The sequence below is a fragment of the Schistocerca cancellata genome, chromosome 4 (genome assembly GCF_023864275.1).
Source record: "Schistocerca cancellata isolate TAMUIC-IGC-003103 chromosome 4, iqSchCanc2.1, whole genome shotgun sequence".
Classification (NCBI taxonomy): Eukaryota; Metazoa; Arthropoda; class Insecta; order Orthoptera; family Acrididae; genus Schistocerca; species Schistocerca cancellata.
This window is the reverse complement of record NC_064629.1, coordinates 792,239,668-792,795,387: the sequence shown is the minus strand read 5'-3', so window position 1 is coordinate 792,795,387 and position 555,720 is coordinate 792,239,668. Positions and strand designations below refer to the sequence as shown.

Genomic DNA, 555,720 nt, shown 5'->3' with positions numbered 1-555,720 from the left:
AGCCACTAGGTGGCGCTCCTACAATTTCCGAGCGCTGCTGTTACTGCCTCACCACTATGCGTGGTCCACAGCCCTCATGGCAGCCTATCTGCGCTCACGGCCACACTATAAAGGTAGCAGCACAGGGGCCTGGACATCACGCATGTTCTGATAGCACTCTCGTATTGTGTTCGCCCGCTTAGCTGCGTCATAACGTGATTTTGCCTCCCATGCAGCGAGTCTGGGTTCGATTCCTGGCCAGCTTGGAGATTTTCTCCACTCGTGGACTGGATGTTGTGTTGTCCTCATCATCATTTCATCCTCATCACCGGCACGCAAGCCGCTTAATGTTGCGCCAACTGTAATAAGACTTGCACCTGGCGACCGAACTTCCCCCGATGGGGAATATCATACGCTCATTTCATTTCTCATATTGTTTGTTGTGCTCATCATTGTTTGGTTTTTGATACTCCTACATCTAGGCTCTCGATCTGGTTCCCTCTCCGGACTTATCATTCTACTGTGTTGTCTTTATTGTCTGTCCTTCGCTGTTGTTGTCTCCGTAGTTTTTGGTGACTCAGCGTCAGACGCTCACAGATGGTCAGCCAGTGTCGTCTGATTCTGGTTACTATTCATATCTCTCTCAATATCTTTCCCTTCAAAATTTACAGGTTTTATTTAAATCTTAAATATGGCTTTTAATCATTCAAGTGACTTATTTGTACTGGGGTTAGCTAGTGACGTCATATCAATATTGACCACTGATGCTTGCTAAACTGTTTCACGCACGATCCAGAGAGTTACTTAACATTAAATGAGCCTGCCACAAACATATACAGTATTTAAAGAAACGACTCTAATACATTACTTGACGCATATTTCTCAAAAAAATTTTTGCCTCTGTTGCAATGTCTGAAGTTGTTGGTCCATTTCTGTATCAATCATTACAAATGCCTGACAGCGTGCGAGTTAATTCTGTTTAATAATATTTCTTTTTCTACCCACAGTATTTTTCTCACTTCTAGTTGCAGCAATATTGCAGTCCATTTCATTGTAAAGTATTAAATACGGTTCTGGTACATAGAAGAATCCACTTTATAGATGTAGCAGAGGGCAAGTGGTTTAGCATACTCATGTCATACAATTCGGATGGCTGCTTCATTGCTTCAGTTAATCTTTCGTCATTCAGTATAGAATTCAAGTTTCAACAAAAGAAATAACAAAACGAAACAGTTTACAACACATAACAAAAATAACGGACAACGAAGACTTAGAACAACAACTGATGTCAACCACAATGAAGCGAAATATGGGGATGTGCACGTGGCTGCGTTTCAGGAGGAAATGAGCTTGGGAGTCATGTGATCAACAATGAATGGTGGCAGCAGCTGATCAAATTTTCTTCCTGACCAACAGTGACGGCGCCATGACTCGACTTGATGCGACATGACGGCCAGTGTGGATGTCGCCATTTGAAACGCACTGCGTAATGTTTTGATGGGATTTGATACGATGTGACATGATGGTAAGTGTGGATTGGCCTTGAAGGAAACGTTTCAGCAGAACTACCTGAGAAACTTTCTGGCAGATTAAAACTGTGTGCCGGACCGAGACTCGAACTCGGGACCATTGCCTTTTGCGGTCAAGTGCTCTATCATCTGAGCTACGCAAGCACGACTCACAACCTCTCCTCAAAGCTTTAATTCCGCCAGTACCTCCTCTCCTACGTTCCAAACTCGAAAGTAGCTCTTCCGCGAACCTTGCGGAACCAGCAATCCCGAAAGAATGAATATTGTGGAGACATGGCTCAGCCGCAGCCTAGGGTGAGGACGGGTCGTGAGTCGTACTTGGATAGCTCAGATGGTAGAGCAATTGCCTGCGAAAGGCGAAGGTTCGGAGTTCGAATCTCGGTCTGGTACACAGTTATAATCTGCCAGGAAGTTTCACATCAGCACACACTCCCCTGCAAAGTGAGTTTCATTCAGGACTAACTGTCATTACATCAGTCGTTGGTTTATTCTAATGCCGTGTCTGCCTGCTTAGCTGAGAGGTAACGTGCTTGCCTACCATGCAGCCTGCCAGGGTTCGATTCCCGACTGCGCTGGAGATTTTCTCTGCTTGTGGATTGGGTGTTGCGTTCTCCTCATCATCCTCTCATCATCTCTAACGCGTAAGTCCCCCAAATAAGAATTGCACCTAGCGGCCGAACTTCCCTCGAAGGGACTTCCCGGCCTACAGTGCCACACGATCCATTCATTTCATTTCTAAAGCTGTTAAAGGTGTACTTTGCGAGTCTTGTGTGCTTTACCAACCATTCCTGGTAAGTGTTGCACCTCCACTAAGACTCCTTCTCCACCTTAAAGAAGTGATGTAAGTGAATCATTATGTGGTAATCAACAGTATACCAGTGGACAGATGGGGGAGGGGGGGGGGAAGACATCGTCAATGTACTGTCAATCACAGTTGATAATGCGATCAAGTTTGGCAGTGTTACCAGTTTTTCCGTAATCTCAATGCCAACTAATGGCACTGTATCATGCTTCCCAATTTTTGTAGCTTTGCTAAACCACCCCTCCACTATTGTACGACCCATGTGCACACCAAAGTACATCAGACAGCGTCCTATACCAATCTACATTTTTCTAGCACTTCCATCACTGTGCATAATGTACGATCACGATAGCCTAAGAGGGTGGGAGTCACAGAGCATTCCCGCATTCTTAGCAAAAGTTAGAGGTTGGAAGATCGCCTCACATTGTCTTTGACCGACCCTCCCGGCAACACTGTCACCGATTTTATTTGCAGCTGACCAATAGCAGATCACTACATTTCACGTCCCGTGCAGGAGCAGAGCGAGCCGAGTCCATACCTGCTGTTCAGCAAAGACTATTCCGCGACAATCTTACTCATGGCATCCATCCAAATGCACAAAATACACTACTGGCCATTGAAATTGCTACACCACGAAGATGACGTGCTACAGACGCGAAATTTAACCGACAGGAAGAAGATGCTGTGGTATGCAAATGATTAGCTTTTCAGAGCATTCACACAACGTTAGCGCCGGTGGCGACATTTACAACGTGCTGACATGAGCAAAGTTTTCAACCGATTTCTCATACACAAAAAGCAGTTGACCGGCGTTGCCTGGTGAAACGTTGTTGTGATGCCTCGTGTAAGGAGAAGAAATGCGTACCATCACGTTTCCCTCTTTGATAAAGGTCGGATTGTAGCCCATCGCGATTGCGGTTTATCGTATCGTGCCATTGCTGCTCGCGTTGATCGAGATCCAATGATTGTTAGCAGCATATGGAATCGGTGGGTTCAGAAAGGTAATACGGAACGCATGCTGGATCCCAAGGGCCTCGTATCACCAGCAGTCGAGATGACAGGCATCTTATCCGCATGGCTGTAACGGATCGTGCAGCCACGTCTCGATCCCTGAGTCAACAGATGGGGATGTTTGCAAGACAACAACCATCTGCACGAACAGTTCGACGACGTTTGCAGCAGCATGGACTACCAGCTCGGATACCATGGCTGCGGTTACCCTTGACGCTGCATCAGAGACAGTAGCGCCTGCGATGGTGTACTCAACGACGAACCTGGGTGCACGAATGACAAAACGTCATTTTTTCGGATGAATCCAGGTTCTGTTTACAGCATCATGATGGTCGCATCCGTGTTTGGCGACATCGCGGTGAACGCACATTGGAAGCTTGTATTCGTCATCGCCATACTGGCGTATCACCCGGCGTGATGGTATGGGGTGCCATTGGTTACACGTCTCGGTTACCTCTTGTTCGCATTGACGGCACTTCGAACAGTGGACGTTACATTTCAGATGTTTTACGACCCGTGGCTCTACCCTTCATTCGATCCCTGCGAAACACTACATTTCAGCAGGATAATGCACGACCGCACGTCGCAGGTCCTATACGGGCCTTTCTGGATACAGAAAACGTTCGACTGCTGTCCAGGCCAGCACTTTCTCCAGACCTCTCACCAATTGAAAACGTCTGGTCAATGGTGGCCGAGCAACTGGCTCGTCACAATACGCCAGTCACTACTCTTCATGAACTGTGGTATCGTGTTGAAGCTGCATGGGCAGCTGTACCTGTACACGCCATCCAAGCTCTGTTTGACTCAATGCCCAGGCGTATCAAGGTCGTTATTACAGCCAGAGGTGGTTGTTCTGGGTACTGATTTCTCGGGATCTATGCACCCAAATTGCGGGAAAATGTAATCACATGTCAGTTCTAGTATAATATATTTGTCCAATGAATACCTGTTTATCATCTGCACTTCTTCTTGGTGTAGCAATTTTAATGACCAGTAGTGTATCTCCACATGCGCGCGTGTCGAAGAGGTTAGCACCTCTTATCGGTGTATAGTAGGCAAGAAAGTGTGTTGTGATGATATAACAGACTGTTAAGAAGAAAGGTGTGTTTTTATGCATGATGGAGCTCCAGACGGACAGAGTTTGAAGCATTTTACGTAAATCAACTACGATATCAATTCTAAAGTATTGTTCTAGTGTAAGGGATCAGTATGAAGATGGTACTGGTAAGAGAGAAATGACCGTAGAACATAAATATATGGACTTAATGCAGGACATAAATGTCCAACATATGACATACATTCACCCTGCAACTCTTCTATCCCACTCACTATGGTGACAAACATTAAGAAGATAAAACTACTTCCTTCTACACCACAGAAAAAAAACGTAAGAGTCTTTGTGATACATGCTCAGTATAGCTTTCCAGAGAGAGTGTCTCTTGCAAGGAAACAGGCAAACTCATAGCAGCAGTGTTTGACATGTGAAATTACACCTCATGCTGCCACTAACTCAATAACAGGGCAGCTGTCAAGCAGAGGTATACATGGGGATTGCCATACCTGGAACACTTGCCATTAACTTAGAATCACCGTAGTTATGAAACTGAACATTCGCTTTTTATGCCCCATGATGTGGCAGGGAAGTGGAGTACGTCGCATAAATCTTTGTTCATCTCGATGAGGGCGCTGAAACAGGTTTTCCATCGATAGACATATTTCATCATCACACATGAATTGGAAGTCCTTTGATGACTGTAGTATGGGGAGGTTTGCTGTTAACGATCACACGTAGATAGCGCTCTAAGCCACACACAGAACACATAATTATATATGAGTCGAACATAGGTTACACCACACAACTGATACACCCCAAGAGAATAGCAGAAAAAAATGGTTTATGTGCGCGATAAATGGCCTGCAGCAACATCTCCCTCTCTCTAGTATATCATCAGTCTACCATTAAATCATGCCTCGCTACAATCCCATCTTATCCAATCACTCCATCCACTTTCTGTCATCCTTTAACGCAGATGCAAGTCAATTTAGAGTTTTAGAGGCAGATGGTTCTCGTTTTACTTCGAAAGCATTGAAGGCAGCAGTCAACTTGCATGTATCACTATTACCTCAATACACATACAGTAGAATGTTGTTAAAAAACAATACAGCAACTGTTTGTAATGTATTTGTTAGCCGACACTGTAAGGTTATGATTGGTGGAGAGTACCGAGAACCGCATTGTACATACTGTTTGTTAGGGTTTGTTCAAATGTTCAAATGTGTGTGAAATCTTATGGGACTTAACTGCTAAGGTCATCAGTCCCTAAGCTTACACACTAATTAACCTAAATTATCCTAAGGACAAACACACACACCCATGCCCGAGGGAGGACTCGAACCTCTGCTGGCACCAGCCTGTTAGGGTTTAAAACATCTAAACAGTCCTACATGGGGTCAAACACACAATGCATTCTTTAGTTGTATATTGCAGTCCCTCAAGTGGTAATCCAATGCTCTTTAGCCAAGGACAATTTATAAAAATCTATAATGTGGTTGCCTGTAACTTTGTGGGCTCACACCTGGGCATGTGATCCAACGTATACATAAATTTATTGCTCTACATTTGGCGATCATCTATGTTAAACATTCCATTCCAACCGTCTTATCATTGCCATTGAAAAATGACCTTTTTCACTGTTCGTGGTGCTTCCATCTCAACTTCCTCTCGTATTCTTCTTGCTACCACACACTCGTTCCCATGTACAGGAACAGTCCTGCGCCAAGCAGAAGACACGCAAGTACTCACTCAATTTCCCTGCATTTCGGCGTTATATATTCCTCAGTTAGTACCTATTTTCTGGAAATTTTCGTAATTTTTATCGATTTTGTGTCCCTGTTGCCCATGTCATCTTGACATCACTTCTCACCATATAATCTAAAACTGATTGTAAATGTAGTACAGTTGTCAACACCTAGCACTAATGCACTATTTTTCGTGGTCGGATGGTATAGTACAGCACTGTACTCAAACGCATCCAAACACATATTCTACAGATGCAGTGTATTTGCTCTGTTTTCTGCATGTCTATGTGTCTGTGCATGTGTCATAGATGGCTCAGGGAGGAAGGCAGTGTGGTATCAGGTCTGCTGCCGCCTTCACATTGTGTGATCAGTGTGCCACAAAGAAGGAAGAATTAGGTATATCCTGTACGACAAGGGCCGGATTAGCTGAAGCCCAAGTGCACCACTTTGGCCCTGGCCTGTGCTGTGAAGCCTGGCAGCCGATGTGCGTTGGCGGCCAGCAAACGGCAGGACGCTATCTATCCTTAGCTAAGGAGCGTTGTATTACCAGTTCACGTGGACCTGCAATACAAAACTCCAGAACAGATTGCGTGTTTGACCCTATGCAGCACTGTTTAAGTGTTTTAAACCCTAACAAGCATTATTTACGATGTGCTTCTCTGTAATCTCCACCAATTACAACCTTGCAGTGTCAGCTGACAAATGCATTACAAAAAATTGCTGTATTGTTTTTTTAACAACATTCTATTGTATGACTATTGAGGTAGTAGTGATACATGCCAGTGGACTGCCATCTTTGATGCTTTCCTGGAAGAAAGAGAATCATCTTGTAAGGTGTCAGGCAAATCCAACACCTTCCATGAAAACCCTGACATGATAGCAAATTCAGCAGTATGTCACATAGCTCCGAATAAATCCTGACATTAAATTAACCAAAGTAATACGATCAATGAGTGAGCAAATGGAATACCACAGACTAACACAAGAACGCCTAAATGCATGTCATACCTTCCCACCGTGAAACAGACGCAGTTCCGAGGGGAGAAACGAGAACAGAAGCCGAGAGCAGAGTCGTGTATGCAGAAGGCCCTACGATAAGGAACGGACACCCACATTGCCAAGAGCAGCCCCCAGCCCATGTTAAAAGATAGAACCCTCCAGAAGAACAGTATATATCTTACAACAACACTAAAAGGGCCACACCAGCTGCAAGCTTTAGCGTGAGAATATACGCGTCTCTGTTACGTTGCAAACATTAAAAACATTGCCCCACCACGAAAAGTATAACGTTTCTCATTGGATAGACAGAATTTTTGTAGGCGGAGCTTAAGGTTAACATTGAGACCCTGATTGGTCAGTTGAAAACACAGCCAGATACCTTTTTCTTAAGACAACTTCAGTAAACTGTAGTAAAGAGAAGTTAGTAAGAGTTGCTACCGAGACAGCTAGGTGTGTGGAGCTGGCGCCGCCCGCCGCCCCCTGAGGCTGCCTAACCGCCGACAAGATAATGAAAGCACGCGATGCCGCATAAGAGCGCATAAGGCTTCACTCAGAACTGCAGAAGTATCATCTGTTACACCCTCTTTTTTCGTGATACTAGTGTCGATCGTCAATTAAAGCTCATGGTATTCACATTTGCTACTTGAAGTTAAAATCTGAAACGCGATGATTATTCTGTTATATAATCATTGAGAAGCCACATCAGCCACTGTAATTTACGACAAGTTAAATAAGTAATTAAAGATAATTGAGGGTCACTGTAGACCATATTTGATAGTTTTCTCTTTTATGGAACTTAATTTAAACCTAGATTATAGATGTGATATGGCATAGGTCATCCTTCAATCCATTATAGAACTCGGAAACCCATTCAGGGAATATTCGTTCACATTTTTGTTGAACGTAGTTGGTTTTTATCATCCTGTATTAAAACATTTCCTTTTATCAATAGTGCAATTTATAAACAATGTTTTGTGAGTAGAATAAAAATTCCAGTGGTAAACTAACTGCTTTTTCGACGTTATTTTACCAGATAACTAAAAATAGGAAAGCCTTGAAGCCCTTCCACTAAATTTGGTTAGTATTAAGATTCTTTTACATGGGATGCAGTGGAGTTGACGCTGAAATCATTAAGTATTTGATTGTATCATCGCTAGTCTCACTGAACTCTTCTGAACTCTACATGTCATGTGTGGTCTGGCGTGTCCTTACCAGCAACGGGTCCCAGGTTCAAATTTGTCAATTCCCTAAAAAAGAAGCTCAGACCGTCGTTGTGCGAAAGTAGTAGGGAGACACGACTTAGAACAAACAGACACCACGCAGAATGTTAGAATCTGCCTCTAAATTGACTTGCATCTGCGATAAAACATGACAGAAAGTGGATGGAATGATCGGTTGAAATGGGGCAGTAACGAGGTGTGATCTAATGGTAGATTGATGATGTATTCTAGAGAGAGGGAGACGTTGTTGCAGGCTATTTATCATGCATATAAATCATTTTTTCCGTTGTTCTCTTGGGGTGTATCAAGCGGTGTAGTGTAACCGATGTTCGACTCATACGTAATTATGTTTCTGTGTGTGACTTAGTGCACTATCTACTTGCGAGAGTTAACAGCAAACCTCACAATACCACAGACACTGGAGGACGCCCAAGTCACGTGTGATGATGACATACGTTCAGTGATGGAAAACCTGTTTTGGCGCCCTCCTCTAGATGAACGAAGATTTATGCAAAGTACTCCATTCCCCAGCCGCGTCTTGGGACATAAAATCGAGTCTTCAGTTTCATAACTACGGTGATTCTAAGTTAGTGACAGATGTTTATGGGGTACTCAATCCCCGTGTATACATCTGCTTGACAGCTGTCCTGTTTACGGAGTTAGTGGCAACATGAGGTATAATTTCACGTCGAACACTGTTGCTATGCGTTTGTCTGTTTCCTTCTAAGAGGCATTCTCCATTGATGACGATCATTTTATAGGACTGATACTAGCATAGTATAATTTATCAACCAGGATTGGATGTGAACAGTGGGCGCTATACACCTCTGGAAAGCTATATTGTGCATGTGTTACAAACACTATGTTTTTTTGTTTCTTTGGTGGAGAAGGAAGTAGTTTTATCTTCTTAAAGTCTGTCACCGTAGTGAGTGGGTTAGAAAATGTGCAGCGTGAATGTATGTCAGATGTAGGACATTTATGTCCTGCATTAAAGTGCAACTGTTTATGTTCTACGATCACTTCACTCTTACCAGTACCTTCTTGGTACTGACCTCAGACACTAGAACAATACGTTAGAATTGATATTGTAGTTGATTTACGTAAAATGCTTCAAACTTCGATCATCTGGAGCTCCATCATCCATAAAACCACATATTTCTTCTTAACTGTCTGTTATGTCATCACAACACATTTTCATATCTATTATACACCGATAAGAGGTGCTAACCTCCTCGGCATGTGTGGATCTGGAGAAATTTTGTGCATTTGGATGGATGCCATTAGTAGGATTGTTGCAGAACAATCTTCGCTGAACAGCAGTTATGGAAACGGCTCGCTCTGCTCCTTCACAAGACGTAGAATGTAGTTATCTTCTTCTGGTCAGCTGCAAATTAAGTCGGTGACTGTTGCCGGGAGGGATGATTGAAGAGAATGTGAGGTGATCTTCCACTCTCTAACTTTATCCTAGGAATGTGAAATGCTCTGTGACTGCCGTCTGTATAGGGAAGTATGGGCAATCGTAATCGTAAATTACGCACTATGATCGAAGTAGTAGAAATATGTAGATCGGTATAGGACTCTGTCTGGTACAATTTGTTGTATATATATATATATATATATATATATATATATATATATATATATATATATATACACTCCTGGAAATGGAAAAAAGAACACATTGACACCGGTGTGTCAGACCCACCATACTTGCTCCGGACACTGCGAGAGGGCTGTACAAGCAATGATCACACGCACGGCACAGCGGACACACCAGGAACCGCGGTGTTGGCCGTCGAATGGCGCTAGCTGCGCAGCATTTGTGCACCGCCGCCGTCAGTGTCAGCCAGTTTGCCGTGGCATACGGAGCTCCATCGCAGTCTTTAACACTGGTAGCATGCCGCGACAGCGTGGACGTGAACCGTATGTGCAGTTGACGGACTTTGAGCGAGGGCGTATAGTGGGCATGCGGGAGGCCGGGTGGACGTACCGCCGAATTGCTCAACACGTGGGGCGTGAGGTCTCCACAGTACATCGATGTTGTCGCCAGTGGTCGGCGGAAGGTGCACCTGCCCGTCGACCTGGGACCGGACCGCAGCGACGCACGGATGCACGCCAAGACCGTAGGATCCTACGCAGTGCCGTAGGGGACCGCACCGCCACTTCCCAGCAAATTAGGGACACTGTTGCTCCTGGGGTATCGGCGAGGACCATTCGCAACCGTCTCCATGAAGCTGGGCTACGGTCCCGCACACCGTTAGGCCGTCTTCCGCTCACGCCCCAACATCGTGCAGCCCGCCTCCAGTGGTGTCGCGACAGGCGTGAATGGAGGGACGAATGGAGACGTGTCGTCTTCAGCGATGAGAGTCGCTTCTGCCTTGGTGCCAATGATGGTCGTATGCGTGTTTGGCGCCGTGCAGGTGAGCGCCACAATCAGGACTGCATACGACCGAGGCACACAGGGCCAACACCCGGCATCATGGTGTGGGGAGCGATCTTCTACACTGGCCGTACACCACTGGTGATCGTCGAGGGGACACTGAATAGTGCACGGTACATCCAAACCGTCATCGAACCCATCGTTCTACCATTCCTAGACGGGCAAGGGAACTTGCTGTTCCAACAGGACAATGCACGTCCGCATGTATCCCGTGCCACCCAACGTACTCTAGAAGGTGTAAGTCAACTACCCTGGCCAGCAAGATCTCCGGATCTGTCCCCCATTGAGCATGTTTGGGACTGGATGAAGCGTCGTCTCACGCGGTCTGCACGTCCAGCACGAACGCTGGTCCAACTGAGGCGCCAGGTGGAAATGGCATGGCAAGCCGTTCCACAGGACTACATCCAGCATCTCTACGATCGTCTCCATGGGAGAATAGCAGCCTGCATTGCTGCGAAAGGTGGATATACACTGTACTAGTGCCGACATTGTGCATGCTCTGTTGCCTGTGTCTATGTGCCTGTGGTTCTGTCAGTGTGATCATGTGATGTATCTGACCCCAGGAATGTGTCAATAAAGTTTCCCCTTCCTGGGACAATGAATTCACGGTGTTCTTATTTCAATTTCCAGGAGTGTATATATATATATATATATATATATATATATATATATATATATATATATATATATATTGACCGGGCCAAATATCTCGAAATGAGCATCGAACGAAAAAACTACAAAGAACGAAGCTCGTCTAGCTTGAAGGGGGAAACCAGATGGCGTTATGGTTGGCCCGCTAGATGGCGCTGCCATAGGTCAAACGGATATCAACTGCGTTTTTTTAAATGGGAACCATCATTTTTTATTACATATTCGTGTAGTATGTAAAGAAATATGAATTTTTTAGTTGGCACACTTTTTTCGCTTTGTAATAGATGGCGCTGTAATAGTCACAAACGTATAAGTACGTGGAATCACGTAACATTCCGCCAGTGCGGATGGTCTCTGCCTCGTGATACATTACCCGTGTTAAAATGGACCGTTTACCAATTGCGGAAAAGATCGATATCGTGTTGATGTATGGCCATTGTGATCAAAATGCCCAACGGGAGTGTGCTATGTATGCTTCTCGGTATCCTCGAAGACATCATCCAAGTCTCCGGACCGTTCGCCGGATAGTTACGGTATTTAAGGAAACAGGAAGTGTTCAGCCACATGTGAAACGTCAACCACGGCCTGCAACAAATGATGATGCCCAAGTAGGTGTTTTGGCTGCTGTCACGGCTAATCCGCACATCGGTAACAGACAAATTGCGCTAGAATCGGGAATCTCAAAAACGACGGTGTTGAGAATGCTACATCAACATCGATTGCACCCGTACCATATTTGTATGCACAAGGAATTGCTTGGCGACGACTTTGAACGTCTTATTCAGTTCTGCCACTGGGCACAAGATAAATTACGGGACGACGACAGACTTTTGCACGCGTTCTATCTAGCGACGAAGCGTCATTCACCAACTGCGGTAACGTAAACCGGCATAATATGCACTATTGGGCGACGGAAAATCCACGATGGCTACGACAAGTACAACATCAGCGACCTTGGCGGGTTAATGTATGGTGCAGCATTATGGGAGGAAGGATAATTGGCCCCCATTCTGTCGATGGCAATCTGAATGGTGCAATGTGTGCTGATTTCCTACGTAATGTTCTACCGATGTTACTACAAGATGTTTCACTGCATGACAGAATAGCGATGTACTTCCAACTTAGCTCGCGTGCAGTTGAAGAGGTACTGAATGGCATATTTCATGACAGGTGGATTGGTCGCTGAAGCACCATACCATGGCCCGCACGTTCAACGGATCTGACGTCCCCGGATTTCTTTCTGTGGGGAAAGTTGAAGGATATTTGCTATCGTGATCCACCAACAACGCCTGACAACAGGCGTCAGCGCATTGTCAATGCAAGTGCGAACATTACGGAAGGGGAAATACTCGCTGTTGAGAGGAATGTCGTTATACGTATTGCCACATGCATTGAGGTTGACGGACATTATTTTGAGCATTTATTGAATTAATGTGGTATTTACAGGTAACCACGCTGTAACAGCACGCATTCTCAGAAATGATAAGTTCACAAAGGTTCATGTATCACATTGGAACAACCGAAATAAAATGTTCCAACGCACCTACGTTCTGTATTTTAATTTAAAAAATCTACCTGTTACCAACTGTTCGTCTAAAATTGTGAGCCATGTGTTTGGGACTATTACAGCGCCATCTATTACAAAGAGAAAAAAGTGTTTCAACTAAAACATTCATATTTCTTTACGTACTACACGAATATGTAATAAAAATGGGGGTTCCTATTTAAAAAAGCAGTTGATATCCGTTTGACCTATGGCTGCGCCATCTAGCGGGCCAACCATAGCGCTATCTGGTTTCCCCTTCAAGCTAGACAAGTTTCTTTCTTTGTAGTTTTTTTCGTTTGATGCTTATTTCGTGAGATATTTGGGCCGGTCAAAATCAATGGACCACCACTATTATGTGTGTGTGTGTGTTCAAAAATTACAATGAATGGGCGCACTGCACAGTCATCAATCTCTATTCGCAACCTAGATCTAGTATACGATACTCGCAAAGTTGTGGAGTGGTGGTTTAGCGATGATACAGGAATTGGGAAGCATGCTGCTGTGTCTTTGGTCATGTAGAAATTGCGGAGAAGACTGGTAACATTGGTAAAATTGATCGCACTATCAACTGTGATACTTATTACAATATGCTGATGGGGTCCCCTCCCCCCCCACCCCCCCCCCACCCCATCTGTCCACTGATACAATCTTGATTACCACATCACTGATTGACATTACTTGTTTGAGATCTAGAAAGAGTCTTGGTGGAGGGGCAACACCTTCCAGGGATAGTACTAGAACAGTGATGACGCACATGACTGTAATATGAGGAATCAATCAAAACGGACCACTGAGCCATCTGCTACCCTGTCACTGTGCAACATGAGTTTAAATGTGAAGGTCATCAATCTCCTTCGGACAGCTGTTTGGAAACGCACCACAATGCGACAAAACTGTTTCAGTTTCCTTATGTTGTGATGTATTGAGCATAATTTTTTTTTTATTTGTCGATAAGAAACACCACCTCTGTCTTTTACTTCAATCATCTTCTGCGTGTTGTGGGAGGGTCAACAGCATAATTTACACCACGCAATGTCCAGTTTTCTGTGAGAACGAATGGACCGAAATGTGTTAATGTTAGTATGGAACCTGACACAGACATTGAAGTTATGGTGGAAAAAAACCAATGCTGTGACAAAGCTGTGTCATATGCTGCTTGAACGTGTTACAGCAGAAAGAAAATATGTCAAACAACAACACAGAGACCCTCTCTTGCGACTGATAGTCTGTGAGATATGGTCCTCCTACAGTACAGGCAATGGAACTTTGCACTGGTCTGTGGAAGCGACTTCGATCATGGTTCACCTGCTCCAGTGGACCATTTCATGTATATTCAAAGGGACTGCCACATATGTTTGATGCCAGCGCACAGAAGGTACTTGTATCCCGATATATCGGAAGAGAGAGATGCAGTAAAAATCGTATCGAGTCCTCTATCAGATGACATTAGCGAAGATTTTATAGTTTGTAGTGTTTCTCTGTTGGGTGGTACAAAATAACGATGATATGGCTCAAATGGCTCTGAGCACTATGCGACTTAACTTCTGAGGTCATCAGTCGCCTAGAACTTAGAACTAATTAAACCTAAATAAGCTAAGGACATCACACACATCCATGCCCGAGGCAGGATTAGAACCTGCGACCGTAGCGGTCGCTCGGTTCCAGACTGTAGCGCCTAGAACAGCACGGCCACTCCGGCCGGCTAACGATGATAGAGAGAATGTCTGGATGACAGACATGAATGCACCCTGAGGCACGCAGATCTCTTTCACACACTGCCCACACAGTTGGTGGAGCTATTACAACATTTTCCCATTTCCACCATGTGGTCAGAACACAGGCCTGTCGCATTAACTCAGCTCAACCCGTTTCTCCACAGATTGCAGAAGTCGGTAGATATAGCTCTCTCTGACCTCTACTCAGTTCTGACTTCAGTTACGACGATCACATGTACAAAGCTGTAGGGATTGTGGGGGGGGGGGGGGGGGGGGTAGAGACTGAGGAACAGTTACAAGATGCAGAGGGACTGGTCTAAAACCACGTAGGAGTTTTGCTATATGGAGTCCTTAGCAGGTACGTTCGAAAAAGGTGACTCGCTTCGAGATATGAGAGAGCACAAATGCGATTCAACAGTGGCTGTAAACATTAAAAAGACATTTCTATAAGATCCAACGCAAGTATGTGACTTAATGGAGAGACCTGATTCCAAATCACAGACAGCATATCTACCAGAAAGCGTAACACTATAGATCTGAAAATACAGTGTATTGGTATAGGATTTTGCACATTTCTTACAACTCAATCTAGCGTTGCATTTTTTAAGTGATTCGTCAAACAGTACACCGTCTACTGTATGTCATAATTTACAATCAGCCAGCATCCTGCCTCGCCTGTGACCCAGTGGTTATATCGCAGAATCTCTGCCGAGGCATCGAGATAGAAAACGTTACAAATACTGAAACTTCCTGGCAGAATAAAACTGTGTGCCGGACCGAGACTCGAACACGGGACCTATGCCTTCCGCGGGCAAGTGCTCTACCAACTGAGCTACCCAAGCACGACTGACGCCCCGTCCTCACAGCTCTAGTTCTGCCAGTACCTCGTCTCCTACTTTCCAAACTTTACAGAAGCTCTCCTGCGAACCTTGCAGAACTAGCACTCCTGAAAGAAAGGATATTGCGGAGACATGGCTTAGCCACAGCCTGGGGGGTGTTTCCAGAATGAGATTTTCACTCTGCAGCGGAGTGTGCGCTGAAATGAAACTTTCTGGCAGATTAAAACTGTGTGCCGGACCGAGACCCGAACTCGGGACCTACTCCGCAATATCCTTTCTACTTTCCAGACTTTACAGAAGCTCTCCTGCGAACCTTGCAGAACTAGCACTCCTGAAAGAAAGGATATTGCGGAGACATGGCTTAGCCACAGCCTGGGGGATGTTCAAAAAATGGTTCAAATGGCTCTGAGCACTATGGGACTTAACAGCTATGGTCATCAGTCCCCTAGAACTAAGAACTACTTAAACCTAACTAACCTAAGGACAGCACACAACACCCAGTCATCACGAGGTAGAGAAAACCCCTGACCCCGCCGGGAATCGAACCCGGGAACCCGGGCGTGGCTGGGGAGTGTTTCCAGAATGAGATTTTCACTCTGCAGCGGAGTGTGCGCTGAAATGAAACTTCCTGGCAGATTAAAACTGTGTGCCGGACCGAGACCTGAACTCGGTACCTACTCCGCAATATCCTTTCTTTCAGGAGTGCTAGTTCTGCAAGGTTCGCAGGAGAGCTTCTGTAAAGTTTGGAAAGTAGGAGACGAGATACTGGCAGAAGTAGAGCTGTGAGGACGGGGCGTGAGTCGTGCTTGGGTAGCTCAGTTGGTGGAACACTTGCCCGCGAAAGGCAAAGTTCTCGAGTTCGAGTCTCGGTCCGGCACACAGTTTTAATCCGTCAGGAAGTTTCATTTCAGCGCACACTCCGCTGCAGAGTGAAAATCTCATTCTGATTACAAATAATGTTTGTTAGCGTGAGAAATATCTAGTAGCGGTATGAGGGAGTTGCAAATATCGGCTTAATACCACGTTCCTTAGCCAAATCACTTTCTAAGCTCCGTTATTTTAGTACCAGTTTACATCTGTGTCGACGTGCATCCTCCCTTTCGATGTGTTAATAAGTACCCCAGCGATCACTGTCTATACTCAATGTCGCGGTATTTGTGCGGAATACCACTTCATTCAGAAACAATACCATATCTCAATTTATAAAGCTTGTAAGGTATTTAATAAGGATATCGCTAGCGAAACTTGCGTACACCTGCAGAACCAAGACCGCTTTTTATGCAGCAGTTGTGATCGTGTTTTTAATAGCTGGTCGCTTAAGACGTTTACGTCTATCTTCCTAAGACGCGCTGATACCACTCACAAGAAAAACAAATGAGACATGTCCATCGATCGCGGATTTTCGCTCAGTATTGTTTGGTGTCACCAGCCTTCAGTTTTTGGTGAAGTATTGTACTTAGTAGGGGACGTGTGATAGGTTCGCTGTGATCATCAGGCTTATAAAGTGTGTGCTGGGGTGTGAAGTTCCTGTGGTCAGTGTTCCGACATGTGCAAAGAAAATCACTATGTCATGTCGTGAGGATTTGACACGGAAAATTGCGATAGCCGTAAAGGAGATTAAAGATTTTTTTAAAGTGGAGAATTTTGCCCAGGCATAAGGAGGATATAGATTTTGATATTTCCAGAACCACAGCTTTCAGGAGGGGTATATCCAATACTTCGCTCATTGTCGAATGTCATCAGATTGAGGCTAAAATCACAATATTTAATTGTAATTACAGCGATAAGTATGTGGCTGGTTCTGCAGGACGATTCTAGCTGGCGTGTGGGAAGCGCGCGGTGTAGGTAGCCTGTGGCCGGAACGTTTTCGGGCTTACGGCGGGAGCCGTCGTATTGAGCCGCCCAAATTGGACAGGCGTGCCGCTGACCTACCCGTTTCGCCCTCTAGGCAGCTGAATAGCGAACCAATACACATTGTCAGTATGTATTGGGCAGCCTTCGTGATCGCATGTGTTTGGAGTATTCTGCACGGAATTTGAGAAGATTCAATATGGGCATGTTTGCACTGGACAATTATTCCCTCCCATTTAAATTGACTGGTTGACTGCTTTTACTGCCATTCCACACATTTCCCGCCTTTATTTGGTTGAGAGAACATTGATTGTGATGTGTGCTGTGTGCACCTAGATGGTGAAAAACGGATGCAGGCGACATATGCTGCTTCTATAGACATGAGAAACGTCTTAGTTGACTTTGTAAAGCACAAGGATGATTTGGAATCTGATATATCGTTGACATCGGTATTCGTTAAAAAATACGAACGGAATCACCAGTTTCCTCTATTTTCGGGTTTTCACGTAAAGATTTTCACAGACAAGATAAGTTTCTAGTTACTCCCTGGTTTGCAGCACTTCTTACATTATGACGTCGATCAAGTTTAGGGTTTCTAGAGATATGATTTCCACTCTTTATCTTTGGAATTATAGTGTGCAAGCTATCGGTGTCATACTCTTATGTGGCTGATATCGAGAACGATCGCGTAAATAGTATGATATTGCGGCAATACTGGTACAATATTAAATAATGCAGTTCAAGGCATAAATTCATAGCTTGTAGAAAATACATTGACGCTAAGTCACCGTTAGCCTGAGTTTTTAATGCTTATAACACACAGTTTACAAAAATCTGACATCTTGATCACACAGAATGGGTGACTGAGCAGCTCAAATTCCTATGCGTTCAGACAGATAGAAAGCTGTCGTGGAAAGCCCATGTTTAGGACCTTGTTTAAAAATTAAATGCTGGTTTATTTACCACTAGAACAGCATCTGATATAAGTAATAGTTTAACATGAAAAGTAGACTTCTTTGCTTATTTTCATTCGCTTATGACGTATGGTATTAACTTTTTGGGTAATTCTTCTGATTCAGAAAGGGAATTTTGACTGAGAAACGGGCGATTCGAGCAATATGTGGTGTAAGTTCGCGAACTTCTTGTCGACCCCTGTTCAGCAGTTTAGGAATTCTGACATTGACCTCTCAATACATATTTTCTTTACTGTCGGTTGTTGGTAACAATATCAGCTTATTCCCAAGAGTTAGCGTCTTTCACTACTCGGTTAATGCTAGACACAAGTCCAATCTGCATTTGGAATGCACTTCCTTGACTTGTGTGCAGAAAGACATGCAGTATTCTCCAGAATCCATTCTCAATAAGCTGCCACAGGCATTCAAAAATCTCATCACTAATCCACGCACTTTCAATTTCAATCTGAAGGGTTTCCCCATGGTCCACTCCATCTACTCTGTCGAGGAACTACTGGAAAAACTAAAAAATTAAGGTAATTCCTGTGTAACATTGTTGATAATGATTATTTAAACTTATGGCTTGTCGTGCGCATAGAATTCATATGTGTTTCATTTTATTTATCATTACTCTTATGTTATAATTTCATGTACTGACTCATTCCATGACAATTGAGACTTGATTCTCAGTTTGGTCCTATGTAACATGACATACAAAGTAAATAAAAATTATTATTATTATGTTTATATTTCGCTATACCTAGGATTCTGTTATTATTACTGCTACAGACAAGCACATTCAGACGTTCTTGCCTGAACCATAGCAGCAGCAGTTAACTAACACAGGCACAACAGCAACCATCACTGCCCACAGGACGTCTTCACGACCTTTTGGACCTATGTCATTTGACAATGTCATAGAACAGCCATAGCAGCTACCGGAACGTAAGTGTCAGCTAAATGCTTGCAGAATACTGTTATTCACCAATACATACAATCTGAGAGCAAGTGGATCTAAGCGTATAAATGTTGGCCTAGCACCTCACACTGACTGGTGAATGAGACAGAGAACGCTCAACGTCTTCATACTGGATTGCAGTTTTCACAGTGAAAAGTGGAGTATATGTATAGTATGACAGGACTGATATAAGTACTAAATGAGGGATTACTATCCTTTCAACTATCTAGTTTCAGCTACTTTTCAAGGTCACCTCAGTGCCCACATCCGATACATATAGATTATCGTAAACAGGAGAACGTTTAAGGGTTTTCTCAGGGTAGAGAATATGAAAACAAATGTTCTTGAACAAAATCTTTATTTAATTCTACATACATAGTAAACACAGAAAACAACTCCATCTTTAGTTTTGCTTGCTATAGCTTTAATAAGGCCCACCTTTATTTTGAACTTATGCGCGACTTATTACGTGGAAACAACAATGCCGAATCGCTATGTGGTATTTCACAAACAGGCAGCCACACGACCAGCACATTTGTGCAGGCATCTCGTGCCGCCTCACACTCCTAGCCTCAGTTAAGTACCTCCAAAACTTTACTTGCATCTCATATGTATTGGGAGAGAATACCACAGAATTCAGAATCAAAATAAAGAGTATCTTACAAATCACTCTCCACTAGTAATAAAACAACTTGTGGACACAGTGCATGCAAGACAGTTTTGTTTTCCCGTTATATTCCTGTGTACAGAAGTAAGAGTTTAGCAAGTGAATGGATGTCTACCATTTTATACAACAATAGAATCTTATAGCTGATAACAGAATGGATTGTGCATTTTGTTCCTGTACATAACTTTTTAAGTGTATTAGACACTGACAAACAGTATTTACCATGTGCTCCACTGTGCTCTGCTCTAATAACTCCCATGTAGTATCATTTAACGAATAACGTACAGAACAGCTGGCTGCTGTGCAGTGGTAACTAGCCACAATGCTTCCCTCTTGCTTCCTTAGAATATAAAAGGAAGCATGACAGCTACACCGATCAGTCTGCTGTGGTAGCGGAAAATGTCAACATGGATTCCTCCAAGGTTCTCAGCATCCATCAGCTATTACAGGGGAGGATGAGACCAACTGAAGAGTGCTTTGTGGTTATTACTGGAGAACATGGACAACCTTGTTGCCAACATTGACTCATAGATGACACCGAAAATGATATGCTCCTTGGTAAGAAGAACTTAAATCTGTTTACATACATTACAGAACTGCTTTGCGATAACATTACACAAGGTAAACTCTGTGATCAAGTGAACTGTGAGGAGCGATTAGAAAACGGAAAGTCAGTAATGTTAAAGAAGGAGATGTGTGGGTCATTTAACTATTATTTACATAGTAAATTCTCCAAGCCCATCACCCAGCCAGAGGAAGGATGATTTGTCAACAGTCTTATACAGAAGACAGCCCGGATGGGGAGGGGGGGGGGGGCAAACCGGCGTTTCTGCCAGGCGGGGGAAGGGGGGGGAGGGAATTTCAGGGGGAGCCAAATTCATATTCTTGATGAAAACAACCTTGTTTCACAAAGCGTCTAGCATCCAGCGCACGTCGGTCTATCGATTAGTCATATGATTTTCAAACACATCCCAGTTGGCTTTTTAATATTTTTGAACAATTCCAAGTTGATTTCTGAACGAATTATGAGTTGATTTTTTAATATGTACATAGCGTACTTGATGTCTGTGCCAGGGGAATTTCTGTCGCATCTACACATAAAGTACTTACCCGCAGACAAAAGGGGTCTGGGCTATAGCAGCTGAGGCGAATAAACGCGAATGGGTGAATGCCAGTCGCCGTTTGTTTATGTAGTATATTGGATGTACTAACGATCAGCGTTGTTATAATTATTGGCGAAATCCATGGAGACACACTACCAGAGTGGAAATAACGACTAACAGGAATAACAGGTAAGAAACATTCTACATCTACATGGATACTCTGCAAATCACATTCAGGTGTCTGGCAGAGGGTTTAGCGAACCACCTTCACAATTCTCTATTATTCCAATCCCGTATAGCGCGCGCAAAGAACGAACACCTATATCTTTCCGTGCGAACTCTGATTTCCCTTATTTTATCATGGTGATCGTTTCTCCCTACGTAGGTCGGCGTCAACAAAATATTTTCCCTTTCGGAGGAGAAAGTTGGTAACTGAAATTTCATGAGAAGTTTCCTATGCAACAAAAAACGCCTTTGTTTTAATGATATCCGTCCGTAATCCTGTATCATTTCAGTGACACTCTTTCCCCTATTTCGCGATAGTACAAAACTTGCTACCCTTCTCTGAACTTTATCGATGTACTCCGTCAATCCTATCTTGTAAGGATCCCACACTGCGTAACATTATTCTAAAAGAGGACGGACAAGCGTAGTGTAGGCTGTCGCCTTAGTAGATCTGTTACATTTCCTAAGTGTCCTGACAATAAAACACAGTCTTTGGTTAGCCTACCCCACAACATATTCTTTGTTTTCCTTCCAATAAGTTGTTCGTAATTGTAATTTCTAGGTAGTTAGTTGAACGAATGCCCTTTAGAGTTGACTGATTTATAATGTAACCGAAGTTAAACGGATTCCTTTTAGCACCCATGTGGCTGACCACACACTTCCGTTATTTAGGGTCAATTGCCAATTTTCGCACCATACAGTTATCTTTTCTAAATCGTTTTGCAATTTGTTTTGATCTTCTGATGACTTTATTAGTAGATAAACCATAGCGTCATCTGCAAACCACCTAAGACAGCTGCTCAGATTGTCTCCCAAATCGTTTGTATAGATGAGAAACAGCAAAGGGCCTTTAACACTACCTTGGGTAACGCCAGAAATCACTTCTGTGTTACTCGAAGGCTTTCCGTCTATTACTACGAACTGTGACCCCTCCGACAGGAAACCACGATTCCAGTCACATAACTGAGACGATATTTCATAAGCACGCAATTTAACTACAAGCCGCTTGTGTGGTCCAGTGTCAAAAGCCTTCCAGAAATCCAGAAATAGGAATCAATCTGAAATCCTTTATCGACAGCACTCAACACTTCATGCGAGTAAAGAGCTAGTTGTGTTTCACAAGAACGATGTTTTCTAAATCCGTGTTAACTGCTTGTCAATAGACCGTTTTCTTCGAGGTAATTCATAATGTTGGAACACAACATAATATGTTCCAGAATCCAGTTGTACATCGACGTTAATGATATGGGCCTGTAATTTAGTGGATTACTCCTACTACCTTTCTTGAATATTGGTGTGACCCCGTGGCGTCGCAAGTTCTTCCGAGCGAACGTTTGTTTTCAGATAGCTTGCTGTATGTAACTTCGGGGACTGACATCTAGCGGCCTACCCGGGAGTCACGTGCATCTGTCACTGCCTGCCGTGGGAAAGTTGTTCAATGTCTCTTACTGAACGCGTACATTCATCACCTATAATAATCTAAATAAAGGATAGTAGTTATTTGTGTAATCGCTTTCAAAATTTGTATACAGCACTTTGTTATTAATAGAAAGGTGGTGTGACAATTTCAGCTTTCTAGTGGGCATATTTTCGGAGACAAAAGAATTTACTTTAAAGTTAGAAAAACTACACTTAAGAAAGGAAATTCACCTGGAAACATTTATGACTTGTTTTTAGTTGTCAATTGAAATGCCTACCTGATGTATCAGGGTATAGAATTATTTATTTGAAATTTAATTTAAAAATTTCAAATACCTTACAATTTTTGTAGTATGAAATCTAGAATAACTTCAGAAAGAACTATTAAAATCAATATTTATTTTATTATGTGTTACGCGAACCTGTGAGTAAATGAAAGTGTGTATGTGGGACATTCATCAAATTTCAATATTGCATTATATACCGTCTTACGTAACGCGCAAGAGTTACATAAACCTGTCGTGGGAAAATGATCCTAGGGGATTTACCCACTTTGCTGATGACGTATGTCTAAGTGTGATTGCTACTGTAACAGAGCAGCTAGAAAGTCAGCTGGTGTAAAATCAGTATCTAAAAAATATTTCCAGAATTACTATCTTTTCATTTTCGTTTATTAAACATTACTATAATATTTGTATGTCAGAATGACGCAAATGCGACTGTATATAAGGATTGATGCAGACCAGTTTTGGCGCGCATATGATCACGAGCGAATATTCTGACTGGCAGTCAGTATGGTCAGCCAATCAGAATTGAGACGGTTCCCGGTCTTTACGTGTAGAGATGGGTCGAACTCGTTCATTCCCGTGAACTACTTCATTCATTTCACTCTTTGCCGTGAAGCGTTCAAATGAAGTAGTTCATTCATGAAGTACGGAAGCCTGGCGAAGTTGCCCAGTTAGCCGCTCAGCCGCGGCTCGTACAATGAAGCTTCGTAATACTTCATAATTTTACCAACAGATGGCCGAACTATGCAGTAACGTGCACACAACGTTTTACGCTCTTACAGCGTCTGAGTTAAATAGAGCATGGTCGAAGGGGACAAAGGAAAGATAAACAGAGAAGCCTGTCACATATAAGGAAGGTATTACATTTAATCTTGCTCGACATTTTCTCATGAAGCGCCCAAAAAAGTCTTTATCTGCCAAATGAAACATTATTTGTTGTATTCATGGACTGAAAACAAGGGCTACCAGCGAAATGCAGTCCAATTTTATGTTCCTTTTAAAATTTAATCCAAAATAGAATGAGTATGTTTACCACTGCCACAAAGTCTATATACCTACGTGAAGTAATTATTCAGAAGTTTTCCTGTAGATTTTATTTTTGTTGAGAATAATAACCCTCCTTCAAAACGTAAACTGTCGCCTGTAGTCATTGGTACAATTTCAGGTAAAATCCCTCTTTCAATGTTATTAACAAACCTTATATTTTCATGTTGGCTGTGCGTGCTCACACAGCCAGCCTCTTCTTTTGTATCTTTAATAATCATTTGTCTGCAAGCGCTGCCAACGGTAGGCTACCCGTAGACGCGAAATTTAACTGCACAAATAATCACGGGTAATGATGTCAGCACTGCAGGAAGCAACTGACGCTGCCTTCCGCTCGCCCCTCACATCACCAACCCTCGTAAACCTATCGTTCCCCACAAACACCGCGCGATTCATCAACAGGCAGTAGAAGGAGGATTGAAGTGAAGGGAGGATGAGTGACGTAGCGCCGATGTAGTGGGAGAGGGAGAGGGGAAGAGAGTGAGTGAACTAGAAAAAAGTGAGGAGTGTGCTATATGTGAAGAGTTTGAAGTACCAGTTCATTGAAATTGAGTGGTTAGTTCACACTTCACTGGAGTGAAGCGTTCATTTGAACGACTCATTCACGAGCTCCCCATCACTATTTGCGTGATGGATATACTGGGAGTGACGCTGGAAGAAGGAAGTCGCTCGCTAGCTTTGAACGCGGATTGTGATGTTACTAATACCAGTAAAAATAATGTGTAAGATGAAGAATTACTTAGTGTTTGACTTATTGGTGACCTAAGTCGATAATTGTTGTTGAGGACTGCTTGGCGAAATTTCAGAGTGTTTGACTAAATCTCTTGGACAGATAATCGCGTGTGAAGTTTTGCCCTCCATAGTATCCACATGGCATGTTTCAGTATTCAACTAATGAGCATTTTTGGCGAGCAGTTTCTTTTTTAGAAATCCACAAGAAGGACCGACCCGTCGCAAGTCGTATTAGCTTTTTTTTTCAGTACTAGACAACGACATTTTGATTTTTCGTGTATCAAAACGTTTGACAGAACACTAGTCTCGGCGTCATGGAGGCACATTATGACAATTGCAGAAAATATTGTTCCACTCTATCATCCATTGGAAATGATCCATATGTAAACAGTGCAGCAATTTAACAAGAACTTACAACCTTTTAGATACTTCCTCAGATGCGCAATATAGATATGTTTCTTAATTATTAGTATTATCCTCATAAGATTGTCCATATTTATCATGAAAGAAAAGTTCTTTGCTATAAGATCATTGGTACTTGCATTCAGCTAACAGAAACCCTTAGTTATTGAATATAAATAATCGTAATATGTGTAGGGGATGACTGGCAACCAGTGTTTTTGAATTTCTCTTCAACTGTCACACAAACTCTCAACGTCAGAAGTAAACTATAGTAAGTGCAAAAATCACACTTTTGAGTATTTTATCGCATATGACTTGTTCAAGTTGCATCGTCTTAGTGGTAAACTGTCGTGTGTATGTGGCTCACAGCAAAGAAATTCAGCAACGTGACTGTATTTTAAGTACGAGCAGAACCCAGTGGTAAGAGCTGATAATAAAGACAAGTTCACATAAAGGCTAGTGGGAAAGGATATAAAAGATATAGCTGTTCATAATTGTGTATTTGTCTTACTTTACAGGTATCAAAGTTTGAGCCACAGCAGCTTCTTTGTGCTTTCTTGTAAAGTTAGTGGAATTTCACTTAGCGATAGTTTACCTCTGACATTCAGAACTGTCACATGTAATTCTTTTCTTTCTGTCAGAAGTAACTTTGTTTCACCATTTAAGGGGGGGTAGGACGGCAAACGTGCCGACTTGGAGCAGGAGAGGCACCACAGGACATTTTATTTTCTACTGTCTACACTTTTACAAATAAATTCATAAGACTTTGTCAGCATGACCAGGAAGGATTCAGGATTCACACTCATAGCAGCGGAAGTGCAAAAACATAACAAAATAATTTTTTTTTAGATATGAAATTTCATCATTTTTTTCACTTACCGTTGGCTGCATTTGTTCCTATAGCTACATTTTTCTTCACAAGTATGAGAGATTCTTTGATCAATTTTGCACAGCATACAAACCATACTTACAGGTGTATGAAACTCTAGAATTTTCCAAATCTATTAAAAACTGTGGTAAAAATTGAGATAATTAACTACAAAATTTGATTTTTTCTAAATATAAAGTTTAAAATGTAACAGCTCATTCATTTTTTCATAAATTAAATAGATTCTAGAGTTTGAGACACCTGTAAGTATGGTTTGTATGCTGTGCAAAATTCATCGAACAGTCTCTCTTACTGATGAAGAAAAGTGTACCTATAACAACAAATGCAGCCAACAGTAAGTGAAAAAATGATGAAATTTCACATGTAAAAAAATTTATTTTGTTATGTTTTTGCACTTCCACTGCTGTGAGTGTGAATCCTGAATCCTTCCTGGTCATGCTGACAAAGTTTTATGAATTTACTTGTAAAAGTATAGACAGGGGAAATTAAAACGTCCTGTGGTGCCTCTTGTAACGGAACATATTAAAGGCTTTACTGTACCGAAGTATGCGATACCCTCCAATTTCAACCAGTTTAATGAGTATTTATGATTCTAGCAAAGGTATTGTGTATGTTAACAATGATTGCATAACATGTCTCCATAAACAGTCAACCCATTAAATTATACTGAATAACTGACCCACACAGAAGTTTATATCACTTGATCACTGATACAGCAAATGTCATCATGTAAAAACACTAAGTTCATCTTAAATAATTAATATGAAGTACGAAAAATAGTGGCCAACTTTGGTATTTTGGATCTCCTTAAATAAAAATCACCCTGTGAAACCTATTTGTTCACTAGGAGCGTTTTCACTCAGTATTCACGTAAGCAATCCTATTTTAGATGAAAACCAATGTAATTCTTAATAATTCATGTTATTTACTTATTTATGCAAATTAGAGAAGTCAATTGACAAACTTCTAAAAAACGGCCTTTTTGTAACAAAGAATTATTCTGTCAAGTCAACAAATCAGTCTGTCATTTTAATAACATGTTAAATTATGTCACTCGATGCAAATTAATAACTTTTCTGCACAAATTATGATAACAGATGTACATGTGACTTGTAAACTATATCTCTTTTTAGTAGTTCTTTGACAATGTTATAAATACAAGCAGCAAGAACGGTCGGAGGGCAGTCGGAATGTCACTTTGGTAAATTGTGTTTGTGTGTTATTGTTTGAGGTGGATAAACAATGCAAAGAACATGTAACGGAAATACTACTTTGTGTTGTGTCATGGTCTTTGGTGGACAGTGGAATTAAGATGGCCACCAGAGTAATAAATATTTGAAGTTTACATATTTGTTGGTTTCGCCCGTTCTTTATCATCAAAAGCACATAAAAAACACGGGACCTCATGTTTTTAACCCTAGACAACCAGATTTAGAGCCAGCATCAACATCGAGACACAGCAGCGATCCAGCAAGCAGCAGTGATTACTACAATGCATTTTAATGGCGCCAACCTAACATCAAGTGCTAACAAGCTCCGTAAATGGGAGTGAAATAGTGCGATTATAGCAATTAGCAATATCTACGACCAGGCGACCATTACACTCTCCTGCTCCAAGTTGGACCGTTTGACGTCCTACCCCCCTTAATCAGCTTCTGTTAACGCTAAAACATTTTGCTTTTGCTTAAAAGTCTGACAGACAACCAGCCAGCAGTAAAAAACAAATTAAAAGAATTTCTGAGTGACAACGTCTTCTATTCAGTAGATGAAATTTTAGATATGAAGTAGTACCGCTCATTAATTTCAATACACCCTTGTACTGCAGATTTACAACACAAATCAAACGTTATTTCTCACAAAATATAGTTATATTAACTTCCACATATATAATACAGTCACAGTCATCATATTTTACTTTTATGAAAGTATCCTCCTTTGGATTTAATGACTGTCTCACAAACTCGAGGCATGCGGTCAATCAGTTTTTGTAGGTATCGTGAATCTACATGATTCCACACATCATTAACAATATTCCAGAGATGTTCCTTGCTGGATGTATGAACTTCCCTGATACGCTTGTCCACTTCATCCCAAACCATTTCAATGGGACTACAATCAGGGCTTTGGGACAGCCATACCACATCATTCAGTACTTTCTGTCTTTTCTGTGATGCAATTTAGATCGTACAGTATGCCGCCTGATGTTTTGAGTCATTATCCTGTTGCGAGGGGAACCCTTCCCCTATTATTGGACTGCGTAACAAATTGAACTCTGAAATCATTGGGACTTTATAAGGGCGCTGATGACCGCGCAGTTGAGCGCCCCACAAACCAAACAGCATCAACGGTTTCCCTATTAAGTGCAATCCACTTCATATTGCATGTTACTGAAGTTGAAACGTCCCCTTAGAAAAATTTATGAATGATTGTGCTGGTAAACCCCTTACATTATTTGCTTTTCAAACAGCTGAGCAAAACTGAACGTACTCAGACATTACTCTCTTTACTTATTCTAACCAACACTAAACTGACACAATATTTTTAGCTCAACGCAATCTGACTTTCAATAATCCCTACAAAAGAATGGCCCTGACTGACAGTAACCTATACCTTTCTTGAATCACTTACCTCACAAAAATCTTCATTACTCGAAATACTGCAATACAGCGAGCGCCAATACTGCCAGCTAAATATGAGATTCTAACTACTGATATGCATAATTAGCAAATGAAAGATTTTTATAAAGAACAAACAATGTACTTACCTTAATAGTGTTCAAAAGTCATAAAACACACACACACACACACACACACACACACACACACACACACACACACACACACACATATATATATATATATATATATATATATATATATATATATATATATATATATATATATATAGGATGTTACAAAAAGGTACGGCCAAACTTTCAGGAAAAATTTCTCACACACAAAGAAAGAAAATATATTATGTGGACATGTGTCCGGAAACGCTTACTTTCCATGTTAGAGCTCATTTTATTACTTCTCTTCAAATCACATTAATCATGGAATGGAAACACACAGCAACAGAACGTACCAGCGTGACTTCAAACACTTTGTTACAGGAGATGTTCAAAATGTCCTCCGTTAGCGGGGATACATGCATCCACCCTCCGTCGCATGGAATCCCTGATGCGCTGATGCAGCCCTGGAGAATAGCGTATTGTATCACAGCCGTCCACAATACGAGCACGAAGAGTCTCTACATTTGGTACCGGGCTTGCGTAGACAAGAGCTTTCAAATGCCCCCATAAATGAAAGTCAAGAGGGTTGAGGTCAGGAGAGAGTGGAGGCCATGGAATTTGTCCGCCTCTACCAATCCATTGGTCTCCGAATCTGTTGTTGAGAAGCGTGCGAACACTTCGATTGAAATGTGCAGGAGCTCCATCGTGCATGAACCACATGTTGTGTCGTACTTGTAAAGGCACAAGTTCTAGCAGCACAGGTAGAGTATCCCGTATGAAATCATGATAACGTGCTCCATTGAGCGTAGTTGGAAGAACATGGGGCCCAATCAAGACATCACCAACAATGCCTGCCCAAACGTTCACAGAAAATCTGTGTTGATGACGTGATTGCACAATTGCGTGCGGATTCTCGTCAGCCCACACATGTTGATTGTGAAAATTTACAATTTGATCACGTTGGAATGAAGCCTCATCCGTAAAGAGATCATTTGCACTGAAATGAGGATTGACATGTTTGATGAACCATTCGCAGAAGTGTACCCGTGGAGGCCAATCAGCTGCTGATAGTGCCTGTACACGCTGTACATGGTACGGAAACAACTGGTTCTCCCGTAGCACTCTCCATACAGTGACGTGGTCAACGTTACCTTGTACAGCAGCAACTTCTCTGATGCTGACATTAGAGTTACCGTCAACGGCACGAAGAATTGCCTCGGCCATTGAAGGTGTCCTCGTCGTTCTAGGTCTTCTCTAGTCGCGAGTCATAGGCTGGAATGTTCCGTGCTCCCTAAGACGCCGATCAATTGCTTCGAACGTCTTCCTGTCGGGACACCTTCGTTCTGGAAATCCATCTCGATACTAACGTACCGCGCCACGGCTATTGCCCCGTGCTAATCCATACATCAAATGGGCATCTGCCAACTCCGCATTTGTAAACATTGGACTGACTGCAAAACCACGTTCTTGATGAACACTAACCTGTTGATGCTACGTACTGATATGCTTGATGCTAGTACTATAGAGCAATGAGTCGCATGTCAACACAAGCACCGAAGTCAACATTACCTTCCTTCAATTGGCCCAACTGGCGGTGAATCGAGGAAGGACAGTACATACTGACGAAACTAAAATGAGCTCTAACATGGAAATTAAGCGTTTCCGGACACATGTCCACATAACATCTTTTCTTTATTTGTGTGTGAGGAATGTTTCCTGAACGTTTGGCCGTACCTTTTTGTAACACCCTATATATCAGTTCATGACATCCAGTCTTACAAATTTACTCTCTCTAATGGACACACGTCCAGATCATCTGCTCTCAAAAACTCCGCTATCTCTCTCCCCACATCCACCACTGCTGGAGGCTCACCTCCAACTGCGCAACGTTATGCGCTGTTAACATCCAACTACCCATCACTACAATAGTGAATATTGCAACAATGCTAACCAACCACAGACTGCACACAGCACAGCCAGTGATTTTCATACAGAGCCCTACGTGGCGTTACCAATATAAAAACCTAAACAGCCTACTTACATAGCCCACATGCTCACCACAAAAAATTTTACAAATTGTTTAGGGCAGTGGCCAATAATGATTTGAAAAAAAATTTCATAATTACAATAACAAAGAAATCAAATACACACACTTACTGATATACTGTTGGTCAAAAGCAAAAATTTTCTCACAGTCCATAAAGACAGTCCTGATCATTCATCACAGTATTAATTACAATTTTATGCATAAAGTCTGAGCAGTAAAAGAAAATGCACATGGAAGTAGTGGATTTCCATGCAGTCTCGAAGAAGTAGTGTTGTCCTTCCAATGGAAAGACAGTGCTGACTCTTGACATGCAGACAGGTAATGGGCCACAACAGAGCAAACCCACTGCAGAGTCAGTCGAAGTTTTGAAGAATATTGGTAGGTAGGTCATCACAGAGTAGACCCACTGTAGTCCTGGTTGAGAGTATGGTATTGGTGGGCCACCAGAGGTGCAGACCCACTGCAGTCCTTGTAGAGACGGCCAGCAGCCATCTGTTGCGACTGTGCAGGTGCACAATCACCATCGAAGAATCTTGTGGACAATATAGCAAGTCCATGAACCACCACTTGTGCACTGACAAAAATTTTTTTTTGAAATGTCCTTAGAACCAGCAATGCTGTTAACCAGTCCCTTGCTCAATTATTAACACATGTGCAAACACTAATGGTCCCAATTTCTCACATATTGTGCATATATTATGACCAACAGAAACGTGTGCACTGAAATGAAACTTAATTTGAAGAATTGGTGTCTAAACAATTATAAATTTACAACATAAGAATATAATTACAATGGTACAAAATACATCATTAAAGACCATAACAGTACAGATAACATTTGTAGTAACAGAGGCTTTACAAAAGAATAGAAATAAACATATACATCAGTGTTACAGGAATGATGACATAAGTAAATACATAAAAGATTAGAATAGCTTTCGAAAGTAATGTCTAAAAATCTTTACAAAATAAATAACATATTATTATTGCAAATTATATTTGAGGATAAAAGTATTCCTCATCATAGTGAATGTAGCTGAGTATTAGAAAAATTCTACAATGTAAGTCTTACCAGATAAACACATAAAGACAGGAAGAACACAAATACACAAGGTACACAGACACATAGTGGAATGACATTAAAGGACAGGTCAGGGTTTGTTTTCAGTGTGACACTTGGTACTGCAGTCCAACCCAAAACTTCATTACATACATGTTTCCTCTTATTTCACGTTTTTTATACATTGTCAATGCATTTCTCCCAATTCATCACAATTCATTCTCTTATATAGCCTACCCCCTCTTAAGCTAACTTAAATCTACTGAGCTCAGATGCTAAACTAAGGGACGAGGCAATGCAGCAGCACAAAACAATTAACACAAACAGCATGGCGAAAAATGCAAATTGGCAAAGCAAGCAGCAGTATATCTAAATTAGCAAAGCAATTGCAACACTACAACTAATATGAGCCAATGTGCAGCAACAAGAAAAATAAATCAGTAGTAAAACTGGATTAACAGAGTAATACAAAGTGAAATTCAGTAGCACTATGCCTGGCAAACAGCAGCAGCAAATGCAATAACTTATACCTAAACATGACAAAGCTCAAGGAGAAAAATTATTACAGTAAAAATGGCCATGTCTAATACCTATGTCACATGTTAACACTAGAGTGATGCATCACCTTGACTTACTCTACCAAACACGTTACCCAGTCATTGACAAAAATTATGTATGCAATTCCTGTGAAGGGAAATGTCTTTGTGCTCCCTCGTATTTCTGGAAGTGGATCATAAAATTATTATTTACTGAGTCTGTAGGCATGAAATATCTATATTAGTACATCTATTAAACTTTATTATAACCAATGCTGCAGTGCAGCTAGAAACTAGATGTTAAACAAAATGAGCAAATAAATACATAAAGCAAGTGGTGAAACGTCATTCACTAGCCATATGGCATTTCATAAGGCAGTAAAAAAATCTCTCAACTAGAATTACAGTAGTCATAATCAGGTGTAAAAACATAAAATATTTCTCGTCATTTCATTAGGCATTTTAGTAAATATCATAAATTAAGAGCTCCACAGTGTAATCATATGTTTTCAAGTTTGAGCATGTCATATTTGCCATGCTTTCTACAAGGAAATGTCAATAGCGAGGATAATGGCCTCTTTTTTTCTCTCCACCTAATGGCTCTTTCTCCATGCAGGTGGCACAGCTGGACGCCCACGACGCATTACGTGAAGGTAACTTAACTTTCTTACCGAAATATTTACGACAGCAGTGACAGTCTCAAAAAAAAATTTCACAGGTCGAGAATTTGCGTTACAAATGTGAAGAAACAAAATCCTATAAATATAACAGTGTCCAACAAATTTCAGTTGCATTGTGATACATTCACGCATGTACACACATTTCATAACTCTTAAAGTACGATTCTTGGTTTCCAGCATCCTTTTTCACATATCATAGACCCTAACCACTACTCATTATTCATATACATATAAACACGTAATCACATTCCTCATATACGGTAGCATCATCTTATTGATCATAAACATACCTCAACAGCATAATACACATCGTCATCGTAATAATAACATCATAGCAGATAATCACATCTCAAAATCGTCGCAGCTTCTTTCAAAAATTTCAAGACATTCAATAAAGTCATCTACCTCAAGCGTACTTCAAAAATCATGCTCCCTTACCAAATACGACATTCAAAGCTCTCATAGTATCACAATGGTTCCGAAAAAATATGAACAGTTCACACAGTGCAGACACAATACAATTTCATAAGTGTGAAATTATCCAACTGTGTAATTGCGTAAACATGTGTCACTGACATAGTAAAAAAAAAGGTTTGTTTCTCTGTTAAATAATCAGATAGCTGTTTAATTCTGTGTTAGAGAAATATGGTACCGATGTGTAAAGTTGTATAAGTAAATACCATATTAGCTAGGTCTCCTTGTGCTTACCAAACACATGGTACACAAAGTAAACGTGTACCCCCCTGAGGAGTAATGTAATTATACCCTCAGGTGTTACAGATTACAGCAATGGAATGAAATATATCACGGAAAACCTTTGTATCTTTGTAATTCAAAAATCTTTAAAAATAAATGTTTTAAGAGCACAATTAATCACTCAAATACGTGTACTGTAGCGCTAAACTGTACGTCTTCTAAGATAATTCTGTTGAAGTGTCGCAGTTATCATCCTCTGTAAGCAAAGTTCTGCAGAAGTCAATGTACTTACCTCGTAATAAACAAAAGTGAAATGCTATGCATATAGATGTCATAGTTATTACATACATTACCGTGATCAAGAAAGTGCTATACTATAAAGTATTTTTGTGCCACAGAAAAAGCTGTCTCATTGTAGCTATACCACAAAAGTTACTACTAAAACATCTTTTCCTTTCCAGAAGAATTCAGAAAAATTGTGCAGATATAAAACAGATACACCGCAAAAGCAACAATGTAAATTGTGTCACACATTAGTAGCGTCGTGATATAGTTGTGTAGCTGTCAAATAAACTAACTACCGTGTCATCTGGTATCTCTCAGAAAGCACTTTAAATCCATAATGTATTTTCAAGTAAACCAAAATGTTGCAGTAAAATCTCATTAGCAGTACTGGTATATGTTCTAAGTATGTAAATCTTATAGTCATTATGTAATCGTGCAACTAACAATCAAGAATGTACACACACAATAACACTGTGTCGTCTGTTCACTATAACAATGCATTCGTAATTACTGTCTAAATATATTCCCTAGGTTCTAGACTGGATACTTAATTTTAAAACATAGATGCATGTTAACAGTTTCTAAGTGTGACAAAGAGTACTAGTAATGTGAAGTGAAAAATTTTATAGCAAAGACTAAGTTAAAAAACAGATTATCTCTCAATAAACGGTTTTACATTTGCAATGTGGTGCAATCTTTTATCCTTTCTGGTGCGCGGAGTTTCAACTTCAAAGCAATTATCATGTTGTATACGTTGGCAAGGACTGCTAAAATTTTTCTCAAGGTTAGCGTCTATGTTATTTTCCTCTGAGCCAGCCGGCGCACGTGGCTGCCTGTGGTGCGTGTCATTGTCTGTCTCTTTCTTGGCGCGCATCGTTATTAGTTTTAGGAGACCTAACTTCTACAAATTCTCCTTGTCGAGAGAGCCCTGCCCTGTTTGAATCCCGCCAGTTCTGATGAAATTCAGGTCTGTCGTTACGTTTATATCGTCTGTCGTCATGTCGGTAATTTCCGTAATTTCTTTCTTGTCGGTCATGTGGTGGAGAACTTCTCCCTGAGTCGTAACTGCGCAGTGGAGCGTTGTGTCTGAAGTTATTCTGTCTCCCTTGATAACAATTATTTTTGTTCCCATATTGTCTGTTTCTCTGATTGTCTCTGTGATAGTCATTACCGCGGAGAGGTGACCTTTTCCTGTAATTCTTACTACTGTGCCAACGGTTGTCATACGGTTGGTGTCTGTTTTGGTCACGATTTACGTTGTAAGAATTGCCTTGTCATCGCAGAATTGTGACGGATGTGACCTGTAATAGTTGCGCTCCTGTTTTCGCGTTCCACGATTGTCAGTGTCAATTTCCAATTCTTGTAACAGTCCCTGAAAGGCTTCAATGTCGTCTTTGCAACGTCCTGCCAAAATAATGTGTCGTAAATGTTCAGGCAATTTGATTAAGCAAATGCGGATGAGTTCTGAGGGGCTGTATGGATTTGAAAGATACTGATTCTTATGTAACATGCCTTCGAAATATTTGACAAGACCGGAAAATTCAGATTGTTCGAAATGTTTCATCATTATGATGCTATGTTTTACTCCGTATTGAGTAGCTTGAGACCAATATGCTGAGAGGAAGGCATGATAAAATTCTCCTTCACTGTGACAATCGTGAATGACCGGTCGCATTCTTACAGCTGGTTCATTCTCTAACAAGGGAACCTCCCCTTCGCACCCCCCTCAGATTTAGTTATAAGTTAGCACAGTGGATAGGCCCTGAAAAACTGAACACAGATCAATCGAGAAAACAGGAAGAAGTTGTGTGGAACTATGAAAAAAATAAGCAAAATATACAAACGGAGTAGTCCGTGTGTAAGATAGGCAACATCAAGAAGAACATGACTTGCGGGGCAACATCTCTCGTGGTTAGCGTGAGCAGCTGTGGAACGCGAGGACCTTGGTTCAAGTCTTCCCTCAAGTGAAAATTTTAATTTTTTTCTTTTCGCAAAGTTATAATCTGTCCGTTCGTTCATTGGCGTCTCTGTTCACTGTAATAAGTTTAGTGTCTGTTTTTTGCGACCGCACCGCAAAACCGCGCGATTAGTAGACGAAAGGACGTGCCTCTCCAATGGGAACCGAAAACATTTGATCGCAAGGTCATAGGTCAACCGATTCCTCCACAGGAAAATCCGTCTGGTATATTCTATACGACACTGGTGACGGCATGTGCGTCACATGACAGTAATATGTTGTCGACCCACCTAACTTGTACACTTGGCGAATGAGAAAAAAGATTCTTCTGCCTTGCCTGATTTAGGTTTTCTTGTGGATGTGATAATCACTCCCAAAACAGTGATGAAAACATAAGAGTTTGTCACATGAACTGCAACAAATGAATGCAACAGTTTCACGGTCGCACAGTTTTCCCTGTGCTCTGTCAAAACATATGTTTTTAACGTTTTCATATTTTTCCGTGTGTAGACGGTCAAATCCTGTATATGTCCAAGCAAATCTGAACATGTCCTGGAATTTTGGAGAGCGAAGTTAATTATGTGTGATTGCCTGATCTTTGATAATTGTCGGAAAATAAAAAATCACACTTCTTGCTCGAGGGAAGACTTGAACCAAGGACCTCTCGTTCCGCAAATGCTCACGCTAACCACGGGACCACGGCGGTCCTGAGCTCACACTCTCCCTGATGTTGCCTATTTTACGCATAGACTACTCAGTTTGTATATTTTGCTTATTTTTTTCATAGTTCCACACAACTTCTTCCTGTTTTCTCGATTGATCTGTGTTCAGTGTTTCAGGGCCTATCCACTGTGCGAACTTACAACTAATTCTGGGGGGGGGGGGGGGGGGGTGCGATGGGGAGGTTCCCTTGTAAGTAGCCACACATAAATTCTAACCTGTGCTCCAATGACCAGCAGGGAGGAAAACAATGAGAGAATTGATGGAGCCATGCTTGTGGATGAACGTCGTTGCCAGAATTCATAAATGTTTTGAATTACGTGTAGTAATGAACAGCTCATAATGAAAATCATCATGTCGGCGATTCGCACATCGGTCATTGTTACTTCTTTTCGGCGGTTCCATTTCAAAATTCGATGTACCTTGCCAATTTCTTTCATAATTTCCTTAGTGCCCTGTGTTATTATTTTGTGGCTGTTCCGTATTTCTATGTCCCTCTTCCCGTATTGGAGCGCGAGTGTCCTCTGAAATATGTAATTCATGTATTACCTGTGTCAACTGATCTTGTACTTCCCGGATTTCTCTTTTGTACTGTGTATTGATTTGATTTTGTCTGAAGTTTTTAATTTGTTCATACTCTTCTATGTCAGTGAAGGCTATGGGTCTTGTGTCATTCAGATCATCATCTACCTTTGTAGATAAGTTAGTGAACTGATCCGAAAGTTCGGCTACTTTCTCCGATAGTGAACTGATTTCCTCAGTGTGTTTTTCTGAACCACTTGTGTTGAAATCGTATCTACTGTGTCCTTTAAGTTTTCCTGAGTTTTTGCAAGTTGCGTAACCGAATCGGTAGATGCAACTGAGTCAATTTTAGCTTGTAGGGTGTCGTGATTTTCATGAACAATAGTTTGCAGTTTTTTTATGGCTGCTTCATGATTCTGTAATGCATTTTCATGACGCGAAAAAGTAGGTTGAAAATGCTCACAAATTTGTGTTTTTACGTCATTACAGGTTTTTCGACACTTATATTCGATTTTAAGTAACTCTGCAGTTAAATCTTCACGTGTTTGTTCAAGCATTTGTTCCATTGAGTCAAGCTTTTGAAGCTGTTGCTGTGTTTGTCTCTGGTATTGTTCCATTGTATCTAACTTTTTAAGATTTTGTTCCATTGTGTTTAACTTTTGCTGTGTTTGTCTCTGATTTTGTTTCATTTGTTGCATCAATTGCAATAATAATGTATTAGTGTCTAGAATCTGTTTCTCTATGCTTTTTGGCAGTGCATTTTCACCGGCAACATTCGCATTTTGACAAGCAGAAAATGTGTCTTGACTCATTTGAGAAAATGGTGAGGACCCGAAACCTGAATCTGCAGTATTTGCAAGATTGTGTCCTGTCATTTCGGATTCTTGAGGCGAGCTGATGCCGACCGATCGATCGATAATGCTTCCCTGTTCACTAATTGTTTCACTGTCTACACTATTATTTGCCGCCCGCTCCATTTCCCTATGCACAATTACCAAATTACTATGTTGAACATTAGTTAATTCATTATACGGTGGCGCTAACACACTGCTTTCGTCTTCACTGTCATTTCTCAGATTACTTTGGAGCCTAGTATTTCGTTTTTCACACGCCATAATTGTCACAATATTTCACACGATAACACAGAAAAGCACAATTTGAAGAGCAAAAATAAGAAAACACATTAACATAGCACTGAAAATAATATCTAGTTAATCGCAAGCGCAGCTGCGAAATACTTGGTGCAACTCTACATGCATGCCACAACTGTTTTACTACACAACAATGAAAGACTGCAACTACAGAGGAGATTTTCTCTACAATTACGCGCTAACAATAAACAAAAGCTACACTAATCACACAAACTAGAAGAAAAAATCAGAAGATTCCAGTGAGGTATCCTCGGCTAAGGGTCGACATATGAAACGTCCCCTTAGAAAAATTTATGAATGATTGTGCTTGTAAACCCCTTACATTATTTGCTTTTTAAACAGCTGAGCAAAACTGAATGTACTCAGACATTACTCTACTTTTTCTGATCAACACTAAACTGACACACAATATTTTTAGCGCAACGCAATCTGACTTTCAATAATCCCTACAAAAGAATGGGCGTGACTAACAATAACCTATACCTTTCTTGAATCACTTACCTCACAAAAAACTTCATTACTTGAAATACAGGGCTATTACAAATGATTGAAGCGATTTCATAAATTCACTGTAGCTCCATTCATTGACATATGGTCACGACACACGACAGATACGTAGAAAAACTCATAAAGTTTTGTTCGGCTGAAGCCGCACTTCAGGTTTCTGCCGTCAGAGCGCTCGAGAGCGCAGTGAGACAAAATGGCGACAGGAGCCGAGAAAGCGTATGTCGTGCTTGAAATGCACTCACATCAGTCAGTCATAACAGTGCAACGACACTTCAGGACGAAGTTCAACAAAGATCCACCAACTGCTAACTCCATTCGGCGATGGTATGCGCAGTTTAAAGCTTCTGGATGCCTCGGTAAGGGGAAATCAACGGGTCGGCCTGCAGTGAGCGAAGAAACGGTTGAACGCGTGCGGGCAAGTTTCACGCGTAGCCCGCGGAAAATTGGCTCACGCCACAACTGGAGACCGACAGCGCTGACTTCATCTTTCAACAGGATGGTGCTCCACCGCACTTCCATCATGGCATTTCTTAAACAGGAGATTGGAAAACCGATGGATCGGTCGTGGTGGAGATCATGATCAGCAATTCATGTCATGGCCTCCACGCTCTCCCGACTTAACCCCATGCGATTTCTTTCTGTGGGTTTATGTGAAAGATTCAGCGTTTAAACCTCCTCTACCAAGAAACGTGCCAGAACTGCGAGCTCGCATCAATGATGCTTTCGAACTCATTGATGGGGACATGCTGCGCCGAGTGTGGGAGGAACTTGATTATCGGCTTGATGCCTGCCGAATCACTAAGGGTGCACATATCGAACATTTGTGAATGCCTTAAAAAACTTTTTGAGTTTTTGTATGTGTGTGCAAAGTACTGTGAAAATATCTCAAATAATAAAGTTATTGTAGAGCTGTGAAATCGCTTCAATCATTTGTAATAACCCTGTACTTCAATACAGGGAGCGCCAATACTGCCAGCTAAATAAGAGATTCTAACTACTGAAGTCAATAACTTCTGACAGGCATAGTTAGCAAATGAAAGATTTTGATAAAGAACAAACACTGTATTTACCTTAACAGTGGTCAAAAGTGGTAACACACACACACATATATAGTGACTTCAGTGCTCTAGAAGGTGTAAGTCAACTACCCTGGCCAGCAAGATCTCCGGATCTGTCCCCCATTGAGCATGTTTGGGACTGGATGAAGCGTCGTCTCACGCGGTCTGCACGTCCAGCACGAACGCTGGTCCAACTGAGGCGCCAGGTGGAAATGGCATGGCAAGCCGTTCCACAGGACTACATCCAGCATCTCTACGATCGTCTCCATGGGAGAATAGCAGCCTGCATTGCTGCGAAAGGTGGATATACACTGTACTAGTGCCGACATTGTGCATGCTCTGTTGCCTGTGTCTATGTGCCTGTGGTTCTGTCAGTGTGATCATGTGATGTATCTGACCCCAGAAATGTGTCAATAAAGTTTCCCCTTCCTGGGACAATGAATTCACGGTGTTCTTATTTCAATTTCCAGGAGTGTATATATATATATATATATATATATATATATATATATATATATATATATATATGTGTGTGTGTGTGTGTGTGTGTGTGTGTGTGTGTGTGTGTGTGTGTGTGTGTGTATCAGTTCATGACATCCAGTCTTACAAATTTACTGTCTCTGATGGACACACGTCCAGATCATCCGCTCTCAAAAACTCCACCATCTCTCTCCCCACATCCACCACTGCTGGCGGCTCACCTCCAACTGCGCAACGTTATGCGCTGTTAACATCCAACTACCCAACACTACACTAGTGAATATTACAACAATACTAACCAGCCACGGACTGCACACAGCACAGCCAGTGATTTTCATACACAGCGCTACGTGGCGTTACCAATATAAAAACCTAAACAGCCTACTTAAAAAGTATGCCATGGTATTGCTTCTGATCCACACATCCTTCAACGTATGTTGGAACTTAAATAGTGGCAACACTACTGTGGAGACACTATGCAATGGAATCTGCTATTGTCGCTGATAGCACACGTTGTTGACATACCTACCTTACCTCCGAGCAAATTGACTCGCCCGTCCTACGTCTCCGGCATGCGCACAATCGAAGCAAACACAGTCATTTGTAAGCTAGCGGTCTAATGTAACGATATCACTATGAATTCGACACAGGAACAACGGAGTTGGATCAAGACTGAATGTGCCAACTGTCGTACAGCACGACAGTGTCATCAAGGTCTTCAAGAGGAGCGCGGGGAATCGGCATTGCCGTACAGAACAGTGGCACGTTGGGTAAAAGCCTTCAACGAAGGTCGGCAAACTGTGGCAGACATGCATCAAGCAAGTCGTCCTAGCGTCTCTGAAGAAAAAGTGCAGTGATCGACGCCATATGATTCGTGAGCTCGCCCACGAAACCGGATTAGCGCATACGACTGTGCTTCGCATCCTGAAGGAACGCCTGGGCATGCGAAAAACTATATCACAATAGGTTCAACATGACTTGACGGAAATGCAGAAATGGATGCGTTACGACGCACCTCAGACGCACTTGGAACTCTATGAACGCGAAGAGGAGGCTCTCTTACACTGTATCGTAACACTGGATGAGACATGGGCCACATCGTACGAGACAAAACTGAAACGCCAATCCAACGAATGGCGTCACTATGGGTCGCCGCGAAAGTCGAAAGTACATCAGAGCTTCAGTATGGTGAAAGTTATAGTGATTCTCGTGTACGACTTTATCCTAACGCATTACGTTCCTCCACAGCAGACCGTCAGTGCATAGTATTACTGTTCGTTTTCGCAGCACCACCTACAACCAGCTTTGCCAAAGAAGCGGCGACACTTTCTGTGCAACCTACCCATCATTTTGAACGACAGTGCGCAGGCGCATACAGAGCAAGCTGTGGCTGCTCTGTTCGGTGAATGGGCCTGGGAAGTACTGTGCCATCCACCATACTCCCCGGACTTAAGTTCTTGTGGCTTTGATTTGATTCCGAAGATGAAGGAACCACTTCGTGGCATTCGCTTCCGAACTGTTCCAGAGATTCGACAGGCAGTAGACCGCTCCATTCGCACCATCAACAGAACAGGCTCTGCTAACGGTATACTACGCTTTCCACATGGATGGCAACGGATTCTTCACAACGCTGGTAACTACTTTGAAGGACAGGAGCAGGTGCAAACATGTAACTCTTTAGTATCGGTTGTGAATAAATAGTTGCCACTATTTAAGTTCCACCCCTCGTATTTTCACAATGTCGCCAACTCTATCTCCGGCAAAACATCCCCGAGCCATAACAGAACCTCCACCGTGTTTAACTGCTGGCAGAACACACTGCTAGGCTACCCTTTCCCCTACAAATCGGCGAACAAATATTCTCCTTCTGGTTCCAGAAACCTCGAACTTCGATTCATCAGTCAGTAAAACGTTCGTCCACTCTTTCGACGTAGAATTACGATGTTTTCTGCCCCATTCAAGTCTCTTCTGTTTACTTATGGGCCTTACAAGGGGTTTTCTTGCTGTGACTCATCCTTTCAAGCTGGCTTCAGTCAGTCTCCTTTTTATGTTGCAACAGATATTGTTGTCGTGTTCATTTCTATCGATTCTGCATGAATTTGGGGCGCTGTTTTGAATCTATTTCTCTTACTGATAGCTTTGATATATTTGTCATCAATTTTAGTTATTTTACTAGGTGCTCCTGCTCGTGGTATATCTTTATTGCTAATTGTTGTCTTCTGGCAGTGAAGGGTGTATTTCACTCTCCGTACAGAGACACTACACTGTTTCGCAATTTGCCGAATAGATAAACCTACTTGGCTATGTGCTACAACTGCAGCACATTTTTCTATGGATATCTCCACTCGTGAAGCCATACTACATCTACATCTACATTTATACTCCGCAAGCTACCCAACGGTGTGTGGCGGAGGGCACTTTACTTGCCACTGTCATTACCACCTTTTTCTGTTCCAGTCGCGTATGGTTCGCGGGAAGAACGACTGTCTGAAAGCCTCAGTGCGCCCTCGAATCTCTCTAATTTTACATTCGTGATCTCCTCGGGAGGTATAAGTAGGGGGAAGCAATATATTCGATACCTCATCCAGAAACGCACCCTCTCGAAACCTGGCGAGCAACCTACACCGCGATGCAGAGCGCCTCTCTTGCAGAGTCTGCCCCTTGAGTTTGCTAAACATCTCCGTAACGCTATCACGTTTACCAAATAACCCTGTGACGAAACGCGCCGCTCTTCCCTGGATCTTCTCTATCTCCTCCGTCAATCCGATCTGGTACAGATCCCACACTGATGAGCAATACTCAAGTATAGGTCGAACGAGTGTTTTGTAAGCCACCTCCTTTGTTGATGGACTACATTTTCTAAGGACTCTCCCAATGAATCTCAACCTGGTACCCGCCTTACCAACAATTAATTTTATATGATCATTCCACTTCAAATCGTTCCGCACGCATACTCCCAGATATTTTACAGAAGTAACTGCTACCAGTGTTTGTTCCGCTATCATATAATCATACAATAAAGGATCTTTCTTTCTATGTATTCGCAATACATTACATTTATCTATGTTAAGGGTCAGTTGCCACTCCCTGCACCAAGTGCCTATCCGCTGCAGATCTTCCTGCATTTCGCTACAGTTTTCTAATACTGCAACTTCTCTGTATACTACAGCATCATCCGCGAAAAGCCGCATGGAACTTCCGACACTATCTACTAGGTCATTTATATATATTGTGAAAAGCAATGGTCCCATAACACTCCCCTGTGGCACGCCAGAGGTTACTTTAACGTCTGTAGACGTCTCTCCATTGATAACAACATACTGTGTTCTGTTTGCTAAAAACTCTTCAATCCAGCCACACAGCTGGTCTGATATTCCGCAGGCTCTTACTTTGTTTATCAGGTGACAGTGCGGAACTGTATCGAACGCCTTCCGGAAGTCAAGGAAAATGGCATCTACCTGGGAGCCTGTATCTAATATTTTCTGGGTCTCACGAACGCTGTTTCCGGAATCCATGTTGATTCCTACAGAGTAGATTCTGGGTTTCCAAAAACGACATGATACCCGAGCAAAAAACATGTTCTAAAATTCTGCAACAGATCGACGTCAGAGATATAGGTTTATAGTTTTGTGCATCTGCTCGACGACCCTTCTTGAAGACTGGGACTACCTGTGCTCTTTTCCAATCATTTGGAACCTTCCGTTCCTCTAGAGACTTGCGGTACACGGCTGTTAGAAGGGGGGGGGGGCAAGTTCTTTCGCGTACTCTGTGTAGAATCGAATTGGTATTCCGTCAAGTCCAGTGGACTTTCCTCTAGCGATGTGCACACTTCAATGTGCAGGAACCACATGCTATGTGTCGTAGCAATGCTTGCCATTCGCTGCAGACATCACATCAATACAGGCAACAACACAGGTGCACCAAATGCGGCGTCCGTCGGCAAATAGGTAAACATACATATCAGATAGGTACATAACGTTTATGTAAACAACATTAATTGTTGCATACTGTTTTATCTCGATGACCACGAACAAAAATCATGACATGTGTACAACTGTTGTACCGTTCCTTTGCTTCCTCAACCATATTCACGGTATTAGACCAAATCGACAGAGAACTAGATGTCATTTATTGGGTGTATTGAAATTAATGTGCGGTAGTATATATATATACACTCCTGTAAATTGAAATAAGAACACCGTGAATTCATTGTCCCAGGAAGGGGAAACTTTATTGACACATTCCTGGGGTCAGATACATCACATGATCACACTGACAGAACCACAGGCACATAGACACAGGCAACAGAGCATGCACAATGTCGGCACTAGTACAGTGTATATCCACCTTTCGCAGCAATGCAGGCTGCTATTCTCCCATGGAGACGATCGTAGAGATGCTGGATGTAGTCCTGTGGAACGGCTTGCCATGCCATTTCCACCTGGCGCCTCAGCTGGACCAGCGTTCGTGCTGGACGTGCAGACCGCGTGAGACGACGCTTCATCCAGTCCCAAACATGCTCAATGGGGGACAGATCCGGAGATCTTGCTGGCCAGGGTAGTTGACTTACACCTTCTAGAGCACGTTGGGTGGCACGGGATACATGCGGACGTGCATTGTCCTGTTGGAACAGCAAGTTCCCTTGCCGGTCTAGGAATGGTAGAACGATGGGTTCGATGACAGTTTGGATGTACCGTGCACTATTCAGTGTCCCCTCGACGATCACCAGTGGTGTACGGCCAGTGTAGGAGATCGCTCCCCACACCATGATGCCGGGTGTTGGCCCTGTGTGCCTCGGTCGTATGAAGTCCTGATTGTGGCGCTCACCTGCACGGCGCCAAACACGGATACGACCATCATTGGCACCAAGGCAGAAGCGACTCTCATCGCTGAAGACGACACGTCTCCATTCGTCCCTCCATTCACGCCTGTCGCGACACCACTGGAGGCGGGCTGCACGATGTTGGGGCGTGAGCGGAAGACGGCCTAACGGTGTGCGGGACCGTAGCCCAGCTTCATGGAGACGGTTGCGAATGGTCCTCGCCGATACCCCAGGAGCAACAGTGTCCCAAATTTGCTGGGAAGTGGCGGTGCGGTCCCCTACGGCACTGCGTAGGATCCTACGGTCTTGGCGTGCATCCGTGCGTCGCTGCGGTCCGGTCCCAGGTCGACGGGCACGTGCACCTTCCGCCGACCACTGGCGACAACATCGATGTACTGTGGAGACCTCACGCCCCACGTGTTAAGCAATTCGACGGTACGTCCACCCGGCCTCCCGCATGCCCACTATACGCCCTCGCTCAAAGTCCGTCAACTGCACATACGGTTCACGTCCACGCTGTCGCGGCATGCTACCAGTGTTAAAGACTGCGATGGAGCTCCGTATGCCACGGCAAACTGGCTGACACTGACGGCGGCGGTGCACAAATGCTGCGCAGCTAGCGCCATTCGACGGCCAACACCGCGGTTCCTGGTGTGTCCGCTGTGCCGTGCGTGTGATCATTGCTTGTACAGCCCTCTCGCAGTGGCCGGAGCAAGTATGGTGGGTCTGACACACCGGTGTCAATGTGTTCTTTTTTCTATTTCCAGGAGTGTATATATATATATATATATATATATATATATATATAGTTTAAAGAAAACTTACGCTAAACTGACACATTCAACATTATTACGAAATTTTGTATTCACGATTTCTGGAATAATTGTTAATGTAATGTGATTTCTTTCTTTCCATTGGAGACTTCATTGATTTTGACAACTAGACAGCCACAGCAGTAGTAAAAAGATCAGCATTAGTAAAAGGATGTGTATGACAATGTACAACATACACAAGAGAGAGTTTTGTTAATTATTTCAGATCTCTGTTGTAACTAAATGAAAATAAAATAAACAAATGTATATGGTCTAATTTACTTTTTTCTGAAATCTTTTGATTTAATTTCTTTAACAAATCTTATTTTGAACACAATGCCATTTTTTAACTGATACATTTCTTGCTCCATTCTCTGGTTCTCATTGTTCCAGCGTAACATCAAGCGCCGGCACGTTGCAGCAGAGAAGGCTGTGAGACGTCGTCAGTCAATAGAATGTTGACTAGGACGACACCACAACAGGAGCGGCACCTATACGAAGAGAATGTAAGCAACGCTCCAGCTCACTGGGAGAGCCGCACTAGAAGACGAAGGACATTGATTATTCGCATGTCACCAACTGCTTGTGACACCTCTTTGTAAAAAGGCAAAGTTAAGTATTGTCAATTTAATTTACTGTAATAAACTCCATTAATAAGATTTGCTTGAATGTTATCTAGCTATCCGAGAACACAGCTTCCTAGCCACCCTTTATTAGACGAGTGGGTAGAATCCCACACTCACCATGTTACTTTTGAAGCAGCTTCATCTGCCGCTCTGCTAGTTCTTTCATATCTGAGGATAGGTATTTTTATTCTGAAAATAAAATGGACTCTTTTAAGGAGAGGATTGTACAAAAAAGGAAGAACGCAGTGAAAGTGTTATGTCTCCAGTTACTTCCTCCTCCCTCCCACGCTACATAGAGTAGCTAGAGATGATTGCACAAGCCAAAATTATATATGTAATTGTCACTCTTCCTCAAACTATAAGAACAGCACCCAGTTTGGTTATGTCCATAGGTGCACTTCTGCTTCAGCAATATAAAAATAATTCAGATTGTTCATTGAAACTGTTAATAACTTATTCTCTATATGTTGTTGTTGTTGTGGTCTTCAGTCCTGAGACTGGTTTGATGCAGCTCTCCATGCTACTCTATCCTGTTCAACCTTCTTCATCTCCCAGTACCTACTGCAACCTACATCCTTCTGAATCTGCTTAGTGTATTCATCTCTTGGTCTCCCCCTACGATTTTTACCCTCCACGCTGCCCTCCAATACTAAATTGGTGATCCCTTGATGCCTCAACAAATGTCCTACCAACCGATCCCTTCTTCTGGTCAAGTTGTGCCACAAACTTCTCTTCTCCCCAATTCTATTCAATACTTCCTCATTAGTTATGTGAACTACCCATCTAATCTTCAGCATTCTTCTGTAGCACCACATTTAAAAAGCTTCTATTCTCTTCTTGTCCAAACTATTTACCGTCCATATTTCACTTCCATAGATGGCTACACTCCATACAAATACTTTCAGAAATGACTTCCTGACGCTTAAATCTATACTCGATGTTAACAAATTTCTCTTCTTCAGAAACGCTTTCCTTGCCATTGCCAGTCTACATTTTATATCCTCTCTACTTCGACCATCATCAGTTATTTTGCTCCCCAAATAGCAAAACTACTTTACTACTTTAAGTGTCTCATTTCCTAATCTAATACCCTCAACATCACCCGACTTAATTCGACTTCATTCCATTATACTCGTTTTGCTTTTGTTGATGTTCATCTTATATCCTCCCTTCAAGACACCATCCATTCCGTTCAACTGCTCTTCCAAGGCCTTTGCTGTCTCTGACAGAATTAAAATGTCATCGGCGAACCTCAGCGTTTTTATTTCTTCTCCATGGATTTTAATACCTACTCCGAATTTTTCTTTTGTTTCCTTTACTGCTTGCTCAATATACAGATTGAATAACATCGGGGAGAGGCTACAACCCTGTCTTACTCCCTTCCCAACCACTGCTTCCCTTTCATGTCCCTCGACTCTTATAACTGCCATCTGGTTTCTGTACAAATTGTAAATAGCCTTTCGCTCCCTGTATTTTACCCCTGAAACCTTCAGAATTTGAAAGAGAGTATTCCAGTCAACATTGTCAAAAGCTTTCTCTATGCCTACAAATGCTAGAAACGTAGGTTTGCCTTTCCTTAATCTTTCTTCTAAGATAAGTCGTAAGGTCAGTATTGCCTCACGTGTTCCAGTATTTCTACGGAATCCAAACTGATCTTCCCCGAGGTCGGTTTCTACTAGTTTTTCTATTCGTCTGTAAAGAATTCGTGTTAGTATTTTGCAGCTGTGGCTTATTAAACTGATTGTTCGGTAATTTTCACATCTGTCAACACCTGCTTTCTTTGCGATTGGAATTATTATATTCTTCTTGCAGTCTGAGGGAATTTCGCCTGATTCATACATCTTGCTCACCAGATGGTAGAGTTTTGTCAGGACTGGCTCTCCCAAGGCCGTCAGTAGTTCCAATGGAATGTTGTTTACTCCGGGGGCCTTGTTTCGACGCAGGTCTTTCAGTGCTCTGTCAAACTCTTCACGCAGTATCGTATCTCCCATTTCGTCTTCATCTACATCCTCTTCCATTTCCATAATATTGTCCTCAAGTGCATCGCCCTTGTATAGACCCTCTATATACTCCTTCCACCTTTCTGCTTTCCCTTCTTTGCTTAGAACTGGGTTTCCATCTGAGCTCTTGAGGTTCATACAAGTGGTTCTCTTATCTCCAAAGGTCTCTTTAATTTTCCTGTAGGCAGTATCTATCTTACCCCTCGTGAGATAAGCCTCTACATCCTTACATTTGTCCTCTAGCCATCCCTCCTTAGCCATTTTGCACTTCCAGTCGATCTCATTTTTGAGACGTTTGTATTCCTTTTTGCCTGCTTCATTTACTGCATTTTTATATTTTCTCCTTTCATCAATTAAATTCAATATTTCTACTAGCCCTCGTCTTTTTACCTACTTGATCCTCTGCTGCCTTCACTACTTCATCCCTCAAAGCTACCCATTCTTCCTCTACTGTATTTCTTTCCCCCATTCCTGTCAATTGTTCCCTTATGCTCTCCCTGAAACTCTGTACAACCTCTGGTTCTTTCAGTTTATCCAGGTCCCATCTCCTGAAATTCCCACCTTTTTGCAGTTTCTTCAGTTTTAATCTACAGGTCATCACCAATAGATTGTGGTCAGAGTCCACATCTGCCCCTGGAAATGTCTTACAATTTAAAACCTGGTTCCTAAATCTCTGTCTTACCATTGTATAATCTATCTGATACCTTTTAGTATCTCCAGGATTCTTCCATGTATACAACCTTCTATCATGATTCTTAAACCAAGTGTTAGCTATGATTAAGTTGTGCTCTGTGCAAAATTCTACCAGGCGGCTTCCTCTTTCATTTCTTAGCCCCAATCCATATTCACCTACTACGTTTCCTTCTCTCCCTTTTCCTACACTCGAATTCCAGTCACCCATGACTATTAGATTTTCGTCTCCCTTCACTATCTGAATAATTTCTTTTATTTCATCATACATTTCTTCAATTTCTTCGTCATCTGCAGAGCTAGTTGGCATATAAACTTGTACTACTGTAGTAGGTGTGGGCTTCGTATCTATCTTGGCCACAATAATACGTTCACTATGCTGTTTGTAGTAGCTTACCCGCATTCCTATTTTCCTATTCATTATTAAACCTACTCCTGCATTACCCCTATTTGACTTTGTGTTTCTCTATGTATGTCATTAATATAGGCTAATAATTAACAACGTAATAGAGTGGCCGTGAAGTTTGAGGCGCCTTGTCACTGTTTGCACGCCCCGCCCTCCCCCGCGCCAGAGGTTCGAGTCCTCCCTCAGGTATGGGTGTGTGTGTGTTGTTCTTAGCGTAAGTCAGTTTAAGTAGTGTGTTAAGTCTAGGGACCAGTGACCTCAGCAGTTTGGTCCCTTAAGAATTCACACACATTTGAACACTGCTGTAATGGATTAATCATTCTAACCATAATACATAGTGACAACAGCAAACTAGCCAATGAGTAAAAGTCGTAGAACTGTCAGTCAAATCACTCCCTACGATGTCTGTGTTCTCAGTTCTCACAGCTTCATCAAGACTCTGAAAAGGTCACTTTTTAAACAAAGCAAATTGCACTTCAAAGTTTCTAACATATTAGGCACCTACTTACACTTCGCCATCTATCATACAGCTACGTTTGATGGAATATTATCTTACTTGAAAATGTTGCATCTGAATCGATCATAGTGTGGCGCCTTATGTTGATAATTTTATCAAATCGTGTATTTTAGTGTACTCACCTTAGAACTTATGTTCCACATAAGGACCACTGTCAATCTGTATCCTTTTTCTGGGCATAATACTTTCATATTGAAACTTCCTGGCAGATTAAAACTGTGTGCCGGACCGAGACTCGAACTCGCGATCTTTGCCTTTCGCGGGCAAGTTCTCTGCCAACTGAGCTACCCAAGCACGACTCACACCCCGTCCTCACAGCTTTACTTCTGCCAGTACTTGTCTCCAACCTTCCAAACTTTACAGAAGCTCTCCTGCGAACCTTGCAGAACTAGCACTCCTGAAAGAAAGCATATTGCGGAGACATGGCTTAGCCACAGCCTTGAGGGTGTTTCCAGAATGAAATTAAATAAATATTCCTACGGCTGGATCATAAACACGCTCTAACACACATTGTTAGATACACAAGCAAATTATATAAACATATATCAAAGGAATAGAACAAAAGGTAGGCCAGTAGCCTAATGTCTCTGTGCTTTCTAAAAAAACAGTAAATATTTAACCAATTTCTTCATGAATAGTATACAGGGTGAGTCACCTAACGCTACCGCTGGATATATTTCGTAAACCACATCAAATACTGACGAATCGATTCCACAGACCGAACGTGCGGAGAGGGGCTAGTGTAATTGGTTACTACAAACCATAAAAAAATGCACGGAAGTATGTTTTTTAACACAAACCTACGTTTTTTTAAATGGAACCCCGTTAGTTTTGTTAGCACATCTGGACATATAAACAAATACGTAATCATTGCCGTTTGTTGCATTGTAAAATGTTAATTACATCCGGAGACATTGTAACCTAAAGTTGACGCTTGAGTACCACTCCTCCGCTGTTCGATTGCGTAGGGATCCAAATGGAACGGTGATGGACCTTAGGTACAGAAGAGACTGGAACAGCACATTACGTCCACATGCTAACACCTTTTTATTGGTCTTTTTCACTGACGCACATGTACATTACCATGAGGGGTGAGGTAAACGTACACACATGGTTTCCGTTTTCAATTTCTAAGTGGAATAGAGTGTGTCCCACTGAAAACGCGTCGACGTATGTGGTATCAGCATGATGGTGCACCTGCATATTCCGCAATTAACACTACGCTGACACTTGACAGGATGTTCGACGGGCGTTTCATAGGACGTGGAGGACGCATAAATTGGCCAGCCCGTTCGCCTGATCTTACACCCCTGGACTTCTTTCTGTGGGGTACGTTAAAGGAGAATGTGTACCGTGATGTGCCTACAACCCCAGAGGATATGAAACAACGTATTGTGGCAGCCTGCGGAGACATTACACCAGATGTACTGCGGCGTGTACGACATTCACTACGCCAGAGATTGCAATTGTGTGCAGCAAATGATGGCTACCATATTGAACATCTATTGGCCTGACATGTCGGGACACACTCTATTCCACTCCGTAATTGAAAACGGAAACCACGTGTGTACGTGTACCTCACCCCTAATGGTAATGTACATGTGCGTCAGTGAAAAAGACCAATAAAAAGGTGTTAGCATGTGGACGTAATGTGCTGTTCCAGTCTCTTCTGTACCTAAGGTCCATCACCGTTCCCTTTGGATCCCTACGTAATTCGGTGCTCTCCGATACACACGATCGAACAGCGGAGGAGTGGTACTCAAGCGTCAACTTTAGGTTACAATATCTCCGGATGTAATTAACATTTTACAATGCAACAAACGGCACTGATTACGTATTTGTTTATATGTCCAGATGTGCTAACAAAAGTAACGGAGTTCCAATTTAAAAAACTTAGGTTTGTGTTAAGAAATATACTTCCGTGCATTTTTTTATGGTTTGTATTAACCAATTACACCAGCCCCTGTCCTCACGTTCGGTCTGTGGAATCGATTCTTCAGTATTTGATGTGGTTTGCGAAATATATCGAGCGGTAATGTTAGGTGACTCACCCTGTATATCGGATGTAAACAAAGACATAGATGAATATCAGGAGGACGACGGTTCAATCCCGCGTCCGGCCATCCTGATTTAGGTTATCCGTGATTTCCCTAAATCGCTCCAGACAAATGCCGGGATGGTTCCTTTGAAAGGGCACGGCCGACTTCCTTCCTAATCCGGTGAGACCGATGACCTCGCTGTCTGGTCTCCTTCCCCAAAACACCCCAACCCCACCATAGATGAATAAATATATTTATAAGCATGCTGCTACCGCTTTTTCGTGTAACTGTGGAGTACTTATGGCCTGACGCGATCGATAGTAATCAGCCACTTTGACCTCCAATATCTCGTGTATTATTCAAGTTACATGCCTGTAATTCATACCAATTTAGGTTTACACTAATAGCTTTCTAAAGACACAGCGATTGACAAAATCGGAAGAAGCGTTTATATTTTGGAAATTCGCTGCCGGGTGTTACTTGTATAATTTACATTCATATACTAAACTTTCGACTAATAAAGATATTGAAAATCTGATAACACCATCAGAATCGGCGTGCAAATAATTGTAATGTACATGTTTCTTTTTGAGGTATCATGATTCACCTGGCTACTGTTAATTTCTATACGAACTGTGAAATGTCTGCCATTAAGGTTTCACAAAGTCCGCCATCTTTGGCACTCCCGGCATAAACATCTCCTACATCGACACAAAGCACCGTCCTCGTCACAGCGGAATTCCCAGCCACGTGGCTGGACCATGTGCTGGGGCTGCCCCCCTCGTCCGGCTAACGGCTGGCGGCCGCCCGAACTCCGAACATATAATAGTTCCAGGGCGCCACAACTCGCCCGTTACCTCACAAACGCAGATGAAACCGGCGTCACAGTGGTACATCACAAAGTAAGAAAGATTGTTGCTGTGAAAGGGAAGAAGTCTGTGCACAAACTGTCATCTGCAGAGAGGGGTGCACTAGTGACGGTTGTTTGGTGCATATCAGCATCACGTACATTTGTGCCTCCTCTTATGATGTTTCAAAGAAAGCTGATAAAGAACGAACTCCTCGATGGAGCTCCACCTAGGTCAATAGGAGCAGCGAATGAGTCTGGGTGGGTCACAAGTGATCTTTTTGAAAAACGGTTTCTACATTTCATTTCAATTGTAAAACCATCAAAGGAAGATCCTATTGTGTTGATATTGGACGGAGACTATTTACATTCTCGCAATGTGAATGTTATTGACATTGCTCGTGATAATGGTGTTGCCATAGTCTGCTTGCCTCCTCACTCCAATTCAAAACTGCAGCCTCTAGATGTGTCGTTCATGTTTCCTTTTAAAACATTTTATGCGCAGGCAATAGAAAATTGGCTGTCTAACCATCCTGGCAGGATTGTTGGTAACCTGCAGATTGCACAGCTATTCAGTGAAGCCTATGAAAAGGCAGCGGTTGTAAAAACTGCCTTGAATCGTTTTAAGAAAACTGGGACTCTGCCTTAAAACCCGAATGTGTTTGTCCCAGAAGACTTTTCGGCGATTGCTGACGCCTCCTCATCTCCTGAACCACATGCAAAAAATAAACCCTCAACCAACAAACACAGCTATACAGCCGGCCTTTCCAGCCGCTCAACCTTCATGCAGCACATAGATGCCGCAGTTAACAGCAGTTAGCCTAAGAGATATCGCAGGGGTGCCTGTTAGCCATTCATCTTCATCTAAGCGACGAGGCAGTGCTTCTCTTATAACAGACTCACCGTACAAGATGAAACTCCAACAATCTCAAGAGAAAACCAGTTGTAATGTGAGAAAACGGTTAGATCTAATTCCGAAGACACTGCCACAAACGGTAAAGTTACCAATAACTTTCACGCGCTCGCACGGGCGGTGAAGTGACCGCCACTTTGCAATTTCGTGCCATACTTATTCCACAAAGGTAACGAGGCGGCGGGAGGGACATGTATTCTCTGGTTGCAAAAAAATGGTTCAAATGGCTCTGAGCACTATGCGACTTAACTTCTGAGGTCATCAGTCGCCTAGAACTTAGAACTAATTAAACCAAACTAACCTAAGGACATCACACACATCCATGCCCGAGGCAGGATTCGAACCTGCGTCCGTAGCGGTCGCTCGGCTCCAGACTGTAGCGCCTAGAACCGCACGGCCACACCGGCCGGCCTCTAGTTGCACCTTTTTCCGACAGATGCTCCTCAAAGTTCGTCCAAGTCGCACCTCTCTCCCTCTCAGGAAAAGTTCAAATAGATCCGAACACGTTCGGCGGTCAGTTTACCGCCTTGCGAGCGCTTACGAGACTTTGTTCTACTCGTCTACTTCGGAATGTAAGTACTTCTTTTTGTAATTCCCCTATAATTCCTCAATTTTATAGACTCTTCCAATTCTCTAGTGAATGTGCATTACTTTCTATAAATTTTGCCGTTCACAAATTCTGTTTTTCTTTGTAATTTAGCACTTCGTCATTCTAAGAAATTTCTGTTGGCAAAAGTAACAATTATTTTTATTTTTTAAAGGTAACGACGAAACCTTACGTCTGATGACATACATAGAATCTTGGCTGAATTGGAGAGAGAGGAAGCAGAGGGGAAAGGCCATGAGGAATCCCTAGAAGATGACGTTTCCGATGACCCAGATTATGAACAACAAGGGATTGAAGATGATATACATCAAAGTGAGTCGGAAATTGATTTGGAAAACGGGGGAGAAAATGACATAGATCAACAGGAGCTACCAACAAATGACATCAGATTTTATATAGGTAAGGACATGGAAACTATTTGGGCTAGTAGTGCCAACATTACCAGCACAAAATCAAAGTCAAAAACTATAATCAAAACTCTACCAGGTCCTAGAGGACAAGCCAGACAAAGTGAAACTCGACTGGAAAGTTTGCAGTGTATAATAACTCCCGAAATGGTAGTAGGGATCGTAAGGTACACGAATATTTATATTGAAAGGAAAAAATCGGCACGCCAAGCACTGGCAAAAGGAAGCAGTAGCTCTGAAGTACGTGAAAGGGATTATAAGCCGACGACAACGGCTGAAATGCCAGCATTGTTTGGTGCTCTGTTTTTTATTGCGGTCAAAAGACGAAACCGTGAAAATTTCTCTGAATATTTCAATAGAAATGGAACAAGTCTGACAATTTTGCGAGCCAATTTCAGCCTAAATAGATTTAGATTTTTGCTACGAGCTATAAGATTTGATGACTTAAACACGATATTGGAACATCAAGCAATGTTAAACTTGTTCCTATACTAGAAATTTTGTCTTCTTCCATTGGTAACAGCCAAAAATCATTCAGTTTAGGGGAATTTGTCACTGTTGATGAGACGTTGGTTGCGTTTAGAGGACGATGTTCATTCATCCAGTACATGTCTCAAAAACCAGCCAAATACGGGTTAAAATGTACGCATTGTGTGATGCACGCACTTTTTATATATATATAATTTAGAAGTGTACTGCGGAAAACAAGTGTCAGGCCCTAACGTACTCTCCAACAAACCATACGACTTGGTCGCTAGATTGGTTGAAGGCATAGAAGGAACAAATAGAAATGTAACAACTGATAATTATCTTTCAAGTTACCTGTTGGCTGAATACCTCCTTAGCAAAAGCCTCACTTTTTTAGGTACAATGAGAAAAAATAAAAAAGAAATTCGCCCAGAATTTGTGACAGTAAATGGAAATGCAGTGGCAGGAGACTACGCGCTCGGTTGTCAAGATGACAAAACTTTGATTTCTATGATTACAGGAAAAAAGGAAAGCTGTAGTAGTGCTCTCCACAATGCATGATACCGACATCATTGATGAAGATACCAAAAAACCTGTGCAAATCACAGACTACAATTCAACCGAAGGTGGAGTTGATACTGTAAACCTCATGTTCTTCAGAATTTCAACATCAAGAAGAACACAAAGGTGGCCTTCTTGTATATTTTTCCGCTTACTTGACTTGGCAGGAATAAATTCGTTACGCATTTTTCAATTCAACACAGGTAATATGAAAGAAAAAACGAGAAGACAATTCTTACATGCGTTGGAACTGATGAGCGAAAGCCTGAAAGAAAGAGCTAAATTGAAGCATTTGGCAAAAGATTTGTTAGTATTTTTGGAAAATTACTGAGAGAGTGACGTAGTTTATACAGCTGTATCAATCCCTAAAAGGAGAGGAATACGTTACTTGTGTGGCTCTAAAAGGAATATAAAAACAACGCGAGAATGCGGTGAACGTGGAAGAAACATCTGTCTACGAGATTCAACCACGACAGTTACGTGCAATAATTGTTGTCAGCCTCAAGACGAAAATGAAATGGATACAGACTGATCAGCATTTTTCATCTGACAGAAATGTTTGTGACGTTTTCAATGAAAAATTCTTTTTTCAAAGCAAAATTAGCTTTTCTTGTGACGAGTTAGGACATTGAATAATTCTAGGCTTAAGTATTACATTATATATTCCCAAAACATTACAATTAAAAAAATGTTCTTGTATTTCATTTGGGTATTTGGCTTCCTTATTGTATTCCATTGTATATTTTATTGTTAAATAAATAATTTTGATTGCAAATGTGTTTGCAATATTGTGTGAGATATCCTATGTTGATATTTTATGGAAATATGACCTTAAAAACGGAAAACCTCAAGAGATCCATGAAAACTCTCGGGCGGTCGGCCGACCGCCCGCGCGAGCGCTCCCGTGACTATTTCTAGCGCGAGCGCATGAAGCTTAAAAAAGAAAACAAAACTGGAAATATCCAGTGACTTTGATGACGACTGTGATGTCCGATACCAAGATTCAAGTGGCAGCGAGAATAATGAAGATGATGCGGAGTGCCCCATTCACCTAAAACGCTTTTCTCAAGACAATCATGGGGGAAAAATGGGTACGATGCACTCAATGTGCCGTAACCTGTGTCTAATATAAATAAATATTGTAATATGTCATCATTATTTTTACCTTGTTATTAAACTGTTAATACCTCTTTTACAAGACGTGTTAGTAGGGGACGAAAATAGGACCACTTTCTCAAGTTTGGTAAAAGCACATTGTTTTTGAAATTGTTTTCGGTAAAGATAACAAATCGTTTCTGATATATTTTGAGCTAAATTCCATGTGTAAGCTTAGTTGATGGTGTTGTATAAATCTTTGGGAATAATTGATTTAAAGATATGGTATTCAGAGGCCAAAAACAGACTGGGGGACGAAATTTGGCGCCTTTACCTTAACCATTTTCAGATAACGATCGGTTCAGTTGGACTGGAGGAACCAGTCATCCCATTTAAACACAGCCCACACCGTTACGGAGCCACCACCAGCTTGCACAGTGTCTTGTTGACAACTTGAGTTCACGGCGTCTTGTCGCATGCGCCACACTCGAACCCTACCATTAGCTCTTACCGACTGAAATCGGGATTCTATCTGCCCAGACCACGGTATACCAGTCGTCTAGGATCCAATTGATTTTGCCACGAGACGAGGAGAGGTGGTGCAGGCGATGCAATGCTGTTGGTAAAGGCACTCGCGTCGGTCGTCGGCTGCCGTAGCCTATTAAGGGGCTCCGGAACGCCCTATACTTGCAATGTTAAAATAACGCTTATAAATTACATCTTTCCTCACAAAGTATTTGAGGTAGGAAGTTGAACTTTTTACAGATTATTTATTGGAATATGGGCTATAACTTAACACAGGGATTTTACAAAATTTTAGTTCAGTTATTAAAGATGATTTTTTTTTCAATTGTAATGAAAATTCACAACATTTTTTTGCAATTTTTTATTTATATATTCAAAAATATACAGTTTTTTGGAAAACGGCTGTGTTAAATTATGCAGAAGGTACTGTGTAACATTTACTGAAAGTTTGAAACAAATATGTTTGGAAGATCCTTAGATAACATGTAATTAATATGAGAAAATAAAAGTTTTGGGAATCGAGCTACAAAGATTGGATTAACTTTTTAGTGCATTCCAGGTCCATAGGATGAATTATCTTCATCCTCTGCAAACTCCTCCTCCAGCTTCCTCTTGTTCCTCCTCCTGTTTACTCTTGCTTGTATTTCTAGACTCTTTACAGCCCTGTCTGCAGCCCGAAGACGTTCCTTGTCTAAAGCAAGCATCGCTCGTACCATGTTAGAACCTTTCTTCATTCCCATATTTCTAAATACCTTGCACCTTACAATGTTGCCATCATTGAAAGTCGCAACAGCATCATACACACCAAAGTGAAGTGTTTCTATTCCAACAAATACAGTCTTGGGGATTCTCGACCATATAACACTATTTACACTTTCATTGGGGTTTTGAGTTTTTCCGTGAATACACTTTTTCAACAGTTCAGGTGCTGCTAAGTCTCTGAAAATAGGTTTTATCACCTCCATTATAGCATGAGTTCAAAAATGGTTCAAATGGCTCTGAGCACTATGGGACTCAACTGCTGAGGTCATTAGTCCCCTAGAACTTAGAACTAGTTAAACCTAACTAACCTAAGGACATCACAAACATCCATGCCCGAGGCAGGATTCGAACCTGCGACCATAGCGGTCTTGCGGTTCCAGACTACAGCGCCTTTAACCGCACGGCCACTTCGGCCGGCATATAGCATGAGGCAGACTATGCTTATGAGTGTACACTTCACCAGTTAGCAATCCTTTGTTATATTTACACCAACTGTCTTCTTCTTTGGGACACAAGCTATGTTGGGGATTTTCATCGGTTGAAGAAGTATGAAAAAAAAGAGCCCAAACAGCCTTCTTCATTTCGTCGACACTTTGTGTATTTCTAATAACTTTACTTTTACTCATTATTATACTTCAACAAAACAGAGACTCAAGAAACAGAATTAATTACGAATATTTTCGAGATAACGACAGAGTAAATAAACATGAAACAATAGACAATCACATCAGCGATATATATTGAACCATCACAGGTTAGCCACAACACATACTTTATCTCACATCACTAAAATGTACCTGATGAACACGGACGTTAATAATAACACCATTTGACAGCAGTTTAACAGCGCCACAGTGGGTCACGCCCATGTAGAACACATTTCAAACAAAAATTAAAAATAGTTGTAGTCTTCGGAACTGAATAAATTATATATCTATTAAAACGTAATAGTCTGCAGATTCAAAAACGCAAAAAAGTAAAAATTGAACTTTTCATGATTTTGAGCCTTTCCGGAGCCCCTTAACGCCAAATTTCGCCGCACTGTCCTTACGGATACGTTAGTCGTACGTACCAGATTGATTTCTGCGGCTATTTCATGCACTGTTGCTTGTCTGCTAGCACTGATAACTCTACACAAACACCGCTGCTCTTGGTCGTCAAGTGAAGGCCGTCGGCCACTGCGTTGTCCGTGGTGAGAGGTAATAACTGAAATTTGGTATTCTCGGCTCATTCTTGAGACGGTTTGTCTTGGAATATTGAATTCCCTAACGATTTCCGAAATGGAATGTCCCATGCGTCTAGGTTCAACTACCATTTCGCATTCAAAGTCTGTTAATTTCCGTCATGCCACCATAATCACGTCGGAAACCTATTCACATGAATCACCTGTGTACAAATGACAGCTCCGCCAATGCACTGCCCTTTTATACCTTGTGTACACGATACCACCGCCATCTGTATATGTGCATATCGCTATCCCATGACTGTTGTCACGTCAGTGTACATTGCCCCTTGCAGACCAATGAATGCTGCTAAACATAAGAGAGATGTTTGTTCAGTGTCCATATCGTGACACACTTGAGTAAAAAATCTTGATTTATGAGGACGAGTTTGCAGTACTTGACTCAAATCAACACTCAAATGTTGTGAAGCAAGTTCTTATCTGTGAATGATGCAGTGGGTCCACATAACATCAAGAGCTATGCCGCGGATAATTGCTTGTAGACCACTGTAATGTCCCAACATGGCCGGCCGCGGTGGTCTAGCGGTTCTAGGCGCTCAGTCCGGAACCGCGCGACTACTACGGTCGCAGGTTCGAATCCTGCCTCGGGCATGGAAGGGTGTGATGTCCTTAGGTTAGTTAGGTTTAAGTAGTTCTAAGGTCTAGGGGACTGATGACCACAGATGTTAAGTCCCATAGTGCTCAGAGCCATTTGAACCATTTTGTCCCAACATGGATTGTGCACCATCAGCACACACACCAACACAGTGAGTCCAGTTACTATGATTTTTAGTCATAACGTTGTCCACTATTTCGAACAGATCTTTGCCTGTCGTACCTGCATTTGTTTCCTTACAAAAGAGAAGATCTTTCACTATTTCGTTACTTTTTTCATTACAAGATCGCACACAGCAAATTACACTACTGGGCATTAAAATTGCTACACCACAAAGATGACGTGCTACAGACGCGAAATTTAACCGACAAGAAGAAGATACTGTGATTTGCAAATGATTAGCTTTTCAGACCATTCACACAAGGTTGGCGCCGGTGGCGACACCTACAACGTGCTGACATGAGGAAAGTTTCCAACCGATTTCGCATACACAAACAGCAGTTGACCGGCGCTGCCTGGTGAAACGTTGTTGTGATGTTTCGTGTGAGAAGGAGAAATGCGTACCATCATGTTTCCGACTTTGACAAAGGTCGGATTGTAGCCTATCGCGATTGCGGTTTATCGTACCGGGACATTGCTGCTTGCGTTGGTCGAGATCCAATGACTGTTAGCAGCCCGGGTTCCCGGGTTCGATTCCCGGCGGGGTCAGGGATTTTCTCTGCCTCGTGATGGCTGGGTGTTGTGTGCTGTCCTTAGGTTAGTTAGGTTTAAGTAGTTCTAAGTTCTAGGGGACTGATGACCATAGATGTTAAGTCCCATAGTGCTCAGAGCCATTTGAACCATTTGACTGTTAGCAGAATATGGAATCGGTGGGTTCAGGAGGGTAATACGGAACGCCGTGCTGGATCCCAACGGCCTCGTATCACTAGCAGTCGAGATGACAGGCATCTTATCCGCATGGCTGTAACGGATCGTGCAGCCACGTCTCAATCCCTGAGTCAACAGATGGGGGCGTTTGCAAGACAACAACCATCTGCTACAGTCTGGAACCGCGCGACCGCTACGGTCGCAGGTTCGAATCCTGCCTCGCGCATGGATGTGTGTGATGTACTTAGGTTAGTTAGGTTTAAGTAGTTCTAACTTCTAGGGGACTGATGACCTCAGATGTTAAGTCCCATAGTGCTCAGAGCCATCTGAACCATTTTTGAACAACCATCTGCACGAACAGTTCGACGACGTTTGCAGCAGCATGGACTATCAGCTCGGAGACCATGGCAGCGGTTACCCTTGACGCTGCATCACAGGCAGGAGCGCCTGCGATGGTGTACTCAACGACGAACCTGGGTGCACGAATGGCAAAACGTCAGTTTTTGGATGAATCCAAGTTCGGTTTACATCATTATTATGGTCGCATCCGTGTTTGGCAATATCGCGGTGAACGCACATTGGAAGCGTGTATTCGTCATCGCCATACTAGCGTATCACCCGGCGTGATTGTATGGGGTACCATTGGTTACACGTCTCGGTCACCTCTTATTCGCATTGACGGCATTTCGAACAGTGGACGTTACATTTCAGATGTGTTACGACCCGTGGCTCTATCCTTCATTCGATCCATACGAAACCCTACATTTTAGCAGGATAATGCACGACCGCATGTTGCAGGTCCTGTACGGGCCTTTCTGGATACAGAAAATGTTCGACTGCTGCCCTGGCCAGCACATTCTCCAGATCTCTCACCAATTGAAAACGTCTGGTCAATGGTGGCCGAGTAACTGTCTCATCACAATACGCCAGTCACTGCTCTTGTTGAACTGTGGTATCGTGTTGAAGATGCATGGGCAGTTGTATCTGTAGACGCCATCTAAGCTCTGTTTGACTCAATGCCCAGGCGTATCAAGGCCGTTATTACGGCCAGAGGTGGTTGTTCTGGGTACTGATTGGCGTAGTGGGTAGTCTCGTCACAATACACCAGTCACTACTCTTGATGAACTGTGATATCGTGCTGAAGCTGCATGGGCAGCTGTACCTGTAGACTCCATCTAAGCTCTGTTTGACTCAATGCCCAGGCGTAACAAGGCCGTTATTACGGCCAGAGGTGGTTGTTCTGGGTACTGATTGGCGTAGTGGGCAGTGCATTTGCTTAGTGAGCATGTTCAAATCCAAATTTTCAGTCGTATCTTCAATCTGAATATATTAATTATTAACACTGTTTTGTTACATTAACTTTGCCAATGCAACCAATAAACCAAATATTTACTAAATGTCTGAGGGAAACATGATGAGAAAATCACATTTTTTGAACATATTTATTCTTTGATAGTGTGGAACCTTGTAGGGATACTCATAGACAACCTCAAGTATATATAGCTTCTGTTTCTTGTTTCCTTTTTTTTTGTTTTTTTAAATGATATACTCGTATTACGGTGTTACATGAACTTGATGCCTGTCTCAGTCTGACAGTTAACAAAGATTACTTTAGTAACTAGGTGTAGAAGTTGATTTCTTCATTTACAGGCCACTGTGAAGAATCTGTCATACGGAACATGTCACTTAGATTAGACTGTTTAAATATACTTTGATTTTATTAGAAACGAGTAGTTCAGTCCAATTTGTTTTAATTTTTGAGAGCTGATCGATTCCTACTTGAATCTTTATGTATCCTCATTTGTAGGTTCTATTTCACGATTGTAACATTACACATATTTAGGTGATCAGTTCAGCCACATGGAGTCTTTATGGGGGGAAGTGAATTTCCTTGTGCAACTGAGGATTAGTTGTTCGGCCCCATAACTGAGGGCGCATCACAGGTGGTCTGGATAGGCAAGTCAGGTACAAAGATGGACAGCGTGACTGAATGCGGGTAAATCCCAGTACGGGGAAATTTGACTGCTATTGCTCCCACGGCCTTTGTGCAGGAGATGCACAAAAAATGGCAGAGTTCCAGACAAGCTAAAATATGGCTATTAGGGAATCTACAGGTTGGTCCATCTGAAATTTCGGATGAAATTATCTCGAAAACTATACATCGGGTAAAAAGAATGGGTAAGACAAGTTTGTAAGCTCAAAGGAGGACATCAAATGATACTACACATGTCCTCCAGGCCCCATCCCCTTGGGTGGGGCGTGGGGCAACTTTTAAATCTTAAATGTGAACTACCAGTTTTTATTGCAGATTTTGATTATCCATAAAAAAGTAATCAAGTTTTGGCTGAAACATTTTTAAAGCACTGACAGATGGCGCTGAAATCGAGAAAAATCGTAAAATTTGGGGAAGAACTCTGATTTATTTAGAATTATCGGAGAAAGACGCGTCAAATCGATAAAAAGATGTGCACCAATTCTTTCGTTATACCAAATAAAGCTATTTTGTACAAAATGTGTCCTACGTTTAGCGTTACTCAGGAACAACGACATGGACGTAGTTAACGATCGTTTGTGTTGATTGTCAACGGGTCTGTGCCAGCGTGAATAGACTGGGGACCAATAATGACAATCATTACTATTTAATTAGCCATTTTTTTGAATGTGGCTTCATGGTGAACATAACGTATCTAAAAAAATCATTGACACCTCTTATCTTTCCAAGGCCAACTCGCAGAAATGCGCTTAAATTTGCATATCTTTCGGCGTTAAAGCCTGTGGCAGTGTGATATTTATGTGCTTTTTAAATCCTCAAAACAGTTGATTTCGGTATTCCAGTTTGTCTCTGAATTGCATGACTACTAATTTCGGGATCCAGTTGAGCACAGGCGATAAGTAAAGGGTACGAGCGCCATTTCACTGTATTCGCGATGACGAGGTGGACAATGCATGTATCCATTTCGATCTTATTGAGTGCAATTTCGAATAATTTTTTTCTCTTGGATGTCGTCTGTTTGGGAAACGATCCGCATACAGTTTCGCAGCTGCAGCGTAATTGTTATGGCATTCACCTAAAATTAACATCATATCAACATTCTCTGTAGGAGGATAGTGAGCCATGTTTCGTTAAATAATAGTTTACTTCCATCTGTTGATGTTGCTGTTCACAATCTGAAAGTTAGTGACATCTGATCGCATTGCGCCGACCTTTATACTGAGCCATAGTTCGCAGTTTGGCCACGGGAGCGCCACAGTCGGATGAGTAATGCAATTTTGAAAAGTTCCCTAACGAGATTTTAATACCATTTCGCCTCACTCCATCGAAAACTGTGGTGGGTAGGATACATTTTGCAAACAAATAGCTTAATTTGGCATAATGAAGGAACTGGTGCCCATTTTGGATCGATTTGATGCGTCGTTCTCGGATCATTCTAAATAAATCAATGGTTAAAAAAAATGTTTCAGACAAAAATTAATTACTTTTTTATGGAGAATCCGAATCTGCCCAAGGGGGCGGGGGCTGGGGGTCACGTGTAATATCATTTGATGTTCCTTTTTGAGCTTACGAACTTGTCTTACCCATTATTTTTACCCGATGTGTAGTTTTCGAGATAATCTCATCCGAAACTTCAGATGGACCAACCTGTATATACTGACAATCTGTTGTCATTTAATGTAAGTGCAATTGTACAAGAATGCTGGCTTATTTACTTACGACCAAACCTTTATTTGTAATTATTGTGAATAAACTGTGTGTAACAGAATGTTTGTAACATTCCTTTATTTAAATATTTTTGTAATATACAGTATTAGTTTAGAGGGGGAAGTGGTCAGGTTGAGTCAAATCATGTCTTTGGAACTTAAGAATGATGTATATCTTCGTGAGGATGGCCTTCAGCCAATGATAAGTAGACAGTGGCGAGACACCGCTGAAGATAAGTGGAGATTCACAATTTTCTAGTGAACAACTCAAGGGAGCTGTTCTACACATTTAGTGGCTAGTTCTTGAAGGAAGCAGACCTGCCTATGATATCATGTGGTATTTCATCAAGTAGGTGATAAGAGTCTGGGCGGTGAACGACCATATCATACTTCTGAAGGGGTATATATTTCGAGACGTTTGAGTGTACTCCAGTGTAGGACTCTAGCTTTTTCCGCTTGAATTATGGAACTGAGAATAGAAAGAATATGAGTTGCTATTCTTTGTATTATACATTAATTTGTGAATCAGTCTGTTGAAGTCTTAAATATTTTGAACTGGCGATTATTTCGTGCGTTGCTTTCATGAGATGTACACAGTTTTCCCATATCTTTGACGACTATTTAGTTTGGGGATTCTATTACCATTCTTGTGACGCTCTCAACATAACTTCACTGCATTTGATAAGCGTATTTTCTGTCTGTATTTTCAATAGACATTGTAAGCCCACTTTCCGTTTCTTTGAGATGTCCTTTCGCGAATATAAGTTATTCAACATAATTCTCTGTCGTCTGCTTCAATTACACACCTTAGAATAGTACTCGTTTTGTTACATAATTAATTTATCTTTTAGTTTATATTTCTGTGCATTTTATTAATTCGCATTTCTAGCCCATGCACAGACTATTTGACTGCAGGATAATTATTATTTGTAGATATTTAGCTGAGGGGGAAGAAAACAGGAGGGTGTGGTTCAACCCCATGACAGCATCTAGCTATTCTTTTTAAACAGAGCCATGCATAGCTCAACTACCCAGGGTGCGAGCAACTTCAGGTAAATTCACAATTGGTTTGCTCATATGGGAAGCTGCTAAGAAGAGCAACAACTCAGCAGAAAACCGTTAGGTAACGTTGCACAATTCAGTGTACTGACTGTTTTAGTTTTTTATTCACAAGATTTAAACGACTGGACATGGGGCAGGAACCACAAATGATATTTCAGGTTTTGCAAAGCCACACATGGGGTATGACTATTGACAACCATATATATGTTTACAGTTTTGACAGATTTCAGAAATTTAAATACAGAGCTTTGGCTTCTCCAGAGGTATGGGATCATGCATGGACATACATAGCAGTAAGCAAAATACAATCAGAGCAAACTCCAGTCTGTTCTTGTGATAACAACTGAAATTCATCAAGGAACATAAACGTTCTCAATATATAAATGATTTTGGCCATCCACTTTGCATGATGGATCTTTTCCACACGGAAAGATACTCCATGAAATGGTTCTTTAAAAGACTTTGTGGGTAATTCAAAAACTACCAGTATAATCGTCTTATGTATCCTACAGGATATTTTCCAAAATGTTCTCAATCAAAACACATGAACCTCTAAATGCAGTTGTATTTTACACCATTGTGACAGAACCAGGTGATTTAACGGCAAAGGCATTCAGTGTTAATTTCATGGACAACATTTTCCTGCCCTTTCTCCTAGTAAGTTTAACAACCGCAATATGAGTAGAATTATCAGCAGTGAACTAGTAGTAGATTTTTCTTTTATCTTATGTTCAAATACATTTGTGTTTAAAATTTATCTTTTAAGTACATCAATATGCAATTCACTGATTTGTTGATTTTCATATTTGTTTCATTCTGGTCTGTCAATGGCTGCCTGTGCTCCCTCAGAAGTTATCTTTCTCAAGTATGTGATGCTTCATTCCATGCATGTGCCTAGGGGCACTTTCCAGCTAGTGACTGATCAAAACCTGGGTACCATTTTCGATTGTAGAGCACTTCAAAGCAATGACCTGTGCTATGTCATTGAAGTTTTGAAAACAACACACACATCAAAAAATTGTAAAAGTAAGCTATTAATTTTAGTTTGAAAGATTACTGTTTACTACCAGTTATTTCATGATAATAATGCCCACATAAAAAAATATGATTTTCTGTTAATTAACTGGAAACCAAGAGATTGTACTTTTCAATACTACAAGCTTCCCTTGAAAGTGAATCATGAGTGGAGTTCTCCATTCTGGGTTGGAAACAGGTTCCGTAATCCATACTTCAGTTCAGCTTATCGTGACCTCTGTCTGCTGGCTTGTGGTCACTGGCCTGTCGCATCACCCAACTGATATGATACTTTCTGACAACACATTCAGCTAAGGAAATCGAAGTAAACAACCTGTCTACGTCAGGTAATCAATTAATTTATCATGCAGAATTAATACTTGTGCAGAGATGATATTTTTATGAAAGTTTATATAAAATCCTTATAGCACACTATTAAATAAATAAGGAATAGTGAACGAGTAAGGATTGTAATACTGCTTTCGAAAAAAATTATTTTTGTAAAAATTTGTGTAAAGATTTGTGATCAAAGAGTCAATGTTCATATTTGTGTTATCTGTGTAATAAAAGAAGGCACAGCCTTCAAATTTTTTACAGAGCAGCTAGGAGAAGGCTGATTATACCTGTCTTCCTATCTTCATCTGTCACAATATAAGAATCGTGGAATGTAGTTGTAGGAGAATTGTGGGATGTAGTTGTAGTGGTTTCTCAGTACACTAACTTATTTTCAGTTACTTAAGTGCTGATTTACTGTCAGTTAGCCATTTGTATGTTTATTTCATTTATCATTGTATTAAGAGTTTCATTTTTCAGCGTTTCTAGCAGATAAGATGCAACACTTCGATGTGGCATCAACTCGCCATTGGCCTGATTTCATTACTAATTTGCAATGTCCACTCTCACTTACTGTATGTACAGAACCTGAAATCCTTCAGAAAAGAAGTCCGAGTTTTTTCAAATCAGTCATACAGCATATAGCGACTACCAAATCGCTATATGCAAATTACATTTCCTAAAATTCAGTCTGTCCACACCCTCTGTTTCGCCACTCCCAATACCAACCTGGGATCACAATCTTCATTCCACTTTTTAATGTATTTGAGTTGGCAGAGGTGGAAGCTAACTCACACTGGCAACAGTGAGTGGATGATTATTAAATAACTCCTGTTGTATGTGACTGTCATTGTTTGCACTGTGTTAATTGTTTGTCTTTTTCATAGTTGAGTAATCGCTCATAGTACTACTGCTTGAACATAAAGTATACTAAACCTGAATGTGAAACATCTAGAAAGATTTAAAGAGGAAAGGCAAAGGAAATATATGAAAAGTAATCTATAACAATCCAGAACCAGGATGAAGGCCTTGGAGATAAGAGAAAATTAATTATTGCACTTTGCTGCATGAAATAGTGAGTGCTAGGCTGTGATCATATGCTTCTTTATTTAAAGATATCAGCAGTACATTACCCTTGTGGCTTGCTTAGTTACATACTTGTGATACAGCGTAACACAATACAGTAACAGTGACAAACTTAACAGTATGCAGTTGGACGATCTCGTTGCATCTCACGTGTAATAGCAAATTCCATTATTGAGGTAAGTGCAATAACTGTTGTGGTTATTCAGCAGCGGAGTTAATATTTTCATTGTCAATTAATGTCACTTACTCAAAAACACTTTATTGCGATTCATCAGCCTTTTGTTATTATAGTGAAAATTGTAGAAAAATGAAGAATGTCACAAACAAATTTTAGTACCTCATCTTCAGACGGAAAATGTAATGAGGTTGAAATTAACGTAAATACGAAAGCTGCTAACGCTGTCGTAAGTGAAAGCAATTTGCAAGCTTAAGGTAACACCTTTTAACAAGACATGCCACCAACCACTAATAATGAACTAATAGTGAACGAACGCAATGGGTCGAACTTCAGCCAACCTTTTATTCCCGCCAAAACGAGCCTCTAGTGAACACAAACTAGAAATTTTTTTCGAAAGATATTTACAGATGGCATGCCGCTTTTAGATCTGAAATATCCGCTCTTGATACTAAATTGATCACCCTAATGTCCACTCTTAAAACTAATATGACTAGACCTCGGATTTTAGGTAAATACCTATTTTGTTCCTCATTAAATAAAGGCAGTAAAAGTTGTACATACACGAATTACGCCAATTTATGATCGAAAACACTAGTTTTATAGTACCTACAATACCTCATTTCAGGTTAGTACATAATTGTACCTAAATTTTAAAAATCCAATTAAATAAAGTGTTTTGGGACTAACATTCTCTTGTGGTCTTCCTAGCTAAGAATTACGCAAACCGTTTTTAGAAAACTGTAATTTTATAGTACCTAAAATACCTAACTTAATGTTAGAATCTGACTGTACCTCATTTTTAAAAATCCTAAAAGTGCATAATTTCATGAAAGAACCTGACTATTCCTAATTTTTAAAAATCTAGTCAAATTGTGTGACTATAACTACTCTTCTGGTCTTCCTGGCTACTTGGAAAACAGTAATTGCATGACAACTGGTTTGTTTGTATGCGTAAACGCCAATCGTGAGTCAGACGACGACAGCATTTGTCGCTCGTTGTGAACCGTCAAATGGTCGGCAGGGCACAGAGGAGCCTTGTGATCTGCCTCTGGCGCCTTACTGCCCTGTCGGAACATCCTGTTTAAAACACTTGCGTTATCTTCATTCAGTCGATCAGCGTGCCGCTTGAATGTGGTGAAATATTTCACAGCGACAGTGGATTTGTCGAAAGCCAACCATGCCGAAAATAGGTAGCTCCCAGTCATATCTGATGCGTCAGTGGTTACAAGAATTTCCTGTTTTCTCTACAGACGGAAGAGCTATTCACTGCAATGTGTGCAACAAAGACGTAAGTAAAATGTTAACCTTTTATCTGCTACGCCCAGTGGCGAATACTTGCGGGGCCGCCCTAATTGCCTCCCGCGCCGTCCCCGCCAGTCAGCCCGCACGCTGTTATTGGTTCGTATCTTTGTCAGTCGACTAGACTGAATCGAGTTATCAAGTAGTTGCAACTTCCTATGTGGCACGCGCGTCCGTGTCATCGTATTTTATACGTTTCTGTCTGGCAAATAGGTAGCTAACACTTACCTACGAGAAAAGTCACGGCCTCTCTAGCGATCTCCATACGTTATTCTGTCTGGCATTTCTTCGAGAAAAGTCGCGAATATTCTACTGTTTTCTTGTACAGAGAACCTAAAATACACAGCATTTCATTTTAAATACGGACGACATTTTCTTCTATATGTGTATAATCAGTTTAAATAAAACTTTCTTAAACCGTGCACGTGACTTTTATTATTTTTTATTGCGGTAAAAGTAGCTCAAGGTATCTTTAGCACCCCCTCCTTGAGGTTTTTCTGTATCCGCCACTGGCTACGCACACTCAGAGAACATAGATGCCACTGTTTTTCCCCGAGTTAACTTAGACCAGACACAATGCCAAAATATTGTTTCTAAACCATTAATGTAGGTTAATTTTGTCAAGCAGATCTCGTATGTAAATTCTTCAAGTCAGCTTGTTGCAGAGATTAAACACCAGGCAAAATTAAAAAATGAATCAAACTTGAAACAAACGTTTGTAACTAAGCCAAGTGCAACAAACAAAAACGAATTAATCTTGACCTGTGTCGATCTGTTGTTGCAACAAACATAACATTCAATGCAGTTGAAAATAGCCAGTTCAAAAGTTTTCTAGAGAAATACTGTCTCTGCAGCATTCCATCAGAAACCACACTGAGAAAGAACTATTTAGATACTTTATATGAAAATACATTGATCAGGATAGGGGAATATATAGGCGATTCGCGCATGTAGATCACTGTCGATGAGACAACTGACAGACGAGGTCGATATGTGGCTACTTTGATTGTTGGAAAGTTAGATCCTGACACTCGCTCTGTACCTCATCTGATCTGCAGCTAAAAAAGACTAACCAGGAGATAATTGCTCACTTTGTTAATAAAGCCCTCAAATTACTTTTCCCCAACAGTCTAGATGAAAATAAAGTAATCTACACTGATGCAGCTGCATACATGATTGCTGCTGTTAAACTGTTAAAAGTATTTTACCCAACCTTGCTCCATATCACATGTCTTGCCCATACCATGAATCGTGTAGCTGAGACGATACGTCTCGCATTTCCACATGTAAATAGTCTAGGTTCAACCAGCAAAAAGGTTTTTATTAAAGCACCTGCAAGAATCCATTTATTTCGAGAGGAACTTCCCAACGTACCACTTCCACCAGAACCCAAACATACTCGTTGGGAAACGTGGCTAGAGGCAGTGAAGTATTACAGCGAGCATTTGGAAGACGTTAAGAATATTGTTCTTAAATTGTGGGAAGAGGCAGTGAGCATTACTTCAGCTAAAGATCTTCTAAAGGACACAACAATTTCCAATGACACTGCATATATAAAATCTCATTATGCATTTTTGGTCCCCATTATTAAAGCTCAGGAGTGATCAGGGAAACCAGTCTACACGCAACTGCGATTGATTGAAGAGATGACAGAAAAAATCAACTTGGTCCCAAGTTCTATTGGTATGAAAGTTAGAGAGAAACTAAAGACAGTGCTACAAAAAATCAGGTAAATCAACAGAACATGAGTGTGGGCTCCCATTGCGTCTAACACCATCATTTAAATACGCTCCAGTGACATCTGTTGAAGTGGAACGCTTATTTTCGGAATGTAAGATATTAACAGACAAGAGATCCAGTTTCTCAATGGCAAATCTGCAGAAAGTGTTTGTTATTTACTGTGACCGTAATTATGGACATGGTTATCATATAATGTGGATTTTTGTCAATCTGTTTATCTTTCTAGATAATAAAATGTCAGATTTTGGTCACCTATTTTCTAATTTATTTAACTTATTTTCGTAAGTGATAGGACCTATTTTAGGTACCTAATTTACGATTTTTGGCACCTAAAAGTCCGAGGTCTAAATATGACCACTAAAACTGATGTGATCGCTTTCAAAAATGAAATTTCTACTATGGTATCACCTGAAATGACCACAAAATTCGATCAGGCAACACAAAATATCACCATTTAGATTTCAGATCTTTCATCGGGTGTAGCCAATCTACAGACACAGTTTAGTACCATTTCACTAGACATAGGACAAATATCGGAATAAAGTAAAAATTCGAAGTATTAGTAAGACACGTTAGCCAACAACGTAACAAAATTATCAAATGTTTGTCAAAATTTGACTGTGAATGTAGAGTAACACATTTCAGAAAACACTATGCTCAGTGAAATAGCACAAACACTTCATACTAAAGTAGAGCATTTCACCACAGAGCAGACAAATAGCCTAAAGCTACAGTTTGATGATCAGATGAATATCTTTAGTTGTAATTATTTAGAATGGATTGACAACAGAAGCAGATACATCCATAAGTGTATTAGCGAAGAGCTACCACTAACGATGCGACAGTTGGTGAGCAAAGACCTCGCAAACAATGAGGTTGCAAACCCTAAACAGATTGATGAACTGAAACATCTTACGGAAATCTTTGACAAAGATCTGACTGTTTGGCAAAAAAATGTATCTTCGAAGTTGTTCAGTTTAGAAAAGGGGTTAAAACAACTACAGGGTGGTGTGACACAATCCTCACCCACAGTAGCACACACGCCTGAAAACTCTAGTCAGGTGCAGTCAGCACGAAACCGAAGTAATGAAAACCTGTATGGCGTTCTGTTTCGTACTAATGACCTGCTGTATATTCCGGGGGTAGTATCTAACTTGTCGACTTTGTTACTTGACGAGAGTTTATTAAAACATCGTTAGTTTCGGGTATATATACCAGCGATAAATCATTCAAAACAGCTTTTCCCAGAACTTGGACTGATTGAAGAGGGATCAGTTACGCGATAGGGTAATACAGGATGAAGCCGCAATATGGGCAAACAATAAACAGGCAAGTGTATTGACTGCGAACAGTTTTAACGCTCTTTCCTGAACAAATATTAGTCAAATTTGGTACAAAAGTGACTCATGAAACAGGTTTTTGAGCCAGAATTGTTTAATCCGCATCAAGGCAGCTTAAGACGCCACTTTGAAAACTACCTCAATTCGTCGCACTACTGGGACGATCCTGTCTCAAAACGCGATCTATTGCGGATACTAAAAGCAAAATTACCGGTTGAAATCGGCGAAAAACTTATTCAAATTCCTGATACAGACGGAGAATGCTTTGTCTGTGCTCGACGTACCGGATTTAATCCAGGAAGACGCGTTTAGCTCGCGACATAACAATAATAATAGGGTCCACGCGATACAGTCGCGACAGTACAGCCGAAACAACTGGAATGGGAACCGGAATGACAATGGAAACCGTGATTATGATAACCGCCGCAATAATGACAATAGCAATAATAATTATTACAGAAATTGACAATAGCAGTGGTACCCACCGAACTACTGTAATAAGTGTTCCGGAACCTGCCTGCATTTAATAATAATAGTAGCCACCAAAGCTATTCACAAAACAACACTCAAATTCGTGTGGTTCAGTGTGACTGGGGGACACAGTGTCCTCATTTGAATATAACAGAAGTGACAAATGAACCTAAATGGTCAAATGACGGCCCTTCAAAGTGAATTCGATCTCATCTTACTCCCAGGTGATGACTGGGGATGATATCAGTGGCAATTCTTTGTCACACGTCAGTTGTTAGTTCCAAGAACCATAACAGATAAGGTACTAATCAGACAGCTCCTATATGCTTGGTAAGGTACAATGAAGACATGGGTCCACGCGACAAGTTTTGGAAGAAAACACGAAATAACGTGGCCCAAGGAGCAAAGTGATACAGGCCACAACACAACCTATCGTGGTTGTTGTTCCAACCACAATTGTTATAGATAAGGGGGCAGCGAAATATGCTGTATCATATAATTTGTATAAGGGGATGAGCAAACTAGGCCCCTATGCCATTTTTCCTGCCCAGAAATGCCAAATCATGAGCGCAATTGGCGTTAAGTCACATGAGGTAGAATCCAGATTTTTGTGTCTTTGTGACAACTGAGTGGGGTAATGGAGCGATAGAATGCCCGTTTCTAGTAATTGATCATTTAGTTACTGACTGCCAGATAGGCGTAAATTTTCTGAAACAGAAAGACACAATAACTGATTTCTCCTCAGGAAAATGTTTCTTACCATACAATGGCGGAAGTATTGAAGTAATTAAGGACAAACAAAAGTTAAATCGTAGCAGAGCTATCATCGTGCCAGAGCTATCATATACAATTCTTAAGCAATGATGACAGTCATAACATGAGCCTCCCCATAATAAAAGATGAAATATCAGATTCAAAGAAACTTTTAGGTGACAAAGTTATTGAATGTACAGCAATTACAAAGGAACAACAATATAAATTATATAATCTGTTACTGCACTATCTACAGGTATTTACATGATAACCAGGTGTTATTAAAACATATTTTTACCGCGTGGAAGTTCATCCCCATGATGTATTTTGGCACAACACATATATGATCCTCTGGTCAAAGTGAGCAGCAGTGAGAGATGAAACCTGCTAGAATGGAACATAATTGAGCCATCTGTATCACTTTACTGTAGTCCCCTGTTAGTGGTAACCAAACCTAATGGAACTATTAGTCTCATGTTAGATGCATTAGCCGTAAATAAAATAACTGTACTTCTACGTACAAGACCTGAAAATTTTGATGAGTAGTTACAAAAATTCCATTGTGTCAAATACATTACAAGTATTGTTTTAAGGAGTTCATACTGGCAGCTTAAATTAACACCAGAATCTATAAAGTACATCGCCTTTATTTTTGGCAGTAGAAGTTTCCAGTTTTGTGTGCTACGTTTTAGACTTAATGTTAGTTTTGGAGTAATCACCACGACTTCAGACACAATACTGGATCCAAAAGTGTTAGAAAGTGTAACACTGTATGTTGAATACATGCTCATATCAACAGATAATTGGGAAGAACACCTACACTTTCTAGAAAGAACATTAGAAAAGTTTTCACAAGCAGGTGGAATGGCAAATTTGCAAAAATCTAAGTTTGCGAAAGAGGAGATCAAATGTTTAGGACACATAATATCTTCACAAGGAATACCACCAGATCCAAATAAAAATCAGCGTAATCATTCATTTTTCATATCCAAATACTAAGAAGCAGTTAAAAGCTTGGATTACATTAATTTTTCCGATATTTCATTCCACACAAATTATTAAATAGTACAGCATTACTAAGTTTACTTAAGAAGAACACTTTATAGCTTTGGACACAGAACTGCACCATTGATTTTAACACGATAAAAGAAACATCAGTTAGTTCAATATCTCGTGTCACCTTGATATGATCAAAGATTTTGATATCGCCACAGATGCCTCAAACACAGGTTTGGGCCCTCCTGCCAGAGGTTCGAGTCCTTCCTCGGGCCTGGGTGTTCAAAAAAAATGTTCAAATGTGTCTGACATTTTACGGGACTTAACTGCTAAGGTCATCAGTCCCTAAGTTTACACACTACTTAACCTAAATTACCCTAAGGACGAACACACACACCCATGCCCGAGGCAGGACTCGAACCTTCCACCGGGACCAGCCGCACAGTCCATGACTGCAGCGCCTGAGACCGCTTGGCTAATCCCGCGTGCCGGTATGGGTATGTTTGTTGTTCTTAGCAAAAGTTAATTTAGGTGGTGTGTAAGTCTAGGGTCCGATGACCTCAGCAGTTTGGTCCCTTAGGAATTCACACGCATTTGAACATTTTTTGAACAGGTTTGGGCACATGTGTGTTTCAAATTTATCAATAACAGGATAAGTATGAAGTAAGAGCTATCAGCTTTCAAGTACAACACTCAAGGAACGGGAGTGTTCCTATTCAGCGACAGAATTAGAAACACTAGCTATTTTGTGGGCATTCAAAAACTTCAATTACTATAAAGATTCGGTTTTTTTCATGTCACGCAAATTATTACACCATGCCTACTGCATTGGACATTGTCTCTTCATGAATATTCATTTAAAGCAATTCATACAGCATGAAACAAAACTTTGTAGCTAAGGCATTATCTAGACTGCCACAAGGTCTTACCGAAAATACAGAAACACTAGAACAAGTAACAGGTTATTGCATTTTACTCATGAAAGAGAAACACTGCAGACAATACTACACTGACTTGTGCAGAAACATGAAAGGGCTACAAGAAGCAGATCTGTGTTGGCCCAAGGTGAGGACAGTTTAAACAGAGTAAGATAGGCAGTTTGAAATGATATTACGCCATACACAATGACGTATTTTTCTACAGGAGACATCCTAATAAAAACACTTGGTGTATATGAATTCTGTCTGAAAGTGTAGATAAACTTATTTATTATGTACATCATGCCTGGGGACACTATGGAACCTCAAAGCATGGAAGGAAACTTGATCTATTTTGCTACTTTCCCAATAGGCGACGGAAACTACATCAACCACTAAGCACTTGTGTCATCTCCCAGAAAGCAAAATCCATCAACAAAACTAGTAACACTGAACTGCACTCTATTTTGCCTAGGAAATCACTTGAAACTGCAGCTCTGTTTCACAATCGACCACCTGTGGAAGTATGAAATATAGTACTGCAATACATAATATTTTTTCCAAGTATGTAAAGCTATATTCTGCAAAATCTCCAATGGGTGCACTAATAGTTAAAAGAGTCTCAAATGATTATATCCCCTCAGTAGAAAAACCCAACTTGTTGTTCACAGACAATGCATCTTCCTTTGATGGTTAGAAATTGAGACCATTTTTGCAAGACAATGGCATAGAAATAATTTTAATATCATAGTTTAATTCACAAGCAAATCCTTTCAAACATGAGTTTTGTGAATTGAACAGTTTGATACAAACTTATACCTATAACCAGCACACATATTGGGTGTGCTATCTCGATATGTTTGAGCAGATAGTGAACCATCTTCTTATTTATGACACACAATGCACTCCTGCAGACTTCGTGTTGAATGTCAGAGAAAGCTACGAGTGTGTAGATCCTCTTCTGATATTTCTGAGGCAAGCAGAACCCTATGATGCAAAGGTAAGACCAGTGTTTATCACACTCACTTGTCAAGGACTTCTTAGAAAATCACAATATTACAAGAATCTCAGAAACACACATATTTATGAAGCAGGAAATTATGTTTTGCCCAGAATCTCCGCAAATCTTAACAACTCAAACGAAAAGACAGCAAGTGGGAACTTCTTTATGAGGGACCATATGGCATCACACTTATACATAGCTGAATGCTTTATTCACTTAACACATTGAATCTTGTGCCAGGTAATTATGAAGAAAGTAAAAGATGATGATAAAAAACTGTGCAAATAGAAAAGTGACAGAGAATGACGATCTGACAAGAAATGTAACATTTATACAAATACACTGCACTGTGTGCCATGTATCATCTAAACACAACATGATTACACACATGTACATTATATATTAGTCTACAAACAATGTAAACACAAATAGTGCATTTACCCAAAAGACAGCTGTGCAGTATGACTGGTAGTGTATTGCTGATGCAAAACTTGTAATTAGAGGTTTCTTTCTTCTGCTCCTTTTTGATGAGCATTTGTTTGTTTTGTAATTGTATCATTTCTAGTAGTAGCTACTAAGTTATTTTGCACTCATGTACTTTATTTAGTGATGTGTTGTAGTGACTTTTCTCTAACCTAACTTAATTAGATGAAATACTAACTTCATGCTATGTGAATACTGAACCAGATTTTAAACCATATTTCAAAAAGCTGAAAATTTGTTAGAAGAACTTTGTAAAAAGAAGTACTAGTAATCAGAATAATATTAACAAATAAAATGACATGGACAGAAAAAAACTGTAAAGATAAAAAATAGTAAGTAAGAACTTATGTAAGGAGGTAACTAGAGTTATGTTATAATGAAAAACAAACTAGTGGTGTATGTCTGATAAACAGTGACCAGTCGTGTGTTGGAATAGAGAATGAGTGCATTGTGTGTAATCGTAATACCTGGTGGGGTGTTACATGAACATTAGGACAAGTAAGCAGCATTCCTACTGAATGTAAGGTGTACAGTTACCTCAGAAATGAACTGATGACACTTGCTTCAAGAGGGTGTGCTTCCAAAAGGATGTCGCTGGATTCCTATGCACAGAAACTCAAAATTTATTTCCATCACCAACTTCCCTGTGAACACTATATCACGTGAACACGGTGTGCCACGTCCAATAGCCATGTCTGAACTAAGCCACTGCACACCAACGACAAAATGTAATTGTTACTTTATGTCTGTGCACTTCCCATTATTGACCACCGATTTAAAATGTATGAGAAAACAAAACTTACGGACATGCAGTATTTGTGTGAACTCAACAACTTTTAACCTATGTAGATAAGGAACTTAGTATCCAAACAGAGAGCGAATTTTCAGCTTTGTCTGAATTTGCACAAAGTCGAATTATTACTATGCTATAAATGACGTCCAAGTCTTTCCCTTTGACAGAGTACGATAAAAAGATGGATAGTTGTATCCTCTAACCTTATGTTGTTACCTATTGTAAGGAAGTAAATCTAACATTTACCTGTTGTAAATGTATTTCTCTATGCATTTTAATTTTGTAAGCACCATAGATGTGCCACACTTCAAGAGATTTATGCCACTATACAAAATTAACGATTCGTGAATTACAGAGACTTGGCACTGCTACCGGTATTCAAGCAGACACTGGGATGAGAACCAGCAAGACAACACGGTGAACATGCACTGTGAGCATTCCCAGGAAATCAAGCCAGTCGTCGCCATAATGCATTAACCAACGTATTTTGAGTTGCTTAAGCATTGTTTTGCTATCAGTTAACCAGTTCATGTGAGAATTCCGTTTTTCATTGCATTACGAGTTTTATTTTTCTTCATTTCTAGCGGGAAAGACGCAACACTTCGATGTATCACCGATCCGCCATTGGCGTAATTTCATTACTAATCTGCAGTGCCGATTTTCGCTTATTGTATGTGTGGAACCTGCAATCTAGACAATAAGTCTGAGTTTTCTCAAATCAATCATATAGCATAGAGCGACTACCAAATTGCAATATGCACATTACTTTTCCTAAAACTCAATTGGTCCACAGCCTTTTTTGCACAACTCCCAACTCCAACCTACGATCACAGTTTTCATTCTGGTGACATTCTGAAAATATTTGAGTTCATGGAAGAGGGAGCTAAGTCAAAGAATGAATGGTTCCCAAAAACTAACGATCACCAGTGAACTGTTTCCCAAAGATGAACGAGTTTTCCCATGTCTAGTAACAGATACTCAGCAATTCAGTTTTGTGATCACATTTGTTTCGTGAAATTCTGAAAACCTAATCAAATTTTGTACAGAGAATTTTAGAACAAAAGCATATCTATTAAGAACTCAGAAAAAAAGTGTGTGTCTCGAAATTTGGATGCCAACTTCACAATTATTCAGAATTGTGGTCATGATGTTTTTTTCTCGAAATTTTACAAAAATCTTCAAATTTTGTACAGAGAGCTCTGGAACTATAGCATATTTATCAAGAACTTTAAAAAATGTATATTTCTCGAAACTCAGGTGTGTCTCTGTCCATCAAAATTGCAGCTATGTTTTCAATCATCAACAACCCAACGAAGCCAAGACTCTCCCCTGATGGGGGCAAATCACCTTCTTCTGGATGCTGCTCAGCATGGAGGATAACATCACCTGTGAAAATAAAACTAAATGTCTTAGTATAAGTATTACAAAATTGACTACTTACTTTAATTTCGACTTATTTCCTCTACAAGGCTATCTTCAGTGGAGCACGCTGATTGGGATTGTTCACATCGATGTTAGTCTGTGTACCTGTTCTGTAATGATAGGTTAGATGCTGTTTGGACATACTGATAACATGCAGATTAATTCTGCACCAGTTCCTTAAGGTCTGCACCATGATCAGTAGATATCTTACTGCATTAGTATGTCCACTCTAACGTCAGTGGCAAAGAAAGGAACATCAGAAGCTATGAGAAAGAGGTCTCGACTAACACAACCTTTTAGTTGCCTAATTAGTTACATTACTCCACTTCGGGATATTATGTGATGTGGTGCTATGATCCAAGACAGTGGCAAGGATGTGTTGTATGTTTTTAAAATCAGGTGAAGCAAATAATACATCTAGAACGACCTTAATTGTAGTTAGTCCAATGGAAATGTATACTGACCTTTGTAGGAGATTCATTAATTTAAAAATTCATTTAATTGGTTTCTCACTGTGGGTTCAATAACTTTAATATTACTAGCAGTAGCACAATAAGCCTACAGTTTTTGGGTGAGTTTCTGTCTCCTTTTGGTGTACAGACTTGGCTGAGTACAGGTTGATGCAAATTATATAATGTATTGTGACTGAGAGAGGTTGCGCAGTGGTTAGCACACTCGACTCGCATTCGGGACGACGAAGATTCAGCCCCGCGTCTGGCCATCCTGATTTAGGTTTTCTGTGATTTTCCTAAATTGCTTCAGGCAAATGCCGGGATGGTCCCTTTGAAAGGGCGTGGCCGACTTCCTTCCCCATTCTTCCCTGATCCGATGTGATTGATGACCTCACTGTTTGGTTTCCTCCCCCAAATCAACCCAACCCATGTATTGTAAAAGTCTTATAAACTCATCAGAACACCAAAATGTATAAGCTTTCAAGACGAATTAAGCTTCTTGTCAACAAGATAAGGACTCCTAAAAGTAATACATAGAAAGTAAGTGTGGAAATTCTTTTGAAGGTAAGTAATCAGTGTCACACAGGTAGCTTCAAACTGCAGAAATATCTAAAACATTTTCTGGTTGTAACTTGCATATTGTGTTGAAACAGGTTTGTTAGAGGATGCCTAATATTTACAAGAATGGAATTCTTTAAGAAAGGTAGAAAAAATCTGTATTTTAAAACTCGCCTACGAGAGGAAAGGCGATCAAATCTCTGTCCAGCGGTGTATATTTAGGTTTACCTTAAATCACTCTTAACGTGTGCTCTGTATCTAAGTCGTGTTTATACTGAGCTTTAAACATGTTTTGTAGGAATTTTTGCAAAATTTTTTGTGTCTATTTCTGGTCTATCGATGTTTGCACCATATTGCAGATACAAAAACGGTGATCCATGGCTGTGTACGGATCAAAGGAAACCTTGTTTCTGTCCTGCAACCTCTAAAGGCCACTGTATGGTCCTAGTGTTTATTTAAGTTATGACTAAGATATAACATCATGAGTTCTTGTAGCAGAGTGTAATAACTCTGTTGCTCCACAGTTCAAATATCTGTTGTCCTGTAAAAATAACAGACATTGATGTTATCACACTCTATGAGGAAGATGGAGTGCATGTGGAATTTATGAAGTTCAAACCATAAAGATTCCAAGTTAAAGCAGAGCTGCATCCAGAAAATTACTGGACTGTTTAATACCAGCTGCAGTGGAGTAGAAAAGACGCAGATTCCTGCTAACCACTACAGACGAACGACGAACTGTGTAAGTTAATGAGTACGGTGGAACTAAATTTATATAGAAAAGGTGCCTAGTGACCTTCGATATGTCACGAAACGGACTACAATTGCATATTCTGCTGTCCCATCATACATATACTTACTAAAGTCCTTTTGTTAGTATCGATTACGATATAGAGGATTTAGTTGGATGTATTAATTTATTACAGGTATTCAATACACAATAAAACACACATTAATGTTATTTCAACAAATGGGTTGCTTTTGCATGATACTTTAACCAGTGCTTCACAAACTGCAGTAATTACTTGAGCAAGTTCCTGCTTCACAGGAACTGCTTTTCTGAAATTTGAAACTTTCTTTGAAACAAATGCCTCTTTCAAAATCGTTAGAATTTTAAAATTGGGTGGTAACGTCTTTGTGAAATTACGAAAAGTAGTACCTTATTCCAAATCCAGTTCGCATACTACATGTTTCCCGCTACGTCTGCTATAGTATATCTAACACGACGACCAGCCTTTGTCCGCTTTAGTTGTCGAGTATTAATAACGCAGGATCACACATTACTAATTCATTTTCTTCTCTGAACACATTGTAATACACAATGCGAATGCACCACGTGAGATGTTTGCTCCCAGCTCCAGTGTTGCAGATGATTCGAATACACAAATAGAAATGGGAGTCGTTAGTGTGGACGGGGACATGAAAGCAAACATAGTTGCGGACTTTGTCGGAAATAATGTTGCCAACAAAAACATGTTTTCAGGCAAGTGTAAACGGAGCTTGGATAGTGCCAGTATGGGGACTGATGACCTCAGATGGTAAGTCCCATAGTGCTTAGAGCCATTTGAACCATTTGAGTTCCAGTATGTCCTTGCCTTCCTCTGGCCGTTAGTTACATAACGAATGTCTTTCTAGAAGTAGGTAGACCTACATAGTGGGGCATCTGAAATTTCCTCGTATAAAATTTCACTTATGTTTTTTTTCCCGGAACTAAACTGTTTTTAGATCAGGTTGTACTCATGACTAACATAGACATACTGTTGAAACTGTAGTAACTTTCAAGCACGCAGAATATATTGAGATAGGCCTACATGTTATGCGTACGGATAGGTTTGTTATAATAAGCGTGGAAAATTTGTGTTTCTTCCATCATTACCCTAGTCTTACTGTCTTTCGTTTGCACGGTTGCTTGCCAAACTTCACAGGTGGTCTCGTACGGAAAATCAGGCAAATTTCGGAAAAACTGCTGTATAAATTAATATGTGGTAGACCAGTTTATTTGGATGGATGAAGGCACAGTAACTGCAACCAATTAATCCGATCTACCGCAGGAATCAGTGAAACAATGTTTCAGCAAGCTGCACAAATGTCTTTTAATTGCAAACATCGTAATGCCTTACCAGCACTTATGGCACTCCTGCCTGTCATCAATACTTTGTTGCCTATCATCTCTGTCCCACCTGCGATTTCCGGGAAACAGAGACAGAGTCTGCAATAGTTGTATATCGTCTGTGTTGTGATGATAGGATGTTGAATCAAAACATGTAGGAAAAACGTCTGTTTTGTTGTGGTCATTAAATGACACAGTAATTTATTCACATAGATTACTTTTCAAGAAGTGAAGATGCGGTGAACGTTATTTGGTCCGTATATTAAATTTCGTGGAAGGCTATAATCCAGCGTAAAATGTTTGCTGGGGAAGCTGCTGACCTGAGCAACGCCGGTTTATTGAAGCAACTGAAAAAGTTTGGTTTCAATTCTTTTAAGAGTAAGCTGCAACAAGATGCAACGCTAAAGATCCTCGAAAGTAAGTATATTAAAAAAATCTTTAGCTAATTGTGTTTGATCGCTCAAGCGACTGCATTTTGTAATGTTGTTTTCAAATTGCGTCGGAAACAACTTTAGCAACGTTAAACATATTGTCCGAAACAAGAAACTCAGTTCTCGTATTCGTCTAGCCTTGACTCGTAGACAGTATTCGCATAAATTTTATAGGCGAAGGAAAAACAAGAACTGTCAGTTTAAGGTGCCCGAATGGAAAAGATTATTTAATAAGAAAGTTAGGTTATTCAAATACGCAGCAATGGTAGGCACCCTATTTGAGTTCGCTCTTCAGACTAAGTAGTGTTTAAAACTTGCATTAGTCGTGAAAATAAGGTATTTTTATATATTGTTTGTCCCCGTTTTTCTTAGTTGGTACATTACTGAGACGCATTGAATGCACAGCGCTACCTTACAGTTCTTCGTAATGCAGTGCAGGCATACTTACTTTATTCACATTTTATTTTATTTGATCCTATTGTATCAGCATCGTCACCTACTCCGAAGGTGCCTCTTTACACATGGCGTGGTTGCATATTACATACATTTCTGTAGCAAAGCAATGGAAAATAAAACGTAAGAACGAAATTCAGTAGATAATTATGTGCGTGTGTTAGAATCTGAAAAAGATGGCTTTTGTCTTACTATTTCCAACAGAATAAAGTTTCCCGATATGTTTACGACGTGTGTGACATAAGTAATGGAGAAGTCCGTGGTAAATTTTATAATCAATGTTTTAGTTATTTATAGTGCTAAGAGCTGAAATGGACACCCAAATGCAGTGCTGGTGGTGATGAAACAAGCCGACCTAAAATTTCCAATTTTTCTACGTCTACCTTTTCTAGAAACACAAGAATTGCTTCAAGGAATATGAAGGAGCATCCATAGTGTAGTTGGAACACACTTAAACCAGCAGTTCCAACATTTACAGCAGCCTTTTTTTCCCGCCAATGAGTGTGCTTTATTTACAGCAGTGAGATGTTGCTTATACTGATATCTGTACTAGTATTCATAAAATGCCAGCAGCATATAACTATCTATTTATTTTCATTTCCAAAATTGATATAATCTGATTGTTTTCAGATTATATCAATTTTGGAAATGAAAATTAATTAGTTTCTCAGAATCTTTGTATTTAGGTTTTTTGTTGCTAAACAGTGTAATTTACCATTTGTGTGCTTCTGTATTTTTCAGTAGCTTCCTTAATGGGCAAGAAGTACTTACAAGTGTCCCTGTAGATATATTTCTGATAAGAGTCTAAATAATATGCAGTCAGCCTAATATTGATTTTAATTGTTCAAATTGTTTCTTCTGAACATTCAGTATTGATAGTGTGTACTATATCTCAGAGTACAGTGATTTATTGGTAGGGTGTTGGTGGAAAGGAATGGAACTTCAATCGTAACTAGCTGAACATAAGTGAAAGATTTTTTATACTGCAAGAAATTGAGTATGATAGTTTCCAGTAATACAGATGGGGAGGGGTTGAGAAGAAAATAAAAAGGACATTAGTGTCTTCCAGGATAATTCGTAAGACATCTAACAGTTGCACTAGGTGGCTGCATATATTGTCAACTACTTATGTGACTAAAATACTGTTTCCTGTGCCATTTTATTAACTAGAGATCATCCACCATTTATGCTAAAGACATTCTTAGGCCTATTAGTGTTCCTCAGTAATGTAAAAGATATTCCATCTAATATACAACAAGCAGAATTAGGTCTTTTTGAGCATGACACTAGTATTGTAATCAATTCAAGCATGTGTACAGAAACAGAAGAAATGGTAAACAAAGTTCTTAAAAGTAACACTGACTGGTTTTCTGTGAATGGTCTCACCCTCAGTTTTAAAAAGACCCAACATATTCAGTTCTGCACATCTAGAGAACTACACCCATGATAAGTGTAACGCATGATCTGGAAATAATAACTATGGTGGAAACTTCAAAATTCTTAGGTGTTGGTATTCATGAGGATTTAAATTGAAAAAAGCATATTTTGAAACTCCTAATACAGCTTAGTTCAGCCACATTTGCACTTAGAATCATTGCAAATCTTGGATTGAGTCACGTCAGTAAGTTGACATATGTTACATGTTTTCAGTTAGTAATGTAATATGAAATAATGTTCTTGGGTAACTCATGTTTAATAAAGGAAGTCTTCATTGTGCAAAACTTCACCACAAGAATAATATGTGGTGCACACCCACTGTTATCTTGTAGACACATGTTTAAGGAATTAGGCATTCTGACTATTGCTTCATAGTATATTTATTCACTCATGAAGTTTGTTTCGAATTGTCCACTAGATTAGATTAGATTAGATTAATACTAGTTCCATGGATCATGAATACGATATTTCGTAATGATGTGGAACGAGTCGAGTTTTCCAATACATGACATAATTAGGTTAATTTAACAACATACTTAAGTTAATATAACAACTTTATTTTTTGTGTGTTTTTTATTTTTCTTTATTTTTTATTTTTATCTTTTTTTATTTTTTAATAATTTTTTTTTCTTAATTTATATCTAAAAATTCCTCTATGGAGTAGAAGGAGTTGTCATTCAGAAATTCTTTTAATTTCTTCTTAAATACTTGTTGGTTATCTGTCAGACTTTTGATACTATTTGGTAAGTGACCAAAGACTTTAGTGCCACTATAATTCACCCCTTTCTGTGCCAAAGTTAGATTTAATCTTGAATAGTGAAGATCGTCCTTTCTCCTAGTATTGTAGTTATGCACACTGCTATTACTTTTGAATTGGGTTTGGTTGTTAATAACAAATTTCATAAGAGAGTATATATACTGAGAAGCTACTGTGAATATCCCTAGATCCTTAAATAAATGTCTGCAGGATGATCTTGGGTGGACTCCAGCTATTATTCTGATTACACGCTTTTGTGCAATAAATACTTTATTCCTCAGTGATGAATTACCCCAAAATATGATGCCATATGAAAGCAATGAGTGAAAATAGGCGTAGTAAGCTAATTTACTAAGATGTTTATCACCAAAATTTGCAATGACCCTTATTGCATAAGTAGCTGAACTCAAACCTTTCAGCAGATCATCAATGTGTTTCTTCCAATTTAATCTCTCATCAATGGACATACCTAAAAATTTGGAATATTCTACCTTAGCTATATGCTTCTGATTAAGGTCTATATTTATTAATGGCGTCATACCATTCACTGTACAGAACTGTATGTACTGTGTCTTATCAAAATTCAGTGAGAGTCCGTTTACAAGGAACCACTTAGTAATTTTCTGAAAGACAGTATTGACAATTTCATCAGATAATTCTTGTTTCTCAGGTGTGATTACTATACTTGTATCATCAGCAAAGAGAACTAACTTTGCCTCTTCATGAATATAGAATGGCAGTCATTAATATATAATAAGAACAACAAAGGACCCAAGACTGACCCTTGTGGAACCCCATTCTTGATAGTTCCCCAGTTTGAGGAATGTGCTGATCTTTGCATGTTACGAGAACTACTTATTTCAACTTTCTGCACTCTTCCAGTTAGGTACGAATTAAACCATTTGTGCACTGTCCCACTCATGCCACAATACTTGAGCTTGTCTAGCAGAATTTCATGATTTACACAATCAAAAGCCTTTGAGAGATCACAAAAAATCCCAATGGGTGGTTTTCGGTTATTCAGATCATTCAAAATTTGACTGGTGAAAGCATATATGGCATTTTCTGTTGAAAAACCTTTCTGGAAACCAAACTGACATTTTGTTAGTACTTCATTTTTACAGATATGTGAAGCTACTCTTGAATACATTACTTTCTCAAAAATTTTGGATAAAGCTGTTAGAAGGGAGATTGGACGGTAATTGTTGACATCAGATCTATCCCCCTTTTTATGCCAAGGTATAACAATAGCATATTTCAGTCTATCAGGGAAAATGCCCTGTTCCAGAGAGCTATTACACAGGTGGCTGAGAATCTTACTTATCTGTTGAGAACAAGCTTTTAGTATTTTGCTGGAAATGCCATCAATTCCATGTGAGTTTTTGCTTTTAAGCAAGTTTATTATTTTCTTAATTTCAGAGGGAGAAGTGGGTGAGATTTCAATTGTATCAAATTGCATAGGTATGGCCTCTTCCATTAACAGCCTAGCATCTTCTAATGAACACCTGGATCCTACTATATCCACAACATTTAGAAAATGATTATTAAAAATATTTTCAACTTCTGACATTTTGTTCGTAAAGCTTTCATTCAATTTGATGGTAATACTGTCTTCCTCTGGTCTTGGTTGACCTGTTTCTCTTTTAATAATATTCCAAATTGTTTTAATTTTATTATCAGAGTTGCTGATTTCAGACATGATACACATACTCCTGGATTTTTTAATAACTTTTCTTAATATAACACAGTAGTTTTTATAATTTTTGATAGTTTCTGGGTCACTACTCTTTCTTGCTGTCGGATACATTTCCCTTTTCCGGTTACAAGATATTTTTATACCCTTAGTAAGCCATGGTTTGTTACAAGGTTTCTTACGAGTATATTTAACTATTTTCTTGGGGAAGCAGTTTTCAAATGCATTTACAAAAATGTCATGAAATAAATTATATTTTAAATTGGCATCAGGTTCACGGCACACCTCATCCCAGTCTAACTGCTGTAGGCTTTCCCTGAAATTTGCAATTGTTAAATCGTTGACTGAATGTACTACTTTGGAGGACTGTTTAGTATTGCTGAATGGAGCTATGTCATATATTGTAACTAGCTGTGCACCATGATCAGAAAGACCATTCTCAACAGGCTGAGCATTTATCTGGTTAAACTTATCTTGGTCTACAAAGAAGTTATCTATCAGTGAGCTGCTATCCTTTACCACCCGAGTAGGAAAATCAATAACGGGTGTCAAATTGAAAGAACCGAGTAATAGTTCAAGGTCATTTTTCCTATTACCCTCTTTCAGAGAATCTACATTGAAGTCCCCACAAATAATAATTTGCTTCCCCCTGTCTGACAGATAGCACAACATGGAGTCCAAATTTTTCAGAAATAGATGAAAATTTCCTGATGGGGACCTATATACAGTTACAATTATAAATGTGCCTTTATTTAATTTAAGCTCACAGGCACATGCTTCTATATGTTTCTCTACACAAAACTTTTTTGTTTCTATACTTTTTGCACAATGATAACTTTTGACATATATGGCAACTCCTCCTTTCTCCATATTTTCTCTCATTACATGTGCAGAGAGCTTATAACCACTTACATTTACCTTATCCATATCAGTAACAATGTGATGCTCAGACAGGCATAGTATATCTATTTCATTCTCAGCTTCTAAATCTTCTAAACAAACCAGACGCTCATCTACTTTATTCTTTAAACTCCCAATATTTTGATGAAATATACTTACATTATTATTAATTATACTTTTATGAGAACCTTCCCTTATTCTAACATTTGCAGTACTCTCCTGTCTGAGTTTCTCATTGTGCTTAGGCCTAGTTCCTACACCAGTGGTCACATGGTGTTCAGAGAGGCAGATTATGTCAACTGGGTTGGGTGACTTTAATTCATCAATGCAATTATCTAGGACTGAGATACAACTTGGTAGAGATAAAATTTCTGGTGATTGGTGAAAATTTATAATTGGGAGCTGTGATTGGTGATCTAATGTGCTAGAATTGTGCTGTTTAATTTCTTTCCTAAACTGAAGATTTGTTTCAATCAATGAACAGTGATACACATAACTACAATACCAGATATACAAAGACATTTGTTACTCTGCATTAAAGTTGTCTTTAGCACAAGAAGGGCTGCACAATGCTGCAACAAGATTTTTGATCACTTACCCATTGATATAAAATGTCTGTTAGACAGCAGAGTATATTTGAAAATAGACTGACCATGTTTCCCCTTGACAACTCATTCTGTTCTGTAAACGAATTTTTATTACTGTAATGTGTGAAAGGTGGTGGGTAGGATTTACTAAATCACATCTATCTTTTTTCTTTTTGTTATATATATTAAAAACTTGATGTCCAGAACAAAACCAAATGTACAAATTAATTTGCAGTTTGAAGGTAATGTGACTCCTTCCATATCATTGCAATCTATAGTGAAAAATGATTCATGGAATGACTGACTGACACATTGATTGTACTTGCAGACATTATGAATACTGCTATAAACATATGTTACTTTGGAAGAGATTTTGAAATATCAACAGTGAAGATTGCACTACTTTACTTGTAGGCAAATGTTATCACAAGATATTTCAAGTGTTATTAAACAAGGTAACTGTAGTATATTGACAGAATAGTTTACCCAGGCAACACTAAAACTGCCTCATGTTAAACTAGAATGTCATTCGATAGAGCAAACATATAGCCTCACACACAGAAGATTTACAGACACCAGTGAGGCATGAAGTACAAGGAAGGAAGAGTTAGATAACTGAATAATTAACAAACCAGTTTGTAAAAACAAAATTGTCAGTCGTCATTGGCTGTGAGACTCAGAGTGATAGGTTTAGCTTTCTGATGCAAAGATTTTTCTTTGTGCACAGTGGAACCTTTCCTTTAAAATTTTAATGTTGGGTCTGAAGTACAAATCTTTACAGAAGGTAACTGTGATAAGTTCTTATAGAGCTCAGGGTCTTTTTTATTATGAGAGGAATAAAAGCTGCTGACTTATGTCTCATGAAAGATATATTTAAAATGTCTGTCAAGAAAAATGCTGTGATATTGGTGACTAAGAGGCCATGGGGTAGGATTGTTTCTCATGAAGATAAGTGTAAGTACTTAGTAGAAGGCAAAAAGAATATGCTGACAAAAATACTATAGGCCTAATCAATTCAGGCAGGGAGGTTTTTACCTTCTAAGTCTCAGATGCTATTGAATTTAGCATATGTTACAATTCTGGACTAAGCAAGAAGCTGTTATTATTATTATTATTTTGTTTTGTCCAAAAAAAAAAAAAAAAAAAAAATCTTGCCTCGAGATAAAAGCCAGAGTACCATTTTGCTCTTGATCTTGGGAAGAATTTTAAAATGCTGTATCTCAGTAACAGCTCTAAATATTTTATTAGCTTTTCTCTTATTGGAAAGATAATTACTTCATGAGTACAATGATATCCTCAGTTTGGACATACATGTCAAACTTCTTTTGCTGAAGCCATCTGATGGTTGTTTTTTATTTTTTTAAGGAAAAAGTTTTTTAAAAATGTCATTTTTTATTTTACTGTTGGTTAGTACATACAATACTACAGTACCTGAAAAGTAGAACTTCCACTTTTAAGATGAATAATTTTCATAAACAGTGTTCATGTTTTAATGTCTTTGGCTAACTTCTTGTTCATTACTAGAGTTTCTTTGTTGCAGTTGTTTCTTGGCAATTTCTTTGTTGCAGTTGTTCAGTGCCATTTTCTGTACTGAAGTTGTTCATAGCTAATTTCTTTATTTCAGAGCCTTGTACGAAATCTGTGACCATCCAGGGAATACTGTGTCTAAGTTTTGATGAGGATTCTGCTGATTGATAGAGTTGTAGGGTGTTTGATGGAAATAACTGTTTGACTGGGGCCACAGAAGAGTGAATTGTGCTAACTATTTGCATATCCATGAAAGAGTGATACACAAAACTAGTAGAAAAACAGGCTGTCTTCAGGTTGGGAATAGTTGTGCTCATTTCAAGACTCTGTTTCAATGTCAAGATATTTCCAGTGATGACCTTCCATCTTCTAATGGTTTTGGCAGAATATCAGCGATGACAGTAACTGAACAAGGTGATGTCTCTCGTGGTGCAGATGATGCAAATTTTTCATGTATACAGGAAGAATTACATTTTGTGAATCGGTGCAGTACAGAGGTAGTTGTTTGTCGTGCTGAGAAGCCATTGTCAGTGAAGTCATGCTCTATGTATCAAGAAAGCACGGAGAAATTATTGAAGCTGTGAGGCAGTACACCAAACCAAAACTGACCACACTCTAAGTAGAAATTCCATCTTCAGAAGAAAATGAATGAAAGGAAGCTTGCACAACTTGCCACGAATTTCTCATTAATGTCAATTCAGCTGTTGAAATGTCAGCATCCTACAATGAAAATGTGGACATGTTAACTATTACACCAGATTCATTTTCAAAGAAAATGGTTTTCCATCACCATCAAAATACATGGTGAGCAAATCGAGACATGTGAGTTCTTTAAAAGGAGTGTCTGGAAGAAAAGATGGCTTTTATGATCATCCTGTGCAAGAAACACATGTTCAAATAGCACAGTCGTAGGTAAATGGGTTTGTTCTCACCAGAGTGCCAACAAGAAAGACTCTATAACAGTAACAGTTGAAGGATAAAAAGTGGTGAAAGTGAAAAAGTAAACAACTCACAGTATTCAAGAAACTTTTATCAAATACAGGAAGGAAAACACAACATTACACATAGGAAGATCAAAATTTTATGCACAACAATATAAGTGAATGGTTCCACACCCTTGTAGAGATATGTGTGTATTTTGCAACTTTTTAACTTCGTGTGGTAACCTCTAAGAACTTATGTGAACACGTGATGTATGACACACTGGTTGGACATGTGAAGTCGTTAATACTCCTTTATGTAAAGCAAGAGACTTGTTTGTTTCATGAATGTGGTGGCTGCCCTGGAAATGGAGGACTCTCTTTACTGTCACTTAATCTAGAAGACATAGCAGATAACTTGTCATAAGTTACATACGCAACATGGGAGGAAAATAAACTAATCAAGAAAACTGTTGCTATTGACAGTTTTGTTGACAGACTTCAGAAGTGGACAGTGAAAGCAGTAACACAACAACACAGTGCAGAAGTGAAAGGACATGTACAGGCTGAAGAACCATGTTTAGTACTTCACTGTGATTTTGGTGAGAACTGGTCTGTGATTTTCCTACAAGAAGTACAATGGTATGATTGATGACCAAATTTCAATTTTTACAGGAGTGACATCTTTTTGGAATAAGATCACAAGTGTTGCAGTTATGAGTGATGGCACAGGGCATGACACAGCACACGAATTACTGGCAATGCACAAAATTCTTCACTTGCAGTCACAAACAGAAAAGATCATCATTATCTCCAATGGTGTTTCTAGTCACTTCAAAAATCGTTACTAACTGTTTGAACTGACTAAGTTTCTTGTGCCAGTGGAGTGGGTATGCAGTGCTATTGGTCACAGGAAGGGGTCGTTTGATGATGATGATGGAGGGCTGTTGAAGCACTATGCAGCAAAATGTTATCTTTCCAGCCCAAGTACTGCTGCAATTCCGAATGCTGCTGATTTTATGAGATCAATGAAATTGTACATATCTATAGCCCTCATTGTTTGTCAGAATGAGAAATTGAATTCTGCCAGCAGAAAAGAGAAGAATGGTCCAGCCAAACTACCCCTGTAAAAGGAATTCAGGAAACCTATTTGTGGACTCAAAGTGATTGATGAACTTCACATTGCATGCACTTTAAAGAGCAAGAAAGAAGAAATGGCTTCGTCTGGCCTACACCTCAGAAACAGCAGGAGAATATTCAGATTCACAACCAGAGAAGAAGAATGTTTGTGCCATATTTGTACGATTGAGATTGGTGGATTGCGAAGATTATAGACATTAATTATGAGTTAAATGAAGTCGTCGTTAACTTCATGCTATCACATGGACTAGCTGCTGGATATGGGTTTCCAGTTGCAAGGCAGCAACACCACCATGAGTGCACATTTCCAGTTTACAGTGTTTTGAAGATTGTGTGTGCTCCAGTTTGCATTGGTTCAACATGAAGGCATCACTAAATTTCAAGGGAAGATAATGATGCCATGGAACACATTTTTAATTCATTGAATAGCTGATTTTAGTTTGAAGCAGAGTGCAGAGAAGTTGTGTGCTTTGGAGCCTGTAAGTTTTGCAACTTTCACGCGTATTTTATAATCACTTAATATGTTTGAAAAATGTGTCTCTTACCCAGCTATCAGAAGAAATAAAATTCTTTGCAGATAAGACTAGGTTTTGGTTTCATGAGTCCGATATCTGATAATTTGGTAATGGAAACTCTTTTTAACGTGTGGCAAAATTTTCAGTTGTTTATATAACTTGTTCAACTTAGAAGTGGAAATCTGCTTTTCAGGGAATGTAGTACTATATGCTACTAATCAACAGAAAAAAAATATTAGCATTGGCATTCTTGAAATAAAAATGTTATTTCTTGGGGAAAAGAAGGCAGCAGAAGGCTACAGCAAAAGAACTTTGATATGTATGTGCAAATCAAGGATGTCATTGTAATCATAAAGTAATTATTTTTCGAATAAAGAAAAAGCTAACAAAATATCTAGAACTGTTCCAGGGATATGGCAGTTTAAAAATTTTCCCAATAATCACATGTATGAAATGATGATCAAGGCGTCATCTTTATCCGCCTGAATCTGGGGCCAGGAATTTTTTTGAACAATACAAAAAAAATACAGGTTTCATACTTAGTGCTGAAGTGTAACATGTGTTACACTCAGTAACATCAGAGACTATAAAGGTAAGAATTTTTCTTAGCATGCTTGATTGATATGGACTATACCAATACTATAGGAACTAAAGTTGTGTCATAACAGTAATTATTCACCTGAATAAGTGTAACCATCATAAAACTACTCCCAAGCTTAACAGTTGTTACATAGGTTGCATGTAACTCATTTATATAAATATGTTTTTAACATAGGCACTTTATGATGCAGATATGCTTCATACACTTGCTTTGAACATATTGTCAGTTTTAGTATAATAAATTTCTTTGAGACAGAAGAGCTTCTGTGCACAAATCAGCACTGGTTTAGAAAGCATGGCTTGTACAAAACTCTGCTTGGTATCATGCGAACTATAGATGAAGGGCAACAGGTGGATTCCATATTCCTAGATTACCAGAAAGCATTAGACATGGTGTCTCACTGCAGACTGTTAAAAAAGGTACGAGTGTACATAATAGGTTCACAAGTATGCAAATTGCTCAAAGTTTTCTTAAGTAATAGAACCCAGTATGTTTTCCTTAGAACCCTGTGTATTGTCCTTGATGGTGAGTGCTCATCAGAGACAAGGCTAACATGAAGAGTACCCCAGGGAAGTGTGATGGGACCATTCTTAGTCTGCATGTACAAAATGATACGATGGACAGGGTGAGCAGAGATTTGGGGCAGTTTGCTGATAATGCTGTAGTATACGATAAGGTGTCGTCGTTGACTAAGCTGTACAGCTTCATGTTTATTCTCTACTGGTTTCAATCATAATAATCATCTTCACAGGAGAAAAACAGTGTACATCAATGGATAAAACACATATTTCATGATATATAAAGACAGCTAAATGTAGAACTTTTATAGTTGTCATAATGTGTGCCTTAACACATCTAATATAAACGTGATGTGTCTTGGCGCAATTGCAGTATTGCACACTTGGCGATAACTCCACATTTAATAATAATTTTTATCAGGTTTGGAGTTATCACCAAGTATGCACTACTGTAATTGTGCCAAGGCACAGTGTGTTTATGTGGACTGTGTTAAGATGGGCTATTATGACAATTATATATTTTCTACATTTGGTTGGCTCATACATGACAAAAATGATGGACTGTGTTTTTCTCTTGTGAAGATGATTGCAATAATCAAAACCAGTAGAGAATAAACATATAGTCCCATCAATTAAATATGGAAGCATAACATTACAAAGGGATTTGAAGTGAAACAAGCATGTAAGGGCAGTAGTATGGAAGGTGAATGGTTGACTTTGGTTTACCGGAAGAATTTTAAGAAAGTGTGGTTTCTAAAGAACACCCCGTACAGAACACTAGTGCAACCCCCCGCTTCCCCTCCTCCCCCCCGCCTCCCCTTACCCCCACCCCCCCAACCGCGCGCGCGCGCACACACACACACACACACACACACACACACACACACACACACACACACTCACACACACAATCACACACACACCTCTACATGGTATCAACACCATGTAGAGGCATTTGTGTGGTGTATTTCCAAGCATGACTCACGTTACCCTTGTTTTCATATTTTTTACTCTGTCTCGTCAAAGAATAGCTCCAAAAGCTAGCAGATTTTCTTTCTTTTACATGTGTCTTTTGATGACTCAATGGTTCTACTTTTCAATGAGTGATCTCCTTTAATCTAGAAGTATTTACATTCAGCAAGAACTCTTATATTTCATTTGTTGTTGCCATGAAGTATAGTGTAATAAGAACATTTCCCAGTTATGAGTGATTATCACACAAAAATGTCTGCCTGCTTAACATGCTTGCCTCCCACACAGTGGGCCTGAATTTGATTCCCAGCCGGGTTTGAGATTTTCTCCACTTGTGGACTGGGTGTTGTGTTGTCCTCATCATCAGTTCATCCTCATCACCAGCATGTGAATCGCTGAATGTGGCATCGAGTGAAATAATACTTGCACTAAGCGGCCGAACTTCCCCGAATGAGGCCTTCCAACCAACAATGCCACATGCTCATTTCATTTTATCACACAAAAAAAGAGAACAATTAGAGAAATATGTGACATTGGACCCTCAGTGGTCATGGGTTTGTTTGACTCTTGGATAACATCACAGAAACAACGAAAAACCTGAATTGGCGGGCTCTAGAAGTCGGTGTTATGGCCTTCAGTTCAAAATCTTGTCTGATGCAGTTTTCCATGATGGTCTATTCTAATAGTCTTTTTATCTCTTCATAACTACTGTGACATATATAATTTGAACTTGCTAAATGTATTCACCCTCTATCTCCCTCTAGAATTTTTGCCCCCCCCCCCCCCCCCCCACACACACACACTCACTTCCCTCCATTTTCAAATTGCCTGGTCCTAGGTGCTGCTGGGTGTGTCCTATCAACCAGTCCCTTCTTTTAGTCAAGTTGTGCCATAAATTTCTGCTTTCCCTCATTCGGTAAAATACCTCCTCATTTGTTAGTTATTCTGCCTATCTAATTTTCAGAATTCTTCTGTAACACCACATTTCAAAAGCTTCTGTCCTCATTTTGTCTGAACTGCTTATTGTCCATGTTTCACCTCCATACAAGGCTACACTTGAGACAGATACCTTCAGAAAATACCTCCTAATGTGTAAATGTATATTAGATGTAATAAATTAATAATTTTCTTGCTGCTGCCTGTCTGCTTTGCTTTGTCCAATATCAGTTGTTTTGTTGCTCAAATAACAAAACACATCTATAACTTTTAATGTGTCATTTCCTAATCTATTTCTCTCTGCATAGGCTGATTTAATTTGACTAAATTCCATTACCCTTTTCTTTTACTTTTATTTATGTTCATCTTATAATCTCTTTCCAAGACAGTATGCATTCCATTCAACTGCTTTTCCAGGCCTGTTGCCATCTCTGATGTTTGTCAACGATATAATTCTGTCAAAACATCTATTTCTTTTCCCTGAACTGTAATTACCTTCCAGCTATCTCCTTGGTTTCATTTACTGTCTTTCCAGTGTACCAGTTGAGTAATATTGGTGATAGGTATCAATCATATCTCATCTCTTCTCAGCCACTGCTTCCCTTTCATGTCATTTGACACTGGACTCGCATTCGGAAGGACGATGGTTCAATCCCGTGTCCAGCCATCCTGATTTAGGTTTTTCGTGATTCCCCTAAATCACTCCAGGCAAATGCCGGGATGGTTCCTTTGAAAGGACACGGCCGACTTCCTTCTCCATTCTTCCCTAATCCTATGAGACCGATAACCTCGCTGTTTGGTCTCTTCCCCCAAACAACCAACCAACCATGTCATTTGATTCTTATAACTGCAGTCTGGTTTCTGTAGAAGTTGTAAATAACCTTTCAATTCCTGTATTTAATACCAGCTACCTTCAAAATTTCAAAAAGTTTAGCACAGTACATTGCAGCTTTCTCTAAATCTACAAATGCTATAAATGTAGGATGGCCTTTCTTCAACCTAACTTATAAGAAAAGTCATAGGGTGTAAAAAAAGTCATAGTCAATATTGCCTCATGTTTTTACATTTTCCCCAAAGGCCAGCTTCTATCAGTTTTGTCCATTCTCCTGTAGAAAATTTGTCAGTGTTTTGTAACCATGACTTATTAAACTGATGATTCAGTAGTATCCTTACAAGTAAGCACGTGCCTTCTTTGAAACTGGAATGTCTCATATATCCTGCAGGCCAGGTGAAATAGTTTTTTGAGGGCTGGCTTTCCCAAGGAACTCTATAGTTTTGAGGGAATGTCATTCACTCCAGGAACCTTGTTACCAATTAGATTTTTCAGTGCTGTGTCAAATTCTTGCAGTATTATATTTCCGTCTTATATTCATTTACTTTCTTTTCTCTTTCTATAACACTGCCTTCAAGCTCATTTCCCTTGTATAAACCTTCTATATATTCCTTCCACCTCTCAGCTTTCCTTTGTTTGCTTAGCACTGGCTTGCCATCTGAGTTGTTGAGATTGATACAGCTACTTGTCTTTTGTCCAAAGGTGTCTTTAATTTTCCTGTACGTGGCTTCTGTCTTCCTGCTAGTCATGTATGCTTCTAGAGCCTTGCATTTTACCTCTAGCCTTTCCTCCAGAACCAGTCTGCATTCTGTGTTAAACTCATTTTTTGACTTATCTGTATTCCCTTTCATCTGCTTCATTTGATACATTTTATATTGTATAGTGTGATTAATTAAGTTCAATATCTTCTGTGTTATGCAAGTATTTCTCCTAGGCCTTGAATTTTACCTGCTTTGTCGTCTGCTGCCTCCACTATTTCATCTCTCACAACCACCCATTTGTCTTATATTCTCTTCCTTTCCCCCCATTTCAGTCAAACATTGCAAAATGCTTCTCTAAAACTCTCAACAAACTCTGGCTCCTTCAGTTTGCATAGATTCCACAACATTAATTTCCTATCTTTTTACAATTTCTTCAGTTTTAAGCTGCAGTTCATAAACAGTAAATTGTGCTCAGAGCCCACATCTGCTCCTGAAAATGTCTTACAGTTTAAAATGTGGTTTCAAAACCATTGTCGTACCACTATGTAAGCTTTCTAAAACACTGTTGTGTCTCCAGTTCTCTTCCGTGTAAGCAACTTTAATTCATAAACCAAATGTTTGCAATGGTTAAATTATGCTCTTTGCAAAATTCTGCGAGGTGCGTTTCTCATTCATTCTGTTCACACAGTCCACATTCTCCTACCTTTTTCCATCTTTCCTTTTCCTACTATAGGATTCCAGTCCCTCGTTAAATTAAATATTTGTCTCTATTAAGTATCTGAATAATTTCTTTTATCTAATCATCCAGTCTTTGTTCTTCACCTGCAGAGCTAATTGACATAAAAACTTGTACTGGGTGCGCAAAATAAAAGTGATGCAGAAAATATTTATAAGACTGATGTGGAACCGGTCCTTGTTGATGAACAGGAGAACTACCATTCACAGAAAATGCTGGGAACCATGATCTTGATTCAATAAATTGGTTACTGTCTCATGTGCCTGTGCATGTCCTGTATGCTCTGTCCCGAGTGCTTTGCGATGTCATTACATTTGAGTAAATGAGAGGAGCAGATGTGTCTAGTGACCATTTGAATGCAACACAAAGTGGTGGTCATGATGACACAGCTTGTATTCATTGTCAAACATTATTAGAAGCACATTTTATAGAAAACTAGTTCAAAACTTTTTGTGCAAGAGTTTGATGGGAAATGTTTTGGCAAAACCTCTAGTAGTGCAATGCAAAACTTAGTGGAAAAATGGCACAAAAAGGGCTCTGTAGTGAATAAAAACCATGTGTGTCTGAAAAGAGTTCGAATACCAGGAAACATTGCTCAAGCGGACGAAAGCCGGGAAAAAAATTTAACGAAATCCCAATGCCATTTGTCTGTGCAAATGGGAATTGAGAAACTTTTGCATTGAAATATTGTCAAAAAGGACCTGCATGTGTACTTTTGAAAACACTCTGTTGTGTTTTAGTTAAAGCACCCAGACGAACTTTAGTATGTTCGAGTTCTGCAGGTGGTTTCTGAGTGAAGGGGAATCAGGACTTTTGGGTCCTCAGTTTTTCATTTCTTCAGATTAGGCCTGGTTCAGCCTGTCAGGGTATGTGAACTTGCAGGACATGCATCAGAAAGTCTCCATCAGTGCCTTGAAGAGCTGTTGCATAATCTCAAGACTGGTGTTTGGTGTGCGATGTCTGGTGTCCTCATCATAATGCAATTATTTCATCAAACTGTTGCTCTCAGCTAGTACGAGGTGTGGCTAGAAAAAAACCGGACTAGTACTGGTGAAACAATAAAACGAATGCAATAAGGCTGAAAGTCGCGTGGCCTGTCACGTGACTCTCGCTCCGCCTACTGCTAGAGTTTCATCTGCCTCCTGCACTCAGTCTGCCCGTGGCGTCTGTTTTAAGTAGTTGACGTTTTGTCTGTGCGTCGGAAAATGTTGAGTGTACAGAAAGAACAGCGTGTTAACATCAAATTTTGTTTCAAACTAGGAAAATCTGCAAGTGAAACGTTTGTAATGTTACAACAAGTGTACGGCGATGATTGTTTATCGCGAACACAAGTGTTTGAGTGGTTTAAACGATTTAAAGATGGCCGCGAAGACACCAGTGATGACACTCGCACTGGCAGACCATTGTCAGCAAAAACTGATGCAAACATTGAAAAAATCTGTAAACTTGTTCGACAAGATCGCCGTTTAACAATCAGAGCAGTGTCTGAGTTAACAGGAGTTGACAAGGAAAGTGTTAGGCCGATTCTTCATGAAAGTTTCAACATGAACAAAGTGTGTTCAAAAATGGTTCCAAAGTGTCTCACAATTGAACAGAAGGAACGCCGAAGAATGATTTGTTCTGACACCCTTGAAAACATTGTAAGTGATCCCACCTTCTTACAAAATGTTATTACTTTCGATGAATCGTGGTTTTTTACTTACGATCCCGAAACTAAACGCCAATCGATGCATTGGAAAACTCCTGGTTCTCCACGACAAAAAAAAGCACGAATGTCAAAATCGAAAGTCAAGGCAATGATGATTGTTTTTTTTTTTTTTTACATCAAAGGGATTGTGCACATTGATTGGGTAACAGAGGGACAAACAGTGAATCAGCATTACTACATTAGCGTCCTGGCTACCCTACGTGAGCGAGTACGGAGAAAATGGAATGATTTGTGGAGAAAAAAGTCATGGATCCTTCACCAAGACAATGCCCCAGCTCACAGTGCGTTGTCAGTGAAGACGTTTTTGGCAAAACACAACATTCCCATCTTAGATCATCCACCCTACTCACCTGATTTGTCCCCCTGTGACTTTTTTCTTTTCCCTAAAGTCAAGTCAGCTTTGAAAGAAACTAGATTTGAGACTGTTGAAGCAGTAAAAGAAAAAGTGACGGAAGTAATGTATGGACTTACCGAAAATGATCTGCAGCATTGCTATGAACACTGGAAAATTTGTATGGAGCGGTGTAGAGACCGAGGAGGAGAGTACATTGAAGGAGATAACATGAAATTGTAAATAATTGTAAATAAATGTTTTTTCCAGCATCAGTCCGGTTTTTTTCTAGCCCCACCTCGTATGTCCTGAAACTTTTTAATCCATATGTGGATCAACTCACAGAAGAGAAATGACTGTATGGATATTTTCAACAAGATGGAGCGACAGCACACACTGCTTCGACAACCGTTTCATGAGTGCTTGAGGTGTTCGGTGAGGAGAGGATAATCAGCAGAGGCAGTGCAATTTCCTGGCCACCTCGATCATCTTTTGTTTTGGGATTTTTACCTGTGGGTCAAACTGCAGTGTAAGGTGTGATCAAATAATCCTCACATACTGGAAGAGCTACAGCAGAACACTGAAAACACTATTGCTGCTAGCCCTCAGGAAAAGAAGGTGCTGTGCATATGTAATAGTTTGCTAAAATGAGAAGATTGCTGTATCAGTGTCAGGAATGACCATTCCGAGCATCTTCTGTGATGTTCATTAATGAGAGTCAGACCTGTGGCAGCCTTACTGTAAATATTTTCTGGGCCACTTTTAATTCGCCCACACTCTAATAATGTGGTGGGTGTTGGCTTCCAGTTTGTCTTGACTATGATACTGCATTCACTATGCTGTTCATAGCAGCTTACCCTCACTCCTGCTTTGCTACTCATTAATAGGTCTACTCCTGCTTACTCATTTTTTATTTTGTATTTGTAACCTTGTAATCACCTGACCAGAAGTCCTGTTCATCTTGCCAATGCACTTCCGTAATTTCCACTGTATCTAACTTCAACCAATCCATTTCCCTTTTCAAATTCTCTAACCTCCCTATCCAATTAGAGGAACTAACATTCCACACTCCACTCTGTAGAATGATGGTTTTATTTTTCCTGGTTATGGCATCCCCCTGAATAATTCCCCATCCAGAGATCCAAATGGGGTACTATTATTCTCGAATATTTTACACGAGAGGATGCCATCATCATTGAGTCATACAGTGAGCTTCAGGCTCTCGGTAAAGACCATAGCTGTAGTTGCCCTTGCTTTTAGCCATTCACAGTACCAGCACAGCAAGGACATGTTGGCTAATGTTGCAAGGTCGGATCAGTCTGTCATCCAGACTTCTTTCTGTACATCAACTGAAAAGGCTGCTGCCCAACTTCAGGGACCATAGGTTAGTCTGCTCTTGCCACTAATAAAACTCCATTGTGCTTGGACGTACAGTATTGTTGTCTTTATCATTGAGGCATGCAAGCCAAGCCATCCCACCTCAGTAAGGTCTGTTGTTCATCAGTTGGGGGAAGGAGCTCTTGAAGAGAGAGCTAAACTATCTTGGGAAAGCTTACTTACAAAATCATTTTTCCTGCTCTCCATATGTAACTGGAATGCCATGTACTTCTCAGTAATTTGTAAAGTATGTAGATGTAGAGACGTGTGGAAAGTTTACCAAAATGAACAGACCCACAAAATTACAGACCAGTATCCTGAACATCAGTTTGCTGTGAACATATTCTCAGTTTGAATATAATAAATGTCCTTGAAAGGTAACATCTTCTGTCCACAATTTAGCACAGTTTTAGAAACACTGCACATTCAAAACAGCTTGCTCTTCTCTCACACAATATCCTGTGGACTATTGATGAAGGGCAACAGGCAGGTACCATATTCCTAAATTTCCATAAAGCATTCGACACAGTGCCATGATGCTGACTGTTAGCAAAGATACAAGGAGATAGAATAGATTCCATATATGAGTGGGTCAAAGACAGCTTAAGTAACAGAACCCAGTGTGTTGTCCTCGATGGTGAGTGCTCATCGGAGACAGGGTATTATTTGGAGTGCCTCAGGAGAGTGTGATAGTACTGCTGTTGTTTTCTGTATTAGATAAGTGATGTGCCAGGCATGGTAAGCAGTAGTCTGTGACAGTTGGCTGTGATGATGCTGTGGTGTATGGGAAGGTGTCATTGTTGAGTGGCTCTAGGAGAATACAAGATGACTTCGACAAAATTTCTAGATGGTGTGACGAATGGCAGCTATCTCTAAATGTGGAAAAATGTAAGTTACTGCAGATGAATGGGAAAAACAAGAATGTTCGAATGAAGCTTTAGTAGTGTGCTGCTTGACACAGTCACATTGAGTAAATATCTAGGCGTAACATTACAAAGCAATAGGAAATGCAGTGAGCACATAATGATTGTAGTAGGCAAGCTGAAAGGTCAACATCGGATTATTATGAGTATTTTAGGAGAGAGTGGTTCATCTGTAAAGGAGACTGCATAAAGGACACTAGGGAGACCTATGGCTGAGTACTGTTGTAGTGTTAGGGATACGCACCAGGTAAAATAAAAGGAAGACACTGATGCAATTGAGGTGGGCTGCCAGATGTATTACTAGTAGGTTTGAAAAGCACGCAAGTATTACGGAGATGCTTCACAAACACAAATGTGAATCGCTGGAGGAAGGCGAAATTCTTATCCAGGGGCGCTATTGACAAAATTTAGAGAACTGACATTTGAAGCTGACTGCAGAAAAATTTTACTGCCATCAAAATACATTTCACGTAAGGACCGTGAAGCTCAGGTACGTGAAACTATGGTTCATACAGAGGCATATAGATGAGTCACTTTCCCTCGCTCTATTTGTAAGTGGAACAGGGAAAGAAATGACTAGTAGTGGTACAGGATATGCTCCACCACGCACCATATGGTGGCTTACGGAGTATGTATGTATGTGTAGGTGTAGGTATAGCTGTAGGAAACGTGGAACCACCAAGTGAGCTGGCTTCATGAGAGGGAACATCAAATATATCTCTGAAAACTTAGCCAGTCACTTTTTAAAATGTGTGTGTGTGTGTGTGTGTGTGTGTGTGTGTGTGTGTGTGTGCGTGCGTGTGGGTACGCGTACGTGTGTGCGCCCGTGTGCTGGATGATGATGATGATGATGATGATGATGATGATGATGATGATAGGAGAGGAGGAGAGAGTGAAACGTGGTGCCAGCCACATAGCCTATGCCTCACGAATAGCACCGAGGGGGCCGCCAAGCTTAACGTCCCCCATCCGGTGAACGGATCACCATCAACAGTGTCACATGCTCTCACGTCATGAGACACTGCAGAGAGGTTTGGCATTGAAACCGGAACATTGGCACAAAATCTTTTGATAGGAACTTCACACCACCTAATACTGACAGTGAAAATTTTTTCCATCAACGAGATTCGAAATGGCGTACCCCTGGGTCGAGCAGGAGGAGGTCACTGTCACTGTTCGAGATATCTCATTACCTTCGAGCTCAGATTACATTCTAAGGTTATACGTAAATGGTTGTCAAGGATACTATGTGATAGTTCTGTAAATAACTTCTGCTACCCTTCTCGTATGACCTGTGCTTTCTTCCAGTTACTGGGCACGTTTGTTAGTTCAAGGGATCTATTGTAGATTGTGGTTAAGAGGGACAACGCAGCTGCAATTTTGGTATAGAATCCGATGAGGATTTTATCGAGCCCTGGAGCGTTGTTTGATTTTAGGGAACTCCGTTGTTTCCAAAACACGCCCCCCCCCTACACACACACACACACACACACACACACACACACACACACACACACACAATGGATTTTCATTTGTAAAGGAACATTTGAAAATGGTGTTCGGCATTTCTCTCTTTGCTTCACTACTAATTTCAGTTCCTATCTCGCACATGAGTGTCTGGCCACTAACTTTGTTACCACCAACAACCTGTACACCTGACCAGAATTTATTTGGCCTTTGTGAGAAACTTTCCGATAATATTCTGCTGTGGTAGTCACTGAAGGCTTCACACATTGCCCTCTCGACAACTAAACGCTTTTCATTTGGCATCCTTCAAGCTATAGTCGTACGCTTCGTTTTACACGTATTATCCAGTAGTCTCTCTTTCTGTACAAGTTTCTTTACAATTACCGTACACCATACAGGGTCTGTCCCATCATGAATTGTGCTACTAGGTACGTATTTTTCTAGTGCATAGTCAACTATCCTTTTAAACCTGAATAACATCTCCTCTAAATGTTCCTCTACAAAGCTAAATATTTCGTACTTCTTATTAATCTCATCTTTCGTCATTAAGGCCCAACATGATTAAGACTTCGAGGACGGACTGGATACTGTATGTGTTCAGTTGATGTGTTGGTGTAAATGACAAACTATGCATTTACGCGCTAGCACGACATCAGTCCCGCGGGACTGACAGTGGGCTCTTCGTTTATGTGCTGTCAGTCCGCAGTGTACTTTTTGTTTTGGACAAGTCAGTCCGTGGAGACTGATAGTGCACTTATCATTTGGACGGCATAACTACGTGGGAAAGGCAGAATCAACGTTAAAAAAACAAATGTTGTAATTTTAATGAAGCTTATTAAAACAGTAATTACAAAAAAGGGGTTTAGATTTGTACGCATTAGAAAAGGTAATTACCTGTTTAACCACTTTTCTAGCTGCTTTGCTCCAGAATGTTTTTGTGTTGTTCATTGTATTTATTGTCTTTCTCAATAAACTGCTGTACGCACTCTTCTGATCAGAAAGGTCAACAGCAGTTTTCCTGTATTATATTCAGTAATAATTTTTCGTTTTCGATAAACCCCTCCTTTTTGTTGTCACATCTTCCATTTCGCTTGAATATTTGGCGGAAATAATCAAAACGTCTCTTTTGCCTTTACATTTCGGAGTTTGGTTGTAACTATTTCTTTGGGAATTCGTATGTGATTTAGTCGAGGGGTACCCATCAAATGCGTATTCTTTGTTATGAGTTTGCATGCCAGATCTACACTGATACTGCAACTGTCGACACATAACGCACGGCCTTTATTCAATACTTCTTGACACATATTCAACACAACATTTGTTGGTGTTGTATTTTCTTTATCAAATACTTTGCCTGTCGGAATTCGAAGAAAGCTGTAGCAGTATCGATTACCTGAGCAAAATTTAAACATTTTGATGCCATACTTGGGTAAGAGAGGTTGTTTCAAATAGTGTCTGAATATAATTCGCCCTCTGAGTGGTATTATCGTCGGTATATCGTATTTCTGCAGGATCATGATATTTTGTAAAATTTTTGCTCAGATTATCGATAGTGAATTGAGCGGTAGAGAGACGATTTAAAGCACCAACTTTACTATTGTCTGTGAAACGCACCGTTCTCGCAAGTCTTTCGAAACTATGTATACTCATTACCTTTCGTTCGACGCTGTTAACTTTTGTAGATTTTCATTAGTTACTTTGGCGCGATGGACACTCGTAAAATGCACAATTCTTGGATGGTTGCCTCGAGGAACGACTCACGTACGGTATTTCGATCGCTTACTGAATCATCGGACGAATTCTCACTTTCGGGTCATGGCAGTCGCATTTCACAGCGACTTTTCTGTAGTACATATAACGCACTCGTTGAATCACTGACTTCTCCTCTCATCGCTTTCACTACTTTGGACTACAAAACTTTTTGAAAATAATCACTGTGAAACTAGTCCCTATCTACACAACTGTGGCTTTCGGTTCAAATGGCTCTAAGCATTATGGGACTTAACATCTCAGGTCATCAGACTTAGAACTACTTATAACTAATTAACCTAAGGACATAACACACAACCATGCCCGAGGCAGGATTCGAACCTGAGACCGTAACAGAAGCGCAGTTCCGGACTGAACCGCCTAGAACCGCTCGGTCACAGCGGCCGGCTGGCTTTCTGTAACTGGTCGTCCCGTGCAGATTGTTCTTTTACCATACCATGTCTCTTTATACTCCCACTCAACAACCGTCAAGTGCTGTACGTACATTTTGTTTACGTACCCAGCTCGGTGGCTGTTGCCGGGCGAATTTTTTTGACGGTAACGCCTGCCCTCTAGGTGGTAAGTACTGCGCGGCCGTCGGATGGGTTGCTGGCGCGCAGGCGCCCTTCTGTCTCAACACCTGTTAAGTGGTCACCGGCGCGCGGTTTGCCGCCTCAGCAGAAAGCCCAGTGAAATCAGCTCTCCGCGCTCAGCGTGTTGAAATTTGCCGTTAATTTCTGACATGTATTGCATGAAGAAATACAAGTAAAATGGATGTTACGCAGCTATTATACACTACTGGCCATTCAAATTGCTGCACCACGAAGATGACGTCCTACAGACGCGAAATTTAACCGACATGAAGAAGATGCTGTGATATGCAAATGATTAGCTTTTCAGACCATTCACACAAGATTGGCGCCGGTGGCGACACCTACAACGTGCTGATACGGGGAAAGTTTCCAACCGATTTCTCATACACAAACAGCTGTTGACCGGCGTTGCCTGGTGAAACGTTGTTGTGATGCCTCGTGTAAGGAGGAGAAATGCTTACCATCACATTTCCGACTTTGATAATGGTCGGATTGTAGCCTATCGCGGTTGCGGTTTCTCGTATCGCGACATTGTTGCTCGCGTTGGTCGAGATCCAATGACTATTAGCTGAATATGGAATAGGTGGGTTCAGGAGGGTAATACGGAACGCCGTACTGGATCCCAACGACCTCGTATCACTAGCAGTCGAGATGACAGGCATCTTATCCGCATGGCTGTAACGGATCGTGCGGCCGCGTCTCGATCCCTGAGTCAACAGATGGGGACGTTTGCAAGACGACAACCATCTGCTCGAACAGTTCGGCGACGTTTGCAGCAGCATGGACTACCAGCTCGGAGACCATGGCTGCGGTTACCCTTGACGCTGCATCACAGACATGAGGCGCCTGCGATGGTGTACTCAACGACGAACCTGGGTGCACGAATGGCAAAACGTCATTTTTTCAGATGAATCCAGGTTGTGTTTACAGCATGGCCGCATCCGTGTTTGGCGACATCGCGGTAAACGCACATTGGAAGCGTGTATTCGTCATCGCCATACTGGCGTATCACCCGGCGTGATGATATGGGGTGCCATTGGTTACACGTCTCGGTTACCTCTTTTCGCATTGACGGCACTTCGAACAGTGGACGTTACATTTCAGATGTGTTACGACCCGTGGCTCTATCCTTCATTCGATCCCTACGAAACCCTACATTTCAGCAGGATAATGCACGACCGCATGTTGCAGGTCCTGTACGGTCCTTCTGGATACAGAAAATGTTCGACTGATGCCCTGGCCAGCACATTCTCCCGATCTCTCACCAATTGAAAACGTCTGGTCAATGGTGGCCGAGTAACTGTCTCGTCACAATACGCCAGTCACTACTCTTGTTGAACTGTGGTATCGTGTTGAAGCTGCATGGACAGCTGTACTTGTACACGCCATCCAAGCTCTGTTTGACTCAATGCCCAGACGTATCAAGGCCGTTATTACGGTCAGAGGTGGTTGTTCTGGGTACTGATTTCTCAGGATCTATGCACAGAAACTGCGTGAAAATGTAATCAAATATCAGTTTTAGTGTAATATATTTGTCCAATGAATGCACGTGTATCATCTGCGTTTCTTCTTGGTGTAGCAATTTTAATGGTCAGTAGTGTATTTTGTATGTCTGCCATGAAGACACTGTCGTGTAACAGAGAGATTATCCTTATAATTATTCACACATAGTGGACTGAAAATAAATAAATAAGGAAAAAATATTTACTCTTCTTTCTGCATATGCTAGCGTAATGCATGTAGAAAGTGTGTGTCTGAAGAAACGTTTGGAACCATATACGCACGGAAGTAAGTCATATTCCTGTCCACATGTACCAGCGATGTATTACCATGTGAAATGAAGCTGGAAGCCTAAGATATGTACGTGAAAATACTCAAGTTTGAAATTGGCTGATTGCGCAGGTAATAAAAAGTATGCAGCGTACTTGCACCACGTTTTCATTCTGAAAACACATTGAGGCTGTGGACCGTCACAAAAATAAAATTTTAAGAATCTTACTACAATGGTCCTTCTATCTTTCTTGAGGTTTTAGCCACTGAAATTTGTGTAAGTGAAATACACTGAAGAGCCGAAGAAACTGGTACACCGGCCTAATATCGTGTAGGGACCCCGCGAGCACGCAGAAGTGCCGCAACACGACGTGGCATGGACTCGACTAATTTCTGAAGTAGTGCTGAAGGGAACTGACACCATGAAAACGGCAGGGCTGTCCATAAATCCCTAGGCGTACGAGGGGGTGGAGAGCTCTTCCGAACAGCACGTTGCAAGGCATCCCAGATACGCTCAATAATGTTCATGTGTGGTGAGTCTGGTGGCCAGCGGAAGTGTTTAAACTCAGAGGAGTGTTCCTGGACCCACTCTGTAGCAATTCTGGACGTGTGGAGTGTCTTATTGTCCTGCTGGAACTTGACAAGTCCGTCGGAATGCACAATAGACATGAATGGATGCAGGTGATCAGACAGGATGCTTACGTAAGTATCACCTGCCAGAGTCGTATCTGTATCACCTGCCAGAGTCGTATCTAGATGTATCAGGGGTCCCATATCACTCCAACTGCACACGCCCAACACCATTACAGAGCCTCCGCCAGCTTGAACAGTCCCCTGCTGACATGCAGGGTCAATAGATTCGTGAGGTTGTCTCCATACCCGTACACGTCGAAACGCTAGATACTATTTCAAACGAGACTCATCCGGCCAGGCAACATGTTTGCAGTCATCGACAGTCCACTGTCGGTGGTGACGGGCCCAGACTAGGTGTAAAGCTTTGTGTCATGCAGTTATCAAGGGTACAGAGTGGGCCTTCGGCTCCGAAAGCCCATGTCGATGATGTTTTGTTGAATGGTTCGCACGGTGACACTTGTTGATGGCCCAGCATTGAAATCTGCAGCAATTTGCGGAATGATTGCACTTCTGTCACGTTTAACGAATATCTTCAGACATCGTTGGTCCCGTTCTTGCAGGATCTTTTTCCGGCCACAGCGATGTCGGAGATTCCATGTTTTACCGTACTCCTGATATTCGCGGCACCCTCGTGAAAAGGCCGTACGTGAAAACTCCTCTTCATCGCTACCTCGGAGATGCTGTGTCCCATCGCTCGTGCACGAACTATGTAAAACCACGTTCAAATCCACTTAAATCTTGATAACCTGCCATTTTAGCAGCAGTAACCGATCTAACAACTGCGGCAGCCGCTTATTGTCTTATATATGTGCTGCCGACCGCAGCCCCGTATTCTGCCTGTTTATATCTCTCAATATTTGAATACGCATGCGTGTACCAGTTTCTTTGGCACTTCATTGTATTTTGAAGAAACTGTGAGCTTCAGTTCCATGAGTAGATGATTTGAAAAATTCTCTTATTTCAGCACACAGATCCTTGTTAACACATTAAGATGAACGAGTAGTGTGGTATGCTGTAGCAGCTGCACTTTTTTGAAAATCAGTTTAGGTAAACGCATAACATTGTTAGATATTAATTTATACCTGTAGGAGATCACTGCCATGATAATTTTCTTTTTTAATTCTGAAGTTCAACAGTAGATTAAAATGGATAGTGTTGAGTAGGAAGTTGCTCATGGTTGTATTCTTGATTAATATATTACGTATTCACATTATTTCTAATATAATCAATAATGATAACAATGATGATAATACTGTGAGGGGAGGGGGATGATGGAAGCACCAAAAGAAATATTATGTATCAAAAATAAACTCATTGGAAACTTAAAAGGGCTTCTCCAAGGCACTTCGCATATTGACTCTCATATTTCATCACAGAATTTTCTCAACAGTGCATGTGGATGTAAAGGAAAGTTTTTGACATTGACATTGAGACGGGGGCAACTTTCAGAATAATTTTTTGCACACACAAAAGTGTGAAAGAAATTTATCCAAAATGTATAATAAAGGTTTCCCAACAGGTGTGTCCCATTATGATACAGGACATTAACATAGAGGCATTCAGACAGAACCCAGAGCATCAGTTGCTGACGATACCTTTTATAAATTAATAGACGTTTGATGTAATAAGGTTTGGCTGGATAAAAATTAATGCTTAATGAAGTAAGGAAATTGCTAACTAGATTTGGATGTAGTTATGCTAGAGTCCAGTTGAACAGCTCCTTCTATTTTGAATTAAATTCTTAATAAGTAAAGTAGGCGAGACACATTTCCGGAGATCTTATATACTATAGCTTTCTCACAGAAGTGCTGTACTAATACTTTTATTATTAAAATACGGTTCACTGTTACATTAACTTACACCTGAAAGAACATATTTCTTTTTGCACCATGCACTGTAGTATGATGGTGTTCTGGGATGATTGAATGCCAACCTCAGAAGTACTCAGTCTGGAAATAGGGTATCAAGTTGTGAACCATATGTTATGTGTCATTCAGATGTCTGATACTTGTGATGTTAACATCACATTGTGGTACACTCCCTCATTGCTGTAATTTAGAAAAGTATCTGCACAATTAATTCAGTAGCAGAAGACAGTACCAGATCATATTTGGTTAGTACTCAGCAGTATCTCATTTTCAGTGGCGTTACATTAGAAACACAACTGTAAAAAATTCTCAGTTACTAAAAACATTCTTATCATTACGAAAGACTTCATCTACTCTATGGATAAGTGAAGACTAAAGCCCGGCTCACACGGAGTAAGGTTCTCAGCATGTCTGCTAGATGGCGCGCATGGCTCCCGGCAAGCAGGCGGGGGTGACGGGCGTCTCGCACGATGAATCTATGACATTGTGTACGATTGCGCGGAGTTGGCTTGAAACCTTGAACGGCAGGGCGCGCGAGCCGGCCGAACTGCAGTCTTTCTCAAACGACTGTAAAGAAATAATTCGGTAAAAAAATTTGATTCTCGCACATCTTCACCAGCTTTATGATGAACTGCTTATCATTTTGTTACTTGTCATATTCATTGTGATATTGTGGGATTAAGTAAACTGCTGCAAGAATTTCGGAACGTTTACAGTGAAAACTAGAGTTTGCTATGAATTTGCGTTTGGTGCATATTAGCTCATATGTTGCTCCGTATCAATTGTAGCTAACATATTGAATTTTTTCTTAACTTTGAAGGATATTGCTATCTGTTACCAATATCGAGAAAATGGATCGTATATAAAGCGCTTCGTTCCGAACTCGCTCGACAGCGAAAAATCCAGAATGAAATATTTCCAAAATTCATCATGTCTCGTAAACGGCTTCAGATATCGGACAAAAATTTTGCAAATGTTAGTACGCAAAGAGGGGAGTATTACATCATGTGATTAATATGCGAAACTTCCATATTCACCGCGATATTCAAGCGACTAGAGATTATTTCAATGAAATGTAATATTTAAGCGCCGTCAACAGGTGCTGCAACAAGAATTACTGTGGGTTTGGAACAACATACGCGAGGAAGTTTTACTTTATACCGATAATGGGCATTTTCATATACTATTGACATGTCTTCCCACCCTGTCCGCAATGTCAACTGAATCAGAATGTTAGTGACATGAATGTTACAAACTCTGCCGCGTTTTGGCGAAAGAGGCAGATTTGAACGTGGTAACAAGGCAACTTAACGTATTACTCACAACTCGCCACTCATAACGTCCCTCTGAAGAAAATTAAAGGTGACAAGAAATCTTGCGAAAATAAATCGCAACTTCTGTTGAAATTTTAATGGCATTCCGTACCCCAGTGTGTTTTTAATAACGAATGACGTGGATTGACACTGGCGAAAGAATTTCATTTCTATATCTCAATGATCTGAGAGATATGAAGACACTGAAATTTGCAAAATCTAGTCAGCTACCTCTCAAGGTCTAAACAGATTACCAAAATCTTTGTCGGACTGCAAGATTATTGTGGTGAAAAGTACACTCTGTATAGGTATAGGAAAGAAAAATGGCATGCTATGTACTGTTAATTGTTTTCATATTTCTTACATTACTGAGATATAGAAATAAAATCCGTTGCCCAGTTTCAATCCATATCATTAGTTATTAAAAATACACTAGGGTATGGCCGGCCGGTGTGGCCAAGCGTTTCTAGGCGCTTGTCTGGAACCGCGCGCCCGCTACGGTCGCAGGTTCGAATCCTGCCTCGGGCATGGATGTGTGTGGTGTCCTTAGGTTAGTTAGATGTAAGTAGTTCTAAGTTCTAGAGGACTGATGACCGCAGATGTTAAGTCCCATAGTGCTCAGAGCCATTTGAACCATTTGAACACTGGGGTATAGGATTTAGCCGAAATTTCGTCAGAAGTTGCTATTTATTTTCCCTAGACTTATCACCTTTATTTTTCTTCAGAGACACTTTATGAGTGGCAAGTTGCAATACGTTAAGTTCCCTTGCTACCTCGTTCAAATCTGCTTCTTTCTTCAAAACGCAGTAATTGCGACAGAATCATAAAAGAGCAACTAATGGAAAGACATGTCAATAGTTTACGAAAATGCCCATTATCGGTATAAAAATAAAGTGAAACTTTCTTATATACGTTGTTCCAAATCCACAGTAATTCTCGTTTCAACAGCTACCGACGGCGCCAACCTATGGAAGTTTCGTATATTACTCATATGACGAGAAACTCTTTTTGCGTACTAACATTTGCAAAATCTTGTTTCGATATCTGAAACAGTTTACGAGATATGAGGAATTTTGTGAACATTTTATTCTGGTTTTACGCTGACGCGCGAGTTCGGGACGAAGCGATTTATATATGTACGATCCATTTTCTCGAGACTGGCAGTAGATAGCAGTATCCTCAAAAATATAAAGAAAAATTCAATATGTTAGCTACATTTGATACGCAACAACGTACGAGCTGACATGCACCCAACGCAAATTATAATAACCGCTATTTTTGACTGTAAACTTTTCGAAATTCTTGCAGTAATTTAATTAATTCTACAATATCACAATAAACATGACCATTAACAAAATGATAGTTTACCATGAAGCTATAAGATGTGCGAGAGTCAATTGTTTTATGGAACAGTTTCTTTGTAATCGTTTGAGAAAGATCGTAGGTCGGCCGACGGACGCGTGACGTTCTGTTTGGTCTCTAGGGTTAACTGGCGTTGTCTCAGTTGCCGTCCCGTAGGCTGTGACGTCGGTCGCAAAGTAGGACTCTTGATTGGCCAGCGCAGGTAGCATGCAGGGAATCCGACTAGGCCTCACAAGAAAAATAGCACCGGACCTATCACGGGAAACACACACAGCTCCCTGCAGGGCAGCTGGCCAGCAAGCGACACAGCTCTCAAGGGAGTCGTCGCATGAGCCGGCAAGCAAGATGGCAGCGAATTTTACTTCGTGTGAGACGGGCTTAATTTACTCTGTAAGACATATATAACTAACTCCGTGAACAGGGCCTGAAGTGCACATGATGCAGGATGATGTCACACCATATTCTGTCAACAGCATTATGTGGACGTGTTATGGAGTGATGGAGTGGCTGGTGGTCTGCACATTACTGTCGTACAACCGTCGAGGTATTTCCTTCATTGGTCCTCGACATGACGATCAATCTCGCTGACTGTTCAGTTACAGAGATGGGTAAGACGGACACACACACACACACACACACACACACACACACACACACACACACACACACACACACAGTCACTCTCATTCTCACACACAATATCGCCCAGTAGTTTGTTTAACAAGAAAACTATTGCAAGCAGAATAAATTTGAGTGCTTCTCTTAAACTCTTCTGCAAAGTGAGAAGTACAGAACGAAGTGTACAGTTATTTGTTGCGATACTTCAGCAGAACAAGGATAAATGAAATCAAATCTTGTACTGGAACTATAGGATTAAATTGATTTTCCTTGCAAAAACTGATTGTCCTGAGGGACATTAGGTGTGAAGATGGTGTATATTGTGAGGTCTCTTGTGTACTAGCTAAACCCATTCTGAAGCGTAAATATTTTCTATGTATCCAGAGTATTAATTCGATAGAAATTTAGGAGTGTAAAAGTATTAACCGAGTTCTACATGTTAGGAATTTACATAATGGAAACAAGTGCAATTTTGATGTTATAATAAAAGCCACAGATTTCCAAATAATACAACAAGATACGCTGCAGAATGTGTAGAAATATATATATGCAGTAGCATTTTTCAACAAGATAATGTGCCATGTCACAACCCCCAACTCAGCAGATCTGAGCCTGATCGAACACATCTGGGATGTGATTGAACGTGGCGTCAGAGGTCATCGTCCCTATTCCCAGAATTTGCGGGAATTAGATAACTTGTGTGTGTAGATGTGGCGCCAACTCCCTCCAGTGACTTACCAAGGCCTCATTCCTTCCATGCTACGACGCGTCGCTGCTGTTATCCGTGCCAAAGGCGGACATTTAGGCAATTAGGTAGAGGGTCATAATTTTGTGGCTGATAAGTTTTTGTGGCCAGAATTCTCATTAGTGATGTACTATTGACACCAGTTCCCTATGAGAAGTGGCGAGTACTGCACACTGGACTCCTACTGAATGCTGAATGATGGTAGAATAGCAGTTGATATTCCTTCATGCATAGCCATTTTCAGTCGCCCGGCTTTCAATTTGTCTGTGACAGAGCCAGTTTCATAGAATTTTGCGAGAAGTTTCACCGCTGTACTGTGGGTAATGGCTTGTATGTCCGGATGAGGTTTGTTGGAATTCTCTGCGGAAATACGGATGTGTCCGATCCCACCCGTCTGCTTTGACCCATGACGTCACAAATATGGCGGAAACGACCATAAACCACGATTTCAATATGGGGCATATAAAGTCGTTACGTACACATTATGAGGACGAAAGTACATCGAAAAACACACACACATTCCACAAAAAGCCTAATGACACTAATGGGACAAGCGTGGGAAATAGGGGTTTTTTGGTTTGGGACAAACTAAATATAAACAAATTTAGATACCCACCCCCATACAAAACCACACAAACCGGCGAAAAAAAACCGACATCACAAAACTCCCCAAATCCCACTAAACACAATATCATCTGGAATCGGTCACTTCCCTTGACTATATAGTTCAACACCAGCTCCCGATCCCATAAATTATGACCTAACACTTCCCTTGACCTATATAGCTGAAAAACATCCTCCGATACCAACATTCACAACCACAAATTGGGATCGAACACTTCCCTTGACCTGTTATCTTTACATCTCCACATACAGCCGTCCCTGGTCCGAGACGCTGGAACTTTAAGTAAGCCTCATTTCTTCACGACATACTGAACACTTCACGACTTCATCCAAAAATTCGAATAGTTGAAGTTTTATTAGAGACAACGCACTGTCCCCCATCATAGCCGACAACCGAAAACTGTTGACCCTTTCAGTCATATCCATACCTACCAAAGACATAAAAAAAGCAATTTACCAAAATTCACACACAACGCCACACTCGCAAAATAAACCAAACACATCACCTAACACACCACCGGAGAGCACCACCGATCGCATCAAAACGACACCTACAAACATGCCACTCTCACAAACTAAATTCCTCGCCGTCGTGACGTCACACACAACAGCCGTACGTCATGGGTCAAAGCCGACGGGTGGGATCGGACGCTTCGGTCGACCTTTCTCTGCGATAACACAAGTGCTCTTCTCTCCTGATAGGAGGATGTTAATGCATTCAGCTTGTGTTAACACCATCAGCATTCTCAATATCTGTAAGGAAGAAACATTACTGATAACTTCACAATGAAAACAGTTATGCTAAGATTAAAGATACTAATGTAATACTGTATCTGTTTAATATATCATGATCCACTTCCGTTTAAAAATTAAAAGTTGCATCCGGGATGCCAGCTTCCAAAATACCCACCATGTTGATAAGTTTCACAGGTTTTTTCACCTTTCCTATGTCATGCTACTTGGCTTCAAATTTCGGCTTATCTAACAGTCTTTGTTTTAGAGGGGTGGTTCCATATCTAACGCCCTGTAGATCCTCCTCTCAATTGTTGTGCAAGCATTAAATTGCCAAACCCAGCAAGCTGGCACAGTCTTCTTCTCACTGGACTCACGCTTGAGGGAAGTGGGTCTGAAATCTCTGTCCAGATATACTGATAACATGTTTCCCATGATTCCCCTAAATTGGTCAGAGGGAATGGCAGGATGGAACCTTTGAAAAGGACATTTTAGCTACTTCTCTACCACTGATGATATGCTCATCAATGCAACATTAAACCCAAATCTTCCTCCTTTCCTGAACTGGGAGATATAGAGAGAGAGAGAAACATGGAATTCAATGTAATATAAAGTAACTCAAAAGTTGCTAGCCATTTGAATCTAATGGGATACCTGTTTTATTCTATGTAAATTATGTGAAGGAGCTTCTCCCATTGTAACAGCAGTATATTGTTGATTACTGCAGCAACAAAGTGTTACAAGCGATAGGAAACAGATGTAGATTATTCCCTGTTTCATGAAGTACTGTTAAACTAGATCCTAGCTGTAGAACTATATCATTGATGTTAATCTGTTGTAAAAGTTAAAAACACATTTTGTGTGCTAATTATGATCTTTGTATACTTATGATCTTTGTGAGGCTGGCTGAAAATCTGCGTTGGTTTACTGTATCCACAAGACACTGAGGATACGGTAGTAACAATAGTACAAAGGTTGGTGCAGCAGTTTCACCAGAGCACATTTGATACACTTGTGCAATGTCCTGTTGTGAGCAAACTTCCTGTCCACACACTACATTTGTACTGCCCCTGCCCACTATACCCATTACTCGCGGCAGTCAATCTACAGATTCCCGTAAGAGTTGGGGCAATGAGTGTGCATCCACACTGAAGAAGATCATTGGCCGGTAAGCCTTATGTATATGAAGATACCATCTTCATATTCATAAACTGATAGAATGTTGGAGCAGCTTTGTGAATGAAGAGTCTGAAGCAATAAGGAGGAATTGTTGAATGTGAAAGTAACTTCGGACATACACAAAAGGAGTTTTATAGAGCTGTTACCTGCTGAATAGCGTTGGAAGTTTCAAAGAACTGTAAAAACCAGATAATAATAACAATGTTCAGGAAGACCTACAGAGGATCTACTGCAGGCTGTTCCAGATCGTCGGCTCCGTTGTGAGGCCCGGAGCGCTCCCTGCTCCAGGGAGCCGTGTCGCTCGCTGTGACCATTCAAGTGGGCCGTCACGCCGGCACGTGGCACGGCTAGCTGAGGCAGGCGGCAAAGCAAGCGTTTTGACGTGCCAGCTGCGTCTTACAAGATCGACAACCTCATACACTTAGCTGCTAAGACGTGGTGACATGCTTCACCAGGAAATATGATGTTCAGGAAATAAATAAAAAACAACTGTCTTACAAGAAATTGCATACTAAATTTATTGGACCTCTGTAGTTTGACATTTTCTTTTCATTACAAGATCGGAAATATCAGGCGTCAAAGAGTTCGCAGCGTTAATGTGGAGGATGGCCTTCATTGTTGCATCCTGAAGAAACGATCGCTCCTTACTTTTTACTCTTTTCATTGCTGAGAAAAGCTGCTCACAACAATGCGTAGATCCAAACATGCACATGATCTGAGCGGCATTGTTGTGAAGCGTGGGAAATGTTTTTTGCTGTAATGAATGATACCATCGTGACAAATCCAACGTGTTGTAGTACCTCTCTTTCAACAAAGGTGAATTTTGCAAATCAATAATCTCCAATTCAAGTGACGATGACAAGTCATCGGGGGAAACTGAAAAAGGAGTGCTGAACACCTTAAGTTCCATTTCCAAACAAGTGAGGTCTCGGAATCGTGTTTCAAACGACGTGATGAGCTGCTTTAACTTTGCTTGGTAATCGCCGAAAGTAGTACCTTCAGGTAGTTTTAAAGAAGCAAGACGATTGAAGAACGTTAAATGTCCATTACTCATCTGCCTCTCAAATAAACGTAACTTTTCCATGAACGCTTTGATCTGGTCGTGCATGTCAATGATTAGCTGCCCTTTGCCCTGCAATGACAGATTTAAATTATTCAGATGCGTAGTTATGTCAGCTAGGAACGCCAGGTCTGATATCCCTTTCAGACAACGCATTTCTTCCCCTTTCATTTCGAGAAAAAGGGATATTTCCTCACGAATGGCAAGGAAGACATCGAGAACTTTTCCCCGACTCAGCCAACGAACTGTACTGTGGCAAGGTATATCCCCGTACTCCGTTTCCATATCTTTCAGGAATCCTTTGAATTGGCGATGTTTCATACCGTGACGCCGCACAAAATTCACACACTTCACGACATCTTTCATTACGCCACCTAGCTGTACTGTTTCAGCACACAGTGCCTCTTGGTGAATCAAACAATGACGAGTCAAAATGTCTTTCCTGAATTCGTCCCTGGGTTTATTTTTCAAACGAGAAGCAAAACCTTGGCGTCGCCCAATCATTTCTGGTGCACCGTCTGTCGCTACAGAATGGAGCTTATCCCACGGAAAATTCATATTGTCCACTGATTCACAAACAGCTTCAAGAATGTCACGTCCTGTTGCGGTGTAATCGAGTGGTACCACATTCAAGAGTTCTTCAGTTACCTGGGGCTCCATGTCGACATCACGCACAAAGACTGCAAGCTGAGCACAGTCCGATGTGTCGGTGCTTTCGTCAAGCGCTAGCGAAAATGCAACAAAGCTCTCCGCCTTTTTCCTGAGCTGTATCTCTAAATCCCCTGACATGTCCAGGATTCGAAGAGATATTGTTTGCTTCGACAGGCGAACCCCTTCAATTACCTGCACCTCCCTTGGAAACAAACATTCTGCAACTGCTACCATACACGATTTTACGAGCGGTCCCACCGAAAACGGCTTGTCACACGTCGCAATGATGTGAGCGACCCTGTAGCTTGCTCAAATTGCAGATTCAGTAGTGTTTCCTCCGCTCTCATTCACCTGAAAATTATAAACGCATTACAGAACACGAACTATGTTGCATGTTTTGATACCCTCAGCATTACGAAACCGTTTTTAAACTTACGTCTCCTGGTATGTCTCTTAAGCCTGGCTACCAGTTCTCTGCGTGCAACGCCTTTTACCTGATCGTAGTGCGCTGCGTGAAGACGTGTATGATGTCGTTGTATATTGTACCTCTTCGCAGAATTAAATACTTTGATATACAAGACACTGCGAACGAGCATCCCTCTCAATGAACAGAACGGTATTCTCCAATAGAGGTACAGGGCTCCCACGGCTAGTCATACCTGTCATTGAACACGGGCTATTGCGTCAGTTGCTGTGCTGCTGCATGCGGCCAGGGGGCAGGAGTTCGCTTTCCCCCTCCACGCGGGCTCCGAGCTGCCGCAGTGAGCGCTCCGGAGCGCTCCGGCTCCCTAGAGCTCGGTTGGAACAGCCTGATCTACTGGCAATAAAGTCTCAGGATTTAAAAAAATCTATTGCACATAAATGTTACAGCTTCAGTGATCAGCCATTGTAAACAGTCACGACATTAAAGTAGCTACGAATGTGCATCATAAGCAATTTAAGCCGTAATGTCCACGTAAAAGTAGGTTTAGCTAAGGAAGATACCAACAGAAATACGTTGAAGGTATAGTACAAAGCCTTCAGTAAACTGATTCTTGAGTACTTCTGATCAGTCTGCCACCTTTTTCAGATAGAATTAATGGAAAAGATTCAAAGAAGAGCTGGTTGTTTATCACAGGTTCGTGATAAATTCGCTCGAATTGTCTAAAATGTTCTTCAAACCAATTGCGAACAATTGTGGCCCGGGAACATGGCGTATTATCTTCTATAAAAAAATCCATTGTTGTTTGGGAACATTAAGTCCATGAATGGCTGCAGATGGTTCTGGTTCGTCCAGCTGGTCCAGAGGACCCAGTCCATCACATGCAAACACGGCACACATGATTATGGAGCCACTACCAGCCTTCAGTGCCTTGTTGGCAACTTGGGCCAATGCCTTCATGGGGTCTGCGCTACACTCACACCCTACCATCAGCTCTTACCAACTTATTTAAATTGGGACCCAACTGACCAGGTGACGGTTTTACAGTCGTCTAGAGTTCAACCGATGTAGTTACCAGGAGAGAAGCAGCAGGCGATGTCCTGCTGTTAGCAAAGGCACTCACGTCGGTCTACTGTCATAATACAAAATTTCGCCACACTGTCCTGACGGATATGTTCGTCATACGTCCAACGATGATTTCTACAGCCATTTCAATCAATTTTGCTTGTGTGTTAGCATTGACAACTATGCGTAAACACCGCTGCTCTCTGCAGTTAAGTGAAGGCCGTCGGTCACTGCGTTGTCCGTGGTGAGAGCTACTTCCTGAAATTTGGTATTCTTGGCACTCATTTGACACTGTGGACTTCAGAATATTGAATTTCCTAATGATTTCCGAAATGGAGTGCCCCAAGCGTCTTGCTGAATGGAGTGCCCCAAGCGTCTTGCTGCAACAACCATTCCGCGTTCGAAGTCTGTTAATTCCCGTCGTGGGGCCATAATCACGTTTGAAACCTTCTCACATGAACGACCTTACTACAAATGAAAGTTCGCCAGCGTACTGCCCTTTTATACCTTGTGTACGTGGTACTAATGCCCTCTGTCTATGTGCATATCGCTATCACATGACTTTTGTCGCCTCAGTGCACCTACATATATACGTACATCCATTTCTTATAATTTGTATGGATATATAGTGAAACACTTAACACGAATACTAGTAGAACGTGGCAGACCTATATCAAAGTCAGTAACTCATGTATTTCTAAATGCTGTAGAAACAGTTAAATAGCAGTGTTTCCTGCAATTCTTTGTTAAGCCTGGTGTTACCTTTGGATCTGTATGGTCCAGGAAGGAGTTTGTAAGGGAATATGATTTTTATTTTTTAAACAGTAGTGTTTGAAACGTGGTGACTTTGTTTTTCTTTACATTATACATAGCTTAAGGAACAAATAGGTTTTCTTCCTCTTTTTATAGCTTAATATATTATACTTGTGTTCCTTGGGTCTGTATGACCTGGGTGTTTAAAATTCATAGTGTGTACAAATATCAGTAGTATAATTTTATTTATCTGTGTCTGAGATAGATGTGTATTGTTTTTAACATACAAGAAAAATGGCTCTGAGCACTATGGGACTTAACTTCTGAGGTCATCAGTCCCCTAGAACTTAGAACTACTTAAACCTAACTGACATAAGGACATCACACACATCCATGCCCGAGGCTGGATTCGAACCTGCGACCGTAGCAGTCGCGTGGTTCCAGACTGTAGCGCCTAGAACCGCTCGGCCACTCCGGCCGGCAACGTGCAAGAATGCAGGTCTTTGCTTGCATGTTGTTGAAATGTGTGAAGTTAGGCAACACTGCAAGTTGATTACTGTGTTCAAATTATGAAAGCATTATGGTGATTAGTAATGCTACATCAACTGTTTGGTATGAACACAGTTCATATATCTAATGTAGTAATTTACGTGAGGTTATCATCGTTAAACAATTTTTTTCTGATGAGCAGTTAGAGGTGTTGCTAAATGCATCTGAAACTGAAGAGAATACACTGCTGGAATTAAAATTAGTACACCCTTTTAGAGGTTTCCAATTCGCTCAAGATTGATTGTTGTAACAGTTCATGTGGTTCATATGAATTATATGAAATGATTACATTTACAGATCAATAGCACAAGCGGTTCTGAGATACCAGGTATCGACCAATGCTGAAATACCCATATTAGGACGTGGTGTAGGCTCCGTGGGTGGCACTGCATGCGCTGACGCTGACAGTACTGATAGTGAAGGCTGTCATGGGGCACATTAATTCATGCCTGCTCGACTTGTCATGTAGTTCTGTAAGAGTTGTTGGTAACATGCCGCCCGAGCCACTTCTTGATCCATCATATCCCGCACGTACTCGATTGGAGACAAGTCCTTAGATAGTGCTGGCTAGGGAAGTTGCTGCACGTCTTGCAGAGTACGTTGATTTTCATGGTCAGTGTGTGGGCGAGCGTTATCCTCGAGGAAAAACACATCACCTTCCTGTTGCAAGAACGGCAAAAGAACGGGTCTAACAACGTTGTGCACCTGCAGTTTACTAAAATCATATTAATCTTTTCTATCTCTGATCTGCGAGGACCAAGATTCTCTGAGATCGCTATGACTGGTTTGACCGGCAAATTGTGTTTGCTCCCAAGGCATGGGTCCTCTAACCTAAAAAAGCCCATGTGCACGCTACACGCACTCCGCTACCCTAGTAGCCGCTTCCTGCGTGTAGTGCACGCCTGACCTATTAAGGGAACCCTACAATTCTGCTCCCGATAGCATAGGTCGAGAAATTTGCATCCGATACCGTCGCAGAGCCGTCTGAGCCTCTGGTTTAGACCTTCCACTCTGCTCCAAACCAGAGGACCGCGATCCACCATGGGTACGATGCTGTAAATAGACAGCTTAGCTTGCACCCCGTGTGCGTTGCTAGTTGCCTTCACCAAATCAGCCAGCCGCCGAAAGGAGCCGAGGATGGCCTCAGAACCCAAGCGGCAGGCGTCATTCGTGCTGACATGTAACACTACATGCAGCCGGTTGCACCCAGTACGCTCGATAGCCGCTGGCAGGGCCTCCTCCTCATCACGGATGAGACCTCCCGGCAAACATACTGAATGCACACTGGAATTATTTCTCGCCTTGCTTGCTATCTCGCTGAGTGGCTCCATTACCAACATTGGAGCTCCCAATGACTAGCATGCCCACCCTCTGTACTTGTCCAGACTGGGCAGAAAAATCGACCGCTGGCCCAACAGAAGAGGCATCCCGTGCTGCCTCAGAGTTATCAACAACACTGGGAAGCACCTCGTACCTTTTGCTAAGACGTAGGGAGACAGCCGCACGGCCTGCTCCCTCTTTCGCCTTCCACCGAGTGACACGCGAACCCATTACTGTCTGACACCCACTCTGAAGTGAGGACGGACCGGTCAGATGTTGCGTATCGGAAGCCGCAGTGACGTCCGGACCACCAGGGGATTCCAGTGACACCAAAGGTGTCGCAGGTCTTGTCACTGGCGCCCCGACGTCACCGCAACTTCGAGCATTAGCTAGAAGCTTGTCGACGGTAGCCAACGCAGCTTCCAGCTATGTACGACAGCAGCCAACTATCCTTGTGTCCGCTCACAACAAGCACAGTTCCTAGCCATGTCGTACTGTTTATAAAATACACTCCTGGAAATGGAAAAAAGAACACATTGACACCGGTGTGTCAGACCCACCATACTTGCTCCGGACACTGCGAGAGGGCTGTACAAGCAATGATCACACGCACGGCACAGCGGACACACCAGGAACCGCGGTGTTGGCCGTCGAATGGCGCTAGCTGCGCAGCATTTGTGCACCGCCGCCGTCAGTGTCAGCCAGTTTGCCGTGGCATACGGAGCTCCATCGCAGTCTTTAACACTGGTAGCATGCCGCGACAGCGTGGGCGTGAACCGTATGTGCAGTTGACGGACTTTGAGCGAGGGCGTATAGTGGGCATGCGGGAGGCCGGGTGGACGTACCGCCGAATTGCTCAACACGTGGGGCGTGAGGTCTCCACAGTACATCGATGTTGTCGCCAGTGGTCGGCGGAAGGTGCACGTGCCCGTCGACCTGGGACCGGACCGCAGCGACGCACGGATGCACGCCAAGACCGTAGGATCCTACGCAGTGCCGTAGGGGACCGCACCGCCACTTCCCAGCAAATTAGGGACACTGTTGCTCCTGGGGTATCGGCGAGGACCATTCGCAACCGTCTCCATGAAGCTGGGCTACGGTCCCGCACACCGTTAGGCCGTCTTCCGCTCACGCCCCAACATCGTGCAGCCCGCCTCCAGTGGTGTCGCGACAGGCGTGAATGGAGGGACGAATGGAGACGTGTCGTCTTCAGCGATGAGAGTCGCTTCTGCCTTGGTGCCAATGATGGTCGTATGCGTGTTTGGCGCCGTGCAGATGAACGCCACAATCAGGACTGCATACGACCGAGGCACACAGGGCCAACACCCGGCATCATGGTGTGGGGAGCGATCTCCTACACTGGCCGTACACCACTGGTGATCGTCGAGGGGACACTGAATAGTGCACGGTACATCCAAACCGTCATCGAACCCATCGTTCTACCATTCCTAGACCGGCAAGGGAACTTGCTGTTCCAATAGGACAATGCACGTCCGCATGTATCCCGTGCCACCCAACGTGCTCTAGAAGGTGTAAGTCAACTACCCTGGCCAGCAAGATCTCCGGATCTGTCCCCCATTGAGCATGTTTGGGACTGGATGAAGCGTCGTCTCACGCGGTCTGCACGTCCAGCACGAACGCTGGTCCAACTGAGGCGCCAGGTGGAAATGGCATGGCAAGCCGTTCCACAGGACTACATCCAGCATCTCTACGATCGTCTCCATGGGAGAATAGCAGCCTGCATTGCTGCGAAAGGTGGATATACACTGTACTAGTGCCGACATTGTGCATGCTCTGTTGCCTGTGTCTATGTGCCTGTGGTTCTGTCAGTGTGATCATGTGATGTATCTGACCCCAGGAATGTGTCAATAAAGTTTCCCCTTCCTGGGACAATGAATTCACGGTGTTCTTATTTCAATTTACAGGAGTGTAGATATGATGTCTCAAATGGCGCTACTGAGTTTGAAAATATACCAAAAAAGAATAAAGTAAAACTAAATGTTGGTGTGCAGATATCTCACTGAGACCGCAAGCTATTAAACAGAAATAAATTTCTCTACACGAACTATTTACACTAGGAAGCCGTCCTACACAAGGATATTCACAAGACTTCCGCAAAAACAAAAACTGCGATTAATTTTCTAACCACTAGTCTTACACAGTATTGTTCGCTTCTTTGCAGAATTACGTGAACGAAAAACAAATACTAAATTAATTTACAGTTTTATCACACAAGTGCTGCTGCTGCGGCTGCTGCTCCTCTGCTGCGTCCCCTCTCGGCCGGTGGCTGCCGCTACAACGACCGGAAATTAATTTAGCGCGCGGTGACGCTTGTAAAACTAGAGCGTCGCCCGCTTAGCTGCGCCTAAGTCAACTCACCGCCTTATAGGCGCGACCAATAAAGAAGGAAAAAAGCATGTTTCCAACACTAGTGTGTAACACTTGTGTTAACGTACCGCTGCAATGCCTCGTCGCCGTTATTATCGTCGTCGCCTTATGCGGTATGTTGCTGTGTACAGGTCATTGAAAGCAATTTACATTGACCTTAGTGGACAATTTAATAAGCAGCAGCTTATTGGTGGGCCTAGTGTTTTTAGTGGACTTAAAATGCAGTTCACGTGTGATGTATCAGCAGTGTTTGGTGGCAGTACATGGTAGATTCGATCAACACACACATGTTAGAGATGCTTCGTGAACTCAAATGGGAATCCTTGGAGAGAACACGACGACCTTCTCGCAAAACACTATTGAGAAAATTTAGAGAACCAACCTTTGAAGCTGGCTTCAGAACGATTCTACAACCGTCATCGTACATTTCGCACTAGGACGACGAAGATAAATCATTGCTCGTACAGAGGCATGCAGACAGCCGGTTTTCCCTAGCTTTATTTGCGAGGCGAGTGGAACAGGAACGAAAACACACGTAGGGGTACCAGATACCCGTCGCTACACAGCACAGTGTCGTTTTGCTGAGATGTATATAGACGTAGCTCTTCATGAAACATCAGCTGCAACGTATTGCAAACTTACGAACTTTTCTAACAGATTTCTGCAAGCAGACGCAAAATTTTAAATTTAAACTCTTCTCACAGCAAACTATTTTTGTTATATTGATTACATTTCAATCAGATTACTGTTATTATTACACTTTGTATAAGATGCCCCTTAACTTTGCAAAACAAGTGTTAAGTACCAATGGATTTGCAACAAGTGAAATGCAAACTTTGTGTATATATGTGTGTGTGTGCGGTGTCTGTTCCTTCGGATGTATCCGAAAAATACACCATTCATGATTTCGCATTCCCATTTATCGCGAAAGGTCGCTGTACACCATCGACTATCCGACCATACTTCCCGTCCAACACAAATTCATGTACGTCACACACTACAGACGTAGTAATTCCTGTCTGTTATCCTAATGGCTTGTAACCTCGCCCAGTTCCTGCAGGAGGTCGAACGAATAATTTTGTGAAGTTAAAATCACAAATTTAACACTAAAAGTTTAGAAGTTGTCAAAAATCTCCTAGTGACGGAATTTTCATGGTGTCTTGGTTCCAAGCTTTGTCACCAAACAGGGACCATAAGAAGGTTTTTATAATTTCACAGTATCTGGTTATGATTCTTGCTATGTCGAATGCACTGTACTTACTCCAAGATGTGTTCTGTGACTTAGCGATAGTATAGGAGTTTGAACTAGAAAACGTGTATATTCATCAGTTACCAACTGGAAGTAACTTTCATGCTGCAGCTGAGAGAAGAGCTCCTGACAACAATGCAGGCACTTCAGCTCACTATGTGGTAAATTATTAAAGCTATAGATAAAGAAGAATTAAACTGTGGGCCGCTTCCAGAGCCATCTAAAGCCTCTTCTGTGTTCTATCATGATCTGCTGCTCAAGAAATTATACAAATATGGTATTAAAGAAGGTACCTACAGATGGTTTAAATCATATGCTGCCAGGCAAAGATGGTAGAAATATGTCTTTTAATTTCCTTTCTCCCCGCAGGGGGTCCACAACTCTCTTGTGGATACGTGCGTAGCGAGCACGGGACCCCGAGCTAATGTGGCCTTCCTTCCTTTCCGGGCTGCATACCTTCCCTTTCCGCATCCTTCCCCATCCCCCATCTTCGCCCCCCACCCCCCTCACCACCGCATCTTTCCTTCCCTTTCTCCCCATCTGGGAGTATGTTTTGTGCCTACGTCTGGAGACGGATGCTCGAAAATGTAACACATTCTTTGCTTTCTCTGCTTGGAAGTCTTTGTCCTTCTCTTTTCCCTACCTCTTCTCTTTGCCCTTTTCTCCGCTGTGGCGTTTGAGACCCCTCTTCTTTCCCTTCCCTTTGTTTTTTCCCTTTCTCTTTTTCTTCCTCCCTGTGCGTATCTGAAGGCCGACCCATGCATTTCCATTCGTAGCTGGTGACGGGGTAACGCGTAATTCCCCGCCCCGGGTAGACAGGTAGGACACGTACGTACCCCCTGGTAATGGCCAGGCCCAGGGAGGGGTGATTACCTGAGCTGATACCTTCCGAAAGTGCCAATTGGTCCCTCCGTCCGTTTCTCGGGAGGTGTGACCTGAGGTGTGAACAATCACCTAAGGCGGGAGTGCCCTCAGAGAGGGCCCCCACAAGGAAGGAGCGCGCCATTGGAGACGCCGGTAATCATGGGGGATACTTTCGCAATGGTTTCCTCATCTTCTACTATGTCGGCTCACAAGTGTAAGTTCAATGAGTCTCGGCCACAGACAGTCCTTCCATTGTTGCCACAGTTCCTTGTTGTTTCTCGGTTTGACGAAGGTCACGACTTCTCCACGGTCAACCCTTTCATTATTCAGAAAGGTGTCGACGCAATTGCAGGCCCTGTAAAGTCTTGTTCCAGATTACGAAATGGCACCTTGTTGTTAGAAACAGTCAGTGCCCTCCAGGCACAAAAATTGCTGTGTACTTCACTGCTACACACCTTCCCTGTCCGGGTGGAAGCACACCGCACTTTAAATTCATCACGTGGGGCCGTTTATACACGCTCCCTCGACGGATTGTCCGACGAGGAAATTCAACACTACCTGTCTGACCAGGGCGTAACAGCTGTCCATAGAGTCATGAAAAGGGTTGACACGAACATCATTCCAACCCGTACTGTCTTCTTGACATTTGACAAAGATCAACTCCCATCGAAAATCAAAGCGGGCTATGAGATAATTTCCGTTCGCCCTTACATCCCAAACCCTACGCGTTGCTATCGGTGTCAGCGGTTCAATCACACCAGCCAGTCCTGTTCCAATCCGGCCAAATATGTTACGTGTGGCAAGGATGCCAATGAGGGTGCTTGTCCACCTCCATCCCCTCGTTGCATCAACTGTATGGGTGACCACGCTGCTTCCTCTCGAGATTGCTCCCTTTTTAAAGACGAAAAGCTCATTCAGGAAATCAGAGTGAAGGAAAAGGTGTCAACCTTTGCTGCTCGAAAATTCAGTCGAAAGCCGGCTGTGCCTCAGACAGGAAAATACAGCACTGTTCTTGCCTCTCCTCGGCCAACGTAGGAGGCGGCCACGCAGACTTGTGATCTCATCTTTAGTGCCACAGTCGTCAGATCGGCCAGCGCAATGATCGCCCGTTCAACCTCCCCACTTTCGCCTGCTCACTCTATGGCTCACCCTTCATCGGGTTCTGCTAAATCTCGAGCCAAAAAGTCAGACACAAAGACTTCGAAAAAAGAGCACACTCGTGAAGATTTTTTACGTACCCCAACTTCCCAACCATCGGTTCCTCCTTCATCTAAACATCATATTTCCAAGAAGGCTACAAAGAAACCCAGTTCATCTCCTTCTCCGCCAAGGCGGTAAGCGCCCTCGGCCTTCTTCTGTGTCGCCGAGGCGCACTGCTGGCGGCTGGTCAACCGGCCGATCGCTGGTGGCAGGAGCTGCTCCTGAACAACCTATGGATCAGGATCTTCTGCTTTCGGCTGAATGCCATTCCATGCTGTCGGTCGCAAGCTCTGAGCAGTCGTTGAGTTGACAGCAACCTTGGTCACATTCCTCCATTTTCTGTTCACCCTATGTGCATTACCCACTGGACTATCCGCGGCAGTCGAGCCAATCGGGATGAATTGTCGATCCTCTTACGATCCTACTCGCCGGTCATCTTCTGTCTTCAGGAAACAAAGCTGCGTCCCCATGACTGCTTTGTTCTCCCTCATTTTCAGTCCGTCCGATATGATCTCCCCTCTGTTGAAGGCACTCCAGCCCATGGAGGACTCATGATTCTTCTCCATGATACTCTCCATTATCACCCAATCCCCTTAAACACTTCCTTCCAAGCTATTGCTGTCCGTCTTTCCCTTTCTGGATACACCTTCTCTCTTTGTACTGTATACATTCCATCGTCCACACCAATGGCACGAGCTGATCTCCTTCATCTTCTTGGTCAGCTTCCATCCCCCTATTTACTGGTTGGGGACTTCAATGCCCACCACACGCTTTGGGGATCTCAACATCCTTGTCCGCGTGGCTCACTATTGATAGACGTCTTCCACCAAGCGGATCTTGTTTGCCTCAACACTGGGGACCCTACATTTTTGTCTGCCTCCACGACAAATTTCTCTCATTTGGACCTTTCGGTCGGTACTGTTCCGCTAGCTCGGCGCTTCGAATGGTTCGCCCTTGATGATACACACTCGAGTGACCACTTTCCATGTGTCCTTACACTGCAGCCTCAACTGCCATATATGCGCCCGCGACGCTGGAAGTTTGCCCAAGCCGATTGGACACTTTTTTCGTCTCTAGCGACATTCGATGACCGTCACTTTCCTAGCGTCGACGTTGAGGTCACACATATTACCGACGTTATTCTTACAGCTGCGGAACGTTCAATACCACGCACCTCCGAATTGCCCCGGTGCCCCCCAGTTCCTTGGTGGTACGAGGCATGCCCTGACGCAATACGTAAGCGGCGACGTGCTCTTCGCGTTTTCCGCCACTTTGGCCAACTGTATCCGCTATAAGCAGTTCCGTGCGCGATGCCGTCGCGTCATCCGCCATAGCAAGAAGGCAAGCTGGAACTTCTTTACTAGCTCATTTAACACCTTCACTCCCTCCTCGGAAGTTTGGAGTCGGATTCGACGGTTATCTGGCGCGCCTAGTTTATTCCCGGTCTCTGGGCTCACTGTCGCGCATGATACGTTAGTGGACCCCATCGCAGTTTCTAACTCATTGGGTCAGCACTTTGCTGAGATTTCGAGCTCTTCAAATTACCCGCCAGCGTTTCTCCCGAAGAAACGTGCAGCGGAAGTGCAACCTCTTGCCTTCTCCTCTCAAAATCGCGAAAGCTATAATACTGTTTTCTCCATGCGGGCACTCCAACATGCACTCTCTTCTCGCGCCTCCGCCCCAAGACCGGATGGTATCCACATCCAAATGTTGCTGCATTTATCAACCCTTAGTCTGCGTTACGTCCTTCGCCTTTATAATCGAATTTGGACCGACAGTACTTTTCCCAGACGATGGCGGGAAGCTATCGTCGTTCCTGTTCCGAAACCTGGAAAGGACAAACATCTCCCCTCTAGCTATCGCCCCATTTCTCTCACGAGTAGTGTATGTAAGGTTTTGGAGCGTATGGTGAATTGCCGTTTAGCTTGGTGGCTGTAGACCCGCAGTCTTTTAACACCTGCCTAATGCGGATTCCGAAAGCATCGTTCTGCAGTTGACCATCTTGTTGCTCTCTCCACTTATATTATGAACAATTTTTTCCGGAAACGCCAAACAGTAGCAATATTTTTCGATCTGGAGAGAGCATACGATACCTGTTGGAGGACAGGCATCCTCCGCACACTGTTCTCTTGGGGCTTTCGAGGTCGGCTGCCCCTTTTTCTTCGCGAATTTATGGCAGAGCGCACATTTTGGGTGCGGGTGAACACTACTCTCTCCCGTATTTTCTTCGTCTCCAGCCATCCTGATTTAGGTTTTTCCGTGATTTCCCTAAATCGTTTCAGGCAAATGCCGGGATGGTTCCTTTGAAAGGGCACGGCCGATTTCCTTCCCCATCCTTCCCTAACCCGAGCTTGCGCTCCGTCTCTATTGACCTCGCTGTCGACGGGACGTTAAACACTAACCTCCTCCCCCTCCTCCGTACTTTCTCCCAAGAAAATGGGGTACCCCAGGGCTCCGTGCTAAGTGTTGTACTGTTTGCCATTGCCATAAATTCAATTATGGATTGTCTCCTTCCTGATGTCTCGGGGTCCCTCTTTGTGGACGATTTTGCGATCTACTACAGCTCTCAACGGACCAGCCTTCTTGAAGGACGTCTTCAAGGATGTCTCGATCGCCTCCACTCTTGGAGCATCGAAACAGGCTTCCGCTTTTCTCCCAGTAAGACCGTTTGTGTTAATTTTTGGCGTCGTACGGAGTTTCTTTCACCTTCCTTACATCTAGGACCTGTCAACCTTCCGTTTTCGGACGTCGCTAAATTCTTGGGTCTTATGTTTGACAGAAAACTGTGCTGGTCCTCCCACGTTTGCTATTTTTCGGCTCGCTGTCTGCGATCCCTCAACACCCTCCGTGTCCTGAATGGTACCTCCTGGGGAGCGGACCGAGTGGTCCTTCTCCGCCTCTATCGCGCCTTAGTGCGCTCGAAATTGGACTATGGAAGCATAGTCTACTCCTCTGCTCGGCCGTCTATTCTTCGGCGTCTCGACTCTATCCACCACCGTGGATTACGTTTAGTGTGTGGAGCTTTTTACACCAGCCCTGTGGAAAGCCTTTATGCTGAGACTGCTGAACTTCCACTGTCCAATCGGCGAGCAGTCCTTCTGAGTCGTTATGCTAGCCCTCTGTCTTCCATGCCTGCTAATTCGGCCCATGACATTTTTTTTCGACGCCTCCTTTGATGTAGGGTATGCAGGCCGCCCTTCCTCCCTACTACCACCGGGAGTCCGCTTCCGTCAACTGCTCCATTCTCTTTCTTTCCGCTTTCCTAAAACCTTCTTGACAACTTGGGATACAGCACCGCAGGTCCCCGGACCTGCCTGCTCCGTGACCTTTGTCAATTTCCCAAGGATGGTACCCCTTCACTTGTTTATCGTCGGGCATTTGCTGCTCTATGTGCACAAATGAAGGAAGCCACATTTATTTACACTGATGGCTCGAAAACATCGTTAGGTGTAGGAAGTGCCTATGTTGTTGGCGACACCCCAAATCACTTTCGGCTTCCCGACCAGTGTTCGGTTTATACTGCGGAGCTTTACGCTGTTCTCCAGGCTGTCCAATACATCCGTCGCCATCAGCGGATACAGTATGTTATCTGTTCAGATTCTCTCAGCTCTCTCCTCAGTCTTCAAGCTCTGTACCCTGTCCACCCTCTGGTCCACCGGATTCAGGACTGCCTCCACTTGCTCCACTTGGGGGGCGTCTCTGTGGCGTTCCTCTGGCTCCCGGGACACGTTGGTATCTGTGGAAATGAGGCGGCCGATATGGCGGCCGCCGATCTACGGAGTGTTTAATGTCGTCATGTTACTCTTTTATGGCATGCAGATTGGTCGACACTTCCCAATAATAAATTGCGGGACGTGAAAGCTCTTCTCTGTGCTTGGACCTCTTCCTCCCGAACGCGTCGTCGGGAGGAGGTAATTTTAACTAGACTCCGGATAGGGCACTGTCTTTTTAGCCATCGACATCTTTTAAGCGGCGATCCTCCCCTACTCTGTCCCCACTGCTCTGAGCTGTGGACGGTAAGACACCTTTTACTTTAGTGCCCCTATTTTACTCCGCTACGCGTCCGTCTACAGCTGTCGTCTGATATATCTTCAATTTTAGCAGATGACACGCGCTCAGCCGATCGCGTTCTCGAGTTTATTAGTGCCGGTGAGATGACGTCAGTCATTTGAAGCTCTTTTTGGGGACAACAACCCCCTTCTATAGTGGTTTTTAAGCTTTCCTTCTATTTTTAGTTTCTCCAATTTTTTGAGTTTCGTTCCCATTTCTGCCTTTTCCTAAGTCACAGACTGGGCGCTAATGACCGTAGCAGTTTTGCGCTCTAAAACCATAACAAAAAAAAAATTCCTTTCTTAGGATACAGGAAAATTAGTCATGGAGTACCTGAAGACTATGTTAGATTCTACGTTATTCTGCAGTATTATAAACGATTTACCAGTGTTGCTACTACAGTGTGGCCACAGTGCCAGACAGTGCCCGAAGACGACAAGAGCCCCGAGCGCGTGCGTGCGTGTGCTGAAGGGGGTGCAAGCGCCTGGCGGCGGGGGCGGGGGGGGGGGGGATGATGAAGGATTTTGTCCAGAAGCTGAATAATATCAAAGAGTGTGCTTTTAAAAGTATCTGTCTGCCACTCACTGCCTCCTCTATGTGGCGAGCATTAATATATCCTAATTCATATAGAACCATTCTGCGTAATTGACCCCATTGCTTCCCTCAAAAAAGCTACACACATGCAATTTCGTGTCAATTGGTATAAACAACAATTATTAGCAGTTACAATAATTTTAATTTTAGTTTCGATATGATTATCTACGTTACACCTTTGCTGTGATAATACGGTTTCAAAAGCATTTCCACCCTTTTTCCCCTCAGATCTCTTATGACAGTTAATTGTCATTTGTTCTTTGATCAGACTTGTCATCTTGTCTTGATTCACCATACGATTCATACACACCAGCAAGTAATAAAAAACCAATGTAGACTTCAAGTGTAATTTCATCAAATACTTCCCAGCTGCACTTTAATTCTTTTGACCCACAATGTTAGTAATGTCCACTATAATACTCTGAATTGTGGTTCATAAGAGCTCGAACAGACATTTTTATGAGACTGGATATAGAACATCATCTTGCATTATGAGTCAGTTTTATAACGTCTTCAATGCATACTTTTCCAGTTTCTGGCAAACGTCGTAAGTTCTACACGATACTTGTACTTTGACTGAACCACTTGCATCTAGTCATGTGAGGCATCAATGCCTGAACTGTCTTTCCATTCTGACGTACGATGAATGCTGTCGTCAGTGGTGAGCATCCAAGGAAAGGTCCCATAGTTAGTATCGCTTATTGAAGGTTATAATGCCAGATAGTATTAGGAACAGAAAGCTGATTGAAGCCAGACATCAGTTACAATAAAATCCTAAGTTCAGACTGGAATGTTTATCATAAGGATAGGTTAGTCGCCAATGGTGGCGGGGTGTTTATTGCAGTAAAAAATTTGATAAAATCTATCGAGGTTGTCACGAATTCCGAATGTGAATTAATCTGGGTGAAATTCAGTATCAAATAAGTCAAAAATGGTGATCGGATGCTTTTATAGACTACCTGAGTCAGGATCTGTAGTTGTACAGCACTTCAGACAGAGCTTTCAGAATATGATTAGTAATTTTCTTGATCATGCCGTTGTAATAGGAGGTGACTTCAACTTGCCAGGTGTAGATTGGGAGTGCTATGCCATCAAAACTGGTGCCAGAGACAGGGAACCGTGTGGCATTGTTCTGGGTGTTTTGTGAGTAAATTACGTTGAGCAGATAGAGAACCAACTCGTGAGGGTAACGCCTTAGACCTCCTGGCAACAAACAGACCTGAACTTATCGAATAAGTTAACGTAGAGGAAGGTATCGGTCATCATAAGGCTGTGACAGCATCTATGACGACGGGTCCTATAAGGAATGTTAAGAAAAGTAGGAAGATGTATTTGCTCAGCAAGGGTGACAGGATACCAATTTCAGAATATCTCAGCAGTCACCTTCAAATATTCGGTGATGAGGACGAAGATGCGGAGAACAAATGAAAAAATTCAAATGCATCGTTCAATGTGCCCTAGACAAGTACACTCCTGGAAATTGAAATAAGAACACCGTGAATTCATTGTCCCAGGAAGGGGAAACTTTATTGACACATTCCTGGGGTCAGATACATCACATGATCACACTGACAGAACCACAGGCACATAGACACAGGCAACAGAGCATGCACAATGTCGGCACTAGTACAGTGTACATCCACCTTTCGCAGCAATGCAGGCTGCTATTCTCCCATGGAGACGATCGTAGAGATGCTGGATGTAGTCCTGTGGAACGGCTTGCCATGCCATTTCCACCTGGCGCCTCAGTTGGACCAGCGTTCGTGCTGGACGTGTAGACCGCGTGAGACGACGCTTCATCCAGTCCCAAACATGCTCAATGGGGGACAGATCCGGAGATCTTGCTGGCCAGGGTAGTTGAATTACAATTTCTAGAGCACGTTGGGTGGCACGGGATACATGCGGACGTGCATTGTCCTGTTGGAACAGCAAGTTCCCTTGCCGGTCTAGGAATGGTAGAACGATGGGTTCGATGACGGTATGGATGTACCGTGCACTATTCAGTGTCCCCTCGACGATCCCCAGTGGTGTACGGCCAGTGTAGGAGATCGCTCCCCACACCATGATGCCGGGTGTTGGCCCTGTGTGCCTCGGTCGTATGCAGTCCTGATTGTGGCGCTCACCTGCACGGCGCCAAACACGCATACGACCATCATTGGCACCAAGGCAGAAGCGACTCTCATCGCTGAAGACGACACGTCTCCATTCGTCCCTCCATTCACGCCTGTCGCGACACCACTGGAGGCGGGCTGCACGATGTTGGGGCGTGAGCGGAAGACGGCCTAACGGTGTGCGGGACCGTAGCCCAGCTTCATGGAGACGGTTGCGAATGGTCCTCGCCGATACCCCAGGAGCAACAGTGTCCCTAATTTGCTGGGAAGTGGCGGTGCGGTCCCCTACGGCACTGCGTAGGGTCCTACGGTCTTGGCGTGCATCCGTGCGTCGCTGCGGTCCGGTCCCAGGTCGACGGGCACGTGCACCTTCCGCCGACCACTGGCGACAACATCGATGTACTGTGGAGACCTCACGCCCCACGTGTTGAGCAATTCGGCGGTACGTCCACCCGGCCTCCCGCATGCCCACTATACGCCCTCGCTCAAAGTCCGTCAACTGCACATACGGTTCACGCCCACGCTGTCGCGGCATGCTACCAGTGTTAAAGACTGCGATGGAGCTCCGTATGCCACGGCAAACTGGCTGACACTGACGGCGGCGGTGCACAAATGCTGCGCAGCTAGCGCCATTCGACGGCCAACACCGCGGTTCCTGGTGTGTCCGCTGTGCCGTGCGTGTGATCATTGCTTGTACAGCCCTCTCGCAGTGTCCGGAGCAAGTATGGTGGGTCTGACACACCGGTGTCAATGTGTTCTTTTTTCCATTTCCAGGAGTGTATTTTCAGAGTAAGGTTTTAAGGAATTGGAAAGATCCACGATAGTTTTAATAGCCGCGTTGGAAAAGCGCTGCTTGACCAAAGAGCACTTTACTTCACATTCAAGAGAAGTAAAAAGCTAGCTGACAAACAAAAGCTAAACGAAGGGAAAATTAGCGTAAGGAGAGCAATGAGCGAAGCGTTCAATGTTTTCGAAAGTAAGGCGTTGTCAACTGATGTGAGTAAAAACCCTAAGAGATTTATGTCGTATGTAAAATCAGTAAGTGGGTCAAAATCATTTATTCATTATCTCAGCGACCACACCGGCAGCGAAACGGAAGATAACAGAGAGAAGGCCGAAATACTGAATTCGGTCATCCGAATTTTTTTCACCGCCGAAGGTCGTAACACTGCCCATCCTTTCAATCGTCGTGTGAACTTCGAAATGGCAGATATTGAGACAACCGTTCGCGGAATTGAAAAGCAGCTACAATCTCGTAGTAGTGGAAAGGCTTCAGGACCAGATGAGATCCTGTAAGATTCTATAAAGATTATGCGAAAGACCTTGCTCCCCTTCTATCAGTAATTTATCGTAGATCGTTTGAGCAACGAAAGGTACCTAACGACTGGACAAAAGCGCAGGTCATTCCCGTTTTTAAGAAAGGCCGTAAGACAGACCCATAAAATTATAGACCTATATCGTTGACATCAATCTGTTGTAGAATAATGGAACATGTATTACGCTCAAGAATTATGACGTTTTTGGAAAATGAACAGCTTTTTTATAAAAATCAACATGGATTCCGCAAACAGAGATTCTGCGAAACTCAGCTCGCTCTTTGCTTCCATGAGATCCACAGTGCAGTGGACAACGGCGCTCAGGCTGATGCCGTGTTCCTTGATTTCAGTGAGTCATTTGACACCGTCCGTCACTGCCATTTAATGAAAAAAATACGAGCTTACGGAGTATCGGAGCAGACTTGCGATTCGATTCAAGACTTTATTGCAGATAGAACTCAACACGTCGCTCTTAACGGAACTAAATCGACAGATGTAAAGGTAACATCCGGAGAACCACAGGAAAGTGTGATAGGACCGTTGCTGCTCACAATATATATAAATTATCTAGTAGAAAGCGTCGGATGCTCTTTAAGGCTGTTCGCACATGAGGCAGTTGTTTATACCAAAGTAGCAACGCCAGAAGATAGTAAGAATTTGCAGAACGACCTGCAGAGAAGTGATGAATGGTGCAGACTCTGGCAGTTGACCCTGATCGTAAATAAATGTAACATATTGCGCATACATAGAAAAAGAAATCCACTACTGTACAGCTACACTGTTGATGACAAACAGCTGGAGCCAGCGTCTGCCGTAAAATACGTAGGCGTAACTATCCAGAGCGACCTAAGCAGAATGACCATACAAACAGATAGTGGGAAAAGCAGGCACGTGACTCAGATTCATCAGAAGAATCTTCAGGAAATGTAACTCATCCACGAAAGAAGTGACATATGGCGCTTGTTCGCCCTATTCTTGAGTATTGTTCATATATCTGGGATCCCTATCAGGTAGGTCTGATACAGGAGATGGAAAAGATCCAACGCAGAGAGGCGCGTTTCGTCATCGGATCGTTTAGCTGGCGAGAGAGCGTTACGGAGATGCTAAACAAACTCCATTGGCAGACTTTACAAAAAATGGTTCAAATGGCTCTGAGCACTATGGGACTTAACTCCTGAGGTCATCAATCCCCTAGAACTACTTAAACCTAACTAAACTAAGGACATCACACACATCCATGCCCGAGGCAGGATTCGAACCTGCGACCGTAGCGGTCACGCGGTTCCAGACTGAAGCGCCTAGAACCGCACGGCCAGACTTTACAAGAGAGACGTTGTGCATCACGGATAGATTTACTACTGAAATTTCGGGACAGCACTTTTCAGGAGTAATCAGACAACGTATTACTACCCCCCACATACATTTCGCGTATTGACCACGAGGTGGAAATTCGAGAAATTAGAGCCAATACAGAGGCTTACCGTCAATCATTCTTCCCACTCACTATTTGCGAGTGGAACAGGGTTGGAGGGATCAGATAGTGGTACCGAAAGTACCCTCCACCACACACCATTAGGTGGCTTGCAGAGTATGATTTAGATTTAGCGGTAGCAAATCTGGCAGACCGCTTCTTCATTGCTTCGATATCTTTCTTTAATCTATCTGGTTGGGATCCCAAACATGATAGCAGTACTCAAGAATGGGTCGCAGTAGTGTTCTGGACGTAGTCTCCCTCGTAGATAAATAAACCACACGTTTTTAGAATTCTCCCGATAAGCGAAAGTCAATCATTCGCCTTTCCTACTACCGTCCTTAGATGCTCTTCTATTTCATATCGCTTTGCAACGTTAGGCCTAGATATTAAATAGACGTGACTGTCAAGCAGCACACTTCTAATGCTGTATTCGAACATTACACCGCTGTTTCTCCTACTCGTCTGCATGAACTTAAATTTTTCCACATTTGGAGGTAGCTTCCATTCATCACACCAACAAGAAATTTTGTCTAAGAGGAAAACCTATGAGTGCGAGGACGCAAAAGAACAATGATGTTTACAGCATTCGACGCTTCTCATATTGTTTACCATGCAACCACAATATTGGCTGCTAATGGCAACAGGGGGCGGGAGTGGAGTATCCAGTGGCGAGCACGGCGTGAAGCTACCGAGCGCAGTTGAACTACTTAGTCGACAGTGTTACAGTGCTAGTGGTGTTCATACAAAGCAGAGCAATGGCAACAATAAACAAAGCACACATTGCATTACATCTGCAACAAGAGTTGCCGAAGTTGACATTACGGTAGAAAGGAACCCAAGGAATTTCGCAGTGTGAGAAAGAAGTGGCAGATGAAATATTAGCGTTTCTGCGAGATAAGTGGGTCGTATACGCCCGACTGTGCAGGTAATGTGCATGAAGAGTACAATGACAACGATACATGCTTAACAAGAGAAAATGATACTAAAACAGATGTTGAGCCATGTGATTCATCATTCGTGTCGGATAGGAAGCCACAAATCACGTCACCGGTGAAACGTAGTAAAGGACAATAATTACCTACATGGAAGATCACTCACATCATAGCAAAAAAAAAAGGTTAACAGGTTTCGAATAATTCCGCAGCAATATGACCGTTTATTGGATAAGAAAAACTACGGACATTCAGGGGCACTTGTTACAAAAACTGGTGTTTGCACGCTTCAAGGATGCTCGATAAAACTTACAGGATGTGCATGATAGTTACTTAATACGCCGTGCATCAAATGTCGCGCGACCTGGATTACAGTGATTTCAGGGGAAGCAGTGGATGATGTGGACGGTTGCATAACTTCAAACAGTGCTACAGAATCGGAAGTAGAGAGATAACGAAATTTCAGACAAAACATCAACTTGACGACGCACAGCAATTGTCAAATCGACCCGAAAATCTGTAGATGAGATAAACAAACTTATCCCATCGTTCAGTAAGGAATTTATTTTCAACTCCGACCGTTTGGGATTTCAAGAGGAAATACATGTGAAAAGAACCCTGGAAGTTAGAGGTACCAAGAGAGTTGTATCAAGATCAACTACATCAATATCTTAACGCACTCGTCTACAGTTATGCCCAATGTTAATCTGAATGATAAATTGACTGGAAAGTTATTGCGCTGCCAGAAGTTGGAGGTGCTCTGACCCCTACGATTCTTTCTCGTGTATGTGATTTTGCAAGCTCAATAGGGAATTTTTTTGTCACAGCACGCAAGAGTAGGAAAATGGACGTAAGAGAATTACAACTATGGTATGATCAGTGCTTTTGAGCATTGGCTGGTCAAAATAACTTGGTTTTGATCGATTCGTGGTCTGTGTATAAAAAGCATATCCCTTTAGAGAAAACTATCCCTCCCGAAATGTGACATTGTAGTTCACCCGTAACTACTGGCCAAATTCAGCCTCTGGATGGTCGTTTTTTCCGTGCCAATAAAACTATCGCACTATCTGCATCCACGGCTTAAAGGATAGCCAGTTTCACGATAAGCTCCACGACAGTGTTTCGCATTCGGTTGCATGCCATCACATTCCGTCTTCACACGAATATGACTCTATATGCATTCTTTTAGAGTGAATACCTAGCTGAATGTCCTGCACGGTTTGTAACTCCCAAGGAGTCCGCCTTCGATCTTCATGGTGCCAACCTTTGTGATCGCCATGGCGCGCCATTTTTGATTCGGTGTTCATGGTGAAAGTTAATGGATTATTTCGAACATTTCTTGAATGTCGACGATGTCCATTTTGTGAAGTGTAGTACATCCATTTCATAGAAGGTCGATCTCTGCTCTTCCCGGACACCCATTTTCTGTCGCCCACCTGATGCACATGGTGAGTCATTAGCTGCTTACATTTTTCCTGTCATAACTGTTAACTCAACACTTTCAAGTGAGCATTACTAAAGATTGAACTTGCTACCTCGCACACAAGGAGTTCCTTGTAAGATATCTTGCATTCTCCTATAGTCACTAAATGACGGTATCCTCCTGTACAAGACAGCATCATCAGTCAGCAAACAGTCATAGATTGCGGCTAGCTCTGTCCGTCGGATCGTTAATGTACAGGGTGGACTCTCATGAAAATTCGAGTGATCGTAAGCCAATAAAACTTTATGGAAACATTTTTTAGGACCTGCAGAAGAGAAATAACGAATAAACCATTGAAAGACACACATTTTAATTTCCACATGACAGGGTTACATTTGTTAATTGCATACCATGTTTACGTTCCAGGTTACAAACGTTGCTCAGTGTGACGACCATTTGCATCCACGACAGTCGGGATCCGCACTAGAGATTGTTCTAGTGTTACCTGAAACAAAGGCGGACCAAGGAATGTTCAGCTGTCGTGACACAGCTCGTGCACTGCTTGAAGATCGCGCATTGCGTCCAGAAATCTCAGCCATGGCAACAGTAACTTCAGCAATTTGTGGTGCAGTTGGCTGTCGGCCTCTCCCAAGAGCGGTTTCCAAATTGCCAGTTAATCTGAACTTCAGAATCACGTTCAACCCCAAAGCGGAAAGAGGACCTCTCAGTATTCCTTTAATGAGTCGATACTCGCGAAGAGCAGCATCGTATTGACGAGTAAAAGCCTGCTTACCTTGTCTGCAACTATAATGCACACTGATGACCGTGTTTCAACCCAAAGACGCCGTACCAGTACCGGCGCCTAAGGGCAAGTCATGATACTAACACTACTAACAAAAATCCTGCCGCGCACAGTCTATAACATCATTCCCATAAAGTTGGGTACCCATATGGTAAATTGTTTTCTGTGTACACTGGCTCACGTAACGAAAGTTTAATTACAGCTACCCTGTATGTGGGGAATAATAGTGGTCCTGTCACACTTGCGTGGGGCACAGCTGACGATGCCCTTATCACTGATGAACACTCATCATTGAGGACTACATACTGGGTTCTGTTACTTAAGAAGTCTTTATGCCATTCACATGGCACTCTTAGTACTTAGTACATATGTGACCCGTCTCCGTATGTTCGTAAAAATTATCCAGATTTTGTTGTTTAACTACTGTGGACCTATTCCATTCTTCAACCACTCACTCTGCACATACAGGTACTTCTCCAGGGCGCGATTTAGAGTGCGCACAGAATAACATGGCCGGTAGATGCACAGTTGCAGGGCACATGTGGTGGGAGTTGCGGGCAGGCGCTGTAGGGGAAATGCCAGTGCTGGAGCAGAAGTGCCGTTCTACACTGAAGCTTGGGCTGATATTTATTTAAATATTAAGTGAAGCCCTCTACGCCCACACTTGCATAGTGACCATTCAAGAACCATGTCACCTCTGCTTTGGTTGATACCTAAAAAGAATTCCGCTGAAAATGCAACCAAAGCAGCGATTTATTTTCGCCTGGCTTGTTAACCATTTGTAGCTTTCAGAGAAGCACCATCAGTGGCAAATTTTGAGTAAAACCTATTTTTCTCTTGTTGCCATGGTGAAATTTACTTCTCTTACCAAAACACAGCTGAGTGTACAAAATGTCACCCCATTAATATGTTGTGCAGACACAGTTGCTAGAGAATTCTTTAACAGTGGTTTATTAAGTTTATTAGGTGAGAAACCCAGGAAAAGTAAGGTCAATAGCTTATCAAAAAGCACACCCTCAGTACAAAAATAAATGTGTAATGTCTTTGCTTATGTTGTTCCAAAACGCAAAGCATTTCTTGTTTCACCAGCTATCGATTACCCAAAAAAATTATATTCTTTAATCGCAAAAGTCTGTAGGTAGTGGTCTAACATGGTAGATAATGAAATTCTTGGTTAAGAACCATACGGCAGAATACTTCCCTTGTGCATGCTATCATTTGCCAAAATCTTACATATCTGAAACAGTTTATGAAATATGAGGAATGTTGAGAATATTTCATTCTGGATTTATGGCTGGCTGGCGTGCGCGATCGCAAATTAGTGTACTACATCAGATCAGTTTTCTCGAGATTGGAGACAGATAGACCTCCACCCAAGTCTTAAGAAAAATTCAGTATGTTAGCTACATTTCATACACAGCAACATATTATGTAATATACACCAAACGCTAGATCATAGCGACCTCTATTTTTCATTGCAAACTTTTTCGAATTTCGGGCAGTGTCTTACTTGAATGCAAACATCACAATAACTAACACCATTAACGGAACGATTGGCACATCATCATGAACATGAGATATAAAACTGTAAGTAACGCAAACAGTAAATTTTTACCTAGTAGGCTAGTTTTGGTCACTGAACGAGCCGTAACTTTCTATAAATGGGAGGTCGCCAACATCCATCTGCTCCTTAGGGCTGTAGGAGGGCTTCAGAGGACATGGACGATATCATTGCGCTTCTCTCTTCTTGATGTAGGGTAATAGTCGTTGACTTATGTGACATGCGACAGGTGACAAACGATACAATACAGCCCAAAGTAGCGTTTCATTATTTTTTCTGATTGTTCCACTTTCTGCACATTGCGATTTAATTTCTCTGAAACTAGCAATCACTGTGTATTTTTATGCGAGTTAACTTAGGTAACAACAACAAAGGTGGCGAAAATACATGTTTAAAGTCGATGGTAGGCATGAAACGTCATGATCCGAAATCATACTGAATGCCATCTCAGAAAATTATTTTCAGCAACTAGTTCAGGAGCCCATTCGAAGTGTATATGGTTACAAAAACATCCTTGACCTCTCTGCAGCAAATAATCCTGACCAAACAAGGAGCATCATGACGGATACAGGGATTAGTGACCACTAGGTTGTTCTAGCTAGACTGAATACTGTAACAACAAAACCCACCAAAAATAAAAGCAAAATACATCTGTTTAAAACATCAGATAAAAATTCACTTGGCGCCTTCCTAAGAGACAGTCTCCACTTCTGGCAATATGACTATGAAAGCGTTACCAGATGTGGTTTAAATTCAGAGAAACAGTCTCGACAGCAGTTAAGAAATATATACCAAATAATTTAATAAGGGACGGTGCTGGTCCCGCATGGTACACAAAACAGGTCGGAGCACTATTGCAGAACCAACTAAAAAAGCGTGCCAAATTCAAAAGAACGCAAAACCTTCAAGATTGGCAAAGTTTTACAAAAACTCGAAATTTAGCGCTAACTTCAATGTGAGATGCCTTTAGTAGTTTCCAAAACGAAACTCTGTGTCGTAATCTGGCAGAAAACCCAAGTAGATTTAGTCGTATGTAAAGGACACCAGTGCCAAGACGCAATCAATACCTTCACCGCGCGGTAACAATGGTGATCTTATTGATGACATCTCCACTGAAGCAGAGTTACTGAACATGGTTATCCGAAATTCCTTCACAAAAGACGACGAAGTAAATAATCCAGAATTCGAATGAAACGGCTCTGAGCACTATGGGACTTAACATCTGAGGTCATCAGTCCCCTAGAACTTATAACTACTTAAACCTAACTAACCTAAGGACATCACACACATCCATGCCCGAGGCAGGATTTGAACCTGCGACCGTAGCGGTCGCGCGGTTCCAGACTGAAGCGCCTAGAATTCGAATCAAGTTCTGCTTAAAACACTAAATAAAGGCAGGCTTCCGATCCAGATTGTATGCTAGTGAGGTTCCTTTGAGACTATGCTGATAGAATAGCTCCATACTTAGAAATTATATACAACCGCTCGCCGGAGAAAGATATGTACCCAAAGATTGGAAAGATGCACGAGTCGCACCAACACCCAGGAAATGAAATACGAATAATCAGCTGAATTACAGATCCGTATTATTATCGTCGGTTTGTGGTAAGATTTTCAAACATGTACTGTGCTCTAAAATCATGAATCACCTCGAAGAAAACGATTTATTGACATATAGGCAACACGGTTTTAGAAAATGTTCTTGTGAAACACAACTAGCTCTTTATACTCGCGAAGTAATGAAAGATATCGACAGGGGACGTAAAATTGACTCCAAAATTTTAAATTTCCGGAAGTTACTTTGACGATGTTCCCCACAAGCAACTTCTAATTAAATTGCGCGCCTATGTACTATTGTCTGAGTTGCATGGCTGGATTCGTGATTTTGTCAGTGTGTTCACAGGTCCGCAGCTCGTGGTCGTGCGGTAGCGTTCTCGCTTCCCGCGCCCGGGTTCCCGGGTTCGGTTCCCGCCGGGATCAGGGAATTTCTCTGCCTCGTGATGACTGGGTGTTGTGTGATATCCTTAGGTTAGTTAGGTTTAAGTAGTTCTAAGTTCTAGGGGACTGATGGCCATAGATGTTAAGTCCCATAGTGCTCAGAGCCATTTGAACCAAGAGTGTTCACAGTTTGTAATTGCTGATGGAAAGTCATTGAGTAAAACAGAAGTAATATCTGGCGTTCCCCAAGGTCGTGTTATAAGCTCTCTGTTGTTCCTGATCAACATGAACGGTTTAAGAGGCAATCTGAATCTATGGGAGATTATACCTGAATGCATATTCTTATTATCTAATACAGGTAGCAAACAGTCTTTACAAAAATACACCCATTGTAATAAACACAGGTAGGAATCGATCAGGAAAAATAATTATTAATCAAGGTGTTGGACAAGGATGTGGGCTATCACCCGCCGTTTTTAATACACTCCTGGAAATTGAAATAAGAACACCGTGAATTCATTGTCCCAGGAAGGGGAAACTTTATTGACACATTCCTGGGGTCAGATACATCACATGATCACACTGACAGAACCACAGGCACATAGACACAGGCAACAGAGCATGCACAATGTCGGCACTAGTACAGCGTATATCCACCTTTCCCAGCAATGCAGGCTGCTATTCTCCCATGGAGACGGTCGTAGAGATACTGGATGTAGTCCTGTGGAACGGCTTGCCATGCCATTTCCACCTGGCGCCTCAGTTGGACCAGCGTTCGTGCTGGACGTGCAGACCGCGTGAGACGACGCTTCATCCAGTCCCAAACATGCTCAATGGGGGACAGATCCGGAGATCTTGCTGGCCAGGGTAGTTGACTTACACCTTCTAGAGCACGTTGGGTGGCACGGGATACATGCAGACGTGCATTGTCCTGTTGGAACAGCAAGTTCCCTTGCCGGTCTAGGAATGGTAGAACGATGGGTTCGATGACGGTTTGGATGTACCGTGCACTATTCAGTGTCCCCTTGACGATCACCAGTGGTGTACGGCCAGTGTAGGAGATCGCTCCCCACACCATGATGCCGGGTGTTGGCCCTGTGTGCCTCGGTCGTATGCAGTCCTGATTGTGGCGCTCACCTGCACGGCGCCAAACACGCATACGACCATCATTGGCACCAAGGCAGAAGCGACTCTCATCGCTGAAGACGACACGTCTCCATTCGTCCCTCCATTCACGCCTGTCGCGACACCATTGGAGGCGGGCTGCACGATGTTGGGGCGTGAGCGGAAGACGGCCTAACGGTGTGCGGGACCGTAGCCCAGCTTCATGGAGAAGGTTGCGAATGGTCCTCGCCGATACCCCAGGAGCAACAGTGTCCCTAATTTGCTGGGAAGTGGCGGTGCGGTCCCCTTCGGCACTGCGTAGGATCCTACGGTCTTGGCGTGCATCCGTGCGTCGCTGCGGTCCGGTCCCAGGTCGACGGGCACGTGCACCTTCCGCCGACCACTGGCGACAACATCGATGTACTGTGGAGACCTCACGCCCCACGTGTTGAGCAATTCGGCGGTACGTCCACCCGGCCTCCCGCATGCCCACTATACGCCCTCGCTCAAAGTCCGTCAACTGCACATACGGTTCACGTCCACGCTGTCGCGGCATGCTACCAGTGTTAAAGACTGCGATGGAGCTCCGTATGCCACGGCAAACTGGCTGACACTGACGGCGGCGGTGCACAAATGCTGCGCAGCTAGCGCCATTCGACGGCCAACACCGCGGTTCCTGGTGTGTCCGCTGTGCCGTGCGTGTGATCATTGCTTGTACAGCCCTCTCGCAGTGTCCGGAGCAAGTATGGTGGGTCTGACACACCGGTGTCAATGTGTTCTTTTTTCCATTTCCAGGAGTGTATTTATATTGCTTTCATACATCGTAACTGGAAACGTAAAGTAAACAAAGGCATTAAGATGACGAGAGTGCAGAGTATCTGAATATTCTTCTGTTTGCAGATGACATTATTTTTCAAAAGAATGAAGATGACCTGGGAAGATCAGTATACCAGATGAACGAGGTATCAAGAACAACAAATCGAAAATTTCTAGTAATGAAAACGGAAGTAATGGCATTCCGAGTAAAATATCTAGTCACAATAAAAATGTTTTGGCTAATTCAGTTTTAGAACAAGTCATTCGAATCTTTTATTCAGGCTGAGCTGTAAGTTTTCATTTTGACTCTGATACTAAAAACACAACACACAAATTCCAAGATTTCTGGCGTACAATTAGTCAGAACACTGGCCATGAAGTAGAAAATGAAACCATCACGAAATCGTATAAAGTGATCGCGGTTCCGGTGTTAGGCTACAGAAATGAAAGCTGGGTTACCACAAAAGACAAACAAATAAAATTCACACAGTAAAGATGAGGTTCCTAAGGAAGACAAAGGACTGCATAAGAAGAGACATAGTTAGAAATGAAGTTATCATAACAGAATTAAATATCTTCAACATGAATGAAAAAATTCAAAAATGTTAAGACTGGAGACAAGACCTCATGAGAACACCAGGTCACAGAATAAGACTGGTACTTGTAGTGCCAGTGCGAGGATACAAATCAGATTTGCTTTAAATATGCAATTTACCACTCGTGAGTGTTAATAACCTTCGAGATTGGAACGTAATGCATCGATGTTAGTCAGGAATGCCTTTAAGGTAATAAAGATGCAGTTATCGCAAGCTCACTGAGTCTGATAAGGACCTTGTAATAGGGCTACAAGAAGTCGGATATCCTTCTGCGATACTGCAGAAAGACTTTGCAGGAATGTAGCCACTGTACAAGATTGGTGGCAGCGGTGGTCGCCAGAATGTACGGTCACAAAAAGACCGGGCTCAGGAGAGCCACCTGGCATTACCGAGAGGGTAGACTACCGTGTTCAGTATATGGCTCTAGCCCATCGTACTGCACTTGCAGCAGCAATTTGAGCAGGAATTGGTACCACCGTCACAACAAACGGTTACTAATCGATAACATCAAGAACAGGTCCGAGCCAGACGCCCTATAGCATGCAATCCACTGACCCCAAACAACCACCATTCGTGGCTTAAATGGTGTCAAGCAAGAGATCACTGGAGGGCAGGGTGGAGGTCTGTTGTGTTTTCTGATGAAAGATGGTTCTGCCTCGGTGCCAGTGATGGCCGAATGTTGGTTAGGAGAAGGCCAGTTGACGACCTGCACCCAATCTGTCTGCGTGCTTGGCGCAGTGGACCTACACCTGGAGTTATGGTCTGGGGTGCAATTTCGTATAACAGGAGCACACTCATGGTTATCCCATGGACCCTGACCGCAAATTTGTGTGTCAATCTGTTGATTCGACCTGTTATGCTGCCATCCATTAGCAGCATTCCAGGAAATGTTTTCCAACAGGATAAAGCTCACCCACTTACTGCTGTTCTAACCCAAAGTGATGTTTGGTTCGTGGGGCGCTCAACTGCGCGGTCATTAGCGCTCGTACAAATTCCCATTTTTTCAGAGTCCAATCTAGCCACTGACGAATGATGAGGATGATGATGATGATGATGATGAAATGATCAGCACAACAAAAACACCCAGTCCCCGTGCAGAAAAAATCCCCAACCCGCACAGGAATCGAACCCGGGACTCCGTGATCCAGAGGTAGCAACGATAGCCACTAGATCACGAGCTGCGGATGTAACCCAACATGCTCTACAGAGTGTTGGCATGTTGCCTTGACCACCTCGATCACCAGATCTCTCTCCAATAGACCACATACGGGGCATCATCGGACAACTCTAGCGTCATCCATAAACACCATTAAGTTCCCATGTACTGACGGAGTAAGTGCAACAGGAAGGGAACTCCAACCCACAGACTGACATCCACCACCTGCACAACACGCATGCACGTTTGCATGCGTGCATTCAGCATTCTGGTGGTAACACCAGTTATTAATGTAGAATCGTGTCACATTTTCACTTATCTTGCGTTTAGATTAACCTGTGACCTTGCAATGTTGATCACTTAAATACACTGAAGCGCCAAAGAGACCGGTATATGCATGCGTATTCAAATACAGATGTAGGTAGACAGGCAGAATGCGGCGCTGCGGTCGGTAACGCCTAATAAGACAAGTATCTGGGTTGGTCTGTTCAGAACTTTTTTGTAATCTCAGATGCTTATCGTTGCCTGCTAAAGAAAAATATGTTCTGTGAAACAAAAGCGAGTGTGCTGAAACTTGCAAACGGAAATTGCGTCCAGCCAATGGAAACACGTCTTGCAACAATTATCATCAATAACAGTACACGGACCTCCAAATTGGTCGTTTTAACAGAATGCAATCATAACGTTATTCATGGAGGATGATGATGATGATGATCATCATCATCATCTTGACTTTGGATACAGGGCACTCGTCAGCTTGTCATTCTTTGGGGGGGGGGGGGGGGGTGAATGCTGTACCCACATGCGGAGTAGTTTATAATGCATTGAAGTCCGCCTCCCTCCTCAACATTTTAGGGATGAGGTCCGACAGTTCACAAAATTTCAGGAACGGAAGTGGTACACCACAAATTTCACAGATTGGTTGATCTTCCTGCTAGAGGACGAAACTGTGTGTTGTACTGCTATGTTCTATGCACAGTCTGCTGAGCAGCACTTCTTTTCCATTGGTGCGGTTGGAATAAGGACCGCCATTCCTGTGTGGTTGACAGGAGTGGTTGCAGTTAATTTTCCACTGGCCCCAACCATTCAGTTTCCCGCTGACGCACGTTTCGTCTGTCATATAATGACATGACGGCGTGCTGTGGGATGGCACATCGACGTACACCACCATATCAAAATATTTCTTTGGTTGCTTTGTGGGCTTTGTCGTTTGCCTGTATCCTGATGTGTCCAGGTGTACCCAGCGAAAGATCACCTCCTTGCCAAGGTGTTGGAGCTGCTGTAAGAAGTAGTGGATGAGCTGAATCAACCGGTCTACAGGATGTACTCGTATTCAGTGGACCACTTGTAGCACACTGAGCAGATCAGAACAGAAGAGATGGTTCAAATGGCTCTGAGCACTATGGGACTCGACATCTGAAGTTCTCAGTCCCCTAGAACTTAGAACTACTTAAACCTAACTAACCTAAGGACATCACACACATGCGTACCAGAGGCAGGATTCGAACCGCGCGACCGTAGCGGTCGCGCGGTTCCAGACTGAATCGCCTAGAACCGCTCGGCCACACCGGCCGGCAACAGAAGAGAAATCTTGTACTGTGACAATTGTGAATCCGCTTCAGTGTCGTCATAATGCCATACACCTCCACGTTATAATCTGTGAATTGTTCTGGAAGCAGCACTTTGAAAATCGTATCAGGGAAAACAACAATTGAAAGCATTCTCTTGTCGGCATCAATCTGTATAAACAACGTTAAAACTGTGGTATGTAGTTAAAATTGAAGAAAACAGAGTTGTAAAAACGCAGTCTGGAGTACAGTATTTCTTGTACTGTGTCACGCCTAAAATCACTATGGGCTCCTGAAGACGCAAAGATGGCAGTTTGTTCCATCCCTGGTTGTATATTTGGAGATCAGATACATTCACATCCTTGAAACAGTCAGTAGCTTGCATCCCGAATGGCTTGGCCTCATGTGGCCGATTCCTGAACAGCCACTCAGTCGGGGTGGACTGCTTCACTAAATACCAGTGACTGAGGCAACGCTAATACACTCCTGGAAATTGAAATAAGAACACCGTGAATTCATTGTCCCAGGAAGGGGAAACTTTATTGACACATTCCTGGGGTCAGATACATCACATGATCACACTGACAGAACCACAGGCACATAGACACAGGCAACAGAGCATGCACAATGTCGGCACTAGTACAGTGTATATCCACCTTTCGCAGCAATGCAGGCTGCTATTCTCCCATGGAGACGATCGTAGAGATGCTGGATGTAGTCCTGTGGAACGGCTTGCCATGCCATTTCCACCTGGCGCCTCAGTTGGACCAGCGTTCGTGCTGGACGTGCAGACCGCGTGAGACGACGCTTCATCCAGTCCCAAACATGCTCAATGGGGGACAGATCCGGAGATCTTGCTGGCCAGGGTAGTTGACTTACACCTTCTAGAGCACGTTGGGTGGCACGGGATACATGCGGACGTGCATTGTCCTGTTGGAACAGCAAGTTCCCTTGCCGGTCTAGGAATGGTAGAACGATGGGTTCGATGACGGTTTGGATGTACCGTGCACTATTCAGTGTCCCCTCGACGATCACCAGTGGTGTACGGCCAGTGTAGGAGATCGCTCCCCACACCATGATGCCGGGTGTTGGCCCTGTGTGCCTCGGTCGTATGCAGTCCTGATTGTGGCGCTCACCTGCATGGCGCCCAACACGCATACGACCATCATTGGCACCAAGGCAGAAGCGACTCTCATCGCTGAAGACGACACGTCTCCATTCGTCCCTCCATTCACGCCTGTCGCGACACCACTGGAGGCGGGCTGCACGATGTTGGGGCGTGAGCGGAAGACGGCCTAACGGTGTGCGGGACCGTAGCCCAGCTTCATGGAGACGGTTGCGAATGGTCCTCTCCGATACCCCAGGAGCAACAGTGTCCCTAATTTGCTGGGAAGTGGCGGTGCGGTCCCCTACGGCACTGCGTAGGATCCTACGGTCTTGGCGTGCATCCGTGCGTCGCTGCGGTCCGGTCCCAGGTCGACGGGCACGTGCACCTTCCGCCGACCACTGGCGACAACATCGATGTACTGTGGAGACCTCACGCCCCACGTGTTGAGCAATTCGGCGGTACGTCCACCCGGCCTCCCGCATGCCCACTATTCGCCCTCGCTCAAAGTCCGTCAACTGCACATACGGTTCACTTCCACGCTGTCGCGGCATGCTACCAGTGTTAAAGACTGCGATGGAGCTCCGTATGCCACGGCAAACTGGCTGACACTGACGGCGGCGGTGCACAAATGCTGCGCAGCTAGCGCCATTCGACGGCCAACACCGCGGTTCCTGGTGTGTCCGCTGTGCCGTGCGTGTGATCATTGCTTGTACAGCCCTCTCGCAGTGTCCGGAGCAAGTATGGTGGGTCTGACACACCGGTGTCAATGTGTTCTTTTTTCCATTTCCAGGAGTGTATTTTCAAGTCCTGTCGATCCAGACAGAGGTACTGCCCAATCCAGAGTGGTTGTTCACCAGCCTACACACACACACACACACACACACACACACACACACACACACACACACAGAGAGAGAGAGAGAGAGAGAGAGAGAGAGAGAGAGAGAGAGAATCTGGTCTGGTCCGATAGGCTCCAGTCTCCAGTTGATATCCGAATACCACCATGTCTAACACCTTGAGGTAGGAAATATGGGCTGATTCATAAACCAATCTGTCATAATCTAACCATGATCTGACAAATGCCTGTACAGCTGCATGACGCGGGAGTTGTCAGCTCCCTACTCGTTTTCGCTGAAGTATTTCAAAATACTGAACGATTTGGAGTCCTTTGTCCGCAAGTCTTTCAGGTGTGGGAGCCAGGTTAATCTTGAGTCAAGTCATAGGTCAAAAAAATGCACAGTGTCCTTAAAATGTAAAATATTGTCCCTCATTGTAAGCTCTGGTTGGTTAAAATTTCGATGAGTACAGTTAAAATTGACATGTAGTCTTCTCTGATGAAAACCTAAATCCAGTTTTATTGACCCAAGCTTCCAGCCTGTACCATCCTGTCAGGAGGAGATTTGAAATTAGGCTGGTCCATAGGGATCCCACGAGCTGCTACAGAAACAAACGTCGACCCAGACGTAGCCCAGTACGTTTGAGCAAAGTGGTGATGACAGACACCCCAGAGTTTGCCTGCTAGCGATTGTTTTACTTCAATTGCCATTCATCTCATCAGCATGTTGCGCCCCTTGAGGTTGAGTGTTTTTTACAGAGATGTGCAGATTCCTCACAGCCCAGGTGGTGAAGCCAAGGCACCCATTCTCTGAGACACACAACATTCTGTCACCACGCCTAGCGATGGCCTCTGAAGTATGCTCAAAGTTTATGGTAGAAGAGGTCTGGTGGCTCTGGCCATTCCCCAGCTGGGGAAATCCAGTGTTACTGTATCTGTACTCAGCCATTGCTGGTGTTTTTCCCTGGGAAAAACACAGTCTTTCCTTCCTTAAGTTGTGGGACATTCTTCATCAATCCTCTCCACTGAAGCTTGTCTGGGGTGACTGTGCCAGCAGCTATGCTTCCTCCGGCATAGCTCTCAGCGTCACTGGTACACGCAAACTCTACCGCCCAGCACTGAAAGATGTCTACGACAAGGGAGTGCCCTAGGAGAGGTTATTCGTGGTATTTCCTGCGCATGTACCTAGACATCAATATGGGATATGATCACCATGCACACATACTGTCACAGAGTGATGTACTTCTCGCAAGTGAGAGACTGTTTGTTTACTCTTTGGACAATGTATCTTTGACTTGTTGTATTGTATGTTCTGTGACTATGGAATAAAGTGTTGTTGGACTGCTAATCGCTGCTCTATTGTGATTCACGACATATTTTGGTGCCGAAACCCGGGACAGACTTTGCCGGAGACAATTTCCACGATTGCCGTTGTGAAACACGAATTCTGGACGCACGTCACGCGGCAATACTACGACGGGGTTTACTGCAGCGATTTGTTACACCACGCAACAAGCTCTTCGACGACAACCGCCATCATATACAGCTAAGTTCAACTGAATTATCACGCAACATGTTTTGTAGTGCCATTTGCAAAAGGAACTGATTACATTATTGCCGCTGTGTACTGCTATTGTAGCTGTTCGATTAGCGCTTTAACGAATTATCAGATCCTACGCTACGTCTACATATTGTTTATGACTAGTGCTGCCATCTAGCGACCATCAATTGAACTACTTCGACTAGCGATCCAAAGATAACGCCTTACTAGGACCAGCTGATCGCTAGCCGACACTGCTTTAAACTTTGGAGTAATCGGACGGAATGGACGTGCCAGACCATAAACCAGAAGCGCAATTACACTCTCTAAAGAGAAAACGTACGAGAGAAAGAGCAAACATTACGCGACTCGTGGCGGAAGTTGCAAGGTTGCCCGACACATCAGAAATCGCGGATTATAAATATTACAATGACAGATTGGGAAGCGTTCTGGACCGCCTCGTTAAATTAGATGAGGATATTCACGAGTTGTTAGACGATGGCGAATACGAAGAAGATGTTCCTAAATGCGAAGATTATATAGACACCGCGAAACTCACAATTTCCCGATTGTCTCACGAAATAGAGAAACAGCTTGCGAAATCGGTAGCAGACATAAAGATTCCCGACAATCCGCCGGCACAATCTGTAACAATGAGTGTTCCCACAGCTTCAGTAAAACTTCCGCCGATCAAACTTGAGCCTTTTTCAGGCGATATTGAAACATGGGCGCGATTCTGGGAGCAGTTTGAGCAGTCGGTTGACAAAGATCCGACGGTAACTACAATCAATAAACACATTTTTCTTCGCGGCTATCTCTCCGGAGAACCAAAGCATTTAGTGGACGGTATTGCGGTGACGGCCGAGACGTACGCAGAAACGAAGAGGATTCTCCGAGCGCGTTATGGCAACAAGGATCGAATAATTCAAGCCCACTTAGATTATCTCGAAGCCATAAAACCAATTAAGCTGTCCACCCCAGAGGAACTTAATTCAACATTCATTGAATGCCAGCGACGTATTCAAGCTCTCCGGGCACTTGGAGAAGACGTGAACGGATACGGCCGAGTCCTCGCGCCGAAAATTTTACGCGCCTTTCCGGATGACATATGCCGCCGCTGGATAATTCACGCCAAGCGTACAGGAATATCCGAAGGGGACATTTTGCAACTGATGGAGTTTCTGAACGAGGAAGTCGACGGGGCGCTTACCACGCAGAAGGGCGCTTACCACGCAGAAGATACGCGGTGAATTTTCAAGCACTTCTAGTAACCTTCCCACAGCGTCCACACTTCATGTACACGCGAAATCTAAAAGATCGACTCCGAAGGATACCAGCATAAAGGAACCATTCTGCGTCTTTTGTGAATCTGACGGTCATTGGGCACAAGACTGTAAGAAGATCGTACGCGTTAATGATCGAATAGATAAATTGAAACTAGCAAACAGATGCTTTCTTTGTCTTCAACGTGGGCACAAGGTGTCAAATTGCAAAAAGAAGGAAAAGGCTCGGTGTGTTAACTGTAAAAGACTGCATCATAAGTCCATTTGTGAGGAACGAAAGGATATTAGGGGTCCTGCGGGTCAGACAAACGTTACTTCCGTGGGAAAGGTATCTGTCGCTCCTCACGGATATACGTACCTTCAGACAGCTCAAGTATGCGTCTCAGGACCTACAGGATTGAGCAGGACAACGCGATGTCTACTGGACGCAGGTAGTCAGTCCAGCTTCATAGCAAAATCGCTGATTGATGATCTGAAACTGCAAACGGTAGACCGACAAGAACTAACTGTTTGTTCCTTTGAATCAAACCCTACACGCCCACGCCACCGCAGGCTTGTTCAGTTTAATATGAAGGGGCTTTGGCAGGATTCTTCAGTGCCACTTACTGCCTTCGAAAGTACTCACGTTATTTCTCACCAGCCTTCAGTTCCACAACATATAAAGAGTTTACCAGATGCCCGTAAGATTACGCTAGCAGATCCGAAAACCGATTCAACAGAAGATCTTCCCGTGGAGATTCTTATAGGAGGCGATTTTTATTGGAAGATAGTGAAGCACAATTCGCCCATACGCATCTCTGAAACCTTAGTGTTAGTTCCTTCTCTGTTTGGCTGGATACTTAGTGGTAACAAGTCACAAGCCTGTGTGCATGCAACCGTGGTAAATTTTGCTCAGACTGACCGATCTCCTCTGCACTCTGACAATGATTTCAGACGCTTTTGGGACTTGGAAACTATAGGGATTACTGCCGATCAGGATCTACCTGTGAACAACAAGGATACGAGACTTCTTGAAGAGTTTAGAGCATCTTTCTCTATAAAGGATCATCGAGCAGTAGTTACACTTCCAAAAATGCAACATAAAGTGCTTTCGAGTAACAGACCTATCGCGGAAAAACGATTCAAGCACCTCAGGGAAAGATTTCAACGTCAAGAGACATTTAAGCAAATGTATTTCGATCTTATGCTAGACTACATTACGAAGGGGCAAGTAGAGGTCGCTCCCACCCCACTCTCAGGAAAGGAGCTATTTTATCTCCCTCATCATGCAGTGAGGAAGGAGAAATACGGAACCACTAAGTGGAGAATAGTCTTTGACGCCTCATCTCACGAAAACAATGCACCTTCTCTGAATGAGGTATTAGAAGTAGGACCGAACCTATTACCAGAGATTCTGGAAATTTTACTGCGTTTCAGATTATATTCTACGGCTATCGTCGCGGACATCACACAAGCTTTCCTTCAATTAACCTTGAGCGAAAAGGACAAAGACTTGACCAGATTTTTCTGGTTCAAAATTAGCCAGGATCAAACAGGAAATCTTCAAACGACGGACGAACTAACAGAATACCGTTTTAACAGACTCCCATTCGGCCTGACCTGCAGCCCATTTTTACTTTCTGCAACACTAAGAGAACTTGCCGACAAGTGTATGACAGCATTTCCCACCGTAGCGCCACTTATAAACAAGACTGCATATATGGACGATTTTGTGATCTCAGTAGAAGGTGATAATTTGGGGATAACTATATACTATGAACTTGTAACCCTAATGAAATTGATCAGTCTCCCCTTATCAAAATGGGCTACCAACTGTGAACAACTCCACACTATCTGGAGGGCAGAAGGGCGAGAACTCCACACCCAGACTCAAGTTTTAGGTGTAGACTGGAACACCGCAGGTGACTACTTCTGTATCGATCCTAGCGAAATCATCAGAAGGTCGTCAGAAGAGCCAGCCACCAAACGACTCCTTTTACAATGTACGGCTAAATTCTATGACCCACTCGGACTGTTTTCCCCAGTTTCTCTTGTTGGGAAATTGCTATTCCAGGACACATGGTGCCGAGGAATTGGCTGGGATGAACTTATGCCCTGGGACTTAGGGGCACGATGGCGCACTTGGATATCTAGCTTACCTTCATTGTCACATATACGTGTCCCTAGATGGATTGCTACAGCTCATGGAAGAGACTCTCAGCTGCACGTATTCTGTGACGCCTCGGAAAAGGCATATGGAGCAGCTTTGTACATTCGTACTGTCTTAGATGATGACGTCGTAACCCATTTAGTCTGTAGCAAGAACAGACTTGCTCCTATTAAGAAGGTGACATTGCCTCGACTCGAACTTTTAGCGGCAGTAGTTGGGACCAGACTATTGTGTTACTTTTGCCGTGCAACAGACTTTAAAATTGCCCATGCGATATTGTGGACGGATTCTACAATAACACTAAGTTGGATTCGCTGTGATCCTAACAGATGGAAGACCTTTGTTTGTAATCGGGTAACTGAGATACAAACACACACGACTCCCACGCAATGGAAACACTGCCCAGGACCAGACAATCCTGCTGACCACCTCTCACGTGGACTCCTCGGCTACCAAATGAATTCTCTGGATATTTGGTGGCATGGGCCGCCTTGGCTTACACGCCCTCCTGAATGGTGGCCAAATAACGATACTCCAACGATGGTACGACTTCCTCCCGAAGAAAAGAGGAAGAAAACCCAGAGCCAAGTTTTGTCGATATCTACGCCAACCAGCCTTTTGAACTTACTTAAATTCAGCTCCTACTGGAAGCTCATTCGTATCACAGCATGGACTCTCCGTTTCCTACACAACATTCGTCAGAAGAATAAATCTTCAGGAGAACTTACAGCCACCGAATTATCAGCTGCCAAAATGTATTGGATTCGAGTGGGCCAGAGAGATTCCTTCCCCAACGAATTACATGCACTTCAGAATAACTTACCACTGCCAAGAGAGTCAAAAATCGCACGATACAATCCTTTCCTAGAAGATGGACTGATACGTCTAGGAGGTCGACTGCAGTGCACTAGCCTAAATAGGGAACAAAAACATCCTGTACTCCTTGACGGTTCCCACCACTTCACACAATTGGTTATTCGAGAGACACACATCCGCCTTCATCACTTTGGTGTTCGTTCTGTACTATCCGAACTGCGAACCGAATTTTGGATCCTTAGAGCTCGTCAGGCCATCAAAAGAATCCTATACTCATGTCTCGCATGCAAGATCTTGAAGAATCCACGAGGGCAACAGATCGAAGCACCGCTGCCACCTGAACGAGTTTCACCTGCCAAACCATTTGCTGTAACCGGAATAGACTTTGCTGGCCCACTATTCATCAAAGTGGGGAAGGAAACGCACAAGTCATATATCACTCTTTTCACATGTGCTACCACACGAGCTGTCCATCTCGAACTCTGTACAGACTTGTCAACGGACAAGTTTCTTATGGCACTTCAGCGATTCGCCGGAAGACGCGGACTACCCCACACGATATATACAGATAACGCGAAAACATTCCACGCCACGAATATGGAACTAGCCCAACTTTGGAAGGCATTAACCACCACAAAATCTTATCAGTTCCTCGCCCACCACGGTATTTCTTGGAAATTCATTGTCTCCCGTGCGGCTTGGTGGGGAGGATGGTGGGAAAGAATGGTGGGCACTATAAAGCGTTGCCTACGGAAGGTATTGGGACTCGCAAAGCTCACTGAGGAACAACTGAATACCACCTTGATCAGTATTGAAGCCGCGGTGAACTCCAGGCCCATCACACCAGGAGATGATTGTGATGCACTCACACCATCCCATTTTCTGACGGGAGAAAAACTTACGACTATTCCGACGGGACCAGAGCCTTCAGCGAGCACAAATTTAACAAAGGAATTCCGACTGAGACAGCAACTCTGTGACAGTTTTTGGAACCGTTGGGTTAAAGAATACCTATTGGAGCTCCGGAACTACCATGAAGTTAAACGCCCATCGGGACGAGTCATCCCCTTTCGCCCTGGCGACATCATGCTGATCCAAGAGGACCTTCGTCCGCGACATATGTGGAAGAAGGCCAGGATAGAAAAGGTACTACCAGGAAGAGACGGCAGGGTAAGGACGATAATACTCCGGACACCAGAAGGTCACATCATTAGTCGTCCTGTGCAGCTGGCCGTACCTTTGGAGGTCGACCAGGGTGGGGAGGATGTCACAGAGTGATGTACTTCTCGCAAGTGAGAGACTGTTTGTTTACTCTTTGGACAATGTATCTTTGACTTGTTGTATTGTATGTTCTGTGACTATGGAATAAAGTGTTGTTGGACTGCTAATCGCTGCTCTATTGTGATTCACGACACATACACAGGCCGCACAACGGGTTGGCATACTCTGGATCAGGTGGTCGAGCAGCTGCTGGGGTATAGCCTCCCATTCTTGCACCAGTGCCTGTCGCAATTGCTGAAGTGTCGTAGGGGTTTGAAGACTTGCAGCGAAACGTCGACCGAGAGCATCCCAGACGTGCTCGATGGGGTTTAGGTCTGGAGAACAGGCGGGCCAATCCATTCGCCTGATATTTTCTGTTTCAAGGTACACCTCCACGATGGCAGCTCGGTGGGGCGTTCGATATCATCCATCAGGAGGAAGGTGGGAATCACTGCACCCCTGAAAAGGCGGACACACTGGTGCAAAATGACGTCGCGATACACCTGACCTGTTACAGTTCCTCTGTCAAAGACATGCAGGGGTGTACGTGCACCAATCATAATCCCACACCACACCATCAAACTACCACATCCATACAGGTCCGTTTAAAGGACATTAAGGGGTTGGTATCTGGTTCCTGGTTCACGCCAGAAGAAAACCCGGCGAGAATCACTGTTCAGATTATACCTGGAATCCTCCGTGAACGTAACCTGGGACCACTGTCCCAATGACCATGTACTGTGTTCTTGACACCAGGCCTTACGGGCTCTCCTGTGACCAGGGGTCAGTGGAATGCTCCTTGCAGGTCTCTGGGCGAATAAACCATGTCTGTTCAGTCGTATGTAGACTGTGTGTCTGGAGACAACTGTTCCAGTGGCTGCGGTAAGGTCCCGACCAAGGCTACCTGCAGTACTCCGTGGCCGTCTGCGGGCACTGATGGTGAGATGTGTCTTCTTGTGGTGTTGTACACTGTGCACGTCCCATACTGTAGCACCTGGACATGTTTCTTGTCTGCTGGAATTATTGCCATAATCTTGAGATCACACTTTGTGGCACACGGAGGGTCCGTACTAAGACATGCTGTGTTTGACCAGCCTCCAGTCGCTCTAGTATTCTACACCTCATAACGTCATCAATGTGTGTTCTTTGAGCCCTTTTCAACACACAGTCACCATTAGAACGTCTGAAAACGTCTGCACACTTACTCACTGTACCGTACTCTGACATGCACCAACACACTGCTGCGTATGTGGACTGCTGCCAGCGCCACCGTGCGACGATCGCAGGTCAAATGTACTGCATGGTCATACCCCGAGGTGATTTAAACCCGCAAACCGCCCACCAGAGCGTTGTTTCACCATGTATCATCATTATCCTTAATTTATAAGCATAAGTGCACATGCCAGTAACGATCTTAAGCATTGCAGGTGGTCAAGGATAAGTTTGAATAACTAATTCTCACAAGCAGCCACTACTCATATCCAAAGGTATGTGGGTATGACCAGCCAAACCAGTCCAGGATGGGCCGCCCCAGTGCCATCAATGAAGAATTTTTTTCGAACAGTTCATGGAAAAAATGAACACTTAAATCTTTCTGTGTGAGTTCTGAATTCTCATGCTTTAATATGATGATCATTTCTCCCTATGTAGATGGACGCTAGCAAAAATTTTTCGCACTCTAAAGAGAAAGTTGGTGTTTGAAATTTCATGAGAACGTCCTGCCACAGTGAAAAACGCCTTTGTTTTAATGACTGCTACCTCAATTCCTCCTCCGAATTTTTCGATGTCCTCCGTCAAAAGTATCTGATGTGGATCCCACACCACACAGCAACACTCCAGTAGAGAGCAACACTCCAGTAGAGGGCGGACATGCATAATGTGAGCAGTCTCTTTTGTAGATCTGTTACATTTTCCAAGTTTTCTGCCAATAAACCGCAGCCTTTCGTTCGGCTTCCTCACACATTATCCGTGTGATCGTTCCAACTTAAGTTATTCGTAATTGTAATCCCCAAGTATTAATTGAATTTACAGCCTTTAGATTTGTGTGGTTTATCGTGTAACCGAAATTTAGCGGATTCTGTGTTTCTCTGTAATGTTCTCAGTTACAAACACATTATCTGTGTAAGAACGGCCTGATCCAAATTCATTCTGTTCTTCAGTAATAATAGCTTCTGTGATATTCTTAATGAGGTTATTGATTATCTTTGTGTTTAGTTTGTAGCCAGTGTTTAGAAGACCGATACCACGATAGTTTTTACAGTCATTACGTTTCCCTCTCTCGAAAAGAGAGATTATTTCTGCTGTATACCAAGGGTCTGGAATCTTGCAGTTCGCCCAACTTCCTATTTTTAATTCTAAAAGTATATTATCTAGTGATAATCCTCCATATTGAATTAGTTCTGCGTTTATTCCATCTATTCCAGTCGCTTTTCTGTTCTTCATACTTCTCAAAGCCTCGTGTAGCTCCTCCATAATAACTGAATCTATTTCTCCTATGTCACCTCCAGTTTTCTGTGAACACTGTAGGTTTTTATACTGATTTATCCATTGTTCATTGGGTATTATGTTCAGTGAGGCAGTCTCTTTACCTTCCTTGTTTAGGGATTTCATGATTTCGTGTGCACATTGCTGTCTACCATGCACGTCGTGTTCTAAGGCTCTTATTAACGAGACCCGCTACTACTAGTGTACTTGACTACTTTGTTTCGCAGCGTTTCTTTTAGTTTGTTTGTTCCCCAGCTCTGATGGTTTTTGTCTCTAGAAACCTCATATAAGCTACTTGTTTCTTTCTGTGATGGCTTCTATAATCTCTGTTCCAAACTGTGAGTTTTTTCCCGTCTGTTTTCTTCCTTTTACCAAGTGCTTCTGAGGCTGCATCTATGATGCAGGTCTTTATATTGTACCACTTTATATCGATACCTTTATTGGCTGTTAAAGAAAGAAGCTTTTTTTTTTGGACATTTGTCTAGATATCATATTTAAGTGCCTAACATTGTAAGATCATAGGTTTGTGTAAGCGCAAGAAAAGCCATTGCAAATATGAAATGATAATACATTAATAACCGATGTAACCGCCAGAATGCTGACTGCAAGCATGCAAACGATCATTGATTGTGTTGTACAGGCTGTATCAGTTTGTGGGATGGAGTTCCGTACCTGTTGCACTTTGTCTGTCAATACATGGATGGTTAACGCTGTTTGTGGATGACACTGGAATTATTGTCCAATGGCGTCCCCTATGCGGTCGATTGGCGACATGTATTGTGATCTTGCAGGCCAAGGCGACATTTCGTCACACTGTAGAGCATGTTGGGTTGCAATAGTGGTATGTGGGCGAGCGTTATTCTGTTGGAAAACACCCCCAGGTATGCTGTGCATGACCGGTAGCACAAGAAGTCGGATCACCCGATTGACGTGCAAATTTGCTGTCACGGTGCATGGGATAACCAGTAGAATGCTTCTGCTGTCATACGAAGTCGCACCCCAGACTATAACTCCAGTTGTAGGTCCACTGTGTCTAGCACGTACAGAGCCTGCACTTCTTGCGGCCGTACGTTCTCATGGCCACCGCTGCCAGCAGTCATGTACATTGTCTACATTCCTGCCAAGTCTTCTGCAATATCACCCAAGGAAAATCCAGCTTGTCGTAGCCCTATTACACGACCTCGTTCAAACTCAGTGTTGTTGTTGTTGTTGTGGTCTTCAGTCCTGAGACTGGTTTGATGCAGCTCTCCATGCTAATCTATCCTGTGCAAGCTCCTTCATCTCCCAGTACCTACTGCAACCTACATCCTTCTGAATCTGCTTAGTGTATTCATCTCTTGGTCTCCTTCTACGATTTTTACCCTCCACACTGCCCTCCAATGCTGAAATTGTGATCCCTTGATGCCTCAGGACATGTCCTACCAACCGATCCCTTCTTCTAGTCAAGTTGTGCCACAAACTTCTCTTCTCATCAATCCTATTCAATACCTCCTCATTAGTTACGTGATCTACCCACCTAATCTTCAACATTCTTCTGTAGCACAACATTTCAAAAGCTTCTATTCTCTTCTTGTCCAAACTATTTATTGTCCATGTTTCACTTCCATACATGGCTAAACTCTATACAAATACCTTCAGAAACGACTTCCTGACACATCTATACTCGATGTTAACAAATTTCTCTTCTTCAGAAACGCTTTCCTTGCCATTGCCAGTCTAAATTTTATATCCCCTCTACTTCGACAATCATCAGTTATTTTGCTCCCCAAATAGCAAAACTCCTTTACTACTTTAAGTGTCTCATTTCCTAATCTAATTCCCTCAGCATCACCCGACTTAATTCGACTACATTCCATTATCCTCGTTTTGCTTTTGTTAATGTTCATCTTATACCCTCCTTTCAAGACACTGTCCATTCCGTTCAACTGCTCTTCCAAGTCCTTTTCTGTCTCTGATAGAATTACAATGTCATCGGCGAACCTCAAGTTTTTATTTCTTCTATTTCTTCTCCATGGATTTTAATACCTACTCCGAATTTTTCTTTTGTTTCCTTTACTGCTTGCTCAGTATACAGATTGAATAACATCGGGGAGAGGCTACAACCCTGTCTCACTCCCTTCCCAACCACTGCTTCCCTTTCATGCCCCTCGACTCTTATAATTGCCATCTGTTTTCTGTACAAATTGTAAATAGCCTTTCGCTCCCTGTATTTTACCCCTGCCACCTTCAGAATTTGAAAGAGAATATTCCAGTCAACATTGTCAAAAGCTTTCTCTAAGTCTACAAATGCTAGAAACGTAGGTTTACCTTTCCTTAATCTTCCTTATAAGATAAGTCGTAAGGTCAGTATTGCCTCACTAGTTACAACATTTCTACGGAATCCAAACTGATCTTCCCCGAGGCCGGCTTCTACCAGTTTTTCCATTCGTCTGTAAATAATTCGCGTTAGTATTTTGCAGCTGTGACTTATTAAACTAATAGTTTGGTAATATTCACATCTGTCAATACCTGCTTTCTTTGGGATGGGAATTATTATATTCTTCTTGAAGTCTGAGGGTATTTCGCCTGTCTCGTACATCTTGCTCACCAGATGATAGAGTTTTGTCAGGACAGGCTCTCCCAAGGCCGTCAGTAGTTCCAATGGAATGTTGTCTACTCCGGGGGCCTTGTTTCGACTCAGGTCTTTCAGTGCTCTGTCAAACTCTTCACGCAGTATCGTATCTCCCATCTCATCTTTATCTACTTCCTCTTCCATTTCCATAATATTGGCCTCAAGTACATCGCCCGTGTATAGACCCTCTATATACTCCTTCCACCTTTCTGCTTTCCCCTCTTTGCTTAGAACTGGGTTTCCATCTGATCTCTTGATATTCATACAAGTGGCTCTCTTTTCTCCAAATGTCTCTTTAATTTTCCTGTAGGCAGTATCTATCTTACCCCTAGTGAGATAAGCCTCTACATCCTTACATTTGTCCTCTAGCCATCCCTGCTTCGCCATTTTGCACTTCCTGTCGATTTCATTTTTGAGACGTTTGTATTCCTTTTTGCCTGCTTCATTTACTGCATTTTTATATTTTCTCCTTTCATCAATTAAATTTAATATTTCTTCTGTTACCCAAGGATTTCTACTAGCCCTCGTCTTTTTACCTACTTGATCCTCTGCTGCCTTCACTACTTCATCCCTCAGAGCTACCCATTCGTCTTCTACTGTATTTCTTTCCGCCATTCCTGTCAATTGTTCCCTTACGCTTGTAACCTCTCCCTCACTTATCGTCCTTAATGACAGTGAAAAATTAAACCGCGTGTACCTAATGGAAATTTGGGAAAAGCAATTGTCACCGAGGTTAATTTGTCGGTAAAGAGGGAGGAAAGGGTTACATCTAAATGAAAGGAAAAATGCTAATGAAACTGGTAGAAATTAATTTTGAAAAAGGGGTAAAGTTAATAAAGAAAGTATATGTGCGGCCGTTACGTTAACAATCAACTAGCGGTAATTAGATATTTGAGATTTGGGGGAAATTACGGTCGCCAGTCCTAAGGACAATTACTATAGTAACTGAAAAAGAAAGGTTATTACACATATAATTAGCACTAGAAGCGTGGCAACTGAAGGTTGATAAGTGTAGTGTGAAAACTGAAAGTTTGTCAGAAGTAATAAATTTCGCTACACTCTGACTTAATTTAGCAAAAGAATTAATAAAACCGAAAAATCGAAAGTTAATTTAGTGACTGAAGTTAATAGTGAGCTTTCTTTCTGAAGCACATCGAAATTCAGTAAAATACGGTTAGTCTTGGACTACCTCAACAATCATTTCAAAAGCTACTTGAATCTACGCAATTAGAATTAAGAGATTTAACTTTGAACTTGAATTAAATGATTCTGAACAATTAACAATAGTAAAATTTAGTACGTACCAAGCTGAGCTGCAGTCACAGGTAAGCTAAAATATGGTAACAAAACTAGCACTCTTAATTTGTGCTTGTGTAATCTAAGTATTGTAGCCAGCTATGAATACTTTAACTGAACTTTGAAATTAAAGTAGTGAATTTCAACGACACTCGGGTTCATTCCGGAAAAGGAAGGGACCCTGCTTGGTAATGCAATTGGGACAATGAGCAACAAACGTTCATGCTAAGTTGCTGTAATTTTGTGATGCAACAATTTTAAAAGTTTGAAAAGCTGAGGTCTGCCATACAGTTCTAAAACTTTACGTGCTTCCTGTCTTCCTTGTTGGTTGATTGTAGGTTTGAAGCCGTTGATCGAGGAGGTGGCGACAGTCACTCATTGTCGGCCGTCGCTGTTGCAGAAGCTGGATGTTGGCGCGCCTTCTTCTCGACACGGTCACCAGACGAAACGGGCTCTTGATGTGCGCCAGCTAATGCTTCCCGTCCGCGACACCACGTCAGAAACTATCATCGCAAGTCGAGCGCAATTACATGCTGCCAAACCCCGAAAGCGCGGCAACTCGCGGGAGCTTCACACAACACACCTGCTCCACTCGCTACTCCAGCCAGACTCCCTCTGCCCACGCTCCACGCGGCAGAGTTAACACTACCAAAGATCCTAAACACTCTGGTTCTCCACACGACCTATCGACGTATTCGTTCGATAGCAGTTTTCCCTAGGCAAGACCCAGCGTAAAAATACAAATAATATTTACGAAACAAACAAACATAAATGCATAAATATATATATGTATACAAACAGTAAAACAATTACAATATATAAAGAGACAGAAATGTCATATCTTGAGGTAACAAAGCAAGGAAAAAAAATTTTAGTACAATAGATGGAAATAGGAGGATATACATTTCCGGCGTTACACGCTCTCATTGAAACTCTGTACAACCTCTGGAAACTCAGTGAGATGTTGATAATGGCGTCTTTGTCGCCTTAAACGTATTGTTGAGTAACGTCAACTCACAACGTCCAATCTCAAAGGTAACTAATGCTCACGACCACAGCGTGTGTTTAAAGCAAACTTGGCGTGAAATTTGAATAGACTTCATCTTTCAGATGTAGAAACACGCCTACCGATTTTCGTTTATGTCGCACAAGTCCTTCATAGTGTTGCTTTTTTCTGTCGTTATATATTCCGACAGGACATGTACTGTGAACAACTCATGTTGTGGCTTGTTTTGGAGTTTCTTTGTTTTATTCCAGTCTGATCTTACGGCCTAAAAGGAAGTGGTCACTTCCTTCTTCAGCACGTTTATCTTGCATAAGATTCTTCGTTTTATCATTAATAAGTATGTAATCAATCACAGACCTTCATCCTCGTTCACTCTGTGTAGACTTGCAAATATCTTTCTTTTTGTATAGTGATAGTAATGTTAAAATTTTTACAAAGAGCCATACTGGTATAGCTCCTAACCATTATTATTGAGAATCTTTTCTCCAAATAGTCCTACTATTCCTTGTATAGGTAGGTTTCCAACTCTAGCATTAAAATTACCATCCATGACAAAATGGTCTGTCTTATAAATTTTGTTCACTTCTTTCTGAAGATCACCACTAAAAGTGTCATTATCCTACTTCTTTCCCTCCTCTGAGCCGTACACAGACTAAAATTGCTACTTCAGCACTACCTCCTTTTCTTTGTGGGACCCCACTGTAAGCCATCCAGTGGTCAGACAAATCATTTGTTCCTTCTAATTTTTTTCTCAGTTTCTTTTACGATTGCAGTGCTTACTTTCCTCTCTTTGAGTACCTGATTTAACTCGCTCACTTTGTTGGTCAGTCCTCGAACATTCCATGTTGCCAAAGACATATTATCCGTAATGCCAAATCGTTTGTCCTTTTTTCTGGTTGTCACCAGTTGATCCAGTCCAGTATCTGAGGCTGTTTGTGAGTTTGCCAGTAATTTGTAAACCATTTTCTGCGCAGGCTAAGTCGCGTGATGGTGCTGCCACCTCTAGGTACTGCGACCTGCCTGATTTTCTGTCGGGGTTGTCTCCTTTAGGGAAGCTGGCCTCACCGCGGCTCTAGAGCCCTCCCTACTCTGTGTTGTGGGATACACTTTGACTCATCAGTCGTGACCTTTCGAGCTTGGGTTACTCCGCCAGTAGCTACGCTACTGCTGGCGCCGCTTTCGACTTTGTCAAAACACGCAAACCCTCCCGTCCGGTACTGAAGGTGCCTTCGATGAGACTGTGTCCCCCGGGAGGGACGCACAAAATTAACGAGTTTAAACTAATGAGTACACAGGAAATTTAAAATAAGCCATTTCTTATGAGAAACTGTGTCAAACTCTGACGAAAACGATGTACTTTGATGTGCTGCCGCAGTAACGAAAGCTAGCACTCGGCCTGTTGTCTTCCATCCTCCAAATGGAGACATTGCACTTGGCAGAGGAGTCGATTGTACGTGCGTTGGTCGGGTTTAGGGTTGTCGTTTGATCGATGCTACATAAGTCAGAGTTGGCAAACACCATTTTTCATGGCGCATTGGACTGGTTGCGTTGGTTGGTGATAAAGATAGAAACAACTCTCAAAAATGGTTCAAATGGCTCTGAGCACTATGGGACTCAACATCTTAGGTCATAAGTCCCCTAGAACTTAGAACTACTTAAACCTAACTAACCTAAGGACATCACACACACCCATGCCCGAGGCAGGATTCGAACCTGCGACCGTAGCAGTCCCGCGGTTCCGGACTGCAGCGCCAGAACCGCTAGACCACCGCGCCCGGCAAACAACTCTCCTTCACCATTCTGTATTACCTTTTGATGTACAGGGTTCGAAATTCACAGCTGCTATCTCTTGTGTACTCGAGCCGACATTACCGACTGTCATAAACTGCTTTATCTGTTACCCTACTATCTAGCGTTTGAGAGAGAGGAAGTCGTGGTGATCTTTCACGAATGCTGCAGGGAACAAATTCGGGAGTCGGTCGCATCTCTTTCGTCCTATTCTTTCCTCGATGCGTTGGTGCCACTTGATGAATTCTTCCATTGTTGTGACACCCTTTACCAGAGGAGGTTGGTACGTGTCTTGCACGACTACTTTCATCAAATGTGAGGTGTTGTCTGCTTCTTTCATACTCGCATTCACAATGTGGCATAGGGTCAAAACAAATATGTAAAAGACTGCGTCATTTCCCCATGACTGGGTCCAGTTCTTTGATTGTTCTTCCGCTAAGCAGACTTGCTGCTGACTGTCACCAAGTGTGTTCTTCAGTTAGATCCAGAATTTGTCCCAGCCATCGAACTTCATTGTTCTTGGATCGCTGCTGGGTTGTGCGTCCAAGTAAAGGTACACATTTTCCAAATGCAACATGTCATTCCACCTGTTGTCCTTGGTGACTCAGCAGAATCTTTTCAACCATTTCCTCGTGTCCTGACCAGCATCTCCAGAAAACACTGATGGATACTTGATGTACAGGTGACTTACTGCTGTGTTGGAATCCAATGGTTTCCTGAATATACAGAACTTGGAAACGATATAGAGCTTCATAATTAAAATTCTTCCGAGTGTCGTATCGCGTTATTGTACAAAATTCTATAATTATAAACTATAAGCCAATGTTCCGACCGTATTACAACGGTCTTCATCAGGGCAAGACTGATTTTGGTGAAGGAAACATGGGTCTGTTTATTGCAGACGATTGGTGCCAAGACGTCATATTTTTGAAACTTTATTGGCTCTAGAATGTAATAGGTTAGTCATGACGGAAGGGGGAGGGTAGGAAAGAAGCTATTCATTAGGTAGCCTACTTGTCAGTGGTTGGCGACAGTCTGGAAATCAGCGTGTGGTTTCTAGTAGGCACGTTTTCTTTCTGGTGTGCGCGGAAATGCACGTACAGTTCCCTCGCGGCTGTTTGCTTAGGCTGTCGCGCCCGTGCCCGGTGAAGCTTATGCCTCGCGATCGTTCGCGGCCCGTTAGATAGGCATAACTGACAGCCATAAGCCATTGCTCGTGGTTAGTTTCTGTATCAAGTATCTCTTTACCAACATAACTGCAGACGAGATCATTCGCATCCTACAGGAGCAGATACCACTTGATATATGTGATTTGGTGCACTTATGCCTATCATCAACGTACTTCACCTGGCGGGGAAAATATTACGAGCAAGTAAAAAATGAAATGATCGTGTGGCATTCCCCATCTGGGGAAGTTCGGCTGCTAAGTTGCAAGTCTTATTTCAGGCGACTTGCGTGTCGGTAATGATGAAATGTGTATGACGACAACACAAAACCCAGTCCCCGAGCGGAGATCTCCAACCCGACCGGGAATCGAATCCGGACCCACTGCATGGTAGGCAAACACGTTACCGTTCAGCTAAGTTGGCGAACTTCGAGCAAGTAGATTGAGTGGCAATGGGCTCCCCTTCTACCCGGCCCTAGCTTCTGCACCATTACGCCTCCATTGCTGGCTGCAGTATGTAGACGACACATTCGTAATCTGGCCAGACGAGGAGGCGGAGTTGGGAAGCTTCCTTAGCATTTAAACAGCCTGCATAAGAATATACAATTCACCCACGAAGCCGATAACAACTCGTACAAATCGGTACGTGCTTACGGAGAGCCGCCATCACCCAGCGCAGAAGTATTCAGTTCCGCACACGCCGACTGCCCGTACCTACCAGATAAGTGACACTAAAACATCAAAGAAGAATTGAGGGAGCTACACCACACTTTTCACGCCAACCAACCGAAATAAAACATGAGAAGAGGGCAAGGAAGAGAAACTTCCGCTAGTGCGCTTCCCATATGTGAAGGGCGTCAGTGAACGGTTAGGCTTGGTTTCAAACCTACTTTCCGCAACAGCTACAGGATCCACAACATGATAGTTTCCACCAAGGATGCAGTCAACAAACTAAATATTGAAGTAGCATATGAACTACGTTGTGAGTGCAGAGCTGTCTCACAGATTGACCGCGACCTACAACTGTGTGCAATCGCTACCCGACCGGCCACTGCCTAGCGGAATCATTACAGAAGAGGGACAGGCAGACTCTCTGTGCTCCTGCGCCCGCGCCCCCGGTTAATCCCCACCGCTCTCATACCGTACGCGTCGGCAACAATTCATTTAAACTACGCAAGCTTTTAGTCGCACGTCCATTGTTTCAGTTTAGCTTTCTATTTACTTGTACACTTATACACAGTTGAACGTGTTTACGAAGTGTAGTGAGTAACGTGTCAATCGCCATGCCGCCCGAAAAAAATAAACGTCTTTTCGTGGATAGCTGACCGTCCTGGAACATTTACATGTGACGGAATTGTTTTATATTATCGAGTTTGCGAGAAAAACGTTTCGTGCAAAAAAAAAGTTTCAAATAGACCAGCATGTCAAGACAACTCTTCATATCGCAGGAATGCAGAAGAAAGGACAATAACTACTACTTCTGATAATAGCAAGCTGCAGTAGCAGGGATTTGTCCAAAGGTAACCAAAATAGTCGTTTTAGTATGGATCTATGTGAAGCATTCATTGCAAGCAATATCCCTCTTCACAAACTTAGAGACCCTATCCATAAAGGCTTCCTTGCGAATATTGCTTAAATCAAATTATACCAGATGAATCAATATTACATAAAAATTACATATCGACAATTTACATAATGTTCTATAAGAAATACGCAATGAACTCAAGAACAACATTATCTGGATTTCAGTTGAAGAAACTACACTCACTTGTGGCCGGTACATTGCACATTTAATTGTTTGTGCTTTAAAAGATGAGCCGCCTTCTTCCTATTTAGCGGCCTGCAAAGAACTTGAAACAGTAAATGATTCTGAGATCGTAAGAATTGTGAATGAGGGTACTAGAAAAATATTTCCAATATTTTCTGCAGACGTAAGGGTGTCTGTATTTATTTCAGATGCTGCTCCCTATACGATCAAAACAGGAAAAGCCCTCTGAGTATTTTGTCCCAATTTGATTCATGTGACGTGCGTTGCTCATAGAGTACATCGCCTTGCTGAAGGAGTACGCTCCACGTTTGTGAAGGTAAACAAACTGATTTCATCCACAAAGAAAGTATTTCTAAAGGCTCCTGCTCGCATCGAGACCTACAAAGAAAAACTACCAAATGTGCCTTTACGTCCCGAACCAGTGGTAGCTCGTTGGGGTACATGGGTCGAAGCTGTGGTGTTTTACAGTGAACATTTTGAGGCCAGTAAACGACTTCGATAGTGTAGACGCTTTGGCAGTTTGCCAGTGTAAGGAAGCTTTCAATGATTCTGGTATTAAAAAAAAGACGTTGCTGTGATCACTCATTTTTCCCATATACCTGCAAGTACTAAAAAGCTTGAAACTCAATGTTTGGCGTTGAATGAATCTCTTCAGTTAATGAATCAAATTATTCTAGTGAACTCCTCACTACGGGAGGTATTCCCAAGAAAACTTAAAGAAAAGTTTGAAAACATTTTAAACAATAACCCAGGCTTCGAGCCCTTGTGGCAAATTGATAGTTTTATTAATGGGACGGGTGGGCTTTTACCAGAAACAATAAATGCCAACATGGCACCCAAATTCAGATACTGCCCAGTTACTTCAGTTGATGAAGAACAGTCCTTTTCTGCTTATAAAAATGTTTAAAAATGTTTTGAGTGATCGAAGACACAATCTTACTACCGAACATTTGGAACAGTACTTAGTCACTTATGTTTACAATAGTAGAAAAATGTAAAATAAATTGCAAATGATGCTTTGGTCCAATAGTACTAATTAAAAGTTAATGATGTTCAGAAAGTTAATGATTTATGTCGTTTTTAAAATAAAATACTACGGAGTTTTTGAGCGTGCCCCTCTGTGTGCGATATATCTCGAAGTTGGTCCTGTACATTTCGATTGTCTCACTGCGACTCACTCGCATCGCATCCGCTTGTTACCGACAACAATAGCAAAGAAGGAACAATACTTGAAACATGGCATACGTCTCCATTTTGCAAATTTTTAGAAAATAATCCCAGAAAGGCTCCCTTCCTAACCTCTAGCAGGAAGTATTTAGAAAATATTAGCGTTCTAAATGTACTGATTTTTTACGCGGCCGGCGCTCTTCCTCGTTACTGATATGCACAGTTTCTACTTTGAGATATAATGCACGTAGTAACTACCAGCTTTTTTTGATTATTTGATCTTGCATATTTCGACACTTTTCATGCATATTTTAAGGTTTGTATAACCGGTCTCTAGCCTGGGAATTACTAACTTCCGTAGCAAAAGACGGTGCCCCAGCTATGAATGGCGAAATCAGTGGCTTAGTAGGGCGCGTCCAGAGAAAAATGAAGAATCGTGAACTTCTGGTTATCCCTATACATTGCGTTATTGGTCAACATAATTTGTGTTCCAAAAGCGTAAAACTCGTGTAAATAAAGGGAGCCAGTGTTTCTGAAGTGTCGGATGATAGATGAATTCGTGATTTAACATTTTCAACTAATTCGACAGGACGCCTTCGAGACTTGTGCGTGTACTTCAGTGGAAGATATATTCCCATAATCCATTTCTGTGACAAAATTAAGGCATTCGAGGTGAAACTGTCGCTCTGAGAAAGACAGCTGGAGGCTAGAAACCTCTCTTCCTTTCCGAAACTGTCAGCGTTAAGAAACGTTGCCATTGTTTCAGATTTTGGAGAGTATACATATATTTTAAGGAAATTGCGTACTGAATTTGAAACAAGAATCACTAATATTTTGCACTTGCAAACAGATCGAGGAATTTTTGCTACACCGTACTCTGTGGACGTCGATAATGTCGCTCCAAATGGAAATCATAGGTCTTCGGTGCGATTCAGAACAGAAAGACGTCACGTGACTTTTACAAACAATTGTACATACAGTAGTGAGCAGTTTTGTTTCCTAAGGAAACTGTGTAAAACACAGCTCCATATTAGAAATTTGTTTCGAGAATGAGCTGTGCTGAATCCATAGTTCCCAACACTGAAACCCTTACGCAAAGAATAGTAAATAAATGTAGAAAGCAGGAATAGAAAACTGGGGTGGATTAATTTCGTATACTTTCTTTGTTATTCACTTTCCTAGTTTTGCCTTTCGGTTTGCTATCATCCATTAACTTTCGTATTTACCATGTATTTACACTCATTTAGTTCTTCTTTATTTACTGGCAAAGTTTTATAAAATTCGAAAATCTGTTTGACATAAGAATTCTGTAATAAGCATCTTCATTAAATGTGCAGCATGATTAAGTAGAATTGTGGTGCTCTCCAGAGTATTGTTTTACTTGTGACTAAACAATTTCAAATGCTGTCTTCTATTTACAAGACAAGACTCTTCCACAAGAGGAGAATAAGCTAGCTTTGTGCAGTGCCGCTTTGCTGTCACTGTCGAGCGAACAGTCAAGTGCTCAGAGCTTCGACGGAGCCGGAGCAAAGATCGGAATTACGCTACTCCATATAGAGGTACGTTGAATAGCCGTGGCCTAAACAAACAGCCACAGGGGAACTGCCAGCACATTTCCGCACACACCAGAAACCACACGCTGATTTGCAGACTGTCGCCAATAACTGACAAGCCGGCTACCCCATGAAGAGCTTCTTTCCTATCCTCGCTCTTCCGTCACGATTAATCCATTATATTCTAGAGCCAATAAAGTTTCAGTCAAAAATATGATTGTAATACAGTCGTAACATTGGTTTTAAGTTTATAATTAAAGTATTTTGTACAATGACGCTGTAAAACACCCGGAAGAATTTTAATCATCATGACACCTGCCGCGGAAGCCTACATGGTTGTGATATACAGCTTGCATTGCAGTTTCTGTGCATGTAAGCGACGGATTTTATGTTGCCTTATTGGAGCCATAGTGATGTAGATGTAATACCCAGCGTGTCCACCAAACAATGTCACATCGTAACCGCACAAGAGTCCAAATCCAAAAGCATGGTTGTCAATGAAGCACAACACTTACCACAGAAAGCACATTTACTAAAGACACCAACATACAGGCAGGACAGGACTGCATCCTGTACAGAGTGTGCTGGTATATATACAAACATTGAATGTTGCACAATATATGAACATTATGAACATAAGATATTTGGAGAGCCATTTAAAAATGATAGATACTAAATAATGTTTACTGGTGATAGGATTTGAATTGGGGACCCAAAGCATGCCAGCTAGTGATGCTAACCGCTGTTCCACTTTGCATGCTGCACAGCTTGAAGCACTTTGGCAGACATGACTACATCCCCACTCGTGGGGGTATACAATTCTTGTATGTGTTTGCAAACCGGTTAAGAGCCAGATGTGTCCCACTGGGATCAGTGTAGGAAAGATCACGGAGCGAATGGTTAACTGTCATCTGGTCCGTATATTAGAGATCAGGGAGTTATTTGGCCACACTCTGTGCGGGTGCAGGGAGTATCTATAAACTGTCGACAGTCTTACCTGCTAGAGGTGGCTATACAGCAGGTTTCCCTACGTAGACAGCATTGTCTAGGGATATTTTTTGACATCGGTAAGGCATTCAACCCTACTTGAAGGCACAATATTCCAGAGAACAATTCCATCAATTACGCTTTTGTGGCCGCCTACTTGTTTTCATTTGATCCTTCTCATCAAAACTCTTTCAGGTACTGAGTTCGCAAAGTGTTGTCTGATAACCTTCACCAGGATAGTAGTATTCGCCAAAAGGGAGTATTAGCCATAAACATTATAACATTCGCATCAAGGAGTTCTATAAAATGCTCCTTATTTGTGGACGATTTTGCAGTCTTTTGATCTTACTCCAACCCTGCCACAGCAGTGCGTCAGTTAAAACTCACAGTTAAGATTTTGCAGGGGGTGGGCTGCAAAGACAGGTTTTAAATTTACTGTGGAATCCCGACTCGACGAGGTTGAAAGCCCAGCGGAAGGCACGCATCTCGATGCCGCCCGGTAGGCTGCACTACTATAATCGGCGAGCGCTGCTATAGCCGCTGCAGCCCTGGTTATGGGGACACGCCCGGACGCCAGCCTATCAGCGCCCGTAGCTGACCTTTAAAGCCAGCAGCGCAGCCGCTCAGTCAATCGGTCGATCGTCATTTCACTGCGCTGTTGTATTAATCTCGCTACACATCGTTGCTTTGGTTCTGTATTCACCACGTCTTAGGTTTTCGATATTGGTTTACTCGTAGGACTTGCTGTTCCGCCGTACCGTCTCCATTGTTTGCCTTTCTCTCGTTGTTATCCAAATGTTTAATCTCCAGCGGCGTGCTGTTGACGCTCTCTGCCAGTCGGCCAGCCTCCTCAGGCTCTAGAGTCGTTCCCGGTCTTGTTCGATTCTCGTAACTGGCGACGAGGTAAGAGGTTAGTAGTGTCCCATGGACATAAAGCTAGTCCAACCCGTGCAACAGCAACAGCTGAACCTGCAGCAACAATTGATACAGTAGTTGCAACAACAGACTGATTTGCTCTGCTAGGAAATTCAGCTCCTGTCACTTATGGGTTCAGGGTTCCCAACCCATCCAGGCTGAGTTCGTTTACCAGGCGGAGAACAGCTCACCCGCGTTTCCAACATTTAACGATGCCAAAGAGGATTGGGACACGAATTTGTAGCTGTTGAAACAAAACTTCTCCACCTTTTGGGTCTCTGATGATGCCTCCCAATGGTCACTCCCATCATGTCCTGACTGCTTAACGGTGCATCCACGCAAGGATTGTCCGGACTGCAGGGCACACTGCACCCATTGTGGGAAGGACTGGCATTTCCGTACAGTCTGTCGTCAGCTGTCGGGGCAATCGGATGCCACTGCCCACAGGCGTCGAAGGACGGTACATGAACTTGAGTCAATTATTTATCGAGTAAGTCGTTCCACCACTAAGTAGTTTATCAGTCTCATGATTGCAAACCAGGATGTCCGTTTCCAAGTTGACACAGCAGCTACCCTTTCTTTGATTAACCTGCAAATATATTCTCGTCTTGGTTCCCCTGACTTGGCCGTGCCCTCCCATATGTTGGTTGTGTATGGAGACAGTTTGATTCCCCTCAGAGGTCAGTACACAATCAACGCTGCGTACAAAAATATTATATATCTGGTAACTCTGTTTTTTGTTGAGTCACCAAGCTGGCAATATTTTAGATCTGGATGCATAACCGCTGTTTTGATTCTCCATCACTGACGAGGTTAATGTCGTCTCAGACATGGTTCTCTTCCAGGAGCTCGTCGATCTGTGTACTGGCTTTGCACCTCTATTCAAAAATAGCTTGGGATGTGCCACAGATTTTCAGGCTCGTATCTCCGTACATTCAGACACAGTGCCCCATTTCATTCAGCCACGTCCTAATCCTGTTTCCTACGGGCAACTACACTACTGGCCATTAAAATTGCTACACTAAGAAGAAATGCAGATGATAAACGGGTATTCATTGGACAAATTTATTATACTAGAACTGACATGTGATTACATTTTCACGCAATTTGGGTGCATAGATCCTGCGAAATCAGTATCCAGAACAACCACTTCTGGCCGTAATAACGGCCTTGATACGCCTGGGCATTGAGTCAAACAGAGCTTGGATGGCGTGTACCAGTGCAGCTGCCCACGCGTCTTCCACACGGTACCGCAGTTCATCAAGAGTAGTGACTGGCGTATTATGACGAGCCAGTTGCTCGGCCACCATTGACCAGACGTTTTCAATTGGTGAGAGATCTGGAGAATGTGCTGGCCAGGGCAGCAGTCGAACATTTTCTGTATCCAGAAAGGCCCGTACAGGACCTGCAACATGCGGTCGTGCATTATCCTGCTGAAATGTAGGGTTTCGTAGGGATCGAATGAAGGATAGAGCCACGGGTCGTAACACATCTGAAATGTAACGTCCACTGTTCGAAGTACCGTCAGTGCGAATAAGAGGTGACCGAGACGTGTAACCAATGGTACCCCATATCATCACGCCGGGTGATACTCCAATATGGCGATTTCGAATACACGCTTCCAATGTGCGTTCACCGCGATGTTGCCAAACACGGATGCGACCATAATGATGCTGTAAACCGAACTTGGATTCATCCAAAAAATGACGTTTTGCCATTCGTGCACCCAGGTTCGTCGTTGAGTACACCATCGCAGGCGATCCTGTATGTGATGCAGCGTCAAGGGTGACCGCATCCACGATCTCCGAGCTGATAGTCCATGCTGCTCCAAACGTAGTCGAACTGTTCGTGCAGATCGTTGTTGTCTTGCAAACGTCCCCATCTGCTGACTCAGGGCAGACGTGGCTGCACGATCCGTTACAGCCATGCGGATAAGATGCCTGTCATCTCGACTGCTAGTGATACGAGGCCGTTAGGATCCAGCACGGCGTTCCGTATTACCCTCCTGAATCCACCGATTCCATATTCTGCTAACAGTCGTTGGATCTCGACCAACGTGAGCAGCAATGTCGCGATACGATAAACCGCAATCGCAATAGGCTACAATCCTATCTTCATCGAAGTTGGAAACGTGATGGTACGCATTTCTCCTCCTTACACGAGGCAGGACAACAACGTTTCACCAGGCAACGTCGGTCAACTGCTGTTTGTGTATGAGAAATTATGAGAAATCGGTTGGAAACTTTCCTCATGTCAGCACGTTGTAGGTGTCGCCACCGGCGCCAACCTTGTGTGAATGATCTGAAAAGCTAATCATTTGCATATCACAGCATCTTCTTCCTGTCGGTTAAATTTCGCGTCTGTAGCACGTCATCTTCGTGGTGTAGCAATTTTAATGGCCAGTAGTGTATTAAGAAAGAACTCGATTGCCTCCACAAAGCTGGGATAATTAATTGAACTTGTTGAAACCAGTGCTTAGGCCACACTGCTGGTAGTGGTAAAGAAACCCAATGGCTCTCTCCAGTTATGTGGAGATTCTAAATCGACGATCAGTGCCCAGGCACAAGTGGAAACCTACCCCACATGACGTCCAGAGGGCCTCCTCATTAAACTTGTCAGACGTGAATATTTTTCTAAGACAGACCTTGCCAACGCATATTTACTGATACCACTGGATGGGGAATTGCAATATTTTAGAGCCAGCAGCACTTCTTTTGGCTTATACATTTACTACCTATCTTGACGACTTAATTGTCACGGGCACTACGCATCAGGACTACGTGTGCAACCGTTGTATCCTGTTTACTACACTGCGTGATGCAGCGCTCAAGTGCCGCTTACACAAATGTCACTTTTTTCAGAACAAGTACCTCGGCGATTTCGTCAAAAAACAAGGGATCCATCCTACTCGTTGCAGCATTTCTGCAATCTGTACCCCACACCCCAAAACTTAGACGAGCTGGAGGCTTATTTGGGAAAGATGAAATATTATTCTAAGCTCCTTTCACAAGCGGTCCACATTATGCGTCCACTCCACTCATTGCGAAAGAAGGGTATGCCGTACAGGTGGACAGCTGACTGTGAGCATGCTTTCACAAAGCTGAAGTGTCTGCTGTGCTCAGAACCGTGCCTTATGTCGAAGTCTCCACCATGTCCATTGATTTTGGCTGATGATGCTTCTCCCTGAGGCAGTGATGCTGTACTTTCGTGTAGGAACAATGACTGTACTGAGCAACCGATTGCTTATGTGCCAAAGCTGCTGACACCCACACAAAAAAACTACTCATAGATCGAAAACGAATCTTTGGCGATCATCTTTGACATTAAGAAGTTCCATGTTTACCTACTCACGACAAAGTTTATCCTCATTACAGACCAGAAACCACTGGTACCACTCTTTGGGCCCAGCTCTCGGCTTCTGGAGCAGATAGTACAAAGTCTCCAAATTTTGGCACGTTTCCTCAGCTCCTACAATTGTATCATTAAATACAAGTCTACGGCACAACGTGCACATGTATATGCTCACTCTTGTCTCCCCTCAGGACCCAACCCAGCGTTTGACCAACAAGAAATCTCCTGTTTCCACACTGATGGGGGAACAATGACAGGCCTTGCACAGGTTTCCTCATTATAGCTACTCGCATTGCTGCCCCCCCCCCCCCCCCCACACACACACATGCACCATTACCCTAGCTTATGCTGTCATGCACTATGGTGCTCCATGTGTGGTCCACTACTTTTTCAAAGTCCGCCTATTCAGAGCTCTGGGCCTGGGCTCGCCTGTCCCACCATTTGTCAGTTGTCTCCGATCCTGCTTGGCACAAAGGTAGATAATCACTGTGTCGTCATCCTACCACCCTTTGCCTCCACGTTCTGCAACTCCTCCATTATGGGCACTGGGATATGCCAGGGGTGAAAACCCTTGCAAGGCAACATGCCTACTGCCCAAGACTGATCAAAGAGGTTGACGCCATGGTGTACTGCTGTTCTGCTTGTACACGGTACCAGGCTGCTCCGCCTCAATCTTTTACCCCCTGGCCCCCTTTCGTCTGGACTTCGCTGGCCCCTTTCTGGGCTCTGTGGCTCACTGTCATGGATGCTTATTCTAGCTACCAATATGTGGTCAGCATGGTGTACACCACTGCTGATGGCACAGTCTATTTACTCATCCACATTATAGCCATTGAAGGGCTTCCTTGCACCATTGCATTGGATATTAGGCCCCACTTTATGGCTATTTTCAAACAGTTCTGCACCTCCAATAGCATCAAGCACATCTTTCGTCTATCATTTCATCTGTCTTCCAGTGGTGAAGAAGAGCATGTGGTGCAGACGTGTAAGCAAAAAATGTTAAAACAGGTGGGCACTTTCACCATCACTGCTGCCCCTTGAAGTTTCTGAGCAACTCCAGGATCACTCCTGTCCATACTCCTCTATGTGCAGCAGCCATGTAATCTCCTCCATCTCCTGGCCTCTCTGCCAAAGAAAGGCAAGATCCAGCACACTGAGTGCTAACTGCTCAGCCGATTGAGCACACTCGTATGGGGCAAAACCCTCATGGATGCCAGCTACAGTGGTTGCCACCTATGTGCGGTTGACACTTCTAGGAGTCTGTAGTGCTATCATACCAATTGACTCTGTCTACTCCTGCTGACTACACTGCCGTCAGGGGCTCACTCGGACCTGCAACGCCTCCGCCACATGCATGGGTACAATTGGCATTACTCGTAAACGTGTGCAATGAACTGGAGTCCTCGCTTCAGCATCCGCGCCCACACCAGGGGGGACGGGATCTGCTATCCCGGCCTGATGAGTTTGATAGCCCGCCAGAAGGCATGGCTACGTTGTCGCCCACTTGTGGTGGCACTCTGTGAGCCCTACTGTCGTCGCTGCAGCATTGACTATGGAGACGCGGGTCCAGGCGGCCTATCAGCGTCTGCGGCTGCCATTTAAAGCAAGCAGTGCAGCCGCTCAATCAGTCGTTCTTTCGCTGCGCTATTGTATTGACTTCGCTACACATCGTTGTTTCGATTCTGTATTCGCCGCCTTAGGTTTTCGATCTTGCTTTACTCGTAGGATTTGTTATTCCATTACACTGTCTCCCTTTCTCTCATTGTTGTCCACCTGTTTATTTTCTGGCGGCTCTCTGCTGATGCCCTCGGCCAGTCTCCTCAGGTTCTGGAGTCGCTCTTAGCTTTGTTAGATTCCGATCACTATAGTGGACCACACGTAAAAAAGACTAAAGGCAAGGATATTGAAGGCACTGAATGTCTTAAAAGTTCTCCAGCCGCAGGTCTTGGTGAGCAGACAGGGCACATCTGTTGCTCCAGTTTTATAAGGCTGCACTAAGATCCTGACTAGATTATGGGTGCATAGTGTATGGATCAGCAAGACCTTCTTACCTCTAGATTATTCACGCTATCCTATATGAGGGGAGCAGGCTGGCCATAGTCGCTTACAGGACCAATCCAATAGCCAATCTTTGCTGAAGCTGAGGAGTTGCTGCTTACCATCTAGTGGCAGCTTCTCGTGGTACATCAATTGCAGCTGGATCATGTTGACTTCTTTCCACAATATTTCGGCTGCCAACCGTCCAGCCATCTTCAAATGAATGTCCGCCACTGGAGACTGCTAGTTCACGGCGTCGGCTTTATAGCAAAAAACTGGCGCGGAAAAACGGATGCGCCAAATCATACGTGGAGGCGTCGATACTACTGACGATCGGCCGTAATAGAACCTTTTTCTTATGAATCTTCGGAAGACCATATAACCTGGGTGTCACAGAACTATGAGGTCTTAATCTTTTGGCCACTTCTTGCAGAAAGAGTCTCTATCAGTCTTCCGATATATTGGTTCACTCGGCAAGTTGTAAATCTTCTGTTCATAAACCTCAAAGCCGATATAACAGCACTTTTTCATCATGTCCTTTCTTCGACCTACTTTCTATTTAACAATGAGTATTATGAACAGATTGACGGTTATGCCTTGGGCAGTCCTCTCTCTTTTCTGGTTGCAAACATTCCTATGGGAGACTTTGAGGAAAGGGCACTTCGGCAGAACTTAAACCGAGAGTCTTTTGACGATATGTAGATGACTTTTTTGTAGAGTGGTCCCATGATGAAGAAGAACTGTCCTGCTTCTTGCAACACCTGAATTCAGTCCACAAGAACGTCCAGTTTACGATGGAAACAGAGGAGGGTGGTTGCTTGCCGTTTTTGGACGTCTTCTTTACTAGGAGAGTGGATGGGTCATTAGGCCATTCTGTCTACTGTAAGCTCACACATACTGACCATCTTCCAGCGTCTAGCTGCCAACAACCTTCACAAACAACTGGCGTCTTTAGAACACTGGCGCACCGGGATCTGATGGCGAAAGCTTTACAAAGGAGCTACATCATCTACATTCGGTGTCCAAAGATAATGGTTACTCTGCACATCAGATTAGTACAACGCTAAGGAGAAAGAAACGTGACCACCCACAGCATCAAGAAGATAAGGAGCTGTTCAAGTCCAGGGTGTTCCTTCCATACGTAGGCAACCTTTCGTCTAAAGTATGCAGAATCCTAAGGAAATATCAAGTTAAAGTAATCTTCCGGCCACTGGCGAAGATTACTGCCCTTCTCGGTTCGGTAAAAGACGATCTGGGTCTGCGGAAGGCCATGATTTAAAAAATTCCTTGCCAGTCTGACAAGGCGTATATAGGTCAGAGGATACGTACATTACACGAAATGTGCGTTGAACATGAGCGCCACACTCTCCTTTCACTGCCCAGTAAGTCGACTGTAGCTGAGCATTATATTCTGCCACAAAAATCTTGGACCCTGCGAGATCCTTTTGGGATTCAGTAATTAAAAAAATCTGAGGAAATACGTCTTGCACAAAATCTTATAAATCGTGACGGCGGGATTCAACTGTACAAAGCTTGGGGACCCGGTTCTCTCTTTAATTTCTTCTGAAAGGAAGCATATTACTCATAAAGACACTTGGGGCGACATCTGGCATTTGTTTTTAGCGACGCGAGCGCGCATTCCGACAGAGGGCAGACATGTAGTTTCATCTTTACGCTTGCACTTGCGCGCACAGATGGAACAGTATTTACAGAGGGCGCGGATTTCGATAGAGGATGCTCCGGTGACGGCCGCCAATGCACATGCGTTTCCGCGCCAAATTTTGCTATAAAGACGACGCCGTGAACTAGCGGTCTCCAGTGGCGGACGCTCAGCTGAAGATGGCTGGCCGGTTGCCAGTCGAAATATTGTGGCGAAACGTCAACATGATCTGGCTGCAGTCCCGAAACCTCATTGAATATTCAGTGCACAGGGAAAACTTCAAGAATCATACAAGATCCTCGCTGTTCCAAATTCACCAGCATACCATAATGTTACTCACCTGGTTGTAGAACACCTTTTCCCAAGTCGTGCAAGAGTAGCGGGGCTATTTGGGTTGTGCGTGAAGCATGAAATAGTCACTTCGTGTGGGGAGAGGAGATACCAACCCAATCCCAAGGTTGGATTCGACTGCCATGATGGTTTTTGAAGAGGCCAAGAGTAATTTTAGACTGAGTGGGGTACACGAGAGACCTCGCTTCTGCATATGTTTTTAATACAATGTTTTACGGAATTTAATTTCAACAGCACAACTATATATTAGTTAGCTGTACTCATAGAGTAGTCTAAGCACTGGGACTCCCTTGCGTATCTCGGACTGCATCCTCAAGACCCAGTTAGTTACCTAAGAATTCATCATATGCTCTGCAGAATTATATGGAATCTTGAGGCCATTAGAGTAGATGAGATGCGTTGAAACTGTTAAATTCCTCATCTGCTGAGACTCTGTGAGTCCCCTTCACTCTCTCAAACGCTTATACCCAGCAGATAAAGTAGTCCACAACATCCAGGATGCCCTTCTGCAAGCAAAGGCTTGTGTCATGTTCCTGGGCAACAGAGCACACGGGAAATAAATGAGCAGATGTAGCAGCCAAGGAGGCATTTAATGATATTCGGATGGTTCAGTGTGCCATCCCCATACCTGTTACCACTTCGCTGTTGAGGCACAGAGTTACGCATAGATGGCAAGATGGGTGGCTGATTGACAGACAGTAAGATGCGGCTAGCGCCGTCAATAGTGTGGCCATGGTATATAGCTCCAACCCGCCACATAGACGAGATGAGGTCCTTCTCACTCGACCTTGCATAGGACGCAGCTGTATAAAATATGGCTTTTTGCTCCAGCAAGAGGACCCACCAATATGTCGTGCTTGGGGCATACAGATCACAGTGCACCACAGTTCAGTGAATTGTGTTTTATATTCAGACAAGAGGGCAGCAGCTAATATACTGGCAAAGCTGCTGTCTGTTTTATCTGACAATGAGAGGAATGTGGAACAACTTTTAAGATTCTGTGAAATATTCAACTTGCTACCTAAAATATCAGGGGGAAGAATTTTTAATTTATTGTTCTCAGGGTGGCTGGGTCATCCATAGGTCTTCTGTGACTAGCCTGCTGAATATCCCTTTTTAAATATTTTATCATCCAAGAGCAGGCATTGCCTGCAAGGGGAGCGACTGTCAAAACTAAGTTTCAGAAAACAGCCACAAGTCACACTTTGTATATTTTAAAAGATAAGACGATATGTGCAGAAATGAGATGTCTAGACACACGTCCATAAAAGAGGAAATTAAAATGTAAATTTCGTTTTCTTTAGTTGTAAATTATCTTTGGACAGACTATACGATGGACGTTACAAGTACTGTTGTATAGTCAGTTTCATCTTTGATGCTGTTAATGTCATAATTTACTACTGTACTATAATACAGCTCTTGTAATCTTTAATGCTGTCAGTCAACTTTAAACGTTAAGTCACCATACTGGAAGTAGACATTCTACTTTACATAACGTCAATGTAAGTTTTCCACATTAACTTAATTTGTACCTTTTAATGTATATTCTATTGATGCTCTTGTTCATTTGAAGAGTGAAACTGATCAATAAAAATACAAAGTGCGACTTGCGCCTGTTTTCAAAAACTTATTTTGTCAGCCTTTTCATATTAGCTGTATCTTAATAGAACATTTTAGAAAATTTGATGAAATTTACATTATTTTAAAGAATGTAATGTAGTGTTGGTTATTTGGGTGAAAGTGAGAGAGATTTGGAGAGTGAGAGCGCAATTTTAAGTAATATTGTCATTTATCTCTTTCTAATATTTCGTACAATTTAATCACATTCGGTTCTATTCATTTTAGTGAGTGCACTGACAACCTTGTGGACAGACATTCGAAGAATTTTGACACAAGATAGGAAAGGAAGATGAACTGGAACACGTTTAAAGCTATGAATCATACTCTTGTGATTGACAAACCTGATAGATGGAAGGCTTAAACATCACTAGAAGACTGTGGGTGACATGTAACCGAGTGAGAATGGAAGTGGGATGCAGGAAGCTGATGACAGTGTGGTTGTCCTTTCTATGTAGCAGTAGGCAGGTGTAATCCATGGAATAATTTTTGAATGCAGATGTATATAAAGGACTGGGAAGAGACCTATCAAACTTGGAAAATTACCCAAGTGCAGTGCTGCAATGGCTTGAGAAAATTAGCGTAGTACTGGAGAATCTTTTACTTTATTCTGCTTTATAAATGATTTGTTTTTAAATTGCGATTTATATGTTTGCTTTTGTAACACCATAAATGCAAATAAATTAATACTTTCTTAAATCCACTTTAATTGAATGTGATTTTTGAAAGTTAATGCCACAATAAAATGGCTGGTGATGGGGAACTTAGCAGATAGGTTGAGTAGCTGAGAGTTGATGTTCTAAGCATACAGCAACGCCATGTGAGAAATAGTTTGGTACTTAACTTTCTAATAACAGTTACAGTGATAGCAGGGAGACTGATACTATGGCAATGATCATAGTGCTCAGTAGAGAATTAGTACATGAGTGGTGCATTTTGTGATGAATGTACATTACCTTGGAGTAACAGGTGGCAGTCTGTAGTTGAACGATGGTGCCTGTTTATGCCTAGTTTGCACATACAGTTAGATCTTACTTGGATAATTTCAAGCTAATTGTACATTGTGGTCTGGTATAGCTTAAAGATGATCGAATGTGGTCCGGTCATTCAATATTCAATATCGTAACTAAACATATTTGTGAATAAAGGTAGTCAACATACATACATATCAGAATGGAGTAGCATTGATGATTACTGACATAATGCTAGAGAAAAGATTAGCCACAGAGAGAATCCATGTTTGGACTGTAGACCAGAAAAGCTAGCAGTGTTCATTACAGAGTCCACGCTGTCCAATACATGCAAACTACGTCAGTACCTTTTAAGATGTCATCAAGTACGTAGTAAAATCTATGCAATGAACTGCACAGCTTATGAAGACTGATTTGTAAACATCAGCGGGAAAATTAGAATGTCAGCTAATTCCAGAGAATTACTGCTGGTTGAAGAGAGTACACAAGGTAAACATTATTAGTCGTAAAAAGTGCGTTGGGAACATTACCTACATTGCCAGTTACAATTCAGCAAATGGTGACAGTCATAGAAGCTGCTGTCTGAGACAGTCAAATCATATGTAGTTATTTCAACTCAAGGAAAGATAAGTACAGCATGACTAGGAGTCAACATAGAAGCTTCTTCCAAATGATGTTGCTGCTACAGACAATAACAACAGTGAAACTTCCTGGCAGATTAAAACTGTGTGCCCGACCGAGACTCGAACTCGGGACCTTTGCCTTTCGCGGGCAAGTGCTCTACCAACTGAGCTACCGAAGCACGACTCACGCCCGGCCTCACAGCTTTACTTCTGCCAGTATCTCGTCTCCTACCTTCCAAACTTTACAGAAGCTCTCCTGCGAACCTTGCAGAACTAGCACTCCTGAAAGAAAGGATATTGCGGAGACATGGCTTAGCCACAGCCTGGGGGATGTTTCCAGAATGAGATTTTCACTCTGCAGCGGAGTGTGCGCTGATATGAAACTTCCTGGCAGATTAAAACTGTGTGCCCGACCGAGACTCGAACTCGGGACCTTTGCCTTTCGCGGGCAAGTGCTCTACCAACTGAGCTACCGAAGCACGACTCACGCCCGGCCTCACAGCTTTACTTCTGCCAGTATCTCGTCTCCTACCTTCCAAACTTTACAGAAGCTCTCCTGCGAACCTTTCCTGTAGAGCACTTGCCCGCGAAAGGCAAAGGTCCCGAGTTCGAGTCTCGGTCGGGCACACAGTTTTAATCTGCCAGGAAGTTTCATATCAGCGCACACTCCGCTGCAGAGTGAAAATCTCATTCTGGAAACATCCCCCAGGCTGTGGCTAAGCCATGTCTCCGCAATATCCTTTCTTTCAGGAGTGCTAGTTCTGCAAGGTTCGCAGGAGAGCGTCTGTAAAGTTTGGAAGGTAGGAGACGAGATACTGGCAGAAGTAAAGCTGTGAGGCCGGGCGTGAGTCGTGCTTCGGTAGCTCAGTTGGTAGAGCACTTGCCCGCGAAAGGCAAAGGTCCCGAGTTCGAGTCTCGGTCGGGCACACAGTTTTAATCTGCCAGGAAGTTTCATATCAGCGCACACTCCGCTGCAGAGTGAAAATCTCATTCTGAATAACAACAGTTGTCTCTGAAATGAAGTACTTGTTAAGTATCATAACAATTTTCTTCTAATGGTGGAAAAGTTAACTGCAGTCGCCTTTTAGATGAAGAAAGAGAGAGCTCCAGTTCTTGGCAACATTTACCCAGACCATCATTATTTTTATGGCACACACATGCTGTACATTTATAATATGTAATGAATGTGATTGCATAAAACAAAAATAAATCAACTAAACATTAATATCTGGGTTTCTAAATCATTCCACTGCTGTGGTGTTGGTATTCATAAAATCATTCCGCGTTCCCTTATAGCAACATAGGATGCGCTCCTTTTTTTTGTAAGTCTGATAGATTATTTCAGCGCACCACCTTCACAACTTTAAGACTCCACAGTACCCCATTTACAGACTGAATCAGAGCACCTATGACATCCAGAGCCCACTGTATTTAATTTGACCCATAGTTTCCTGTTCAGTTCGATACCCACAGTATCACAGTTACGTTTCTTGAACCTTTCCCGTTCTACGTAATTTATGACGTGTTGACAGTTCTTGTTCCAGAGATCTCTTACTTTGATGCTAGTTGTTCAGTGTAAAATAGTGGCGGGTGTCTCAAACGAAGGCTATTTCTTCATAGGACAGGTATATCATGATGAATTGGTAGTTCCTTATGCTCTTGTATATTATGGTAATCTCTAAGCAGGCTCTCAGTTGTGCGAATCTATGATGGGTAAATATTGCTCAGCAGGGGAAGCCAGTAGACAAGAGCTGGTCTGATTGTACCAGTAATCATGCACATTGTGTTGTTGAACTATCATGTCGATGAGGCTGGTATGACAAGTATTACACCACACTGAAGTACAGTGCTCTGTGGCTGAAAAAAGAAAAGGTTGCAAGAGCCAACTTACGCAAAGCCATTATTGAAATCCCACGGATTGTGCCACACAGCCTCTGAATGCTGATTTTTACGAGTTTTTATCTTGGCTGATGTGTTATCCGGATGTCTTTTTTGTAGGACAGTGTGTGGTCAAAGTGTGGTGCCGATATCCTTGGGGTACTTGTTGTGACGGAGACTACTGTCATCAAATTGCACGTTGAGCTCAGTGTTAGCTTGTTTGTTGTTAAGGCGAAACGCAAAAACTACGCTTTTACTGGTACTAGGATTCAGTCTCATATTTTTTGAAATATGAGTTAAGGGTTGCTAAGTTCTCTGTTAGTATTCGCTCTGACTGACGAAGCTCTTTTGATTGATATCGTCTGCATAGCAGAATTTCCTTGAAGATGTTTTTGCAAGGTCAGAAATATAAAGACTGAACTGAAGAGGTGTGAGAACTGAGCCCTGTGGCAGGCTGTTATTTAGTTTCCGTATTGAGCTCCTATTTTCACGCAAGCAAACCAGCAAATATCGATTACTTATCATGCTATTAATGGGAGATGCTATTGTTCGGCATTTATTTATTTTCAGTAATTTGTAAATTATCCATTCCCTTCAGACGGTGTCGTAAGCTACCGAAAGGTCGTTAAAGACCACATATGTTTCTAGTTTCTCCTGGAAACCAGCCTCTGTAAAACTTGTCAGAGCTAGTATCTGGGCGTTGCAATTTCGGTGAGGCCTAAATCCCGCTTGTTCTATTGGAATATGTTCTAAAATAGACACTCACTAATTCTTTTGTAAATAAGACTCTCAAAGACCTTATAGGTGCAACTAAGCAGGGAAACTGGCCGAAATTTGAGGGGGATATCTAGTGATGTGTTAGGTTTTAAGATTGCCGCAGTTTTTGTATTTTTCAATTTCAAAATTATGAAGAAGAAGCGAGTGACCCAGTGTTTGGCATTTTCCCCAAGATAGGATTAAAATTATGGGTGTATATTTCAAACTTCAGAGCCTAACACTTTTCACCTCTGCTAAAGCTATTTCTGTTTCACCTATGGTGAATGGAGAAGAGAATTTTGAATCGCTTGAAGACAGCTTTTCGATTTGTTAGCTCTTTTCTGGTCCTGGAGGTATGCTGTTTATCCCTGGACGATCTGGACGTTTTTACGATACCGTTACCAATATGACTGGCCAAAACACCTGGTTTCCGATCAGATTTATTAAAGTAGCTACCCTATTTTCAGAGCGAGGACCAAGCCTTCCTACTTGAATGTTTGAAATTAAAGTTTTCTGCCGTTTCAGACCAGCGCACTTTCCTTGCATTATCAAGACTGTGAAGAAATTTATCTGCAGTGTCGCTTTCTCCACTTCTGCTAAATTCTTCATATATCTCTCGTCCCACACTGGGAAATATTCTCTTCTATATCCACGAGGTATTTTTATCTCAGCAGATGCAAGAAGAGCTCCAACAAAACGACTGTAGCTTCGCGATACTGGTGGAATGAAGCAAATATATATATCTAGCTGGTTCGAGGAACCGTGCCAGTTTCCCTTTCTGAAATTTCATCTAGGTCGTGACACAGACTTAACCAGTGGGGTGGATGAGCCAGTACGTATTGAGAATAACAGGTCTGTGTTGGCTATGTGGCAAGTCTGACAAGACTTCATTGATGTAGGAATTGGTTGGTCTATACGATCAAGGGAGACAAAACAAAGGTCTGGGTTATAGCTTCTCTGCCACGCAGCTAATCTGGATGTGTCCAAATCTTTATCTTAAAAAACCAGATAAAAGTTATTTTCAGCCCAGTTGACAAGTACAGTACAACAGTCGTTCTGTGTATACTTCCACTGCTCATAGTGGCTTCTGAAATCACCAGCATATATTTATGGATATACAGTAATTGGTAGAACATCAGGTGTCAATTCTACACTAGGTGGTTTGTAGAGTTTTGGATAGTGAACTCTTCAAGCGTTATTGAATCTTTACGAATTTCATCAGCTGTATTTTTGGAGTTTGTGTGCATGATCAGTGTTAACTCTGACGTAAGTGCCATCACCATAAACGTTATGATAGGTTGTGCCGATAAGCTAATAGCCATATAGCCTTCCTTTTTTTACAAAGATCTTCTTCGTTTGATGCTTGGTTTTCCTGGATTAGAGCCACGTCAATATTATTACTTAAAAGAAATTTTGGCAAGTAATGACATTCATCTCGGCTAATTCCTTCAATATTTAGCTCGCAACAAGGACTGAAGGTCCCAGTTTTTTAGTCATTTGGTCCTGAGGAGGGCTCTTTGCTAATGTTTGGTTGCGTAAGTTAGTCTGCATGCTTGTAGTCAGGAAGTCCAACTAAGGTCTGGCTGAAGAGACGCTCTAGCTCATTTAGCGTTACACAGGATGCATCTGGAGTACTTTACTGCGGACGCGAGCTAGATTTTATCCGGAGATCTTGTGGTATGCTGCTCCACAGTCACCTAGTCTTAATGACTAACTTATGCTAGGGCAAAATGTGGAACCGGAAAATTGCGAGAGTTACAGCCATTTAAAATAGGAGACAATGAAGATGTTTCAGATCATAAAAGCTATACGTGGACCGACATTCATTGTCAATAGTCTACTTGGGGCATGGATTCAGGTGAGGAAAATTTGTTAATGATTTAAAAACAAGGCTATAAGCATGGAGGGCGACGTACCGGGAAATATGTTGTTGGTTTAATGGTGGACAACATAGGTATTTTTAACAACCTGTTGCGGCCTGTGACATTTGTCCAATGAAGAGATATTCAAATACGGAATGCATTTTCAATTGCCAGCCGTACTGGATTGGGCCATAATGCAACCGATTTTTTGCTGGAAATTGTATTATCCCTGACTGGAAAATCGACTGTCCAGTTGGAAAGAATTTCCATTACAGTAGTCAAGTGTGTACATATTTAGAGTAGTATTTAGAAAAGAAAATAATTCTTCATCTCACTTTGGTAAAATTGCGAAGGTAGGTAGCTCAAGTAGGTACTGTGAGTTACAAATTACAAATTCCAGCAGTAAGACCATAGTGTCATCTTTATTGCGTTTGTTGGATTCGCACCATGTTTGGGCCCACCAAAGGATGCCCAATACAGTTAACAGGATATGTGATTCCAAGGGAAGCAGTGGATGATGTGGACGGTTGCGTAACTTCAGTGCTACAGAACTGGAAGACGTAACATAAAGAAATTTCAAACAAAGCGTGCATTTGACGACTCGCGGCAAACTGCGGAAAATCGACCCGAAAGTTTTGTAGATGAGATAAACAAACTTACCCTATCGTCCAATAAGGCATTTTTCAACCCCGAGCAGTCAGAATGTGAAGAGGAAATGCGTATGAAAGGGACCGTGGAAATTAGAGATACTAAGAGAGTTGTAGTTATTTACTGTGCTGCGAGAAGTTGGAGGTGCTCTGCCCTCTACGATTCTTACTACAGCTACAGTATGAGCACTGCTTTTGGCCAATAGCTGTCAAAATAACTTGATTTTGCTTGATTCCTTGATCTGATTGTAAAAATCATGCTTCTTTAGAGCAAACTATCCATCCTGAAAAAATGTGTGACGTTGCAATTCGTACCACCTGGAACCACTGGACAAATTCAGTCTCTTTATGTTTGTTTTGTGACTGTCGACGATGTCCATTTTGTGCAGTGTAATACATACATACATGCCATATAACGTGAGCTCTGCACCTCGTGGACACTCATTTTCTGTTGCCCTCCTGATGCACGTGATGAGTAATTAGCAGCTAATATTTCTTCCTGTCATAATTGCTAACATAAGACTTTCAAATGAGCTTTACTACAGACTGAACTTGCTATCCCCTACTCAAAAGGTACCTAGCGAGTGCAGCTGATGTTCCTTCTCATCCCTTGCTGACATTTTCCTAAGGGCTACCATTATTTGCTGTCCGTTTCAACTGCCGACAATTCATAGACCCCTACCATTTTGTGTTTGCGTCCCCTTGACACTGGACGCAGCACGTTTTGCAACAGGTGAACTGAGCCTCGCTGGCTCACTTTAGATTTTAGTGGATAACAGCACCATGAAGTTGTTGGTTAGCGGGATGGGTATAACATCCTGAGTTTTCCTTGGTCCCTGTCTCCCCTGTATAGGGCGTCTACGCCTTCCACTGACAAGACACTCGCAGTGAAGTTGATGAGCAGTGACAGATTCTGTATTTCCCACAGAACAGGCAGTATCCACAGCAAATGATAGGCTACTTGAGGTACATTTGGTAACTCTGGTACATGGCTCTATAGCCCTACGAACAATAAGTAGCTCATCAGCGTCCTACATCATACCTGTTGGCGCTGCATTGTGCCTGGTGCAATATTTTACAGGACAGTAAACGAATAACTTCAAACGAAGTTTTTGATTCTCTTGTAATTTAATTTACAGTTCTGTATTACCAGTAATGTTTTAGAACTGAACCCAAAAACAAGATTTCTGTTCCAACGGAAAAACCTGGTACCTACAAAATGGTACCTACAAAAGGTGTCTTCGAAACAGTTTTTCAGGTTATGGTCACCATCAAGCGTTCATTTACGATAAATATAGGCAATATATACTCCTGTTTAAAGAGGAAACTAATGTGACAATATACAGGGTGAAGCGAAATTCGGGCACTCGGGCTTCATAGCGCGACTCCTCAAAAGCCAGCGATAAAAAGTCTCTCTCACAAAATTTCGTCCGGCGAGTACATCCGGCAATAAAAGGACGTTAAAAAACACTGTAACTACATGCATGGTAACTACCTCTGTCAGCACATATTAAAAGCTGTACAGTTGGTGCAGTGGATAGAGTTTTAGGTTAGCATGCAGGAGGTGGACGCTTTGATCATGGGTTGGGGCGCATTTTTTTTATTTGCTAATTTCACTTTGACATTTCATACTGTAATATACACCGTTTCTTAGGTCACGTGTAACCTAAATTTACGACATTTTGTAATGCTGAACATAACGTACGTCGTTAGACAGGTAAGAAATAGTTCAAACAAATGACCTGTCATAGGACAGAATAACTACAAAAACAATATCAATTTCCAGATGCTAAAGGTGACAGCACAGTACAATAACACATCTGCTTGTCATTTATACTACATGTAATATGAGCGTTCAGATGTCGCACATTAGCAACCAGTGACAATAATAATGTCCTTATTAATGACTGCGGTCGCAGGTTCGAATCCTGCCTCGGGCATGGATGTTCTTAGGTTGGTTAGGTTTAAGTAGCTCTAAGTTCTAGGGGACTGATGACCTCAGATGTTAAGTCCCATAGCGCTCAGAGCCATTTGATTTTTTTTTGTGACCGCGTGGCTTTCACAACAGAATACGTTGTCCTCAAAGCAACAGATGCTCAATGCGACCTCCCTGCACGTCCAAACATCGCGCAACCTGCCGGATCCTACAGCTCTGGACCCTTGGCAGCAAAACTGCGTCCACAGTAACAAGAGCAGCACGCGCTACCTATTCTTCCACATTCGTCGGCGCAGTAGAGTACACGTGCTCCTTCAGGTGTCCCCACAAGAAGAAACCCAAGGGATTTAGGTCAGGTAAACGCGGGGGTCATACAGCTGGACCTCCACGACCGAGTCATTTCCGTGGAAATGTTCTGTCCAAATACTGTCGCACATTAATTCCAGAGTGTGGAGGTGCACCATCATGTTAGAACCATATCCTCTGCCGAACATGTAGTGGAACATCTTCCAGCGCATCAGACAAACAGATTGAGAGAAATGCATGATACCTTCGTGCAGTCAACCGGCAGGCAATATGTAGGGGCCCAAACACCTGTCGCTCAGTATTCCGGCCCAGACATTGATACCAAAGCGAATTTGATATCCACGGTCGCTGGTGACGTGCGGGTTAACCAGACACCAATGGTGAGCATTGTGCATATTGAAGACACCCTCACAAGTGAATGCTGCTTCCTACGACCATATTACGGTGTTCACGAAGTCATCGTTGGCTTCCTGTTGGAACCATTCACAGAATTGCATCCGCTGGTGACGATCTACAGGATGCAGGTGCTGCGTGAAAGCTTAATGATAGGGATGCAGCCCAGCCCATGCTCGTGGAGCACGTTAACGACCATACGTTGCGAGACACGCAGTTGCCTTCTTACGCTACGTGCACTTCGCTGATGTGCTTGATGTATGACCTCCAGAATAGCTTCCTCAGTAGCTGGAGTACGGCGAGTCCGTGGGCGACATCTGTCACGCGATGATGGAAGGAGAGAACCTGACTCCCGAAGGCGCAGCTCCAGGCATGAAACACATTTTTATCTGGATGGCGTCGACGAGGATAACTAGCAGCATATTCACCAGCCCGGTTATCAGAGGCACCAAGGACCAGTAGCATATCCGCGTATTGTGTATGCCATACGTCTGCCACTGGTTTAGAGGTTTACAATGAGAAAATTCGATACGTGTACGCATGTACATTGGAGTCTGTCACGGGCGCGTTACTCCGCTCGAAGCTAGTACCTGTCTAGTGGACAGCACACACAGTATAAACACGCCGTCAGTCCTGCGCGCTGTTCCACCTAACGAGCATTACCTCTCTGACATATTTTTCTGCGTGATTCATCCTGACGCCGCTAACTGTGAAATGTTGGGTTTCGAATTACACTGTTCCGTAACGGTAATGGACGTGAAGTTTCCACAATCCCATCGACAGAATAATAATAATAATAAATAACCCGAAAGTTCCTAAATACAATGTAACATATACCGTACAGTTAAAAGGAAGTCACGCTTGATGAAGGTCCGCGTCACTTTCCATTTTTAACCAGACCTAAGGTCTGAGAAAAATAGAAATAATAATAATGCAGTGAGATATATACTAAACAGCATGCGGTTGCCAGACTCGATGTTGAAAGGCATAATTAATGGGACCATGGTGATAACACAAATACTAATAGAGTTTGGACATTATTCCCAAAGCACGTTGTTAGTCTTACTGATAACGTAAAGTCCTAAAGAAACGTAATGGACCTGAACGAGGCAAGAAATTTGGAATTTTGTGGGACCAAACACTGCTGAGGTAATCGGTCCCTAAGCTTATATTTTATTGTATGTTAACCGGGGGCCTAGAAACGACGGAGAGGCTCCGTCCCCGCCGCAGCCGCAGTGGTCCACAACCCTACGACGACTACGGCAGACCACTTCACCCCTCCGCCGCCCCACACCGAACCCAGGGTTATTGTGCAGTTCGGCCGCCGGTGGACTCCCAAGGGAACGTCTCACACCAGATGAGTGTAACCCCTATGTTTGTGTGGTAGAGTAATGGTGGTGTACGCGTACGTGGAGAACTTGTTTGCGCAGCAATCTCTGACATAGTGTAACTGAGGCGGAATAAGGGGAACCAGCCCGCATTCGCCGAGCGGCAGATGGAAAACCGCCTATAAACCATCCACAGAGTGGCCGGTTCATCGGACCTCGACACACATCCGCCGGGCGGATTCGTGCCGGGGACCAGGCGCTCCTTCCCGCACCGGAAAGCCGTGCGTTAGACCGCACGCCCAACCGGGCGGGCTCCCTAAGCTTACACACTATTTAATGTAACTTACACTAACGACGACTACACACACACACACACACACACACACACACACACACACACGCGCGCGCGCGCGCCCGAGGGAGGACTCTAACCTCCGACGGGGGGAACCGCGCGGACCGTGACAAGACGCCCAAGACCGCGTGGGTACCCCGCACGGCGGGCGAGGCAAGAATAGCAGTTCATACTTATCTATGGGGACAATGGAAGAGGGTAGAGAAAAAACAGGTTTTGCATCTAGTAAATGAAGTGGTGCGAATAAATTCACGCTAAAGACATGGAAAGGGCTTCTTTCAAAGCTGACCAATCTCCCAGTTCTAAGATGGTAGTATGTGAGTGCAAATGTGTTCTAGAGGACCCGCTGCAACCGCTGTTGACGATTAATATGCCAGATGGACTACATTTAATAAATAAAAAACGTATGCCCAAACCCAGGATCGAACCATCGACCTCCTGCATGCAAACCCAAAACACTATCCACTGCACCAACTGTACAGCACGACTAATAAGTGCTGACAGAGGTATACATGTGGTTACAGTGCTGCCAGAGTGCCACTGTTTAACGTCCTTTTTCTGCCGGATGTTCTCGCCAGAATATATTTTGTGAGAGACTCTGGTATGTGAGGAGTCGCGCTGCGAAGCCCGTCTGCGCTAATTTCGCTTCACCCTGTATGTTAGTAATTTAGATCAACTGTGTGTCGCAACTGCTGATTTACTACAGAATACCTTATACACAATACTAGCAACTTGGGAAAATTCTCGAAATATACACTGGCAATCGTGAAAATTCTCAGTAATATACCTTTTTTCGTAAGTATGTAATGAAATAAGGGAATGATTGGTTTTGAAGGAGGATACAGTAGCCAAATTGTCTAAAATGCACAAGTTAAGTTTACAATCGACTATAACGCACAAGTTTTTCGCGCCGCTCACAAATGTTGAAAATACACGATACATCAGGATACACAAGAGTATTCACACAATCAGAGTAAGAATGTGTGAAAACGACAGGAACAGCAGAATATTGGGATCTAAAATTTCGAATCGGACCTGTCTGACAAACGCTGCCTCACACAAAGGAAAACTCGTAAGCAAGCTTACACATGTAAATAACCGCGCAAATTGCAAGGATTATTTTTCTTGTAGCTGGATCTGTGGCAACTTCACACTGGCCTGCCGAAGATGACACTGCAATGCTATTTTGTGTCACAAGGAATCCGTTGAGTGCAAGGTCGCAAGTTCAATCTTTAGTAAGGTTCATTTGGTAGTGTTGTGTTAACAATTATGACAGCATGGCCCCTACAGAAGCATGATATGCAAAATCGTCAAGCGCTCCACAACTTCAACTGCATCAATGGAGTCACCTCCCCATCTTCAAACAACGGTCTTTCCTGTCTATGCGGTTTTGTAGGTCCCGAGTTGTTGATACGCTGTCAGTTCGATTTGAGCCGGAGAATACTGCCCCTCAGGCAGTGTTTAAAGTGTTACCCTCTTTGCCATAGCCATAAACAGTATGAGGTCTATCGTAAGGAGTCTCATACAATGCTCCCCATTTGTGAACGATTTTGCTGTTTTCCGTTCCTCCCCCAGCGTAGCAACAGCGGCTCATCAGTTACAAGTTACAGCGCGAAGGTTAGAAGAGTGGGCTGCGAAGACTGCTTTTCGGTTTTCTGCAGTGTGTGTGTGTGTGTGTGTGTGTGTGTGTGTGAGAGAGAGAGAGAGAGAGAGAGAGAGAGAGAGAGAGAGAGAGAGGGGGGGGGGAGGGGGGCGTGTGTGTTTTCATTTTATTTTTAATCGTTCTCGTCGTATTTTTAATTTACATTTAAAAGACTCTGTGAGGTATTTGGGCCGTATTTTTTACTCCAAACTGCCGTGGTTACGACACCTGAGAGGCTCGAAAGCCAGATCCCAGAAGACACTGAATATCATAAAGTGCCTTATCTACTTCTACGTCTACGTGATTACTCTGCTATTCACCATAAAGTGCCTGGCAGATGATTCAATGAACCACCTTCAAGCTATCACTCAACTTTTCCACTCTCGAACGGCGCGCAGGAAAAACGAGCACTTACCCTGATTTCTCTTATTTTATCGTGATGATCATTTCTCCCTATGTAGGAGGGCCAACAGAATGTTTTCGAAAACTGAGGAGATAACTGGTGATTGGAATTTCATGAGAAGATCCCGTAGCAACGAAAAACGCCTTTGTTTTAGTGATTGCCACTGCAATTCACGTATCATGTATGTGGCTATATCTCCCTACTTCGCGATAGTACAAAACGCGCTGCCCTTCTTTAAACTTTCTCGATGTCATCCGTCAGTCCCACCTAATACGGATCCCACACCGCACAGAAATAAACGAGAATAGGGTGGACAAGCGTGGTGTAAGCAGCCTCTTTAGTAGACCTGTTGCACCTTCGAAGTGTTCTGCCAATGAATCGTAGTCTTTGGTTTGCTCCACCCACAACATTATCTATGTGATCGTTCCAACTTAGGTTATTTGTAAGTATAATCCCGAAGTACTTAGTTGAATTTGCAGCCTTCACATTTGTGTGACTTATCGGGTAATCGAAATTTCGCGGATTTCTTTTAGTACTCACGTGAATAACTTCACACTTTTCCTTATTCAGGGTCAATTGCCACTTTTCGCACCATACAGATACCTTACCTAAACCATTTTGCAATTCGTTTTCGTCATCTGATGACTTTACGAGACTGTAAATGACAGTATCATCTGCAAATAATCTAAGAGGGCTACCCAGATTGTCTCCTATGTCGGGATCAATAGAAAGCCTATAACACTTCCTTGTGGAACATTTTACTCTATGACTTTCCGTCTATTACTACGAACTGTGACCGTTCTGACAGGAAATCACGAATCCAGTGGCACAACTGAGGCGATATTTCATAGGCACTTTGAGGAACGGTGTCGAAAGTCTTCTGTAAATCTTAGAGGGGATGTCAATTTGACATCCCCTTTCGATAGCACTCATTACTTTATGAGTACAAAGAAATAGTTGTGTTTCACAAGGACGATATTGTCTGAATCCGTGTGGTGTCAATAAATCGTTTCCTTAGAGGTAATTCATAATGTTCGATCACAGTATATGTTCCAAAACTCTACTGCAGATCGACGTTAGTGATATAGGCCTGTAATTCAGCGGATTACTCCTATTTCCCTTTTTTTGGGTATTGATGTGACGTGAGTAATTTTCCAGTGTTAGCTACGGATCTTTCTATGACCGAGCGGTTGTATATAATCGGTACATATGGAGTCATTGTATCAGCGTACTATGAAAGGAACCTGACTGATATACAATCTGGACCGCACACCTTGCCTTTATTAAGTGATTTAAACTGCTTTTCTACACCGAGGATACCTTCTTCTATGTTTCTCTTGTTGGCAGTTGTTCTTAATTGGAATTCAGTAATGCTTTCTTCGTCTTCTTTGGTGAAGGAGTTTGGGAAAACCGTGTTTAATAACTCTGCTTTAGTGGCACTGTCATCAGTAACTTCACCGTTGGTATCGCGCAGTGAAGGTATTGATTGCGTCTTGCCACTGGTGTGCTTTGTGTATGACTAGAATCTCTTCGGGTTTTCTGCCAGATTCTGAGACAAGAGTTTCGTTGTGGAAATTATTAAAAGCATCTCGTATTGAAGCATGCGCTATGTTTCGAACTTCTGCAAAACTTTGCCAATCTTAGGGATTTTGCGTTCTTTTAAATTTGGCGTGCTTTTTTCGTTGCTTCTGCAACAGTACCGTCACTTATTAATTTATGTGGTATATATCTCTCAATTTCCATCGATACTATCTCTTTGAAATCATTCCACATCTTCTCTACGCTTACATGATCAGATCGGAAAGAGTGGAGACTGTCTCTTAAAAAGGCGTTAAGAGCATTTTTATCAGCTTTTTTTTAGACAGTTGGACCTTTGCGTTTCTTTTTGATGGTTGTGGGTGTTATGGTATTCAGCCTAGCAGCAGCTGCCTTGTCGCTAATCGCTGTATTCGTCATGATACTCCCTATTTGTCCAGGATTATTTGTTGCGAAGAGGTCAAGTATACTTCCGCAACCATTTACGCTTCGAGTGGGCTCATAAAGTAACTGTGCAAAATAATTTTCTGCGAAAGCATTCAGTACAGTTTTGGATGACGTTGTGTGCCTGCCGCCGGGTTTAAGCGTATAATTTTTCCAGCATATCGAGGTTAGACTGAAGTCACCACCGACTATAATTGTATGAATGAGGTACCTAGTTGAAATGAGACTCAAGTTTTCTTTGAACTGTTCAGCAACTATATCTTCTGAGTCGGGGGGTCGGTAAAACGATCCAATTAATAATTTAGTCCAATTATCAAGTATAACATCTACCCATACTATTTCGCTAGAATTATGTACTTCAATTTCACTACAAGATAAACTACTTCTGCCAGCAATAAATACTCCACCATCGGCTGTACGTAATCTATCCTTTCTGAACACTGTTAGGCCGTTTGAAAAAAATTCCGCTGAAGTTACTTCCAGCTTTAGCCAACTTTCAGTACCTATAACTATTTGAGCTTCAGTGCTTTCTATTAGAGTTAGAGCTCTGGTTCTTTCCCAACACAGCTACGACAGTTTACAACAACATTACTGATCGTTTCTGCAACTACCTTACTGTTTTTTACCTGCCCCCTTTTAGACCGACGGAATTTCCGTGGTTTCCCGAGACCCTCTAATGTAAAAAAAACCACCCAGTCCCTTCTATACAGCCTCCGCTACCCGTGTAGCCGCTTCCTGTGTGTAATGGACTTCTGACCTACTAAACGGAACACGGAAACCCACCACTCGATGGCGCAACTCGAGGAATCTGCAGCCTACACGGTCGCAGAACCGCCTGAACCTCTGAGTCAGACCTTCCACTCGGTTCTGCGCCAAAGGACCACAGTTGTATCGACGATGATGCAGATGGTGAGTTCCGCCTTAATCTCGCAAGCAAGACTGGCAGTCTTTACCATTTCTGCTAGCCTCCAGTCCAAAGTTATACACGTCATTGATACTGACATGAGTCACCACCTGCAATTGGCTGCACCCTGTACTTTTCATTTCATCTGGAAGCACCTTTTCACATCCAGAATGACTCCCTCCGGTATGCACAAGGAGTGCACACTGGCTTCCTTCCCCTTATTGGCAGCCATGTTCCTAAGAGACCCCATTAAGCGCCTAACGTTGGAGCTCCCAACTACCAGAAAACCCACCCTCTGGGAATGCCCAGACCTTGCAGGCCGAGAAGCTTCCTCTGGAACAGGGTGGACAACTGCATCCAGCTTAGAGACTTCATTAGCCACAGATAACGTCCGAAAACTTTTCGTCAAACGAACTGGAGAGGCGTTACGATCGGCCCCTCGGAAAGTCTTATGATGCCTGCCAGGCTTTGGAATGATCTCCCACTCAACTACGGGTCAGGGGTCAACCTCAATGCAGGCAGTACCCGGGGTGGCCACGGTAGTGGACCGATTGGGAGACACGGTGGGACACGGTCGACGTCCCTTGTATCCCTGCGTCCGAACCCCCACAGTGATGCCCGTTGGCAGCAGCCTCAAGCTGTGTGACGGAAGCCAACACCGCATGGAGCTGTGAGTGAAGGGTTACCAACTCAGCTCACATCTGTACACAATAATGACGGTTCCTATTCATTACTGAAGTCGCTCCTGTTTGAAGCTCGTAAAAATATGTAACAAACGAAAGGTATACTCAGCTTATTAGCTTCCAGGAACTTGAGGTACTCTGTTACTGTTGGTCTAACCGACACTGGTCTTGGCGAACAGACTGGGCTATCTTCTCCAGTTTTATAACGCTTTCATGTGTTCCCAGCTAGACTGTGGGTGCACAGTCTATGGGTCAGTGAAGCCTTCCTACCTGAATATTAATGACACTACCCACCATGAGGGATTAGGCTGGCCACAGGTGCTTACAGGACCAGTCCTATACCCAATCTCTTTGCTGAGGCTAGGAAACCACCACTCACCATATGGTGGCAGTTCCTCGTGGTGTTGCAGGCATGTAAACTCCTCACAGCTCATACTGCACCATACCGTTACTCGTCCATCTCTGGAATGCCTGTTCTCCAATCATCCACAAGCAACTAGCCCATTTTGGATCCAGATGTGGCATGTGCTGGAGTCACTTGGCGTGGAGCACATAAAACCACAAATCCAGGATTTGAAACCCACTGCCACGCGGATTGGCCGCGCGGTTTGAGGGGCCATGTCACGGATTGCACGGCCCCTCTCGCTGGACATTCGAGTCCTTCCTCAGGCATGTGTGTGTGTGTGTTGTTCTTAGCATAAGTTAGTTTAAGTAGTGTGTAAGTACAGGGACCATTGACCTCAACAGTTTGGTCCCTTACGAATTCACACACATTTGAAAATTTAAACCCACCCTGGTTACTGCAGAGGCCTAGAGTCAGATTTGATGCAGTGCAGGAGAGATTGCAGTCCTGCATGTGTTCTTAATACATTATTTTATGATATTTTCACTGAGTATCACAACTCTACAACTGTCTTCATGGATGGGTGGAAAGAGGGGGACTCCATTGGTTACTCTGTTGTTTTTGCTGATCGTGTCCTCTAGGTCTGACTGCCTCAAAACTTTGCTGTCTTCGATGAGGAACTGTATGCGATCAATGCTTGTACCTGATAAAGTAGTCCAGAACATTCAGGACACCATTCTTCAAACACAACAGGTGGGTAAGAATGTGTCTTTCTGCTGGGTACCACGACACATGGGTATTGCAGAACGAAAGGGCAGATGTAGCAGCCAAGGAGGTGTGTAGTGATCCTCAGTTATTTCAGGGTGCTATCCCCCTGTATGCTATCACATCACTGTTGAGGTACAGGGTTGTGTGCCGATGGGAAGACGAGTGGCTGGAAGTGACCGATAAGCTGTCTCTAGTAAAGCCCACCACACAGCTGTGGCATACCTCCTTCCAGCCACACAGATGGGACGAGGTTCTCCTCTGACGCATGGCTTCTTGCTATGGCGTGACAACCCTCCATTGTGTGGTGCTTCTGGTGGGCATATCAGTGTGTACCACATTTTACTAGACTGTGCTTTATTTTTGAGCCAGAGGGCAGGGCCAGATTTGCCGTCAGACCTGCCCTAAGTGACATTGAAATGAATGTGGTCTGAGTTTTAAGGTTTTGTGATCTGTACAACGTGTATCCGCAGATTTTAGGGAGATGGTCTTAATGTGTTAACAGGGTGACTGGCTCACCCAGTCATATTTCCCTGTATTTTATTTTACGTCTTCTGTGGTTTTATTTCTGTTGTAATCCCGTGTATAGCACCCTTCTGCATTGTATTAAGTCCTGTGAGATACTGATTGTCAGGGTCTACATTACAGAGGTAGGAGTGACTGAACGAATGTAATTTTAAAGGCTTCCTTCTCACTGTATGGGAATAGTTTTAGATATTTTATTCACATTCGTTTCTTTTAATATGTTAACAGCGCTTATAATCTCGGCTTTCAGTGCCTGTATGCTCCAAATACTCCCACACAACAACCATGACAGGAAAAATTTTAGATGTTAATGACTCAACATTAGCATCAGGAGGGCGACACGACAGAAAATGAGTGTCTGGGAGGTGCAGAGATCAACCATTTATGGGATATATGTATCACACTTCACAAAATGGACATTGTCAACATTCAAGAAATAGTCAAAACAAACCATTAATTTGCACCGTGATCACCAAATGAAAAATGGTATGCCACAGTGGTCACAAAGGTTTGCACCATCAACATCTAAGGCGAACTTCTTGGAGATACAAACCGTGCAGGAGTTCAGCTTGGTATCCACTTGCAGAGAATGCATATAGAATCAATCATATTGATGTAACGGGGCGATGAGAACTGACGGATTGTGGTGGCATGCAACCGTATGTATTTGAATGTGCATGCCTATATCAGTTTCTTTGGCTGTTCAGTGCATATTCAGATACAAAGGATTTATAAATCTGTTACTCTTCAGTACAATATCTATTTAGAAGACGTCGAACCCTGGTCGCTATGAAAGTCTGTAAATGTTATTCACCTGGCAAACACACACAATGGGGTCAGTGCACTGTGGGTTTCTTCACTGCATCTTCAGAGGTCGGGTGGAGGTCGGAACACGGATGTCCTTTTCTCTGATTTCTTGCGATTGTGGTGTAGCCTCGCGATTGACTGTCTTCTCGTTCACCCTTGTAAGGAATTATATTTCATCTGGCGCCTGCACAGCGGCGTAGTCGAGGTCGGTGAGCCGACCAAACGCGCTGCTCGCGCGCCAGTCCGTGCTGAGAGCTCCTGGTGCGCCGGCTACTGCCTGTCGGTGGGCGGCTTAGTTGCTTGCTCAACCAACTGCGTGGCAGCAGCCATCTGCTGCGTCATGCGCTCCATCATGTCCGTCATTTGATGGAACATTGACGTAAGCGTTACGAGCAGGCTGCCGATGTCTCCTACTCTCGAGGCATCGGTGAAATTGTTGTGGCGCCGACCCATTGCGGTCGGTGGTTTTGCGTTGCTCCGGCGTCGCGCCTGGCCCTCCTCTGCTGTTGCGTGTCGCCCTGCACTTCCAGCTCGTATGGAGGACTGCCCGTCTGCTCGTGCATGGTGCGTTTCCTGGCGAGGGTGCGCCGTCTTCTCTGGTTTGTAAAGGCTCTGTCTGCTGTGGCCAGCTGCTGCAGCACATATGCGCCGCTCGTGTCACAATTTCGTGGAACTTTAAGTCCCGGTGAGTTGCAGGATGAGCGAACGACGCCTTTCATACTTTGTCCTTGGGTTGATGGACTTGTTCATTTCGGTGTGAATCGCCTTCTGGGTTGCGAAGCACTTGTGGGATTTTCTCTTCTCGTGCTGCAACGTGTGGTTACGCCAACAACTCGCATTCGGGAGGACGACGGTTCAATCCCGCGCCCGGCCATCCTGATTTAGGTTTTCCGTGATTTCCCTAAATCGCTCCAGGCAAATGCCGGGATGGTGCCTTTCAAAGGGCACGGCCGACTTCCTTCCCCGTCGTTCCCTAATCCGATGAGACCGATGACCTCGCTGTCTGGTCTCCTTCCCCGAAACAACCAACCAACCTACGCCAACAACAGCTCAGACTATCGCGTGATCGGGCGCCAGTGAACTTGGTTGCCAAAGTCACGGATGAGGGCGTTCGACGATTGCCGCGCGGCCGTAAAATCTTGCGCTGCTTGCCGGAATCGATTCTTTAGCTTCGGGACTCCTGCCAACCTGTGGAGTTCTCTGGTGCTGAAGTCTCGTGGGAGGTGTAGCGTTAGCCTAAGCGCCTTGTTCTCGACCGTCTGCAGGCTTCTGATCGGCGAGTCGGCCGCGTTTCACCACGCTACAACAGCGTACTCCAACAATGGCCTGCTTAGTGTTAGGTACAGAGTGGTGCCGCAGTGTGGTGGCAGAGTCGTCGCGCTGTGTATAGTAAGTGGTGTAATACGCGCATTCCCCCTTAATTCCCTGATATGTGCCTTCCACGTTAGGCACCAGTCCAATGTGACGCCTGGGTAGCGTCTGGTGTTCGTCCATGCAGCAGGGCCTTTCATGATGCTGACTGGTTACAGGTCGACAGGAATCTTCTTGTGGGTGAATACCACCACCTGGCTTTTGGACACATTAATATTGAACCGCCATTTCGTTGCTGCTGCATCCGTACAACACTGTGTCGTCGGCGTACATAGAGTGCTATGTGCACCCTCTGCCTCTTTTGAGCCGTCGGCTGTGTAAAGTGAGTAAATCATGTTGCCGAGAATGCACCCTTGTGGTACTCTCTGTGATGCGATGTGCTGTCGACAAAAACATCGTTAGCGCACACATGGGATTTGTGCCCACGCAGGTAGGATTGGAGCAGGCGGGCGTGCGACACCGGGCCCCTGTGTAAATAGCTTATACACAAGACGCTCATGCCACACGCTGTTGAAGGCCTTGGAAACGTCCAGGAGTACCGCCTAAAGATACTCGCGACGTTCCAGTGTCCCCATCGCCTGCTCCAGCAGTCGAAGAAGCTGCTGCATCGCAGAGTTGCCCCTCCTGAAGCCAGTTTTTCGCCAGGGAGCAGGACTTCCTCCCTGACGTGTCGCCACAGCCTCTTGATATACAGGGTGTTACAAAAAGGTACGGCCAAACTTTCAGGAAACATTCCTCACACACAAAGAAAGAAAATATGTTATGTGGACATGTGTCCGGAAACGCTTACTTTTCATGTTAGAGCTCATTTTATTACTTCTCTTCAAATCACATTAATCGTGGAATGGAAACACACAGCAACAGAACGTACCAGCGTGACTTCAAACACTTTGTTACAGGAAATGTTCAAAATGTCCTCCGTTAGCGAGGATACATGCATCCACCCTCCGTCGCATGGAATCCCTGATGCACTGATGCAGCCCTGGAGAATGGCGTATTGTATCACAGCCATCCACAATACGAGCACGAAGGGTCTCTACATTTGGTACCGGGGTTGCGTAGACAGGAGCTTTCAAATGCCCCCACAAATGAAAGTCAAGAGGGTTGAGGTCAGGAGAGCGTGGAGGCCATGAAATTGGTCCGCCTCTAGCAATCCATAGGTCACCGAATCTGTTGTTGATAAGTGTACGAACACTTCGACTGAAATGTGCAGGAGCTCCATCGTGCATGAACCAAATGTTGTGTCGTACTTGTAAAGGCACATGTTCTAGCAGCACAGGTAGAGTATCCCGTATGAAATCATGATAACGTGCTCCATTGCGCGTAGGTGGAAGAACATCGGGCCCAATAAAGACATCACCATCAATACCTGCCCAAACGTTTACAGGAAATCTGTGTTGATGACGTGATTGCACAATTGCGCGCGGATTCTCGTCATCCCACACATGTTGATTGTGAAAATTTACAATTTGATCACGTTGGAATGAAGCCTCATCCGTAAAGAGAACATTTGCACTGAAATGAGGATTGACACATTGTTGGATGAACCATTCGCAGAAGTGTACCCGTGGAGGCCATCAGCTGCTGATAATGCCTGCACACGCTGTACATGGTACGGAAACAACTTGTTCTCCCGTAGCACTCTCCATACAGTGACGTGGTCAACGTTACCTTGTACAGCAGCAACTTCTCTGACGCTGACATTAGGGTTATCGTCAACTGCACGAGAAATTGCCTCTTCCATTGCAGGTGTCCTCGTCGTTCTAGGTCTTCCCCAGTCGCGAGTCATAGGCTGGAATGTTCCGTGCTCCCTAAGACGCCGATCAATTGCTTCGAACGTCTTCCTGTCGGGACACCGTCGTTCTGGAAATCTGTATCGATACAAACGTACCGCGCCACGGCTATTGCCCCGTGCTGATCCATACATCAAATGGGCATCTGCCAACTCCGCATTTGTAAACATTGCACTGACTGCAAAACCACGTTCGTGATGAACATTAATCTGTTGATGCTACGTACTGATGTGCTTGATGCTAATAATGTACAGCAATGAGTCGCATGTCAACGCAAGCACCGAATTCAACATTACCTTCCTTCTATTGGGCCAACTGGCGGTGAATCGAGGAAGGACAGTACATACCGACGAAACTTTTCTTTGTGTGTGAGGAAGGTTTTCTGAAAGTTTGGCCGTACCTATTTGTAACACCCTGTATAGCCTCTCAAATATCTTCGAGACTGCAGGAAGCAGGCTGCTCGGCCAGTGGTTTTGCGCCAGCCGCAGGCCTTTTCCAGCCTCGGAGACCGCCGCAGCTTGCGCATGTTTCCCTGCAGTTGGGAAGTTGCAGGTCCTAAGCGCTGAGTTGAAAACCTTTGAAAGTTGCTGAACAGCGTTCAGCGGCATCATCTTTAGCAGCTCACTGTTGATATTGTCAAACCCGGCTACCTACCTTGTCTGCAGGCGCGCGAGTTGCTGTACGACCTGTACTTCCGTGAGTTCCTCGATCACATAGTCCACTTCTCTGTGCACCAGGACGCAGGGAGACGTCTTCTATTTAGAGTGGCAGTTATGCCGGCATAGTCGTGTTTTTGGTGATTTGCGGTCGCGTACTTGATTTCGCGACGCATTTTATTGATCGTTGCCTTTTTTGCCGACTGTCATGTGACCTGCCACTCTCGGAACAGGCCGTTCTTCTCCCAGATGGCCTGGAGGATGTCTGGTGGGAGCTGCTTCGAGTGTTCCTGCTGTTATCTTCGCTCTCGCAGCGTAGCTGCTGCGGTTGCTTCGTGTGTCAGGCGCGTGAATGCGGCAAGATCATGTCGTCGCCCTCGGCCCCTGGGTCAGGTGTGGCGGCGATTGTCTCTTCCGGGTGGTCCTGGAAGTGGTTCCAGTCGATGTTGCGGTACTGCTTGCAACTCTTCGGTGATGCCACTCTGTCAGTGGCAAAATTTAAGATTACTGGGAGGCGATCCGACGATAATGCCACATGTGTAACCGCGATGGTGTGTGCGGCACCCTTAATGTGTGCGAAATCTAGGACTTCAGGGCGGCCGGACACGCTTGGAATAGTGTGTGGGGTCGAAAGGCCCCAGCACCATCGTGTGATGTTTTTGGGCCAATCGCAGTAGCCTCCTCCCGCTCGTTGTTGTCACGAAGGAGTTCCGCTCTGGATGCTTGGCACTGAAGTTGCCACCGATGAACAAGTTGCCTTGCGTCGATAGCATGGTTTGGAAGTCGCGTAGTTGCAGAGGCGTCCTGGCTGACGATATATGGCCACAAACTTCACCTGTCCCGCTGAAGTGTTGACCACAACACCAGTAGCCTCTACTGTGGTCAACTCTGGCAGCTGGAAGGGATGGTGGTATAGTGATGCCTTCACATATACTGCTGTTATGCCGTCCGCCATCTTTTGGTCGTTGCGGTAGCACTGGAAGTTCAGTGCCAGCAAATGTACTCCTGGTTTCAGCCAATTTTTTTCAGTGACGAGGCATAAGTCCATAGCCTCATAACGCAGAAACTTGTGAAACTCCCCAGCTAAGATGTGGGGCTGGAGCTGCTCGTGTGGTGGTGGCGTGGTTGGCCGCAATCAGGGCAGATACAATTGTCTGCAGAAGCCGCAGGATGAGCTGCTTAAACTCTCGCAACATCTGGCGCAGCTCTGCAGCTTTGCTGGGTGCAGCTGACGTCTCTGTCGTGTACATCAGTGGAGGCAGGGCTTGCTCGGCGGGGCTAGCTCAACGGGTGTCGCGGTGTTGCTGGTAGGTCACCCTCCCTGTCTTCCACGATGGGCGCAGATAGCCCCCCCCCCCCTGCCTGCTGCTCTCTTAAAGACCTTGCAGCCTCTGTAGTTAGCTACATGCGTGTCTCTGCAGTTGCAGCTGGTCAGAGGGTCCATTTTGGGAATGGACACTCCCTGCTGAGGTGATATCCCTCGCAATTAACGTAGCGTGGAGGCATCTGGCAGTATATTGTGATGTGGTCATTCCTTAACATTTGGAGCACTGTGAAGACCCTCTTCTGCGCTGTAGTTTCTCCACAGTGACTTCTGCGCTGCTCATCCTCTTCTCCTGAAATAGTTGCCTGTGTACTTGACAACCAGGAAGAGAGGCGTGTCGCTGTTGTCGTTGGGTGACACTGTCCACAGTGTGGTGCGGATGACAGCTCCTGGGGGTAGGCAGGATCCATACTGAATGGCAGTTTTCGAAAAAAACCTCCTTCAGCGTCTTCACTAGTTGGGACGAATACGTGTAGGAGTGGAGTTCTTCACGCTTTGCCAGTTCTACATCCACATGGATACTCTGCAAATCACATGTAAGGGCCTGGCAGAGAGTTCATCGAATCATCACACCTCAGTAATCATCTGCAGTGTGTGTGTGTGTGTGTGTGTGTGTGTGTGTGTGTGTGTGTGTGTGTGTGTGCGCGCGCGCGTGTGCAGCTTTGCCTCGGTGTGTGTCGTTTGCATCGCGAAGTTGCCCTTCACCACCTGGCTGACTTTCGTTTCGAACTCCTTAAACGTACTCCCCACCCCCTCCACCCATCCACCCACCAGTGGCAGCTGTTCTGGTGTTGCGCGTCAGATGCTGCCTCTGTTGCCAACGAGAATGACAGGCCGCGGTGCGTACGTGACGAAAGTAGGCCTTCGCTCGCTCGCTCAACTCAGCAGACAAACTACGTTTCCACACCTGTTAACTCGTAAGTAGGTGTGTATGTACAAACTAGACGTGTCTACACCTGTTAAACTCGTAACTGTGTATGTACAAACTAGAATTGCATCTTCTGCCGGAATCCGCCGTTATGGAGTCTTACTGTTATTAGTCCTACAATGATCGGAAGTCCATAAGCCTACTTGTAATTTTTTTACGGCTGTACTGGGGTACAATAAAATTAAAATCACGCCACAATGATTACCACTCCTTGTATGAAATCAGGACTGTTAAGCAGAAGAGACTAAATGCTATAAACAAGCTATTATACCGTTTATATCGAGTACTGATCTTAAATTAAATTTTGTTGTAGCACTGTCAATCAGTAAGACTTCATAATAGGAGATTTCAGTAGAAGATGCAATTCTTGTTAGTACATACACGCCCAGCTGGGAGATAACAGGTTTAGAAACGCATTTTGTCTGCTGAGCTTAGCGAGCAAGTTCAGGCCTACCTTCGTGACATACGCGCCACGACCTCTCTTTCTCGTGGGCCTCGGTGAGTGTCGTTTGCATCGTGAAGTTGCCCTTCACCACCTGGCTGACTTTCGTTTCGAACTCCTTAAACGTACTCCCCACCCCCTCCACCCACCCATCCACCCACCAGTGGCAGCTATTCTGGTGTTGCGCGTCAGATGCCGCCTCTGTTGCATCAGGGAGGCTGTTGAAGTTGTTGGCGGTGTTTCCCTGCTTGCTGCAGCTGCTGCTAGCACGACTGCCCTGGCAGTGTGCCTCCTAGTGGGCCTTATAAACTCGCCTTCGTCCATCGCAGGCGTCGTCCTGGTCCCCTTCCACGACGTGTGCTGCTGTGTGCGCACCCTTGGCGCGCTGCTGGAGGTGCCGGCCGCGGGACGGTTTGTGGTTGTTTCCAGGAGAACATCGTCAGGATGCTTCCGGCAGGTGCGCTCCGAAGCCGCGTTTCCGGCTTGTTTCTTCGATTTTTGGGCTCCTGGGATGAGTCCCATCAGGAATTGGAGGTTCTTGTCCGCCTCCGCTGCGGCTGTTCCGCTCCCATTTTTTGCTGGTTTCGGCCACAGGTCGTCCGGCAGGGGCTTCTCTGCTCTTGGTGGAGGTGGGAAAGGGGGTCTGCGGCCCTCCCACGTCCAAAATCTGCGCGACAGCCATCGACGGAAGGCCGTTGTTCGTCTTCAAAACGCGCCCCAGCGCCTTCTTGGTGCCACTCTTCGTGCGCCTATTTGCCATATGTGGGTGCGCCTATTTGCCATAGGTGGCGGGCGGGACGAGCCCGCCGCGCCACTCGCCTTGTCAGCTGAGGCTTCTCGACGCAGTAGCAGAGATGCCTATCCCAGTGTCCTGTTCTAGGTCCTGGTCCATAGTAGTTAGCGGGCAGGAGGCGGCTTCCGCGAGAGGGAGCTCTACAGATAGTGTCCCCCTCCCAGTGGTACTCGCCTCGGTGCCGTGAGCCATCTCCGCATAACAATTTTCCAAGCCCAGACCGTAACCAAGCTGTTGACCCTCTTCCATGTGCCGGGTCATTGCAGTTGGGGAGCCTGATGTGGCCACCGATCGTGCGGGGTCGGGCGGACAGCTATCTACCACACCCTTTGTTTCGTCGCTACGGTCTGCACACGATGGCATCTCGGCTCAGAATGCGCCACTCGCTCTGCTCGCGCCGAGAGTCGTGTCTGGGCGCGGATGGCGGACAGCGCGCCTCGTTCCGCTGTTGGCGTCTGGCCCCTGGCTGGGCTTGTGACGCCCTGTATGGTATGCCGTGTTAGCGAGCCATCACGGCTTTGAGATATCCGCAGACACGTTAGCTCGCCACGTGCAGCTCAGAACAGTTTGCGCAAGTCGGCGTATCTTCTCGGTTTAGATTGTACTGGTTGTTATGATTGCCAGCAGTGGTGTGCCACATGCTCAACGACCTGACATCTGAAGCACTGTGGCGCCCCACACAACTTCAGGTTTCTGATGGTGACTGCCATCTTCATAACCAGCGTGAGGCTGGACAATCCCCGGACTACAGAGTTGTCCATGGCCACAGCTAGTACGAGCGGCACATCTTTTCTGGTGTTTGGGGGCATCACACGTGTCACTGTGCGATTCCCAAACCCGAGACGTTCTAATTCCTTCTGAAGGAGATCCGGCTTAATGGTCCATGGGCATCTGTGGAACACGGCCTTCATCATCTTCTCAGAGACAGTGGCGCATGTGTAGAAGGGCAGCTCGCTGTCTGATGCCCCTTTTCATACACTGTGGTAGTCCTCGTAGTCCCGCAAGTTTATGCCCGCTAGGTCCTTTCCTGCAGACTTTGCAGTGAACTCCTGCTTTGTCCACAGCGATAACTGGTGCAGGTACTCGGAATAGTCGCCTTTCACTTGGAAGACGATCGGCGAGAAGCGTTGGCTGCTTCCCCGCTGGGGTTTGGTAGGCAGTAGGTTCGGGGAAGGGGCCCACTTCTTTGATGAGTGGTGGCGCGGTAGCGTCGCCCGCCACCTAATCGAGAACACCGAAGTCTCCTCCAGTCACTAAGTTGCGACTCGAGGCGGCCCTTCGCCTCCAGAGATTTCGTAAAACTTGCTTGCCAGGCTACGAGAGTAGTCAAGCCTCGCTTGGCGACGGTACGTTTTGTTTGCGCCTCTTGCCGTGGTGGCAGCTGTAGGAAACTCGGTGGCGGAACATGCGGCGCGCGTATTTGAAAGCGCGGCCGACGGGATAGCGGCCGTTACCGCAGAGACACGGGCGAAAAACAAACATCCAGAGACTGAAGTTGTCAAGTGCTTCCAGGTGGTATGAACTGCAATATCACACGCTTTTCAGGAGGGATAGTTTGCTTTAAAGGAGTATGATTTTTACAAGCAGATCCGAAATCAAGCAAAAGCAAATTATTTTGACACCTATTGGCCAAAAGCAGTGCTCCTACCGTAGCTGTAGTTATCTTACGCCCATTTTCCCACTCTTGCTTGCTGTGACGTAAAGAATCGTAGAGGGCAGAGCCCCTCCAACTTCTCGCAGCACAGTAAATAACTTCGATGTTAGTTGTTCTTGATACAACTATCTTAGTGTTTCTAATTTCCATAGTCCCTTTCATACGCATTTCCTCTTCAAATTCTGATTGGTCGGGGTTGAAAACAAATTTCTTACTGAAAATTGTTTATCTCATTTACAAATTTTCGGGTCCATTCCGCAGTTTGCCGTGCGTCGTCAAGTTGACGCTTTGTTCGAAATATTCGTTATCTTACGTCTTCCAATGATGTAGCACTGTTTGAAGTTATGCAACCATCCACATCATCCACTGTTTCCCTTGCAATCACTGTAATCGATGTCACGCGCAATTTGATGTGCATAACGTAGTAAATCACTATCATGCATATCCTGTAAATTCTATTGGGCATCCTTGAAAAGCGCAAACACTAGTTTTTGTAACAAGTGCACGTTGTTCTCCGTTGATTTTCTTATGCACTGCATGGTCATGGTCCTGCGGACTTATTCGAAATCTGTTCCTAGTTGCTTTTTTACTATGCTGTGAATGATGTTCCACATACATAATTACGTTCAGTACCCGGTCCTTGGACAACGATTGTTCTTTACGTTTCACTGGAGACAGGATTTGTGGCTGCCTGATTTGCTACACGCCTCGACACCTGTTTCATTATCGCTTTCACTTTTTAAGTACATATTGTCACAATTGTACTCCTCATGTACATTGTTCGTACAGTCGAGCGTACACGACAACACACATTTCACTGACTCATCTTGCAGAAACCTTAATATTTCATCTGCCACTTCTTTCTCAATCTGCGAAATTCCTTGGGTTCCTTTCTGACGAAATGTCAACTTCTGCAACTGATGTAGATACAATGCAATGTTTGCTTTGTTTATTGTTGCCATTACTCTGCTTTGTATCAACACCACTAGTGCTGTAGCACTGGTTTGAGAACTCGTCGACTAAGCAGTTCAACTACGCTTTGTAGGCTCATGCTGTGCTCACCATTGAATACCTCCAGTCCCGCCTATAGTTTCATTAGCAGCCAATATTGTGGTTGATCGTAATCAATATGTGGGGCGCCGAATGCCGTAAACATCATTTGCCTCGTGCGAGCTCGCATTCAAGGGGTGCACTGTCAGTGTGCAAACATATGAGCTACATTCAGCATGTTGAAGAGACCATTCCGGCAACCAGCGAGGGAAAAAGCGCAACCAACTGCAGACTGTGACCCATGTTGGAACAAACGAATGACAATTGAATCTCAATTTAGACAAGTGTAATGTGCTGCGAATACATAGAAAGAAAGATCCCTTATAATTTAGCTACAATATAGCAGGTCAGCAACTGGAAGCAGTTAATTCCATAAATTATCTGGGAGTACGCATTAGGAGTGATTTAAAATGGAATGATCATATGAAGTTGATCGTCGGTAAAGCAGATGCCAGACTGAGATTCATTGGAAGAATCCTAAGGAAATGCAATCCGAAAACAAAGGAAGTATGTTACAGTACACTTGTTCGCCCACTGCTTGAATACTGCTCAGCAGTGTGGGATACGTACAAGATACGGTTGATAGAAGAGATAGAGAAGATCCAACGGAGAGCAGCGCGCTTCGTTACAGGATCATTTAGTAATCGTGAAAGCGATACGGAGATGATGGATAAACTCCAGTGGAAGACTCTGCAGGAGAGACGCTCAGTTGCTCGGTCCGGGCTTTTGTTGAAGTTTCGAATGGTCCAAATGGCTCTGAGCACTATGGGACTTAACATCTATTGCCATCAGTCCCCTAGAACTTAGAACTACTTAAACCTAACTATCCTAAGGACAGCACACAACACCCAGCCATCACGAGGCAGAGAAAATCCCTGACCCCGTCGGGAATCGAACCCGGGAACCCGGGCGTGGGAAGCGAGAACGCTACCGCACGACCACGAGATGCGGGCTTGAAGTTTCGAGAACATACCTTCACCGAGGAGTCAAGCAGTATATTGCTCCCACCTACGTATATTTCTCGAAGAGACCATGAGGATAAAATCAGAGAGATTAGAGCCCACACAGAGGCATACCGACAATCCTTCTTTCCACGAACAATACGAGACTGGAATAGAAGGGAGAACCGATAGAGGTATTCAAGGTACCCTCCGCCACACACCGTCAGGTGGCTTGCGGAGTATGGATGTAGATGCAGATATCGTCTGGGCTCAAAGGTCAGATTTGGTATCGTTCCTACGACTGACAGAGAATGTTGAGAATACCACCCTTTCAGTGAAGCTCACAATCTGCATCATTGCCCCCACAACAGATCGTGGCCCCAGGTTCTGAGTCAAGACGAAGGCTTGAGTCATAGACTTTGAGAGTTCTTAGACAAGCTAGGTGTGACTTTTTAGACTTATGCCACAAGGTTGAGAACTGTATGGTCCCCCTACATGGGTCAGGCGTGCGGCACACAGGTAATCAGATGGCTGACTGTGGGTGGGGTGCACACAAGGGATTTTTAGAGTCGACGAATCTGCATCCCATCCAGGGAACGAGACCTGTAGGAAACCCAGAACTGTCAATGTAGGCGCTAAAGAAACGCGCTCCACAGGTGAGAATATTAAAATCCAAGTGGTTAACTGCTGAAGCATTCGCAACAAAGTATCGGAGACTAAAGCACTCCTAAAAGGCAGTGTAGCTCACATAATACTATGTACGGAAAGCTGGTAGTGACAGTAGTGAAATTTTTGGGGAAAATTTAAACATATACTGAAAGAATAGACTAATGGGAAATGGAGGTGAGCATTTGTCGCAGTCGTCCAGCAATTCAAGTCCACCGATGTAGAAATTAAAGCTGCATGCGAGATGGTTTGAGAATTCTCAGTATTAAGGGTAGGCATACAGTTATATCTGATCCTTCTATCGACCACCAAACTTGCCCTCCTGATGTAGCCAAAAACTTTAGGGGAAAACCTCGGCTTGTACAAAAGTTCCCTAATCATACTGTAACATCCAACAATCAGTTGGTGTAGTTCCAGCTTTATTAGTGATAAGTGTGACAAGATATCCTACAAAACATTACTAAATGTCTTCTCTGAGAACTGCTTAGAAGAGGTAGTCTGGAGCACTAGTCAGGGTGGAATTATATTTGATCTAATGACAGTAAATAGACCTAACCACTCTGAGGATGTCCACATCGAAACTGGTATCGTTGACCATGTGGCAGTTACAGCAACAACGAATACCAAAGTACAAAGGGCAACTAAAACAAAGAGCTGTGTGTAAAACTAGACAGAGAAGCAGCAGTGTCGTATCTCACTGAGAAATTTGAAACTTTTAACCCTTTCATGGATAAAATTCATTTTTTACAGATTTTTAAAATATTAAGGTGATAACGTTTTCTTTTCAGTCCCATTATTATATTTTCACCACAAAAATACACTCCTGGAAATGGAAAAAAGAACACATTGACACCGGTGTGTCAGACCCACCATACTTGCTCCGGACACTGCGAGAGGGCTGTACAAGCAATGATCACACGCACGGCACAGCGGACACACCAGGAACCGCGGTGTTGGCCGTCGAATGGCGCTATCTGCGCAGCATTTGTGCACCGCCGCCGTCAGTGTCAGCCAGTTTGCCATGGCATACGGAGCTCCATCGCAGTCTTTAACACTGGTAGCATGCCGCGACAGCGTGGACGTGAACCGTATGTGCAGTTGACGGACTTTGAGCGAGGGCGTATAGTGGGCATGCGGGAGGCCGGGTGGACGTACCGCCGAATTGCTCAACACGTGGGGCGTGTGGTCTCCACAGTACATCGATGTTGTCGCCAGTGGTCGGCGGAAGGTGCACGTGCCCGTCGACCTGGGACCGGACCGCAGCGACTCACGGATGCACGCCAAGACCGTAGGATCCTACGCAGTGCCGTAGGGGACCGCACCGCCACTTCCCAGCAAATTAGGGACACTGTTGCTCCTGGGGTATCGGCGAGGACCATTCGCAACCGTCTCCATGAAGCTGGGCTACGGTCCCGCACATCGTTAGGCCGTCTTCCGCTCACGCCCCAACATCGTGCAGCCCGCCTCCAGTGGTGTCGCGACAGGCGTGAATGGAGGGACGAATGGAGACGTGTCGTCTTCAGCGATGAGAGTCGCTTCTGCCTTGGTGCCAATGATGGTCGTATGCGTGTTTGGCGCCGTGCAGGTGAGCGCCACAATCAGGACTGCATACGACCGAGGCACACAGGGCCAACACCCGGCATCATGGTGTGGGGAGCGATCTCCTACACTGGCCGTACACCACTGGTGATCGTCGAGGGGACACTGAATAGTGCACGGTACATCCAAACCGTCATCGAACCCATCGTTCTACCATTCCTAGACGGGCAAGGGAACTTGCTGTTCCAACAGGACAATGCACGTCCGCATGTATCCCGTGCCACCCAACGTGCTCTAGAAGGTGTAAGTCAACTACCCTGGCCAGCAAGATCTCCGGATCTGTCCCCCATTGAGCATGTTTGGGACTGGATGAAGCGTCGTCTCACGCGGTCTGCACGTCCAGCACGAACGCTGGTCCAACTGAGGCGCCAGGTGGAAATGGCATGGCAAGCCGTTCCACAGGACTACATCCAACATCTCTACGATCGTCTCCATGGGAGAATAGCAGCCTGCATTGCTGCGACAGGTGGATATACACTGTACTAGTGCCGACATTGTGCATGCTCTGTTGCCTGTGTCTATGTGCCTGTGGTTCTGTCAATGTGATCATGTGATGTATCTGACCCCAGGAATGTGTCAATAAAGTTTCCCCTTCCTGGGACAATGAATTCACGGTGTTCTTATTTCAATTTCCAGGAGTGTATTTTTTAAGTTCTCCATTTTTTCACAACAGGAAGTGGGACACACATGTCCCATGAACCAACGCGTGATACCTTTTCTGCTGACTGACTGATTTTGTAATTTTATTTTTTTTAGCCATAAACAGAATTTTGTGGAGAATAAAATAACTACAAATTATACATGTATGTAATCTTTTTATTTGTGTAGAGCCAGTGTAAAAAATATTCATTACATTTCAGTTTTCATGATACATGACCAATACTTACAAAACTTTACATTCCATGAAACTTGGAAAAACATGGTGTGGCACAAAGTGGTACACCACAAGCAGTGCAAACAACTTTTGTTCTCAGAATGAGATTTTCACTCTGCAGCGGAGTGTGCGCTGATATGAAAGTTCCTGGCAGATTAAAACTGTGTGCCGGACCGAGACTAGAACTCGGGACCTTTGCCTTTCTCGTCTCCTACCTTCCAAACTTTACAGAAGCTCTTCTGCGAACCTTGCAGAACTACCACTCCTGCCTTTGCAGTGCAGTCCCGATTTTTTCTCAGGATCAGTGCAGTCGTCCCTAGATGGCAGCACCGTGCAGAGCTGGGTAACATATATCCCGACACTCGAACTGGCGCTCAAAGTCAGTGGGACATATATGGCCCATCAACCACGAAAGGGTTAACTCAGGACAGGAGCATGTAGAGGAACTATGGTTCAAGTTTTAAAGAGTAGTTCACTGTGCACTTGAAAGATATGTACCCAGTATAACAGTCGATGATGATGATGATGATGATGATGATGATGATGATGATGATGATGATGATGTTTGGTTTGTGGGGCGCTCAACTGCGTGGTCATCAGCGAGTCCCAATTTTACATCCAAGTTCCTTTTCACAATACAATGTAGTCACGCTCACATATGATGATGATGATGATGATGATGATGATAACAAAAACACCCAGTCCCTGTGCAGAGAAAATCCCCAATCCGGCCGGGAATCGAACCCGGGACCCCGTGATCCAGTCTATGATGGTAGGGACTCTCCACGGTATACAGTTACTGTAGCGAAAATCCTAAGAAAACAGAGACTACTGCATTATCAGCACCTACACATCTACATGACTACTACGAAATTCACAGTTAGATGCCTGGCAGAGGGTTCATTGAACCACTTTCACGCTGCTTCTCTACCCTTCCACTTTCAAACAGCGCACGAGAGAAACGAACACTTGTGTGGGAGCTCTGATTTCTCTTATTTTATTACAATGATCATTTCTCCCTATGTAGATGAGTAACACTAAAATATTTCTCCGTGACGAAAAACACCTTTGTTTTAATGATTACCACCCCAACTCGCTTATCATATCCGTGACACTCTCTCCCCCTATTTCGCGATAATACAAAACGAGGTGCCATTCCTTGAACTTTTTCGATGTCCTCGGTCAGTCCTTTCTGATGCGGATCACACACTGCACAACAATACTGCAGAAGAGGGCTGACAAAAGTAGTGTAAGAAATCTCGTAAGTAGCGTCTTGCACCTGCTAAGTGTTCTACCCATAAATCGCACTCTTTGGTTTGCTTTCTCTACAAGGTTATGTGTATGATCGTTCCAGATTAAGTTATTCGTAATTGTAATCCCTAAGTACTTAATTAAATCTACAGTCTTTATATTTGCGTGATTTATCTTGTAACTGAAATTTAGCGGATTTCTCTTAGTATTCATATTAATGGCTACACACTTTTCATTATTTAGTCTCAATTACCACTTTTCGCACCATGTAGATATCTTGCTTAAACCATTTTGCAATTGATTTTGATCCCCTGATGACTTTACGAGATGGCGAAAGTATTGGGGCAAGGGGAATTCTGGCCCACTCAGCATTGTTTGCAGATGTATCCAAGACGGTGGTGTGTAGACTTGGCAACAGCGCATGACATCATCCAACATGGCGGCCATGACGTCATCCAATATGGCGGATTTTGGTGGGAAGTTTGAATTAGTTTGAATTTTGGCAGGAAGATAGGTCGATTGGACTACCTCCACTAGCCTAAGTCACCTGACTGTCATCTCTTCCTAGGGCTTGGTGGGAAAAGGACTCAGCCTGCACTGGGCTGGTGGGGAGAGGAAGGAGTGTACTTTTTTATATTGGAACACTTTATTTAGGGATGGAGTATATTTATCACAGTGATACAGAACACATGCTCTGACATGCCACAAAGCATACAGACCTGCAAACTACTCCTAAATAACTCATGTATAATGCTCTACACACGTGCCTACTAATTGTAAGCTGTCAAAATAACTCATTGTGCAGCCTACAGGCATGCAAACCACTCATAAATAATGCAATACATTTATGTCCAGAGATCCAAACAACTCGTAAACTGTCAAAATAATAATCCATCTAAAAGACTCTGCAAACATGCTTGCTAATCTTCATCTGCCGAAATCATGCACTAGTCTTTATTTAAACAATTAGAGACAGCACTACCATACAGTGTGTTCACAAGGAGGTCCGCACTCCAACTGACCTAGTACACAGTACCACCACCAGAGGTCGCAGTCATCCATTCCATGACGTAATCCAAGATGACAGCCATGACGTCAGCTGATGATGCAAGTACCGTTGTCCAAAGTGGCGGCAGTGTATTCATCATGGGGTCTGGACCTAGTACACAGTACCACCAGAGAGCACTGTCGTCCGTCTCATGCGTAATCCAAGATCGTGAGGGGAAATGGTGGCAAAATGACTCTGCCTCTGCTGGACATACGTTTTTATTTTGCATGCAATGTCTCCACCATGAGATCTAGACTCCAGCTGACCTAGTACATAACACTGCGACTAGAGGGTGCTGTCATCCATCCTGTGACATATCCAAGATGGTGGTCTTGGGCGTGGGAAAATGGGGCGAAAATGACTCAACCTGCGCTGGGCTGCTGGAGAGAGTAAGGAAGGAGTTTATTTATGTTGGAACAATTATACAGCCCACAGACCTGTAAGCTACTGTTAAATAACACTCTGCAGACACGCAAACAACTCCTAATTTACCAAAATAATTTCAGTACGGACATGCAGAATGCTCCTAAATAATTCAGTAGACAGATGTGTAGACACGAAATCAACTCATAAACTGCCTAAATGATGCATAGCGCAGCCCACAGACCTACTCGCAAAATAGTGCAATAGACACACAAACAACGTATGCAGACACTGTCCACCAACCCCTGTAGACAGCACAGATGCCCACATGCATGAGGCGGCGACATCCCTTTTACTTGATACCTGAGAAATTCGTCTCGAAATAAGTGTTCACTTAGACACCTATGCTGACGCGACCGGGCGGGAGCACAGACGCTCAAGGGGCGCGCGCAGTCACAGTCACGAGCCACCACCGGGCGCAGGTGCAAGTTGCCTCTATTTTTGGGTGTACAGCCAGTGCTGTACTGACATTGCAGAACTCCAAGGCATGCTCACGCCGGTCTCATACATGAGATGCCTCCGTGCAGCACGTGTCTTTACCATTGATGACAGAGTAACACAGGGCACATTGTTCCTAGCGTGACATTAGAGATGCATCTAACCGTGCTTAACTGCAAATAGCGCAGAATAACATCGGATGCACTCTTTCCAGTGGTTCAAATGGCTCTGAGCACTATGGGACTTAACTTCTGCGGTCATCAGTCCCCTAGAACTTAGAACTACTTAAACCTAACTAACCTAAGGACATCACACACATCCATGCCCGAGGCAGGATTCGAACCTGCGACCGTAGCGGTCGGTTCCGGACTGTAGCACCTAGAGCCGCTTGGCCACTCCGGCCGACTCTTTCCAGTGGTCCTAATGTGATACGCCAGTCCATCACGTGTTACCCTTCCTGCTTTCAACACACACAAACGTTCCCACCACTATGTAGAGCCTCCTATATCCCAGCACAAAGGATGTGAATGAATCAAGCATTATTATTTGCTGTAATCGAATTTATCCGCTGAATTACTGAGGTCGTCGGTATCAAAGCACCATCCACGTTTTCTTTCTTTCTGCAGAGGGGACTTTCAGCGGTAAAATTATTTTGCACAGATCACTAAATTGCACTGACAGTTAAACCTGCAAAGTAGTCTACAGATCATCAAATACAAACAGACCATCAAATACAAACGAGACTCACAAGGATATTGGAGGCCAGGAACATATTTACCAGTGTAACTACAATTAAATATTATGATTGCTGCTACAGTCTGACACCAATTGATGTCGATGTGCTGAGTCTATACGTCCCTCACGATAGGACACACAGTCATCCTCTCTAGTCATGCCACAACATAAACCACAGTAACCTTACAATGCAGTACATACACATTTTACACAACATAAGCCAAAGTAACTTGACAGTGCAATATATACACATTTTACACAAACAGTGCAGTTATCTTTTATATCTGTACAGCATCTGAAAAAATTATGGTATGCCTACACTCACACCGGCTATATGTCACAATGTTCCTCAGTCCTAGGGGAGCACCGTCCGCCTTTTCTTTCTTTCTACAGACATGACATCAGTGGCAATAAACTATTTTATACTGATCGCCGTATTGCACCGACAACTAAACCTCGCAAAGTGCCATACATATCGTCAAATACGGAAAGACTCTTACTCAATTACACTATTCAGCTACTGAGGACAGGAGCTTGAATATTAAAGCATGAAACCTATCTCCAACCCAGCAATATATCACCACGTACCATGTAGATGTAGTAAACATACAATTCATATCCTCTGCCATACAAAATCATCTCTTTTACATCAGAAAGCTGTCAGTGGATCGAAGCCACTCTCAGAACTGTTGTGCAAAGACTGGCTCGTCCCCCCCCCCCCCCCCCCCCCAGTACAAACGCGTTACTGTTCCTGGTCTGGACCTGCCTGCTTGCTCACATTTCTACACCCAGCTCCAGAATCTGGGATTACAAGAACATATCTAATTTCGCATGGTTCGCACACAGCAGTATCCTACACTCACGCAAAATAATTCCGAAGATATAGACTAGGAATTATTTTTATACAAACCCGAAACTGTAGCTATGTGGTACATGCATGCTCTAGACCACTGAGTAACTAGAAACAGACAGACGAAAAATGATACTTCCATCCGTGAATACCGATCTCGGTCATGTAACATATTCGAAATCATACCTATAATTTACAAGGTCAACTAAGGTGTTTCTCATGTCAATAGAACCGGCAAATTTGGCTTCCACATGCTAGATACACACCTCACAATCGATCTTCTCTCAACTAAATAAAGGCGCGAAATGTGCAGAAGCAGTCAACCAAACAATTTACATGGGAGGGAATAATGGTCCAGTGCAAACGCACCTCCATATTCAATCTCAAATTTCCACGCGATCACGAAAGCTATCCTACACATACTAAGTATTAGTTCTCTATTCGGTAGTCTAGAGGACAACACCTTAATTCATCTACATTCCTACACTCCATCAGGCCTCTCCATTCTGACAGCTTTTACCGTTAAAGGGAAACATGAATCACCCCCGCACAGGTACTGCAGGCCGAGCACGCACAGCTAGAATCAATCATCCTAAGAAATCGGTCACATGTATATTTCATTCCTGTACTTACAACTGAATGTTACGATTGCGGTCGCAGTTGAACGAGATTCGACAATGAGCGAAGTCTCGGAAATACACCCTGTTGATGGCTATGGCTCTGGAAATAGAAATATCAGTACCATTCATATGATGTGACATATTCTTCCCTTTGCTATCACAGTACTGGATATCAAATCCACACCTTCCTTATGAGTGGACATAGTCATTTACTTCGCATATGTCAGAACACAAACACATACTTTATATGCCTGATGCTCAAGGTGAACCTATCACGCACCCCCTACTACTAAGTATAATACTTCGTCAGTAACTGATTACCTACGATACAAAATAATGCTGAGAGAAAATCAGCGATGGGTGGACATGTCTCATAAGTTTTTTCTTGTGAGTGATACCACTGTGTCTTAGAAAGAGAGCTGTAATCATCCCATACGTTAAAAAAACCAATCACAACAACTACTTTATGTTATTGTCACAAGCGGTCTTGGTTCTACAGGTGCACACAAGTATCCATACTAAAACATATACTTGCTTTATAAATCCACGTATGGCATTACCTACGAATCACGTGGGTTTTCCAGACAAATACCGAGACGGTGATCGTCTTACAAACCACCAGATGCTAAAAAACCCGATCCCAACAACTACTGTATGTTACTGTCACAAGTGGTCTTGGTTCTATAGATGCAGGTAAGTATCAATGTTAAAAGCTATACTCACTTTACAAATCGAAGTACGACATCACCTCTGAATGAGATGGGGTTTTGCCCAGACAAATACCGCGATCACAGGAGTATATAGTATCAGACCAACACGTCGTCGACGGTGCAACCTCGTAATAAAATTACTCAATTTAGAAAGTGATTCGGCTAAGGAACGTGGTATGAAACCGGTATTTGCGAATCCCTCACGCCACCGCAGCTAGATATTACTCCAGGATTTGTAGCGCATTCTCTCTCGATCCTTTGTCAGAGGTTCGGTGACATATCCACTGAGCTATAGGCGATGGTTGATTAAGAAGGATCACAAACAGTATTAGATGGTGTACTGATTGGGGTTGTAAGAAAATGTACACTTGCTTCTTAGATCTCTAGTATTACGCTATCCGCTAGAAATGACGTCCATGATTTGGAATCGGGTCTTTCAATTCAAACACATACCTGTGTTGGATTCTATTGACAATTCCTTTAATGATTACAACCACTACGCAATCATATTTTTGGCACTCCTATATCTCGAAACGAGTCACCTTTCCGAACCTAGCTGCTACAGTAAAATTACAAGGTGGTTTCAGTCACCCCTACGCATCTTGCTACTGCTCCCGTTTCTACAGCTTTCCGCATGTGATCGTTCCACCTTAAGTCGGAACTGAGCAGCTTTCGAGACAGGGCGTCTTTGTGGAAACCATTAAAAGGACCTACACTACACGCAGGAGGCGGCTACACGGGCAGCAGAGGCTGTGGGGTGCGGACTGGGCGGTTTTTTTAGGGTCGAGGGTCTCGGGAAAACACAAAATGGGCTTCAGTCTCAAAGGGTGCAAGCCGAATACAGGAAGAACGTAGATATAGGAACCATCGATATAACAGTTGTAAACTGTCGTAACTGTGTTGGGAAAGTACCAGAGCTCCAAGCGCTAATAGAAAGCACTGATGCTCAAATTGTTATAGGCACTTAAAGCTGGCTAAAGCTGCATTTAAGTTCAACCGAAAGTTTTGCTTAAAACCTAACTGTTTCGGAAGGATAGGCTAAACGTAGTTGGCGGTGGCGTGTTCGTTGGTGCTGGAAGTAGTTTATCTTGTCGCGAAATGGAACTAGGTAGGTCCTGCGAGTTAGTATGGGCAGAGGTCATTCTTGGCAACAGGAACAAAATAATAATTGGATCCTTTTATCGACCTTCCAACTCAGATACAGTTGCTGAAAGGTGCAAAGATTACTTGAGTTTTATTTCAAACACGTACCCGACTCAAACAATTAGTTGGTGGTGACAATAATTTACCCTCCATATTTTGACGGAAATACATGTTTAAATCCGGAAGTACCCATAAAACATCATCAGAAATTGTGCTAGACGCATTCTCTGAAAATTATTTTGAGCAATTAGTTCATGAGCCCACGCGAATATTAAACGGTTGTAAAACACACTTGAGCTCTTAGCAACAAATAATCCTGAGCTAATAACGAGCATCAAAACGGATACAGTGATGAGTGAACACTGGGTTGTCGTAGCGAGACTGAATATTTTAACCCCCAAATCCTCCAAAAATAAACTAAAAATATACCAATCCAAAAAGCAGATAAAAATTCACTTGACGCCTTCGTGAGAGACAATCCCCACTTGTTCCATGTTAACAATGTGAGTATAGATCAGACGTAGCTTGAATTCAAAGAAATATTATCGACAGCAGTTGAGAGATTTATACCAAATAAATTAACAAACGAAGGAGCTGATCCCCCTTGGTACACAAAACGGGTCAGACCACTGTTGCAGAAACAACGGAAAAAGCATACCAAATTTAAACGAACGCAAAAACCTTCAAGATTGGCGATGCTTTACAGAAGCTCAAAATTTAGCGCGGACTTCAATGCGAGATGCTTACAGTAGTTTCCACAACGAAACTTTATCTCGAAACCTGGCAGAAAATCCAAAGAGATTCTGGTCGTATGGAAAGTATACTAGTGGCAAGACACAATCAATGCCTTCTCTGCGCGATAGCAATGGAAATTTCTTCACTAAATAAGATGAGCCGGCCGCTGTGACAGAGCAATTCTAGGCGCTTCAGTCCGGAAACGCGCTGCTGCAACGGTCGGAGGTTCGGTTCCTGCCTTGGGCATGGATGTGTGTGATGTCCTTAGGTTAGTTAGGTTTAAGTATTTCTAAGTCTAGGGATGTCTCAGATGTTTAGTCCCATAGTGCTTAAAGCCATTTGAACCATTTGAAAGAAGATGAAGTAAATATTCCAGAATTCGGATCGACATGGATAACTCAGAAGTAGTATCCTCGGAATAGTGAAGCAACTTAAATCACTTAATAAAAGCAAGTCTTCCGGTCCAGACTGTATACCAATAAGCTTCGTTCAGAGTACGCTGATGCAGTAGCTCCATACTTACCATATACAACCGCTCGCTCGACGAAAGATCGTACCCAAAGACTGGAAAGTTGTACGGGTCACACTAGTATTCAAGAAAGGTGGTAGATGTAATCCACTAAATTACAGGCCCATATCATTAACGTCGATATGGAGCAGAATTTTGGATCATATATTGTGTTCGAACATCATGAATTATCTCGAGGAGAACAGTCTATTGACACACAGTCAACAAGGAGTTTAGAGAGCATCGTTCTTGTGAAACAAAACTAGCTCTTTACTCACACGAAGTGTTGAGTGCTATTGACAAGGGATCTCAAATTGATTCCGTATTTCTAGATTTCCAGAAGGCTTTTTTAACACTGTACCACACAAGCGGCTTGTAGTGAAATTGCGTGCTTATGGAATATGATCTCAGTTATGTTACTGGTTTCATGATTTCATATCAGAGAGGTCACAGTCCGTCTTAATTGACGGAAAGACATAAAGGAAAACAAAAGTGGTTTCTGGCGTTCCCCGAGTGTTATACGACCTCTGCTGTTTCTTGTCTGTATAAACGCTTTAGGAGAGCAGCCGCCTTAGGTTGTTTGCAGTTGATGCTGTCGATTATCGTTTAGTAAAGTCATCAGAAGATCAAAACCAATTGAAAAACGATTTAGAAAAGATATCTGTATGTTGCAAAAATTGGCAGTTGACTCTAAATAACGAAATGTGTGAGGTCATCCACCTGAATTCTACACGGAACCCGTTAAACTTTGGTTACACTATAAATAAGTCAAATCTAAAGGCCGTAATATCTACTAAATACCTAGGAATTGCAGTTAAAAACGACTTAAATTGGAAAGAACACACAGAAAATGTAACCAAAGAATGCGTTTTATTGGCAGGACGCTTAGAATATGTAACATTTACTAAAGAGGTTGCCTACACTATGCTTGTCCGTCCTCTCTGAGTGCTGCTGCGTGATGTGGGATCCTTATCAGATAGGATTAACGGAATACATCGAGGAAGTTCTCAGAAGAACAGCAAGTTTTGTATTGTCGCAAAATAGGTGAGAGAGTGCCACTGACATGATACAGGATTTAGGTTCAAATATCTCTGAGCACTATGGGACTTAACATCTGAGATCATCAGTCCCCTAGAATTAGAACTACTTAAACCTAACTAACTTAAGGACATCACACACATCCATGCCCGAGGCAGGATTCGAACGTGCGACTGTAGCGGTCGCGCGGTTCCAGACTGAAGCGCCTAGAACCGCTCGGTCATAACGGCCGGCCAGGATTTGGGGTGGACATCATTAAAACGAAGGTGGTTTTCGATGCGGCCAAATCTTTTTGAGAAATTTCAATCATCAACTTTCTCCTCCGAATGCGAAAATATTTTGTTGACGCCGACCTACATAGGGAGGAAAGATCATCGTAACAAAATAAGGGAAGTCAGAGCTCGCACAGAAAGATATAGGTGTTCGTTTTTTCCGCGCTCTGTTCGAGATTGGAATAACAGAGAATTATTGTAAAGATGGTTCGATGAACCCTCTGCCATGCACTTACGTGTGATTGGCAGAGTATCTATGTGGATGTAGTCATCTCGATTGGAGTTCGCGCTAAATTTCGAGCTTTTGAAAAACTTGGCCAATCTTGCTGGTTTTGCGTTCTTTTAAATTTGGTTATGCTTTTTTTCGTTGCTTCTGACCTGTTTTGTGCATCATGAGAGGTCAATTCTGTCAGTTGTTAATTTATTTAGTGCAAATCTGTCTACTGCTGTTGATAATATTTCTTTGAATTTAAGCCACGTCTGGTCTACACTATTAGTTACTTCGAAACGAATGGACAATGTCTATTAGGAAAGCTTCAATAAAATTTTTATCTGCTTTTTTAAAATAGATTTTGCGTTTATTTTTGATTTATTTGTGTGTGTTGCTGTATTCAGTCTCGTTACAAGGACCTTGTGTTCACTACTCCCTTTATCCGTCATGTTGTGGTCTTCAGTCCAGAAACTGGTTTGATGCAGCCCTCCGTGCTACTGTCATAATGACTCTATTTGCTCTGGGTTATTTGTCGCCAAGAGGTCGATTGTATTTTCGCAACCATTTGCGCTTCGACTGGGATCCTGAACTAATTGGCAATTTCGCCTATGTATCGAGGGTAGATTTGCAGTCACCATCATGTAGGCTTATAACTGTGTGAGTGGGTACCTGTTTGAAATGAGACTCAATTTTCCTTTGAACTGTTCAGCAACTGTATCACCTGAGGCGGGAGGTCGGCAAAAGAAACCACCTATTAATTTCTTCCGGTTCTTACGTATAACCTCTACCCATACTAGCTCACAGGAACTATCTACTTCAGTTTTGATACAAGGTAAGCTACTTCTAACAGCAACAAACACGCCACCACCAACTGTATTTAAAATATCCTTTCTGAACAACGTCAGGTAGCGGTACTGTGGAAAAATTTCGCCTGAACTTACAGGGTGACAATTATTAAACTATATTAAAAAAACGTAAATTAGTTACAAACTATAGCCTGTACATACTTTATTCAACATGTAAACATCACTACAGATAGTCGGATTTAGGTTATGACATGTTCTATATGCCTGCCATCATTGGCGATGAACCAGACGAATAGCGAAATTCTGCACGAGACCCGCTGAATTGTGGGAACATCAATGCTGTCGATGACCTCTTGAATGGTTGTTTCCAGCTCAGCAATGGGGTTACTGCTGTACACATTGTTTTTAGTGTAGCCCTACAAAAAGGAGTCGCATGTGTTAAGATCCGGAGAATATGGCGGCCAATCAAGGCCCATGCCAGTAGCCTCTGGATACCCCAGACCCAGAATGCGCTCTCCAAACTGCTCCTCCAGGACATCAAACACAGTCCTGCTTCGATGGGGTCGAACTCCGTCTTGCATGAACCACATCTTCTCGAAATCAGGGTTATTTTGGATAATGGGGAATGAAATCATCTTCCAAAACCTTCATGTACCTTTTGATAGTCACTGTGCCATCAAGGAATATCACTCCGATTATTCTGTGACTGGACATTGCAAACCACAGAGCCACCTGTTGAGGGTGAAGATACTTCTAGGTCGCAAAACGTGAATTCTCAGTCCCCCAAATGCGCCCATCTTGCTTACTGACGAACTCATGCAAATCAAAGTGGTCTTTGTTACTAAACCAAACCATATTCACATACTAATTCCCATCATGCTCTGTGGCCAACCGTGCAGTTTGAACGTCCCAATACAAACCGTTCAGAAATTATGATGATTTTATTTCATACTGTTCAGTAATTGTCACTCTGTATTATCGATTTTAGCCAGCTTTCAGTACCTATAACGATCTGACCTCCAGTGCCTTCTGTTAGCACCTGGAGCTCTGGTTCTTTACCAACACATCTTCGACAGCTTACTACTAAAATCCCTATGATTTTTGCATCAACCCTTGACCTGTGTTTGACAAGCACCTTTTGAGACTGTAACCCTTTCTGTTGTTTCCCAAGACCCTCTAACCTAAAAAACCACCCACTCCTCTCTACACAGCCCCCCTACCCATGTAGCCACTTCGTGTGTGTAGTGGGCCTCTGACCTATTAAGCGGAACCCAGGAATCCACCACCCTATAGTGCAAGTCAAGTAATCTACAGCCTACACAGTCGCAGAACTGTGTGAGCCACTGATTCAGGCCCTCCACTGGGCTCCATACTGAAGGACCACATTCAGTTGTGTTACAAGTGGTGAGCTACACCCACACCTCACAAGTAAGACTAGCAATCTTGGTGAAGATTCAGCTAGCCACCCAAAACCAGAGAGATCCAAAGCAACCCACACTGTTAGTAGCAACATGAGCCACTGCCTGTACTCTTCATGGCTTCTGGAAATACGCATTCCACATCTGGAATGACTCGTCCCAGTATGCACACTAGATTCCTTCCTCTCCTTGACAGCCATATCCCTAAGGGCTGCGGGCTGCAAAGGGGCATTGGAGCTCACAACTAACAGTAATCCCACCCTCTGTGAATTCCCACAATGAGTGGGCTGATAGGCTTCTTCTGAACAGGGTGAGTGACTGCATCTGGCTCAGGATCTTTGTCAGCCATAGACAGCACCTGAAACCTGTTTATGAGACTAACTGGGGAATCCCTCCGACTAGCTCCAACCCTGCCGCCCCTCCCCCGGAAAGTCTTTCGCTGCCTGCCACACCTTGGTATGACCTCCCACTCAACCACTGGTGAGTGGTCAACAGTGCGGGCTGTAACGGGGGTGGTCACAGTAGTGGACAGATTGAGGGACACACTGGATGACCCTTGTATCCCATGCCTGGCCTCCCCATAGTGATGACCATTTGTTACAGCCTCAAGCTGGCCAAAGCCAGCACTGTCTGGTGCTGTGAGTCAAGGGTCACCAACTGAGCTTACATCTGAATGCTGCAGTCTCAGTCCCTAGGCATACCAAAAACGGCAAGACACTACCGTGCACAGATATTAAAAAACTTAAGACTGTGTATAGTAAACACTCAAACATGCAATAAATTTAAGAATTTAAAATAATGATCATACAGATAACTGAAAATAAAGAAAACAAAGCAGAGGAGTATAGAGAGATGCAAATGGAACACATTTGGCTGTCAAGAGAGCAATGCATGAAGCCTTCAATGATTACAATGGCAGCATACTGTCGAATGACCTTTCACAAAACCCAAAGAAATTCTGGTCTTACGTAAAGGCCTTTAGTGGCACTAAAGTTAGTGTCCAGACTCGTGGATGACAGAGGAACTGACAATGTGGATAGCAAACCAAAAGCAGTCATGTTTAACTCTGTTTTCAAATGTTCCTTTACAAAGGAAAACCCAGGAGTATTGTCCCAGTTTAATTCTTATACCACTGAAAAGATGAGTGAAATAGATACTAGTGTCAGTGGCATTGGGAAACAGCTGAAATCGTTAAAGTTCAGCAAAGTCCCAGGGCCCGATGGAATCCCATCAGATTCTGTATCCAATTTACACCTGAATTAGCTCCTCTGTTAACCCTCGAACTAAAAGCCATGCCCAGTAGCTGGAGGCAAGCACAGGTCACACCTGTATACAAGAAGAGTAGCAGAAATGGTCCAAAAACTGCTGTGTAATATCCTTGACATCCATTTGTTGTAGAAACTATGAATGTACTCTGAGTTCAAACACAATGAGGTATCTTGAGCAGAATGTCCTCCCACATGCCAACAAGCACAGATTTCAAAAACTCGTGCATTCTTCGTCTTGCATACTGAAAGCCATGACTCAAGTCAGTCAGGTATATGCAATATTTCTCTTGTTTCCAAAAAACATTGGACTCAGACCCATACCTGAGATTATCATCAAAAGTATGACTGTATGGGGTATCAAGTGAAATTTGTGACTGGACTGAGAATTTCTTGGTAGGGTGGATGCAGGAGTGCTATTCTGGAATGTGTCATCGTTCAACTTCCTGGGATGTCAGATTGACTGTGATAATAATAGATATGGACATGAAACTAGTGAAGTTTGGATGTACATCCACTGGAAGCTAAAGAAGAAGACCCGACAGGACACAAGAACAAAGTTTCATAAAACAAGGGGTCTTCCAGTATTTCTGCATGTTACAGAGTGCTGGATATAACAGAAGGAACATTGAGTAGAATGCCGAATTAAGAAATGTGAAGGGCAAGCAGCTAGTCTACATTAGAGATACAAGAATTGAAACTGTCTCTCAAAAGCTGAAAGAGGAAGCAACGGAAAATAGAATAAATATGTACCACAACATGTGGCATGAATGCACATAAATGAGAGGCAACACAGTGCTTCTGAAATTGGTTTTAAATTACAAACCAAATGGATGAAGGAACTTAGGAAGGCCAAAAAAATAGAAGGAAAAATAATTTGTGAAAATGAAACAGAGAGGGAGCCTTAATCCATGAAGTCGAGAAGAAGGGGGAAGTAGTAGTATAGGAGGAAATAGTTATTACTGTGAAAGTTTACAGAAATAAATTCCATGCTCCTAACTTGTGCAGTATGATTCCACCACATCCATTTGAGGGGTTAATGATCTTGTGAATAATGCTTTCAGATTTTCACCAAAGAAATTGCAGCCTAAAATATTAATTTAGTAAATCAAGTATTCTGAAAGGAACCTCTTCATGGTTGTAATAGTTCAATCTCAAAGTTGTGTATTTAACTCAGTTTCTGTTTTTGTTAGTACTGTAACTTTATGGGTATGTATAGTTGTGATACTGGTTTTTTGTCCTTTTTTCTGTTTTTAATAACCATGTTCATTCATCAGCAACTCTTTTTATTTCAGGGAAACAAGATGTGTATGTTTCAATGCCAACAGGATCTGGAAAGTCCTTGTGTTTCCAGTTGCCTGCTGTTGTGTACAAGCACAAGGTTGCAGTGGTATTTTCTCCACTTCTTGCTCTTATAAAGGTGAGTTGATTGTTATTTTTCATTTTGTTTTTGTCTCAACTTCTGTAAATTACTCTATTTACATGAAACTAATGTGCACTTGTCTTACCATATGCAGTATTCAAAACTGGGGTGCACACAAGAGTCAATAGTGCATTGCAGTGTAGTAAAAAATTGAATCTGTCAGTCACTGGCAATATAATTGAAATTTAGGTATTGTTTCTTATATCACAGTGTATTTTTGTTAATCTCAACTTCGTTACAATATTGTTGCCTTATTATTGCATAGTATGTCTGTATCAGATAGTCACAAAATGGAAGGCGAGTAGGGAAGAACACCATATGATACTACTTTCAAGTGTAAAGTAATTCTTCATGGTGAAAAGTGTGGGGAGAGGAGGCCAGGACAAGGGTTCAGTGTAGCTGAGAGTAATGTCTGCTTATTGAAGAATCAGAAATTGGCATATTTGCACCTGCCACAACTAGAAAGAAGTTCACTGACCCTTGCAAAGGAAGGCCTCCTGATGTTGAAGTAAGATGTTTTTAATTTGTCTGTGAAAGGAGGAAGAATGGGCAACCTTTGACTAGTGCTGCCATAAGAAACAAAGCAAAAAGGTGGCTGCAGTTCTTTATAAACCGTTGGAAGAGTTTAAGACTTGCTGTGGATGGGTTTACCACAATATGGAACACACGGACTTACCTCTGTGACACCGTGCAACAGTATGCCAAAGCTTCCACTGGCTTTTGAGAAAAACTTTAAGAATTTTAGCAATATGCCATCACACATCAGAAAGAAGCATTTTTTGATGGGTCAAATAGGTATCACTGATAAGACACCAGTTTATTTTGATATGCCACATAATTACACGATTGACTGAGGAGGAGAAAAAATAAGTTACCATAAAAACATCAGGTTGTAAAAAAACAGTGCAAAACTGTAATGGTGGGAATCATAGCAGATGGGTACAAACTTCCCCGTTTCTTAATCTTAAAGTGGAAAACGAGCCCCAAGGCTCCAAAAAATGAAATTGTTTGAAATCAAGAGAAGGCATGGATGGCTGAAATCATTTATGCTTGATTTTCTTTGAAATGTATGGGAACTCTGTCCTTATGTGCTTCCGAAACTACCATCAATGCTTTGTTGCGATGCATTTTGTGGCCATCTCACTGATGAGATAAAAAAGAAAATCCACACCCTAGCCAGTGACCTTGTTATTATTCCTGGAGGAATGCCTTCTTTGTTTAAACTCCTGGATTTTAGTATAACTAAACAGTTCAACGGTTATGAAATATTCTTCCACTAATGAAACCATGAACTGACACCAACAGGAAAAATTAAGCATGCAGCACCCCACATTACTGCACACAGGGTTTCAGCTGCCTGGAAAAGTGTTGAAGCACTGATGATCATAAAAGCATGGAAGAAATGCTGTTATTTCAGATACTCTGGATGGCAGCAAGTCTGATGTGCTCTGGTATGACGCCAAGGATGACAGGGAAAAGAGAAAATGAATCTGATGTAGACTCCTCCAAGGATACCAGTAACATTGATGATGTTACTGAATAATGATGAGTAACACCTGTAAAATTTACAGTATGTTCATTGGCATGTAATGTAGGTAATCGAGTTAGGCATTCTTTGGAACGACTGTGTCACTTAACAATGAGTCACTTAAAAATTGTTTTTGTTTGGATAGTTCATGTATGCATAAATTGTGTAAAATTAATTTAGCATACTAGCGATATACCAACAAACTCTTTCTTTTTGTGATTTAATTTTTAAATTTGGGTGTGCATTACATTAGATTTGTGGAAATACAGTAATTTCCTCATTTAATTTGTAACAACAATGGTTCTCATCCCCAGTACAAGTTAAGTCTTAAAAAATAGTACTCAAATTCCAAAACTAAGTAGTATTGTCAGCTATCTTTTCAAATGACTGTACTTAATGGTTGAGTACAACAAAAACTTGATGTGTAATGCAATATGGTGAAGGTAAATGTGAACTTTCAGTCCTTTCTTGTGTCTCAACGACTTGAAATGCTGAGACATTTGACGATACAACTGCTATTGCACTCTTGTATGCTGCCCAACAGGAACAAGCCAGTAGTTACAAAAACTAGTGCGCCATGCCATATGTTGGCATAATTTCAGATAATCTACCAAAAAGCTATTCCTGCATCTAAAGATTTGTGTTTTATGATATCAACAGCATGTCGAAAATTTTATGCAGTAGGTAAGCCAAATTGTAACTGTTGGCACAGTGTTGTGTAAAATCATGTGCAAGTACTGTGGAAAACTGTATGTTAGTCAAGTCAGGCAGCTGTGGCAATTAGTGTATTGCAACATGAGAGAAATTAGAAATTAGCAATCAAACTGTTTCATTTTTCCACTCTTTTAAATTAAGTTTCAGTTACACGAATAGTAGATTTCAGTTTTAAATTCAACTTTATTTTTCATCTGTTAAATGGAATGCTATTCACATTAAAAAATATTTTTCATTTGTAGTTAAATCGAACTATTCTGTGTGACATACAAAAATGTAACTTTCCTTTGGAAGCACCCAATATATAATAACTTTTGTGTCTTCTGTATAAGTAATATCTGTGTAAGTTGCACGTCATCGTATCTGTGTCTGAAGTTATCGCCTTACGATGGCCTAATAAGCCAAAAGCTGATTCATGACCAAATAAATAACATTTTGCAGAACATTAGCAAAGTGTTTCCTACTTAATATTGTTGCCATGTTCTGAAAAGCATTGACGAAAAATTCAGTTACTGTTAATAAGTGAGTAATATAATTCATTAACTAATGCAGCAATGTTGTATGAAATCATTCTTTTAAAGATTTCTAAAATATTCCCACCTATTGTCTCTTTCAGGAGCTGCATTTCTAGTGTGATGTGTCAGAGAACGTACATTATTTTTCTTTACCTCTTAAGAAAAGTACATTGTTAGTTTGTGCTTAATATTATAATTAACATACATTTGGTAAAATAAGAGCTTTTGTAAGTACTATTCAACTTGAATTTTTCCTTATTCAGGATCAAGTTGACCATCTTCGACAAAAAGGAATTCAAGCAAGTGCCATAAATTCAAATATGCGTACTTCGGAAATAAAGGCAGTCATGAAAGACCTGTTGAGTGAACATCCCAAAACTCAACTTCTTTATGTGACACCAGAGCAGGCGAGGACAGAGAATTTTAAGGTATTACATTTTATTATTCATTTTAAGTAACTTACTCTTTCCTTAGGCTTTTGTGGAGAACCCAAGTTTTTATATATATTTGGGTACTGGTCAGATACAAACATTTGATTAACTTGTATGTGGGACATAAATATTGTGAAAAACAATTACATATGTAAATTGATTTTGATAGGATTGTTTTGGGGCACCTCGCTCATCAGGGACTTCAGTGTTCATATATGTGTATGGAAAATAGTGATAAGATGTTTTCATATAAAGAAATAATCATAGCAAATGAAAATACCTACAAGTCTCTGATATATTCCCCTCCCCCCCCCCCTCTTCTGACCAAAAATATGCACATATGTGAGCTGTCAACAAATGAAAAACATAGCTTTATAAGAGATTCATTGGAGACAAGTCTTTTGAAGGCAACTACAGTAATTTAACCATTTATTCCATTCTTTGTTAGTGAAGGACATTTATGTCCATGACTTTATTTATTTATTTATTTAGTGTCCATTTTATTACAGTCCTGTTGTAGAACTTATCAAAATACAAGACATAATGAAATTTTACGTATCAATATGTGCAAAATATAGGCATACATAAGATGTAATACATGAATGGTAAGTTCAGTAGTAAAGGTCTGTGAAGCTGCATTAGCACTGTAATTATTTACCATCGTTTCAGGCAGTTTCTAATCGAGAAGAACTTGAACATTTAGTGGTAAAACAGTTCTACAGCAGAGGAGAAATTATAAAATTGACAACTACCACCAGTGTCCTGAAAATTTTTAGTAGAGGCAATGTACACTAGAGTTGCTACTTACTTCAGCACTCATAACCTATCAGTGGAGATGCAGTTTAGTGTCAGGAAGGACTCATTAGCTGTCAGGGCAGTTTACTCCTCGCATTAAGCATTTAAAAAAACTCTTACAGCCATTGGATAGATTACTTTTCTTGATGTGGACATTTGATTATGTAAACAATAGTGTACTACTAAACACATCACAGCATTTTGGAATTGCAGAAAAAGTTACACAATTTAAAAATGCAACGTCTCACAGCAATATGGATTAATAAAATCTCAATGAGCTTCCAGTCACATTAAGAGACTAAATTTCCAAGATCTTTTAGCCAAACATTCATTGGCCATGAGTTAAGACTTCCTAGCTCCCATAAGAGTGGAGATATGAGCAAAAACCAGTTTTTCAGCCCGTGATTTGTCAGCTGCCCTGCACAACAGATGTGTTATATGGGGATAATATTGGCCAGCTAAATTGACCTGCTTTCCAGGGCAGCCTACATGTCAGAACAACAAACAGTTTTCCAGTCCCAGACATGTTGGTTGCCCTGCACGACAGGTGTGTTCTGTTGGAGTAATATTGGACTGTGTTATCATCCTGATTTGCAGGACATCTAACACTTCAGCAGCCAAATAAAATATTACAGCCCCTGATGTGCAGGCTATCCTGCACAACAATATGTTGTAAGCATGCTGGGTGTATTGATCTGTTCTGCAGGAGCACCGCGTGCGCAAGGGAGGGAGTGAGTGAGTGAATCACACCTTGCAGTTCTGTTAGATTTGAGATTTGTGTGTGTGTGTGTGTGGGGGGGGGGGGGGGCGGGGGGGGGGGATGGCAGGCAGACAGGCATGTCTTGAGTGGCACACAAATTTGACTGATGTGCATTAATAAACTGATCCTGATACTTTATTTCTGTTTTAAAAAGGAACACTTGGAATTGTAACGCTTTCAACACTGCTTCCATATTCTGCAAATGTCCAGCTGGAATATAGTCCAAGTAATTAGCACAGGTTGGCAACAGTGAAGTATGCTGCCCTAAATATCTGCAAAAAATTGTTGGAGCTGATGCACTACTGAACAGTAACAGCTGAAATTGAAACAGACCCAGATGGACATTGATTGCAAAAATCTTCTTGAATGCCTCATCCAAAGACAGTTGCAGATATACTTCCTAAAGTCAGTTTTTGAAAGGGAAAAAAGGAAGACTTGTTCAAGTTTGTCTATCAGATCTTCTTGGCAGGGTAAAGGGAAGGAATCAACAACAGTTTGGGGATTCGACGGTAGCTCTGAAATCGGCACATGGCCTTAGCCCAGGTGATTGTTTCAAGAGAATGACATGACGTGAGGGGATATGCTCCTTGTGTGCTTTTTGCATGTAAGATGAGAGGCATTTTTAAGTTGACATTGCATTTGTATTAAACTCTTCTTTGAAAATAAGAAATTTTTGTCATGTTTTTGCTGCACTGAGGGCTTCATTAAATGATGGCGCAATAAACTGTTCTTCTTGTTTGTTTTCATGTTCATCAATCACATGTTGGCTTTGGGTGTTAGCTACAGTTTTTTCTTCATTCACTGAAACATACATGGTAAGATTGTTGTCTACCTGGGTGAGGTCCTCTGTTTCACAAGTTGACAATGATGGACAAAGTTCTTAAAATAATTCTTTCAGAGGAATGTCCTCCTCATTTTCATTATGAGCTGTTGCTGCTGTTGGTGAAGAGATATTTATGACTTCTGCATGTTTAAAGCAATTAGCTTTGAGTGACATTTTCCCACTCTTCCAATGTCCTTAAAATTGCATCAAGAAAGTTGAAAACTATTTCTTTACCTTCTTTGAATTTTTGGTAACATGTTCATCACTTGAAGTTTCATGTACTGAATTTCCAAAGATTTTATAACTCCCTGATCCACTGGCAGTAGAAGTGAAGTGATATTTGGAGGTAAAAACACTACTGGATGAGCAGTTCAGATGTTGATCAGGAGAATAATTTTTCATTTCTTTGATTGTGGCTGAGAGTCACAGTTACACAACCACTTTTCAGAAATATCAGACACCATCCAAGATTTTGCCTTGCTTTCATGAAATACATGTAGGGGGTGAATGTTTTTAAAATGTCTTCTAGGCTTTTCTGGTTTTTGTATCACCAAGAGCATTTCTTTACATGATCCTGTCATATTTGCAGCAACCATAATTGTGATTCATTTCTTAGACATTTTCCCACCTGAACACTGTTCTTCTCTCAATGTCTTATCTGCGATCATGTTACAAAACAAACCAGTTTCATCTGCATTGAATATAACATCTGACTTCTAACTTTCACACAAAACAGGCCACTTCTTAGATAGCCACTCATCTGGTATGCCAACAGGTACACCAGCATCTTTGCCACAAATTTTTCTGGAAAATAATATTTTGGCAAACTGAGAAACATTATATTCAAGATGAAGAACAATTGAAGTTTGAATTTCCCAACATATGCACAAATTCATTGGCTTTTTCTTGAAGAATAGGTCCATTAATCAGCTTGAAGAACAGATCCATTAATCAGCACGTTATTTGATGTTTGCTGCATAAGCTATGTAAGTAAAGCTTCCTCAGTATCTTTGTGCTCCGATGATCTAGCCCATTTGATTTTCAAAGAACTGTGTTCAAAAAGAAACTTTCTGTCCTTCCAAATTGCAGATATCTTTGACTGTGAGACACCCAAATCCTTTGCGATGCTGACTTTGTTACCCCATGTCTATTCACCATATTATGTGTGACTTTTCTTCAGTATGAAATACTTTCCTTTTGTTTGGTGACATCTTTAAAGTGATGCTTTTGTAGACTGTTTAACACACAAACTGGTTTGAAAGCAGCAATCTACAGAAAAGAAGAGTTTGAAAATAAATGTTACATTGTTGTTAGTAATCCCTAAATATGTGCCAAACAAAAATGAACATTGGATGTTATAGCTGATATGTTTCTTCAAAAAGTAATAAAAAATATCTAGTTTTATATGGCAAGTTGCAGTAAGCGATGTGGTACTTAGCGATTTTTTTAAGCGTAGCGTTTACATGGGATTTAGGCAGGCTGTTAGATTTTGATATTAGAGCCCATACATCATTAAAAGTGATGAAAGCTGTTCTATTTGCTAAATTTACAGGAATGTTTATTGCACGAGCAAGATTTGTAGCCAAAAGGCTAACTCTCAGTTGCATGAAAACATACATACACTCCTGGAAATTGAAATAAGAACACCGTGAATTCATTGTCCCAGGAAGGGGAAACTTTATTGACACATTCCTGGGGTCAGATACATCACATGATCACACTGACAGAACCACAGGCACATAGACAAAGGCAACAGAGCATGCACAATGTCGGCACTAGTACAGTGTATATCCACCTTTCGCAGCAATGCAGGCTGCTATTCTCCCATGGAGATGGTCGTAGAGATGCTGGATGTAGTCCTGTGGAACGGCTTGCCATGCCATTTCCACCTGGCGCCTCAGTTGGACCAGCGTTCGTGCTGGACGTGCAGACCGTGTGAGACGACGCTTCATCCAGTCCCAAACATGCTCAATGGGGGACAGATCCGGAGATCTTGCTGGCCAGGGTAGTTGACTTACACCTTCTAGAGCACGTTGGGTGGCACGGGATACATGCAGACGTGCATTGTCCTGTTGGAACAGCAAGTTCCCTTGCCGGTCTAGGAATGGTAGAACGATGGGTTCGATGACGGTTTGGATGTACTGTGCACTATTCAGTGTCCCCTCAACGATCACCAGTGGTGTACGGCCAGTGTAGGAGATCGCTCCCCACACCATGATGCCGGGTGTTGGCCCTGTGTGCCTCGGTCGTATGCAGTCCTGATTGTGGCGCTCACCTGCACGGCGCCAAACACGCATACGACCATCATTGGCACCAAGGCAGAAGCGACTCTCATCGCTGAAGATGACACGTCTCCATTCGTCCCTCCATTCACGCCTGTCGCGACACCACTGGAGGCGGGCTGCACGATGTTGGGGCATGAGCGGAAGACGGCCTAACGGTGTGCGGGACCGTAGCCCAGCTTCATGGAGACGGTTGCGAATGGTCCTCGCCGATACCCCAGGAGCAACAGTGTCCCTAATTTGCTGGGAAGTGGCGGTGCGGTCCCCTACGGCACTGCGTAGGATCCTACGGTCTTGGCGTGCATCCGTGCGTCACTGCGATCCGGTCCCAGGTCGACGGGCACGTGCACCTTCCGCCGACCACTGGCGACAACATCGATGTACTGTGGAGACCTCACGCCCCACGTGTTGAGCAATTCGCTGGTACGTCCACCCGGCCTCCCGCATGCCCACTATACGCCCTCGCTCAAAGTCCGTCAACTGCACATACGGTTCACGTCCACGCTGTCGCGGCATGCTACCAGTGTTAAAGACTGCGATGGAGCTCCGTATGCCACGGCAAACTGGCTGACACTGACGGCGGCGGTGCACAAATGCTGCGCAGCTAGCGCCATTCGACGGCCAACACCGCTGTTCCTGGTGTGTCCGCTGTGCCGTGCGTGTGATCATTGCTTGTACAGCCCTCTCGCAGTGTCCAGAGCAAGTATGGTGGGTCTGACACACCAGTGTCAATGTGTTCTTTTTTCCATTTCCAGGAGTGTAATTTTTTAAGGGGTGACAATCTTTGGGAGGTGTTATATGCTACAGAAAGTGGAAGGTAACCAATTCCTGGAATTGGAGTTAAATCAGAAATTCTCATGGAAGATACACATTTAGGACCCAAGGAAGCTGAATGTGGCTGCCTTTAAGAACAGAATCATCAGTCAATACCTGTGATACACTTTGCATTCTTTCATTCTTGTATGTCATTAGTGATGTTTGTAGCAAGTCTTTTTGGGTTCAAAGGATAATTTTCATCTGAAAGTGTCTCATCTAGGCCACATGTAGCGTTACTTCATGAACTTAACTTGGCCACTTTTTTAATAACTCGGATGCTCTTACACAAATGCTGCAGTGTATCTGGTTGCTTAGAAGCTTTTTTGGTAGACAACATTGACTTGTTTAACAGCTGCATTCATTCAGCAAACAAAAGACAGAGAAACTGCCTATACACATATTTTCAGCAGGCTTCAACAATATTTGAATGTGGTTTGCCACAAACTGTATATTTTCAGTTTGAAGTTAAATACTTTCTGTCCGCATACCACTGCTGTGCTCTACAGAAATATCAAAGTTATGTGAAACTGTGACTAAAATTAATGGGTGTATTGTTTTTATAATGAATACTGAGGGTTGATATGTGACCCAGCCATCTGACTTGTAATTTCTATTTCTACGTATTTCGTAAATCACTCCAGCTTACTTCCTGGACAGTTCCTAACAATAGGCTGTCACCCAGGCTATTCCCCTTGCTAATAATTTGAGAATAAAACTTGATATAATCACATTATTATTACTTCTTTACTTTCTCAGACGTTAAGTCTGGTTAAAAATGAAAAGTGACGCGGACCTTGATCAAGCGTCACTTCCTTTTAACTGTACGGTATATGTTATATTGCATTTAGAAACTTTCGGGTAATTGAACATGAATCCATAATTACGGATTTCTGTAGTTGTATATATAAGTTTGGATGTAGCTGTATTGCGTTGATGTACCGGTGGATATTGTGTGGTATGACTCCTGTAGTTGATAGTATAACTGGTATAATGTCAACTTTATCCTGATGCCACATGTCCTTGACTTCCTCAGCCAGTTGGATGTATTTTTCAATTTTTTCTCCTGTTTTCTTTTGTATATTTGTTGTATTGGGTATGGATATTTTGGTTAGTTGTGTTAATTTCTTCTTTTTATTGGTGAGTATGATGTCAGGTTTGTTACGTGGTGTTGTTTTATCTGTTATAATGGTTCTGTTCCAGTATAATTTGTATTCATCATTCTCCAGTACATTTTGTGGTGCATACTTGTATGTGGGAACGTGTTGTTTTATTAGTTTATATTGTATGGCAAGTTGTTGGTGAATTATTTTTGCTACATTGTCATGTCTTCTGGGGTATTCTGTATTTGCTAATATTGTACATCCGCTTGTGATGTGATCTACTGTTTCTATTTGTTGTTTGCAAAGTCTGCATTTATCTGTTGTGGTATTGGGATCTTTAATAATATACTTGCTGTAATATCTGGTGTTTATTGTTTGATCCTGTATTGCAATCATGAATCCTTCCATCTCACTGTATATATTGCCTTTTCTTAGCCACGTGTCGGATGCGTCTTGATCAATGTGTGGCTGTGTTAGATGATACGGGTGCTTGCCATGTAGTGTTTTCTTTTTCCAATTTACTTTCTTCGTATCTGTTGATGTTATGTGATCTAAAGGGTTGTAGAAGTGGTTATGAAGTTGCAGTGGTGTAGCCGATGTATTTATATGAGTGATTGCTTTGTGTATTTTGCTAGTTTCTGCTCGTTCTAGAAAGAATTTTCTTAAATTGTCTACCTGTCCATAATGTAGGTTTTTTTTATGTCGATGAATCCCCTTTCTCCTTCCATTCCTTTCTGCTTAATGTGAATCTTTTTGTTGCTGAATGTATGTGATGTATTCTATATTTGTGGCATTGTGATCATGTAAGTGTATTGAGTGCTTCTGAGTCTGTGTTACTCCATTTCACTACTCCAAATGAGTAGGTCAATATTGGTATAGCATAAGTATTTATAGCTTTTGTCTTATTTCTTGCTGTCAATTCTGTTTTCAGTATTTTTGTTAGTCTTTGTCTATATTTTTCTTTTAGTTCTTCTTTAATATTTGTATTATCTATTCCTATTTTTTGTCCGTTTTTTCAATCACTTCTATGCAGTTGCTGTGGTTACCCAATATGTAATCTTCTTGTTTAGTGTGTTTTCCCTTGACAATGCTATTTTTCTTACATTTGTCTGTTCCAAAAGCCATATTTATATCATTGCTGAATACTTCTGTTATCTTTAGTAATTGGTTGAGTTGTTGATTTGTTGCTGCCAGTAATTTTAGATCATCCATGTATAGCAAATGTGTGATTTTGTGTGGGTATGTTCCAGTAATATTGTATCCATAATTTGTATTATTTAGCATGTTGGATAGTGGGTTCAATGCAAGACAGAACCAGAAAGGACTTAATGAGTCTCCTTGGTATATTCCACGCTTAATCTGTGTTGGCTGTGATGTGATATTATTTGAATTTGTTTGGATATTAAGTGTGGTTTTCCAATTTTTCATTACTATGTTTAGGAACTGTATCAATTTAGGATCTACTTTGTATATTTCCAATATTTGTAGTAACCATGAGTGGGGTACACTATCAAAAGCTTTTTGGTAATCAATATATGCGTAGTGTAGCGACCTTTGTTTAGTTTTAGTTTGATATGTCACCTCTGCATCTATTATCAGTTGCTCTTTACACCCTCGTGCTCCTTTGCAACAGCCTTTTTGTTCTTCATTTATAATTTTGTTCTGTGTTGTATGTGTCATTAATTTCTGTGTAATGACTGAAGTTAATATTTTGTATATTGTTGGTAGGCATGTTATGGGGCAATATTTAGCTGGGTTTGCTGTGTCTGCTTCATCTTTAGGTTTCAGATAGGTTATTCCATGTGCAAGTGTATCAGGGAATGTGTATGGGTCTGCAATGTAACTGTTAAATAATTTAGTTAGATGTGAATGTGTTGAGGTGAACTTCTTTAGCCAGAAATTTGCTATTTTATCTTTTCCAGGGGCTTTCCAATTGTGAGTAGAATTAATTGCTTGGGTGACTTCATGTTGCAAAATTATCACTTCAGGCATTTGTGGTATCATCTTGTATGTGTCTGTTTCTGCTTGTATCCACCGTGCATGCCTGTTATGTTGTACCGGGTTTACCATATGTTGCTCCAGAAGTGTTCCATGTCTGTTAAATTTGGTGGATTGTCTATTTTAATGTGTGTGTTATCTATTGTCTGGTAAAATCTCTTTTGGTTTGTGTTGAATGTTTGGTTTTGTTTCCTTCTATTTTCACTTTTTTGTATCTTCTAAGTCGTTTGGCCAATGCTTGTAATTTCTGCTTCTTTTCATCTAATTGCTCTATCGCTCCTTGTTGTTAGATTTTACCTAACCTTTTTCTTTTTTTTCTGACATTTCATTTCTTATAAATTCTGTTAGCTGTCTGATGTCTTTTCTCAGTTTTTCTATTCTGATCTGTAGCCTGTGTTGCCATGCTGGTTTTGTGGATTTCTTCTGTATGTTGGTTGGTTCTGATCTCTGCCTAGTGTGTATATTTAGTGTAGTGAGTGATCCTATATAAACAAGTAGTTGTAACTCTTCCATAGTTGTGTTTTCATTAATTTTGCTGTGTATGATTGTGTTGATAGTTTTTATTGTTGTTTCTACTTCAGGGTTATTTGGTGGTCTATGCAAGAATGGTCTAATGTCTGTATTTGTGTCTTTGTATTCTATATATGTCAGCTGAAATTTTTCTTCTATATCTAACATGTGTGTCACTTCGTGTTCTATTTGTGGTTGTTCTGGTGGCTGTCTTAAGATTTCGTTTTCCTCTTATTGTTTAATTGATGCGTGTTGTTCTTTGTTTGTTTACTCTGGGATGTTTGAGTCCATTACTGTATTTTTTTTTTCTTCTTCTTCTTCTTCTTATTGCACATTATTTTGTTCCAGTATCTGTTGTACTTGTTGTTTGATGTTTTCTAATTCTGACTGGGGTATCCTGTTATTTTTTATTATTACACGGATCTGATTCCTAGGTTTGTTGATTGGTAATAACAGAACATGAGGTGTCGATTAACTTCATCTGACCATCTCATCCTCTGTCTTTGTTTTCCTTCTAGGGTGGGTGCAGGAAGCATATCCTGCAAAACACCTCTATTTGGATTTAAATCATTTTCCAGTTGGCTAGCAGTGTCGTTACCATTGTGGGCGGGCATAGGGTTCAAGCGTCGTCCCCGACCATGACAGCGCTTGTCTGAGGCTTCTTTAATTCTGTCCTGAACCAACTAATCACGCTAAAAGGGGGGTCCCTATTAGCGGTTTGTTCTTTTCATCGCCTTTTACGACTGGCAGAACATACCGGAGGCCTATTCTTTTCCCAGGCCTCCACGGGGTTTATTATTATTATTATTATTATTATTATTATTATTGTACTGGTCAAAAATGAAGTATGAACTTCCTGAAGAAACGGTCCCAGTCAAATGAAGTTTTCTTCACACTGGACAATATGCTGGGTAATGCGAGAAGTTTGTGCACAAGTATTGGTCTGTAGGAAAAATTATTTGCATGACAGATGAGCAAAAGCAACAGAATATGCTGAATGATATTCTGGATGTAGCATGAAGTGTTCACTAGTTCCTTGGCGAATACCAGAGTCACATGTTCATTGTAAGCAGTGCTTCCCTATGCCAAAATGGCTGTAATTTGTTGTAAATGTCAAAGTTTGATAAACTTGGCATTCTTCTGGTTGATGCTTTGTGACCATCACCAACACCATGGCTGAGTTTCTTCCCATCACAAAACATATCTTTGCTCTGTATCTTTTCAGCTGCATCATTTCTTATATCATTGGAAGCAGGCTGCATAGTAATGAGATGTGGGGAGGGAAACTGGTGAGAGACACCCTTCCTCATAGTATCATAGTACACATTCCTGCAAACAGTTCCTCATGATTGTCATAACTGACATTCCAGGAATGACACTAGTTTTATTTCCTTCTGTATTATCAGTATTTACACATAAAATGAAATTTTGTTAGTAAAATTCCTTGATTTGAAGACCTGTAACTCTAAAATGATGAAAAATATTGACAAACAAGTAATAGAAAAAAATGCTCTGTTTAGTTCTTACTGTCCTTATATGCTGTGAAAAGCTGAAAACTCAAGGTTCATGTGAAGGCTTTTTCTTGGGTCATACGGCTCCTAAATCTTGTTTAATGACGCATATGGCTTGTAAGTCCGCTTCACATTAAAACTACGTATATATCCTACATTGTATGGTTTTATATTATAGGGTAACCCTTACCATTCTAAAATGATATTTTTGGCCCACTTACTTCAGATACAGTTCAAATAGTAAAAATGGCAGCATTAATATTAGAGGGCATATGATTTACATAAATAAGGAACATGAGTGGCCCCAGCATTGATCCCTGGGGTAGGCATCCCCCCCTCCCCCCATTTGACTGTTCCCCACTCAGACCCCACATGACAGACATTCTCCACATTGCGAATAATGACCTTTTGCTGTCTGTTCTTAAAGTAAGAAGTGAACCAGTTGTGAGCAACTCCTGTATTCCACAATGGTCCAACTTCTGGAGCAATATTTTTTGATTAGTTCAATCAAAGGCCTTAGTTAAATCCAAAAAGATGCCTAGTGTTTGGAACTTTTTGTTTAATCCATCCAATACTTCACAGAGAAAAGAGAACATAGCATTTTCAGTTGTTAAACCACTTCTAAAGCTGAACTGCACATTTGATAGCATATTATGTGATACAAAATGATCAATTATCCTTACATACCCAGCCTTTTCAATAACTGTAGCAAACACTGATGACATAGAAATAGGCCTAAAAGTGTCTACATTATTGTCCTAATAAAGTGGCTTTACTACTGAGTACTTCAGTTGTTCAGGAAACTCACCATTCTTAAAAATTACTAATATGACTAAGTGCAGGGCTAACATATGTAGCATAGCACTTCAATATTCTACTAGGCACTCCTTCAAATCCTGATAGTCCTTAGTCTTCAGTGATTTAATTACTGACTCAATTGTTCCCTTGTCAGTATCACAGAAGAGTATTTCAGACACCAATCTCAGAGAGGCACTTTCCAAGACAATTACATGATTCCCTGTAGAAACTAAGTTTTTATTTGATTAACTGGGAATGCTCAGAAAATAATTGTTAAATACTTCACATATATCTGACTTATTAGTAACAGAAATATTTTTATTATGAACTGACTTTATATTGTCAACATTGTGCTGCTGAACAGACATTTGCTTCACAATTGACTATATGTTTTTAATTTTATCCTGTGAATTAGCTATTCTATTTGCGTATCACATACTCATTGCCTTCCTAATAACCTTTTTAAGCACCTTACAATAGGTACTGTTTGTAATGGGCTACTGTAGCTTGATTGTGACCACATCTATCATTTCAGTATAATTCCCTCTTTGTTCTACATGATATCCTTATCTCACTAGTCAGCCACCCTGGCTACCGTTTACTGCTAGTACCCTGTTTAGAATGTTCTAATGGAAAGCAACTCTCAAAGAGAATGAGAAATGTGTTAAGGAAAGCATTATATTTGTCATCTATGTTATCAGCACTATAAACATCCTGCCATTCTTGTTCCTTAACGAGGTTTAAAAAACTCTTTATTGCCGTTGGATTAGCTTTACTACATAGTTTCTAATCACATATAACATTTGTTTGAGTACAAAAACCTTTTAGTGTTAAAATTTGTGCATGATGGTCTGAAAGGCCATTTACACTTTACTAACAGAATGCTCATCTAGTAATGAAGAATGATTAAAAATATTGCTGAAGCGCCCACTAAACCTGCTGGGGCAGGTGATTAGTATTGTGGAAAGGGCCAAATTAGATGTCAGTCAGGTTCACTCAAAATTTTAATTTATTGTAATTTAATGTCACCTTTAAACCAAAATGGCACATAGCCGAACTAAGAGTTTCAAAAAGGCAATTATTTCACGGCTGCAGGCCTCAAAACAAGAAATCTTAAAGCAACAGGATAAATCTCAAGTGTTAAAAACAAGCAGTTAAAATTGCAAATGAAATAATTAACATAAATATAAAAGTTTTTTGAACACTGGAAAACAACATAATACTCAATCTGAAACATACACACTACTGGCCATTAAAATTGCTACACCAAGAAGAAATATAGATGACAAACGGGTATTCATTGGACAAATATATTATACTACAACTGACATGTGATTACATTTTCACGCAATTTGGGTGCATAGATCCTGAGAAATCAGTACCCAGAACAACCACCTCTGGCCGTAATAACGGAAAAATGATTTGTGCCAGCAAAAAGCTTGTGCTCTTGGTAAGGAATGTTCCCCATGGACCTGTTCTAACTTTGCAAAGGCAATACTCATGGATTCCCCAAATTTAACACAAAGCTTGATTGCATATTGTTCTGAATTCCATTATTTCATTTTCGTAACACACAACTAAAAACATCTTCACTGGTGGCTGCACAGAGCTGAAACTCAAACTGAGCTTCCGGAAGGGATTAACATACCAGTCTACGCAAGTAGGAGAACACAGCATCGCAGATCACAAACAGTGCTGCCAGTCTCATTATTTTTCCTCACACACCTAACATCTACATAAATTAAGCATGTGCTTAGCTTATTTTACAAATATAACCTCAACAGAATTTTAAAATCAGCTTCTACTACTTCGTTTGGATTCTGAATTTGATTATATAAATTACATCATATTTTAATTTTTCTCTGCCCAGAAAAATAATGTATGTCTGTACAAGAAGATGATCAAAAATAAAAATAAATAAACTGTGTCAGTTGCAAGTGAGGGGGTGGTGTTACAGAAGGGTGATGTCTTTCTAAAGTCTGTTATTACCCTTATGTGTTCATTGTTCATGTTTTTATTCAGAGTTACATCTGGCTACACTTTTTGGTTTATGTAGGTTGGTAGTGTTTCAGTACTTCAGGCATGACTCTTATTTTGTGCAGATGGGCTGTGACAGCTGACTTACAATAATTTCTCATTTGAAGGACTTCCATGTAATTACAGTATCTAAAGCCAAATGCTCTTTCTGTCTGTACGGTACAGGAATTTCCACACATGGACTGTATATTTTATACACTCCATATTTCCAAAATTTGTCTCTTTTTATTTACTGTACTTATTTTTTGTTGAGAAGCTTGCATTGATTCCATGTTTCTGTAGTGTTCTCGCTATCTGCTATGGAATATTACCAATAAAGGCACCCAGTTCTTAAAAATTCTTTGTAATTAAAATCATCCCCCTCTGTTCAGTTAATTAAATATTTTATCACTGTATTTACAGTTTCATGTTTGTAGCCATTTTTGTTGCTAGCTATTGTATGATGCGGATTTAATTTGCAAGTGCATCTTTTGAGCTAGCAGCCACATATTGTGTCACTTCCACAGTCAATTATTTAAAACAATTTTTAATTGCTCTTTGGCTGAGAAGTAAACTGAATTTCATGTAGTAGCAAAATTATTGCTCTAAGCACTGTCTGTAGCTTTCATTATTGAAAAACACAGCTTTTCAGTTTAAATTATTTGAAAAGCAAATAATTGCTTGTAATATCTATGATGCTGCTATAATTTGTAAGATGACACTCAGATTTATTACTTGGATGGAACTCAAACCTAATATATATAAATGACTTGGTTAGATGATTCTTTTCAGAGCATAGCAACAGTTTTGCTTATCTTCCTTTCATAATTATTTGATGTATATGAATGTGTAATTTTTCAGAATTTGATGGAGGATCTTTCTAAAAAGAAAAAGGTGTCTTACATTGTTGTTGATGAGGCCCACTGTGTGAGTGAATGGGGTCATGATTTTCGTCCAGACTATGTTAAACTTGGACAGTTGCGTACTAGATATCCAGACATAACATGGGTTGCACTTACTGCAACAGCAAGTAAAAAGGTAAGAAGATTGTGCTATATATACTTTGAAATTATATAAATGGTTATAACATCTTGCTAAAAGTCTGAAGTTGGGTGAATATAGAACACACATTAAGGAATTTTGCTAATAAAAAATAAATTAAATAAAAATAACTCCATACTCAATCCCAGGAAATCAGCACATGACTGCATTATTTAAAAAAAATGTACTAGACACACCACTCGTCCAGCCATTAATTTTACTTTTCTATAAGTGCTACTTAAATAGCTCTTCAGCTGTGCTTGAGATGTTTAGTGGAGCAATTTCAAGTACTCCTGAAATTCTTTTGCACTACCAGTAATTATATCTGGGTTCTTCATGTGTGGAAGTCAGGCACAAAGACTAACTCACTTTTAGAGGCAGATAAATCTATTATTTAGTTAGTAAAATTGTATAAATTGTTGAACCATAATACATGCATAGAAAGGTTTCCACAAAGAAGTAAGAGAAGTAAGGAAGCTGTCTCATTTGTTCATCTTAGTTCAAGAAAAATATGTTGTAGCACTCATGTCAAAATGAAGTAAAGATGTGCCATTTGTTAAGCTACATGTGCATCTCAAGTAATACAGTTTTTTTTTTGCTGGGAGGAAGGAATACGTGTATGGAAGGAATTTAGCATGTGACATGTTGTTTGAGAGCCACTGGTAAAGTGACTAAAAGAAGAGACTGATAATTTTGCAGTGATAGAAGGAAAAAATCCGGTACACAGGCTCACAAAATGTGCGGATATCATTGAAGAGTGTGCAAAAGTAACAAATGACATGAGGATTAATTCTTTTACTCTGGGCAGAATATTTGCTACTATAATTGTATGTGACAAACTGGAATTGTGCACAAAACTGAGATTCAAATACATATACAGTGTAACCTCACTAATGGTCTGTCTCCCCACTTAGTCCAACCGTCTCATTTCTGGTGTTTGTTTGGTCTTGTCATTGATTCCTCATCTGCAGTATGAATCAGCAGGCAGTTGACGGATGGTATGTGTTTTAATTCAGTCAGTTTTAGTGTGAAATAACTTGTTTCTATCTTGATCAATAAGTGTTATTGTGCATGCACATGTTTTATAAATTAGTGACTGTTCCTACATATTAATATGTATAAAACTAAACTATAGCATCAACTAAATGTAAACATGTGATGCTGTCTGTAGTAGATCAACTGAAAGTGCTTGTAAGGTTAGACAGAGGCAAGTCTCTCCTAACCATTACAAGCGAGATAGGATTGGCGTAACAACTGTTACAGACTGGAGAAAAATTAGGAAAATTCTTGTAAGTCACACAATGATGATTGATGACGAAAAAGAACTGGAAATATGCAAGACTTTGGAGAACACTAAAAATGAAAGTCTAAACATGATGTATTGATGTGGTTTGAGCAGAAGTGAAGAAAAAGAATTCCATCATCTGGACCAGTAATAAAACAAAAGGCACTGTTTTTGTACAAAAAATTTAATAGAGACAATGAAAATGAAAAGTTTACAGGGAGTGAAAAAATGACATGACATTCAAAATGTAATTAATTCCAGTGAGAAACTGTCTGCTGGTGAAACAGCTGCCAGTGAATTTGTTGAGAAATTTTAAAACTTAATTAAAGAGCTCCAGCTGATCCCTGATTTATAACATTCACGAGTCTGACTTAAACTACAAAATGCTTCGTACAAGAACTTTTTCTGCACAAAATCAGTCAGCTATGTGTCAGTACAGTACTATAATAAGGCATGCACAGTTGCTATGCTTTCACTCAAAGAAACAATATCTTACCATAAAATACAGACATATTTTACAATAGAGGCATTGCTGTACAACACACATTCATGTAATTTTTTAGTGTGTTGACATTTTCGTTTCGCTTTGTTACTGGTTTGCCATGGAGCAATAAATTAAGGTTCCACAGCACTGTATTTAATGTTACGGGTCAATAAAAGTGTTCCTTTGATAATCCAACCTTTATTGCATTCCAACCATGCCCCTGCTCCCATAGGGAACAGATTAGAGAGGTTCTACTTTACTTCCTTTTGTGGGAAGTTGGCAACCAATTATGCCATTGAAGCATGACTTGCAGCCCATCTCATAACTTCAGCTCACCACAAGCTCTTCCCAGTGACAAATTGAAGTTCTCAGTCCGTCCGTGAAGTGTGCTTGGATGATGTAATTTGTAGGACATTGCAGGGGGGGTCTGAGTTCAAATCTGGGACAGACACAGAGTTCTAACTTGTTCCTTGCTGTTAACTAAAGGTATATTCCAACTACACATAAAGTTAATACAAAAATGTATAACTCAGAAATATGTTTCCATGCTTTGTATATTTATTCTCTTGATAACCCTTATAATGTACCACAGCTACACCTGGGAGCTTTATCATGCTCAATTTTGAAGAACCAGCAGGACTTATTGCAACAATACCTGGTTAAAAACTTTGGTTGTTACTTCACCTAATGTGTGTTAACTATAAAAGTGCTTAAGGTATCAAATTTCATGAAATATATTGATGCTGTAACCTAATGTTTTGTAGATACAGATAACTAGATTTTTACCAAAAATTTTGTTTAGTAGGGTGAGATAATAGGTAGACCGTTAATAGGTGAACACAACTGTTGTACTAGTTTGTGGGTTTTGGATGTAATCTGCTTTGTTTCAGGGCTTATGGAATTAATTTGTGAGTGGCCAGTGGATGGAATAAGTACCCATTTTTAGAAGCTGTTAGTGGTACTACTTGGGTTACAAAGTAAAGTTTAACACACTCACTTGTCTGCCGTTGCCTTGTTAACTGAAACCATTTATCCCTAACCTTCCCATAATCACTGAAACTGTGTGAAACCAGTTGAAGTTCTACTTGATTGCAGTTGGTGCAGAAAATAAAATGTGATGACTTTTGATGGGAGTAAGTCTTAAGCCTTATATGTAATTGGACCCACATTGATTTCAGATGCAATGGAATATCAGTTCTTTAATGCTTCAGGATCTATATTTTTAATCTAAATTGTATAGTGTGTTTAATTTGCACTGAAATTTTGTAGTGTGTACTCTGATAAGTGTGAGCAGAGTCTCTCTTCACTATATTTAAACGAAAATTACAGAAGATGTTGGTGACAGCAGATGAGCAGTGACTGTAGAGTGAAATTTCTCATTAACTGCAGTGCTTTTTGTGTTCTACAGACAATTAACCCCATGTAGTCTCTTGTCTCACTGCCTTACAAAAAAAAAGTTAAGCATCCAGAACACATTGTTGGATGTTAATATAACTTTTTACAGGTACACACCATCAGCATATATGTAAATGATTAGAGTTGCAATTATATGTGACAGAACAACCACCAGAGGAAATTAGCGTTGGTCATGTTTTAACATAGTTATCAGGCCTGGCAGGGTACACAAGGTGTTACAAAAAGGTACGGCCAAACTTTCAGGAAACATTCCTCACACACAAATAAAGAAAAGATGTTATGCGGACATGTGTCCGGAAACGCTTAATTTCCATGTTAGAGCTCATTTTAGTTTCGTCAGTATGTACTGTACTTCCTCGATTCACCGCCAGTTGGCCAAATTGAAGGAAGGTAATGTTGACTTCGGTGCTTGTGTTGACATGCAACTCATTGCTCTACAGTACTAGCATCAAGCACATCAGTACGTAGCATCAACAGGTTAGTGTTCATCACAAATGTGGTTTTGCAGTCAGTGCAATGTTTACAAATGCGGAGTTGGCAGATGCCCATTTGATGTATGGTTTAGCACGGGGCAATAGCCGTGGTGCGGTACGTTTTTATCGAGACAGATTTCCAGAACGAAGGTGTCCTGACAGGAAGACGTTTGAAGCAATTGATCGGCATCTGAGGGAGCACGGAACATTCCAGCCTATGACTCGCGACTGGGGAAGACCTAGAACGACGAGGACACCTGCAATGGACGAGGCAATTCTTCACGCAGTTGACGATAACCCTAATGTCAGTGTCAGAGAAGTTGCTGCTGTACAAGGTAACGTTGACCACGTCACTTTATGGAGAGTGCTACGGGAGAACAAGTTGTTTCCGTACCATGTACAGCGTGTGCAGGCACTATCAGCAGCTGATTGGCCTCCACGGGTACACTTCTGTGAATGGTTCATCCAACAATGTGTCAATCCTCATTTCAGTTCTCTTTATGGATGAGGCTTCATTCCAACGTGATCAAATTGTAAATTTTCACAACCAACGTGTGTGGACTGACGAGAATCCGCACGCAATTGTGCAATCACGTCATCAACACAGATTTCCCGTGAACGTTTGGGCAGGCATTGTTGGTGATGTCTTGATTGGGCCCCATGTTCTTCCACCTATGCTCAATAGAGCATGTTATCATGATTTCATATGGGATACTCTACCTGTGCTGCTAGAACATGTGCCTTTACAAGTACGACACAACATGTGGTTCATGCACAATGGAGCTCCTGCACATTTCAGTCAAAGTGTTTGTACGCTGCTCAACAACAGATTCGGTGACCTATGGATTGGTAGAGGCATGGCCTCCACGCTCTCCTGACCTCAACCCTCTTGATTTTCGTTTATGGGGGCATTTGAAAGCTCTTGTCTACGCAACCCCGGTACCAAATGTAGAGACCCTTCGTGCTCGTATTGTGGATGGCTGTGATACAATACGCCATTCTCCAGGGCTGCATCAGTGCATCAGGGATTCCATGCGACGGAGGGTGGATGCATGTATCCTCGCTAACGGAGGACATTTTGAACATTTCCTGTAACAAAGTGTTTGAAGTCACGCTGGTACGTTCTGTTGCTGTGTGTTTTCATTCCATGATTAATGTGATTTGAAGAGAAGTAATAAAATGAGCTCTAACATGGAAAGTAAGCGTTTCCGGAAACATGTCCACATAACATATTTTCTTTCTTTGTGTGTGAGGAATGTTTCCTGAAAGTTTGGCCGTACCTTTTTGTAACACCCTGTATAAGGGTGTGAACAGCATCAGATGTTGAGTGATCACTGTGAAGGACATGGAGATCCCACATACTTTTGTGAGACAGCATTATCAGTGCCTGATCTTGAGTGAAAGAAGCCTTATAGCGGGTTCTCATTTGGCCAGTTCATCATAATATGCAAAATCCAAATTTCTGGGGCAACCAGATGTGCCAGTGCCCCAATGTTGAACAGCATGAACACTGGGAGAAACATACTCATCAAGGTTCCAGTCAACCACTTCTGACCGCCACAAGGTTGGATTGGCTTATTGGGGACCGTGCACATTGTAATCCCCTTACATCTTTGCCTGTCATCTGATAACAGGTAACAGACTCCCCGCTACACTCTGTGTCATTCCACACTATTGGTTGAAGATAAGCAGCAGCCAGACTAACAAATATACCACAACACGAAGGCTGTGATTGTAGTGATGCCGTGATCAGAAAGCATTGACTGCTGATGAATGTCGGCGATGAGTATGGTGGCAACCTGGAGGGAGATCCAGAGAGGCACAGCAGTGTATCTCCTGGCATCATAGTGTGGGGAACCATTGGACCCGACTTCAGGTCACGACTGTTAGGCCGGTATTACACTATCAAATTTCTTTGTCAAATATCTTTGTCCAAAATCTTTGTCAAAGATATTTGGTGGTGTAATAGGGAACTTTGTCAAATGTCATCCAATATTTGATCAAATCTAGGGCCTCACTGTAGATTTGATCAAAGAAGTCGCTTGTCTTCTGTTCACCGCAGTGTGACATGTTACCACATGGAGCGCTAGCATCGCTGCATTCTGTCGTCGTTAGTGTTTTTATAAACATTGCCGGTAAATACAACTGGTGTTTGCCGACAACTACAAAATTAATAGAGATGTATGAAGCTGATGAGGTGCTTTACAACATGAGGCATGCTGAATACAAAAATAGATTACAAAGATTAGAGACCTGACCTAACCTAACCTAACCTAACCTATTCTAACCTAACCTAACCCAACCCTCTCCTGTAGCAAGGAATCAGAGTGTTACACTAAGCCTGTCTTCTGCAGATGTAGCAGTTCTTAAGTGAATATTGTGCTTTTTGATATGAGGATACACTTCATTGAGCACATACAGAAATGTATGCTCATCCATTCTTAAGTAATTGATGTACGACTTGACATCCTCCACTATAAGCTTACATAACAAGTTTTGTTGAATGCTTCTATCGTGTCATCGTAAGACCCACGGCTTCACCCAGATATGTTTCCTTTTTTCCCCCACTTCTCTTCCGCATGTGCACACAGTGCAACTGTGGTGCATGCAACTGCTGCAGCTAATAACAAGTTGTTGTTCTCAGCCATCTTGAACTTTGACAAAAAATATGATGACAGTGTAATACCCCTTCTAGCGCTATGTGAAAGATCTTTGTCAAATATATTTGACAGAATATTTGATCACATCTTTGATTAAATCTTTGACAAAGACATTTGATAGTGTAATACCGGCCTTAGTGATTAAGAGAACTCTGACAGCACAGCAATACATCACGGACATCTTGCGTCCACATATTACCTCTCTTATGGCAGTATCATGGTGCCATTTCTCAAAAGAACAATGCTTGTCGAAATGATACACGTCTCTGTGAACTGTCTGCATGATGTTGAGGTACTCCTGTGGCCAGCAAGATCCCAGATTTGTGCCTTGATAGAACGTGTGTGGGATCAGCCTGGGAGTCAGTTCCATCCTTGTTGCCAGTATCTGGGATATCAATGACCAGATGTAGCCCCCCTTGCTCCAGGAGAGGATACACCAGCTTTATGACACTCTTCCCAATCAAATCAGTGCATGGATCCATGTCAACATCATTCTGATAAGTAGGCTCATACTGCCGCATTCTTTGTAAATCTGACTCAGTTTTGTAATCTCTTAGCTAACATCACTTATCCTCTCAGCCCATGAAGTTTCGTTTGATTTCATTTCATTTCCTCTTTCCGTTTGGGATGTTTCAGTTTTGTCAGGCACTGTAGTTCAGAACAGGCAGTTGTAGGATAGCGTTGGGTAACAATGTTGTTTCTTGTTTGGATGGTATTTGGTTCTATGGCAGAAAACCACATTCACTTGCATTCTTATCTTGTTACAACGATTCCATTGACTGTCCTGATATAAATAAAGATGCCTGAAGTATGTATAGGTATTGCTACTAACAAGAAGTCTTACTTTAACTTTCATCACTTCCTGAAACAAGCAGAGGTCTGAGTCTATTACACTTGTATTTGCAACTCTATATTAACTAAGCTGAGTTTGGGCACAGACCGAAGACTGATGGCTCTGGAGACTGGAACACTGTAGCCAAACCACTCGAGCTGATCACCACAGTCTGAACACTCAAGACAGGAGGCTTCTTGCAGCGGCTTCTTATTGATGTGATGTGTGGCGCTGACAGCACTAATCCAAGGGGGTGTGTCCCTTAGGTAACTGGCAATTTGTGGAAGTGGTCGCTCGTGGCTGCCTCTTGTGGTAACCTACAGAACCACTACTGCAAACTTGATATAGTGGAATGATCCACTCTGCATGGCATCAGTTGATACCACAAACAAGGCATGTGGGTGCCTAAGAAATTTAAGAGACTGATATCAGATCCCATTTTCCTACAGAAGTAAAACAGTGGATCACTGAGGTGTGTCTCCTTACATGTTGTGTCACTGCTGTGACAGAAACTCGTGTCAAATGGGGGCTGATCGATTGACAATCAATGCTGTGTTCTTGACTTTAGTGAGTTACCTTCAATTAGCTGCCCTTAAGTACAGTAATGTCCAAAGTAAAGTACACTATGTCATGTATGTTTTTGGTGTATAGTATGACAATCTTTTTTTTTCTTTTCTTTTTTCTGTTGTGTTACAAATTATTGCATAACTTACTACTGCTTTCAATGTATCTTTGTCACAGGTAGTTGAAGACATTTTCAAGCAACTCAAACTCCATGAACCAGTTGCAACTTTCAAAACTCCATGTTTTAGAGAGAATTTATTCTATGATGTCGTCTTCAAAAGTCAAATAAAAGATGATCCATATGAAAATTTAAAGGATTTTGTGATGGGCTGCCTGTACACTGATAGTGCACCATCTATTAAGGTAATTTATAGACATATTTGCATTTCAGATAAAAAAAATAGTAATCAGGATTATTTTAAAATGATAGTAAAAAGGTAAAGCAATTTATTCTTTACAGAATGACATACACCATTCAAAACACCACGTGGAGATAAATGACTGTTTTCATAGGTGCATTGTTTATTATTTTAAAATCTCTCCATGATGTTTGCATACGCACCACTAGAAACATTTATTTTTGTTTTGAGGGTTCTATATCTCAATTGGTAAAAATTAATCCCTTATGGCATCAATTTATTGTCCTCCTATCAGTCCGGCTGTTAAGGCCCCCTTTTCTCAGGAAAGGAGAGGTATCAAGTTGAAATTTATGTCAAATACTAATGTCTGTGATCCCTTGTGAGAGTAACAAATTTAAGATTCTTAGTTAATGGAATCAAAATTAACAGCTGTATATGTCGCATATATTGATACTCACAAACTCGCTCATCAAAACCTATAGATGAACTATTTATATAGATAATTAAGCTTGTACATAACTCTCAGAGCAAGAGTCATGCTCACACTTGTCCAGTTTTTTGGTGTTCTTTCACATATTATAGATTCTGCATTGAGTTCCCTAAATGACTCAACAGATGTTGAGGTACTCATCCCTTGTCAGCATTCTGTTAGAATATAGTTCCTGTCTTCATGAACATTCTGGTGTAAATGGGAAGGAGTGCTATCCAGTTGATAGAAACAAAATGAAAAGTATTTTCCTCTAGTTGTGGCATAAAGGCATTCTAACACATACAGGTAGGTAAAGCCAGTGACACAATGCTGTTTAAAAAAGAAGGGCCTTCACACTTCCTGTGAGTTTGCTGCACAATCACATCCTCTTGTGATAAATCTCTCTCATGCTCCACTGTTTCATGCAGGTTTTCTGTGTTGCAGGTCCTGACATTGTGGTACTTGACATTCCCACTGAATTAATATTGCCTTGCCACTGAAGACAAACCTATCTTTGAATCAGTCCTCTTGTAAAAAAAATTTCAAATGTCAGTTCAGAAAGTCACACACTTTTATTACTTTGCTAGTCTCAACTTCTAGGTGAGCTGCAGCTGTATGACATGCGGGATAGGTGGCATCATAGAATTTGCCAACAGTGCCGTGTGTTGCACTTAATTCATAACAAGTTTCCATTGTTGATTTTCTGTAGATTCTTCGCACGAACAGCAAAAACTGTCTCTTGTTTCATGGTTGTGGTTTATTCAGTAGTTGCAATACCACTTCTGACATTGGATGTCAGAGACATGAGACTTACAGACACAAATAATTTAAGTTGTCTTAACACTGCTTATCATCATTGGTTGTATGTTACTTCAGTAACAACATTAGCTTATTGTTGCACTGTAATTTTTAATAACTCTGTTCTTACACCAAACTGTACAATAGTGTTGAAAAGAAAATCATTGTCACAACTCATTAAAGTGCTGTTTTTAGGAAACAATAATATGCAGACACCAATATGAAACATACATATCTGAAACATATGTGATTGTTTCTCATGCATAGCATAAAATCTGTGTTACTAATGGTCACAAACGTTACCAGTAGGTTAAAACCTGAAGTAGTTTCTTCTGTTTCAGTTGCAGAACTTCCTCATCTGTGAATGAACGTGCTGTGTCACTGTCGTTCTTTTTACAAAAATTTTGTTTGATCCAAATTCAAGGTTTCACAAGAATTCATTTCAGTGAAACATATATCCATACCAGACTACATTTCATTATAGTTAATCACACACAAGGAATGTGTACTCATAGGAATGCACACACAAGTTGTTAGGACTACATGCTGTAAAAATTGTAACATTGACTGAGTGAGATGGAAAAAGGAGAAATTTTTTCCACTAGTTTAATCTGTTTTTGTTTTGCAGGCTGCTAATGGATGTGGTATTATTTACTGCAGAACACGTGATGCAACTGAAACTGTTGCTTCAGTACTCACAAAAAGAGGTATACGGACACTGGCTTACCACGCAGGTTTGTTTTTTAGTTTTAAAGTCTCTCTCTCTCTCTCTCTCTCTCTCGTGTGTGTGTGTGTGTGTGTGTGTGTGTGTGTGTGTTATTTTTAGTACAGCATTTAGTGAATAATATAGCAATAATGTAAAGGTGACTTACAGTTGATGTTACAGGCCATAAGTAGTATCAATCGTACTTCCATGGGATGAAAGTTGTCAGACAGAGAACGATGATTAAAAAAAATCTATGTGTACAAGACACTGCATTACCCCAGAATGCACACCAATATGAAACTGTGTGGTATATAAGAACTGTGTGCCAGACTGAGACTCGAACTCTGGACCTTTGCGTTCTGTGGGCAACTGCTACCCAAGCATGACCCAGGAACTGGGCGCACAGCTTTACTTCAGCCAATATCTTATTTACTGTATTCCATATCTCACAGTAGCGCCCCCTCTCCCGCCACACTCCCCTCTCCCGCTGCAACATCTCTTACGTATTTTTGGGAATGTGTTCTGAAGTTTCAGTAGCCCGTCATAGGAACAAAGCTGCTCCTGTTTTTACCTTTGGTCTTCATTTTCCATCTCTTTCCCCTTCCTCTGCTTCAGTGTTCGAGGTCTCTCTTTATTTCTTGTTCCTCCCTGTGTACTCCTGAAGACCAGCCCACATGTTTGATGCATAACAGGGGTTGGGTAATGCATAATTCCCAGCCCTGGGTTGACATTAGGGTTCGCACGTACACCCTGGCACACGCCAGGACCATGTAGGGGTGACTGCCTGAGCTGTTATCTTCCCAATTGCCTATTAGTCGCCCTGTCTGGAGTTGGGGAGTTATGACCTTATGTGTGAACAATCACCCAAGGCCCCCACCCCCCTCCCCCTGAGGGGAAGGTGAGCACCATCAGAGAGACTGGCAATCATGGGTGATTTTTTTTTTTTTGCAATGAGCCAGTCTTCATCTCAGTCTACGCATAATAAATGTAAACAGCATGAGGCTAACAGTTCAGTGACTCTCCGAGATGCACCTTGGTTCCTCGTGGTGTCTCATCTTGAAGGAGGTCAGTCTTTTAATACAGTTAATCCATTTATTATTCAGAAGTCTGTTGATTCAATTGCAGGCTATGTAAAGTCCTGCTCTTGCTTACGTAATGGGACTTTGTTTCTGGAGACCAACTGTGATTATCAAGCCCAGCAAATGCTTACACTCAGTTCTTGCTACGTCTTCTCCATGAAGCACCTGGCTCACAGACTTGCCATAGTGAAATTGCCCAGTATAATGGTAGCACCCCCCCTCTCCTTCTCCTGCAGCTGCACAACAAGCCACCAGATCTTTGCCCCAGTGGCAAAGTCATCTGCTATACAACCAGTGGGCCAGAAAGGGTAAGAGGAGCACTTCCACAAAGACTTTATAGCTCTCTCCAGCCAACAAATATCTGGATCTTTGTCTGTTGACCGTAAAGGCTCTAAGAAATCGAACAAAGACAAATGGTCTTCTCCTTCTCCAACTTGGAGAGCTTCTTCAGTGGTGTCACCGCATGATGCCCAGTCAACTTCCATTTTGCCAGTGCATGCCGCTACCATATTTCTGCTCTGGAGTGTATGGGCCAACCCAGGGAATGTGTTGACACCACAGTAGATTTCATGGAACTGCCATCATCGCACTTCCCTCCCTACACACACACAACCTCCCCATTCTGCCACCCCCCTCCCCCCACAGCCGTGCCGCTTGCCCTCACTTACATCCCTGTGTCTCCTGCAATCTCCCCCCCCCCCCCCACCAAACCTCTCCGTGTCATCCCCAACCCCTCCACCTCCCCTTCCCCCGCCTTCTCTCTCTCTCTCTCTCTCTCTCTCTCTCTCTCTCAAAAAAAAACACACACACACACACACACACACACACACACACACACACACACACACCCCAATGATAGTCAAATATATGACTGCCTGGTTCTGTGGATGAAAACTGCACTGGAGTCTGTTGTAATTTTGGTCGTTGTTTGTAAATGTTACTGTTTTTTTGTGATATTGATGGAAATTTTGTATAGTACAATCATAAATTCCCCATGCAAAATTTCAAATTAGTATTTACTCGTGGCATTACTGTAAGCTTCAGATATCTGTACATTCAGAATGTTTATGTGTGGAATTTCGTGGTGCTTAGTTCTCAAGTGCTGATAACAAGTATTACAGAGTGTTTAATGTCACTGTAACAGGTCTGAAGGCAGCAGATAGAGTTCAAGTTCAAGAAGACTGGATGGCTGGAAGAGTGTCTGTTATAAGTGCCACAGTTAGTTTTGGAATGGGTGTGGACAAGGCCACAGTGAGGTTAGTGTGTTTTCTTAATTCTGTCATTCTTAAGTATCTAGAATTTTAAACCCTTTTGTATGTATGTACTTTGGGTTGTTTAATATACAGTATCTTCAGTATGATTATTTTTCAGACTACAGGCAGTTCTTGATTTTGTGTTCAAATGTGAAACAATTAATATATTAAAGAATGTGAAAGATAAAGATATACGTCAGGTTATATAAAGCAGGCCTAGACAAAAATTACACTACAGAAATGCAATGTAGCATACACAATAAGTATTTCTGGGAATAGGAAATGAACTAGGGCAACTGGTGGCACAGTACTTAAATAGATATGTGAAATTATTTCATATTGCTTTTAGTGTTATAAGGTATCACAATATCTGATACTGTAGAGAAATAGTGAAAACACTATGTCTGCATTACTTCGAGAACCATTAAGGATCAGCCTTGTAAAAAATAAAATAAAAACTTAGTAGTAGTAAAAATCAGATTATAGTTTTACACTAATGAGAATGAAGTGTGGCCAGGTTGTAGCCTATCCCCTTTGTTGTTCAAACTGTGCATTGAGGAAGCAGAGGAAAGGGAGAAATTGGGCAAAAGATATACATGTTTTGCTACTACTGATTAAGTGTACTGAACAAACCTTATATACTGCCAGAAAAAAGAAATTAGTACACCCTTTTAGAGGTTTCCAATTCACTCAAGATACACTGTGGCAACAATGCGTGTGGAGTGCATGAAATGATTAAATTTAAAGCTCGATAAAACAAGCTGTGAGGTACCAGATATTGACTCGTGCTAAAACACCAATATTTGTATGTGGTGTAGCCTCCATGGGCAGCAATGCAGGTACTGAATCTGACATGCAGTCACTCGCACAGGGTGAATACTGTCCTGGACTATGTTATGCCACCCCTCCTCAACCTGTTCACATAGTTCTGTAAGAGTTGTTGATTCATGAGTCACACAAGTCACTTTTCATCCCATCACCTGACACACGTGCTCAATTAGAGACAAGTCCTTAGATTGTGCTGACCATGGAAGTTGCTGCATGTCTTCCAGAGCACATTGAGTTTCACAGGCAGTGTGTGAGTGAGCATTATCCTGTTGGAACAAAACATCACCTCCCTGTTGCAAGAATGGCAAAAGAATAGGTATAACATTTAGAAGGACCCCTGGTTAATGTCCATTCCAGAAACACCAAAGATGAATGAAGGTTGTAGCTTACTGCCTTCCAGATCATAAGGCCTGTTTTTGGGCCAGTGTGTCTTGGATGAATGCACTCTACAAGACAGCACTCACAAGGTCTGTGTCATATGCCCAAACGACCCTTACTTGTGTGCAGGTAGAATCCGCTTTCATTGCTGACAACCTCAGCACACCTTTCCATTTTCAAAGTGATCCTCTGTTGGCACCGTTTGAGCTGTGCATGTCGATTTTGTGGCACGAGTCAAAGACAGGCTAAAGATGTGTGTGCCCATTGTCTCATTGGTAATACAGAGTGTATACACTCTGAGAAAACCGGGAAATCTGGGAAAAACTCAGGAATTTTTTCATTCAGGAGAAAACCAGAAAAAACCCAGGAATTTTCTAGAATTCTGGGAATTTTTCATTGTTTTAGTCTTTGGTTAAATTTTTGTAACTTTGACTGGTAAGAACTGATAAACAGCAAAAAGTGTCAAAGGCTTTAGGACAAAGACTATGGGGTACTTCATAACAGCAAACTGTTTCCGATGAGCATGAGATCACAACTGTTTACATTAAGTTTGTTTTGAGCAGTTGCCAGCAGGCTCATGCACATGTGCTGTTGAGTTGCTGCATATGACCAGTGCCTTTTCCCACTTCTTGCTACTTGAAGTGTGGCTGCAGCAGTAGCAAGAAGCAGTCGTGCTACACAGAAAAATTTTTCTGGTACCCCCAAGCTACCAGATTCGCGCATGCGCATAGCAGGCTTTGTTTTAGCGGGGAGGGGATAGTGACCCATGTTTACATTTAGTGATTTTGATGTTTCCCGATGTCCTATTTCCTCGTCATTTACAGTTCACACATCAGATTAGAACGAAACGGATTTCTGTGGCCAGCAGCTACCAACTGAATTAAAATACATTCATATAATTATGGAAGGCTGTTATTAGTTTCAATTTTCTAATTTTACTCTATTTCCACATATTGGGCAGTCAAGCATTAATCACCTTGCACATCAATGAAGTTATTTTTGCCTGCTTTCTAAATAAATGTGGCCTGTTATTAATCTTTTCTGCTGATTTGGCTTTTATTAATGTTTTCTGCTGATGCAATCAATTTATATGAAACAAAGTGTTTCATTCCACACTATTGGCTAGTTCCAACTGTTCACTGAATTTCTAGTGCACATTTTCACTGGCATTAAGCCATAATAAAGAATCAAACATGAGACAATACAGTACTGGTACTCCAAGAAAATTTGCATCCCGAAAAGCACACTGAAAAGCTTAATATCAGGTTGGGGCCTGCTTCATTGTGAACCTGAACACATGACTGTGTCATTCAAGCCAAATTATGCATTTTAGCATGGTTTACAAAATTCCTATGCTCTTGGAGTATCCTCTGATATCATATTTCTGTTATGACGTCATGTAGGATCTCTCAATGCTATATGTGTACGAACATATGGGTTTCCTACATCATCATACCTGCCCACGCGCAGTAACGCCTGTTTTCTGGTGCTATCTGGCAGCATGTTATAGGTTTTGTTGTAGCTTATTAATCTTCAAGACCAGTATTATATTGGAAAGCTTAGATTTTCTTGTAGCTACACTATGTACATAAATTTAAACCATTATCTTTTCCTATTTGTGCAGTCACACAACTAAACAGTGATGTTGCTGCTACGTCAGTCATTACATCATGCTCCTTATACTCTAAATGAGCATAAAGACCATGATGTAATGAATCTTTATTGTAAACTAAAGTCAGAAATTGATGACAAGAAGGAGACAATAAAACCAAAAGTTTGTTCTGTGTCATACAATGGTGCATTTTCCAACAGAATTGCACAAGCTTTCAGAAGAACGAAAGTCAATATTGGATTTCAAACAAAAGGTACAATTGGTTCTAGGCTATGCTATAAAGCTGGCAACAACAGCAACAAATATTTAGAATCTGGTCTATAAGATCAACTGCCAAGACAGTGACAAGTTTTATATCCGTCAGGTGGGAAGGAATTTCAAGATTCATTTTAGAGAGCATACATATAACCAAAATAAGAGCAGTTTGGGTACACGTTTGGATAGAGGAAAAACATGTGGCAGGAGACACAGAAGGTAATGTAAAGTGTTGCATAGGGCACCAAAGGGGCAATCACTGAACCTATTCGAGGAAATGCAGATTTATGTACACAGAAAACAGCAACCAGAATGACTGCTGCATGAGCAAAATGAGTTTAATGTGAATGCTTATTTTGATGTATTCAGGAAGATAATAGTCTGAGCAGCATCAAGAGCTCCAGCAGCTTGCCGTGAGTTCGTGTATGCTGGCCACCAGCAACGAGGAGACTAGGCCTCCTTCCGCAAGTTCCACCACTAGAAAACAAGACTTTCATACTGAGAAGCCACAAGGTGGCGCCATTGAGATCCTAATCCAGATGAATTATCGATTCTTGACTTTTTCATTAATAGCCACTGTTTCATTGATTATCTTACACTTGCATTTATGGTTTAATTGTTTTGTCATACTGGAAGATTTCGATTTATAGGTGTGATTTGATTTTTAGACTTTTTATACTGGCTTTTACACAGTTGTATATTTTACTTTGACAGGCTACTAGCTTTCCATTATCACCATCTGTACTTTCTATGTGGATTTTAAGTATGGATCTAATTCCATGTATTGTATGTCAGCACATATTTTATTTTCAAATGCTCATTTTGCCAAGTGAAGTAATTTTAATTAATGACTATACATACTGCATTTTAACTATTAAATTTGCGATATGGTTACTCATGTACCCTAGCTATAGTGCCCCCTTCTGGCCTTAGTTATTTGTATAAATACCAGAAGCATCCAAGTCTTCAAAAGCACTTACCATGTAATTTGACATTGATACCTACATCTGAATATTTTGTGGTATGTGTGGCTGCAGCAAATTGAACTTAGTTGATTACACCATTGTTTTTGTTTGAAACAGATATGAAGGTTTCAGTAGCCGAAACTCGTAATAGTGAAGTGTAATAGTTTGTGTGATCAAGACTGACCTGTAATGGTAAATATGATTACAGACTCACTTTCAGACTTTATCTTTTCAATTGATAAACCAATATGCATAGTCATAACCCTGAATGCCAAGTTTCCTCTCCACCCAAAAAGTACAACTCAGTGATTCATGCACTAACAATGAGAGTACACCAAATCAGCAATAGATACAGCCTGGAGTGAGGAAATCGCACCCAGTGAACCATTTCAGGGCAAATGACTATGTTGAGAGTACCATAAAGAATAATGGCAATAAGGAACAATATGAGAGCACCCAGGAAGAAGCACCATGACAAATTGCCCACGTACCACACGTATTAAGCATTAGTTACAAGCTGGGCAAGATGTTTAGAGGGTATCAAATCCATCAACTACAGCAACAACAAAATAAGAGACTGCCTTAGTCCAACCTGTATAGTGAACATAAGTAAGTTTTGTGAACGAAGTGATGAACAAGAAACATTTGCAGCAAAACAGCATAATGCCAAAAACAGCATAAGTAGCTGCAGTGTGAGTGTTAGCAAGTTTCATGAACAAAGTAGCGAACAGGTAACATATGCAGTGAAACATAATAGTGCTAATAAATATCAAAAAGAAATTCAAACAGGAGTGAAACAGTGTGATGGTCAAGGTTTAGTACATAAAACCTGTAAAATTACCTTATTGAGTGATAGCCAAGGTCGTAATGTTTCAAGTTGCCTTAATGAAAACGTAAATCATGATTGTCTGGGGTATGTGTATACTTCAGCAGAAGGCAAGGATGTCTTGCAAAACACTAACAAAAAGGCTTCTGAAGCTGATGTCGTCATAATTATGACTGGAACAAATGACATAGCGAAAAACAACAGTGCAAACTTAATAAAAGGTTTAAGAAGCACATTACCAAGTATCACATCGAAAAGTGTTTGTTGTCGATGTTCCATTTAGATATGATCTTGCAGAACAATCCAGCGTAAATCGCGAGGTATTGGAAGTAAACAAACGGCTATATCACCTGTGTTTGAAATTCAAAAATACCACAATCATTAAAGCTAGCGAGTTTGACAGGGAGTGCTATACAAGACAAGGATTCCACCTCAACAACCAAGGAAGAAGATTAATCTCGAAACTGATTACCAAAACTGTGAGTAAAGAAATGGCCACCTTTACAGTAATACCGCTGGACCAGGGAAACCTGTAAAGCCTGCTCGTCTGTCTGGTAAAATATTAACAGATATGTTCCAGCAGGATCAAAATAATCTTCAAACCATTCACCCTGAGCCCAGAAAACTAGATGTATCCAAACGTTGTCAAATTGGGGCCTGGCTACCAGCAGTAGACTTACAAGACACCATGCATCTTCCCTCTTGCTGTGAAAAATCAATATTATTCATGCACATAAACATTAGATCTCTGAAATATAAAGCTGATGAACTTGGTGTTGTATTGAATGGAAACAACAGAACAGTATTATGTATTAATGAACACTGGTTAAGAGGAGAAGAGAGAAACTGTATGTACCACCATGTTTTAATTTAATTAGTTACTGCTGACCCAGTGAAGGTTATGGGGGTTCCTCAATATATATATAAGTGCCAACCTAGGGTTAAGATATACTGTGCTTGATGTTAGGGACATATGTGTTAAAGGCATTCTTGAAGCAGCTGTCGTGCTGCTACCAACATTAAAACTCACAGTTATTTCAGTATACCATTCTCCTGATAGTGATGCCGATCAATTTGCAGAGTATTTAGATAAACTTATTCACCGTACAGAAAAATATACCTAACACAATACAGTAATTTTAGGAGATTTAAATTTTGATGTAAGGAAAAAAAAAACCACACAAAAATACTAATTTGCTTAACATGCTAAGATCCCATAATCTCTTCTGTGCAAATTATAGTCCCACAAGACAACTTTCTTGTCTCGACAATTTTATCACAAATATACATAAAGATGATTTTGAATTGGGGCTCCTTAATGTCAACCATCTGACAGATCACAAAGGTATATGGGTAAAAGTAACAATTAATGAAACAATGGGGGATTGTGAACCAACCCGGTATGTTAGGTTCTTAAATGATAAAAGCATAAATAGCTTCAGGGATAAGCTGAAGGCACTAAACTGTAATAATATAATATATGCTTCCAACAATGTTGAGGAGGCTTGTAGCAGGTTTGGTAGTACTCTATCTGAAATTTTCAATACCTCCTGTCCAGTGGTTACCAAACGAAACAAAACTATGGCAATAAAGCATGGTCGAACTGCTCCACATAGGTGTTTCACATCATATTTACAGAAGCTAAGATCAATGGTTTTGATATTCTATGATAAGGTAAAAAATGGTAGTGTTGACAATGCAACGTATGTTAGCCTCAAGAGACACTATAGATCACAAATCAGATTAGCAAAATGTAGAGCAAATGATAACTTCATCAAAAACTCCAATAATAAGTGTAAGGCTGCGTGGAGTGTCATTAAAGCAGAATTAGGTACAGGTAGTCATAGTGTAAAAGTTGCAACTGATGTTGTCACCCCAGATGAATTTAACCTCTTTTTTTTATCAATGCAGCAAACCCTAATTCCTCATCTCCTCATAAGAAGAGTTCAAAATCAAATTCACACTCTACTTATATAAACCAGTTTTTACAAAACTTTGCTGATACCGTGCCAACCTGTAATTGGGGACATGTGGAAATAAGTGATGTAATTAAATCAGTGGCAAAGTTAAGTGACTCCAGTTCAGAAGATATTTATGGCCTCTCAAATTTTGTGATTAAAAAAATAATAGAGTTGATATCATTCCCTCTCTGCACGCTCATAAATTGGATATTTGACAGTGGTATTTTTACAGAATGTCTGAAGAAGACAGTAGTAAGTCCATTACACAAAAAGGGTGATAAATCCTGCACTAATAATTATCATCCAATTTCTCTGATGCCTATTTTTTCAAAAATAATCGAATATTGTATACAAAAGCAAATTAACATGCATTTGTCAAAAAACAATGTACTGACTAAGTCTCAATATGGTTTTAGGGCCCATTTATCAACAATTAATGCTGTTGAAAATGTTCTTTCTATTATGCAATCTTCTTTTGAATCCAAATTATCTGCTGAAGCCACACTAGTGGACTTAAGCAAAGCATTTGATTCTGTAAACTACACAATACTGCTGGAAAAACTATGGTGTTATGGCATTAGGGATCTGTAACTCTCCCTCATTAAATCATATCTCAGTAACAGAAAGCAAACTGTAAGCTACAACGGTCAAAAGTCACAGTTACTGAATGTCACTAGAGGTGTTCCTCAAGGATCAGTGCTTGAGCCATTACTGTTTATATTTATAAATGACCTGCCCAGCAATATGCCATGCAAATCTGTGCTTTATGCAGATGATGCAACTTTCATCAATTCAGGGAAGGACATAAATAAACTGAAGGAGCAAAGTAAAGATTTTCTCAGATTATCCAATATGTGGTTCGAAGCCAATGAGTTAGCTATTAGCTATGAAAAGACTGTAAATATACCCTTCAGCTTATCCAATGCTGATATTGAGTACAATTCTACCAAACTTCTTAGCATATACTTAGATACGAAATTAACCTGGCAGAGTCACATAGACAACATATCTCGAAAGCTTTCGCGAGTTATATATCTACTGAAAAAATTACGCACCTGTGTTTCTGAAAGCCTGCTGATTAATTCCTATTATGCATTCTTTCATCCCTATTAGCTATGGTATTCTTCTATGGAGTAATTCTCCATGGTCCAGGAAAATTTTTATTTGGCAGAAGAAAGCCACCAGGAGCATCTCTGGAATTACCAAAAATAACATATCATGTAGGTTATACTTCAAAGAATAACAGATAATGACAGTCCCTTCTCTTTTTATATACAGCTGCCTTTTGTACATAAAAGAAAACTTTAACTGTTACAACCTTAGGCAGTCCATTCATAATCATAACACTCGTCAAACATTTAAGATAGGCATTCCAACAACTCGACTCAAGAAAACACAAGATATTTATGAATACATGGGAATAAGGCTTTTCAACACATTACCTGTGCAGGCACATTGCGTCTCTCTTAATATATTTAAAACTAAGACTAAAAAATAGCTGAAAGACAAAGCTTTTTACAGTGTTAAAGAATTTGAAAACTCTTCAAAAATAGACCTGACTTACAAAACAACTTGCAACTCTGTACCTCTTCCTAAGCTTTTTTTGTCTCTGTAGTTCCACATTTAACTGTTAAACATGTGGAGAAATCCTTATGTATGAAATGTATTCTTTTATTATGCACATTCTTTAAAATGCACACATTAGTTATGTGGGATATCTTTATGTATCAAATGTATTCCTTTATTATGTATGTTATTTTAAAATATATACTTTAGCTTTGTGTGATACCTCACAATAGTTATATTTCTTAATATGTAAATTGTACGTTACTCGTGACAACATCGATTGCATGTAAATGCTTAAAGATGGATAAATAAATAAATAAAGGTGCTGTGGACAAGCTTGAAGTGCCAGGAGCATACCCCATCAGTCCAAAAAGTTTCGAGACTGGATTACTTTACACTACTGTTTAAAGACAAGTCATCATTTAACATTGTTACAAAAAATTTCGAAAAGTACTTGACCAGTTTACTTCATATTTTTACATGATATTTTAATGAACCTTCAGATGGACATGGGCTATGTTTATTTTTAATGTATATGATATATATTTAATATAGGAAGAGGAAATGTTGTTTCCAAATAGCTTGAAAAGTACTTGACTGATTTACTTCAAATTTTTGCACAATATTCTAATCAACATTTGGTCTGACACAGACTATACTGTATATATTTTTTTTAAATATACATATAATATATAAATACATTTGTAATATGTAGAGGGGCAACATTGTTAAATTTCTTGTCCAATTTGTCACATTTTTACGTAATACTCTAAAGCACATTTGGACATCATAGGTGATATATATTTTTTAAACAAGAATGTAATGTTTTCTGTTAAAACTGTGTGTGAGAAAGAAAATGCTGTGCTGTGTGCTGCTGTGAAACTGTGCAGTTTGTTTCCTTTCTCACAGTCAAGTTTAACAATGATAGCAGGGCAAATTGATTCTTCTACATGTATTCTTTCTCATTTTAAGTAAAAATGTATATCAACAATGTGGGTTTTTTTTTCTCTTCCTCACACTGTTTTCACAGAAGCCAGGAAAGTTGGATTTGTGGCTCATCTGGTTATTATTAGAATACTATTGCGGAATCTGCATTAGCAATAACAATAAATAAGGCTCAGGTCAGAGAGAGGAGATAGAGGTGACGGACAGGGAGGAGGAGGAGGAGGAGGAGGAGGAGGAGGAGGAGGAAATGGTTAGAGAGAGGGAGAGGGGGGAAGGGGGAGGGGATGTACAGAGAGAGGAGGGTGGAGGAGTGTGTTTCTTCAAGAAAGAGCAGGTTAGCAGCTGTTAGCATCTCACTTAGACAATGAACTGACACAATTTAGTTCTAGTATGATGGACATAGAGGAATTATGGGCAAAGTTTAAACAGACTGTAAATTGTGCCCTGGAGAAGTATGTGCAAAGTAAGTGGATTAAGGATGGAAAAGACCCGCCATGGTTTAACAACAAAATTTGGAAATTGCTGAGAAAGCAAAGGCCATTGCAGTCTTGGTTCAAAGGAGAAAGCCAAACGTTAGTAGAGATCTAAGCGTCTGTGAAAAGGTCTATGCGCGAAGCATACAACAATTACCACTGCCATACATTAGCAAAAGATCTGCCTGAGAATATTGAGAAAATTTTCATCCTATGTAAAATCGCTAAGCAGTTCTAACGCTTCCACCTAGTCGCTCATTGAGCAGTGTAGTGTGGCAGTAGAAGATGGCAAAACAAAAGCTAAAGTTTCAAATTTCACATTCAAGAAATCATACAAACATACTGTCATTTGACAATCGTACAGAGTCCCATATGAACGACACAGTAATAAGCATTCATAGAGAAACAACTGAAAGAGTTGAAACAAACAAGTCACTAGGTACAGATGGAACTCCAATAAGGTTTAACAAATGGTACTCTAAGGCATTGGCCCCTTACTTAGATCGCATTTATCAAGAATCTCTCGCCCATTGCTAAGTCCCAAGTGACTGGAAAACAGTGTGGATGACTCCTATTTATAAGAAGGGTAAAAGAACAGACCTGGAAAATTACAGACCAATATCTTTGACACTGGTTTGCTGCAGAATCCTTGAACATATTCCCAGCTCGAATATCTTAAACTTTTTCAAGACTGAGAAGTTTATGTCCACAAATCAGCAAGGTCTTAGAAAGCATTCCTTGTGAGAAACTCTCAGTTTGAATACAGTAAATTTCTTTGAGAGGAAAAGCTTCTGTCCCCAAATCAGCATGATTTTGGAAAGCACACTGGTGTGGAACTCAGTTTGCCCTTTCCTCACAAGATCCTGCAAACCTTGGGTGAAAGACAACATGCAGATTCTATATTCCTAGATTTTGACACGATACCACACTGCCAACTGTTAATGAAGGCACAAGAATACAGAACAGGTTCCCAGATATGAGAGTCACTCGGAGACTTCTTAAGTGACAGAAACCAGTATGTTGTCCTGAATGGCGAGTGTTCATCAGAGACAAGGGTATCGTCGGGAGTGCACTGGGGAAGTGTGATAGGATCACTGTCATTTTGTACATACGTAAATGGTCTGGTGGACAGGATAAGCAGCAGTCTGCTGCTGTTCACTGATGATGCTGTGGTCTATGGGAAGGTGTCGTCATTGGATAATTGTAGGAAGATACAAGATGACTTAGTCAAATTTTGTATTTCATGTAATGAATGACAGATAGCTCTAAATGTAGAAAAATGTAAGTTAATGTGGATGAATAGGTAAAACAAGCCCATAGTGTGTGGATACAGCATTAGTAGCATCATGCTTGACACAGCCATGTTGTTTAAATATCTGATGTAATGTTGCAAAGCAATGTGAAATGGAAGGAGCATGTGAGGATTGTGTTAGTAAAGGCAAATCATCAACTTCAGTTTATTGGGAGGATTTTGGAAAAGTGTCATTCGTTTGTAAAGGAGACCGCTTATAAGATGCTAGTGTGACCTATTCTCGAGCACTGCTGAAGTGTTCGGGATCTGCAACAGGTCAGATTAAAGGAAGACATTGAAGCAATTCAGAGGTGGGCTACTAGATTTGTTATCAGTAGGTCTGAACAACATGCAGTGTTACGTAGATGCTTTGGGAACTCAAATGGGAATCCCTGGAGGGAAGGCGAAGTTCTTTTCAAGGAACACTATCGAGAAAATTTAGACAGTTGGAATTTGAAGCTGACTGCAAAATGATGCTGCGAGCATACATTTTGTCTACGGACAAGGAAGGTAAGATACAAGAAATACGGCTCGTACTGAGACATATAGACAGTCATTTTTTCCTTCACTTTATTCACGAGTGGAACAGGAAAGGAAATGACTAGTAGTGGTACAGGGTACTGTCTGCCACATACAGCATGGTGGTTTCTGTAGTATGTATGTAGATGTAGATGTACAGAGAGAGGTGGAGAAGGAGATTAGGATGGAGTTTCAATTCCAATACATATTCAGTAATTGTAAAGCATTGCCGGGTTCACTAGTAAGAAATAGAGAAAATTTACAATGATGGTTTTTATGTTTGAAATGGTCTACATAGTCTCCCCTAACGAGAGGCAACACCCAGAACATTCCTACAACCAAGTGAAACTGTAAGAAAAGTTCCTTTTTGGGATGTTGTTCAACTTCTGCATCACATTCACACTTTCTTTAGTTTAGGTGCAACACCAATTCTGCATTTTGTCTTTTGTGCTAGGTTCATATTGATAACATCAAGTCTCATCACTTGAAAACTTTGCACACATTTTTCTCTTCTTCAACTATTCTGGAGAATGTCATGAGTATGTGATTTAGAGACATTCAATGCATTGCTCCATTGCGATTTGTGACACAGTGCCATTGACGCATTGCATTGCAGCTTAACACTGCCTGCTTACAACTGATTGGTTGAATGCACATGTGTTGTTGAAGCTCTTAGTTCAACCTGACACTCCGGTTACTGTGCTTGCGTCCCTTATACACAAGGAACAAAATCAGTCTCAGAACTTTATGGATGGACTGTGCACATGCTTAAAAGTAATTGTGGACTGATCTAAAACTCCCTGGCAGATTAAAACTGTGTGCCGGACCGAGACTCGAACTCGGGACCTTTGCCTTTCGCAGGCAAGTGCTGTACCATCTGAGCTACCCAAGCACTTTCCCGCTAAAGGCAAAGGTCCCGAGTTCGAGTCTCAGTCTGGCACACAGTTGTAATCTACCAGGAAGTTTCATATCAGCGCACACTCTGCTGCAGCATAAAAATCTCATTCTGGAAACATCTCCCAGGCTGTGCCTAAGTCATGTCTCCAATATATCCTTTTTTTCAAGATTGTTAGTCCTGCAAAGTTCTCAGGAGAGCTTCTGTAAAGTGTGGAAGGTAGGAGATGAGGTACTGGAGGAAGTAAAGCTGTGAGGACGGGGCGTGAGTCATGCTTGGGTAGCTCAAATGGTTGAGCACTTGCCCACGAAAGGCAAAGGTCCCGAGTTTGAGTCTCGGTCCGGCACACAGTTTTAATCTGCCAGGAAGTTTCATATCAGCGCACACTCCGCTGCAGAGTGAAAATCTCATTATGGTGGACAGATCTATATTGACAGGATGGGACGTATCACAGTATTGTGGAGCACAAGCAATATATATGCACCGATTACCATATGCAGTTGGCAGTGGCAGAACATGCAGACAAATGTAGTGTATATGTTCTATCTGGTTCACCACTTGTGAGTGAAAAATCATGGAAGCTGCTGAGCAAGCAAAGTGGCTGTCCAACATGAACTGTGCGGAGAGCGACAGACTCTCACTAAACTGCTTGTCACTTAAGCAAGCTGGCAGGCTGGTTGTGTTTGTGGAGCTGCCCCACCATGTGACATCAACACCACACTGCAGGCAACAGGAAGCACTGATTAATCTTAAAAACCATCCACACGACATACAAAGTACTGTGTGACAGTGGCAGCTTCCTCTTGATTTGCTGGTGAGAAGCAGTAAGAGTTATAATGAAATATTCTCAGCAATAAACATCTGAAATCCTTCCGTTTTGGTCTTGGCACCTGATCGAGACATAGTATGCCAGGATACCCAGCCATTTTGAAATAATAAATGTAAGGCAGTAGCCACAAACCAAAAGTAGTCACCTGGTGAAGGCTGGGCATGGCTTTGGTGGAGAGGGAAGTACCTGACAGGAACACAAGTTGCACCCATCAGTCTTTCTGCCAAGACTGTGTGCATCAGGGTGCTGCTGATGTGGGTGACACATGGTGTGATCTCAGTTAGTGTGAGGAGAATCGACCTTTCCACAGACTGTTGTTGTGCTTTGAGCAAAATGAAGGGTGTATCACAGGCCTCACTTAGTTGGGAACTGTAGCCTTTATTTATCAGCTCATCATGTGGCCAGATCTCTACAGATTCCTTTAAAATGGAATCACTGAATGTGTTAACCTGTTTTAAAACAAATTCAGATGTTGCAAAAAGTCTTATAGGTACTGTCTTCCAAGTAACCTGAAAACAAACATATCATCTAAATACTGAGAAAGAAACCACAATGGTTTGTGGACTGCTAATTCAAGAGCAGTTTGTTCAAGTGCCTCCATAAACATGTTGGCTGCACTGATGATAGGAGCAGCCCGCTGCCACTTTGTCAGTGAGTTCATAGTAACTTCCTACAAACAGGAAGTAGGTTGATTTGTGAATGAATTTAAAGAGTTTCGTTAGTGATTGCCTGAACTTCTCTCATGTGAGTTCAGTCATGTCTCATAGAGGTATCCTAGTAAAAAGGGAAACGACATCAGTGCTCACTGTGAGGTCTTCATGGCCTAGTTAGATGAAATGAAGCTATTGGACAAAATGCACTAAACTATGTATGTGGTGCTGGGCCTTGCCAAGAAAGGAACTAAACTTCGCTGTTAAGTTTTTTTTACTCGCTTTTACATGGGTGTGCTAGTGTTGCTTATGATGGAATGGAGTAGAATCCCTTCTTTATGGACTTATGGTATTCCGTAAAGTCTTGGAAATGCAACCGTTTTTTCACGAAGTCTTTTTCAGTCTTTTCTTGAAAAGTGTTCAGGGGAAGTACAGTGGTCCTCCTCTTAACGCAGTTGACTGGATCATCATCTGCTCTTCTGTAGTAACCATCCTCTAGTACACTGTACATTTTCTGCTTGCGTACTTAAAGCAGTGGGAGGACTATAGGATTTCCTTTGCCTATTGCGAGGATGATTGTCTCTGAGTCTCTTCGGAGTAATTTAACTATGTTTCTCTCCTCCATGAAGGCATTTGACCTTATTGCAATTCCATTGTGTGCTGTGAAAGAGCAAGAGCAAAATCAGTCATTGGTAGCATCATCGGCATTGGTGTAAAAGTTACTCCCTTTCTAAATAAAAATAAGGTTTAATTGTCAACTGTTTTCTCTCTAAACTTGATTATAGCTCTCTGCAGTTCTTCTTGCATTGGTTTGGTTACAAGGTGTTCATATTTTGTGGCTTTTGTGCACATTGCCAACTGCTCTGCTTTGTTGGTTTGAGACCAGCTGACTGGATCTGTCCACACTTGTGACTCAGGGAAGAGTGTTGATGCTATCTGCAAGTGAAGCATGAGTTGCAGATGCATACCCTGACTAGGAAAGGTGGTGTAGTTGGGCACTGGACATCTGATATGATGAATGATCTTCACAAAAACTGGTATGATTGGGTTGTCTCTGCATCTTGGCAGAAAGGCAAAGCAGGCCAGAAGGAGGTTCTCTCCTACTTCAAAGCTTGTCTACCTTCTTCACTTTGATGATGATTTGAAATGTTCCGGGGTATTTAGCTGTATGGCATTGCCGAAACAATGTGATATTTCAGCAACCTAAGTTATTGCTATTTTCATCCACGACTGGCTATTTTGTGTAACAGTGTCACCTCCGCCTCTTCCTGTTCCTGTCACAAATGGTTCATTGGAAGAATAATTGTTGGTAAAGCCTCTGTGTGGGCTCAAATAACTCTGATTTTATCTTCATGATCTTTTCACGAGATATATGATAATACAAAATATTGTTGTACAGTGATGCTGGCCACATAGGTATCTCGGGCAGTGTTATTTTTATCCTCAATATGCAGTTTCATTGCTTCATTTAGAGGAATTTAAGACATGTGTAACTGTAAATGCACTATCCCACTATAAACTGAATTGTTTCAGGTTTGTGGCCCATTGGAATGTTCCACAGAATATAGCATCTTACTACCAGGAATCAGGCAGAGCTGGTCGTGATGGGAAAACAGCATGGTGTCGAATTTATTACAGCTCAGAAGATAAAAGAAGCATAGACTTTCTCTTGAGGCGTGAAATTCAGACTGCTGCAAATACTAACAAAATGAAAAGTGCTACAAATGCTTATGAAGAATTTGAAAAAATAGTGGAGTACTGTGAGAAAGTACGGTAAGTCTTACAGGAGTGCAAAATTCTATGTAGTTATTGTTTAATATGTACAATCAGCAGACTTATTCACTACTATGATGTGTTAGCCATATTGGTTTTTGAAGCACAGATCCGTTGTTCAATTCCTATAACTGTTTTAGGCCAAAGTCTTCCCAGGATTGTAAACCCAACTGAGTAACTCATTGGGTACAGTGACAGAAAAAAATGACATTCAAGTGAAATTATGTTAAACTGAAAAATTTGTTCCAAGCATTGTGCCAAATGGCATCTGCTGATATACTCCATCATTATAGGTGTTTGAATTTTCTGTTTTCCATATTATGTAAATGGTTGCATTTTGTTTTTGTACATCACTGCTCCTGGTATAGGATAGAACAACATTATTATGCCCAAGTTTTATTTTTTTATTTTTTGTTTTTGTAACTGTTCTTGGAATACCTCTGTTGTATGCAGTCACTGTTGAGAAAATTTAATGTGCTATGTGTAGTTAGTGCAGTCATTTAAACCTGACCATGGAATTGGAGACAGTGAAATGCCATGTTAAGACAGTTATTGACATTTCATTCAGTTGAATTAAACATTTAATATATATGGAAGGGAAATAAATATCATAAGTAAAGTATGGCTAAATAGTTTCAAGCAATGTTAAAAGCAGAGCCAGCTTACACAAAGTGTGCCAGTATATGCCAGTGCTATTAATAACGAAATGGTCTACAAAAAATAAACACATTGACCATGAATGTGTTAGGTTCACAGGTTCCATAGAGGAGAATTCTGCCAAAAAATTGTGGTTTCTGTAAAGTTTCAGTTCAAAAAATAAATATAATTCATTTTTATGTTTGTAAATAAATTTCTTGTTTGTCCTTAGAAACCTGAAGGAATGTCCTCAGTATAGTTACATGTAATTAAAATTACAGAACAACAGTTGCAGAAGTGGTGAAAAAGGGGGGGGGGGTATTAATGCTGTCAGTGTCCATAGCACTTACGTAGCTAAATATGTTGCACAAACAGCTTAGACAGCCAAACCAATTCCCCAAATCTGGTTTGTGAATTTATATGCTGGCAGTGCCATCTGTTTTTTGTTGCCATGAGCCTCATAGAGTTTAAAAGTGAAAGTTGTATATTACTGATAGCAAATATCGTAGCTTTGGTACTCAGGTTCTGGAGGTCATACGATTCACTTTAAAAATGCATCAGCTTCAAAGTGAGTGACATGGGAAAAATGCAGATGAGAAGTTGGTACCATCTATCATCCATCCTTTATTGTTGTCTTGTGTTCACATCAGTTCTCTCTCTCTCGTTTGTCCACTTTTCTTACATATTTCTTGTCTGCTTTCTTGCACTATCTTTTCTGAGCAATGTAAATGGGAATTGTCCTTACAATGCATTCTTTGATCTTGCAATCCCTCTACATCGACATCTACATGATCACTCTACAATTCACAGCTACGTGCCTGGCAGAGGATTAATTGAAATACCTTCAAGATATTTCTTTACCAGTCCACTCTTGAACAGCACGCAGGGAAAATTAACATTTAAATATTTCTGTGCAAGTTGCGATTTCTCTTATTTTATTATTATAACAATCATTTCTCCCTATGTAGGTGGGTTCCAACAAAATATTCTCGCATTTGGAGGAGAAAGTTGGCAGTTGATACTGCATGAGAAGATTAAACTGCAATGAAAAACACCTTTGTTTTAACAGTTGCCACCCCATCTCACATATCATATCAGTGGCAAAATAAGTCCTCCTTTGAACTTTCTCGATGTCCTCCGTGAATCCTGTATGCTAAGGATCCCATACTGCACAGCAGTACTCTTAGCAAAGGTCATGCAAGCAAAGTGTATGCAGTCTCTTTAGTAGAGCTATTGCATTTTTGAAGTGTTTTTCCAACAAATCACAGTTTTTGATTCACTTTCCCCTCAACATAATCTATGTGATTGTTCCAATTTAAGTTATTCATAATTGTAATTGCTAAGTAGTTGAATTCACAGCATTTAAATTTGTATGATTTATTGTGCAACAGAAATTTAACAGACTCCTTTTAGTATTCATATGGCTGACTTCACACATCTAAGAGGGCTAGGGGAATGCCAGATATTGCTTCTGTTTTACTCGATGACTTTTTGTCAGTTAGTATAAACTGTAACCAGACAGGAAATCGTGAATCTAGTCACATAACTGAGGCACACAATTTGATTAGTAGTTGCTTGTGAGGTATGGTATCAAAAGTCTTCTGGACAGTTAAAGACATGAAATCAATTTGACTCCCCCTTCTGATAGCACCAATTACTTCATGAGAATAAAGAGCAAGTTGTGTTTCACAAAAAAATTATTTTCTGAATCCTTGTTGGCTATTCGTCAATATATCATGCTCTTCTTGCTCAATCTCTGCTGATATCTTTCCTAAAGCCACCTACACCCCTACTCACTTCCCCATGCCCTCCACATCTCTCATTCTACACTCACACCCTCTACTCCACAGTCTCCCTTTTCCTGTGTTCTGTCAGCCCCTCCTAATCTACTCCTTCACACCATTGTGCTGCCCCCCCCCCCCCCCCGCCCCTCCCCCCCCCCCCCCCCCCCCCCCGCCCCTCCCCCCCCCCCCCCCCCCCCCCAGTGCCATACCATGCACTTAATGTCTCTCTCCCAGCAGTTATCAACCTTTCCCTCCAATCCTTCCTCCTTCCATTGCCTTACTACCCTTATCCTCTCCACGCCTCAGCTCGATTGAACTGTAATATAGGTGCCCTGTAGTCAACAGAGAATGTAGCTCTCTCTCTCTCTCTCTCTCTCTCTCTCTCTCTGTCTGTGTGTGTGTGTGTGTGTGTGTGTGTGCGCGCGCGCGCGCGGCTTCTAGCAACATTTGCAGTCTTGTTTATGTGCCTACTGACTAATCAACAACTCAATTGCATTGTAAGCTGTTGCCTTTTCTCTTTTCATTATACATTTCCACGTACATCTACAAGGTGCATTCCACATTGATTTACACTTTATTTTTTCTCATCATTCAGGGTGTGCCATTTGACTCATCATTACAGGTGCAGTATATAGTACTTTGGTCTAATAGTAGGTGGCAGGACAATCACTAAAAGTTTAATCCCTGCACAGTACAACCCATTTTCCCAACTACTGTCATTACTTGAGTGAACAGCATGGAATCTGATCATCAAGGACAGCACTGGAGAACTTGGTTTCTCTAGAAGGAGGGTGTAAAAACTGCAGATATTCATAGGTGGTTGGTGACGGTGTGTGTGGAGTATGTGCTCCATCGTGAAAAAGTGCTCCTGAAGGACAACACTTGCAGGTAGGAAAACCACAGCTGCCATTTCTGAAATCATGTTCCAGGTACGGCCACACTTACTGTACGCTCCTGAACTGGCCCCTTCTTGAATACCACCATTTCAGGGCTATGAAGGAAAACTCGACACGGACTTCATCTCACAGACTTACAGGAACTGTGAATAGCTGTCCTACGCTGGGCGCAACAGACTCCAAAAAAAGTGGTTAGTGGAGGGCCTACAGAAATTAAAGGGTTCAGTTCAGGCTACTACAGTGAGGGTGGTAATGCATGGGACACCATTTCAAATATGGCAGCCTTGGTTTTCCGACTCGTGTGAGGACAAGCATTGTCGAGTTGCAAGGGCACTTTCAGTGACAGTGCACACTCTCCACACACAAACTCCATTTGCCTGCGAATATCTGCAATGTTTACAGATTTGTTGTCCAGTGTTGTCCTTGTTGCTCACACACCATGTTGTCCACTTGCATAATGACTGCAGTTGGGAAACTGGGCCACATTGTATAGTAGTAATTGTCCTGCCACATACAGTTAAACCAAAGTACTACATACATGCAACTTTAATGAAAAATCCACCAGCACACCATGACTGATGGCCAAAATAAAGTGTAAATCAATATGGAATACATATCATACGTCTACATGTATACTCCACAAGCCACCGAGGATGTGTGGCAGAGGGTACTTCTGGTACCACTATTGTATACCTTCTTCACTGTTTCAGGAGGGGACCCAAAGGGCGTAATATGCCTTACGACTAATATAAAAAACAAAGGAAATGACAAGTAGAATTACCTTAAAACATACACCATCTACATTTTAAGCAAATTGAAGTGGGAAAGCTGAGACATGAACACACTTTATTGTAAGGGGGTGTGGAGGGTTAAAATGTTTAAGAGTGAGGTGCGAGAATAGATTTTTTTTTTTTTTTGGGGGGGGGGGGGGGGGGTTGGGTCTGATGATGAGGAGCAAATAGCTCTATAATGGATATGCTAAATAGAAAGAAACTAGATCTTATGGGAAAAAATTATAAACACAGTCACAATGAAAGACCAGTCAATGAATCCAAGCATTTGGGGTGGGGGTAAAAACTTTTTATGTTATGTATCACACCCAGTTATCACCTATGAGGGCCTAATCATTCATCATTCATATACTACACAGTATGATGTACTTAAAAGCCATTGACAAGAACAGTAAGTGTCATAGCATTTCTACAACTTCAACAAAGTTGTTTAAATAATTCTTATTTTTCAAATCATTCAGCTCATTAAAGATCATACTTCGTGTGTGACCATGTTAATAAATATTTCAGTCTCTCTTAGAATGTTCGTCCCTACTCGTTGTTTAGATTTGTGTAACATTTCCATTTGATCATTTATATTACTCAGAAAATGTTCATGAGTTTTTAAATGTGTCCCTAGAGATGATGTATTACTCAGATAGGAATGCCGTTTAAATTTAATTTTAAGTTTTCTTCCAGTCTGACATATGCAAAATCCTTTCACACTGAAGCATTTAGTTTTGTGTATCGCAGACTGCTCATATGTGGATTCTTTCTCTAAATTGTTCTGTAATTTGGCACTTTTGTTTTAATTGTGTTTCAAAGATTTTCGTCACAGTTTTCATTATTTGCATTATTGACATGTAATGCCTATTAAACAGATAGCACATCATGATGTTACTCATGCTATGTCCACTTTCCTGTTGTGTGTGGATGATGGAGGTTGCTGATGTGGGAAAATTACTGTTGTTCTGTGTTACTGTTCATGAATTTGACAGTTAATGTGATCTTATGGTTCATTGTGATGGACATGTGACTTTAAATAGTCAACATTTCATAAGCTACATTTGTATTTCGTATCTTTGACATCTTGTACACTAAGGTTTTGTTGTCATTTCTGTTTCTATTTTTTAATGTTGATTCAGGTGTCAGATGATGGTCATTGATCAAAACCAGCAGCAAATTAATAACTTGTTCTAATGCAGCCAAGTGTCACGAGTTTCCTGAAACTTAAATCCATTGTTGTAAATTACCTGAAGAAAGCATTTGATCAGTAATACTCAGGAATTGGCCATACAAGTGTTTTGTAAGCCACTTCTTTCATGGGGTGAATTACATTTCCTTAAGATTCTTCTTAAGAATCTATCTGACATTGGCATTTCCCACTATTTGTTTTATGTGGTCATTCCACTTAAGGTAGCTTCGGATGGTTACTCCTAGATATTTTACGGTAGTTACTGTTTCTGGCAGTTTATCACCAATAGAGTAGTGGATTTATTCTCCTATGTATGCACAATGTGTTACATTTATTTATGATCATGGTCAACTGAGAGTTCCTGCACCATTCATCAGTTCTGTCAGATCTTCATGCAATGTGCTTGAGGTCTTCTGATGTTGCGCATTCTTATAAACAACGGCATCATGTGCAAACAGCCTTGTGGAACTTCCTACATTAGCCACTAGATCATTTATATGTATTTTAAACAGTAACAGTCTGATCATACTTCCTTAGGGTGCTCCTGAAATTACCTGTACATGTGTTGATTTTGTTCTGTTAAGAGTGATGTACTAAGTTCTAGCTGCAAGGAATTCTTGAATCCAATTGTAAATCTGGTCCTATACTTAGTAAGCTCATTTTTTTCTTCACTAAATGACAGTATCAAATACATTCCTGAAGTCAAGGAACACTGGATCCAATGACTGTAGTGCTGTGGATCTCATGGAGGAACACAGTGAGTTGAGTTTTGCAGGATCTCTGTTTGTGGAATCTGTGTTGATTTTCATTCTCCAAAAAACAGCTCTATAATTATGTGCTTTTGACCTATGACCCTTCTTGAAAATGGAAATGAGCTATGCTTTTATCCAGTCACTAGGTACCCTTTTTGCTCCACCAACACACAATAAACTGCTGCCAGAAGGGGAATTAGTTCTTTTGCAAAGACTCTGTAGAATGTTACAGGTATCTTATCTGGTCCAGATGTCTTTCCATTACTAACAAGGGAACCTCCCCATCGCACCCCCCTCAGATTTAGTTATAAGTTGGCACAGTGGATAGGCCTTGAAAAACTGAACACAGATCAATCGAGAAAACAGGAAGAAGTTGTTTGGAACTATGAAAAAAATAAGCAAAATATACAAACCGAGTAGTCCATGTGCAAGATAGGCAACATCAAGGACAACCTGAGTTCAGGAGCACCGTGGTCTCGTAGTTAGCGTGAGCAGCTGCAGAACGAAAGGTCCTTGGTTCAAATCTTCCCTCGAGTGAAAATTTTAATTTTTTATTTTCAGACAATTATGTGACGCACATGCCGTCACCAGTGTCGTATAGAATATATCAGACGTGTTTTCCTGTGGAGGAATCAGTTGACTTATGACCTTGCTATCAAATGTTATCGGTTCCCATTGGAGGGGCACGTCCTTTCGTCTACTAATCACACGGTTTTGCGGTGCAGTCGCAAAACACAGACACTAAACTTATTACAGTGAACAGAGACGTCAATGAACGAACGAACAGATCATAACTTTGCGAAAAAAAAAAAAAAAAAGGAAGTAAATTTTTCACTCGAGGGAAGACTTAAACCTAGGACCTCTCGTTCCGCAGCTGCTCATGCTAACCACGGGACCACGGCGCTCCTGAGCCTACGCTGTCCATGAAGTTACTTATTATGTGCATGGACTACTCAGTTTGTATATTTTGCTTATTTTTTTCATAGTTCCACACAACTTCTTCCTGTTTTCTTGATTGATCTGTGTTCAGTTTTTCAAGGCCTATCCACTGTGCCAACTTACAACTAAATCTGAGGGGGTTGCGATGGGGAGGTTCCCTTGTAAGTGATTACAGCTGGTTTTCTATTCCTTGATCACTTATCTCAGTATCTGCCATTCTGACATTTGTGTGATGATTAATTAGAGGAACTATATTATGATCTTCGATGGTGAAATGGTTTTGGAAGACTGAATTCAATATTTCAGCTTTCTCTCTATCACCTTCCATTTTCATATCAGTATGGTCATTAAGTGACTGAATAGATGGTTTTGGTTCTGCTTACTGATTCCGTGTAAGATCAAAACCTCTAAGGCTTATTAGTCAGACCAGTTGGCACAATTTTACTTTCAAAATCACTGAATGCTTTTCTCATTGCTCTCTCTTTATGCTCATTGTTGCTTCGTTCAGCTAGGTTTTGACTTCTCTTAAATCTGTGATTAAACTCTTTGTTTACATAACGACTTTCTGACATGGCTATTGGACCACAGTGAGTCTTTCCCATCCCTCAAAACCTTGCTAAGAATACACTTGTTTAAGGCATACTGAATGATGCTTTTGAATGTTATCCATTTGTGCTCCACATCTTTGTCTTAAGAACTGGTTAGACAGTCTTGGGAAAGATCAAAAAGTACTCCAGTCTCAAAGGGTACAGGGCAAAGAAACAACGAGAATCGACCAAGCAACAGTCGGTATTGTAGTAGTAAATTGTTGTAGCTGTGTTGGAAAAGTACCAGAGCTTCAAGTGTTGATAGAAAGCACTGAAGCTGAAATCGTTGTAGGAACAGAAAGCTGGGTAAAGCCATAAGTTCTGCCAAAATTTTTACAGAGGCGCAAACCATGTTCAGAAAGGATAGATTAAATAAAGTAGGTGGTGGTGTGTTTGTGTCTGTTGGTAGTAGTTTATCTTGTAATCAAGTTGAAATAGATAGTTCCTGCGAATTACTGTGGGTAGAGGTTATACTCAACAGCCATACCAAAATAATAATTGGCTCCTTCTACCGACCCCCAACTCAGATAATATAACATCTGAACGGTTCAAAGAAAACTTGAATCTCATTACAAATAAGTACCCCACTCGTACAGTTATAATTGATGGAGACTTCAATCTACCCTCGATTTGTTGGCGAAAATACATGTTCAGATTTGGTGGAAGACAGAAAACATTTTCCAAAATTGTACTAAATGCTTTTTCTGAGAATTACTTTGAACAATTAGTTCACAAGCCCACACGAATTTTAGATGGTTGAGAAAACACTCCTGACCCCTTAGCCACAAATAATCCTGATCTAATAGAGAACGTCATGACGGATACAGGGATTAGTGAACACAAGGTCATTGTAGCAAGGCTTAAAACCATATCAACCAAAACCACTAAAAGCAAACGCAAAATATATCTATTTAAAAGAGAAGATAAAAATTTGCTTGATGCCTTCCTAAGAGAGAGTCTCCATTCCTTCCAAGCTAATTATGTAAGTGTAGACCAGATTTGGCTCAATTTCAAAGATACACTATCGACAACAATATATAGATTCATACTGCATAAGTTAATAAGAGATGGGACTGATTCGCCATGGTACACAAAACATGTCAGAACACTGTTGCAGAAGCAACGAAAAAAGCATGCCAAATTCAGAAGAACGCAAAATCCCCAAGACTGGCTAAGTTTCATGGAAACTCGAAATTTAGTGTGGACATCAATGTGAGATGCTTTTAATAGTTTCCACAATGAAACATTGTCTCAAAATATGGTAGAAAATCCAGAGAGATTCTGGTCGTATGTAAAGTGCACCAGTGGCAAAAAAACAGTCAATACCATCACTGCACGATATCGATGGAAATGTTACCGATGATGGTGTCACTAAAGCGGAGTTACTAAATACAATTTTCCGTAATTCCTTCATGAAAGAAGACAAAGAAAATATTCCCGAACTCAAAACCAGAACAGCTGTTAGCATGAGTGACATAAATTTAGATATCTTAGGTGTTGCGAAACAACTCAAATCACGTATGAAAGGCAAGTTTTCCGGTCCAGATGGTACAACAGTCAGATTCCTTTCAGAGTATGCAGACACAATAGCGCCTTTCTTAGCAATCATATACAACCGCTCACTTGATCAAAGGTCTGTTCCTAAAGACTGGAAAAAAGCACAGGTCACACCAATATTCAAGAAAGAAAATAGGAGTAACCCACTGAATTACAGACCCATATCACTTACCTCAATTTGCAGTAGGATTTTGGAGCATATACTGTACTGGAACATTATGAATCACGTTGAAGAAAATGATGTATTGATACATAACCAACACGGATTCAGAGAATATCGTTCTTGTGCAACGCAGCTAGCTCTTCATTCCCATGAAGTAATGAGTGCTGTCAACAAGGGATCTCAGATCGATTCCATATTCCTAGATTTCCAGAAGGCTTTTGATACCGCTCCTCACAAGTCTCAGTTGTGTGACTGGATTCGTGATTTCCTCTCTGAGAGGTCACAGTTCATAGTGATGGACGGTAAATCATTGAGTAGAACAGAAGTGATATCTGGCATTCCGCAAGGTAGTGTCACAGGCCCTCTGCTGTTCCTGATTTACATAAATGATCTAGGTGATAATCTGAGCAGCCCCCTTAGATTGTTTGCAGATGACGCTGTAATTTACCGTCTAGTAAAATTATCAGATAATCTATTCCAATTACAAAATGATCTGGAGAGAATTTCTGTATGGCGCGAAAAGTGGCAATTTGCACTAAACAAGGAAAAGTGCAAAGTCATCCACATGGCTACTAAAAGAAATCCCATAAATTTTGGGTATACGATAAATCGCACAAATCTAAGGGTTGTCAATTTGACTAAATACCTAGGAATTACAATTATGAGCAACTTAAATTGGAAAGATCACATAGATAATATTGTGGGGAAGGCAAAACAAAGACTGCGCTTTGTTGGCTGAACACTTAGAAGATGCAACAAACCCACTAAAGAGACAGCCTACATCACACTTGTCCACCCTCTGCTGGAATATTGCTGTGCGGTATGGGATCTTTACCAGGTAGGATTGACGGAGGACATCGAAAAAGTGCAAAGAAGGGCAGCTTGTTTCGTGTTATCGTGCAGTAGGGGTGAGAGTGTCACTGATATGGTACATGAGTTGGGATTGCAGTTACTGAAACAAAGCGGTTTTCTTTGCGGCAAGATCTATTTAAGAAATTTCAATCGCCAACTTTCTCTTCTGAATGCGAAAATATTTTGTTGACACCCACCTACGTAGGGAGAAATGATCATCACAACAAAATAAGAGAAATCAGAGCTCGAACGGAAATATTTAGGTGTTCCCTTTTCCACGTGCCATTCGAGAGTGGAATGGTAGAGAAGTAGTATGAAAATGGTTCGATGAACTGTCTGCCAGGCACTTGAGTGTGAATTGCAGAGTAACCATGTAGATGTAGATTTAGATGTAGACTATTTGATGTTGACTACTCACTTACTCTGCAATTTGTACCCTGTCTCTCTTGCTAAGCAAGAATACTCCCCTACCTTTGCAGCCCCTACAACTCCCAGAGAGATTGATGCTGTCACAGCATTATCTATGTTAACTAATTTGAAAAGTTCCAGTCTGTCTGTTGCTAGGTGATCTAAGATGTTACCTCCACGACTTAGTTCTCAATTGGAGCTCAAAGTAATTTTTCTACAAGACATGCAGAATAATGGCATATTAACCTCTGTCTGTGGCACCAGTTTTAATTGACTAACTCACCCATTCTGTAGAGGGCAAGTTGAAATCTCCCAGTATTACAATAGTGTGATCAGGAAACTTAACACAGAATTCTGCAAGTTCTCTCTGAAGTGCTCTGCCGGTACAGCTTCTGATGCAGGTGGTCTATAAAAGCATTTGATTACCATTTTTGACCCTTTTTAGATGCCTAACATAACCTAGATTATTTCACATTTAGAATCCGAAATAACCTCACTAGATATGAAATTCTGTACTGAAACAAATATTCCGCCATCATTGGCCTCTCCTTAAAGTAAATATTCCAATCTGTATTTAGGATTTTTGTGCTATTCACTTCTGGTTTCAACCAACTTTCTGTTCTTCATACTATCTGGGAATTATTTTCTATAACAAGCAACACTAATTCGCGCGCATTAGTGTGTTGTAGAGTTAGAGAACTTTCTTTTTATCCTTGTGTTTTATGATCTTTTTGGAGACTGAAGATCTCCTCTATAGTAATAAACATGGGCTACAGAAATGAGTTATCTTGTGAAACTCGGCTTACTCCGTTTCATCCATGGGATCATGAGATCCACAAAGTAATAGATAGTGATACATGGAATATCAAACCAACTTGTTTTTGATTTCAGGCTTCCTATCAGACAGAATTCAGCATATTGTTCTTAAGAGACGTGAAAGCAGCTCTTGGAATACACCAAAGGAATGTTATAGGGTTGTTACTGTTCACAATATGTAAAATTGTGGATTGGATATTGTCAGAAGCTAAAGTAACTTACAAAATACTTGTTCAACTAATTCTTAAGTATTGTTGGTCAGTCTGGGACACTAACCAGGTAGAATTAACAGAGAGGATCCATAGGTCATCAGCACTTTTCATCTCACATTCATGTAGTAAATATGAGGGCACCATAGAGATTCTTATCCATATCCATGGCATGGGCTACTAGAGAGAAGTTGTGCACCACTGAGATGTTTGCTCTCGAGATTCTGAAAATGGTATAGCCAAAAAAGAATCAAGCCACATATTGCTTATTACCACTTACAATATGAACAGTTGTTCATCACACACACAGTGCATATACGGAACCATAAAGGGGGATAAATGATAGTGGTAGACTTTGCCTCATACGGTAAAATGGGTTATGAAGTGTGGATGCATATTTTCAGAAAATGGATTTATCTGAAAATGAAGGTAATTTGCAGGATGAAGGGAAAACTGTATCTGTCAACCAAGAACTGTTCTAATGATGATGATGCTGTTGCAAGGAGTATTACAGAATATGAAAGAGAGTCATAAGACATATAAATAAATGTACTATGCGATGAAGATAGACATGTCATGCAAAAAAAGTAATTCATATTTTTGTATTTCCATCAAGTAGTTTTTAGGAAACAGAATACATTAAATACTTGCTGCTCCATTATGAAATTGGAGACGATAGGTTGTGTTTGAAGGGTGTAGCACTCTGCTCATAAACATAATGCCAGTAGAGGTCACCAGAGTAAACAGCTGCACTAGCTCACTAGAGTAAACATCTGTACTGTGCAGAATCCTTGGTGGACAAATTCCAATAAAGCAACGAGCACAGTGGATTGACACAGGAATGTGTTTCATTTTCTCAAAAGAGGAAGACTAGCTATCAGAGTAGATGAGGCATTCAATCTCCTTCAACTGGTAATCATAGTCAGTGATAGTAGTTAGTGTGTGGAGAGTGGCAAATACCAGTGTGTATCAGCCAGCAAGATACAGGACCATTTACAGCATCATTGTGTGGTGAACTATAATCTACAATGACAATACACTTCCAGTGTTTGTTGAGAGAGCCGTTGAACAGTGTGGAATGTAACCAGAACTACATCCAGTCCATTCTATCTCACTTCTCGTGCAACTTACCAAGCAAGGTATCACAGTGCTTAGCACACTGGGACTCGCATTCAGCAGGACAATAATTCAAATCCACACCTGGCCATGAGATTTAGGTTTTCTGTGGTTTCTCTAAATCGCTCCAGGCAAATGCCAGGATGGTGCCTTTGAAAGGGTGTGGCTGATTTCCATCTCCATCCTAGAAACAATCCAAATTTGTGTCCATCTATAATGATCTTGATGTCAACAGGATGTAAAATCTAATCTTGCTTCCTTCCTCCCTTCGCATAACTTTACACTCTCTCCAAGATGTTTGTTGAGTCCCCTGAGCAGTACAGTTACCACGTCTGTCTCCAGTGATACATATGTAGGGCTTCACTTGAAGAGTTTGTTTTCATCTGCATTCCTAGCAACATCCCTTGAACCAGTTGAGAAAACAGGTGGATATAATATGAAACACTTTCTCATAAGATGGCGTCCTTCACTTCTGTGATTATATCGCACTGTGTGTCCTCTAGGCAGCAGTGTAGAAGTGAAAACATTAGAAATCATGCCAGGTAGTTCATTAATATGGATTCCATACTTTATTAATGGTTGAGTCGCTTTGCCTTTATGACTCTTACTGGAGCAGGGCATAAGCAACTTTTATGGGTAGAGCCATTCTTATAAAGCTGGCAGCTCAGCAAAACAGCTGCATTTTGTGAGCCTCTAGCTCACTACATTCTTATAAAGCTGGCAGCTCAGCAAAACAGCTGCATTTTGTTTGTTGGCATGAAACTTGTAGTATTGTGTCATCACTAGTCTAATAGTAACTATTGGACTTTAAATTGATTTGCAAAGTATTCTGTTGTTTTGCTTGTTCATAAAAATCTGCCACAAACTGGACTATGTGTCTGTTCCCACTCAGTTGTACTCCGTGTATTCCTTCTTGGCAGTTGTTACAGACCAGACTCAGGTGTGCAGACTTCATCCTCACTGCCCTCAACAGACTATTACTCGGCAGTTGTTACTTGCATTGTGAACTCAGTGGTCATGTGTGCTTGACATAGTGGTATGAGGTACCACAGGTCTCCCAGTTTAGTAAAATGGTCTGACTCTGTATTGCCTGTGAAGCAGTTTAAAAGAATACTGAGTGACACTGTCAGCTATATATTCAAGCAGTTACAAGTTTATGATCTTAAGAACATCCATTTATGGGAATTTTATGTCCATGGCAAATAGATAATTTACTGCATAATATTGATAGTGTTAAGTCAGCTCCAAATAGTCTCAACTGATTTTTAAATTTTCTTTGTACCAAATACAGAAGAAATTGATTAATCCACATGTGTGGTTTGTATTTGTATTACCATGCTTGCTACTATTAGTAAATAGTTAAATACGTCAAAAAGAGAATGAGATAGAACATTTTTTGAAGTCCTGATATGAGGTGTGATAAAAGTCGAAAAAAAAAATTGAAATGCTTTACTGATACTAATTTCATTTTTAATTTTGGTGTAGCTCCAAGAGTAATGTTTTAATCAATTATAGCTAAGTCAAAATTTTTAGTTTTTCCTGTAATTCTCATGTCGTACACATTGTTGCAGGTGCCGACACAGTAATTTTTCGAGATATTTTGGCGACAGTGACCCACAATGCAATAAAAGATGTGATGTGTGTAGAAATAAGAAGTCTGTAGAAATGTCAGTGCAGCAATTTTTGAATGATATTTTCCATAAAACAAGAGTCAGTCATGACTATAATTCCTACGATGATGACCTATATGAAGGAGGGCGCCGTGGACAGAAAAGGTAATACTTTTGAGGATAGAAACTTTGCTAGAAGGTGCATTAAAGGAGGGAAACAATAACAAAATCTCAGATTTATGATGAAGCTGTGATGGAATTAGTACAGGGAAACAACTACGTCACTTGTAATGAATTGTGTATAACAGCTACTTTAAAAAAAAAAAAACATCAACTGAAAGCATTAGGAAAAAACCATCAACTGAAAGCATTAGGCTGTTCAAATCACAAAATTGTTTTTGAGAAAGAAATTTGATACTATCGAAAGTACAAAATTAGTAACTGGTTTATTGACATTTAATTTATGTAAAGCAGCATCATGTTAAGCGTGTTTTTCCTGACAGTTTCTTTCTGCAAATGAACTGTCATTGAATTTAGCTGAAGCACAATACATGCAATTCAGTACTGCACAAGGCCTGACCACACCATTAGAAATAATGCGTAAGGGTAAGTAAATAAGTGAAACATGGTACTCTAACTGGAAGTCACTATTACAAATCTTCTTAAACACATAAATGCTGCAACTTTTACATTATGAAGAATGTCAAATTTTTTAGATGAAAATGCCAAAAAGTTGACTGGCTTTTCCAACTTTCATTTACTAATGTCTTATTGTATCATATTCTGGGGATCCCATATCGAAGAAGGGAAGTGTTTCATAGAAGCATGAAAGGAGGATAATGTGTGGTGTCCATTCTAGAACCTCTTGTAGGCAGCTCTTTAAGCAGTTGAGCATACTGACCACAATGTCATTATACATATACTCTCTTATGAAGTTTTTCTCAACAGTCAGTCACAGTTTGAACACAAAAGTAATGTGCATAAATATAACACCAGAAGGAGAAACGATTTACACTATACTTAACTTAGTTAGTGCAGCATGGAAAGGATTGAGGTATTCAGCCGTATCTTTGACCACCTATCCAGTGAAGTAAAGAACTTAATGGGTAATATAATTAATTCAAACCCAAACTACCTATTTCACAACTCCTTCAGATCACTAAAAATAACTGTGTGCTCCCTCCCCCCTCATGAAGAAATCACATGAATGGTCAGGATTTTGCCATATTTTCTGCTGTGAAGATGTTCTCTAATTGTAAAACTAATTTATTCCACATCAAAGCAAAAGGTTGCAAATAAGTAACTAACTGTAACTATTTTTGTGAAGGTGACTCCTAGGAGAGTGCATCCTGTCATCTTTTAATAATGTTGTTGGGAAAAATGAAAGAGAAAGGAGATGATGACACCCAGTACCAGGACATAACAGACTCTTCTCGAATAGTGTCTTGGTGCAGTGAACTTAACTTTCGAATATTGTCTTGGTGTAGTGAACTTAACGTATCTAGCTGACAAACAGATCACCATGAGTATTGTTCAAAATCTAATTTCTGCCACATGTGTGCTGCAACTCGTGACACACTGCCAGGTGTCGTCTTAACTAAATATTGCATTTGATTGGCACAGTGTGTTTAATTCTACACTTCCTCCTACTTTTGATTGAGTTAGAAAAATGACATGCAGTAATATTACAAGCTTTCTGTCTTGTCATCTTTTTTCTCCTACCTTCCATTTGATTCCATTACAGTCCTACCCTGAATTGGCCACTTTTCCCTGTATCTGATCCTGTTGTCTTACCTGTGACCACTATTGTTGTACTTACGCTGCCTCATATACCTGAAATTTTCCTTGCACATGTTGTAACATAACCCATGCAGATTGCACATAGTACAATGGGAGCTGTGCATGAGTAGAGCTGCCATGGTGCAGTTGGGGTACAGCTGCATTTAGTTTATGTATCCGTGTTGTTCCTCACATGGGCAAGTGGTTGATGTCCCAGCTTCCCACGTGATCAAAACAGAATTTGGTTCATTCATTTCAAGTTAAAACTTTGCTTTGGATGAGAAGTCAAATCCAAACATCTGCCTTTTGCAAGCATTGCTGTTCGACTTGTGCCAGTTGAGCATGCTTCATGCGCTAAAAGCTTTAACTTCATGTCGCCAGTATTGCTACCCAAGAAATAGTTCATTAAGGCAGTTGCTCTGAGAACATCCGTGTGACTAGTGAAAATACACTCCTGGAAATGGAAAAAAGAACACATTGACACCGGTGTCTCAGACCCACCATACTTGCTCCGGACACTGCGAGAGGGCTGTACAAGCAATGATCACACGCACGGCACAGCGGACACACCAGGAACAGCGGTGTTGGCCGTCGAATGGCGCTAGCTGCGCAGCATTTGTGCACCGCCGCCGTCAGTGTCAGCCAGTTTGCCGTGGCATACGGAGCTCCATCGCAGTCTTTAACACTGGTAGCATACCGCGACAGCGTGGACGTGAACCGTATGTGCAGTTGACGGACTTTGAGCGAGGGCGTATAGTGGGCATGCGGGAGGCCGGGTGGACGTACCGCCGAATTGCTCAACACGTGGGGCGTGAGGTCTCCACAGTACATCGATGTTGTCGCCAGTGGTCGGCGGAAGGTGCACGTGCCCGTCGACCTGGGACCGGACCGCAGCGACGCACGGATGCACGCCAAGACCGTAGGATCCTACGCAGTGCCGTAGGGGACCGCACCGCCACTTCCCAGCAAATTAGGGACACTGTTGCTCCTGGGGTATCGGCGAGGACCATTCGCAACCATCTCCATGAAGCTGGGCTACGGTCCCGCACACCGTTAGGCCGTCTTCCGCTCACGCCCCAACATCGTGCAGCCCGCCTCCAGTGGTGTCGCGACAGGCGACGAATGGAGACGTGTCGTCTTCAGCTATGAGAGTCGCTTCTGCCTTGGTGCCAATGATGGTCATATGCGTGTTTGGCGCCGTGCAGGTGAGCGCCACAATCAGGACTGCATACGACCGAGGTACACAGGGCCAACACCTGGCATCATGGTGTGGGGAGCGATCTCCTACACTGGCCGTACACCACTGGTGATCGTCGAGGGGACACTGAATAGTGCACGGTACATCCAAACCGTCATCGAACCCATCGTTCTACCATTCCTAGACCGGCAAGGGAACTTGCTGTTCCAACAGGACAATGCACGTCCGCATGTATCCCGTGCCACCCAACGTGCTCTAGAAGGTGTAAGTCAACTAAACTGGCCAGCAAGATCTCCGGATCTGTCCCCCATTGAGCATGTTTGGGGACTGGATGAAGCGTCGTCTCACGCGGTCTGCACGTCCAGCACGAACGCTGGTCCAACTGAGGCGCCAGGTGGAAATTGCATGGCAAGCCGTTCCACAGGACTACATCCAGCATCTCTACGATCGTCTCCATGGGAGAATAGCAGCCTGCATTGCTGCGAAAGGTGGATATACACTGTACTAGTGCCGACATTGTGCATGCTCTGTTGCCTGTGTCTATGTGCCTGTGGTTCTGTCAGTGTGATCATTTGATGTATCTGACCCCAGGAATGTGTCAATAAAGTTTCCCCTTCCTGGGACGATGAATTCGCTGTGTTCTTATTTCAATTTCCAGGAGTGTATATCCAGGGAGAAATTTAAGTACTGTGATGGAAAATACATAATTATGTATTCAACAAAGTTAGAGGATTTAGCAATTTTTTTTTTTATCCAAAAGGAAATAAGGCCACTTGCTCTTTCTTGTAATTCTGCCGGTGACTAACCCAGTAAAGTTTCAAATGTTGCCCAGTCAGTCTGTTGAAGCCACCTGAAAAGCTGCTTTAATAAGTAAGCAGTAATATTGACATCACAACCGCAAATGTGCCATTACAGTGCAAAGTCTGTGTGTGACTGTGAACCATATGACATTGAGATTTTTTTTGGTCTGTTGGGCAACTGTAATGAGTAACCTAATGTGTAGGGAGAGCCACTCCATACTGACGAACAGTTACATAGGATCATTAGTATTAAACTTTTTAACGACTACGTTTGAAAATTTTAAGAAAATATAATAGGTCTTTGTCCTTAAAACAGACAATGTAAACAGTCACTAAAATTTGGTTTATAAAAGAAGTGCACACCTTAACTCCCAAACTGTAGTCTGAACTAAGCAAAAATTCAATTATTTAAGCTGAACTTTGAGTGGCATCCAGTCACACAATATTTTGAAGTCAAAAACTTGACTCAGCTTGCCAGTCCATCAGAAAATCAGAATTAATGTAGCCATCAGAAAATGTTTCAGTGGAACTCATTCTGGAAAATGACATTGGCTCATTAGCTCTGTTGTACCTGGTGGGGATAAAACATTCAGACACCTACTTGTACAATTCACCAGTACCAAATTACTTTAAGACACTTTAAAACAACAGAGAGAAAACCACAATTAATTTAAATGTTACAATAAAGCAAATCAATTATGCATAAATTCAATAGATCACCCAACACAGGCACACAAAAGGCTGAAACAGTCAGTGCAAAAATTCGACACATATGTAAATTGTGAGTACATTAATTAATACCTTACTACTAAAAGAGTGAGTGAACAAATTCGTAGCTCAGTGCTAGGAGAGGGCCAGCTGGCAGCCATGGATTTGGTAAACATGAAGTACACTTCCATACTTCAATTTAAAAGCACAAATAAGTGTGTATAGTTTGTCACTGACATGCCACTTAACACCCTAATCACCTTGCCAAATTATGAATGGAGGTAATCTGGGGAAACTTAGTGCAAACAAAATATCCGGCAGGTCCTTATTGTTAGAAGGCAGAAATGAGGTTAAGAGAGCAGCCTTCGACACAGATGGGCTAATGTCCCACACCACAACCCGTTGGGCCAACAACAACATGCTATACCGTGAAGTCCCTCTTCCAGTAGAGGCAGTTACAAGACCGACTCCCTGCTGACCAATCTCTTCAGAAGTCATGGCTGGCACGTAACCATTTCAGGCAGTGAGATCACTCTCGGCCACCAGTGACCTGCCCTATGCTCAACAGCCAAACACTGGCCACTGGCCATATTTTTGCCTGTGCATGGCCTAAGACCTTTCACCAGGTAAAGGGTGCACATGCTATCAGCAGGTGTAAAATCTTTGCATGAGCAATACCTACCCAGGAAAGAAACAATATGGATGTATCACCCCCCCCCCCCCTCCCCCAAAGTGAAGATTGGAAGAAGGTCTAGAGGCCTTTCTCACATTTGCCTGCACCCACAGCCCCTGCTAATAATCTGGCTTAGGTGAGCTCCAATCTTCCTATGTGTTTGCAGATCCTCTGTTAGGAAATTCTTCAGGGGTAGGGGGTAGGACCTGGAGGACCTTGCATAGCCCCACAAAGTGCAGAAGCATTTTTCCGGTGAACCCTTATGCGACCTTACTCTGAGCCCAGGCATTTTTGATGTAGACCATATCGCCTCCTGCCACTGATGTTGCAAGTCTTCCCCTGTTGTAACTTCGGGCTTGCCTATGGGGCATGAGAATCATATTCCTCCTTGCAGCCTCCCATTTCCCCCTCAAATTTCTGAAGTAAACAAGATTGTTGAATGAGCAAAGACTGCTGAAAGGGGACTCAACCTCAAATAAGAGCATCAGTTGGCCAGAGTAGTTTTGTGGACTTCATGGCACACTATATTGAATGCCAAACTCGACCAATGCAAGGAACCACCTTTTCTGGTGCCTGGATTGGTAGATAAAAAGCATGGATTTCAAATTCCTATTTATGTACTTTGCGAACAGGGGCAGGGGGTGTCATAAGGTGTTGTAGTTACATGCCTGCTCTTGTGGTTGAAACACAGTCCAAAACCCCCGTGAAGTAATCATGGGAGTGTTATTGCTCACTACCACCCTGGGTGGCCCAAACTGGCGAAGATAGTTAACAAATGCTGAGTGCTCCAAGCCTAGTGGTCCCCTTACTCAGTTTGAGTCACACAAATGTTGTAAAAGCAGTCACCACTATGAATACAAACCTATTTCCGCCTTTGGTGCATGGAAGGGGACCCAGGTAATTGATAAATATTTTTTTCATTAGCTTAAACTCCATAATGGAATGCAAGAACCCATTTTGGTATATCAGGTTCTCTGCTTGCATTCTCAGCATTTACCTACCTGTAATTGTATATTGGTCCCCATTCCCTTTCAGGTCAGATGCTCCTTGTTTTTCATTTTCATTTTATGGATGTCCAGATGCTGCCCCCCCCCCCCCCCCCCCCCCCCCACACACACACACACACACACACACACACACACACACACACACACACACACACACACACACTGATTAGTGGAAATAGGTGAAGACAGTCAGAACCAGACTTCGGGGTAGGCAGATCTTCAATTTACCGTTATATCTCATGTGGTAACAAAACGGCCCCTTTTATAAAGAATACTCGTCCAACAAACATCCTTCCTCTAACTCATTCCTGATACTGCCTAACTCGTTATCCTTTCCCTGTTCTTTGTCAAAGTCACAAAATAGGGAAGAGATCTCATTTAGGACAGCAGTGGCCACTCGGGTTCCCGATACCTCTGTCCCACTGGCAGATGTTGGTACTCCTTGTTCACCCATTACCTCCTCCTCTTCGTCCCTGAACATTTGACTAAGCGTGTCAGTGACCTGATCCTGTGATCCCTTAATGTGACCAACATCAAACTGAAACACTGATATATGCATGGGCCACCTTGGCACCCTTTACTATCTTGCATGGCCAGGCCACAACCAAATTTAAGGCTTAATTGTTAGTTTCCAACTTAAACCTCCTATGTTACAGATAGAATCTAAATTTCTCCAAGATGAATAGCACTGCCAGGGCCTCGAGTTTGCACACAGAGTAGTGACCCTCTGGATCCCGACAGTGCCCTTAATGCGTATGCTAATAGCTGGCAGTCACATTGTTGGTCTTGCAGCAAGATTGTCGTGATGCCTGAATTAGAACAATCAGTCTGGATCACAAGCAGCAGATTGAAGTTGGGAGTTTCTAACACCAGGCCATTGCTGATCACATGTTTTAGGGAACTGAATGCAGATTGCTGAGAGTCATTTCACCTAAACCTTTTCCCTTGCCTTTGGAGTTGATTCAGAGAAGCCACTTACTGGATGAAGTTAGGCACAAATGTTCTGAAGAAATTCACCATTTTGATAAATCAGGCTATATTTTTTTACTTTGGGGTTGTGAGATTTTGTAAATGGTATGATTCTTTGACTGACCAATGCTGACAACTTTTGTCAAACTATATGCCCCAAGAATGAAATTTCTCTCCTGGCCAGTGTCATCTTGGTTGGCTTGGCCATCAGATCTCCTTCCCTGAGCTGTTGTAGCACTTCACTCAGATGCTTTAAATATGCTCCAAAGCTAGCACTGTAAATGACCATGCCATCTAGGTTATACACAAATCTGAAATTCAAGTCTCCCAGCACTGAGTCTAATAGATGGGACAGGCCTGCCACTCCTGTGGACAACACAACAGGTACCCTGTTGAATTTGAATAAGTTATAGTCTGTGCAGGAGGTGGTCACTGGTTTGGAATCCTCAATAAGTAGTAATTAATAGTATACTTGGTTTAAATTTAGCATCATGAAAACCTATGCCCCAGCAAACCACGTAAAACAGTTGTGCAAGACCGGGAAAGGGACAGATTCTAACACAACCTTTTGGTTCAGATTACAATAATTGACAACTGACCTATAGCTGGAACTGGTTGTATTGGACATGAAGGAGATGGGCACTGCATACACAGAAACAGATAGCCTGATAACTCCACCCATCAGCAGCTGGTCAGTGTTCTTGTGAAATTCAAGCATTTTGGGTGGTGATAACCAGTAAGGAACTTGCTGCACTGAAACTTGGTCATTCAGCTTTATTGAATTTTATGCATGACCCCCAGTCTATCTGTGAGAACATCTAGAAATTGTTGCAATAAATCCACCAACTGTTTGGGTTCTGGCTCAGGCAAGTGCCCTACATCAGAACCCAATTCTTCAGCTTGAACATGGCCCACTCCAGGTGAGGCCTGGTGTCTGCATAATGGGTATCTATTCTTAGGATAAAACTAGAATACATCTCTTTCCCTGAATAATCTAACATACACTTAGTTCTCATTAAAAAATCAGCTCCCAAAACAATCACATTTGAAAGAGCCCTAATCACTACAAACATCAGAAGCCAGGTAAAATTTCCAATCCTGAGCTTGCAATGTAACTGCCCAACAACCTTTAATGTCTCTCCAGAGACGAACTGGCAGTTTTGCACAGCTGTGGTAACCCTGCAACCTGTTTATTCTCCTAGAATCAATCAAAATCAACCATGGAAACACTACTGCCAGGATCAATCAATGCGCACACACACAGGTTCTGAACCAAAGGTGACACACACACAATCAACAAATGTGTGGTGTTAACAGCATATACCTCACAGCAGCTGTGTGGGATCTACTGGAATGCTGCTTCTATGTCAAGGTCTGGCGTCAACTGTTCAGAAGTCACTCTAACGGTTCTTTGCAATCTCTGGCCAAAAGCTGCCCACTCCCACACAGAAAATCCCATGCCATATGTCCCCTTTTGCACTTGACTCAGCAAGTTCCTTTTGTAATTCAAACCAGTGTGTGGTGCACCACAACTCTGTTTCTCGTCCTTATGTCTGACATTTTTAACACTAGTTGCCATTTTGTCTAGATAGGAAAATGAATGCAGATTACCCATAAACATTACGCATAAATGATCTTATGGTCGCATCCCCATCCAACAAAGCAGCTCCTTCCTGAATAACACCAAGTAAGGAATAGCCTGCGCCAGATGCAGTACTCGCCTCGCTTTCTGCAAATCTACCCACAATGCAACCCTGGCCACTCACACACGTTTAATGTAATCAGCTAGAAATGCTATGCTAAGGGGCCCGGGTTCGATTCCCGGCTGGTCGGAGGTTCTCCGCTCAGGGACTGGGTGTTGTGTCATCATCATCACCATCATATCCCCATCGATGCGCAAGTTGCTGAAGTGGTGTCAACTCAAAAGACTCCTGCACTAGGCGATCGGTCTACCCGATGGGAGGCCCTAGCCACATGACATTTTATTTCATTTCAGCTAGTGTCTCATGAGAAACTTGCTCCATGTAAATGTATTCATTAATTAGGTCCTTATGTCTATATACTCCCAAGCACAAAACAGACTCCTCTCATAGAGCGCACTAAGGGAACCACCACTTTGCAAAATTTCAGCTATTAACTTACTTAAATGCCCCTCGACAAGAGGGTAAATAACTTGACATACCACTCTGTGCAGTATCTGCAAGGCCTTGGCCTGGTTTTGAAGCCTTAAAGTTAACCATAACACCTTTGTTATGTGGTCAATATCACTAACTGACAAAATTTGGATGCTCTGGATAACAGGAAAAATGGGGTTTTGAAGCTTACTAAACTGATTAGACATATCTGTTCGCTTACTAGACTCCTCCGTACACCCTAGTTCTTGAGTCTCCCCTCTTTCACTCCATCCTGCCACTTAAGAAGGGACACATGTCATTGCACCAAAAGAGTTTTGTCCTTTAACTCTGATATATCAGGTATGAACTTAGGCTTCTTGTTAACTGCATGGATATCCTTAACTCTATTGGCAGTCTGATCTACCAGAGCGTGCAACCTCATTGCCTGAGTGCAAGAGGGGGAGATACCATCTAACAAAGCAGCTCCTTCCTGAATAACACCAAGTAAGGAATAACCTGCAGCACATGCAGTACTCACCTCCCAGACTGCCTGTGATGTGATGTGATGTTCACCAGCCTGTCCAATGCACCCTGCAGCCGCCGGCACAATGCAGCCACTCTGCACTTTTCAGATTTGCCTTGAATTCTTAATTCACACTGTAAACAGTCATCTCCTAAATGCTTCAGTTCCAGGACAGTTCTCGTGTCAATAGTCAACAGGATTCTGCAAGCACAAGGAAAACTATAATGACTAGTATGAAGAAAGGGTGCAAGACTATAACTACTCAGCCTATAAACAATAACTGCTCAGTACCAGTGTATGCTTTTGCCCAGTAATAACCATGCTTATTTCTACCATTTGGTAGGTTTGGTATTAGGGATGGGATTATATGGCATTGGAGGAGGTTAAACTTAGATACAAGGATCCTTGATTGTAAGCCACTGAGCCCTCCTATATAACATTTATTTAACAGACAGCCAAGTCAGTTTGCATACATTGGTACTTGACAAACAGTTCTATAGTATCATTAGTAATAAACTGAAACATACTAAGTTTGAAAATTTTAAGAATATGCGATGGGCTTTGGCGCTTAAAACAGACAATGTAAACAGTAACTAAAATTTGCTTTATGAAAGAACTGCACACTTAAAGTCCAAAATTGTAATCAGAACTAAGCAAAAATTCAGTTATTTGAGCTGAACTTTGAGTGACATCCAATTACATAATATTTTGAAGTCAAAAGATTTGCTCTGCTTGTCACTTCACAAGAAAATCAGAATCCTTAGTAATTAAAGTAAATAATATGCAAGTGCCCAATAAATGCAATAGTTTGCTGAGTTTACACCTGATACTGCCTTTATCCAGCTGTATAGGAAAGTGACACTGGCTCTGTCATACCTGCCTAGGGTAAAACATTTCAGACAGCTACTTTTACAATTCACCAGTGTATCCATGCCTTATGCTAAATTACTTCTGATACTTTAAAACAACAGAGAGAAAACCACAGTTATTTTACATGTTGCAATAAAACAAATCAAGTATGCATGAATTCAACAAATCGCCCAACATAGGCACACAAAAGGCTGGTGCAAAAATTTGACACTTAAGAAATCGCGACAACATTAGTTAACACCTTGCTACTAAGAGAGTGAGTGAATAAATATTCATAGTTCAGTGCTCAGAGAGTGCATGTTGGCATTTGGTAAACGTAATGTGAAATCCCACACTTTAGTTGAAACACACACATAATGGTGTATAGTCTGTCACTGACACACCACATAACACCCTAATCACCTAGCCAAATTAAGAATGCAGATAATCTGGGGAAACTTAGTTCAAACAAAAGTCTGATTATTACCATGAATCAGATTATGGATGAGGTTAAGACAGCAACCTTTGGCACGGTCTGGCCAACATGCCCTGCACTGTGATACTTTGGGCAAACGACAGCATAATGTGCTCTCAAGTATCTCTTCCAGTTGGCGGAAGTTACAAGATAGCCTCTCTGCTGGCCATCCCCCTTGGAACTCGTGGCTGGCATGTGACCAATACAGACATCACTCTGGGCCACCAGTGCCCCACTCTACACTTAAAACATTGAACACATTTCCACTTGTGCGTGGCCTTAAGACCCTTCGCAAGGCAAAGCGTGCACATGCTATATGCGGAAGGTATAAACTCTTTGTTTGAACTATACCTGGGTAGGGAGGAATCAATTAGGCTGTGTCAATATTCATCTGATCCTTCATAAAAATGTGTTGATCTCATTGATGACTGCGACATATAATCTCCTTCAGAGCTTTTAGTTGGAACTGGAACCAAAATTATGTTTTAAACTTCATGGTGGGTAATAACTGTATCCAAAACTGGGACTTGAACATGGGACCTTCACCTTTCACAGGCATGTGCTCTACCGATCGAGCTGTCCAAGCACAGTTCATGACTTCACTTCCACCAGTAGCTCTCTCCTTTCTTCCTTTCAGGGGAAGCTTGTCTAGCAAGGTATACAGAAGAAGTTCTGTGAGGTTGAGAATGTAGGAGAGAGGTGATGGCAGAAGTGAAGCTATGAGGGTGGTAATGAGTCATGCTTGGATAATTCAGTCAGCATAGCACTTGCCAGTCCTGACAAAACTCTACCATCTGGTGAGCAAGATGTATGACACAGGCGAAATACCCTCAGACTTCAAGAGGAATATAATAATTCCAATCCCAAAGAAAGCAGGTGCTGACAAATGTGAATATTACTGAACAATCAGTTTAATAAGCCACGGACGCAAAATACTAACGCGAATTCTTTACAGACAAATGGAAAAACTGGTAGAAGCCGACCTCGGGGAAGATCAGTTTGGATTCCGTAGAAATATTGGAACACATGAGGCAATACTGACCCTACGACTTACCTTAGAAGCTAGATTAAGGAAAGGCAAACCTACGTTTCTAGCATTTGTAGACTTAGAGAAAGCTTTTGACAATGTTGGCTGGAATACTCTCTTTCAAACTCTGAAGGTGGCAGGGGTAAACTACAGGGAGCGAAAGGCAATTTACAATTTATGCAGAAACCAGATGGCAGTTATAAGAATCGAGGGACATGAAAGGGAAGCAGTGATTGGGAAGGGAGTGAGACAGGGTTGTAGCCTATCCCCGATGTTATTCAATCTGTATATTGAGCAAGCAGTGAAGGAAACAAAAGAAAAATTAGGGGTAGGTATTAAAATCCATGGAGAAGAAATAAAAACTTTGAGGTTCGCCGATGACATTGTAATTCTGTCAGAGACAGCAAATGACTTAGCAGAGCAGTTGAATGGAATGGATAGTGTCTTGAAAGGAGGATATAAGATGAACATCAACAAAAGCAAAACGATGATAATGGAATGTAGTCGAATTAAGTTGGGTGATGCTGAGGGAATGAGATTAGGAAATGAGACACTTAAAGTAGTAAATGAGTTTTGCTATTTGGGGAGCAAAATAACTGATGATGGTCGAAGCAGAGAGGCTATAAATGTAGACTGGCAATGGCAAGGAAAGCGTTTCTGAAGAAGAGAAATTTGTTAACATCGAGTATAGATTTAAGTGTCAGGATGTCGTTTCGGAAAGTATTTGTTTGGAGCGTAGCCATGTATGGAAGTGAAACATGGACGATAAATAGTTTGGACAAGAAGAGAATAGAAGCTTTCATAATGTGATGCTACAGAAGAATTCTGAAGATTAGATGAGTAGATCATATAACTAATGAGGAGGTACTGAATAGGATTGGGGAGAAGAGAAGTTTGTGGCACAACTTGACTAGAAGAAGGGATCGGTTGGTAGGACATGTTCTGAGGCATCAGGGGATCACCAATTGGAGGACAACATGGAGGGTAAAAATCATAGAGGGAGACCAAGAGATGACTACACTAAACAGATTCAGAAGGATGTACGTTGCAGCAGGTACTAGGAGATGAAGTAGTTTGCACAAGATAGAGTAGCATGGAGAGCTGCATCAAACTAGTCTCAGGACTAAAGACCACAACAACAACAACAACAACAACAACAGCACTTGCCCATGAAAGCCCATGGTCTCAGGTTTGACTCCTCATCTGGCACACAGTTTTAATCTGCTGGGAAGTTTCAAATAGGTACACACACTGCTGCAGAATGAAAATTCATTCTGGAAAATCATTTGTTATCCACCTGGTAGCAGCCCCTACAGTTAATAACAAACACTCAAGACACTATTTATGGTTTCCACCTCTGACCTCATCCTCCCTGAGTGATGCCAAAAGTTAACAACACTGGATAATATGTTTTGGACACAGAGTGAGTCACTAACTATTGCCACCAAGAATAACTCCGAAAGTATGATAGGAGGTGAAAAGTTTGTGAGACAAAATGTTGCGTGGGACAATGGGGGCCAAATATGACATTGGTTTTTTGTTGCTACGTGGGGTCACTTCAAAGATATGAAGGTCAATTTTTTTTTTTTTAAATGGGATGCTATAGTTTGGTACTTGCTTTCTGATAGCAATTATCGAGACGGATCCAGTGATGTGTAACAGTAAGGTCTTTGAAGGTCAATGAAGGTCACAAAAGTGGCATGAATGTCCATTTACAGATGTTCAGAGTGATGATCATTGGTATAATGCAGTGCTGCAATCTTCCTGTCATGGACTGAGTGGTATTCCTTATCACATCGGCACTCATTGAAGCACATGCTCTGACAATTCTCTCTCTCATATCTTCAGATGTAGTTGCAACATCTTTATAAACAATGTCTTTTACGAATCCCAATAAGAAAAAATCCAGAGCCATCAAGTTTGGCAAAGGAGCTGGTAACGACATATCTCCTCCGCATCCAATCCACTGATTTGGAAATTGTCTCTGCAACTCATTTCTCGCCATCAGTAAAACATGTGCCAGACACCCACCGTGTTGATACCATATTCTGTACCTTGTTCCTAAAAGTATTTCTTCCAATAACAGAACTTATGTTTCTTCCAGGAATGTGGTGTACTTCCTACCATGAAGATTTCCTTCAATTAAATAGGGGCCTATAATTCTGTCCTCCAGACTCCCATGCCATACATATTTAGTGTGCAACTTGCCGCAGCCAACACAGATTTTCAGTTGCCCAATAATGCATGTTATGCAAGTTAACATTTCCATGGTTCATGAATGCAATCTCATCAGTAAATAAAATGAAATTAATAAATGTGCCATCCCTCTGAATCTGAAGTTGAGCCCATCAGCAGAATTCAATGTGACGCATACAATCCATGCAAGTTAATTCGTGGTGGAGACTGATATGGTAAGGATGATATTTCTGGTGAAGCAGATCATGAACACGAACAACACTACTCTGGCTCATGCCAGATTCCCTTGCGATTTGATGTGAACTGACATAAGGATCTTGAACCACAGTGGCAAGAGTACCAATTTCTGTTTCCTCATTAGTAACGTTCCTTTGCGGGATATGTTTCCGATGCATTAAAGATCCAGTTGTGCTCAATTTATCATACACATATTTAAATGTACAATGTGGAGGGCAAGTACGTTGAAGATATCTTTCAGTGTATAAGTCTCTAGCTCTTATTGAATTTCATTGCTATTCTCCATAAATGAGAAGCGTATCGACTTGTTCTTCGAAGGAACACATCATTCACATTCTCTTGATTCGACGATACTAGTCTTGCTGTTCCTATTAGTGTTGTATTGTGAAACCATCAAATGGTGTTTACATGTCAATGGTAAATTAGATGGATATGCCGTATTTGGCGAATATTTACTATTTGCACGATACAAGAGAGAGAATTGTCAGAGCATGTGCTTCACTAAGTGCCAAAGTGATTAGGAATACCACTCAATCCATGATAAGAAGATTGCAGCACTACATTGATACCAATGGTCATCACTTCAAACACTTTCTGTAAATTGATGTTCATGCCACCTTTGTGACCTTGAATGACCTTCAAAGACCTTACACATTGTTGGATTCGTCTCGATAGCTGCTATCAGAAAATAAGTACCAAAGTATAGCATCCCATAAAAGAACAAAGATGACCATCATATCTCTGATGCAAGCCCACGTAGCAACAAAAAACCAACGACATATTATGGCCCCCGTTGTCTCGTGCAACTTTTGTCCAACAAACTTTTCAACTCCTGTCATAGTTTCAGAGTTATTCGTGGTGGCAATAGTTAGTGACTCACCCTGTATACCTAACAGTATTTTCTGAAGTGGTAGGTACACTGGGATGGAACTCTGCTCCTTATGGGTAACTAAGAATAAGTCTCTTGGATACATAAAATTTAGTAAGACATGTTAAAACAGATGAGTTCCATACAGAATCATCCTGAGACGAGACTGGGTTGATGCAGCTCTCCATGCTACTCTATCCTGTGCAAGCTTCTTCATCTCCCAGTACCTACTGCAACCTACATCCTTCTGAATCTGTTTAGTGTAGTCATCTCTTGGTCTCCCTCTATGATTTTTACCCTCCACACTGCCCTCCAATACTAAATTGGTGAACCCTTGATACCTCAGAACATGCCCTACCAACCGATCCCTTCTTCTAGTCAAGTTGTGCCACAAACTCTTCTTCTCCCCCAATCCTATTCAATACCTCCTCATTAGTTATGTGATCTACCCATCTAATCTTCAGCATTCTTCTGTAGCACCACATTTCGAAAGCTTCTATTCTCTTCTCGTCCAAACTATTTATCGTCCATGTTTCACTTCCATACATGGCTACGCTCCAAACAAATACTTTCCGAAACGACTTCCTGACACTTAAATCTATACTTGATGTTAACAAATTTCTCTTGTTCAGAAACGCTTTCCTTGCCATTGCCAGTCTACATCTATAGCCTCTCTGCTTCGACCATCATCAGTTACTTTGCTCCCCAAATAGCAAAACTCCTTTACTAGTTTAAGTATCTCATTTCCCAATCTAATTCCCTCAGCATCATCTCAGTTAACTCGACTACATTCCATTATCATCGTTTTGCTTTTGTTGATGTTCATCTTATATCCTCCTTTCAAGACACTATCCATTCCGTTCAACTGCTCTGCTAAGTCATTTGCTGTATCTGACAGAATTACAATGTCATCGGCGAACCTCAACGTTTTTATTTCTTCTCCATGGATTTTAATACCTACTCCGAATTTTTATTTGTTTCCTTTACTGTTTGTTCATTATACAGATTGAATAACATCGAGGAGAGGCTAAAACCGTGTCTCACTCCCTTCCCTACCACTGCTTCTCTTTTATTTCCCTCGACTCTTATAATTGCCATCTGGTTTCTGTACAAATTGTAAATAGCCTTTCACTCCCTGTACTTTACCCCTGCCAACCTTAAGAATTTGAAAGAGACTATTACAATAAATAACATTGTCAAAAGCTTTCTCTAAGTCAACAAATGCTAGAAACGTAGGTTTGCTTTTTCTTAATCTAGCTTCTAAGATAAGCCGTAGGGTCAGTATTGCCTCACGTGTTCCAACATTTCTACGGAATCCAAACTGATCTTCCCCAAGGTCGGCTTCTACCAGTTTTTCCATTTGTCTGTAAAGAATTCACGTTAGTATTTTGCAGCCGTGACTTATTAAACTGAAAGTTTGGTCATTTTCACATCTGTCAACATCTGCTTTCTTTGTGATTGGAATTATTATATTCTTCTGGAAGTCTAAGGGTATTTCGCCTGTCTCATACATTTTGCTCACCAGATGGTTGAGTTTTGTCAGGACTAGCTCTCCCAAGGCTGTAAGTAGTTCTAATGGAATGTTGTCTACTCCCGGGGCCTTGTCTCAACTTAGGTCTTTCAGTGCTCTGTCAAACTCTTCACGCAGTATCGTATCTCCCATTTCATCTTCATCTACCACCTCTTCCATTTCCATAATATTGCCCTCAAGTACATCGTTGTTGTATAGACCCTCTATATACTCCTTCCGCCTTTCTGCTTTCCCTTCTTTGCTTAAAACTGGGTTTCCATCTGAGCTCTTGATATTCATACAAGTGGTTCTCTTTTCTCCAAAGGTCTCTTCAATTTTCCTGTAGGCTGTATCTATCTTACCCTAGTGAGATAAGCCTCTACATCCTTACATTTGTCCTCTAGCCATCCCTGCTTAACAATTTTGCACTTCCTGTCAGTCTCATTTTTGAGACATTTGTATTCCTTTTTGCCTCCTTCATTTATTGCATTTTTGTATTTTCTCCTTTCACCAATTAAATTCAGTATTTCTTCTGTCACCCAAGGATTTCTACTAGCCCTCGTCTTATTACCTACTTGATCCTCTGCTGCCTTCACTACTTCATCCCTCAAAGCTATCCATTCTTCTTCTACTGTATTTCTTTCCCCCATTCTTGTCAATTTTTCACTTATGCTCTTCCTGAAACTCTGTACAACCTCTGGTTTAGTCAGTTTATCCAGGTCCCATCTCCTTAAATTCCCACCTTTTTGCAGTTTCTTCAATTTTAATCTACAGTTCATAACCAATAGATTGTGGTCAGAGTCCACATCTGCCCCTGGAAATGTCTTACAATTTAAAACCTGGTTCCTAAATGTTTGTCTTACCATTATATAATCTATCTGAAACTTGTCAGTATTTCCAGGCTTCTTCCATGTATACAACCTTCTTTTATGATTCTTGAACCAAGTGTTAGCTATGATTAAGTTATGCTCCGTGCAAAATTCTACCAGGCAGCTTCTGCTTTCATTTCTTTCCCCCAATCCATATTCACCTACTATGTTTCCTTCTCTTGCTTTTCCTAGTATCGAATTCCAGTCACCCATGACTATTAAATTTTCGTCTCCCTTCACTATCTGAATAATTTCTTTTATCTCAGCATACATTTCTTCAATTTCTTCGTCATCTGCAGAGCTAGTTGGCATATAAACTTGTACTACTGTAGTTGGCATGGGCTTTGTGTCTTATCTTGGCCACAATAATGCGTTCACTATACTGTTTGTAGTAGGTTACCCGCACTGCTATTTTTTTATTTATTATTAAACCTACTCCAGCATTACCCCTATTTGGTCTTGTTCCTCCTGGCACCGAACTTCACTAATTCCCACCATATCTAACTTTAACCTATCCATTTCCCTTTTTAAATTTTCTAACCTACCTGCCCGATTAAGGGATCTGACATTCCATGCTTTGATCCGTAGAACACATTTTCTTTCTCCTGATAACGACATCCTCCTGAGTAGTCCTTGCCCAGAGATCCAAATGGGGGACTATTTTACCTCTGGAATATTTTACCCAAGAGGACGCCATCATCATTTAATCGTACAGTAAAGCTGCATGCTCTCAGATAAAATTACAGCTGTAGTTTCCCCTTGCTTTCAGCCGTTCGCAGTCCCAGCACAGCATGGACACTTTGGTTAGTGTTACAAGGCCAGATCAGTCAATCATCCAGACTGTTGCCCCTGCAACTACTGAAAAGGCTGCTGCCCCTCTTCAAGAACCACACATTTGTCTGGCCTCTCAACAGATACCCATCCGTTGTGGTTGCACCTACAGTACGGCCATCTATATCACTGAGGCACGCAAGCCTCACCACCAACGGCAAGGTCCATGGTTCATGGGGGGAGAATGTAATCAATATAGTTTATGAAAGCAGTTGTTACCATGTTACTCGTGAGATTCAAAAGTAAGATTTGATGGCTGAAAGAATGTGAATTATTGTATAGTAAAAGCAGAGTAGCAAACAATTCTTGGCAGTTAATGTTTTGTAGATTTTCATTTGGCTTTACCTAGGTTCTGTTTGTGCTATTATGAGTATTCGCCTGTCAGTTGATGTTGGTGCATCACTTCCTACAAGTTAAGTGAAAGACCACAAAATATGCAGTGTCTCTATGAAAAAGAACTCTCCGCAGCCATGGCTGGGTGAGTAATGGGTGCTCATAATCTAGCACTACTGCGAACCCGACTGTCGATTGCTGCCACTTGTTGCACATTGGTAATGCTGCAACCAGCTAGAAACGTACCTGCTGTGCATGAGTTTTGAGGTTGCACCCGAGCTGGTGATACAACCTATGAGTGAAATTCTGGACCTGTTACAGCATTGATTAGCTGGAAAATAAGTACCCAACATGTTTGTTAAATTGCCTATTTAGCCACTGTGAAGCATTGCTGTGTTTGCTAGTCAGGTTTATAAAGGCAACATGTATGCTCTAATCACATTATTTCCATATACAGAACAGATTATTTGACTTGGGATCTCCTACTTACCCATGAAGTCACTTTAACTAGTTACATCTTTTCACCAAACCTCCAGGATGAATTGAAATTTTAACAGCAGTGCTGTTTCCCTTATAATATTTCTTCCAAACTCAATAATTAGGAGCTACTCCATGCGTAATGTGGTGAGAACTCAGTGCCCAGGGCATCAGGGTTTCAGTCGCCATCTGCCACAGATTTTTAGTCATCACAATAGATGAATAGTATTGTGTCTATTGTATCAATGACCTTATTTACTCACTTTCTTAGATTCTATTGTTTCCATGGATATAAGAATATTGTTGTTATTTCGTTTGTTTATTTTCCTTCCCTTCTTGCACTTGGTTCTATAAGTTGTTTCTAAAAACCTGTCTGGAAGTTTTTATTGGCACTAATAAGATTGTCATTTTTCTTTTTGTAAATAATGTGATCTCATCTATCTTAGTGCATCGGAGAGACTTATTGCTGTACATCTGTTCTGCCATTTAGATACCTGGATGACTATCGAAATGATGATGACAGTGATGATAATACTAGTAAAAGAAAGAATGATGATCTGAAATTTATTAAAGAGCAATTATCTCTGAGGAAACCTTCAAAATCATCATCTACTGACGATGAGGTAAAACCAGAACGTGTGAGAGTTCGAGCCTCGGATTACACGTCTTCAAAGGTTTCTGGCCTCACAATATCGGTAAGTCTGAAATGCAATTTGTTTTTGGTCAGTTAAAAAGCACTTTGCATGCTGTAACTGAATGTATTTAATCATCCAGATGTGTTTTGTCTTTGTTAACCCTTTTTGCTCCACTGCCGAACTATTGTTGGAATTCACTAGGTTCATGGCAGAGCTTAATACGAAGATCTAACAACTCAAAGCATGTTGCATTCACATGTTTCTAGTAGGATGATGGTTGGTAGAAATTGTGCAAGTGATGATACTGCCATGTCTCTTCTCAAAGACTTCTCGGATGAAGGAGAATTTAGTGAGGAAAGTGAGAGGGAGGAAACTTCTGTGTGCTGTGACGTAGGTTCTAGGGAACTGGAATCCACTGATGGAATGGAAAGTGGACAAGAGAGAGAACTTGTAGCAAATACCTGGAAAGTTTATCGCAATGGTGACGGTGAGCCCACGAAGTTTCCTTTTTCTATCACACAACCAAGTTTCACCATTCCTTGTGATGTTGGGCCAGAATTTGAACCTGAAAATTTCTGTCTCTTCTTCACTGACAACTTTATTAGTGGAACTGTGAATGCTAGAAAAATGTATGCTAAAGAAAAAAATACAGAAAGTCACTCCGCTTACAAAATACTCAGTGTGGCACTCGTGGAGGGATGTTTCATTACAGGAATTGAAGGCTTTTGTTGGTGTAATATTGAACATGGCCTAGGGTTTGAAGACAGAATTAGTTGATTATTTTGCAGAAAAGTGGCTAGAATGAACTCTGTTTTTGAAAGATTTTTTTTTCTCATTTCCATTTTTTCAAATATTTTTGATGCTGCATATAGTTCCGCCTGTCACAATTCAAGGGTGTCAACATATGAGAGGGAGCAAGGTGAAGAACATTAGTGAGTACATCAACAGTAAATGCAAAGAACTTTATGTACCAAAAAGAAAAAGTGAAATGATCATATGGCATTGTTGGCCGGGATGTCCCATTCGGGTTCAGTTGCCAAGTGCAAGTCTTATTTCATTCAGCGCCACATTGGGTGACTTGCAGAATGTGGTTATAGAAGAGAGCACAGAAGCATTCACAGGAAGAATTCAAGAGCTACAATCCAAAGACGCCTAGAAAATGGGGTTTACAGGTTTTCTGTCTGTGTGATTCAGAAAATGGTTGAGTTTTTTCTCACATTCCATATTACGGAAAGACAACTACACTAATTCATCCTGGTTTACCTTGTGCATCCCAAATAGTGGTCCACTTGGCACAGCAGTTGCTAGCTTGGGCAGATTGTTCAGGCTATCACATCTTTACTGACAGGTTCTACACAAGCCCTTAACTTGGGGGGAATTGCACAAAATAAAATTTCATCTAATAGGTGCAGTTATGCTTTCTCGGCAGGATTTTTCATGTAATTTCAAGAAGATGAAACCTGAAACTTCCTTGCAGATTAAAACTGTGTGCCGGACCGAGACTCGAACTCGGGATCTTTGCCTTTTGCGGGCAAGTGCTCTACCAACTGAGCTACCCAAGCACAACTCATGCCCCGTCCTCACAGCTTTACTTCCGCCAGTACCTCGCCTCCTACCTTCCAAACTTTACAGAAGCTCTCCTGCGAACCTTGCAGAACTAGCACTCCTGAAAGAAAGGATATTGCAGAGACATGGCTTAGCCACAGCCTAGGGGATGTTTCCAGAATGAGATATTCACTCTGCTGCAGAGTGTGCGCTGATATGAAACTTCCTAGCAGATTAAAACTGTGTGCCAGACCGAGACTTGAACTCGGGATTAGTTGGTAGAGCACTTGCCCGCGAAAGGCAAATATCCCGAGTTCGAGTCTCGGTCCGGCACACAGTTTTAATCTGCCAGGAAGTTTCATATCAGCGCACACTCCGCTACAGAGTCAAAATCTCATTCTGGAAACATCCCCCAGGCTGTGGCTAAGGCATGTCTCCGCAATATCCTTTCTTTCAGGAGTGCTAGTTCTGCAAGGTTCACAGGAGAGCTTCTGTAAAGTTTGGAAGGTAGGAGGCGAGGTACTGGCGGAAGTAAAGCTGTGAGGACGGGGTGTGAGTTGTGCTTGGGTAGCTCAGTTGGTAGAGCGAAAGGCAAAGATCCTGAGTTTGAGTCTCGGTCCGGCACACAGTTTTAATCTGCCAGGAAGTTTCATATCAGTGCACACTCCGCTGCAGACTGAAAATCTCATTCTGGAAACATCCCCCAGGCTGTGGCTAAGCCACGTCTCCGCAATATCCTTCCTTTCAGGAGTGCTAGTTCTGCAAGGTTCACAGGAGAGCTTCTGTAAAGTTTGGAAGGTAGGAGGCAAGGTACTGGCGGAAGTAAAGCTGTGAGGACGGGGTGTGAGTTGTGCTTGGGTAGCTCAGTTGGTAGACCGAAAGGCAAAGATCCTGAGTTTGAGTCTCGGTCTGGCACACAGTTTTAATCTGCCAGGAAGTTTCATATCAGCGCACACTCCGCTGCAGAGTGAAAATCTCATCCTGGAAGATGAAATTTGCTGAAAATGAGTTATGTGACTATCAAAATACAATGGACAGAAATGAATGTGAAGAACAGCTGCAAGCTAATCTTTGCTATAGAAGAATCTAATCAGACAGCTAGTCAGCCAGGTTAGAAATACAGACTCAAAGAAGAGTAGAAGTCTGTCATCACTGACACTGAGAAAAGACTGATCGCAAGGTTACATTTTATAATGCAAAATGAAAGAAAAGAACAACAAAGGGTTGCATGGTTTGCAGCATATGCAAGAAGAAAGGAGGAAGAAGAGAAAGAGTTTTCTACTGCAAACATACAAGAGGAAGCCTGGAATTCACCTGGGGGGGGGGGGGGGGGGCTGTTTTAAGAAGTACCATGCAGAAAAAATTATAAACACCGAAACAAAAATACTGTATGTGCTTTCAAAAACTAGCATAAAAGAAAATAAAGTTGTCAAGTGACCTCATATTGAATTTTACTTTTTTTAAAAATGGCAGCATAATAACCCATAATCCCTCATATTATTATCCACTTAAAATAAATAAGAGTTAGGGAGAATGCAGTGAGTAGAAAAACTGTATTGGAAAGGGTTAACAGGGATCATCAGAAGCTGTTCCGGAATGTTACATTATGTCTGATTTTATTTAAAACAGTTCACATGTAAACCTGAACATAAAATGCAAGGTTACTTACAGTTGAATTTTATCTCACTTCTTGATGGTTGCACTGCTTTCACTCAGATTGAAAGTTTTTGGCCTTTGGAGTATTACGAGAGATATCACAGCTTATGATGCAACAAACACCATATGGAAACACAAAATACAAACAGCCAATGCATGATCACCAATTTTACTCCAGACTGACAGATTTCACAGACCCGTAACTTAACAGTAAAGGAAGGGAAATACACTCCTGGAAATGGAAAAAAGAACACATTGACACCGGTGTGTCAGACCCACCATACTTGATCCGGACACTGCGAGAGGGCTGTACAAGCAATGATCACACGCACGGCACAGCGGACACACCAGGAACCGCGGTGTTGGCCGTCGAATGGCGCTAGCTGCGCAGCATTTGTGCACCGCCGCCGTCAGTGTCAGCCAGTTTGCCGTGGCATACGGAGCTCCATCGCAGTCTTTAACACTGGCAGCATGCCGCGACAGCGTGGACGTGAACCGTATGTGCAGTTGACGGACTTTGAGCGAGGGCGTATAGTGGGCATGCGGGAGGCCGGGTGGACGTACCGCCGAATTGCTCAACACGTGGGGCGTGAGGTCTCCACAGTACAGCGATGTTGTCGCCAGTGGTCAGCGGAAGGTGCACGTGCCCATCGACCTGGGACCGGACCGCAGCGACGCACGGATGCACGCCAAGACCGTAGGTTCCTACGCAGTGCCGTAGGGGACCGCACCGCCACTTCCCAGCAAATTAGGGACACTGTTGCTCCTGGGGTATCGGCGAGGACCATTCGCAACCGTCTCCATGAAGCTGGGCTACGGTCCCGCACACCGTTAGGCCGTCTTCCGCTCACGCCCCAACATTGTGCAGCCCGCCTCCAGTGGTGTCGCGACAGGCGTGAATGGAGGGACGAATGGACCGGGTGGACGTACCGCCGAATTGCTCAACACGTGGGGCGTGAGGTCTCCACAGTACAGCGATGTTGTCGCCAGTGGTCAGCGGAAGGTGCACGTGCCCATCGACCTGGGACCGGACCGCAGCGACGCACGGATGCACGCCAAGACCGTAGGTTCCTACGCAGTGCCGTAGGGGACCGCACCGCCACTTCCCAGCAAATTAGGGACACTGTTGCTCCTGGGGTATCGGCGAGGACCATTCGCAACCGTCTCCATGAAGCTGGGCTACGGTCCCGCACACCGTTAGGCCGTCTTCCGCTCACGCCCCAACATTGTGCAGCCCGCCTCCAGTGGTGTCGCGACAGGCGTGAATGGAGGGACGAATGGAGACGTGTCGTCTTCAGCGATGAGAGTCGCTTCTGCCTTGGTGCCAATGATGGTCGTATGCGTGTTTGGCGCCGTGCAGGTGAGCGCCACAATCAGGACTGCATACGACCGAGGCACACAGGGCCAAAACCCGGCATCATGGTGTGGGGAGCGATCTCCTACACTGGCCGTACACCACTGGTGATCGTCGAGGGGACACTGAATAGTGCACGGTACATCCAAACCGTCATCGAACCCATCGTTCTACCATTCCTAGACCGGCAAGGGAACTTGCTGTTCCAACAGGACAATGCACGTCCGCATGTATCCCGTGCCACCCAACATGCTCTAGAAGGTGTAAGTCAACTACCCTGGCCAGCAAGATCTCCGGATCTGTCCCCCATTGAGCATGTTTGGGACTGGATGAAGCGTCGTCTCACGCGGTCTGCACGTCCAGCACGAACGCTGGTCCAACTGAGGCGCCAGGTGGAAATGGCATGGCAAGCCGTTCCACAGGACTACATCCAGCATCTCTACGATCGTCTCCATGGAAGAATAGCAGCCTGCATTGCTGCGAAAGGTGGATATACACTGTACTAGTGCCGACATTGTGCATGCTCTGTTGCCTGTGTCTATGTGCCTGTGGTTCTGTCAGTGTGATCATGTGACGTATCTGACCCCAGGAATGTGTCAATAAAGTTTCCCCTTCCTGGGACAATGAATTCACGGTGTTCTTATTTCAATTTCCAGGAGTGTATTATGAAAAGACTAATGTATAAATTTAATACAAAAATGGATTAAACTTATACAGAAAAGCTTACTGTAGAATCGGAAGCAGTTACAGCACAATAAGGTAAAAAGGACAACAATGTGAATATTGGGCTAACTAGAGAACTAATAAAAAAATAATGATATCCTCAAAATTATAACAGACTTGGGAATGACAAAAGCAATATGAACACAGAACCTACAGCCCTCAGAAAACTCAAACTCCAAAACAAAAATATTGTTATTCCAAAAGCAGAAAAGACAATGCAATTGTCCTTATGGACAAAAAACAACAAATTGACAAAACGTGAGAACTCATTTCACAAAATGATATTAACAAACTGAAATTTGACCCAACAAACATGTTCTGGAAAAGGTAAAAAATACCTTGGAACATACAGACTACAAACTAGATGATAAAGGAAAAAAAATTAGGACAAAACAATCCCATTGTACATAACCTCTGGTGCAAGACAAAAACAAACAAATAAAACATTCCAGTACTACCTATTATATACAAGCTACACTTCCAGGATTTATGTTAGAAATTTCTATCTGAAAACTTCAAAATACAACAAAACCTGAAAGCTAACAGCCAACTTCCAGATGAATGCATTAATGAAACAGTCATGTTACTAAAACTAATAACAGAACAAAACTACCTTTTGTTCAGTACAGAACCTACTAAAAGGAAGATAATACACCAATGGGCTCTCCAATTTCAGGTGTATTAACAAATATTTTCGCAAACCAAATGGAACTACTTACTTTTAAAAACATTATTGCAAATAGAAATAGTACACCAGGGTCAGATACATGGATGATATTACACCTTATAGATGCAGCATCAACAAATACTGACAAGCTATATGCAGGCATAAACACAACAGACAAAAAGATCAGATTCACAATAGGAAAAAATAGATATTATAATAAACTTTTTAGGTGTAATAAAAATTAAAACAAACAGCACAATTTTGCAGTATACTGTAAACCTACAACTGACACAATCATACATCAAACCTCAGACCACTTACATTCTCAAAAACAAACAGCACTCCAATACTGTATTCACCCAAGTGTAAGATGATGATTTTCCCGATGCATCAATCAAATAATACAGGAGCATCGTATGTCTGCAGATTAAACTGTTGCTGCTTGAGATTACCATTTTTCATTGTTTAATAGATTATATAGAGGTCATTTTACATTTACAGATGAAGCTTTGGTTGTTGAGGTCACATGCAGATTTTTTTTCTAAAGAATTTTCAAAGGCAGGACTGGGAAAATGATATTTGCCTTCCAACAGCACATCATCTTCCAATACGCTTAAGCACTCAATACAGTACTGACATTGCTTGAACAATTACGTGACATTCGACTCGTGTGGTGCTAGTGTGAGGGGTATGCTAGAAACTATGAGCTAGGCACTACAACAATCCATTTCTTTGCTTAAAATTTGGCAATTTTGTGCAACACAGAAAGAAATAACACACAAAATTCTATCATCTTACAAACTGTTGTTGTATTTGCAATAAAAGTTCTCATACATGTATGGATACCCTGTACAAGCATTATGCTGCTTTTTAAGTAAAGGTGACATTCAAAAGCAGAAATATTGTTTTACTAGGGGGGCTGCAAATGATAAATTCGGTCACTATTCACATATTAGAATACTGGGTAAAAATGTTACCAGCTGTTAATCAGTTCTATAACATGAGGCTGACATTCAGATAAAATGAGAAGGAAAATTTAACTAGAATGAAATGTCTAAAAATCTAAATAAATCATATTAAAGTGACTGTAGCTGCTGTCACAAGAATAAATTGCAGCAGCAAGATCCATAATGGAGATAGTGCAAGTTTGAGGATTGGACTGAATTGTGATTGCAATATTTTATTTATGAATTAGTTGTTGTTGATAAATATGACTTGCACTGAAGAAGATATTGCAGTCTGTGTTTCACAGTTGCTCAAGCACAGCACTACAGATGGGTTGGAGGGGGAACAGTGATACCAGCTTAGCTGAGAACTAGATGAGTGTGAGGAGGGGTGTAGTGAGCAGGCAGCAAGCAATGTTGTGTTGCCAACTATGGGAATTTATACTGTGTACTTTAGCTTTTTATGGACATTTTTTATATTTAAACTGCAGTTTGACTGAATCCATTTGTAGTCAGAATTGAACTGACTTAAAAATTAGACAAATACTGAAAAAGAGTATTCATTTCTGCAGGAGACGGTAAAAGTCTAGATGGGACCAGTGGCACGCTTTCAGTTTTCATGTTGCATTGTTGTTGACATTCACTGTGACATATGATGGGAATGAAAGGGGGTGTGTCAGTTGCTGGTTGTATGCAGCCTATGAGAGAGCAACGAGCAGACGATATGTTTGGAAGCAAAAGATACTGTAACATTCTCACATCACTATAGAAACAAAATCTGATATGTACTGGAATAAAAACAGCTGTGTTCTCAGGTCCCATGGTAACCTCATCATCAGAAATTGCTTCTTATTTGGAAGAAACAGCCAAATATTTCTGACAATGAAGATATAAATTTCACAGCTGGCTATGATAATGATTTGGTGGTGGTGGTGAGTTAAAATAATGATACCAAAGATGACAGGCTTAGTAATCAAAAAATGTAGACAAGAAAATGGTGTGCAAAGTAGTGTCAACAATTTCTTTTCAGCTATTTTATTTCTCCTTATATTATCAAAATGTAGACAATTAATAAATGGCATAAATTTAGAATAGGTACACTGTTAACTTTTTAGGTGGATATTTGTCAGTTTGCAATTTTGATTAGTCAGAATATGTTAAAAATAAATTTTTCTCAAGAAGGTTCTTGGGAAAAGAATCTTATAATCAGGGTCATCTTATACTCGGGTAAATATAGTATATACTACTTACAATCAACACAATACTGCTTAACACAGAATACTAACAAAAATAACTAGACACTGCCAAACAAACAACAATAAACAGTGGATACTACAATAATCTAGCATTACAATTAAACAATCAATTTAAAAATAAAATAAAACCAGCTAACACTCATTCACAAAACAACAATACAACAAGACGCCACCAAGCAAGCACGCACAGTGATAAAAAACACAAAGCACATACGATAACATGAAAGAAGACTCAAGTTGGTCCACAAGGACATGGAAACAAAATACACATAAAATAATCAACATTTCCCTGCAGACGCTTCAATCCAGAAGTGAATCCCATCCAAAAGTACATCCAAAAACTAACAAAGTACACAAATATCTACTCAAAAGTGGTAATACACCAATTACATTGCAGTACATGTGATGGGAGATATGTGGGGCAAATTGGTAGAACATTTGATACAAGTAACATGGAAACATACAAGAAGCTATTCAACAGTTGCAGAGCATTTAAGGTAAATGAATTGCAGCCCAACTACAAAAGAGAAAAATGTGAAGATCAGTGGAATAAATAAGAAAAGCCACCTTGCTAACTTTACAAAAAAAAGCTATCAGATACTGACAGAAAAAAATCTTAACACCAAAATATGATTAATGCACAGTAACCAAATTTCAGGACTAAATTTGTCTAGGTAACATATTTAAATAGTCAACATTGTGAAAGCGCAGATTAATGTCATTGCGAGAAAAGCAATTGCAAATGTGAAATAATGGTACATACAAGAAGCTATTCAACAGTTACAGAGCATTTAAGGTAAATGAATTGCAGCCCAACTACAAAAGAGAAAAATGTGAAGATCAGTGGAATAAATAAGAAAAGCCACCTTGCTAACTTTACAAAAAAAAGCTATCAGATACTGACAGAAAAAAATCTTAACACCAAAATATGATTAACTGCCAGACTGTTGAATGCAAGCATGTATATGTGCATGCGTGTGTCAAACTGGTGCTGGATGTCAATTTGTGGGATGGCATTCCATGCCTGCCGCACCTGGTCAGTCAATACAAGGTTACATAATACTGTTTGGATAATGCTGGAGTTTTTCTCCAGCGATGTCCCCTATGTGCTCGCTTGGAGACTAATCTGGTGATCGAGCAGGCCAAGGCCACATGATGACAGTATGTAGAGCATGTTGGGTTACAATAGCGGTATGTGAGTGAGCATTATCCTGTTGGAAAACACCCCCTGGAATGCTGTTCATGAATGGCAGCACAATAGGTTGAATCACCAGACTGACATACAAATTTGGAGTCAGGATGAGTGGTATAACCACGAGAGTGCTCCTACTGTCATACAAAATCACACCCCAGACCATAACTCCAGGTGTAGGTCCAGTTTGTCTAGGCCGCAGACAGGTTGCTTGGAGGCACTCACATGGCCTCCTCCTAACCAACACACAACCATAATTGGCACCAAGGCAGATCCGGCTTTCATCAGAAAACACAACAGACCTCCATTCCACCCTCCAATGATCTCTCAACTGACACTACTGAAGTGGTAAACAGCGGTGGCTTGGGGTCAGTGAAATGCACGCTACAGGGCATTTAGCTCGGAGCTGTCAACTGATTTGTAATGGTTCATTGTGTCACTGTGGTGCCATGTGCTTCTTGAATTGCTGCTGCAGATGCAGTATGATGCACCACCGCAGCTAGTACCCTGTGGCCACCTGGAGTCCGGTCTTCTTGCAGCCGTACCTTCCTGTTGTGTACAACTGCTACATTTCTGCCAAGTATTTCTGCAATATCATCGAACAAACATCCAGCTTCTCGTAGCCCTATTACACAACTTCATTCAAACTCAGTGCTCTGTTGATAATGTGTCTTCATCATCTTAAAAGCATTCTTCAATAACATCAATTCAGTATGTCCAATTTCAAAGGTGACTAACGCTCCTGACCGTTGCATTGTTTATTTAAAGCAAACCTGATTTGCAGCCAGGTGCTACTAGCACCACTATTATGCAACTGATGCGAAATTTGAAGACACATCATCTTTCATATAAACACACACACACACACACACACACACACACACACACACACACACACATAAAAATCAAGAATGTTGGCACTACTTACACAAAATACATGATGCACCAAACACCAAAAGCATTGCAGGAAGGTGTATTTACTGTTAAAGTGATGCCAGTTACTATGAATCTATATTGTCAACCACAGTATGTGCAAAGAATTTAGTGAAACCCAGAAATTTCAATTGAAGAATGTTATTAACATGCAAAATACAGGAAAAGGTGTGGCTTTCAACCTAATGCATATGAGTGAGAGCAATATAGTCATCAAAGAAATGACACAAACTTTTAACATTAAATACCATCACATTTTACATTAAAATTCATATGTGAACTGTTTTAAATATAAAATCAAAATTTGTAAACCAATAAAACATAACATTCTAGATCACCCATTGATAGTGGCTTGTTAATAAAGATGAAACACACATGGGTTATTAAATAGCTACAGCTGCAGCATGCAAAAAGACATGTTTTAATTGATACACATTGGATAGCTGCTGTTGAAAATGACTGCTACAAGAAACTTGTTAAACGTTAATGTATGTGAAGATCATGAATGTATTGCTTATTGTAATTTATAAATCTGCATTTCATTTCATTATTGTGTTCTCTGGTAACATGACTGAGTTTATACTATTTTATGTGGGAGATGATCTGAAGTATCAAAACTGGTGAAAGTCTGAGCCACAACAAGACTCAAACCTGGACCCTTGCCTTTTGTGGGCAATTCCCTTACCAATGAAGTAACCTAAGCATGACTCACCTTCACAGCTTCCCTTCTGCAGGTACATCCCTTGCACTTTCCAAGCTCCACAGAGACTTTTTTCCTCTGGAGAGGAGCTTCTGTCAAGTTTGTAAAGTATGAGTGAGTTACTGACAGATGGAAAGCTGTGAAGGCAGATTAAGAACCATGCCTATATTTCTCTGTTGGTATGATGGGTGCTGCAAAAAGCAAGGGTCCATGTTCAAGTCACATTCTAGGGCATAGTTTTTATCTGTCAGCAAATTTCAAAATAGTGCACATTCCACTGCAGAGTAAATATTCATACTGATCAGGTTAAAGGTGTTTCTTAGTCTTGACTTGTAGTTGCAACTGTAATTGACACAGAAACATTATGGTTTATGATGTTGCCACTCAACCATGTAGCTGTATCACAGTAAACCCTAATGTGACAGGCATTTCAATAGCAAGGCCTGATTCTTTACAGAAAGCTTCAACTTGCCCCTGAGCTATTATTTGACTTTGCTTAGTGTGAACTGTGATGACTGTTGGAATAAACTTTCCACTTGGTATTTCTTGCTGCCACATATATAGCATTTCAGAAGCTTCATATTAAATGATAGACATCACAGGCTACTTGGCAAGCAGTGGTAGAATGCCAAGTTTAGGAGCATGGTTTTCCAGACAGGTAACTGGAATTTCTCAAATTGTGAAATGGTACCACCAACTTCTGTGCATGCCTTACAGATGCAAAAGTAAAAATTCCTGCTGATTACACCATTGTGTCAGAGCTTCATAGCTCACTGAGATTGAGAAGGGGTGTCTCTTGGAGACATGCAGTGAATGGGAAGGAAGTAATGTAACTTATGCAAAAAAAAAAAAAAAAAAAAAAAAAAAAAAAAAAAAAAAAAAAAAAAAAAAAAAAACCACTGAAGATGCTAATGGCTTGAAAAACAACCTCACTTATGCCTACTTGTTATTTACCTGTGTTGGCAGAACATATCAAGCCTGGCCTCTAGGACTGTAATATTGCCAGAACATGTCAAGCCTAGCCTCTATGACTGTAAAATATTACACTGTGTGTCCAGTCATATGGATACTTAAAATTACAACAGAATGGGCATGCCTCATATATTGCAAGGTTTGGACGGTCTGTGGTAAATGTGGGAAAGTAATGGCACATTTATGCTATAGTTATTTGCACTCAGTTCTTGAAATTATTCGTTCTGAGCCTAGCTTTCACTAAGGGAACGAAAAAGATCATGGAATAGATGCCTTAAACTGCAACCATAAATGTCTAAAAGGCTGTTAAACCATCAGTTTTCACATTATCATATGCACCAGTGAATCAGTCACCTGAAAATTTAGAAGCGAACATTGTATGTAAACTCAAACTATTAACAGTATATCTTGACATATTCCAGTTATATAAGTGTGGCAAATTCAAAGACAAGAATATATATATACAAAAGGGCAAAAAAATTTATGTAGTAAGAAAGTGTTTTCTAGTCATGCACATATAACAACTTGTTACCAGTATATCACACATTCAGAGAAACAACAGATAAGAGACTAATTCTTCCTATATACAGAGTTAGCAATTTCTTTCACCAATCCTTTCATGTAATTCCTAAAAACTGTTGTGGAAAAATTAACTAATGTGTCCCAAATGGCAAGTCTACCATCTTCACCCTGGAAAGAAAAGCAACCAGAAAGGGGTGGAAAACACAAAGCTTTAGAAAAACTTAATTCAATACACACTGTTGTCATTGCATTTAAGTCATTGATTTTTGTTTTCAGATGACTGGTTTCAGTCTTCTAAGAGGTCATCTTTAGATCTTACATTACTTGATAAAAGGAATGTAGGATCTGAAGATTATGTCTTAGAAGATTAAAACTGATCACTTGAAAATAAAAATTACCATTTTAAATGTGATCAAGATAGCGTGTATTGAAATGAGTTATTACATTATCAAGATCACTGTTTTTCCTATAACAGCATTCCAAAAGAATTTCTAGAAAAAACTGCCCAATATTACATCATTGGCACTGGGTGATGAGTAATATAATGACCTCCCACCTTTGATATTACTGTAGTATTGCCCTCATTTACTGCATAGGAAAGACATTGGATGGCGTAATGTGTTGCCCTCTTAAAGTCCATTAGACTACTGACTAATCTCCTGCGTAGATTCTGGAGTTATTGCTTAGTCCTCAGTAACCATTCTCTGCTGGAGATAAAAATACAAGCTGCTTTCCTGCACAGACAACATCATACACTTTTTTTAGTGATCAGTCTTCTGATTGGTTTGATGTGGCCTGCTACCCTCTTCATCTCAGAGTAACATCTGCAATCTATGTCCTCAATTCCAGTATCCATCTTCCTCTACAGTTTTTAACCTCTACAGCTCCCTCTAGTACCATCGAAGTTATTCCCTGACATCCTAACAGAGATCCTCTCATCCTGTCCCTTCTTCTTGTCAGTGTTTTCCATGTATTCCTGTCCCCACTGATTCTGCACAGAACCTCATCATTCCTTATCTTATCAGTCCAAGTAATTTTCAACATTTGTCTGTAGCACCACATCTCAAATGCTTCGATTTTATTCTGTTCCAGTTGAACCACAGCCCATGTTTCACTGCCATACAATGCTATGCTCCAAAATCATATTCCTCTCTCTTGAGAAGGCCTGTGTTACTACTTACAACACTTTCACAAAGAAGGCTTCAAGAGACAACTCCCCATATTTATATATTCCTTCCTTGCATTTTTTATAGTACAGAAGTAGTGATACTTTGTCAGACAGAGAGAATGGTATTCTTCTGTAGTCTAGACTCACATTCAGGAGGACAACAGTTCAAACCTGTGCCTGGCACTCCTGATTTAGGTTTTCCGTGATTTCCCTAAATCTCTTGAGGCAAATGCTGAGATATTTCCTTTGAAAGGGCACAGCCAACTTCCTTCCCCATCCTTCCCTAATCCAACCACCTTGTTGTTTGGTCCCCTCCCCCAAATCAACCAACCAACCTACCTACCTACCTTCTGGAGTTGTGACTGTATTATTGTTGTGTCTTCTAGAGCTATTAGTAATGTATTGTTCACAGTCTAATGCTAATTTTTGTGCACGACTTTGCTATTTCCATTCTTCCTTCAACCTTACACTGACTGCTGGTATGTGTCAACTGACAGTAAAGGGATTTGTGGGATGACAGTTACCATAGGATTTGGACTTTAGTTACAGAAAATAGTGTGAGTGAATTTTAATTGTTGATGTTGTCTTTTCAAACTATCTTTCTGTAATTGAGAATTTTTGTTGACATCTGTATAATGGCATTTAATGGCCTATCTATCTGGAATGTCTTGTGCAGTGAATGTTGTTATGTGACTAAAAGAACTGCAGATAACTTCCAGTATGCAGTGGAGTGTGCACTGACTTGAAACTTCCTGTGGCAGATGAAAAGCTGTGTACTGGACAGGGACTCAAACGTAGGACCTTAGCCTTTCTTGGGCAAGTGTTTTACCGACTCAGCTATCCAAGCACAGCTTCACTTCTGTCAGAACCTATTGTCCTAAGCTGAGTGCTGAAAAAACACAAGTTCATCTATCTTCAGGACTCTGACAAAAATCTGTCAAACCGAGACCAGTTATAGACGCAGCAGGTCTCAGAACACCACAGGTCTATAAGATACCTTGCAAGTGTGGCCAGTCTCATGTCGTGCAAGTAGTACTCACTGTGGAACAGTACATGAAAGAGCATGAGAGGTTTAATTGCCTATACTATGCCAAGAAATCTGATATAGCTGAGCATGCTTTAGAAAATGGACAAAAGATAAAATATGACAAAACGTCCATCGTAGTTCACACTAACAGCTTCTGGCATTGTGTAATTAAAGTCGCTATTGAAATAAAAATCACTGATAACACTCTAAATAGAGACAGTAACCTGCAGGGTAAGCATGGTGTGGGATCCAGCAATAGCATAGTTTAAGTGGGCAATAGCATAGTTTAAGTGGGCAAATTGAATGCCGAGTCAACATATGTCCATATATGGTGACGCCACGAGCTTCAAAACAATAACCTAGCAGTTTGGTCCCTTCCCCCCCTCCTTAAACCAACCAACCACAAGCTTCAGTGACATCACAGTCAGCAGCTAGCGTATATAAAAAGGGAGTACCAGCAGCCCACTGGCAGTCATACTACTTGACAATGGCCAAGGCGTGCTTGGCCAGATCATGCAATTTTAATCACGCTACATAGCTGAAAACCCAAGAACTTTTAATCTGACATTTCATTTGAATCTACTGGTGTGTCAAAGTAATGCACTGAACAGGTCATAGAATGTTACGCAGTGGCATTTGAGTTTGGTGAAACTACACTTTTAATTCTAGTTGTCTATAGCTCCCCTAACTCAGATTTCAGGACATTTATTTTCATGCTAGAGAGAATTCTTAGTTATGTTTAGTGACCTCAGTATTAATTTTATACATGACTATGCAATGAAAAGAATGTTGGAACACACACAAAGCCTTCGGATATGACAAATACAATTCCATTTCCATTCCAGTCACAATTAGAGCAAGGGGAAAAAGACTGTTTATATGCATCTGTATGAGTCCTAATTTTTTGTGTCTTGTCTTCGTACTCCTTAGATGCAATGTATATTGGTGGCAGTAGAATCAATCAACAGTCGGCTTCAAATGTTGGTTATCTAAATTTTCCGAATAGCATTCTTCAAAAAGAACTTCACCTTCCCTCCAGAAATTCCCATTTGAGTTCCTGAAGCATCTCCGTAACACTTACGTGTTGTCCGAAATACCAGTAACAAATCTAGCAGCCCACCTTTGATTTCCTTTGATGCTCTCCTTCAATTCAACCTGGTATGGATCCCAAACACTCGAGCAATATTCAAGAATAGGTCAAACCACTGTCCTATATGCGGTATTATTTACAGTTTATGGCTTGTAGAAAATAAATTGATGCTAAATCACAGTAAGGAACAGTTTTTATGGTTCCTAATTCACAGTTCAACTAAAACTGTCATTCTTATTGCACAGAATGGGCCCATTATTAGTGAGTCACAATAATTCAGATTTAAAGGTATTCAGATAGATAGTAAACAGTCATCAAAGCCCATATTCTGGATCTTGTTCAACAATTTAATGCTGCTATAGTTAACATTAGAACAGGATAATTAGTCTACTTTGCCTAGTTTCATTCACTTATGACATAGGACGTCATATTCTGGGGTAAGACTTCCCATTGAAAAGGATATTTTTGGCTCATAAATGGGCAGTTTGAGCAATATGTGCTGTAAATTTGCAAACCTCTTCTTGACTCCTGTTCAGGAGTCTTGGAATTCTGACACTGGCCACTCAATATTTAACTTCTTTTTATGTAATTTTTTGTTAACAGCATGAGCTTATTCCCCCAAATTAGCAGCTTTCACTCAGTTAATAAAAGACAGAAATCCAATCTACATTTGGATCGCATCTCCTTGATTTGTGTTGCAATAAGGTGTGCAATATTCTGCTGGATTCATTTTCCATGAGCTATCACAAATATTAAAAATCTTTGCAGTAATCCACACAGCTTCAAGTCTAAACTGAAGGGTTTCTGTCGAGAAGTTTGTGGAAAAAAATTTATCTAATTTCTGTGTTATATTGTTGATTATGCTAATATCTGATCAGCAGTTTGTCATCTACATAGGATAGGATTCACATTAATTGCATACACTGACTTGTTTCATCACCATCCTCGCGCTCCTCAGATCGTACAGAACTAGATGTGTAAATAAATATTAAAAAAAACCTTTCACTGAAAGTTAATGTATGCTTCACACATCCATCTTCTATAGATGCACAAGTTTGTACTAAATTTCACCTGTCAGTATTTTTGTTTCTTTTTTAACCAAAAGTGCAACAACCTCTGTTTTCTCAGCATTTTCCATTTTTTGTAATTATACCATGGTGGGTCTTTTCCACCCGTAAACCACTTAACATGGCACATACTTCTCTACAGTGCACTTCTCGTTCAATTTAAACTTTGCACATATTTCTCTAAATGCAACATTGCTCTGGGGACTGGGTGTTTGTGTTGTCATCATCATCATCATCATCATCATCATCATCATTCATGACAGGGGCTAGATTGGACTGTGTAAGAATTGGGACTTCGTACGGGCACTGATGACCGTGCAGTTGAGAGTCCCACAAACCCATCATCATCATCATCATCATCATCATCTATATGCAATGTACTGGAACTAAATTATTTCCATTCATTGTCTATGTAGGATCCTAACAATGCTTATCTGTTCTTTCCTCTCCTTCTTGATGGATTATCAGCTTGGGAAACTATAGTTGCTGTGAAATGACATTATCACCAGTCCCTGTATCCATACTGTCCGCCTCCATAGCTGAGCGCCTCCATAGCTGAGCGCCTCCATAGCTGAGTGGTCATCATGGCTGACTGCCATGCAGAGCACCTGACTTCAACTCCTGGTACTGCCAGGGATTTTTCCTTGGTGGGAGGACAGGATTGGGGTGCACTCAGCCTCATGATGCCAATTGAGGAGATACTTGACCAAATGGTAGTGACAGCAGGTCTGTTGAACCATCAGTGTGTGAGACTGCAATGTGCTAACCCCCATCCCTCCATACCACATTCACGTTATGACATCGGCTGATGGCTGACACGGTGGTTGTTGGCCCGATTAGCAAATCTGTGGCCGAAACAGCTGTAGCCTTCTAGCAACAGCTTCACCTGCCTACACATATGTAACACATATCCCACACATCTATGTCTGTGTCTCTGTTGTTTTGCTGTGTGTGATGTAGGATAAGATTTTATATTTATGTGCATTGTGAATTTTAAAATTTTCCTGGTGAATGTTCAAACAAATGTCAGGATTGCAGCCAGTCATCGTTTATTTCATCGTTTGGTATTACAACTGGGCAGCTGCCAGTCATCTTCAAGTGAGTCATCGAAGACTAGCTAAGACATACTCGGTCTGTGAGTATTCCACAAATGCACCAAAATCAAGTTGACACATGGACCACACTTCCTGGCAGCAGTTCCATCACTGATGGAAATGCGAAACTCTGCTATCCTCTGCACTGCTGTTCACTGTGGCCATTGGTGCACTCTGTCATCTTTAATTAGGACAAATCGTGGAGATGATGGGGTTCCATGCACTGTCCAACAGGTAGCCACTACCACAATTCATCAGCTTTTTTGCCAGGCTTATTTCCCTGGATTATTTAATAATAGAGACCAGACAGACGTTCCTGTGGTCAGAATCGTAGTTCTGTCATACTCCATGGAATGTTCAGTGGAAATACAATGTTCGGCAATAGTGGACTTGCCTGGTTGCAAAAGACAAATGCAACATTAATGTTCAGTGCAGCATTCTTTCACAGTGGGTGTGGTCTGTCCTACGTAAGCCATATCATATTGACAAGATATTTTGTAAATTCCTACATTCTGCAATAACAAGTTGTCCTTCACTGATCGCAAAGGTCTGCAATCTTAGATGGCGTACGGAAAATTACTTTCATCTGAAATTTACAGAGGATTAGTATGAGTGGCCTTAAAATATACTGAATGCCCAAGAGAGCCATCATTCTTTTGTCAAACAAAGACATCCAAGAAAGGCAGATAACTGTCTTTCTCTATTTACTTAGTGAACTGAATGTTGTTGCAAATGGAGTTGATGTGGTGAAGAAACTCCATCAGTTTATCTTCTTCATGAGGCCACATTATGAAAGTCAGCTGAGTTACAGATGTGATATAGTGGTACTGAAGGCTGACAAATGTAATGCAGCTGTTTTGTTATCTCATAGTGTGTTTCATGAAAAAAATGTGTGGTCTGCTAAGTGACTCTACCTATAGGAGGATTGATAATGACCATACAGTATGTGTGCAGTGGAAAACTCCTGCACTACTGAATTCCCCCTCCGTACCTCAAGAGATCACCAAGATGTTAAGACCGCATGGTTGTGTATCTCGAAGACTGTATGGCCTTCCAAAAATTAATAAGGGAAGTGTTCCATTACATCCAGTAATGAGCAACATTGGAACTCCTACATACGATTTAGCCACATGTTTTGCTTCTTTGCTGAGACCTTTGGTGGGCAAATGCTCACATCACATCTGTAACCCATTTGACTTTACCAATAGACTAGGGGCTCTACATCTAAGCAGTTCTGACCGTATGGTTAGCTTTGATGTGGTATCACTTTTTACGAAGGTCCCTCCACAGATTCTTTCACACTAGTTGGCAGAAAGTTTCAGGTGGACATCACTGCTTTTTTTCGGCTTGCTGTATCCTCAACCTATTTTATGTTCAACCAAGAATATTTTGAACAGACTGATGTAATCACCATAGGCAGCCCTCTGTCTCCCTTGGTGGCCAACCTTCATATGGAGGATTTTGAGGAGAGAGAGCTTGAATCACCTGTCCTTAAACCAACTATGTTTTGTAAGTATGTGGAAAATACTTTCATAGGTTGGCCTCATGGAGAAAATAAATTCATGGAATTTCTTCACCATTTCAACCAATTTACAACATTCAATTCACTAACGAAATAGAGAAAGATAGTTGTGTGCCTGTCTTGGATGTCTCTGTTCAACAAAAGAGTGATGGCTCTCTAGGGCATTAAGTATATTGTATGGCCACTCATACTGACCTGCATTTGCAAGCATCAAGTTGTCATTACCCATCACAAACTATAAGCATGCTGAAAACACTTGTACACAGAGCTCAAACTGTCTCAGATCTAGATTGTTTGTCAAAAGAGCTCATCTCCATAAAGACAGTGTTCAGAAAAAATAGATACTATATGCATTGTGCTGCCACCTACTGCCAGGTACTCCATATCAGTGACCTCAGTACTCATTAGACATTGTGAGAGTGCAGAATGGAGTGCTCCGCAGAACTCAAGGACTTCGAACGTGGTCAGGTGCTTGAGTGCTACTTGTGTCATACGTCTGTACACGAGATTTTCACACTCCTAAACATCCCTAGTTCCACTGTTTCCTATGTGATAGTGTAGTGGAAACATGAAGGGACACGTACAGCACAAAAGCGTACAGGCTGACCTCGTTTGTTCACTGACAGAGACTGCCGACAGTTGAAGAGGGCCATAATGTGTAATAGGCAGACATCTATCTAGACTATCACACAGAGATTACAAACTGCATCATCATCCACTGCAAGTACTATGACAGTTAGGTGGGAGGTGAGAAAACTTGGATTTCATGGTCGAGTGGCTGCTCATAAGCCACACATCATGCCAGTAAATGCCACACGTCGCCTCACTTGGTGTAAGGAGTGTAAACATTGGACAGTTAAACAGTGGAAAAACATTGTGTGGAGTGACGAATCATGGTACACAATATGGCGATCCGATGGCAGGGTGTGGGTATGGCAAATGCCCGGTGACATCATCCACCAGCATGTGTAGTGTCAACAGCAAAATACGGAGGCGGTGGTGTTATGGTGTAGTTGTGTTTTTTCATGGAGGAGACTTGCACCAATTTTTGTTTTGCATGGCACTATCACAGCACAGGCCTACACTGATGTTTTAAGCACCTTTTTGCTTCCCACTGTTGAAGAGCAATTAGGGGATGGCGACTGCATCTTTCAACATGATCGAGCACCTGTTCATAATGCACAGCCTGTGGTGGAGTGGTTACACGACAGTAACATCCCTGTAATGGACTGGAGTCCTGACCTGAATCCTATAAAACACCTTCGGGATGTTTTGGAACGCCGACTTCATGCCAGGCCTCACCAACCGACATAGATACCTCTCTTCAGTGCAGCATTCCTTGAAGAACTGGCTGCCAGTCCCCAAGAAACCTTCCAGCACCTGACTGAACGTATGCCTGCAAGAGTGGAAGCTGTCATCAAGGCTAATATTGAATTCCAGCATTACTTATGGAGGGCGCCACGAACTTGTAAGTAATTTTCAGTCAGGTGTCCAGAGACTTTTGATCACATTGTGTATGACACCCCCTACATTAATGTGTGTATTTGGATGAAGTCCATTCAGTGGTTTAGGAGGAGCAGCGTGGCCCTGGCCGGCACTCACTACTACTGCCATGCAGCAGTGCTGCTCTGTCACTGTTGGAGTAAGCATACTTTTTGTTACAGGAAACACAGGCACTTTCCACTGACACTGAGCATTCAATGAAAGATGTGATGACAGTATTTGTTTGGATTTAGCCCAAATTAAATTACAAATATCTGCCAAGACACTAGAGAAATCGCACCTGGCAACTCGTTGGAGGGACAGCCCATATATAGACCAGCTTTTTCCCCAAGGCTTCACCTACATAAGCATCTGACACATATATTTCATACATCTCCTCCTCCCCCCCCCCCCCCCCCATCTTCTGTCTATATCTGCCCCCCAATTTCTGTCCATCTCCGCCTACCCTTCTCTCCGTGCATCTCGTCTCTCCCTCTCTGTCCATTGCTGCTTCTCTCTCTCCCCCCCCCCCCCCACCCCCCACCCTTTCCAGTACATTTCCTCCTCACCCTTTTCCAGAGGGACATTGTTCTTACGCTAACAGTACTTCTTTCCTAGCAATGAGTAGCGTGTATTGTTGAAATCATAGTCCATATATTAATTTAAGTTCACCTAGACACGTAGACAAGTTGCTTGTGTCCACACAACTTTGCAGCCAGACACAGTTTCAGTCTCGATAGACGTAGTATTACATCAACTGGAAAGACCACAACCCATCCTATGATGTCAAATCTGTGTGGATGTTCCATGTCTTGTTAAATATTTCGGAGCTTTCTACTGTGTGTTTCAACTCTTTTTTTTCTGAGTATAATTCTAGTGTGATATCTTTCCAGGAGGGATATAAATTCAAAGACTTCGTTACAAATATTTTGATGATGTATTGTTAAAATGCCATTACTCAAAGTTTCTTTACTTTGTATGCGATCAATGCTCTCCCCATAGTGACTGGCGTGTGTTCAACAGAGGACCTCCAGCTGTCACCTAGCTTAAAAAATTGCACTCATGTATTTTGCTACATGAGTAGCTGCTTCCTCTGTATAGTGTACCCCTGAAATATCAAGGGGAATACTAAGATTCTCCACCACAGAACAAAGGTCCACAAATCTGCAGCTAGGACCATCACTGAACTGACGGAGCTTGTGGTTAAGACCCTCCACTCAGCTTCAAACCAAAGGACACCAATCATTTCTGGGTATGATACTGCAAATTGTAATGTCTGCTAGCAGCCTACGAGCAAGGCCAGCAGTCACCACCATTTCCACCAGCCACCTGTAGGATCTGAGGTTGGCCGTGGAGCCCGAGCAACAGACATCATTGGTGCTGACATGAGCCACAACCTGAAGATGGCTGCACCCTGCACCAATCAGTAGCACCAGGCAGGGCCTCATCTACCTCAGACGAGGCTCCCCCAGCAGATGTACTAAATGCCATTAGACTTCTTTCCAGATCTGGACACTGTTTTCCTGAGGGATTTTATAATGCATACTGGTCATACTGACACCAAGCTCTGTAGCAGGAATGCATATGGGAAAGCAGAACTTAAGGATCCACAATTTACCTGATCCTAAGGTACCCCTAACTCCATATAAACTGCCCCCCCCCTCCCTTTATATGGAAGGAGGTACTGAGCATGCTAATTTTTGTTATTCTTCAGCAGCCAACCTTGAATTTCAGCAGTTGGGACAGAGAGACAAACTAAAAATTTGCATATTAAAATGGGTCTAATTATTCAGCGAAATGTAAATAAGAGTGATTTGCTTCTTTGTATAAGACACCCATTCGTGCTTTTTAACACTTCTGTGCAAAGTCCATACAGCATTAGCAAGGCAGGCAGCTGTAAAACATGAGCCCCATGGCTTGGACAGAATTTCCATGTTCCACATATTACCTTTTGGTATCATTTGTTGTTTTCAGTAACACACAAAATGATTTAATTTCAGGAATAACGAAGCTGAGTGTAAAGCAGGGAGTATTTCATTTCTCTCATATGCTCCTGTTTTATTGTGTTTCAGGCTCGTGAAGCTTATCTGGATCTTTTGACTGAAGCATTATCCAAAAATCATTCGACATGCAAAATTGTAGATCCTCCTGAGGTTGAACTTACAAGATCGGATATTGAAACTTGTGCAATAGATATGGAATATGATATTTTTTCCAATTGCACTGTTGCTAGTCTTTATCGCCATTCAGTATCAAAAATGGTAGGTCAAAAATTATTTTTGCTAAAATTTTATGAGAGATTCTAAAAACAGAATTAAGTAGCTTTTTAATAAGTATTATATGTATGATTGTTCTTTTATACATGGATACCATATTTGAAAATTTTTTTTAACTACGAGTAATTGTTTATACTCGTGCTGGTAATAAGCTCACAACTGCAGTTTCATTCCATCCACCCCACTCTCTCTGAGCATCTCCAGCTGCTGACAATATGGGGAGAAGTATATTTGCAGTTACCAAGAGAGTTACCTTAACACAGGGAGTTTTAGCTGCTGAATTTTGGCAACTGAACTAGGGCATATTATAGTGTGAATAATAAATGATCATTGACAAAAGTTCTTTGACTACAATAAAAAGGTGACTTCAAAAAGTAAGTTACACATTACTTGGCATACCAAGTAACTTTTATTTAATGCTGCACTACACTTCAAAGTCACACAGATACAACTCCGTTTTTCAGCATAGTCCAGGCATTTGGGGAATTAATTTGCAGCAATCGCCGGTTTTCCAATGGTGATGACATTCACAGAGTGCTCAATGAAAGGCTCTGTGATGGAGGAGTGGATATATATCATCAAGGAACTGAACATTTGGTAGAAATCTGCTCCTAGGTCACAGAGCCATTCGAGAAGTACTTTGCAAATGTCCTCATCACTGGAAAATCCGTGATTGCTGCAAATCAGTTCCCCGATTGCCTGGACACTTTTGTCTATGGTCAGTGTTGATGGCCTTCTTTCCTTATCAACACCACCGAAGTCTGTGTGGCCTTTGACAAATTGTTGGAATCATTTCACTAAGGCTAGATGCAACATTGCATTTGGTCCATGTACCACCAAAATCTGTGTGCTATTTTGACATATTTCTCAGAATAATCATATCATCCTGCATACTTCAGATTTGAAGGATGTTTCTAATTGCTGCACCATTTTATTCGCACACTGTGATGCACTAGTTAACCTTACTGTTACAGCACTGTCTCTGTAGGGAACGCAGAACATGTACACTCTTCTAATAATGCACCACTCTTGTTGCGTAGTGGTCTTAGGGTGGAAAAGCATGTGTAATTTATTTTTGAAGTCCTCTCGTAGTTGGTTGCAACTCCTCTTCGAATACACTTTCGGGCTAATCAGTACTCGAAGTTTCCACCACAATGGTCAATGCTTGAAAGTTGTCCCATTCACAGAAGCAAGTTGCAGTTTCTTAAGGAAGTCCTTCTGCTACCATGATTCATCATTGGCTGAGAATGTATGCTGTCATTTCAAGGATTATCTTTCACCTTTAGCCTTATAATGAATGATACATTTAAGTAACTCATCCTGTGATTATATGTGTCATCCAGTCTTTTGACATTATGTTACTTTATAAATGAGAATTTATGCAAATCAGTCCTGTACATTGTGAGGTAACGGGTGAGTTGTGGCACCCTGAAGATATTCTAAATTCGAAGTTGGGGTGGCCACATGGGCCGCTCAGCCAGCTGGGGCCCAGCAGCAAACATGTGGTGCCGAACATTAGCCGGACGAGTGGGGTAGCCCCAGTGCATGGTCCAGCCGCGTGGCTGGGAATTCCATTGTGATGCTGTGTCAATGAAGGAGACACGCTGGGAGTGCCAAAGATGATAGACTTTGTGAAACCTTAATGGCAGACATTTCACAGTTCATATAGAAATTAATAGTAGCCAGATGAATCATGATACCTCAAAAATAAACATGTACATTACCACTATTTGCACAACGATTCTGATGGTGTAATCAGATTTTCAATATATTTATTAGTTTAAAGTTTAATATCTGACGATAAGTTATACAAATACCACCCAGCAACGAATTTCCAAAATCTAAACGGTTCATCTGATTTCATTGATATACCTGTCTTTAGAAAGCTATTACTGTAAACTTAAATTGGTATAAATTACAGGCATGTAACTTAAATAGTAGATGAGTTATTGGAGATCAAACTGGCCCCTTACTATCGATCGCGTCAGGCCATAAGTTCTCCACAGTTAAATGAAGAAACAGTAGCAGCATGCTTGTAAAGATATTTATTCATCTATGTCTTTGTTTATATCCAATATATATTATTCATGAAGAAATTGGTTAAATATTTACTGTGTTTTAGAAAGCACAGAGACATTAGGCTACTGGCATACCTTTTGTTGCTATTCCTTTGATATATGTTTATTTAATTTGTTTATGTATTTAATAATGTGTGTTAGAGCGTGTTTATGGTCCAGTCATAGGAATATTTATTTAATTGCAAGTTATTTAAGGGGGGTAGGACGTCAAATGGGCCGACTTGGAGCAGGAGAGGCACCACAGGACATTTTATTTTCTGCTGTCTACTTTTACAAATAAATTCATAAAACTTTGTCAGCATGACCAGGAAGGATTCAGGATTCGCACTCATAGCAGAGGAAGTGCAAAAACATAAAATAATTTTTTTTTTAGATATGAAATTTCATCATTTTTCCACTTACTGTTGGCTGCATTTGTTGCCATAGGTACATGTTTCTTCACAAGTAAGAGAGATTCTTTGATGAATTGTGCACAGCATACAAACCATACTTACAGGTGTATGAAACTCTAGAATTTTCCAAATCTATTAAAAACTGTGGTAAAAATTGAGATAATTAACTACAAAATTTGATTTTTTTTCTAACCATAAAGTTTAAAACGTAACAGCTCATTCATTTTTTCATAAATTAAATAGATTCTAGAGTTTTAGACACCTGTGAGTATGGTTTGTATGCTGTGCAAAATTCATTGAACAGTCTCTCTTACTTATGAAGAAAAGTGTACCTATAGCAACAAATGCAGCCAATAGTAAGTGAAAAAATGATGAAATTTCTCATGTAAAAAAAATTATTTTGTTATGTTTTGTAATTTCCACTGGTATGAGTGTGAATCCTGAATTCTTCCTGGTCATGCTGACAAAGTTTTATGAATTTACTTGTAAAAGTATAGACAGTGGAAATTAAAACGTCCTGGGGTGCCTCTCCTGCTCCAAGTCGGTCCGTTTGACTTTCTATCCCCCTTAAATGTAAATCCAGTATTTCATGTGTGTTTCAATATGTTTTGTAAGTGCATATTGGCTTTCGTTACTAAGAGAGATGTATGGAGGTTGGGGAGGGGCATTGTTTCTGGAGAGGACACGGGGGAGATCTGGAGAGTACGGCACAGGACACGGGGAGTGCTGGACACAACGGCGCGACGGACGCAGAGTCGGCAGAGAGACTTGGAGTGTGGAGCGGTTTGCACATGGTCGCGTGAGATAGAAATACTTTGGAGTGCGGACTTGTGAACTTGTGAGATTTCCAAGGTTTCTACAGTGAAGACATAGTATGTGTTTAGAAGTGAATATCTCGCGAGCTATGTTGTCATTCATAAATAATTATGTGCAGTAGTAATCTATTGTTTCCCTGTTATTCAACTTACATTTTATTTAATTGCTGGAATTTCGACACCCCATAAGCGTTTTGCAGAAATATACCACATTCTTAAAAGTACTTCCACTATCGTACTCATCATTTAAAGTCTTTATTTCTAGTACCTACAGATTTTATTTATTGCAATCTTTTACTTATAAATTTCTACATTACATTTGCAATTGCCGAGTGATGGGAACCTTCGACCATTCGATTCATGTGTATATTCATATTGTATAATGCAGACTCAGCAGCATTTGTTTTGTAATGTGGCAACTACGTATTCCAGCCCCTAGACAATGAAACCAGCCAAAACTTTAATATTGCAACATTGAGTCTGAGGGTACGTAGATGAGGAACATCTCATTTCATCATTTTATTAGAAAGCCTGCAATTGAGGGCTTGTCTGGTATTTGGGTCCTGCAAAGTGGTAATTCCTTTGCTCTCTGTTATTCAGCGTACTATGCAAAGTGTAAAAACTTTTGCAAAACCAGTAGAGATTTCTGTAGAGTGTACCTCTCACAAAACACACTGAGAGATCAGTTTTATTCCGCAAGTAGGTTTCTGGAGATAGTGAAATTACACAGTAACTTTGACAATTAACACAGCTGCCATTAGAGGTCCTAATCTATCATGTTAAAGGCAATTTGCGTGGGGGCTCAGAGTCTAAATAAGTTGAGTGCAGGGAACAGTAGCGGTTAGCGTGTTTAACGGACAGCTGTATTGGATACGGTTGGAACATGCGGTAACCAACAGCAGCTACATCACGTGACTTCTCGAGTCGCAGACTCAGACCGACAGCAGTATGACGGCAGCTTCTTCGAGTACTCTAGGGCCGTCTTCAATGTTGACTTCCACTACAACCGACGGCATCACCATGGCAGAGGGAACGATCTCAGATCAGATAAGTGCCTGCGCAAATAGAGAGACAGTGTTTGTTTCTGAAGTTCAAGCTCCACTTATAGACCTTGCGGATATAAAACAGTCACCTAGTATGTGTAATTCTGAAAACGGAAGTGAGCTGGTTAGTCCAAAATCCAGGCGTGAAAGTGTAACTAGTAGGAATTCAGGCAAGGGGAATGAATGTGGGGAGATATGATGTCTCAGCTAATGCAAATGATCCAGGGATTGGGAAATAATATGAATACAATGGCAAGTAATATCAGTACAATTTGGACTGATATGGGTACAATGCGAACTGAAATAGGTTCCGCTGTGGAAGAGGAAGTTGAAAAAATTATGGGTAACCTTGAAAAAGCAATTGATGAATTAAAATGTGTCCGAGTGGATATGTGGAAAATTACAGATGAAGTTGTAACAGTAAAATCTAAAATCGAATCATTGGAAATAGATCTTGGGGGCAAAAAGTGGAAAAGATACAGACGGAACTTGAGGTGCAAGGTAAGTGACTGTATAAAAGTGCAAGATGCTCATAAAAGTGATATAAATTTAGCAATTAGTGACATTTCCAATTGTGTAGGTGCGGAGGAGAAAGAAGTGAGCACAGTTAAAGGTAAAATAGATTCCCTTATCGAATGCATCAGATAAAAAATGATTTAAATTCGTTAGCCTTCCAACAGGCCACGTCGGTTATAAATATCCTTTGGGCAAATACCAGATCTGTGAAATGTTACACAGATGACAGAAGATATCACCCAGTAAATTTCTTGGCTGCGTGTAGGGACGCTTTTGTTCACGGCATGTCAGACGAAGCAAAAATAAAATGCGTTAAACGGCATGTGGAGGGAGGCCCACAGTCTTGGGCAAATGTTAAATGTAGTTTGTGCGAATCGTACGAGTTCGGAAAGTGTTTTTTGAATAAATTTTGGAGCGAGACAAAACAGATGCAGATCAAAAATGAATTCTTAAACAGGCCGATTTACAGCTACGGTAATGGGACGATGAGAGATTTTTGCAAGCGCGAATTTGTCGAGCTTATGCATGTGAAAATCCGTTGGGGGTTTTGACGGAAATCACCACGTTAAAAAGGCGACTACCCGAAAATTTGCAATGGGATCTTGTCCATAGTCCATGTGATTCCGTGGACAAATTTCTAGAGTTTGTGGAAAAATTAGAGAGGGCTTTGAAGTTCAAACCTCAGAGCAAACCGGGTGGTAGTTATCAAAATGGGAATCCAAATAATAATCACCAAAATAATAATTGTGAGAGAAATCAAAGGAACTCAAAGGGAGATAGGGAATGGCCAGAGAATGAACAGGAGTGATAACTTCTGTGAACGGGATTCGAGTAAAGAACACAGATTTGACGGGAGAAATTCGCGTGAACTGCAATCGTGTAACAACCAGTCGGGAAACTGATGTTCGCCATGTCTCAGGTCTGGGGATGGCGATCTGAACAGACAGTGAAAAGGACTGGAGATAATGGTAATGGTAGAAATGTTGATAGGATTGGAGAAAGGCAACAAATATGTAATATGGGGTATGTTAAAGAGGAAGGCTATATAGGTTGCTCTTTCAATAAAAGCAGGCACGAACGGCGGAAGCGTAGATTTGTAAGAGATTTACGTAAAAGTAATGGGAATAAATTTGCGGGGAATGATGTGAGCTATGAATGTGTAACGAATGAGTGTGTGAATGGTGATGAATGGAAAGATTCAGTGGTTCAAAAACAAGTTAAAAAGGAGATGAATTTTGTGAAAGCAAATTGTGTGGAGAGTTCTGAAGAGGTATTAGCAAATAGTAGCAATTGCAGTAAGGAAGGTGTTGTAGTAGCAAGTATTTGTGAGTCAGCAAAAAGCATCGATGTTAGTGAAGGTGGAGTAGCTTTGGTCTCGCCAGCTGCAAGTGAGAGTGATTGTGTTTCGGCAGAAAGCGTCAGTGTTACTAAGGGAGGCTTAGCATTGGTCTCGCCAGCAGTTGAAGTTAAAAATGTATCTGCGGAGGTAGATGATTTCTGTTTAAAGGAACAGAGTAATGGTAATTTATGTAATGATGTAAAAGCTACTGATACTGATACTTCGGAGGAAGAAATTTACACGTTTCTAGTCATGAATGAAGGTGAAACGATACATATTGATGACGTGTGGATGTAAAACATTTGTCAGAGTGTGAATGTGAGAATGTATGTAAAATAGGATCGGGGGGTTAATCTGTATGAAAAGTGTGTAGAAGCGGCAGTGTGTGCTGATTTTTGTCCGATCACAGCGGAAGGTAGCAAGTCTGGAAGCCCCAAAATTGTACAACAAGGTAGCAGCAATCTCTGTAATGCAGCGGCGGAGGATAAAGTTGTCTATGATTCATGTAAAGATAATTTGTCAATGGAGAAAAGTAAGGTTTCTAATGCGAATTTTCGTAGTGATTTAAATGTTGTCTCAGCAGATAAGGTTGCTGAGATGAATATTTATGGTGATGATGGCTTAGACATTGATGTATTATTTCAGAAAGATAAAGTGTTTAACAGTGAATTGATCTGTAATTTTGTTGAAGCTGCAAGTGTTGATATTTTGGGAGGGACAAACAGTAAAGTTGTGCATCCTGTGGACAGTGAATCTGCAAAATGTGTGGAAGAACTAACAGAAAATTCAGAGAGGGCTGAAGTAAATAGTGTGGATGAGGATAGTTTGTGTAATTAAGTTAGTACAAATTGGTATATGGGGGAGGAGTGCGATTCTAGTGAAACTGATTAGGGTTGGCATGGTAGAATGTTACGGTCGTTGCTGCCGCATGTGTGGAAACGAGAGAAGTTTAAAATTGCAAAGGATATATAGACAAAGGGCAGAAGTGAAAAGCTGTTCTAATTTGTAATTAGTAGCAGTAATTTTGGAGGGATAATTTATATGTTTTACTTGGGGTTTCATTAGTAATTTGTTAGTTTATTGTGGCACTGTACTTGTGCCAATGGGGGAAATTTAGGCACTGAGAGTGCGTGGAGGTCAGTGACCTCGTTGATTTATGTTAAATATGTATTGATTTATGCTTTGTATAAGAGTGTGGCAAATAATTTAGTGGTCAATTTGAAGGGTATTAAAATTATAATTGTATGTGCACACATTTTTTGGTGCGAGGAGGTAGGCAGGCTTTATTAAAGTCACTTAACTAGAACTTGTGGGAATTTGAGCTTACTGTGATTCAGTAGTTTGCCTTGTGACTTTGTTCCTAAAGTATCGTTTCCGTTGGAGGGAATCTTCAGTAAGGATCCTGGTCGGTTTTGGGGAGTGGTTTGTTGACAGGTTTCTACTTTTGGTTTTCGTTGTAGACAGATTTGTCACGATCGGTAAAACTCAGAATTCAGAGGCAGACACGCTTTCTGCGAGGCACTTGGCCAAATGACTGGTGTGAGTTGATCAATACTTCATGCTAAAATCCATGTGAGTGTGTGTAGTGCGACAAAAAAATTAGTGCATGGAGGAGCCTTAGCGCTGAGTGAGTACCACAACAAGTGCTTACAAAATCGCAAAATCGCACATAAGTGAAAGTGCATTTAAAAATTTTATTTCTTGTCCAAAAAATTGATTATTTGTAACTGAAATGCAGGCATTTATTTACTATGCCGTTTTGTTCATAATTTGTGTTAGTTTAAGTTATTTTGAAATTCATGCTGCTCCCACACCACTACAAAAAAATCTTTAAAACACTGTTGGCCTGGTGTTTAATCATTTAATTCTGTTCTCTGAAATTTGTTTTATATGTACTTGCATGCACTGAAGAGTGCTACTTCTGAACATTCTGGCAAGCCAAAATGTTAATAAGTGTAGGTGTGTGAGGTAACAGGTGAGTTGTGGCGCCCTGAAGATATTAAGTTCGGAGTTGGCATGGCCACACAGGCCACTCGGCCAGCCGGGGCCCGGCAGCAAACACATGGTGCCGAACGTTAGCCGGACGCGTGGGGTAGCCCCAGCGCATGGTCCAGCTGCGTGGCTGGGAATTCCATTGTGACGCTGTGTCAATGAAGGAGACACGCTGGGAGTACCAAAGATGGTGGACTTTGTGAAACCTTAATGGCAGACATTTCACAGTTCATATAGAAATTAATAGTAGCCAGATGAATCATGATACCTCAAAAAGAAACTTGTACATTACCATTATTTGCACGATGATTCTGGTAGTGTAATCATATTTTCAATATATTTATTAGTTTAAAGTTTAGTATGCGACAATAAATTATACAAGTACCACCCAGCAACGAATTTCCAAAATCTAAATGGTTCAGCCAATTCCGCCGATCTAAGTGTCTTTAGAAAGCTATTAGTGTAAACCTAAATTGGTATAAATTACAGGCGTGTAACTTAAATAGTACATGAGTTATTGGTGGTCAAAGTGGCCACTTACTGTCTATATTGTCAGGCCATAAGTACTCCACAGTTAAACAAAAAAATGGTAATAGCATGCTTATAAATATATTTATTCATCTATATCTTTGTTTACACCCGATATATACTATTCATGAAGAAATTAGTTAAATATTTACTGTGTTTTAGAAAGCACAGAGACATTAGGCTACTGGCATACCTTTTGTTGCTATTCCTTTGATATATGTTTATTTAATTTGTTTATGTATTTAATAATGTGTATTAGAGTGTGTTTATTGTCCAGCCATAGGAATATTTATTGAATTTCAAGTTATTTAAATGTAAATCCAGTATTTCGTATGTGTTTCAATATGTTTTGTGAGTGCTCGTTGGCTTGGAGACATGGAGAGAGCGCTCAAGCCAGTCACAGTGCTCGTTACTAAGAGAGACGTATGGAGGTTGGGGAGGAGCATTGTTTCCGGCGAGGACACGAGGGAGTTCTGGAGAGTACGGCACAGGACCCGGGAAGTGCTGGATGCAACGTCACAATGGATGAGGAGAGACTTGGAGTGTGGAGTGGTTTGCACGTGGTCATGTGAGATAGAAATACTTCGGAGTGCGGACTTGTGAGATTTCTGAGGTTTCTACAGTGAAGACATAGTATGTGTTTAGAAGTGAATATCTCGCGAGCTATGTTGTTGTTCATAACTAATTACGTGCAGTAGTAATCTATTGTTTCCCTGTTATTCAACTTATAGTTTATTTAATTGCTGGACCATCGACACCAATAAGTGTTTTGCAGAAATATACCACATTCTCAAAAGTATTTCTACTACCATACTCATCATTTAAAGTCATTAAGATAGTACCTGCAGATCTTATTTATTGCAATCTTTTACTTATAAATTTCTACCTTACATTCGCAATTGCCGAGTGATAGGGACCTTTGGCCATTCGATTCCTGTGTATATTCATATTGTATACTGTAGACTCAGCAGTATTTGTCTTGTAATGTGGCAACTGCGTATCCCAGCCCCTAGACAACGAAACCAGCCAAAACTTTAATATTTCAACTTTGAGTCTGAGGGTACATAGTTGAGGGCCATCACCACATCACCATTCATCATTTATTATTTGACAGCCCATGAAATCTATTAAGGACATTGGTTGGGAGATCCAGAAAGAGACAGGCTGTAAAGTGATGCTGCAGCCTATAGCACCATTCTACCACTTACGTCTGTTATGACCATAATTGAGGGGCCCAGTGGAAAAGGGATACATGCCACCTGTGCAGTGATTTTGGTACAGGAAGACAGCCGATGCCATCTAGTATTGTAGGTGGGAACTTCTAGCACAGTGGCATGTGCCCATTCCTTTAAAGAGAGCATATTACATTTGCTGTTATTCAGGACTGACACATTCCCAGAGGCCCATATTGATTGTATCTCTATGTCTCATGAGTTGATTTGTCTCATTAGTTGATCTGGTTTCTGAAAGCCAATCAGAAAGCGTTTCTCAAATGTTGTTCATATGTTTCCAAGATGGCGGCAATAGGTGTTGCTATTAATGTTACTCATGAAGAAAATGCAACAGTACGTAAAAAAAAAAAAAATTATGAAAGGAAGAGGCGAAGAAACAATAGACAATAATATAAATCCCAAAAAAATGAGATTGTGCCCGAGAAAGTGTTTCGTAGTGCCAGTGATCCATGCTGCAAAACTAGTTTCTGCAAATACTCAACACTGAATGAAGAACAGGAGGTTGTGATATTTATTGAGTTTCATTGGTTGGGAGATTATAATAAGCAAAATGCTTATTTATTTGGATTAGTGCAACTTAATAAGTGCAAAAATGTGTGTCCAAAGAAGAGAAAGGTTCCAACAGTAAGCCAGAGGAAGGTTCCTTCCAGGTATTTTATTCGTGACACTCCAGTTACTGAGGTTGAAGTGTGTAGGACTGCATTTTAAGCTGTTCATGCCATTTCTGTTAAACGTTTGAGGACTATCCATAGCAATGAAGAATGTGACACTGAGAGTCATGAATCTACAACATGTGTATCTGTAAAAATGCCTTGACAGGATAGAGGACCCAAGCATTGTAACAACCCTCCTGCCATTGATAACAAGAGAAAAATAAGGTTAGAAATCACATCAAAATGTTTCTAAGGTACACATCACATTACATTAAAATGCAGAATCTGAACAAGCCTGACAAAAACTCTGTTCACTCGATTGCTGGAATGTATTGTTTGTACTGTGAAGATCTTAAAAATACAGGTGAAGTTTCAGTGAAACAACATGTGTATGAAATCATTTTCAATATGGGATATAACATTGGTTTTAAATTGCTGTTCAGTGAGACATGTAGTATTTGTGATTCTGCTAAGGCATGTAATAACACTGAATCCACAGACATCAAACTACACCTTGAGAAAACTGAAGCTGCATATAGTGCTCTGAAAAGTGACTCTCATGAGTCAAAACAGGATGGTAGTGATGCACTCGTTTTATGCATGGCATGGACTTACAAGAAGCATTGTCAACACCATATATTGCGACAGAAACAGTTTTTTATAAGAGCCAAGTTTGGACATATAATTTCTGCATGCAGTATTCTTGTGATGAGAAGGCAGTGAAGTGTGTCTGGTCCAATAATGTTACATCTAGAGGGGCCGATGAAGTAGCTAGCTGCATTTTAAAGGTTTTAGACATGGTGAAGGAAGAACGTCATCGAAGGCTCGTCATTTATTCTGATTCATGTGTTGAACAAAATAAAAACTAGATTATCCTAGGTCTGTGGTTATACGTCCTAGATAAAAAATGTTTAGATGTTGAGTACAAATTTCTCCTCCCTTGTCACGTGTTCCTGCCATGTGAGAGGGATTTTGAAGTTATTGAGAAGCTGAAAAGAAAGACACAGGCTGTGTACAGTCCATCAAAATGGGTTGAACTTATAAGAAAGAGCAAGAAAAAGAACCCATTCATTGTAGTTGAAATGAAGAAAGATGACTTCATGTCTTTGTCGTCTATAATGAACAGCATCGTCAAACATAACATTACTACTGACAAGGAGCCTACAGACATCAAAACACATTGGTGTTTAGATTAATGAGTGGTGAACATTCTGTATATATCAAATATTCACACAACCAAACTGAGAAACCTGTGCGAGTTAGTTTACAGAAGTGTCGTGGACAATTTACAAAGCTTGCAGACTGCCTGTTAGCTCCCAAGTATCCAAATGGATGTCATATTAAGGCTGCAAGGTTCAAGGACTTCAAAGCTTGCTGCAATTTGTGCCCCATGTTGACATATGCGATGAGGATGGGAAAAATCAACTATTATCATAAATATATCCCATCCTCGTCGCCAATGTTGTGGGTTGGCAGGAGAGCCAACACCGTATTATTAGAGTAAGCCGAAAGGCATGCGTTTTAGCTCACGTAGGCTGGCGTGAGGTCTGGAACAGGACAAGGAAATTAGTATTTAGAAAAACGGACGCAGCTGGTGGAATACTTAACTTCAATCCATTAATGATGAGCGTCGCTCTTGACTGTACACGATTCAGTATCAATAGTAATTGGTAATGGCGCCTTGCTAGGTCATAGCAAATGACGTAGCTAAAGGCTATGCTAACTATCGTCTCGGCAAATGAGAGCATATTTTGTAAGTGAACCATTGCTAGCACAGTCAGTTGTACAACTGGGGCGAGTGCTAGGAAGTCTCTCTAGACCTGCCGTGTGGCGGCGCTCGGTCTGCAATCACTGATAGTGGCGACATGCGGGTCCGACGTATACTAACGGACCGCGACCGATTTAAAGGCTACCACCTAGTAAGTGTGGTGTCTGGCGGTGACACCACAGCCTCCAATGAGCGTGACATGACAGCTGTTTACGTGAGATTCATTTGAGCAGTTGCGGGCGAGCTCTTGTGCATGCGCAGCTGAATCGCATATGAGTAGTACCTTCTCCCGCTTCCGGCTACAGATGTGTGGCTGGGCGCCACTATCTAAATCTCTCCGGTTCGGAAATATCATAGATCTGGGGCTGATGCACAGAGCAGTCTGACTTATAGTGGGGAGGTGGGTAGTCTCCACGTGACCTGTGTTTACGTTTAGTGATTTTGCTGTTTCCTCTTCGTTTATTGCTCTCACATTAAATGAAAACAAAACGGATTTCTGTGGCCGGGAGCTACCAAATGAATTAAAATACGTTCACGTAATTACGGAAGGCTAAAATATGTTGTTGGTTTCAGGTTTTATTTGCACCTTTCTGACAGTCAAGCATTAATTGCCTTGCAGAACAATGGAGTTATTTTTGTCGGTTTGCTAAAGAGATTTGGCTTTTATTAATTTTTTGCGCAGAGGCAGTCAATTTATTTGAAACGAAGTGTTTAATTTCACACTGTTGGCTAGTTTCAACTGTTCCCTGCATTTCAAGTGCACGTTTTCCATCTTCTAGCTCGTATGGCATTATGCCATAATAAAGAACCAAACATGAGATAATACAGTACTGCTACTCAAGAAAATTTACATCCGAATCTGGACACAACGACTGTGCACTTTAAGCCGAATTATGCATTAGAGTATGGTTCACGAAATTCCGATGCTCTTGAAGTATTCTTTGATGTCTTGTTTCTTTTATGACATAATGCAAGATCTTTTAACGTTTTACACGTACGAAGGTGCGGGCTTCCTGCGTCATCGTAGCTGCGCAGGCGCAGTGACATCTGTTATCTGGCGCTCTCTGGCAACTGCTGAAACAAACCTATTTCTAACAGGTCACGGGAAAATATTGCGAATGGTGGCTTGAAAACTGTTACTTTCAAAGTAAATTTCCTTTTACGCAAGATGAACTATATGCGAGAATGTACGATGAATTTCTTAAATCACAGACCGTTTGACTCTCAATTAAAAATCAACTCTTTGAGGACAACTAACTAGAAGAATTTCGAGCGCAGATGATCAGACATTTACGTCGTTATTAAAAATTTTACTGGCACATTTGTGTGATGTATCTTACAGTGTAACACACGCAAAAAGATCAGCATTATACATGGAAGATTAGCTTCTCTTGCAGTTTATTAATCTTCGAGACGAATATTATTTGTGAAAGCTTTGTTTTTCTTGTAGCAACACTATGTGTGTTAATTTAAACCATTAACTTTTCTTTTTTGTGTTCGCGCTACTTAGGAGTGATCTTGCTATTGGTTGACTACATCACGTGTCTTATGCTGTCATCAGCTGGCGAGATCACATGACATGAGCCATGACTGGCTTACAAAAGCGCATCGCAATCTCGATTTCATTGCTCCGGGAAGTAACATGCACTGTTTGGTGGAATTCGAATTTATACCTCCATAACATGAAAATATTCAGCGTACATGTTGCTGCACATCAAAGATCTTTCCAAAACGAGTTTTTCCCCCTGGGTTTCGTTTTCTAAAGTGCCAGCAAATTCTATGTCTGTGTAGAAAACCATAAACATTCTAAGGACTGAAAGTTTTACAGTGCTGAGGAAAAGTATACTGTCACTTAAAATGGAAAAAGTGTATTTTCACCCGGGAGAAAGTGTATTTTCAACTGGGAAATCCGGGAATTTTTTTCCTTCTCCATGTATACACCCTGTTGTACAAACAGGCTAGAACTGAAGTGTTCTGTGTGTGTAATTTATTCAAAAGTGAGTTGGAAGCAGACAATGCACCTCTACCTAGTGCCTGTCCCACCACTGTCAGTTGCTTGATGAGAGCAGCTGAAACATGTAGTGTGTGACTGCCACGAAAACTATACTGTGAATATCCAGTGAAGTGAACCAGTCTGTTAAACCCAGCATATGTACTACTTTCAAATCACGAGGGAAGTGATGCCATTGTAAGGAAGAAGAAAAAGTTAAATGAATTTGCTAAAATTAATTCTGTTGCACAATATTTCATTTGTATTCAAAAATCAAACACTTCACTGCAGAAAACTTAGATTTGGACATGAATCAAAGGTGGTATTTTAATGCCAGACAATTGACAATGTTATAAATCTTAACATGATCAATGGGCATAATTAACTTATGGGGAGAAGTCACATTGTGGCTGCATACATGTGCACAAAAGATCAAAGCCTGTGAAACATCCTGCACTTGCTATTTTGATAAAACATACATAAAACAGTATGAAAGCAAGGTCAGAGTAACAGAAAATGAGTGATGAGGCTCGTAGACTCAAAATTCTGGTGTGCAAAGGAAATTGCCTTATTCTCTTTCAGAGAAGTTCAGCAGACAGGAGCTGTATCCCAAAGAATAAGCTTATGTTTAATCCACCTAACCCTTGTTACAGCTATACCACCTCCCGATTTGGTAATGTGATGGAAATGCTAGCATTCACTCAGGGAAAACGAACAAAACCCCTATTATGCTTGCAAAAAATCACTTTATTATTGAGCAAATGGAATCCCCAAAAACCCTTCATAAATCATAGTCGCATTGCTGCTGCTTGTTGATACCCACAAGTCTACAAACTGGTCTTGTGAAAGATGGAATCGCAAACTGATATGGATACTAAGTTATTAAACTACTGCCATATAATTGTCATTATAATCTTATCAAGCTGATGCGAGCCAGGAAAAATCGCACATTGCAGAGAAAAAGTTTAAAATTGCTAGGTAGCAGCCATGGAAGAGGTGTGGGCCAGATTTCGCAGGAAAAAATTAGTTGACAGGTACCAGGTCACAAACTTTTTCAAGCCAAGTGCATGTCTTAGCCAGGTGGTACAGGATATAGGTTCCTTGTGCAAGGGTTTCTTAAAGCAGGATCATGTGATGATAGTGGGTGGAGTGGGAAACAGTATTGATAGGGATCAGGGCTACAGTATTGAGTGTGACCTGATGAAAATAGCGTAAGTGTCAGGATGCTTCTCATAACATAACTGCTGGAAACTCATGAAAAGCATTGCTGTATAGGACATTGTTTCAAAGATTGCTTTAAAGTATTCCACACTGAAAGGTAATTTTAAGTAATATTATATGTTTTAAATGTAATAAAGGATTATAGTTTAATTTTTCGTGAAAATTTCATTGATTTTGCACAACTGATTCCTGCACTATAACAATTGAAATAATATGCTGGATTTCTCTACCAGCCGGCAATGTAAACTAAAACCAGGAAACTAGACGTGAACATGGAAACTAGTTTCCCTAAAGGCAGTTGCAGAGTTAATAAATAGCGCGAACCTCAGAAGACAAAGTAAAGGAAGCATTATGAATAAGTGGGACAGAGACAATTCTAAAGCACTGAAATTTCTTTAAGGCTACAAACAACAGGCAATGCATCAGTACTATTTTTGGTGATGGATGAATGGGACATTTCTTGACCCGATGTACACTACCTGTACCATACCAAATAAATTATGTGTATTCAAAACTGAGCTGTAATGATTAAAAAATGATCTGAAATGTAAACATAAACTGCTCATAACATATGTAGCATCATCCTCATGACTTGGCATAGTTAGTGTTTATTTGGCTGTAAACCTCTCCCATTAGGATTACTCTTTTGGCCAGATGAAATCACTATGTATGGCCACCTTTCTATATGAAGATAAAAATAAATCTGCATTCTCAGTGCAGTTCAGTAGAGCCTGCTGTATTTCCAGTTGTCGACAGAGCAAACTATTACTTTTCAGTCTTTCATAATACACTGAATGGTCATTTCAAGCTTCCGCCATCTGAAAATTGTGACTTCATGGCAAGAAAAGGCTGAACGAGGTTGCACAGTGCTTAGCACACTAGACTCGCATTCTGGAGGGTGACAATTCAAATCCCTGTCCACCATCCAGATATAGAATTTCCGTGACTTCCCTAAATAACTTAAGGCAAATGCCGATAAGGTTCCTTTGAAAAGGGCATGGCTGATTTCCTTCCTCATCCTTCCGTAATCTGAGCTTCAGCTCCATCTGTAAAGACCTTGCTGTCAACGGGATATTAAACTCTAATCTCTTCTCACCTGGCAAGAAGGGTTACTAGTGCAGGAAGTTGCCTGCCAAATTAGTGTACACTACAGTGATCTGAATGTTCAACTGCTGCAGTGACACACAAAACAAAGAAGGTCTGCCTCATAGTGGTCATCTTTCAAGACAATAATACACAAGCACACTGTGCCCACCTCAAACACCTTCCTCCAGAAGGAAGGGTTCAGCTGAATGGAATGGCCTGCCTGATGTGAATCCAATTTTAGCATGCTTGGAACTAGTTGAAACTTGTAGTGCATTGTCACAGAAACCCCCTCATACACTAGTCATCCTCAGGAGGACCACCATCAACAGTTGTGACGTGCTTGAGCAGAAATGTCCCACTCACTTTGTGGGCTGCATGCCAAGGAGGTTACAGGTGTATTGCAGTGCATGGGGTGGAACAACACAGTACTGATTTCTATTCCACAAATGTGCTGTTTCAAGCAGACTTCTTTCAGTTTGGTTAGTGTTAACTTTTTCTTCACAGTAAAGTTGTATTTTAGTTTCATTAGACTTATTCTTTCATTTCCTTCTTCCCTTGACTCAGAGACCTCACATGTTTACATACATTCATTGGGTACAAACCTTTTGGGGCAGTTCATTTAGTAGCTGTATGGTGAATTTTCTTTCCTTTATACAGTGAATATCACAGCTGCACACCCAGTGCATTACACCACTATGTGAAAAAACCTCATTGTGAAGATTATTAGTGTTTTCTGTCCTGAAAGTCAGTTTTTGTAGTTCTATAAGCAGATCTTTGTGATGTATACAGCATCGTTCTTAGAGTGTATGGCACTGAAAATTTTTAACTGTCACTGGTGGGAAAGCATGTGCCCATTCACACCACCATTATTTATGTGTACTGAATGTTCCAATTAAGTTTGACCTGGTATGGGTCCCATATATTTGAACAGCATTCAAATGTGGGCTATAGAAGTGTTTTGTAGGCAGTCTCTTTTGCAGAAAAATTGCAGTTTCTTAGCATCCTACGAATAATTCAAGGCCTGTAATTTGCTTTGTCATACAACTGAACCTATGTGGTCATTCCATTTCATATCTCTACACATTGTTACTCCTAAGTACTTGCATGACTTAGTGACAGGGCACAGTGCTAAGAAACTGGATTAATATTTGATAGAATGGAAGCTGAAGTCCGCGCGTGTCCGTGAAGATTTAGTATGGCTACTAGCCAGTGAACTGAGAGCCCACTTATTATAATATGAAATAAGGTACCTGTGTAAGATTGTAGCAACAAAGCAAAGTGCTGTACAAATTCCTAGACAAGTGCCTGTGTGATTTAATAAAACCTTCTAGGGCTTCAAGCCATTCAAACAGTACAGATTACCTAAACTTTTGACATATACTTCCACATCAAAAGGAAACAGAAGTGGAAACACATTAAAAATTTTCTTACATGACACTGAGCTCGCTAGCCACAGCTGCGTGTGACATTAACAATACTACTTGCAACTGCTGCTGCACTGCTTATTGGTATGTCACAATGTAACAAACCTTACATATCCCCAGAAATAAAGAGCAATTTGACTAGAGACAAAGATCCTTAAAAATAAAAGAACAGGGTAGAAAATGAAATTACCATAGTATAATCAATGTGCACATAATATGCAGTGATATATATAATGAATAATCCAAAAAAAATTTTAAGTACTAATGAGGATCAAGTTAGTGTAAAGTAAAGCAACTAGCAATGAATTTAAAGATGTTGCAACCCACAAAGCATGCTTATTAATCTATAGAAACGAAGCAATATTATTAATATAAATAAATCGTGTGTGAAACAAATTCTCAATCTCAAGATGGTCATAAAAAACCACAAGGGCAGATGAACAGTGATCACCTTTGTAGACTCCCTAAAAGCATATGATTTAGTTGACAGATGTGTAAAGAATTTAAAGTAGATGGAAAGAAAAGATAGTAGATTAAACAAACATTATCTGATACCAGCTCCAAAGCTAAATTTCATGGTGATATGTCAGAACCTTTTAATATAAAAATAAGGATCCAACAGGGAGAATGGCTATTCTCCTTACTGTCCAGTCTTGTACTAGAAAATATAATTAGGACATGGAAAAGAGAAGTAAAAGGAATAACTGCTGCCAGACTACATTAAACTAAAATTCATTTCTAATATTCAGCTTATGCAGATGATCTAGTGATCTTTTTAAAGAATAGCAGCTAAAAGTGGACTGAAAATTTTTTATGAAAAACCCAATACATGGAAGAGCCTCCTGAATACCTAGATGAAAACCCATGTTCACACAGTTTGACAAAATGTCTTAAGTATACAAATTTAAATACCTACAAGAAACCGTCCAGTTCTCTGGATTAAATCATGAAGCAAAAAACTTATTAAATGACAAAAAGGTTATAGAATTACATCACAGTACTCAAACCTAAATCAGTATATGTATCAGAGACTGTAATGATTAGAGATAGATCATTAACTGAAGACATAGAAAAATATTAAAGGAGTGTACTAAGAGTGGCCCAGTTTGTGTTGGATGAATCTAAATGAGACAGAAGTCCAATGAGTTATTTAAAAATTTGGAGAAAATCTTTGACACTTCCTGGAACTGACATTTAAAAATTTATGGCCACATTCTTAGACTGAACAATAACAGGCTGACCAGAAGGATTCTCCATCTTGTCATCTCATAGAAAGTTAAAAACAACCGGATATATGAGATTGAAAAAGAACTTCAGGAAATAGGCATTACAAACAAAATTCTACAGGACAGAGCTGCATTAAAATTGTTACTGATGAGCTTCAGTTTAAAGCTAAACCATGTTACATCTAAGAGAACATGGATAGAAGACTGTAAGAAAAATGACAGTGAGAAGATGAAGAGATTTTGGGGTAAGAGGAAAGTAAGCACATAAATGAAATAAGTTCAATCTTGCTACATAGCTGGGATTAGCGATATAAAATTGACTAAAAAATCAACAGACAGGATGAAGTTCATGCAAACATGGTACTAATGACTGTTAATAAATATAGTCTCATCAAAAAATGTTTGATTTAATAAAATGTCATTTGCAAACTGAAAATAATGGCAAAACATGTAGTTGAATGATCAAATATTATAGATGGCCTAACCTATCAAGCAAATTGATTGTACACACACACACACACATACAGGGTGGTCCATTGATCGTGACCGGGCCAAATATCTCACGAAATAAACATCAAACGAAAAAACTACAAAGAACGAAAGTTGTTTAGCTTGAAGGGGGAAACCAGATGGCACTATGGTTGGCCCACTAGATGGCGCTGCCATAGGTCAAACGGATATCAACTGCGTTTTTTTTAAATAGGAACCCCCATTTTTTATTACATATTCATGTAGTACGTAAAGAAATATGAATGTTTTAGTTGGACCACTTTTTTCGCTTTGTGATAGATGGCGCTGTAATAGTCACAAACATATGGCTCAGAATTTTAGACAAACAGTTGGTAACAGGTATGTTTTTTAAATTAAAATACAGAACGTAGGTACATTTGAACATTTTTATTTTGGTTGTTCAAATGTGATACATGTACCTTTGTGAACTTATCATTTCTGAGAATGCATGCTGTTACAGTGTGATTATCTGTAAATACCACATTAATACAATAAATGCTCAAAATGATGTCCGTCAACCTCAATGCATTTGGCAATATGTGCGCATTGACAATGGGCTGACGCATGTTGTCAGGCATTGTCGGTGGATCACGATAGTAACTATCCTTCAGCTTTCCCCACAGAAAGAAATCCAGGGACGTCAGATCCGGTGAACATGCGGGCCATGGTATGGTGGTTCAACGACCAATCCACCTGTCATAAAATATGCTATTCTCAATACCGCTTCAACGGCACACAAGCTATGTGCAGGACATCCATCATGTTGGAAGTACATCTCGATTCTGTCATGCAGTGAAACATCTTGTAGTAACATCGGTAGAACATTATGTAGGAAATCAGCATACATTGCACCATTGAGATTGCCATCAATAAATTGGGGGCCAAATATCCTTCCCCCCATAATGTTGCACCATACATTAACCCGCCAAGGTTGCTGATGTTCCACTTGTCGCAGCCATCATGGATTTTCCGTTGCCCAATAGTGCATATTATGCCGGTTTACGTTATCGCTGTTGGTGAATGACGCTTCGTTACTAAATAGAACATGTGCAAAAAAATCTGTCATTGTCCCGTAATCTCTCTTGTGCCCAGTGGTAGAATTGTACACGACATTCAAAGTCGTTGCTTTACAATTCCTGGTGCATAGAAATATGGTACGGGTGCAATCGATGTTGATGTAGCATTCTCAACACCGACGTTTTTGAGATTCCCGATTCTTGCGCAATTTGTCTGCTACTGAGGTGCGGAATTGCCTCGACAGCAGCTAAAACACCTACTTGGGCATCATCATTTGTTGCAGGTCGTGGTTGATGTTTCACATGTGGCTGAACACTTACTGCTTCCTAAAATAACATAACTATCCGGCTAACGGTCCAGACACTTGGATGATGTCATCCAGGATACCGAGCAACATACATAGCACACGCCCGTTGGGCATTTTGATCACAATAGCCATACATCAACACAATATCGACATTTTCCGCAATTGGTAAACTGTCCATCTTAACACATCGTGAAGCAAATACCGTCCGCACTGGCAGAATGTTACGTGATACCACGTTTGTGACTATTACAGCGCCATCTATCACAAAGCGAAAAAGTGGTCCAACTGAAACATTCATATTTCTTTACGTATTACACAAATATGTAATTAAAATATGGGGGTTCCTATTTAAAAAAAAAACTTTATGCATATGGTGGAGCATAACGTTTCTGTTATGTGTATCTATTTTATTTATTAAGCTTATAGAAAAATGCTACGAACTTGTGCACCAACCTAATAGATTTCAGTACTTCAGTGATCCTTGTGCTTTTCCTCCTGCTAAATCAGATAATTCTTGAATTTTCCCTGGATTTTACATAGAATCATAGTTATATTCTCAGTTTCTTCAACTGCACTGGCCTGCTAATCAGCATAATTATCCCATTGACTTGAGCATCTACTTAATTTTCTCACACATCAATATGTTTTAAATTTACACTCAGTGTGTGATCACCATCCTTACGATGCCGCTTTAAAATACACTGTGATCTCATCTCTTCTGTCTTGAATAATCAACCAACTACTTGCAAAATCTAACCTGCATTTATATTCTGTAAGTCTGTCAGTGCCAATCAATCAAGAATTATCAATATGCTGTGTTCAGATCCTCTGCAAAGTGTCTTCTCTGCTCACATATGGGTTTTCTTTATTTCCAACCGCACTAATAATTCACACATTATTTACTGGAATGCTCGTCATGTTGCACGACTTCTGTGAAACGTCTATCAGTTGATCATCACTCTCTCTCAAATACATTTTAAGTTTAATACACAGATTGGAACTGGCATAATAGACATTAAGACATCATCTGCAATTACTTCATGTTCCCCCCAATAAATCTTCCTTCATGTCGTGGTCATTGTTGTATGAGATAGCATTGATACACGTTCTGAGACACATTCCAAGGCAATGTTGTTTCGAACTGGGTCTTATTTGAAATTAAATGTTCTGACACATACTGTGGCAGTGTTGTTTCAAGTTGGGTCTTATTTGAAACTAAGTTTTCTGGGTAACTGATGCACTTGCATCCATTTATTGTGATTTCAGCTTTCATGTTGTCTGCCACGTCTTTCTTTGTCACACTATGGCCGATAATGTTCTTCATATTGTCGGTGTTGTTCATTCTCATACTGATTAGCTACCTGCCTTTGATTTACATCTCCCCATGAGTTCTAATTACTTTGCTGACTATTATTATATTTATTATTATTATTATTATTATTATTATTATTATTATTATTATTATTATTGTAGTGTTGTTGCTGCTGCTGCTGTGTGCCCAAATTTTGATGGCATTGATCATTTTGGTTTCTTTCCTGCATATGGCGCTCGTCATTAATGATATCCATGGAATTGAGTGTCAACAATTCTTTGTACTGTAATAGCTTTACATGTACAACCTAAAGTCGCATATGAAAATTCATGCCGGACTGGGACTCGACCCTGGATTTCCCACTTACTGTGATTTGGGTTCTAGTCCCGGTCTGGCACAAATTTTCATAGGTCGCTTTAGGTAGTCATCTATATATATAATCATTAAGTTGAATTTCAGGAGCACATTTCAATATCTGAAACTGTAGTCATTATATATATATATATATATATATATATATATATATATATATATATTTTATCTACAAACTGGTTTATAGCAGATATTGTGGTTTTACGTTTTTGAAATCCATACTGATTTTTTGAGCTTACTAGTGCATACTTAAGTGTGTCTGGGAAATAACCTTCTTGAAGGGACTGGTTAACTATTGTAGATAGTTGCTGTGCAATTATTTTATGGACTGTTTCTGACACTTTCATTCGTATCCCATCCCATCCTGTGGATGTTTTACTTTTTAGTGATAGTATCACATTTTCTATATCTTTTACAGTAGTTTTGGTAAATTTACTGAAAAGTTCATCTTCAAATTGCTCACTGTTGAGGAAATTTACCGTAATCTAGGTAATCTTCTACATTGTTTGCATTTGTAAAGAATTCATTTAATAATTCAGAAATTTGAGCAGGATTTATAATAGTTTTATCCTCTATCTTGAGGATCATGGCCTCTATCTATGGCACCTGTTTCAATTTTGATGACTGACCATAATGGCTTTGATTTGTTTTCATTATCCAAATTAAATCTTTTATTTGCCAGTTAATTTACTGCCTTCACAAATTTTTTGCAGGCACTACCGCACTGCATATTGTTATGTCACAATATAACTAACTTTACATCCTGCACTATATGTATTCCAAGAGGTGAGAATCGTTTTGCTCAAACCATAATTATCATCACTCTCTCGTAAAACTGCAACATTATCAGATTATTTGTAGTGTATTTTATTGAATAAAGCACAGAATTATTCTGCAATTATGAGACTGCTACCAACTGGCAGAAGAATTGGTAGATTCATCCAATGCTAAACAAATCTCAGGACAATTTTGTATCTACAGTTGAGCGGATGAGACTACACATTTGAAATTCTTCAGTTGATGAAATTAAGACATTAAATGTGTCCTGAAGACTTACATATATTTTCATTATGAAAATATTCCTACCCCCATGAACCATGGACCTTGCCGTTGGTGGGGAGGCTTGCGTGCCTCAGCAATACAGATGGCCGTACCATAGGTGCAACCACAACGGAGGGGTATCTGTTGAGAGGCCAGACAAACATGTGGTTCCTGAAGAGGGACAGCAGCCTTTTCAGTAGTTGCAGGGGCAACAGTCTGGATGATTGACTGATCTGGCCTTGCAACACTAACCAAAATGGCCTTGCTGTGCTGGTACTGCGAATGGCTGAAAGCAAGGGGAAACTACAGCTGTAATTTTTCCTGAGGGCATGCAGCTTTACTGTATGGTTAAATTATGATGGCGTCCTCTTGGGTAAAATATTCCAGACGTAAAATAGTCCCCCATTCGGATCTTCTGGTGGGGACTACTCAAGAGGACGTCGTTATCAGGAGAAAGAAAACTGGCATTGGAATGTCAGATCCCTTAATCGGGCAGGTAGGTTAGAAAATTTAAAAAGGGAAATAGATAGGTTAAAGTTAGATATAGTGGGAATTAGTGAAGTTCAGTGCCAGGAGGAACAAGATTTTTGGTCAGGTGAATACAGGTTTATAAATACAAAATCAAATAGGGGTAATGCAGGAGTAGGTTTAATAATGAATAAAAAAATAGGAGTGCGGGTAAGCTACTACCAACAGCATAGTGAACGCATCATTGTGGCCAAGATAGACACGAAGCCAATGCCTACTACAGTAGTACAAGTTTATATGCCAACTAGCTCTGCAGATGATGAAGAAATTGGTGAAATGTATGCTGAGATAAAAGAAATTATTCAGGTAGTGAAGGGTGACGAAAATTTAATAGTTATGGGTGACTGGAATTCGAGAGTAGGAAAAGGGAGAGAAGGAAACATAGTGGGTGAATATGGATTGGGGGAGAGAAATGAAAGAGGAAGCCGTCTGGTAGAATTTTGCACAGAGCATAATTTAATCATAGCTAACTCTTGGTTCAAGAATCATAAAAGAAGGTTGTATACATGGAAGAATCCTGGATATACTAGAAGGTATCAGATAGATTATATAATGGTAAGACAGAGGTTTAGGAACCAGGTTTTAAATTGTAAGACATTTCCAGGGGCAGATGTGGACTCTGACCACAATCTATTGGTCATGAACTGGAGATTAAAACTGAAGAAACTACAAAAAGGTGGGAATTTAAGGAGATGGGACCTGGATAAACTGAAAGAAACAGAGGTTGTACAGAGTTTCAGGGAGAGCATAAGGGAACAATTGACAGGAATGGGGGAAAGAAATACAGTAGAAGAAGAATGGGTAGCTCTGAGGGATGAAGTAGTGAAGGCAGCCGAGGATCAAGTAGGTAAAAAGACGAGGGCTAGTAGAAACCCTTGGGTAACAGAAGAAATATTGAATTTAATTGAGGAAAGGAGAAAATATAAAAACGCAGTAAATGAAGTAGGCAAAAAGGAATACAAACGTCTCAAAAATGAAATCAACAGGAAGTGCAAAATGGCTAAGCAGGGATGGCTAGAGGACAAATGTAAGGATGTAGAGGCTTATCTCACTAGGGTAAGGTAGATACTGCCTACAGGAAAATTAAAGAGACCTTTGGAGAAAAGAGAACCACTTGTATGAATATCAAGAGCTCAGATGGAAACTCAGTTCTAAGCAAAGAAGGGAAAGCGGAAAGGTGGAATGAGTATATAGAGGGTCTTTACAAGGGCGATGTACTTGAGGACAGTATTATGGAAATGGAAGAGGATGTAGATGGAGATGAAATGGGAGATACGATGCATGAAGAGTTTGACAGAGCACTGAAAGACCTGAGTCGAAACAAGGCCCCGGGAGTAGACAACATTCCATTAGAACTACTGACAGCCTGGGGAGAGCCAGTCCTGATGAAACTCTACCATCTGGTGAGCAAGATGTATGAGACAGGCGAAATACCCTCAGACTTCAAGAAGAATATAATAATTCCAATCCCAAAGAAAGCAGGTGTTGACAGATGTGAAAATTACTGAACTATCAGTTTAATAAGTCACAGTTGCAAAATACTAACACGAATTCTTTACAGACGAATGGAAAAACTGGTAGAAGCCAACCTTGGCGAAGATCAGTTTGGATTCTGCAGAAATGATGGAACACGTGAGGCAATACTGACCCTATGACTTATCTTAGAAAATAGATTAAGGAAAGGCAAACCAACATTTCTAGCATTTGTAGACTTAGAGAAAGCTTTTGACAATGTTGACTGGAATACTCTCTTTCAAATTCTAAAGGTGGCAGGGGTAAAATACAGGGAGGGGAAGGCTATTTACAATTTGTACAGAAACCAGATGGCAGTTATAAGAGTCGAGGGACATGAAAGGGATGCAGTGGTTGGGAAGGGAGTGAGACAGTGTTGTAGCCTGTCCCCGATGTTATTCAATCTGTATATTGAACAAGCAGTGAAGGAAACAAAAAGAAAAATTCGGAGTAGGTATTAAAATCCATGGAGAAGAAATAAAAACGTTGAGGTTCGCCGATGACATTGTAATTCTGTCAGAGACAGCAAAGGACTTGGAAGAGCTGTTGAACGGAATGGACAGTGTCTTGAAAGGAGGATATAAGATGAACATCAACAAAAGCAAAACGAGGATAATGGAATGTAGTCGAACTAAGTCGGGTGATGCTGAGGGAATTAGATTAGGAAATGAGTCACTTAAAGTAGTAAAGGAGTTTTGCTATTTGGGGAGCAAAATAACTGATGATGGTCGAAGTAGAGAGGATATAAAATGTAGACTGGCAATGGCAAGGAAAGCGCTTCTGAAGAAGAGAAATTTGTTAACATCGAGTATAGATTTAAGTGTCAGGAAGTCGTTTCTGAAAGTATTTGTATGGAGTATAGCCATGTATGGAAGTGAAACATGGACAATCAATAGTTTGCACAAGAAGAGAATAGAAGCTTTCGAAATTTGGTGCTACAGAAGAATGCTGAAGATTAGATGGGTAGATCACATAACTAATGAGGAGGTATTGAATAGAATTGGGGAGAAGAGGAGTTTGTGGCATAACTTGACAAGAAGAAGGGACCGGTTGGTAGGACATGTTCTGAGGCATCAAGGGATGACAAATTTGGCATTGGAGGGCAGCGTGGAGGGTAAAAATTGTAGAGGGAGACCAAGAGATGACTACACTAAGCAGATTCAGAAGGATGTAGGTTGCAGTAAGTACTGGGAGATGAAGAAGCTTGCACAGGATAGAGTAGTACGTAGAGCTGCATCAAACCAGTCTCAGGACTGAAGACAACAACAACATGAAAATATTGTCAAAATGTAGATAACATTTAATTTCTCTGCCCCCATTTTATGGTGACTTACATGTCAGATAAATTAACAAAGTTTCCTTTAATTTTAGAGTTGTTGATAATTTACATATAAAGTATATTAATATCACTAGTGGTTAAACTTTTTCACAATATCTAATTTTTTGGAACATACTAAACCTCTTCAGACCCCATCAGATACCACAGACAGGTATGAATTTTGGCATGAATATATTGTAAAGTGATGGTTTGATGTCTTCCTTCACTCTGAAGTTTCTACACCAGACATTACACCTTTTATCATTAACAGGAAAATACAAAATTATCATTACTGTCACAACTCAATGAGTGGTTTAACTCACTCTCCAGGTAACAAAACTAGCACATGATTCTGCTCATGAAGTAATACTCTTTCCGCTCTTCTCCTGTGCTGCATACCACTGTCTGTCCACCCCATTTAATGGCCAGCATTCATTTCCAAGGCCACAAATGAACATAGCACTTGTTTTCAACAAGCTGCATGTTCCACTAAGACTGATTTCTCTGGATGGTGTGGACACAGTACTCTCTCTCATTCCTTTCCTCGCAGTGTTGGTCAACAGTGTGCACCATCTGCCCAATACTACAGTGCCTTCAGTTTTGTGGTATTTTGTAACTATATGGTGTTTTATAGACTCACTTTTTTGGATGTCAACATGAGCTGTTTAATTTTGGGACACTAATTTTTTTTCACTCTTGCATTCAGCATCTTTCAGGATGTTAATTCTGTGCCACTTGTTATTTGACAGAATTGAATGCTCCATGATAGTAATGTCAAATTAATTTCTTTTAAGCACTTAGACAGCACCAACATGACTCACCTTGTTATTCAAACCAGTGTGTTCTTTTGATCTGTGTAACATACTTATTTGATCTATGTTCTGTCACATTTTGATGCAAAAGCTGGTTCAGAGTGATAGTAGTTAAGAACTAGTCCCTCTTTACAGGCTTCTGTGTTAGTTAAGAACTAGTCCCTCTTTGCAGGCTTTTGTGTTATTATCCACAACCTACCACTCACTTTTAAATTAAATATATAAGTTTTATACTCTGCAAACTGCTGTAAAGTGCATGACTGAGGACGATTTTTATTGTACCCTGTATTAGAGATTCTTCCCATTTCATTTTGTATGGAGTGTGGATAGAATATTTGCTTGTATACTTCTATGCAGCCTAGTTTTATTTTTAATGTCTCTACAGGAGCGATGTATTTTGGGGTGAAGAATATTAATAGATTTTACTATAAAAACCAGCCCTTGAACTAAATTAATTTTTATGAGATATTCAATAGGTTCCTTTGTATGCCTACAGTTTCAAATTTTTTAAATGGCTCTGATTGTAGACACACCTCTTTCATATTTACTATTGTTTTAGCTCCAGATCTTGGTACCTACTTGACTGCATCTTTCAACTTCTAGACAGTTCAGCAGCTGCATTACTGTTTCAGTTATAATGTTAAACACTGCAACTTATTGCTGTATGAATACTTACACTAAATATGAGGTGTAATTGTATCCAGAAAACTATTGTTGTTACTGCATGTACTGTTTAACTTTTTCCTATATTATTAGAAATAATATTTTCCAAGCAGTATATGGTACAAGATAAATGTCTGTACTTAGAACTAATACCTTGAACCACACTACTCAAGTGATATAATTGTTAAATTAAGCATATCTTTGGAATATTTTTATGTTTTTTCTGCTGACATCATTGATATATTTTATGCATACAGATGAACAGTTTTGACGGGGGTTATTACTTTTTGTGTGAGTTAATAAAATATTTCTTCATTTCAGATATCTCAGATAAAAAAGGAAACCGCTGCACTGTCATTACATAAAGCTGTTAAGGCCTTTGCTGGCAACAGACATACTCCCAAAAGACAGGATGGACAGAATACATTTGACCCAGACACCAGCCCAACAACAGCACTTGCATCATTTGTTCAAGCATCAAAATTATTATCTGCTTATAAAAATGCAAAACGTATTGCACATACTGCGAACTATACAACTTCAAGTTCTACTGCAAGAGATGACAAATCTCGCCAACAGCCAAGTATAAAATCATATTTTCAAGATTTTTCAAAGTTAACTGTACAAAAAGACATGCCAAAAGAATATTCTCACGGGAGTAACAGTTCAAATACTGTTGCAGATTCAGACATTAGTATATCGTTCTCTGGATCTGGAAATAAATGCAAGGACAGAGACTCAAGCTACCCTGATTCTGAACGTACAGTCTTTTCTAATGAAGGATCACTGTCCTTTGAATCACCAGGGAAAGATTCAGAAGAATCTTTAGATGCAGCTGACAAAAAGTCTGTACCTTCATCTGACCAACACAGATCTCACTCAAACAGTCCAGTTGTGAAAGAGCAAGATAGTAAGGACACTTTAAACACTACAAAAAAGGACTCCATTGGATCAGCTTTTAGTGCAGACAGTAAGGAGAACATAATTCTGCCTCTTTGCAGTGGAGGAAATGCAGAAAATGAACAGATTAAGACCATAATAAAGGCTGAAACTTCTGTGTCAGATATGGGCAGTGAAACAGGAAAGGAGCTCTGTAATACTGAACTCAAATGTGACTCAACAAACAGTGGTTCTCTTAGTTCTGACAGTGATAAACCTGTAGAAAATGAAATTGTTTGTACCCTGCAGGATGAGACTAAACTCTCAACAGATGAAGCAGTAGTAGATAGTGACATTTCGCAAAACTTAGAAACAAACACTGTTTCATTGCCTAATGATGATGGATGTAGTTCAGGCAATGAGACTGATACAAAATCATCAGTGCCCTCTCCTCAAAGTGATACCAAAATTAATACTCAAGAAGATAATCAAATTCCGCAGATCAGTTTTGATACTGGAATGAGAAAGATAACACCTGACATAAGCGAAGAGAATGGATTAACATCCAGTAACAAGCAGGGAATATCAGACATTTTATCTGAAAAGAATTTGATTCCTGAAGCCAAATGGAATGAAACTAAAGTCTGTGCTGTACAAACAGGAAAAACTTCACCTGCCAACCTGAGTTCCAATGTGAGGCAAAGTGTACATAATGAAGCTGAAAAAAATGTAGTAGTTCCTATCTTGCATTCTCAAACTCAGGTTAGTGCTTCTGCAAAAGATGAGAAAATTTTGAATTGGAGAAACACTGATCTTTACGCCAAGATCAGAGATACAGCAAATTTAACTGGTAAGAGTGAAACTGAGACCAAAGAAACTGTGCCATCACCATACCAGGAATGCTTAAAAGATACCTACAACAAAATGAAAACTGAAGTAAAACTAAGTTCTAAGGGTAGCACATTAGGGTGCACTGTAACTAAAGGAAAGCCATCATGCAGTCCTTACAGAAAAGGTGAACATCATTCTGCTCATAAGGATGTCAAAAAAATGCGTGAAAAAGCTGAAGTTGCACAAAAGATAGTGAAAAATTTAATGCCCTACTATGAACAAAATCAGATAACTTCAAGAAACCTGTTCAAGCTCATAGCCCGAAATCTGGCTCATAAATACATGGAGGAACACACTACTGTAGGTAGGTGTATTTTGTCTTGTAGTAGTGTTAATCTTCCTAACACAGAGTTTTTATTCATTCATTCATTTATTTATATGCTGTCAACTGGAATTGAACTGAAAACTGTTTAAAACATACTTTAAGGTAAATATAAGTAGTATGATGAAAAACCAAAATGGAAAATCAGCTGTATTTCCAGGTCCATTTTTTTTATTATATTTTTATTATATAAGTAACTCATTGCTGTTCAACTCGTATGTCTACTCCTCTCCTGTCATCTCATCTTCTGTCCCCTCCTCCGTGCCGCCCCCTTTCCCATACCTGTTTCTCATTTGCTGCATTTCATATATTGTTGATAGCATGTCAAACACTAGCTCAGTTCTGGATAAATTATTGAGGAAACAATCTGAACATTCACATAAAGTTATTTCGTGGCATGGTACTTCCCTAATCCAGAAATGAAGCTGTCAGTACTTTATTTTCTTCAAATGTTATGAAGTAAATACTGTAGGCAGAGCTCACTCCAGCAGCATTGTAGCTCAGTGTTTGTTATATTAGATATCATCTTGTAAGTTAGTTTGCTCAGTCATTATACAGAGCCACATTGTTTAATTAGTGTTGTAAGTAATTTTTTTTTAATTTTACACTTCTACATAAATGAAAATCTTAATATTTTGAGTGAGCTTGTTAAATTCCTAACTAGAGCCAGATCTGAAGAGGCATTTTTATAAGTATGTAAGAAATGGCTCAGCTACAAACCTAAATATGGAGACTGTATTGCCAGTTGTACAAAGAAGAATAAGCATAATAGATATGTAAATTGTGCTGGATAGAAGGATCCAGATGGCAGTGCTTGTGAAGCATGTCTTACCACAGTTTGGCAGAGGCCATTCATTCATGTGGACTGATGGTTGGTGGTCATGCCAAAATAAAATACTTGGCAGAAATCGCAACAGAGCTGGTACATGACATTGCTGCTTTCACAGGTGGCTCTGGCCCTAATGGTGTAGGATACTCCTGTGACAAAACTGGAGTAGAATGTACTAGTTGGGTGGACCAGGCAGGTCCTGCAGATAGGGATATGATGCCTGTGGCAAGTAGTTGGGAGTGGCATAGCAATGGACCAAGATGATGTGCAGGTTGGCTGGGTGATAAGAGTACCACTTTAGGAGGGATGGGAAGGATCATGGGTAGGATGCCCTTCATTTCTGGGCATGACAATAGATAATCAAAGCCCTGACAAAAGACATGGTTCAGTTGCTGCAGTTTGAGATGGTGCTGGGTGGTGAGCAGAATACTCCTTTGAAGCTAATGCTTGGGGATGGTGGGAGGATTACAGCTGTGTGAGGATATGGTGCAGGAAAACTGTTTGTGGATTAGGTTTGGGAGAGGGTGGGGTTAGTGTCAGTCTGTGAAGGCCTTTGTGAGAACTTCGGCATACTGGGTAAGGGAATTCTCATCATGGCAGGTACACAGTCCATGAGTGACCAGCCTATATATATGGGAGTGAGTTTTTGATGTGGAAGAGATGAAATTTGTCAAAATCCAAGTTCTGTTGGTGGTTAGTGAGCTTAATATGGACAGAGGTATGGATGGAGCCATCAGAGAGGTTACAGTTAATGTCCAGGAATGTGGTACATTGGGCTGAGGAGGACCAGTTGAAAAGAATAGGAGAGAAGGTGTTGAGGCTGTGGAAGAAAAATGATACTGTCTGGGCCCTGGATCCAGATCAACATGATACCATAAATGAACCTGAACCAGACAAGGATGTTTGGGAGGCTAGAAAGGTTTCCTCTAGACATCCCATGAACAGATTGACATAGGAGGGTGGTACAAACCCAACAATCCTGGACACACTACAGTAGCTGGTTACCGTGTTCCCACCAAAAGAATCTCCACTCTTATTGACCAGCAGCTCCAAACTGTTGCTTACAGCCTATCCACTCATATCAAAGATACACACAACTGACTCTCAACCATCCACACTCCAGTACCATCTGAATCACTGTTCATGTCACCTCCCTTAACACCAGCATCCCTCATGTCTGTGGCCTTGTTGCTATTGAACATTACCTCTCCCAGTGTCATTCTGACACCAAGCCCACTAACTCATTCCTTATACACCATACCAGTCACATCGACATACACAACTATTTCTCCTTTGAGAGGAATTCATTCCTTATGCACCACATCAATTACATCATCACACAGAACTAAAATTCACAGCAAAGCCATGGGCACCTACCTAAGCCAACCTGTTCATGGGCCATCTACAGGAAATCTTTCCAATCTTCTAAAACCCCAGATCCCATCTCTGGTTCAGATTCATTGATGGTACCTTCATTATTTGGACTCAGGACCTAGACATGCTATCCTCATTCCCTCACAACTTCAACACCTTCTCTCCCACCTACTTCACTTGGTCCGCTTCAACCCAATGTGTCACCTCCCTTAACAATGACCTCCACTTCTCTGTTGGCTCCAGCCATACCTCTGTCTGTGTTAAGCCCACTAATCAAAACCAGTACTCAGATTCTGACAGTTGTCAGCCCTTCCACACCAAAAAATCACTCCCATAAAGTCTGGCCACTCATGATTAGTGCATCTTCTAGTGATGAGTTCCCTTGTCACAGACAGGCACTAGCCCCAAACCTAGTCCACAAACAGAAATTATGTGCCACACCAAGAATGAGCTGCAAAGGAGTTCCCCTCCCCCTCCCCCCCCCCCCCCCATCTTCCAATCATCTAATACGACCCTGGACTGCAGCAGCTGAACCATGTCCTTTGCCTGGGTTTGACTATGTATCATCATGCCCAGAAATAAGGGACATCCTACCCATGATCCTTCCCATCCCTCCTACAGTAATATTCTGTCACCCATCTAACCTACACAACATTCTGATCCATCCGTATACCACCAGCATTCCCTTACCATAGGGTTCATATCACTGTTGAAGACCCAGATGCAAGACTTGATCAATCCACCCACCCAGTACATCCTACACAAGTCCTGCCGAGCTATCTTATCCCATGAGAGTGAGGGCCACACGTGAAAGCAGCTATGCCATATTCCGGCTCTTTTGCAATTTCTGTGAATGCTCACTGACCCACCCGTCCACCAGAATTAATGGCCACTGCCAAACAGTGGCTAAGAACAGTGTTGACCATCCAGTGACAACAAACTACTGAGCACAACATGCTAGAGTTTAGTGGCTGCTGTACAACCTGTGCCATCTGTGTCCTTCCTCCAGCTCCAGTTTTTTAAAACTATGTAGATGGAAGTTAGTCTTGCAACACATTCATTACTTCTACAATACTTCTGGTCTCAATCTCTGCTAAACCACTGTCCACACCCCCACCAAACAGTTTACCCATCCTCGGTCCTGTCACATCCTCCCAAACCATGCCTCACACATCATTTTTATCATGTCCATATGTAGCATCCCTGGCCTGTGCACCTCCTGCCCCTCCCTCTTGTGTTCCTATCCCGCACACCTACTGCCTGTCTCTGAATTGCTAACTGCCTGTCATCAAACCCTCTTACCGCTTCCCCCTCTTTCTGCCTCTGAAGCTGGAGGAGGGGAATGCGCATGCATATTTGTGTTCTAGCTCTTTAAAAGATATTTGTGCTCTAGCTCTTTAAAGGATGTCTTTCAAAAAGTAGCAAAGTTCTCATTCTCTTTTGTGTACCTGTTCACAACTCAGCATTTCTGCTATTTCGTGAGTGGCCTCCTATACACCTAATGTACACTGATAAGCTGAAACGTTATGACCACTGCCCACGGTGACATTGGATGCTGCCTGGTGGCATTGTGGGCACATGATGGGGTAACAAAAGTATTTAACTGGAGCAGACACGGATGGGGGATCACCCTAGCAAAGATATGGGCTGCAGATGGGGAAATCCATTGAGATATGTGTCTTTAATAAAGGGCAGATTATTATTATGCAGAGCCTGTGAATGAGTATCTTGAAAATGGTGAATCTGGTCAAATGTTCATATGCTATTGTCATGAGCACCTGTGGTATTGTCATGAGCACCTGTGGAATCATTGTTGAACATGGAACTCCGCAGCAGACCATCACATGTTGACCCAATGACATCATCAGCTACAGTAGCAGTGGGCACGAGACTATCAGTATTTGACCATCGATCAATGGAAACATGTCTGCTTTTCGGGTGAATCATATTTTTGCTACTGTAGGTCACTGGTCATCTCCACAAATGCTGTCATCGAGGTGAATGATGGTTCGAAATGTGCAGAAAGTGCCATAAACGCAGGCTGGTGGCAGCAGTATGGGAAACATTCTCCTGCACTTGCATGGGACCTGTGGTAATAAATGAAGACACAGTGAGAGGTGCGAACCATTGGCATCACTTCATGCTTGATGTCTTCCCAGATGGCAGTATCACCTTTCAGCAGTATAATTGTCCATGTCTCGGAGCCAGAACTGTGCTGGGCCGCTATCAGGAATCACCACCGTGTACGCATCAGCAGCTCGTTATTTATATGAATTACATGACCCGTGTATAGACATCTAATGCCACAAACCTACCAACAAACTGTCAGATACCTCATACACAGAATCATTTATGTATTTCATTCCAAAGACAGACAAACAAGTTATCAGACCAGCTTCATAATGTTTCGGCTCATCAGTGTATAGAACTTTCCTTGTTATATTTATATCTATTAGAAACACTATAGAATAGTTCAAAATACATGTGTATCAAGCAACTGCTGATATTGCATGAAATTTAGATCAGAAAAATCTTTAAAATCTCTGAACATATCATACAATACTGCAGTTTCATTTTTAATATTGAGATTTGGCTGAAGAAGAAATTTTGAAATCATTCTTGAATTTAGATCCTTTCCTTCAAGTTAAAAAGGAAGTAACATTTTTAATGAAGGTGATGATGGCCATGAAATAACACAGAGATTTGAGTAATGGAATTGTACATGGGTCAGATCCATTATGAGAGTAAGAATAATTTGATGTCATTGTTTCCTAACCTGATTAATGCATTGACAATTATACTCACCCTACCAGTAAGCAATGCATTAGTTAACAGCAGTTTCACTGAACTCGGACAACAGAAACATTTCAGAATGCCAGGGACTCGAGCGTATTAATGATCTAGCACTGCTGGTCATAGAGTAGGAACTATGAAAACTTGGAATTAACAAATGTAAATGAGTAATTGGCGAATAAGAAAACAAAGAGGGAAATTTTTAGATCTGTGGAACACATGCATACATTTAACCTTTTGACAGTGTTGTGTACAAATATTTTGTAATGTTCTGTTTTGAACAAAAAAAGGATTTTGTATTCATTGCATGTCATACAAGGATATCGAAAACATTGTTGCCTCTGATAGATAAATATTGTAGTGAAAAGGATGTTCTTCTAATTTCAGTGGGATTGGGCATGTAGTGGAATGTATATGAACTTGTAGTTTGTGTACTCTGTTTATCATAAGAATAAACCTGATGTAAACATTACACCATGTATTCGTCCGCATTTGCTTGAATCTCATTGAATTTTGTTTCACGTGGAGCAAAAGCCAATCTGTGTCCAGTACAGTCGAGTACGATTATAAGGATATGTTATATGCTGTGTTACATGCACATAGATTGAGTGATAATGCAGGACAATAGCTTTACTGGCGTATTAAACTTTGACAGCATTGGGTAGCCAGCTGGTCCAACTAACCTAAAACAATGTGAGCAGTTGCAGTCCATACGTAAAAAAAGATGAGCAAAGAAACAATATAGCTTCGAGTGTCATTTAATTTTTAAAGAGAATGAAATAATATTCAGCAAAACCTCAACACTACTGCACAATTATTAGGTGACCAGACGAAAAGCATTAAATGCTCTCATCCTCACCTAACATATTATTCTACTTACAAAAAAGAGTGATGGAAATTCCTAACTTGAACACAGGGGAATTTTCTGAGCAAACTATGTGTGATGTAAAAGCAAACTTTAGGAATTTCACCGCACTGTTGAATACTGAAGCCACTGGAGGTATAATTATAGTCAGTTGTCTGGTACTCTCTTAGCTCCTTTCTTATCTGACTCTGAGAAACTTATTTCATTTCTGGAACTATCATCTGCTACATTGATAACAAGACTATCAACAACAGAATCCACGAAGTCACCCAGGCGCCACATTTTCTCCTCCTCTTTCATGACGTGCCACTCTGTGTCCTGCTAGCATTCAGCAGTGACATGTGAAAAAGCTGCGTGCGTTATTTCCAATATGTCTGGCAGCTTAACAGTCTTGTTATTTCTTGTGACAAATCCCTTAACCTGACTCCAGGTCAGTTCTGTTGGGTTCATATTGTAATGGTACAGTGGCAAATGTAAAAATGCAACATTTGTATGGTGTGCTTGATGCTGTGAAAATGATTGTTTCTGAAATTTCTACAACACTTACTATTCTGGATCATGTGAGACTACACCTGTGGTATAAAAAAATGGACATAGTCCAAATAAAGAGTATTTGGTTTTTCATTTTTGCCCTAAAAATTAAATTGATACATTTTTTTAATTTAAGCAACCTTTATTAATAATCTTTCATAAAATATCAATGATTAAGAATTTATATTTGGAATGAAAACAGGAATTTCACGTGCAGTATGTAATTAGAAACAAGATGATGCACATCATCCATAAAAAATCATAATGAATTTTATAATTATGAGATGTAGGTATTTCAAACTGAACGAAAAAAGAGACTGTATCTAATATGCATCAAGTACAGTCCTTTGGAAAAGTCAAAACCGATTTTTTCTTTAAATTTATGAAAAACATTTAGAACAATATATTTCTCATCAGTTTTTAACCGTGTTCCCCATGCATGTTTCACTACAAAACAGGAAACAGCCTCAGCCATTTTCATACTGTGTGTTAAAAGCGCGACAATGAGAACATGACAATACAGTGACTATGACTGTACACAATTTTTGATATAAAGACTACATGGCTAAGACATAATTAAGAAAAACATTGATGGCTGTTAATACATTAGAATATCTTACAGTTTCATCAAATGTAACTAAGTAATAATATATCTAATACATAAGTAGGGCCTTCTTCTGAGAGCATAACAACACCATTGTACTTGTGCTATGGCTTCTGACCAATCATCGCATTTCTGTTTGTTTATATCATGTTTATTCTTATGATGAACAGAGTATAATCATTGGTAGGAACAGCAAAATATGTGGCACACAGGCAATTGACACTCCAGAACCAGCAATAGGTGTGAGAAGAGATGATAGTCACTGAGTGCACGAATGAGACTGTAGGTGGAATGAATTCCAGCTCCACAAGAAATTCATATTTCTTTGTTCACTCACACGAAGTGGAGTTGTTTATTTTTGTAACATTCTAAAATAAATGTCACATAAGGGGAAAGCAACAATAGTATGAGAAACTTTGGTTACTTGTCCATGGAAGTTCTTTGTATGTCACTTTACACTTGTAAACTGATGCCTGTAAATAGTAGACACACTTCATGCCATTGACTCCATTAGCTACCATTGAGGAACAACCCTGATCCATGAGCACTCATCCACTGCTCAAAACTTGAGGGTATTGGCTAGAGCTGGGTGAAAGGTGTACACGCCTTTTTATATGGCATGGATGTGCTCAACAAAAATGAGGTGAACTGACCTGAGAAGCAACACAAAACACCCTTATATCACTGAAGCCATTTTGTAGGCTATGTAAGTGCAACTTAAGAATCATTGTGTGGCCCAACATCTTGCTGAAAATACAGGTGACTTGCGAGGTACTATAAGCAAATGATTGAATACACTTGTTTGGATAGTACATTGCTGTAATGTTTATTGAAAAGAGGGGCTGTCAGATATGCCAACACTTCCCATACAAAGATCCACCACTTGTCTAAATTTCACCCTATTAGCAAGCATAATGTGCCACTTGATGTGGTTTTTGATATACTCATAACCTGCCATTGGCGTATGTATATACAGGTAGACCCTGTTGTACACAGATTCATTATCCACATTTTCACATATATGTCATTTTAGTTTCAAATCCAGTGCTGCAATCTGTTAACAGTACACTGGCACAGTAATGTGGTGTTAGCGCCTCTCATTGTGCGTCTTCTGTTGTGTTTGTCGAGACATGAATTGTTAGTTCAGGTCAGTAGAGCTGTGAAGTTGCACTTGACAGCATAGAACCCGCTGCGAGAACTGTTTGTGACAATGTGGAATCAGTTCAAAAAACTGCTCAAGTTCCAACTAACTTAGGTGTGATTAGAGTGTCCAAATCTCACTCGGAGACAATCGGAAGAATGGAAGAAATGCTAAGCTATTGGGTTGAGCAACACAACCAACAGTTTATGTCTCTCTCTGGAGCTGTTATTCAAGCTGAAGCCAAATGAAATGATCAGTGATATCACAGTTGTAACATGTGAAACTGCAGACATGGCATGGCAAATTGGATTCACTGTTCTTGATGAAGAGAATGTGTGTGACCCCCTAAACTCTTACTCTGAGGATCTGAGCAACGAAGAATTGGCAGTTTTCAGTGAGAACAGTAATAAAGATGAAACCAAAGTCAAGCAGTTTCAGCCTGTTAGAAAATTAACTATGAAGAAAATGATACAGGCTTTCAAGAATGATTGCTGCTGCAATAAAAACTTTTGATGAACACGATCCTGAAGAAGTAACGAGTACAATAGTGAAGGGAGAAGTTGCACATTCTTATAAAGGTTACAAAGAGTTGTATAATCAACTGGCAAAGAAGGCTACAGAGCTGAAATTGAATATTTCTTTGCCAAACAGTGTGGCACTTCAAGTGAATGTCAAGCATCAAGCAAGAGTCTTTCAGCAACAAAGGATTTGCATGTAATCAAATCCATCACAAAAACTGAACTGACTATAGCACCATCAGATTCTTCCAATATATATGACCCAAAGACTATTTAGGATGTAAATGAATGTAATCAAAGTGATGTTAATGTATTATTGTGTGTTTCAGAGTTAAATTTTTAAGTGTAGAAATTTTGCATTAAAATGTGTTTCAGAAAAGTGATGACAGTTATTTTTGGTAAAAATGCTAAGAAACATTGCTATTTTATACTTAATATGTGAGCGAATGAAACCCTAACGTCACATCTTACATATAAAATGACTCAATTCACACGAATTCGGTACGTGACGATTCTGTGGAACGTAACTATCGTGTATGACGAGATTTGTCTGTTTGTGAAGTGTGACTCGTTAATTCAGGCAAGGCAACCTTTTTCCATTCTTCGAGTAAGCAGTGGCACTGTCTATGCATCTCTCGTAATTTCTGTGCTCTGTGATATGCAGTAAATAAGGTACACATGTAGTTTGAAGGTTTTTGCACCCCTTAGTGAGGAAGTGGTGCTGGAAGATAGGACTGTTGTTGTTCAGGGAACAAAATGGCCTGCATGCTCATGTTACTTGACACCTCTGAAATATTATCCGTGGGGAAACTTAAAGCAAGCAGTCTACAAGGGAACACCAACAACTTCTGAAGCAGAGAATACCATTCAATACAGGCTTGTGCTAAGTCCAGAAGAAATTCAGTGTGTAGTACCATCTGATCTGACTGTCTTTGCCACATCTGTCAGTTTCAAGTTTAACATTTTGAGCATTTGATATGATATTTTCAATAACAGACATGTAACTGTACCTGAGCTACGTGTTTGCTTATATTTGGTACAGTAGGACAGACGTTAGCAGTACCTCTTCTCCTGACAGTGGGGCATTGATTTACATTGTTACTAACTGATCAAATTCCACACACATTGTGTCATTTAATTCTTCTTTCAAGGATATCATTGCATTTAAAAAAAAGTTAATGTCACAATTCTGGTAGCAACAAACAAGAAAATTTGCTTGCATATGACAGAAAATTTTGCATGTTGTCTACTATAACTTAGCTAAAACAGCACCTTGATATATTTACTTGTTCTGGAAATATCTGGGATGGCCTGTCTTGGCTGGTTCATTCTGTATACAGGTTATATCCCATATTGGATTTTCCTCTGATGTGCTTTTACTGTCACTTGCCTGTCTCATTTGGGCCTGGGATAGAGACAAGTGCAGTTTGGTCTTTCAGTTGCAGTTGTTGACACATTAGGACATTCAGTTTTTATTTGCTTTCTACATCATTGTGTGAAATACATGATCATCCATCATTTGTTATTAGTGATGTGTGTGTAATAGAATTACACAATAATTTAAAAATGTGCATTCAAATCCAAGAACACTAACTTTATTATATAGAAAAGCATAAAAACATAAGAGAAGAAATACATACAACAGACAACACACAAGTGGCTGGTGGAGTCTTGCACTCTGTCCTGTATAGTAATTAGTTCTAACAGGGGGTGCAGGCAGCACACACACCTGCTGTCATACTAGCAGGCCAGATGGCCTTTACTGGCTGTATCAAGCATAAACGTCATGCACGAACTATGCAGAAGTGCACACACAAGTTACAGCAATATGGATGTTTTATAAAATGAAGTACATACTTCAAAAAGATTTATTGCACCTTTGAAGCCCTCAATAATCAGGCAGATAGGAGCTGCAGTAATACCTACAGCATTATTAAAAGTTCTGTTTTCCTCAGACATAAAATGTTTTGCTGAAAATAAAATATTCTAAACAAATAATGAAAGACAGGACATATAAAATTTCCAGGAACTGAGAACCAGTGTTGAGATATGATATGGTATGAGAGTGGATGACTTGTGGATCTCATCCAGAGATATTATAGATCCACTTTTCCCTTTGGGCTCTTGAAGCATCCACTTGTGAATCTGCCACGTTCTTAACCGTGAATATTTTGGTGTCACTTTTAGTCAGATTCATTATTTGTAACATTACTCTCTGCTGTATTCAGATTTGTGACTTGAAATATTTGTGCATGATAAATTACCAGCAATGATATAATAAATTTACTATTCTTTTGCAGATGATGATCTCTTGAAGGATTTTGTTCATCAGTACATTAAGGTACATCATGTTATAGCTGATGATACTTCAGAGAGGTAAATTTCTGTATTATGGATGTATGTGATGTGTTGTTCAGTACAAAATTATTTTTTTTACACCTAATAAAAATTTATACAAAACATTACTGTTTTTAATTAATTACACTGAAGATTTTGTTTAACAGAACCTATGTATTTTGTATGCTGTGCAGCAAATGAGTAAAAACTGGGCTTGAACTGAATCGAGATAGAAACAAATGTGTACAATATTAAATTGTTTTTGTGTTACATTTTCAACTATTCAAAAATATTTAATGTGTTGTTATTCAGGGAAGAAGATTATTATAATTATGTTGTTAACATTTGTAGCCATTCTTTTTCAGTTACTAGTTCAGTGCTGTTTGTCTAGTAAATAAGAAAGAAACTATAAGTTGTCTCTTGCAATTGATTGCCAACAAAAAATAAAATTTAGTTACAAAACACCAGTGATAGTTATTTTTAACTGCAAGATAAACAGAGTATTATAAATATGTTCTTAATTGTGTCATACTTTGATAAAATACCTTCTCTTATATTCATATGTGCACTCCTAGATTTGTTTTGCACTTTAATCATTAGAGAAGTATTTATTGGGTAGCCTCCACAACTGTACCCTGATGCACTGACAAGCCATTCTCATGCACTATAAGAATTTTTTCTGCTGATGAAAATAATGCCCATTTCACTGTATTGGCAGTAAGGTTATAGGCACATGGACCATGTATGCATTGTTATTCTCTGTCTCTCTCTCTCTCTTCTCTTCCCTTCTCTTTCTTTGTTTCTTTTTCTTTAAAACCTGGTGACATAATACAGCTCTTTCTTGTTGTGTTCATTCATATTTTCTGTATCTCAGTGTGTTCTGTCTGATAATAGTTTGTTTCATGTAGTTGTGTATTCATTTGTAAGTGGGCAGGGCTGCAAATGCACTTCATTTTTGGTCTCATAACCATAAACACCAAAGAAAAATGTGTAAAACAACCCTTCCCCCCTTGCTGCTACACTACTGACCTTCTTACAGAAGGAGAAGACTACTAACAACAAAAATTCCATAAAATGAATCCAAACCATCAGATAATTGGGCAGTTATTTTGTCAAAGACAGAATGATAGAAAAAGAAGAAACTAACTAACCAGTGAGATGGCTTCCATAATTCAGTGCATACAGGATTCATATGGGCAAACTGAGACTCTTAGTGCAGGTAAGAGCAACATGTTCCTTTCTCAGGAGACTCATCCCAAAGCCCCCCCAAGATCCCTGTGCTACAGAAAGGACGACCTCAAGAGTGGAAAAGGCTGAGGGTGGTATGCCACTGTTCATCAGTGATACGTACCACTTGTCTCTCCCTCTGAATACCCACTTGTCCAGGATTTGCACTGTTGATAGTCTTACCTTATCAGAAACAATATATCTCCTGAAGATGGGGTATTGCACACATCTGAGAAATGATGTAGTGTCATTCATTATCATCAATCTCTTAACCTTTGAAGTTACACTGGTAAAAAAGGATACCAATGGTTAACAACTGGAATTACCATGTATTTTTTTCCTCCTGATTCATTGGTATGGATGTCTTAATACCCCATGTTTCATTGTACACTTAAAATACATAATAAATTGAGCAGGTTTATTCATTGCTATTCTCAAAGAGTACATTCTGACATCTATTCCATTGTTATGCTGGAAAAAGCCTTTGATCACTCAAATGGTTAATATGCTTTCTAGCTGGCCGTTGTGGCCGAGCGGTTCTAGGCGCTTCAGTCTGGAACTGCGTGACCACTGCGGTCGCAGGTTCGAATCCTGCCTCGGGCATGGATGTCTGTGTTGTCCTTAGGTTAGTTAGGTTTAAGTACTTCTAAGTCTAGTGGACTGATGACCTCAGATGTTAAGTCCCATAGTGCTCAGAGCCATTTTGAACCATCTGAATATGCTTTCTAGTCCTCACTGACACTGCTCAGTGGAAATTGGTAGATGATTAGCACTCCAGTCACCATTCTCCAATCAGAATACATATCTCAGAAGCTGCCAAAATGAATATCCAACAAGGTTAACTGGATGCTAAAGGTTAACTGGATGCTATATAGCCAACATTGTGACAACGTTCCACCATGTTGCTAAAGTATCTATTCCAAACTCTTTAGGATGTCTTTAAAGGCAGCATGTTCCCTGTTGTGGTATCACCATGACTGTTAACATACCTGTCACTTCCTGCAGAAGACGTAACAAACTTTCAGGCAAATAAGGAAAACTATGCTGAATCATTAAGGACAGCAAGAAGATATTGTAGTTTTATTTCATGCACACCATCAGTCACTCCACGAAGTCAGTATTATTATGGGGCCCATCATCAGGATTTCAGGGTGAAGCAGGAGACATTGGGCTAAAGATTTCATGTGCAATGGAAGTCTGCAGACCAACCCAGTAAGACATAACCAGACAGTGGCAGAATATCTTACAGAAGTGACTGCCACCACCAGCTAAGAGTTATCACAGAGAGAGCCAGATGGAACTATAGTGCAAACACTGAAGAACTTTATAACTTACGATTCTCTATGTCCGATGATTGTGCCATGACACCTATTCATGATAAAGGACATTAAACCATGTCATGGCATTAAAGAGAAGCCTAAAAGAAATTCTTGCTTCATTCAGCTGGATTTGGTTGGTGGGATAGTTCCCTGACTCCTGGTAAGAGACCATCTTAGTTCCTTTTTGTAAAATCTCCAGTGGATTATGCCTTCCGAGCTGGTTGTCAATGTGTTACCCTCAAAAACTGCGAGGACAGACACATAACATACCATCATTTGATGTGCGTTTCCAAATCCAATGTTCCTTAGTCCAAATTCTCTTCACTATTTTGTTACAACTGCAATAACACATTAAAAAGTTAATGTGTCTAATGATCACCACTGCTTTGCACTTCTTTGGTGGACATGGTAATGCAGCTTTGACTGCACTTTGCACTTATTCTGACAGTTCATGTAGACCTCTGTGATATTAGTTTAGTTTGGAGCCATGCTACCAAACTTTTTAGATGCAAGATACTGTCTGACATTCAGTTATGATCGCTATGTATGTAATCCATCTGCCCTGGTAGTTAACATACATCACAAAACTATAGTATGTTTCTTTGCTTGTCCTATACATACAAGAACCATTGATTGCAAGTGTGCATATCTTTTTTGATTAATTTTAATCTTTCCAATGGTTAATTATACTTTTATCGTTGATGCCAGTTTTTGAGTGTTTTCTGTAAAATGAGTGTAGATATAATCTTATACCTTGGGTAATCATCCACAAATATGGCATTATGTTTGCCAAAATGAACAATGGACTGTTCGTAATTATTGCATGCCAGCTCCTTTTAATGGTTTACTTTTTCCCTGTATTGGGCAGTACGAGTTGTTACTGCATTTGATTTAAAAGCAAGTATGCTGGTGTTGTTTTTAAATAAATGGATGATACAGCTACCTCATTTGTTTACTTTTTTCTGTATTTTCTTCAGGCACTAATTGAAAATGGATCTGTGTATCTGAAACTATTTGTGTTCAGTGGATACAGAGAGAGAGAGAGAGGAGGAGGAGGAGGCAGGAGTTGTGTTACAATAAAAGATGTGCAGCTGAGGTGGAATTTTATATACTGCTTTTACCTCCTTAGTCACTTCATTTCCACTGTGAGTTTAGGAGATAATATTCCACTACTGATAAGCTGAGCTTATAGGAGGTCATTATACAGTAACTTTCCTTATGCAGTCAACACGAAGTACATGTCTCTTTCAATCTTCTGAAGCTTACTACAACACAACCTGAAGAAAAATCACACACAACTCTAATAGTGAGGCTTCTGGGACACATCTTAATATAACCTTTCTTGCCTCAGTGATATTACAGATACCAAGCTGCAGTAGGTATTTTTCACCATTTTGAGCAGAACTATGTCTGACTTGGAAGCCTTAGCATCTTTGTCACCATCAATATGATGATGATATCCATAATAACGAGACCACTGCAAGGTTTCTTGTATTTACACTCTCTTGTGATCGTATTTTGAACCTCCTTCCATTCTGCAGCAATAACATCTCAGTTAAACTTATTTTAAAGAGGTTTGAGTAGCTGTTATAAACAGGCTTGAAATTGAGAACAAAGAAAAAGATGCATTTGAACTGCCAACATTCACGACACACATTTATACCACTATGGGTGAGAAAGAGACTGCAAAGTCTTGGCACACTCACATGATTTGCAAATATAATGGACTGAAGATCCGTAAGATGTTTATCATGTCATTCTGAAAATGTCCTCCGGGCTGTGGCTAAGGTATGTCTCCACAATGTCCTTTCTTCTAGGAGTGCTAGTTCTGCAAGGTCCGCAGGAGAGCTTCTGTGAAGCTTGGAAGGCGAGACAAGGTACTGGCAGAATTAAAGCTATGGGTCGGGTCTTGAGTCTTGCTTGAGTATCTCAGTCAGTAGAGCACTTGCCCACGAAAGGCAAAGGTCTCTAGTTTGAGTCTCGGTCCAGCACACAGTTTTAATCTACCTGGAAGTTTCATATCAGCGCACACTCCATTGCGGAAGTTTCATATCAGTGCACACTCCATTGCAGAGTGAAAAATTCATTCCAGTATCATCCACAATTCCAGATTTACAGCTTGGTGCAGTATCTATATATGTTAATATCTTAAACAGTATGCTCCATGAGGAGATGTGAGCTGATAGCAGACGCCTATAGGATACATTGTGTTCCTGCTTGAGTGCCAGCCTGCTGGCAGTAGTAGGCAGGGGTATGCAAACAGCTGATGTGCAGGCAGTCAGGCAGCTAGGCTGTACCATAAAATACCGTACTATTCTGGCCTAATGCTGCAGGCAGGGGTGGCTGAGTGGTTTGTGCCTATCCGCGAGTGAGCTGATGAACGCTCCCCTGGTCCCATGAAGCAGCAGTGGGACAGCGTACTACAGGTGGTTGATAAGCCCTCATTGTCCATCTGGTGGAATCTCCTCAAGGTTGCATCAGGTTTACAGGTACTTGTCTGATTCTGTCACCTCTTTTCTACTTAGTTGAGCAACCACCAATGCAAATAGTATCTGTAAGTCACCTCCAAGCAGTGATTCCATTTGCTATACATGTGGAAGCAATCCTTGTGAAACTTAGTGTGAACCAAATGTCAATCCATCATTAGGGTGAGAGCCAGCTTCTGCACCGGTTGCCAACAAGGCTCTGAAACTGAAGAAAAACAGCATTCAACATTATGTTTTTAAAGCATTATTCTAAAGCATTTTAAACCAGCATTGCAGCTATATGACTACTGCATTTAAACAGGGAGACAACTTTGGCTGCTGTGATTTATACTAAAATGTAGACTATCACGGCCGGATATGTCCATAATAATTATCCAGGCTATTATGCTGTGGTCGGTTGATGAATTCTGTGTCAATTCCCAACGTTTCGTCCCTGTCTGCGGGGACGATGGAAGGTCCAACACACCCACTGGCTCGCTACTGACTGCCGCTAAATTCCGTGTCCGTGCACTCCCGCGCCGAGGCATGACGTCACGTGTATTGAAAACGTCAGTGCAATTGGCCAGTGTCCGCTGCTGTCGTTCGCCGTTGCCATCACCCAGTGGTGGACGGGTGGTACACATCTTCAACACCGGCATCCATATACTGTTTAATTTCACACCCTTCTCTTTTCGATTGAAATTATTATTGTGTTTGGCAATTTTGAATGCCTCCCTGTAGAGCCTTTTGTAATATCTGCTTGTGGCCGCTAGTACTTGCGTCTCCTCAAAACGAATATGGTGGTTACCTGGTTGGAAAGCATGCTCCACAACAGCTGATCGTTCTGTTTCTCCTCTTCTACAATTGCCCTTGTGCTCTTCCAAATGTTTTGAAACAGTTCTTTTAGTGGTACCCACATAAACATCTCCACAGCTACATGGGATCCTATACACTCCAGCTTTTTCCAATGGTTTGCAAGCATCCTTGGCAGGCTTAAGGTATTCCTGTATCTTCCTGGTAGGCTTGTAAATTATGGTAATATTCCGCTTCGTCAAAATCCTCCCTATTCTTTCTGTTACATTTCTAACAAATGGCAAGAAAACCTTAGATTTTTCAGTAGCCTGTATGTCACTACGGTTTCTGCGTGGCTGTCTCAACGCACGTTTTATTTCGGCGGATGAATATCTGTTCTTCATTAGTATCAAGCAACTCAGGTTCACAAATATTTCTAGCTCTGTCCACTAACGTCTTGATAACACCCCACTTCTGTGCTGCTGTGATTTGTGCTCTGATCTTGTTCTCATGATCCACTTATCAAATTAATTCCCCCCAGGGGGCCTGCCGCTCTTTGGCGGGTTCGTGCTTGGCTACCACGGGGCCCCAGCCTTTGCAGCATCTTTTCCTTTTCATGCTACTTTTTTTCCCCTTACTTGGGGAACATGTCTGGGATGTTTTTGGGAATGTGTTCTGTATTTTCGGTAGCCGAAATCAGAACAGTCTCTCCACTGTTTTTCACTTCTTTTTTCTTTCTTCATTCCCCTTCTCCTATCCTTCCTCCGCTTTGGCGTTTTATGTTCCTCTTTTTCTTCTTCCTGCCTGTATGCTCCTGAAGGCCGGCCCACACGTCTGACATGCAACAGGTCAGTGGGTAATGCTTAATTCCCAGCCCCAGGTTGACAGGTAGGATTTACATGTACACCCCAGTACAGGCCAGGCCCAGGGAGGGGTGATTGGATGATTGCCTGAGCTGCTATCTTCCCAAATTGCTGATTGTTCCCTCTGCCAGGTGTTTGTGAGGCATGAGACCTGAGGTGTGAACAGTCACCTAAAGCGGGTGTGCCCCCCTCTGAGCAAATCATCATCTTCACAGTCAACGTCCACTAAATGTAAATGGAACGAGGCTCTCGAGTCAAAGACCCTTCCAGCTGCACTACGGTTTCTCATGGTTTCACTTACTGAAGGCCACGCAGTACATCTAGTAACACAGGCTTTTCAGTTGTGTCATCTGCCCAGATTCTCTCATTGCCCTTCAGAACCTCTGTGTGCTGTAAACAATCCATCCCTTAGTACAACAGGTTCAGAAAAGCTTTCACTTGCTCACTCTTGATGGAGCTACTGTGATGTTTATCTGGATCCTTGGTCACGTCTGTCTGACAGGAAATGAGGCCACTGACGATGCTGTCAAGGCTGCAGTCCTTGTACCTCGGCCTGCTAGTTCTTCCATTCCCTCCAATGATCTCTGTGTTGCCGTCTGTCAGCATCACCACTGGTCTTCCCTTCATGGGAACAAGTTCCGGGGAATTAACTCTCTCCCAGTGGCTTGGACGACCTCCTCTTGGACCTCTCACTGCGAATAGCTCATTTTAGCTGTTGCATGTTAGGCACTGTCTTCTGAGCCATCACCGTTTGTTAAGTGGTGATCCCACACCACTTTGTGCTCATTACCCTCAACCTTTGATGGTTCACCACTTCCTAATGGAATGCCCTTTTTTAACCACTTACATTCTCATTTATGTTTGCTGTCTGAGTTGCCATTCGTTTTAGCAAATGACGCAAGGGCTGTCGACCACGTTTTACTTTTTATGCATCATAGCAATATGGCGAAGGACATTTAATCTTTAGTTCAGGACCTCCATTCCCCTAAGGCATATTTTATGGACCTTTCTCCAAGTCCCTGCTTTTAACTGTCTTTCCTTCTGTTGATTTGGCTTAACGTGTAGTCATTTTTAACTCCTTTTTTTGTTTTCGTGTTCTACGGTTCTGACATGGGCACATATGACCCTCGTTGTTTTTGCGTCCTAAAACAAAACAAATTATTTCACTATCTATGATGCAGAGGTATATACAATCCTGAGGGCACTGAATCACTTGAGATGTATTGAAGCCAAAAAATTCTTCAGTTGCTCAGATTCCCTTAGTGCAAACCATCCAGCACATGCACACAGTAGAGGGTTGGGTTGGGTTGGGTTGGGTTGGGTAGGGTTGGGTTGTTTGGGGGAGGAGACCAGACAGCTAGGTCATAGGTCTCATCGGATTAGGGAAGGAAGTTGGACGTGCCCTTTCAAAGGAAGCGATTTATGGAAATCACGGAAAACCTAAATTAGGATGGCCGGACGCGAGGATTGAACCTCATCCTCCTGAATGCGAGTCCAGTACCCAGCAGTGAAATAGGTTTAGAACCACCAGAACACCTTCCTTCACCTACAACTTTTGGCATTATGGCATGTCGATGTTCAATGCACTGAACTGCCAAATGCAGCCAAAGACACCTGTACACTACATACTGTGGCACAATTTAGAATTGAAATATGTATAGAGAGAGAACAGTTAACATACTTATTTCTCTGAAGAAACTTAAGCAGAGTCATCTAGTTGGCAAATATGCAGAGTACCTGACTTCCTCCTCCTGCAGTTTCACCACTTTCTATGCATGTATATCTGCTGCATTTTTTGTCATACAATAAATGTGGGTTTATTATGTTACTTGGCAAGGCAAACTGAGTACCTGGCTAGGGAGGCGGTAACATCATACACTCCAGTACTCTTAAAAGGGGAATGCCATCAGACAATACACATCTTAATACATGACTATATGAAGTGTCTATTTAGAACAAGAATAAAAACATTACATACAGTATATCTCACTGTGGCTGCTAACGATACTTTGCTTGCAGTATCTGTAAAACTATCTTCCCTGCTGATGATATTATTTTCCATGACTGTTGTTTCACCATCTGCTGTTTGAGTTGCAGATGATAATGCCGACTCTTCATCCAAATCCATGCCAACTGATTTTATTATATTTTCTGTTTCTTCAACTGTTAAAGCATCTCTCTCCTCCAACAGTCATCACACACTTTCTTGGGTATGATACTTGGTCTTTCTAGTCATCCAGTGTCATAACAGTAAAAGTTATATGTCACAGCAATAACAACAAACTCTCCGCATGGTCCAGTAGACAGAGTATTTGGCTAGTAATACCCAGGTCCCAAGTTTTATTTCTGGTGATTACTTAACATTTTTCTCGGCTGGAAAGGTCTGGAAGGAGGTCCACTCAGTCTTATGAGGCTAACTGAAAAGATTCATGAATATAAAAGCAATGAAATTGATGCTCAAATTGCGGAAGTAGTGTTTAATCCAGGATCGGCCACGGCATGCAAAATTTCCCAGATGCACGAAGTGCAACAGGTGTGTGGTCAGAGGCACGGCCTGTCTTGGCTTTTTCCAATCCTCCTCAGAACTACTCATTACAGTGTGATGCAGCACTGTTTTTGCTGGCATTTAGTGTGATATTTTGTGGTTGGCACAGCTTTCTTCAGTTAATTAACATTGTAGTGTCAGTGCTGGTTATCCTTCACTAATTATTCACAATATAAAGGAATTTTATATGTCCCGTGGTTTTTTGCACAAAAAGATGCAGTCTAGTGATTTATGTCTTTAAAACTGAATGGGAATCACAGAACAGAAACATGAGAATTCTCAATATCTCTCACGCAATCACAGTCAACGGGTACTGCAAATTTTCTATGGAGCAACATTAAAACATGATGCAGAAAGAATTTAAACATTTAGTTGAAGGTGAAAGAGCAAAAAATTACAACAGTCAACAGACTATTAGTACAGGATTCTTTGTTCTGTACACCAAGAAGCACTCTGTGCTAAATTAATAAGCATGGAGCACATGATGAAATTGGTACGAATAGTAAATTTTCTGAAGTTGCATGTGCTATTATTCAACAATTTTTTATGGAACCTCTGCAAATAATGCTGTTTAAGCCAAGGGGTGTGCCTGAACGATTTTTTGATGTAAGACCTCCTGTTGTTAAATTTCTGAAGGAAAAAGGAAAGCAGGAACAAAAATTAGAACACACAGAATGGATTAAAGACCTCTCACTTTAAGTGGACTTGACTGCGCACTACCCACAGTAAGACATTGCAAGGCGAGGAACAACTAATTTCTGATTTGGTGGGGATGCATTTAAAAAGGAAATCACATTATAGATGGGGCAACTTCTAGAAAAAAAAAAAAAGGTCATTTTGTATAAGTTCACTTCTGTTAAAGAAAATGTGAATTTTGAAGACTTTATTGTGGTGTTCCAAGAATTACAGGAATAATTTTATGAACTTTTTTAGAACACTCCCAATCTTACACCTGTTTTGAGCTGTTTTCAAGGCCATTTGCTGATGCAGTTGAAAACACTCCTGCACATGTAGAGACAGAACTATTTAAATCTGCAGTGCAAATCCCATTAAAAAAAAAAATTATTTTATGTTAAAACTACCCAGAAATTCTAGGTAGTTTCCCTGGGGAAGAGTTTTCACATCTCTATAATGAGGTTGCAAGCATGGTACAATGTTTCAATGAACATATGTGTGTGAAAGACCTTTTCCAATTTTGAAACTAATCAAGTCACAATTACGTAGCAACTCGAGTGACAAAAATCTTTGAAACTGTCTGCATTTGTGTGTATGTTGGCAGTTTGTACCACATATAAATTTTATTATGTCATTAGTGTGCCAAAAATAATTAAATAATACTGATTTTTTTAATGATTTGTGTAATGAAACCAAGCCGCATGCAAGACTTTCAGTGGTTCTTGCATGGTCGCATTGCCATCTAAATATGGAACGTTCACACCTTCTCCCTCTTCCCTCTAGACAGCATGGCGTGATAGTAGGGGGGAAGTACACAACCAGGCAACATAACTCCACACGTGAGTGAGAGCACTGCATGTGTGTAGAATTCATGGCCTTCCCTGGTTTGGTCAAAAGGCTTGCATTTGGTGACACACGACTATTAAGCATCAGCTGTTTCTATTTTTGGTTAGGAAGAAAGATGCTACATATATTTGGACTATGTATCTTATCATTTGCAAGATTACAGACCAGTTTAGTAGGATTTAGGTCTAGGTGGTATGGCACCAATAGAAAAGGAACCATTTTCTTGCAAAATTTTGTCAATGGAATAAAGATGCTCCTTAATTAATGCCAAAAGTTCAGCTTTCCTTATCTCTTCACATTTTAAAATTTTTCAGTCCATTTGTAGACAATAGTCCAAAATTTTCCTGTTATACTCATAGGACACAACAATGAAATATTGCCAGGCATTGTTGTATGACAACTCTCTACACACAGTGTCACTTTGCAGACTTTCTTTATAGCTTGCAGTTTTTGTAGTGTAGCTTAGTGCCACCTGCAGCACCATGGTTGCATAGTTTTGAATATAACAACAAAATCACCTGTACTCATATTTGCTTGTCCGACAACATACCACAAACTAGTGTCAGCAATGGACTCAGTGTTTTCTAGTAGCTCGCGTTTGTATGTTTAACAACTTTGTTAGTGCAACTCCTTGTCTGACAGACAGCAGGGCTCATTTTAAGGATTCTACAATAAAAATGCCCCCCTTATAGGACAACATTGTTGTCCACCTGTCTTTTTGTTAAGGCCATTTTTTCTTAGGAACTGCTAGCTATATCAAGTACAAATTGATGTCAAATACTAAGGTCTATGGTCTCTTTGTGGTGCAAGAATTTTAAGCTTTATCTGTCATGGCCAAGAGTTGCGCCAAATAATGTACCTCAGGCACCACGAAATAAATAAACTTTATTCAAAATTAGAATGAATAGAGCAAGACAATAACTTCGAGTTGAATACACACTACTTGGTTCCAACCAACCAGTAATCACTGATGTTGCCCTAGGAGACTTCTTACAGTGGCAATGTCAGGACAGTAGTAGGGCTTGAGGATAGACCCAGTGAGGTGGAAGCTCGTGGCCAGTTGGAGTCCGATATGGCTGCTGCAGAGAGAGAGACAGGTCCCTCAGATGGACCTTTGATGCAGCCAGCAGAGAAGGGAGCGATAGTGAGTTGTGCACAGATGAGCCACAAGTGTGGCCCATCTCGGGCCCAGTGTGGAGAACTCAGATTAGAGGTGAAGCTACAACTTGGACACGACTTGGAGTGCAGGTGTCCGTGACCTGTGTGGAGAACATGAGTGAGGCACAGACCGAGCCTCGGGACGCAGCTTGGAGCGAAGACATTGGCAGTTGATACGGTGAACTTGGGCAGGATGTGGAATGAAAACTTGGATACTACTCTGAGCCTACAACAGCACTGGACAACAGAAGCTCTGATTGAGGGCCTGATGACTGCAGTCAGTGCTATGGTATGGAGAGACTCCCAGTGCAAAGTGGATCTGGTGGACTGGGCAGCATCCTTTATAACTGCCCAACGGAAGACTATTTCTACGACAATCAATGGGCACGTGATCTGCAGAAAAGAATTGGTGCTAATTGTGGTGCCTCCCATGCCTCTAGCAGCAAAGCTGACACCATGTTTTACCACGGCAGCTGCAAGAGATGGGGTTGACAAGTAACATGATGTGCTTCTATGTTTTTGGTCATACTGTTTACCTTGCATCTCTGAAATGGTGTTGCCAGTGGCCTGGAGAGGTGGCAGCCTGATCCTAGAAGGATACTATAAGCTTCTACATCAGTGCAATCAAAAAATACTGCCATTTATGTAACATTTTTTGACGCTCACAAAGTGACAGAGCAAAACCTGTAAGTACATATACATACTCAAATTTGTAGAGAATCCTCAGAGCGCAAGTCCTATTGACGCTTGTCCAGTCTTTTTTGTTTATTGGTTTCATCCTTCGTGGCTTGTAGTTTTTTATAGTGAAGCTTATAGTGCCACTTGCAGCACCACTGCCACATAATTTTAAATATAATAGTGTAAGCACCCACTCTCACGTTTGCTTTTCTGCCAGTGTGCAGTGAACTAGTGTCAGTGGCAGGCTCAGTGTTTTCTAATAGCCTGTGTTCGTTTTTTTAACATGTTTGGTAGCAAATCCTTCTCTAAAGGATGACAATGCCTATTTTTATCAATTTTTTACCTATTATTTTCTTTCGAAATTTAGTAGTAGGGTGGATGGGGAGTGTAAATGTGTGTACACGCGCAGGGAGAGCTGGCTGTAGTTCATGAACAGCTGACGGCACTGTTTATCACTGTCTGCCATCTGCAGGCTGTAGCCTCGAGATGTAGTAGTGACGGGCAAACAGTTGCATCACATGGGGCACCTCTCAGCATACCCAACACAAGGGAATCACACTTACCGCATATTAAGTGGTAGGCTGTAATGTGTTTGTGTCGCTCAAAGCAGAGAGTGAATGTGGGAACTGGCCATCTGGCCTCACCTGTTCATCATACGAGTGAATGAGTAGTTGCTGCTCCCACAGCAGAATCTGAGCAAGCACATGGGGAGGGGCATTTGCTGATCAGGAGCTCCAACATTAGGTATGTTATGGGAGCCCCATAGGGAAATACCATCCACAGCTGTAAAGAAGTCCAGTGCTCACTAGGTTTACCATGGAAAAGGGGGGTATGGGGTTCAGTCATCTTCAGTTTGTGGATCACGTCAGCACCACTGATGCCTGTCACTTGTGTTCTGAGGTCATCCTCAGTTCACAAGTTCAGTCAGTAGAAGTGGTGAACACTACTGGCCCTGCTCATGGGCTGCAAGTGGAACTTAGAATTTGCAGTATTGTACTTAAGAGTGTATCAGGGTTCTTTGGTTAAGAGCCGAGTGGAGGGTGTCAGCTGAAGGCCCCGTCAATTCTGTGATGGTCTTGGCTGCATGTTTCTGCTATCTGTATTATGGGGTGAAGAACTGTAGGATTGCCTTTGATAAGTTGGGGGTGCACTACATAGAGGAAGTAGCTACTCGGGTTGCAGAGTACTTGTGGTGAGCACATGGGATTTTTTTAGGCTAGGCAATAGTTATGAGGTACTCTAATGAATGTTCTCCAATCGCTATGCAAAGAGCAAAATCAGATCACATTCAAAGTAAACACACTTTGAGTGTTAAAATTTTAAAAGTAAACTGCCAAAGCATTTGTAATGAAGTCCCTAAAATACCGTCATCCAGGAAAGCTGTCACACTCAAATTCTACTCAGAACTGAGAGCTGTATGAAACTCAAAGTAGAAAGCTCCAGAATATTGAATTAGGCATGGAATGTATATCAAAAAGACAGGTTAGACGCCATCAGAGGGGAAGTGTTCATTGCAATTGACAAAAATATTGCGTCTGTTGAGCCTGAAATTGAGTCTGAGTGCAAAGTTACCTGGATGCAGCTAACTGTATTGGGTGAACCCAAGTTAATCATTAGATGTTTTTACCTGCCACCTGATTCCACCTAACAGTTGTAGAATGATTTAAAGATAGTCTACACTCAGTAGTGCGGAAGTACCCTGCTCATACAATATTAGTTGGAAGCGACTTTCACCTACAGAGTATAGATTGCAACATCTATGGATTCATTGCAGGAGGTATGGACAGACAACCTTATGATGCAGTTCTGAATACATTTTTTGAAAACTGTCATGAGCAGCTAGTTTGACAATGCACATACAATGGAACCATTTTAGACATTTTACCTACAAACATGAGTGACCTTATTGTCGGTGTCAGTATCTGTATATATTCTTGAAATGGTCAGTCTGAGGGAGATCTGTAATTTATGGTAACTGAAGAAACTTCATATTCCAGGATCACTAAAAAAGCATTTTATTGATGACCGATTTTAACAGAGCTATACTGTCATAATCGGGTCTTATGCTTTTGAATTCAAAAGCATAATATCTCATGATGACAGCATAGCTCTATTGAAACTGGTTGTCCAATAAAATGCTTTTATCCAATAACATGCTTTCTTAATGATCTTGGCTTGTGAAGTTTTCTTCAGTTACCAGTGTCAGTATCATAGTGATGATGGTTACTAAAGTTAATAAATTCATGAAGAAGGCTAGAAGAGTTTTTATGCTGGAAAAAGCAGATAAGCTGTTGATAACATTATACTTAGACAATGAATTGACATAATTTAGTTCCAATATGATGGACACAGAGGAATTACAGGCAAAGTTTATGCTGATTGATTGTAAACTGCACTTTGGAGAAGTTTGTGCCACCTTGGTTTAATAACAAAATTCAGAAAATGCCGAGCTAACAGACATTCGTGGACTCTTGGTTAAAAAAAGGAACGTGGAAAGGCCCAATTGTTGAAATCTGTGCGTATAAAAAGATAGATGCACGAAGCATACTGCAACTTCCACCATCATATCTCATGGGAGGATCTTGCCAAGAACCCAAGAAAATTCTGGTCCTATGTAAGGCTTTGTTCAGTCACTCGATCAGTCTGATGTAACGCTAGAAGACAGCAAAGTGGAAGCTGAAGTTTCAAATTTCTCATTAATAAATTCATTCACTAAGGAGAATCATTCAGATACACCATTGTTTGACCACTGCATAGACTTCCACTTCGAGGACACACGAATAGGCATCCCCGGCTCTGAGAATCAAATGAGAGAGTTGAAAGCAAATAAGTCACCATGTCTGGATGGAATTCCAATTCAGTTTTATGTAGGGTACTCTTTGGTATTGGTCCCTTAATTAGCGTGCATTTATTGTGAATCTCTTGCCCAGTGCATAGTCCCAAGCAGCTGTGAAATGGTGCAGGTGAATCTTGTATGTAAGATGGGCAAATCTGCAATCGGCAGATGAATGTTCATTTGTGAACTATTTGGCAGATGAAGGAAGTAGTTTCTGTTATCAACATCCTCTGTGGTGACTGATATAACTATGTGCTGCTGTACTGGAAACTGGCATGATTATTGCTCAAGTGTTTGGGATCCCACCAGGTTGGATTAAAGGAAGACATAAAAGCAATTCAGAGGAAATGTAGAAGTAGAATTATTTACAGTGCAAAAGGTAAAGTTCTGCATTCTGGGCCTAGACAAGCCAGTCAGTGCTGATCGAACACCATGTCATCCTCTGCCATTGGCGTCATCAGATGACGTATGGAGGGGCATGTGGTCAGCACACTGCTCCCCCAGTTGTTAGGTTTATTGACCTCAGGACCACCACTAGTCAGCCACGTAGCTCCTCAGTTGGACTCGCGAGCCTGAGTGCATCCCATACCAGTCCTCCCACCGAGGAAAAATTCCTGGCTGTACCAGGAATCAAACCCAGATCACCTGGATGACAATCAACCACACTGACAACTCAGCTACAGAGGTGGACACTTACAGTGTAGTGTATATGAGTCCATGGCACGTCCAAATAAACCACTGGCTGCTTTAATTCTGATGCATCTTTTTGTATGTCTACACATGATGATTTGTTCATATGGCATCTTTTAAAATCAAACCCTATACAAGGAACAGCCTTCTGAGAGTTTATCTGTTAACCTAGAAGTCCCATTCTGAATGACAAAATATGCGAAATTTTTGAAAAGTTGATATTTCCCTATATCACTTTCTCTGGTCACACTGCGATGTAACAAAGCTTACTACCTTGAACAGAAACAAGGTAACGTAGTCAAATGCCCAAGTTAGTTCTCATTACAGGTAGGTTACCAGTTTGCTTTGCTGAGCAAGACTTCATCTGTAGCTTATCTGTATTTACAGTTTTGGGCATTTTCCTCCTCAGGAATACACTTTTACTGCTTTTGAGAAAATTTTGTTTGTATATCCCTCCTGTGACATTTGTCTGTCAACCACATCACACAAGAATTTGTAACTGGCTACCAAGTTTGTGTGTCTCCAAGTTCACACTTACACTGATACTGCAATACTTGCATACACTACTTGTGAAATTTGACATTATATACTTGTTCAAGTGTGACTAACTTTATTTCTCTTATTTTGTCACACAAATGCAGGCTAATAACTAATGAACCAACAGTGAAATTTTCCACAAATGTAAACATGCCAGAGATTTGCAATTCTGACAGGGGCACATAACTGCTCAAATATATATGGTAAGTCAGAAAAAAATAATGAATGCTTGCTTCCAAAAGGAACTGCATTTCACATGCCCAAACTTTACAGATGCAGTCAGGAATTCGTGACAATGAAGAAATATTACTTTACAAAAAGTCTTGCCATTCTAAAAGTTTATTAAACCTTTCAATATTTCAGCACCTTTACATTAATTTCATTAAATTTTTATCACTTGATAACTCAACATTTAAATAAAAATTTTCAGGAGAAATCTTAATTATTGACATGATGCTCAGTGCAAAAAAGGAATGAAACTATGTTTATTGCACAGCAATCAAAACATACACATTTATCATACAGTCTATTGCAAAAAGAACCACTCATCAACTAGTTAGTTCCTTATTACTTGACTAAGTACTTTGAACTAAACACAGTGAAGAATAGTCAGTACCCAAACAGCGACAGTACCACACTTGCCTCCTTTGACGTCTATCATGCAGCAGTACTGCTCTGTCGCTGCTGGGATACTAGTTATTTTTCACATTTTATTGTCCCTGTTAATACATAGTGGTAAACTGAACATTGTACTAGACTAATTTAGGACCACTCTATCGAATGGGCACATAAAATTCTGGTTTAAAACTTAGGATACAAGGCATCCTAGAAGTGGTGCAACGAACTTTGATGTGTGGTAGAGGATGTCTTGAGGAACAAATCAAGTTAGGAACCCATACCTGAAAACTTCATCCAATGACACTATAGGGCATCGAAGTTATAGGTGCCAGCACCTGCAACTAGGCCAGCCCTACGGCAGCAAACTTCAGTTTGTATGTCGATGGACCATAGACAGAATGTCTCGTATTGTTTCCAGAATGAAATTTTCACTCTGCAGCAAAGTGTGTGCTGATATGAAACTTCCTGCCAGATTAAAACTGTGTGCCAGACTGAGACTCAACTCGGGGCTTTTGCCTTTCGTAGGCAATTCTCTACCAACTGAGCTACCCAAACACAACTCATGACCCATGCTCACTGTTTAACTTCCACCAGTGCCTCATCTCCTACATTCTAAACTTCACAGAAGCTCTCCTGCAAACCTTGCAAGACTGTGCATGAGTGGAAGGCTACAGCTTGTTTCTCAATAAGAGGCACTGGACATGCTACCAATCAACTGTCTGCAAGCAACTCTTTCACACATATGTGACTTTTGGATAGGGCCTCCATATGAAAACCATCACGGTGTGGATACTGTCAGTTACTATGCACTGGCAGTAGCTAGCAGCAACCACTTGATGCTGTCAGGCAGTTGCCTCAAAGGAATGTTGTTGAATTTACGCAGTGCGATCTGATGGCATACCTTAGAGCCATATATTCCAGAGATATGGCAGGAAAGCATGAGTCACAAGTATATTGCTGTAATAATGGTTAGTTTACACATTTGAATCACACTTTCTGTACTCTGATTACAGCTAATTGCTAATATTATTTTAGCAGTGCATGTAAATGCACCTGTTATTTAACAACTTCAAAAAATTTGTAATGTCATCAGAAGTGCATTGCATGGGTGGTTTAACATGTCAGGCTTTTCCAAAAACAGTTAATTTAACATTCCTTTAGTGCTGAAAGGAAAGCTGTGTTAGTGAAAGATTTAGTTAAATTGTTAACACACAACAGAATGTTTTGGATTAAGGTACAAACTTGTGAAACTTAATTGCACATAGGTTGTGTGTGGAACTGACTGGAAAAATGAATTGGGAAAGATAAGAAATTTCTATGTGGTAGACAATGAACTGATAAAAAGTAGACCTAACAAGGCAAAAAGTGGTAATGCAAGTAAGTTAATTGTAAAAACTTACTAAGTAGTTTGACTACAGTTTTTAAAAGCATTCCTTTACAGACAGTGGGAAGTCCAGGTAGGAATATCAACAATATTATGAACAGGAAAGATTGCTAGTCACCATAAAGATGAGTCACAGAGAGGCACGACTAAAAGTCTGTTACACACTCAGTTTTGGGCCAAAGCCTTCTTCAGAAGAGAAAACACACTCAAAAGAAACCAAACTGCATGCACACACAACCACTATCACTGGCCACTCCAACACGAGTGCCATTAAGTTAGTTATGTAATGAATCTTTTCACAGTGGTATTATCCCAGACAGATTAAAATACACTGTTGATACGGCACTCACAAAAAAAGAGACAAAAAATTAGTGAAGAATTACAAAACCATCTAAGTGTTTTCGAGAAGATACTGTACAATGCACTTCATTACCACTAAGTACAGAACAGCGTACTGAGTAGCAAACAGTTTCCATTTGAAAAATGACTAAACAGGATATGCTTACCCTGCAGATGATACACTAAAATCAATAAACTGGAAACTATTACTGTTGGGGAATACTGTTTGATTTTGCTGATTTTTTTCTGAATGTGTGAACTATTATATGCTCATGCAAAATTCAAAATATTGTGCAATAATAGGCTCACAGGATCATGGTTTTCATCTGATCTGCATGAGAGAAAGCAGATTGCACCAGCTGCATAATTTATCACACAATGTAGGCCTTCTCAGTGTTGGAAGCCATCAGGTATGGTGTACCACAGAAGTTCTGTTTTGGGTCAGCTCTTGATTCCTATTTACATAATTGATCTACCACTTGCTTCGTCAGAATATTCAAATTTATGTGCAGATGACAGAAGTACCATACTGAAAAGGCAGCTAACGAAATATTTGAAAACATCAACAAATTGTTCAAGGCAAGTGGTTTATCATTAAATTTTAATGACAAACACTTGGTGAAGGCCTCGGACACAGCTAATCGAATCAGCTCATATTTGGCAAGTCACTTGTCTACAACCTAAAATGATAGACTCCATTATATGTTGCCTCAAGCTTCCCATTTTTCAAACAATTACCCCTGAAGCTCATGACATGCAAGGATCAATTGATAAATTGAAAACTGAGCATTTTTCAACGACATACATGGGGTCCGCAAAAGCATATTTTCTTGGAGATCGAGGAAAGAAACTTTTTCGGCTTCCAATTATGTACCTATAAGGTCCAACAAGAGCGCCGTTGGTGTAGCGACCAAGGCATCTATCTTGTAAACAGCAGTCTGTGTTATATACCAAGTTTCATTCTGCAGAATAAGGTAAGTAAGTCATTACGGAATAATAGCAAATAAATTTCTCAAACGTGTTGGATTAGCAAAGAATTAAAATTTTAAGCCTCGCTGTGTGGAAACTTTTCCGAGTAAGACTGTTGCGAAGACGAACATTCGGCGCACTTTAATGCATGAGGGAAAAAATTAATTCATGTCCCAGTTGAAAATGTACATAACAACGCATTCGTGCACGGCGCAAAATTCCATCACAGCGTCTGGAGGATTTTTGCCTCAAGTTTCCCCGCGCTTATAAGAAACTTACGATTAATTTGGCGCTCAGGGCACAGAAGGGAGCAATTGTTTAACCGACTCAAACAATGCTTACTTCATTTGCTCCAAATCTGGGAAATAGAATTCAGTTTACAAAACATATCCTGAAAACAGTTTTAAAATCGTACGTTACTGATGAGAAGTTTTGTCAGATATTGAATTCCTGGGGTGGACCATCGAATACCATTATGTACGATACAGTAACACGTTTAGGTCTATGGATTACGAGGGTCAACCAGAGGCGTAACGAACGCGATATGGAGCCGCCTGCAAAAATAAAATCCAGGTCCCCTAAAATGAAAATAATGTATTATCTATTAATAACTAACATAACTGTAATTACAGCAGATAGAAGTACAAATGTAGTACAATATGCTTTATAATTTCGAAATAAAATTATTACTCCCGGTAAATGTTATTAAAAATTAAATACATTCTACTGATTGACACTCGGTGGCAATAACCAATGTCATGTACTTCTGTCGTTTGATGTACTAGTATTTATAAAACTTCACTGTACTTACAATGATCTCTAGTGTAACTGGGCCATGCGACGTGCCTTCTGTGATGCGAAGGTATTGATGATTTCACTTACATCAATGGATCTGTATCTTTCACATCCGAGGCCGAGTTGTTCAAGTCTGTATTGGGTCGGAGAATTCCGCATATAGTGCTTTTTAAGTTTGAGCTTCGAAAATGAAGCGTTCAGTCGAAGAAACAGTAACTGGAATAGTTAAAAAAAAAACAGGTAAAATGCTATGTATAAAATTAGAACGCTAGAAGCTACGATAGAATTTTCTATTACTGATAGTTTTGCTAACTACAGGGGTTAATAAGGCTATTTCATTTTTCAGAGCATTTTTGAAACCTGTTACCTGGTCAAGGAAAACACTGAATAATTCCTTCTCCATACTCATTTGGAAGAATTGCTGCTGCAATGTGAATTTCTTTTGGAAATTTTGAGAAGATAGTTTTGAAGAAAAGACTACCATTATCACACGTGAAACAACACGCCAGTTGACACTCGGCGCAGTGTCTCATACGCGCGACCGCATATGGGTAATTGCTATAGGATCACTCCCAGCAGCCACCGCGCCGAATGTCAACTTAGTTTGCGGATATAGTATGCATGTTCTCAAATCTGCTTTTTAACTGGGCTGCAATAATGTCCAAACAGCCGTTAAACCAATGGTTCTTAAATACTTACTTTGGTCTATAAGTCGTTCGTCTTGACAGAATTCATCAAAATGTTTAACACTTTCGAATTCTTTTATTTTCAAAATGTGGCGAAGTACCCAAATTTCTTTGCCAGAGATATAGCTGATGACATAGTAATTCAGTAATGCATAGCGTATTCAAAGTTATTTCGATAGCAACATAAATTATTAGCTGCATTCTGAACAAGAGAACAGGCTTTTTAAAGCTTTGCATTTTCCGATTGCATAATTTGAGGTGCTAAATTAGTACAATATATAATCTTCGACTGCAGCACTATCTGAATAATAAATTCAAAGTTCTCTGATTTGCTTTTCAAAACAGCATATTGTTATCCCTCTTCGCCTTTCCTTATATAGCAATATTAATATTGACAGAGCCGTAAGTACGACATAAGCATAACGAAGGGCTTTACAGGCTGGTACCTTAAACGCCAATGTGTTGAGCTTAGCGTTTGTAAGGTACAATAAGATATCAAAAGTTCCTATCTTTTAATACCATGAATGAAGAAAAGATACGACGTTTCTACTGTGTCATAAAAGGATCTGATTACTTGCATTCCACACGCAGCATCGTTAAGTACTAGATTTAAATTATGAGCTGCACAGTCATCACTGGCAAATGTGTCAGCATTTTGTACTAAAATCATCAAAAACAATATTGCTGATAATATGATGTACACAATACTTGTTTTCAATCCAGGGTTGCCGACTGGTTGGTTTCAGACTTGGCAGTCTGGTTTTTAAATAAAACTGTGGTGTCCGGTCGAACATCCTGATAGGATATCAAAAGTCCGGTTTTTGGGCTTCCTTAAATTAGACTAAATTCATATTGACTAATTTCATTAAAAGAATTTTTTTTACAGAAGCTAAATAATGAAAATGGACTCAAACTTTTCCATTTGATCATTCTTTGGTTTCAATATTTTGTACTAGATTGAGCCACAAGTTGGGAGCATTGTGGATTTGAGGCAACGAATTTCAGTGTATTTTAATATATGTTGACGTATTCATTTGTTCGACATGCTGTGTCAAAGAGGTTTTGTTTTATTACACAGTCTCGTCCATTATCGTCGAGGCATTTGAAGACTGCTTCAGTAAATATGAAGTAGGAAAGACATGCCAGTAATAGCATGTATTTTCCAATAACACCTGCATGTCACTTCCACATGGGCAATAAAGCAGAGTTACAATTTCAGTTTTCTATTTGTTCTTCTGCACAGTTATATAGCAGCAGAAAACAACAAAACAAGACATGACAATGTCGCATTTTTATTTCATTATCTGTACTTGCAATAAAATCTACTAATTTTAAAAGGAATACCACTGTTGAACAAATGAACATGCCAAATGTACCCATTGTTGCATACAGCTGATTGGTGTAGTGAAGTATTTTGTCGTGGCTGTTTTACGTGAACCGCAAACAGCGTGCGCCTAGTCTAGAATTGATCTGTTTAAGAGCGGTATTGTAGTGACTGACAGACACATGTACATATATAACATCGTTTTATAGTGAGCTTCTCACATGCACCAGTCTAAAAAAACAGCGTCATGAGTGTCATTTCAGCGACAAATGGCTACAAGAAATGGACTTTTCGGGATGGCTTTCGAAACAAGATGAACATACCAGATACTTGAAAACATGCTGTTTAAGTTTTACAGTGAAAGTGGTAACGCATCATGACGTACCAAGACTCATAGCGATAAGATGTGCGATGTGTTAAGAAACTCCACTGTTCAAAGGTATTTCTAGCCAACGGGAACTAGTCAGGAAGAGGAAGTGTCAGTAACAGAAGTGATATTAACGTATCATGGAGTGAAACGTAATCACAGTTACCTTTGACAAGATTGTGGAAATGCTCGTCTATCTCACTTTTTGGTTCAAGATCCGAAACTATCATCCGAATTTCACTGTGGACAGACTAAAGTGAAGCTATACGAGAGAAAGTATTGGCTCCACATGCTCTGCAACAAACGGTGAAAAACGTTGATACAAATCGATTTTCGTTTGCGTGTGATTCTTCAAATAAAGGAAACATGAAATTATTTCCATTTGATATCTGCCACTTCGACCAAGAAATGGGAATGACTTCAATTGACATATATTTTTTTGAAGACGCTGACGAAACATCAACTTCTATAGCTAGGAGCTTAAAGAGAGCAAATTAAGGCCAGTGTTTCAGGATCGCAACTGTTCTGTCATTTACAGAAAAGAACCATTTGTTTTCATGGGGTTGAAAAAATGTTCGAAGCACCACATCTTATTGCAGGACGTTGTCATATGCATGTCCTCTACAATTCTGCGAAATATGGACTAAAACTACTGTCACACGATGTCGAATCGTTAATGGCTGAGGTATTTAATGAGTTTTCTTAATGTGCGAAGAAGATGAGTGAGCTGAAGAACTTCTTTGAGTTCCTGCAGTCAGAGTACTTGACACTGCTCCAGCATGTTCCTACACCCTTTTTGACTTTTTTTTGTGCTGTAGATAGATTTCTCCAGAACCGGCCATTGTTGAAGTCCTATTTTCTAAGCCAGGGTGAAGACTATGCTGCCAAACTTATTTGGACATTTGTAGCTTGTGAAAACGACACTGAAGTGGACAATGAGGTAACATCCCACAGATTTGCATTTATTTTGTCCACAATGCTATGTATTTATTTAATACACGCATTAAACGCTTCGAAAGTGCTTATATACAGACAACTGAAACATATTTTGTATTGCTGGAGTTGTGTACAGAAACTATTAACAGACAAAGTAATATTTTTTCCGAATTCAAGGTATTACAAGAGCTGAAAAAAGTCCACTCTATGAACAAGGAAAATTTGTCAAAGAAGCTCAACAAATCTATACTAGGATTCTGGAATATCTAGAAAAATGGTTTGACTTTAGTGAACATTCAATTTTGAAGCTTAGCTCTCAATTAAATCTTGAAGAGTCCTTTAAAATGGAGGACATAATGAAACTTATACATTATTTCAACATTAATATAAATGGTGACAAACTATTCTCTGAAATATGTGCACTGAATGATGTCTTGCCATTCATTAAGGACTCACAGGAGTCAAACATTTCAAACAAATGGGTAACATTTTTTAAGAGATGCTGAAAGTTGTTCAATATGTGCTAGCAGTGCCACCATCCAGTGCGTTTGTAGAGCAGATTTTCTGTGTGATGCTAAATATATGAAGCAATGAAAGAAACAGACTGAAAGCAGAAATAGTGAAAGCCACAAACTATTTGTGAATTTTAACTACCTTCTTAAATGTGCTGAATTTGCTAAATTTGTCAAATCTGACATCAGGAAAGAAATTGTTTAAGCTATGAAGTCAGAAAGGAAGTATAACTTCAAAATATAACTAACAAGAAACTAGAGGCTTGCAGAAATTACAAGATTTGCAGTATTAATAGAGAATATCATTTTAAACAAATGCATGCTTAATGTTGTAGCAGCTATGATAAATGTATTGTGTAATGTGTTGTGAATAATAATAATACATTTTTGAGTTTTTCGATTTTGGTTCTAGTAAAAGTTGGCAACCCTATTTCCATTGTGAATATCAAAGTCTTCATCTCTTAAAATTTTTACCCATAAAATTTGAGAATTACGAAGCAAAACATCTTTAATCGCGAGCCTATGCACTAATCTATGTTCAGAACCAGATAAACTTGGGAGGTGTTCAATGCACATAGATTTTATGCAAGGAAAATTCGCTAAACCCAGTCGAAGAGTAGTACTGTGTACATAATATAATTACAAATAATAATATAATTAAACTCGACCTAATAAGCATCATTATCGAACTCCACATCAGCGAAATCGGCACCCCCATGAGATTCATTCTCTTAGCATAAACGTTGGACATATTCATTGATGCAATCATTGTACTGATCGGTTCAAGGTGTACACAATTTTTGACTTGCTGGGAAGCGAGCATTAGTGCGCTGACTGTACCTGAATGGAACTTGTTCCTCAACAGCTTCTTGCAGAGAAGTTACAACAAACATTCCCCAAAACAAATATAACACCTGTAAATTACGTTACACTAAATACAGTGATGTTACTTCCAACTTCAGAGAATGAAGTTAATAAACTGTTCAAAAAATAAAAAGTCAGTAGGCTTACATGAAGTACCAATGTTTGTATTGAAACAATGCATAGGGTTTATAACAAGGCCCCTTAACAAATATAATAAATGAATCCTTCACATCAGGGACATTTCCAGAGCAGTTATGACATGTGAATATACAAGGTGTGTTTTTTAAGTAAGGTCCATTTGAACATAAGTACACAACAAAGGTTATTTCAAAAAAGTAAATTTATTTTCAGAAAGTACATACCTCACTCTATTTTTCGACATAGTTGCCAAGTTTGTTCAAACATGTATCATACCTCTCAACCAATTTTGAAATACCCTCTTCATAAAAACTTGCCGCCTGCTCCGATAACCAAGAGTTCACTGCCGTTTTCACGTCGTCGCCATCATTCTAATGGTTGACACTGAGGTGTTGTTTGAGGTGGAGGAACAGATGGTAATCGCTCGGCGCAAGATCAGGACTGTAGGGTGGGTGGTCTAAAACTTCCCAGCCAAAACTGTCCAATAAATCGCGGGTCTGACCTGCAGTGTGAGGTCTTGCATCGTCATGGAGAAGGACAATTCCCTCTGTCAGCATGCCAAGTCTTTTGTTTTGAATCGCTCTGCGTAGTTTTCTCAGGGTTTGGCAGTATGCTTCTGCATTGATAGTTATTCCTCGTTGCATGAAGTCGATCAACAAAACACAATGCCTATCCCAAAACACCGACGCTATGATTTAGCGCTGGGACAGAGTCTGGTTAACCTTCAACTTTACAGGCGAGTGTGTGTGTCTCCATTCCATGCTCTGTTGCTTCGATTCGGGCGTGGTATGCAAAACCCATGTTTCATCTCCAGTTACAATCTGACTCAAGAGGCCATCACCTTCTTTGTGATAACGTGTCAAGAACGTCATCGCACAATCAAATCTTTGGTTTTTGTGTGTTAGGAGTTTCGGGACCCAACAGGAGCACAGTTTCCTAAACTTTAGGTGTTCAGAAACAATGTTGTAAAGCAGTGATTTCGACACGTTAGGAAATTTGTATGGGAGACCTATTATTGTGAAGGGCCTGTTCTCACGAATCCTCGCTTCAACTGAAGCCACCAAATCGTCTGTAATCAAAGAAGGGCGACTGGAGCGGTCCTCATCATGTACGTTGTCATGGCCATCTTTGAATTCTCGAACACTTACGCACTTTGCTTTCACTCATAACGGTATCACCGTACACTTCGCAAATCTGTCGACGAATTTCTGCAGCAGACAGGTTCCTTACTGACAAAAACCGTATCACTGAGTGAACCTCACACGCGACGGGCAAGTTGATAGTCTTAAACATGTTAAAAGCACAGATCAGAACCGTACAGGTTAGCTACAGAGCTGAAACTGAGCACAGTTGTTCCCGAGCCATGCCAGTACACGGCGCACGTGCTCGTTGCAGTATGCGCGTGAACTATTAGTGTCTACAACAAGACGTACCTTTCTTAAAACACACGCCTCTCATATTGAACGAAGCAACAGAATAAATAAAAATTAAAATTTGATTTTTACCTGTTACTAATTTGACCACCTCCTGCCGCTCCTAAAATTTTTGCCTGTAGATTGTTAACATACCAACCTGTGAAGTGATTCATATTAACATTACAAATTTTTCCCCTGTTAAAAAGCAGCTGAAATTAACAACAAAACAACAGCTTAGCAGTTTCGTTGCCTAATTATGTGTACAGAACTTTTTTCATTAGGCCTAGAGAGAAATGCACTTTGCATCAAATGTGGTATTGTGTGAAAGTTCGCCACATATCTGATGAGGTAACTACAATAAAAAAATTTCCCATGTCAATTTTTTGGTCATTATGTGTCACTATATTTTCGTTACTCAGGAAATAAAATGTGAAAAGTGAAAGAAAAAATCTGTTGCACAGAGGAAAGATGTTTGAAAAGTATAATTTGTCAGCTGCCTTAGCGCCAGTATGGAAATTACATATTTCAACACAGCAGAATAACTGCGAAAATGATCTTGCAGGGAAGGTTTAAAAGGTACAAGGCAATAGCTAACTCAAACTATAAACTAAACACATACAGCGTCATATAGTGTACATAAATGATAATTGTATTTTTTCTATGGAGCAGAACAATTTGACACCTTTCCCACTTTAGCATGGTGACTGTGACATCACTCGTCAAGGCTTTGCTTCGTGTTGTAGTTTCCCAAGTTTTATACTGAGCTCATTGTGGCAATACCATATACAGTTTCATTGTTGTCAAAGAAGCTAGCACTTCAGAATGGCAATATGGCGGCGAACTCAAAAGACACATAAAAAGCTGATTATTTACTGATAAAACAACTGTCATAAATGGAAAAAAGTGATACATCTATGTTACCTTTTGAGTCTTTACATAATGGTGAATGTGAGGGGGTATCCAAAGAAACCAGAATAATTTTTTAAAAGCTATATCTGAGTGTATCAAAAAGAATCATCTGATTCAAAAGAGTCATAACTGTTATGTTATCTGAGATATGTGCATGAACTATGTACTGTTGGAAAGAGCAAACACTCGAGTTTTACATGGTTCCCGCACGTTAGCAGCAGTATGCATCCACGTCAGTTCTGGTATAAATGGTGTTGAGACAACAGAAAGCATTTTGTATTCTATATTTTGCACAGTGTGGGGCAGTAATAACTGTTCAGCATGACTTTTGTACTAGGTATGTGTGGATACTCCTACAGCAAAGAGCATTAGATGATGGCACAAACAATTCCGAGAAACAGGTTGTTTGTGTAAAGACAAATCGCTGGACCATCCCTGAGTGTCTGTCTCAGACATCGAACGCTTCCGCCATAGTTTCACAAGGAGACCACAGAAATCCTTTCGCCGTGCAGCTCGACAGCTCATCATGCCCCTGATGATGCCCATCTGGCATGTGTTGCGTTGAAGTTTACACATGAAACCATACAAAATTTAGCTACTGCAAGCTCTTCATGAAGGTGACAAACAACAATGTATGGAGTTCTGTAATTTTGTTTTTTGAAAGATGGATGATGACAGTTTCCTTCGACAATTAGTGTTTAGTGACGAGGCAACATTTCATTTAAGTGGGAAGGTGAACCATCATAATGTGAGAATATGGGGTATGGGAAACCACATGAACTTGTACAACATGAGAGGAACTCTCCAAAATTTAATGTGTTTTGTGCAATTTCAAAGGAAAAGGTGTGTGGTCCATTTTTCTTTGCCGTGAACACTGTTAGAGGAAATACACATCTTGATAGGCATGAGAAAGTTCTTTTTCATTCAGAATGAGGCACCACAACACTGGCATCTGGAAGTGCGGTAATTTTTAAATCAAAGGATTACTAAATGATGGATCAATCGCACTGGACGAAATGATACAGCCATACATTACTGGCCTCCAAGGTCACCGGACCAGAGTGTATGTTATTATTCCTTGTGGGGGTTTATAAAAGATTCTGTTTATGCGCCTTTGTTCCCAACAACAATGAATGAACTCAGACATCACAAACAGCACCAGAGGAAGCTGTAACTCAAGACATGTTCGCTGCAGTGTGGGAGCAATTTGAATACCTAACTGACATATGCCGCGCATCTCAAGGTGGCATATTGAACAGTTATGAGAATATATGAAACAAAACTTCCTGAGTTTCTGTTCATCAAAAAACAAAATTCATTGTGTGTGTTTATTAGTTTCAGAAATATAGACACGCCAAATCAGAGATTCTTTTTGAAAAATTTTCAGATTGTTTGCAAAACAAACTTATTCCCTTCAAAATACTCCCCATTACAACTAAAATATTTGTCCCACTGGTGCTTTCACTGTTTGAAACATTTTTGTAGTAATCTTTAGAAATGATTCCAAGCGCCTACCTCGTTTTTTTCTTGACTTTTTCAGTGTTGTTAAGTTGACGTCCTTTCATGCTCCTTTTCATGCGTGGAAGTTAGAAAAAGTAGCACGGAGCCAGGTCAGGCGAGTAAGGTGCGTGGGGCAGTGGATCCATGCCATTTTAGCCAAAAATGGTCTAACAGAGATGGCTGTGTGTGCAGGTGCGTTGCCGTGGCGGAAGAACTAGTTACCTATCTGCCACAAATCAGGTCTTTTTTGACGAATACTGTTGCGCAATCTTCTTAAAACGTCCTAATAAAATGTTTGATTGACGGTTTTCAATAATTTCGTCGATTCAGGCAGTTGATGGAGGTCCAGAACTAGGTCAGAGATCAATTGATATGGCGCCATTTTTAAATCGAGCAAATCACTCGTTCATTTGAGTTTTTCCCTTAGCATCACCGAATAGAAAACGAAATTTCGTCGCTGGATGTCGTTCACTTAAACTTGCCATCATAAAAAACGAAACACGAACAAAACAGCAGTAGCAAAAGCAATCACTTCAGATGAACAGAACAATTCATGTCGACAACACAGGTGGCACTGAGCTGGCAATTAATTGCACTATATAGGCCTAGCGGCAGAAATGCATGCTATACAAGGTCTTCCCATGGCAATGTTATCCCATTTTGTTTGGTTACCCCCTCATATATGCCTTGTCTGGGGCTATAATGTTTCGCACAGCATATGGAAGATACAAAGAAAGGAACATGCCTCAGTGCAAGCATAACTAGAAACATTTTATGTATTTTTTCTTTTGTACTGTGTATAAGCCTAGATAATTAAATTACAGTTTGTCTTGTCTGAAATACGGGCAGTAGTTTATGTGTATTTTAAGGGAGTTAATAATCTAGTATTACCAGATATAGCCTAATGCTGCGCTTTTCACTACGCTTAATGATCTTAGGCTTTTCTTTGAATTGCATGCTCGTTATGAAAGAGCTCCTATAAGTAGAACGTGTTATTTGTCGTTCACAACAAGTGACTTTATTCATTTGAGTGTTCTTATGAAAACTACAGTCTGCTTTAAACGTATCTACATGTAACTTACGTTCTTTTTATAACACGATTCTACAATGTAAGTACTTGCCCAACTGGAGAATTTCTTGAAAACACCCTGTGAACCTTAGAACGTCATTTCGTTCCAGAAAATCGCATTAGTACCAGACATAGAGTTGCTATCCATTCTGATATATCAGGACTGTCACTGATATGGACCTACTTGTGCCAACGTCCTGACAAGACCCTATTTTGTCCAGATTTTGCGAAATATTGTTATGAGCTTGGCTGAATTACTGAAATAACAGCACCTGTTAGCGCAACATGTAAATGCAGCCTCGGTTTTATTTATGTCAGCAAGTTCATGTTGACAAGGTCGTCTCGCAGATGGCTTTGCATGTTGTGTATGCTGTATCAACGATGCAAGCACCTTCTAGATCCAGCGCCATCATTCGAGAAAATACCAGAGTTTACAGTAGTATGAGGCTGGCTCTATTTAAGCAGTGCGTTGTGAAAGAATCAGGCAGTTCCGATTTGAATAGTGATCTGATAAGACGATTCTTTCTAAATGTAGTGTGAACAACGAGTGTGAGTAATGTTTGAAGTGTTTACTATGGGTATATGGGTCATAAAGTAACGTGTACTTCGTTGACTAAAGCGTTACTGTCCACCGTTTAGCGTCTAAATAAACTTATCTTATCATAGCTTATGATAATTCCTAAGGGCAGGATAAGAAATGTCACTTTTCGGAAGATTACACAAAAGACTGGTCTTTTGTCAAGATCGCACAAACGGATCAGAAAGGTTGTGTGAGATTTGTAGCTGTTTCATTACAGTAACTCGTGGAGGTGAGACAGATGTGATGCATCAGATTTCTACGAAGAATCGTACAAACAGATTTCTGGTAGCCTCAACATCAAAGCCTATTTCTACATTTCTGCATTGATGATTAAAGAACAACTCGTTGCTGCTACAGAACTAACCACAGCTTACAAAGTTGTCAAGATCATCAGTCCCTCAGTTCTCGTGACTGTACCCTAAAACTGAATTCTGCAATATATCCTGACTCTGTTGTCGCAGCAAAACAGTCTACATCCAGGACCAAAGCTACAGCGATTGTTAAACATATTCTCTCACCTGACTCCATCTCTGAATGCATAAAATAGTTGCAAGAAGTTTCATTTTATGGCATGGGCACCTATGTGTTGAATCACAACGCTGAAAAGATGTTTTCTTTAGTTTTGTAACACTTTACTGAAACTGATGGAATCCAATAGAAGCTCTTGATGTTCGATTCGATTCACTGAGTAACGAAACATCAGAGAAAACCGCAAAGTTTGTTTGGGTTTGTCTAGACACTTTAAGACAATGGTAAATTTCATTAGACGAATTAATCGTTTTTTGTGGCGACAATACCAAAACCAACTTCAAAGGGCTCCATGTATAAGGCCAGTGGATTGTGTTTCACCAGAATAAAGAAGAACTAGGAAAAAATGCAGAAAGAACTGCATGGCTTGCACATGTTCTTTACAATACTGTACCGAGCGCTAGTGGGGTCTTAAAGGAAATAATTTTCGTGAAAAAACACTCCTGGAAATGGAAAAAAGAACACATTGACACCGGTGTGTCAGACCCACCATACTTGCTCCGGACACTGCGAGAGGGCTGTACAAGCAATGATCACACGCACGGCACAGCGGACACACCAGGAACCGCGGTGTTGGCCGTCGAATGGCGCTAGCTGCGCAGCATTATTGCACTGCCGCCGTCAGTGTCAGCCAGTTTGCCGTGGCATACGGAGCTCCATCGCAGTCTTTAACACTGGTAGCATGCCGCGACAGCGTGGACGTGAACCGTATGTGCAGTTGACGGACTTTGAGCGAGGGCGTATAGTGGGCATGCGGGAGGCCGGGTGGACGTACCGCTGAATTGCTCAACACGTGGGGCGTGAGGTCTCCACAGTACATCGATGTTGTCGCCAGTGGTCGGCGGAAGGTGCACGTGCCCGTCGACCTGGGACCGGACCACAGCGACGCACGGATGCACGCCAAGACCGTAGGATCCTACGCAGTGCCGTAGGGGACCGCACCGCCACTTCCCAGCAAATTAGGGACACTGTTGCTCCTGGGGTATCGGCGAGGACCATTCGCAACCGTCTCCATGAAGCTGGGCTACGGTCCCGCACACCGGTAGGCCGTCTTCCGCTCACGCCCCAACATCGTGCAGCCCGCCTCCAGTGGTGTCGCGACAGGCGTGAATGGAGGGACGAATGGAGACGTGTCGTCTTCAGCGATGAGAGTCGCTTCTGCCTTGGTGCCAATGATGGTCGTATGCGTGTTTGGCGCCGTGCAGGTGAGCGCCACAATCAGGACTGCATACGACCGAGGCACACAGGGCCAACACCCGGCATCATGGTGTGGGGAGCGATCTCCTACACTGGCCGTACACCAGTCGAGGGGACACTGAATAGTGCACGGTACATCCAAACCGTCATCGAACCCATCGTTCTACCATTCCTAGACCGGCAAGGGAACTTGCTGTTCCAACAGGACAATGCACGTCCGCATCTATCCCGTGCCACCCAACGTGCTCTAGAAGGTGTAAGTCAACTACCCTGGCCAGCAAGATCTCCGGATCTGTCCCCCATTGAGGATGTTTGGGACTGGATGAAGCGTCGTCTCACGCAGTCTGCACGTCCAGCACGAACGCTGGTCCAACTGAGGCGCCAGGTGGAAATGGCATGGCAAGCCGTTCCACAGGACTACATCCAGCATCTCTACGGTCGTCTCCATTGGAGAATAGCAGCCTGCATTGCTGCGAAAGGTGGATATACACTGTACTAGTGCCGACATTGTGCATGCTCTGTTGCCTGTGTCTATGTGCCTGTGGTTCTGTCAGTGTGATCATGTGATGTATCTGACCCCAGGAATGTGTCAATAAAGTTTCCCCTTCCTGGGACAATGAATTCACGGTGTTCTTATTTCAATTTCCAGGAGTGTATTAGTCATTTCTCCATATACATGGTAAGGACAGAAAAGCTGAAAGAGATCTACTTGCACATGATGTCAATCGTCAAACTCTTCTATCACATTCAAAAACAAGATGCTAATCTGCACAGCTGAGAGAATGCTTAAGCTTTGGATTCTATTAAAAAATTTTTGATTATGAACGTAGGCCAGCAAAAGCAATTTCAGATTTTTTCAATAGTCCAATCAGTGAGATTTACTGTTTCTGCTGTCAATGTTACCTCTGTTTGAAAAAAATACAAAAGAGTGTTGAGAAGAATAAAATCTGGATAGTTGAAATAAGAAATGTTTTAACCAACACTCAAAGACATCTGAATGAAAGGAAGTCTGCCAGTTTTATTGGAGTACTATCCAAATGCTGATTCTGGACCAAAGATCATTTTTATTAAAAATTCCAGAATATAAACCAAGGTTATAAATTCGTCACATCCCCCAATCAAAAATTTATCTACACCTTGAAAAAGAAATTTTTATTTAACTAAATAATAAATTATTTGTTTAAAATTTAATATTCTGAAAACTAGATTTAAAAACAGTAAAAACTAAAAAAATTATTCAATTTCCATAGCATTAATTGAATGATCTTTCTTTTGTTTTTACCTCAATATATAAAATTCAATCCAATAATTTTCTCTAATTTTTCATTATCATCTGAAAAGATTTTAGTATAACGATCTGGAGGAGTAATTTTAAATTTATCATCTAAAAGTAATAAAACTTGTTCACCATATTTAGTTGACAAAATTTCAACTTTTGAAACATTGTAAAATCTATGTTCTTTCAGTCTTGATAATTTAGCAAACACTTCTGCACAACCATTACCATAACTGTTAAGCTATTCATTTTGTTTTTGTTTCATTCATATAGAAAAATTTAAGTTTTAAAAAATTAAAATGTTTAAGGAGAATGAATTGTTCCCCTTAAAGGTTTTAATTTTTGGAAATCTAAGTTTTCCGGTTTTTATCTTCTCTATTTTTCCTAAAATATTTCAAAAGGAAATGAAAACATGAAGCTAAAACTTCTTTTATTTCCTAATTTTTTTATTCATTTAAGTAATTAAAAATTGTCTGTACGCATTGTTGGTTGTGAATTGTAAGTCAAATTCTTTTTATTACAAATAATCAATATGCAATTCCATCATTATGTAGATTTTCATCAATGTATGCACATAATTTCATTGTGCTGTTTTTAGTAGTTACAACATTCATTCTTCTAAAAATATTTACAACATAGATAGAATAATTGAGAGTAAAATTTAATGGACTTACATTTACATCGTTATTTAATCTCATATCTCAAAAAGCATCATAAGCTTTCATAAGTTATTCAGTGTAGGAAGATTCCATATTTCTTGAGAAAAATTTCACTTCTTCCATTCTTTACTTACATATTTTGTAATTTAACATGATCGAATAAAGAGGAATCATTTAACTGATTAGTTTGGAAAACAATGATAATATAGTAAGACAATCCAAATTCGGTAGAATAATAATAATTAGCAATATGTAGGTCAAAATTTGTTTTTCCATTTAATCCAGCAAATTCAATTGTTTATAGTTCAAAGAAAGAAATTGGAGATTTTGGATTTTTCAGTATTTCTTGTTCTAGTTATTCTGGTTCATGTTTAACAACAGGAACTCGAATTTCCATAGTTTTTACAATAATTTTACCTTCTTTTCAAAGGGTACTATAATCATTATCAGTAGTCCATCGAAGAATAGAATCTTCCTGATCTTTTCTTGAGTTCCAAGTAAAAATTACAGATAAATGCCTCCAACATAATTTCTTTGTAATCTTTAGAAATCCACCAAATAACGGTAATGGATGAAATACTTAATTTTTTGGTTCTAATTTTACCATTGTTAAGAATATATCCTTCATTAAATTGATTTCATTGGGATAAAGTTAATCGAATAATCATTGATGAAGAGATAAATGGATGTTCTATTCAAGATAAAATATTGTTTCCTGTTTTAATTGTAATAACATCAAATAATTTAAATACATAATTATCAGAATGAGATTTTCACTCTGCAGCAGAGTGTGCGCTGATATGAAACCTCCTGGTAGATTAAAACTGTGTGCCCGACCGAGACTCGAACTTGGGACCTTTGCCTTTCACGGGCAAGTGCTGCACCATCTGAGCTACCGAAGCACGACTCACGCCCGGTACTCACATCTTTACTTCTGCCAGTATCTCGTCTCCTACCTTCCAAACTTAACAGAAGCTCTTCTGCGAACGTTGCAGAACTAGCACCCCTGAAAGAAAGGATACTGCGGAAACATGGCATAGCCACAGCCTAGGGGATGTTTCCAGAATGAGATTTTCACTCTGCAGCGGAGTGTGCGCTGATATGAAACTTCCTGGCAGATTAAAACTGTGTGCCCGACCGAGACTCGAACTCGGGACCTTTGCCTTTTGCAGGCAAGTGCTCTACCATCTGAGCCACCGAAGTACGACTTTCGCCCGGTACTCACAGCTTTACTTCTGCCAGTATCTCGTCTCCTACCTTCCAAACTTTACAGAAGCTCTTCTGCGAACCTTGCAGAACTAGCACTCCTGAAAGAAAGGATACTGCGGAGACACCGCTTAGCCACAGCCTAGGGGATGTTTCCAGAATGAGATTTTTACTCTGCAGCGGAGTGTGCGCTCATATGAAACTTCCTGGCATATTAAAACTGTGTGCCCGACCGAGACCTGAACTCAGGACCTTTGCCTTTCGCGGGCAAGTGCTCTACCATCTGAGCTACCGAAGCACGAATCACACCCGGTACTCACAGCTTTACTTCTGCCAGTATCTCGTCTCCTACCTTCCAAACTTTACAGAAGCTCTTCTGCGAACCTTGCAGAACTAGCACTCCTGAAAGAAAGGATACTGTGAAGACATGGCTTAGCCACAGCCTAGGGGATGTTTCCAGAATGAGATTTTCACTCTGCAGCGGAGTGTGCGCTGATATGAAACTTCCTGGCAGATTAAAACTGTGTGCCCGACCGAGACTCGAACTCGGGACCTTTGCCTTTTCCAGGCAAGTGCTCTACCATCTGAGCTACCAAAGCACGACTCATGCCCGGTACTCACAGCTTTACTTCTGACAGTATCTCGTTCAGTAAGGTTCGCAGAAGAGCTTCTGTAAACAGAACATCAAATGTCATATAAAGTTGTGAGCAACTGGGTGAATCCAACCATTACTAGTATTAATATTAATTTATGTTTCCTTCTTAGGAAGATAAATAATTTTTTCTTTTCTCATCAATGGGAAATGAGTAAAATTGGTAACTCCATATTGTTCACGAATTGTTAAGGCAAAAATTAATTAATTCATTTTCAAAATTACTATTGCATAAGCACTATTGAACCAATCAAAATATAATTTTCATTAGTTATTGTTATTTCTAAATTCTGAATAGTATCAAAAACTGGAATATTAATCGGATGATTTGGTTCATAAATTATTGGCCCTGCAAATTCAGCTTTGGTTAGAATCTAGAAATAATGTTAATTTCTTTTAGAAAATGATCATTATGTTTAACAAAATCAACTACATTAAAATTGATATTAATTAACTTGAATGGAATAATTTCAGGAACATCTTTACCAAGTCTCTTCATTTGTTTCAATAATTTGATTAATGAATGCTAAAACTTGTTCAGTACTATTTCAAATCACTTCCAAGAGAACTGTATCTAAAATGTAATTTACTTTAAAGCTTATATTAGATTTCCCAACTGAATAAATTTTTCAAACTATATTGGCTAACTGGAATTTATATCATTTCTTCATTAGTATTATATTTATTATTTTTTGATATAATATTTAGAGATAAAAAGTTGAATAAAAACTAACTGGTGAAACGATTTAATAGGTTTCTCTTATTGGAACATTTAATCCTTCTTTCAGAAAAGGTGAATTATCATTCAGCTGAATTAATCTACTAATTTATATTAATAAAAATTATGTAAATAAATTGCAGATCTGGAACAAAAATAAGAATTCCTGAGAAGAAAATCATGATAAAGTTTTTCCAAATTCTATTCGATGTGCAATCATAGGACCAAGTGGTTGTGGAAAATGATTGATAATTATATTCTAGCTCCAGTATGATTAAATTTGAAAAAATAATCATTTGTATATTTATTCTAAAAGCTTGGATCAACTAAAATCTCAAGAATTTATAGAAAGATGTGAAAAAATTGAAGATAAAAATAATGAAATAATTACTACTTTTATTGAAAGTAATGGTGAAATTATTCTGTTAGATGAATGTGAAGTTGTAGCTTTCGATAACTTTATTGTTGAAAATCAAGATATAGTAAAAGAATACTTTACTAGATGGAGATATAAAGAAAAATATTGTTTTTATTTAAGTCAGACATATTCAGTGATATACAGAACACTCTAATGATATTACATTAATTAAACAATATGATAGTGTTAAAAGTGGTTATACATTATGTGAGTCAGTAGTAAATAATTTGTTACAGAATTATGAAAAAGAAACTACAAAATTAAAAGACAAAGATGTTAAAAAATTAATACAAGTGAAAAAATGTTAGAATTTATCAATCTTAGTGAAGATCATGTTTTTGTATTAAGATCTGTTGGTGCTTTTTAAATATGTTGGTAAATTACCAGTAGAATTCAATGGTGATAAATTAAAAACATGAAAAAGAATATGAAGGAGCAGAAAGTTTAATAAATCCTCTAATTGAAAGACAAAAAACTATGGTTGATTTAGGTGCAGAATTCGATTGTCTTGTTTTACAAAATAATTTTATTCGACTCAAATTCTGTATATAATGAAAATATTAAAAATCAAATTAATTTAAGTATGGGAAATAAATACAATAATTTGATAAGAACAGTTGTCGAAGATTATTTTCCTTCTTTTTCAGAAAGAAATCTTAACAATTCATTTCAAAAAGTTGGTGAGGAATTAGTAATAAAATATCCATAAAACCACTTGAATATATTTGTCAGAATAACGTTCATCAATTAATTGGTAGATTGGTAGTAACCCATGGTGAAGAGTTAGCTGGAAATAAAAATTGTCATAATGGAAAATTTTGACTAAGTCAAATGTTAACTAATGAACTTAATGATTTTATCATTAATGATCCAAACGTATTCCTTATTTTATGAGAGGTTTGAAAAATTATCACATGCATTTCGGAAAAGTGAAAAATGTAATTTAATTAATAAATTGCCATTTGCAATGCATTTCCAGGCTATCGATTTTGCAGTCCAGCGACCAAATTAGAAGAAGATTAGCTAGAGCATATAATGGAATTAATGCATTTGATGAAGCTTATAAACGACATTATATTGCTTATAAAGATTATAAAGATTTAGGAAAAAGACATGAAGTTCATAAAGAACTTCAGTTATTTGCAAAAGAAAGAATGCATGCTTTTGATGCTTCATTAGGAGAAAAAATAGCTTCAGCTACTGTTAGAGGTATATTGTATGGAAAACGACAGTTAGGATTGGGTACTGGAAATTGGGCTTTATAAAAAATTCTTTAGTATTTTTTTAATTTATATAAATGAAGAACTTTCTCAGGTGACTATACTTTTTTACCAAGTGGCCAAATTAAACCAAAATCAATGAATCTTAAACTCAGTAATGGACAATCACATAATTTTGAACCATTTTTAACTGCTACCCAAAAAAGAAAGGTAGAGAAAAAAACTAGTAGAAATTTACTTGTTAAATGAGCTTTCCCAATTTGTGAAAAACATTGTTGAACATCTTATGAAACAGAAAAAAACAATACATGTGGATGTTTACTATTGGGAGCTTTACCATATTTAACTGCTATAGGTTCAATTGCTGGCAGTTCTGCAGCAACTGAAAATGCAGTTATAGATAATAATTATGCTGATTATTACCCAATGAACCAAAAAAATTTAGATTGTGAAATAGTAAATTTAGCCTCTTCTGATCATGTTATTATTCATTAGATTTGTTATTTTAAACCAAAAAAATCTGACATTTGTTTTCGATTCATATGGAGAAAATGTACCTAACAAGTAGTTAACTATTCTTAAAAAATAATCTATACTATAATATCGAGAGAATACAGAACTTTGGTGGAGTAATTTGTGTGTATTCACGTCTATTTGTTTTAAAACTATTATGTTTGAATTATAAGTTAAATGATATTGTAAATTTAATAAACGCATATTTTTGGAAATAAGTTACATGCTTAACTCAATAACGATTTAGAAAAATAAAAGATTTACAGTCTTGAGGTCAAAAAATTAATAATGAATTAATTTCTAAAGTTGAAGATTTTTAATCAAAAATAAAAAAAAATTCAATCGTCAGTAGACTCAAAAGTAATTTATGTAATTAAACAATTTCATACAAAATTAAATGTCATTTTTAAATAACTAGAAGTTATATTGGTTTCAACGGCAGTAGAATTGCGAATGTAAATGTGCCAATAGTTGTAAAAGATGTGGTGAACAAACATTAGTTACAGAATGAGTAATCAAATCTTTTTACGAACCCTGAATATACAAGTATTTTAATGCAGTTGAATAATTAGGCCAGTAAAACGGATTTAAGTAATCTTAACAAAAAAGTACATAGTAAACAAATAATTGAACATACTTTTATGACTGGAGGCGAGGAAAAAATGCACTATTTCAATAAATATAATTTTATTCTTAAAAAAGGTTGTTGTTGTTGGTGAAATATAAACAGAGATTTAACCATTAATGTTTCCTATGTTTTGATGAGTGTTTTTGATAAACTAGACAACATAGCTCATAGCATCCAGTCAATCAAAGTAGTGCACAATTCAAATTTTCTAACTGCAAGATTAAAAGATTGTGTTAAAACTGTCCCAGTTGACGTAAAGCTAATTATATTTGGTGTAATAATTTATCTATTTTTTATTTTGTATATTAAATGTAGAATGACAGTCATATTTACTGCTTGAAGTGAAAAAAGGTTACTGAAACACGTAATCCTCATAGTATAACAACTAAAAATAGAAGACAAGGAATTGTAAGTCTTTGTGCAGTATGTAAACGTAAAGAGAGTAAATTTATTAAAAATATATTGTAGGTGATGGATTAAGTATTCGTGAACAAATTACATATGCGTTTCCGGCTGAAATTATAGATGAAGGTTTCTTGGGTCTCCAGCCAGGTGGTAGAATTGATATCTTGCGACGTTTCGGGAAGTGTCATACTACCCATCTCCTGCCGAAGTGTCGCGATTCGTGGAGATCGGGCTATTTATATGCGCGGTCACGCCCCTCCACTAGACCTCTGGTGGCTGCGGTGGATCAGCGGTGTACGCGCAGTGGTGGCGATGCCACTAGGCCCTGGCGGCCGGGTTCGTTTCTCGGTGTAAGCATTCTGTCTGTGTTCGTGGTGGAGGACGTTGACGGGCGCACTCCCGACAGATTGCCGCTATCACAGGGTTCCATGGTGCTCTGAGTTGGTATCCTCGTCTCTGTTGACCAGATTGTCATGAATCCATATTTCTAGGGATTCTTTGATAACGCTCTCCAAGAAATGAACGCTACCACGCGGCTGGAGAGCCGAGAAACCTTCATTAATTGTTTATGTTGGATATGTCTACAGTCACATATATGACACCTCTACGGGGTGGAAACAGTCTGCAGTTTTAAGCGATTGCAGAAAGAACGCACCAGGAAAGCGAAACTTCTCATCACACTGGCACAATTTGACTGGAAAAGAACTGGACGCTGCCACAATCGCAGTCTTCAGAAAATGTTGTGTACATAGTTCCACGTAGTCAGTGCGTACACAACTTTCCCACTAGAGCGCGCCCCTCTAAGCAGAACAGCGCAGGTGCAGCGCTCGTCCGTCTCCGCACTACGAGATGGTGTGCCTTAGAGATGGACCAAATTCCGCTTCCGCCAATCCGTGTATTAATATGTAACACAGCCAATGAGATTGCTGCCAACATAGAATCTTTTCTCCTCGCGGATCACACTCGCGCAGTGATACCTGAAGGCGGAAGGTATTATAACGAGTGTACAGACCTCCAAGAAGTCAGTCTGCATTAGTCTGTACCAGTCTGTAGGCAAGTTTCAGTCTGCACCTAAAAAGATTACCATATTCCTGTACATAGCCATGAAGATAAATGAATAGACACTTTGTCAAGTATCAGAGATGTGTGAGAATAAGATAAACGTACCAAGACCAAAGGAACTTCAGATTGTCAATTGCAAACAGCATCCAGAATCAAGTTACGTAATGTCTATGCTTTTTATTATTTTAATAAATGTGTGTGAAAATTAATCAAGTTCTGTTTAAAGTTGGTCACCGTCAATCTGCTACTCTAAACGTGCAAGTGGCATTTCTATCGTCTGACCTAACGGCAGAAGAAAAACACGCCATGATAAGACCACGAGACATATTGCTGACACTCGCCTACTTCGTCAGAGCGACAAGTCAAATAATCTGATGGTGTGTGTACCAAAGGTCTTACAGTACGCACACCACAGAAAAGGTCTGAATTTCGCACCCGTCCCAAGAACGATCCCGAAACGTGACACTATCAGCGGCGAGGAAGAAGCAGTACGAGGGCTTCCAAAGGAGGAAGCAGAGGAAGTTAGATGGGAAAATAACATATCTGTGGAAGAACGAGCAGAGAACCAGTCTCTTAGAGATGACCCTGATATAACGATCATACCAGCGGACAAAGGGAACGCTACAGTGCTATTAAGTACTGCCGAGTACCGGCAGAAAATAAATCTGCTGCTACAAGACAAGGCCTACAGGAGGCTGATGAAGGATCCAACCCCGAGGATGAGTAGAAAGACGATAGCTCTGCTGAAGAAATCTGACTCACCTGAGCCAATGAAGAAGTGGCTGTACCCCAGAGCGCCAGCGATACCAAGCCTCTATGGACTCACCAAGATTCATAAGGAAGGGGTACCTCTGAGACCGATTGTGGACTCCGTCAACTCTCACAGTTATGGACTTGCTAAATACCTAGTGACACTGCTCAAACCCCTTGTGGGACACTGCAGCCACCACATGAGAATCTCAGCCGAATTCGTAAAAACACTCAGGGACATGGGACTACTAAGGGAGGACCTACTAGTGAGCTTCGACATGATGTCGCTTTTCATGAAAGTGCCCCTTCAAGACTCCTTGGCACTTTTAGCCCAGCACTTTGAACCAAAAACAGTCAGTCCCTTCGAACATGCACTAACAACCACCTACTTTCAGTGGAATGGGGACTTCTTTGAGCAGACCAGTGGTGTGGCCACAGGCTCCCCATTGGCTCCTGCGATTGCAAACCTCTATATGGAACATTTCGAGGAGGTGGCCCTTCAAACTGCCATACAGACACCAAAGCACTTCTTTCGCTATGTCGACGACACTTTTGCCATGTGGGGACATGGCAAACAGGTGCTAGATGAGTTTCTGGAACATCTCAACAGCATCCATCCGAACATCAAATTTACAATAGAAATGGAGGAAAATGGATGCCTCCTCTTCCTAGATATTTTGGTTAAGAGGATGGCAGATGGTTCACTAGGCCATGCAGTACATAGGAAGAAGACACACAGACCTATACCTTCATGCAACAAGCTACCACCATCCAGCACAAAGACAAACAGTACTGACCACCCGGGTACATAGGGCGAGGGCCGTCTGCGACAAAGACAGCCTACTATCTGAGCTGCAACACCTGAGGGAAGTCTTCCAATAAAATGGCTACAGTGAAACGCAGATCAACAAGCCACTTAAAAGGAAGAAGGAAGCAGTGAGAACCGCAGAAGAAGAAGATGAAGAAGAAGAAGAAGAAGAAGACAAACGACTTGCGTTTCTTCCGTATGTGGGTCAGCCAAAATTGCACGACTTCTGGGCAAATACAATATCAAAACCGTTCTCAGACCACCACCTAGGTTTTGCCAAAGACGCGCTCAAGCTTAACACACCAGGAGTATACAGCGTACCATGCGAATGCGGAAAACAATACATTGGTCAAACACAGTGCTGTATATGTATATGCTGCAAAGAACATATCAGATGTGTGCGACTAGGTCACACAGAAGAATCAGCCATAGCAGAACACAGCATAAATGAAGAACACACCTTGAACTTCGAAAACACGAAGGTACTGTGGCGAGCATCTGGTTCCTGGGAAAGCGTTATCAAAGAATCCGTAGAAATAAGGATTCACGACAATCTGGGATACCAACTCAGCGCAGCATGAAACCCTGCGATAGCAGCAATCCATTGGGAACGCGCCCATCAACGTCCTTCGCTGCGGAAGCTGTCAGAATGTTTACACCGAGAACCGAAAGCGGCCGCTGGGAGCGACCGCCATCCCCACCATGGCCCGCACGCCTCTGGTCTACCACAGCCACCCGAGGTCTAGTTGAGGAGGATGAGAGCTCATATAAATAGCCCGATCTTCGTGAATCTCGACAATTCGCCAGAAGATGGGTAGTATGACACTTCCCAAAACGTCGCGAGATATCAACACTACCACTGGCTCGAGACCTGAGAAACCTTCATCGAATTACAAATGAATTACATAAACCAATGAGAAAAAATTTTAAAAGAAAAAATGTAATTTTTTTGGAGTAGATTATATATGGCAAGCTGATTTAGTCCAAATGGATTCATGTAATCTGAAACGAAATGCAAAAGTAAGTAAAGGGCATAAATATTTATTAACTTTTTTAGATGTTTTTTCACACTTTACTTGGGCTAGTCCAGTTAAAGATGAAATGGATGAGAATATAGTTGATTCTTTCGAAAAAATATTTGAGTTACATAACCAAAATAATTACAAACAGAGAATGGTACAGAATTTTATAATTAGGATTTTAAAGAATTGATGAAAGAATATAATATTAATCATTATTCAACTTCTAAAGATTTAAAAGCATGTTGAACGATTTAATAGAACATTAAAGAAAATATGTGGAAAAAAATTTCTCTTCAAGGAAATTATAAATGGGCTCACTTAGTTTCTAAAATAATTGATGAATATAATAACACGAAACATTCCACAATAGAAATGAACCTGACAGTTGTAAACAAAGAAATGAAAAAAATTTATTATAAATAGTCTGCAAACCAATTTTGTTTGGTACTAATGTTAAGTATAATATTGATGAAAATAGTAACAATAAGTAAATTGAAAGGAATTTTTGAAAAAGGATATACTGCCAACTGGTCAACAGAAATTTTTGAAATTGAAGATGTTATTCATTCTAATCAAATCACATTTAATTTGAAAGATTAAATGGTGATTAAATAAAAGGAAAATTTTATGAACAAGAACTACTGAAAAGAAAATTTCCAGATTTTTATCCTGTTGAAAAGTTTTAAATAAGAAAGGTAATAAAATATATGTTAAGTGATGAGGATTTGATAATTTGCACAATAGTTGGGTAAATAAAACCAAAGTTATGTTTTAAAATGTTAATAAAATTTTTTATATATAAATGGAGTTAGTTATTGAGAATTTAATCATGTTTGGTTCTGAATATAATTTTCATTATATCTTTGTTTCATTAAAGAATGAGATTTTCAGTATGTAGTGGAGTGTGAACTGATATGAAATTTCCTGGCAGATTACAACTGTGTGTCAGACTGAGACTTGAACTCAGGACCTTTGCTTTTTGCAGTCAGGTGCTCTACAATCTGAGCTACCCATGCATGACTCATGGTGGTCCGGCACACACTTTTAATCTGCCAGGAAGTTTCATATCAGCACACACTCCGCTGCAGTGTGAAAATCTCATTCTGGAAATATCCCGCATGCTGTGGCTAAGCCATGTCTCCACAATATCCTTTCCTCCAGGAGTGGAGACAAGGTGCTGGCAGAAGTAAAGCTGTGAGAAAAAGGGTGTGAGTGGTGCTTGGGTGGCGTAGATGGTAGAGCACTTGCCTGTAAAAGGCTAAGGTCCTGAGTTCAATTCTCAGTCTGGCACACACTTCTAATCTGCCAGGAAGTTTTAAGATAGTGTATATTTTGATATTCGAATAAAGGTTAACAAAAATGACTGAATGTCGGAATTATTTGGAAATTTTAAATATGAATTAATGGTAGCAGGTGGTTTTGATTCATATTGTGTATTATATGTACATAAAATATTTATTAATATTACTTGGGAATTTAGATTTATATTTTAAGAACACATTGCTAGATTAGTTATATAATTACACAGTTGTTTTCATGAATAATGATAAGTATTGAAATGATTTCAGTGACAAATAACTCAAACTTACTTTTGTTCATTGACATAAATATACTGAATTTGGTACATAATTAATTTCTAAAAATTCTTAACAATTTCTATTAACATCTATTTGATTTTGTATATCTTTAAATTGTCCTCGAATAGTATAATATTTATAATTAGAATCAAGTAACACTACAATACAACAGTTTGCCTTAAATTTAGATCACTTGTTTGTCGAACAACATGTAGTAATAAATTATTCATTTGTACATTTCCTTCTCGTAAAGTTTCTACAGTTCCATCATATATTTCATCTGAAATTTTCATATAATTATCCTTAATTTGATTCAGACCTTTTAAGTGATTTATTTGTCCTTTACTGAGTTGTTTCTTCAATCATTAATTTATATTCTCTGTATTTTCTTATTGAAGGTAAAACATCATGAGTAACCCATTTTTTAAAAAGTTCTGATTCATCTTTTTTAGATTTTAAAATTAAAGAATAAAGACCTCCTCCATTGGTGAAAATAGCTGATTTTTTATATCATTTAAACACCTCCAAATTGGAGAGTTTAATCTTTCTCATGTATGCGTCATTATCATCAAAATACATGAACTCTTTGTCTACTTATTTGTGTTTGGCATATACTTTGCTTTAAACGATGGATTATTATTTTCGTAAATAAATATTAATATATTTTTATCCTTATATATAAGTTTGTAATTTTTAAATCTACAAGCAGAACCATTTATATCTAATAAAGTTTAAAAAATCTTCATTTATTAATTTCAATGAATTTTTTTCTAAATGGAAAGTGAAAATAAAATGATTTGTACATTGTGGACTCAAGAAAAATAAAATTCATAGAGAAATAGAAATAAGAAAACAGATTAAGGCTTCAAGATCAGGTTGTATTGATTGTATAAGAAAGAAACAAATTGTATACAGGGAAAGTAAATATGAATATTTAATAGAACTTGTAATACCTGGCATAAGAAAAATTTATTTGTGAAAAATGTGAAAAGAGATCAGAATTTCTCAAAATATATTCAGAAGAGTGACCAATCAAAACACAAAAAAAAGCTATAATTTTTCAATAACATATAGAAATAGTTTATCAAATTGTTCAATGTTTTTGTGGGAAATTTAGTTGTAAAAAATAATTTGCAAAAACACCAAAATTACAATATTTTGAAAGAATATTTAAAAACTGAGTAACTTTTTTGTATTAATTAATTTTTTATGAAACTGTTTAATTCCTGTAAGAAATTTTTCCCATTGTATTTTATTTTGATTGAATTAATAATGACTATAAGGTAATTGTTAATTCCATCATATAATATAATACATTTATTATCATCAGAACTTAAAACAATTTTGTTAGATTCAACTACGTGACAATTCCTGTTTAAATAATGTAATCAGATTCATTTTTCTATTTTGTGCCATTTTGTCAGTTGTACAGTTTTTATAATTTTTTTTTAAATGTCACCAACTTTATATGCATACATTTTCGATCTTACACTAATGTGTTGTAACATAATTTTTGCACAATTTTCATCTTTAGTTTTTCCTAAAATTTTCTTCTTTACTTGTGGAATTCCATGAGTATTATTTTTTGAAACATCACTAGTGTCAAATTCGTTTATCATAGATTTCGTATCTTTGTAGAAGTCTTTAGGTCATACATCATAAATAAAAAAATCAGTAGCCATATAACATAATCTATATTTTCACTGTATTTTGATTTCCTAAAGTTATGATGAAAAACATACACGTTTATTTTCGAAATATCTAGAATTCTCACTCCAATATAAATTAGTTTACTGAATAATGTTTTAATTTTTTCATATGACTACTGCTAGATTATGCAAAAATACTGTAGTATGTTTGTAACTTGTTTTTGACATATTATTTGTATATGTTCTTGGATTTGTTACTATTTTAATATTATATCTTTTTCTAATAATTTCCATTGTTTTCCAAAATACTAAATTATTCATTAACTTTTAGAAACCTTTTTCAAAATCGATGGCTACCTTGTTTCCCCTATCTGTATTAAACCTCAATGTATTTTTCCAATCATCTTATTGTGCTAATGATAAGATCCTATGAATTTCCCTTAATTTTAATATGAGATTTAAACATAATTTAAGGTTTCTATAATGTAAAACATATTTTTGTGTATTATTAAGTGTTGTTAATAATCTATTTCCTCGTGCTGGTGCTGATGGTAAATCTTTGTGTAAGTCATGTGTTTTTTGTGTATTATACTTCTACTTTTAAAATATAACCATATTTAATATCATATGATATTTTAAGTATTTTTTCCAAATTAAAACTTTTTTGTTCTATCCAACTGAGTCTTTAAATGCTAAAAGCTCAGACATTGCCCAACCATATAATTATTTGTGTCTAAATATGCAATATAATTTGATTGCTTTGCTGGCTTAAAAAGTTTCATATATTTATTATTTATTTTAGCATACCTTTTGATAGATTGACAAATTATACCTCTGAAACTTCCTGGCAGATTAAAACTGTGTGCCCGACCGAGCGTGAGTCGTGCCTCGGTAGCTCAGATGGTAGAGCACTTGCCCGCGAAAGGCATAGGTCCCAAGTTTGACTCTCGGTCAGGCACACAATTTTAATCTGCCAGGAAGTTTCATATCAGCGCAAACTCGGCTGCAGAGTGAAAATCTCATTCTGGAAACATCCCCCAGGCTGTGGCTAAGCCATGTCTCCGCAGTATTCTTTCTTTCAGGAGTGTTAGTACTGCAAGGTTCGCAGGAGAGCTTCTGTAAAGTTTGGAAGGTAGGAGATGAGATACTGGCAGAAGTAAAGCTGTGAGTACCGGGCTAGAGTCGTGCTTCAGTGGCTCAGATGGTAGAGCACTTGCCCGCGAAAGGCTAAGGTCCCGAGTTCGAGTCTCCGTCGGGCACACAGTTTTAATCTGCCAGGAAGTTTCATATCAGCGCACACTCCGCTGTAGAGTGAAAATCTCATTCTGGAAATTATACCTCTAATTGCTTTTTTAAGAAATAAATCCTATCAGATTCGTGTATTAAATCTAATTCAACATCTGTCATTTTAACATAGAATCCCAAGATAAACCTGGAGCTGTAAAGTACCAAGATGATTCGAGTTTATTAGATTTAATACATGTAAATCTAAGATTTTAATAAATATCTGCTAAAATTAAAACATCACTTTCATTATATGATCTTGGATAGTCATCTAAATTTTTAATATTGAATTTTTTTCTAATTGTTTTTGCTCAATTATATTTTATTCATGAGAAACATTATTTTTATTCAGTCTTGAATAAAAACATTCAGTTTTAGGTAATTTAGTTTCTAGTATTTTTTCTTAAGAATCCATGTATTCATATGGATAAACTCCCTTTTCAATTAAAAAATCTAAATGTTCACCTTCAAATTACTTTGCTGTTTCTCTAAATTGGTCTTTTGTAAGATTAGAAAATAATATATCAATATTTCAGGCCATGTATTTAAATGTATCTAAAAATCTTAATGTTAATCTATCTTCAACATACTTTCTAAAAAAATTTTCTTTATTAATTGGAATAGTGTCAATATCTTTACTATGTATTGCTAATTCTTTGATAAACAAATGGACATCGTAATTCGTTACATCATGAATATACACTGGAAAAAATGTAGGATTTTTATAAATGAGATCACAATCTTCGTGTACAGGTCCTCGATATTATCCTGTTAAATGGCAACGATCTCTTACTTCTTTTCTCCTGTAGTGAATTTCTTTTTACAAATATAACACGTTTCTGAATTTAAAAAAGTTTATTATCTCCATTTGTCATTATCATTGGAATATTTTGTCAATACGTTTTAGCAATTTCTCTAGTTTCGTCTTTTAAAATATAAATGAATTTTTTTCTGTGTCTTTAGCAATATTCATAACAGGGCTTTTATAATCTCCATTTCAATATTTAACGTAATAACTGAATGAAATCAGTAATTGTTTTTGGTATTTATTAACATAATATTTATCCGGATTAGGTTGCCAGGCGATGAATGATAATAATATTGAACTTCATTTTTTGGCTTTTTACAGGCATATCTATTTTTACTTCTTTATAAGCTTTTCAATCGTTTTCATAATTGCCTAATGTTTTTTCTGAATAATAATAATAAATACTGATCACAGAGATAAATTTGATTACCATTTTAAGTTGCTTGTGAACTAAATAATCTATATAGTTTTTTATTCTAAATTAATGAGAATTATTTTCTTTTCAAATTAAAAGAAGATTAACATATTTTCAATCTTTTTTTGTATGGCGAAGAGGATACACAATAATTCTAGTGTCTTCTCATTTTTCTCATATGCATAAACGTTAAATGAAATATTTTATTTATTTTCAAATTTTCGAATATCTGTTAACTGAACAGGAACATTAATTTTCTCCCTCTCAAAAATTTCATCTAACTGACATCCAATATTTTCATGATTATTAACTCTTTCTACATGATCATCTGCTGGATATAAAGCTGATTTTATTGAATAATGGAAACAGTTTTGATCGGCATTTTTAACATTAATTACAGATATTTTTCCTTTAATTACTTTTGGTAAATAAGTATAAGAAGAACCATAAATTGTACATGGTCTATTAACACTTAATTGTAAATTCTCTATAAAAAATAAAGACTAACCATAATTTTTCCTTTTATATCTTCCATTTCAGTTAACAGTTTATTCATTGATTTTTTAATATTATCCTTCTAAATCAGTTGTTTAACAAAATGATCAGTTTTTTACAATTAAATTATTGAATTTCATTTTGTCTTTTAAAATTACAATAAAATTTCATGTTAACTTTAATTGCTCTTCTTTGTATTGAAATATTCTTTAATTTTGTGAATGTTTCTTCTGTTATTTGATTAAATAAATTTTTGTCACGCAACAGTATAAAAATAATTATTAATTCCATAAGTTATTTTTCTTGATCTAATAGTAGAAGCTTTTCTATAAATTCATTTGGGTGATTTAAGAAATTTTCATCATGTAGAAAATTGAAACCTGGTAAATTTCACTGATAATTATTCTTTAGTTTCTTGATATTTATCTATTAGAAGATTTAGAAAATAATCCTCATTACCATTATTAAGAACATTTTTCTCATATCTCTTGATAAGATCGCATAATTATTGTTTATTAATGTGAGAATATTTTCTTAAAATTTTTCGTCTTACAGGTTTTATGATGGTCATTTAAAATTTTTTCCCCAGTCATTATTGTTATTATTATTTTTACCTTCAGATCCTTAGATTAGAGCGACTAACTACTTTTATTAAGTTTAGAATAGTTTTTTTGTTTTAAAGATTTTATTAGGATCTTTTAAAGTTTTTTATTCAATTCACTGTCGTTATTGTTTGTTTTTGATCTTGTCAACAGGATTTACAATAACAATGATTAATTTTTGTTTATTAAGTTTCGAATAATTCTTCAAATTTCCTGTTTTACAAATTGATTAAAGTCATTTTATATTTTATTTCTCTCATCTTCGTTTCTTTCTTTCATTCTTTGTACTTAAATAATCCATAAATTCCATCTGATCTTGTCTTTTTACATTTGAATAATAGTTATCTATACAATAATTTTCTTAATCTCTATGACTCAATCCATATTTTTCTTTATTGCAATTTTCTAAGTTTTGAATTTGCTCAGCTTTGATTTCCATTTTGGTTTCTTTTTAATTATATAGAAAAAATAGGTTTTCAAAAATGAAACCATTTATGGCTGAAATGTACCTTTTGAGATTTTTAATTTAAATTTCAATTGTTGTTATAGATATGCAAGGTTTGACAGAGCTAATTTGTGAAGAGAAAGTTGTATTAGAGTGTTATGTTTTAAATAAATCAGAATATTGTTTTGTGGGTATAGACAGAAGTGATTTGACAGTTCTTATTTATAAAGAATAAAATTTATTGGATTTTTAAATTTTAAATGGGAATTTCATCTTTTGGGTATAGAAAAATTTTTGGCTTGGGGAGACGGCAAAACTTAAGTCTTGGTTTATATCCTGGAATTTTTAATCAATATGCTCTTCAGTCAAAAATTGGCATTTGGATTCTACTTATTGGCATGCAAACCAAGATGAATTTGAACAAATTAAACTATGAGAACCCTCACCAAGACATAATAAATTTGATTTTTTAATTTGATGACCAGGGAATGGCTTTCCATACCATAGCATTTGACTGCTTAGAGAAAGGGGCTATTTACTTTAATAAATATCAAGTATTTCATTGGATGACGCTATTTGAAACCCATATTATATACTTAACTAAAAATAATCTGAAGATATTAGGTAACAATTCTTTTCACGAATATATGTATCTGAAGAAGTTTTAGAAACTAAGCATAACTCGGAAGAGTCGAAGTCTAAACACTCTATGGAAGAAAGATGGATTTACTTTCTTAAGGAAAGGAAAATCCTGAATGTAAATGCCAACTGCTAAGATTATGTAAGTATTTGTTCTCCACTCTCACACACAATGCGATTGTGAGAAGAATATTTTCGCTCATGTCCGCCCAGTGGACTGATGAAAGAAATCGACTGTTTACAGGGACTGTCAAATCGATTTACAGTGCCACTTTAAGTACAAGCTGACTTGCATGGAGTTTAATAAATATGTAAAAGGGACAAAATACTTGCTGAAAAAGGTGAAATCTTCCAAAAAATTTGATGTACCAACTACTTCTGCCACATGAAGTTCCATGTAATTGTGTTCTAAATAAAAAGTAATTATATTAAATAAATTTCCTACTTCATTTCTGCACACCCATCTCAGTGTACCATTAACAATCCAGCTAGATATGGCAACCCTAACCATATACAACCTTCCTGATGCTATCTAACTTCACCAAACGTCAAGCTTCAATAAAAGCTGAGTCTTTACCAATCTAGAACTGTATGTCTGTGTCTCTAATCTGTGTGGTAACATTGAGCTCCAGTCTCTAACCCTTTCTGTCAAAGCTGACCATTACCACTTTGAAGCTGATGACGATTTCTTCCTTAGAGAGCCAACATGGTTTACAGTAAACAGCCATTTTTAGGTGAATAACACAATCGCTCTCTCCAAGTCGTTTGTACTGTCGCTGCTAACTTTTCGTAATGCTCCCTTTGTCAGAAAATTTTCAGGACAGGCATTTTTTAATTTCTGTGATTGCAATACTACAAAGGAACCAATGTTATTTATATGTTACCTGGTATGTGTGCATCAAACTCACTAGGTGGCGGGACTATGCTTAGCGACACACTGTTTGGTTTATTGGCACATTAGTTACAGTGACACAATGGATGCTGATTGTGAGGAAAAAGACAAGCGTTAAGCTCAGGAAAACACCTAGTGAAACGCTCACAGTGATTAAGCGAGCATATGTAGCCGAGGCACTTTAAAGAAGTCATGTTTTCGAGTGGCACAAAAGGTTTCATGAAGGCGATCCCAGAGCTTGTCACTCTTTACAACACATACCAGCGCAAACGTGGAGTGTGTAAGGTAATTATTGCAAGAGGACCATTATGTGTGTGATATTAGAAGAACTTAATTTGAATCGTGACGTGTATTATAAGATTTTACACATAGATTTAGAGAAACAAACTTAATGCAAAACTCGTCCCTCACACACTAATGGACGAACAGAAAGAGGAAAGGCGATGAATTTCTGCAGAACTATTGGATGGAGCCAGACGTGATTCCACATTCCTGTCACAGATTATTACTTGGGATGAAAGTTGGTGCTACCAGTATGGTCCACACACAAAGTAGCAGAGTGCTGAATGGTGGAGACCTGGATCACCAGCCTCGAAAAAAGTCGAACGACGGATTTCGAGAACAAATACAATGTTGATTGCATTCTTTGATAGTAAAGGATTAGTTCACCATGAGTATGTTCCTACAGGCCAAACAGTCAACAAACTCTTTACATCGAAATCTTGAAATGTTTGTGCCAAACAATTCTCACGACATTTTCAGGACTGGTTCTTACTATATGACAATGCAAGACGCCATACTGCTTTAACTGTTAACGAGTACATAGCCAGACATTCTGTTATAACCATCCCACATCCGCCATTTCTGCCCATCCTCTGGCCTGGCGATTTTTTTCTTGTTTTGGCACTTAAGAGGCGACTAAAAGGGAAGTCTCATGAAAATATCTCAGACATCCAACAGGCTGTGACAAATGAGCTTACAAGCATCACAGCTGAAAATTTCCCTTCTTGATTCCCCAAGGCATATAGATAGCCAAGGGGACTACTTTGATACGAGCTAGGATCATTACTTGGTAAGTGCAGTTTTCTATTTTAAAAAACAAGCCCTAGAGCTTTTCTCACAAAGCGAGTATTTATTTTCCTGCTTAGCATCTATGTAGAATTGGCCCACTGTCTGACAAGGATTTTGTCTAAGACTTTTTAGTTTCATCACTTACATCTGCCTGATAATCTGCACATCATTTGAACAGTCTGCGATATTCATAGGCCTAATAGCATTTATAGAGATTTTGTTACTGCTTTCTTTTTTGCTTACTCGGTTGCTGTTATCACCTTTCACTACAGAAACATACTCAGTTGTGGCACTGCAAACTTCTATAACCATTGAGTTAGCACTACCACTAGGAAGAGAAAAAATAATGTTCATTTTCACTTTGTTTCCTTTTCTAATTCTATCTTCTTCTTTCTTTTTTGTGCACAACTTAGATGTTATTGCTCAAGTTTAAATGCTTCAATTTTTCTGTAAAAATACGCAGATATATACGAAAAATGTTAAACTTTAAACTTTTCAAGTCAAGTTTAAGAAATATCACACAACTTAAAAAACCAATACACCTATTATTAACTTCCCTCGAAGAGAGCTCATCTAAAACTGAATTGGCTGTGACTGGTGTTTAATATACCACATCTTTTTGGATAATTGACATTTTCGTCGGAAGTTGAGACAAAATGTGCGAAATGCAACCTAAGGCACACAACACATCAAGAAAGAATAATTTTCAACCTAAATGTGATATTTTGATACACATTTTCATTGTTGCCACTGTTTTGTAGTAACTAATATGCGTCGCTCTTACGTGAGGTCCGAGGAACATGCTGCAAACCAAGTGTCATGACTATTTAGGCACGCTTATAGCTGTGCCAAACTCAATGTTGACTGATTCGGCCAAAGCAGTCAAGAGCTTCTCTCCCATGAAGCTCTTGACTGCCTCCTAGGTCATTTTAATTCCCTGCATCCTAGCATCAAGTTTACCATGGAGATGGAAAGTGATAGAAAGCTTCCGTTTCTGGATGTTCTGGTGTACAGAAAGGATGATGGGACACTGGGACACAGTGTTTATCGAAAGTCTACGCACACTGGCCGTTACCTGCATGCTTCTAGCTTTCATCCATCGTTCCAGCATACGGGGTTCCTGCAGATGTTGGTGAGAAGAGCTTATGCCATTTCAGATGGAGAAAGCTTGACACAAGAATTGGACCATCTCAAGGTTGTGTTCAAGCAGAATGGCTATACAGATAAACAGATCCGTTGTGCTTTCCAGTTTGGACCTTCGCCTGAACCACCAGAAGATACCTGCAAATCCGTGGCTTTTCTATCTTTTTCTGGGAGCATTTCCTCCAAGATAGAAAGAATTCTAAAAAGATATCATATAAAAAGTATTTTTCGTCCGCCAGTCAAGATTAGAGCGCTTCTTGGCTCTGTTAAGGATGACTTGGGTTTGAGGAAGCCCGGTGTGTACAAGATCCCTTGCCACTGTGGGAAGGCTTATATTGTTCAAACAATCCGGACCATTCAGGACCGATGTGTTGAGCACCAGCGGCACACACGGTTGCTTCAGCCTGAGAAATCTTCAGTGACAGAGCACTGTCTCACCGAGGGACATAGAATGCTGTATGTCGAGACACAAGTGGTTGCCCCTGCATCTCGCTATTGGGGCTGTGTTTTAAAAGAATCCATAGAGAATCGTTTATCTGATAATCTTATTAATAGAGACAAGGGTTACCTTTTAAGTAAGACTTGGAACCTGGAGTTATCAAACATTAAAAAAAACGGTCTGTGTTTCGATCGTCGTAATAATTTTTAATTTTTGATAGCGATATCTCGATTTAGCCTATTTCCACCACTGGCGGCGTTGTCTGTTTACTTGCGCTAGAGGGCAGTTACGGCACCTTGTCGCGAAAGCGTTGTGGGCCTTCTGCGGCCTACGTAGGGGCCGCCGCTTGCGCTGAGAAGTCAGTTGCGGCGAGATCGTGTACCAGCACTCTCACCTGAAGATGGCGGCCAGTTGGACCGCTGAAATGTTGTGTCAAGATGACGTTATGATCTGGCTGCACACCCGAGAAGAATATTATCATGTCTCCCCATCTTTAACCAGTACCTCGCAGCTCTGTATATGTCATGATACGTATAGGGCATATTCAAAGCACCACAAACAGAGCATACACTGAGGTGGTGCTGAAGGCTCCAGATAGCCTAAGTAGAACACTTCTCTGTCCTCATCTGAGTGATACTTTATTTGTGACCAGGTTCAGTCTGTGTGCACACGTGCTATATGTGAAGCTGAGTACTGACTCGAAGAGCAGGCAGTGGTATGCTTGTATGACTGGTAGAGGTAGTCTGTACTGTTTTGAATTTAGCCTCAACAATTTATGTAACTTTTTTTCTGCTTTGTACGTTGTTAGTGTTGTGTGTTCGTGGAAGTTCAATTTCTCATCTATGTGTATCGCAAGATAGCGCATAATATGTGGTCGTTTGAGGATTGTGTCCCCTATTTGAACTGAAGGGTTCCTTTGGAGTGATCCTTTCAGTAATGTGTATGGTGTTTCGTTTTCCACTATGCTGAATTTGTTGTTGTGACACCACTGTGTAATCGGTTTTAGTATTCCATTGACATTCTCTTCTAGCTGGGATACGTCGTTTGCAGTGACTACAACTAATAGGTCATCTGTGTAGGCAACAATTCTGTCTGACCAGTCGTCCCCCTATAGAAGTTGTAGGAGGGGTTCAGTTGTTATGTCCCAGAAGGTGGGGCTGTAGATCGACCGTAGAGGACAGCGTTTGGTAATTCTTTTAATTAATTTCCGGCTGTCTATCTGCCATTCGACTATTTGGTCTTTACAGTAATCTAGTGAACTGTTCTACAGTGATTTCAGCACCTCCAGATGTCTTAACCTTTGAAACACTGTGGACCACCAGAAGTTATTGAATGCCACAGCAATGTCAATCATTATTGTCATGGCGTATTTCTGTGTAATGTAGTATCAACTCTGTGTAGGGCATGGTTGACGGCATCATCTATTGATTTGCTGGTTCTGAAGCCGAATTTTTGTTGGCTCGAGCCCCTGAGAGCTCTGTGGGTTTGCAAGAATTTACACAGTAGCTTCTCCTGAATTTTTTCTGAAATGTTTTTTAGGCATATTGGTATGTAAATCTTTGGATCTGAAGGATCCCTGTCTGCTGATTTCTTAATAATAACTGCATTGGAGGTTTTCCATGTTGTACGTACTCTGCCTAGCCGTAAAGCATCGTTCAGTACCGTTGTTAGGAATGGGGTGATATGTGGTGCTAGTTTTTTCAGTGTTTTCGATTGCATACCAACTGGTCGATGTGCTTTTTTGTTTTTGTCCTGTGAGATTGCTAGCACAACTTCTTCTTGCGCAAAAGGACTGCTTATCAAAGCACATTTGTTATTTAAAGAGTTATAGTTTGTTGTGCTTTACTTCATTAATAATTATTGATGAGAATAATTACCATTTTTCATACATACTTGTGTAGTTTTGTTAATGAGCATGGTTCTTCAAACTATGAAAGTTTAAGGCCCTCATGTGCTAGGCCAGTTAGTTAATGAACCAAAGCAAGGGCTCCTTCAGAGCCAGTGTAATTAGATTTGCGTTCTGTTTAACTGTTTAAAACCGAGCTTAAGAAAGAGATATTTACTGTGTTAGCTATTCTATTGCAACAACCCTGTTGGCAGAACATCCGCAACTGAGCATTGTAGCAGAGGTTGAAAATACCGCTTCAGCTGTAAATTACTTTATTTTCATACGACCGGTTTCGGACTGTTATAAGCCCACCGTCAGGTGTCGTAGCTGTGCTGTGGTCCCCGAGCGCCGCCTGTACCAGGCTCATAGGCAGCACACCGCGTGTGGTTCACGCGGCGCTCGGGGACCACAGCACAGCTACGACTCCTGACGGTGGGCTTATAACAGTCCGAAACCGGTCGTGTGAAAACAGAGTAATTTACAACTGAAGCTGTATTTTCAACCTCTGTTATTCTATTGCAAATTGGTTAATGCACAAGCATAGAGACCCTGTACTAAGCAATGATGTGATAGAGTATCATCATTAATAGACCCTCTGATTTAAGTCACAATCATTTCATGCTCTTCTCTGTTTAGTATTGCTATTAATTTCATGTGTGTTGGTGATTGGTTCTATAGACTGCTGCACCTAGTTCATTTAAGGCACGTTTTGTTGAGAGGCATATGTTACAGTTTGCTATCTCATAGGCCATTTGTCTGTCTGACTTCCAAGTTAGTAGTACATTTATCTGCAAGGTTAGGTTACTGTGTTGTAATGTGAACAGATATAAAGAAAGAGTTGTGTGTGTGAGAAGGAAGGTTAGGTTAGCCTCAGCACTGTCTTCTGCTTTATTATATTGCTCGACACAAGAATGCCTAATTAGGCTGGCGACCGATATTGATACGTAATATTAAAACCTGCTTTTGTGCTGGGAGAACGTCTGTTCCTGACCCACCCGTTTACTGTTGGTTATACTCTGCTGGAGTGTTTCGGAAACGAATCCCAGTCTGATTGTTCTGTTTCCATTAGGTTATCTCATGGTTACAACTTTCTCAAAATTCCCTCGCAGAGGTTTAATGTTGGCGTCAATCGCTGTTTAAGGTGATCGGGCTTACTGTTTCAATGTCACCTGTCAGACTCGTATCTAGATTTCATCAGGGGTCCCATATCACTCCAGTTGCACAAGCCCCACACCATTACAGAGCCTCCACCAGCTTGATCAGACCCCTACTGACATGCAGGCTCCATGAATTCACGAGGTTGTCTCCACATCTGTACACGTCCACCTGTTCGATACAATTTGAAACGAGACTCGTCCGACCAGGCAACATGTTTCCAATCATCAACAGTCCAATGTCGGTGTTGACAGGCCTAGGCGAGGTGTAAACCTTTGTGTCGTACAGTCATCAAGGGTACACGAGTGGATCATCGGCTGCGAAAGCTCATATCGATTATGTCTAGTTGAATGGTTCGCTCGCTGATGCTTGTTGATGGCCCAGCATTGAAATCTGCAGTAATTTGCGGAAGGGGCGCACTTCTGTCACGTTGAACGATTCTCTTCATTCGTCGTTGGCTCCATTCTTGCAAGATCTTTTTTCCGGCCGATGTCGGAGATTTGATGTTTTGCCGGATTCCTGATATTCACGGTACACTCGTGAAATGATCGTACGGGAAAATCCCCACTTCATCGCTACCTCGGAGATGCTGTGCCTCATCACTAAAGCGCCGACTATAACACCACGTTCAGACACACGTAAATCTTGATAACTTGCCATTGTAGCAGCAGTAACTGATCTAACAACTGCACCATCCACTTGTTGTCTTATATAGGCGTTGCCCACCGCAGCACCGTATTCTGCCTGTTTGCATACCTCTGTATTTGATTATGCATACCTATACCAGTTTATTTGGCACTTCAGTGTAGATGCACGTTGACAGCGTTTACAAATCTCACATGTGTCTGTGGCGGTGATTCCTGTTTGTGTGTGTCTTGTGTATGTGTGATGTGATGTACTTGAATTGGTTAAAATTATCAATGAATATGTCGATTTTGTTTGTACAGTTTCTTGTGTGCAATGTATGTAAACTCATCTTCTAACTTATCTATCCTCTGCGTTAACGCCATTTGGAAATTTATCCAGTGGTGTGGTTGTCTTTTGATTTGATTTTCTATCTCCTAGTGGATGGAGCCACCGGCTGTCACGTCATTTCTATATTCCAAAGTATTAATATAGCTAGCCTGTAAGGTCGTTGATTGCTAGGGGCGGGATGTGTTCGTTTTCGGCGTAATTCTCTGGCAGAGGACTCATTTGCCTTCTCCAGAAAACTGTTCTTCAGTAGCTTCTCTCTTTTGTTTTGTTGCAGACATGGCCTCTGTATTTCCAGGGGATGCAGATGAAAGCCTCAGACATGCACTCAGTGCGTTTGTGTCTTTGATTGCCACACTTGCCACACACAACGACGGTCTTTCTGCAGATTTTAATCGTATGTTAAAAGTCACAACACTTAAAATACTGATTTACTACTGTATAATCTTCCACAGACAGTTATTCGACGTCTATGTAGACTCTCTGTCTTTTGTGTTAGGATTCTGCACAGGTGGGACTGACCTCCAGTACCTGGTGACTGAAACGTCTTCCCCTAGGCCCTGTTTTAGACCTTCTTTTGACTTCTCTATCGAAGTCTCCTTTCATGGTGTCACCACTCAATTTCTGGTCACGAAGGCTTTCAAGAAATTCCTCTTTGGTAAATGTATCGGACATGTGATATACAGCCACGAGTGGCTTGCCTTTTTGCGGCCGTACACAGACAATGGTGTGCAGGTCTTTCGTTTTCTCTATTATCGTAGACAATCCTCCTGTGTTGCTATTTCTGCTATAACTGTAGTCTGGGTTGTTCTGATTGACTTGATATGTAGATTCTCTTTCCTGACTTTTATGTTCTTGATGATAGTCTGTTATACAGCTTTGGCGTCTTGATTTGCTGCCGATTTGATATATAGTGTTGTGGCCTGTTTTGTTTTAGCCTGTTCTATTCTTCGAGCATCTTTGGTTTTGGGCTCTATTGTTAAGGCGGCAGCATGTGTCAGTATCTGTGCTTGTGTTTGGGTTTGTTCTGTGATGACTTTGTCAGTTAATTCTCTAATTTGTTGTTGCAAATCTTGGTTCACTACATTGAGTTCCCTATTTTATTTCTCTAATATCTCGAACTTCTCTTGCAAAGTTTGTATTTATAAGTCTTAGTTTAATCGTCTTTTTTCATCATTTAGACAGGAGAGTTTAGTTTCAAGGCTAGTTATTTTGAAAGTAAAGGGAAACACTCTGTCTCTAATGGTGGTTAACAGAGCAGATGAAGCATGATTAGTTTTTAGTTTCACGCCTATTACGCTCCGTATTTTGCCTATGGCTGCAAACTTTTGACTGGGGGACATGGGCATGAGTTGTTCCGCCATGTGTTCCAGTCTGGGTGTGACATTTATTGCTTGAGCTAGCTTCTTACCCTATGCCATCTTTCTTCTTCCATCAGCCTCTGGTGTGGCGGTATCGCTGCTTAGTCTGCTGGATTGCATGGCCGAGCATACAGAGATGGTTCGTTGTCGACAGCAGAGATTACAGTTGCTGGCCACTGCTGCCGTCGTCAACTGCGCGGCGTGGAGCAGCTGGTGGCTGCTGCCGATGCGTCTGATTCCTCTGCAGCTGGCGAAGTGACGTAGTGCACGGTGCAGCGTTCTGACACCCAAGAACTCACGCGGCTGACTTGTGAAGCCCACACACGCTGGGCCAGTGGGAGGGTGACGACATCTCTACTTACACATCACACAGTGCCAATCGATGAACGCACTACAAGTACTTTAAACACTCTCTCTGTTTTATTTAGAGTACCTAATAAGCAAATGAGAATGCACTATGAAAGAGAACACTCCCAGAACCTCTGAAGTAAACATTTGACTTGCACCATGCTTAAACAACTACGGAGAGGTTATTATAAAAATATCACTAACCCAAAAAATTTTAAAAAAGTATGAAATTCTCCTGCCGCAGGTTGAAAATGATGGGAGGCTCTCTGATTTTCAGAACTAGACCACTTATCCTAACTTTAAACAACTGTATAGCCTGTTTGCATCCATACCATCATTTTTGGCCACAGTACGTGGTATGGTAGGAATAGGAAAGGGGATCCACTTGCGTCGTTCTTTATGCAAGTAAAACACCAACAGGAGGGTCTTTCGTGAGTCGAGTACCGTTGGGCCATGCTTCCAAAGTCCTCCCCATTTCCACCAGCCTCGCACTCCTCCATGCCGATGACTGCCAAAGCAAGCACAAGAGCCACTTCTCGCAACACAAATGCATGCACCATTAAATCCCTGCCAGCTCCCGTGGACTGGGCTGTTTGTCATGTATTAGGCTCTAAAGGTAGTGCATGTCTACCACAGTCGACACTTAATAACTGTAAGATGTCGCATTGTGCACTGATAGGGCCATTCCATCGCCACCGAATCACGTCATAGCTCGCACCTGTAGCGTCCCCAGCTGACGCCACTTAACCAGTCGCCTGCTTGGATGAAAAAATTTGTTGCCAAACAACAGCTCTGGTGATAATTGTACCTCCAAGAAACTCCGTGACACATCAGTAAAATTCAGAAAAGTGCTATGCATATGGAGAATAACTAGAGACTTGATAGTTTACAACACTATTACTTGAGTCTACTGCTTGAGTGTTTTGGTTCTTTTCGAGGAGCACTATTTGCGAGTGGACATAATAATTTCAAGCTTCTCCAAGACGTTAAGTAATCATCCCTACCAGATTCTTTTAAGAACTATGCAGTTTTCGAACTGTTAGGTGTTGGGAAGGCAACGCTGTTAACATATCAATGTGGAAAACCTATTTCCAACATAACCTAATGCGAAGTTGAGGACAGCAAGGTAGTCATCTTCCAATATCGCAGCAAGCAATACCCTTAGGCTTTAAATTACAATGAAAAAATGATGTACAAATAGTCTGCACCCATATCTAAAGCAGGATGGTGAATAGTTGTGATGAAACAAGAACATCTTATGACAGTACTGATCCATCCCCCTTTTCCCTCTTATCCACGGCATTACAACAGGAAAACAAACTGTCACCAGTGTCAGACACCACATCATAGTGCAAGCTGCCAACATAGTCTGGAGACTGTAGGTGAAAAAGTTGTCAAGCATATGTCTAATGGAGGATGATGCCGCCAGCATGAAGAAATTCAGAGAACGTCTCTGATTCCGTTACATATCTATCATCAATCTCACTAGATCTAATTGTATCAGCGTTCTCTGTACCATTACAGAACAGAACACCTTTACTGTATGTCTCATTTTCTAAGTATAATTCCTACATATCTAAATCCTCCAGCCACTTCCCCTATACTTCATGGAGTTTAAGAATAGTTCAAGCTAACCCCTATATACCTAACGATTTCTCGTTAGTTAGCTATTCCGCCAGCTTTCTAACTAATTCAAGAAATGTGAACTCCTTGACCGAAATAGACATTTGTAGGACAGCAGCGTTTGAGGTTTGAATGTTAAAGTATGCTGTGGATATTGTTCCACCCCCACATGTTCAGAATCGATGCCAACAGTTCATTATAATGGAGTGCGAATGTACCACATGTCAGTATACGCAACGATAGACATCAAATGGCTCCAGCAGATTTCTAAATCATTTGTGATGAACACAGATGTTAGCTGCAGTAGCACATTTGAGTCTTATTCCACACATTTCCTGTTGAATTTGAACTATGTTTACACACAACTCTTGTAAATTACAGGTGTAGACCCAACATTCAGATCACTCGAATTTGATGACTAAGACATTATTACGAGACTTCATCCTCAAAGCACAGTCAGCTATAACGGCATTTCGGCAGCAAAAGGCACTATATTAGTTCTGAAGTTCGTGGGACTGGCATAGCTCAGTTGGCAGTGTATGGGAACTACATACATTCCACATATTCAAATAGTAGGTCCCATCGCTTTTTCGCTTAGGTAGTTACAGTAGATTCGTACTATAGAATGCGACAGGTTCCCAGCTAGATGTAATGGTTCAAATGGCTCTGAGCACTATGTGACTTAACATCTGAGGTCATCAGTCCCCTAGAACTCAGAACTACTTAAACCTAACTAAGCTAAGGACATCACACAGAACCATGCCCGAGGCAGGATTCGAACCTGCGACCGCAGCGGTTGCGCGGTTCCAGACTGAAGCGCCTAGAACCGCTCGGCCACGCCGGCCGGCCTAGATGTAATAATAGTATATCCATAACCACAGATTCCCAGCCAGGAGTTCTATGCCCGTTCCATAATCTTTTGATGGGTGAATGTATTATTAGGTATAGGTATGACATAGTCTTATGGAAATTTTAATATCGATGTAGATGAACGTTAACCTGAAACTGTGAGTCCTATAAAGAAAATTCGAATCTAATTTGTAGACTAGCATTGCATTTTCAAGTGATGTTAAACGACTCCGCATGTAAACTATGAGTGTTTTACGTTATATATAAGACATTACAGCGGATTTCCTCCATCACTCCATTTATGAGTGGAACAGGAAAGGGGGTGACACTTGCGGGTGTAGCAGAGTTGACTTGGAGTGATGGACATTGCACCATATTCACATTCCAAAACCAGGACTGTTGCTTTGCGTAGAACTTTTACATCGATCTCAGAGTTATTGTAAGGAAGATAAACATAGATACTTTATGACAATGCCTTGATTAGCTTTCTGTGGATTCTGTTGTGATTCTAGCAGAGTAACACTAGATCAGTACAGTCTCTAACACAACAACTGTCAAATAAACGCATGCATGTATTGAGCTTCCAGAAAATCTTGTCAGTGGCTTAGATTCAGAACGAGGATCTCATTAATAACATGTTGACAGTTCTCTTACGTAGAGATCAGCCCCATCGCAAGGTGCATGAACGTATCTACTTTATGGATAGGCCTCACGTGAGTAGACTTGTTCTTATGCTTAGGACAGTGGATGCAATGAGATGGAGATGTGCTCCATATTTCTGAGAGCAAAGTTAGATGACAAGCTTCACAGATTTGCAGTCGATGATAGATGGTGACATTGTACACCCATTCGGAAATTTCTCATAAGAGTGTCAAGATTGTGATGTATATCACATGCTATTGAGAAGGTTCTTTCAGAAGTATCAAACCCTAGAACCAACACCGCCAGGAGACAGAACTCAGTTTGTTGTACTGGACTGCAAATGTCCTACATCTCATTATACACAGACATCAAAGGTGGTTCTACGTCGTTTGCAACGAACACTGGTGTTAGCTGCAGTAGCACAATCAGGTTCTACATCACATATTGCCTACTGAATCAGACGTGTGGGCACAAGGTAAGAGTACAGATCTGTTATCAAGATTTGCCCATGCAAGCTTACGACTGCAGGCAGATCACGCATGTAGAAGAGTCAGTTCTACAGAGATCTGATCCTGAGGTGTCTGACATCATATGCTTACACACACGTTATACCCGTAAATTACAGGTGTAGACCAGTCACCAAATAGCGTTCCAGATGAACTCAGACCATACCAATTTGATGGTTAAGACATCAATTTGAGTGCTCTTCAATCGACTATCAATTACAAAGGTGTTTGTGGAAGAAAATCCGCCATAGTAGTTCTAACACCCATGTGATTGCTGCGGTCCTGTAAATAGATTACTAGAACCATATTCATTCTGTAGACCCCAAGCCGAATTCAGTAAAAGATTACAAGAGGTTCCCAACCAGCTACAGTAGTAATTCACAATCACAGATTCTAATGCAGTGGTATAACTCTAACAACACACTGTTTTGATGGATTGTCACATTACTCTTTAACTGACGCTGATTTTTCGCTGTGTGGTGTAAACTTGAAATCGATGCAAGCGTGAGTTTCAAATATCTCCAGCGCTTATAGCAAGTAAACCAGAAGCACACACAGCGCTATGAATATAAACAGGCATGAGCCATGTCATCAGTTTGTAATATGGCAGACATTTGCCAGTATCCTTATTTTATAGCAGAAGAACAGGAACGTCATATGGTTCATGTCCATCAACACATTACGAGAAAGATCCATAGTACAAAGTACATGCTGCAAAGCAATGGCACTATGCACTATCTGTCTCTCTAGTTGCGTCCATGCTGTGCTGGAATTACTTATACAGTAGGAGTAGCATTAGCTATGAGCCTGTAAAATTCGATTGTGTTGTGGTGATATAACAGGTGGTTAACCCTTTCTTTACCAGCGTAGCTTATAAGAAACATCGTCTTTCCATAGATGTATTTTGCATCAAACCGATTTTAACTACTCTTTGCCACTGTTTACTTGAAGCTCCATGCCAGTAGTGACTGTTCCTGACAACAAATGGCAGGAGCTAACGCGCGGGAAGAAGGAAACAATTGTTGAGCGTGACTAGTTGCTGCAGTCTTCATTGTGAAGAATTGATGACAAAAAAACGCTTAAAATACAAAAGTTTTGCACTTTAGTTTACAGTGAAATAATTATCATGTGTTGTGAAAATCCTTCCTGCATAAGTACATCATACATTTGACTTGCATAATGATTTCCAGATAAGATAAACTGCGAAAAACCTTATGTTGCTTCACATCAACAGTGGAATTGAGTGGAAATTCCGTAATATAATGCCCCGCTTTACAAATCTATTGATGTAGGTGTTTGAAATTTTGCTTTGCAGGTATAAAATCCCATTCTAGACACTTTTTAAATATTGCGTCGCTATGTCTGGCTTTTTGACTGATGCTGACCTAGAATATATTATGAATTTACCCGATAATGAGTTCAGTGCATACATTGATGTCCCTGATGGGGATATATCAGATGTTGGGGACGAAGATAAATATGAAACTGTCGAAATTGATGACAGTTCTCAGCCAAAATCAGATGTAAGCGACAACAATACAAATGTAGGAGCACCATCTACACTCCTGGAAATTGAAATAAGAACACCGTGAATTCATTGTCCCAGGAAGAGGAAACTTTATTGACACATTCCTGGGGTCAGATACATCACATGATCACACTGACAGAACCACAGGCACATAGACACAGGCAACAGAGCATGCACAATGTCGGCACTAGTACAGTGTATATCCACCTTTCGCAGCAATGCAGGCTGCTATTCTCCCATGGAGACGATCGTAGAGATGCTGGATCTAGTCCTGTGGAACGGCTTGCCATGCCAGTTCCACCTGGCGCCTCAGTTGGACCAGCGTTCGTGCTGGACGTGCAGACCGCGTGAGACGACGCTTCATCCAGTCCCAAACATGCTCAATGGGGGACAGATCCGGAGATCTTGCTGGCCAGGGTAGTTGACTTACACCTTCTAGAGCACATTGGGTGGCACGGGATGCATGCGGACGTGCATTGTCCTGTTGGAACAGCAAGTTCCCTTGCCGGTCTTGGAATGGTAGAACGATGGGTTCGATGACGGTTTGGATGTACCGTGCACTATTCAGTGTCCCCTCGACGATCACCAGTGGTGTACGGCCAGTGTAGGAGATCGCTCCCCACACCATGATGCCGGGTGTTGGCCCTGTGTGCCTCGGTCGTATGCAGTCCTGATTGTGGCGCTCACCTGCACGGCGCCAAACACGCATACGACCATCATTGGCACCAAGGCAGAAGCGACTCTCATCGCTGAAGACGACACGTCGACGGGCACGTGCACCTTCCGCCGACCACTGGCGATAACATCGATGTACTGTGGAGACCTCACGCCCCACGTGTTGAGCAATTCGGCGGTACGTCCACCCGGCCTCCCGCATGCCCACTATACGCCCTCGCTCAAAGTCCGTCAACTGCACATACGGTTCACGTCCACGCTGTCGCGGCATGCTACCAGTGTTAAAGACTGCGATGGAGCTCCGTATGCCACGGCAAACTGGCTGACACTGACGGCGGCGGTGCACAAATGCTGCGCAGCTAGCGCCATTCGACGGCCAACACCGCGGTTCCTGGTGTGTCCGCTGTGCCGTGCGTGTGATCATTGCTTGTACAGCCCTCTCGCAGTGTCCGGAGCAAGTATGGTGGGTCTGACACACCGGTGTCAATGTGTTCTTTTTTCCATTTCCAGGAGTGTACACGTGAGCAGCAGCAGCAGCAAGTAAAACATAGATGTAAGCGTAGTGATTATAAATTTAGAAAAACTGATTTTGTGGTACAAGACACAGAATGGAAAGGATCACTTCCACCATCACCAGTAGAGGAAATGACACCTTTGCAATATTATAAAATATTTATGAATGATGACGTATTTGAACTCATTGCTAAGCAGTCCAATATGCTTTGCAGAAAGATTCAGTTTCTTTGCAGACGAGCAAAAATGAAATGGAGCAGTTTGTTGGTATTTTACTACACATGGACATAATCAAAATGCCTTCCATTCATTTAAACTGGTCGAATGAGTGTAGGTATTCACCAGTAGCTGATGTGATGAGCAGAACTCGCTTCTTCCAGCTACTGCGGTATTTTCATGTTGTCAATAATCGAGACTTGCCTGAAGCTAATAGTAATCGTGACAAACTCTACAAGATTTGTAATGTCGGAAATGCATATGCTCCTATTTCCATCTATTGTACTATAAATATTTTCCCTTATTTTGTTACCTGAAGATATGACATTTCTGTGTCTTTATATATTGTAATTGTTTTACTGTTTGTATATATATATATATTTATGCTTTTATGTTGGTTTGTTTTGTGAATATTATTTGTATTTATACGCTGGGTCTGGCCTAGGGAAAGCTATGCTATCGAACGAATACATCGATAGGTCCTGTGGAGAACCTAAGTATTTAGGATCTTTGGTAGTGTTAACTTTGTCGCGTGGAGCGCGGGCAGAGGGGGGGGGGGGTCTGGCTGGGGTGGTGCAGTGGAGCAGGTGTGTTGTGTGACGCTCCCGCGAGTTGCCGCGCTTTCGGGGTTGGGCAGCATGTAATTGCGCTCGACTTGCTATGATAGTTTCTGACACGGTGTCGTGGACGGGAAGCATTAGCTGGCGCACATCAAGAGCCTGTTTCGCCTGGTGACCGTTCGAGAAGAAGGCACGCCAACATCCAGCTTCTGCAACAGCGACGGCCGACAATGAGTGGCTGTCGCCACCTCCTCGATCGATGGCTTCAAACCTTCAATCTACCAACAAGGAAGACTGGAAGCACGTAAAGTCTTAGAACTGTATGTCAGACCTCAGCTTTTAAAATTGTTGCATCACAAAATTACAGCAACTTTGCATGAACCTTTGTTGCTCATTGTCCCAATTGCATTACCAAGCAGGGTCCCTTCCTTTTCCGGAATGAACCCGAGTGTCGTTGAAATTCAAACGCCAGCATCATTCGATTTCACTGCTTTAATTTCAAAGTTCAGTTAAGGTATTCATAGCTGGCTACAATATTTAGATTACACAAGCACAAATTAAGAGTGCGAGTTTTGTTACCGTATTTTAGCTCACCTGTGACTGCAGCTCAGCTTGGTAAGTACCAAATTTTACTATTGTTAATTGTTGAGAATCATTTAATTCAAGTTCAAAGTTAAATCTCTTATTTCTAAATTGCGTAGATTCAAGTAGCTTTTGAAATGATTGTTGAGGTAGTCCAAGACTAACCGTATTTTACTGAATTTCCATGTGCTTCAGAAAGAAAGCTCACTATTAACTTCAGTCACTAAATTAAGTTTCGTTTTTCCGGTTTTATTAATTCTTTTACTAAATTAAGTCAGAGTGTAGCGAAATTTATTACTTCTGACAAACTTTCAGTTTTCACACTACACATGTCAACCTTCAGTTGCCACGCTTCTAGTGCTAAATATATGTGTAATAACCTTTCTTTTTCAGTTACTATAATAATTGTCCTTAGGACTGGCGACTGTATTTCTCCCAAATCTCAAATATCTAATTACCGCTAGTTAATTGTTAACGTTACGGCCGCACATTTACTTTCTTTATTAATTTTACCCTTTTCTCAAAATTAATTTCCACCAATTTAATTTGCATTTTTCCTTTCATTTAGATGTAACCCTTTCGTCCCTCTTTACCGAAAAATTAACTTTGGTGACGATTGCCTTTCCCAAATTTCCATTAGGTACACGCGGTTTAATTTTTCACTGTCATTAAGGTCGATAAGTGAGGGGGAGGTTACACGTGGCGACCTGGTGACAGGACAATCTTCGGATTTGATGTTGTTCTGGACACGAATTTTGCATTGTGCAAATCTCGTAACAAAGTACTGGTTACGAAATGGTCGATACGTCAGCGTGAATATTAGTGTGAGGAATCCTAATTAGATTTGAGATTTGGCATTTGTATTGAAAATTATTAAAATGAGTGAAGGCAACAATTACCAAAATTTGGTAGACTTGGATACGGAACAATCGGTCGAACAGTGGGAAACGCGCACCGCGGTACCCATTGTTCAGGGGCAGGCGGCTAGCATGAAAGACGCGATCGCCGAAACGCAACAAAGAGCAGAAATGGAATTCCAAACTTCAGAAAATGTTTCGGAATCGGAAGTGAAAATCAAATCTGAATCCCTTGATGACGAATATGGGTGGACTATTAAAGAGGAAGCCGCTACGGAAGTAAAACCGGTAGTTTCCGGGAATTTAACTGATTTATTGAATGTTTTGATTAACGAAATCAAGAGTCAATTGGCAGAAATTAAAGCTCAGGCTGCCAAGCAAGAAGCTCAGGCTGTCAAGCAAGAAGCTCAGTCTGAAAAAATTGAACGGAACAAAGCTATTAATGTTGTTAACAACAATGTTGGAGTTATTAACACAAAAGTTGATAAAATGAAAGAAGATATTGTTGTGATTAATACCGAAATCGGTAGTCTTAAACAGGAAATGATAGGCGTTCAGGCGGAAATTGCGAGCATAAATACTCGTTTTTATTCCGAAATTAGCAGAATCGAGAAAAGTGTAGGAGAAGCAGTTGCTCCGATCATCGAGAATAAGGTGACGGAACAAATTCAATTAGTGAAAAAAGAGGATCAAAAGAGGGCGGAAACTTTAAACGCTTTAGTATCCGAAGTAGATACCAAAGTGACGAAGCTGGCTAATACCTCCGAAGAGAAAAAAAGGGAAGTAGAAACGCTTGTGACAACCACTTGCCAAGTAATTACGAGAGTGTCGGAATTAGAAAAGAAACTTGACGAAAAACAGAGCTATGTGCCAATCTGTGCATATAGTTCGGAATTGTTGACGAAAGAGGAGCGGTTCGACCCCTTGAAAAAAGGCGGTATACACCCGACGGATTTCATTAAAAATTGTGAAAGAGTTTTACCCAGATCATGGACTAATGAGAGAAAAATTAATGCGGTTATTGATGTGTTGGCTGGTGATGCCAAGCTTTGGGGCTTAAACCTCAACATTACGAACCTGACTTTTGACGTGTTTAAAAATTTGTTTCTGGCTGAATACTGGTCAGAGCAAAAACAGCAAAGTGTCTGGCGCGAATTTCTCGTATTGAGGCCTTTCGATGCGAATTCGCGCGGCTCGAAGAAGGAGTTTTGTGAGGGCTGGATCCGCAAGTTGGAATATTTGGGTGATCGCCGCCCGGAATCCGAAATAGTGTTTGAACTCTACAAGAAGCTTCCAGATGATACAAAACGCTACGCAGGAAGCAATTACAGGACAATCAATGATTTCCAGGAAAGAATTGAGGACGAGGACAATTGGCGCAATAATCGCGACAGTGGTAGAGGCCGTGGTAACAACAACGGGTACCACAACAACCACAACAACGATAAGCATGGGAATAACGCATACCGCAACCATGGCAGCAATAACAATAATGGTTCGGGCCGTAATAACAATCGGTACAATGCAAATAATAACAGGAATGACGGAAACCAGTATCATACTAGCGTGATACGGGCTTCGCAGAATAGTAATAACGCCAGAGGGTGTGATCAGCCGCCTCAGCAGCATCCGGGGAGCGTATCTCCTGGGACGAGACAGGGAAACCATTAGCCGCGCCGGTGAGGGGCCGACCTGGCGTGGAGAAATTTTGGAGGCCCAATAACAGGAGAAAACCCAGCTGTCGTCGTTACGAAAATTCCGTATGGAATATTCAACGGTGGGAGTGTGTGCCAGTGTTGAGAGAAAGGAGTGCGCTCACAAGTAGTAGATCAGCTGCAGACACGGCAGTAGAAAATACATTCACTGTCAGTGAGAACAATTTAAATAGTGTTCCGGAAAACGATTATAAAGTGGCAGCTGTAACACCCACAGCGGAAATGGAGATTGAGTTTAAGAATGATTCGCAATTGTTGAGAGAAGATCAGATGTCGGATAACACGTCCGTCATGAGCGAGGGGATGCAGAGAGGGATGAGGTCTGGTTAAGGCAGTTCGGTCGCTTATACGACGAACTAAGAGATTATAGGGGCCTGTACGGGAGAAAGTGTTTATGGGGAGCGCGGCCAGGATTTGCCGCGTCTCGTCCCACAGGAAGATAGTATTTGTGAAGTGATAGAAAGTTCTGGCCCTAACCGACAGACTTTACTAGAAATAGTTGATGTTAATGGGGAGCACGAGCAAGATTCGTCGTGTTTCGTCCTGCAGGAGTTGGATATTGAAGTAGTAACGGAAAGTTCTGGCCCTAACCGGCAGACTTTACCGAAAGTTATAGTGGCAGAAGTAGCCGACCCATCCGACGCCAAACTCCAGTTTAAACATTACGAAAGTATTGAGGAGAAAGATTACGAGAATTTTAGTGATAGCCGGACACGACTGGTAGAAAAGCACGTAGATTACAGCGTGTATGAGGTTGGAGCCGACGTTATACGGTCAGACGGTAGAAGTGTGGGTTGCGCAGATCCAGAGGAAATAATTGCAGATACTACTGGGCACATTCCTCCAGGTAGATTGGCGGATATCAGTCTGACCAAAGAGGAATCAACGAAGGTGACAATTAATGAACTGATAGCAAAGCAACACTCACTAATTGACGAGTTACAGGAAAAGGTTTCGGTATTGGAGGCGAAGCTACAGACTAAGCCTCAGGACAAACGTGTTGAAATTAAAACTGTATGTGAACAGAGGTTGAAAAAGCCACCAGATAAGCCGGATTTAGGATCAAAGCCGGATGGTTTTTTCTGGAATGACCTGGATATAGACGAGGATTTATTATGGGAAAATAAAGAAACAGTCGAGGACAAGTGTAGACAGATAGTAGTGTCTGTTAATATGCACGACCTACAACTAAACGTGTTGATTGACACCGGTGCAGAATTGAGTGCTGTATCTGGGAAAATATTTGAGTTACTGAAAGACAGACCTGGCATCGTAGTTATGCCAGTAACAGGAATGAAAATTATCGGTGCTACTGGGAAGGCCAGTAAACCGGTCACAAAACAGATTTTTGTGAACTTCGAGATATGTGGGGCACGATTTGAACAAGAGTTTGTCGTCGTGCCAGACTTAACTACGGAAGTAATAGATTGGCTATTAAAGTACCGTGCAGTGATTAATTGCGAAAGCAAAACTTTGACATGTACGTCACAAGATAAAACAATAGTAGTTAGTTTTGACGAGGCAGGAGACGGTGTGCATAGGCAATACCAGCCTATACACATTGTTAACTGGCCGGATGGTATTGACGTAGGTATGAATTTGAACTACTGTAACGCGAGGAATCTCGGCATTGACAATAGTGTAGAAAGTGAATTGGAAAGTATTGTAGACGGTGTGTCAAACGTAACACACGAACAAAGATGCGGCCTGTATGAAGTAATAATGAGGAATAAGAGTGTGTTTCCAGACAAACCGAGTATTGGTGTGAAAAAAGATCGTTTGCCAGAAATAATGAAGCTAAAAGCCGATGCTCGCATACGTCGTCATGACGCTAAAGCGCGTTTTGCTAAGTTTGCAATCGGAGACTTAGTACTTGTAAAGACTCATGAGAAATCGAGCGAGATAGACAATGAAATCTCTAAATTTAAGTTTGTTTATAATGGTCCATATAAAGTCATTGGTATACCTCACACAAATGCTAATTGCTTAGAGTATCCAAGCTCTGGAAAACTATTAGGTATACGAAATATTGTAGACTTGAAATTGTACCAACCTAGGATCGATTAATACCACACAATGGGTAATTTGTACAGTATGTACATATAGAGTGTAAGATTTAAGGTTTGCTAGATAGCCATGCTTTTGCCTGACCAAGAGGAAATTAAAGAAGTTGTAATTAATAAGTAATTAATTTTGACTAAATGATTTAAGAGGAATTCATTAATAATCAATTGAAAAATCCAAGCTGCTAGTTTAAGTTTTCTGCTGAGTCACAGTTTCAGGCTAGTACATGCGTGTGATGATGGAAAGTGTTGAGTTATCCACTGTGATAGTGTTAATGGACTCCTTGAGATTACTCGGGAGTGAGTTTTTCCGAAAGAATTCAGTGAAACGGACGTTCTGAAGTGCCGTTACAAGGGCGAGTGAGATCAAGCGTGCCGCACAGGCGGGCGCAACAATACTGGCGAGGCGGTATCGCTGTCGGCTCTTGTGCCGCTGTCGGCTCTTGTGCCGCTGTCGGCATTCTTTGTACTTGCGGGTACGGAAGGCGAAGTTGTTTTTCTTCCCGGACAGCTGATGTGAAAGAATAATGCTGTCAATATTTATGTTTTTGTCGATCTGCTGTATATTATTTTCTTGTTTAGTGTTAAGTGGACTCTCATGACAAGAATATTAATTATCAAAAGGTTATATAAAAATGTGGATTCTATGTAATTAAATATTAATTTGCGTATTTTGAACTACCTTTTTTTATGACCATGTACTCTGGTTAATTTTGTAAATAGTATTCGATATCTTGATGATTTTAGAATAGCTAAACCATTTTCTATGTTTTCTATGAATTTTAATATATTGTCAGCCTGTTTTCTTTTGTGTAAGATGACAGAGTGGAATAAGGTTAGGAGTGACTCCACTCAATTATTATGGTCTAAAGATTGGTTTATGGTTAATCAGCCTAATGCTAAATTTTCTTGATGTTTTGAGCATATGCATTTCCGCCGTTTTTTTCCTTTTTGGGACATTTTCTGAGTCTGCTTAGGTTACACGAACATCCTCAGATAATGTGGGGCACGTGTAACGCCGGAAATGCATATCCTCCTATTTCCATCTATTGTGCTACAAATTTTTTTCCTTATTTTGTTACCTGAAGATGTGACATTTCTGTGTCTTTATATATTGTAATTGTTTTACTGTTCGTATATATATATTTATGCATTTATGTTGGTTTGTTTTGTGAATATTATTTGTATTTATACGCTGGGTCTGGCCTAGGGAAAACTATGCTATCGAACGAATACATTGATAGGTCCTGTGGAGAACCAAAGTGTTTAGGATCTTTAATAGTGTTAACTCTGTGGCGTGGAGCGCGGGCAGAGGGGGGAGGGGTCTGGCTGGGGTGGTGCAGTGGAGCACGTGTGTTGTGTGACGCTCCCGCGAGTTGCCGCGCTTTCAGGGTTGGGCAGCATGTAATTGCGCTCGACTTGCTATGATAGTTTCTGACACGGTGTCGTGGACGGGAAGCATTAGCTGGCGCACATCAAGAGCCCGTTTCGCCTGGTGACCGTGTCGAGAAGAAGGCACGCCAACATCCAGCTTCTGCAACAGAGACAGCCGACAATGAGTGACTGTCGCCACCTCCTCGATCGATGGCTTCAAACCTTCAATCGACCAACAAGGAAGACTGGAAGCATGTAAAGTTTTAGTACTGTATGGCAGACCTCAGCTTTTAAAATTGTTGCATCACAAAATTACAGCAACTTTGCATGAACCTTTGTTGCTCATTGTCCCAATTGCATTACCAAGTAGGGTCCCTTCCTTTTCCGGAATGAACCCGAGTGTCGTTGAAATTCAAATGCCAGCATCATTCGATTTCACTGCTTTAATTTCAAAGTTCAGTTAAGGTATTCATAGCTGGCTACAATATTTAGATTACACAAGCACAAATTAAGAGTGCGAGTTTTGTTACCGTATTTTAGCTTACCTGTGACTGCAGCTCAGCTTGGTACGTACTAAATTTTACTATTGTTAATTGTTGAGAATCATTTAATTCAAGTTCAAAGTTAAATCTCTTATTTCTAAATTGCATAGATTCAAGTAGCTTCTGAAATGATTGTTGAGGTAGTCCAAGACTAACCGTATTTTACTGAATTTCCATGTGCTTCAGAAAGAAAGCTCACTATTAACTTCAGTCACTAAATTAAGTTTCGTTTTTCCGGTTTTATTAATTCTTTTACTAAATTAAGTCAGAGTGTAGCGAAATTTATTACTTCTGACAAACTTTCAGTTTTCACACTACACGTGTCAACGTTCAGTTGCCACGCTTCTAGTGCTAAATATATGTGTAATAACCTTTCTTTTTCAGTTACTATAGTAATTGTCCTTAGGACTGGCGACTGTAATTTCCCCCAAATCTCAAATATCTAATTACCGCTAGTTAATTGTTAACGTTACGGCCACACATTTACTTTCTTTATTAATTTTACCCTTTTCTCAAAATTAATTTCCACCAATTTCATTTGCATTTTTCTTTTCATTTAGATGTAACCCTTTCCTCCCTCTTTACCGACAAATTAACTTTGGTGACGATTGCTTTTCCCATATTTCCATTAGGTACACGTGGTTTAATTTTTCACTGTCATTAAGGTCGATAAGTGAGGGGGAGGTTACAGATTCACCCACTTTTATCTACACTGCAGTCATCATTGAAGACACTCCCTCCAGAAGAATACCAAGCTGTTGATGAACAGATAATACCATTCAAGGGTAGAAGCGGTTTGAAACAGTACGTAAGAAATAAGCTTCACAAGTGGGCCTACAAATCTTTTACGAGAGATGGTGCTTCAGGCATGATGTATGATTTTGAAATTTATGTTCGCAAAAACACCTGTAGTGATAGAGGATTAGGTTTGTCTGGGGATTTTGTTTTGGCATTGACGGAAACATTGCCAGAGAAACAGCATTTCAAAGTGTTTGCTGATAGTTGGTTTTCGTCTCTACCATTAGCAATTGCCCTGAAAGAAAGGGGCATTGAATTCTGTGGCACTATCAGGACAGACAAGATGGGAAAATGTCCCTTGAAAACTGAAGTGGAGCTCAAGAAAACTGGACGTGGCTCCTGTGACTGGAGAGTGGAGACAACAAACAATGTAGCTTTAGTACGCTGGTTTGACAGAAAATGCATAAATTTTGTGTCAACATATGCTTGTGTTGAGCCCATGGCAACATAAAGGCACTATTATGCACCTGAAAAGAAATTCATTGATGTACTTAGACCTTACATAGTGGGAAAGTACAACAAACATATGGGGGGGTGTGGACCTTGCTGACATGTTGATAGAACTATACCGTATCATCTTGAGGTCACGGAAGTGGTATATGCGCATTGTGTACTGGTGTTTGTCTGTAGCAGTTGTCAATGGATGGCTACTCCACCGACGTGATATGGTCCAACGTGGCAAAATTTCAAAGATGTCACTCCTGCAGTTCCAAGCTAATATTGCTGCAGGTCTGCTGTTTGCGGAGAAATCAGCTTCCCAAAAGAAGAGAGGAAGACCAAGTTCTGAAATGATGACAAGGACACTTTGCAGATATGGTAGAGAAGAAAGGTTGGTGTAAAGTTTGCATTAAGTCTGCTACACAAATTTTTTGCACCAAGTGTAAAGTGCATCTGTGTCTCATAGTAAATAAGAAATGTTTCCACATCTTTCATGGAATATAATAACTTCATGAAAAGAAGATACAACACACACTGATGTCTGACAAGATATGTGAAAGTACAACAGTGAAATGTTTGCAGTACAAAAATTTCAAATTTTTACTAATGCACAGAGTTGAATTTGTTAATTACTCGAAGGAAAATTAGTCATCACCACATTGTCAATAATATAAATGCTGTGCATGGACTTCTAAGCTGTAAAATGTGATGTATAAACCAATATTTTGCTTAAATGAACCCATGTTTATTGAATTTTGTTTCTAAGATGTCATTACCGGTAAGAACCACTGTTGCTTAAAAGCAACATTCGAAAATTTTTTGAATAAAACATATAAAAAAAGATTATATCATATGTTACATTTATGCACCTAAATAAGTGTAAAAACCAATGCAGATATTTTTTTCTCAAAACTTCAAAATTCGGTAAAGAAAGGTTTAAGAAGAAACTTTTTGTTTTATGCATGATGTAGCTCCACAAGGAAGGCGGTTGAAACATTTCTACATTAATCACTTATAGAATGCTTGCGCTATTAATTCTGGAGTATCGTCCCAGATGTTTGGAGTCCACATCAAGAAGGTATGATAACAGATATCGAATTCAGAGACATGCTGCTGCTAGGGTCTTGACAGCTTGAAACAACTCTGTATGGAAGTGTGAGAGCAATATCATGGATCTGTAGAACACGCAGACAAATTCCTAAGGCTACACATTTTTACACTTAAAAACTCTAAAACGGTAGAGATGTAAGGTTTCTGACATCTCAGTGTTTTTGAATGGCTCACTGTTTACTTTTCAGTGTAGGAAATCTGTTTACAGTGTCTGACATACATTCCCCATGCGAGTTTCTCTGTAACTAAAGAGACTGCCTACATTACGTTTGTCTGCCTTCTTCTAGAGTACTGCTGTGTGGTGTGGGATTCGCATAAGATAGGATTGATGGAGAACATCGAAAAAGTTCGAAGAAGGGCAGCTAGTGCCGGCCGCGGTGGCTGAGCGGTTCTAGGCGCTTCAGTCTGGAACCGCGCGACTGGTGCGGTCGCAGGTTCGAATCCTGACTCGGACATGGATGTGTGTGATGTCCTTAGGTTAGTTAGGTTTAAGTATTTCTACTTTCTAGGGTACTGATGACCTCAGATGTCAAGTCCAATAGTGCTCAGAGCCATTTGAACGATTTTTGAAGGGCAACTATTTTTGTATTATAGCGAAATAAGGTGGAGAGTGGCACAGATATGGTAAACAAATTGTGGTGGCAGTCATTAATACAAAGGCGTTTTTCGCTGCGGCAGGGCCTTCTCATGAATTTAAATCACCAACTTTCTCCTCAGAATGTGAAAATATTTTGTTAGAACCCACCTACATAGAGAGAAATGATCATTATAACAACATAAGAAAAATGAGAGCCCACATGGAAAGATTTAAGTGTTTGTTTCCGGTACACTGTTCGAGAGTGGAATGGTAGAGAAGTAGCATAAAAGTGGTTCAATAAAACTTCTGCCAGGCACTCAATAGTGAACTGCAAATTGATTATATTGATGTAGCTGTAGATGAACAACAGTCAAGACTGTCATAATGTACCTATGTTCATCTTTCTTACGAAAACTCTGAGCTCGTTGTAAAAGGTCAACATGGAGCGACAGTCACGACATTGGAATGTGAGTATCGTGCTGTGTCTGTCACTCCAAGTCAACTCTGCTACATCTGCAAAAGTTCGGTACAAAGTCAAATATAGTGGAGAGTGACTTATAGTCACCCCCTTTCCTGTTACTCTCACAAATGGATCGATGGAGGAAATCCGCTGTTATGGGTTAAGCATAACGTAAAACATTGGCACTTTACATGAGGAATCCTTTAACAAAACTTAAAAATACAATGCTAGCCTACACATTACATCGAATTCTGTTATAGGATTGATTGTTTCAGTTTAACGTTCATCTACATCGATATCCAAATTTCCATCACACTATGGCATACCTGTAGCGAAAATAAGTTTAGTTAAAGAATAATACCGACACCCATCAAAAGATTATGAGATCAGCATGGGACTCCTGGCTGGGAATCTATGGTTACAAATCTTCTATTACTACATTTACCTGAGAATCAATCGCAATCTATCGTATGAATCTACCGTTACTACCTGAGCGTACAAGCAATGAGAGCTACTATTTGAATCTGTGGAATGAATAGTTCCAGTACCCTGCCTACTAAGAGCTATGTCAGTTCCATGAACTGGTACAGCGCCTTTTCCTGCAGAAACGCCCTTATAACTGACTGTGCTTTGAGGATGAACACTCATAATGATGCCTTAGCCATCAAATTCGCATGATCTGAATATTAGGTCTACACCTGAAATTTACAAGAGTTGTCTCTAAACATACTTGAGATTCAAGAGCAAACGTGTGGTATAAGACTCAAATGTGCTACTGCAGCTAACGTCTGTGTGCGTCGCAAATGATTTATAAATCTGCTGGAGCTATTTGTTCCTGTCATTCACACTCCATTATAATGAACTGTGGGCATCGATTGTGAACATATGCTCGATATTTATTGTGTGTGTGTATGTGTGTGTGTGTGAGAGAGAGAGAGAGACAGAGAGAGATAGAAAGAGAGAGAATGAGAGAGGGAGAAGGAGGCAGAGGGAGAGAGAGAGAGAGAGAGAGAGAGAGAAAGAGAGAGAGAGAGGAAGAGAGAGAGAGAGAGAGAGAGAAAGAGAGGTCGAGGGGTGGAACAATATCCACAGCATACTTTAACATTCAAACATCAAATGCTTCTGTCCTACACATGTCTATTTCGGTCAAGGAGTTCGTCTTCATTGCTTTGGTTTTATAACTGATGGAATAACTAAGTAACGAGAATTCGTTAGGTATGTAGTATTGGTTAACTTGCACTGTTATTTAACCTTTTAAAGTGTAGGAGAAGTGGCTGTGGAACTTAGATATGTAGGAATGGTACTCAGATAATGACTAAAAGCATACTGTTCTCTCATGATATAGAGAACACTGATAGAATTAGATCTAGTGTGCATGATGATAGATATAGATCGAAATCGGAGACATTCTCTGAAATTGTTCATGCTGGCAACATCGTCCTCCATTAGACATATGCTTGACAACTTTTTCACCTACAGTCTCCAGACTATGTTGGCAGCTTGCACTATGATGTGGTGTCTGACACTGGTGACAGTTTGTTTTCCTCTTGTAATGCCGTGGATAAGAGGGAAAAGGAGGATGGATCAGTACTGTCATAAGATGTTCTTGTTTCATCACAACTATTCACCATCCTGCTTTAGATATGGGTGCAGACTATTTCTACATCATTTTTTCATTGTAATTTAAAGCCTAAGGGTATTGCTTGCTGCGATATTGGAAGATGACTACCTTGCTATCCTCAACTTCGCATTAGGTTATGTTGGAAATAGGTTTTCCACATTGATATGTTAATAGCGTTGCCTTCCCAACACCTAAGAGTTCGAAAACTGCATAGTTCTTAAAAGAATCTGGTAGGGATGATTACTTAACGTCTTGGAGAAGCTTGAAATTATTATGTCCACTCGCAAATAGTACTCCTCGAAAAGAACCAAAACACTCAAGCAGTAGACTCAAGTAATAGTTTTGTAAACGATCGATTCTCTAGTGTTATGACAGATGGCCACTTGTTACGACTTCAGCAGTACTTGTTATGGGCGTTTGCTACTTGTTACGACTTCTGCAGTACTTGTTAGCAGCAGACACAGTGGCTGCGCCAAAGACTGAGACGACGTGGAGTTTTACAATTATTTATTGAGCTTTCTTTACAATTTCTCCCTCGTCGTCGCTGCCCAGCCGTGCCGATCCTTCCTCCTGGCTGCTGCTGTGTAGATTCTCTGACAATGTGCGCAACGCCCGCCACCAGTGCTCCGCTGAAGTCAGGATGCCCTGTGGTTGAGACGAACTCGTCGCCGCTCAGCAGCCCTGCATGGCACCCCCACGAAGCCACGTCGCCGCGAGGTCAGCTGCCGCCGCCTGCTGCACCGGCGGCTGGGAAGCCGTCAGTCGCGATGTCCGCGAGCTCCCGTCATGGACGTACCACGCGCCGTGGGGCCGGGTTGCCGTGGAGTCCGGGCATCAGTCCCCGGCGGCGCCTGTGCCCAAGACCGCCCTGCAGCCGGTCCTGCTGGAAGATCTCGCCATGGTGCCGACCGGACTCGGACCGACCCCCAGAGCTGAAGTTGACATCTGGCGGCGAACGGATGACTCCTGCGAGCTGGAACAGACTTCCGGAATCGTCACCTACGAAGATTGAACATTCGGACACGGACCACGTCCGTCCTCAGATGCGAACTGCTTCCTAATGGCTTGTCCCCGTTGCTGCCAGCGCTCCACTATTTATATCCGGTAGGAGGACGTTTTTTACCCTCGGTGGCAGCTTCTTGTTATTACTCCCGCAGTATATTGCAGCGTAACTTAGCATGCTGGCCTCACTTCCCTTACTCAGCACTCTCCAGGCTTCGATCGGCGATCGGTCTGCGAGCGTTCTTGCGTCAGCCGGTTGGTAGACTCAAGTAATAGTGTTGTAAACGATCGAGTCTCTAGTTGTTCTCCACATGCATAGCACTTTTCTGAATTTTACTGGTGTGTCACGGAGTTTCTTGGAGGTATAATTATCACCAGAACTGTTGTTTAGCAACAAATGTTTTCATCTAAGCAGGCGACTGGTTAAGTGGCGTCAGCTGGGGACGCTACTGGTGCTAGCTATGACGTGATTCGGTGGCGGTGGAATGGCCCTATCAGAGCACAATGCGACATCTTACAGTTGTTAAGTGTCGACTGTGGTAGACATGCACTACCTTTAGAGCCTAATACATGACAAACAGCCCAGTCCACAGGTGGTGGCAGGGATTTAATGGTGCAGGCATTTGTGTTGTGAGAAGTGGCTCTTGTGCTTGCTTTGGCAGTCATGGATATGGCGGATTGCGAGGCTGGTGGAAATGGCAAGGACTTCAGAAGCTTGACCTGACGCAGTCCAGCATGGGAAAGACATTCCTGTCAGTGTTTTATATGTGTAAATAATGACACAAGTGCATCCGATTTCCTGTTCCTACTGTACCACATACCATGATGATGAGTGATGGTAAGGATACATACTGACTACAGTTAGGATAAGTGGTCTAGTTCTGACAACCAGAGGGCCTCCAATTATTTTCAACTTAGGGTAGGAGAATTCCACACTGTTTTGTTTTAATGTTTTTGTGTGAGTGCAGTTATTTGAATATCCTCTCTCTGGCTGTTTAAGCTTAGTGCAAGTCAGATTCAGTCTTATTCTGACTGTTGTTTAATGTGTGATGTTAGAGGGGATTGTTTAAACTTTAACATCAGAGGTGAATTGGTTTACCTTAGTCAGAGGCGATTAAACTCTGACATCATTTAAACCTTAGGTCTGATTTTTAAACAGAACCATAACGCCAAATACCGTGTAAACATGATCAGTATAAAACGTGTACAGTTTATAATCTAATACTGTTTATCGTCTAGTTGGTTGAAGCCATGTATGTCAAAAATTGAAACAAATGAGCCATGAGTCAAAGTTTTATAGTTTTAATAACCATGTTTGAACACTTCTAAGAGTGCCGTCCTCAAAATTTAGACATTTAAAGTGGTCTATATCATAATTACAAATTTATGGGAAGAAATTTTGTTTATATAAAAAGAGTGAGTACTGACTAATAATACAAGACAGAGACAGTACTTACATGTCATATATAAAATAAGTAACAGGTCAAAAGGGCTTCAGTCATAAAATATTTAAAAGGAAGATGCGAAGGCGAGCCTCTAAGGGCTACTTATACCTTTACAGCCACAGGTTGCAACGGATTGAGGTGCTCATTTTAACAAGTGCAGCGGGTGAACATGACATTGCAGTGAGAGCACCATCTAGTAGCTGCAGGTACAACTTGGCCACTTAACATTCAAATGTAGACAGGCGAAAGTTATAATTAGTATTGTTCAATACATAATGTAAAATGCAATGTTTTGTTTAAGAGTGACAGATAAAGTAACGTGTTGTCTACATCAGATCTTAGAAGTACAGTTTGAAGTATAAAGACATCATTATAGAAAATACAGAAAGGGCTGAATGACACAGCCTGTAGAAAACGATATAACATGAAATACAGCCAATAAAACTTTTAATAAATGAAAAATTATGAGATGACATAGACGGAAAAAAAATTTCGGTGTACTGCACGAGGAGACCCCAAATTAAATGTCAAGTGAGGGCATTACCGTTGAAGAAATTTTTGTTACACAATTGCAGCTGCTCATTGAGAATGAGGCTATCATTTCGAGAAATATGTTTAAAAATCTCTAATTCTTCAAGAATATCTAATCTACATCCTTTCTTCTCGGTGTGCAAGATGTTGAAATCGGAAATAACTATAGGCCTGTGACCTGTAATCAGAAGGTGGTCGGCATAAAACGAATTTTGGGGGCTAGTGCCATTTTTTCTTAAAAGGTGTTCTTTATATCTGCTTGTAAAGGCACGTCCTGTTTATCCTATGTAGTAAGAAGAGCAGTTACTTCAGAAAATCTTATAGACGCCAGAACTTTCTAAAGGGGAACAAATTGATTTTAAATTATGAATAAAGTTTCTTTCAAGTTATTATTGGTAGAAGAGTCAACGTTGCTGTTGTATTTATTATGTAGAAGACGTTGGATCTGATAGGAGATGGCCCCCAAGAAAGGCATAGAAAAATTTTTTTTGGATTAGATTCAATGATAGAGGTGCTGAGGGTAGTAACTCTTTTAACAGTTTTCTTTCTGAGGCTGTCATTTACTATGCCAGGTTTATACTCGTTATTAACTGCTATCGTTTTGAGTTAATTGATTTCGTCGTTGAACTTTTCTTTCGAAAGTGGAATGGAAGTAGCTTGGTGAATAGCAAAGTGAAAGAAGGCGTTTTTATGATACTCTGGATGCGTAAAAGATGCAGGAACGATTTGATCAGTATGTGTTTCTTTACGAAAAATATTAAATGAGATTTTATTTTCTTCTACTATAAGCTTCAAGTCATGCATATCACATGGCTAGAATCGGTCATTGGAAGCTGTTTAGCGGAAGATCATGCCCAATTCAACAGACGTATTGGGTATTTGAGTAATATTATTTCCCGAATACCTGATATCGAACATCGTGTGCGAACTTGAAATGTGTTGCATCACTTACACTTGTAATATTGGGTTAGGAAACTGGGTGGTTGCTGGAACGAATCCTAGATAGCTCCAGTTTGCTCACATTCAAAGAACAGGTCCAAACTTAGGAAGACAGTTGTTTGAAGTGGGATATTGGAGGGGTGCAGTGAAAACTACATTATGGTTAGAGTTGAATAATGTTAAGTGTTGAATGATTGTCATCCACATAGAAATTATCCTCTGCCCATGGATACTTGTATTTGCTTTTCATTAAATATCATTAGACTTAACGACAAGGACATGAGTCATCATAGCATGTCCTCAGTAGGGTGAGTCATAGATGAACTGGCTGCCTGATCATTCATCGCTGCCCTACCGTGCTTGTGGGGTGGTGTGAGGCGGTCTCTGGACCAGCGGTGGCACAGCGTGTAGAACCAGCAAAGAGGCTGTTGTGGGATGGCATCATGGACACCTCAGAGAGCCCTTTCGCCCAGTGTGTGCTTTTCCAAATATAATTAACTGTGCAGATATCGCTATATTCTCTTCATCCAGAAGCAGTTAAGAGAATTCCACACTGTGCTGGAATGCTTTGGACAAGAACAGAGCAGAGAGCAACAGGTGAATCACATAACATGTTCGAATGCAGGAGGCAGCAGGATATTACTAATCTGACTGCTACGAAAATTGAGCAACACATTGTTGATGTCTGCCAACAGAGATGACCTAACTGAACCCGTCAGGTTACCCGAGAGCGCTAATGCGCTGCTTCCTGGACTTGGGTGGGGAAGCTGGCCCCGGATCGAATCCGCCCAGCAGACTAACAACGAGAGCCGGTGTGCCAGCCAGCCTGGAAGTGGTTTTTAGGCGGTTTTCCACATCCCACTAGGTGAATACTGGGCTGGTACCCACGTTCCGCCTCATTTACACGACTCGCAGACGTTTGAAACATGTTTGCACTATTCCATGGATTACACTAGATGCACACAGTTGGTGTACACACATTCCATCCTAGGGGGTTCAGGGTGGTGACAGGAAGGGCATCCAGTTACCCCACAAAATTAACACACCAGCTCCGCTTAACCATAACAGCAGACCACGCAAGTCGCGATTAATGCTTGGAAAGAGTGAGAGAGAGATGACCCAACTGAATCGGAATATTTAGGTGACTATACACATATTTATGAAGATAGAGAGGCATGGAAGCTCGCATCTTTCCCATGACTTAGTTGTTGCTGTGACATGCGACGAACAATGGGTAACAATGAATCACAACCACACTCCTCTGCAGCCAGCTGTGGCTGACTCTTGGCAAGTGTAGAAAGCTTCCAGTAACATGGGTCGTTTGCAGATGCCTGTGGCGTAGCAGCACATTGCTGAACTGCTCTCTCTCTGTGTGTTTGGAACTATGTATTTAACTTTAATTACACCCCTTATTCCACAACATTTTTTGAAATTACCTGATAAAAATATTGAATCAATGTGTATCAGTATTCCTCGGTGCTGCTCGGAATGTCTCTCTCTCTATCTCTCTCTCTCACACACACATACACACAAACACACACACACACACACACACACACACACACACGCACACACACACACACACGCACACACACACACACACCCACACACCCACAAACTCACACAGGTTCCCCACCAAATGAGCTCTAGGAGATCGGAAGGGTTGAGGGAGAGGTGAGGAGGAGTAGAGAGAAATGGTGGGGGTGGTAAGGGGAAGGGGGAGGGGAGGAGAAATGAGTCAAAGGTATCCTCATATCAGCATTCCATAAAGTGTCCTTGTATCAGAGTTCCAAAAAGTGTCCTCGCTCTCTGTCTGAAAAAGATGGCTCCAATCGGCTTTGCTACACTACTCATGAGACCATGGGTCATTAATCCGTAGAGACACCATCCCCTACATATAACATACGTAAACGGAATAATGGTATAATAAACTCCACACTATTGTACACAGATACGTAAGACACATGCATCTACAGTACATTAACGAACAAACCAGAACAGGAAGCAACAAAGAAATTAAAGTCACACAGCACCTGTTACATATCGATTAGTCGATTAAACCACTCCCACAATACTATAGTCAAATCTCTACTCACAGCGCGGAGTGGCCACACGGTGTGAGGAGCCATGTCACAGATTGCACGACCCCTCCTGCCAGAGGTTTGGGTCCTCCCTTGGGCATGGGTGTGTGTGTTGTTCTCAGCATAAGTTAGTTTAAATAGTGTGTAAGTCTAGGGACCGATGACCTCAGCAGTTTGGTCCCTTAGGAATTCATACACACAATCTGTACTCATACCTCAATTTTTCCTTACAACATAATGAAGATCACATAAAAGCTTTCGACATAAGTTTACAACTAGATTTATTACCAATAATACCACATAGAACGTGCCATCATTCTTTTTATTCTCTTCTAAACCAAGGTGCTAGCTTACTCGTAATTACTTTTGTCGGTTTGAGTAATTCCTCAGTGTAGTGCAGGCTATTATTTCCTCCTTTACCTTTACATCTAACGTTGGTCTTCATTTGTTATGGTCAGTGATTTCTTCTAACTTCATCTTGTCGACATCAATAACTTACTTAGGTTTTTTCCACCATATTGATTCTATCCCACCAACAAACTAATCAAAATGCTCCAATGAGAAATAAAACTTCACCACTGCATTCAAAAACCATTAAACTCCTAATTCACATCAATACTCTAGGTTCAGAAATCATGGTCCTCTGTTAATAAAAACTAATCCTTTTTGTCACAGACACAGTTCATTCCCAGCAACTAGCTATCTCAACCTCCTCCTTACACGACTCAAACTCTGTGGCATCAAAACCACATACATTCACTTATGCACCACAGCACAGGACCTCTATCAACACAGGATGCATACTCCTTATCTGCTCTCACTGCTGTCTTCTAGTGGCTAGTATGTCACTTAGCCGTTTCATACATCGATCAATGTACATCATTAAATGAAATCAAATCATGATGAAAGTCTTCCCCATGCAGTAGTTGTACAAGAGGTGGACAAAAATATGGGAACACCGCGAGAAATGCATGCTTGAACGTAAATGCAGATTGCACTGTTGTATTTTACCATGGGGTTCATGGGCGCTCAACATCGAGGTCATCAGCGGTATTTTACCATGAATAATCATCAATATACTCTAACAGTGTTTGAAGAGCAGTTAAGTTAAAGACAGTGGGCTTGCCGCCACTCTCTCTTGGACATTGGCCGCCGGTTGTGCAGTTTTCGGCGTACTCGCCCTGTTGGTGCTGTGCCGTTCCTAGACTGGGCGCCTGGCTTTGTGTGACTGTCGTAAGTATCACACATTGTTCAAACTCTGAAAAACATTTGCTTGTTCTCTCCAGGTGCTAGCCAGCTAATTGGGATTCTGTTCTCGTACTCGCCCTGTTGGTGCTGTGTCGTTTCTAGACTGGGCACCTGGCTTTGTGTGACTGTCATAAGGTATCATACATTGTTCAAACTCTGAAAAAACAGTTGCTTGTTCTCCCCAGGTGCTAGACAGCTGATTGGGATTCTGTTCTCGTACTCGCCCTGTTGGTGCCATGTCGTTTCTAGACTGGGCGCTTTGCTGTGCTGCGCTGTGCTTTCCAAACTCTGTAACTCAAGAATATTCAGTTCTGTGTTCCCTGGTATCTAGATCTTAAATGTATCATGATGTACATTGTCTACTAAAACCTGCAGTTTCAACCCAGAATACATATAATGGCTTAACAGTGAATTCAGTAGCACAAATTGCTGCCTCACAGCAACAGCAGAGACAAAGAAGCACATGGATCACAACTACTGCAAGACTTCACTTTCCTGCACGTTGTTACTGGTCGATCAGGATTTGGAGTTGGAAAGGGACCCTGACTTGAATTTGGACCAATGAAAATGCTCTCTTGAATCAAACATGACTATACATGGGATTGTTGGGGATTATCCAAATATAAGATCATTTTGCAGTAGGTTATTGCCTCTCATAAGCGTTTCTATCTCACTTTTCATGAGAAGATACTTTTTGAGGGAGGAAATAAGATAACCACAAGTAGAACCGCTCTTGACAAATAGATTTCATTAATTCACTGAGAACAACAGCCCACTTTGGATGAACAAGATAAGAAGTGTGGTGAAAAGTAATGCCTCCAAGTTTTTTATCTGAAAACTCTTAAAGCTTTTTAAATAAGACAAACTTTTCTGTAAAACCTTACAAATAAGTCAACGGCAGCTTGATTAATCATCCTGGGGGATTAAGAAGCCACTTCGCCTCTACTTCATATTTACCAAAACAATTAATCAGAGAGAACATTAATTTTTTAAATATTTTCAGAGAGGGTGACAAATTTAAATCATATTTATCATGTATTTGCTACTGGAGATTTAAAAGAGTTTGGCGATTTTAAAGAAATATGTAGTAAATGCTGGAATGATCAGTTTGGATTTTTATGATAGTCATGACTAGGAAACCAAATAAACGCAAGTCAGAAATAAAATAAAATTACGATCAAATGAACACCCTTAGCTGCTTACAGGCATTGACATACATCAACAGGGACAGATGAAAATGTATGCCCCGACCAGGACTGGATGCGTGCCAGAGATAAATCCCTGCAGTCGTGCTATCCTCTGTGTCCTCAGTGGCTCAGATGGATAGAGCGTCTGACATGTAAGCAGGAGATCCCGGGTTTGAGTCGCGGTCAGGGCACACATTTTCATCTGTCCCCGTTGACGTATGTCAACGCCTGTAAGCAGCTAAGGGTGTTCATTTCATTGTACTTTCATTCTAACGAGCTACATGGTCACTGATGGTATCTGTTCTTTCGGACATGTCTGAAAGAACAGATAGCATTTAGTATATATATAGAAATAAAATACATTTCATAAATGTTGAACAAGGGTTTTAAATATAACATGAACACTAAACAAGCCATGGCTAAAGCCAGATCTTGTTGGTGCAAGAACATTCAACATAACATAAATGTTAAACAAGAACATTAAACACACATATTAAACAAGAACATTAAACATAAATGTTTAATGTTTAAAAATAATTGATTAATGTTTTTTCATCTTTAATAAATGGATACAAAATACGATCTAGAGGTCGTTAAAAAAGCCAGACGAAATAGAAGAATAAAAGAACAAGTAAAAAAAGAGTTTGAAAATGGAAAAAACAACCAAGAACAGAATATGAAAAATATAAAAAAGATCAACCTATTAGTGACACAATTGAACAAGTAAAATTAGGAATTGAAGAATTAGCTGATAATGTATTAAAAACTATTGAAGAAAATAGAGAAGCTGAAAAACAAAGGATTCCCTATCGACATCGTACATACGATTTTGAGGATTTATCACCAATTAGACAACTACTCAATTATGAATATACATTAAGTGAATCAGAAATATGAGCTCGAACTCAGGATGCAGTTAAAAATATAAAGGAGAGTGATGTTGAAAAAAGAGCAATGATTATTGTAAAAGAATAAATGTAAGTGAAAAAATGTTGAAGTATATCAACAATTTTGAAGATACAACTTGTGGACTAAGGCCTGTTCATTAGTTTAATTATGTTAGTATTTTACCAATGAAAAAATAAGCTATAGGAATCTTTTAACTAAAAAACATATTGCTATAGATGATATGGGTAAAAAATTTGATGGTTTTGATTTATCTTATTATGCAGATATATTATACCATTCAGGAGCATTATATTTTAATAATAATCCAAATAAAATAAAATCAAGTAGAGGTAAAAAATACAATAGTTTGATAAAATAAATTGTTGATTACTATTTCCCAAATTTGAGAAAATATAGTTGATACGGTTTCAGGTTCAGATGAAAAACAGGTCAAGGTCTAATAAACAAATATTCAGAAAAAACTGTGGAATATATATGGATGAATGATTCCGAGATTTCATCTATAGATTACCAGTAATTCATAGAGAAGAATTAGCTAGAAATAAAAATTATCATAATGAAAAAGTTGGAATCACTCAAATATTAACAAATAAATTTTGTGATTCATCTTCAGTTATCCAAAAGGAATTCTGTACTTGATTAGTTTTCTGAATACTCTCCTTAGGACATTTTGGAAAAGTGGAAAATATAGGAAAGGATGAGTAACTACTTTGTTTAACAAATTATGATTTGAAATGTATCTTATAATTGTATATTATAATTACTGTGGTCCTGGAACAAGATTAGAAGAAAGATTATCTAGAAGTGTTACAAGAATTAATCCACTAGATGAAGCATGTAAAAGACATGATATTGTCTGTAGAGATAATAAAGATCTGGAAAAAACATGAATCACTTTAAGGACGTCAATTAATTGCAAAAGAAAGAAAGTAATCTGAAGTACCTTCACTTCTTGAAAAATTGGCGACAACTGCCATTAGAGAAATAATGTACAGAAAACGGAAATTAGTGATGGGTACTGAACTCAATGAAAATAGATGGGGTTTTTAAAAATGCTAATAATCGTTTACCCATACAAATGAATAACTTTGGTATTGATTATAGTTTGCTAGCTAATGGTAAAATAAAACCCAAATCAATGAAAATTAAATTAGATAATTTACAATTAAATGTTATAGAAAATTTTTAATCTGAATCTCAAAAAAGAAAGGGAGACAATCAAACTGGTAGAAATTTACTTATTGCATTATGTAATCCCATTGTAAAAAGCATGATCTTATATCTATCGAAAAAGAAAGAAGGTTGTGCACTAACAAAACATGACAGTGGATTTTTACAATTGCTATTGACTGCAGTACCATATCTAGCAATTATAGGTTCACTAGCTGGGGTTTTTGCAGCCATTGCAGATGCAGTAATAAATATAAAGAAAGCAGAGAAAGGAGAGAAGAACAAAAAAGACAATTTGGCAATGGAAAAGAAAGCTGGTGTTTGAATGAAAAAGTAAAAAAAAGGAGAAATAATACAAAATATAATAATCCTTTATCTAATTTTGATAAAAAAGATTAGTTAAATAATTAAAAATTAAATACTTTCGAGGTGTATTCATGATTGTCGAATTACTTAATAATTCAAAACTTACTGAATGTAGAATAGCTATGCAGATACATCTGATTGCTGGTACTCTCTGGATATGTTATTATAAATCGGAAAATATCAAATTTGTTTCTAACGCATTTGGCAGAAATGCTCCAAAAGAATTAGTAAATTATTTGGGAAACATTGCTAATATTATAATATTGAAGGAATACAGAATTTAAACGAATTTAGTTGCAGTCTTTACGTTTATTTGTTTTAGAACTGTTGCCAGATAATCATAACTCTAATGACATTTTAAATTTTATAAATTGACATTTTTGGAAATGAACCTCAGCCTAAGGGTAGTATGAAATTTGAAAAAATAAACTTAAAAAATCATAAATAATGAATTAGTAACAAAAACTGATCCAAAAATAGAAAGTTTAATTAAACAATTCCATAAGGAATTATGAGACATTGTTAAAAATACAAAAGGATATATTGATTTTAAAGTTAGAAGATTATTAGACATAAAAGCTACTATAAGTGGTTATGATGCTGTTACAAAACAATATTTAGAAAAAGAATATGTTAAAAAATATGAATACACATGTATTCTAATACAGCCTGGTAAATACATCACTACATCACATTTTAATGAAAAGATCACTCAACCGAAGACACTAATGTAAATAGTTAATTAACAAAAATGGAAGTTGAGAAACCTTTTTCAAATTACTTTTCAAAGGCAGATTTAACACTGTATCAAAGCCAGTTAAGTAATCTTCAGAAAAGAATGTGTCACAAAGAAAAAATGAAATTTCATTTTGTTAGGAGCGATAAAATACTGAAATACACATTTGGTTACAATATAAAAATCAAGAGAAATATATTACTTGGGTCCAATACAGTTGGTGATTTGTCACCTACTGATTTTAACACAGAGATAAAAAGATTAAATATTGACCAATTGGAAATATTATAGCCAACTCAATTCAGAAATCAATTACTGAAAGAAAACGGAAGATAAAAATATTTTAACTCTGAATTAGTCTGTTAACACTGTACCTGCTTCAGGCGAATTACTCATGTTTGGTGAACGTCTTGCAAGGATCAAATGAAGAGAATGGAACAATAATTTAAATCTTAGTAAATTTTATCTATATAAATGGAAAACCACACCTACTGTTTGAAATGTAAAAAAAATTACTGAAACACTTAATGCTCACAGAGTAACAACTAAAAATCGAAGACAGAGAATTCAAAGAGTTTGTACAATTTGTGGGAGAAAAAAGGTACATTCATTAAAAAAATATGTAGACAAAGGACTACAACCTAATATTCATGCAGAAAGTATTAGTGTATTACATAAACAGACCAGAAAAAATTTTGAATGCAGAAATGTAGTTTCTTTTGGTATAGATTATTTATGGCAGTCTGATCTATTCGAAATGGATCTAGGTAATTTGAAAGAAATTTCAAAAATAAATAAAGGATATAAACATTGATTAACTGTAATCAACAATTTTCAAATCTGCTTTCTCTATACCAATTAAAGGTAAAACAGGTAAGAATGTCACTGATGCATTTAAAAAAGTTTTGAAAGTAGATAACCAAAAAGTTTACAAACAGATAATGGTAAGGAATTCTATAATAATGGCTTTGAAAAACTGATGAAAAATTATAATATTAATCATTATTCAAATTTTACTGAATGAAAACCATGTGCTGTTACAAGATTTCATAGAACATTGAAAGAAAATATGTGGAAAAATTTGACTTACAAGGTATTTACAAATGGAGTATACACAGTCCCAAGTCTGCTTCATCTGAAGTCAAATTAGTTAAAAATATAGGTAATGAATAAAATATCACAAAACATTCAACAATAAAAATGAAACAGATAGAAATTAATGATGAGGATTATAAACTGACTACTCTTGTAGCTAATGCTATTGTTAAGTTAAAAAAAGTAGATTAAGTTACAGTCAGCCAACATAAAGGATTGTTTGAAAAAGGATACACAGCCAATTGGTCAACAGAAATATTGGAAATTGTAACTGTTATTAATTCTAATCCAACCAAGTAGAAATTAAGAGATTTAAATGATGGAAAAGTAAAAGGAAATTTTATGAACAAGAGTACCAAAAAACAAATTTTCCAGATTATATATTGTTGAAAAAGCATTCAGAACAGAATGTGATAAAGTAATGTTAAATAGTTAGGATTTGATAATTTACATAATAGCTGGGCAAATAAAAGTAATGTTATTTTATAAAAGTTAGATGTAGTAATTCACCAGGTCTAGCAAGAGACATACTTTAATTAACGAAAATTTTTATATATAAATGGAGTGTGTTAATGATAATTTAAAACTGTTTGGTATTGATTTAATATTAATTCAGCTAATTTTTTATGTATATGTTGTTGAAATAAATCAGGCTACATGCAGCAAATGAAAATAAACCACCCACCTCCCCAGGGGTCGTAACCCCTGCAACCCACAGAATGTTCTTATCAATAAATAGATCTGAAAGATAAGATTTTTAAATGGAAGAAGTTATATACTTTAAAAAAAATCTCACGAGATAGATAAGGATGCTTCGCAGCTTTAAAACAATAAAATAAAGGCTAAATTTAAAATTATGAACAATAAAAAAACTGATTATATACCATAGAGATTATGTCAGACTGGTAGAGAGAGCATCCCAGAGAGCCCCAGAGAGCATCCCAGAGTGCCCCAGAGAACATCACAGAGTGCCCCAGAGAGCATCCCAGAGTGCCTCAGAGAGCTAAAACACCAAGAAGAATCGCTTCACGGCTTTTGGCAAGATCAATCTGTAGTAGTAAGTATTAAATCAGAAGATATTCAAAGAGGAGCAGGATGACTGTTTATAAAACAGTAGACAGTTTCAAGATGACTCCAAACAATGTTTCTCAACAAGAACTTCTCACAGGACCGATTTCTTTTGTTGGAGCAAAAATTAATTTCACCTGTACTACTAACGAGGTTGTTAGTGGTAATGGTTGGTTGACGATTGCTGTTGTGAGAGGTGGTGACACTGCTTTACAAGGACTTGAATCCTATTATGATCGAGATATAATTGCTTATCGCACCATAGCAAAATGGTGTCGTACCTAACAGAAATTATAGTACATGTGAAAAGTTCTTGTTGAGAAACATTGTTTGGAGTCATCTTGAAACTGTCTACAGTTTTATAAACAGTCATCCTGCTCCTCTTTGAATATCTTCTGCGTCGGTACGGCATGGCTGTGTGCACAGTGTGGCTGCCTGGAGTCGACTGAACATGCTGTTGCTTCACAAGCGTCAAGGGCCCCCTGATGTCCCCTCCAGGGGTCCCTCGTGATAACAGCGCCAGCGCGCCTTATCAGTCCCGATTGCGCAACTGGAAGCTGAATTTTCCAGCAACACGGGCCTAGTAATACTAGGGCCCGTGTCGCGTGGCTGCTTCACTCAGCGGCTAAGTCCCCTTCAAGGTCACCTGCCTTACACGGCAATACATACGGCTATGTACATTAACTGCACACAGCCCTGGAGGGGGCCTCTGGGGGCCCTTGACGCTCGTGAGGCAACAGCGTGTTCAGTCGACTCCAGGCAGCCGCACTGTGCACACTATCCTTTTTAAAATAAACCAGCTACTGAAGCATCTTTCTCTTCTGTGGGTTGCAGGGGTTTCGACCCCTGGGGAGGTGGGTGGGTAATTTCCATGGCTGTGTGCAGTTAATGTACGTAGCCGTATGTATTGCCGTGTAAGGCTGGTGACCTTGAAGGGCCGATTTTTTTTGTTGGTGATAACAGCGCCAGCACGCCTTTGGTGAAGTTCTTGTTGAGAAACATTGTTTGGAGTCATCTTGAAACTGTCTACTGTTTTATAAACAGTCATCCTGCTCCTCTTTGAATATCTTCTGTGTCGGTACGGCATGGCTGTGTGCACAGTGCGGCTGCCTGGAGTCGACTGAACATGCTGTTGCCTCACGAGCGTCAAGGGCCCCCAGAGGCCCCCTCCAGGGGTCCCTCGCGATAACAGCGCCAGCGTGCCTCATCAGTCCCGATTGCGCAACTGGAAGGTGAATTTTCCAGCAACACGGGCCTAGTAATACTAGGGCCCGTGTCGCGTGGCTGCCTCGCTCAGCGGCTAAGTCCCCTTCAAGGTCACCCGCCTTACACGGCAATACATACGGCAACGTACATTAACTGCACACAGCCCTGGAGGGGGCCTCTGGGGGCCCTTGACGCTCGTGAGGCAACAGCATGTTCAGTCGACTCCAGGCAGCCGCACTGTGCACACAGCCATACCATACTGACGCAGAAGATATTCAGAGAGGAGCAGGATGACTGTTTATAATCGGTCCTGTGAGACGTTCTTGTTGAGAAACATTGTTTGGAGTCATCTTGAAACTGTCTACTATTTTAGTTTATGATTTAATACTTACTACTACACATTGATCTTGCCAAAAGCCGAGAAGCGATTCTTCTTGGTGTTTTAGCTCTCTGGGGCACTCTGGGATGCTCTCTGGGGCACTCTGTGAGGTTCTCTGGGGCACTCTGGAATGCTCTCTCTACCAGTCTGACGTTATCTCTACGGTTCTTCTACATTTAAAAAGTATATAACTTCTTCCATTTAAAAATCTTATCTTTTAGATCTATTTATTGATAAGAACATGGCGATTTCTTTTGATGGAGCAAAAATTAGATTAAGAAATGAAACATTTAAAATAGTAAATACGTTTTGCTACTTGGGAAACAAAATAACAGATGATGGTCGAAACAAGAAGGATATAAAATATAGACTGGTTGTGGCAAGAAAACTGCTTCTGAAGAAGAGAAATAGTTAGGAAGTCCCTTCTGGAAGTGTTCATCTGGAGTGTAGCCATGTATGGAAGTGAGACTGATTGACAAACAGTTTAGACAAGAAGAGAACAGAAGCTTCTGAAATGTGGTGCTACAATAGAATGTTGAAGAAAAATTTGTTGTACAACCTGATCAAATGAAGGGATCAGTTGGTAGGACACACTCTGAGGCATCAATGAATCATAAATTTAGTTCTGGAGGGAAGAATGTGGGTTAAAAATCGAACAAGGAGACCACGAGATCAATACAGTAAGCAAATTCAGAGAGATGTAGGCTGCAGTAGTTACTAGGACATGAAGAGGATAGAGTAGCATGGAGAGATGCATCAAACCAGTTTTTGGACTGATGACCACAACAACAGCAACAGACAACAAATTTTTCATTAAAGAAGATAGAGTATGCAGTAGAGCGTCGATTATCCAAAGTAATTGGGGGACGTGGGTGTTCGGAAAACTGGTTTGTTCGGATATGGGAACTGTACATGTTTATTTGCCAAAAAGAAGTACTGTAAAGTAAATTTATTCATAAAAACAGGAATCTCTTTTAGTATTACAAAGTAGCATACAAAGGCAACTTCTGTAGGAATATATAGTATGTGGCACAGTTTATTAAACAAAAATATATACATATTACATACGCATTTTGCATGAACAATGCACACAGTATACAAAATTAACGTTTAAAAAATCCTTTATTTTGGTCTGTCAAAGCAAGCCTACACACTTACGAGCAGCTAAGTCATGTACTTTTTTCATTACAGATATCTGAAAGTGGCCACTTTCATCTTGGGCTGCAAACCTTCGCAAGGCAGTATCTAAACAAGTGAACACCTCAGCAGCTGTTGGTATACTTTCATCTTCACTTTCTGTAGCACTGATTGATGAGGTGCTGGCGGCGTCATCTTTATCAGTGACGACGTTTATAATCTCGCTATCCTGTATGATTTGGTGTCCTGTATCTGCATCACCGATATTCATCCATTCATTAACGTCTTCTTCATCACATTCGTGGTAATCTATTTCTTTTAGCATACCGAGAATTTCGGGCATATCATTCTGTTCGTCATTTTCAATCATACCTTGTGAATTTTCTTCTGTGTCCTAAATTTTATTCCAGGCTTTCTTCAAATTCTCTTCCTTTACACTATTCCATGCTGTGCTGATCATGTAGGACGCATCTTTTAAGTCAATATTCTTATGATTTCTTAAGAGACTTTCTTCTCCATCCTCTTCTCTTTCTAACAATAACTTATGCAACAATTCTTTCCTGTAATATCGTTTGAAAGTCTCAATAACGCCTTGATCCATGGGCTGTAATAAGGATGTTACGTTAGGTGGAAGAAATATTACCTTTATGAACTCGTCTTTTTCGTTTAAAATATCACATGACCGATGAGTTGGTGCATTGTCGAGGAGAAGTAGTGTTTTCTCCCTCTTCCCATTCTTTAGCTGATGAGCTTTTACACAGGGTACGAAAACGTCCAGAAACCACTTCATAAAAATCATACTATCCATCCAGGCACTCTTTTGTGAGGTGTACACAACAGGCAAGGCTGACACATTAATGTGCTTGAAACAACGCGGTTTTTTACTTTTACCAATGACGAACATAGGCAGTTGGTGACTTCCAGTAGCATTAGCACAAGGCAAAGCTGTAATACGGTCCTTGCTTGTTTTAGGACCAGGTGCTGCTAATTTATGACGTGAAACAAGAGTTTTTCTCGGTAAAGCTTTCCAGTTAAGTCCAGTTTCGTCAGCATTGTAAACGTTTTCGAGAGCATAATCTTCTTCCCTGAATACGTTCCTTAGTTTGACTTTGAAAGAATTAGCTACTGAAGAATCAGCCGACAGTTTTTCTCCATGTATTGTAAGCTCATGAATGCCGTGTCTTGACTTGAAGCGTTTTAACCAGCCAGTGCACGCTTTAAAGTTCGAATGCCCTCCAAGTTTTTCGTTGAACTGCATTGCCTTCTCACACAGAATGGGACCTGAGGTAGATTCTCCTTCCGATCTCTTTTGTGTAAACCACTTGTAAGCAGCATAACCTAAATCTGTGTTAGTGGCGAGCTTCATAGTTTTACGGCTTGTTGATCCACCAGTAGAATGAAGCATAGCTATAAAATTTGCTATGCTCGTCTTTTTTTTTTTTATATCCGTAACTGTCGACTTCCCCACCTTGTACTCATTGGATAAATTGGTTGCAGATTCACCTTCTTCTAACCTTTTAATAATCTCGTACTTGTCCCTCATAGAAAGGACAACACGTTTACGTTTAAGCATTTTGTATCGTCAAGTTCACTTCTTCACGCAGCAACACACAAGTGGTCGTAACAGAGAACAGAAGGTGACTGTTTGCACCGTGAGAAGCTCTTCTTGGGGGCGCGCAATCCTTAAAACTGCGCGGAGCGGCACGCCTCAACTCTAAGCTGGTGCAGCTGTTGCTGTGAACAGCTTTGATACTGCCGCTAAGTCTACTGCCAATGCCAAGCTGACAGAAGTGTGCTGATTGTTGAAACACAGCGACTGGCGGCTTGGCTGGTCAGCAGCGCCTTGTGAAGGCCCCATTAGAAGCAATGTTCCGCCAGCGGGGGCCCAGTGCGGCGACTGCTGTGGGAAACTTGGTTTGGGAGTGAAGGGGATGATGGAGGGTAGGGAGGGAGAGTAACAGGTACGAGCGAGGACACAGTTCGGTTAAGCAGTCGTTCGGTTGACTGACGTTTGGATAATCGATGCTCTACTGTACTTAGATATTAAAATACAGGTTAGCAAAAATTATTTAATGTTGGAAGTATTTGATAATTTTAAATTTGATTCAATCAAATGACAGATTTAGTAAGCTTTCCTTATTAGGTGTATATAAAAATACATAAAGTTTAAATATGAAAAGATAATCGGCAAAATACTGTTACTGAGAAATAATTAATATTTAATTTTAATTTCATTACGTGTTATTGGTACTTTAGTACTTTTCCATTGTTTTTATTCTTTAAAACAACACCATATTTTTGTATTACTAACATCATCAGTTCCAACTCTATCTAGTAATAGCTTTCTTGTTAGACTTAAATTATTTTTACTTATACAATCATCTAAGACTTCGTTTATTTTCTCTTCTAATTCCTTAGTCATAACATTTTCATCATATAATTCTGTTTAGATAGGTGTCATTGGATCCATCATATGTATTTCTGTTAATTGATTTCTAGTCAGATTGTTCATATAATCAAAAGGCACATTTATATTTTTACTCGTTAATCTAACATTCTCAAGTAAATGTGTGTAATTTAAAAGAAAAATTTCGTTATTCTTCTTATCTCTAAAATTCTCAAGACCTCCTCAGATTAAATTTTTATGTTTTATTTACATCATACACTTAATCATATAACATATATCAATTTTATCTTGTTTGTTGTGTGATGAATTAAAATTAGAGTTTCTAGTAGATAAATTAGCTATTTTCCCGACAGTAAAGATATGAATTTAAGAATGTCTTTTTGAGGAAGCTATATAAATTTACCTAATTTTTGTTTTTTGTTTAACATTGTCAATGAAGCCATGTACATATTGATTTGTTCTAGCTGCTTATTATTATTTCCCATTCCATCTTTTTCTTCTTCTTCAATTTTTAGTTTATTTTCAAATTCGATTGCAAGTGGTTTACATTTACCTTTTCCAACAGATTCTGTATATTTCATATAGTCAAATACAATTTTTTTTCTAAAGTAATGTAATAATTTTTAATTTCATTGGCAATTTTTATTCTTCTTCTTAAGCACATTCTAATTCTTAAAAATTAGTGAAATCTGTGTTTTTTGAAAAAGTTCATTAGGTGATAATTTAATGATTTCGTTTTGAATATATTCATATTTTAGAGTTAAAGAGTAGTTATATTTTATTTTTGTATATTATAGATTGTAATTTTTGTAATATTACAATAAAGTTGCCTCTAATTTTGTCAACTTAATGGGTTCTACAGTCATAGACACTGAAATTCTATAATTAATAAAGATTAAAATTTCATTTTAATTAATACATTTTCTCTTCAAATAAAGGAAACCAAGTATCTTTAAATCAATCACCCAAATTTTACTGCTAATCTTTTTTATGGATAAATTCAAAAATATTCAACATAGATGATTCTGAATTGGATGCACTTGCAGAGTTACCATTAAAAGAAAATAATTTATAATAAATTACATTTTTATAATATGATTCATTTATAAACGTTGTTGATTCTTTCATTGCCATTCAATCTCAATAAATATTTACTAGTATTTCAATGCAGTCAAGATTATAATTATTCCAAGATTTAAGAAAATTTGATTATATATATTAATTTTTTCACTTTCTCCTGTCACATTGGTGGATACATATGGGTGACGTGCGCCCTCCTTTAGGGGCTGCCTGTATTGCCAGCCATGCCACCCCCGCCAGTCAGCCTACTCGCCATTTGTTCCTTTCTTTCATCATTCGACTAGACTGAATCGAGTTATCAAGTAGTTGTACTTTCCTATGTAGCATATGCATCTGTGTCATTATATTTTATACGTTTCTGTTTGACACATAATTAGTTGACACATTTCCTATGAGAAAAGTCGCAGGCTATCAGTGTAACTACTTTATATCTAAGTTGGCATTGTCTTGTATATGTGTATAATCAGTTTGAATTAAACTTTCTAAACTTTTATGTGACTTCATTATTTTTCATTACAGAAAATGTAAAGGTAGCTCAAGATATCTTTAGCGTACCCTTCCTGAGGATTTTCTGTATCCGCCACTGTGCTGTCATAGGACCCATATTATCTGTTTTTCCAAAATCTGTCGTCGCAGGCTCTAGATTATTAGTTAAATCATATGGAATAAAATTTAAAATATCATTATTAATTGACACTTTTTCTTTTGTTTGAAATTTACTTGTACACTCTGTAATTCCAGAATGAATTAATTTTAAAATTTCATTATAATGATAAAAATTGATTAATAAGCATAATTACTAGTCCATAATAACGTTCTTTCAACTCTATAATAATTGTCAAGTGCTACCATCTGAGCACCTGCAATTATGCAGTTAATAAAATATAAAACTTTAATCATAATTAATACATTTTTCTGTTCTACCAAAGGATTCCGAATACATTTAAACCATAGGTAGAAATATACTTGATTAAAAAAATCATTCTTTTGAACACATACAAAAATATTCAGCATAGACGATTCTGAATTAGAAGTACTTCCAATAGCTGCCATGTAAAATAAAAAAATTATTAGATTTTTATTTTTGAAATGCAGATACAACCCTGGTTACTGAAAATGGTAGTACGATGATGTAAATTCAATAAGGGGAACAAAATTCTCCACTTTACTTTATCATATGTTTTATGATGTTTTTCTCTACCATTATCATATTTGATTTTTATAGTTCTTTCAGGTCCTACCGTCGTAGGGTCTGTATTATTTATTTAACCAGAGAGTGTTAAGTCTCTCTCTCAGATAACCTTTCATACTTGTAATTTCTTTTATGATTATGAAAGTCTAAAATGTAACAAGGTCTACATTGTCAAACTTTTAACCCCCTGAAGATCCTCATTTTCACAGGGTGGTTAAACTTTTTGGCATCCGAAAATTTTGATAAAAAAGTATATTCGAGGTAATTTCTGAGTGATATTTTCAGGATAGTCACTTATAGACCCTGTAATAAATTTAATAAGTTTTATTCCTTATTTAGGAAGATTTTCAGCTTTTTAAAGATTTACACACCTGAAATAGTTTAAATTTTCATGAGTCATCCTCTCCACATTTTCTTAATTGCCTCTCTTTACAAAGACTAAGTTTGCCTTTGATATGCAAACAACTTCAAATTGGGTTTTTACAGATTTTTGGATTTTCGTTTTTTACACGTCTAACAAAAATTATTTCTAATAAATGGTGAGCCTAAATTAACTAAAAGTAAAAGATTAATAACTGCAGCAAAACAATTAGGACTTAGAGGTTATTCGAAATTGAACAACTTATTGATCTTGTTAAAGCCATAATATTATATTTGTAGTGAATGAATAAAAAACTAAACATATCGAACTTTTTCAAATGATTCATCTATGTAAAAATTCAAAATTTATATTATTACATGAGTTTATTTAACAAACGAAACATATGGAGAGATAGTTTTTCGTTGTATTGAACAGGAAAATCAACTTTATGAATCTGAATTGAAACACTTAATGTCAAAATATTATTATATATCTCAAATATTTATCAGAGAATTTTATGATAGATTATGTTGGTAACATATATTCTAAGAAATCATAAAATAACTGAAGATTTTATAACAGAACTTCAACATCAATTAGATTTGAATAATACATCAAGATATCAGAGATTATCAAAAGATTTTATGAGAGAATTTCAAGATAAATTAGATTGGGAGGAAATAACAGGTTGAAAAAGATGTTTATAGAAATTGTGAGTGAATCAGGAGACAAATTAATCTGGGACTATATATATCAATCTTTCAGAATTTATCTGAAGATTTTATGAGAAAATTTCGACATAAGTTAGATTCGGACAGGATATCAAGTGATAGTGTATTGTCAGAAGATTTTATATTACTAGTTAAAGTTCGTTGGGAATATATTTTAGAAAATCAAAAATCATCTAAATCATAGAAACAAAAAATTTTTAATCCTAATGAAATACTGATGCTTTCTGAATGTTGTAAATATTGTACATATTTAAGTAACGAAAGTCATCAATTTCTGAAAACTAACTGTAATCATCTTCGTCATTTAGAATATCTTAATGAATGGTTAATTGTGTAGAAAAGTTATCAAAAAAGCCCTTGGAATGTATCAATGTCGAGGAGGAATTCCTTTTTGATGAAGAGTGATTATATCATTAATCAACTGATCTTTAGTATAATCATTGTGCCAACAAATAATTCTTAAAGGTCCTTTCATTCTTTGGTATAAATTTACTGATTTAGGATTATAATGAAGTCTTAATGTTTCTTCAAAATTTGGATGGCTATCTTCAATTCTATGAAACTGTTTTCGTAATTTTGTCATTGTGTTCTAACTACATAATAATTATATCATCAAACAATTTTAAAAGAAAGAGTGCTGATTTTAAATTTCCATTAGCTGTTTGACAAGCGACATGAGGTTATAAAGTAAGTGTGTTATTTTATGTTCATTTTATATTCACCTGTTTTTCATATTAAAGTTAAAACATCGTGTTTAACCCATCACTTAAATTTGTTTGCTTTTTTTAATTTAAAATAAAAGAATATAATTCAGCTTCATAAATATATACTGATTTTTTTGTTACTTTATAAAGACATCTGCAAGACGCTTTAAAGTTTTCTGATGTTGTTTTGATCATCTTAACTGACAATTTTTGTGATAGCTTGTTTTGTACCTATATATTCTTTACATGAGCAATATCTTTGCCTTTATACAAAGGGGCATTATTTTCGTCATTAATTATTAACACTTATTTTTTATTTTATTTAATCATGTTGTTGATAAGGTCAATGACTGAGTGCATTTAATAAAAAAACTTTTTGATAAGATGTTTTATTTTTATTAGTAAAAATTATATGCAAACTAGATGCTGATGGAGGTTCATTAATAAATATCGTTGATGCTTAGGTTTAGATTAATATTATAGTATTTTAAATGTATATAAATGAATGTTCTTCTACTACTGTTTGCAACATCAGTGATGGTGTATTCACAGAAGCTTTAACAATATTTCTAATACACATACAATCCTGAAACAACTGGTGAGTTCACTGAACAAACTACAAAATTTGTAACTAAGCCTAGATATGGTGTAAAGGAGTCATTTGGTATTTATAGAACTAGTATGTACAAATGGAATAAAAATAATATAGAAGGGCTGAATAAAGGAGCAACAAAAAGTATAAGAAATAACAGAAAAAGAATTTGACTTGTGGCCAAAATATACTGTTTCTTGATTTCATATTGATAACAATTACCCTGGTATTTTAATTTCAAATAACATACAATTACATGACAACGAAATATATTTTCATGTCCAAAGGATCAAGATGGAAAAGGTAAAGTGGTAGGTCATGCATTTTTCCAAATATGAAAATGACCCATCAGAGATGCATACGAATGATGAAGGGTTGTGGTACCTAGAAGTTGACAAAAATACATCAAAAATCAACTAAATTTATTTGAAGTTTTACTTGACGCAATTGGCCACTCATTAGGTTTAGATCCTTCAGATGTGTATGCGTCAGCACTGTTTCCATACTATTATTGTTTCACCAATTAGAATTATTTCAAGATGACATCGATGGTATTCAGAGTTTGTACGGTAAAAAAATATCGATGCAACTGACTATATGTAAACCAGTTGTACCATGGGTAGTGCAAATGAATCAGTCGGAGCATTATGTGAAGCTAATAAGATCGATTACTTCTTAATTGTGAATGGAATTTTAAGTATTTTTTATAAGAAATGGGTTATGATAGCTAGTAATGTGAATGCACAATTAAGAATTAATTGTCTAACTTTCTTACTGCAAGATGTGCAACAAACAGATGAAAGCATCAAAGGCCGAATAGTGATGATATTTTATTTACTGATGATATGATGCAGATAACAAATTTACAGACGTTAGAATTAAACCCTGAATGTCCAAAGTCATTCACTACTATGAGATAGACCATAATTTTTAAAATGGTTTGGTAAACACTTGTTCTGTTGTTAACAAATTTTTGTATGTAGTGTTAAATGAATATGGTCTTAAAAAGAAATCATGAGGTGTTACAATTAAACAATTTCTAAGATTACCTACAGGATTAAATTTTGCATTCAGATACGTTAATGGGTTTTTGTATTTTTTCAAAGATGAAAGTTGTTATGAACAGAAGAGATTCACAAAAAAATAGTTAAAGCTCTTACAACTGCTCTATCTTTATTTGGTATTGATTTTAATAATCATTAGAATTAGTTCCAAAGGTAGATGCAATGAAAGATGCATTACAAGAATTATAAATTTTATATAAATCTAAGAAATTTTTTCATACTAATGGAAGCTCTCATGCAACAGCTAAAGCTGTTGTAAGACAGCATCTGCATGCAATCCAAATTGTGTAAATATTGTGCTACTGAGAAGTTATTAATAATATTATTTCCCAAAAATAAACAAAAGATGGATATAGAGAGTTGCATAGACAATGTGTAAATGGTTATCATGTAAAAGTGTACAATGAAAAACAATTCCCATGTGTATGTGTCAAAAATATTTTTAAATATTATTATAAAAATCATTTACAATGAATATTACTATTTATGAATAATATGAAGTACAAGGAATTGATACTTCTACAAAGAAATGTAAACTTCGTCAAGAAATTAAAGATTTAAATTGTTTTTACAGAAATCCACCACATAAATGTAACCATAATTATTAATGTAAAAAAATGTTTTAAAAAGTATAAATAAACTCAAAGGACCATCATCCTGTACCTATTACTAAATACCTATTAAACAAGAATTCTTTCCAGTAGAATTTTGAAATCTTCATTTTTTAAAAATTTAATAAATTTTATTTTTAATAAATAAAAGGCTAATATGGCAAATTAATCGTTCTTCAACTTCGTTACTATTATAAAAGATATAATTTAAGGGCTTATAGTAAATTAATTAAATCTGACATAATTATTTTTATTAACAGACAGCAACTCACAGACTTCAGTCTGCTTCACTTAATGCAAGGTGAAACTCTTTGGAAACAGTTACCTCATTTTGATGATGACATTTTCGAAACTGGAGATGATAAACCATTAAAAAATATTTCCATTTTCAACCAACCTATTCGAGAAACAAAAACAGAAAAACTATTAATGATTATGTAGTTGCTAAAGCATTTTCCAACAGATTAAAACCTATAAATTTTGAAAATAATAGAAACTCTGATGAAACAGAAAATTACGAAATTGTAAAAGGTAATTTGAGAACACATCATGGAAGTTTCAAACATTTTTAAGCGTCAAATTTGGACAAGTCAAAATATTTTGGAATTTCAGTTCCAGACACTAAACTATAAGATCACAAATGAAAAACAGTTCATTTAAATGTTTAGGAATGGTATTTTATCAAGAACAGGTAATTTTCAACTCCATGTATCAGGATGGACATTAAATAGAATCATTGCTTTACAACTAGGAATTAACAGATATGTTCCACTAACAGGCTGATCTTATGTCGAATTACCAGATAAAATAAAATTAAGAAGCATATATTAATAAAACAATAACGTCAAAAATATTTTCTGTGGTCTATAAAATCTGCATTATATCCTGTAGATAAAATGCGGAAAGAGTTACTAAATATAAAAATCTTGGTGATGATTTTCATCAGGAACTTGAAAATTTCGAGTTTCCAGTAGTACTTGATAGTATTCCAAAAACTGAGAGTAAAATTTGTAAATCTATTTATGTTTACTCGTTTGATGAAAAATGTTAAGTGTATCCATTAAAAGTTACAAATTGTAAGAAAGAGAAACATGTAAGTCTCATTTATTTAAGAGTGGAAATAATTCACAGTATTATTATGTTAAATATTTGTCTACTCTCGTTTTGAGTCAAATTATTAAACAGGAAACAGAATTTTTTTGTTTTGTGTTTACTCCATTTAATAGTAAAGAAAAAATTCATAATGACACATCAAACTGTTTAGCTAACAAATAATTAAAAGCATAAATGCCAGAGAAAGGTCCAAATGCACATTTCAAAAATTATCAACATGCACAGAAATTTCCATTTCTTATTTACACTGCTTTTGAAAATTTACTATTGAAGATGGAAAACTGTCAATAAAATCCAGAAAATTAATACACAATGAGATATCAAAAGCATGTTCTAAGTGGATTCTGTTATTATATAAAATACATTAATGGATATTATAAAGCTCCTGTTGTATACAGATTACCAAACTGCCATAAAAAATTATTGTGTATATTAAAAAAGAAGTAGCAAATACTGGAAGAATTTATTCTGAAATAGTAGAAATGAAACTGTTAACACCTGGAGGACAATCCAGATATGCAAGATCAAACATTTGTACACTGTGGGAATTTCATTATTCACAGAAAAATAAAAGGGTTCCTCATCGCGATCATGTGAGTGGAAAATTTGTAAATCCTTTATGTAATAACTGTAATCTAAATCTAACACATCCAAGTTTTGTACCAATTTATTTACGTAATCTCTCAGGGTACAATTCACATCTGTTTGTAAAAGAACTTGGTTATGACCAAAATTAAATACCTAATAAAGAAGATAGATACATCAGTTTTGGTAAGAAGACAGAAAATATCAAGATGAGGTTTATCGACATGTTTACATTTATGGCTTCATCACTGGACGAACTTTCATCAAGCCTGAAGAGAGATCAAAAGAAAATCATTAGAAACTGTTTCTCACAAGAGTTATTCACTTTAACGATCGGGAATTTTGTTCATCTATAAGATGAAATGGATTCTTGGAACATATTTTAAGAGACACAGTTACCAGTAACAGAAGAATTTTGCAGTAAACTCAATGTCTGTGAAATAAGTGATGAAGATTATAAACATGCAAAAATAGTTTGCGAAAAATTTCATATCAAAAATATAGGTGAATATCATGATCTGTACCTTAAAACTGATGTTTCCTTATTGGGAGATGCGTTTGAGTATTTGAGAAAACTTTGCATAAATAATTATGATTTAGAGCCATATTGGTACTTTAGTGCACCAGTATTATTTTGGGATGCAATCTTAAAAATAGCTAAACAACCACTAGCATTATTACATGATTATGACATGACTTTATGGTTGGAAAAGTGATAAGAGATCACTGTGTTGCAAAAGACATGTCAAAGCAAACTATAAATACATGAAAGACTATGATGTAAAAAAGAAATCAAATCGTCTTGCATTTTTTGGTGCAAACAATTTTTATTGTTACACTATGGGTCAATATTTAGCCATATACTGGGTTTTGTGTAGGATGAACCACATTATTTTGATTGTACAAAAATAAGTGAAATTTCAGATAAATCGGAACATGGATCGATCTAGAATATCGAAAACAATTAAATGATTTATATAAAGATTTACCTCTCACTCCTGAAAATAAAATTATACCACAAACTTAATAAAGTAAGTTAATGACTACTTTCCATAACATAGATAATTATGTAGTTCACTAAAGAAATCTTGAAGAATATCTATCATTAGGAATCAAAATAACAAAAATACATAGTTTTAAAATTTTAACAATCTGACTGATTGAAAATGTATATAGACTTAAATACAGAAATAAGGATGAAATCGAAGAATGAATTTAAAAAAGATTTTTACAAATTGATGAATAATTCTGTGTTTGTAAAAACATTGCAAAATGTAATAAATAGGGTGAATATAAAATTAGTGTGATAAATTAATATCTAAACCAAACTTTAAACAAAGAACTTTATTTAATGAATATCTTGTTCGTCCATATGAATAAGACAAAAATCACATTTAAAGAACCCATCTACGTTGCCATGAGTATACTTGATTTATCTAAAGAACTGATGTAAGATTGTCGCTCTAAAATAATGTAACCGAAATATTGAGAAAATAATGAGTTGTGTTATCAATACACAAACAGTTATATATACAACATGAAAACTGAAGATTCATATAAAGACATGAAATCGATGATTGACTTCTTTCATGCAAGTGATTATCCAACAGATAATATTTATGGTATTTCAGCTTAATACAGCACAATACAGAATGATGAAATTGATTCGAAATGAGAAATATGAAATCTACACAGTTGAGGTAAACAAGAAACCATGAACTCCTCGTGATGATAAAGGATGTGTTTTGGAAAACAAAATACACAGTCTGCTTAACCACTTGCTTTACACATTGTAAAAAATCTAATAACATTATTTCTATGTAAATGGAAACATTTCTGGAAAATATCAACACTGTTACCAATACCTATTTGTTTAAAAAGCAAATGAGCCACCATTTTGATATTTATCATGTAAAATCAGGTGCTCACTTTGAATGCAGTGTTAAACTTTTCTCTTTCCAGGAAAGTTGGAGTTGTGTTTCTATCTTTTGTAGTTTGGAAGCAATAATTATTTGAAATCTGTTTCTTCTTTTCAATTAGCTCTGTATTTTGCACCTGGTGAATCACTTTGGGTTCTCAGTTAACATCATTATATTTATATTGTTTATTGTGGTTGAAATATCCACAGTATAAATCATTTTTCGTTTTCAGACATCTGACCTTTCTTGTCGACGAATACTCAATGTAAAAAATATCCAAGTTGTCATATAACATTAGCAGTTTGTCATGAAAAATAAATAAAATAATAAAAAAACAGTAAGAAGTTGCAAATACAAAAAATCCAGTACTATGAAGTACTCAAGTGTGTCAAAAACAGATCATTTTCTGATGTTAGCAGACAACAACAACGATAACCCCAACAGCTGCTATGTAAAGATTTTCTACCGAGAAACCTTGACCTCGACATCCTGTTCCATTCTGTCCTGTTCCGCCCTGTCCTGTCCTGTTCTGTAGGTGACCTTTTTGAATGTCATCATTTGACTTCCACTACAGAACCTTTTGACGTTCTGCTTCAATATGTCAAGTGCAAGTCAAATTTAATAAAGGTCAATTCAGACTGGACGTCAATGGAACTGAAGAGAATGTCATCATCAACTATGAACTCAGTTTGACAATTGATGGTTGGATAGATGACATCACAGTTACAGATGGTCTGTGTAAACCAGTTATGTTTCCCACTGATGCATCGTATATATGGATCACGATACCTCCTTCAGCATCAACTAAGGTTTGAAGATGGTGCACTGAAGCGCCAAAACTGGTAGCTACACAATAAATAACATTGTAAGGACGACTGTAGGTGTTTCATTTTCTTACAATAATGAATGGTCATGGTCTCCCAAACCTGCAGTCAAATGATGGACATACAAAAACTTGGTATATTTTTGGTGGGGATTGCCTTCAGCCAATGGAAAAGCAGACAGCTGACGAACACTAGGGGAGTCAAGTGGAGACTGCGACTTTTAGAGTCAAGAGCTCAAGGGAGCGATTCAGGACACTTTTACATTTGTACCTGAAGAAGGCAGATCTACCTGTGGTATTGAGTGGTATTCTAACATCTAGGTAACTGAGTCTGGGTGGTGAACAGCCAGTACCATATTTTAATTTCTCAAGGAATTTATATTTCGTGAAGTCTGAATGTGCTTCAAAGTATGAGTAACTTTTTCCACTTATATTTCGGAACTGAGGGTAGATAGTGTATGAGTTTATACTCGTGTCGTATGTGTTAATTTGTATGTCATCGTGATGAACTCTGAACTGTTTTGAGCTGGTGAATATTTCGTGTACTGTGATTAAAAAATGGATTTAGTTTTCTCTTATCTTTGAAGATTATTTAGTTTGCGGATCTTGCTACCAGTCTCCAAATGCTCTTAATATAACTTTTTTGCATTTTATAAGGGTGTTTGTAGCCTATTTTTTAACTGAATATTGTAGGACCACTTCTTGTTTATTTGAGATGTCCTTTCTTGAAAAATATTATTCAACATAATTCTGTGTCATCTACATCAGTTGCAGATGTTTGAATAGGACCCTTGTTATTAAATTATTCGTTTAACATTTATTTTTCTTTTCTGTGTGTTTTATTAACTCGCAGTTCTAGCCAATGCATAGACAGTATGACTGCAGGATCACAGCTACAGGTTATTACAGGAATTAGTGGCAGGGCACAAAAGCAGATATGTGCCACTCGACCTTGTGGCTACACTGAGCTGTTCTTTTTGAAGAGAACTGTGCAAGGCCCTAGTACCTAAAGTATGAGTAACCATAGGTAAAGATGCAACTGGACGGGTTGTATGGGATGCTGTTTGGAAGAGCAACTAGACTAGCAGTAACTATTAGGCACCACTGCAAGCAGAGTCATCAGTGAATCTCATCATTGATACCCTTTCACACTGAATTTTAATCCCACTCTTGAAACTTTATTTCATCTACTTCATTTATTCTTCGATATATAGATTCAGCAGTAGGTGTGTGAGACTACATCCCTGTCCTACACCCTTTTTAATCTTAGCATTTCATTCTTATTTGTCCAGTCTTAATGTTCCCTCTTGATTCTTGTACATGTTGTATATTATCCATATTTCCCTGTAGCTTACTGCTATTTTCCTTGGCATTCCGAACATCTTCAATTATTTGACAATGTTGAACGCTTTTTCCACGTCAACAAATTTCATAAAAGTATCTTATTTTTCTTCAGTCTTGCTTCTGTTATCAACTGCCTCCCTGGTGACTTTACCTTTCCTAAAACCAAACTGATCCTCATGTAATGTAGCCTATCAATTGTTCTCCAATTTCCTGTACATTATTCTTGTCAGCAACTTGGAAGGATGAGCTTTTATGCTGACTGTGCAATAATTGCTGCACTTGTCGGTTCTTGCTATTTTTGGAATTGTATTGATGATTATTTTCCGGAAGTCTGATGATACAGTGCCAGTCTCATACAGTCTTTACACCAACGTCAATAGTCATTTTATTGCCATTTCCCCCCATGATTGAGGGAATGATATCAATCCCTTCTACCTTATTTGATCTTAAGCCATCCAAAGCTATTGTAAATTCTGATTCTAACACTGGATCTCCTATCTCCTCGCTGTTTACTCTTGTTTCTTGTTACATCACGTCATCAGACAAGTCCTCCCCCTCTTTGCACATATCTGCTCTTTCCTCTGCAATTAACAGTGGAATTCCCACTACACTTTTAATGTTACCACCCTTACTGTTAATGTCACCGAAAGTTGTTTTGACTTTTCTGTATGCTAAGTCAGTCCATCTAACAATTATTTTTTTCCGAATTCTTCACATTTTTCATGTAGCCATTTCGTCTAGGCTCCCCTTCACTTCATATTTATTTCATTCCTAAATGACTATTGTTTCAGTATTCCTGAATTTTTCTCAATATTTTTGTGTTCACTTCTTTCATCGATCAACTGTTTCCTCTGTTTCCCTTTCAGAAGATACAAGTTCTATTAAGGCCGATTCATGTGGGTCATCATGGCACCACCATGTCAGGGTGTACTGACACTGACATCACACTGCCATGTCAGAGTGTGCTCACATTGTCCATCATGAAACAGCTGTCAATTCATGTCATGTCACATTACATAAATTTGGGTAGGCTACTACTGAATGGTGAAAATGAGTTTATGAGTTGCCATCTGTGGTAAGAAAGAGAGAGTACAGTATCAGAATTAAGCAACTAACAATAATAAAGTTAATTAATGGTCAAGGGAAATTTCATAACATATGTTCTTGATCAGTTTTATGTGGTAAAGTGCTGAGAAGTGAAACCACATTTCAAAACATTGACATTTGTTTGCTAGCGAACATATACAGGGTGGTCCATTGATCGTGACCGGGCCAAATACCTCACGAAATAAGCGTCAAATGAAAAAACTACAAAGAACGAAACTTGTCTAGCTTGAAGGGGGAAACCAGATGGCTTTATGGTTGGCCCGCTAGATGGCAATGCCATAGGTCAGACGGATATCAACTGCGTTTTTTTCAAATTTTTATTACATATTCGTGTAGTACGTAAAGAGAAATGAATGTTTCAGTTGGACCACTTTTTTCGCTTTGTGATACATGGCGCTGTAATAGTCACAAATGTGTAAGTACGTGGTATCACGTCACATTCCACCTGTGCGGACGGTATTTGCATCGTGATACATTACCAGGGTTAAAATGGAAGCGTTTACCAATTGCGGAAAAAGTCAATATCGTGTTGATGTATGGCTATTGTGATCAAAATACCCAACGGGCATGTGCTATGAATGTTGCTCGGTATCCTGGATGACATCAATCCAAGTGTCCGGACCGTTCGCCGGATAGTTACGTTATTTAAGGAAACAGGAAGTGTTCAGCCACATGTGAAATGTGAACCACAACCTGCAACAAATGATGATGCCCAAGTAGGTGTTTTGGCTGCTGTCGAGGCTAATCAGCACGTCAGTAGCAGACAAATTGCGCGAGAATCAAGAATTTCAAAAATGTCGGTGTTGAGAATGCTACATCAACATCGATTGCACCCATACCATATTTCTATGCACCAGGAATTGCATGGCGACGACTTTGAACGTCGTGTACAGTTCTGCCACTGGGAAAAGATAAATTACGGGATGATGAAAGATGTTTTGCCTGCGTTCTATTTAGCGACGAAGCGTCATTCACCAACAGCGGTAACGTAAACCGGCATAATATGGACTATTGGGCAACGGAAAATCCACAATGGCTGCGACGAGTGGAACATCGGTGACCTTGGTGGGTTAATGTATGGTGTGGCATTATGGGAGGAAGGATAATTGGCCCCCATTTTATCGATGGCAATCTAAATGGTGCAATGTATGCTGATTTCCTATGTAATGTTCTACCGATGTTACTACAAGATGTTTCACTGCATGACAGAATGGCGATGTACTTCCAACATAATGGATGTCCAGCACATAGCTCGCATGCGGTTGAAGCGGTACTGAATAGCGTATTTCATGACAGGTGGATTGGTCGTCGAAGCTCCATACCATGGCCTGCATATTCACCGGATCTGACGTCCCCGGATTTCTTTCTGTGGGGAAAGTTGAAGGACATTTGCTATCCATCGACAACGCCTGATAACATGCGTCAGCGCTTTGTCAATGCATGTGCGGACATTACGGAAGGCGAACTACTCGCTGTTGAGAGGAATATCGTTACACGTATTGCCAAATGCACTGAGGTTGACGCATAATCTTGAGCATTTATTGCATTAATGTGGTATGTACAGGTAATCACACTGTAACAGCAAGCGTTCTCAGAAATGATAAGTTCAGAAAGGTGCATGTATGACATTGGAACAACTGAAACAAAATGTTCAAACGCCTCTACGTTCTTCATTTTAATTTAAAAAACCTACTTGTTACCAACTGTTCGTCTGAAATTGTGAGCCATATGTTTGTGACTATTACAGCGCCGTCTGTCACAAAGCGAAAAAAGTGGTCCAACTAAAACATTCATATTTCTTTACATACTACACGAATATGTAATAAAAATGTGGGTTCCTATTTAAAAACAACACAGTTGATATCCGTTTGACCTATGGCAGCGCCATCTAGCGGGCCAACCATAGCGCCATCTGGTTTCCCCCTTCAAGAAATACAAGTTTCGTTTTTTGCTGTTTTTTCGTTTGACGCGTATTTCGTGAGGTATTTGGCCGGGTCACGATCAATGGACCACCCTGTATACATACAAACACAGCATACAAAATTGATAAACGAATAAACAGAGCCTGTTTACCTGATCTGTTATGTTATTCCCTGTTATAACCAGTAACGTTATAAACAACTGCATTTTTTCCTTTATTAGAGCTGATGTTTTTAGTTTAGTTGGATATTTATTGAAAATTGCTTCATCAACTTACATGTTTATATACACTCCTGGAAATGGAAAAAAGAACACATTGACACCGGTGTGTCAGACCCACCATACTTGCTCCGGACACTGCGAGAGGGCTGTACAAGCAATGATCACACGCACGGCACAGCGGACACACCAGGAACGGCGGTGTTGGCCGTCGAATGGCGCTAGCTGCGCAGCATTTGTGCACCGCCGCCGTCAGTGTCAGCCAGTTTGCCGTGGCATACGGAGCTCCATCGCAGTCTTTAACACTGGTAGCATGCCGCGACAGCGTGGACGTGAACCGTATGTGCAGATGACGGACTTTGAGCGAGGGCATATAGTGGGCATGCGGGAGGCCGGGTGGACGTACCGCCGAATTGCTCAACACGTGGGGCGTGAGGTCTCCACAGTACATCGATGTTGTCGCCAGTGGTCGGCGGAAGGTGCACGTGCCCATCGACCTGGGACCGGACCGCAGCGACGCACGGATGCACGCCAAGACCGTAGGATCCTACGCAGTGCCGTAGGGGACCGCACCGCCACTTCCCAGCAAATTAGGGACACTGTTGCTCCTGGGGTATCGGCGAGGACCATTCGCAACCGTCTCCATGAAGCTGGGCTACGGTTCCGCACACCGTTAGGCCGTCTTCCGCTCACGCCCCAACATCGTGCAGCCCGCCTCCAGTGGTGTCGCGACAGGCGTGAATGGAGGGACGAATGGAGACGTGTCGTCTTCAGCGATGATAGTCGCTTCTGCCTTGGTGCCAATGATGGTCGTATGCGTGTTTGGCGCCGTGCAGGTGAGCGCCACAATCAGGACTGCATACGACCGAGGCACACAGGGCCAACACCCGGCATCATGGTGTGGGGAGCGATCTCCTACAGTGGCCGTACACCACTGGTGATCGTCGAGGGGACACTGAATAGTGCACGGTACATCCAAACCGTCATCGAACCCATCGTTCTACCATTCCTAGACCGGCAAGGGAACTTGCTGTTCCAACAGGACAATGCACGTCCGCATGTATCCCGTGCCACCCAACGTGCTCTAGAAGGTGTAAGTCAACTACCCTGGCCAGCAAGATCTCCGGATCTGTCCCCCATTGAGCATGTTTGGGACTGGATGAAGCGTCGTCTCACGCGGTCTGCACGTCCAGCACGAACGCTGGTCCAACTGAGGCGCCAGGTGGAACTGGCATGGCAAGCCGTTCCACAGGACTACATCCAACATCTCTACGATCGTCTCCATGGGAGAATAGCAGCCTGCATTGCTGCGAAAGGTGGATATACACTGTACTAGTGCCGACATTGTGCATGCTCTGTTGCCTGTGTCTATGTGCCTGTGGTTCCGTCAGTGTGATCATGTGATGTATCTGACTCCAGGAATGTGTCAATAAAGTTTCCCCTTCCTGGGACAATGAATTCACGGTGTTCTTATTTCAATTTCCAGGAGTGTATATATAAAGAGTCGGTGTCAGTGCTGTTTTATTAAGGACTCAAATAATTTTTCACTTTCAGATATCTGACCTCGCTTGTGGAAGAACGATAAACAGAGAAATATTCAAGTCATCTTAGGACATTTGCAATTTGCCACAAAAACAAAGCTCAAAAAAAAAAATTAAGAAGACCAGTACGCACGAAATCCACTATCTTTACATGGATCAGCGCAGCGATGACAGGTTAAAGTCGTGTTCAAACACGCAACAAAAGTGTCGCCACGACTAGTAGCACGCTGCAGTTGCAATGGAGTTGCAAGTATGAACTCTAAGTTTTTGTGGCGCAACTTAAGAGACGTAACTTATGTTATAGGGCACTTTCCTTCCTCCACTGCTCCCTGGTTGCTGTATTTCTAACCACGAGCGTTGAGTCACAGTTATGCTGAGTAATTATTGCTGTACTTGATTCGATTTATATGTGTTTTCATTTTATTACTGAAAAACTTCAAAACAGTGGTCGGCAGGTACACTTTCGCTGATTCTGGAAGTACAAGAACAATAATCAACGTTTAACTACCCATAGCAGCTTGCTACTCCAAGTCAAATTACGAAGTAATGTTTGGCAAGCCAACTATCATCATCATTCAGTATCCAAAATGGATTGCGACAAGGAGATCCACTGGTGCAATTGCTATTCAACTTAGCCTTGGAAAAAGTAAGCTGTGGCACTGGTCGAAACAGAGAAATGGAGATGGTGGCAACAGACATAATCCTGGCATTTGCTGACGATGTTGTGATCCTTGGTGACACCCAGGAGCAAGTAAGTGCTGACACTTCACGATAACTCCGCAACACGAAATAAATAGGGCTGATACCGAACGAGAGTAAAACAAAATATTCCGTTGTCTCGCGATATCAAACTCCTCTCCCCTCCATAATTGTTGATAGCATGGATTTGAACAAGTAAGAGACTTTAAATACTTGGGCTCCATACTGACCAATAAAAGTGAAATGACGAAAGAGGGCAGCAACGAGTAACAAACGCTGATCGCGTTATCTTCAGCCTAAACAATCTATTCAAATTCCGGCTGATATCGCTAAAAAAACAAGATTCGGCTGTACATGATGGCCAGTACTTTTATATGGTTGTGAAACCTGGGCAATTTCAGCAACAATTGAAGAAGCAATTTGTGTGTTCTAGAAGAAGGTACTTCGAAAGATATATGGACCCGTCTACAATACCATCGAACGTAAATGGGAATGAAGAACAACAGAAGACCTCTACCAGCGGTATGGAAAACCACACATCGGCCGACTATTGGGGCAGAAGAGGCTACAGTGCTTTAGCGACATCTTATGAGGCGGTGAATCCTTCCCTAACCGTGTTCTCTGTTCCCAACCTGTTGGGAGACGCATAAGGGGCTACAGAGGACGCGATGGAAGGATTGGGTACTGGCAATGCTCAAACAAGTGGAACGAACAGCAGTAGAAGATAAGGCTGGGGACCAACAGCGATGGACTGCCATCTCCAATAACTGACTCCTGCTCTGAGATATTGACTGACTGGTGTTTTTTTTTTTCTTTTTGTAATGCGTACCTTTGCAAATTTTATAATGTGCAGTTTGTTGTATTTTTTTATATTGTGGTTTGTATCCTTTTTTACTCTGTTGTAGGCCTTAAAGGCCCATAAACGCAATAAATGATGATAGCAGTGTGTGTGTGTGTGTGTGTGTGTGTGCGTGTGTGTGTGTGTGTGTGTGTGTGTGTGTGTGTGTGTGAGTGAGTATGTGTAAACCAACCATGTAAGCCTATCCTACAACCTTGAAAGACTTGTGAATGAATAAATAAATAAACGTAATATGTAACCATAAAAGGGGGCGTATAAACGTGATTTGTGAGTCCAAACACTGTATAAATCGCTTGTTTCTATGCGGGAAGTAGCCCCCGAGTTTGATGTAGCAGCTATTAAACGAAAAATTAGTTATTTGAAATGCATAGAACAATGAACACAATAAGAGTCTAAAATGGTTGAGGAGCAGCGTGTCAGTAGATAATAATTACATGTCAGCTGTTGGCTAGTTTGTCATAACAGACAGCATTTCCTTCTTCGAGCGTACTTGGTTTTGTAAATGTGTTTGTGGGCCCTGATTTATCCCTGCATGAAATCTATTTTTGGATCTAAGATTTGGGCTTCGATTTTCTTATATTTAACTATTGTCATTGCTCTAATGTCATTACCTGCGCTTTAACATTCATAATCGCCCATATGATTTCAGTTGACTCCATGATTAGCTGTGTAGCTATGTGGAATTTGTGGCGTCCTGCGTGAACAGTAGGTCACGGTGCCACTCAGTAAGGCACAAGTTGTGGCATCACATCTGCAGTGCGTTTCAGTGCGTTGTGTAATGCTTTGAAATGACGTGATGTGAGATGACGGGTATTGTGAATTCACCTTTACTGTAACATCAGACTGCACAGTCACTATGTTTACGTGCGAAACATCCTCCGAAAGACGATAACTGAATTTCAGAAACCGTTTTTCGCTTTAGTGTTTACATGCTAAGGTCTGAAGCGGATTTCCTTGCCCAGTTAAATATGGCGCCTGAAAAACAGCTGTTACGATTTATGATTTTGTCCGCACAATCGCTATTTCTTGTCAATTAAACGAGGCGTAAACAGTTTCAGTCTAATGTTTCTACTTATCCTTCACTGTACAGAAACCCACCTCGTCCAAGAGGAAACCTGACAGCCCAAGCACGTTTTAAAACCGGTTTACATGGGAGCGAAAATCGAATGTGGGATTGGAAAACCAGCAAACAGAAGCGGATTTCTAAGGTCTATTTTGAAGTATTTACGTGACCACCCAGAAGCGTTATCGGGAAATCGTTCTACGAAATTCGGTTTTGGGAGCTCCATATAGACGGGGTGGGTGTTAATGGGTTAAATTTCATTTTAGCAGACGACGTCACTGTTCTGCCACCAGTGTCAACGTCAAAACTATGTTCCCGGGCATCCTTGACGTTGTCTTCTGACTCTCTCCCATTATGTTCCGTTGCCGGTTTGACTGAATGGAATGCCACCGTTAGAAATAATTTTTCTCATGTATTGGCGCTCTGTTTCGTTAGGTGACGTCCATTGTGAAATCGACCTCAACAATGCTCTTTGATATAAAGCGTCTCTGGTCACTCATTATTGTGATCTTTGACCCGGCTAAGACACGAGTGTGGGAAAGTGACGTGATAAGCGGTCGGCTTGTATTATGTTGTTAACACGAAGGTGTAATCACTATGTTTTTCCGTCGTGGACTTTGGGTGTGTTGCCATGTGGTGTATTCCATTTTTATGGCAGTGGGAAACATTTGGACGCACGTGAATAAATTTGTGGAAAGACATCTATACGCTACAACATTAGAAAATGAAATGCTGTATGTTTCAAAATGTGCTGAACATTTTAATAAGACACCTCAACACATAGTGTTGCTTTTAGGAAATGAAACTATATCTTACAAAGACTTAGCGAATATTATATTATGGTGCGTTGCGGCGGGAATCTCGTTTGTTACTTTATACGACCATGATGGTACGTGTTATTGAACGTTGGTTATGATTGTTTGATAAGCTGTTTTTACGTCATCTTGTGTCTTGTAGTATTTGTAATTTTGTACGTCTTTGTTGACAAGTGACACTTGTTTTGGATACAGTTTAAAGCGGATACAGTAAGTCATGGTCCAGAATCTTGGATATATCTTAATACTGCTTATGTAGTTACTCATTCTTCCAGAAACCGTAGTCACTTAGAATATCGTTGAATTTTTCGATCGTGTAAGGTTTTAAGTTCTTCACCATGTGTTTACAGTATCCAAATTGCTTATATTGCCATCTTTGCCAAAATGGGCGTGTGGTTTCAGTTTGTGCACGATACAGGATTAGGCGACGTTGCTTGTGGTCCACGTGTTGTTGGTGCGTAATTGAAAGTGTTTTAGACCAATCCAATACAGGAAGATGAAAGTACAGAACACACTCGTTATTTTGTGGTCACTCCATTCATTAGAAGTTCTTTAGTGTTCATTAATTGATTTTACTGTCGTTTTTGTGTAAGACACAGACGTTGTTGTAGTTACGAAGCACTGACAAACTTTCGATTTGTTTGAGAAATGACAGTTCAAAAAATGTTGAATTTCCACACTTTGTACCAGGTTTTTCTCAGCTGATAGTCATGTAATTATCAAACTTCATTATGACTGGTTTTATAGGTAAACATGTATTCGTTTATAGTAACTGGTTGTGGGATCAAAATACATTCTTCGGTTCAAACCCAGACTATTAGAAGTCTTGTGGTTAGTTGGAATGGTATGCTGTACTTATTTTTGAACCTGGGCATGTATTTTATATAGTCAATGCTCCACCAGTTATGTGTCTGCATCCTTAAAAGGTAACGTTGACATGTAGTTGAAGAGAGTTGTTGTCTTAAGGATGTATGTGGGACTGATGAAAAGAACGTTATTGTTAGCTGTGTAAGTTAAAGTGGTCATAAAACAAAAGAAACATTTACGGTGCCCAGAGATTTACTAATCATTTGTATTTTGGATGTGGTGTGCCTTCTTACAATAAGTGAATTTGTATATTCAGTTACATGAGAACTTGCACGAATTAAAAGCTGTGGTGTAACCTCATTTTTTTCACATATACAAAGAACTTTTTGGAAGTTAATTGGTGACTGACGGAAGAATGGGTTGAAGTTATGTATTGAACACCCCTCCACTCTGAAATCTTGCTTGTGGTGACAGACTGATCTGTAGTGCAGGCCGAGGTCTGCATTTGGTTGGAAGGTGACAGTTTGGTAGTGAGTTGGTGAAACCAACAAATGTGAAATCAGAAAATCTGGTTGTGGTGACAGACTGACGAATAGAGAAGCCTAATGTTTTTGTCTGCGCCATATTGAGAAATGCAAGTGGGTCCACCTCTTAACTTTTAACTGAAGAAAGTGTGACTAACTGGAAATCCAATTTGGATATTTAGTCAAACACTTAACCTGCAAAACTACAGCCAACAAATAGGCTTTATTGTGTAGCAAACTTACAAAGGTGATGACTTTTCCATTTTTACTTACTGAAAGTATTGAGGGTGATTAGTTATTTTTGTATCTGTATAGAGGTTGTAAGGTGCAGACTTTGTTGTCTGAAGCAGCACATCGATTTTGCTAACTTTCATTGACTCAGGCATGTATGAAACTGTAACAGTAAACAGTGAATGGTAGAGAAATATCTAAATTCTCTGTAACACTGTCCCCCTTACTGCCCTATGCCCTCTCACTTTTTTCCTCTACATCTCTATAGCCTGTTCCTGTCTCTTCCCCTTACGGCAGTCCTCTCCAATCTCCTCACTACATACACTCCCATTGACTTAACAAATTCATTACATTGTTTGTGGTGCACTTTCACGATCAATGCCGAAATACCTTATTGTTATTGTTGCCAGTTTTATGTATTTTTACATTAATATGATTTTCATGGTAGGTCCTACATAAAGTGCAAGTTTTCCATTTGTTGACAAAGTATGTGTTCTCTTTAGTGTGACTATTTCTGTCTCTCAGAAAATGTCCATTGAGGATGTCTTTAAGAACTATTCTACTTCCATAGAAAATGTAAGGAATGGTTTCATGAACTGATGACATAAACGTAATAAAATCAATGTTATGTGTCAGGCCTCCATATGTTAAATATTTTTTTACTAATGAAAACTACACTCACAGGTATTATTTACTTATTATTAAAGTTTCATTTTTGAGAAGGAAATTTGATTCAGTTTATGCCATTATGGTGCATGTTTAGTTCTCAAAGCTAAACTGTTAATGAAACTTTCTCTCTATGGTTTGGTTTGTCTCCTCTCATGTGCCATTAAAATGAGTCATTGTGTTTTAATTTTAAACAGAGGTGTCATCAAAACATTAAATATTTCTGTGTTAGTATCAAATTTTGGTTGCCTGTATAAATTATTACTACCTGATTTCAGTCTCCTTTTGCAAGAGGCATCTGGAGGTATGTGAGGAATCATCCAAAGCACCACACTTTGACTCCGAACAAGTCAGCATGCCTTACCTTATGTCCAGATTTTCTAAGAGCACTTAATAGTACCAGATGAAACATCAGGTTGTAATAATGTATACCTGTGAGCATGGACTCAACACAACCGCTCATGTAGAAATTAAGTTTGTTGGAGTTTCTGTTGCCAGAGAATGCCTTTGTTGGGTTGGTTATTGGAAAAGCAGATCGTTTTCGATGTGTCATCTGCGCTACGTCCATGTGCAGTGTCTTGTTTTTATGCATTTTAACTTGAAGTACATTGGTGTTCCATTGTTGATGAAGCATATGCTAGAGGTTCCAAAATTTTGGTAATCCAGTGAGCAGTTTCTTTGGCTATCAAAATTCCCCAGTGCTGTTTTGGAGCACGTAAAATGAGTTATCTGAACCACTACTTCAGTTTATTTGAGTAGTATGTAGACACTTTGTTGTATTATGATGAGACATGGTTTTATGGTGGAAGTAGCACTAGCCCTATCATCATATTTACAACAAGAGTATAATAAAGCATGTACAAAACTCTCAGCTTTCAAGTCTTTTATGTCTGAATTAAGACTCAATGTTTCAGGGATATAGTCTCCATCAGCTCAGGAGCTGAAGAAATAGAAGGTGAATAACTCTGAAAGCTCCATTTCAACTTGGAAATAATGCAGTTCAAGCACAGATAATTTTGCACATCAATGCTGCTGTGAGAAACTGAAAGACCATATGCTATTGTGTGCATCTGAAAGATTTCAGTGGTACCTGTATTTTAACTTATCAGTTGAATTAAACTATATTTTACTTCAGTTCTCATAAAGCCTATACTTTTTAAATATGGAATTCGGAAACATCTCTAGTTGAATTATGTTGCTATTCTTTGACAAGAGTATGAGATCTTTCGTGATGACAGTCATTGATAGAATGCTATTTCCACAATATTCACATTAAATTAAATCTGTCCATAGCTCGCAGTCGCGTTCTCGCTTCCCGAGCATGGGGTCCTGGGTTAAATCTGTCGTATACCTGTCGGTAAATGAGTAATGGCTGTTGCAACAGTAACTAATTGGAATGGCTGCTGAAATTTGGTGCATGGCCACTAACTAGTGTGGTATCTGCTGATTCTATCAGTTGTACAGTTAAGTTAGACATAGCCTTTATGACAGTCTGAAAATAAAAGCAAACAGTTTAAAGGATAAGCCATTGTCATGAACAGTACGATCCTGTGGTTTCAGGGTTCAGAGCACCACATCTTGTTAGGATATGGAGACAGAAACAAATAAGTTTTAAAAGAGTTCGAGAAAGTAACTAAACAATATGATTCCAACATACTGAATTTGTGCAAATAGTTCTTACATTTTATCAGCACTCGTCAGAAATATTGTCTGCCACACAGGCATTGTATAAGTCCAGTTTTGCTTATTGCATCAGAATACATAAGAACTTTGGAGCAAAATTAATCAACCATTTGTCCTCAGGTGGAGTTTAAAGGAGTTACCACATTCATCATAAGTTGCCATATACACTGAGGTGAGAAAAGCCTTGGGATACTGCCTAATATCATGTTGGACCTCCTTTTGCCTGGCGTAGTGCTGCAATTTGATGTGGCACGGACACAAGAAGTCGTTGGGAGTCCTCTGCAGAAATATTGAGACATATTGCCTCTATAGATGCCTATAATTGTGAAAGCGTTGCCAGTGCAGGATTTTGTGTACGAACTGACTTCTTGATTATGTCCCATAAATGTTCGATGGTATTCATGTTGGGCAATCTGCGTGGCCAGAATATTCGCTTGGATGGTCCAGAATGTTCTTCAAACGTTTCGTGAACAAATGTGACGTGACACATTGTCATCCATAAAAATTTCATCATTGTTTGAGAATGTGAAGTCCAAAAATGGCTGCAAATGGGCTTCAAATAGGTGAACGTAACCATTCCCAGTCAATGATAGATTCAGTTGGACCAGAGGACCCATTCCATTCCTTGTAAACACAGCCCATACCATTATGGAAACACAACCAGTGTGCAGAGTGCCTTGTTGACAACTTGGGTCTGTGGCTTTGTGGGGTCTGCGCCTCATTCAAACCCTACCATCAGTTCTTACCAACTGAAATCTGGACTCATCTGATCAGGTCGCAGTTTTCCAGTCATTTAGGGTCCAACTGATATTGTCATGAGCCCGGTAGTGGGGCTGCAGTGATTTTGTGGTGTTATCAAAAGCACTCATATCAATTGTCTGCTGCCATAGCCCATTAATGCCAAATTTCGCTACATTGTCGTAAGGTTAGGTTTGTCGTACATCCCACATTGATTTCTGTGATTATTTCATACAGTGTTACTTGTATGTTAGCACTGAAAATTCTACGCTAATACTGCTGCTTTCAGTCATTACGTGAAAGCCATTGGGCACTACATTGTCCATGGTGAAAGATAATGTGTGAAATGTGGTATTCTCGACACTCTCTGGACACTGTCGATTCTGGAATATTGAATCCCCTAATGATTTCTGAAGTGGAACATCCCATGCGTCCAGCTCTGACTATCATTCCACATGTCGATTCTGGAATATTGAATCCCCTAATGATTTCTGAAGTGGAACATCCCATGCGTCCAGCTCTGACTATCATTCCACATTCAAAGTCTGTTAATTCCCATTGTGAGGCCATAATCACATCAGAAACCTTTTCACAGGAATCGCTGAAGTACAATGATGTATCTTGAAGCATTTGCAACAGAAATAGAATTTCTTATCAACTCTCTCTCTCTCTCTCTCTCTCTCTCTCTCTTTCTTTCCTTTTCTTCTCCCCCTCTACTGCCCCCCCCCTAAATCTCCCCCCTCCCTCCCTCCAAGTTCTTTCAGAAAAGACTTCCTAACATTTAAAATTATGTTCGATTTCATGCAACTTCCTGGCAAGATCCTTGCCATCTGTGACAGAAATACAGTGCCATTGGCAAATATGAGAACTTTATTTCACCTTCCAAATTCCTCCTCAGTTTCCTTTACTGCATGGTCAGTGCACAGAGTGAATAACATCGTAGGTGGGTCACAATGATTCCGTGCACCCTTCTGAAGTACTGATTACTTTTCAGATTCACCAACTCATACCTGCAGTCTGGTTTCTGTACCGGTTGTGGATAAACTTTTGTTCCCTTTATTTTCTGTCTGCTACAGTTAGAATTTCAAAGAATATAATCAGTGTTGTCAAAAGCTTTTCTAAATCTATAAATGTTAGAAATTGAGGTTCGCCTTTCATCAGTCGAACTTCTTAGATAAGCCATAGGGACAGTATTGCTTACCTACATTTCTGGAGGTCCCAAACTGATCTTTCTTGGCATAACTTCCGTCCCTCTTTCTATTATTCTATAAATAATTGGTGTCAATATTTTCCAACCATGTCTTATTAAATTGATAGTTCGATAACATTCATACTTGTCCTCGCCTACATTCTTTTGTATTCAGATTGTTACATTCTTCTTGAAGTCTTAGTCTCATATATCATGCCTACTAGTGCATACCAGGTGAAACCATTTTACTATGACTGGCTCTCTCAAAGATCTTGAGGAATGTTGTCCACTCCAGGTGCCTGGATTGGACTTACGCCTTTTAATGTTCTTTCAAACACTTATCATATCTTTCGTTTTATCTTCATCTGGTTGCTCTTCACTTTCTCTAAAATTATATTGAAGTTCATTTTCCTTGTAGAGTCCCTCTGTATATTCCTTCCCCCTTTCAGCTTTTCTTCCTTGACTGATAGGGGTGCAAAATTTACTACATTTGAGTTGAAAAGGGCAGATAACAGTCTGAAACTAGACTATCTTAGGATGTTGACAGTGTCCATGACATGAATGAAAATCACAACATGTTTATTAATAACATTGCATGAAAACTGATTTTCCCAAAAGTAACTTTGTTTAAACCTAACCAACAAAAATTATGGATAACATGAGAAATAAAAGTATGTTGTGTGAAAAAATGGGAACTATATGTGTATGCTGGTAACAGCTCTGCTGTTACTGTAATCTACTGCAAAGCATACTTCAGAACATGGAAGAAAGTACTTGTGTTATTAAACATGCTGTGGAAAACTGGACCACTTAAAGGAGAAGGAGCAGATGACTTGGAGAGTAAGTGATACACTATTAATACATGTGTGTAGTGTGGCAAAGATCTTTAACAGACACTTTATTTCTGGTCTATGGGGTTTTTGGGCATAATAAATGCTGCACTAGAATACACAAGAGCAGTTATAACAAATAAATTATTCACACAACATCAGAAAAGTTTTACCACAGAATCTGAAAATTCTGGTTATGATAGAAAACTGTAGTTAAGCCTGTGCTTTAGAGAGGGGATAAAGAAATACTGTCAAACTTCCATTCATTTCGCTTAAAGCCAGGTTTCCCGAACCTTTTTAAAAAGGTAAAATTCAAGCATGTCTTCAACCATCTGTCTACAAATAACATATTGCCAGAATCACATTTTGACTTTGTAAATGAGTCTTGTATTGAGAAGGGATAGATAACATTCCATCGGAATTTCTAAAATCATTGGGGGGAAAGTGGAAACAAAATGACTATTCATGTTGGCGTGTAGCATGTATGTCTGGCGACATACCGTCTGACTTTCCGTAAAATATCACCCACACAATTCTGAAGACTATGAGAGGAGGCAAGTGTGAGAATTATCATGCAGTCAGTTTAACATCTCATGCATCCAAGTTGCTTACAAGAATAATATACAGAAGAATGAAAAAGAATATTAAAGTGTTAGATGATCAGTTTCGCCTCAGGAAAGGTAAAGGCTCCAGAGAGGCAATTTTGACATTGTGGTTGATAATGGAAGCAAGACTAAAGAAAAATCATGACACTTTCACAGGATTTGTTGATCTGGAAAAGGCACTCGACAATGCAAAATGATGCAACATGTTTGAAATTCTTGGAAAAATAGGGATAAACTGTAGGGAGAGATGGGCAACATACAATATGTACAAGAGGTAATAATAATAATGGACAACAAGGAACAAAGTGCTTGGGTTAAAAAGGATGTAGGACAGGAATATAGTCTTTTGCCCCTACTGTTCAATTTATACACCGAAGAAGCAATGATGGAAATAAAAGAAAGGTTCCGGAGTGGAATTAAAATTAAAGGCAAAAGGAGATCAATGATAAAATTCACTGGTGACAGTGCTATCCTGAGTGTAAGTTATGAAGAATTACATGATCTCCTGAATGGAATGAACAGTCTAATGAGTACAGAATATAGATTGAGAGTAAATCAAAGAAACACAAAAGTAATGAGAAGTAGCAGAAATGAGAACAGTGAAAAACTTAACATAAGGATTGATGATCACGTAGTAGATGAAGTTACAGAAATTTTGCTACCTAGGCAGCAAAATAACCAATGATTGGTGGAGAAAGGACATCAATAGCAGACTAGCACTGGCAAAAAGGGCATTCCTGGCCAACAGATGTCCACTGGTATCAAACATAGGCTGCCTTAATTTGAGGAAGAAATTTCTGAGAACATACATTTGGAGACAGCATTGTATGGTAGTGAAACGTGGACTGTGGAAAAATGAGAACAGAAGAGAATTGAAGCATTTGAGATGTGCTGCTGCAGATGAATTTTGAAAATTAGGTGGATTGATTAGGTGAGGAATGAGGTGGCTCTGTGCTGAATTGGAGGAAAAAGAATATGTGGAAACCAGTGACAAGAGTAAGGGGCAGGATGTTAGGACATTTGTTAAGACATCAGGGAATGACTTCCATGGTACTAGAGGGAGCTGTAGAAGACAAAAGCTATAGAGGAAGACAGAGTTTGGAATACATCGAGCAAATAATTGAGGAAGTAGGTTGCAAGTGCTACTCTGAGATGATGAGGCTGACATAGGAGAAGAGTTCATGGTGGGCCGCATCAAACCAGTCAGAAGACTGATGACTCAAGAATAAAAAAATAAAAAATGAGAATCTATTTACACAATCAGTCAGAATGTACCTGATCCCTAATACAATAAATTACATACTATCAGTATAGCCTGTGATCTGTCAGAGATGTTTGGCTGCACAACATTCATTTAAATGTATTGGAGTATTATGGCATTACTGAAGATTCTGCTAAACAATTAGTCAACAGAAAAGAAATGGTGTTAACAGGAAAGAGTTTCGCACAACAATATTCATCCTCATGCATCTGGGAACTACTTACATACGATTTTAGGGTCAGTAGGTTTTGATTCTCTATATTAGTGACTGTAAATCATTTAAAATTTCCATGTACTAAGTTTGTTTTGTTTTCATATGATATGTACATTATGATAAGTATCAAGTCAAATATAGTTCCAGGAAGAGTTGCTAATAAAATTTTCATGGGGATTAATAAAAAGTTTCTATCTAATTCATTGCTGTTAAGCTTAGAAAGATAAAGGGTCACTGTACATAGTTCTCAACCTGCTATGTCCTCTATTATTTCCTGGATGTATTCCAATCTCTGTCTTCCTCTACAATTTTTTGCGTTCTACAGCTCCTTCTTGTACCATGGAAGTCATTCCCTCATGTCTTAACAGGTGTCCTATCATCCTGTCTCTTCTCATTATCGTTGTTTTCCATATATTCCTTTCCTCTCTGATTCTGCACAGAACCTCCTCATTCCTTACTTTATCAGTTCACCTAATTTTCAACATTCGTCAGTAGCATATATATGTAAAGTGTGAGGACATGCAGATAGACAAGGTTGACAGCATTAAATTCTTTGCATTACAGCTTCATAATAAATTCTGTTGAAAGGAGTACACTGCAGAGCAGTGGAAACACGTAACCAAGTCAGTAAGGATGCAGATTTTGCCAGATGTAAGTTACTTTACTTACTTTCATTCCATAGGGTCACACTTGTTGTATCACATCAAACCAAGCTAAAGTATTCGAAGCCCAACAGCATGTGAAGTGAATTACTTGTGATTTAAACTGTTTGACGAACTGGATGTACCAATTATTGTTTTCATGATATTTATACTTTAATGAAATTTGTCAGAACCAGTAAATATCTCTCCAAACCAATAGCTTACATAATGGAAACAGTACTTGGACATCAAGACTTGAAATCACTCGCATTGCACCAGAAAGAAGACCCATTTCTCAGGAACACACATTTTCATTCACTAGCTGATTATAAGTAGTTCAGCACCTAATGAAATACAGTGTAAGTGGACTGTAGATGATTTATTACTGGCTAATTATTAATTCATTGAAGAATTTCTTCACAGAAATACTTGAGTTAATATATTATCAATAAAATCACATACCGTACTGTGTATAACAAATTATCAATTCATCTGTAAATATGTGCTAAGAAATTTTGTTTTTCCTGAGTAGTTGCATATCTTTTGTGAGAAAGAGTGTCAAATCTGAATGATCTCAATACCAGTCAGAAACAATATGCTCTGGCCCCACCAAGCTGAGAGAAATTAAATTTAATGCGAGGCTTGAGTAGGCTGTCTCAGTACAACTCCATTTTGTTCACATTGCCAGTTTGGAGACCATTCCATCGTCATTGCTCTACACCTCCTTGCATATCAACTAAAAGTCATGAAACACAGATATACACCTTCTCTATAATCAGCAAATGAAAATAAATTTTATTGAAGGATTGTGCTGTTGCAAGATTTTATTTCAGGTCTATTAGTGTGTTTAAGTTCCTTCATGTGAGTAGTATAGTAAAGTATAAGCAAATTAAAGATCATTCTGTTAGACAACTTGCACTCCGCTGAATAGCATGTATGCAGGGACCCATAAATTGTTTGCCTTATGTTACAGTTAATATTAGCCCTGCAATATTATAATAATTTTTAAATTTAATCCATTCTGTTCTGTTACCTATAAATAAAATTTGCATCTTCGGCCTCTTTTGACATCCATTAGAATGTGGGCTATGTGGAGTAATGTAATGTAAATGTGCTGGCTTTTTGCTTTGAGTGACATCTTGAAAGGAAGATCTTAATTACAAACTTCCAAAATTAAAATTTGTTTATGCACACTCAAAAATTACTGGAGACTCATTTTCACCCACCCCTCATTTTACCGCCCATTCAACTTCCGCGACACATTGAAAAGTAATTCAATAAACCTGGGTACTTATGGTTTAATTAATGTTGTAGCTAAGTATTACTATGTGAAACAGCAAAGGACTTGGAAGAGCCACTGCATATAATGGACAGTGTCTTTTAGGACATACGATCAACATCAAAAAAAGCAAAACAGTGATAATGGAGTACAGTCGAATTAAATCAGGTGATGGTGAGGGAATTAGATTAGGAAACAAGACACTATAAGTAGAAGGCGAGTTTTGCTATTTGGGCGGCAGAAAACTGATGATGGCCAATGTACAGAGGATGTGAAATGTAGACTGGCAATGGCAAGAAGAGAGTTTGTGAAGAAGAGAAATTTGTTAACATCAAAGACAGATTTAAGTGATACAAAGTGTTCTCTGAAGGTATTTGTCAGGAGTGTAGCCATGTATGGAAGTGGAACATGGATGATAAACAGTTTAGACAAGAAGAGAATAGAGGTTTATAAAGTGTGGTGCTGCAGGAGAATGATGAAGATTAAATGGGTAGACTGTGTAACTAATGAGGTGGTACTGAATACAATTGGGGGAGAAAAACAATTTGTGGCACAACTTGACTAAGAGAAGGCATCAGTTGATATCATGGATCCGCAGGTGGATGTCCACCCCATGCAGGCAGGTCTCTTACTTTTTGATTCATGTAGATGTATGTTTTCCAAACTTAATTGACACACTTCTGCTAAGCTTGCATGGCTAACGCCTTTCAAGGAGTAGATGTGCCACAGAATGACCACGGCCTTAGTACTGATTTTAGAACAGTTTTCTGTGTGCAGCTGAGTGTCCACTTCAACGATTATTCCTGGCAAACTAAATCTGTGTGCCATATTTGCACTTGTGTAACATTTTGCTGTCTTACACACACTCTTGCTTTCTTGTAATAATCTGGACAGATAGCAGAACTATTAAACATCATCTTCAAGCACCACACTTATTTAGTTCCATACTCTATATGTAGCTGCTCAGGTGCATATGGAAGTGCTTCTGCTATATGTAAGCTCACTAAATCATAAGCTCTCTTCGTGTTTTTGAATGCCATTACTGGGGCCTCCTGTTCTACTTTTCTTCTGTTAATAGTCAAGCAGCAGTTGTCTTTCATTTCTAAAAATTGTAATGTTAATTCTGATTCTTTCTTAAACATATGTAGTATCTGTGTTGCATGGCACAATTGTGAAATGGTGTTAATGTCAAGACTGATGACCATAGATGTTAAGCCCCATAGTGCTCAGAGCCATTGTTAATGTCAACATTGTACTCAATTTTTGGGAATACAAGACAGTGATGCTATCTTTTCAATTATTACTTTTTAGCCTTCTCAAGGACTAATATTACTTCTGTTACCTCATTGATACATACACACTTGATTTTGATTTTCACTGTTTTGTTAGTACATCATCTTATCTCTAGTTCATGTAATTTTTTTCAGAATTTACGACCGAGTGTGTGTCGAGGTTCTAAATTATAATGACATGATAGTTTAATATTTTACTTGTATTTTCTGTTCACAAGTCGACAAACGTCAGTGGAAGTAAAATGCATGTCTTGCTGTTACAATTAAAGTTTACTATGATTTGCCTATGTTACTTCAGATTGTACACACAAATCTTTCAGAAAGACCTTGTGTCTGCTTGAACTAGTGATACATTTTTTGAGCTGTTAAAATGTTACCATTCTTAAAAATGTTAGATCGTTAAGGTGTATTCAAATATTGTTGTATCTTTCGAGCATGTCTCATGCCATCCACTACTTCCTAATATATAATTGAGATCTAAACACTGATTTTGAGCTACAGTTCCTTGACCATGACAATGTTGTTTTCTTCTTCTTTTTCTCTTAAAGATATGCCACTTGTTGACTACCATGTCCACCTACTCTTCTAACCAGGAGGCTGAGATTGCCTGACAAGCAGGTTTGGTGTGATTCAGTTGAATATCTTTACCATTTTGCAAATATAGAATTATGTACTATATTATACTCTACAAGATCAGAGTGAACAGTGTATTTACTTGCAATGAAATACTGTGATTTTAGGTAAAAAACAAATTAAAAGCTTCTGAGAGGTTGTCCACACATACCCTGAAGCTCTTGTCGAAAAGAAATCTGCCACTATTAATCGTGGGATGTAAGGTAGCATAGCAGCAGCTGATTTAAATAGGCAGTGACATAACTGTGAGCTGTTTTTCTTTTAATAATGGGAAAAGTGAATATTTGTTTTTAGAATGATGACATCTCTGAAATACTAGTGGATATTGTGTAGGTGAATCTGATTGTCATGGGAAAACATTTTATTTGCGTAGTGAATACATTATGTGGACAATACAATGTTAGGTGTCGTAGTTCTAGCCGTTCATGTTTTTTAGCTTTCCACTTGTGGCAAATAAAAGTATCACCTTCCAGTCTGATATAAACCTTGGGATACACAGCAGATTAATCTGCCATCACAAACATTGTTTTGTATTTCCAACAAAATTACTAAGACCTGTTTTAACTAACAGGTAAGTGCAACGACTTTATGCTAACTAAAACAGGGGTATGTACATGCCGTAATTTGTGGGTAGTGGTTATCAGCTGCTGTTGTGAACTGTAGGTCAGTCCAGTTCAAGAGGCAGCTGTGTGAGCATGAGCACTCACACTCACCCACTGCCTAGGTAGTAAGTCCCATGGTGAAATGTGGCTGTCAGAAGTCAGTTTGTATTGCAGGAGAAGTGGGAACCGTGAGCTGTCATCAGAGGAATGACCACATGTTAAGTTGGTCGTAGCCTTCAACAAAAGTGTACACACTTAACGGTGCAGTTTAAAAGTGGAGGACAGCTCTCTTAAAATTGGTGAAAAGCTTCATTATTGCCATGTCAGAAACTGTACAAAAGGTATGTCAAACACATCGATATCAATATGTAACATGTCAATGTAGGATACTTAGCTTAAGCTATAACTTATGGTCATGCAGTGTGACAGGCAGTGATAAGTTCCATTGTAAAATGTCGTGTAGATATGTATAAAAATTTTCTTCAACATAAATTCTGAGGACTTCACTAGGTTGCAGCTATGATTGTCAGTGTCTGGCCCTACATATTTGTGTGAACAACTTTTTTTTTTCGCATAGAAGGGAGAGAAATTTAGTCACAGAAGCTCACTGACAGACTTCATCCTAAAAGCTTATCTTCGAATTAGTACTGCTCAAAAAGTGGTACCAGACATGTCTGTTAAAGTGAGAAGTGAAGTAAGTAGTAATCATTAACATCCATTGTGTGTATGTGTAACTTGTGAATAAAATAGTCGGGAAATACGAGTTAATGTCAATTTAAACTTCATCTGAAAACGACATTCACCACAAGGCTGCATCAGTCGTAAGAAATACCCTGTTTAATACATGGCTGCCCATTGTTATTCAGTTTATCAGTTAAAAGAAATGTAAGGTTCACTTCATTGTCACTTCGCATCGGTGCAACAGTTGTAAGAAATAAATTTGCTACAAAAGGCATTAATTAGCCACCATGGTGCGATACATCTCCGTAGAACTTGTATTAGTGGCCAGAGAATTGGCTAGTTAACAACAATTTCTTGTACTAAGCTGTCTTGTTCAGATTCTTCCTCCTTCCCCTCCTCTGCCACTACCATTACTCACCGTGAGCTGGTCAGCTGCTCACTGCAGAGGCATGACTGTGAGCCAGCTTGAAAAGTAAATTGATGAGCAGGCCTGCTGTAGATGACCGCTGTGTGGCATATCTTTTTCCCCCTCAAGACAGTGTTGAATGTTTGAATGTTGTTGTTCTGTTCATACTGATTCAGTGAGTAACTTCATATGCTACCAACCCTTCTTATTCTAAACCAACAATTCCTGCATTGCCTGAGTTTGAAGTGGCTGAGGCACATTGATAATCTGAACAGTGTACCCAAGCTGCATTGCCTCATTAATGACTGGAGGCACAGTGAACTCTGCTGACCTGCAGTGATAATGCAGGATTACTTTTAGTTCCATTAGGCAGGTGGCTGTACATAACAATTTCCTGTGGTCAAAATAGTGTTGTGAAAGAGGTTTTGATCAAAGAAACACAAACTGTGCAAGTCATGAGGGTGAAGAAAAACTTTCTTTGGGCTGTTTGTGTGTAAGTACCAACAACTTAAGTATAAAGGAAATATAGAAAGTGAAGTAATGGCTGTCCAAACAATGTGAGCATTTTTTATGTGCAGCATATGGCTCTCATCTTGTTGAGAGAATGTCGTAATACAGGAAATGAAGTAAGAACCATCTACAGAACGTGATCAGTTTGAGTTTTGCTGCATTTAGATACCATCAAGTTAAGGAATCGTCATTGGTCACTCTATACTATTCTCTCATTGACTGTCTCCGACCTGACATTGCTAATCATTATGAACATTTGCTCTGTATAACATGCACAAGTGCAATGGGTGATAGGCTGTTGGCGAACTTTTGCCCAAAAAAACACAAATTCTTTGGCAAAGTCCCCTCAGTGTCAATGTTTTTCCACTTAGTTAAATACATTCCTGATAAATGATTCCGTAAAGTCTTCAGAATATCGATATAAGGCTCCAATAACCTGTTGGTTGGGCTCAAAATGTGTTCTAGGTAAAATTTCCTTTTAAAGTGGCTGTAATTGGATGCGAGAGGGTGATAGATACGATACTTCAGATCCATTAGTTTCCTTATTACCCAATTGCTACTGTTGCCAGATGTACTGTCAAGAAAAAATATTATTATTTTTTCTCTGTTCCACAATCTGGATTTCTAATCTTATTTTGTTAACTGTTTGTGGGATATGTAATAATAATAATAATAATAATAATAATAATAATAATAATAATCTCATTTGATCCCTATGCCATAAGTAATTTCATGCACCATTAAAAAATAATCGCACAGTAACACATTGTACCTATTCTTGAGATTCTCACCTGTTGTTGCAGCATTGGGATTATCTTTGTGTAAATAGTCTTCATGGAAAGTATGGTCTTGTTTGAATGCACCCACCCATTTCTTAATGTGGAAAATTGAGGAATACATGCAGTATAAGCCTTCACCAACTTGGGATGAATTTCCGTTGGTGATGTACTGTTGAAAACAAAATGTTGGCCTGATATACCATTTTTTCCCATTTGATTAAAACACACTTGATTACTTCAAAAAGCTATGGACACACACACACACACACACACACACACACACACACACACACACACACACACACAAGTTGACGCACATTGTAAGTTATCGTCCGCAGCTCGTGGTTGTGCGGTAGCGTTCTTGCTTCCCACGCCCGGGTTCCCGGGTTCCATTCCCGGCAGGGTCAGGGATTTTCTCTGCCTCGTGATGACTAGGTGTTGTGTGATGTCCGTAGGTTGGTTAGGTTTAAGTAGTTCTAAGTTCTAGGGGACTGATGACCATAGATGTTAAGTCCCATAGTGCTCAGAGCCATTTTTGTAAGTTAGCACAGAAAATGTACCAACACAACAGAAGTTGCTGTTGCACACTCTCTCTCTCTCTCTCTCTCTCTCTCTCTCTCTGTGTGTGTGTGTGTGTGTGTGTGTGTGTGTGTGTGTGTGTGTGTGTGTGTGTGTGTGTGTGTGTGTTTTGTACTGTTTTTAAATTGCCCTTGTTGTTATGTTTTTCAGGTCACCTGCAACAAAATCAAGATGAACTATATCAAGCTGTGAAAACGAGAAGCAAGTTGTGTGTGGGAAGAATCATATGGGGAAGAAATAAAACACTAAATGGATTAGGTGTTGAAAACGGTGTGCAAAATGGTGAGTATAACTTACTTCAGGAATAGATTTTATTGCATTTGTAAGCAAAGAAAAATTTTTAAGTCAGTGTTTGTATTCAGAAGGATTTTATTTTGCATAGCAATTTGCCACAATGACATTGCTATTTTTTCTTTTCTTTGTTTCTTTTCATAGACAGGATGATTTAAAGTAAAACATTGATGTTTGGTTGTCACAAGGTGCTTGCTGAAATTTTGATCGGTGATGTAGCTTGATGATCAAGAGCATCAACATGTCAGAAAATGTAATGTTCAAACTCTTTCCAGGTATCGTGTATTTTGTAGAAAGGATTTTTGCATATCTTACTGGATGTAAGTGTCAAAATGGCAAGATACTTTAGCCTAAGATGTAATGTAAATCAGAGTGGGGAGGAGGGAGGGGGGGGGGTGGGAGATAGAATGAAACTGTTAACTAAGTGTTACTTGTAGCTCTAGTCACTGTCTAAACTTCATTTGATCCGTTACAGCATGACATAGCAGCCATCCTCTCATTACCTTTTATTGTTACCACCACAAAATATTTCTGAAAGATTGGGAGATAATGATACTAAAGCGGTTATATGTAAATTGATGTTGATATAAACAATTCATAAAAATTTTGCGAAAATGGGGTGCGTTGATCATCAGTTTTATAACAAACTTCTGTCATCAAAGGGTGTTGGAAACTTGAAATTGGTGAACTTGCTGGTGCAGCACTGTCTACTTAAAAGTGCATTGGCTAACTATGGTGCACCATCATAAAGTCCTGTCTGTAAAGACAGTGAAAAGAGGAGGATAAAATATGTGTCTTGGGAATACGTCATGGGCCTAACACACAGCTGTTTTCAAACGACGACTCACCACCACCACCACCACCACCACCACCACCACCACCACCACAACTTCCCAGTTCCATTTTTCCTGGGTGTTCTATACAAGCACGTGCCATCTCCCCCTATCTTCATGGATCATCTGTTCCTGGATGTCTTCGTACAGGTTATCCTCTGTCTGTTTCCACTGTATCTACAGGGTGTTTCAAAAATGACCGGTATATTTGAAACGGCAATAAAAAACTAAACGAGCAGCGATAGAAATACACCGTTTGTTGCAATATGCTTGGGACAACAGTACATTTTCAGGCGGACAAACTTTCGAAATTACAGTAGTTACAATTTTCAACAACAGATGGCGCTGCAAGTGATGTGAACGATATAGAAGACAACGCAGTCTGTGGGTGCGCCATTCTGTACGTCGTCTTTCTGCTGTAAGTGTGTGCTGTTCACAACGTGCAAGTGTGCTGTAGACAACATGGTTTATTCCTTAGAACAGAGGATTTTTCTGGTGTTGGAATTCCACCGCCTAGAACACAGTGTTGTTGCAACAAGACGAAGTTTTCAACGGAGGTTTAATGTAACCAAAGGACCGAAAAGCGATACAATAAAGGATCTGTTTAAAAAATTTCAACGGACTGGGAACGTGACGGATGAACGTGCTGGAAAGGTAGGGCGACCGCGTACGGCAACCACAGAGGGCAACGCGCAGCTAGTGCAGCAGGTGATCCAAGAACAGCCTCGGGTTTCCGTTCGCCGTGTTGCAGCTGCGGTCCAAATGACGCCAACGTCCACGTATCGTCTCGTGCGCCAGAGTTTACACCTCTATCCATACAAAATTCAAACGCGGCAACCCCTCAGCGCCGCTACCATTGCTGCACGAGAGACATTCGCTAACGATATAGTGCACAGGATTGATGACGGCGATATGCATGTGGGCAGCATTTGGTTTACTGACGAAGCTTATTTGTACCTGGACGGCTTCGTCAATAAACAGAACTGGCGCATATGGGGAACCGAAAAGCCCCATGTTGCAGTCCCATCGTCCCTGCATCCTCAAAAAGTACTGGTCTGGGCCGCCATTTCTTCCAAAGGAATCATTGGCCCATTTTTCAGATCCGAAACGAATACTGCATCACGCTATCTGGACATTCTTCGTGAATTGTGGCGGTACAACTGCCTTAGACGACACTGCGAACACCTCGTGGTTTATGCAAGATGGCGCCCGGCCACATCGCACGGCCGACGTCTTTAATTTCCTGAATGAATATTTCAATGATCGTGTGATTGCTTTGGGCTATCCGAAACATACAGGAGGCGGCATGGATTGGCCTCCCTGAACCCCCGTGACTTCTTTCTGTGGGGACACTTGAAAGACCAGGTGTACCGCCAGAATCCAGAAACAATTTAACAGCTGAAGCAGTACATCTCATCTGCATGTGAAGCCATTCCGCCAGACACATTGTCAAAGGTTTCGGGTAATTTCATTCAGAGGACTACGCCATATTATTGCTACGCATGGTGGATATGTGGAAAATATCGTACTTTAGAGTTTCCCAGACTGCAGCGCCATCTGTTGTTGAAATTGTAACTACTGTAATTTCGAAAGTTTGTCTGCCAGAAAATGTACTGTTGTCCCAAGCATATTGCAACAAACGGTGTATTTCTATCGCTGCTCGTTTAGTTTTTATTGCCGTTTCAAATATACCGGTCATTTTTGAAACACCCTGTATTTATTGTTTTCTGGACCTTCCACGTTGGTCTTTTCTGCCTGGGACATTTATTTCAGAAATGTTTTGTGGCTGGTCCTCTCTTATTCAGACTCATAATGTGCCCATACCACTTAAATCTTCATTTCTTTATTAGACTAGTAATAGCAACTCTGATGTCAGTTACATTTGTGTTCACTTCACTTTTGATTTTGTTATTTCTAGTAGTTTGGCTAATAATCTTATGAATCTCATTTCTGCCACTTGAATTCTGCTGTACTCCTCCCCCCCCCCCCCCCCCCCCCCCCCCCCCCCCCACCCCCCACACACACACACACGTTTGTAAACCATAAGTGAGAACTGACACGAAGTATGTGTGGCACATGGTTTTGTTGTGGCATTTTTCGGTCTCTTAGAAGGTTTCGGACTTGATTGTAAAAGTTGGATGCGTTGTGTGTCATGCTGAGTATTTCCTGATTAATTAATTTCATCCCTTCCAAATATATAAGTTTGAGCTTGTTCCTTCCCTGTCTGTGGCATTTCTATGGTCCTTGGTGTTCCACCTTCGGTCCAAAATTTTCTAACACGCTGTTCCATTCTGTCAGCTTTTTCTGCTCCTTTGTTTTGATTCTCTCCATAGCAGAACATTGTCAGCAAATATTAGGGCATTAGGTTCATTGTCCATTTCCTTGAGAGATTTTATAACCTAGTCCGTTACCAATAAAAACAAGAGTGGTGTTAAGACACTTCTGTGTTGGGCACCTCTCTTTATCTTGAACAATTTCAATTTACTACTGCCTATGTGGGCGCAGCTGTAGGAACTCTGGTATAACGTCTGTACTTTCCCAATTAAAATACTTCGGCAGCTTGAGATCGTGGAGGCATTCCTAGATCTTGGTTCGAGGGACACTATCATAGTCATTTCCAAGGTCAAAAAATGCAATTACAATATTTTTTGTATGTTCTCACTACTTTCCTGTCAACATTCTTGCTGCAGGTCTATACAATTGCAATTCTGATTCTTCCTGTTGCTTCTCCTTAAGTAGCGGCTCCACACTCTTCTGAAGTCTCATTTCTATTACCTCTCCAGTAGCTTTAGGGTATGTGACAGTAGTGTGAGGCTTCTTCAGTTGCCGTTCGTGAACAGTGGGATGGTGACTCCCTCCCTCCGGTGATCTGGGATTCACTTTCTTCCAACAGGGACTGTGCTGAAATTGGACAGTGGTGAAGAACCCTTCACCATACACTGTGCAGTGACTTGCAGAATACATATGCTGATGTGGATCCTATTTTTGTGTATTGGTACAGAGATTCCAAAATACCAGAAAATGTGATACTGCTGGCATTTGTTTTAGGTTGAGGGGGTACTATGCAGTAGATAGCAATGGAAGGATCCTCAGTGTGCTGTACAAGGTTAAGGAAAAAAAAAAGATAATGTGCTTCATAACAGAGTTTCTGTATGAGCAGTCACAACCTGTTGATTGTGCTATAGAGCTTGCTGTTTTTCTTACAGTGTGTTATGCTGGGGAACTGTAAAAATTGAATGAACTTCTGCAGAAGGATAATGTAAATTATATCTTGGAAAATGGTATATTCACTGGTGCATAGATTTCTCACACAATGAGTTTTACAATAAGTGCAATGTACTTCCTTAATTTGTGGTAAACTGTCATAACATGAAAGACCAGATCTATCAAGTACAACTCTGAAAAAATATTTTCTGCTTCGTTGCTAGTGCCATTTTAACTATATCTTGGGCCCTTTGTCCTTGGCTGCTGTGTGCAACTGTCTAATGTCCCCATGCGGAAGTTGTAAGAATTCTTTGAAGATGAAATTTTAGCTGCAAGACTAGATATGTTACACAAGATGTTTCATTTGCCCATTTGAGCAACCATAATGTTATCACTTTTTACCATTAATTATATTGGTGAGGATAGACCCTTAGTCTTTCACCTCTCCCTTCCCCTCCCCATAGTTACTGGATTTAAATCAGTTGAATTAAATTTTCTTAGGTATCCCCTTGCATGTTTATAATGAGAATCAAAATTACTTTTTTGTTGACACTGGGCATCACATGGTTCACCCCATTAACATTTATTTTTTGCTGACTGCACCTGTACCCTACAAATACAAAACTGAAAGTGTCAACAGAAACACCAAAGAAAGATATGTAGTGAGATAGTACACACACAGAATTGCTGTTGTTTGATATTGAAAACAAGATAGTTATGTTCTAACATGAAATATAATCCATGAATAAGTGTTCCAGTCCCCCGTCATTTCTACATGACTTGATTGAGAATTGTTACCATGGATTTATTTTCAGGTACAAAAGCAATAGCAAAAACACGGGTAACAGTTTTATCGCTTAATGATTCAAAGGAAACATTCCTCAAAGTGACAAGATCTCTCTGCTATTCAGCTAAAAACAGAGAAGTGAAATCTTGTCACATCAGTCAAGATGTCATAAATGAAATGCTAACTGAAGAGACCGGTTTACCAGAACCCGAGCTTGCATTGTATTGTGGAGAAGTATGTTGCACATACGGGTTCTTACCATGGCATATACGAATCACAGAGTTTCTGTAAGTAATAGACATTTTTCTGATTATTGAGTAAGCAGGACATACAATACTCCATATTTTTATGAATCCTTATGTCCTTATTACTGCTGAACTAGCTGTTTTTCTTAATTTGTTGTACAATTTGATACATAAGTTTTATCATCTCAGTAGTGTTTACAAAATCATCATAATCCATCTGATACATACAGCTGGGTAAGGGATACTCTAGACTTTTATATACATGAGGGTATTGTATAATATTTTCCCATATAAGAAATTTTATAGCCCCTATGTGAGTTAATATACTATTATATTTTCTTCTTAATGTGTGCTTTTATAGAACATGCTAATTATGTTGTTTAATACAAAGACGGGAAAATGTACCACATGCCTCATCAGGAAGAAGGTAGGAGGGAAACTATAAAGAATAAAGTAGTTACAGTATTCCGAGAATGCATTTTCACTCTGCAGCGGAGTATGCATTGAATTGAAACTTCAAACCCACAACCCTTGCTTTTCTCGGGGGAACTCTCTTTCAACTAAGAGTTTCAAGCATGACTTGTGACCTACCTTGACATTTCTATTTCTGCCAGTTCCTCTCTCCTACTTTGCAAACTTCACAGGAACTCTCCTGCATACTAGGTGGGGCCAGCATTCGTGGAAGAAAGGACATAATGAAGAAATTACTTAAGCACGGCCTAAGAAATGTTTCCAGAATAAATTTTCAGTCTGCAATGGAATTCTACTGATTTCAAAGGTATGGAGGAGGACTCCTGTAAAGTTTGGAAGCTAGGAGTGAGATATTGGAGAAAGTAGAGCTGTGAGGGCAAAGCCGTGAGTCGTGTCGAGATAGTTCAATAGCTCATTCAGTAGGGAATATGCCGTGAAAGGCAAAGGTTCTGAGTTTGAGACGTTGTTGTTGGCGGCGGCAAGGGGGGGGGTGGTGGTGGTGGTGGTGGTGGTGGTGGTGGTGGTGGTGGTGGTGGTGTCGATACCTATTAAATTGTAGTAGTCCTTTACTTCTTAATGAAGCATCTTATTATAATCTGCAAATAGTAAAGGTGCTCGATTCTGCTGTGTTGTTTGTCAGGAGCTACTTGTTTAGCATACAGTTGTTAACAGAAACAAAAATGTGTAATGTAATTCTGTGTATAAGTGCTCAGATACTGATGTAAATAGAGGGTGTCCATAATTAAATGTCCAGTTTCAAAACACTGTAGAAAGAGAACCACTGCTCAGAATGACGTAAAATTTGAGCAACATACTATTGACACAGGGAGAAACGCCTTGGGATTAAAAAAACTTCAATGAAAATTTTACCAATAGATAGTGCTGTAAGCATCTTAATATAAATGGGCTCAGCTAGAAATGACAGATTAATTGCAATGCAATGCCTATGGTTTGAGTTGCACATTACATCATCCATACCGTTCGATGTACATAACCATACAAATTAGGCGGTCAACAATTATGGCACCATTGGTTAGGTAAACTCATCCACCACAGCAAAGTCGTACCTCGTCATATGGGAAAAATCAGTTTTTCATTGTCGTGAGGCCAAAAATCGTATAAAAAGCAACATGACATTTGTTTCTAATTGTCATGAGACTGCTGCAAGATATGTTCAATATGCTGCCTACCTTTTTCTTCTCCAAGTTGAAATCGAGAAACAGCATGTTCCACGACAGATTGTTAGAGTGTCTTGGGTCACGTTCACAATTCTTTGCACAATGCGTGCCTTCAGTACCGAGCTACAGTCGTAATTGGAGCACTGATCGCATCTTTCAGGTAACGCCACAGCCAGAAGCTACATGGATGAAGAGTAGATGATCTGGACGACCAGGCTGTAGGGAAATGACAACTAAGAATTCCAGCATTTCTGAAACATATCTGCAGGAGCCGCTTCACAGGCTGTGCAATGTGTGGAGGAGTACCAAAAATGTTTCTACCCACACATCCACACTATTGAAGTGAGGTTGGTGCACAGAAGACTCTCATAGCAGCAGCACAATTTTAGAAAGCATCACTTGTGCAAAACTCTGCTCTTCCTTTTCTCACATGATATACTGCGAACAGTGGATGAAGGGCAACAGGCAGATTCCATATTTCTAGATTCCTGGAAAGCATTCCACACAATACTTCACTACAGACTGTTAACAGAGGTACGGGCATGTGGAATGGGTTCCCAGATATGTGAGTGGGTTGAAGACTTCTTAAGTAATAGAACCAAGTGCCTTGTACTTGACGACGAGTGTTCATCAGGGAGAACAGTATTGTCAAGAATGCCCCAATGAAGTATTGTAGGACCACAATTGTGACCTGGTGGATAGGGTGGGCAGCAATCTAAGGTTATTTTGTGATGTATGGGATGGTGTCGAAGTTGAGTAACTGTTGTGGGATACCAGATGAGTTGTACAAAATTTGTAGGTGGTGTGATGAAGGACAGCCAGCTCGAAATGTAGAAAAATGTAAGATAATTTAGATGAGTTGGGAAAAAAACTAGCCTGTGATGTTTGGATACAGCATTAGTAGCGTCCTGCTTGACACAGTCATGTCATTTAAATATCTGGGCATAATGTTCCAAAGCAATATGAAATGGAATGAGCATGTGAGGATTGTGGCATGGATGGTGAATGTTTGAGTTTGGTTTATTAGGATAAGTTCATGAGGTGTTGTGGTAAGGTGTTGTTCATCTGTAAAGAAGAAACAAGACTACATATAGGATGCTAGTGCAACCTAATCTTCTGTGCTGCTCAAATGTTTGGGATCCATACCAGGTTGGATTAAAGGGAAACATCAAAGCAATTCAGAGGTAGGCTGCTAGATTTGTTACAGATATGGGGCAGCGGATAAATAATCTAACTGGTCTTTACTTTTTGTTAAGTCATTAATGTGAAAAAAACACTTGATTGTCTATGCATGCTCAACACCCACCTTCGCTGTTTACAAGAGCCTGAAAACTATTTCTGCGGTCAGCCAGAAAATGATGGTGAACACACTGACCATAATTTCCAGTCTCCAAGGCCACATTACACCTTGTGCTCACTAAAAGAAAATGTTTCTACTTGCTATTTACTCAGTGAGATCAGGATCAATGACTAGAAATGAAAATTTTGAGTTTTAACTGATTGTTATATTCAGTAAAAGTTAACATACACAAAACATAATAAAATTCCTAATAATAATAATGTCCCTATTGGAAACAGCACCATTAACAGTTCAGAGGTGACCTCTACGTGATGTTCCTGGTAAAATAGTGTATCGCCCTGACTTCTAATCGCCAAAAGTTAATTGCTCACTTTAAAAGTGGAAAATAATCTTGCCACTTGCCATGCGGTTTTGTCAGCATTGCAGACAACAAACAAACAGTTACTTCTGTGAAATCTAAGCAATCTGGAATGGTGTACAATCCTTGTTAGTTCACTTTCTACTTTTACCGAAATTGCTCTTGGTAGTTGCCCAGCTCTGACATTATCCGAGGCACAATGCATGCAGGCATTTGACTGACACGAACAGATTGATATCTCTGTGCAAACTGTCTCTTCGTATTGCCTCTCCGCCCCTATTTATATATGGGTGCAGCAGACTGCCATTCGGAACATCTGCTGTAATTGTCTTAGGCACAGGTAGCAGCATCTAAACAGCCCCTTTCTCGGACTTGTATTAATTAATAGCTCTGTCATTTAATAATTTACAATCTTCTTAATTTTTATATGAATTAAGTTGGCTTCAGTTACTGAAAAAGCTTTAGCTTGACTTAATTTAAAATTTGCTGGCTAGAATTTTTAGAACGGAACTGACAGTGAAACATGATCTCTGAACTGCCTGTTTAAGATTCCTTGATATTATTGTTATTTAAAATAAAGTCATGAAACTTGGTTCAGCTGTATTATTTCCTGAACTTGATCAAGTGCTATATTTAGAATTTTCTATTGCAAATACAAATGATACTTAATATATTATGAATAGGTACATTTTCATTCCAAATTTGAATTTTAGTAAATAACTTGAAAACTAATAGAGGTAGCTTATTGCTGTCACATATAGAAGAGTTTTAGATCAAACTGAGGCTGCATATGAATTTTCATCTTTCTGAGTTTAATATTTAGCTCCTTCAATTTTTCGTAAAAATGCCAATTTTGACCCAAATATTGCTCTTATCAAGTTGACTCTCGTAATTTTTAATTGTTACGTACATTGGCACATTCTGAACAGTTTTTAGCTTTCTAGCTTCATTATTTAGTGGCACTTATTTTTTTCTGAAAATAATATATTTAGTGAAACATATTCATTCAATCATTCGGAGATATCACATTGTTAACATTAATATACTGAAGCACAAACTGAAAAAGTTTGGAAAAGTTATTTTAATTTTTAATCTCACTCATAAATTATGATGGAATCCTTTGTATGCTAAACCTAAGTGCGTTACGATGGCTTGGCAGTAGTAGTAGTAGTAGTAGTAGTAGTAGTAGTAGTAGTAGTAGTAGTGAACAGGGGTAAGCCCCAACAGACTCCCTTGCCTCTGTATCTCTTACAATGTTACAGCGCTTGTTACACCACACCAGTAGGGTCAGACAGCACGCAAATTGTGATGTTCCCCTGCTTTATTTCTTCGTTGATAGTCCTCGGTATTGACATACTGCATTGTTATATTGGCTGAAAAATGGGGGGTGGAAGTTCAACACTGAATACTGTAACTGATGTAGCTGACAGTTGCACAACTGCGTTTCACAGGTCTTTACTTTAACTGTTCACAACCCCCCAATATAACACAATTACATGGCCAGTTCACTATTGATAATTGTTGATAAGCTTAATTAATAGGTTGCAGGCAACATCAGCAAACTGCTGTAATAGTTTGCTGTTGAACACCTATGAGCAGTAAAATCCTAACCACACAGTTCATAGTTCTTGCAGAATAATATGGTATGTGTGACACTATTTTTCAAATAAATTAAACAGACATTGTCATTAATTGTTCTAACACACGGTCATTTTGTGTACACATATTCCAATATTAAATTAATGCAGTGTTGTTAATGTAACAAGTACGTATTTCTCGTGTGAAAATCGGCTGTGGACTGACAGACTCGGGACCAAAAATCGCTCTTTTATATATCCTCACAATAATAGGCATTAAAACTGTACATTGTTCAATATTTAAGTTACAAAAATTACAATTAAAACATAACTCATTCAATTAACTGAATACATGAAAAATCCCTCCTTTTTAACAGTTCCTTCTATCACAAAGGTTAGGCCGAATTATTTGTTTAAATAATGAAATTAACAGATACAGTTATACAAACAATACTTTTGACAAACCTGGTAATTATTTTGGAATTAAAGGCTGCCTTTTCTGGTATGTTTTTGAATAGAGCCAAATAAATACTTTAAGAATCCTAGTAGTTCTTCTTGCAAATGTTTATAAGTAGTGCAGAATTTATATTCATTTATAAGTCAACAATAGAATCAAAGTCATGAAACAATTACTGATTTCACCGTATAATAAAATACATTGACTAGGAATGGTCAAAATTAATTAGAAAATTAATTGCATACACAAAACTATGCACAAAATTAGACCTGGTACTATATTCCTTAAGACTGAGGGCCAAACTTTCTCTTTTATGGAAATGTAGATTATACTTGTGCATGTTAATGGTAATTAGGTAAACATGAAAATAAGGTGAATTTAAGGAGGCAGATGGCAAAACAAGAGAGGAAGTAGAGAGATCCCAGCTTCCTTCATCACAAAGTGTTAATGTAAATTTTCGAGAATTCAAATGGGAATCCCTAGATGGAAAGCAAAGTTCTTTTGGAGGAATACTATTGAGAAAATTTAGTGACCACAAGGCAGTTGCTGCTAGGCTGAATACTGTAACACCTACAACCATAAAAAAGAAACACAAAGTATATCTATTTAAAAAAGCTGATAAAAATGCTCTTAACACCTTTTTAATGACAGTCTTAACTCCTTCCGATCTGATCATGCAAGTGTGGAAAAGTTGTGGAATGTTTTCAAAGAGATAGTATCGACAGCAAGAGATATGTGCCACATAAATTAATAAGTGATGGTACTGATCCCTCATGGTACACAAAACGGGTCAGATCGTCGTTGCAGAAGCAACGAAAAAAGCATGCCAAATTAAAAGAATGCAAAATCCACAAGATTGGCAAAGATTTACAGAAGTTAGAAATATGGCGCATACTTCAATGTGAGATGCTCTTAATTTCCACAGCGAAATTCTGTCTCAAAATCTGGCAGAAAACCCAAAGAGATTCTGGTCATACATAGAGCATACCAGTGGCAACACGCAATCAATACCTTCACTGCGCGATAACAACGGTGAATTCACTAATGACAGTGCCACTAAAGCAGAGTTATTAAACACAGTTTTCCGAAACTCTTTCACCTAAGAAGATGAAGTAAATATTTCTGAATTCCAATCAAGAACAACTGCCAAGATGAGAAATATAGAAGTAGATATCCTTGTTGTAACAAAGCAGCTTAAATCACTTAATAAAGGCAAGGCCTCTGGTCCAGATTGTATACCATTCAGGTTCCTCTCAGAGTATGCTGATAAATAGCTCCATATTTAGCATTTATATACAACCACTCGCTCACAGAAAGATCCGTACCTAAAGACTGGAAAATTGCTTAAGTCACACCAATACCCTAAAAGGGAAGTAGGAGTAATCCGGTGAATTACAGGCCTGTATCACTAACGTCGATTTGCAGTAGGGTTTTAGAACACATACTGTATTCGAACATAACGAAGTACCTCAAAGAAAACAATTTATTGACACATAGTCAGCACAGTTTCAGAAAATATTGTTCTTGTGAAACACAACTAGCTCTTTATACTCATGAAGTAATAAGAAATATCAACAGGGGATGTCAAATTGATTCCATATTTTTAGATTTCCAGAAGGCTTTCAACACCGTTCCTAACAATCGTCTTCTAACCAAACTGCGTGTCTACGGAGTATCTCCTCAGTTGTGCGACTGGATTCGTGATTTTCTGTCAGAAAGGTCACAGTTCATAGTAATAGACGGAAAGTCATAGAGTAAAACAGAAGTAATATCCGGTGTTCCCCAAGGAAGTGTTGTAAGTCCTCTATTGTTCCTGATCTATATTAACGACATAGGAGACAATCTGAGTAGCCGTCTTAGATTGTTTGCAAATGATGCTGTCATTTACCATCTTGTAAAGTAATCAGATGATCAAATCGGCTTGCAAAATGATTTAGATAAGATACCTGTGTGGTGCGAAAAGTGGCAGTTGACCCTGAATAAGGAAAAGTGTGATGTTATTCACATGAGTACTAAAAGAAATCAGCTAAATTTCTATTACGTGATAAGTCACACAAATCTGAAGGCTGTAAGTTCAACTAAATACTTAGGGATTACAATTTCAAATAACCTAAATTGGAACGATCACATAGATAATATTGTGGGTAGAGCAAACCAAAGACTGCGATTCATTGGCAGAACACTTAGAAGGTGCAACAGGTCTACTAAAGAGACTGCTTACACCACGCTTGTCCGCCCTGTTCTGGAGTATTGCTGTGCGGTGTGGGATCCGCATCAGGTGGGACTGACGGATGACATCAAAAAAGTACAAAGAAGGGCAGCTCGTTTTGTATTATTGCGAAATAGGGGAGATAGTGTCACAGACATGATTCGTGAATTGGAATGGCAATCATTAAAACGAAGGCGTTTTTCGTTGCGATGGGATCTTCTCACGAAATTTCAATCACCAGTTTTCTCTTCCGATTGCGAAAACATACTGTTGGCACCCACCTACATAGTGAGAAATGATCATCACGATAAAATAAGAGAAATCAGGGCTCACACAGAAAAATTTAAGTGCTTGTTTTTCCCACGTGCCATTCGAGAGTGGAACGGTAGAGTGCCTTCTGCTAGGCACTTCATTGTGAATAGCAGACTAATCCTGTAGATGTAGATCAAGAGAACCAGCATTTGTAGATGAATGCAGATCTGTTCTACTGCTACCAACATATATTTTGCATAAGGACCATGAAGATAACATACAAATAATTAGGGCTCATACTGAGCCATATTTACGAGTAGAACAGGAAAGGAAATGACTGGTAGTGACACAGGGTAACCTCTACCATGCAGCATACAGTGATTTGCGGAGTATGTGGGTATATGTACCAATGACGGTATGGAATAGGATCCACAGGACTCATTTTGCAGAATGAAGTTGATGTGCATGCAGATTTTATGTTGCTCATATTCTGTAATTTTGCATATTGATATGACTTTGAAGATGGATACGGGCTTAGTTTGTCTGTAGAATGTTCCATGGCCATTCATTGTCCACCTCCTTTCAAGCAAGAAACTCCAGAGCGAATGTTTGTCTTGCTTTAAGGTCAGCAGGAAGCAACTCCTGAACAAGAGTGATTTTGTATGGATATCAGTGCAGGATGTTTCATAAGATTTTATGCACTGTGCTTGCAGGCATGTCCAATGTTCGGGCAATTCATCGTGCACTGCACGTTTGCACACCACCAGTTGACCCATCCTGCGATGCTGTGACCGCATCTTCGACGGATGTCTTAGCAACTGCTTTCTTCCCTCTGCTGCATTGCTCTTCAAAAGTGTCTACCTTTTTGAATTTTGTAATAATTAGACCCTTAGCAGACATGGACTGATGCCTTTTTTATGCCCTTGAGTGTCTGGAGCTTACGTATAGCTACTGGTGCAAAGTCATCATCCTTGTAAAATAACTTTACTAGCAATGTGCAATATTTCATGGAGCATTGAGCATCTCAGATGCAAACTGAGGAACAGCCATGAGCCACTCATCTGTTGGGGTGCGTATTTTGATGCTTAGTGTCATCTGTTAGTCAAATTTTCATTAAGTTTGTTTTTGTTCGATGATGATTCCCCCTGGGTCAATAATATACTGTTCAAATTTGACATAATTCTGAGTAGTGGTTCTCTTTCTACAGTATTTTGAAACTGGAACATTAACCATGGACATCACATATATTAAAGCCCCCAAACATTCACAAAATTCTGGAGAGTGAGAATCAAATTTTTATTATTGGGTTAAATGTATCAGTGAGACTGCATGAACAGTGTCAGCAGAAATGAATTTTAGTTTCAAAATGGTGACTGCAACACATGCTTATAAAAAAGAAGTTTCCGTGTATGATTGTACTAAGTGAGTGAGAGAGTACTTTAGGATTGTGCAGTGTGTTAGCTCTGCTGTGACAACAGATAGACCTTCTTTTTACCAACTACACATAAAAAGATATAAAAATGAGACTGAGCAGTACTAAATCAAAAAATGGAAAATCCAGGATGGAGTAATGCCGATATTATGAAAAGGATGGATTGCTACTCACAATACAGAGGAGATTTTAAGTCACAGACCCCAGAGACAGTGGTCACATGTGTGAGAGTTGTGCTTGTGTGGAAAAAAAAGTGTATAGTATATAGTGTGTGTGTGTGTGTGTGTGTGTGTGTGTGTGTGTGTGTGTTTGTGTGTGTGTTTTTACTTCAGAAGGAGGCCTGTGGGTGAAAGTCTAAATGTGTGGCAGTCTGCGACTTACCATGTCCTCTATATTGTGAGTAGCAAATATGTTTTTCGTAATATTGCCATTAGAATGAGCAATACTTCCCTTCAGCAAGCTTTGTGGTACATGTACACTTTTACAGTGGAGTTGTATCCTTCATTTACTGTAGATTTTTTCCATGTGCTGGCTGCTTTTGTTCAGTATGAATGAACAGATGCTCTATCTACAAACAACAGAGAGCCTATTAAATTGGGCTGATATCAGTTACAATTGACTAAACTCCTACAATTCTTACACATTTTCTCAGTAACTACACTGCTTCTCTATGAACAAACCTTCTGTCTATATGAATGCTAGAAGATATTGAACCATATGGCTCAACCAAAATACCAAATAATAAACTTGATCATCGTCGTCATCATCATCCTGCAATGGAAACTCAACACTTCATTTGAGAGAATTTTGACATATTTCAATGTGGAAAGAGATCTGACAACCAGTTGTGGAAGTAGAGGCACATGGTTTTGTTAAAGGCTAGGAAATTTCTTTAGGTGACTTTCATGAAGAATCTAATTTATTTTTGTTTCACATCTTTCAGACGGAAACAACATGTTTGTCAGAAAGTGCGTAGCATTGGAGTAAATGGCCAAGTAGTTGCTGATTTGCCTTTTGAACATTCTAATGGATTCAATAGAATGCTACGATTTGCTTGTCTTCCATGGTTCACAGTGCTAAATATACATTCAAGGGAATATCACCTGGAGGATCTGGTGTAAATTTTACTGTCACAGTTTGGTAGCTATTTTAGAAATTCGACAGCATTGTCCTTCAATGAAATTGGTCCTTCTCCAGTATGCTCTTCATATGATGACAGTGTTCCATGATTAGTGTATGATATGCTGTCATAATTATCGAAATTCAAGTATTTGAGATACAAAATAGTGTTCATCTTTGTGATCTGGCAGTTTCCTTGTTTTGCAGTACTTCTTGACTCATTAACATGACTATAAAATATTGTGTTGGTTACCATGTATAACTGCTCAAATGATAAACGATCACTGCAGTGAGTAGTGATTCAGTGATATTGACTAAGAAACAGTTATTGTACATCATAGTGGTTAGTCGTTGTGTCCAGGCCATTTCAAGCAGGCAATCGCTGAACATAAAACAGTGCTTTAAGTAACTGATGAGCCATTGTGTTACATGTGTTAGTTTCTGCATATTTTTAAGTGTTCTATCAGTTCACCATCTGATAGAGCTTTCACTATATGACATGAATTGTCTGTGTATAAATCAGTTCATTTCTTTTCTCTCATTGAAGTATTTCTTCATTCATTGCAGGAGGTTACGAAGCCATCACAACATCACAGTAAGAGAATTTGTGAGATTGTTACAAACTTATGGTAAATGTGAACAGAGGTTTGGAAAGTGATTAATAAAGACAGTGCATCAAGTGAAGAGTGGGGAAATCCATTCCATTTCTGTGTTCTTTATCATTATTATTATAATTATTATGGAAATGAACCTGTTTGTTGTTGTTTTTTTTGTTCATGTGATGTTATCTGACAAGTCATATTTATTGTTAAATCACAGATGATTTTAATGCCAGTATGTAATTATACATATATGATCACTGAGAAAAATATTACTAGCCAAATGTTTGCCAGTGGCTTATAAGTAATCATGAGATGTATGTACTTTCTAGTAGTTGTATATGTTTTATAGAGTGCCTTAGTAGCTGCATACTTCACGAAGTGTCCCGGGCTGATACGACAGTTTTTTTAAAAAATATTTATTTATAGTGCTCTTATTCCGCATGTAATTCTTTTACTGAAGTGAAGGGAGTGTTGGTTGATATTTATTTACTAATATAAGGGGGGTTCAGGGAGGACAGAAAGGCTGTATTAGTCACTGAACAGCTAAAAATTAAAAATATTCCAGGATTTTTGTGGTGCTTATCAACTGATCTTCCAGTATTTAAGTACATATCGGATGTAAAATGGATTTATGATGATGATGATGTGTTGTTTTGTATTTTCATTCCCTTTTACATTGTTTTTATTTGTTTTTTAAAATATGTAATATACTTATTTTGAGCAGGATATGCCCACATAACACATATAGTTTTGTCAGAAACACTAGATGGACATACAGTTACATATTTTCATTTGAATTTTTACCTGTAGTAATGACAGGTAAGTTAATAGTGCACAGTCCTTTCGATAAATCCATTGAGCTAGTGACAAAATTTTGCTGCCTAGCTGTCAGCAGTGAGTTAACTTAGCAGGTTATAAGTAAATTTGGGTGGTATCTTTTTGTCAACTACACACATGCTCATAAATTAAGGATAATTGCAGAATGTGGTGCCACACAATGTGGCACTACACAAAACTGGCGCTAATAGCATAGGCACTTAGGGAACACACACGGCACGGATCTGTAGGTCCATGGTATTGGTGATAAGTTGAGAAAACCATCCCGAAACACATGTGCTACAAAACGCCACTGTTTCCTGCTCATGTACCCCGGCATCAATATGGGATATGATCACCATGCACACATATGTCGAGCGAGAGCATCCCAGACGTGTTCGATGGGGTTTAGGTCTGGAAAACAGGCAGGCCACTCCATTCGCCTGATATCTTCTGTTTCAAGGTACTCCTCCACGATGGCAGCTCGGCGGGGCTGTGCATTATCATCCATCAGGAGGAATGTGGGACCCACTGCACCCCTGAAAAGGTGGACATACTGGTGCAAAATGACACCTTGATACACCTGACCTGTTACAGTTCCTCTGTCAAAGACCTGCAGGGGTGTACATGCACCAATCATAATCCCACCCCACACCATCGAACCACAACATCCAACAGGTCCCTTTCAAGGACATTAAGGGGTTGGTACCTGGTTCCTGGTTCACGCCAGATGAAAACCCGGCGAGAATCACTGTTCAGAATATACCTGGACTCGTCCATGAACATAACCTGAGACCACTGTTCCAATGACCATGTACTGTGTTCTTGACACCAGGCTTTAGGGCCTCTCCTGTGACCAGGGTTCAGTGGAATGCTCCTTGCGGGTCTCTGGGCGAATAAACCATGTCTGTTCAGTCGTCTGTAGACTGTGTGTCTGGAGACAACTGTTCCAGTGGCTGCGGTAAGGTCCCGAGCAAGGCTACCTGCAGTACTCTGTGGCCGTGTGCGGGCACTGATGGTGAGATATCAATCTTCTTGTGGTGTTCTACACTGTGGACGTGTCCCGTACTGTAGTGCCTGGACACGTTTCCTGTCTGCTGGAGTCGTTGCCATAATCTTGAGATCACACTTTGTGGCACACAGAGAGCCCGTGCTAAGACCTGCTGTGTTTGACCAGCCTCCAGTCGCCCTAGTATTCTACCCCTCATAACGTCATCAATATGTGTTCTTTGAGCCATTTTCAACACACAGTCACCATTAGCACGTCTGAAAATGTCTGCACACTTACTTGCTGCACCGTACTCTAACGTGCACCAACACACCTCTGCGTATGTGGACTGCTGCCAACACCACCGTGCGATGACCACAGGTCAAATCCACCGCATGGTCGTACCCCGCGAGATGATTTAAACCTGCAAACCGCCCACCAGAGCGCTGTTTCACCATGTATCAGCATTATCCTTAATTTATGAGCAAGAGTGTATATGAAATGAGCAAATTACCTGTGAGAAATGTGTGGATCATTACCCATTATCAAACAAAAATTTAGAACACTTTGTTTGGAATAAGTAGCTTGTGAAACTATGAACCAAGGTGTTAGATGCGGTTTACATTCATCATCATTATTTTCTGTGAGAATTTTAGTTGCTCCTCGCCACATAGCGGAGATGTTGAGTCGCAGACAGGCACAATAAAAAGACTCACAAGTAAAGCTTTCGGTCATTAAGGCCTTCGTCAACAACACACACACACACACACACACACACACACACACACACGGGACTCCATTCCATCCTGGATTTTCCATTGTTTGATTTTGTTTTCTGTGATCATTTATGTCAACATAAGTGCATGTCGGTATTTAAAAGTCCTGAAAGGAAAAAGTTTGTAATTTTTTCCAAGAATTGTGTGGCCTGTTTGTTACCACGTGTGTATTTCGCTTCTACTCAAATCTTTTTGGCGGACCTGTCATATTTGGTTATAAACTTTAAATATGTTCTATAATTTAGCCATCTTTCACCATATTTTTCTCTATTCCAGAGGGATAAAATTTTGTTACTTCAGTAAATTGGGGAGTGGGGTGAAAATCTGTTGGGATTAGGTAGGTGTTACACTTCGATAATTAAAACACACAGTGTATTAAAAATTGTGTTACCATAAGCTTCACAACGAAAAATGATACAGTTTGTGAGTTGGATGCCCAACAGTTGTAATTTTTTCACTAAAATGAAGTGAAATGATCATATGGCATTGATGATCGGGAGTCCCATCTGGGGGAGTTCGGCCACCGAGGTGCAAGTCTTTTGAGTTGACACCACATTGGGTGATGTGTGTGTTGATGATTGTGAAATAATGATGATGATGATGATGATGATGATGGTAACACAAAATCCACTCCCCGAGTTGAGAAAATCTCTGACCTGGCCACGAATCGAACCCAGGCCTGCTGCGTGGTATTCAGGCATGCTGATCTCTCAGCTGAGGGGGCAGACAATTTTTTCACTGCCTGGCAGAAAAAAGAGAAAATGGTCCATTTCTCCTGAACCACCATTTTTCAGATAATACAGAAACCCATACTTGGATGTCCTTGCAGTCTGAAGTCCCATCCGTGTAAAATTCTGCACTGATATTTTGATTGTAATGTTGTTTAATTCTCCAGGAGAGAAATAAACCTGTCATTACACATTTGCTGTATTTACCACTCCGATGTTCTTTCATTCTCACTACATGCTGAAACTACTAGGTTGTTGAATAAGTCTGTAACATTTTTCCATAAGTTTAATAAACGCAACAGGTAAACATATAGCAGATGCAACTGTAGAAATCACTTGGTTTTGAGGTGAAGAATTTGTTGAGCCATGTTTGGACCATATTTTCATCCAGAAAGGAAGTTCCATGAGGGTTGTTTGATGAAGAGCACAAAAGAATGAAAATCTGAGGGCACAAGATAAGGCGAATGAGGCGGGTGCAGAATAACTTCCCAACCATACTCATGTATAGTGTTTTTCACCAGTCCAAGAATGCAGGGCAGGGCTTATCATGGAGCAGCATCTCTTCACACTGTCTTAGTCTTCATTGTTCTTGGATTATGTCTGCAAGAAGTCTCAGTTGTTGACAATAAGTATCAGCAGTAATGGTTACACCTTGGGGAAGCAATTTGTAGTGCACTACACTGTCGCTGTTCTAGCAGGTGCATAACATTACCTTTTGTCAACGTGTGCAGGTCATTGTATGGGGACTTGCTGCTTTGTTTGGATTCGACCATTCCTTTCTATTCCCTATGCTAGCAGGAAGGACACCATTTCTCGTCACCTGGTAATGAGACATGATAGGAATGGTTGGTGGTGTTCACAAGCCAATTGATGACGAGCAAGCAGAGATCCACATATGGCCCCCTGCTGATTTTTGTGATTTTGGTTTGGGAACATGCGGTTCCCATAAACCTGATTTTTTTGGAACCTTTCCCATTACATGCAAATGCTGCACGATGGTGGAATGATCAGAGTTCATCACATTTGCCAGTTCTCAAGTATGCTATTGTGGATTAATTGCCTTTTAAATTATCTTCATCAAACCCTGAAGAATTTCCTGACCGTGGAGAGTCACTCATTGTGAATTAATGCTTTAAATGATCTTCATCAAACCCTGAAGGATATCCCGAGTCACTAATGTTGAAACAATCCTACTTAAAATGAGAAAACTGGCCAATGGCATTATCCGTGTTTTTTCTGGCTGCCCCCCCCCCCCCCCCCCCCACACACACACACAGCTGTCACACCCTACTGAATTCAAACAGAAGAGTATGTTGGAAATTTTCTGATTTGTCCACTGGGAATTCCATTTTCTAGCATCTACAGCTACACTTGCTATCTCTAAATGACAGTATGTAAACTCAGGTGGCAACAGTGCACTACAAATGAAAAATGGCAATCAATATATAAACCCCTAACAACCAGAATACCAACATGCAAAACAAAAACACTTCGAACTTATGCACCAACCGAATACGTTAGTATTTTACTATACTGCCTACAGCTTCAGTAACAGTTGGCTTCATTTCAGTTTCTTTCCTACTGTCTTATTTTTGGTCTTCTGATTCATTGTTCTATAATCTTTATTTCTGCATAGCAGAGAACTGTGTCTTTCCACTCCATGGGCAAGTACTGATAGAAAATGTGTGTTTGTGTGTGAATAATATTTGTGTTATATTTTTGTGCCAGGAGTTTCCTCATTCTTTCTTGGATCAACTGATTATATCCATTTCTATTGCTAGCACCCAGAGAAAAATACAGATTGAATCTGTTTGTTGTCTATCAGTGGTCTTTCTTGTTGTTTCAGTCACGTTTCTTTAAATGTCAGTCCAGTCCCGATTTTTGTGTTCTGAGATTCATGTTTCTCTAAAGACAACTGTGAAAAGGACAAATTCATTTATATTCAGTATTATGAAGATCAGAAATGGAGAACCCAATCTCTTTCTTTATGGACATATTTTTATTGTTTTAAACAATTTTGATTTCCATTTCCTGGCTGATATTAGCTGAAAGGTTATTGCTAAAGACTGTATTAACCATCAATTACATCACATTCATTGTCTTAGTGTATTTCATTTTTATTTCTTGCAAGAGAGTTCAGGTCACTCCAGAAACTGATTTCCATGGTTGCTGTGCACTTGAAAAGTACGAAGGATAAAAGCCTAAAACAAATTAGCGGAGACCTTTTGACATATTACAGGACAGGTCTGAAAATCGCTGATCACGTGTGGTGTTTAACCTTGGCCATGGAAATGGCTTACTTTTTGTTTCCATTGAATTTTCACTAAAATAGAAATAGATAGCAGAAACATCATGCATCTACACCTGTACTCTATAAGGCGCGGGCAGTCCGAGGCCGCCTACGCTTTCCAAGGTTGTGACCAAACCTACAAGCCACCTTGCGGCATATGCTGATACTTGGGTGAAATATTTAGGGAAGTCACTTCCTGCACAAAAGTTTAAAAAATGTTTAACCAAGCAATGAACTACCGTTACTGTTGTCTGCAGTAACTTTTGAACTGTTGAGACAATTCCCACATTGCCTTTGTAAGACAGTAATCCATTCCATAGTGTTATGTTGGTGTGAAATGTGGGATACTTGAAGAATGGCTGACAATTATCTACGCAGATTCGAGAAGATTTTGAGGGAAATCTTTATCACAGTACAGGACTTAACTATATGAAATAAAAGATAACAATTAACTTGAGGAATTGTGTGAAGAACCAAATATATCTGGCTTCATAATGAATAGATATGTTAAGTGGTCTGGTGGTGTTGTCTAGAAGAATACCTTTAAAGCAACTTGATTCATGCCACTTGGTAGGAGAATGTCTGGCAGGTGTAGAAAGAGATAGTGTGATGGAATGGAGTAAAACGAGAAATTTTCTATGCATGTTGCCTGACAACAAAGCGACAGATGAGAATCAATGGCATGGGCCTGATAGCAGGGGGGGGGGGGGGGGGGGGGGGGGGGGGGGGGAATAATGAATTGTGTCCATTATGTTGAAAATGCATTAGTTTTCAATGTAGCTCCATTTCAGATCCATGTGCTGTATCTTCAAGGTTTTCCAATGAATATATTTGATTCCTAAATTGCAGTTCTGATAGATCTGCAAAATACCTATTGACAGCTTCTATAACCTTTTCATTAGGCTCAAAATGTTTGCCAACCACTGATTTTGGAATAGTTGAAGTCAGGGTAGCTGTTCCAACAGTTTTAGGTCAACATTTCCTATCATAACGTTAGTCACAAACAGTAATGTGGCCACTAAGGACAAAAGCTTATCTGTCCACAGTCAGGTGAACAACAAACATAGGAACAGTACAATAAGCAGTAGACCACAACCTGAGGAAAGTCACCTGCCGTGTTGTCCTTAAATAGAGGAGAGTTCCGGTAGTTGGGGGGAAGAGGTTGCTATACTGTGTGCACAAGTTGCAGGTGGCTCTGGTGGCTGTTCTACACTGATTCCATTGGAAGAATATTTGAGTGTGATATGCCGGCGGCCTATTGCCGTGGCAGGTATCCAGGTGTGATGTACAGGGTTACAGATTTCAGACTGCCACTTGAAATTTGTGGGCAAGTCCATTGTATTTTTTCGTGTAGTTTGTCCAGTAGACCTGCATAATTCTTGCCAGTTATTTCATTCTTAATGAGATACTCAATAAAAATAATCTTTCTGGGATTCCAGAAAATGCTGGTGATAACCTTTCTGGCAGGAGAAAGAGACTTCGAGTTGTTATTGGGCCACCAGGTTCCACTAATTGAGCTGTCTTATTTCTGGCATGAGATTGGTGTACAAAAGCAGTTTTTCTTCAATGGCATGTACATGGCTGAGAAATATGTTTACACATCATTATTTATGGTTGGCGGTCAACAAATGTATAACTTTCATGAAAAATAAGGTCACATTTGAATTGGGCCACTTATTGCTGATCTGTTGAAAATAAAGCAGTAGATACCTCAAACTGTCACTTACTTTGGATGTTTCCATTTTTGATAAATCATCTAAAAACAAAGCATTTTGTGATGATACAGTATTCTAGTTTATCCATTTGAAAAGGTGATGTGTACAAAACTATTATGTAAATTGAACAATGGAAAATCCAGTATGGAATGTAGCAATTTTAAGAAAGGATTATTGCTACTCACCATATAGTGGACATGCTGAATTGCAGATAGGCAAAATAAAGAGAGCTATCGGAAGAGCTCTGGGCCAACAAGGCCTTTGTTGAAATTTCTCTCTCTCTCTCTCTCTCTCTCTCTCTCTCTCTCTGTGTGTGTGTGTGTGTGTGTGTGTGTGTGTGTGTGTGTGTGTGTGTGTGTGTGTGTGTGTGTGTGAAACATGAAAAATAAGTAAGGTCGTCATCTTAAAATGGAAAACATTGCTTGGAATGCACATTCATAAACCAAACAATTTAAAATGTGTAATACTCAAATAATAGGCAAAAGCTACAAATCTTGCTGCTAATGGAAGGTGTGGTGACATGCTTGAGATATTTATTAAAAGTAAATAAATATCAGAAAATGCAGTCAAGTGAAATTCCTGCATTTGTCAATTACATATATTCATTGCTGTAATAAAATTTTGTTTAATATAGAAGTTGTGCAGTGTGAACACCTCTGAACGTACCAAATGAACATCATTTAATTAAATTGCAAATTAAACTTACTTGTTAAAAGTAGTAACAATAATGTAAAATATGCCTGAAGTACAAAAGGTAATAAATAAAATTTACGTAAAAGAAACTTTGCCTGAGTGCACTAGTAGTAGAATGGGCTGTGTTAATTGCATTGTTGTCATTGACAGAATAATGACTTTGGTTAAGGACTGTACTGTGAACAGAAATCGCCCTATTGCACTCAATTGTAGCAAGTCTTTAAAAATATCAAAGCAGGCACTGTGTTGACAGTTGTTCATCAGAGGATTTCGGATGGTTATTTCTCTGGTTAACACCTACATTTCGATTTTCTTCTTGCTCATGATGGTAAAATTTTAAAATCTAATTGAATGCTGTGTACTGTGCATGTACATACATTCAGTGCATCGCATGATACAGTTTCTACCTGTGTGTCCAATGAATACCCTCGCAGAATTGTGACAGTTCAGGTCATACACTCCTCACTGTGAATATTTATGATTTGAGTGACATGGTGGATGTTGTTTCAACTTACTTCCAATTGTGTGTGTTTCTTAAAAACCTAATTTTAATCCGTGTTTGTGTCCGCCCCGCTAGCTGAGTGGTCAGCACGACAGAATGTCAATCCTAAGGACCCGGGTTCCATTCCTGGCTGGGTCGAAGATTTTCTCCTCTCAGGGACTGGGTGTTGTGTTGTTCTAATTATCATTTCATCCCCATCGACGCGCAAGTCTCCGAAGTGGTGTCAAATTGAAAGACTTGTACCTGGCGGGAGGCCCTAGTCACAGGACATTTACATCTGTGTTTGTGAAGCTATTGGGCTATTTTGTCACAAACCCATTATAGGTCACTGCAACATATCCTGTCTTCTTCTCATTTCATTGATGTGTGGCATATGTGTTCTTCGATGTAGTTGAAGATTTTTTATATAATTTGTCGGCACATTAGAGTGATAACTAATTACAGGGTGCGGCAGTCAAACCTGTATGTTTTAAATGCGTGTAAAATAAAAATGGATGCAGATATCAAAATTTTATTCATATAATCTTATTCTATGTAAAAAAAGCATTTAAGAAACATCAACACTTTTTATTCTTTTTTCTTTTTTTTTTTTTTTTTTTTCATTGTTTGAAAATAACATCAGCAAGATGGCATTCTTCTTGATCACGGCATTCTTGCAGGCGATTTACGAAGCTGACTAAGCATACCCTGAGGAATCTTCTCGATTTCCAGCCAGATTCTTGCTTTGAGGTCACCAACATTATGAGGGATTTGTTCATACACTTTGCTCTTAAGGTAACCCCATAAGAAAAAATCACAAGCTGTAAGGTCAGGTGAACAGGGGGTCCAAGCAATCGCTTCATTCTTGGAAATCATCCAGTTAGGAAAAACTTCATTGAGAACATTAATGCCGATGCGGGCTGTTTGACTTGCTCCATCTTGTTGAAATAATGTTTCATCATTCACTGCATATTGACTAAGCTAAGGTATGAAGACTGTCCTGAACATTGGTGAATAGCACTCAGCATTCACGGTAACAGATTGCCCTCTTTCGTTCTCAAAAAATAAGGGTCTGTTATTCCAGATGAGGACATTGCCTTGGTTGAGTGTAGGGGTTTTTCATGCAGTTGGTGAGGGATCTGATCACTCCAATATCTAAAGTTCTGTTTGTTCACATATCCATTGAGGTGAAAATTTGCCTCGTCACTTATCCAGAGGTTGTGAACAAGCTCCTCGTTTTCTTCAATCATTTGCAAAAGACTTTCATGGAAATGCTGTCAGACTATGAAGTCATTATTATTCAAAGTGTCAACCATTTGGATTTTGGACAATCCTGTCAGAAATTCCAGGCGCAACACACTGCCTATGCGCTGACCTCCAGGCGCTTCTACCCACAGCAATTCTTACACATTCCACATTCTCAGGAGTATGCACTGTCTTCGCTCTGCTACCTCTTTTCCTTGTTGTTCCACCAAAATTTTCAGTTTTCTACCCAAGTTTTTATTGAGTTAACCAAAGGCACCAGCCTATTACAATTTATTTGAAAGTGTGTCTGGAAATGACGCTGAGCAGCTACATAGCTACCACTTTGGTAGAATGCTTTCACTGCAAACGAGCGTTGTTGCTTAGTCGACTGCTCCATGGCTACTGAAATGTTTTGTGTTCGGGAACACAGTTGTGACCTTGGCTACTCCCCCCCCCCCCCACTACTTCCAATACTTCTAATAATAATAAATGCACGTTTGACTGCCGCACCTACAAGGAGTAAATGTAAACACCTACTGTTTAGTTATGGAGTTAAGTGGTATACAGGCACATAAACAGAATTGATTGAAAACAAAGTTGACATTTCGAACTATATCTCTCTATTCAAAAGTAATGACAGTAACTGCTAATACATTTGTCTAACTGCGGGTCAAGATGGTCATAGCCTTCATGGAACAGTGTTTGCAGTTGCTTCCAGAACCATGTCTGTACCCAGGCCTACATCTCTCATCTGAAGCAAATTGAGAGCCATGAATGTCTTTCTTCAGAGCACTAAAATATGGAAATTGCATGGGGAGAGATCAGGACTGTATGGAGGATGTTTACGGGCTCCCAAGTGAAACTTCTGCAGTGTAGATGAATCAACTTGGCCAACATATGGACAGGCCCACATATTGCCCAGGTTCTTTAGAGTACATTGCAGAAGTCATGTCTCACAGTGAGATAAAAGTACAATTATTTTGATTACTTTTGAAATGATGATCAGTTTACTTACTTTTTCCCATCTGTCTCTTTTTCACTTAACTACTGTCTTACAGTTATCAGCAACACTCTCTTTAAGGTATCTAACTTGTTTTCTGTGTGTGTTCTTGTTTCAAAAATTCTGAAGTCCCTATTCCCCCTTGAAGATTTGATGATGACTGTAGAGATAAAATCAGTTACTGGTATCTGTTCAAATAAATTAAAATGTGACCAAAACTGAATTCTACAGTTTTTTTGGAAATTTCTTCTTAAACCTGTTATTCTCTATCCTAGGTTGTATTGATGTTTTATGGTCTCTTTCATTCTCACCTATACATGAACATTGGCATTCTTCAGGTCTATATGTGCCTGCAAAACCACCCATTACTTTCAGATGGAGTGTAGCTGGTATCAGTGTAATGTTATTCCTCCTGATATATAGAGAACTTATTAATGAGAAATCTCTTTTGTAGACAAAGTGCAATTTTGTAGTATATTACCATTGAACTGAATCCTTCCATTTCCTTTACCTACACACGGGTGCTGAAGGAATGGTTGTTAGTCTTTGCATCAGGCTTCTATTTTGTTAGGATCTAATTGCAAATTATTGCAACTTTCATAGGCTAAAACTTACCCATAGATAACTTAATGATCTGCACAAAGTCTGAGATTGCAACTAATACTAAATGATAGTCATCAGTAGTAGCTGTCATACACTTCGGTGTGGCACACTACATACGAGGTGGAATCCATAATTTTCAGGACTGGTGCTGCCATCTGGAAAGTAGGAGTAGTAGATCTTTGCACCGCTAGGTGGCGAGAGCCGCATATCTGATGAGTCAGTGTGTGGAGTGGCATTTAGCTGGGAGGACGTGTTGTGTGTCCACATGGATTTACGTAAGACTCTGTGTTTGGTGTGTGGCGATTTTACGATGGTTCTGTGAGCAGAACAATGTGTGTGTATCAAATTCTGTACCAATCTTGAGAAAAGTGCTACAAAGACCTTTGCTATGATACAACAAGTGTTTGGGGGCAGAGCATGAGCCATATGCTTGTGTTTGAGTGGAATAGCCCAGTCTCTCCCAGACCCAAAAAAGCGAGACAGGTGAAAAGCATGATCATTGTTTTCTTTGATACCAAGGGAATTGTGCTCAGAGAATTTGTCCCACCCAACCAAACAGTGAATTCTGTGTACTGCTGTGACGTTTTGTGATGGCTCCGTGAAAACATGCGGTGATGATGGCTCGAACTTTGGTGTCAAGGGAACTGGCTGCTGCATCATGACAATGCACCCTGTCACACGTCCTTGATCACCAGGACCTTTTTGGCAAAAAGCGTGGCAGTTGCACTCCACCCACTGTACTCGCCAGATTTGGCACCTGCTGATGTGTTGTTATTTTTTGAGTGAATGATTCACGGTGGGCTTTGTCACTGTGTCCGTAGGCATACAGAGGGAAACTACCTCCATTTGTTTAAAAAGTTCAGTAAAGCATTTGGTAGTTTAAGTCATAACATGTATGTTGGTATAAACAATGTATGCAGGTATGCCATGCAACAGTCTATTGGAGGGTTTCGATGTCTCTCTGGTGAGGAAATCATTGCATTGGGTAATTTCTCGTCTGTGGTGGCAAATTCTGAAACAGCATACATTTTAGAGGTAGACTTATGTGTCCTAATAGTTGCATGACTCACTTACTGATCTGCTGTTACGTCAAATGCCAAATTCCACGAATTGGTCCCCACCTCAAACTGTTGACAACACTAGAGGGAAAAACAAGGCACGTTACATATATTATGAAAATCTCCACCAGTGCTGTGATTGGAAATGTATAGTCACCTGTGCTATTTCCTTCAAACAGCATCCCAGGTCGAAGGAATATATTGCTTTAAACACTGAAAAGAGGGCGTCCACGATGTGTTCATTTCAAAAATACTTTTTTCAACTTAAGAATATGCAGTTTTTGGCAAAACAATGGAAACTGGTAGAGACCATAGTGAAATTCATTTAGTCACCTGTTTGGAGAGATATTATAGTGCAGGAGATTGTATTGCCAGCTAAAATTTTAAATGGCTCATAATCTTATATAGAGAATGTTTTTATAAAGTTCACAAAACATGTTTATGTAGATACATATATATATTCCCCCCATGAACCATGGACCTTGCCGCTGGTGGGGAGGCTTGCGTGCCTCAGCGATACAGATGGCCGTACCGTAGGTGCAACCACAACGGAGGGGTATCTGTTGAGAGGCCAGACAAACTTGTGGTTCCTGAAGAGGGGCAGCAGCCTTTTCAGTAGTTGCAGGGGCAACAGTCTGGATGATTGACTGATCTGGCCTTGTAACATTAACCAAAACGGCCTTGCTGTGCTGGTACTGCGAACGGCTGAAAGCAAGGGGAAACTACAGCCGTAATTTTTCCCGAGGACAGGCAGCTCTACTGTATGATTAAATGATGATGGCGTCCTCTTGGGTAAAATATTCCGGAGGTAAAATAGTCCCCCATTCGGATCTCCGGGCGGGGACTACTCAGGAGGACGTCGTTATCAGGAGAAAGAAAACTGGCGTTCTACGGATCGGAGCGTGGAATGTCAGATCCCTTAATCGGGCAGGTAGGTTAGAAAATTTAAAAAGGGAAATGGATAGGTTAAAGTTAGATATAGTGGGAATTAGTGAAGTTCGGTGGCAGGAGGAACAAGACTTTTGGTCAGGCGAATACAGGGTTATAAATACAAAATCAAATAGGGGTAATGCAGGAGTAGGTTTAATAATGAATAAAAAAATAGGAGTGCGGGTTAGCTACTACAAACAGCATAGTGAACGCATTATTGTGGCCAAGATAGACACAAAGCCCATGCCTACTACAGTAGTACAAGTTTATATGCCAACTACCTCTGCAGATGATGAAGAAATAGATGAAATGTATGACGAGATAAAAGAAATTATTCAGGTAGTGAAAGGAGACGAAAATTTAATAGTCATGGGTGACTGGAATTCGTCAGTAGGAAAAGGGAGAGAAGGAAACATAGTAGGTGAATATGGAGTGGGGGGAAGAAATGAAAGAGGAAGCCGCCTTGTAGAATTTTGCACAGAGCATAACTTAATCATAGCCAACACTTGGTTCAAGAATCATAAAAGAAGGTTGTATACCTGGAAGAATCCTGGAGATACTAGTAGGTATCAGATAGATTATATAATGGTAAGACAGAGATTTAGGAACCAAGTTTTAAATTGTAAGACATTTCCTGGGGCAGATTTGGATTCTGACCACAATCTATTGGTTATGAACTGCAGATTGAAACTGAAGAAACTGCAAAAAGGTGGGAATTTAAGGAGATGGGACCTGGATAAACTGAAAGAACCAGAGGTTGTAGAGAGTTTCAGGGAGAGCATAAGGGAACAATTGACAGGAATGGGGGAATGAAATACAGTAGAAGAAGAATGGGTAGCTCTGAGGGATGAAGTAGTGAAGGCAGCAGAGGATCAAGTAGGTAAAAAGACGAGGGCTAATAGAAATCCTTGGGTAACAGAAGAAATATTGAATTTAATTGATGAAAGGAGAAAATACAAAAATGCAGTAAATGAAGCAGGCAAAAAGGAATACAGACGTCTCAAAAATGATATCGACAGGAAGTGCAAAATGGCTAAGCAGGGATGGCTAGAGGACAAATGTAAGGATGTAGAGGCTTGTCTCACTAGGGGTAAGATAGATACTGCCTACAGGAAAATTAAAGAGACCTTTGGAGAGAAGAGAACCACTTGTATGAATATCAAGAGCTCAGATGGCAACCCAGTTCTAAGCAAAGAAGGGAAAGCAGAAAGGTGGAAGGAGTATATAGAGGGTTTATACAAGGGCGATGTACTTGAGGACAATATTATGGAAATGGAAGAGGATGTAGATGAAGACGAAATGGGAGATAAGATACTGCGTGAAGAGTTTGACAGAGCACTGAAAGACCTGAGTCGAAACAAGGCCCCGGGAGTAGACAACATTCCATTTGAACTACTGATGGCCTCGGGAGAGCCAGTCATGACAAAACTCTACCATCTGGTGAGCACGATGTATGAGACAGGCGAAATACCCTCAGACTTCAAGAAGAATATAATAATTCCAATCCCAAAGAAAGCAGGTGCTGACAGATGTGAAAATTACCGAACTATCAATTTAATAAGTCACAGCTGCAAAATACTAACGCGAATTCTTTACAGACGAATGGAAAAACTGGTAGAAGCCGACCTCGGGGAAGATCAGTTTGGATTCCGTAGAAATGTTGGAACACGTGAGGCAATACTGACCTTACGACTTATCTTAGAAGAAAGATTAAGAAAAGGCAAACCTACGTTTCTAGCATTTGTAGACTTAGAGAAAGCTTTTGACAATGTTAACTGGAATACTCTCTTTCAAATTCTGAAGGTGGCAGGGGTAAAATACAGGGAACGAAAGGCTATTTACAGTTTGTACAGAAACCAGATGGCAGTTATAAGAGTCGAGGGGCATGAAAGGGAAGCAGTGGTTGGGAAAGGAGTAAGACAGGGTTGTAGCCTCTCCCCGATGTTATTCAATCTGTATATTGAGCAAGCAGTAAAGGAAACAAAAGAAAAATTCGGAGTAGGTATCAAAATTCATGGAGAGGAAGTAAAAACTTTGAGGTTCGCCGATGACATTGTAATTCTGTCAGAGACAGCAAAGGACTTGGAAGAGCAGTTGAATGGAATGGACAGTGTCTTGAAAGGAGAATATAAGATGAACATCAACAAAAGCAAAACGAGGATAATGGAATGTAGTCATATTAAGTCGGGTGATGCTGAGGGAATTAGATTAGGAAATGAGACACTTAAAGTAGTAAAGGAGTTTTGCTATTTAGGGAGTAAAATAACCGATGATGGTCGAAGTAGAGAGGATATAAAATGTAGACTGGCAATGGCAAGGAAAGCGTTTCTCAAGAAGAGGAATTTGTTAACATCGAGTATAGATTTAAGTGTCAGGAAGTCGTTTCTGAAAGTATTTGTATGGAGTGTAGCCAGGTATGGAAGTGAAACATGGACGATAACTAGTTTGGACAAGAAGAGAATAGAAGCTTTCGAAATGTGGTGCTACAGAAGAATGCTGAAGATAAGGTGGGTAGATCACGTAACTAATGAGGAGGTATTGAATAGAATTGGGGAGAAGAGAAGTTTGTGGCACAACTTGACTAGAAGAAGGGATCGGTTGGTAGGACATGTTTTGAGGCATCAAGGGATCACCAATTTAGTATTGGAAGGCAGCGTGGAGGGTAAAAATCGTAGGGGGAGACCAAGAGATGAATACACTAAGCAGATTCAGAAGGATGTAGGTTGCAGTAGATACTGGGAGATGAAGAAGCTTGCACAGGATAGAGTAGCATGGAGAGCTGCATCAAACCAGTCTCAGGACTGAAGACCACAACAACAACAACATATATATATTAGTCCTATCTAAACTTCACATGTACCATCTTCATTATGACTTTGCAAAAACTCACTTGGCTGACCCAGAGTTACTTTATATACACACGAACAACTTCATCTATTGGATGAAGGTTTGCAATCCATATGCAGTAAGAAGCTTCCACCCCTATGCGTTTGACACATCTGGATATGCACCTGATAATCCATATGGCATAAAGCCGGCTAACAATAAGGCTATTGGCTTCATGAAATATGAGATGGATGGTTCGCTGAGTGTGGAGTTTGCAGGTCTCCACTGAAAAATGCACGCTTACCATACAGACACAAGAGCAACCTAGAGATGTGCTAAGGGCATACAGTGTGCTGCCTCAATGGTAGTGGCTGAATGGTGGTGTTCCACCTCCTCTTACACATATAGTGCGCAAAGTCGGTATTAAGTTTTAATATGTGCATCCTTTAGGCAGGAGGTCACTGGGACGACGGCCGTTTACTATTGTGACAAAATAAAACACCTACAGCTGTCCTTATGATTTTATTTTATTTTGTTGCAACCAGTTTCAACACTTTTATGCATCATTTTCAGGCCTGTATGCATAAAACAGTAACAATAGCATTATCAAATTATCAATCAAGTAACATAGAAACAGATTAAAATAGAATGAGAAACAATGGCAAAACTCTACAAGTGAATTTACACTGAACGTTTGATAGAACTAACAGATACATCCATTGTCACATATCTAAAATATACCATAACGAATCTCCACTCAATACATTGTACAATTATGCTATCTATTAAAAACTTCTTTAAATAACTATTCATGATTTTTATTGGATAGTCAGACATATATTACCTGCACAATGCTGAAATAACCTGCTGTAAGACAAAATAACTGTAGAAGGTGATAATGGAAGGAAACATTACCTCCCGACAAGTAAAGAGAAGGGACATGACCTATGTGTCGTGTCAAAGTATAAAATGTTTAGTTGTACACAGATGAGGGGCATATCTATAAAATGCACGTCCAATATGTGTTATAAACTGAATGTAAAACCCACCTCAGATCATAACATACGTAGAATGTATGAAAGACGCACTCAAGGAAACTGTTCATGATGCAAACATTCATATGCGAATGCATCTATATATCGTGTACTGCTGTGAAACAATCACACACAGGTATACTAAGTAGACCGCAAGGATGCAGTGTGTCATAAAGGATGACTTCAACAATACAACCAGAAAAGCTTACTGAATAGCACACTGCTCCAAAAGTACTCATATGTGTTAAACATAAGTGATCACTAAGAAATAATTGAGATCTAAAATAATATATTGTTATGAATAAATGCATTGCAACTAGTACACACTTATGTCTTTCGATGACGTTGAAACCAAAAGCCATTACATGCAAGTAATTAAAAAAAATTTTTATTGAAAATACCAGTTATACAAATCGTGTCAAAGTCAAGCAACATCATTAATTGACCAGTGACGTGGCCACACACCATGCTCATAATTAAAATGTAAGTAACTGTAATTTTTCTCTCAGACGAGAACAACATTTAGCACTAAAAACAATTGTATTATTGACACCAACGTACAGAATGAACAGAAATGTCTCCTCGACGGAGAATGCTACTGTTGATACAAACATTGAATATTCTAGAACATGGAGACATAACAGATATAAAAAATTTCCTGTGCCTTCTAGAAATGGTAAATCGGAAAAAAAATATATATTTGCTGGTGGTCGGATTTAACTGGCGACATGCAGCACAACAGCCAGCGACGCTAACCACTACCCGACAATGTCTGCAGCACAGCTCGTAGTTATATTGCTTCCTGGAATGGAAAATCCTTTCACTTCTAACGCTGATATTTCGTTCCAAATTTTGATGTTAAGTAAGTCATTATTCTCCTTTTTGCTATTCATTACCTTCGTGTTTGCGTTGTTTATACTTCTACATATAAATGACTACAGTGCAGTTCGCACTTAGGTGTATGGCAAGTGGTTTATAGAACAAATTTACGACTATTTCTCTATCGTCCATTCTCGAATAACACTTAGAAAAACTGAACATCAAAATTTTTCCTTGGGTCAGCGATTTCTCTTATTTTATTACAATGATGCATACATAGAAATGAGTCAACAACATATGTAGGCATTAGGAGGAGACAGTTGGTGATTGAAATTTCGTGAAAAGATCTCGCAGCAACGAAAAACAGTTTTAAACACGATTCTATTCCAGGGTGGCGGTTTGATACTGTTATAAGTTGCTTGTAAAAATAGTCACACTCTGCAATTTGTAATTTATTTATCACGCGTTTCGCCCAGATACGGTTTCAAATGAAAGTGGCCCGGATGCAAATAAACACAGCACAGGAAAGGAAATACAGTAATAATCTGGCAATAGCAGAGGTCTGCAAGTTGCTAAAGGCGGGTCGAAGCTGGACTGCTGGAATTGCTGCAGTCTCATTCGAAATATTATAATGCAGTTGTTCCAATGGCTCTGAGCGCTATGGGACTTAACTGACCTAAGGACATCACACACATCCATGCCCGAGGCAGGATTCGAACCTGCGACCGTAGCAGCAGCGCGGTTCCGTACTGAAGCGCCTAGAACCTCTCGGCCACAACGGCCGGCAATGCAGTTGTTGCGATCCACTTTAGACTTGGTAGCTGCCCACATAAAGTAATCACACGCTGAAAGAGCTGGTGAACAGCTAGTGCCGCGACCAGACTGACCTATAAGTCTATCAGGCGTGAAGATTGTGTAAATGTGCTCCAAGTTACGGCCTGCTATATGGGCAGGTGCTCCATCCTGTTGGAAGTAACTGTATGTCTTTTACTCCTCAGTTAATGCTGCCACATATGTGCATACATTCACGTCCAATCGTATTGACTCGTCAGGCCACTTTTATTTGCCCCACCCTGTACGTGTACAATTCAATAGCATAAATTCGGAAAACAGATGAAGTACGAAATATTGGGGGACTCACGTTAAAATTAGTGCATGGGGCATTTGTCACATTAAAATTAATGCCAACGGCGTATGTCACATCCCAAGTAACACCAGAACGTAAGATTCTTGAAATAAAGAAGAAGTACCCTCATTTGGGCGTTGTAAAAACAGAACGACACACGTGTGCATGAAATATAAAAACATAGATTTACTTCAGATACGACAACAAAAGTAGTTATAGCAGTACAGAATATGACCAAATTCACATAAATATAAACAGCCGCCTTCCAAGGAGGCGTCACACCTCCTTCCTATCTGTAAGATCACACATAAAAAAACGTGGATGTAGCTGCGTGGGCTAGGAAGTTAGCACGGAAGGAAGTAGAGGGCTCTGCACAGCGTGGGGTGATAAACATAATATACAATTAAAATTGATCAGAGAAAAAGAACAATCAAGCTAGCGTAAATCCAAATATCAAAAACTTGGAAAACTGAATATATAAATGAATGTATTAAATTTAAATCAAATAAATACGTTTTCCAAAAGATACAGTAAATTAAAAAAAACGCCTTTGATGTAGTGATTGCTACCTGAACTCACTTATATCAGTGAAACCCTCTCCCCTATATCGCCATAATGCAAAATGAGCTGCCATTCTTTCAACTTTTTCGATGTCTTATGTCAATTCTATTTCGGTAGGATTCCATACCTCCTAGCAGTACTGCGGAAGAGGACAGATAAGCGTGGTGTAGACAATCTCTTTAGTGGATTTGTTGCAATTTTTTTTTGTCCTGCCAGCAGTCCCTGGATCGTCTTCCCCACAACATTTTCTATGTCATGGTTCCAGTTTAAGTTTTTTGTAAATTAACCCGTAGGTATTTAGTTGAGTCGACAATCTTTAAATTTGTGTTATTTATCCTTTAGCTGAAATATACCGGAACTTTTTAGTACTCACATGGAAGACTTCACATTTTTTATTCTTTAGGGTCAGTTTCCACTTTTTGCACTGTGCAGATATGTGGTCTAAATCATCTTATATTTCGTTTCGATCTTCTGATGGCTTAACTAGACGGTAAACGACAGCAGTAGCTGCAGTTTAAGAAGGCTGCCCAGATGGCCTCCTAAACAGTGTATAAAGTTTAAGAACAGCAGAGGGCTGTTCCTTTGGGAACAGCAGATATCAATTCAGTTTCACTAGAGAACTTCCTGTCAGTTACTTTGAACTGTGACCTTTCTGACAGGAAATCACTAATTCAGTCTCACAACTGTGACGATACTCCACAGACACGCAATTTGATTAGATGTCCCCTGTGAAAAAAAGGCGTTAGAAGCCATATGGACATCTAGAAATAACTTAAGATCCTCTGTCGACAGCACTCATTAGTTCCTGCAAATAAAGAGCCAGTAGCGTTCCACAAGAACGATTTTTTCTGAATCCGTGCTTTTTATGTGTCGATCTATCGTTTTCTTCGAGGTATTTCATAACGCTGGAATGCAGTATACGTTCCAGAATAGTGCTACAAATCGATGCCATTGATGTGGGTCTACAATTTAGCGGGTTACTCCTATTTCCTTTCCTGTGTATTGGTTTGACCTGTGAAATTATCCAGTCTTAAGTATGTACCTTTCGTCGAGCACGGTAGTGTATGATTGTTAAAAATGGAGCTATGTCATCAGCGTACCCCGAAAGAACGTAATCGATACCGGTATACAATCTGGACCGGCAGACTTGCCTTTATTAAGTGACTGAAATTGCTCCCCTACACCAACGGCATCGACTTCCAAATTACTGATTTTGGTAGCTATTCTTGATGCGAAGTCTGGTATATTTACTCCGTCTTCTATGGCGAAAGAGTTCCGGAAAACTGTGTTTAGTAACTCCGCTTTAGTTACGCTCTCGCTGGTAGTAGTACCACTTCCATCACGCAATGACGGTATTGGTTGTGTCTTGCCGGTGGTGTACTTCACATACGCCCAGGATCCCTTTGTATTTTTTGTCGGATTTTGAGACAGAGTTTCGTTGTGGAAACCATTAAAGGCATCTCGAATTGAAGTCCGTGCTAAGTTTCGAGCATGTGTAAACTGTCGCCAGTTTTGGAGATTTTACATTCTTTTCAATCTAGCATGCGTTTTTCATTGCTTCTGCAGTAGCGAGCAGTTTGTGCACTATGGGAGATCTGCTCATCTCTCATTGATTCACTTGGCACAATAATCTCAACTGCTGTCAACACTATTTCTTCGATTCTAAGTCACATTTGGTTAACGCTTCTACAGTTAGTATGCAAGGAATGCATAATGTCTCTTAGAAAGGCGTCAAACGATCTTTTATTTAATTTTTTAAATAGATATATTTTGCGTTTATTTTCGATGGATTTCTATGTTACAGTTTTCAATCTCGCTACAACGATCTTATAATCACTAATTTTTGTGTCCGTCAAGATCCTATCTAATGGCTCAGGATTGTTTGTCTTAAAGGGGTCTAGTACGTTATCGCAACCATTAACACTCCGTGTAACTTCATGAACTATTTGCTGAAAATAATTTTCGGAGAAAGCATTTAGTTCAATTTTGGTGATGTTTTATGCCTGCTACAGACCTTTTTTTTTTTAAGCGCATGTTTAACAGCACTACTAGTTTTTGGCACTTCCGATTCTAAAATGCTTCTGAAAAACGTAACACACCATAATAAAAGAAGAGAGCTAAAACATGGAAGTCAGACAGTGATATTGGATGTAGCGTTATACAGGCATGGAAATTACCTATAGTAACGGTGTGGATACATCGTCCTCGTTTCGTCAAAAATTACGTGTCATGCATATACACTCCTGGAAATTGAAATAAGAACACCGTGAATTCATTGTCCCAGGAAGGGGAAACTTTATTGACACATTCCTGGGGTCAGATACATCACATGATCACACTGACAGAACCACAGGCACATAGACACAGGCAACAGAGCATGCACAATGTCGGCACTAGTACAGTGTATATCCACCTTTCGCAGCAATGCAGGCTGCTATTCTCCCATGGAGACGATCGTAGAGATGCTGGATGTAGTCCTGTGGAACGGCTTGCCATGCCATTTCCACCTGGCGCCTCAGTTGGACCAGCGTTCGTGCTGGACGTGCAGACCGCGTGAGACGACGCTTCATCCAGTCCCAAACATGCTCAATGGGGGACAGATCCGGAGATCTTGCTGGCCAGGGTAGTTGACTTACACCTTCTAGATCACGTTGGGTGGCACGGGATACATGCGGACGTGCATTGTCCTGTTGGAACAGCAAGTTCCCTTGCCGGTCTAGGAATGGTAGAACGATGGGTTCGATGACGGTTTGGATGTACCGTGCACTATTCAGTGTCCCCTCGACGATCACCAGTGGTGTACGGCCAGTGTAGGAGATCGCTCCCCACACTATGATGCCGGGTGTTGGCCCTGTGTGCCTCGGTCGTATGCAGTCCTGATCGTGGCGCTCACCTGCACGGCGCCAAACACGCATACGACCATCATTGGCACCAAGGCAGAAGCGACTCTCATCGCTGAAGACGACACGTCTCCATTCGTCCCTCCATTCACGCCTGTCGCGACACCACTGGAGGCGGGCTGCACGATGTTGGGGCGTGAGCAGAAGACGGCCTAACGGTGTAGCCCAGCTTCATGGAGACGGTTGCGAATGGTCCTCGCCGATACCCCAGGAGCAACAGTGTCCCTAATTTGCTGGGAAGTGGCGGTGCGGTCCCCTGCGGCACTGCGTAGGATCCTACGGTCTTGGCGTGCATCCGTGCGTCGCTGCGGTCCGGTCCCAGGTCGACGGGCACGTGCACCTTCCGCCGACCACTGGCGACAACATCGATGTACTGTGGAGACCTCACGCCCCACGTGTTGAGCAATTCGGCGGTACGTCCACCCGGCCTCCCGCATGCCCACTATACGCCCTCGCTCAAAGTCCGTCAACTGCACATACGGTTCACGTCCACGCTGTCGCGGCATGCTACCAGTGTTAAAGACTGCGATGGAGCTCCGTATGCCACGGCAAACTGGCTGACACTGACGGCGGCGGTGCACAAATGCTGCGCAGCTAGCGCCATTCGACGGCCAACACCGCGGTTCCTGGTGTGTCCGCTGTGCCGTGCGTGTGATCATTGCTTGTACAGCCCTCTCGCAGTGTCCGGAGCGAGTATGGTGGGTCTGACACACCGGTGTCAATGTGTTCTTTTTTCCATTTCCAGGAGTGTATGTACACAGCACAGTCGTCAACAGTCATGATCTAAAATATAAAGTGCATGACGCGATAGTGCTTGCAAAGAACAGCACTGCTATGTTATTAAGATGCCACATTCAGTCAAAAACACCCAGAAAACAAAACTTGTAATAATTACCACATGTCACACTACATATACTTGTTCTGTACCTGATACATGTGCATGAGAGTGTGGGAAAATTTTAACTGTCAGCCAGGAAAAAAAAAGAACAAGGATCTAACTGCACAATCGATACGATTTCAGAGTATATATCTGTCTTATACTGACACTTACATGGGAGACATGGGACTTACATACACTTATCTGTGTCACATATAAGCACTAGTACAGAATCATTTAGTACAACTTTGAAGGCGTATTTCATAAACAGAGCATAAATATTTATAGCATAATTCTTCGGTACAATGTTGGTAAGCAGCATATATAGTGTCGATTCTCAAAACTACTATCTTAGTACACGAAGTTGAAGAATAGGTAAAATTTTACGTATGTCTTTATTGTATAAGAAAGCAACCAAAACCACACTGCAAGAAACCCGATAACAGCAGCACAGCACAATGTATCACAACATGGATTTAAAGACCCATATCAGTAACGTCAGTAGTAGGATTTTGGACATTATACTGTGTTCGAACAATATGAACTTCCTCGAAGAAAACATATTTATTGAAAAATAGCCAACAAGGATTCAGAAAATATCTTTCTTGTAAAACGTAACTATCTCTTTATTCTCACGAAGTAATGAGTGCTATCTACAAGTAGGTCAAATTGATTTCATATTTTTAGATTTCTAGAACGTTTTTTAAACCGAAACGATAATTAAATAGACACCCTAGCTGCAAACAGGCGTTGATATACATCATTAGGGACATGTTGAAAATGTGTGCACTGACTGGGACTCGAACCCGGGATCTCCTGCACACATGGCAGACGTTCTATCCATCTCAGCCACCGGGAGCACAGATGATTGTGCACCTGCAGAGACTTAACCATTGCACGCTCCGCGTGAGACACATTCCCGCCATGTCCAAACCACTACATTCGTAGTGCGCCTAATAGATGTTTGCCCATCACACTCATTACTCGTGGCAGATTAACCTACCAAGTCCTGTACGAGTTGGGGCACATAGCGTGTGCATTCGCACAAGAAGGTCAATGGCCGGGTAGCCATATTTTAACTATATATGAAGGTAGTATCTATTCTAGAAAGAACAGATACCATTGATGACCGTGAAGCTTCTCTGGAATGAAATGATAATTAAATCGACACCTTAGATGCAAACAGTCGTTGATATATATCATTAGGGACATGTTGAAAATGTGTGCCCCGACCGGGACTCGAACCTGGGATCTCCTGCATACATGGCAGACGTTCTATCCAGCTGAGCTGCAGAGGGCACAGAGGATGGTGCACCTGCAGCTATTTATCCATTGCATGCTCCCCATGAGACCCACATTCCCAACATGTCCACACCACTACATTCGTAGTGCGCCTAATAAATGTATGCCCATCACACTCATTACTCGTGGCAGATTGATCTACCA

At 40.6% G+C, this 555,720-nt stretch overlaps 2 protein-coding genes across 2 annotated transcripts; both read left to right on the top strand.

The window, feature by feature from the left end:
* Positions 1-83,077: 83,077 nt before the first annotated feature.
* On the top strand, positions 83,078-378,690 carry LOC126184681 (uncharacterized). Its single transcript, XM_049927173.1, has 13 exons — positions 83,078-83,418; positions 233,319-233,443; positions 236,467-236,631; positions 250,905-251,081; positions 258,976-259,161; positions 261,053-261,158; positions 263,354-263,465; positions 278,989-279,228; positions 293,480-293,683; positions 313,452-313,656; positions 336,583-336,771; positions 365,803-367,555; positions 378,529-378,690. The coding sequence occupies exons 1-13, from the start codon at positions 83,298-83,300 to the stop codon at positions 378,606-378,608; spliced, it is 3,663 nt and encodes a 1,220-aa protein (XP_049783130.1). The 5' UTR covers positions 83,078-83,297; the 3' UTR covers positions 378,609-378,690.
* Positions 378,691-495,583: 116,893 nt separating this feature from the next.
* On the top strand, positions 495,584-531,449 carry LOC126184431 (dehydrodolichyl diphosphate synthase complex subunit nus1). The gene is made up of 6 exons (XM_049926822.1): positions 495,584-495,658; positions 500,850-500,875; positions 501,486-501,526; positions 514,644-514,775; positions 519,637-519,895; positions 530,774-531,449. Exons 1-6 carry the CDS (start codon positions 495,584-495,586, stop codon positions 530,862-530,864), a joined length of 624 nt encoding a protein of 207 aa, XP_049782779.1. The 3' UTR covers positions 530,865-531,449.
* Positions 531,450-555,720: the final 24,271 nt, after the last annotated feature.

Bases quoted from the DNA above. Each gene is read 5' to 3' on its own strand.
- LOC126184681 (XM_049927173.1), top strand. From the start codon at position 83,298: ATGTTTGCTGGGGAAGCTGCTGACCTGAGCAACGCCGGTTTATTGAAG. The intron at 261,159-263,353 runs GTTTGTTTTTTA...TCACTGTAACAG, and splicing joins GACACTGGCTTACCACGCAG to GTCTGAAGGCAGCAGATAGA. The intron at 279,229-293,479 runs GTAAGTCTTACA...ACATTGTTGCAG, and splicing joins GAGTACTGTGAGAAAGTACG to GTGCCGACACAGTAATTTTT.
- LOC126184431 (XM_049926822.1), top strand. From the start codon at position 495,584: ATGGAGATGGTGGCAACAGACATAATCCTGGCATTTGCTGACGATGTT. The intron at 495,659-500,849 runs GTAAGTGCTGAC...ACCTGATTTCAG, and splicing joins TTGGTGACACCCAGGAGCAA to TCTCCTTTTGCAAGAGGCAT. The intron at 519,896-530,773 runs GTAAGTAATAGA...CATTCATTGCAG, and splicing joins ATACGAATCACAGAGTTTCT to GAGGTTACGAAGCCATCACA.